The sequence below is a fragment of the Stenella coeruleoalba genome (assembly GCF_951394435.1).
Source record: "Stenella coeruleoalba genome assembly, chromosome: 12".
Classification (NCBI taxonomy): domain Eukaryota; kingdom Metazoa; phylum Chordata; class Mammalia; order Artiodactyla; family Delphinidae; genus Stenella; species Stenella coeruleoalba.
In genome coordinates, this window is record NC_137158.1 from 80507629 (window position 1) to 80977264 (window position 469636).

General features: G+C 45.5%; 3 protein-coding genes and 1 long non-coding RNA gene across 14 annotated transcripts; 2 read left to right on the plus strand and 2 right to left on the minus strand.

The window, feature by feature from the left end:
* The first annotated feature begins 1856 nt into the window (after positions 1 to 1856).
* On the plus strand, positions 1857 to 27261 carry LOC307195363. Its single transcript, XR_013830817.1, has 5 exons — positions 1857 to 2037; positions 4589 to 4721; positions 23636 to 23777; positions 26861 to 26930; positions 27133 to 27261. It is a non-coding gene; the product is annotated as an uncharacterized lncRNA (long non-coding RNA).
* TMEM242 (transmembrane protein 242) lies at positions 27185 to 111600 on the minus strand. 10 transcript variants are annotated; one of them, XM_079939448.1, is made up of 5 exons: positions 110281 to 110486; positions 109218 to 109324; positions 72341 to 72441; positions 57312 to 57449; positions 27185 to 27323 (listed from the first exon to the last, which is right to left on the minus strand). In XM_079939448.1, the coding sequence occupies exons 2-5, from the start codon at positions 109306 to 109308 to the stop codon at positions 27225 to 27227; spliced, it is 429 nt and encodes a 142-aa protein (XP_079795574.1). In that variant the 5' UTR covers positions 109309 to 109324; positions 110281 to 110486; the 3' UTR covers positions 27185 to 27224. The 10 variants fall into 10 exon arrangements, 3 of the variants coding, with proteins under 3 accessions (XP_079795574.1, XP_079795573.1, XP_079795572.1); XM_079939447.1 differs by having other exon boundaries at positions 109218 to 109386; XM_079939446.1 differs by lacking the exons at positions 109218 to 109324; positions 110281 to 110486 and adding an exon at positions 72958 to 73083.
* On the minus strand, positions 40531 to 44616 carry LOC307195277 (L-lactate dehydrogenase A-like 6B). The gene has a single exon (XM_079939263.1). The coding sequence runs from the start codon at positions 41809 to 41811 to the stop codon at positions 40666 to 40668; it is 1146 nt and encodes a 381-aa protein (XP_079795389.1). The 5' UTR covers positions 41812 to 44616; the 3' UTR covers positions 40531 to 40665.
* On the plus strand, positions 111482 to 393857 carry ZDHHC14 (zDHHC palmitoyltransferase 14). 2 transcript variants are annotated; one of them, XM_079939445.1, is made up of 9 exons: positions 111482 to 112737; positions 282569 to 282729; positions 317834 to 317992; positions 353969 to 354106; positions 357377 to 357425; positions 372133 to 372235; positions 373520 to 373629; positions 378446 to 378548; positions 392625 to 393857. In XM_079939445.1, exons 1-9 carry the CDS (start codon positions 112493 to 112495, stop codon positions 392976 to 392978), a joined length of 1422 nt encoding a protein of 473 aa, XP_079795571.1. In that variant the 5' UTR covers positions 111482 to 112492; the 3' UTR covers positions 392979 to 393857. The 2 variants fall into 2 exon arrangements, with proteins under 2 accessions (XP_079795571.1, XP_079795570.1); XM_079939444.1 differs by having other exon boundaries at positions 111496 to 112737; positions 392580 to 393857.
* The last annotated feature ends 75779 nt before the right edge of the window (positions 393858 to 469636 follow it).

Here is a 469636-nt window from a genome sequence, read left to right on the forward strand (position 1 = left end):
AAGACAGTTTTTCCACAGACGGTGGGGGATGGGGGGATGGTTTCGGGATGATTCAAGTGCATTACATTTATTGTGTGCTTTGTTTCTATTATTATTACATTGTAATCTATAATGAAATAATTATACAAAGTAATTGACCTATTATGGTCTCTGTGCAGTCAGACCTCTCTGCTAAGGATAATCTGTATTTGCAGCCACTCCCCAGCACTGGCATCACCACCTCAGATCATCAGCCATTAGATTCTCACGAGGAGCGAGCAGCACCTAGATCCCTCCTACGCACGGTTCACAGCAGGGTTCGCGCTCCTGTGAGAAGCTAATGCGGTGCTGATCTGACAGGAGGCGGAGCTCAGGTGGTATTGCGAGTGACGGGGAGCGGCCGTGAATACAGATGAACCTTCGCTTGCTACCCTGTTGCTCACCTCCTGTCGTGCGGCCCAGTTCCTATCAGGCCACAGACTGGTACCGTCCATGGCCCAGGGGTTGGGGACCCCTGCTCTAGTAGGTGCCTTACCCACAAGGTCTTCTAGAAGTATCACTCTGAGGCCAAAACACCTTCGTCAAAGATGTGGCAAACCAGCACAAGTTATGAAAATACAGGTGCAAACAGAGCGCATGTGACCCTCACCCCCATGCACATAGCCAACAACCAAGAACTTCAGTGACATGTGCTAAGATTTAGCTGGGGCAATGTCTGCACCTGACCGGGAGTTGCTGCTCTAGGCCGGCTGTGGCTGGGAGCCTCAGCTTCTCCCTTCAGAGCCTGGGGCCAGCCGGGTGCCTCTACTCCAGGTGTGCATGCCGGGCCCAGGCTCAAGGGGCAGCAGCTGCTCCAGGGAAGCTTTTTCTCACAGTCATGGCAAAAGTGCAAGAAATCAAGTGGGAACGGACAGGGTCTCCTAGGAACCATCACGTCACTCTCCCCAGGTGCCCACAGCTGAAGCGAGCCACGTGGGCAAGCCTAGCGCCAAAGCGGCAGGGATGCCTAGCTCAGTGTCACGTCATCGAGGACACCTGGTGGTTCGTGACACAGTGAGTGTGGCAATGTACCTGACACGCCTTCCCCTCCCTTCCACACGGTGGAAGCCCCCGAACTCCTGCTCCTCTGCTGTGAAGGCAGGTCAGGGTGAGGGCTTTTGGGGGGGGTAGGCAGGCAGCCGTGTGGAGCAGCCCTGTCTACTAAGGGTTCAATTTCTGTTTCTGTCACCTGCCAGCTTTGTGACCTTGGACAAGCCACTTAACCTCTCCAAGCTTCAGTGCCAAGTATGTAAAGTCCGGATAATAACAGTCCTGGAGAAGAAGGTAAGGATAGCATGTGGAGCCCCAGCCCACAGCCTGACGCAGGGCAGGGCTCGGGAGACGGCAGCCTCTTGAGGCTTCTGGCTCTCCCTAAGTGGTGGGGCATTTGGGTGGAAGAGGAAACAGCTGTGATGCTCCCCAAAGAGCTGGTCTCTACAGAAGGTCAAGCAAAGAGCATGCAAGTGGGGAAGGAGGGAAATGATCCAGGTGAGGACGAGGCAGAACCCAAACAGGATTTGATTCCTGGAAGCGCCCAGGTGTTTTCAGCATTTGTGTAGGGAATCTGGATGCTTCCAGAAGAGGGGACAGAAGAGCAGGACGGAAGCTGGCGGAGTCGATGAGGCAATGTGTTACTTCACGCCGGGCGTTTGAAGGTGGGGTGGCACCAGGTTTGTCCCGTGGGGTCTCTGCATCCCCCTCAGCTGCACATCCAATCAGTCTCCGGAGGACGGGGTTCTCTCTCAGGGTCTCTGCATTGGGAGCCAGGAAACCGGCCCAGACTGGATCACGTGCCCACTCCTAACCAATCACTGCCATGGAGATCAGCCTGGCCTTGGGCCAATCAGGGTGCGGCCCGGCGCTGGGGGCGGGGTCCGTCCCGAGTAGTTTGTGGCGGCAGCCACAGGGGCGCCCCGGGCCCACAGGGACCGCAGGCCCAACAGGAGTCGTTCAAAAGGATCCAGAACTGAAGATGCCTCCCTTTCACTGGATCCGTGTGGAGCCCAGCCCCGGGCGCGGGTGAGAGTGGGTGGGGGGCACGGGGAGGGGGTTCAGGCGGCGGATACGCTGCTGGGGGCCAGGACTCGGTGGAGGGCGGGCTTGGGACCCTGAGTTCCCACGCTGGCTGTACCGCGAGGCGTCCAGCGTGCGCCCCTGGAAGCGCGGTGGCGCTGGGAGCTCAGGTGTATTGCGTCTCCACACACCGGTTCTAACGTCAGCTTTAGAAAGGAGGCCCGCGGGAGAGCTGGGTTTCCTTGACACCATCTTCCTGGGGCCGGAGGGCGAGGGGAAGTTCTGCACGTGCGGCCGCCGGCCCCGCGGGTTCAAGTCACAGCTCCTGGGGCCGTGCTTGCGATTGGGTTTCCAGCTCCTGGGGTAGTTTTCAGGATGTGAAGGCGGAAATCGGGAGGGAGACGGAGGGCCCCAATACCCCGATCCCAGAGCTGTGGCCCCCCGTCCCCAGTGGGCGTTGTCCGGTGCGTGGAGCGGGGCGCGGAGGTTGGTGATGGAGAGGTTGGGCATCAGAGGTGGAGGCCAAGAAGGGCGGACTCCAGACCGCACGGCTCCAGCGGCCCAGCTGACGCCAAAATCCTGGTGGTTCGGGGCTTCCCTGGTGGCGCAGTGGTTGAGAGTCCGCCTGCCGGTGCAGGGGACACGCGTTCGTGTCCCGGTCTGGGAGGATGCCACATGCCACGGAGTGGCTGGGCCCGTGAGCCATGGCCTCTGACCCTGCGCGTCCGGAGCCTGTGCTCCGCAACGGGAGAGGCCACAGCAGTGAGAGGCCCGCGTACCGCAAACAAACAAACAACAACAACAACAAAATGAATGAACGAACCAAACAAAAACAAATACAGAGAACAGAGGAGTGGTTACCAGAAGGGAAGTGGGGGGAGGGCAAAAGAGGTAAAGAGTGTGGTGATGAATGGAATCTAAACTTCTGGTGCTGAGTTTGCTGTAGGGTATAAGAAGTAGAAATATAATGCACATATGATACTTAAATATAAACGTTTTTTGAATTAAAAAAGAGACACAAACGTTTTGTTTCTGAAAACATTTTTGAAGCACTGGAACAGAACAGTGTGTGCGTGGGCAAACACACACACACAGGCAGCTGACAGGACGTGGCAGGGACACTGACAAGTGCAGCAAGGTTCTTATGAAAATGGAGGGGACCCCCCCCTCCCGTCAGACACAGCCTTGTGACCTAGGGAACCCCTTCCTTCATCCCGTGGCATCCGAGTCCCTTCTGGTTTTACTCCCTGCCCCCCGAGGCCGTGGCCCTTCCTTTACTCTGGATAGCTCAGCGAAAAGGAGGTTCAGAGAAAGAACCTCTGGTACGAGGGGCAACGTGGAACGTTGTCTTTAGGGTTTGGTGTTCCAGTCGGCCCTAAATTGAGCCACCCATAACACGTGAGATTATACCCCAGGACTGGTTTACTGATGAAAACATTATTCACTTGGCAACAAGCAATTGAGTGTTATGTTTTGCCTTGACCCAGACAGATCTTCTAGCCCGATAAGCGGTATTTTACATTTGAAGCAGTTATCGTTGTAATTACAGAGATGGCTGCCATTAGAAAGGTGGTATTCTAGGAAGAGTGTCAGAGGCTCCTGCACACTTTGTTCCAGAATCCACAGTTGTAAGCCAAATTGGATTTTTTAAAATTAATTATTATTTATTTATGGCTGTGTTGGGTCTTCATTGCTGCATGCAGGCTTTTCTCTAGTTGCGGCGAGCAGAGGCCACTCTTCGTTGCAGTGCATGGGCTTCTCATTGCAGTGGCTTCTCTTGTGAAGAGAAGGCTCTAGGCGCTCGGGCTTCAATAGTTGTGGCACATGGGCTCAGTAGTTGTGGCTCGTGGGCTCTAGAGCACAGGCTCAGTAGTTGTGGCGCACGGGCTTAGTTGCTCCACGGCATGTGGAATCTTCCTGGACCATGGCTCGAACCCGTGTCTCCTGCGTTGGCAGGCGTATTCTTAACCACTGCGCCACCAGGGAAGTCCCAAATTGGAATTTTTAATGAGTCCCCTTGCCTCTCTGTTTGCTTTTTGGAAGTAACATCATATCAACTTCGGATATCATTTCCTGGTTTGGTTGGAGTCTTCAGAAAACTGGCTTTTATAGTATTTAAGGCTAACTTACTGATTGCTTTGGTGCTTTTGAATCGTTGGCTTAAAGAATGTAGTGGGAAAAAAATCGCAGTCACCAATCACAGGAGCAAAAAGTGTAACTTTATCTTTTCTACAATTAAACTTAATTTTTATCCTGAATCCCATTTCTGTCTAATGGCGGAAAACCTAATTTAGGTAAATTACAGGTTAACTGTGGACAGTTTCATGATCTAGCAGCCATTTTGTGCTTCAGATCAGTTAAATCAGTTGGTAGATTGCAAGAGTGGCCCAATCTCTCCCCCGTCCCGTCAGGAGTGCCCACCCACTCTGACTGTGGCTTTTGAATGTGTGACTTGCTTTGACCAATGGGATCTTAGCAAATGAGAAGCAGTTAGAGGCTCCAGAAGCACTTGCATTGATTAGACTTTGTTGATCTTTTCCTCTGCCGTTAATACTAGGAATGCCTACCCTAGTTTGCTGACCCAGGAGAAGAATGAGACTCTTGGAGCAGAGCTCTCACCCCAGGTGTGACCCAGGCCATCCTAGATCCGTCGGCACAGCTACTGCAGGCGCGTGAGAGGCACGTTTCAGGTGAGCTGTACCCCACGGGCTCCTGAGATGTACACCACCCAGGCTTGTGGTGCTTTGTTATGTAGCATTTTAGTGGTAGTGAATGAATGACCACATGAGGTGGTGGTACCTAGGGGCAGTGTCTGCCCTGCTTGCACTAGCATTCGCGGAGGTATGACGTCTTCCTCTCATGTTTCACTAACGACGTCCATTCCTAATGAGATTCCCTGGCCAGAACTGTCCGTTATCGGTGTCCACCAAGGTGGCCACAGTTCCATGTGGCCTCAGGCTCGTATTGGTCATGGCGATGCCCGTGGCCTTGCCTTCCAGGGCACCGGGAGGGTTGCCGACCTCCACCACCTCCCTGCGGCTGAGAGAGACTGAGGACTATCAACCAGCCTCTCTTCCGCTGCTCCAGGAAAACACCTCGACTCTCCTGGCCCAGTCCTCGGTGGCATGGGTTCTGTTTGTGCGCCGGGCGGCCCTCCCAGAGCTCCAGACAGTTAGGAGGCCCGAGCCCTCTGTCCTCGGATTCCAAAGTCCTGTCTTAGTGACCTGGTGCCGGCCCCCCACTCCCCTTGAGAGGGGTCTGCGTCTCCTCAAGCCTGTGTCGTGTCCCTGTTGTCCTCCCCGCCCCTTCTCCCTGGACATCAGTCCCCTTCTAAGGGCGTCCCCGCACCCGAGCCCCTTCCCCCGCAGCCTGAGCCGTCTTCACGTGGCGTGTGGTCCTCTGACTCGCAGTGCGGTGTTGATGGCAACGCCTCTGACTGGATCCCTTGAGCGCACTTGCCTTCAAGACAGTTATCTCTGTGATGGGATTCAAGAAACGATTTTAATCTGAAAAGCCAAGAACTTGACCCCTCTGCGCCCCAGTGTCTCTGGGTTCTTTCCATTTTCTGGGCGTGTTGTGTTACTGAGCGCGTTGGAACAGGCTGGTAACTTGACTCAACAAGGAAATGTGTGTGAAAGAAACCAGGGTTTATCCTGTCACAAGAATATGATTACATTGACAGTCTTTTCTTGATCTGAGGTGATTGGCCAGTGAGAGTTTGGGGCAAAGTTGATGAAGAGTTTGTGTGGGGAGCGAGGAGAGGTTGTGTGAGCGGGGGCCAGCAGGGTGCTGATTCCCGTCCCAGGGCCGATGCTGCCCTCGGGCCTCGGCGTGAGTCACTTAGCTTCTCACAGCCTCAGCTTCGTCCTCTGGAGCACCGGGTTGGACCAGGTGATCGTTTCGTTCTCTTCCGGCTTGGAAGTCCCGTGATGCTGGGATTCACGCCAAGCACAACCAAGAAGCCAGATTTCTGACCTTGCTGAACTGACCCCCTGTCCTTCTTTAAACTGGCAGCTTTCTCTTCAGTTTCAAAGTCTGATCATTTTCGTAATTATTGTGCAGTAGTTTGACACCGGACCTTGGGTGACAACTGGACCCCATGTAAACATCAGAGGGTAACAGGAAAAAGATCATGGGCTTTGAAGTTAGACCAACCCAGGGTTTACCTTAGGAGGTGTTTAACGGAAAATAACTAATAAAGTCCTGACGGACCATGGCTTCGACCATCTGGACGTTTGCTGCTGACTCAACAGGAGTCTGGAGGTAGGAGGTCCTAAGATTGGTTGGACAGCCCAGCCGTGTCATCCGGGCCCTGGGCACGTGCCAGGCTTCCATTGCATCTTCAGCTGGTTGGCTTTATCCTTATTGCCTCATGGTGCTGAAAAGGCTGCCACAGGCAGACACCTTACCCTCCCACAACATGTCCACCAGCAAGAAGGAGAGGCAGAGGATGCCAAGGGGACCTGTCCTTGAACTGCTCTCTCCTTTCTATCAGGGAGAAAATCTTTGCCAGAAGTTTCTGTTCCCGCCGCTTTCTCTCCCATCTCATTGGCCAGAAGGGGTCCGAGGCTCACCCCATACTAACAGTGGCAAAGGAGGACAGGAGTCTTGTGACCGGCCAAGACCAGTCAGGATGCATCTCTTGGGGCCAGCCAGTTTCCATAAAAGCCAGGTGCCATTAGCACAGAAAAGGGGGCATTAGCTCGTAGGATCTGCCCCCACCCCCACTTTTAAATTTGGGCTCCATTTAATTGTCTGTGTGAGCCTGAACGAATCACTCAGCTTCTCTGAGCCCCATTTTTAGCATCTGAAAATTAGGGAGAAGCCTACTGACTTCACAGGCTGTGGGAGGGACTGAGTCAGACAACGTGGGGAATGGCCCCAGAACACTTGACCGTACCCTGCACGGGCCAGGCACTCGAGCAGTGGTAACCTTGCCCTTCCCGGCAGCGCTCTGGATGGCAGCCGGTGAGGGCAGCTTTGCTGAGCTGTCGATTCCCAGTTCCCAATTTCGATGAACTCCATTTCCAGGACAAGACACGCACGAGCATTGCCAGAGCCAACGCGTTTGGCTCCAGCGTTTACTGCTGTGACACCTGCTGCTCGAACGGGCTCTGTGCTGTTTTGTACATGTTAGTTTTGGACAGTGGCTGCACATTTTGTCTTCGGATTTCTTAGTGGGGAGAGGTAGCATCTGGCAGCATGGCCTCCGACCGCGCGGCGTCTCGAGCAAGCACTGTCGCCGGCTGTGAGCTGGGATCGGACTTCTGTGAAGGGAGAGAAGGGCATCTGTTCAGAGAGGTGTGGCCGCCCCGGGGGAGGCCCCGTCGTCCACATTCCCACAGGGCTGGCTAATGGGCCTCTCCAAACACAAACATGAGGCAGAACTCCAGGGCTTCTGTCCCCTCGCTGCGTACAGCCGGCCCATCAGCCCTCCCTAAAGCCCGCCGTCTTCCCACCATCTCCTTTTGTACAGCCCCAGGCCAGGCCGGCCTCCTGGGTTCCCCACGCAGCGCCAAGTGGTGCTTCAAAGACAGGCCCCACGCAGATCCCCCCAGGCCTGGGCCCTTCCTGTAGCCTCCAGCACAGGTACAGACCGTCCCCGACTTGCGGTGGTTGGACTTAAGATTTTTCAAGTTTATGATGGTGTGAAAGTGATACACACTTGGTAGAAACTGCACTTTGAACTTTGAATTTAGATCTCTTCCCAGGTTAGGGATGTGCGGGACCATCTCTCTCGCGATGCTGGGCAGCGCCAGCAGTCCCGCGGTCACAAGGGTCAACAGCCAATACGCCTGCGGCCACTCTGTACCCGGACACTTTGTTTTTCACTTTCAGTATAGTATTCAGGAAATCACAAGAGATATGCAACACTTTATTGTAAGACAGGCTTTGTGCTAGACGATTTTGCCCCAGCGTAGGCTCATGTAGGTGTTCTGAGCACGTTTAGGGTGGGTGAGGCTGAGCTGTGATGTCCGGTAGGTTTGGTGTATTACACGCATTTCAACCTTTACAGTATTTTCAATTTACAATGGGTTTATCAGATGTGACCCCATCATAAGTCGAGGAAGACCTGTAGAATAAAATCCAGCTCTTTCCTCGGCCCAAGGCCTCATGATCCGGCCCCGTCCACCTCTCAGCCCCTTCCTCACACAGGGCCGGCTTCACAGGCACCACGTCTGCCGTCCCGCCGGTCCCACGCTTCCTTCTTCCTCTGCTGTCGCCGTCTGGAATCCTGAATAATTTGTGAACGAGGGCCCGCGTTTTCATTTTGCACTGGGCCCTGCAGATTGTGTCCTGTCCTCACATCCTCCTGCTGTTGGCCACACTCCAGCTCTCCTGGTCCCTGGAACACCCAGGCTGCTTCTCCTCTGGGGCCTTGGCCGTTTCCCCCGCTCTTTGCAGGGCCCCTGCCTTTTCAGCGGGCGGCCTCAGAGGGGACTCCCGCCCACACTCCCCCCCGCCTGCCCAATATCCACCCACCGCTACACTCCAGGCTCACCCTGTCCCTGCCACACCAGGGTCCTCACACTTCAGACAGCGCCCAGCACAGTGCGAGTACTCGATACACAGGTGCTGCGTGAGTGAAGGACATAGAGCAGCTGTCAGTTCCAGAACTTAGGCTCTGTTTCTGGCCTGAAGGTAGTAACTGTGGGAGTTAAAAAATGTTGCTCACAGAAAGAGTTAACTGCTCTGTGACTTTGATTTGGGACGGGGGTCAGCTGAAGGAGAGAGAGGGAGTGCGGCCGCCCCTTCGGTGGGGCCAGCACTGGCTTCTGCAGAGACGCGATTAACTGAATATTCTGAACACTCAGTGAAGAGCTCTGATGACTTAATAAAATTAGGAACTGAAGTAAAGGACAGTGCCTGGAAGAAGAGCACCTTACACACACACACACGTCTATACACCTACCCATACACACCCCTACACATACACACGTATACACGCATATGCATACACAGATACACACACCCATATACATGCCACACACACACCTATACACATACACACACCTACATACACACCTACATACACAGATACACATACACCCACATACATGCCACACCTATACACATACATGTATACACACATGCATACACATACACCCATACACACACATGCCATACACACACCTATACACATACACATACATTCACAGACACACATACATACACCTACACATATACACCCATACACATACACACACCCATATACAAATATACACACCCCTATATACATATACATACACCCCTACACGCACGTGCGCATACACACATCTACACATATATATACACACACACCCACGTATACATATACATGCACACATATGTACATACACCTACACGCACACACATATGCACATACACACACACAATCTAAGGCAGTGCTTGAAGTCTTTTTTTTTTTTTTTTTTTTTTTTGCGGTACGCGGGCCTCTCACCGTTGTGGCCTCTCCCGTTGCGGAGCACAGGCTCCGGACGCACAGACTCAGCGGCCATGGCTCACGGGCCCAGCCGCCCCGCGGCCTGTAGGATCCTCCCGGACCGGGGCACGAACCCGTGTCCCCTGCATCGGCAGACGGACTCTCAACCACTGCGCCACCAGGGAAGCCCTTGATTATTTTTAAAATCATTTTTCTGGGTCTTTTAAAGATATATATGAAATTTTTATGTTTGCTTTCTCTACCCTACCGCAATTCTTTTCTAAAAACAAGTCCGAGTGTCAATGAACAGACGAACACACAAGCGTGCAGCACTTTACACCCTGAGCTCCTGTCGCGAGCTGACCAAGTTCACTAGGCAAGCTGGGGTTTGGGTTGACCTAGAATAGTCTTCAACCACAGGCTTTTTTTCTTTTTTTTTTTCAGAACCTGCAGTTTTGGTTGTGCCCTCTCTCTGGACACCTGCCCTGTGGTTAAAAGGGCCTTGCACTTTCTATGTCAAGCCTCTGGGCTGTTGAGTGAGAAGCCCTCCAAGGAGCTCTCTGCAGTGTCTGCAGTTTCGCAGACACGTGGGGGTTTCATGCTCTTCCTCAGACAGTCTGGCTGCAAGGAGCCCTGCCTCCTCCCAATGCCTGGGGGGGGGGGGACTTCTGGGCTCCCTAGCGGTACCCCAACCTCTGGAGGACAACTGTTTCCCCTACAAACCTAGTCTTGTCATGCTGGACTTGAGAACGATTCACTGGCCGTCGCGGCCTGTATCTGGTGGCATATGTGGCTGGGTTGGGAGTGAGTCTGTGGGAATTCACATCACGGCTTGTAAAGAGACAGCTCCATGTGGTGGCGCAGGGCCTGGGACCTGGGTCCCGGCTGCCTGGGGCCGAGTCTGGGCTCCTCCTGCACTAGCTGGGTGGCTGACTCGGCCTCTCTTCCTCAACATCCTCACCTGCGGGATAGTAATAAACCTCCCTCACGGGGTTACTATATTTAGAGATAAAAGACTTCAGGTGGGGCCCGTGAGCCGTGGCCGCTGAGCCTGCGCGTCCGGAGCCTGTGCTCCGCAACGGGAGAGGCCGCAGCGGTGAGAGGCCCTTGTACCGCAAAAAAAAAAAAAAAAATCAAGACAAGGATAAAATTAGAATGCGAATGGGCAAGCCGGAGGCCTGCTTAAGGACCGCAGTGGATCCGCACATGCGGCCCGAGATTCCTGAGGGTGGAGTGGGAAGAGGCACCGACCTGCCTCCTGACGGCCACGTGCTTTGCAGGCTCCCTGCTTCCTTCCGCCCTCCGTCTTTCCTGGTCAGAAGTCCTGATTCCTGTCTGCCCTCCCGGGGAGCCTCCCTCCTGCTCTCTCCCTTCCTGCCCTCGATTCCTCGCCCTTCTCTGGGTTTATTTACAGCCGCCTTCTCTTTCTGAAGCTGCCGGAGCTGCACAAATAGGCCGGGCGCCTCGGCCCCAGCCGGGTTTGGAGGCCAGGGTGGAAGGAGGTCTGCGCCTCCAGCCAGCCCGCGTGGGACGGGGCGGAGTGCTGGCCGCTCCCCCAGAGCTCAGGGACTGCTCTGACCTCCCTCGTTACTCCTGGCTCGTTTATAATCAGCTCTTCCATTCTCTTAACCCGAAGCCCTCTCAGAATCACAGTAATTGCCCATGACTGCAGCTGGGTGGTTCATTTATTCTTTCTAATTTGGAGAATCCAAATGGTTTAGCCCCCGTTTTTATTTTAAAAGCTTTAGGGGTTTTGTAAACTTTGGAGGCACTAAAGCCAAAGTGGCCAGACACATGCTCACACAAGTCCAAGCACACGCACCATGGGGCACGCCACGGCACCTGCAGGGCAGACTTTTTGAGTGAGGAGTCGGGGAGGCAGGTAATATGATCTGAGAGACTGGTATGTAAGCTGCACCACCCACACCTACACCGCCAAGGACACCAGCATCACCTCCACCTCCATCAACTGCACCGCCATTACCACCACTTCCATCACTACCACCACCATCTTCACCTCCATTTCCACTACCATCACCACCACCCCTCACCCAGGTGCCTAAAATTCCACCATCGCAGCTTCATTTCTTTGGCTTAATCATTTGCTTTCTTCAGCCATTCTCTTTGAATTACATTAGTGTGAAATAGTGAGGCTCAGACCTGCTTTTCTCAATGACTGAATGTCCCCAGGAGTATGAGCCAGATGCCAAGAGGAGGTCTCTCAAAATAGGAGGGCGGGAAGATGAGTGTGTGTGTGTGTGTGTGTGTGTGTGTGTGTGTGTGCGCCCGCATAAGCATGTCTTATCAGTTTAATAAGTTTGAAAAAAGAAAACGTCTACTGACGCCTCTGCAACAATGTCAGGGCTCATTGTTTATGTTTCGATCTTAACAGAGCAAATCCTAAGTTTCCATCTTAGGGAGCAGATTATAAAAAACTGATTTATCCTGAAGATAAGTGGTTCTCAAACCTTATCAAGCAAGAGAATCACCCAGAGGGCTTGTTCAGACGTAAGACTGAGTCTCCCAGTCAGCAGGCCTGGGGCGCGGCTCTGTGATCTGCATTTCGCACAGGTTCCCAGCGATACTGCGGCTGCCGCAGTTCTGCAACCACGCTTGAGAATCAGTCCAGTAGGTGAAAACACACCCACGCTGTTACGGCACGCGCACACACACACACATACACACACACACCACAAACACAAACTTGCAGAATGCGTCAGCCCTTTCTATGTAGATACTCCTGTCCTGTGTACAGCTTGAAGAATGTGAATAAAAATAAAATACCATGGAGAGCTAAAGACATATTAAGATCATCCAACCAGCTGAGAAGAGTAGTGTTGTAATACGATTGGCCCAGAGATGTGGATGGGAGAACTTACATAGAAAATATGAAGTCTTGAGTAAAAGTAACATAACTTATCCTAGGTTGGGCCGACACAGCAATTTAAGAACAGCCAGCACAGGGAGGCCAAAGGTGGCTGAGCTGACCCCGGAGCAGCGAGGGCCTGAGAGGAGTTCCTGCTCCAGCAAAGAGGGGCCATGAGGGGTGAAGCGCTCCAGGGGCAGCCAGGGAGCAGCGCTACAATATGCCTGCGGCCTGCGCCTGTTTCCGGACTCAACAAATGCCCCCAGGAAGGAGGCCGCCCGCTGAGGCCATGGGAGGCGAGGCCCCAAGTCAGAAGCCTGTTGCCCACCAGCACCGGCGGAGCCCCCTGAGATTCTGGGAGCCTCGTCTACAAAATGCCGATGATCATCTGCGTTTGGCAGGACGGTTGTGAGGGTTAAATGAGATTCTGCGTGCTCCTGTGCTCTGTAGGGTGTAAAATGCTCTTACCACTAAAAGACAAAAATGCAGATGCTATATCCAACTCAAGGGAAGAAGAGACGGCTTAAAGTTTTAAGTAATGTTTGTTCACTTGTGTCAGGCCTGAGACTCGTTTTTTAAAAAGGAGTGAACAGATAAATTTGGGAAAAGAAGGTGTTAGGAGGACTGGGGTCAGGGGTGAAACACCAGCCGCCACCCCAGGCCGAGTCATCTCCCGTCCTGCCTCTTGGCGTCTGGAATGCCGCCTTCTCCTATGTTGTTAGTAGGAAGGATTCTCCATTTTCCAGAGTCTCTGCTAAAAATGCAAATATCCCTGGGAGTGGCACCCTTGAAGCTCTTAAACCCCCAGGCAGCAGCTCCCAGGTCTGCTCCCTCCTGGCGCTGGGACGGCTGGTGAACCTCGCCCCTGGACCACAGGAATATATGAAGCTGTTATTTCAATTCTCCAAACATCCAAGGAGGAAGAAGCAGCCAGAAAATACAGGTCTCAAATTGACCAGGTTTCGGAACCTGAACATTCAGGTGGAAAGGAAGCCCATTTGAAGCCAATGCTAAGGCTTCTAGACACAAAATATGGGCTTGTTCCCAAGAAGCCATTCAAGGATCTCACGATTTCTTGCAACAGCTCCTCCCCTGCCCCACCACACCCCGACATTAACGTCGGTCTTGGGGTGTGGGTCGGAGGGCGTGTGTCCCGAGGGCTCTCTGACTCTGCTGCAGTTGGACACTCCTGGGGAACGTTTGAAAGTCTCAGTGGCCAGACGCCCCCCAAACCAGTTAAATCAGGATCTCCGGGGCGTGACCTTGGCATCAGCATTTTCCAAACGCCCTGGGGGATTCTAGTGAGCACTGAAGTTTGAGAGCCAGCGGCCTAGTCTGGTTTAGGGCGGGAGAAACCTGGGTGGATGTCCTTCTCCCCCGTTGGCTTTGTGGCTTCAGGTAAATCCCCTGGAGTCTGAGAGCCTCAAGAGTGCTCACCTGTAAGGTGGGGCGACTCTTCCGTCACAGGCTCGTGAGTGGTGCAGAGGTGCGTGAAAGAGCCCCAGGCACAGCTGGTGCCTGACACAGGGAGATGCTGCTCTTTGTAAGTTCAGAAACTGGGGCGCGAGGCTTTGAGTGCACCTCAGATGGGGCCCCGTGTCCCACCTGGAAAATGATGCGGTCAGATTAGAAACGTCTCAGGTTCCCTTGAGCTCTAACACCCTGGGAGTCTGCAGTCGAGAGGGGTGAATTGCAGGTGGTCCTGAATAGCTCTGGGAACGTTGCAAACCATGACAATGAGCAAAGCAGGGCTACCAAATTACCTTCCCCTGCACCCGACCCTCCCCCACCTCACTGCTCCGTCCGTCCGCTCGCTCAGGAGACTTCAACCTCTTGCCGCCTTTGTCAGCAGCCCTTTCATGTCCTGGCCGAGTGGACAGGGCCTAGCAGTGACCAGTCAAGGCCATGGCCCCTTGGGTGGGGCTACAGGCCGAGCAAGGCTGCCAGGCTCTTGGGCCCCGAGGAGAGCGTCGAGGACCCTCTGGTCCGGAGCTTGGCACTGTTGACCTTTGGGGTGGCTAATTCTTCACTTCTGGGGGCTGTCCTGTGCTTTGTGGGCTGTTCAGCAGCATATCTGGCCTCTATCCACTAGGTGCCAGCAGCAGCCCCCGAGGTCATGACAAAGACGTCTCCAGACGTTGCCAAAGGTCCCCTGGGGTCAGAATCGTCTCCCCTCACCCCTCGTTGAGAACCACTGATCTGGAGGCCCATCCTTCCCAGCCCAGATGCAGAAAGAAGAATGATGTTCTTTCGTGTGTGGATATAGATTAGTTCTGTGTTTCTCGAATATAGTCACAGGGGAGAGAGGAGGTGCTCTAAAAGCGCAGAATTGTTTCCACTCGAAGGTGGGCGGAGCTGGAGAAAAGGGGCGGGCATGGGGGGGGTGTCTCTTCAAAAGGAGGAACCGAAACCCCAGGCCGCTGCCTCCCAGTAGAGACCTTACCTACCTAGGGCAGTGCCAGCCTTGGAGACAGGTGCCTGTGACGCTCCTGCCCCCCAGAGGTCCCCGGAGGGAGCCCTCGCCGGCTTCGGGGCCCCCGGGTGCGTTTTCAGCTGCGGCCTTCGTGGTGAGATGCTCTCGTGGGTCGCTGAGTGGAAGAGCAGGTTACAGAGGTCCCGAGAGGGTGTGATCCTCACTGGGGAAAAATAATACAGATCTGTCTGCACGCAGAGGGCACGACGTGGCCGTACCGACACCAAGGTGTTAATGTGGTTGTGACGGAGGCTGGGATTTCAGGTTTTCACTTATTTGCTTGTCTGTTTTCTCAGTTTTGTACCTTGAACATTGTAGTTACTGGCAGCAAGGGGGGGAAAAGTCACTCAAAAAAGTAGAGAAGAGGCAAACACTTGGGCAAAGTCACGTCAAACCCACGTCGCCAGAAACACTGCTGGGGTCATAAAAAGGCAGTGAGAGGGCAGGTCTGCCGACCTCCAGCCTTGGCGCCCGCGATGGGTGGGTAGGGGTCGCCCGCAGTGCTGCCTGTCGGAGGAGGGGGACAGAGAGGGAGGCTGCAAATAAGGAATCGGAGCGCGCCGGGGTGGACCGGGTCTGGGTGCAGCCGGGGGCCTGGTCCTGGGGACGCAGACCCTGCACGACGTTGAGGACCGTCGCTGTCGTCGGGATCTGTCAGCTTCGCGGGGGTGGGGGGCCAGAGAGGGGGAGACGTGCGTGACCACGTGGCTGAGGCCGCGCCTCTAGGACGCGGGGTCCGAGGTGTGCCGCGTGGGCCCCGGAGCCCCGATGGCCCGGGGTCAGGGAGTGGAGGCAGAAGGAGGAAAGGAAGCAGCGCTCCGGGACTGAGCTAGCGAGGCTCGGGGACGCGAGCTGGGCTGGGCGCCCGCCGCCCGGATGAGACGAGCCCGAGCCGCGGTCGCCGTGTCCCGAGGTGACGGTCGTAGCTCCTCCGCCCCACTCTGCGCGGGCCGGCCCTGGCCACCGGAAGGGCCGAGTCCCGCGCCGTCGCCCGCCGACGGCGCCGGGGTGTTCCCGCGGCCTGTCCCCGCTCCCGGCCCAGCACAGACCGCGACACGCGGCGGCCGCGGGGCCCGGGCTCGGCTGCCCTCTGCTGGGAGAAGCGAGAAGCGCAGCCTCAGGTTGGGCCCCACCGTCCCGTCCAGCCGGAAATCGACGCCGCCGAGTCCTTGAGAACGCGAACGTGGGAAGACTGGGAAAGGGGCACGTGGTGGGAGTGTAGACGGATCTTAGAAGGAAAGGCCGTCGTGGTGCATCAGGGGAGAGCGGGAGAGGCTGCCCTCTGCGTCCCACCGGGTCCCCGAGATGGGGACATTTGCCCTGCATCTACCGCGTGCACAGTGCTGGCTGCATGGGGGCCGTGGTTGGCAGGGGAGCAGGGCGTGGGCCCAGCTCCTCAGGAACCGGCACATAAGGAGAGGGACAGCCAGGCAAGCGGTAGGGCCACGTGCAGGCCAGTGGGATGGGGGCTGGCGGTGCAGGTGGCTTCAGAGCAGGCTGCGGGACTCATGTGAGTGTGGGGCACACAAGGGCGTTCTATCAGTGTCCTGGGTTGGCTTTGAACAAAGGAAATTTATTCTCTCAGAGAAATTTATACTGGAGGCCAAAAGTCCAAAATCCAGGTGTCGAGAGGGTCACTCCAGTCCCTCGGAAGGCTCCAGGGGAGAATCTGTCCGTGGCCTTTCTCTTAAGTTCTGGGGTTCCCTGAAATCCTCGGCAGCCCTCGACTTGTAGACACATGACTCCAGTCTCTGCCTCCCGTCTGGTCACCTGGCTGTCTTCCTCCACGTGCCTGCGTGCCTTCTCCTCCTCTTTTATAAGGACACCAGTCGATCTGATGAGGTCTGCAGAGTCCCTGTTTCCAAATAAAGGCACCTTCTCAGGTATTGGCTTAGGACTTGGGCGTGCCTTGGGGGGCTGTACATGATTCAACCCGTATCACTCATGTTGGGGTGTGGGCGGGAAAGTCCAGAGGGGAGCTTGGGCTTCACTCCAGAGGCAGAGAGAATGTGGAGAGATCCTGATGACCTAATCTAATCTGAGAGGCGCCAGGCAGGCAGGAGCCAGGATGGAGACAGGCTTCAGGAGGTGGGGCTGTGATTCTGGAGAGGGAGTCGGGGCATTTCTGCTTCCCCTCCTGGGAACTGGACTTGAGGACTGTCTGGGGGTTTAGATCAACCAATATACAGTAGGCAGTGTTTTCTTATTCTCAAAATTATTTTAAAAGCTCCGTTTTTTTTCTAGTTCAAAGAGCGATCCATGGTCACTTAAAAAAAAAAAGTCCGTGCAGAATAGTGTACAGAAGATTATCAAAATCACAGGCACCTCAGCAGCCAGGGATAACTGCATGTAAATAGATGCATATATATGTAAATGGCTGTGATGATGCTGTTCGCGGTGAGAATCATGCCACACGGCCAACCTCTCTGGAGCTGTGACTTTTGCCAGCACTTTATAAATTTAGTTATGTAGATTCTTTTTAAGAAGGCTATTCTTAGCTCAAAATTTGACCCACAATTAGGATCAGTGTTGCCTCTGCAAGGGGCAGTTGCCTTGCTCATGTGGCCCAGAAGATGAGGCAAGTCTCGTCTCCCCAGGTGAGCCCAGGTGGGCTTGGGGGGAGGCCACAGGGAGAGGCAGGAGGCCCAACCAGGGTGAATAACCGGGGTCATCGCCAGAAGAACCAGACTGTGGCGGAGGGAGGGGTCACACCTCAAGTGCAAAGGGCCCAGAGAAGGCGGGAATGTCCTCAGCTAGCTAAAAATTGTCCCCCAATTTTAAGCAATACCTGTTCAGATTTAGGTGAGGTGGTGCAGGCAGTCATTATGCGAAGTATAATGTTTACAAGCCGATTTCCCCGGAAAAGTTCTCAGTTGTGAGTCCAGGATTATAGCAGCCCAGGGTCTTTCACAGAAATAGAAATTTTAAAATGTCTCCATGCATAAAATGTTTTTTGTTGAATTTATCACAGACTCCAAGTCAGGACTTCAGATAAGTCCAGAAATAAGAGAGTGACAGTGGGAAGATTTCAGCAGTATTAATTTTTATAATTTATATCCTGTCCGCTTCTGAAAAGGGTTTTAGGCTGCTTCCAGTGAAAGACATGTGCACAACAGGGTTGCTAAAATGGGACTAGAAAGTTGGAGACTCATTCAGGAGGAGGAGGATGTGAAGGAGATAAACCTACTGTAACGCAAGGTTAAACTTAGTGCCGAGCATCCCGGCAGCTCAACGACGAGGGCCTCTGAGGGAAGGTGACAGGAGGGTCCAGCTCAGCAGCCTGAGGGTAGAGGGGCAGGTTCAGTGCACGGCTGCAAGAGCACCTGGCTTGGATGGGGGGACCTGGACTGCAAAAGGGGACCCACCTGACCCTGGCCTCCTCCCAGGGTCTGTCCTCTCGAGAGAGGCCTGCCCTGCTGGAGTTCACACCCCTGGGCCCGAGGAGCAGCAAGGGGCGGCTAGTGGGACACCAGGTGTCATCTGGTTGTCCACATGTGTGTGCAAGCAAGGTCCTGGCAGTGCAGGGTAGGGCCCAATCTGAGGGAGAGCAAAGGCCACCCTCGGTCAGGCCACGGGCTCTCCCTCCAGTGCATCCTTCACGGTCAAAAGAACCTCCCCCCCCCCCCCCCCCCCCCGTCCCCAGCAAACCGTCAGTGCTTCAAGGAGGGGCTCTCTAATCACCATCGTGTCCCCCCAGCACCTAATGATTGTGCTTAATGATTGTGCTTCAAATGAATGATTGAAAGGAAATGCCGGGACATCCCTAGTGGTCCAGTGGTAAAGAATCCCCCTTCCAATGCAGGGGACGCAGGCAGGTTCATTCCCTGGTTAGGGAACTAAGATCCCACATGCCTCGGGGCAACTAAACCTGCGCATCACAACTACTGAGCTTGTGCGCCTTAACTACAGAGGCCTCGTGCCACAACTAGAATGAAAACCCGCACGCCACAACCAGAGAGAAGCCCGCGCAGCAAAGAAAGATCCCACATGCCGCAACTAAGACCCAACACAGCCAGAAATAAATTAAATAAATACTAAATAAATCTTGAAAATAAAAAGGATATGCCAGTTTCATAATGTCACCAGCTCAGAAAACTCCATGGACTTGCCATTGCTTAGAGGTAAAACCCAGCTTCTCACGGGTCAGCCAAGGCTTTCTACAAAGACTCCCTTCCCTCTCTGCCAGGCCTCCTAGGAGCCCTCCTTCCCCGGCTCCTCTCCACCCAGCTCCGCAGGCTCTCCCCTCTGCCGCTCCCAGGCCGTTCTCTCAGGTCTGCGGGGAAGAACTCTCGTCAAGCTGACGTTTACTGTCACCTTGTCTCCCTGCCCAGGAAACAGCTTGGGGACTGAGCCGGGTCAGACGCGTCCAGTGCCCACTGCTCATTTCTGAACGAACCCCTGTGCGCTTCTGGGGTTCGTGTGCCCCTCCGCGAGGTCAGGGAGTGGAGGTGCGCCTTCCTCCCAGCTGCCTGGACAAGAGTAAGGGTCCTGCCTGGGAAAGTGAACTGGCGGTGACGAGAGAGGGGAGGGTGGCGAGTGGGCCTTGGAGGGTGACAGCCCAGGGGACGGGCGTATTTCTCAAACTCGGGAGAAAGCAGAATCAGGAAGTGTGGAACTCTGGCTTTCACAGAAGCCTGAGAAGGTTGTTTAACAGAGATGCTGTCCTGTGACACCTTTGGTCCCCAGCGCCATCATCGGAGGTAGACACGGAGTAGGGCCGCGGCTCTCAGCCTGTGGTCCCTGCACCTGCGGCGTCAGCGACCCGGGGAACTCGGTAGAAAGGCAGATTCTCGGGCCCCGCCCCAGACCGCTGACTCGAAGCCGTGGGCGGGGCCGGGACCTGTGTTTTCTCAGGTGATGCGGGTGGTTCTCATTCGGGCTGATTGCTGTTTGAGAACCAGGGTCTCGGCAGAGCAGCGAGGTGCAGAAGCGCTCCTTTCCCCACTGGGGTGAACCTGTAGGCCCTGTGCGCCCTCACCTGGGCCACCGAGGCTCCCTCTGTCCCCCCCTTAGATGCCCAGTGGCCTGAGCTCTCAGGGCTGCGCTGGGGTGGAAGGGGGCCCGTCCCCGCAGTATCTGGCTCACCCGCAGGTGTGGCCCCTGAAGCCCAGGCCCGTGGGCCTCCCACCCGCTGGGTGGCGGTTATAAGGTGCGCAGGAGCTGGAGGCCCAGGCCCTGGGAGGAGCCTGCGCGGCGGCAGCGGCGGCGGCGGCGGCGGGGTGAGTAGGGCGGCGTACACGCGAGCGAGTCAGGGCTCACTAGCGTAAATCCACTGCGCCCGCAGCACGGGCCGGGGGTCTCGGGAGCTGGCTGCCGCGTCCAGCATTTCACCCTCCCAGCAGCGGACTTGGGAGTTCTTGTGCCCATTTTAGAGACGGAGACAGCGGGCCTGCGTGGGGCATTTGCCCGAAGTCGTCCCTGCTGGAAGCGGAGGGGCTAGGTTTGGGGTTGAGGCCGGGAGGCTGGAGGAGCCTGGGGAGGGGGGGGGGGGGTCCGGTGGGACGGAGCAGGAAGCGAAGGGACTCAGATCTCCCCTCCCGCCACCAGCGGCCCCTGGAAACCCCTTCCCAGAGGACAGCCCGCCTACCCGGGCGCCGTGTGACTGCGAAGAAAGCTTTAAGGGCTGACCACGGGGCTTGTCATAAAGGGGTTTTAGCTGCGGAGAAAATGTTTATCGGCGCATAGCGGGTGGTGCTGAAGAGACTCTTGGGGGCTGACCGGGAACAAGGACGAGGTTTGGGGCCTGACTACCCAGGCCAGGAAGCAGGGGCGCTGGGCAGAGCTCAGGCCCCCTGCCCGGGGGCCCAGAACGCAGGCCTCCCAAGAGCAGACCAGCCATTGAGAACAAGTCATCTTCAGAGGGAAGAGGGAGGCGGCTGCCAGACTGCTGGCACCATCTACGAAGAGGCAACGGGACTGAGCGGGACACACAGCGTCACAGCATCGCTCGTCCACAGGCCCTTGTTCCGAGAGAGAAAAAGTAAAGGCCGGGGCCGGTGCGCCTGCCGACATGCTGCTCACTCTGTCTCCCCTGGAGAGCTCGGGGCAGGTCCAGGCGCAGAGCGCCCAGAGAAACACGGGGAGTCCTCGAAAGCCCCAGGACTGGGACGCCCCGCCTTGACCTTCTGCCAGCTAGGAGAGTGGGAGGACGTCCCCCAGGTTGGCCTAGATGTTCCTCTGCTTAGGAACAGGATCTTGCTTCTCCAGGTGTTGGAGGAGGATCGGAAGACAAGCAGCTGGAGAAAGTGTAGGCGAGTCAGAAGACCGAGGCCGAGAGGGCGGTGTGCCGGCATCTTCTGGCCACCACGGAAGAAAGCAGAGAGGGACATGGAGAGGAGGGGGCGGCTCAGGGGGTGCGCGTGGGCTGCCCCGCAGCAACGGCTGCTGCTGGACTGGAGGCGCTTCGTGTTTAGCGGATGCACCTGAAGTTAGTTGCCAGGTGATTTGAGGAATGCTTTCCGGGGCAGACCAAACACACGCGGCACTCAGAGCTCCCCACCTCCCGGGACGCCACTTAGCTCAGGGATGCTGCCGTCTAGAGAAGGCGCTGTCTCTGGCCCGCCGTGTCACTGACCACCACTGGATGTGACGTGGTCGGCGCAGCTCTTGGGCTGCTGAGCAGCTACTATGAGCGGGTGATTTAGAAGTTTGGAGCCGCAGAGGATAGTCGTTGCCCCCGGTCAGGACAGTTCAGGGCCGTTAAGACTGTCGGCCTGTCGTGTATTTGAGAGAGCTGTTTTTAATTTCAGTTCTTAAACCAGGCACGGGGTGTGGCATTACACACGGATGCCAGAAGGGATGATATTAACCCGCCGGCCCGAACTTTTCTAATAACTCCTGCGCCTCCCGGCACACACAGCCCAGGAAAACCAGCCGACCCGCGCCTTTGTCATGCTGGGTAATTAACGTGTGCTCACAATGATTTAGCGACTAGCCAAAGAGTCAGATGTACTGCCGAAGCTTACATCAAAGGCACAAATTGGGTAGATTAGGTAGAATTATATTAGGTCCACAGGGAAGTGGGTGGTGGGTTGGTCTCTGCCTGATTTCTTCAGTGAACAGCGCTGCGCCCGGGTGACCGAGCCCAAGGTGTTCTGTGCCCTTCCTGCTCTCAGCGCTCTGAGAACTTCAACTCAGGGGCTCTGGCTACAGAATAAAACTCCACCCCAGAGAGGAGGAAGGAGCCTTATTTCTAGATGGCATTGCCAACAAATGGGAAGAGAGTGAGGTTTCTAAAGTGAAGTGAGAAGTGGCAGGGATTTTTTTTTTTTTTTTTTTGAGGTCATTTGTTTTCAGGGAGAATGCTTCCCATTCATACCTCTGGGTCCCTGACCAGGTGCTACACAGCGAGAATTGGCCAGACATGAGGACATCCTGAGTAATACTTGTTCTTCCAGATCTTCTCTGTTCCTGCTTGGCAACTCAGAGCTGGTGAATGCATTAGGATCTTGCTTTAAATTTTTAATTTTTGGACTATCTAGTCATAGGACTGGGAGTTAGAAACCCCAGCAGGGGCCCAGGGCTCACTTCAGAAACTAATTTTTATCATTCTGATCTGCTTTTATTCTCCCGTGTGTTGGTGGCTGAGGTAGATGTGGTCTGCATGGATGAGAAGGCAAGTGTCAGTTTCTCCAGGAGCTGGATGTGTGGTCCTGGACTTGTGGACCCTCTTCCCAGTGAGGAAGCCCCTGCCCCCACTTTCTTCTCTCCCTTCTCCATCTGGTCCTCCCTCTGCCCTCCCTCCCCCTCCCTTCCTTCCTTCTTTCTCTCCATCCCTTCCCATTCCCTCCCATCTCCTTTTCCTTTCTCCCTCTTTCTCTCACTTCCTCCTTCCCTCCCTCCCTCCCTATATTTACTAAGGGCTTAATCCTGAACCTGAAGAAACTACACAAGGATGAATATCTGCTTCCTTGTCAGGGATGCAGGTGTTTCTCTAAGGCATCACCTGACCCTGTGTTTTAACCCAGCCCTTCCCTGCTCCTTCAATAGTATTGAAAAGTTAAAGCAAATGCACTCCTGAGAAGAATCTGGATTCCACCCCCAACTCAGTATTCGTAGACATATCAGAGACGTCAAATTTGGACACCACGGGAATTGAAGAGGCACAGGGAAAACTGGGATTTGTTGGGTCGGAGCCCCATCCTGCAGGCTGAAGTGCCGTCCATCTCCAGCTCTGCAGGAGCCTGAATAAGGCTCAGGGAACCCGTCTCCCTGCGTTCTTGGCCACCATAGGAGAGCCTGTCTCATCACTTACTATGTCGAAGAAAAGTCTCCCTTTAAACAGGGAGTTGGAAGACTTGATAAAGTGCTGTTTCCACAGATACTGTACTACAGTCGTGCGTAATAAGAATCTATGAAAAGAGAACCAGGGCTGGCGTAAGAGCAAGCTCAGAGGAAAGGGTTTCCTCAATCGTTCTTATTTTTTAACAAGGTCTTATTTTAGCTTTGCGTGAGATTGACTACTAGCATTTTCTTAGTTTTGTAAACTCTGTCCCAGCTGAAGGATCTGTAGCTAGCTGTGGCCACTGCGGACTGAAGGGAGGTAGAAGGATACAGGTAAAGGTGGTGATGGGGGCCGTGACCGTCCGCCCCTGGTAAGTGCCCAGCTCGTCCAGATGAGAATGTCCACCTTTTGGGCTTCGCTCACAGTAGGAAGCGAAGGGAAACAGAGCCTCCAACAGGGACAGTTGGAGAAGACAACCAGTAGTAATAAAGTAAAAATAAACACCCTCCCATCACCCCGGTTGGCAGAGTCAAGGGACTCTGCAGAGCTTAGCACAGCTCCGTAGAGAGCGTCAAATGCAAGCTTTTATGCTCAACTTTGTCCACTTGCTCTTTGCAGGCAGCGGGCCCTCGTGCTGGAGTTCCAGGCAGCCCCCTCGCTGTGTCCTGTGGCGTTTTCTGTTGGGCTGCAGACCTACACTCCCACTCTAAGCCCGGGACGTCAGGGGCAGTGTGAGGATGAATTTCTGGAGCGTTTTCAGGTAAGCAGGTAGAAGGTGTTCTATAAATGTGCCAAGCTTGCTTGGTTTGCCTAATTTAGATTCTTAGGGGAGTCCATTAAGACTGGCTCGTACCCTTCTGTCATTAACATTTATATGGAATCTTGTTTTCTTTGTTTTTTACTATGGTTTTGTTTTCTTTTTTAGTAAGTGATCTTGCCTCACCAAAGGCAAAAGGCCTCACCTAGCTTATGTAAGAAATATAAATTAAGGTCCTGAATCACTCCACTAGTACTTGGGCAGAAAAGTTGAACTCTGCGTACTTCTTGATAACTGTGCTACTATAATTTTCTCCAAAACTGAGTAATCTGCCGTCAGACAAAATCTGCTAACAGCCTCACTCATTGTTACAAGATTAATATCACTGCTTGCCGGAGATGCTTCCTTTCCTCTTCTAGACTCACAAAAGCACAGCCTTTGATAATTAATCCTGATAACACCAACACAGAAACCCAGATCCTTGACATATAACTCAGTGACTCGGCAGAAAGGAAAAACATCTCACTTGCACTTGATAAAGTTCCATAAAAATGTGTATTTTGCTAACTTTCATGAGAAATTTAACGATTTGGAGAAATTTTATATTTTCCCTGGCTGATTTTCATTTGTACTTAAATGTTTGTTTTAAAGAAGATACAGAACCAAACCTAGGAGAGATTAAATTTTGCCCCAAGTGAAATTGCTAAATTCAGTGGATTTTAATTACCTTTGTCCCCATGGGCTTTCCCCACCCCCCTTCATTTCTCTTACCTTCCTCTTAGGTTACAAGGATTAATTTGCAAGCTGAGTCCCACACTATCCGTGAGACTAAGCAGAATGTACGACAGGCGAGGTGATGAGGTGCCCCCTTTGGACCGAGCAGCTGAGGCAGGTTTTTTCTCCAGCGTCAGCCTGTGTCAGTGCGATGGAGGGAGGGTCACCTGCGGTCACACCTCGGCTCTGCGGGGCCTGGGCAGCGGCTCGCTGTCTCTCCCGTCATTAGGATCCTTGTTTCTTGTAGAGACAGGCCGCAGGGCGTCTTGTGCCCTATTTTTCATTCCCAGTTTGTTCAGAAACCGTATTTTCTTAAGTCTGAAAACAGCAGCCGCCCATGGATACGTTTTTACAGGGCAGCAAGAACCTACCAGAATAGGCGTTTGTTTTTCCCCTTGAATGAATCCTGAGGCCCTGGAAGTCGCCCCCTGCCCACCACGGTCTCTCTATATACTCCACGCTGCTTTCTCCAACAGCTTGGCGCCGAGACTCTAAAGCTTAACGCTGAGCCAGTGTAAGCGGCGTTCTTATGGGAGCCGCCTTAATGGCGGCTTACGCGTGAAGTGGGAACGGCGTGCTGCCCACCCTCTAAACAATTTCTAGTGCTCAGCCTCCATGAAATGGACTGCTTATGGCAAGATAATGTCTGCTCTGTTCCTTTTTAAGTCTGTGAAAAATGTCATCCTGGTTGATAGGGTGATTAAAACTCTTTATGGTCCAGGAGATAAATGTGATTGTGTTTGCCATGCTCTACCCAAGATGAAGACAGAGAAGGAGGCAAACTTGAGATTCCATAACATTTCCCCTCTTCCATATCCAGGAACGTTCAGAACTCAGTACACAGATGGTACTTCACATAAAGAGTAACATTATCTGTTAAACACTTTTCCTTTCCATTAACCAGTTTAACAATATGCCTCTGGTATAAAAGGAATAGACAAATGACATCTTCTGATATCTGAGTTCTGACTGTAGAAAAAAATCACTTTAGTCAGTCATATTGCTTGTTTTTCTTTTAACTTTCATCTTTGTTACTTCATTTTGGCTTTTAAAATGCAACTGGAGCCTATGCTTGGTACCGGTTCTAGGGAATCTGTCCCCATCAACCTTTCCTCAGCAGGTGATTCACCATCATTACTATGGGAGTCGTTGTGTCCGTCCCCCCACCCCCCTATCCCTTAAGGACAACAGACGCATATGGGAAGGGTTTTGTAAACCTTAGGCATGTCACACAAACATGCACTCAAACATTCCTTCCTTTAGGCTTCCAGGTGGGTGGTGGCACACCCACCACCCACCTAGACTCAGACTCATAATAGGGACAAAAACCTGTTCAGTTTTCCTCCCGATTTCCTTCCTTCATTGCATTCAAAGACTAGAGCTATTTTATTAGCAGAGATTTAGTTAAAAATGAAAGGTGGGTGAAGTTATTTTGCTACTCCACATACCCTGAGATAAATTTCACAATCCTTTTCTTTTAGTCTTGGATTTTAAACAGGTTACATAGGAATCCCAGGTGCTGATTACACCTGTTTAATTAACAATACAGCAATTTTAACAGGGTAACACAGTCCAGAGAAAAATGTTACATTAGGCAGTTGACATTTCATTTAAAATTTTTTCTTAAAACTAAAAGGTTTCATTTTAACAGATAAAGTTCAAATGTACTTTTTTAAACTGATTGATTGTTAATTAGAGCCTAAGCAATTATAGAGAAAATACACAATGATATTCAACCAGAGGTTAATTTTCTGGTCATACTGACATGTTAAAATACTTTTCTTAAAATTTTAATTTACCTGAGACTCAGTTCTCAGGTATCTTTTTGGTTAAAAATATTTGTTAAGATAGGTGATAATTGGACTATTTTTATATTGACAACTGAAATAAAGCTATAAACTGTCAGTCAGTGTTTCGGGACCCAGAACCAACTTGTCAAAAAAGTACATTTTATACCCATAATATCGTTATTTTCACATGATTATCCTTTCAAGTTATCATAATCTGTTACTGGCTTCTTGTCTAAGAATTTACAGGGCCTAAGGTGAGGCTGTCAGGTAAATGACTGGCATATACAAATCAAAGACTGTGTTCAGGACAAGAGAGCCACACCCACTGCCTGATGGACAGGATTCACCCATTAACCCGTCACTTTGGAGTCTGCCTAACAGGAGCAAGTCCTCCGAGTTCTGACAGCCACATACGGACAAGAAAGGCTGCTAAAACTTATTTAATTAGACTTAGAGGTACTACTGCTGTTAGGAGTCTGTTTATAAAGATTTTCCATCATACGTTATAATTTTGTTTTTCAGGTAAAAAACTTGGTTTCAACTGTTACAGTCATAGAAGTATTTCCCCTGGGATTTCCTCCACATAGAGAAGGTACCCATATAATTATTTTTAAATAGTCTTCCTAACTTTAGGAAAACTTTGCCCTCCCTCCAACACCCCCCACCCCCATATGAACATAACCAAATCAGTTGTAATAAAGTACAGCACACAGAAATGACTGTCGGCCTCCTACAGGGACACTGAATGCCATCCATCCCACAGCGTCACTCAACAATCTGCATGTGTTCCTTAGGAGAAATCCGTCGAGCCCCTTTGCTGGTGTGACATCTCCAAAGCCAGCTTTTCCCGTAACAATCGTTCTGGACGCCACCCACCATGCTCATCTCATTTGGATTTCAATGCTTCCTCCCATTCAACAGCCGATTCAGAGTTCTTGGGAATTGCTGGAAATATTGATTGCATTTTACTTCGAAAGTCTTTTATCTGAAAGATGAAAAAAAATCAGTCATCAGATGTTAAAAGATGGGGAAAAGAGCCAAAGCAATGAGAGACGTACCCCGTTGCTGACCGACTGATACATCATTGCTGTGGATACCGGGCGAAGGAAGACCAACAAAAGGTAAAGACTGTTCTCGCTGCCTTGAAAGACAATGAGACGTACCTCTTGTCTTTTTCCAAGTATAAGTCTACTGGGCCTTAAATAACATAAAACTCCACTGTAAATCTGGAAGGCAACATGCTCTAAATCGTCAGCCCTGACATTTATTTCCTACCAGGAGAATGGTATGTGTTGTTGGCCTTCATATATAAAGATGCAGCTGAGAATGGGATTTCTATCTAAGTAAACATACTGAAGCCATTCAGACTTAAAGAATTTGGGGGCCAGAGGGAAGGAGTGGGGAGAAGTAACTTAGTAGGGGGTAAATAAAGAAGGAATCAATGGCAGATAGAGTAGAATGTTTTTATCAGCAGAGGGTGGTTTGGAATCCGAGAGTCAGAGCAGGAGGTTGGAAGATCCTGACATGCAGTGTCAGCTCCACCTAAGTGCGCACCGCCCTGAGCGAGGGGAACACTAAGTTATGGGAGGTGGATAATCTTTACCTTAGATAATACTAGATCCACACTCTTGATTCATTCTTTTCACTGAGATGGTCCTGTTCTGAAGGTAGTATTTCAGAAGCGCTACAGCACAGCACTGCAGCGTTCTCATCAGCCACATCCCAGCCATTATTTCCCAAGGACACAGATCTCCTCAGTCAGATTGTGAAGCACCCTGAACTCACAGCAAAACGTGAGTCATTCTTGGAGTGATGTTTGAGAGTCGGCTAGTATTTTTTCTTTTTTATCTTGATGCTTACTTATTTCAACTTGAAGCTGAATCCTTGTAGTGTTTCCAAATTCAGGTGGTGCATCCTGTTGGGACTTGTAAATTCCTAGTCATTTGTTCCAGTCATTGTAGCACCATTTTAGCACAGACCCTGGTATCAGGTACACCCCTCTGTTCAAAGCCCAACTCCACTGCTTGGGAAATCTGCTTATTCTAAGGGGTAGTTTCCATGTGTGCAGAAGGGAGATAATTACCTGCTTACAGAGCTGTGAGGATTAAGTGAGATAATGTACATAAAGCACAGCACCTGGCAGTACTCAACATATATTAGCTCGTGTCACTACAGCATCATCAAAATGTTCTGTGTTCCAAGAACAAAGCTCATATGGATAGAAGTATTGTGGTATGTTTGTCAAAAGCATTAATTTATAGTTATATCATTTTGGTTTAAATATTCTGATACTGGAAGACATAGAAGGTTATCCATCATATGTAGTCTGGAGGAGGTCCATGCCCACCATCTCTTTGTTTGGGTCTCAGACACCAGTCTTGAAGACACACACGCACACACACACACACCCACGACATGTGTGTCTCTCCCTAACTCCCTCCTCCATGCAGCTCTCTAGTTTGTAGTGTGATGAAAGGTTTTCAACTACAGGCAGTACTGTATCCCTGACTGGAAATGTAGTTCTAAATAGCAGTTCTCGAGTGGAGACTCCTGACAGTTTGGCTGTCGCAATCGCAGGGGATTACTGTTTGCATAGGGGTGTGTGGGGACGTGGGGTGGTGCTAAATGTCTAGGGTGGCCAACAAAAAGAACTGCTTTGTCCAAAATCCCAAGAGTGCCCCCCTGGAAGAATCTTGCATGGGCTTTCTCAGTTGAAAGACCTCTCTGGCCAGGATCTGCAACGAGCTGCTTGGTTCCTTCCCTTCACCTTTCTGGTTGAACACCTGTTACAACTGAGCCTAACGACAGAGTTTTCCAGTGGGGTATCAGACAGCCAGGGCATGAACAGAATCGTTTACCATCGCACCTTCTCAGGAATCTGGAACAAGGTCCGTCGCTGAGAAGGCAGAGGCTGGGACACTCCGATGAGGCCTGGGTGGGAGAGTGCCGAGTGGCTGCTCCACTTCAGCAGACTGGGCTGGTGTTCCCAGTTCCTCCTCTTGGCCCCATTTTTTTTCTTTCCTCTAATTTCTTAAGTATTATTTACTTGTTTCCCAGGGTCATAAGTGAGTAACTGAACCACTAGAAGGAATCATATCTGAAAAATAGCCAACTAGAACAGACAGGCTTCAGAGCAAGGGGAAGGAAGGGAGACAAGTGGGAAAAAGAACGCCATTTAGTCCTCTTTAACTTTTCAGCTGTGGAGGAGTTCAGTCAACATGGCAGAGAAGAAGGACCTTGAGCTCACCTCCCCTCACAAGCACACCAAAACCACAACTAAGTGCAAAACCACCATGGATGAAAAGATCAGAACCTACCAGAAAAGATCTTCTACAACAAAAGACGTAAAGGAGGAACCAGAAGGAGACGGGTAGGAATGGTGGCCTGGTAATACAGTTAAGTCCCACATCCCCAAGTGGGTGACCCACAGACTAGAGAATAATTACATTGCATAGGTTCTCCCACAGAAGTGAGAGTTCTGAGGCCCATGTCGGGCTCCCTAGCCTGGGGGGTCCTGCACTGGGAAGACGAGCCCCCAGAGAATTTGGCTTTAAATGTTAGTGGGGCTTAATTTCAGGAGTCCCAGAGGACTAGGGAAATAGAGACTTCACTCTTAAAGGGCACACACAACATCGCGCATGTTCTGGGATCCAGGACAAAGGCAGTAATTTGGTAGGAGCCTGGGCCAGACCTACCTGCCGGTCTTGCAGAGTCTCCTGGAGAAGCAGGAGGCAACTGCAGCTCACCACTTGGACACTGGTGCTGGTGGGTGCCATTGTGGAGTCCTCCCTCTAGCTCATTAGTGCCAAGACCTGACCCAGTGCTGGGATGCCTCAGGCCAAGCAACTAACTGGGTTGAGGACACAGCCCCACCCAGCAGCAGACAGCTGCCTTAAGACCTCGTGAGCCCAGCTGCCTTTAGACATGGCCCTGTCCACCACAGGGTCCAAGACCCAGCCCCACCTACCAGTGGGAAGGCACCAGCTCCAGAATCTCCTGGGCCTGCCCCAGCCCTCCAGGAAGCCTACTCTAGCCTCTGGACCAGCCTCCCCACCAGCAGGCCAACACAAGCTTTGGGACACCCTGGACCCTGTACCCAACTGTGTCAGGAACAACCCCCACCCAACCAGCCATCTGACACCAGCTCTAAGACCCTTGGGCCCTGTCACCAGCCTCCAGGACCAGGCTCTGCCTGCCAGGAGTCTAGCACTAATGCCAGGACCTGGCTTCATCCACCAGGGGGCAGACAACAGCCCCAGAATCTTCTGTACCCTGACGCCACACACCAGTGAGCCAGCACTAGCCCCAGGGCCCCCTGAGGTTCTGCAGTCAGCTGCCTCGTGACCCGGTCCTGTCAACCGGCAGTCGGCAGCTTCCGCACAAGGCAGGGTCTGGCACCCAACTGGACTGGGGGCCAACCAAACCTAGCAGACCACCCACACAGTCAGCCTGTCACAAGAGAAGGACCAACCATAGGGGGAACTCCTAGAGCATACGGCTTGGGTGATAAGAGGGAACTGTGTTGCTGGGACACAGGGTGTCTCCTACAGAAGGCCACTTCTCCAAGGTCTGGAAACGTAACTAACCTACCGTATACATTAAAACAACAAAACAAAAAACAGGCAAAATGAGGTGACAGAGGAACATGCTCCAGACAAAGGAACAAGGTAAAACCCCAGAAGAAGAATGGAGACGGGCAATCTACCCAAGAAAGTGTTCAGGGTAGTGATCGTGAAGGTGAACAAAGAACTCCGGAGAAGAACGGATGCACAGAGCAAGAAGTCAGCAGTTTTTAACAAAGAGTTAGAAAATAAAGAACAACCAGAGATGAAGACTACAGTAACTGAAATGAAAAATATACTAGAAGGAATCAACAGTTGACTGAATGATACAGAGGAACAGATCAGTGAGCTGGAAGACAGAAAAGACATAGTGGAAATGACTGATGCTGAACACAAAAAGAATGAAAAGAAATGAAGGCAGTTTAACGTCTCTGACCAGAGACGTTATCAGTATGTTTTTAGAGAGTGATACAATTAACATCACTGTGTGAAGCTGTTAGAGCTTAAAATTGATCAAGGGTTCATTATACAACTTATGATTGTTGTTATCATTTACATTTTGCTCCGTTAGGTTTTCGTGCCAACCTGTGTATATTACAAACATAAAATTTTCAAAAATGATGCATCATGAAATTTTGAGTGAAGAAAAATTTTTTGGTGAATTTTATGCAGATACTTTGAGCAACATATGTCGACTGGTGTCTCAGCAGATGATAGCTCTTCAGAATACAGTTCTGATTCAGATGATGTGAATATAAGACCAAATAAAGACAAAAAATCTTAGTGATTGATTCTGATACAGAAAGTGAAAATAGAACTCACGGTGCTGGAGAATGCTGCTTTGCTACTGCAAAAGAGTGGATTGAAGACAACATTTCATGACAATTAGAAGACTTTACAGGTGGTTAGGTTTAACTACTGAATGTAATAACCCGCAAAGTGTTAGTGAAATAATAACAATTACCTTTTGGCCAGCCAAAATAAAAATTGCTGGCCACAGGCATTAGTTTCTGCAAAAATCCCCTGGTCACACACTAATATTCACATTATAGGGGTCCCTGAAGGAAAAGAGAGAGAAAGGGGCTGAGAACATATTTGAAGACATAATAGCTGAGAACTTCCCTGAGCTGGGAAAGTAAACAGCCATAGACATCCAGAGAGTCCACTCATAAAGGATTAACCCAAAGAGAAACACACCAAGACACACAATTAAAATGGCAAAAATTAAAGGTAGAGAATATTAAAAACAGCAAGGGAAAAGCAACAAATAACATACAAGGGAACTCCCATAAGGCTATCAGCTGACTTTTCAGCAGAAACTCTGCAGGCCAGAAAAGAGTGACACCATATATTTAAAGTGATGAAAGGGAAAAACCTACAACCAAGAATACTCTACCCAGCAAGACTCTTGTGTAGATTTGATAGATCAAAAGCTTTACAGACAAGCAAAAGCTAAGAGTTCAGCACCACCAAACCAGTTTTACAGGAAATGTTAAAGTAACTCTTCTAAGCAAAAAAGAAAATGCCATAACTAGAAACATGAAAATTACAAACTGGAAAGCTCAATGGTAAAAAGGCAAACACGCCGTAAAGACAGGAAGTCATCCACATACAAAGCTAGTAGGAAGGTTAAAAAACAATAGTAGTAAAATCATCTATATTCACAATAAGCAGTTAAGGGATACACAAAACAATTAGATGTAAAATATTATATCAAAAACAGTAATTGTGAGGGGAGGAGAGTAGAAATGCAGGGTTATTAAAATGCATTTGAAATTAAGAGATCAGCAACTTAAAACAAATATATATGTAATTCATATATATATAAAACTATATATATACATATATATATATAAAACTATGTATATATATGTATCTCACTATATAAAAACCTCATGGTAACCAAAAACCAAATTATCTATAATAGATATACACATACACAAAAAGGAATCCAAATATAACACTAAAGATGGTCTTTTTTTTCCCTTCTTTTGTTCTTTTGTGACTTGATGACTTACAAAAACAACTTCCAAATAATTGACAAAATGTCAAAAGTACATATCAATAATTACCTTAAATATAAATGGAAGTGTTCCAATTAAAAAACAGAGTGTCTGAATGGATACAAAAACAAGACCCATATATGTGCTGCCTACACGAGATCTGAAGACACACAGACTGAAGGTTAGGGGATGAAAAAAGATATTCCATGCAAATAGAAATCAAAAGAAAACCAAGGGAGCAATACTTATATCAGACAAAATAGACTTTGAAATAAAGGCTGTTACAAGAAACAAGGGCACTGCATAATGATCAAGGGATCAGTCCAAGAAAAAGATATAACAATTGTAAATATATATGCACCCAACATAGGAGAACTTAAACACATAAAGCAAATATTAACAGACATAAAGGGAGAAACTGAGAGTAACACAATAATAGTAGGGGACTTTAACACCCCATTTACATCAATGGACAGATCATCTAGACAGAAAATCAATAAGGAAACACTAGCCTTAAATGATACATTAGACCAGATGAACTTAATTGATACACACAGAACATTCCATCCAAAAGCAGCAGAATACATATTCCTTTAAAGTGCACATGGATCGGGATAGATCACGTTTCCACAAAACAAGCCCTGGTAAATTTAAGAAAGTTGAAATGATGTCAATCATCTTTTCTGATATGAACACTATGATACTAGAAATCAACTACAAAAACTGCAGAAAACAAAAACACGTGGAGGCTAAACGATATACTACTAAACAACCAATGGATCACTGAAGAAATCAAAAGTAAATTAAAAAATACCTAGACACAAATGAATACTAAAACACAATGATCCAAAACCTATGGGATGCAGCAAATGTAGTTCTAAGAGGGAAGTTTATAGTGATATAGCTTACCTTAGGAAACAAGAAAAATATCAAATAAATAACCTAACCTTACACCAAAAGGAACTAGAGAAAGAAGAACAAACAAAACCCAAAGTTAGTAGAAGGAAATAAATCATAAAGATCAGAGCAGAAATAAATGAAATAGAGCCAAAACAAAAATCAAACAAAAAACCCCAGGGAAAAAGCTGACAGTATTTCCTCTAAGATCAGGAACAAGACAAGGATGTCCACTCTCACCACTTTTATTCAACACAGTACTGGAAGTCCTAGCCACAGCAATCAGAGAGGAAAAAGAAATAAAAAGAATACAAATTGGAAAGGAAGAAGTAAAACTGTCACTGTTTGTAGATGACATGATACTATACATAAAAAAAATCCTACAGATGCCACCAGAAAACTACTAGAACTCATCAATGAATTTAATAAAGTTGCAGGATACAAAATTAATATACAGAAATCTGTTGCATTTCTGTACATGAACAATGAACTATAAGAGAAATTGAGGAAACAATCCCATTTGCCACTGCATCAAAAAGAATAAAATGCCAATGAATAAACCTACCTAAGAAGGTAGACCTGTACTTGGAAAACTATGGCAGTGAGGAAAGAAACCGAAGACAACACCAACAGATGGAAAGATATACCATGTTCATGGGTTGGAAGAGTTAATATTGTTAAAATGACCATACTACACAAGGCAATCTACAGACTCAATGCAATCCCTATCAAGATAGCCATGGCATTTTTTCACAGAACTTGAACAAATAACTTTAAAATTTGTATGGAAACACAAAGGATCCCAGATAGCCAAAGCAATCTTGAGAAAGAAGAACAGAGCTGGAGGAATCGCACTCCCTGTCTTCAAACTATACTACAAAGCTACAGTAATTAAAACAGTATGGTGCTGACACAAAAACAGACACATAGATCAGTGGAACAGAGAGCCCAGAAATAAACCCATGCACCTATGGTCAATTAATCTATAACAAAGGAGGCAAAAATATACAGCGGAGAAAAGGCAGCCTCTTCAATAAGTGGTGCTGGGAAAATTGGACAGCTACAAGTAAAAGAATGGAATTAGAACATTCTCTAACACCATACACAAAAATTTAAAAATGGATTAAAGACCTAAGTGTAAGACTGGAAACTATAAAACTCCTAGAGGCAAACACAGGCAGAAAATTCTTTGACATAGCTGTCTCCTGAAGCAAAGGAAATGAAGGCAAAAATAAACAAATGAGACCTAGTTAAACTTAAAAGGTTTGGTACAACAAAGGAAACCATCAACAAAACGAAAAGACAACCTACTGAATGGGAGAAGATATTTGCAAATAATATGACCGATACAGGGTTAATATTCCAACAAATATCAACAGCTCATACAATTCAAAATTTAAAACAACCCAATTAAAAAATGGGCAGAAGAACTGAATAGACATTTTTTCAAAAGGACATGCAGATGGCCAACAGGCACATGAAAAGATGCTCAACATCCCTAATCATCAAGGAAATGCAAATCAAAACTACAATGAGATATCACTTCACCCCTGTCAGAATGGCTATCCTCAAAAAGGACACAAATAACAAATGTTGGCGAGGATGCGGAGAAAAGGGAACCCTTGTACTCTGTTGGTGAGAAAGTAAATTGGTGTAGCCACTGTGGGAAAAAGGATGGCGGTTTCTCAAAAAACTGAAAATAGAAGAATCACATAACCCAGCAATTCCATTCCTGGGCATATATCTGAAAAAGACAAAAACATTAATTCGAAAAGATACATGCACGCCAATGTTCACAGCAGCATTATTTATAACTGCCAAAATATGGAAGCAACCTAAGTGTCCATCAACAGATGACTGGATAAACATGATGTGGTATATATATATACAATGTAATACTAATCAGTCATAAAAAGGAATGAAATTTTGCCATTTGCAACAACATGGATGGACTTGGAGAGTATTATGCTATGTGAAATAAGTCCAACAGAGAAAGACAAATACTGTATGATATCACTTATATGTGGAATCTAAAAAATACAACAACCTAGTGAATATAACAAAAAAGAAAACAGACTCAGATATAGAAACCAGTGGTTACCACTGGGGAGAGGGAAGGGGGGAGGAGCAACATAAGGGTAGGGGATTAAGAGGTGCAAACTATTATGTATAAAATAAGCTACAAGGATATATTCTACAACACAGGGTATATGGCCAATATTTTAGAACTGTAAACGGAGTATAACGTTGAAAATTTTTGAATCATTATATTGTATACCTGTTACTTATATAATATTGTACATCAACTACACTTTAATTTTACACCTGTGGGAATGGAAACCCAGAGTCTTTACTTATACCCTACTTATAAACAGGGCCTCAAGTTGCTTTCAACAGTAGGGCTCATAGAAAGTTTTTAAGCTTGTACTATTTGCAGTATATGGATAGTAAAAGAAAACCTTCAGTTTTTTCCACCTGTTTCAATTGCTGATATGCAGATCAGAAGTGCTGGTCTTATCAGTGATACTCTAGTACAGGCCAATAGAACATTCCCCTGCTTAAAAATGTGCTTGACAAAAGATTTAGGGATTGAGTACATTTAAGCAAAAATCATTATAAAATAAATGTACTGAATTCCACAATAATAATTACAGCTATTGCCACAGAACCATCCCCCTAACCTAAAACCCCAAAAGTTTGGTGAAGATGGGGCATGCTGGGAACCTGAGTCTCCATCTAGCAACTCAGCTTTACCCTGAAGCATTTTCCAAATTCTGGGACCTCTTCTCTGCAGTCCTCCTCTTTCCTCTTTCTTCTCTGACCAGGGAGAATTTTTCCATGATTATGGACCACAAACCTACCCTTCTAAACAGGGCCACTCTGTACTGCACAACTCCAGGGGCTGCTCTCCACAAAGACTAAGACACGAATGGCACTCCCTAGGCAATGAGCCCACTGCTCCAAGAACCGCATCCTTAAGTCCCAATGTTTGTGTCCAACAGTGCTGGGTTGTAATATTATCAGAAACTACCACTCTCCAAGGCAGCAGTTCTCAAAGAGTGTTATGACAATTGGAAAATGTATTACAAGTAATTTGTCACTAACATGGACATTCTGATTGACTTTTTAGATATTAAAATAGATTCAAGATCATGTCTCCAATAATGTTTATTACTCTCATTCACACCTCAACAGCTTTTTAAAGGGCGATTTAGCCGGTATGCCAGGAGTGAAACATGGGATATGCTATACATTTACCATGCATGTCTTGGCAAGGAAAAAAACAACACGAAAACTTCTGGTCTAATATATAGTGTGCTGAAAAATTACTTAAAAGCTGAGGCTATGCCCCCAATTTAATTTGAGAAAACCCTTACAGCATTTATTCTAATAGACAGCTATTGGAATTAAACGCTTCAAGTTTTAGGGCTTCCCTGGTGGCGCAGTGGTTGGGAGTCCGCCTGCCGATGCAGGGGACACGGGTTCGTGCCCCGGTCTGGGAGGATCCCACGTGCCGCGGAGCAGCTGGGCCCGTGAGCCATGGCCGCTGAGCCTGCACATCCGGAGCCTGTGCTCCGCAACGGGAGAGGCCACAGCAGTGAGAGGCCCGCATACCGCAAAAAAAAAAAAAAGCTTGAAGTTTTAAAGTGTCTTTGCCATTGACTAGCTCATTTAGCTTCAGTTTTCTCACTTGCAGGTACAGGACTGTTGCCAGCCTCGGTGCTGAGGTTAGAATAATGAAAGCTTTATAGGACCAACTGATGAGAAAGCCTTTGGATATGTCAATAATTACAGTGCCAATGGTCATTTTGAAGAACCAGGAAATTCAGCTTCTTCGTAAAACAGAATAAGACTATAAATGTTCCCTGAACAGGAATAACAGTGTCTGCCATTTGAGATCACCTATATGCCGGACACTACACCAAGCAGTAGGCTTTTATTCAGTCTTCACAATTCTGTGTGGCAGAAATGAGGACCACCACTTTACATATGAGAAACCAGAGGTCAGAGAGGTTAACCCACCCATGGTGATCTGGTTTACGAGTACAATGGCCTGACTGATATCCAGGCTCTTTCCCCACAACCACCCTGGTTCTGTGACCTGGGAAGACAGGGCACCTCTACAAGCTCTACTCCTGTGCCAGCTTTCAATATAAATGACTTAAAAAGCCTAGAGTGTGCATCTCTTGTGATGGTGACCGTGTTACTGAGAATGCTAAATAGCAGATTATTACCAGTACTCCCCGATAGCCAGTACTCATCTGCTTCTGGATACAGGGGGCTATACTTCTCTACCCTCTTGAAGTTAGGTAACCATCTAACTAATTCTGGCTAATGAAACATGAGGAAGAGAGATGTGTGTCACTTCCAAGGTGGAAGCACATAATTGCAAGTGTTCAATTCTCCAGGCCTCTCTTCCCTTTCCATAGCAATCATGGAAACCTGTGTTGCTGCAGTGGTGCCTCAAGATCAAAGAAACTTGAGGTATGAAGCCAGCCTGTGGAGGGCAGCTTCCCTAGAAAGTTGTGTAAACCCAGTGAATTTTAGGAGAGAAATAAACCTTTATTATTATTAATTTTTTTTTGTGGTACGCGGGCCTCTCACTGCTGTGGCCTCTCCCGTTGCGGAGCACAGGCTCCGGACCGCAGGCTCGGCGGCCATGGCTCACGGGCCCAGCCGCTCCGTGGCATGTGGGATCCTCCCGGACCGGGGCACGAACCTGCGTCCCCTGCATGGGCAGGCGGACTCCCAACCACTGTGCCACCAGGGAAGCCCAAACTTTTCTTATTTTAAGCCACACAGCTGGAGATTATTTTTTACTATAGTATAACCCAGCCTATCCTGACTGAAGTAGCTGGTGAAGAGAATTACAAAACAGACATAAGGCAGGCTCTGATCTCCTTCAATATTACATTAAATTTGGCTGAAACATGGCTGAATAAAAATTCAAGGGCTGGACAAAGGGGAAGAGAAACTTGGTGCAATTAAGCTTAAAAAGGTTTTAGAACCACCTGGAACAATCAAACCACCACTTTTGCCACCTTCAGGGAGCTCAGCACATCGATTAATCCCATAATATGACACAGCTTCCTGGATAATCAGAACATTTTCATATTTTCAATGAAATAGTATGGTTCAATGAAATAATAGGGGAGCTCTGATCAGCACAGTTAAGTAAAGGGTCAGTTTTGGGGGTTGGATCACTGTCCTATGTCTACTTGATAAAACTAAATAAGCAGGACTGGCTTAATTTAGAAAGCAGATGCTAGGGGCTTCCCTGGTGGCGCAGTGGTTAAGAATCCACCTGCCAATGCAGGGGACACTGGTTCGAGCCCTGGTCCGGGAAGATCCCACATGCCGCGGAGCAGCTAAGCCCGTGCGCCACAGCTATGGAGGCTGCGCTCTAGAGCCCACGAGCCACAACTACTGAGCCCATGTGCCACAACTACTGAAGGCCGCACACCTAGAGCCCGTGCTCTGCAACAAGAGAAGCCACCGCAATGAGAAGCCCGTGCACCACAATGAAGAGTAGCCCCCGCTTGCAGCAACTAGAGAAAAGCCCGCGCGCAACGAATACCCAATGCAGCCAAAAAAAAAAAAAAAGAAAGCAGATACTAGTACGTTTCAATTTTGATTAGGCCTATTGATATCCACATCAAACCTGAGATATGTTTGAACATACCATATAATTTATTTAATATTCAATTGAATAGGAGGGCTAAGATTCTCATTTCCTAAGTTATTAGTACCATTTAGGTAAAGGTCAGACGAGCATCTTTACTTTCTCCTAAACCTTCAATGTATCACATCCATACAGTATAGAATCTGTAGTAAAGTCAACTGATTTAGGAATAAAAAGTGAACATGTAACTTTCTGAGAAATACAATCCCTGAAGTACTCATTAAAATGGCCAAATTTTACGACAGTGACTAACAACAGGGCACAATTCAAAAGCAAAATCTTTCCGTTAATGTGAAGTAAACTGAGCAACAGAGATGACCCTGGAGTGTCTTAGGGCCAGGGCACACTCTGCAGGTAAGACTCAGCCCAATAAGAACAATTTATAATGTGCTTCTTGATTTAATGTGCTAACAGGTCAGGTTCTCAGAGGCAGTTCTAAAATTATTTCAGTCAGACTTTATTTTTAGTAACTGTTACCACCTCTCTCAGGCCTCTTTCTGAAGCTTTATATTTTACTGCCTTAAATACTTTATAATAGCTACCAACTAAATCACTATTATTTTCATTTTTTAATGATCCTGCTTCACTGGTACATATACATGAGCATGCACACACACACACAAGCACACACAGGACCTGCTTCCAGCTCCCATTTTACGATGCCTTTTTGAAAGCCTGGCTGATAGGCTGTCATAGGGCAATGAAGACAGAATGCTTCTGTGTATACGTTTATTTTCACATTGTATAGGAAGTTACAACGTCAAAAAAATAGTATATAAATGAACATAGGTATAAGTCACCCAGAACAAAAGAATGAACCTGTACTTAATGAAAAGAATCAGAATTTCTGTAACACAACAAACACCCACATCCTACATTTTTTTGGACAAGTGGCAACTATACACACACATACACAGGGTGAGGACCGGTACATCAGTGGTACGAAAACACCTTCTCTGATGCAGTCACTTAGGAATTGTTTTAAAAAAAAAGTATAATTCAGCATCTGGATGCTAAATAAAAGAGCTGGGGGGGGGGGGTCTAAATAAATAGGGGAGTCACTCTACCCACTTCCCTGTTTCCAACTTCTAGGAATTCAAGTTTATTCAAAAACTGGACATACACAACTCCATAACTACTCTCTTTTCTTCAATAACTTCAGAATGGTAGTTTTAAACAACTTTAAAACTTAAGCTCCTTTTGAATTTCCCAAAGTGTTTTTGCACTCTTCTGCAGATGGGTCTCTTCTTCAGGGGCCAACTTTACTTTTATAAGGTTGGTAATACCACTCCCTCCCAGGATACAAGGAACACTGAGGAATACTTCTTCATTTATTCCATAGAGACCCTTAATTCTGGTGGAAACCGGATGCACTCTCCTAAGATTCTTCACAATACTTTCTGTTAAGTCAGCTACAGACAGGCCAATGGCCCAAGAAGTATAACCTTTCGTTTTAATAATCTCATAGGCGCTAGCAACCACATCTTTGTGCACATTTTTCCACTGCTCAGGATCTTTATCAGTTCCTATATCTACGTTCAGATCCTTCAGAGGGACACCAGCGATGTTCACTCCACTCCACACAGGAACACTTGAGTCTCCATGCTCTCCAAGGATCCACCCATGACAGCTTTCAGGATGGATACCAAGCCTCTGCCCGATGAAGAAACGGAAACGGGCAGTGTCCAGATTACAACCACTTCCAATAATACGGTTTTGGGGAAATCCACTCAACTTCCAGGCTACGTAAGTTAAGATATCCACTGGATTGGAAACAACAATCAGTTTGCAGCGAGGACTGTACTGAACAATACTGGAAATTATTAACTTAAAGATGGCGAAATTTCGCTGGACTAAATTAAGGCGTGTTTCTCCTTTTTCCTGGCGTGCACCTGCTGTGATAATCACGAGGTTGGAGTTTGCAGTGACAAGGTAATCTTCGCTGGAAATAATATTGGGCATTCTCACAAAATGGCTGCCATGCTGAAGATCTGCTGTCTCACCCTTCAGTCTGCCTCCATCAACATCCACCAAGGCAAGTTCATCACTCAGGCCTTTTAACAGGATGCTGATAGCACAGGCCATGCCAACCGATCCAGCTCCTACAATGGAGATCTTATTGCAACGAACGGGCTCCTCTGAGGGGAAATTCTTCATAAGCTCACACTTGACCGTAGCCATCTTGGACGCGGAGGCAATGGGCCAGGTGCCCCTGTAGGCGATGCCTGCCGGCTGGCAGGGACTCAACACCATTCCCGGGCACAGGCAATTCAGTCTCACTGCGCCCACTCTCTGCCTGGCCCGCTGCATTCGCACAGCCCAGCTCATGGCTACTCACTCGAGAGGTGAAAGAGGAGAGATAGGAAGAAAGCAGCAGGCAGCCTTACAAGCTCAAAAGCAGAGAGCTGTGACCGTTGCCGTTTGCTCAGCCCGTTACTGCGGCTGCGCAAGGCCGGGACCTTTGGACGCGGCCTGCTACTGCGGCTGCGCAAGGCGAGCCCAGCTCTCGTGGCCTCAAACGGGCCTCCGCAAAGTACTTCAGGTCTGATCTGATTGCGGGGAGGGGGACGACGATGACGACGCGGTAGGGCTCCTCTCGCAAATGAATTCTGGAGTTAAAATTTTAAGAACTCGAATTCTCTCCACTACTTAGCATGTATAATGAGACAACCCAGATCCTTGCGATTACTGATTTTCTGTTTTCACTACATATGCCAAGTAAAAACATTTCCATTCAGTACAGATGAAAATAAGGTTAAATTTTCATAACTGTATCCCTGCCAGGAATAACCAGGTGCGTATCCTTTGTCTCCCAATGGCCTCCTGCACCATTTCCCTGCATCCGTTGGAAAAGTGGGACTCCTGTTTCCCGTTGTAGCCAGTTCGAGAACCTTACACTTGGAAAGGCTTCCGCTGCCTTTATGTCAGTCACGACCGTGACTGCGGAAGTCGTAGGATCCTGACGACAAGGGGCAAGAGCCGACCGTGAGCTAGTCAAACAGTTGCGACAAAGGAAAGCTCCTAATTGAGAGTCCTGATCGAAAACGACTTCTCGAGTAGAAAGATGGTGATGATGTAGCCTGATATCAGCATGAGGATATATCTTCTACGTCCTTAAAATGGCAAATTTTGGCCAACTGCACAAACCAGATTATTGATTAAAGTACTAAAATATTAGCTAGTGCAATATGGCACCCGTGTACCTTACTTTCCTCTGCGTTCTTCTGGTCAGTGTTATGAATGTCCTTTCAAATTTCTAAGGAAATAAAAACTTTACATCTGATACATATATGTTTATATATATATATATATGTATATATATACACACACACACACACACACACACACACACCCTTAAACCCAATAAACTATAAAAGTCCAAACAAAAATAACAGTACTTTCTCCTCACTTATATAAACAGAATTCTGACCATGTAATGATTCCTCAAAGCTTTCCTCTCATTCCAAGAAAGCAGTATGTCCTCCCCTAACGGAGCTCTTGGTACATGCCGCCTCCTCACAGGCAGGAAAAAAAATTGTATATGTATATATATATGTGTGTGTGTGTGTGTGTGTGTACACATATATATTCCATTTTAGAATACCAAATCTTGACAAAATGAATATTTTACATTCAGGACTTGAAAAGCTATTCTCATTCTTTCTGCCACTGAGCTGCAGTCCAGGAAGAGAGCAACAGTAAGCAAAGGAGTTGGTGAGAGGCGAGAAAAGTGTGGCAACAGTGGAGACCCTGCCATCCTGTTTAGATGGTACAGTACGAGCTCCGTGTCACACAAAATGGTAAGAGCACCACATACATGCGTTCTCTCCACCCCGGTGGTCAGATTTATGGTCACAGTTTGTCAAATTAAAAAGGAGAATATTTAAATGATCTTTATTTAATGGTGGCTGACATCTTATTCTTTCTTTTATCCCAGTCATAGCTTGAAATGTTTTAACCTGATGCCTGTTCTCACTTTTTCCTACAATGATTCCTTTGACCAGTCATTTTTCTTATAAGTGTTCTTGAGGATGAAATTCAAGGACATAGAGACTCTTAGTTAGACGGCCTTTTTCTACAGTAATTTTCTTTCTAGAGTTTGAACCTCTTCAGAAATACCATCACTATGACAGCTGCCTCTTCAGTTTTTCCCCTTAGCCACACTAAATCAATTTTGAGAAAAATAACACTCTCCAAAATAAAAATATCTCAAACAAAGCAGCCTTTTATTTACAGTAAGTCTTGAGATAAGAAGGAAAGAACTAAAACAGATGAACAGATGACAGGTCTACCCAAAGATGTGGAAAGCCAACTCTAGCTAGCCAGCTCCCTAATGACCTTCTGTCTTAGGTGGCTCATTATTCCTTTTGAATGGAAAATCTAATTCAAATTATCTATTCAAAATTCAGTATAATATTATGGCTGATGGCAGGATTATGCCATAATACTTTTGGTTACACCACTTAGGAGGGAGGAATCAGGAAATAAAGATGACTAGCAAGCGTCTGGACCAAGGAGGGTTGTAAACTAAGTCACTCTATTCCTTCCACCTGGACTCTCATCCCCAGCTCCCCCTGCCCTTTTTCCATCTAGGAGTCCAGCTCAAATATTCCACGCTCTCCTAAGTCTTCTACAGTCTCCCAAGGAGAACTGACTTTTTAAAAATCCGCCACCACTGTACTGTGTACCTCTCTCCATTACAGGATTTATCACACACAGTTAAATGTAATTACTTATGAATTTGTCACTCCAAAAGGGATCACCTTTTTAACAGCATATCCCTATCCTCCAGAACAGAGCTTGGTATATGAATAGGGATTCAGTAAATGTTTATGGTAGAAAAGAATGAGGAAATAACTACAGAACTGAGCCAAGTAAGGCTAGAGGGCTAAAATGTGAGTGAGATGGAAAGGCAGGGCTGGAGAATCCACCTGGTGCTGGAGTTCTGAATAAAGGGGTAAGTAAAATGGTGCCTGTCTGGGGTTTCTTAGCAAGGTTGATACATAAATTTCAGATAAAGCTATGAATAAACTAAAAGATTTCTTAATTACTTTCAAAGCTAATGCCCATCTTTACCACCTTACAACATACAAATTAAAAAGAAAATTCTACAGTGCTAGAAACACAGTAAAATAAATATGCAAAGGCAGAAAGAATATTTTTATCCTTTGAAGTTATTTAAAATGTTTTGTTCTATGGAAAACTTTTAAGAAAATAATCCGTGCACAAAACCCTGGATTTGAAAAAACAAACAAACAAGATGCAATGAAAGCAGTGTTAATACTGTAAGCTATAAACTCACCAGCATGCAAGTAGAACATTATATAAACACAATTATTTTAAAAGTCTTGTGATTTGAAACTCATAAAATGCAAATTGTAGTTTTTTAAAAAAAATTAGTGGGCTGTGATTCTGTTGCTCATAGATACTAAAATCTACCTAACTCCGTAATCCTTGTGTGGGGCATCTTTACAAATCCCAGTACCTCAAAGTATTTTCTTTCGTAAGCAGTACTGGGAATGCTGGGGGAAGGACAAAAGCAGGGCCACAAAGCTTTGTCTACTGAGTAGAATAAAGGTAGAATGTCCATTCAAAAAGCAACCCTGGCACCAACTTCCTATTTATGGTATTCAAATACTATAACATGAATTGGCAAGCTCTTCTGATAAGTTACCCAGAGCTCACTTTTGTTCTTTAAAGGCATCATCTTACACATAACTTTTAATGCAATGTAAAAAAGCTGCTTGGGCTTCCCTGGTGGCGCAGTGGTTGGGAGTCCACCTGCTGATGCAGGGGACACGGGTTCGTGCCCCGGTCCAGGAGGATCCCGCGTGCCATGGCCGCTGAGGCTGCGCATCTGGAAGGGGCCACAACAGTGAGAGGTCCGTGTAAAAAAAAAAAAAAAAAAAAAAGCTGCTTGTATGAACCATTACAAAGGAATTATTTTAATGTGGCACAAAACATGAAAAACAAAGAAATTAATATTCATTAGTATGTGTCTAAACATCCTAAATCATATCTAAAAAGTGAGAGTTTAAGTTTATGGCTTAGGCTCTGACTGCACTAAGTGCTGTTTTACTAATTCAGCTCATTTATTCTCTGCGATTGGCTTAATAGAAATACTACTCTAGTCCAGTAACAGCAGCCTTACCCATCAAAAAAAAAAGGACACAAAGGATATTTTTGTGTATGGAAGTTACTTTCAGTTTGAGGCAACCTTAAGTTACCTTTATAAACTCCAAACTGCCAAAACAGATTAACTCCACGTTATAAAGTTTAAAAACTAATTTGCCGCCAGACTCTATCTGGGCAACAAAGAGGGTCAGCAGCATTGGGAATAGTGAAGAAAGAAAGGGGTGTTCTAGGTGGGGGAGCAGCAAGGACAAGGCTCTGAGGCTAGAAAGCACACTGCCTTTCAGCACGGCTAGACCTCTGACCGTGACAGAGGCTTATTAGAGGCACAGCTAGACTCTCAACCGCAGCACTCCTGACATTCTGGACCAGATCATTCTTTATGGGCCTGTCCTGTGCACTGTAGGATGTGCAGCAGCTTCCCTGGCCTCCACCCATTAGATGCCAGTAGCTCTCCTGTAGTTATGACGGCCCAGACAGTACCTCCAAACACTGCCAAATCTCCGTCGTGGGTGGAGGTGGGCGGATGGGACACAGCAAATTTGCCGCACACACCTCCCCCACCCTGGTCGAGAAGCAATGGGTTAAAGAATAAGCAGGGGCCCGATCACACAGGAACTTACAAACGTCTTCAAGGGCCCTGCAATGTATTCTCAAGGCAAGAGGGCGCCACTGAAGTGACAGCAGCAGTGTGATCAGATTTCATCCAACAGAGTTCACTAAGTACCTCCTCTGTGCTAGTAAGCACGGTGCAGGTGCTGAGGATACGACAATGAACGAGGTACACTCCACTCTCTTAGAATTTATGTTCTTTTAGCAAAAACAGATTAACATTTTAAAATGGTCAATATAACTTCATTTTGCAACAAGTGTCGTGAAGAAAACAAAGCAGGATAACATCAGAGAGGAACTGAGTGGTGGGAATGAAGAGGCTACTGTATTTTAATTAGATGGTCTGGGGAAGCTTCTCTGAGGGGGTGAAGTAAATTTGCGTTGAAACCCTGGATGGCAACACAGAGCCAGCCCTGCAAAGACCCAGGGAAGGAGTTTCCTGGGCAAAGCTAGAAAGGCCCTACGCATAAGGCTGGAGTGCTGAAGGAACAAGAAGGCCCAGGGCCTGGCAGGGCGAGGTGGGCGTGGGATGGGAGAGGTGATGGTGGTGGCTCAAGATGAGGTCAGCGAGGTAGGTGGGGCTACATCCTGTGAGACTTCCTCAACAGGAGATGCTGAAGGGTTTTTAAATAAAGGAGTGACATGATTTGACCTACATTTAAAAAATATCTACGTGGGAAAAAAAATTCTAGGGGAAGTAAAGGAGAGGCCGAGATACTAGACAAGAAACTGTTTCAATACACCAGGCAAAAGGTGAATGGAGGTGGAGAGAGATGAAAGAGCCAGGCTCTGTTTAGCAGCTGGGCTAACAAGCAGGTGCTCACAGCTTAGGTGAAGGGAATGACGGGAAATGAGAAAATCTACCATGATTCTCTGCTGGGTTTTTGGCTTGAACGACGGGGGGGATGGGAGTGGCACTCACTGAAATGGGAGAGACTAAGGGAGGAGCAAGTTAGGGAGGAGGAGAGGAAACCACAACTTCTGGCTGGGATGTGGGGCTTTGACATGCCTGTGAGATGAGATGGACCACGTGCGGTTTCAAGGCAAATCTGAAGGTCAGGCTGGAGCTATGTATTTGGACATTATCAGATTGTATAGATTGTTTTTAATGCCAGGGACTAGGCAAGAGCACCAAGGACTGAGGACAGATGGAGAACAGAAGAGTGCAAGTATGAAGCCACTGGACACTCCAACACTTCCAGGTCTGCAGAGGAGGAGCCAGAAAAGGAGATGAACAAAAATGGCCAGTGAGGTGGAAGGGGTAGAAGCCAAGAGAGGGGAGAATGCTCCCTCGTGTCAAGTGTTGCTGAGAGGTCAAGTAAGAAGGATGACGACAAGACCTGGACCTGGCAACAAGGACGGCACTGGCGACCCACACCAGCAGTTTTGGGTGTGCTGGGAAAGAAGCTGGACCGAGGAGAAAAAGGAGAGGAAGTGGAGACAGCGATCACAACCAACTCTTTTCAAGAAACCTCTCCTATGACGGGAAGCAGGCACATGGGCTGGTACCTGGAGGATGACGAGGAACACCGAGAGAAGACTTTTAGAGGTGGGAGATACTAGAACACGTCTCCACACACTGCAGCAGAGGGAAAACTGATCACCATCAAAGGCTGGGGATCATTATGGGAGCGAGGTCCTTGGGTAGATGGGGGTGGGAGGCGGGTGGATGCCCTCATGCGCGTGGGGCTTTGGCCGCAGCATGGATATTCCGCCCATGTTAGAAAGGCAGAGGTGCGGGGAAGAGGAAGGCCAGCGCATCCTTGCGGTAGTGTGGGGAAAGGGCTGTGACGGGGCAAGGTGGCAGGCAGGGAGAAGGAACCTTAGCTGTGATAAGCACCTTGGGGCAGGAAGGTGCCCCAGCTACAGTGGCTGTGAGGGTGGGGGAGGAGCAAGACTTGGTGACTGATCAGATACAGGGGTGAGAGAGAGTGCGGTCACGATAAAGTCCAGCTTTCCAGTCCAGGCCGCATTGCTAGATGATGGATGACACTGCCATTCACGGTGGGTGACCCAGCAGTAGGTTGGGGGGCGAAATGGGGGGGGGGGTAAATGACAGTTCAAGTGGAAACACACGTAACACCAGTGGGACATCCAAGCATCAGTGTCCAGTCAAACGGGCCCGTGAGCTAGGAGCGCAGGGGTCTGACTGAAGACACGGTCCTGGCAGTTGTCTGCATGTGGATGAAGCCACTGGAATGGACAGAACCATGGAGAAAATACCAGGGCAAAGGAGGAACCTGAAGTCAACAGGATGGTGGGAGGTGAAAAACAAGAGCCAAAGTAGGATCAGGAAGAAGTACAGAAAGAATAAGAACTATGAAAGCCCAGAATCTGTTAGCACAGAAGCAAATAGTAACTGATATATCTGAGTCATCAAGAAAAAGTGAAATTACGTTCAACACAATCTGCGTTGTGGAAAGATATACAGCACATTAAAAAAAAAGATTTCTTCTTAAAATTGTTAGAAGTATTTCAGTCAGGAAATACTGAAACAAAGCTTAAGGGGAAAGCGTGCGCTATCAGGTCTGCACTCCACAGTGCTTTGGTTAGAGATCTGCTCATGTGAGACCAATTTTCTATGCTCAGTAAGAAAACCCAAGTGAAATCAAGGCTACCTTCCCTCCAGTGGAGTGAGACTGGGAACATTCTTGAGGTGATTAAGCCTGGTTTGTGTCAGGCCTGGAACAAGAAGGCTTTTATGGCAGAGCTTATCTTTCCTGGTAAGTGTTGCACATTCTTACTTTATAAAATGCTTTATAAGATGCTTGGGGCCCTATTTTACTTGTAAAAGGAAACCGGTAGGTTTTTAAAGAGGAATCTTGGCAATACGCCAAAACGGCTGATTTCCCCCAACCCTTGGCAAAAAAAAAAAAAAGGGACAGTACATCAGTCACTACATTTTAAACTGAGCAAGTCCCTTTGATTCGGTCTCTCTGTCACCAAATTGCTCCTTGACATTCACACAGAGTACCTCTCACCACCGGGATGCCAAGCCCATTAGAGCTGCAATGGAATGGGAAATAAGGAATATAGAGATGTTCTTGTCACCTCAGACCTGAATTTAACTGATGCACAGTGCCACTTCCAATTAATTTAAAAATGATTCCAGGAAAAATATTCCTCACTGCTTAAGCTGTTTGAAGGCCCGAGGGCTTGACAGATGGAGCTATCTCTGCAAGATCATGACGACTGCGTTCTGGGCGGTCTAGGAAGTACCATCAGGAAGAGGAAGCAAGGCGGCGGCTGCTGACATAAGGCAGTCAGAATAAGAAACTGAAGCTTTCTTCCTGGGGGCGGAGCTGGTAGAACTCTTTGGAAGCACTGAAATTAGATTAGGCGAGGACATAGAGGGAAATGTTTCAGCCGTGTTTCAGACTTCCCCTGCAGACCACTCAGAAGTGGCTACCATTAAACAATTTGCCAGGAGACTCGAATTTGTTTTTAATCTTTGACCTAAACCAATGAAAAGTATACAGCATGAAGTCTATTTCCTTCTTAGATATCTTAGAAGTTAAAAACTTTTAAGCTTTTCCATAGTTTTATTTTACATGTGGGGTTCAAGCATTCACCCTACAATGCTGCTTTCATTTGAAATAAGTAAACACGGTGTAAGAATAAATGTATTTAATGTGAGATACACCAGAATGTTGGTAAAACTGAAATTAGCAAAAAGTAAAAGAAATTTCACTGTAATTAGCAAAAGCCCTCAAGCTGGTCATAAGGTAATTAAGAAGTGAGCCTAAATATTAATATAAAAGTATGCCTAGCAACAGCTACCAAAAAGAGCTGGAGAAAATAAATTTTATTAGAGTGCATTCACCATTGTCTCAGAGATAAGGTATAATATTACTTCTTTTAAAAGATCTTTCTTATAATACATACAGATGGCCAATAGGCACATGAAAAGATGCTCAACATTGCTAAGTATTAGAGAAATGAAAATCAAAACTACAATGAGGTATCACCTCACACCAGTCAGAATGGCCATCATCAAGAAGTCCACAAATAATAAATGCTGGAGAGGGTGTGGAGAAAAGGGAACCCTCTTGCACTGCTGGTGGGAATGTAAGTTGGTGCAGCCACTATGGAGAAACGTATGGAAGTTCCACAAAAAACTAAAAATAGAGTTGGCATATGATCCAGCAATCCCACTCCTGGGAATATATCAGGACAAAACTGTAATTCAAAAAGATATATGTACCCCTATGTTCACAGCAGTACTATTTACAGTAGCCAAGACATGGAAACAACCTAAATGTCCATCAACAGATGAATGGATAAAGAAGATGTATATATATGTACAATGGAGTATTACTCAGCCATAAAGAAGAATGAAATAATGCCATGTGCAGCAACATGGATGGACCTAGAGATGATCATACTAAGCAAAGTCAGAAAGAGAAAGACAAATACCATATGCTATCACTTACATGTGGAATCTAAAATGACACAATTGAACTTATCTACGAAACAGAAACAGACTCACAGACACAGAGAACAGCCTTGCAGTTGTGGGGGAGGGAGGGACCGGGAGTTTGGGAGTAGCAAGCGCAAACTATTACATAGAGAATGCATAAGCCACGAGGTCCTGCTGTACAGCACAGGGAGCTCTAGTCAACATCCTGTGATGAACCATAATGGAGAAGAATTTTTAAAAAATCCTTCTTTGAAGAGGAAAGTCAAATGACACTTTTTAGAGAAATATTTAAAATATGTATGTTTTAACATGTTTTATTTTTTTAAAGAAAAAGAGGTCTGGCCTTACGAGAAAAAAGCAACCTATATTAGATGAGGAGGCAAGACTGGGGCTGGAGAGTATTCGTGACTCCAGTCACAGATTATTTCCATAAAAGCCTTTACAGCAGCAAGGTCTTCAGAGAGACACAATAAAGGAAGAAATTTTCCATGTATCAGATTGGCAAAAATTTCAGAGTAATAAAAGCTACTAATGGCAAGGGTGCTAGGAAACTTGTATACATTGCTGGTATCTTCTAAACTGTATAAGCTTTCCTGGAAGGCCATTTAGCAACAAATATTAAAAACATTTTAAAAATACACTTTGATTCAACAATAGCATGTTCTGTCTTTAGAACACATTTCTTGACAAAGAAGAGTACAAAAAGATGTATGCCTATAGAGGTTCACATGGTGTTTGATAGTAAAAAATTACAAACTAAATGCTGTTGGCTGGAGACCGATTAAGTAAATTATAACATACAATTGAGTACCATGTAGCCATTAAAAGTGATGGAGATTCATACACTCCACTGTGCAGAGATGTTCTTATGAGTATTCAGTGAAAAAAAGTTCCATAGTAGTATAGTAAAACAGTATTTATATATGATTATATGTGCATGCCTATAGAAGCTCTACAGGGATGTTCCTACTATAATAAGTGATTACAATTCAGGGAGATCTTTGGTGATTTTTGTTTTTGACCTTTTCTACACTGATTTTTTCTTTTCATACAATGAGTACATATATATATATATATATATATATATATATATATATATTTTTTTTTTTTAATAAAAAAAAAGCCATGGGCTTCCCTGATGGCACAGTGGTTAAGAATCCACCTACCAATGCAGGGGACACGGGTTCGAGCCCTGGTCCAGGAAGATCCCACATACGGCCAAGCAGCTAAGCCCGTGCGCCACAACTACTGAGCCTGCACTCTAGAGCCCACGAGTCACAACTACTGAAGCCCACGAGCCTAGAGCCTCTGCTCTGTAACAAGAGAAGCCATCGCGATGAGAAGCCCGCACACCGCAACGAAGAGTAGCCCCCACTCGCCGCAACTAGAGAAAGCCTGCGCAGCAACGAAGACCCAATGCAGCCAACAAACAAATAAATAAATTTAAAAACCCATTTTTGTTTAAAAAAGTAGGTCCTAAATATATTTTTTCTTTGAAAATAAACACCAATATATGTAAATAAAAACAAATACCTCTTATCCCATGGTTAAAAAAACCCTCCATTTATAAGAGTTAATTTTAAAATTTAAATCTCTGGACAATTTAAAGTATTTTACAATAACTGAGAATGTTTCCATTCATGGTTTTATTTCTATCAATGTTTTAGCTCCTGTGAAGACAACTATAAATGACATGCAAATTTAACTACGCCAGGTATCATGAATATATTCTAACACAACCACAGTAAATGTTAGCAGTGGGTGATTCTGACCAGTATTTTGAGATAACTTCAAACAAATGCAGAACACGGGTCCATTAGGCATAAAAAGCTATAGCGATTCCAATCATATCTATCAGGAATTTTTTATACACTTTATGTTTTTCCTTCAAAAGGAAGAAAAAAAAAACAAGACAGCCTAACCATAAATATGCTCAACCTCTTGCTCAATACCTACTATAAATAATAAAAGGTAAAAAAGTTTTAACATGTAAATAACTATAGGTGGCATGTTTTTTTCTTTTGACAACTGGGGGATTACCAGTTAGTATCAATAACGCCCTTACTGCCTGAAGAGCATTTATCTCCACTATTCTCTAAACTTAAAACATCTGCCCTAATAAACAATCTAATCACATCACCACGTTGTGCACTCACATGGCCCGAATGCACCAGGATCACGTGCACAGCTGCAGTAGGGAACCGTGAACCCATAGTGAATGTTCATTCTTTTCACAATTCAGTTCCTGTTATAAAATTAATGCTGCCTCCATCATAACACATGATAAAATACCATAATTCAAAGTAAGTGATGAACCCATTCTGAGCAATCAGGCCATGCCCATGGCTGGTCAGCAGGGTGGAGCTGGTGTGGCGATGCCAGGCTGGACCTGCACTGATTCCTACGCTAAGGCAGGCAGGGTGCCACTTCAAATCCTGGGCAGCCTGATCTGCTACAGTTAGCTGACAGGATAGCTTCCACTAGCTCTCCTTTTTTGGAACCTCTGATTAAATGATCTACCACTGTGTAAATTAAAATTTTTTATTTATATCTGATGTATTAAACATGTTCCATGCGAATGAAATTCTGCACTAATTATGAATAAACAAAGAGTAAATCCAAAACATTTCTAATAAACTGAAGAGCTTTGCTTTAAGCCTTTTCAGCCAGCAGATGTAGCTGTGAATTAAAATAGGGAATGCAAGCTGCTCTTGGTCAGCCACTAGATGGCACCCTTTCCTATGGAACTGGTTTACACTGGAGATTTAATACAATTCAACTATTTTGACACTGGATTCATTCTGATTTACATGCATTTATCTAGAATGATCATCTCAATTACTTACTGAGAGCACAGACCGCAACCATTTTTGCGCAACATTTTTTGACTAAAACTTTTCATTCCTTATAGACACATGACATTTCCTAATGAGAGGAAGTAAACAGCGATAAAAGTTCATCACTGGGGGCTTCCCTGGTGGCGCAGTGGTTGAGAGTCCGCCTGCCGATGCAGGGGACAAGGGTTCGTTCCCCGGTCCGGGAAGATCCCACATGCCGCGGAGCAGCTGGGCCCGTGAGCCATGGCCGCTGAGCCTGCGCGTCCGGAGCCTGTGCTCCGCAACGGGAGAGGCCACAACAGTGAGAGGCCCGTGTACCGCAAAAAAAAAGTTCATCACTGGAATCGGCAACCTCATCAAAACTCTCTAAATGCAGAGCTTCCCTCGTGGCACAGTGGTTAAGAATCCACCTGCCAACGCAGGGGACATGGGTTCGAGCACTGGTCCGGGAAGATTCCACATGCTGCAGAGCAACTAAGCCCGTGAGCCACAACTACTGAGCCCACGTGCCACAACTTCTGAAGCCCACACACCTAGAGCCCGTGCTTCGCAACAAGAGAAGCCACGACAATGATAAGCCCGTGCACTGCAACGAAGAGTAGCCCCCGCTCACCTCAACTAGAGAAAGCCCGCACGGAGCAACAAAGACCCAACACAGCCAAAAATAAAAAAAAAATAAATTAATTAAAAAAACAAACAAACAACTCTCTAAATGCAGAACCGAAATATACCACATTGCTCTCCACAAGCCTCAGGGCAGGGTCATATAATAAGAATTTCCTTGGAAAGTCACCCATAACGCTTAAAAACCTATGCCTTATATACTAACAGTCCACTGGGGAGTGCTGTCTTAGTTCAGTGCCAGGCTCAGGGTAGGCCCACAAATGTCTTTTGAATAAACAAATTAATAAACACGACTGCTTTTAAAAGATGTGTCCTAAAAAAGTATCAGTGGGTTCATTTTTCTGTGAGACTTCTCAGATGTGGAAATCAAACTGATATGCCTAATGACTTACCGGTAGGGAGAGGTTATTTGCATTCTCTCTTTTTGGTTAAAGACATGAAGATGCAATACAAAAGGATTCCAAGTCTCCATACATTCAATAGTGCCAATCAGAAAAGAATCCCACCCCCAAATATTTTATTTAGGTAATAATCCTCTTATCAGTGCCATAATACAAAAACTTTCACATTCTAGAAACTAAAATAGCACAGTCTAGCCCATAAAGCCCAAGTTCTCAAGCATATAATTTAAATAACCTAATTTTGTTGGTCTATGAAAATTTGGATGGATTCATTATGACTCTTCTAAATCAAAGACTGTTCATATTTTCAAATACCTTAAAACTTTACTACTCAATTTATGACCTACATTACTAAACTCTAGAAACATTACCTATCAATTCCATGCACTCAATGTGAAGTACTAACAGACCGTCATTTTAATAGAAACCCAAAGCTTAATAACTTTATTATTATTTGCATGCCCCTCCCCCAAAGCAGATTTCATATGTAGTCAAGGAAGTTTTGTGTACTCCTAGGCAGTTGTGCTTTATAGTCAGCATAAATTAATAAAAATAAAATCTAGGACTATTTTTAAAAAAGCAGTATTATTGTCAAAGCAATACATAATTAAGAATTACACAGAAAAGTAAAGTACAAAACTCACCCACATGCCCATAATTCTTTCACATATTATCACCAAACATATTTCCTCCCAATCTTTTCCATTTGTTTTCAAATAATTGCTCTCATATGAAAAAAGAATGGCTGGTCCTATATGAGAATGAAGTCAATTGTAATGTTGGGAGGTCCACACTGAAGATACCCAGTAAAACCTGTCAAATGATCAAGACTGTGTGGATCATTCCACAGTCAAAACCAGATTCACTACCTCCTTCCCCTTGCCCCTTCCACCTACTCCTTTATTTCCCACCTTAGCTAAGGGAGGTAAATTGAAAACGAACCAGGTTCTGCAGACCATCAGACTTAGCTTCAAATCTTGACTCTGCCAATTACAAGTTGTGTGACTTAACCCGAGTCCCTATTTCCTCATTTACAGAATGGGGGATATTAACACCTACTTCATAGTTGTTGTGAGGATTAAATAATCTGCTATGTCTAAAATGTCTGGCACAATGCCTGAAATGGAAGAAGAGATTTTATATTGGTCAAAGCAAAATTGAGGTAACAATAAAAATCATCAAAAATCTTCAGTCATGGGTTTTCTAACTTTTTTCAAGTATCCCTACTTTATTATTACAAACAATGAGTAGCAGGCAGTTACTTAAAAAATAAAGGTTACTCAGACTAGGAAAAAAGCGACATCTGTTTGTCTATCAGTATATTTTAAGTGAAAAGTACAATAATGCCTATGTAGTTATTATTAAACTAAATGTGAAAAATTCAATAATAATAATACCTATTACTCCAGCAATTCCCTCTCCCTTGCATCAATTCCCCCCTCCACTGAATCACTCCTATCAGCACGCACACATGCTGTTAATTCTCCCAACTTTAAAAAAAAAAACAAAACCTCTCTTGATCCCATTCCCCCTTCTAGCTACGACCCCATTTCTTTCTTTCTCTTTACAGCAAAGCTCAAGACTTGCCCATACACACTGCCTCCAAGCTCTGTCCTCCATTCTCCTTCGGATCCACTCCACTCAGGCTTTACCACCAATGACCACCACATCTCAGTGAACTACCAGTTCTCATCCTACATGACGTATACCCAGCATCCTCCTCCTTGAAAGATGTTTTTTCACCTGGCATCCAAGTCACCATTCTCCTGGTTTCCCCTGCTTCTTCAGCAGGGAAACCTTCTCTCATTCCTCAACCTCTAAACCTTAGGAGCTCCTAAACCAAGGGCTCCTTCCTCAGACCTCTTCTCTTTTCTCTCTACATTCACTGCCTATGTGAGCTCATCTGATCTCATGGTTTAAATACTATCCACATACTGATTTAGATCTTCACCTTGACCTGTTCCCTGAATTCCAACTTCTATATCTAACTGCTTGCTTGACTCTCCACTTGGCTATCTAAAATCTACCTCAAACTCGTAAGTCCCAGACTGAGCCCCTGACATGATCCCCTAATATCTGCTCCTTTCACACTGGTCCCATCCATTTTCCAGTCGTTCAGACCAAAAGCCTGGAGACATCCTTGACTTTTTCTCTCACCTCCCACATTCAGTTTATAACAAGTCCTTGTTGCCCCTACCTTCAAAATATATCCAGAACCTCTTTACATCAACTCTACTTCTGCCACCCATTCTAAACCACCACCAATTCTCACCTGTCACAAACAGCCTGGTCCACAGAACTTCCTACCAATAGTTTAAATAAAAAGAAGCCAAATATTCCGAATGTACAGCTTTTTACCTTGGAGTATAAGTTACACACACACAGGTACTAGGCTCTTTTTCCAATAATGTGTAAACACATTAATAATTTAAATAATAATTTTAAAATGCTTTATTTTAAACGATGTTTATATATATGGATGTCAAACAGCATAGAAAGTTGTTCCAAATTATTTTACTGAACAAGTAGCTCCCACAAATTTATACAGAACGAACATTTGCTATGCATTAGTCATTACTTAATTATATTTGAAGTTTCACCACTCTTATATATTTAAATTATTTATATGATTTACAAGTAATGAGAAGCTACCTAGTTATTAGTAAAAATTTAGTCAATTCTCTATCATCACTTCACAAGATAGTGAATAAACTGTATGCAGATTTGAAAACCTGGAAGATTTAGACCTCACAAAGTAGAATAAACATTCCAGATAGCAATTACAGGACTGCAGTTACTTACACTGTGAACTCCTAAGGCCTTCCAGACGGCGAAGCTGATCACACCAACCCCACACCAGGCATAAAGTGAGCCCCATCCCAGGGCTCGCAAGGCAAGGGAAGACCCGCTCTCCGGTAAGGCAGCCGTGGCCACACTTCCCTGCAATGAAGACACAAAGGTTCTGGTAAAAATCATCATTCTGAAAGAAAAAATATTTGGAAAGTGTTTGAAATTAATGACTCTCTGTGTCAGCACCATGATACTAGGAAGCCAGACCAACCCAAGTTCATGCACTTAATAACTGCATGACTTAAGGCACAACTGCTCTGACAAATATTTGAGTGTGCAAGGCACCGTGCCAAGATCCGCGCTAGGTACACAGAGCAACTTCTTTCTGACAGAACACTTAAGACCTGGTGAGGGAGGGGGGAAACACGGACAACTAGAAGTAAATTATGATCTAAATGGAAAGGGCAACGACAGAACTGCATATACATACAGGGCACTGTGTACCCAGAGAAGGAGGACACCTGATCGACTTGCAAGAAGGGGAAGTTTTAAGGAAAGCTTCCTGGAAGAGGTGTGCTAAATCTAAATTTGAGAAAAGACTTGTGATATAACTCATTGTGAGGACTTCTAAATATTTATGCAAAATGCCTGACATATAGTAGAAATTCAGCTCCTGGCAACTATTAATAAGAAACTAGAAAAACAACAGTAACCCTCCTCCCAAGTTTCAAGATATAATATTAAGGTAAAAATCTACAATTATACTAATTGAACAACTTTCAGACTATCAGCATAACGAACTTGACTAGAGAAGAATAAGAATGCAACGAGCACTTCAAAAAGGAATAACCGAGGGAGATTCCTGGTGGCCTAGTGGTTAGAATTCCAGGCTTTCATGGCTGTGGCCTGCGATTATGGAAGTGAGATCCTGCGGGCGAGGCCAAAGGAAAAAAAAAAAAAACCTGCCCCCATTACGAAATGTGCTGGGGTTGGGGGAGGGGTGGGTGCACTGTAAAAAGAGATACTGGGAGGAATGGTGTACCAATTTCTAAAGTCCCTTCCAATTCCATGACTTAGTAATTTATGAATTTATTTATTTATATTTATTTATTATTTTTGGCTGTGTTGGGTCTTCAGTGCTGCGTGCAGGCTTTCTCTAGTTGTGGCGAGCGGGGGCTACCCTTCGTTGTGGTGCGTGGGTTTCTCTTGTTGCCGAGCACAGACTCTAGAGCACGCAGGCTTCAGTAGATGTGGTGTGTGGGCTCAGTAGTTGTGGCTCGTGGGCTCTAGAGCGCAGGCTCAGTAGCTGTGGTGCACAGGCTTAGTTGCTCCGCAGCATGTGGGATCTTCCCGGAGCAGGGCTCGAACCCATGTCCCCTGCACTGGCGGGCAGATTCTTAACCACTGTGCCACCAGGGAAGCCCCATGTTTAAAATGTAAGTTGACAGTGTATTTTTATTTAAAGATTTAAACTGAAATAAAGAAGATACTCCTCCACTACACTGGTCAGACACTCATTGGAGGACAATATCTAGGGTTAGTGTCTACTAATTTAGGTTAGAAGGAGCTCATAATAAGAAAACAACAAAACAGTAAAGCTCTGGTATGAAGGGAACTAATTTAATTTTTTGTAAAGTATGGTGATTCTATGGATGTGGTGAGCTCTTTTTCCATATCTATTGTTTCATGAATAAAACTGCACAAGTGGCATTCACATGCTAAATGTTTCTTTTTACTATTGATACCATTAAATTACATTGATCAGAAGGACTAAAGCCACATTTTTCCTTATACTGTTAAAGGACCATTAATCTTATTTTAAAATGAGATTAATTTTTAAATAAGATTGCAGGACTGCAATCTCCCAGGGATCCTGTATTTCCAAATACTATATCACAGTTAATAATTTTATATATATATATATATGCACATAATTATATATATATTGCTCCCTTACTATATGACAAGCACTGTTCAAAGCATTTTGCATATAGTAATTCATTAAGCATTTTACTTCACCTTACTCTGTGAGACATGTACTATTATCCTCATTTTACTAAAGACCAACTAAAGTAGAGAGAGATTAAATAACTTGTTCAAGGTTTCATGCTTATAAAAGCTAGAGCACTTCAGCAGCCTGGCTTTACGGACTAAGTGGAATTTGCCATTCAGTCATTTATCACCTCTGATTCTAAATACAACACAATACAAAATGTAAATGAAAGTCTCTTTTTAAGTGGAAACAAATCATAGTGTAAATTAGAATAAAAACATCATTACTTAGGATAACTCAAATATTTACACTACTGGAAGTAGAGAAAGAAGTGATAATACTTACGGGCCTACTTGAAATGTAACCAAGGGGCATTCACTTATTCCCATAGTTTGACATGAATATGAAATGTAATTTATCTTTAAAAATTTTTTTAAAGGAGACTGCAGAATTTAGGAAATATTAAGAATTTATTATTTTTCCCTGTGAGCCTGTCTGCTAAAACACATTAAATATCAACGAACAAAAATAGTCAGAAACAATAAAAACTTGAACTTCCTCAAAAGTTGTATCTTATTTTTTTCTGATTATATATCATTGTGGAAAATTTGGTATGTATGAGAAAGCATAAGAATGAATGGAAAAAAACTCCCTTTTATTATTTAGTAAAAACCATGTTAGACATTTTGACATATTCTCCCTCCTGATTGTGAACATTTTAAAAACAACTTAACACCATTAAAATGTTCTTAATCTTCAACTTTCATCCTCTCGTGTCAAAAACTCAAATATTTTTACTGGTTACACGGCACTGATTTATCATAATTTACTTAGCCATTTGTTATTAATGTACACTAGTTTCACTTTCTTATATTAATTTTTTATATTAAAAACTTCTTTGTGCCTAAACACTGACTTGCATTTCTGATTAAGTCCTTGGGGAAAATTCCTCAAAGTAGAATTATTAAGTGGAGAAGCATGAATATTTTATAAGCTGATAAACACTCTAAACTGTTTTTCAAAAGGTTGTTCTAAGTTACAATGCTGTTTTATGAGGACCATTTCAAGTTGGCCTGCATTAGATGGTCTCAGTAAAAATAAAAACATGAAAAAAGAAACCTTTGAAATTTATATAAGACTATTTATTTTCTTTGCGGTACGCGGGCCTCTCACTGTTGTGGCCTCTCCCGTTGTGGAGCACAGGCTCCAGACGCGCAGGCTCAGCGGCCATGGCTCATGGGCCCAGCTGCTCCGCGGCATGTGGGATCTTCCCGGACCGGGGCACAAACCTGTGTCCCCTACGTCGGCAGGCGGACTCTCAACCACTGCGCCACCAGGGAAGCCCTATAAGACTATTTATAACTTACATTTCTATTGTTACTGAGAATTATTTGTCCAAGTTATTATAAGTCAATGTTCACATCTTTTGAATTGCATATTCATGTTTTTTGTCCATTTAAAGTTTTCTGATTTGTATATTCTTTCTATATTAATGTTCTTTGAAGCCCTTATACCTATCATATGTGCTATCATATTTCCCTAGTTTGGTTTGCTTTTATCCTTTTATTTTGCTTATTGTTTGTTTGTTTTTGGTCAAAAATGCATTCTAATGCTTTTAAACTTACTAAAATTTCCCTCATCTGGAAATTGGTTCAAGATGGCAGAGTAGAAGGACATGCGCTCACTCCCTCTTGCGAGAGCACCTGAATCACAACTAACTGCTGAACAATCATCGACAGAAAGACACTGGAACTCACCAAAAAAGATACCCCACATCCAAAGACAAAGGAGAAGCCACAATGATATGGTAGGAGGGGCACAATCACAATAAAATCAAATCCCATAACTGCTGGGTGGGTGACTCACAAACTGGAGAACACTTATACCACAGAAGTCCACCCACTGGAGTGAAGATTCTGGGCCACACATCAGGCTTCCCAACCTGGGGGTCCAGCAACAGGAGGAGGAATTCCCAGAGAATCAGACTTTGAAGGCTAGCGGGATCTGACTGCAGGACTTCGACAGGACTGGGGGAAACAGAGACTCCACTCTTGGAGGGCACACACAAAGTAGCGTGCACACTGGGACCCAGAGGAAGGAGCAGTCTCCCATAGGAGACTGAACCAGACCTACCTGCTAGTGTTGGAGGGTCTCCTGCAGAGGTGGGGGCCTGCTGTGGCTCACCATAGGGACAAGGACACTGCCAGTAGAAGTTCTGGGAGGTACTCATTGGCGTGACCCCTCCCAGAGTCCACCAATGGACCCACCAAAGAGCCTGTAGGCTCCAGTGCTGGGTCACCTCAGGACAAACAATCAACAGGAAGGGAACTCGGCCCCACCCATCAGCAGTTTTAAAGTTTTACTGAGCCCTGCCTACCAGAGCAACACCCAGCTCTACTACCACCAGTCCCTCCCATCAGGAAACTTGCACAAGCCTCTTAGATAGCCTCATCCACCAGAGGGCAGAGAGCAGAAGCAAAAAGAACTACAATCCTGTACCCTGTGGAACGAAATCACATTCACATAAAAACAGACAAAATGAGAAGGCAGAGGATTATGTACCAGATGAAGGAACAAGATAAAACCCCAGAAAAACAACTAAATGAAGTGGAGATAGGCAACCTTCCAGAAAAAGAATTCAGAATGATAGTGAAGATGATCCAGGACCTCGGAAAAAGAATGGAGGCAAAGATCGAGAAGATGCAAGAAATATTTAACAAAGACCTCAAAGAATTAAAGAAAAAACAAACAGAGATGAACAATACAATAACTAAAAGGAAAAGTACACTAGAAGGAATCAATAGCAGAATAACCGAGGCAAAACGGATAAGTGACCTGGAAGACAGAATGGTGGAACTCACTGCCATGGAACAGAATAAAGAAAAAAGAACGAAAAGAAATGAAGACAACCTAAGAGACCTCTGGGACAACATTAAATGCAACAACATTCACATTATAGGGGTACCAGAAGGAGAATAGAGAAAGGACCTGAGAAAATATTTGAAGAGATTATAGTCGAAAACTTCCCTAACATGGGAAAGGAAATAGCCACCCAGTCCAGGAAGCGCAGAGAGTCCCAGGCAGGATAAACCCAAGGAGAAACACACCAAGACACAGAGTAATCAAATTGACAAAAATTAAAGACAAAAAGAAAAATTTAGGAAAAAATGACAAATAAGATACAAGGGAACTCCCATAACGTTAACAGCTGATTTCTCAGCAGAAACTCCACAAGCCAGAAGGCAGTAGCATAATACATTTAAAGTGATGAAAGGGAAGAAACTACAACCAAGATTACTCTACCCAGCAAGGATCTCATTCAGATTCAACAGAGATATCAAAAGCTTTACAGACAAGCAAAAGCTAAGAGAATTCAGCACCACCAAACCAGCTCTACAACAAATACTAAAGGAACTTCTCTAAGTGGGAAACACAAGAGAAGAAAAGGACCTACAAAAACAAACCCAAAACAATTAAGATAATGGTAATAGGAACATACATATCAATAATTACCTTAAACGTGAATGGATTAAATGCTCCAACCAAAAGACACAGGCTCGCGGAATGGATACAAAAATAAGACCCATATATATGCTGTCTACAAGAGACCCACTTCAGACCTAGGAACACATACAGACTGAAAGTGAAGGGATGGAAAAAGATATTCCATGCAAATGGAAATCAAAAGAAAGCTGGAGTAGCAATACTCACAGTAGATAAAATAGACTTTAAAATAAAGAATGTTACAAGAGACAAGGAAAGACACTACATAATGATCAAGGGATCAATCCAGGAAGAAAATATAACAACTATAAATATATATGCACCCAACATAGGAGCACCTCAATACATAAGGCAAATGCTAACAGCTATAAAAGAGAAAATCGACAGTAACACAATAATAGTGGGGGACTTTAACACCTCACTTACACCAATGGACAGATCATCCAGACTGAAAATTACTAAGGAAACACAAGCTTCAAATCACACAGTAGACCAGACAGATCTGATATTTATAGGACATTCCATCCGAAAACAGATTACACCTTCTTCTCAAGTGCACACAGAACATTCCCCAGGACAGATCACATCCTGGTCACAAATCAAGCCTCAGTAAATTTAAGAAAACTGAAATCATATCAAGCATCTTTTCCAACCACAACGCTATGAGATTACAAATCAATTACAGGGAAAAAAACGTAAAGAACACGAACACATGGAGGCTAAACAACACATTACTCAATAGCCAAGAGATCACTGAAGAAATCAAAGAGGAAATCAAAAAATTCCTAGAGACAAATGAGGATGAAAACACAACAATCCAAAGCCTATTGGATGCAGCAAAAGCAGTTCTAAAAGGGAAGTTTATAGCAATACAAGCCTACCTCAAGAAACAAGAAACATCTCAAATGAACAATCTAAACTTACACCTAAAGGAACGAGAGAAAGAAGAACAAACAAAACCGAAAGTTAGCAGAAGGAAAGAAATCATAAAGATCAGAGCAGAAATAAATGAAATAGAAAGAAAACAATAGCAAAGATCAATAAAACTAAAAGCAGGTTCTTTGAGAAGATAAACAAAATTGATAAACCTTTAGTCAGACTCATCAAGGGAAAGAGGGAGAGAACTCAATTCAATAAAATTAGAAATGAAAAAGGAGACGTTACAACAGACACCACAGAAATACAAAGCATCCTAAGAGACTACTACAAGCAACTCTATGCCAATAAAATGGACAACCTGGAAGAAATGGACAAATTCTTAGAAAGAGGTAACCTTCCAAGACTGAACCAGGAAGAAATAGAAAATATAAACAGACCAATCACAAGTAATGAAATCGAAACTGTGATTAAAAATCTTCCAGCAAACAAAAGTTCAGGACAAGATGGCTTCACAGGTGAATTCTATCAAACATTTAGACAAAAGCTAACACCCATCCTTCCCAAACTCTTCCAAAAAATTGCAGAGGAAGGAACACTCCTAAACTCATTCTACAAGGCCACAACCCTGATACCAGAACCAGACAAAGATACTACAAAAAAGAAAACTACAGACCAATAACACTGATGAATATAGATGTAAAAATCCTCAACAAAATACTAGCAAACAGAATCCAACAGCACATTAGAAGGATCATATACCATGATCAAGTGGGGTTTATCCCAGGGATACAAGGATTCTTCGGTATATGCAAATCAATCAATGATACACCATATTAACAAATTGAAGAATAAAAACCATATGATCATCTCAACAGATGCAGAAAAAGCTTTTGACAAAATTCAACACCCATTTATTATAAAAACTCTCCAGAAAGTGGGCACAGAGGGAACCTACCTCAACATACTAAAGGCCATATACGACAAGCCCACAGCAAACATCATTCTCAATGGTGAAAAACTGAAAGCACTGCCTCTAAGACCAGGAACAATACAAGGATGTCCACTCTCACCACTATTATGCAACATAGTTCTCGAAGTCCTAGCCACGGCAACCAGAGAAGAAAAAGAAATAAAAGGAATGCAAATTGGAAAAGAAGTAAAACTGTCACTGTTTGCATATGACATGATACTATACATAGAGAATCCTAAAGATGCCACCAGAAAACTACTAGAGCTAATCAATGAATTTGGTAAAGTGGCAGGATACAAAATTAATGCACAGAAATCTCTTGCATTCGTATACACTAACAACGAAAGATCAGAAAGAGAAATTAAGGAAACAATTCCATATACCACTGCAACAAAAGGAATAAAATACCTAGGAATAAACCTACCTAAGAAGGTAAAAGACCTGTACTCAGAAAACTATTAAGACACTGATGAAAGAAATCAAAGATGACACAAACAGATGGAAAGATATACCATGTTCTTGGATTGGAAGAATCAACACTGTGAAAATGACTATACTACCCAAAGCAATCTACAGATTCAATGCAATTCCTATCAAACTACCAAAGGCATATTTTTACAGAACTAGAACAAAAAATCTTAAAATTTGTATGGGGACATAAAAGACCCTGAATAGCCAAAGCAATCTTGAGGGAAAAAAACAGAGCTGGAGGAATCGGGCTCCCTGACTTCACGCTATACTACAAAGCTACAGTAATCAAGACAATATGGTACTGGCATAAAAACAGAAACACAGATCAATGGAACAGGGTAGAAAGCCCAGAGATAAACCCACGCACCTTTGGTCAACTAATCTATGACAAAGGAGGCAAGGATATACAATGGAGAAAATACAGTCTCTTCAATAAGTGGTGCTGGGAAAACTGGACAGCTACATGTAAAGAATGAAATTAGAACACTCCCTAATACCATACACAAAAATAAACACAAAATGGATTAAAGACCTAAATGTAAGACCAGACACTATAAAACTCTTAGAGGAAAACATAGGAAGAACACTCTTTGACATAAATCACAGCAAGATTATTTTTGACCCACCTCCTAGAGTGATGGAAATAAAAACAAAAATAAACAAATGGGACCTAATGAAACTTGAAAGCTTTTGCACAGCAAAGGAAACCATAAACAAGATGAAAAGACAACCCTCAGAATGGGAGAAAATATTTGCAAACGAATCAACAAAGGATTAAACTCCAAAATATATAAACAGCTCATGCAGCTCAATATTAAAAAAACAAACAACCCAATCAAAAAATGGGCAGAAGACCTAAATAGACATTTTTCCAAAGAAGACATACAGATGGCCAAGAAGCACATGAAAAGCTGCTCAACATCACTAATTATTAGAGAAATGCAAATCAAAACTACAATGAGGTATCACCTCACACCAGTTAGAATGGGCATCATCAGAAAATCTACAAACAACAAATGCTGGAAAGGGTGTGGAGAAAAGGGAACCCTCTTGCATTGTTGGTGGGAATGTAAATTGATCCAGTCACTATGGAGAACAGTATGGAGCTTCGTTAAAAAACTAAAAACAGAATTACCATGTGACCCAGCAATCCCACTACTGGGCATATACCCAGAGAAAACCACAAATCAAAAAGACACATGCATCCCAATGTTCACTGCAGCTCTATTTACAATAGCCAGGTCATTGAAGCAACTTAAATGCCCACTGACAGACAAATGGATAAAGAAGATGTGGTACATATATACAATGGAATATTATCAGCCATAAAAAGGAACAAAATTGGGTCATTTGCAGAGACGCGGATGGACCTAGAGACCGTTATACAGAGTGAAGTTAAGTCAGAAAGAGAAAAACAAATATCATATATTAACGCATATATGTGGCACCTAGAGAAATGGTACAGATGAACCGGTCTGCAAGGCAGAAGCAGAGACACAGATGTACAGAACAAACGTATGGACACCAAGGGGGGAAAGCGGGGAGGGGTGGTAGTGGGATGAATTGGGAGATTGGGATTGACATATATATATATACTAATACGTATAAAATAGATAACTAATAAAAAAACTATTTAATAGAAGACATGAAGAGATTAAAATAAATAAATAATGTACATGACAATTTAAAAAAACATCTTATTGCTACAAAAAAAGCTAACCATCATTGGTGTCTTCGGCAAGTCAGTAATCTTTTTATCATAGTCACATCAGAGATCACTGATCATAGATCACTGTAACAAATAAAGAAAAGCTTGAAATACTGAGGGAATTACCAAAATGTAACACAGAGACGCAAAGTGAACAAAAAAAAAAACCTTCCCTCATTCAAGTCCCAGTCATTTCTCTTTCCTTCTAGCTGTATTTTTTTTTAAAAAAACTTTTACCCCTAACTTTTTAGCTCAGCTGGTATTTACTTTAGTTTTAATGGAAGTTGATAACTAAAGGGAGTTTACTCCCCCAATAGCTTAGCATCTGCCCCAGCACCACTCTATAGATTAATCCTTCTCCCAACTTATTTAAAAAATTAGAGAGATTTGTTTCTAAGCTATTTTCGTAATGTGAACTGATTTTTTTAAATAACAGAATCACACAGATCTAATTATAGAATCATTAAAAAGCCTTAATATCCAGAAAGTATATCATACTCATTACTTTTTTTTTTTTGCAGTACGCGGGCCTCTCACTGCTGTGGCCTCTCTCGTTGCGGAGCACAGGCTCCGGACGTGCAGGCTCAGAGGCCATGGCTCACGGGCCCAGCCGCTCCGCGGCATGTGGGATCTTCCCGGACCGGGGCACGAACCCGTGGCCCCTGCATCGGCAGGCGGACTCTCAACCACTGCGCCACCAAGAAAGCCCATACTCATTACTTTTCATCAAACATTTCTTTACCATTTTTATCTATTAATTCTTCCAGAAAAACCCTGAAACGTTTTGTCAAGTTCTCCAATTCCCATTCATTAGCATTTTCATTAGAATGACATCAAACATTAGCTAACTGGCAAGAGACAGCAAATTTATAACATCCTGTCTTTCATCGGCAAATATATTTCCATTTACTCAAGTCTTATTTTTTTAAGAATTTTCTTTATATTGCTCAACCCATTTCTTAATAAAGGTTTTTTTATGCATGCATTTGTGATTGTGAATGTTATTCATAGTACATAGAAACACTTTATCTGTATCCCCATGCCTAGACCTAGCAGATCTTATCTAATGACATACTTTTTGTAGATATATCCTGGTCCTGACCAGATTTTCAAGAGATTTTTTCTTTAGCCATTTTCTATGATGAAAACAATATACTACTCTCTAATCTTATTCCTTCTTCTCATGTCGCTATAATTTCAGCAACAGATCTCACACAAATGCACTAATTTCTAATTGGCTTGCATTTTCATCCAGAAGCAGTATCATTAACCAAATATTATTACAGCAGGGTCAGTATACGTGCTTTGGCTTAAATTTTATTTTAGAAACTTAAATTAAAAATCTCTTATTTCCCTAAGAAGAAATTATATATGTATTACAGATGTACATAAATTTTTAAAAGTCTACACAAACCCACATTTGTTTTGCTAAGTAAAAAAGGTAACTATGTATAAAAATAACCCTTAATAACACAGCAATACTCCAAATAAAATCTTAGGTTTGCCAAATTTTCAGATTAAAAAAAAAAAGGTACATGCTGTATTTGTATATCAGTCTCAGAAATTGATTGTGAAAGGAAGTGAGTTATTATCAGTTACTGTCTACATACTTCCAAAAATGAATTTTAGTGGAAATGATGTTAAAAAATTGATCTGCCCTTATTATTAAGTTTTTAAAAGTCTAGTCACAAGCTTTATCCGCTGGAGTTATACATCACATGACCTTCATATAGCCTGCTCAGAATTTTCAAAATGAACACTGACTGGTTGCAGGGAAAGACTGACTTGCCAAAAAATAATGTTGCTTTGAAAGATCTTTACATATAACCAACCACATATGCTAGTCACATATATATAAATGAAAACTACCTTTTTCTTCACTACCACATTGTTTATTTTTTTCATTTAAATTAAAATGAAGCCATGTGCATATGGAAATTTGAATTTAACAAATCACAATGCAGTTATGATATTTAATATCCAAGATAAAACAAAAAAATTATTTTCCATTATTTTGTGTTTATAATACCTCTTATGCTTAAAGACACGGGTGCCCCTTATCTTGTATCTATTTTAACAAGAATTAATCTATTATTCACAGGTGCAGGACCTATCAAGAACGAATTGTTCAGCTTTTCCAGAAAGTTAACTGCTTACCTAAGAATAAGGCTCATGTTTTTAGTTTAGTTTTTTTTTTTTTTTCAGTTTAATCCTGGGCTGAATTTGACATAAATCAAACTGATATTTAAAAAGAATGCTCAATCTAGCTATTTCCCCTACAGAGCGTTCTTACCTGATACATTTTGCTATATTCTTTACATCACAGAAATAGCCGTGTTGTTGTAACATAAACAATATATATTTTTAAAAGATTTATTTTTATAATTTCTCATAAGTTGTAACTGTATCAGAAAGATGATGACTCACCCTTATGGTCTGTTCATTACCTAAATGGGTCTTGAAATAACTGTTATTTGAAGGATATTTAACCTCCAAAACAGGGGTTCTCAAACTTCCTGGTCTCAGGATCCATTTACACTTTGATCCCAAAGATTTCTGATTATGTGAATTAAAATAACCATCTTACAAAACAAAACATTTAGTGCAAAGATAGGCAACGTTTTACATTTTTGTTAATTTTTTAAATGTCTGGTTTAATAAAGACAGCTGAATTTTCATATACGTGTCTATATTCAATCTGTTGCAATATGTTTATTGGTTGAAGTATATGAATAAAATCTCTCCTCATACAGATATGTGGTTGGAAAAGGGAGGAGTATTTTAATAGCCTCCCTTCTTTGATACTATACCCAAACTCAACAAATAGTTTCTTAAAAATTATCTGCAATATGGAATATAAAATCGTATCAATGAATTTTTGTACTTTATTACATTAAAACCCATTAGTCTAATCTGCATTTTTGAATGGAACTTTTATCCAGGCATCATGATCATTCAGAAAATAATGATTTGCCAAGATAACAGTTATCTTTCAACTGTTGACATCATTTATTTATTAAATACCAAAAAATTACTTCATTCATATCCCTACCAATCTCATTAGAATAGCTTTTTAGGGACTTCCCTGGTGGTCCAGTGGTAAAGAATCCACCTTATAATGCATGTGATGTTCAATCCCTGGTCAGGGAACTAAGCTCTCACATGTCGTGGGACAACTAAGCCCACGTGCCATAACTACTGAGCTCATGCGCCTCAACTAGAGAGCCTGCGTGCCACAACTACAGAGCCTATGTGCTCGGGAACCCACACGCCACAACTACAGAACCCACACGCCACAACTACAGAGCCCATGCGCCCTGGAGCCTGCACACCACAACTAGAGAGAAGCCTGTGCACCACAACGAAGAGCCCATGTGACGCAATGAAGATCCCATGTGCCACAACTAAGACCCAACAGCAGCCAAAAATATATTAGATAAATAAATAAATAAATAAATCTTTAAAAAAAAGAAAAGCCTTTTAAGTGTTTGAGCAGCTGGCAAGCTCACAATGGCAGACACACGTTTTCTAAAATCTAATTTTTACTCAAAAACTGGAATTTTATCACTGGCAACAAATACTAACAATTGCTTGCTTGAAGAGACAGGTTCATTTTGTTCATTTTCAAGAAAATGTCTACCAAATACTCACTTCTGAATAACTACAATTTGTCTGTTGCTCTTACAAGTGAAAATAATATGCCATGAAAAAAAGTGGCTAGTTCAGTGTGTATCTCACACAACTGCTTTTTCTTGAGAAAAACATACTACTTTGGTATAAAGCAGAAGCGCTTTATGTGTACTTCCCATTTCTTCACACAGAATATTAAAGAGGTTAAGTTCAAGGGTCAAGATATTAAAAATAAATAATTTTACTTCTTCATCAAGGATACTCTTATGCAATGATGGGTTTAACCTCGGGTGCACAGGAAGGAAGAAAACTATGCCTGCTAGTATAGTTTGGGGCCACTGCCTCGACTACAGCAAGGCACCAGCCAGTTTTACCCTCTGTTGTTTCTGTATCATTAGTGCAGGTATCTTAGCAGTATTATGAAAATAACTGACTTTACAGACCCCCAACGGGTCTCAAGTATCCCCAGGGTTCTGTGGACCACAGTTTGAAAACCACCACGTTAGACTATAAAGGCCATGTGTGATATCAAATCTCAGAACCACAAAATAGAATGCAAAGTTGTGAACATGTATATGTGCTTTTTTTTTCCTGAGAGAGAATTGCTAGCTTTCATCAGATTCTCAAAAAAGATCTGTGACCCAAAGGTTATCATGTTAACTTGGATTTAGAAATCAACCAAAACTCCACTATTAAAACACCACTATCAGTCAGGTTTCACTGATTTCTTTCACAAAATATATATTTCTGCGCTGAAAATATTCTGTGACATAGGGGGAAAATGACCATGAGCTCATAACAGTGATTTGGGAAACTCCATAGGAACTCTGAGTATTCAGAGGGGAATCCAAATGCACTTGAAATGTGGTCTCTTGCCATTCTTAAGGCTTAAATATGATTATCAGATTATTAAAGATAAATACAAGTCAAAAAGGAATTCAACTGGTTTATGACTTTTCATATAACACTGTATTCCAAGGCAAATATCAAATTGTAATTAGATTGTTATTTGTGTGATTATTTGTTTACCATCTGTCTCCCACACCAGACTTAGCTTTTTGAGGGGTACATATGTTTTGTTCATTTTTGTATCTCTTGCACCTAGCTAGCACAGTGCCTGCACATAAAAGATCCAAAATAAACATTTGTTGAATCAATTAATGGATAAATAAACCTTATGAGGCGGATAGGGCAGAAACAGAACGATACAGAAGAACCACCATAGGGGAAGAAAATTTCTCAACTGGGAAAATGAAGTACACCTGTCCATGACAGCATGACTGCTCAATTTTGCTCATGGAATAAGGATTTTCTGCCCTCCGTAGGTTATAGTCATTCAACCAAAATTTACTGAGCACCTACTATGTGCCAGGCAATTTTCTAGGGAGTGGGGCTGCTGCACTGCACAAGCATGCATGGTTTCTGGGTTCAAGGAGCTGACCTATGTTTTTCATCTATACTAAGATGCACTGTATTTCATCATTTTAACATCTCTGAGAAAAGCCTCTTGCAGTGCTGTGTCAAGAATTTAATTGGCATTTTTTTTCTTTTTTAGTGGTACATACAATATTGGGGCCTCTTACAACTGAGAATGATTTACCTAGATTTAGAGTTAATGTCATGTTGTGAATAAGAAATGTACTGGATGAGCTTTCAAAGTCTTGTTCTGCTAAAAGTTTAAAAAGCGCATAAAGTACTTCTTTTTAAACGAAAATACAGACAGTTGATTAATTTGTACACTTCCTGAATCTATGAGGTGCACACTGGTTTACTTCTTAAAGTAATGTGAAAGGCCATCAACACTTTCTTTACTTTTCCTAGTCAAAACAGCTGCCATTGATTTGTAAACAACAATAGTGCTATGAATGGATTTCGGTGTCACAAACCTTATTGAACCATTCAGGACTTCTCTTTTTAGCCAATGATAGCGTTGTAACAAATCCAGCCAGCATTCCCGCTGCAGCAACAGTACCAAGGAAAATTCCACCTGTCAAGAGTTTTGGGGGTAGGGCATGGAGGGTGGGGAGAGGAAAAAAAAAAAAAACCCTTACGTTAAAAAGATGGACACAAGTAAGTTTCAGATACTATTTAAAAATCACTTTTGAATTTCGAGAAACAATGGCTAAGCAGCTCTTGGCAAAAGTAAATGACAGCGGCTGGGAAACCTGCGTGACCACACGACCTCTGGTTCCTGAGGCCATGCTAAGGTAGAAAATAGGCGCAGGGTCTCTTCCCCTCTTCCCGGGGACAACTGCGTGAAGTTTCTCCAGGGGAGAAAAAAGAGAGAGTGGGAGTTAGAAAAGGGAGGACACGAGAGAAACTGCAGAGGGAATGGGGGAAATGCAGTACATACAGAACAGCTCGCGGGACCAGCCCACGGACTAAACTCAGGGCACCCAAGCGAAGGTCTCCCTGGGCGGGGTGTGAGTGGGAATGCCAGCTCCAGCGCAGGCTAGGGCCCCGGGTGAGGTTACCCCGACACCCGCACCCCACCCCACCACACCTTTAACCACGAAAAGCCGGTCATTAGTTGCCGCCGGAGCCCCCAGCCGAGAAGACGGCTCTCCAGTGCCCGTATCCTCTGTCTCCATGTTTATAAGCCTCCACTACTGCGTCCGGCGCCAACTGGGACCGGGTGGAAGCGAGAGCTAGGCGGAGGAGAAAGGTTCCGCTGCCCCCTCCATCTGTGCAACCTGAATACCGGTCCGGAGAACGACCTTTGCCCCAAAACTTCTGTCCTCCCCCGCGCGCGAGCGGGGAAGCTGCTGTGGCTGCACCCCGGGGGCGGTGTCTTCCAAGGCTGTCAACCAGGGAGGATCATTTGCCTGCTCCAAGGTGATGATCGCTGCACTTTAATATTGTGTCTATTTGAAACACTGCTCAGCTTTGACTCTAGGGGGCAGTGAGGGGTTGCAGATTGCGCCAGGAGCCCAGTCCCAGCCTGGTTAGAGACTGCAGCTCTGTTTCCCGGTGAGCCGTACACTATGTCTGAGGATTTGGCCGGCGTTAACATTTCACGATTCTAAAAAGTAGGCCTCAGCCTTTTCTCTGTACTTTGCTGGGAAATTTCGTAACAGTTGTCGCTTTAGGTGTAAGTGACAGGCTTTATCCCTGGAAGACTGCCAGCCTATGAGCTGTGTGGTGATGCGCTTCCTACCCCACGGTTTGATTGATTGTCCAGCCGAAGGGACTGGATGGCTAGCATGCTGAACTGAAGTGAATGGCACAACCGCAGCCGGGAGAGCAGAGGAGCACCCTAAGGGGTTGCTAACACGGAGCTTCAAGGCTGCCCCAGAGCGGCTCAGCGCCAGCGGCCAACAGACAGACCCGGTCTTCACAGACTGGGAGGCTAATTTGCAAAAGGTGGTGGATTCAGTAAGCGGCCATTGAGAGGAGGAGGCTGGTAGTCATAGAAAATCTTTTCAGCCTCTCAAAGACAGACACATCACATCATCTTTTAAAATGAGGCAATCTGTCATTCTTGTTCAGTCTGAACGACAACAGCAAAAGCCATGAACTTCTTGAGATGGGGATGGAGATCTTTATCCATTTTTATACGTCCCGGCTCAGGGTGTTACCTGGTCATGTATAATAAATAAATGTTGGATGAAAGAGTAAATGAATGCATCAGTTAAAATGCAGTTAATAGCCCAAACCTGGGCTCTGGTCCTAAACCACTTCTCAGCTATGTGAACTTGATTAGGTTATTAGGCTCACTTACCTCAGTTTCCTCACCTGCAAAATACAGAAACTGATAGAACCCACCTCATAGTATTGCCATAAGAATGAAATGAAGCAGTGTAGGTAAAGGAGTTAGCATAGTGCCTGGCACAAACACTTATTGCATCATAGCTCTAGTTATTATGCCCTTCGATTCCAGTAGCTGTTTTGCAGCATTGCCTATAGAGATTTTTTAAAATTATAGATGCCCAGGGCCTACCACTGGAGTTCACGGCTCTGAAGGTCCAGGCAGGGCGGTTTAAAAGCTCCACTGAGCTTCTGATAATGAGCCAGGTTGAGCACTACTGCTCTGTTCAAATTTCTGTGTGGGAGAAATCACAAAGAATTTATTTAACTTTGGATTCTTTGGAAGCACAGTGTCAGAATCTGAAAGAGCCCTTTAAGCTGGCAAATGCTGTGCTAATTTGTTGAAGGTCCCGAGACTTAACCTTCCCCCTATACACAATGGTGACCATAGCAGCTAACATTTATTGAGTGTTTTCTGTGTGTCTGGCATTACCCTAAGTGCTTCAAATAAATTATCTCATTTAGTCTTCTCCATTGTGGACCAAAAACAAAACAAAACAAAAACAACAAAAAAACTGTTGCCTGCCATCCCAGTGAACAATGAATGTTGCCCTCCATCAAGCCATCAGGCACTGCAGCCACCCCCATGGCGCTCCCTGAGGGCAATTCAGGCTGCAGAAAAACAGGATACTGGTGATAGTTAAGGTGCATCTCAAAGGAATAAATTCAATGAGCCCAGACTCTTGCATCTTCCCATACTTAAAAAAGCACTAAAATCATTAACTTGAGATGTCTGGTTTTTGTGATTAGCAGTAATCTCTTGATGCTCGACTACATTTTTGTTTTTGTAGCAAAAACTCCTAAATATCCTGGCTCCTCCCTTACCTCTTTGGAACAGTTCCTCAGAGCTATCTGAGAGGCTGATTCCCAGGCTATAGTGCTAAGTAAGGTCTTCAAATAAAGCTTTTAGGTTATGCGTTTTCAGTCAAAACCATAAACTCTGAGAAACTAACTTGCTCAATACACACAGCTGTGAAGTAGCAGAGCCAGTATTTAAAAGCAGCCCCATCAAGTCCTTATCTGCCCCCGAGGGGTCCTCAAGCTTGAGCTTGGTAATTGGACTCATCTGCAAGGACTTGTTGACCACAGATTGCTGGTCTCCAATCCCAGAGTTTTTGATTCGGTAGGGCTAGGGTGGGTTTTGAGAACATGCATGTCTAACAAGTTCCCCAGTGATGTTGATGCTTCAGGTTCCACTTGGAGACCGTCTTCTCTCTGTCTTACTCACAGTTTACACCTTTAAAATCCATATGAACAGGCAGTACTGAAATAAAATCAATCATTCAAAAACTCCCAACAAACAAAGTCCAGGACCGTTTTAACATTTGGAATTCTGTTCTCTCAAGACTGTTTAGAGAGAAAAAGTGCTGACTCCTCGACTCTCCCCATTCTTTGCTGTTCCCCCCAAAAAGCACAGAAATTTTTGATTTTAAGGATTATATTACTATTTACTGTTAGAAACAGAAGAGAGATAAAACATCCTTAAATTTAGGGAAGTTACAGTGTCCTGGACTCTGGAGCCTGTCTCCATTTTGAGACAGTAACTACAAACCCTGTTGGGCACCTGTCTGTTTTTATTTCTGAGCATGTGGTTCACAAACTTCTATCTTCTTTCTAACTCCCCAAAGTAAAGGACAGCTTTCCTCCTTCCTACGCAAAAGCTTACTTTCCTGGTAAACAGAGGGCAGAGAGGCAATTAAAGCAAACCAACGGGTAATCTTTGCCTTAGCAAGCAATTTACATTTTGAGGATCCTTGTCAGATACACACCTTGGAGAGGAGGGACTGAGAGCTACTTGGACAAGGCGAGCTTGTGGGGGAATTACATCACCATCCCCCAGCCTATTGTGCCTTGTTCTCTCCCAGGTCCTGGGGGATGGTGATTTCAAGGCCTGGGAAACACGTCTGGTACAAGGATGGAGAGTCCCTGGCCCGGAGATTAGAACCACATTCCAGGCATCCCAAGTTAGAATGCTTAAAGAAAACATATTTTAAAGACAATGTCACTCGTATTTCTATAGTGCACACAATTAGGTATTTCAGGTGCAATCTGATTAGCTGGTCTGTTCTAGGAACCCTGAAATCTCACCTAGACTGGTTTCTATGGAAATGCATGATGCAAGCTCCAAACAGGAGACTTGCAAACATTTGGAGCACAGTGTCTTTGCAAGACATTGACACTATTTCTAAAACAGCCAGACAGAGCATTCCAAGTGGAAACCAGTTATCAGTTCCTAAACAGTGCCCCGTGCAATGCGAGCAGGACTGCCTTTTCAACGGAAGCATGAGTCCCTTTTAGAAAAATGTAATAGAACTGTCTCACAAGCAAAAGAGCATGCTGGGAAAGCAAGTTCATCTGAGACAGACTCTGTTGCTATTTTGGTGTTTGTTTTAGTCAGCTCAAAGTCCATACCAGTGATGCCTCTGACCACATTCTTATTTCAAACCTTTTGGCCCCTGTAGATTCTATTTCAAATTGTGAAAGCTAGAAACCTGTTAGCATTGCAGTTCCCAGAATTTGGGTAGCCCTAGCTCTAGCTAATTCCAAACACTGATGGGCTTTTTTCCCCAACTAGTTTTTAAAAATATTTCTTGAGAGATTCAATTTCTCCCTGTTTGAAGTATGAGGTTGAATTCTTTTTAAAATCTCATAAGGATCACATAGGATCCTTAGTAGGATCATTCTTCTCACTACTTCCTGATATAAGATAGCTGTCAAAAATGTAGTGCAGAGATTAAAAATTATTGCCTAATTAAGTGTGTGCATAGAAGAAAAGATCCACTGGATCTTACACTGATTTATTAATGGAGGTTACCTTGAGCAAAGGGGGAGGTAAAGTTTTCTATTCGTATCTCTTATACTTTCTACCTTAATAAGTAAAATGATGACCAAAGCAACATTTTTACATATTTCTATAATGTTTGAATCATTTTTAACAAAGGACTTGTTACTTTTATGAAAAGGGAAAAAAAAGGAAAGAAAACAATAAAAATACTTTAAAATATATCACCTTATTTAAAAGATAGATTTTTCTGTCTAAGTAGAAATATTATGTAGGTTTCCAGAGTTACTCACCAGACTCTCCAGCAGGATATCCAGGGACAACACTCTTGGAAAGCAAGGAAGCAAGAGTGAGAAGCATGTGTCAGAAGGAGAGACTCCAGGCTGGCTGAGAACCCTGCATGGTATTTGCATCCCCTGGTGGACTACCAGAGCCTCTTGAATGCTTCCCAATATCTGCTCTGGATTCCCAAAGTTATAGCTATTTTGAAGTGCACGACAATCAATATCATGTAATATAAATGGCAAGTATGGTAATAATTCCTCTTCAGTGAGCTGAAACTAGACTTCCAAAGCTTGAGTCGCATTACTCACTTCCAGCATTTCATGCCTTATCTCTTAGAATTGCAGTCTGTAACTCCCAGGTTGAATAATATAAGTCTATCTTCATCACAGTAATTGAAATTTGCCATTACAGGTTCCTTCCTTTCATTTTTTCTTTATTAGAGTATCTTTTTAATATTTTTCTACATTATCAGTTGAGTTGTTATTGATAGACCAGAAATCTTTTTGAAAGGTGTTATATTTCATCAACCACTAGATATTTTCTTTAAAAAAAAATGATGCACATAATTTCTTTTAACTATGTTCCTCGACTTTCTTGTGAGGATCAAATATGATCACATTTGTTCAAGTATTTTGTAAATTGTCAAGTATTCTGGCAACATAAAGCATGATTATTTTTAGTCCTGTGTGTGTATCCCAGTCGTAGAAAACCCTTTAACACTGCCAAAAGTGAAATATCTTTCCACTTATGCCAGTATTATCACTTTGCCAGTATTTCGTATACAGCCCCACGTTTCACTCACGTTTACTGAGATCCATGATATCAACCACTAGTGTCATTAGTGCTTATTATGTGTATTGTGTTTATTTTTATTAATTATCCCCTCTTATTCTGATGTATTAAAGATCATAAACTACAAAATGACTAAAAAGACAGGTTCTATTACATGTATGATAGAAGAGTGACTATATGAACTAGAAGAAGAAAACTTTCTTGACTAAATACTATGTTTAGATAGATTTTAGTTTCATTCATTCAGCAAGTATTAACTGAGCACCTGTTATGGTCTTGGCCCTGGCTTTACTGTGGTGAAGTCAAGAGGCACAGCTCTTGGTTTTTTGGAGCATATAGTTCCATGGCCCTCAATTTTCTAAGTAAGTAAGAATTTCATCAAGGCATTTTTTTGTTTCAACTTTTGTAGTTGATATTCTTTCTACCTATATTTCTTCTACTTTCTGCCTTAAAAAGTAAAATAAGGACAGAAGCAACATTTTTATTTCTTGCTTTTGAAATCTACACTGCTCAAGGTCACCCCTCTGAATATTAACTATTATTGCACATGTGGATATAGAGAGCCTAGGAGATGGGTCAGCACTTGTACTGAATCTGGACTGTGGGATCTTGGAATTCAGAGCGGGGCATGCGAGTAAGTGGCTAGTTCCCAGAAGTAGGCCCAGCAACTGAGACCCCAACAAATGACTCAGAAGCAAGTGGGCTTATTCTGGGGGACAAAGCACATGCCTAAGGGGTCACTGCAAGAGAGGTCTTCACTTCAGGTGGTCTAGTTGTGAGATGAAGTGGGAGGATTTCTCAATCATGAATATGACATCATGAGATCCAGGGCAGGGGAGAGAGTTCAGAACCTCAGGCAGGAAGGCTGGCATTACCAAGAGATTGGTTCACGGATAATAGGTCCTGACCTTGGGCAGAACTGAAGACCCAGAGATGGTAACTGGTCACTGCAAGGCACAAACCCAGTTAAAATAGCAAGGGCACCAAAAAAGAGACCATGGTCAGGAGCCCAGTTATCAGATCCGGAGCACTGAGAGTCAGCAGGACTCTGTGCTGAGTTAGCAAGATGAGGTGAGAGGCCCAAGGTTCCGTAAATAGAGCCTGATCAGGTCTTCAGCCCTACAGGCATGGAGGGCTGGAGGAGAGGAAGGGAAGCAGACAGGACCCCTGCTTTATTTGTGCGACTTGTTCATTTGCACGAGGGCCTCCATCTGGGGGGACAGGTGGAACTGGAATCCAGCCTGCAGTCCGCTCACCAGGACTTGTGCCCTAGTGCAGAGCTGCAAATGCCCCCAGGAAGGAGCACTTTTTCTCATTCACAAAAAGGTATCACATGGGTCAGTACTAGCTTTGGAAACATATTTGGAAACTTGATTTTCAGAAGCTAGAAGCCAATTTAAAATATCCCAGCTGATGGGAGTATATCTCTTACCTTAAGTGTATTCAGGCAGAAAAAAAATCTTGAGAAAGATTTCAAAGTATCCAGGACTAGAGTCTCATAAACAATTGTATGGCTAAAGAAGTGCTAAAACGCATATAGATTCAAAGTGCCTTTGAAATTCAGAGAATAAGTCAGAAAAATGTTACTTCCAAAGAGTGCTAGCATGCTCAAACTACTTGACTTTACACAATTTGAAAAAATATACACGTGGCCTTTGGACAACTTTTTATAATTTTGACTCACCAACTATTGTGCTCTGTGTTTAAAAGAAGTGTCTAGGGCTTCCCTGGTGGCGCAGTGGTTGAGAGTCCGCCTGCTGATGCAGGGGACGCCGGTCCGTTCCCCGGTCCGGGAGGATCCCACGTGCCGTGGAGCGGCTGGGCCCGTGAGCCATGGCCGCTGAGCCTGCGCGTCCGGAGCCTGTGCTCCGCAACGGGAGAGGCCCCAACAGTGAGAGGCCCGCGTACCGCAAAAACAAAAACAAAAAAGAAGTGTCTGTGGTTACTTCTCACTGGGCCATACACTTTCACCTTAGTGACATATTTTACTGAGATTTGATGCTTTTGATTTACTTTTTCATATAAAAATAATAACCTCTTAGAATGGTACGATATAGCATGATAAAATATTTCACTATATAGTAAATTACATGCAATTTAAAAGAGAGTGTTTCATTTAGGTCAGCTGTACAGGGCCCAATGCCCTTTTAGAAACATTCAGAGCATTTGATGGATTCATTGCTGAGTGAACTATAAATAAATACAACCTCAAATTCCAGACAATGAAAATGTGCTAGGGGATACCTCAAAGCTGCCACCATTAATGACTCCTCTTTCAAGGTGAGAGAAAGAGCCTGGACAGGTTGTCTGGAAGCCAGGGTCAAGTTCCCAGCCCTGCCAGGCGTGGGAATGATTGTCTCCACATCTCTTAATAGGGGCTTCACTGTCCTCCTCCGTAAAATGAGTGAATAGATCAGCACTCTTCAAAATACGTTTCATGGCATGTCAGTTCCAGAGCTGTTAGGTGCTACCTGGAAAAAAAGGCTGGGGGTGGGGGTGGTGTGTTCAAAGAAATTTGGCAAACAAGATATAACAGGTTGCTTTGCTGTAGGGCTTCCCAGAGTCTTCAAGAGGAGGACACAGTAAGCAATGATTCTGCAGGGAATCTGAGCATGGAACCCTTTGTTTAGGAGCATAGTGTATACTTTATAGTTTGAGAAATTCTGAACCAGCTGCTCACTAGGATTGTTTCTACCATCCGTCCCCTCCCCCCCCAACTCTATGATGCTAGCTAAGTTTGGAGAAATGAGGCTATTTCATTTAGGGGGCAGAGAGCAATGCCTACCCTTCTTACAGCTCAAGGTCAGATCTAAAACTTAAGGTCTCCACCCAGCAGTTAGTCTGAACCCAAAGGGTGGCTGGATTAGTGAAGACCAGATTTCACTCAGGGGTCTAAGTTCTAATTCTACTTGAGCCAAAAATAACATCTCACTTTCCCAAGTCAAATTTAGAGCTATTCTTCCCATTCTAAGAGAGAAGAAAAAGGGCTATTTATTGGGGGATAAAGGGGGGAAGCCAAAAGGGTCATGAATAATCTACTCATTCCAATCAATTAGGAAGAAAAACGCAGTCACCAAAGCACATTCTGAATTGGTAGAGTTGAGAAACCAAAATAGACTGACTTATGGTAGAATTAGATTTACTATTTCAAGCCCTGCTATATATTTATCCTTATTTGGTTGCTTTTAACAGAGTTGCATGACTATGGAAATAGGAGTGACCTTAAGAGGTCACGTAGCAGATCATCTTGTATCCAGGAAGGATTTCACTCAGATTCTCCTAATTACAGATTCAGCAGCAGGTCCATCTTGACTCCTGACTGTAAGGTAACCAGTTAGCTTAGGCACATTCTTCTACATTATACATAATTTCTCTTAAAGGAATGCCATGTGCTGTGGTTATGAGTGTAGCACATACTGGAGAAACCCAGTGGTGTGCTGTATGCTGACCACAGCCTCAGCTTCTGGGGAAAATGGCCAAAGGAGTTCCACTCGCAGAGGCTTCATGGCACATGATCACGTGACCCAGCTGCTCTGGCCAAAGCACATCGGACCAGGATCACCACCAGATCCAAAGGCTGTTATCTGTAGGTCAGCAACTCTGCCAAACAGGAGCCCCATTTACGGGGGTGGTGACTGCGGTGGAGGGAAATCTTAACCATGTCATCGAAGAAGAAATAGATCAGAGAAAGTGTTAAAGGAGGAAGTAGAATCTCCCAGAGACACAGGGAGAAGCTAGACTAGGTAGATTTCGTCACGATAAATAAGAGCCTCTGAAATGTCCCCCAGATGGAATTAGGAACCTTGAATTATACTGTCTCCTATCCCTAGGACTTTCTGAACAGAAGCCGGATTAACATCTGATGGAGACGAGCTAGAAGAAATTCCTGCCCTCGTGACAGGTTAGAACTTGCAAGAAGGCTTATGTCACAGGACATGGGCCAACTCAGCTCTGCCATCTCTGAAACTTGGTTTTGTCGGCAGAGCAAGAACCGATTGATCCCTCAGGGAAGAATCACGTTAATCAGGCTCACGAGTCTGAATGCCAGTTTAATACTACGTAATGAGAAATATGGTAAGAACCGTGACAGGAAGCCAGGTAACAGCCAGGAGGTGAAGTGTGACACCCCCCTTCTGCAGGCTCCGGCAGATCAAGGACACAAATAACAAGTAAGGAAAACTTCTAGAATGAATTGAGGGTTCACTAGGGTGGCTGGCTGTAAAATCAATCTTATAAAAATCTTTAGCTTTCCTGTATATTAGCTATAACTGATTAAAGTACAAAACAGAGAAAAAAGATCCTACTATGTGTTGGTCACAAAACTTTACTGACGTATGAGAGAAGACTTGAATATACCACGTCTCTGGTTCAGAAAACTTACCTGTACAAGTTGTCGATTCTTCTCAGTTTATAAATTTAATGTATTTCCTGTTGAAATCCAAATAGGATCATTTAAAAAACTTGACAAGATGACTCAAAATTCATCTGAATAATAAACATTCAAGAAAGGTCAAGAAATTTTTGAAAAAGCAGTACCATGAAGGGGGACTTGCCCTGAAATGATAAAATGCATGGTAAATTACATTAATTGAAGTACTAACCATAACAGGAATAGCTAACTAGATCCGTGGAACAGAATAGAAGTGTATCTAATAGCTTAGTAAACAATTAAGATATTTCCAATCAGTGGAGAAAGTCCAAAAATGGTTTTGGGACAATTGGCTGGTTATCTGGAAAAAAAAGTTTAATTTCTATCTCATGTTACAATGAAACCATAAAAGTAATGAAAGAAAATATAGATGACTATCTACTGGAATACATCCTTGAGCTGGAGAAGAACTTTCTAAGCATGAAACCAAAGAAATAGATATAGACCAATTTGACAATATACAACTTAAAACTGCTCTACAGTAGACAGTGCACATTTCTCACTTAATCCCATCTCCCCTTCACCCTTGCCTGCCCCTCACTTGCTGTTGGGAGTAGCCATGTGACCAGTTCTGTTCAATGGGCATAAGTAAGAGTCAGCTGGTATTGTCTCTTCCTCCTCTGCCTAGAACAGAGACCTGATGGCTAGTGCTGCAGCAGCCATTTAGTGACCTTAAGATGACACGCAGGAGGAGGCCAAGAGAGGGCAGAGATGTGAGCCCTCACATTGTCAACTCTTTGAACCAGTTCCAACAACTTCCTCTCTATGAGGTGCTTGTTATGTGAAATAATAAGTCCTCTTTGTTTAAGCCAGTAGAGTTGGTTTCTCTGCTACTTAAAATTCATTCCTAATAGAGTCTGAGCTTAAGGCAAAATACCATATTTCAATAAAAAGCAAATAACAAACTGGGAAAAATATTTGCAAAATATGTCATGAAAGTTAATATCCCTTCTGATGTAAAGAGCTCTATAATAAATAAGAGATAGATGAATGAAAAATGGAAAAGAATATGAATAGGAACATTAAAAAGTTCAAATGTCTAATAAGTTTGTGAAAAAATTTCAGCTTCACTAGTACTCAGAAAAATTTAAGTTAAAATAATAACCTAATGATTTAGCACCTATAAAAATTGTCACACACTGGAACAATTATGATATTTTCTGGAAAGCAATCTGGCAAAATAATTCAAATGTCTTGGAATGTCCATGCTCTTTGGGAATCTGTGCAGAGAAATGGTTAAAGAGGTCCAAAGGTTTGCTACAAGGATGTCTCCTGCGGTTCTGCTGGTAATTGCAAAATGATGCAAATGGCAGAAATGCGCAATAATACAGCTCTGGTTAAGTAAATTTATAGGATTGCCCACCTTAAACAATGTATCCATTAACCTGCTGTAGTAGAGGCATATTTGTGGACACACAAAGATGTTCCTTATTCATCATTAAGTGAAGAGTAAGTTGCAAAGCACTTTAGTAAGGATGAAAGATTTCTATTTTTGTCAATACGTATGTTTATGTATTTTTGTGTGTGAAAAACAGCATGGAAGAAAATGTATCGAGACACTAACATTATCTCTGGGCCTGGCCCACATTTTCTGATTATTTCTGTAATAAACATGTATTGCTTTTGAAATAAGAAAATCATTACTGTAAGAATATTCCTTGGTGAGCACAGAGTTGAAACACAGGGAATTAGGATTGATTATTTAATAGCATCTGGCCAAGATAAGCTGAGGTGTTTGTCTCATTATAAGGCTACCAGAACATTCTGAGTTACTCAAGCTTGTTCCTCTGCAAGATAATTCATTGAACACAGCTGATGTCTGTTTCTGTGCTTCTCCTTCGGCTGGCCTGTTCTGACAGACATATGTTTGCTTTAGATCGTTTAATGTTTTCAGGCCAGCTAAGAGTCCTTCTGCTTTTAAGGTAACTGCATTTCTTTGTTCTGATCCAGTCCCAGTTATTTAAAGTTGAACTTTCTGAAAGTAATCTGATTTCCGAGCTTCTGGGGGGAGATGAGGGTATGCCTCACTGTCGCGCCTAAATATTGGCTGAGGGGAAGGTGTTGGATTCCTATAGAAAGATAATTAGGACTCTGCCTTACAGCGGGAAAGCAAATGAGGGATCACAAAATGATCTTTTGACAACTCAAGCCTGTGAACTCCTGTGCTGACTTCTAATTTCCCATTTAGCATATTTCTTAATACCTCAAGCCATGAGCAAAGACTGTATTTCCCAATCTCATTTCCAAGCAATACTAAAAATGACTATTTCCCTTAAGGCAATTATAATCATGACCTTGCATGTGCCAGTTGGAAATTCTCCAGAATTTCTTTTTTAATGATGGAAAATATGTTATTAAACTAACAGCATGACTGATAGGGAAGTAGGTTGCATGGGAAAATATTGAAATTTATTATAATTACATCTATCAACCAGGGTCCCACAAGGACATAGAAAACCTCTCAGGTGGTTCAACAGAAGATTCCTTAACGAAGGGACTCTACAGAGGAGTGGGCAGGGTTAAGAGAGGTCAAGGCACCAGAAATGAAAACAGTGGGAAGCTGTTATAGACCCTGGCCTGAAGGGAAACGGGGGGCCCGGCGAGATCTGGACTCAGGCAGGAGGTCCTCACCCTGGCAGAAGGAGTGTCATGGAGAGATGTTGCTACTTGCTGAGCCAGGCACCAAAGCATGAAGGGAACAGGGAAAAACTGCCCTGCCTCCTGCAGCCAGTGTCCTCCAGTGCCTCCCACTGCCAAATCCTATCCGAAACCAGCCAAAAGGGACCCCTCGAGAGCTCTTCGGAGCATGGAGAAAGGCAGGAAGCGTGAGGAATGGATCTGAGGGCACAAGTGGAGAATGACCATCTCCCTCCCTGAAGGGATGTTTTGTTCTTTTTTTTTCTTGCGGTACACGGGCCTCTCACTGTTGTGGCCTCTCCCATTGCAGAGCACAGGCTCCGGACGCGTAGGCCCAGCAGCCATGGCTCACGGGCCCAGCCGCTCCGCGGCATGTGGGATCTTCCTGGACCGGGACACGAACCCGTGTCCCCTGCATAGGCAGGTGGACTCTCAACCACTGCGCCACCAGGCAAGCCCTGTTTTGTTCTTTGAAAGGAGATAACACATGGAGGACAACTTTGGCAATGCTCAGCTATGCATCCTCACGTTTCATCTAAGTATGTTTTCAGAAATGTATCATTTTCAAGAGATACTAAAAAAAAATCAAGCCCACCGGAGTCTCAGAGAAATACACTGCTATGGACTGAATGTTTGTGTGCCCCACAGATTCATAGGTTGGAACCCTAACCTCCCAGTGTGATGCTATTTGGAGGGGAGGCCTTTGGGAGGTAATTAGGTTTGGACAAGATCATGAGAACAGGACCCTCCTGATGGGACTACTGTCCTTGTAAGGAGAGTAAGAAACCAAAGCTTGCTCTCTCTCTCCACCATGTGAGGACACAGTGAGAGGGTGGCTGTCTGCAAGCCAGGAAGCGAGCCCGCATCAGAACCCGACCACACTGGCACCTTGATCTCAGACTTCCAAGTCCCCAGAACTATGAGAAATAAATTACTGTTGCTAAGCCATGGTATTCTATCACAGCAGCCGGAGCTGACTAAGACACATACCTAAAATTAAAAATGCATCTACCGAAGACAGTAGTAGCTATCGTTTATCAAGCACATGTTCGGTGCCAGGCACTGCCACGTGCTTTACCTGAACGAGCGCATTTAATCCCCGCACCATTTGACATAGGAGGAAACTGTTGTCCAAGGAATTCCTCCTGTCTTGCTCCAGATCACATAGCCAGCCAGAGTGGAAGCTTCTGTCACTGGAGGGCAGCTTCTGTCACTGGAGTGGAAGCTTCTATCACTGGAGGGCAGCTTCTGTCACTGGAGGGCAGACTGCTGGAACTGGTGCAGTGCTGCCAAAAAACAGTGTGCCCACCGTGCTAATGCCCAGGCTACTGGGGCGGGTGTTGGGGTCCTCAGCCACAGGAGGGCTGTGCAGATCTGAGAGGCCACTGAGGCACCCAGTGGTTCGCTTGTTATCATCTGGTTTCTCTCTCTGGGGTGACAGTAGGAAGACGGTGGGTCTCGTCCATCCCTGTCTCCATGCTCCCTGGCACACAAGCAAATACATGACTGGCACCTGATAGAACTGATGTTTGTAACTTGCATTCTTTCGCCCAGTCACCTCGTGCTCCCTCCCATCATCGGGAAGCCTAGCTAAATGTCTTTAGATCAGTGGTTTGGAGGTGCAGTTGAACACAGAGAAAGGTTGTCACTTCTGGCCTGGATGACTAAGGTTAGTAGCCCACTAGACGGCTCTGCCAGGGCGCTGTGTAGCGGGGCCAGCGTCATTAGCATGACGACAGAGCCAGATGGAGGCATGACACATGCAGAACCAACCTTGGGATGTCATTTAAATGTCTGTAAGAGTTGTGGCCTGGCCATAAGGAAGATCAAAAGAATTCAAATTCTGGCCTGCAGTGAGGGGTTAGAGAAGGTTAACTGAAACCTTAATGGGGGTGCAGGTTTCCATCACACCCCATCAGGCAGTAACGTTGAAAGAAGATTTGGAAGATTAGGTCATGCTTCCACTTGAACCCAGGCAGCCAGGGCTTCAAGATTAACACTCTCTGTAAGGTGAGGACTTGAAGTCCCTCGGTGTCTGACTACAAAAGCTCACAGGTCCACCAGGGCTGCAGGTAGGATTGTCTGGGGCAAACGCAGGCTCTGACAAACGCAGGCTCCTCTGGGACACGCTGCCTGGCCAATAAGTGATTCCGACACCTTGAGAAGACAACCCAGGTTTTGGGGGACGATGAAATCGTTCCTTCAATGGGTGAGCTATATTTCTAGTCCTAGGAAAGTTTAGAATTAGGCATGGATCTGTTTAAGTAAATCAAACCATCATGTTCATACTTTTGTGTAGTTCAGGAATACATCTGAAATCATTGAGGAGCTCTGGGTGTACTTAGATTTCACTGTGTGTCATGAAGGAATTGGATGTATTAGCGCAAAGACAGACTAGGCTTGTGATTTCAGTTTTAAATGTGTAATTAAGTAATTGATTTTAGACTTGTGATTTAAATTAAGTACAAAAATTTGATTAAACTTATAAACAGTATTGGAATGTTTAAGTGAACTGAGAATCACAGTATTTATAGGTTTAATTTGTTAGATTGATTACAGTTGTTTAAGTACTTGGACAGGCTTTACTGCTTAGGATAGGCATTTGAAGTAGTTCAAAAGAAAACTGAACACATTAAATTTATAAATGCAGTTTTACATATTTGAGGGAATTTAATTAACCAAGATGTAAATGGGAGTGATTTTTTAAAGGAGTTTTAGTCTGTGTAATTGATATAATTGGTCATTAATGAAAGAAAAAGTGAAATTAATTATTCTTGTTTTATTACATGTATAAATGGACTGAGTTGTAATTTGAACTCAGAGGTGCAAGGAAAACTCTGTTTGAAAATCTGGCATGGCTTCCTCCTTTCCAATTCCCTAACGTCTTTGCCCAAGAGGCTCAGGGGTCCCTGTGGCTTTATGAAATCAGTGGAGGGGCTGCCCACGAGATCTTGGTGACAGGCAGTGAGATATGCCACCAACTCCCTAGAAGGGATCAGGGACTTACACTGCTTATAAGGTCAGAAGGAGATCTGGCTCTGCCTCTGGGGCAGGTGAACTCAAGAAAGCCACACATACTCTTTCTAAAAAGAAATATCCTCAGAGACAGGGGCCAGCATTGGATAAAACCAGACTACGCCTGAGAGAGCCCAAGATACATCACCCTCACCCACAAACTTGCCCCCTTTACGCTTTTGCCTAGGTCAGAACTCTGGCCCTAGAGTAATATTAGCTGTTGCTATTTGTCTAGACACCATCACCACTTAACTCTGCCTTCAGTTCATACGGTAGCTGGTCTAAAGGAATTATAATTTGCATTTTAAAGACAATGAGCATTACTCAGCTTTTAATAATGCACAGATCTGGGGCCTGACAGGACATAACAGAAGGTACACTCATCTGGCTGGCAGTAATTAGAAACGGAGTGACACATTTTGAGCCAAGGAATTAAACAGCCCCCAAAAGGAAGAGTCAGTACTGTAAGAATGACACAGCAGTTATATCTCAGTTATCTACTGGAATCTCCAGCTACACTCACACCTGGATAAATAAACTACAAGCAGCATCTCCAAACATGCACCACAAGTCAGGACAAGTGTGACATCAATGTGGTAGGTACCCAGTAAGAACCTGTGCTTGGACACAAGGGGTTACATCTGGTGTCTCAGAGCTGGTTATGATGAAGCAAGCACAATGCCCTCCACGTAGTGATTTTAGTTAAGTTGAGCAAAGATAAAACCTAAGTTATGTGGATTCCAATTAAATGGGACAGGGACTGAGTAAAAGATGTTTTCCCCCATGGACAGTATAATTTATTTTAGACCCCAAATTGGTGTGGTATAATTGATATGTATCTGAACAGACTTTCCAAAACACACTCATATCCTTGAGAAGCACTACCTTGCTATAACTGATAGGAAATATGTCTGTAATTTTTGAAGGCAATCTAAGGATTTCCAATGGTTATCTTAATTTTTTAAAAAATGTACTCGACAGTAAAAAAAAAAAAAATCTTTTAGTAAGACCATCTTTTTCATCTACCAATTAGATGCACTTTCCTGGGGTGGGAAGTGAGATGGGGGCCATCTTTCCCGTGTCGGTCGTTACTGCTGACAAGCAGAGTCGTGCGTAGTCTGGGTTTATTCTCAAGCACCCAGTTGCTAGCGTTACCAGTTTTGAGTGCCTTGGTGAGATGGCTGGCTGGTTCCCTGACATCTGAATTGCAGCCGGGATGGGGGGTGTTTTTGAACTCAACACTTCCAGCGACGGCCTCCTGCAGTCCACCTGCTTGGCTGTGGCAGAGAGAGAACCCCCCAGGAGATCCACTTTGGTGGTCTTGCTTTGGGGGGTCATTCCCGGAGGTCAGCCTGAAGAAGGCAACTCCAGCCTCTCAACAATTCTTTAAGCCCGAGTTCCCTGTACTGAATCTCTTTCTGCTTAAGATAACAGTGGTTTCTGTTTCCTGGCTCTGAACCCTGACACAGTGGAAATGAGAAAGGGAGACAGTTGAAAGAAAATCCAAAGGAAGTAATGAGAGGACTTGACATTATGATGTGGAGACAAGGCAGTGAGAGGTGCCTGAGAAGGTACTTGGAAATGAGGAGCTCCGTGAACCCAAATACGTGGGGGAGGTGAGGTTTGTTCAGTTTTAGACTCTGCATTTGCCATGTTAATGGATCATGTAAGGACAAATGGCTATGGAAGGACTGGAGAGTGACAGGGCCTGAGGACAGAGATTTAAGTCAATCAGCAAAAATCTAGTAACCAGAAGTGTGTGGGGTTAGATAAATTCCTTGAAGGAAACATTGCAAAGAAAAGAACTGAGAATAATTTCTTATTATTTTATATTTTTATACTTCTAAAATAGGGAATCCCCTGGTGGTTCAGTGGTTAGGACTCAGTGCTTTCACTGCTGGGGACCGTGTTCGATCTCTGGAACTATGATCCCGCAAGACACGTGGCACGGCCAAAAAAAATAGTTTGCTTAAAATAGAAGTATAACATACAGTAAAGGGCACACATCTTCGATACTCAATTCAATGAATTTTTACAGAGTAAACACAGTTGAATAAAGATCTAAAACGTTACTGTCACCCAGAAACTTTCCTTATGCTTCCTGCCAGCCAAAAACCCTTCCAAAGGTAATGATTACTCTGGTTGCCGTCACTGCTGATTCTTCCTAGTTTCTGAATTTTATAAATGAAGTCGTGCAGTATGTATTCTTTTGTATCTGCATTTGGGTTTGTGTTTTTTTTTTTAAACTTAACATGGTATTTGTGAGTTTCATCCATGCTGAGCATTTACCAATAGTTTGCTCATTTTTATAGTGTTTTATAGTATTTTTATATAGTATTCCATTGCATGCCTGTCCCACATTATATTTATGTATTCTACTCTTGATGCGCATTTGTGTTATTTTTAGTTTGGGGTATTATGAACAGTGTTACAAAGAACATTCTTCTTGCACGTGTCTTTTGACGCATTTCTGTTGGGTGCATAACTAGGAGTGGAAGTGTTGGGGAACAGGGTATGTGTTTAACAGATTCTGCCAGACGATTTTCCAAAGTGGTTTTTTCAGTTAACTTTTGTTGCATCACAAACCACCTGGAGATGTAGTGACTTAAAACAGTAACTCACTATTCTTTGGGTCAGCCGAGTGGACTGAACTCATCCGGGATGGTTTGTTTGTGCTCCGTGTGTTTGGGCTGGGTTCAGTCCGGAATTAGCAGTCAGCTGGGGGCCTCATCCACTTCTCCGGCAGTTGGCTGGTTGTCTGTAGGAGAGATGGAGCTAACTGGACAACGAATCACTCTGGCAAGCCAGCCTGGGCTCATTCACTTGGTGGTGGTAGCAGGGTTGCCAAGAGCAGAAAATGAGAGCAAACTCCAACATACCAGCTCTTCTCAAGGCCTCTTCTGGTATCACATTTGCTAATGTCCCATCATCCAAAGCATGTCACACGGCCAAGCCGCGTTTCAAGGAATCTCCACAGACCTTTTGGAGGGAGAAACTGCAAAGTCAGTTGCAAATCATATGTGTCAGTTGCAAATGCACACACAGATGGGAAGAACTCGTGGCCATTTTAAAATCTGCCACAGTATTTGTTCCAATTTACGCTCCTACCAGCAGTGATGAGAGGTCAGTTGCTCATGTCCTCACCAACACTTGGTATTACCGGTCCTTTTCATTTTAGCCATTCTGTTGGGTGAGTGGTAGCATTTTGTTGTGTTGCTAATTTTAATTTTCCTGGCGACTAATGCTATCAAACACCCTTCATGTGTTGATTATCAATTTGAATATACTTTTTTGGAAGAGCCTATTCAAGCCTTTGTCCAATTTTAATTGAATTATCTGCCTTCTCAATTATTTATAGGATACACACATATATATACATATATATTCATTATTTATGTATTCTCACAGCTTGTTGCTTGCCTTTTCATTATTTTAATGGTACTTCTGATAAATAGAAGTTCTTAATTTTAATAAAGTCCAGTTCTCATCTTCTACTTTACATTTAGTGTTTTTTGTGTCCTATTTAGGAACTCTTTGCCTACCCCAGGTGATGAAGATATTATTAACTTCTAGAAGCTGTATTATTTTACCTTTCACAGTTAGATCTATGATCCATCTGGAATTGATTTTGGGGTGTAGGTAGAGGATTAAGGTTAATTTTTTCCCATATTGATCCACCACCATTTATTGAAAAGAGTACTTTTCCTGAACTCTCTAGTATATTCCAGTGATTTATTTTATATCCTTTCACCAATACCACATTTATTGAATTTAGCTTTCTAATAAATCTTGATATCTGGTAATGGAAGTCTTCCAAGTTTTTTTTCTTCATCAAGATTGTTTTCACTTGTCTTGGCCCTTTGCATTTCCATATAAATTTTACAATCAATTTGTCAATTTCCAACTTGTCAGTGACCTACAGGCATTTTGGGGGAGGGGTTGCATTGAATCTATTGATTGTTTTGGATAGAATTAACCCTTAAAATTTTGGGTCTTCTAGTCTTTGAACTTGGTGTATTCTTTCATTTATTTAGGTCTATTTAAAATACTCTCAGGAATGTTTTGTAGTATTCAGTGAAGAGACCCTGTGCGTTTGATTTATTCCTATCCATTTGATGATTTTTGCTGTTATTGTAAATGGTATTGTGTTTTAAATTCCCTTTTTTTTTTTCCGTCATAAAGAAATAGAGTGTTTGTTTCAGAACTGTCTTGTTGCCTCTTGAGGGTAATATGGTTTTTTATTTATTTACTATTGGGATTTTTCCCCTTTAACTCCAGTTTTCAGCAGTCTTAATATGATGTGCCTAAGTGTGGCTTGCTTTTGTATTTTCTTGCTTAGAGGTCATAGAACTTCTTGAATCTGTGGCTTGATGTCTTTTGTCAGTTTGGGGAAATAGTTTCTGCCCCATTCTTTCTTCTCTCCTGGAATTTTAATTACACATATGTTAGAATTTTCCACCATGTCCCATGTGTCTCTTTCACTTTTTTCTCTATTTTTCTTTTTTCCTTCTCTGTGCTTCAATTTGGCTTTGTGAACTGACCTATCTTCCAGTTTGCTAATTCTCTCTTCTGCTTTTAATCTATAATTAAATCTAGCTTTTGAATTCTCAATTCAGTTATATTTTTCAGTTCTTGAACTGCCATTTAATACTTTTTTAATAGACTCCAGTTCTTGGCGAAATTCTCCGCATTTTTATCTGTTTCCATGACCATGTCAATCATAGTTATTTTAAAGTGTGAGTCTGAGAACCTCAACGTCTGGATCACTCTTTCTATTGTTTTGGCTTTCTTTTTCTCTTGAATTTTGGTCATGGGTCATATTTTCTGGCATGCCTGGTAGTTTGGATTTAATGATGCACATTGTCTATAAACAATTATAGAGACTCTAAATGACGATTACCTTCCCACAGAGAAGATTTACTTTATATTGACAACTTGGTCCAATCAGGAGTTCACCTGACTGGAGGTGAGTTTCAGGTTTTGTAAGGGCTGTTTTATCTCTGAGTTATCATACCCTTCCTCGCAGGGTGGGACCTTTCAGAGGTCTCAATTGAAAGTTTAGATTCTGTGCCAGGACCCTTCATTTTTGGAGGGTCCTGAACTCCAAGTTTTGTCTTCCTAGTACCAGGAGACCCCTAAGACCATGGTGACCCTTTTAGCCTGAGAAGCTCTCTGTTGGGTGGTTGCTTGGTTTCTTCCTCTTGGACTGTGCCTACTTAGTTTAGGAATATGTCAATGTCTTGAGGGAAAATCGCACAGGGAAAATGGGCTGGCTCCTCAAATCCTTTCAGTTTGATAGCCCTGACTTCCACTTTGTGTCTCTGCAGCCCAGTGAGACTCCTGCAACACTAGATCATCCATCCATCTATCTATCTATCTATCCTCTACACCTCAGCAAATTCCCTGGGGAAAATAGCAGTGGCAGCTATCTGGCTCACCACAGTGCATTTTTTTTCCTCTCCAGGATCTTGACCCCTTCAGTCCGGGCTGCTTTGGTTACTCTCTGTTGTTTTAATAGCTGTTTTATTTGGAGGGAGTGTTTTTTTTTTTTTTTTTAATTTTATTTATTTATTTATTTTTGGCTGTGTTGGGCCTTCGTTTCTGTGCGAGGGCTTTCTCTAGTCGCGGCGAGCGGGGGCCACTCTTCATCGCGGTGCGGGGCCCTCTCACTGTCGCGGCCTCTCTTGTTGCGGAGCACAGGCTCCAGACGCGCAGGCTCAGTAATTGTGGCTCACAGGCCTAGTTGCTCCGCGGCATGTGGGATCTTCCCAGACCAGGGCTCAAACCCGTGTCCCCTGCACTGGCAGGCAGACTCTCAACCACTGCGCCACCAGGGAAGCACGGGAGTGTTTTTATAGCTGTTTTTGTGGGAGAGTTAGTCTGATACAAGCTACTTATTTATAGGTGTGATAGAAGTTTCCCATTCCTTAATGTTTAAAGAAGAATATTGTGTTGTCAGAAATATGTATTGTGCAAAGGGAAAGTTCTTTTGCCCTTGTGCAAGCGTCACTCAATTCTTTTGTTCCTGTGCAAGGATTCTTGAGATGCTTGTGTCTCTTCTGAGCCTCACTGCTTTATTTGTCATTTGACCTTAGGCAGACCTGGAGAGTTCTGACAATTTGGTCACAGCTTTTGTAACGTTCCATTAGTCGCTGGGGACCTGAAGTTCCTCAATCTGATCTCTAGAGAACAGAATGGTTTCTGTGGCCGCTTGGGAGTGTGGCTATGGAGCAATAGATGATCCTCCAAGAGTGGGCAGGGATTCCCCTTGCAGACTCCACTGGGATAAAATACGGGTTTGTGTCATCCAAAATGCAACAAGGGCAACTGGCTTAAATAAATAATTCCCTGTTAAGATATGGCCGTTGCTGTGCCTAGGGAAATTGTTTCCATAGGAAACAACAATAAAAATAGCATTATTTTTAAACTGAGAAGAAATGACACTTTGGTATCCAGATTTTAAAATAACACAGAGTAACAGAGGAAATGTTTGAAGATTCAGCTATATTCTGATTTTACAGCGTCCTTGCTGTATTCTTTAGATTCTATTACCTGGAACCACAAAGTGGATCGTACTCCAGTGTTCATGTAATGCATTGTGGGGAGGCGGGAAATAAGGGGTGTGAGTGCGTGGTAGTCCACCCTACTCTTAGGAACAATTAAAATTGCAATCATTTTAGTATCTTATTTTATGATCATAATTTAGAGATAAGGGTTTTTTTCAAATTATGTAATCTTCACTGTTCTTATAATTAAACTCCTCTTCTGAAGAGATGGAGAAGAGGTAGTTCCTTGTAACCTGCATGTGCTTGAAAAAGGTATTGAAATATCTTCAGCCTTTCCTATAGGTCAAAAATATGAAACTGACACTGAAATCAAATGTTTCAATCTTTTGTCTATTGAAAGGTTTTCTTAAGTTGTTGAGGTTTCTTTCAGCTGGCTGAGTTATCAACCAACAGTCATGAGCTTTTCTTCTCAAAAGAAATAACTTGTTTTTGATAAGAGCAAATGACTCCAATTCTTCTTCAATATTTTTGACTTGCTTTCTACAGGTATCCAGAAATTACCCTCTGCTTAAAGAACTATTCTAAAAACATGTCCTCTCCCTTCTGATCACAGAATTACAGACATCTGATTATGAGCAATGTGAAAAGCCTTGCTAATACTTTAAAAACTGATTTACTTTAACGATTACTTTCTGCTTTCTGGTGGAGGAATTAGAGACAGATTTAGAGGAAGCAGGGTCAAATATGGGAGCTAGAGAGTCCTGGGAGAATGTACAGACGAATGAACTTTCTCATCAATGCTCATGTCACCCAATCACAGGTGTGAAATTGACCACTCAATCCCTCTATCCTCCAACTTTAAAGAGACAAAGAATTTTAGAATTTTATTTAACAGACAACAATTGAAGGTGAATTCAAATAACACCTCCATCATGGGACAGAGATGTGCTCAGAAGTGACTCCAGGGTGAATTCTGGTTGCCTCAGACAATGCCTCTCCTAGAAGCTGGTCAAAACAGCACTCAGAGATACCTGTCCAAAGGGAAGTGGGCTATTGTCCTTGCCACAGCTGTTCGGCAATCGAAACCTGCTTTGGCATCTGAGCATCTGTGCACGCCCAGCTGTGCCTGCTATTGCTAAAGAATTTCAGTGCCCTGAGGGAAATACGAGATGATGGGAATAAAAAGAGGTTGGTGCTGGTGATGCTTTGCTGTTTAGAGATAGCTCTGAAAAGAGCTGGAAGGAATAACACAAAGAAACGAAGGTGGAAAACAGTTGTTATTTTGATTTTGTGGTAAAAAGAATCTCCACTTATTAAAATTCTTCCTACCCCCTCAAAGCTAAAAAACAAACAAACAAAAATACTCCCCTAACTGGGATTTGGGGATTATATAAAAATTAAATAAAAAATTAAGTAAAGTGTGTAGTATGCTGCTTGGCACATGATACTCCAATACATGTATTGTTTTACATATGTGTGTATATATATATATACATACACATTATATATATATAATCATATATATATATATATATATATATATATGATGGCCATACATTGATGATATGCCATTCCAGGGCCACCTGGCTAAGGTGAAAGAAGAAAGAGCAGTGCCTGACATACTTTCTAAACACATACCTCTCCCTCTCTCTTTCCTTCTCTTTTTGTCTGTTTAGTTTTTATTGTGTCCTCTTCCTTCTCTTTTTGTCTGTTTAGTTTTTATTGTGTCCTCTTAGCCAAGGGAACCTGGCTAAGAGGTAGGGAAACTAGACAAGAAAGCATGTTCCCTAGTAGTCAAATAAGCTTATAAACATTTTCTTGCGACATTGGGAGCCTTTCCAATAACAAAACTTGCTGGCAGCTGTCATTCCCTGTGCTGTTCTAGAGGGGCTATGAAGTGATCTCATTGTCAAGGCCTTTGGTTTATAGAAACATCTTTGCCATTAATCAAAGACTACAGGCTAATTGACATCACACACTAGAATGGGTCCAGAAACATCTCAGGCGCCACGCAGAATACAGCAGCTTGGTACACGTTGCTAAGGTACTCTTCTCTGGGTTTCTAGGGTAATAGGCATCTTGACATGCCCAGGTTTGTGTTCAGGCTATTCCTAGTATGATGATGACAGTCTGTGGCTATACCTGAAGATCGGTAATTTTTGTCACTCTTCATGACTTTGCTGCATTCCTTCCACACTGCCCATCCTCTCCACAAACCCCTACAAACTGGCCTCACCACTCCTTCAAACTGTCCTCAGAAGACAGCATGACCTCCTCATTTCCAAGTGCAATATCCTCCTGCTGCTAGACTCTGTGCAGACCTTCTCTGCAGCGTTTCACACTGGGTAATGCCCTGTTCCTTCTAAAAGTTTGCCCTTCGTTGGCTTCTTCGGAATAATACTCCAGGTCTTTTTCCTCTCTGGACGATCCTCCTTTGTTGCCTTTCCTCACTCCCACCTTCTGTCCCTTAAATATCAACATTCCCCAAGGTTCTGCCCTGAGCTACATTCTTTCCTTGCTCTATATATTTATTCCCACTTGAATCCATCCACTCACATGCTTATTAAAATAATGGACCAATATAGAAAAGCCTAACGGAGAAAGTAAAAAAAAACACACAAAACATTAAAGGTGACATTTATCGTCTATCTATATTTATGCACACAGTTGCACGATTTTATCAAAATTGGATCATTCTAGGGGCTTCCTGTCGTGGCGCAGTGGTTGAGAGTCTGCCTGCCGATGCAGGGGACACGGGTTCGTGCCCCGGTTCGGGAAGATCCCACATGCCGCGGAGCGGCTAGACCTGTAAGCCATGGCCGCTGAGCCTGCGTGTCCGGAGCCTGTGCTCCGCAACGGGAGAGGCCACAACAGTGAGAGGCCCGCGCACTGCAAAAAAAAATAAATAAATAAAATAAAATTGGATCATTCTATACTTGTGTTTAAATCTATAATACGGTTTGAATACTGTAGGTCAACACAGGATTTTTGCCATCACTTTAAGTGGACCATATTTAAGTGTATTAGTTCTTTGCTAGGGCTGACATAACAAAGTATCACAGACTGGGTGGCTTAAACAATAGAAATTTATTTTTCCACAAATCCAGAAGCTAGAAGTCTGAGATCAAGGTGTCAGCAGGGTTGGTTTCTTCTGAGGTCTCTCTCGTTGGCTTGTAGACGGCCGTTTTCTCTCTGTGCCTTCACATGATCTTCCTCTGTGTACGTACGCCTATGAAAATGGATCAGGGCCCAGCATCTTTAAAGGTCATATCTCCAAATACAGCCATATTCTGAGGTACTGGGGATTAGGATTTCAACATATGAAATTGGGTGTGAGGGTTCACACTTCAGCCCATAGCACATATATTTTAAAAAATAATTCTTCATTCATACCATTTTTTTCCCAAATATTTAAACAATGCCATGAGAGTTGTCTTTCTTCCTTGGTTTTGGAATTTTCCTTTCTTGCCTTTGATTAAGGATGAATAAAGATCCAGACCAAATGTCAGATTCCACACTAGTTACAGTATTCCTTTATCTGTGACCCCTTGCTCTATTGTGTGTACAATCATTGTGGCAATTGTCTGCCTTATGGGAGTGTCTTTAGTTACCTTCTGGATGCTACATTTAATATCAGAGGGCTTCCCTGGTGGCGCAGTGGTTGAGAGTCCGCCTGCCGATGCAGGGGACACAGGTTCGTGCCCCCGTCTGGGAAGATCCCACATGCTGTGGAGCGGCTGGGCCCGTGAGCCATGGCCGCTGAGCCTGCGCGTCTGGAGTCTGTGCTCCGCAACGGGAGAGGCCACAACAGTGAGAGGCCCGCGTACCGCAAAAAAAAAAAAAAAAATCAGAGACTAGTTCTTACCCGTCTCTGCACTCCCATAGTCTAGCACATGCCTGGGACTCTGAGGATAGATGGATAAGATATAGTTCATCTATATCACTCAAATTTATCTTGGGTGCCCAAAGCTTTTAAGGTTCAAACCTTAAATTTTTCATATAATTTAGACTCCTCTTGTCTCCTTTTCTCTTCCCCATCTCCTCTTCTACAGTCTTTTTTTTCAGCCTGCAAGAGATTTTTCAAAGCTTTGCCTCAAGCTCACTTAACATCTGTGTTAATCTAGATAGATTTGTTTCACTATTAAGATACCAAAGCTAAAAAAAAGGAACTTTTATTACTGACTTTCCCTTTTGCCAGGAGGATGATAATCATTTACCAGAGAAAAGTTGACTGAGATCATGGTAAGTTTTCCTTGTGATGACGGATTTACATGTAGACAGAGCCATCCATCATGGGGCCTCAACAATACTGATGTGTAACTTAGCACTTTAACCTATTTACATTTTTCTAGTAAATTAAACATGTCTTCTCCTGTTCCAGGTATTCCATTTCTTCTTACCTGTGCTTGATAATGCCCATATTTTGCCTAAACCTCAACAATCAACCTTGCTAATAAAGTGCTGTTCTGAGTATGTGGATGTCTCTCATCAACAGAGGACAAAGCCACAAAGTGAGAATTATAACTAATTCTCACTAATTATAGAACAGGAAATGTCAAAAGAGAAAGTCCCTTACATTTGGTGGTTTCCAGATAGATTTTTAACTGAGAAAGATATATTGTTTGGAAATTCTTTTATTCATTTCGAAATAAACTGGGTATGGAGATAAAAAGGTAATCCTGTTCTTCCAAAAAATATTAAGAAATACTGCAGGAATATAAAAAAGTTTAGATAATGATACAATAAAGATATAAAAACTCCCTCCTATCAGCCATGCAGCTTGGACTCCTGATCCTCGTTTTCTCCTTTCCTCCCTCCTTCTCTTGCAAAAAGAATACCCTGAATTTTGTGTTTAGCATGCCTTAGGGTTTTGGGGGGAATTTTAGTATATACTATATATGTATATAATCATAAACAGTATATCCTGTTATAATTCATAGAAAAGATATATTTTTGTGACCTTCAGCAAATTTCTCTTTTCATTCAATATATTTTTTGAAATTTGTTTATTATTATAGTTTTAATTATTCCATTTCACTCTATGTAATATTCCATTGAATAAATAGTTCAGAATTTATTTATCTAATCCCCTATTAATGGACATATAGGCTATTTCAAGTTTTAATTTTTTTTAGTATTTAAAAGACAACAACAGGACTTCCCTGGTGGCGCAGTGGTTAGGAATCCACCTGCCAATGCAGGGGACACGGGTTTGATCCCTGGTCCAGGAAGATCCCACATGTCACGGAGCAACTAAGCCCATGCGCCACAACTACTGAGCCTGCGCTCCAGAGCCCGCGAACCACAACTACTGAAGCCCGAGTGCCTAGAGCCTGTGCTCTGCAACAAGAGAAGCCACCGCAATGAGAAGCCCGTGCACCGCAACGAAGAATAGCCCCTGCTTGCTGCAACTGGAGAAAGCCTGCATGCAGCAACGAAGACCCAATGCAGCCAAAAATAAATAAATAAAAATATTTTAAAAGGTAAGTTTTATAAGAAAATAAAAATAAACAACAACAACAATGCTTCAGTGAATGCTCTTGTACCTGTCTTCCTCCTAATAGTACTAAAGGCCTAGATGGAGGCAGTATATGAGAATTCCATTGTTTCACTTCCTCACCAACAGTGGTATTGTTTCAATCGTGTTTTTTCATCATGATCATTTACATAAAGACTGTGACAAGTATGCATATTTTAATCCCTAGAGAAACTACTAAAAAATAAAGCAAAGAGGAATAGGTTAAAAGCCCATCGATGAGTTAAAATGGAATATTGAATTTTTTTTGATAAAACCAAAAGTAGTAACAAAGAATCAAAATATCAGATCAGACAAATAGAAAACAAATAAAAATGGTAGACCTAAATCCAACCATATCAGTAATTACATTAAATAGAAATGTACTAAACACTCCCATTAAAAACAGAGACTGTCAGACGAGGTAAAAAAGCAAGACCTAAGTACATGCTGTTTAAAATAATTACCTTTATGCAAAGTTTCAGAGGAGTTGAAAGTCAAATAATGGAAAAATATGTACCGTGCAAACAGTACACATAAGAGAACTGAGCTGGCAAATTAATACTATAAAAAATTACTTCAAGACAAGGAATATAACCAGAGAAAAGAAGAACACTTATAACAACAAAATGGCCAATTCATTGGGAATATATAACAGTTAAACAATTATAAATGTATATGGTCCTAATTACAAGGCTTCAAAAACATGAAGCAAAAACTGACAGAACTAAAGGGAAAGTAGACAAAACATTGCTGGAGATTTTAACACCTACCTCTCAGTAACTGTTAGGACAACCAGAGAAAACAGTAAGCAAAATTATGGCAAAATTAATTTTGCCAATTAATTTTGGCAAAATTATCAACCATCTTGAACCAGTTGACATTTAAAGAACACCACACATAAGAATGGCAGAAACACATTCTTTCCAAGTGCACCTGGAATCATAACAGGCTGACCATATACTTGAAAATAAAACGAGTTTCAATAAATTTAAAAGGATTGAAATCTTAGAGCCCATTCTCTGATCTCAAAATTATTAAATTAGAAGTCATTAACTCTAAGATACTTAGAAATTTAACAACTCAGTTCTAAATAAACCATGGATAAAAGAAGAAATCACAAGGACAATTAAAAGATACTTTGAATTATGATAATAAAGATACAACATATCAAATTTTGTGGGATGTAGCTAAGGAGATTCTTGGAGGGAAATTTATAGTTTTAAATATTTATATTAGAAAAGAAAAAAGGTTTACAATCAATCTAAGGTTCTACCTTAAGAATCTCGAAGAATATGAGCAAATTAAACCCAAAGTAAATAGACGGAAGGTAATTATAAAGGTAAGAACAGACATAAATGAAATAGAAAATAAACAATAGCTTAAATTAACAAGGCAAAAATTTGGTTTTCTGAAAAAAAATAATAAAATTGATAAACCCTTAGCAAGACTGATTAAGAAAATTGCCAGTATCTACAATAAATGATCTTATGGACATTAAATAAATAATGACAGAATATTATGAACAAATTTATGCCAATATATCCAACAACTTAAATGAAATAGAAAAATTTCTTTAACAGTATAACTTACCCAAACTGACACAAGATGAACTAAAAAATAAGAGTAGTTCTATATCTTTTGAAGACATTGAGTTTGATATCATAATCTTTTCCTCAAATAGAACTCCAGAACCAAATAATTAGCTGGTGAATTCTATCAAACATTTAATAAGTAAACAATACCAACCCTACCAAACCTTCTCAAAAAAATAGATGAAGAAACAATTCCCATCTTGTTTTTATGAGGTCAGGAGAATCCTGAAATCAAACTTGACAAAGACATGACCTCCCCTGACCCCCGCAAAAAAAAAAAAAAAAAAAAATCAGTAGCCAATAACTCTCATTAACATAGATGTAAGTTTTTTCACAAAATATTAGTAATCCAAATCCAATAATATATGAAAAGGACAATGCATTTTGACCAAATGAGGATTACGTTAGAAATGTAAATTTTAGCATTCAATTATCAATCAATGTAATACATCATATTAATAGAATAAAGGAGAAAATGAATCATCTCAATTGGTGCAGAAAGCATATCTTACAAAATTCAGCATCCATATATATAAGAACTCTCAGCAAACCAGTAGTAGAGGGAAACCTCAACGTGATAAAGGCATCTATAAAAATCCCAAAGGTAACATCATATCTAATGATGACATAGTTGTTGCGTTACCCCCAACATTGGAAACATGCAAGGATGTACACTTTTTTTTTTTTCTAAAACAAAACAAAAGAACTGTAAATAATTAATTAACTCTAGTTTGCTGGTTTGCTTTTCATGGTGGCACGGGTTAGCAATTCCAAAACTCTTTTGTACTCTAGACTTGAAGAAATGAACAAATACATTGAGAATAATGGAAGGAATGAGCTACAGATATGGAAAGTGAGAAGCATGCATTACAGCTTGTAGTTTTTGATTGGAAGTGCATGTTATCAGTTTGAAAACATGGTTTTTAGCATTGAGAAAAAAAAATATCTGTGCCTATGTTTTAATAGATATATAAATAGACAGAGATATATAAACACATATGTGTTTTCCACTAAAAGGAACTAGGACCCCCTGGAGAAATGACAGATTGCAGGGCTGGGACAGGAAAAGTACAGGGGGACCCTGGAACATCTGATTGAGGCAGTTAGGGAAGCAAGTGCTCAAGGAGTGACTGGGTCATGTCAAATTTCACAGGAGTTAGCATGAAGGGGCTCATGCTAGCCAAACCTGGAACAGTTTGAATGTCAAAATAACTACTGACAGATTATAGTTGTAGTTATTTATAACTAAACAATAGATTAGGGCTTCCCTGGTGGCGCAGTGGTTGAGAATCTGCCTGCCAATGCAGGGGACATGGGTTCGAGCCCTGGTCTGGGAAGATCCCACATGCCGTGGAGCAACTGGGCCTGTGAGCCACAGCTACTGAGCCTGTGCATCTGGAGCCTGTGCTCCACAACAAGAGAGGCCGCAATAGTGAGAGGCCCACGCACCGCGATGAAGAATGGCCCTCGCTCGCCGCAACTAGAGAAAGCCCTCGCACAGAAACGAAGACCCAACACAGCCAAAAATAAATAAATTAATTAAAAACAAAAAACAATAGATTATATCCCATTGAATAATAAAAGTATCTATGAGGCCATACTGATATAAATAAACCAGTGAATCAATAAATAAATGGGGAAGAAAAGAAAGGTCTTTCTTATGCCAACAAAAGTGGGTAGGGGGGAGAGAGAAAGATAAAGGAAAGAAAGAAGAAAGGAAGGGAGGAAAGGGAAGGAAATAGAATCAAGAAATCAATAGATACTAAAATCAGTAGGTGAGAGTTTGATGAAGAACAAGACATTTGCAGTCTTTCTATTTATTAACTACAAAGGAAAATAACAACTTTATATTGGAAAAACCTAGTGGAACCTCCTTACCCTAGGAACCAAAATGAATATCATGAATATTGGGACAAACCAGCACCATAGACCTTTGGACCTGATGCTGAGAAAGACACGTCACTTCCCACCAAAAATGCATAACCTGATTTTTCTTCAACATATCTAAATGAGCTAAATAGAAAGGTGGAAAACAATCTTAGCTTATTAACAAAAACCAAATTGTACCTATGTTGTTCCAGAAAAGATGTAAGATAGCTAAAGTAAAAGTTGACATTTTGAAATAATTTTAAACCCAGAAATAAGTCTGTACTAGAACAAATTAAACTGTCTCTTAAGGTGAAATATTACTACAGGAACAACAGAAGGTTATAAAAATGAAAATTTCTGTAAAATATATTTGTATCTTTATCTTATTAGATCATCTATAATTAAGAATATCCCGGATATTTTTACACCCCAAATAGGGATAATCTTCAGGTTTCACTAATGTACAGTTATGCAGATGTTTGTAGGAGAAAAAGGACACACCAGTTTTCTGAATTAGCAGTCAGGCTATTGACCCCCCGAAGAAGTCCTTCTAAGTAGACACGCTTATAAAGGTCTCAATCTCCTTTTGAAAGAGAATGATATAAATGGTGAAAACTGATGAGAAAAGGGAAAATAATAAGAATACCAGTAATACCTGCTTATGAGTTTACTACTGACAAGCACTTTCACATATTTTTTTGATCTCACAACCAACACTTGAGGTGGGTAGGTTTCAGTTATTCATTCCAGTGAGGTTTTTATTTCCCACAAATGCCAAGGATGTCAAGGAAAGTTTGTTCTTGGATTTGGTTTCCATGTATTCAGAAAATAAATAAAAGTCAAACAAGTTTTTTACTGACTAGCTTTAGTTCCGAAATAGCATTACACATTTCTCAAAATCCAATCTTTACAGAGGAGACAAGAAATTTCTGAAATCCACTTTGGATTCTTTTGGAATTCTTTCTGACTAAGCTGCATTTTTAGTTAAGAGAAGTGTTTCTTTGTTTTGCTCATGTCCTTTGAGGAGCAAATGGGTATTGACTGTCCAGATGTAGGTGTTTTGAAAACCAGGCTGGGCTCTCGCCATTGGAACCAGACTTGCAGAACTCAGAACTTTAGTCTCTGTGTCTTCCTGCAAGGGTTAAATCGGAGGAGTGGTAGAATCGTTTCTCATCGTCCATAGGATGCTTCTCCTTTTCCCGTTATTTTACCAGTTAGTGTTCTGATGCATATTTTACAAGTAATCAACAAAACAGTTTTGGAGCCTTTCTACTTCTTCATAATTTTTGCTTCTTTAAACCTGAGTGCATATCTATTTTGCTTCTCAATTAATAAGTGTCTGTACTTTGGGGTGTCAGTTTAGCCTTGGGCTGGAGATACATTCCAGCTTTATCCAGCACCTGCAGCTGGAAGCAGTATGGACATGCTTCTTCGAAATCCTGTGAGGAACTGCAGGCCCAGAGGCAGCAGCAGGTGTGACCCACGCAGGTATCTTGTAGTTTTAGCAACGTTGCCTTCATGCCTGTGGCTGAAACCTGATGAGAGCCCCATTGTGGATTACACTGTGAAGAAATGCCAGTCGAACCCAAATGGAGTGACATTGTACAAAATAAGTGGCCTAAACTCTTCTAAAATGTCAAGATCAAGAAACTAAAAGAAAGGAGGTAGAACTGTTCCCTATTGAAAGAGTAAGTGCTAGGTATGAAACCTGGGCTGGATTGTGAACTAGGAAAGATTAATTATAAAGTACATTATTCAGACAATTGATGAAATTGGATTATGGACTGCATATATGTGTATATACAGCTTGCCTATAAGTATATGAGCCTGGAGAAGGATATATACTAAATTGTTTACATTGGTTACTTGGGAAATAGTAGGGGTTAGGGATGACACTTTAAAAAACCATACAGGATGAACAGGACGCATGACACGATTCCATTTTTATTAAATGATACATGTGTGGGGATTTCCCTGGTGGCGCAGTGGTTAAGAATCCGCCTGTCAATGCAGGGGACGCGGGTTTGAGCCCTGGTCCGGGAAGATCCCACGTGCCGCAGAGCAACTAAGACCGTGTGCCACAACTACTGAGACTGCGCTCTAGAGCCCGTGAGCCACGACTACTGAGCCCGCGTGCCACAACTACTGAAGCCTGCGGGCCTAGAGCCCGTGCTCTGCAACAAGAGGAGCCACCGCAATGAGAAGCCCATGCACCGCAACGAAGAGTAGCCCCCGCTCGCCCGCACACAGCAATGAAGACCCAACACAGCCAAAAAATAAATAAATAAAATAAATCTATTTTTTAAAAAAAGAATCTGCCTGCCAAGGCAGGGGACACGGGTTCGAGCCCTGGTCCGGGAAGATCCCATATGCCGCGGAGCAACTAAGCTCGTGTACCACAACTACTGAGCCTGTGCTCTAGAGCCCGCGAGCTGTAACTACTGAGCCTGTGCGCCTAGAGTCCGTGCTCCGCAACAAGAGAAGCCACCGCAATGAGAAGCCCACGTGCTGCAACGAAGAGTAGTTCCCGCTCACCGCAACCAGAGAAAGCCTGTGCACAGCAACGAAGACCCAATGCAGCCAAAAATAAATAAATAAAATAAATTTATATATAAAAAACATGATATGTGTGTGGATAAAATGAATTACATAACAGATGGTCAACAAAATGTTAATGACTGTCATCTTAAGGTAATGGGAATTTGAACAACTTTTACATTTTCCCTATTTATGTGTAAGAAAATTTTTTGTAATACAATGGTTTCAATGCACATGAATTATTTTTATTAAAATCCTAAAAAGTAACTTTTTGGTGTAAAAGAGCCAAGAAAAAGTCACTGGGGAAATTATAAGTACATTTTGGATTAAATTTTTTCTGCCTCATCCAATTTTTTCCTTGCAGTGCTGAGTTTATTACTTTAAACATCTTACGTGTTTTGACACAAGATGTTCCCAGATGTGCTGAGCACATGTAAAACTTGGAGCAAACTCTCTGGGTTGGAAAGAATTAGGGTGCCTGATTTTCCGAGGAATTTTGTCTGCTATGGGAGCTTCGGCAATTATTTCCTGAGCTAATTCCTGAATTACCAGCCCTGAACTCTCAAAAGAAATCCCCTTCTGTCATTTTCAAAGTTCTCCTTCTAGCACTGGGTCCCTTTGACTTACGTACTTTGACCACACAGGTGCACACTCATCTTGGCCTCGAAAGGTATACAAATCATCTGTCTTGGGATCTGAATGTCTTCCCCCTTCACCGTGGATAAGACCGTACCTTCTCCTGGCTGCCTGGAGGTATTCTGAGAATGACCGAGGTGGGTTTGTGGAATGCTCAGATGAAAGGAACAAAGCTCTAATTTTGTTAATAATGTAACCCCTGTTGTCGGTAAACCCACTGAGGCAGATGAGAACAAGGAACGATGCGCTGGAATCAAAGATACCACCAACACACAAGGGAGGGCCAGCTTGGTGCTCTTAGGGTTCACGGCTGTGGTAGCTTTAGGAGCATGGCCCAATGTAAAGAAGATGAAGAGTTAGTGCTCCCATAAGGGGCTCCCAGCTAATAACAGATGGGTTGGTGGACAAAGTTCAGCAAACTCGCCCTTCAGGTGGGGAAACTGTGAGACAGGGTCTGTACCACCTCCCACAGTTGCCTGGAGGGTCTGAGCTCCAGCCACCCACAGTGGCAGCTTCTCCACGCAAGCTTTATAGGCTCACCCCTCCCTAGCTCACTTCCTGTCTCAGCAGCGTTTTAAGGAATCCTCTCCCAAGTAAAGTATTTGCTCTTGAATCCTTGTCAATTCCACTCTAACTGGAAACATCATGTGTTTTCCCACCCTTCCCATCTCCTTGAGATCCTAACCCCTCTTGTCCTGCCTATCATATTGTCAGAGTCCTGGATCTCACTTTGCTACAGTCTAGGCCTCATAGATCTCCCTTTCCGCTGAAATCAAGATACTCTTCCCTACTCAGTTGGCAGTGAGTCAGACACAGTATACTCCTCCACTGTGTAGTGGAATCAGACATGCACACCTGGCCATCAATCCTGACTCCGTTACTTACCAGCTATGAAACCTTGGGCAAATCACCTAACCTCTCTGATCTTCAGTTTTCTCCTCTGTGAAAGAAAGGTAACATTCCTTACCTTGTCAGGTTGTCCTTTTGATTTAATAAGCTAAATGTGTAAAGAATCAGGATATTGTCTAATACAAGAAGCTATTCCAGAAATGATAGTGATTTTTATTACATAATTTTCTTCCATTACTTACTTTCTTATGTGTCTCCATCTTGCTTTCCCACCTAGGCTGTAGCTTCTCTGCCATATTCAACTTCTTTACCACAATGCCTTGCACATGACGGGCACTAAATAATCATTAGTTATCAGGTTTCTAAAGCTTTAAATCAGAGGATGCACTCTTTCAATTCGAGGTTCATTTATGAATTATTTGTTATTGTGAGGCATTCTCAAGAAATTTTTTGCAGGTAACTCCTTTTCTGGGCCTCAAATTTTCCCATATAAAAAAGAAATGTTTTGGTCTATAATTCTAGATGCACCGAGGTCCTTCTAGCATTAAAGTTTGGAAGCTATATATTCCTGAGGGCAAGTACTGTATGTTACTCTCCTCCTGACCCTTCCTCACTTACTATAATGGTGGTCACAGATTAAGTGACTTCCCAGTGCACGGAGAATAGATTCCAGATGCCTCACCCAGCCTTTCCTCTAGCTTTCATCCTGTCCCTCACTCCATTCCAGCCAGACTGTGTTTACTTTGCACCCCTAGAACTTTCCAAGCTTGATCTGCCTTGAGGTCTTTGTACTTGCTGTTTCTTACCATTTGGTTCTCTGCTCAAGCGTCTCCTCCACGGAGGTCTCTCACCCCACCCCAGTCTCTCTATCCAACAACCCTGCTCTGTTTTTTTGTTCATGTCACGTCTCTCTGAAATTGTCTTATCATTTAGTCATTTATTTCCCTTTTTTGGTGTGCATTTTATTTGCATTTATTGTTTTTTCTCTCCACCTCTCCCTCTAGCCCCCAAATATAAACTTCTATCTTGGATCCTTTTATATCCCTGCTGCAACAAAAAATACTTCGCACAAACTACACCCCTAAATAATTGAGAAATGACTGAATAAACTCTACCACACCTTACAGAGTAGTTTTTAGGTGGTGAGTTAAAATCCATGGCTGTCATGCCAGGTTCTAGTGAATTTAAGTATATGTCCTAAGCTAATTGCCAGAGGTCTGCGTAAACATGGAGTAGGAAGAAACAAGGAATTCTTAGGAAGACAACTGCAAACAATCATATCAGCTTATCTAGAAACTTGCTGGCAGTGGGAAATTTAGAGATAATTTTTAAAGATGTAATTCATTTCTTTTTATTATGGAAAATTTCAAACATAAGCATGGACCCTCTTGTGTACGGTGGTGGACAAACTCATCCTAGTATTCAAACCCTTGTAATATCCCTTCCCCTGTGACTTGCTTTCTAACGGACAGAGTACGGCACATTTGATGTCACCCCTGTGTGATTACCTTGTGTTATATGAGATTCCATCTTGCTAGCAGGTTTGCTCTGGAGACTCTCCTTGCTGACTTGATGAAGTAAGTGGCCGTGCTGGCCCATGAATGCCAGGTGCCACCTAGGAATTGAGGACAGTCTCCAGTGGACAGCCAGCAAAAGCCAAGGTCTTCAGTCCTACAGCTGCAAGGAAATGAATTCTGCCAGTGACCCAAGTGAACATGGAAGCTGTTTCTTTTCCAATTGAGCCTCCAGATGAGAATGCAGCCTAGCCAACACCTTGATGGCAGGTGTGAGACCCTAAGCAGATGACCCAAGTGCCTGGACACCTGACCCACAGAAACTGAGATAATAAATCTGTGTTGTTTTAAGCTTCTAGGTTTGTGATAATTTGCTGCCACAGATAACTAATAAAGATATATCTATCACCCAACATGAACAATTTTCAAGTTTGCCAATATCTATATCCTCGTGTTTTTTGGGGGTGGATGGGCTGGACTATTTTAAAGCACATGCAGATATTTTTGTATGTTTCTCTAACAGAGAAGGACTATTAAAAAGCATAACCACGATGCCAGAAAAATTAAGGGCTTAATTGAGAACAAGAATAGGAGTCTTTTTTTCAAGCAACCAAGTCAATGTATTTAGTATATTAACTGGACACCTGGAGAAAAGGTGCTTGAAATAAATCAAATAACATCCTGTTGATCCCATGAGCTAAAGGATAGGAGAGCATGGGAGAGTTTTCATTTGAATTGTCTGAGGTTTGCCAGTTGTTTTTTTAAAAATCAGTACAGCCGCAGAGTACTGAATTGTCCCTACAATGTGCTCATTGGTCATACAATATCTAAAACCATTCGGACCCATTTCTAACTAAGGTCCTACCCATTCCCCTAACCTGCTTTATGATGGATCCTGGTAAATACCATTTTTATTCATAACTCCTTATAATTTCATGTCCTACTCGAATTGCCATTCCCACCACTTTTTCCTTACTACAGGAAGCTCTTCCCAACTGCCCCTAGTTCTTTTCCTCCCTTGGATAAACCAATCTCATCTCCCTTTGACACCGCTCACCTAGGCAGCGCTTAATGAGTGAAATTCTCAGGGCTCTGGGTTCAATCCCATCTCGACCACCCGGGCGGTTTGTGATCTCTGGCAAGTAGTCAGCTGGATACAATAGTGCCTCGCAGGGTTGTCGTGAAGATTAGATAAAGAACGTGCGTAACGTGTGAAGCGCCCAGCACCGAAAAGGCGCAGCAGAACCCCAGCCCTTCCCTTTGTTGGTTTCCATCTCCAACCAAACAGCACCAGAACGCTCAGCACCACGCCTCTCCCGCCCTCGTCGCGGAGGATGCAGGGATTTGTAGTTTTTTGGTCTCCTAGTCGCGTTTCCTCTCGGAGCCGGACGGCGAGAGGAAGAACTACACGTCCCAATAGGCCGTGAAAGGAAATTGGGGCGCGGAAAACCGATCGTCCCCGCCCCGTCTTCGCTCTGGCGGCCCACCGGCTGTGCCCACGGCGGGAGGGTTCAGACCCCCGCTGCAAAGCCGGGGCCGAGCGCACGAGCGGATCCGTGGGGACAGTCGGGCGGGGCGGGAGAGCACAGCGGGTGGCCCCTCTGCCGCCGTGGGAGCTCGCGGGGGGAAAGGAGAGAAATAAAGCGAGCAAATTGTGAGCGCCCGTGTCGGAGAAGTGAGAAAGGGCAGGGGAAGCAGCAACGCACGCAGAGCCTGGCTGCCACGGGGCTTGGTCCTCCGGGAGGGACCCAGGGCGCTTCGCTGTCCCTTCCTCCCCGCGGGAAGCCTGGAAGCTGGCCGGGCACGGAGACTCCCGCCCGCAGCCCCCATCCCGGAGTCCGGCCCGCCTCGTGCAGCGCCTCCCCATCCTGTCGCCGGGGCACCCCCAACCCACTCCCGGGCAGCAGCAGAGCCCCCGCCACTCGAGCACGCGCCCCGCTGGGGGAGGGAGAGGAAGAGTCGGGGCGGGCAGGGGAGGGTCACCACTCCGCGCCGGTTTCTCGGGTCCCCAGGAGTCGCCAGAATGGGTTTGCGTGTTGCTGCGTAAATGTGTGTCCCGAGGCGGCAGCGGCCGCCGGTAATAAACCGGGAGAAGCCGGGAAGCGGACAGAAGTCTGTGGGAATGCGCGCGGCGGGGCATCGGGTGCCCGGCCGGAGAGGCCCTTGAGCGATGCCGGAGGGAGTCCAGCGCCCGCCCCGGGGCCTCGCCTGCCCTGCTGGTGGGCATGGGGGCGGGGACCCTTCCGAGCCCGTGCGGGCTTCGCCCGAGAGAAGGAGGAGCCGGAGGAGGAGCCCGGCGGGTGAGGCGCCGGCCGCCGCCCACCGGGCCGGGAGGAGGCGGACCAGCTCGGAGCGAGGCGCGCGCGCCGGGGCTCATCCTCGCAAACAAGTGTCTGTGGCGTTCGCCCCGCGGCCCAGAGACGCGCTCCGCCGCTCCCGGCGGCCCTCCTTGCGCCAGGCCTGGCTCCTATGGGGCCGGAGAGAATCAGGGAGCCCCTGGCCGCGCAGCCCGCGAGCCGCCGCCGCGACCCTCAGCCCAGGCGGCCCCGGCAGCTCAGCGCGGGGGCCGCGGACTCGGCTCGGCTGCCAGGCGCGCCGGCGCGGGGTCGCCGCGCGAGCAGCGCCCGGGCTGTCGCCGAGCCCGCTCCTGACAGAATAACGTGCTTGGTTTCCCCACCCCTGGGAGGGGTTGCTGGGGCCGCAAGCTGCCTCCCAGTTTCCATCGCTCTCTCCTGGGGAGGATCCGCCGCCGGGAGGAAGGATTAGAATAAACCTGACCGAGGCGCAGAAGTGGCTCCTGAGGAAGCCGGCGCCGGGGCCGCCGCCTCGTGTCGCCTCTGGGCGCAGCGCTCGGGGGTCGGCGGGCCAGAGCCGAGGCGCGGCCGGAGGGCCGGGGGCTGCGGGGCCGAGCGAGCGGCTGTGCGAGGGGGAGGGCGCACGGCAAGCACTGGGGCGACTGGGCAGCCCCCCGCGCCCCGCGGGGTCCCGGAGCCCCAGCACGCGGGCTGGAAGCGACTGAGGACCGCCGCCGCGGGCTGCGGGCGAGCACCGTCCCTCTAGGCAGGGGATCCGGCTATGACAGCTGGGCTCCCCAAAGGGTTAACCTGGGTGTCCTCGGCAAAGTTGTCGCCGAGCCGGGAGCCCGCGTAGGGGCCGCGGCGCCGAGGCTCTGGGGGCGGCCGGGCGGCCGGCGGCGGTCGTGGCTCGGCGGGGGCCGCGCGGCCGGGGGGCTGCTGGGGGTGTGCGCCCCCAGCCGGCTGCCCTCGTGGATGCCTCCCGGCGGCGGCGGGCCCATGAAAGACTGCGAGTACAGTCAGATCAGCACCCACAGCTCCTCCCCCATGGAGTCGCCCCACAAGAAGAAGAAAATCGCGGCCCGGAGGAAATGGGAGGTTTTCCCGGGAAGAAACAAGTTCTTCTGCAACGGGAGGATCATGATGGCCCGGCAGACGGGCGTCTTCTACCTGACTCTCATCCTCATCCTGGTCACTAGCGGACTCTTCTTCGCCTTCGAGTAAGTGGTGGCGAAAGCTCCCCGACGCCTGGCACCCCTCGCCTCCCCGATCCCTGTCCCTCTCCCCTCGCTACTTTCGTTTTCTAGAAGGCTTATCTATTGTATATTGTTAGATAATACAGACCCCGCACTCCCTCTTTTTCTTTAAAAGGTCTATTTGCTTTTCGGTCCCCGGAGATAATGCAGTTCTGGGTCGGGCTCTGGGAGTGGAGGAGAAGGGAGAGAGGACACTTGGAAGGTGTGCCGGCCTTGTTGCCCCCAAGGGTTGAGTGGCACCTCGCAGGTGACTGATTCTTGGCGCGGGCCCTACTGAGTTTGGAGACTAGCAAACCGGCCCAGATGTAGCCTTCTGTGGGAAGCGGGGATGAGGCAGATCCTTAAGTCAGGGATAAACAGAATCGACTTCCTTTCGTGCTCACGAGCTGTAGGGCGTCTTGTGAAGCTCAGTTGACTAAATCTTCTACATACCTTCCCTGACTAACGAGAAATCTTGGTTATTTTAGGTCTCAGAGTGTTGGCCACTCCATGTGGCTTGGAAGGATAATTTCATTTTTCGTTCTCCTTAGATGTTCACTCTTGATCAATTTCTGATTTACTATCAGGTTTCTAAACGATTCACTTTAAAAACAGGTTTCAGTAAAAAAAATGCTCCAAGCAAACACTTTCCCCTCCCCTCCCAATATTGGGGAACAGGTAAAAGGAGACTGTAGGCCTGTCAGGAAGAGTATGACACTGCATAGTAACTTATGATTCCAGAAACAAAACTTTAGGACTTTAGGGCTTTTATGGGGAAAAAAGTGCATGCACGTCTTCTCCATTCAGGAAAATCAAATTGGCTGATAGCAACTATCTTCCTGCCAACTAACTAAAGATCTTCTTGTTTGTTAATAGTATTAGATAAAGTAGTTTAACCACATTTCAGAATCCACTTCAATTGCTCTCATTGGGTCCAACATTTGCATTGCAGCTTCTTGTGTAATTCTTGGTATCTTATGCTCAATGAAACTTATAGCTACTACCCCCTCCCATTGAAAAAAAAGCAATATATTTATTGGGAGTTCTTTGCTTTTCCTAGCTATTATGGGGCATGATACTCTTTCTGCTTCTGTTGGATAGGGTTAATTAAAAGCTTTTGTGTATGTTTACTTTTGTCTGTGGTAAGTATTAATAGGTTCTGATTTTGTGCCTGGTGTTTGATATTCCAAATGCTGTCTCAGTCAGAAATGGATGATCTCTTGACAATGTAATACTTTTCACTTAAAGCCCTCTGACTCTGAGGGGAAACATTTTGTGTCTGAACATTGTGCTGTGATGAACAATTTTCATGGGATTGAGTGAGAACAGGTGAGGAGAGAGATCTCCGCTATATGCTCCTTAACTCCCCCAGCCTTTCTTACAGACAACAACTCCATTTCTGACTATGTAAGATTTCCAGGTCTCTTCTAGAAGGTTAACTTTGGTGCACATTTGAGACTAGTTGGTGGAGTCTGTCTGGGGACCTGGTAACGGGAGGATCGGGGTATGCAGAGGCTTTCAGAATGATGGGAGAAATGCCCTGTTGTTCCTGCTGCTGCTCCCCTGCCCCCATCCAGAGCCACCCTCTTGTCCTTACAGACCTGGGGAACTGGGGGAAGGGGCCAGAGGTTCTGGGTGATTTTGCAGTCTGAGTCATAATAAATCCCGGCCTTGACATGGTGATGTCATACGGTAGAACAGAAATGCCATCCTTCCAATGGTGGCTTCATTACAGGTGTTCCCCTAGGTAGAGCATATTCACTATGTTCCTCATGTTACCAGAGTTTTGAATGGATCTATACTGGCATCTCTGCGCTTTTTTAGCTGTGTTAAGAGTGGAGAAAATGGATTCATTTTGTGATTGTGTGGCAGAGCTTCAGCCACAAGTGTGTTTCATTTAGGATCATGACTATTTCATTTTCTCTAAACACCCAAATCCCCACTGTATGGTTAGGGGTCCCCTGCAGTTATTACTTTTACTCTACTTTTACTTTCTTTTACTTTCTTCTTTCAAACACTGCTTTTAACCAAACCATCATAAGTTCATTTTCACCTCATCTCTGTGTGTTTCTTCCAAGAGTTCCCCGAAGTCCTCACTAGCAGGTTGTTAGGGATCTTTCTGTGTCAGCGTTGTGTTAAAGGATGGCTGTAGGAATAAACATGCGCACTGGGATTTTATTAGCTACTGTCAGCAGCTTCAGTTTTAGATCGGCTCTACATGTATGTGTGTCTTTGGTGTCCATGAGTGTTGCTTCAGTTAGCCAATTTGAAGTTTCAAGAAAATAGGCTCATCGTAACATGATGCCTCAGTTACAAAAAATCATAGGGCTGCTCAAATCATAGAATGTTACGCTTTAGCAAGAATATTTGTCACTGTATTGCTTTTAAGTTCTTTACCATTGCTAATGCCAGGGTGAAATTAAATAACTTTGACCAAATTAATTTGATAGAGACTCAGAGCCCCAATTAGTCACATGCACGGGAAATGAAATGCCAACAGGCTAGGAGAGATCAAGAGAGAATGCCAGTTTTGTCTGCTCTCTGCCTTCCTTCTGCCATTCCTTCAGTTATTTATTGAGCATATACTATGTGGTTGCCTATTTTGATTAATTTCATGTCTAGATAACTTTAATATTAGCAGAATTTGTTTTTAAACACGAGGGTCCATGTTTTTCCATACTGTAACACAAAGGCAAATATGAAATTTGAAAATAAGACATATAACTTCTAAACTTAGTTTTAGACCTCCGTTTCCTGCAACTCTTCTCCACCCTACCTCTTCTTCCTGACCTTGAAGAGATGGACAGGGAACTTTGTTCAAGGGAAGTGGACTTCTTGGAATGCAGCAACAGGTGTTGATACTCTCTTCAACCGTGGAAGAAAGGCAGGGTAGAATGATTTTTCTCACCTTGAAGATGAAGTGATAGAGGCTTGGAGAGGTTAAATAATCACCTAAGATCACACACTAATTAGTGGCCAGGCTTCTGGCTGGAAAGCCTGTGACCTTTCTGATGCTCTCTGCTGCTCCTCCCCCAAATATAGGATAGTGGTTACAGGCATGTATGCCTTTCGGAAGGACAGATCCCAAAATTCTTCCCAGAAGTATGACCTTAGACAAATTAGTTGACTTTTCTAAGCCTTGGTTTCCCAGTCTGTTAAATGGGATTAATAATATCTACCTTTAAACGTTGTGAAGATTAAATGACGTGTATTTAGTCCAGTGTCTGATACATAGTACTCATTAAATGGTACATGTTATTAGAGCAGAACTTAGAAATAGCCTCCCAAGGACGCTGGTCACCCCTTTCTGAGAACCCGTGAAGGACGGAGTATGTGGATTAGGACGGAGTATGTGGATTAAGAAGGAGGCACGACAGTGATAGCATATTAGGGCGGAAAAAATGTGGAACTGTGTAGTCTGCAGTTGAACAGAGACCTTGGCGTGAGTCTGAGGGGCAGCTTTGCTCTTGCGCCTTTTATCCAGACCCTGAGCGAGGGCAGTGAGCAAGCCTACAAGAAGCAGGAACTACATCTCCTTTCCATCCTTGGAGCTGCCGTCTCAGAATCGAGAAGACAGTAATAAAGCAACTAGAAGAAACCTGAAGCAACCCTCCAGTCTTTGTCAAGTAGGGCGGGGCTATTTATCTTTAGACGTCTTCTATTCAACATATGTAGCTGGTCCAAAGTGACAGCATTACATGGCTGTGTTTAAGAGGGAAGGGTGGAAGTTGGTTGCAGTGCTGTGGAGACACATCACTGCTCCTTGCACTTACTGAGGGGCTGGCTCATCAAAGACTCCCTACAATGTCCTCATTCTCACACACCCCAGAATTGCCATTTGAAAAGATCAGTGAACGTTATCAATTTCTTTCTCTCTGACTTACACACACATATAGCCCACTTTTTTTTTTTTTTTCTTTTGCGGTACGCGGGCCTCTCACTGTTGTGGCCTCTCCCGTTGCGAAGCACAGGCTCCGGACGCGCAGGCTCAGCGGCCACGGGTCATGGGTCATGGGCCCAGCCGCTCCGCGGCATGTGGGATCTTCCCGGACCGGGGCACGAACCCGTATCCCTTGCATCAGCAAGCGGACTCTCAACCACTGCGCCACTAGGGAAGCCCTTCCTTTATTTTGTAACTAAACACTTTAAACAGATAAAGCACTCTGTGGTATATATGAAGGTTACCCAACAACCACCAACATGTAGAGTAATTTTGTATCTTATAGGTTCTTGTCTTTGGATACTTGAATTTATATAGTAGGACTTCTAAGGATTCTATTGACTACTTGTATTTCACTGTCTTCTCTCAGCTATTGGGAACTGACATCAAATTATGCAGAAAGGACTCTTGTAGGTTCCTATAACAGGGTAATGATGATCAATTATTTATTGGGCTATATCTACATAACCTGGAGATTTTTCTTTTGCAGTACAATGCTACACATAATTTATTCAAGGCAGAGTTATTCTGTCTTAGCAAGAGAAATTAAGGGTTTCAAGGAAGTATGTTCATTGTTTTGTAGCTCAGGTTGTTAGGAAAGGGAAAACAGTGGTGGTCAATAGATGCTTATAACTAGATACACCCAGAAATATGGATCTGATAAAATGTCAGTTGGTTCAAGTAAGAGTTGGGGACTTTCTTAATGCTTTTGTTTAGTTCTTCACTAAATATAAAAGTTGGTCCTAATTTAAACTAATTTTTATAAACTGGATAATCTTCTAGTATTTCTCCAATTCCCCCCCATTTAAAAAATATAATATTAGATTGATATAGAAGATTATATATAACAACACACATGCAATTTTGAAATAAAATACTTTTCATGAGTATAAAGAGCCCCCATGAAACTACCACTCACTCAAGAACCATGTCAATACCAGGGCTTTTGAAAAAAAAAAAAATTACCAGGACTTTTGAATCTACTTATATCCTTTGGGTTTCAGCCCTGTCCCATCTTCCTGCCCCTCCCTGAGGTCATCACCACCTGAGCTAGTCATTATTAATGCCTTGCCCTATTTTCCTCAAGATTGTTGAATGTATGCATTCCCAAACAACAGGTTGTTTAGTTTGGCTTATTTTTCTATATAAAAAATATAAAGAAAATTTTCTTCTATATATAAAAAAATAATGAAAATCTTTTATTTAAAAAAACTCTCTCTTCCTCCTCTCTCCTTCCCCTCTCTGACCCATTGAAGAGTAAGTTGCAGATGTCATGCTCTTTTATATCCATATTTTTCAGCATGTAATTCTTAAGAAAAAGGGTGTTCTCTTATACAAACACAGTATTAGCATCAATTTCAGGAAATTTAACATGGATACAATAATCCACATTCAAATTTTGCCTTTGTCCCAGTACTGGTGGGTTAAAGTTTATCATCTTGGTATTTGTTTTCTATTTATCTAATATGTTTTTTCTCTTTTCCTCCTTCTTGAATTCTTTTAGGTGAATTGCCTATTTTTAGTATTCCATTTTTTTTCCTTTAAAAAAATGTGGGCTATGTTTCTTTGTATATTTTTAGTAGTTGCTTAAGAGATTAGAATATGCATCTTTACTCTTTAATAGTCTACCTCCAAATAGTAATATTGTACTTCAGAAATAATAAAGAAACCTATAATGTTATAATTCCACTTTTCCCACCCTTTGAACTCTTATTGTCATATATTTTATATCTGTGTATGATACAAGTCCAGTAATGTTATTATTTAAAAGCAGTCAGTAGTATTTAAAAGAAACATAAATGTATATACATATATAAAATAAATATACTTTAAAATAAAACCTATACAAACATATAAAATCTAAGACACATATACATTTGTACATATATGAAATAGAGATAATTTTAAATAGAATTTTGTATTTATCCTCACATGTTTACTATTTCTGGTACTCTTTATTTCTTTCATCTGTATTATTTCCCTATGACCTAAAGTACTTCTTTCAGTGTTTCTTGTATGCAGGTCTGCCGGTGACAAGTCCTCTTAGTTTTTGTTTTGACAGTGTTTATTTTGCCTTCATTTTTATTTTGCCTTCAATGTTTATTTTGCCTTCATATTTTCACTGGATATAGAACTCTAGTTTGACAGTTTTTTTCTATCAGAACTTTGAGGATGTTGGCCCATTGTCTTCTGGCTTCTTTTGTTTCCAGTGAGAAGTTAGCTCTTATTTTTTGCATTTCCTCCTGTATGTAACGGGTGAACTTTTTCCCAGGCTGATGTTCTCTTTATCTTTTGTTTTTTGGTTTCAGCAGCTGAATGAGGACATAACTGAGGTGTGGTTTTCTTTATATGGATCCTGCTTCAGGTTTACTAAAGCTTTGGGGATCTGTGGATTGATATGTTGAAGTTTTGGAAAATTTTCATCCATTATTTCTTCAAAAATTTTTTTGTCTTGTTCTCCCTCTTCTCCTGGAACTCCATCTATTTATATATAATACCATTTTATATAGTTCCTTACATCTTGGATTTTTAAAAATTTTTTTCTGTTTTTTTCTTTTATCTCTTTGTGTTTCAGTTTGATTAATTCCAATTGGTCTGTCTTCAAGTTTACTGATCTTTTTCTCTCCTGTGTCCTGTCTATGATGAGGCCTCTTTGATACCTTATTTTTTATTTTGAGCATTTCTGTATTTGAAAAACTAGTTTTTTTAACATTAGTTTAAAAAAATAATTTCCATTCTTCTGAAATTATCTGTTTATGTCCATATTTTCTTTTTTGCATGTATCTTTTTATTTATTATTTTTAATTTTAATTTTTTTGAATTTTATTTTATTTATTTTTTTATATAGCAGGTTCTTATTAATTATCCATTTTACACATATTAGTGTATACATGTCAATCCCAATCTCCCTATTCATCACACCATCACCCCCCTCCACTTTCCCCCCTTGGTGTCCATACGTTTGTTCTCTACATCTGTGTCTCAATTTCTGCCCTGCAAACCAGTTCATCTGTACCACTTTTTTAGGTTCCACATATATGTGTAAATATATGATATTTGTTTTTCTCTTTCTGACTTTCTTCACTCTGTATGACAGTCTCTAGATTCATCCATGTCTCTAAAAATGACCCAATTTCGTTCCTTTTTATGGCTGAGTAATATTCTGTTGTATCTATGTGCCACATGTTCTTTATCCATTTGTCTGTCAGTGGGCATTTAGGTTGTTTCCATGACCTGGCTATTGTAAATAGTGCTGCAGTGAACATTGGGGTGCATGTGTCTTCTTGAATTATGGTTTTCTCTGGGTATATGCCCAGTAGTGGGATTGCTGGGTCATATGGTAATTCTATTTTTAGTTTTTTAAGGAACCTCCATACTGTTCTGCATAGTGGCTGTATCAATTTACATTCCCACCAACAGTGCAAGAGGGTTTCCTTTTCTCCACACCCTCTCCAGCATTAGTTGTTTGTAGATTTTCTGATGGTGCCCATTCTGACTGGTGTGAGATGATACCTAATTGTACTTTTTTTTTTTTTTGCGGTACGTGGGCCTCTCACTGTAGTGGCCTCTCCCGTTGCGGAGCACAGGCTCTGGACGCGCAGGGTCAGCGGCCATGGCTCACGGGCCTAGCCGCTCCGCGGCATGTGGGATCTTCCCAGACCGGGGCACGAACCCGTGTCCCCTGCATCGGCAGGTGGACTCTCAACCACTGCGCCACCAGGGAAACCCCTCATTGTACTTTTGATTTGCATTTCTCTAATAATTAGTGACGTTGAGCAGCTTTTCATGTGCTTCTTGGCCATCAGTATGTCTTCTTTGGAGAAATGTCTATTTAGGGCTTCTGCCCATTTTTTGATTGGGTTGTTTGTTTCTTTAATATTGAACTGCATATATATTTTGGAGATTAATATATATTAATATATACTTTGGAGATTAATCCTTTGTCCATTGATTCATTTGTAAATATCTTCTTCCATTCTGTAAATATTTTCTTCCATTCATTTGTAAATATTTTCTTCCATTCTGCACATATTTTCTTCCATTCATTTGTAAATATTTTATTCCATTCTTCCATCTTGTTTAGTTTCCTTTGACGTGCAAAAGCTTTTAAGTTTTTGATTAGGTCCCATTTGTTTATTTTTGTTTTTATTTCCATTACTCTAGGAGATGGATCAAAAAAGATCTTGCTGTGATTTATGTCAAAGAGTGTTCTTCCTATGTTTACCCCTAGAGTTTTATAGTGTCTGGTCTTACATTTAGCTCTCTAACCCATTTTGAGTTTATTTTTGTGTATGGTGTTAGGAAGTGTTCTAATTTCATTCTTTTACATGTAGCTATCCAGTCTTCTCAGCACCACTTATTGAAGGGACTGTCCTTTCTCCATTGTATATCCTTGCCTCCTTTGTCATAGGTTAGTTGACCATAGGTGCATGGGTTTATCTCTGGGCTTTCTATCCTTTTCCATTGATCTGTATTTCTGCTTTTGTGCCAGTACCATATTGTCTTGATTACTGTAGCTTTGTATTATAGCCTGAAGTCAGGGAGTCTGATTCCTCCAGCTCTGTTTTTTTCCCTCAAGACTGCTTTGGCTATTCAGGGTCTTTTGTGTCTCCATACAAATTTAAGATTTTTTGTTCTAGTTCTGTAAAAAATGCCATTAGTAATTTGATAGGGATTGCATTGAGTCTGTAGATTGCTTTGGGTAGTATAGTCATTTTCACAATATTGATTCTTCCAATCCAAGAACATGGTATATCTCTCCATCTGTTTGTATCATCTTTAATTGCTTTCATTAGTGTCTTATAGTTTTCTGCATATAGGTCTTTTGTCTCCCAAGGTAGGTTTATTCCTAGGTATTTTATTCTTTTTGTTGCAATGGTAAATGGGACTGTTTCCTTAATTTCTTTCAGAATTTTCATCATTAGTGTATAGGAATGCAAGAGATTTCTGTGCATTAATTTTGTACCCTGCCACTTTACGTAATTAATTGATTAGCTCTAGTAGTTTTCTGGTGGCATCTTTAGGATTCTCTATGTATAGTATCATGTCATATGCAAACAGTGACAGTTTTACTTCTTCTTTTCCAATTTGTATTCCTTTTATTTCTTTTTCTTCTCTGATTGCCGTGGCTAGGACTTCCAGAACTATGTTAAATAATAGTGGTGAGAGTGGACATCCTTGTCTTGTTCCTGATCTTAGAGCAAGTGCTTTCAGTTTTTCACCATTGAGGATGATGTTTGCTGTGGGTTTGTCATATATGGCCTTTATTATGTTGAGGTAGGTTCCCTCTGTGCCCACTTTCTGGAGAGTTTTTATAATAAATGGGTGTTGAATTTTGTCAAAAGCTTTTTCTGCCTCTGTTGAGATGGTCATATGGTTTTTATTCTTCAATTTGTCAATATGGTATATCACATTGATTGATTTGCATATATTGAAGAATCCTTGCATCCCTGGGATAAACCCCACTTGATCATGGTGTATGATCCTTCTAATGTGCTGTTGGATTCTGTTTGCTAGTATTCTGTTGAGGATTTTTGCATCCATATTCATCGGTGTTATTGGTCCGTAATTTTCTTTTTTGTAGTATCTTTGTCTGGTATTGGTGTTAGGGTGATGGTGGCCTCATAGAATGAGCTTGGGAGTGTTCCTTCCTCTGCAGTTTTTTGGAAGAGTTTGAGAATGATGGGTGTTAGTACTTCTCTAAATGTTTGATAGAATTCACCTGTGAAGCCATCTGGTCCTGCATTTTTGTTTGTTGGAAGATATTTAATCACCATTTCAATTTTATTACTTGTGATTGGTCTGTTCATATTTTCTATTTCTTCCTGGTTCAGTCTTGGAAGTTTATACCTTTCTAAGAATTTGTCCATTTCTTCCAGGTTGTCCATTTTATTGGCATAGAGTTGCTTGTAGTAGTCTCTTAGGATGCTTTGTATTTCTGTGGTCTCTGGTGTAACATCGCCTTTTTCATTTCTAATTTTATTGATATGAGTCCCTCCCCCTTTTTCTTGATGAGTTTGGCTAATGGTTTATCAATTTTGTTTATCTTCTCAAAGAACCCGCTTTTAGTTTTATTGATCTTTGCTATTGTTTTCTTTGTTTCTATTTCATTTATTTCTGCTCTGATCTTTATGATTTCTTTCCTTCTGCTAACTTTCGGTTTTGTTTGCTCTTCTTTCTCTAGTTCCTTAGGTGTAAGGTTAGGTTGTTCATTTGAGATGTTTCTTGTTTCTTGAGGTAGGCTTGTATTGCTATCAACTTCCCTTTTAGAACTGCTTTTGCTGCGTCCCATAGGTTTTGGATTGTTGTGTTTTCATTGTCATTTGTCTCTAGGTATTTTTTTGATTTCCTCAATGATCTCTTGGTTACTTAGTAATGTATTTTTTAGCCTCTGTGAGTGTGCGTTTTTTACGTTTTTTTCCCCTGTAATTGATTTCTAATCTCATAGCGTTGTGATCAGAAAAGATACTTGATACGATTTCAGTTTTCCTATATTTACTGAGGCTTGATTTGTGACCCAAGATGTGATCTATCCTGGAGAACGTTCCACGTGCACTTGAGAAGAAAGTGTGATCTGCTCTTTTAGGATGGAATGTCCTATAAATATCAATTAAATCTATCTGGTCTGTTTTGTCATTTACAGCTTGTGTTTCCTTATTAATTTTCTGTTTGGGTGATCTGTCCGTTGGTGGAAGTGAGGTGTTAAAGTCCCCCACTGTTACTGTGTTACTGTCAATTTCCTCTTTTATAGCTGTTAGCAGCTGCCTTACATATTGAGGTGCTCCTATGTTGGGTGCATATATATTTATAATTTTTATATCTTCTTCTTGGATTCATCCCTTGATCATTGTGTCATGTCCTTCCTTGTCTCTTGTAACATTCTTTATTTTAAAGTCTATTTTATCTGATATGAGTAATGCTACTGCAGCTTTCTTTTGATTTTCATTTACATGGAATATCTTTTTCCATCTCCTCACTTTCAGTCTGTATGTGTCCCTAGGTCTGAAGTGGATCTCTTGTAGACAGCATATAGATGGGTCTTGTTTTTGTATCCATTCCGCGAGCCTGTGTCTTTTGGTTGGAGCATTTAATCCATTCATGTTTAAGGTAATTATCGATATGTATGTTCCTATTACCATTATCTTAATTGTTTTGGGTTTGTTTTTGTAGGTCCTTTTCTTCTCTTGTGTTTCCCACTTAGAGAAGTTCCTTTAGCATCTGTTGTAGAGCTGGTTTGGTGGTGCTGAATTCTCTTAGCTTTTCTTGTCTGTAAAGCTTTTGATTTCTCCATCGAATCTGAATGAGATCCTTGCAGGGTAGAATAATCTTGGTTGTAGGTTCTTCACTTTCATCACTTTGAATATGTCATGCCACTTCCTTCTGGCTTGTAGAGTTTCTGCTGAGAAATCAGCTGTTAACCTTATGGAAGCTCCCTTGTATGTTGTTTGTCATTTTTCTCTTGCTGCTTTCAATAATTTTTCTTTGTCTTTAATTTTTGCCAATTTGATTACTATGTGTCTCGGTGTGTTTCTCCTTGGGTTTGTCCTGTATGGGACTCTCTGCGCTTCTTGGACTTGGGTGTCTATTTCCTTTCCCATGTTAGGGAAGTTTTTGACTATAATCTCTTCAAATATTTTCTCACGTCCTCTCTCTCTCTCTTCTCCTTCTGGGACCCCTATAATGCAAATGTTTTTGCGTTTAATGTTGTCCCAGAGGTCTTTTAGGCTGTCTTCATTTCTTTTCATTCTTTTTTCTTTATTCTGTTCTGCTGCAGTGAATTCCACCATTCTGTCTTCCAGGTCACTTATCCGTTCATCTGCCTCAGTTATTCTGCTATTGGTTCCTTCTAGTGTATTTTTCATCTCAGTTATTGTATTGTTCGTCTCTGTTTGTTTGTTCTTTAATTCTTCTAGGTCTTTGTTAAACATTCCTTGCATCTTCTCGATCTTTGCCTCCATTCTTTTTCCAAGGTCCTGGATCATCTTCACTATCATTATTCTGAATTCTTTTTCTGGTAGGTTGCCTATCTCCACTTCATTTAGTTGTTTTTCTGGGGTTTTATCTTGTTCCTTCATCTGGTACGTAGCCCTCTGCCTTTTCATCTTATCTGTCTTTCTGTGAATGTGGTTTTTGTTCCACAGGCTGCAGGATTGTAGTTCTTGCTTCTGCTGTCTGCCCTCTGGTGGATGAGGTTATCTAACAGGCTTATGCAAGTTTCCTGATGGGAGGGACTGGTGGTGGGTAGAGCTGGGTGTTTCCCTGGTGGGCAGAGCTCAGTAAAACTTTAATCTGCTTGACTGCTGATGGGTGGGGCTGGGTTCCCTCCCTGTTGGTTGTTTGGCCTGAGGCAACCCAACACTGGAGCCTACCTGGGCTGTTTGGTGAGGCTAATGGCAGACTCTGGGAGGGCTCACGCCAAGGAGTACTTCCCAGAACTTCTGCTGCCAGTGTCCTTGTCCTCACGGTGACACACAGCCACCCCCCCACCTCCGCCTCTACAGGAGACCCTCCAACACCAGCAGGTGGGTCTGGTTTAATCTTATATGGGGTCACTGCTCCTTTCCCTGGATCCCGATGCACACACTACTTAGTGTGTGCCCTACAAGAGTGGAGTCTCTGTTTCCCCCAGTCCTGTCAAAGTCCTGCAATCAAATCCCGCTAGCCTTCAAAGTCTGATTCTGTAGGAATTCCTCCTCCCATTGCCGGACCCCCAGCTTGGGAAACCTGATGTGGGGCTCAGAACCTTCACTCCAGTGGGTGGACTTCTGTGGTATAAGTGTTCTCCACTCTGTGAGTCACCCACCCAGCAGTTATGGGATTTGATTTTATTGTGGTTGCGCCCCTCCTAACGTCTCTTTGTGGCTTCTCCTTTGTCTGTGGATGTGGGGTATCTTTTTTGGTGAGTTCCAGTGTCTTTCTGTCGATGTTTGTTCAGCAGTTAGTTGTGATTCCAGTGCTCTCACAAGAGGGAGTGAGAGCACGTCCTTCTACTCCGCCATCTTGAACCAGTCTCTTTATGTCCATATTTTCTACTGGATACTTTAACATATTTTCTGTAGTTATTTTGGCATCCTTGCCTAATGATGCCAGCATCTGTCATCTCTGGATATGCTTCTTTTGCCTATTTCTTCTCTTGACTGTGGCTTACAGTTTCTTCCTTCTTTGTATTTCTCGTAATTTGTGATTACATGCTAGATATTGTGTGTGAAAGAATTGTTGACCCTTCAGTAACTTAAAAGGGCATGGCCTTCCTTCAGGCCAGTAAAGTGTGGGCTGAGTCAGTCTCCTTTGTAATTGAGATGGGTGTGTGCTCTGGTGACACTTTAGTTAGATTCATTTCATCCCTGACTTTAGATGTTTTGAGGGAAGAATCAGGACTTTCCCTTTAGCAGGGATTGGGATCTTATCCCTGGCAAAACTCTTCACGCATCACAGCCCAGCACCAGCTTACTGGGGAAGATTTGTTGTTCAGCGAGACTGCCAGCTTTTTGGGTTACAGGAGAGTTTTCTTTGCAGTCTTGCCCCAGCTCTCTATACCTAGGACATCTCTTTTTGCCCGGCTGTTCAGTCTCCGCTTTTGGATCACTGCAGAGTGGCCTGAGTGACGGCCTGAAGTGCCTGAGAGATTTTCTTATATTTTTATGCTCTCACCCCTGCCTTACCCTTGGGGACAGTCCCATAGGTGTCAGGGCGGACGTCTCTCGACACTCCTGCCCTATCTAAGCCTTTGGTGTATTCTTGCTATGTGTTTGGTGAAGATCCATGGGGAAGAGTTGGCTGGTGGCGTAGCCCTACCCTGTGGCTGTGTCTTCTTGGAATTCTAATCCATAGAGCAGTCCACTTGTAGCCATTAACTTAATTAAAAATTTGCCGGTTTCTCCTTATTCCTGTCTATGGTGGATTCCTGTTCCTCCTGCCACTTCACTAGGAATGAAAGCTGGGAATGGCCTGACACATTTAGGCTTCTTTGCATCCTCAGCTCCGTGATATATTTTAAAAACTGTGCTTTGTAGCTAATCTGGCTTGTTCTCATTGTTAGAGTGGGAGTGATTGCTCTTACAATTTTCAACTTGTGATTTTTTTAGCTTAATGTTGTGTTTCTCAGATTCATTTATGCTGTTGCATATATATGTAATTAGTTTTTATTGCTATAATATTTGGTTTGTTAAATATGCTCAATGTATTCCTTATACTCTTTCTAATGTTTCTTTCTTTGACTTCTCACTGATTCTTGGCATTTACTGTCACTTTATAGGGTAGAATATGCAAGGCTGCCTCTGCATAGGTTTTGATTTCTTCTTAAGGATGTCCTGGCAATGACTATGGTGTCTAGACCCAAATGCTTAGGCCTGGATAACTGAGAGAGTTTAGCATGGGATGCAATCTGTTACGCTTTTACATGATAAAATATTTATCAAAATGATAAATCATGACTATCAACTAGTCATTGAAGTTGTATACAATTAAGAGCAAGGTTTAAAGAAATATATATCCTTATGATGAGTGAGGTACTTTATCACAGATTTCACCTTCATCTTCATAGGTTAATTTGGCATTAGTTTTTCATTGATTTTAAGAGAAAACTTTAACTTTTTTCCCCTCACTTATAATACTTTGGGTTTGGAAACTCTTCTCTCATCTCATGTGTAACTTAGATACAGCCCCTCAGAGTACCTGTAATTAAGATTCTGTTACCAGCCTCTTCTCATGTAGCTGGTTTTCATTGACAGTCCTGATAGAAGGATTTCTGATTGAACCAGCCAGCCCTGTTCTCGTATAGACCCGTCAGTCTCCCTGCTCTACTCAAGAGAGAAAAATCTCTTCCCCTGCCAAGATCAGGCCCAGGATGAAGAGAAATGTGATGGCTGTGTGTGTGTGTGTGTGTGTGTGTGTGTGTGTGTGTATGTGTGTATGTGTGTGTGTGTCTCTTTCCCTCGACTCCATTTCTCCAATTTGTAGAGGTTGTCCTATCCTTAATTTTGGCCTGTTTCGGCCCCTACCTCCTTGACCTTTCAGCTGAGAGCTGTCATGCCATTAGAATAGACTTCCTTGTTCTCCCGTCTCCCCCAGAGATTTTTGAAGTAGACTGGCTTTCAACTATAAGGAGACTATTTTATTTCAGAACATTTTAGGTGTATTTGGAGAGAACAAACCGTTAAGAAGTGTGAATTTCCATACATCTTCAAACTGGGCTTTCAAAACTTCTGACTTCAGAGACCACGGGGGCAGAGACCACGGGGGCTGGTCTTGCTGTTGAGGGCCATTGGAATGCAACAAGGCTGTGCAAGGTGGCTGTTAGAGGAGGGTGTAGCCAACGGCCCCCTAGGGTGGATGTGGTTGGCCTGGAGATAGTCTTATCGGTGGAGGAACGGCTGGCTGTCTAACTCACTTGGGAAAGAGTTTAAGTTTTATAGTCTGCTATCTTTTGATGGTTTTCAGGCGCTTCTCATGAAACAGCTTATTTTAACACAGAACACTGGAGTCTATTAGAGGCGTTAGTCCTACTTACTGCGATGGGAAATTACTGTCTCTCCTTGTACAGATAGTAGATTTTGTCTTCCTTGACAAAATCCAGTGTCCCTTTTTTTCCGTTTTTCTTTTTCCTTTTCCCTCAGTGGTATAAGAGCCTGTGAGTACGTTTTTTTTTTTTTTTTTTGGAAACTTTTTCTTCCTTTAGCTTTTAGGATGTTCATCTTCTACTTACCTGTAGTTACTTCTTTTTTCTCTGTATTATATCTGCTGTGTCCTCCTTGCCCTTAATTACCTTTGTCCATTTCCTGTCTGCCTTTCTTACTTTCTCAAGCAAGTCTGAGCCATCATGGTGACACTCTTACCTCTTCCAATGTGACTTCATCTGTCTCTTGTCCCCTGCTTAGAGCACCTGCCCTCCTGTCTTGCATTTCCTCTTGTCTGTGGAGACCTTTACCCAGATGTCCTCTGATGCCCAGAAAGCAAGGTATTGAAAACCAAATGCATTGCTCATGGCTCCACCATTCTCATTAAAGAAAACACTCCTCGTCCCCGGAGTTCATCCTGGAAGTGTTCTCTCTTTTCACCTTCCTCATGTACTTTCAGTTACCACACTCTACTAATCTTTTGCTTTAATGTCTCTTAGGATGTATTCTTCCTGTTTCCATACTTAGGTAGTAGGTTTCAAACATATTCACAAAATCTTTAACCCTCTTCCCATCAAAAAAAAAAAAAAAAAAAAAAGATGGAGTGTAATTCTCCCCTCAAATATGGTCCAGCCTTAGAGACTCAGTTCTAAAGAACAGAACATGGCAGAAGTGATGCTGTGTGATTTCTGAGGCTAGGTTAGAAAATGTGGTAAAGCTTCCATCTGGTACATGGGCCATCTCTCTCTCTCTCTCTCTTGCTCTCTCGTACTGGGGACATGTACCTTAGAGCCCTGAGCTGCTATGTAAGAAGTCTAGCTATATAATACAGAGACCATGAGGAGAGACCCCAGGCCATATAGAGACAGAGGTGCCCACGGATGCCCAGCTGTTCTAGCCTCTGGCTGTTGGAGTCTTTATGGCTCAGAGGCTAGGTATGTGAGCGTGTGAGCCTTCACATGGTTCCATTCCATGCCTCCCCAGTCAGTCTCTGAGCTACCCTGGTCGAAGCTGAAAGGAGTAGGCATGAGCTATCCCTGCCCAGCTCTGCCCACATGGCAGATTCGTGAACAAAATAATGTTGTTTCAAGCCAGTATGCTTTGGGGAGGTTTATTAGACAGCCATAGTAACTGGAATACTTCACCCCCAGAATTTCTCACATGAAGTGTTGAGACTGGGTTGGAGCATGCAGCAATCAGTGTGTGACTGACAACACTCAGTGCTGGAGTTTGAGAATTTGTTTTTAATTACAGTGGATTCAAGGCCAGTTCCTCTCACTTACCTCCATTCCAACGTGGCCTTGAGCAGGAGAGAAAGGAGTTGCAGCTAGATAAGGCATCCAAAAGTGTGCCAACCCCGGATCTCCCTTGTGTCTCCCACATGTGTCCTGGTGGGAAAGTAGTTTAGTCCCAGTGGTCTAGGCCCTCATCACCCTGGGCCACTACCGGCTTTCTTTCTCAAGTTCCCTTCCATGCTGTGTTCGTTGCATTTATAGTGATAGACTTACATGCCCATTATGTGGAAAAGTAAATTCACACAAAACTTAAAACGTGGTGTTCAAGGACTTTCTGGATTTCTCCCGCTTTATTGAGTATAGATGAGAACCTCTATTCTCTAAGAGCTCTGTGTTGAGCAGTCCTGTCTATTTTGGAGAGGGTTGAATGTGGAAACACGGCCCCGATAGGGATGCCTCCCTGACACTGTTGTAAGCTGGATGTCTACTCTTCCCTGTTATTGAGAAGGCCAGGGACCTGGCTCGCCTGCCTGTCATGCTTCTGACCTACTGAGGCCTTTCCAATAATGACCTGTGGTGACCTTGTATCTGCAGAGCTGTGCTGCCCCAGAAGTGGGCACTAGACAACCAGTGACTCCCAGCGATCTGATCTTTCAGATTTATATAATCAATGCCATTTATCATCTTGAATGGTACTATTTTGGGGTCCTTTAATGCCATGAATTTCCCATATACACATTCTTGATAACAGATAAGGGCATATTTGAACATATAAGCCAAAGTCAAGTTAAATCCTGCAGCTATATATAGTCTATTTGTCTTTATAACCAGGGAGAATTCTTTACTCAGATTATCTCATACTTACCAACTTGATATAAATTTTCCTGCTTCTTTTTTTTTTTTTTTTTTTCCTGTACGCGGGCCTCTCACTGTTGTGGCCTCTCCTGCTGCGGAGCACAGGCTCCGGACGCGCAGGCTCAGCGGCCATGGCTCACGGGCCCAGCCGCTCTGCGGCATGTGGGATCTTCCCGGACCGGGGCACGAACCCGTGTCCCCTGCATCGGCAGGCGGACTCCCAACCACTGCGCCACCAGGGAAACCCTAAATTTTCCTGCTTCTTTTTAAGACAGCAACCTATGCAAATTAAATTCCACAGTGGTCCCAACACACACATTTAAATGATGATTTCTACTCTGTTTAGAAGACCTACTGAGTTTGTGTTTCTCTTCCTATTCCATTAGCTTTAAGCATATTTTACACAGATATTTCAAAAGGTATGCTCTTGCCTTTTTAAAAATAAATAGATACTGAAAGTTAGGGAACTCTTCATCACAGCATTATTATTTAGTCAGGATTAACATTGTATAGAAAGAAATTATTTCTTCTTTGACCCAAAATTTAAAAAAGGGTAAAAAGTATTATTTTAAAGCTCTATGCCTTTATTGAAGTAGGAAACTATTTCCGTTCTATTTTTTATTTAGACGTTGAAGTGGCAGCCAAACAGAGTCCCACTCATTTGTAACTAAACTCTTCCACCTCTTGGAAGAGTTTACGATTTTACGATTGATCGGGAAAATGTCATCTCCTAGAACGTGAGATTAATATTCTTCTTCATTCTAAAGAAGGTGTGAAATTATTGATTTCACAGTGTTGTGTGGGTTTGTTCCTATCACCCAGAGTTGACCCTAGTTGTTTTCAGGGAAGATCTTAAGCTTTCCTGAGTGGGAGCCCCGAATAAGCATAAAAGGGGAGAGTTCAATTGTGGAAATAAGTGAAGACTCGCATTCCTTTCACCTCATTCCCTTTCCCGCACGTAAGTTTTCTATTGCTGTCAAAGCAAATTACCACACACTTAGTGGCTTCAAATGATACCGATCTATTATCCGACCATTCTGTGGGTTAGAAGTCCAACACGGGTCTCCCTGGACTAAAATCCAGGTGTCAGCAGGGTGTCCTCCTCTGGCAGCTCTAAGGGAAATCCATCCCCTTGCTTTCTCCAGCTTCTAGAGCTGACCTGTGGCCCCTCTCTTTGCCTTCAAAGCCAGCCACAGTCCCTCTCTGGGTGCCTTCCTTCTGTAATCACACCTCCCTCTGCCGACGGCCAGGAAAGGCCCTCCACTTTTAAGAGCCCATGTGATTAGATTGGGCCCACCCAGATCACCCAGGGTAACCCCCCATCTCAAGGCCTTTAATTTAATCACAGATGCAAAGCCCCTTTTACAGTGTAAGGTGACATATTCACAAATACCAGGGGTTAGGACACGGATGTCTTTGGGTGTCCATTATTCTGTCTGCTACACCCCAAGTCCTTGTAGTTTCCATGTCAAGCTGGACTTGAAATGCTGAAGACTTTTATATACCCTAGAGAGAAGGGCTTGTTAATCAGACATCATAAAGTGGGTGCATGAAACGGACCCCTTGATTATTTGCAGAATTCTGAGGAATTCCAAATGAGATGAGGCAGAGTATCTCAGGGATGGACTGAACTTGACTCACCTGATTAATGTCACAGGTAGGGTCCACAGGGAAGCCGACTCTACAGGTTTACCTGTAGAACATTTAGCAGGAAGCTACACCTACTGGGGAGCAACACCTGTGGGGGACAAAGGGAGAAGCACCGGGCAGACAAGTCACTATAAAGTCTCCGCCGATCTTGCCGGCCAAGGAAACCGGTCTTTATACCCCTGCATTAACCAGCGTTAGATGTCAGCTGCCCCAGGAAGGGGGCGAGATCTCTGGTGAGACCACTCTCTCCAGCTGCAGGCAGTTTTCTGAGAGAGACTCGGCTGAAAGCTGGCAGATGCCAATGTTCCCCGCAGCTGGGGGAATGGGTGCTCCTGTCCTGAAAGAATAGGTGGTGGGGTGCGGTCAGGGGTTGGGGGTGGTTATCTGTCTGCCTGACGACAGCATCCACTACAGTTAGGCACAACTGAATGTTGCAGATGGGTCAGCTGCCCAGTGGGATGACCCAGGCTTTGGGGGACAAACCAATTGCAGGGGTAAGAGGGAATCCAGCCTGGCAGGCAGCAGATGGGATCGGGGTGGCCCAGTGATTTAATCTTGTGGAGTTTGGAGACAGAGAGGTGTGTCAGTGGAGGGCAGGGTCTCAGGCCCAAGACTGAGGTTCAGCAAGAAGTTTTGTTCCTGGTGGGTGGGGACGGGGCTGGTGGGGCATAAGTGCCAGGTGAGGCTCCGGTTCTGGAGCACCGTAGATCAGGGCCTCAAGCACAGGGAACCTGACGAGCCCAGGGCGGGGATGTAGTCCTAGGACCGGACACGGTGTCAGGGTGGAGGGGCAGTCGGCTGGCAGAGGGGAGAGCCCCCGATGGTGGGCTGCTGCCGCTCTGTGCCCTCTGGGGCTGCATCTAAGGGCCTGCTGAGTTTGGGGTAGAAAAGGGACATGAGGCTAGAAACCAGGCTGAACTTGGCATGTAACTGCATTTCTTTCTCAGTGTATGATAGACTTGTCTCCCCCAAAGAAGGCTTTTAAATATTTCATTGTTTTCCTCCCCTCTTTCTACCTTAGACAGGATAATGGGAGTAATTAGTGATGCTCTAGAAAAAGACTTGAAAAAGAACTTTCTCTTCTGAGTGAGGAAGGCTGTGGAAATATTTTATAGGAACACAGTACATTGTATCAAATGAAACTATTTCTTCTTCACTTTAGAACAAATATCGCCATTGTTATTTATTTTCCATGTTTTGGCTAGAGAAAGGCATTTTGTAGTTATAATGATTCCACTGTCAATAAGGCTGCACTTTGCATCTACATTGACCGGCACAAGGGAAGAGGAAAAGTTCTGACTACGTATCTGTGCGATAAACATAAAGTGCAGGTTTGGCAGATAGCTTGCTTACTCTCTCAATGTCCACAGGTTAATTCAGGCTCCAAGGAAAAATGGTTTTACTTGAAGTGTCTGACCTAATACATTAATCAACATAATGAAGACATTTATGAACCTATGTGATTTTTCTGGAGGGAACCTAAGGTTTTTCTCTTTGCCAGACTGGTTGATCAGACCTTGCTTTCCTTTTTCTTTTTTTAACAAATTTATTTATTTATTTTTGGCTGCATTGGGTCTTCGTTGCTGCCTGCGGGTTTTTCTCTAGTTGTGGTGAGTGGGGGCTACTCTTCGTTGTGGTGTGCGGGCTTCTCATTGCCGTGGCTTCTCTTGTTGCGGAGCACGGGCTCTAGGCCCGCAGGCTTCAGTAGTTGTGGCACGCGGGCTCAGTAGTCGTGGCTCACGGGCTCTAGAGTACAGGCTCAGTAGTTGTGGCTCATGTGCTTAGTTGCTACGCGGCCTGTGGGATCTTCCTGGACCAGGGCTCGAACCCATGTCCCCTGCACTGGCAGATGGATTCTCAACCACCGCGCCACCAGGGAAGCCCAGACCTTACTTTCCTGATTACAGCACTTAGGCAAATAGATAAAATCATCCCTCTTAATAGGAGCCTCATTTCCATTCCTTCAGGCCACCTATTTTTTCATATCTTTCTTCATGAATATTTCACTCTTACTTTTGCTAGTATTTCTTTGTCTCTTTACTCAAGACATATTTGAGTATTTATTGCATGCCAATTACAAGGAGCCATGTGTTGGAGATATATATAAGAGATATATATAGGTAAATTAGGGTGCTGTTATCTGTTGTCAGGGCCAAGGTTAGTATTTTCTATATTTAGAATACAGAACTACCATATTCCAGTATCTTGAATAAGCACCGTGCCATGAGATAAGAAATAAAGGTGTTTGCATCATCTTCCATGTGCAGTTGTATGTACAGTAGGTCCTTCATACGTGTTTATAGATTCCACATCCATGGATTCAACCAACTGCAGATAGAAAATATTAGAAAACAAATTCCAGAAAGTTCCAAAAAGCAAAACTTGAATTTGCCACACACTGGCAAATACTTACCTAGCATTTACATTGTATTGGGTATTATAAGTAATCTAGAGACGATTTAAAGGATACAGGAGGATGTGTACAGCTTATATGCAAATACGACACCATTTTATATAAGGGACTTGAGCATCCCGGGATTTTGGTATCCTTGGGGGCCCTGGAACCAATCCCCCATGGATATCCAGGGACGATTGTATATGCCGTTTCTTCAGCTAGGCTTAGACCTCTTCTCATAAATTTGTGCCTTTTCTCTCTTAAGATTCTTGTTTCAAAGGTACAAAGGCAGTTGTTATTGTCACTCATGAAGAAAGCAGACTCCCCCAGAAGGTTAATGAGTTTGTGATGAAGAAAGATCTGGAACCAGCATCTTTTGTCTTCTGTATACTTTCCACCACTGGTGTGGACTTCTCTGCCCGGCTGACACTGACCCAGACCAGGGGTCTCCCACAGGCTCATTCCTTTGCAGGAGGCCATGCCTCATCTTCCCCCTTCTCCAAGGACCCCTTCCCAGGGAACAGGCTGGCTGCATTGCCCTGATCCTGACGTCACACACTGTGCCCACTGTAGGCCCAGGCCCACGGTGGGCTCCCCACAAGCACTAGTCAGATTACTTTGAAAGGGACACGGGATGGTGATATTTGGTGCAAGGAGAGTTTTGCTCAGAATCAATTGTGTTGTCACCATCAGGGCTGGATTAAAGGCTTTCAAAAGCCAGAAACACTAAGAAGTTTATGTGGCCAACCCCCTTTCCCACCACCAAAAGTAATGTATATGCCAAAATAAATTGTAAGACACAAAAACATATTTTTCCAATTCCAAAATTCTGAGGAAGTTCACTGAAGCTGAACTTTTCTCATTTTTTACTCCCTTGTCCCATGGACTTCCCAAACCATTGTGTGGTCTGCCCTCGAGGTAACCTGGTGGAGGTCTCACTGTGGAGAGTTGTCAGGGTGGAGCCAGGGGCCAGCACTGCAGGGCTTTCCTGGGCTTCAGTCCTCCTGCCACCACTGCACTCCGACCCAGAAGGCGGTGATGGGGGTGCACCCAACACCCTGAACTGCAGCTTTTTCAAACATTAAGGGAGTGACCTATACCCAGCAGTACATCATTGAGATCCAGGACACACACACACACTCACAAACAGAGATGAAAATTTTACAAAGCAGCGCTTCTCTGACCATGTGCAGTGAGCTCTATTCTATTCTACTCTGTTGTTTTATTCTAGAATATTTCACTTAAAAATGCTTCTTGACCCACTGAATTGATTTCATGACCCACAGCCCGCACACTGAGAAACACTGCACCACAGCCTCGCACCCTTCACATGCAGCGGCTGCCGTGGCCCCCAAGCCTCCTGTCTTCACCCGCGCTGTGCCTCCCACTTCCAACCTTGCACCCGTGAGGCCGTGCACAGCCCATCTTCCCTGCTATAACTCAAGGCTGCGTGTTTCCCGAAGCCTTCCTGACGTCCCAAACGGTGACTCTTCCCGCGTGTCTGGAGGGGCGCAGTGCATGCCTTCCTCTCCTCGGGCTGTGAGCTCGCTGAGCGCACAGCTGTCCCACTGCCTGTCCCACTGCTCTTCTGTTCCCACACATCTGGACTAGTGGATTGCACACAGTAGGTACTAAATCAGTGCTCGCATAACTGCATTAAAACAATAATGTCCTTTCCTGGAGGAGCCAACAGAAACCTGCCTTCCAATCTTCCTACATCCATTTCCAAGTTCCCGTCCAGGCTTGGAGTGTTTGCATTAACCGCCTTCATTATTTATGGGTCAGATGCTAAAGCCTTTTCTCAAGAGGCATTGCAGTAACTCTTACCAGTAACCCAACGTTTAGACATAGAGGTCAAAGACATAGAAACGTGGGTGTTTCAAATAATGGACTTAAAAAAAATTTTTTAGAAGCACAGAAATATGTAAACATAGGTGCTTTTCAAAATAATGCTTTTTTCATGATTAATGTTGACTCTGGTCAATTTCTTGGCAAACTGTGTTCTAGAATTTTACTAGCTATATCCAGGAATCCTTTTCTTTTACTTCCGATCATATAATGGCAAAACTGGTAAAAATCCCCCCATTTTGCAGATGAGAAAACTAAGGACCATGAGGCTACATGACTCATGCAGGGTAACACAGAGGCCTAACAGCAGGGTGGAAACGTACGCTGATTGCCAGTCTGGGGCTCCCTTGCTCTTGACTTAAGGGAGGTAGTGAAAGGGAGTTGTGATTTTCTCCATCCTCATAACTATCAACAGATCTTATCTTCAACGTGAAATTCTTTTGAGAATTTCTCATTTTAAGCTTGTATGTCTTCCTTGAGAAAAGTGATGAGCGAGCCACATTTCATCCCTCATTTGAAGGTATTAATATTCTCAGACTGGTGATGCGTACATACTATTGCTTTCTGAACTCATTGGTTGCATTGCACAATAAAAAATTATGTTCATCTTCACCTGAGTTCATAGATTGGGCTTTATTTTAGAGCACCTGCTTTCATTAAAGTCTAAGCACATACAAGAAAACACAAATGCAGTTCCTGATATGCACTCTTGGATGGGAAAGGGGTTTTAACAAAATTTCTTTGTGTTGTCCTTCCAGCAGATACCATTTTGATGTTTCACAAGCTGTGAGGAAAGTAAATAACCTTCTAGGTGATGAACCAAAGAATACATTTTGTGAAATTTGTGGTCATTTAGTTGGGTTGGAATGAAATAGTCGTTGATGTTTCTTTCTTTTTTTCTTCCATTTTTTCACCCTTACCCAACCTGTGAAAGAGTCTGTTTCTTTCTTCCCTGCCCCACAGACCCATGGCTCCTAGGACCCAGAACTCCTGCACTATTGTTCCCTGCCTTAAGGATTGGGACTGGCCTGAGAACTCTGCCTTCATTTATCGCATTGTTTCTGTGGGAAAACACATTCCCACTTTCAGACAGCCAACGTGGGAATTAACTTTGGGGACTGTCTGTTCACCAGAAAAGAAAGCTCATTTCTTAGGAGCTGATGAGCTAAGCAGAGCTCATTAGCTTAGCTTCGTTTAGCCAGTATGATCTCATTAGCTAAAGTGGCAGCATAACACGCACACTCTCAACCACCTTACTGGGTCAGGGAGAATGAGAGGCGGCCAAGGAAGGTGGCTCGCGTGCTGCGGGGCTGCAGATCCTGGGCTCCTGCCAGACCAGCGCCAACCTGCGCCCAGACCGCTGCCCAGCACAAAGGCATAGCCTGAGGATGGTTCCCACTGGGCCTGCCTGTAAGTGCCAGGTGCCTGCCAAGGGCTTTCGTGCATTATCTTACTTAATCCTCACACAACCTCGACAGTAGGTACTGTTAAATCAGTCCCATTTTACAGATGAGAAAACAGATTAAGTCACAGATCATTAGAGCCTGTTGTCCATAAAAATCGTATTTGCTGAAAGTGGCAGGTGGATGTTTCTTTTTTTGGAGGGGGAAGTTGGTGTCCTTCTATACTAATTAGCAGTGCCATTATTCAATATTCTTTGCTTTCTTAAGACGCCCCAGTGCCGACAGAAGCCTTAGTAGGTATTGAGTTGGTTTATTGAGAGTCTTTCCCATTTCTCTCAAAAGCGCAGCTGTCTGACCCTCAGTTTTCTCCTCTAAAAATGGAATAACAGTAGCCTCTGGCAGTTTCCTAGCAGCGATTGGTGGAGAAAATGTTTCTGGAGCATTTAACACTGTGTTTAACTCACAGACACAGATGACTGGTTTTTAAATAAACTTTTAATTTTAGTATATTTTTAGATTTACAGAAAAATTGTGAAAATAAGTAACTTTTCAGTTTGCTTGTTCATATTTCGCCTCTTTTTCACATGCTCTTTAGACATTGATAGATTTTTCTCATCAGGAGTTAAGAGCTCATCAATGAATTCTTTATGCACTACTGGCATTTCAGGAAAAAAGATATATACAAGTAAATTAGAAGCGGTGGGTGAAAAAGACAATTCTCCCAAGTCAGTCCATGCAGTGCATTCTTATCCATACGCCTTCAGAGGTGGTGGAGTTCAAACTTGGAGTGAGAAGAGCAACAAAACTGAATCTCTTCTGTTTCATTTATTTATTTTCTTGGCTAATTGAAAAAATATATTCGAAGTAGCTCAGGAATATTTTATCCTAGAGTCTGAATCCAGAAATGTGAAACAAGGAGAGAAACCCATCTGGAAACATTTTTGCATCGCCAAGATCCCGTGCAAAACCTTCCCCAAGTAGGCTCAAAAATGTTGTTTTTTAATGTTCTTTCCTCATTTGGGGTGTGGAAATTTGGCCAGTAAACCTGACCAAGAGTCTATATAGATGATGGTAATGATTTAGAAAGTAGGTTGTGTTGTTAATAACTACACTACATATTTGCATAAGGAACTGAATTTTGAGCCACGATTTACTCAAATAGAAATGATTTTTTTTTATTATAACAGCCTAGCAGTGCTTTCACTTTACAAATGGGGCTGTGGTTCAGTGCTTAGACATAATGATCGACCTGAAAAATAAAGCACTGTACAAAGACATTTTATCATGATTTTGTAATAATTCAGTGTTATGAAGGTGGGCGTGGACTGCTACATGAAGATGAAGTCTTAGATGGGGTATCAGTTGAGAATTCTGGGTAATTACTCCCCAGCCCCATCCACACTCTGACCCCAATCTTTTCCTCTTTGTTCCCTTTTCTATTTGGAATATGCCACCCTTGGCATCATTTGTTGAGTTAAGCCTTGGCCTTTCGAGGGCACGCTCCTTTAAATATTAATTCCCAATGGGAGAGGTAATACATTGAGTTTGTATCATGCCAGCTCCAGAGTGTGTGTTAGCTTATCACTTTCTCACCAGGTCTGAGGCTCTAAATAGGAAGCTGCTTTGGGGGATGGTGAGGGATGGTGCAGAGATTAATTAGGGAGGGAAGGGCGCTGAGAGGTGTATAGGAAAGAGGAAGAAGGGGGAAAGGATTCCAGAGTCAAAGGGACCCATGTGTCTGTTTTGCCATTCCTGACCCTATGATGGGTCCCAGGTTTTGTTATAAGTGGGATCATGATTATCACATTGAGTTTATGATATTGGTAGACTAGGACATTGAATTCATATGCCTTTAGTTGAATATGATTTCAGAAAAAGTTAGCTCCAAGAGTTGGTTGGAATTTGACTTGCTGAGTGAGTGGAGGGCATGGCATATTCCCAGGCTCAGAAGGAATATCTGTTTAAGCCAGAAGTTCCCCAGCAGCATCCTGATTGCTCCATCACTAACTTATATGGTACTTTTGTGTAAACTTGAGAAAGTCATTCCTTCAAGGTGATTTATTTCCAGCTGTCAGGAAATTATCATTACATTAATATTTTTATTAAAACAAAGATATTTCTGTGCTGGAAAGTTATCAAAATAAAGATAGAATTCTATGATATCTGCAGTGTAAATAGTGCCTCTTAATTGTAATGCTTTTGTTCATTGGACGAACTGTGCAACTGGACATGTGGCCCTTCTCCATTTTTCTCCAGTCTTCCTCTTTCTCCATTTCTTTGGCAATGCTGAGTCCCCGCTGACCTAACAGCCTGAAGTGCAGAAAAGCCTGTGCCTGTCTGCAAGTCAGAAAGGGAGGCTGGGAGAAGGAAATACCTGCTGGTCAAATACCCAGGTGTCAGTCATTAATATATGTACTGGCTTTTCATTTAAGCACCATCATTCTCAAACCTTGGGTTAGAAATGCCCTGGATATATAATAATAGTTCCATAAGTGTAACAGGCACCCATTATGAGCCAGGAATTTGGATACATATCACTAATCCTTCCAACAAGTGGCCCTGCAATGCAGGCAGTTCCTGTGGCTCAGAGAGGGGGGGCAATTAGCTCAGAGACACCCATCTAATAAGTGGCAGAGCTAGGATGTGGGTTTAGACCATGGGGCTGCAGACCTGCTCTCATTCCTTGTCAGCTTCACTCCGCCTTCCCCACCCTGTGCCAACTCTCCAAGGCTGGGCTGCCCTGGGGTCCCACCTCTGGGACCAGGGTAGTGCCTTGCCTCCCCCTTTCCTGCATCGCCAGTGAGTACAGGTTGCATCCCAGAGGTGGTCTCTGGATAGGGAACCCTCCACCCTACAGTCATCACTTGGATAAAGGTCCCAGACATTTCATATTCTTCCTAGGTTTTGCTGGCCTGACTTCCCTTTGTTAAGCCAAAATTTATTGGATGCAGGAAAACTTCCCAGCAATCCCTTAGAAGGAAAACTAACTTGTAGTGTTCTTCTCATTAGGAAATTAAATTCTCCAGATAATTGTTTTAGACTGCCCAGACCAAGCCACTTTTCATCTGAGAACACAGTAGCTGTCTCAGCCCTAAAGTAAAAGCAAAAAAAAAAAAGGGTGAACTTTGGGGGCTTTGGCCGCATGATTATAATAAAATTGGTGTACTTTCATCCTCAAGAAAGGCAGACCTGCATGCTTATATGTTCATTTAATTCATCTGGTGGAACAAACACTTCTTGTTTGCCTGGCTCCGTGTTCCATATTTATTTCAGGTTGATTAGGATGGCATGTGAACTTAGAAGTAAATAAACTTTGATTGGGTGGGTCCCCTGGCTAAGTAAGCTCACCATCTGCTTCTCAGAAATCAAATAATCAGGATGCAGGCTGTTTTTATGTGAGTCCTATATGCTCTTGTAAGTATTGTCATGTTGCTACGAAATCTGAGAGTCTTTCCTCAAAAAATGATAAGAGCCAAACGTGGAACTAGGCCCAAGAAGGAGTCAGATATATGAATGATGTTAAATCTTTAAGAAGTCATTTCATTGGCAGCATCTGATATGTAGGGTATATGTCTGTTTTATACATCAATTTTAGCTAGGATTAGGTTTGCTGTGGATAATAGAAAACACACCAAATAACTGACTTAATCAAGATAAAAGTTTATTTTTCTCCCATGTAAAATGTCAGAGGTCGGCAGTGCAGGCTGGCCAGGCAGCTCTGTCCCACAAGTTCTACAGAGATCCGAGCTCCTTCCTCTCATCCTTTCCTTATTCATTGGGATGTGACCCTTGTTCCTGTGACCAAGGTGACAGCCAGAGCTACAGCTATTGCATCTGAGTTCCAGGCACCAGGATGGAAAAGAGAAGAAGAAGAAGAAGGGGCAAAGAGGAACCTCCAGCTGCCTCCTTTAGAGCTGCTCTGTGGCCTCCCCATGCATATCCCATTTGCTGGGTCCCTGGTCCTACCTGACTGCAAAGGCAATTGGGAAACGAGTCTGTTCTGAGCTTCTGTGTGCCCTGCTCAACCTCCTGTTACTGGGGAAGAAGAGGCAAACCGATGCTGAGGAACAACCAGTCTTCCTGCCTCTGGGTCCTGGGAAGTGGCTGTGTTGAATTCACAAGGTGGCAGTGGGTGGCACCTTCTGAAACTGGGCTGGGTGAGACATGAGGTGGGCCCTCTGTGGCATTAATGTGACAGCTCCTCAGTCATCTGTTTTTTTTTTTTTTTCATTCTTTTTCTTTTTTTAACATCTTTATTGGAGTGTAATTGCTTTACGATGTTGTTAGTTTCTGCTGTATAACAAAGTGAATCAGCTATATGTATACATATATCCCCATATCCCCTCTCTCTTGCGTCTCCCTCCCACCCTCCCTATCCCACCCCTCTAGGTGGTCACAAAACACCGAGCTGATCTCCCTGTGCTATGCAGCTGCTTCCCACTAGCTATCTATTTTACATTTGGTAGTGTATATACGTCAATGCTACTCTCTCCCTTCGTCCCAGCTTACCCTTCCCCCTCCCTGTGTCCTCAAGTCCATTCTCTACATCTGTGTCATTATTCCTGTCCTGCCCCTAGGTTCATCAGAACCTTTTTTTTTTTCAAAGTCCATATATATGTGTGTGTGTGTGTGTGTGTGTGTGTGTGTGTGTGTGTGTGTGTTAGCATATGGTATTTGTTTTTCTCTTTCTGACTTTTTTCACTCTGTATGACAGACTCTAGGTCCATTCACCTCACTACAAATAACTCAATTTCGTTTCTTTTTATGGCTGAGTAATATTCCACTGTATATATATGCCACATCTTCTTTATCCATTAATCTGTTGATGGACACTTAGGTTGCTTCCATGTCCAGGCTATTGTAAATAGTGCTGTAATGAACATTGTGGTACATGAATCTTTTTGAATTATGGTTTTCTCAGGATATATGCCCAGTAGTGGGATTGCTGGGTCGTATGGTAGTTCTATTTTTAGTTTTTTAAGGAACCTCCATACTGTTCTCCATAGTGGCTGTATCAATTTACATTACCACCAACAGTGCAAGAGGGTTCCTTTTTTTTTTTCTTTGCGGTACGCGGGCCTCTTACTGTTGTGCCCTCTCCCGTTGCGGAGCACAGGCTCTGGACGCGCAGTCTCAGTGGCCATGGCTCATGGGCCTAGCCGCTCCACGGCATGTGGGATCCTCCTGGACCGGGGCACGAACCCGTGTCTCCTGCATCGGCAGGTGGACTCCCAATCACTGCGCCACCAGGGAAACCCCTAAGCGTTCCTTTTTTTCTACACCCTCTCCAGCATTTATCATTTCTAGATTTTTTGATGATGGCCATTCTGACTGGTATGAAGTGATACCTCACTGTATTTAGATATGCATTTCTGTAATGATTAGTGATGTTGAGCATCCTTTCATGTGCTTGTTGGCAATCTGTATGTCTTCTTTGGAGAAATGTCTATTTAGGTCTTCTGCCCACTTTTTGATTGGGTTGTTTGTTTTTTGATACTGAGCTGCATGAGCTCCTTGTATATTTTGGAGAGTAATCCTTTGTCCATTGCTTCGTTTGCAAATATTATCTCTCATTCTGAGGGTTGTCATTTCGTCTTGTTTATGGTTTCCTTTGCTGTGCAAAAGCTTTGAAGTTTCATTAGGTCCCATTTGTTTATTTTTGTTTTTATTACCATTTCTCTAGGAGGTGGGTCAGAAAGGATCTTGCTGTGATTTATGTCAAAGAGTGTTCTTCCTATGTTTTCCTCTGAGACTTTTATAGTGTCTGGTCTAACATTTAGGTCTTTAACCCATTCTGAGTTTATTTTTCTGTATAGTGTTAGGAAGTGTTCTAATTTCATTCTTTTTCATGTAGCTGTCCAGTTTTCCCAGCACCACTTATTGAAGAGGCTGTCTTTTCTCCACTGTATATTCTTGCCTCCTATATCAAAAATAAAGTGACCATATGTACGTGGGTTTATCTCTGGGCTTTCTATCCTGTTCCATTGATCTGTATTTCTGTTTTGGTGCCAGTACCATATTGTCTTGATTACTGTAGCTTTGTAGTATAGTCTGAAGTCAGACAGCATGATTCCTCCAACTCCATTTTTCTTTCTCAAGATTGCTTTGGCTATTCAGGGTCTTTTGTGTTTCCATACAAATTGTGAAATTTCTTGTTCTGGTTCTGTGAAAAATGCCGTTGGTAGTTTGATAGGGATTGCATTGAATCTGTAGATTGCTTTGGGTAGTATAGTCATTTTCACAATATTGATTCTTCCAATCCAAGAACATGGTATATCTCTCCATCTGTTTGTATCATCTTTAATTTCTTTCATCAGTGTCTTATAGTTTTCTGCATACAGGTCTTTTGTCTCCTTAGGTAGGTTTATTCCTAGGTATTTTATTCTTTTTGTTGCAATAGTAAATGGGAGTGTTTCCTTAATTTCTCTTTCAGACTTTTCATCATTAGTGTATAGGAATGCAAGAGATTTCTGTGCATTAATTTTGTATCCTGCTACTTTACCAAATTCATTGATCTCTAGTAGTTTTCTGGTGGCATCTTTAGGATTCTCAATGTATAGGATCATGTCATCTGCAAACAGTGACAGTTTTACTTCTTTTCTGATTTGGATTCATTTTATTTCTTTTTCTTCTCTGATTGCTGTGGCTAAAACTTCCAAAATTATGTTGAATAATAGCAGTAAGAGTGGGCAACCTTGTCTTGTTCCTGATCTTAGACGAAATGGTTTCAGTTTTTCACCATTGAGAATGATGTTTGCTGTAGGTTTGTCATATATGGCCTTTATTATCTTGAGGTGGGTTTCCTCTATGCCTGCTTTCTGGAGAGTGTCATAAATGGGTGTTGAATTTTGTTGAAAGCTTTTTCTGCATCTTTTGAGATTATCATATGATTTTTATCGTTCAATTTGTTAATATGGTGTGTCACATTGATTGATTTGCATATATTGAAGGATCTTTGCATTCCTGTTATAAACCCCACTTGATCATGGTGTATGATCCTTTTAATGTGCTGTTGGATTCTGTTTGCTAGTATTTTGTTGAGGATTTTTGCATCTATGTTCATCAGTGATATTGGCTGGTAGTTTTCTTTCTTTGTGACATCTATGTCTGGTTTTGGTATCATGGTGATGGTGGCCTCATAGAGTGAGTTTGGGAGTGTTCCTCCCTCTGCTATATTTCAGAAGAGTTTGAGAAGGATAGGTGTTAGGCTTTCTCCAAATGTTTGATAGAATTCGCCTGTGAAAGCATCTGAGTCTGGGCTTTTGTTTGTTGGAAGATTTTTAATCACATTTTCAATTTCCGTGCTTGTGATTGGTCTGTTTATATTTTCTGTTTCTTCCTGGTTCAGTCTCGGAAGGTTGTGCTTTTCTAAGAATTTGTCCATTTCTTCCAGGTTGTCCATTTTATTGGCATAGAGTTGCTTGTAGTAATCTTTCATGATCCTTTGTATTTCTGCAGTGTCAGTTGTTATTTCTCCTTTTTCATTTCTAATTCTGTTGATTTGAGTCTTCTCCCTTTTCTTCTTGATGAGTCTGGCTAATGGTTTATCAATTTTGTTTATCTTCTCAAAGAACCAGCTTTTAGTTTTATTGATCTTTGCTATTGTTTCCTTCATTTCTTTTTCATTTATTTCTGATCTGATCTTTATGATTTCTTTCCTTCTGCTAATTTCGGGTTTTTTTGGTTCTTCTTTCTCTAATTGCTTTAGGTGTAAGCTAGGTTGTTTATTTGAGATTTTTCCTGTTTCTTAAGGTAGGATTGTATTGCTATAAACTTCCCTCTTAGAACTGCTTTTGCTACATCCCATAGGTTTTGGGTTATCATGTTTTCATTGTCATTTATTTCTAGGTATTTTTTGATTTCCTCTTTGATTTCTTCAGTAATCTCTTGGTTATTTAGTAGCGTATTGTTTAGCCTCCATGTGTTTGTATTTTTTACAGTTTTTTTCCCTGTAATTGATATCTAGTCTCGTAGCATTGTGGTCAGAAAAGATACTTGATACGATTTCAGTTTTCTTAAATTTACCAAGGCTTGATTTGTGACCCAAGATATGATCTGTCCTGGAGAATGTTCCATGAGCACTTGAGAAGAACATGTATTCTGTTGTTTTTGGATGGAATGTCCTATCTATCAATTAAGTCCATCTTGTTTAATGTATCATTTAAAGCTTGTGTTTCCTTATTTATTTTCATTTTGGATGATCTGTCCATTGGTGAAAGTGAGGTGTTAAAGTCCCCTGCTATGATTGTGTTACTGTCGATTTCCCCTTTTATGGCTGTTAGCGTTTGCCTTATGTACTGAGGTGCTCCTATGTTGGGTGCATAAATATTTACAGTTGTTATATCTTCTTCTTGGATTGATCCCTTGATCATTATGTAGTGTCCTTCTTTGTCTCTTGTAATAGTCTTTATTTTAAAGTCTATTTTTTCTGATATCAGAATTGCTACTCCAGCTTTCTTTTGATTTCCATTTGCATGGACTGTCTTTTTCCATCCCCTTATGTTCAGTCTGTATGTGTCCCTAAGTGTGAATTGGGTCTCTTGTAGACAGCATATATACGGGTCTTGTTTTTGTATCCATTCAGCCAGTCTATGTCTTTTGGTTGGAGCATTTAATCCATTTACATTTAAGGTGATGATGGGTATGTATGTTCCTATTACCATTATCTTAATTGTTTTGGGTTTGTTTTTGTAGGTCTTTTCCTTCTCTTGTGTTTCCTGCCTAGAGAAGTTCCTTTCATATTTGTTGTAAAGCTGGTTTAGTGGTGCTAACTTTTGCTTGTCCGTAAAGGTTTTAATTTCTCTGTCGAATCTGAATGAGATCTTTGCTGGGTAGAGCAATCTTGGTTGTAGGTTTTTGCCTTTCATCACTTTAAATATGTCCTGTCACACCCTTCTGGCTTGCCGAGTTTCTGCTGAAAGGTCAGCTGTTAACCTTTTGGGGATTCCCTGGTATGTTACTTGTTGCTTTTCCCTTGCTGCTTTTAATATTTTTTCTTTGTATTTAATTTTTGATAGTTTGATTAATATGTGCCTTGGCATGTTTCTCCTTGGATTTATCCTGTATGGGACTCTCTGTGCTTGCTGGACTTGACTGACTATTTCCTTTCCCACGTTAGGGAAGTTTTCAACTACAATCTCTTCAAATATTTTCTCAGACCGTTTCTTTTTCTCTTCTTCTGGGACCCCTACAATTTGAATGTTGGTGTGTTTAATGTTGTCCCAGAAGTCTCTGAGACTGTTCTCAATTCTTTTTATTCTTTTTTCTTTATTCTTCTCTGCGGTAGTTATTTCCACTATTTTATCTTCCAGGTCACTTATTCGTTCTCCTGCCTCAGTTATTCTGCTATTGATTCCTTCTAGAGAATTTTTAATTTCATTTATTGTGTTGTTCATCATTGTTTGTTTGCTCTTAATTCTTCTAGGTCCTTATTAAATGTTTCTTATATTTTCTCCATTGTATCTCCAAGATTTTGGATCATCTTTACTATCATTACTCTGAATTCTTTTCCAGGTAGACTGCCTATTTCCTCTTCATTTGTTTGGTCTGGTGGGTTTTTACCTTGCTCCTTCATCTGCTGTGTATTTCTCTGTCTTCTCATTTTGTTTAACTGACTGTGTTGGGGGTCTCCTTTTCACAGGCTGCAGGTTCATAGTTCCCGTTGTTTTTTGGTGTCTGTCCCCAGTGGGTGAGGTTGGTTCAGTGGCTTGTGTCAGCTTCCTGGTGGAGGGGACTGGTGCCTGTGTTCTGGTGGGTGGGGCTGGATCTTGTCCTTTTGGTGGGCAGTGCCGCATCCGGTGGTGTGTTTTGGAGTGTCAGTGAACTTAGTATGATTTTAGGCAGCCTCTCTGCTAATGGGTGGGTTGTGTTCCTGTCTTGCTAGTTGTTTGGCATGGCGTGTCCAGCACTGGAGCTTGCTGGCCGTTGGGTGGAGCTGGGTCTTAGCATTGAGATGGAGATCTCTGGGAGACCTCTCGCCAGTTGATATAACATGGGGCCGGGAGGTCTCTGGTGGACCAATGTCCTGAACTCGGCTCTCCCACCTCAGAGGCTCAGGCCTGACACCCGGCCGGAGCACCCAGACCCTGTCAGCCACATGGCATTCAGAGAACCTACCCCAAGGCCCAGCCAGGCATCTGGTTTTGGAAGCTCTGATTGGATCCCACCTTCCAGAGACCAGGCAGTAGCAGGTTACCCTCCACTGTGGTTGGTGCAGGAAACTGCTCCCCTTCGCTCTTCTCAGCAGAATCAGTGCAGGTCCTGTTCTCTGAGGTGACCTCTTCTCTTCCGGCGAGGCGTTTGAGGGGTGCCCAGCCACTCCTGTAGTAAATGCCTTCCTCCGTGGATGCTAAGCAGCTACGTAAGTCCAGCACTAGAGCACAGCAGGTGACAGAAGACACCGCGCCTCTGTCATGGAGCTCACATCGCACTGGGGAGGCTCCGGAATCCAGGGAGGTAAAGGAGCGAATGAATTGCCCTCAGCCTTCTCATTTCTTCCTTCTCTTCACCTCCACCATCATCCCATGAAAGCATTTCTCCGTGGTTCCCTGTTTCCTCTGAGGGCGCGGTGGCTGCCCCGTGGAGAGGGTTCCTCTCCTCCTGGCTGCTGTCCTGAGAGTCGCCAGTGCCTCCGTGGAGCAAGCCTGGCTTGTCAGCACTTCACTGGAGGCTTCTGTGTGTGGCCGGGAGACTGCCTGGCCTTAGGGCATCTGTTTTTCATTTCTGGTTTGGGGTCCTCTAGATCCCAAATGTCAGCCAAACTGCACTCAAGGAATATGTTGTGCTTCCTTTGTAATCACCTTCCACTGAAGGTGGGAAAACAAGTAAGGGTAGGACGTGCCACATCATTTTAGTGCTATTCAGACATGGTGATACTTACTTGTCTAGTAAAATTGGCTGGGTTTGTTACAATGCATTCAAAAAAATGATTTCTGAGTGAAAAAGTAAGAATTTATGTATAAAAGTTTGCAGACCTTCGAGCTAAAAACAATTTTAAAAAAGCCCTTATCACAAACCCAATTATGAGGCAGCGTAGAAAGAACAGGCTCTGGGGATTTCCCTGGCGGTCCAGTGGTTAAGACTTCGCCTTCCAGTGTGGGTTTGCCTACCTGCGGCTGTGGATTCGATCCCTGGCTGGGGAGCTAAGATCCCACATGCCTCATGGCCAAAAAAACAAAACATATAAAACAGAAACAATATTGTAACAAATTCAATAAAGACTTTACAAAAAAATGGTCCACTTTCAAATCAAAAAAGAAAAAGAACAGGCACTGAAGTAATAGCTAGTAAGGAAGTACTGCACCAGACGAGTCCATTTCTCTTGGAAGCGCTGTGTGGTGTGGCAGGTGAAGGAAGCAATGGGTGTAATGTTGTCTGCCTTTTAGCAAGATACTTGACTCCATCTTCAACATCATTAGCTAGGGAAATGGCCCAGGGCAGTGGCTCATACTCCACAGTTGATAAAGATTCCTGGGAAGAATTTTTTTTTTCCCTGTGTTTTCCACTTATATTTTTGTCCACTCCTGCTCAGTTTTCTTCAGAGATACTCCTTTTTCCAAGAGCAACTTAAATGTTTATGTCCTCTTAGATTCTGACTTGGCAATCCAGGTAAATTTCATTTTTATTTACCAAATATCTGCTTTCCCTCCTGGGAGAGGATTATACTTCTCGACCCCTCAGAAGTCAGAACTTGTGACTTGCTTTGACCATGCAAATGTGAGCAGAACTTTTTTTTTAAAATTAATTTTTATTGGACTGTAGTTGATTTACAGTGTTATGTTAGTTTCTGCTGTACAGTGAAGTGAATCAGTTATACATAGTTATATACAAAGTTATGGATACACATATATCCACTTTTTTTTAGATTCTTTTCCCATGTAGGTCATTACAGAGTACTGAGTGGAGTTCCCTGTGTTATACAGTAGGTCCTTATTAGTTATCTATTTTATATATAGTAGTGTGTATATGGGAAGCTTTTTAAAATGCCATCTTTTGGGTCCCACCTTAGACCTAGCGAATCAGAATCCTGGGGCTTGGGTTGGCATAGTGAGAGTAGTGATAAAACTCAGGAGATGCTATTTATTAAAAGCTATCAAAAATTATTTCCAAAGTCTCAAAATGTTATATACTGTATGATGCCATTTATACAGTATTCTTTTTTTTTTTTTGCGGTACGCGGGCCTCTCACTGTTGTGGCCTCTCCCGTTGCGGAGCACAGGCTCCGACGCGCAGGCTCAGTGGCCATGGCTCATGGGCTCAGCCGCTCCGCGGCATGTGGGATCTTCCCAGACCGGGTCACGAACCCGTGTCCCCTGCATCGGCAGGCAGACTCTCAACCACTGCACCACCCGGGAAGCCCACAGCTTTCTTAAAATGACAGCATTATAGAGATGAAGAGACAGGTGGTTAGGGATGGGGAGGAGACTGTGACTGTGAAGGGCAGCAGGACGAGTTCCTTTGTGTCTCCAGGACTGTTCTGTATCTTGATTAATCTGTACATGTGATAAAATGTCATAAAATTATATGCAAAGACACATGAAATAAACGAATGCATGCAAAAATGGCACAAACTGCGTAGAGTCTGTAGTCCAGTTCATAGTACTGTGCCGACCGCCTTCCTTTAGTTCTGTCAGATGTAACTATCGGGGCAGGTTGGGTGATGGGTACATTTTTACACAGAAAATAATATCTGAGAAAAGAAGGTTAAGGGAAACAAGAAGAGGAAGAAGAGAGAAATGAAGAGGTTGAGTACTATGCAGTATTTTTACAACTTCTTGTGAGTCTATAATTATTTCAGAATAAAAAGTTAAGAACTTTGCAGGTGCCTCTGATGTGCAACCCTGGTTTAGAGCCCACAGCCACCGGATGTGTGTGCCCTTGCTGGCTATGGGTGGATTAGTGTGGAAGTGCAGGGGGGGCACAGGCAGGAAGATTAGTCTTGGATCTGAAGTTTGTTGGATATGTTACCAGTTGCTGTGTAATGGAATACGCTTTGCAGTGGGAATTGTCTCAGCTTGGAGTGATCATGACCCTTGAAGTTCAGGTGAAAATGATGGTACAACTAAAGTGACTTAGGTCGACTGGAGAATGAAGGGTCATAAGAAGAAGAAGAGCTCGGAGTGGAAAGAGCCCAACTGGTTGGAATCCGAGCAGAGCCCCATGCAGCTCTGGGAGTCACTCTGAAGGACGGCCAGCCCTGCAGCCAGTCCAGTGAGCATGAAGACTTGCAAAGGGAGGTCCCTAGCAAAGGAAAAAGGGTATGGAATTGAGTCCTTTTTGCCCCAAAGGCTACAGACGTAACAGCTCCCAAATCTGTGTGTTTTAGAGCCCCAGTGGGTTAGCTGTTTGGGATTGTCACCAAAGTGAAAGAGATTAGATGACGCTTCTGAGAGACATTAAAGTGAGGCTTCAGGGAATAAAGTTTTAGAAGTGAAGTGAGAGTGAACGAGGGAGGGAGAGAATCCTCTTTTTTGGAAATGTTTAAAATGCCAAGAGCAGTGCCTCGTATAGAGTGAGACTCACTAAATCTTTGTAGAAGCAACGGTTATGGGGTCCTGCTGGGAGGGGAGGGGCAGCCCGATAATTGTCCTGCCTATAAGGTCGAGACTTCGTGTTCACTGCATCCAACCCCTGGACGACACCTCTCTAAAATACAGAGGTTTGCTCATGAGATGCTACCAAAGATCTGTGTGCAGAGAGAGAGCCGACGGACACCCCCTCTTCACATCCCAACATTTTTATCTCATGGGCGCTTACAGTTTCTCTGATTTGGTTTTACCAGTACTCAAAGGTATGATGTCACTGCCTTAGACACCTTGCCTCAGGAGGGGGAATTCTTATTTCATAGCTGTAAAATTACCTGAAAGAGCAGGCAATGTTCTTTCAGAATGATGTTTTTTAAAATTCTTTTTAAGGTATCTCTTTTAGGGCATTTTTTTTTCAAGTCAGAAAGCAGCCAAAACCTTCTCACATTCCGATACTTAGTGGGAAGGATGTGGGTGATGGAGAGCTTTCTACAATGCTTTTTCTGAAATGTCTTTTTCTGTCTCCGTGGAACCTCAAAACTCTTCTCTACCCCCAAATCATTCTTTTCCTTCTCCAGAAATGTTGTGCCTGTACTCAGGGTTCCACCAGTGGTGGTTTCTCATGGACGCTCCGCTTGCTGTGGGTCACAAGTTTTCTGTCTATTAAATGCCACCGTGTTCCTTGCCCTCAGGAAAGGCAAGGCCGTGCTGGCGGTGTGGAGGACACCGTGAAGGTGACCCGATGCATTTCCTTCTGTGCTTGTCTACTGTTCGTAGAAACTAATGCACCGCTCACATTGTAGTGTGGCAGGCAGATTAGGTTCCACTGTGACTCCCTGCCAGTGACTTGGGAACTTGCCCTCACTCAGTGACTGCCTTGCACGTTTGCTCAGTGTTCTGTGTAGATACCTGTGGCGCTGAGTAAAGGCATAAAGTCAACAGGAGGTGTTGGGTGTTGGTATTCTAGGAGCCTCCACAAGTACGCGTGTGCCGTTATTTGCAAGAGGCACTGGAAGTCAGCTGGCAACCAGAACAGGCAAGGTCCTTGCTCTCATGGGGCTTAGAGTTTGAGGGTTGTGTTAGTCTGCGTCCTTGGAGAAGCAGAGGCAAAGGGATCAAAAGTGTAAGGATTTTATTAGGGAAAATGCCCTAACGGGAGAAAATGAGGAAGGAGCCAGAAACATGGGAGAGTCTTTGGACCTGTAGGTCTGACCCCAGTGAAGGCAAGAGGGAGAGAGGCTTGCGTAGAAGCATCCTGTGTGGTCTAGGGAGGTTTGGCAAAGCTGTCGGAGAGGCTTTGAGTCAAAGTCAGAGGACAGGGGATGCCAGGTCTCCCAGGATGTGGTGTGTCTTAGTATTTTCGTTGCTCTTGGTCACTCACTGGACAGCGCCCTAGGAGCTGGGCCCCCGGCCTGCCCACACCCAGTTGGACTTCCAAGGGCAGCAGCTGGGGCTCTCCTCAGTCCAGTATGCTCCCTGTGTGGGAAGTGCCTTCTCAAGGCTGCCATGGGACAGGTAGATATTAATGAAAAAAAAAACACATGAAAAAATGTAAAATTAGAGCTGCAGTGAACTCCAGCAAAAGCCAAGCACACAGTGTTAGTTAGAAGCATCCAGTGTTAGGAGAGTGCCCTGGGTCTATCTAACCTGTGGGGGTGGGGTGGGGGAGGAATGGGGGATGGGGAGAGCGGGCGGGGCCAGGGCAGGCTTCCCCCAGGGAGCTGAGGTCTGAAGAATGCAGAGGTGTTAACTAGGAAAACTGGGGAGGGAGGAGCCCTCTCCTTGTGGCACTTTGCAACGATGACTCTGGTCTAAGTGTGGGAGCTGATTAGAGGAGAGGAGTGGGGAGGGGGTGGGAGAGAGAATTAGGAGGCTGTCGAGGAAAACCAGGTGGGCATGGACCAGGTGGGGCAGAGGAGATGGAGAGGGGTGATGACCTCTTGGAGAAGGGAGAGTGGACTGTGCTGAGATTGGATATGGGGCTGGGGGTCAGGGGCGACTCCCAGGTTGTGGCTTTGCAGCACTGGGTGGACAGTGGCGGTGGTAGGGGCCGGGAGAGGGAGAGAAGGGGAGAGCACACATGAGAGAGAGCAAGCATTTGGACCTGTCGAGCTTGAGATGCTTTTGTCTAACCTGTGAGTTATCTGTGTCTTGCAGGAAGTGATGCATCTGAGGAGAGAGTTTCAAATGTGGGCGAGGCCCCCTGGGATGTGAGAGGTTGAGCAGAGGAGGATGTCGCAGATACTGAGAAGTGGCAGAGAGGCAGGCGGAGGGGAAGGCGGGGCTGCTGTAGGACACGGATGGGGGAAGGGAATGTTTCGAGGAGGGGTGGTCAGCAGAACTGAGCGCTGTGCTGGAAAGGACTGCCGGCTTGGATAGCATGGCGGTGACCTTCATAAGGGCTGTTTTGGTGGAACAAGCATGGGGATACTAGATTGGAGTGGGCTGAGGAATTAGTGGGAGCAACCAACTCTTTAAGAGTTTGGCCATGAAGGGAGGAATAGCAATAGGTCCGCAGCTGGAAGGGGGATGAGGCTGAGAGGCTTTTTTTGGGCGGGGGGGTGGGGTGAAGTAGAAAAGAATAGCTTTATTTCTTTGCCAGGCAAAGGGGGCCACAGCAGGCTCATGCCCTCAAAACTGTGTTCCAACACGGAGGGGGTAGTGAGGAGTCTTATAGTAATGGTTCAAAGAGGTGGGCGTGATCAGCTGGCGGACATTTCTTCTGATTGGTTGGTGGGGAGGTAAGTGGGAGTCAGCATCATCAGCCTTCTGGTTCCAGCCGGTCTGGGGTCTGCGTGCTTGTGGGCAGCATGCAGTTAACTTCTCCCACCTGGCAGGGGTTTCAGTATGATTTTAGATGCTATCTGGTCCAAGATAGTCTCCCAACCAGGTGTTAGTGCCCAAAAAGTTCTCGCAAAGAAACGGCACAGAAGACGTCCCCAGTGGTGTTGACGGTGGAGTTGGTCTAGCTGTAAGTTGGGAATAAACGGTCAGCACCTGGTTTCAGGACTTGATGAAGCTCAGCTTCTTGATGTCTCATCGCAGAACAAATTCAGTGAGAGACAGAGTGATAGGTAAGAAGTGGATTTATTTAAAGAGAAATACACTCCACAGAGTGTGGGCCATCTCAGAAGGTGAGAAAGGCCTTTTTTGTTTTTTTTCTTTTTTAAACAGTAGAGACTGAAGTACATTTACAAGGATCCAGTTGACTCTGAGCAAGAGTCGTTTTATTTGGCACTGCGGGGTTCCTGAGAGGACAGGGGTGGGGTGGGGCCCGAAGCCCAGGTGGAGGGCTTGGCCTTGGGAAGAGGGACACTTCTCCGTGTAGCCAGAGCAGACTCGGGGAAAGACAGATTCCAAATATGGAGCTGACAGTGTTCAAAGGTTTACTTTAAAATTCCCGTGACGTTCTCATATGCCCTCTCTGACCTGGTCCATTTACCTTGGACTTTAGCCTGAATGATGATAACAGTGTTTCATATTTAGTGCATAGACCCAACTGCGTATGAGGAAATGATCCTGTGCTTTTTGGGGCAGTATTTCCTGCAGCTTTTAACATCGGTGAGGATGCATTGGACAAAATTAAACTCTACAGCTATACCTTTAAATACTAAATGTTAATAGTGTTAACCAAGGAAAGGGGAGTAAAAAAAGAAGGAGAAGGAAAGGAATGTGGTGGACCATTTCGGACTGACCAGAACAGAGAGCATAAACACGCATACAGACATCCACTTTCACCCAGTTGTTCTTCTGCCCACCAGCCTGGTTTCAGGTGGTGGGGTGGGGGTCACTGTTGAGCTTTTTTTTTTTAATTATTATTTTTAAAATTTATTTATTTTATTTATTTATTTTTGGCTGCGTTGGGTCTTTGTTGCTGCGTGCCGACTTTCTCTAGTTGCAGCGAGCCGGGGCTACTCTTCGTTGCGGTGCGCGGGCTTCTCATTGCTGTGGCTTCTCTTGTAGCGGAGCACGGGCTCTAGGCATGTGTGCTCAGTAGTTGTGGCTCGTGGGCTCAGTAGTTGTGGCACCACGGGCTTAGTTGCTCCGGGGCATGTGGGATCTTCCTGGACCAGGGCTCGAACCCATGTCCCCTGCATTGGCAGGCGGATTCTTAACCACTGCGCCACCAGGGAAGCCCCACTGTTGAGCTTGAAATGAACCTGAGGCTGAGGCTGAATTGCCCTTATACCTGCCGGAAGCTTCTGTGGTGAATCAATTCTGTGTGGGTTCTGCAGAGAGGCATCCAGGCACCCCCACCTGCCTTGGGTGAGGGCCTTCTTTGTGGAAACTGAGCTGCTTGTCTTGTTTGCCTGGGCTGACTTGACTGTGAGGAAAAGTCATCACCTGGGATAGAAACTTCAACCACCTTGATCAGCCCATCGATTTCCAGGAACCAAAGACCTGGGCTTGTTAACGTGACAGAACTCTGAGCTATGCTTCTTGTCCTTCTTTCAAAAGTAAAGGAGTATGATAATCTCTAGTTGCATCCATGTTGCTGCAAGACAGAAACAGATGCAGCCATAGTAGAGAACAGACTTGTGGTTCCCAAGGGGGATGGGGGGAGGGAAAGGGATGGACTGGGAGTTTGGGGTTAGTAGATGCAAACTATTACATTTAGAATGGATAAACAACAAGGTCCTTCTGTATAGCACAGGGAACTATATCCAACCTCCTTGGATAAACCATAATGGAAAAGAATATGAAAAGGAGTATATATACGTGTATAACTGAGTCACTGCTGTACAGCAGAAATTAGTACAACATTGCAAATCAACTATACTTCAATTAAAAAAAAAGTAAGCGAGCAGGTCTAGAGATTGCTTCGTAAGTTGGGACATCAGGCACTGGGCAGGGAGCATTGAGTGTTTGGCCTGTTTCTCTAAGAATAAAACCTAAAGTGACTTCAGACACTTGAGAGATCACTGGGTTCCAGTCCTGGCCCTGTCGCTGCCCACCTGTGTGCCCGTGGCCAGCTCCCTTTCCCTCTCTGGGCTTTGCTTTCTTGATCTGTAAAATGCTTGAATGGCCTCTACTATTGTCAAAACAATTTATTGATATTGCCTGTTTATCAAAGAGCTTTGCAAGCAATAGGAAAGTATTAAAAAACCACCACTCTCAGGTGAATTGATAGAGGCAGAAAGGGAAGGGGAGTGGTAAATAAAGAATGAACAGACCCTTCCAACATGCTTATTGAATAAAGAATGGTAACTGGGTCATATTAAGGCTTTTATGGAACAGGTGGGATATGCTTCATGAGAGAAAACTTAGCAGAAAAGAACTTGCCAGAAATCTGATGTCCATTTTTTAAAATCCTGGATGGCTTTAGAAGGATGGAGTAAAAGCTGGTGGCCAAAAGGACTCCAAGGGAGGTATAATTTTCTAACCTGAAAAATACCAAAGACAAGGTATTCAGTCCCTTGTTGATTCCGATGGCATGGCAGGACAGGAGGGAGCCCTGGGTTTCAGGGAGCTTGCCTCTGTGGTTCATGAAGCCGTGAGTGCAGGGTCTGAAATTCTAGGCCTCATCAAAGTGGATGACATTGTGGTTAAAAAAAAGAAATTGCATTTTGCTATTTCCTTTCACTCTTCAATTCCTCTTCCCCTCTTTAACATTCAAATCAGTCTTGTTTCCTTGGGAGATTTTTTTCTTTTGCAGGCACACATTTTCAACTTTTCAAAACTGTTTATTTTTTCGGATCACTGAAAGGTACTGTGAGGAGGCAGGTCAGCTCTTTGTACAGTGAACCTATATAAAGCCGTAAAGTAGGTCACGCTTGTATATAGGGTACAGCTCTGCCTGCCTCTTCTCCGCTATGGGAGTAATTGTTTCAGAAGGACCCACGTGGTGTTCTTAAGGGTTGTTCCTTCTATTCCTAAAGATCCTATACATTAAATAATTTCACTTCGATGGGAGATGGTGTGGTAGGAAAGGGGAGGGGTTTGGGGGAAAGATGCCTTTCGGCTTTCAAAAGAGCTTCCTTAAGGCCCACGCACCATTCTTCGACGACGGCTAGAGAAACAGCTCTTGCCAGCCAGGATTTTAAGTATAAAACCAATGAAAGAAAAACCAAAAACTGTTGAAGAGGTCACACTGCTTTGGAGGGCTGAGACCAGAGCTCTGCAGGAAGATGCACGTGTTATATACCCTTCAGTGTGGCTGGACAGTGAGTCGGTTACTTTCATGTGGCCAGGACCATCTGTTTAAGGAATCTTTAGACTGAGCTTCCTGTTGATGTGATGGACCTGCTGGCTGAAATGGGATAGTTGACCCCAACTGGATGAGCTTCAAGCCTATTCAGATGAGTTTATTCAGTGGGCAGCTGTCATTATCTTCATTATTACCTTTACTACTACTACCATCACCCCCGGGACCAACTGTGAACAATATGTGATTACTTCCGTCTGGCACATGAGGACACCCTGGCACAGCGTCACCAAGGAGCTCATCCAGAGTCACTTGGGCTTGTGAGGGGTGGGCTCAGAATCTGTCGCAGATTTGTCTCTCTGCAAAGTGCCAGACACCGTGCCAGGTTCCAGGGACACCCCAGGGAACAGGACAAGCCCTGGCCCCCAGTGGAGCCGTGCGGTGGTCGAGGAGGGGAGGGAGGTGCAGACAAAGGAACAGTGCAGAACTAGAGAGAGCTAGACTGGAGATGGGGGCGGGGAGAGGCTCCTGGGAGAAGGTGACGCCCAGGGAAAGGCATGCGGTCAGAGGAGAGAGGGAAATTCTCATGAGAAAGCTGATGAGGAAGCTTCAGTCAGGAAAGCTGCCTGCACAGTGGAGACCAGAGCCCCCCGCCCCGCTGACTGTTACTATGCATTGGGGCAGGGCTACTTTTCGTGGTGGTGAGCTGAGCCACAGTTTCTTTATAATAACTCCACTGGAGCATAATTCAAAATTGGTATCTGTGCCGAGTAAAGGTAGTTATAAGTGCCCCATATATAAGCTGGGCTCTAAGAGTGAATATGGAAAACCAAGTAAAACCTGGATTGTCTTAACATTAGTATTGTAGGCCACTCGCGTTTCTCGGAGGGTAACGGTGGTGTGGATCATTGATAAAAGTTATATTTGGCTTTGGACTTTGTGGGCATTTGGACTGTATCTTTTAAGTTCTATTTTGCGTAGGCTATGTGAAAATTAGTTCATAGTTCCCTGATTCATACTGACAGCAGGTAGCTAGAAAGATTATAAGGTTTTTGAGGACAGGTAGTAAAAGGGCTAAAAAAAAATGAACATTTTTCTGCGGCTAACCTTAGAATGCGTGCGTAACGTCTGATTTGGATGAACTTCTAGGCACTGATTTTTTATATGTATATTTTCCATGTGAATTTCTGTGGATTGATTGAGTCCTTCGGTCTTTTTGAAAGCACTTTTCATCTTAATTTAAGAAATTATGAGTAGTACCTGCTATGGTAAAAAATTCAAACAACCCAGAGGCTATCAAATGAAAACTAGTTCACCTTGCCTTTGCTGCTTCTCCCCCGTTTGTAACCATTAGCAGTTTTATAGTGTCCTTCCAGAAATGTGCGTGCAAGTGTGTGTACGTGTGTGCACGTATGTAAAAGCATATGTGTATGTATGTATATACATATATATATACTGTGCAAATGAGATCATACCATATATACTGTTCTGTACCTTGTTTTTTGTCAACTAATATATTTTGGGTATCTTTCCCCTCACCATTTATAGAGCCCCTCTCTCTTTTTAGGGGCTGCATAGCGTTCTCTAGTAGGGATAGACCATAATTTACTTAGCCAGAAAGGACTTCTAGGTTTCCAAGTTTTTAAAGCTATTATTAACTAGGCTGTAGTAAACATTCTTGTACATACACATTGGCACATAGGTGTGACTTTATCGATACGACTGTATCAGATGACTCCAGCTGCAAGTTACAGAAAATGATGCCTTGCATTGGCTTATGTGATAAAGAAATCTGTTATCTCCACAAGAAGTCGAGGTCAGGCAGGCTCCAGGGCGTCTTTGTCCATAAGCTCTGTGATGTCTCAAGGGCGCAGGCTCTTTCCTCCTCTGCACTCACTTTCTGCGTGGTGCCAGGATAGCCACACTGATTCCAGGGGACACATCCAGGGGAGCGGTGAGACCGTCGATTCCGGCATGTCCTTCCCAGGGTGGGGAAGCCTTTCCTAGAAGATGCCTAGTCGGTCCCATTACCCATTCTTATACCGCTCACCAACCACAGGGAGAATGTATGTTGAGAGGTCAACTTTCATACTCTCTGAAAGGATAAAGTCCCACAAGTGGGATTAGGGGTTCAGCAATTTTAATGCTAGACTTAAAATTTTGCAGTATATTCCCAAACTGCCTTATGAAGATGTGGCCCCAGTTTATACTTCCTTAGGCATAAATCAGGGTTAGGCAGTTGTTCAGGAAGTGATTTATAGATCCGAGAGTGTTGCACTTTGGTTTTTGTAGCGTGTCTATGAAACCTGACATGTTTTTATTTAACTGTTCATTATCAGGGGTGTGTGCCCTTTATCTAGAAAGGATGGCCAAAGCAGTAGGGAAAAATGACAGGTTAAAAACTGTAGGACAGGACATGTGGGTGGACAAGACTTGTTCATACTTCAAGGGCAGAAAGAGGCCTTTAAATTCTTGATATACGAAATACTCCATGACTTTGAGTGCCTTTTTACTGCACAATGAAAAACAGACTACTATGCCCGTCCTGCTCTCCTCCCCTCTCCCCATCTCCATTCAGTATTCCAGAAGCATTTTAGTGAGTTCTTCAAAGATATCCACTTTGAATAATTCACCAGGTGTATGTTTCTGTGCCAGTCAGAGCCCCACACATGTGGTCGAAGATAAGAGCACTGAATTGAGTAGGGGGTCCTGGGAGGGGGTGGGGGGATGCTTTAGTGATTAGATCACTATTGAGGACTTTGAGTGATTGAACTCTAAAATTCTAGGATGCCATACATAGTGTAGTCCTTGTGCTAAATTTAAAATGTTCTCAAGAGCTTGGAGCCCATTTTGTGGAGCTGCAGGCTTGGAATAGGCCTGGAAATTCAAGGGTTTCTTTGGTGTTGGGGTGGTGGGCTTCCCCGGTGGGCAAAAATAAGGAGCTTAAATTTTCTGGCTTCTTCCTCCTGGGTTGTCCCTCCAATTTTTGGTCTGTGATGACAGTGTGGTACATCTGTTACAGTTGATCAAGTGATCAACCTATTTTGATACATTATTATTAACTGAAGTACATAGTTTATATTATGGGTCACTCTTTCTGTTGAAGTGTTGTATGGGTTTTGACAAATGCATAATGTTCCAATGTTTGAGCACCTTCAATTTAGTATCAGTCTATCATCAGTGCTACTGGTATTGTAGAGCCTGGAATAGAAGTTAGGAAGACTTTGTACAAAGAACTTGGAGTCTAAAAAGTTTTCTATAAACTAAGGTACAAGTAAACTGCCCACTCAGTAGACTGTGAATTAATGGAATATTATGTGCTTTGAGGGCTTGATGGAAAAGTATTAAAAGAACAATAATAACTGACATTTGGGTTGTGTTTGACATAATTGTCTCATCTGACCATTCATTCATTCAGCATTTACTGAACCCCTTCTAGGTTTCAGGAGCCTTATAACAACTCTCAGGGGGAGGTAATGTATCTCCACCGTGGAGGTGAGAAAACGGATGAGCGCGAGGGGTAACTCGAACCCATGCGTCTGGTTCTCAGTACAGAGCCTTTTCCAGCAGGCCACACTGCAGCCTGGTGGGAAAAGCTGTTTTTCAGGCAGCTAGAGACCCTTCTCGGGATGCTCTTAGCTCAGCCTTCTTAATTAAAGGGATAACAGTAGCACAGGAGGGTGGGTTGAGGTTGGAACCTCAGAAAACTCTCCATGTTGTTAAGATGAATGTGGATATCCGTCCAAGCGTTACCGTCGGGGAAGCACTACAAACTATTTTTCTTTGCCAGACGTTTCCCATACCTGTCTAATGCATGTTCCAGGATTTTTATTTTTAAACTGCATCTCCGTTTCTGGATTTTGCACCTCCATCCCACCCATCCCAGATTTAAATGAATAGTAGGAGGCCAGTTCACCCTTGCGGAGTTAATCTCACCTAGCCTCTGGTGTCATGTTACCCAGGGAGGCAATTAGACCTGACTATATGGTGGGAAGATGTTCAGTGGAAGGTTACTAGTCTTAATAAAACCCAAGTTAATTAAAGACTTCTCATGGCTCATTATTATTTGAGCATACTATGTGGTCTATTTTCATTTAATGATTTTTAAAGTTGTTTCATGTTTTTAAGATTCCCCCCACCCCCCATTATCAGAGAGGGCAGGATAAACTATTCATGGTAACCAGGAAGAGGAAAAGATAGTAATAGTATGTATAAGGCATTTCATAGACCTATTCAGTGCTTTCTTGTATTTTTATTTTGTATTCTTTTATTTTGTACCTTTTTTAGTCCCTCTTTTGCACATTTCCTTGTAAAACAGAGTAGCTCTTTCCATAATCTGACTACCCTGGTGGCCTTTTGTACGCAGGAGCACGGATCTGTGTACTTTTAGGAAAAACACATTTAAATGTGTGCACTGTGTACTTACTTCACCTCCCTCTTTTTAAAAAGCAGTTAATTTACTTTCTTATGCATTCCTCTTTTCCGTTGATAAGGAAATGTTTTTCAAGGCCAAACAACTAGGCTATGAGATTATGTGTGTGTCAAGAGGCACACATACCTTCCCTCAAGGCAGCTGGTACTTGAGTGGGTAGAATTGATTGCCATTGACATTCCTTAGCTTAATAAGGTCCTGGAAATGGCATTGGCCTTGAACTCTACTGACCTCTCCTGTGACTGTAGGCCTTAGTTTTTCTACCTCAAAAACGGGTCAAATGAAGCCAGCTGACAGGAATGGTTTCTAATGAAGGAACTGACACTGATAATTAAGTGTTGGAGACTTTTTATTTTACATGCAGGAGGACTTTTGAAATTCCATTTCCTTTATTTAGAATTTGTGATAATTCATACGGGGCCTGGGAAGACTGAGACATTTCATTTTTTTGTAGATTGTAAATGAAATAGGACAAACATGATCCATAGGGAAGTATAGGAAATAGTTAAAAGAGCAAACTGGTTTTCAAACTCCTGAAGTTTGCTTACCCTCTGAAATTGAACGTAATAAGCCTGATTGTATTTTTTAAATACATAATTAAAGCTTCCCTTTTATTTAATTCAAATGGGTGAGGCTTTACTGAGTATTGCAGGGTTCCCTGGATATGATTCTTTTTAGCACATATAACATCTAGGTTAGATTGGGATGGAGTATTCTGACTTTTAAATATTGGTGGACGTCTGAAGAGACTTTAAAGCATTCACTTGTTATGTCTGAGGTTCTTTGACATAGGATAGTGGCAAAGTCTCCGTTTTGTAAATCAGGAGAATGACTTCCAATCTGCAGGTTAACTTTTGAGAAATACAGCTTCTAAGTTGCTGAGCCTGTCTAAACTCTAGGTATTCCGAGTGCCGTCTGTGGATTTGCAGGATGGCATCACCTAGGAGCTCATTAGAAATGCAGAGTCTCAGGCCCCACCCTGACGTGCAGACTCGAAATCTGCGCTTACTAAGACCCCCAGCAATCTGCGTGCAGGTCCAGCAATCTCCATGGAGGTCAAGTTTCAGAGCGCCAGCCCAGGCACCTCGAGCCCAACCTGGCAGACCTTTGAGGTAAGCTGGGTCTGAACTTGTCCCATCCAAGGCACTGCCTTCTTTCACCTGAGTTTTAACAGACACATGTCTTTTGCTGAAAACAAATCCACTTCTTCATATCAAACAACACATTCACTGAAATAATTTCTGTAGATGTTTGAGAGGCAACCACTGTGTGATATATTTAAACTCACTTTGTTCTGCTGAAAATATGTTGTAAAGAGTTCTGAACAGGGGAAAAAAGCAAACCTTCAAGGGAGACTGCCGCTGACAGAATGACAGACCGTGGAGGTGAGGATTTTTGTTGAACATTAAGGATTTATCTGTTTATTAGGTAGGAAGGGTAAAGATATGGTGGAGATGTTATCCAGCCCCAGCGAAAGTAAACATTGAGTCCAACGAGGTCAAACTGAAGCATAATCACTGCCCTATTTTTTTCTAGCACAATTTTGAATTACAAGGGAAAAGAAAAGGCAGACAGGGAAAGAACAGGGTGAGCAGCCTTTCTGAGGCTGACCCATTCTGTCCACCCAAGATCTGTGCCGAGCACCTAATTAACAGAGTCAGAAAGCAAAACTGGTGCTTTATTTCTGCTGTGGACAAACAGCTAGTTACAAAGCCTTTATGCAGGACCTTGTTAAATCTGTTCTAGGCCCAAGGCCCAGAAATACCACCACAAGCAGCGATTTTTAGTAAAGAGGGGATATATTTGTAGGAGATTTGATTAATTATTAAATATGCAAACCCTAAACCAGTAGTCATCATTGGCCATCTCTTGTGAACCTCCCTGTCCAGTCCATCACCATGTCCTGTGAATTTCTCCAAGTAAATATCTGTCACATACACCCTTTCTCTGCATTTCACGGGCCCAGGCCCAGCTTTCTTCAGCTCTCGCTGGGACCACTGCAAAGTCTAGCTCACCCCCTTCTGTCCCCACCAACCCCATCCACTTCACTCTTTAAGGTCTAGCCACACTATAGCTAGAGGGATCTTTTCATATGAACTCTGAAATCACATTGTTCTTAATTTAAAAGAAGGCGCCATTATTTTTATCGGGATTACATTACATTTATAGATTGATGTAGGAAGAATCAACATAGTTGTGTTGTTGAATCTTCCTGTCCAGGAACAGACTTTTCAAGTCTTCTTTCGTGTCTTCCAGCTTAATTTACATTCTATTCATATGGATCTTGTCCAATTCTTGTTACATTTATTCTTAAGATTTGCACTCTGTTGTTCCTATTATAAATGGAGGCCTTTGCTTCCAGTACCTCTTCTAGCTGGTCATTGTTTGTCTACAATCAGGTTTTTGCTCCTGCCATCTTACTGAACTGTCTCATGGTTTGAATAGTTTCTTAATGGATTCTTCGGGGTTTTTAGCTGTATGAGAATATCACATGCAAATAGTGACAGTCTTACCTCTCTTTTCCTGATTTTTTAAATCTCTGATTTCTTTCTTCCACTCAGGTACGTTGGCCAGCTTCTCAGAGACCAGTGATAGTGGACATTCTGTCTTATTCCTGAGTATTGAAATGCTACTAGTGTTCCCATTCCAAATGCGGATTTTCAGGTCAAGATAGCTATATTTTATCATGTTAGGGAAGTATCCATTATTACTTCATTAATGAAGAATTTTTACAGGGTGGTTTTAAAAATTCTGACCTGATTATGTCACTCCCCTGCTTTTTATTGCTCTGAGGAGGAAACTATTCTCACCTGTGTCCCAAGGGCCTGGTGCCCCTCAGCCTCATCTAGCCAGATGCTTCTAGAGAATGCTTTGCCCCTTCCAAACTTAGGACCCTTGGACACCTGTTTCTTCTGCCCGTAAGGCTCACTGCTCTGCCTCTCTCACCCCAAATGTCTTTGCCTGAACCGCTCCTGTGATCTTTCTGAGCTCGTCTCAGTAGTCACTCTCCCAGGGAAGCCTCCTTGATTCCTCAGCCAGAGTGGTTGTCCCCCTAGTGCCCTGCCCCCTTCCTGGAGAGCCAGACAGAGTCAGGTCATGAGGTGCCTCGGGCGGTGAGTCCCAGGTGGCCAGACCAGGGGTAGAAGGTCAGGAGGAGGCCATCACGCGGGTTCACGTTCTAATGATGAGACCTGGGCGTCAGGTGATGGTCCCGGGGGTGGGAAGGAGGGAACAGACGTGAGAGACGCTGTGGAGGTAGGGGCTTACGGCTCGACCACTGAATGGAGGCAGAGGTGGGGACAGGAAAGGGACATCTAGGGGTGCCCTGAGGTCACGTCTTGCGTGATCTGATGCCATGCGCTGAGATGGGGATTGGACATTCATCCAGCAAGCATTTACGGAACGGCTTCGGTGTGCCAGGCGCTGTGCCAGGCTCTCAGTTTTCAATGTGACATGACGGACACGGAGCTGTGGACCTGCTGAGTTGGGGGGACCTGTAGGGCACCCGAGGTGGGGAGGAGTAAGGCGTGTCACTGGGTCTGTGGGTCTGGAGCTGGGGGGAGGGCTTGGCTGGGGAGTCATCTGCTGCGGGTTAGGATGGGGAGAACCCAAGGAGCATGTCAAAGAGCCAATCAGAGAAGTTTGGAGGAAAACAACTTTTCATGTGAGGGAGGAGCAGAGCCTGCAAAGGAGTCTGGAAGGAATGATGATGAGAGAAGAGGAAAACGAAGGGGATGGGGACCTGGGAACCAGGAGGAGGGCATTCCACGGAGCGGGAAGTGGAGCCCAGAGTCAAGTCCTACAGAGGGGCGAGCGAGGAAAGGGGCGGAAGGGTCACTGTGCTGGCAGCTGGGAGGTCACCGGTACCCTCAGCAAGAGCATTTTCAGTGGAAGTGGGGACGTCCTTGTAGGGGTGAAGAGTAACAGCTGGGGGCTGAGGGGTGGGGGGTGGGCGCTGCAGTTCCGACTCATCCGACGGCAGGAGGAGGCTCAGACCGCATCCCGAGGAGAAGGTAGCAGAGTCAGTGTGGAGGAAAAGCTGGAACAAGTGGGTGAAGGAGGGAAGAGCTGGACAGCAGGGGCCCCAGGGAGGATGCAGGGAGGGGAGGAAGGCGTCCAATGCAGGAGGTGGGGAGTATTAGCCTTGTCTGGGGAGGGCCACCCCTGCGCAGAGACAGGAGGAAAGGGAGACAGGAGAGAGGACGGTGGAAGGGCAGCTGAGGGTGTTCTCACCTCATGGCCCTGACTTTCTTGGTGTTGTCAGAGGCCAAGTGAGAAGAGCTGTGAGGGTTGAGGGTTCCACGTTTGGAAGTGTCCCTTAGTGAAATAGGGAGGGAATTTTCCAAAGGCATGGCAGGATTCCTGGGCCTCTGGGATTGGAGACTGTTCACGTTTTGGGGAATCTGCTCCCTGCTCTGGTTTTCCCCAGCAGGGGCTAGGAGCATGGAGCTGTGTAGATGGGGATGGTTGGCTCGATTCATTCAGGGATGGACTATTTAGCAGAGAAAATGCAGGACCGGGAGGCTGGAAAGCCAAAGACAATGGCTAGAGAGAAACCAAAGTGATGAAGCGTGTGGTCTGGGCCGGCAGAGGGAGGTGAGGAGAATAGAGGGGTCCACAGGGAGTGTGTATGTTGAGATATCAGAGAGCCGAATTGGAGTATACTTCAGAGAGAGCAGATGTGCCAGGGTTATTAATCCTGCAGGAGTGAGAACCAGAAATGTGATATGAAATTGACCCACCTCCCATTAGAATGTGGAAACATCTTTTTTTTTAAATTTATTTATTTCATTTATTTTATTTTTGGCTGCGTTGGGTCTTTGTTGCTGCGTGTGGGCTTTCTCTAGTTGCGGTGAGCAGGGGCTACTCTTCGTTGTGGTGCGCAGGCTTCTCTTTGCAGTGGCTTCTCCTGTTGCGGAGACGGGCTCTAGGCGCGCGGGCTTCAATAGTTGTGGCGCACGGGCTTAGTTGCTCCACGGGATGTGGGATCTTCCCGGACCAGGGCTCGAACCCGTGTCCCCTGCATTGGCAGGCGGATTCTTAACCACTGCACCACCAGGGAAGCCTGGAAACATCTTTTAATCAAGATCCTGTTTAACCTGTTATAGGCCCTGAGGACAACGCGTGGAGGGAGTGCTCTAGTCTTCCACCTTTTCTCAGTGATAGCATAAATGGTGAATCTAATAGGACACTGCCGGGAAGGGGGGAAATGTGATTAGAGGAATCCTGAGTTCTTTCCGGGGGCTTGCTCTGCCATTGATGTGCACCGTTTTCAGCGCCTTCCCAGGACAGCTGTTGGTAAGACTAAGAGACCTCTGCAAGGGTGATGTTCCAATGTGGCCAGACACTGAGAGAGCCACAGTGGGGTTGGCTTCTCCCCCCGTGTGGGCAGCAGCGCACAGAGCGGGAGGGGAGAGGGCTGCACGCCCACCACACAGCCCAGGCCTGCTCCCACTCTCTGGTGGGCCCGGCCTGGCCAGCTCTTCTGTGGTAGGAAGCTGCCAGGGAGAGTGGACTGGGTTTGCAGAGTAGGATAAAACCAGTGATCTGTGAACTGGTATCAGTCTAAAATTATCCTGTGAAAAGATAAGCTTTAATATGTGTCATTAGGTGGAATGACAAGTAATTGAGAGGGAAATTTCTCATTAAAAAAAAAACTCTCTGTACAAATCAGGCCTCTTACATAAAAGAAAAGGGTGGGGGGACTTTCTCAGCTGCTCTTTACAGCGGGACCCTGAAGCTGCGGGCCAGAGGTACCCAGTGGGTGAGCGCGGGGAGAGGCCCCTCTGCCTCGCTTGCCACCTTCAGCCCAGGCTTGCCCAGGAGGAGGACGGAGGGCAGGTCTGGTGCGTGTTCACTAGTGACCTTCCCGTCGGTGCTGGGTGCTTCCTGAGGTTAATCATAGCACCTTTTAGTCATTTGTTCTGGCAAATGTTCTGTGTGTCTCCCTACATCAAGTCTCATCTCCTGACCTTAGTTGTGTCCTGACCTTGGTTGGGTCTCAACAGTCAGAGGTCTCCACGCCCAGCACTTGTTTTCCAGGAGCTGTTATTCATTGTTCTGGCCCCTGGCTTCCATTGTGCTCGAGTGACGTTCATAGTCGTGTACCTGGGTGACAGGAACAGTGAGTCACGGTTTCCCACGTCTGGTACCTTTAATTCCTTCCCTTCAAGGGGTGATGAGATTGTGTGTGTGTGCCTGAGAGCGGGGAGGGGAGAGGTGGGTGACAGCTTCAGTCGAATGACTGGAATCTAAATGAGTCTGAGTCATCTCACCCTGCGTGGATGGTGGTAGGCAGGGAAGGAATGGGCTGGGGTTGACTAAGACCTTGAGGAGGTTTCTGAGGCTGCCTTCCTTGGGTCTGGATAATGAACACCTAGACACTGCTATCAAGACTTCTGGGTCACATTTTTCCAACTGAGAAGTGGAATCCAAAACTGGGTCATGAAATCAATTTAATAAGTTGCTGGTCAGAATTAAGAATGGAATAGAATAGAATAGAATAGAAAAGGATAGAAAATAGAGGGACTTCCCTGGCAGTCCAGTGGTTAAGACTTCGCCTTCCAATGCAGGTGGTGTGGGTTCAATCCCTGGTCGGGGAGCTAAGATCCCACATGCCTCGGGGCCAAAAAACCAAAACATAAAACAGAAGCAATGTTGTAACAAATTCAATAAAGACTTTAGAAATGATCCACATCAAAAAAATCTTAAAAAAAAATACAGTACATCTCCTTTGGTAAAGGTTAAGTATTGTTTCGTAAAATTTTGTTTCAGTTGTGTGTGTGTGTGTGTGTGTGTGTGTGTGTGTGTGTGTGTGTGTGTGTTTTAGACTGTGATGTAAAAATGCATTTATTGCTATGGTTAATGGTCCCAAAAGTTTGAAAACCACTGCTCTAGATGAATTGTTGTTTTTAATGAGCTCTTTGGATAAGGATTGAGGATTATTTATTCATTTTTGTATTCCCCTGCCTCTAGCTATATGTAGCATATGTTAAGTACTTAGGTATTGATAGATGGCTATTTGTGGACAAAAGAAGGGAAGGAAAGAGAAGAAAAAGGAAGAAAGGATACAATGGAATATTACTCAGCCATAAAAAGGAACGAAATTGGGTCATTTGTAGAGACGGGGATGGATCTAGAGACTGTCATACAGAGTGAAGTAAGTCAGAAAGAGAAAAACAAATACCATATATTAATGCATGTATGTGGAACCTAGAAAAATGGTACAGATGAACCAGTTTGCAGGGCAGAAATTGAGACACAGATGTAGAGAACAAACGTATAGACACCAAGGGGGGGAAAGTGACAGGGGTGGTGGTGTGATGAATTGGGAGATTGGGATTGACATATATACACTATATGTATAAAATGGATAACTAATAAGAACCTGCTGTATAAAAAAATAAATAAAATAAAATTCAAAAAAAAAAAAAAAAGAAAAAGGAAGAAAGGAAGGAAGGGGAAGGAAAAAGGAGGAAAGGGAGAAAACTCTGATTTCATAGACCTGAAGGGCTGGAATAAGGCAGGTCGGGGGATCATACTTCATTCCTCAAGCTCATGCCAGGATGTCAGCAACCATCTCTCTTCTCCTCCTTTTTCAAAACAACTTCCTGAGTGATCTGGAAAGTGACTCAATGAAGACTCCATAAGGATGGGTAGGGTAAGCAGCTCCAAGCCAAACAGCCAAAGATCAGAATAGTAGAGGATCATCAGGGGCAAAGGAAGTGTCTGAGAAGATTCTCTTGCTGAGGGTGTATGTAATCTCTGCTGAAGAGATCTTGATTGGGGAATACAGTGTATTAAGTTCCTATTGCTGCTTTAACAAATTTCCACAAATGTAGCGGCTTAAAACAGCACACATTTATTATCTTACAGTTATAGAAGTCAGAAGTCCAAAATAGGTCTTACTGGGCTAAAATCAAGATGTCGGCAGGCTGCATTCCTCCTGGAACCCCTAAGGGAGAATCTTTTTCTTGCTTTTTCCAGAGTCTGGACGCTGCCACATTCCTTGGCTTGTGGCCCCTTCCTCTATTTTATTTGGCTGCATCAGGTCTTAGTTGCGGTGTGCGGGCTCTTTGTTATGGTGCGCAACCTTCTCTCTAGTTGTGATGTGCAGGCTCCAGAGCGTGTGGGCTCAGTAGTTGTGGCTCACAGGCTTAGTTGCCCCGCAGCAAGTGGGATTTTAGTTCCCCGACCAGGAATCGAACTGGTGTCCCCTGCATTGCAAGACCAATTCTTAACCACTGGACCACCAAGGAAGTCCCCCCTTCCTCTGTTTTCAAAGCCAGCAATATCAGACTGAGTCCTTCTCTTGCTGCCTTCTCTCTGGTTTTCTTTTCCAATTTTCTCTTCCACTTTAAAGGACCCAGAGGTTACATCTAGGATATAACTAGATGGGATAATCTCCCTATCAGCTGATTAGCAACCTTTATTCCATCTGCAATCTTAATCCCCCTTTGCCATGTAATCTAACATATTTACAGGTTCCAGGCATTAGGATGTTGACATGATCTTGTAGGGGCCAGCATTCTGCCTACCACATATGGTTCATTCTAAGATTGCCCATCATTGGTGGCCCCTGCCAAAGCTTTTGTATTTATGTGGAGTACAGTCAGGCTGGGCATATGTGCCATGAGCATCTCACGGATGTGATAAATAGTTCCATTCATACGGAGCAGGGTAGTTGTCCCAGGGGAAAGGCTGGTCTGACAGCTGGCTTGGCTGGGTTAATTGTACAGCCGGGTTGTGGGATGCTCTTGTGTGGTACTTTGCAAAGCTGTCATAGTATTGCTGATCTACTCAGTGAAGTTGATTGTAAATAGCAGCTCTCTTCATCTGGCTCACCTACTCCCATCTGCCAGATTGTGTGTGGAACACAGGGTGAAAGGGGTGTGAGTATGGGTAGTAGTAACTGAGTGCCTGCCTCAGGCTCTGAGCAGTGTTATTTGAATTTAATCTTCAGAACAGCTGTCTGAGGTTGGTGCCATTACTGTCCCTATTTAGAGAAGAGGCAAGCAAGGCTCAGGGGGACTAGTAATACATCCAGGAGATGACTCAGCTGGTCTCAGTGGCAGGGCCTGGGTTCCAGCCCTACAGTTCTCCTCTTGGGAACCACAGAGAGGGGAGATGAGTCCCAGGCTCCTAGCCCTGGACGGGAATGTTTCTTTGTTGGGTCAACTGTGTACTCAGGTTTCCCACCTCCACAGCGGGGATGATAGTACCAGCATCTATATCCAATGCAAGGTAGTGTGTCAGTGATGGGAAAGGGTGAAGGAGCTGCTCTGGGGATGAGAATTCTGTTTTGATGACTGAGGATCCGTGACCTTAGGAGATTTTATGGGGATTAAGGAGCAAGTTTCTACATTATTACTAGTATGGGTTATGTTGAAATCTCTTAACTGTGGAGGGTATCCAGGGTTACTTCACCTCCTTAGGAAATTTAGTCTGAACTGGTGGTCACAATAAACCAAACAAGTTACTTGACGTTTTCCCTTTGGCTTTTTTTTAAATTAATTTTTATTGGAGTATAGTTGCTTTACAAAGTTGTGTTAGTTTCTACTGTACAGCAAAGTGAATCAGCTATCCCTTTGGCTTTTTAAAGAAATATTCCTGGACTTCCCTGGTGGTCCAGTGGTTAAGAATGCAGGGAGCCTGGGTTCGATCCCTGGTCGGGGAACTAAGATCCTCCATGCCACATGGTGCAGCCAAAAAAAGAAAGAAAGAAAGAAAAGAAAAGAAATGTTCCTTTAATTTTTCGCCCTTGGACTCTTGGAAATGCTCAGCCAGTAACAATCTACTGAAAGGGCTCACAAGTTGGCTTTGTAGGAAGCCATGGGAAGAAGCAGAGTTCACTTGAAGTTTCTTTCTGTTTGTGGTGAAATTTGAGTTTGAGGCTTCTTGTGCTGTAATATGTTTGATTTTTAAAATAAATGGAAAACATTTCAGGCAAACAGAAGAACCTCGGCCTACTCATCTTTGTATCTCCAGTACTTGACAGAGTGGATGCTCGACAACTGTGTTGCATGAATAGTCCCATCATTCGTTCCTTTAATAATAAAATAGCATTTGAGCAAGAGGCTGTGGGGGACAGAAGAGGACAGGGTAGAGCCCTTACTTCGAGGAGCTTCCTGTCTTGCAGCTGTATTTGCCCAGTGCTTTTTCTAGGGATGTGAGTGGTTGCATAGAAGGTAGAAAGCTTAAGAAAGAGTTCATAAGTCAACTGAAATTTACCTGCGTTGCTGCTTTCCTGAACAATTTATTTTCTTTGTCTGGTAGCTTCTGGTGGTTTCTTGGATAATTTAATTTATTAAAAAAATATTTATTTATTTGGGCTGCGCTGGATCTTAGTTGTGGGATCTTCATTGTGGCATGTGGACTTCTTAGTTGTGGCATGCGGCCTTCTTAGTTGTGGCATGCGGACTCTTAGTTGCAGCATGCATGCGGGATCTAGTTCCCCGACCAGGGATCAGACCTGGGCCCCCTGTATTGGGAGCACAGAGTCCTACCCACTGGACCACCAGGGAAGTCCCTATAATTTAATTTAAATTTGACTTCCTGCGAGGTAGACTAAAAGGTGTTAAAATTGCATGGAGGCAGACCTATTTCGTACTAGAAATCTAACTAAAGCTATTTCCACGTGATTTTATGAATGGCAAAATGGCTTTCATGCCACTTAAGCCACTGACACGAGCCAAGTGTTTCAACCCATGGTGACTAATAAAGTAATGTAGAAAAATGTAGTAGGAAGAGCATCTTTTCCACGCTTCTTAAAGTTGCCATATACTCTTGACATTTAAGCATGTGCAGTTTCTCGGGACCATTTTCATGTTTTTGAATCCAGATGGTTGTTCCAAAAGGAGCACTGTCCCTGCTGATCAAGTGGGAAGTAAAGAAAAAGGTTTCCTTCTGCATTAAAATCCGCTTTGGAGGGCAGTCCTGCTGTTGTTGTCATGGGGCTGTAGCACCTCACCTCCAACATGCAGTGTGTCTGTTTCTAATGAAGATTTTAAATGGCCTGAGGTCACTTTTCTTTGAAAACCCTGTCATGTGCCTTAGCAGATGGCAAGCTTGCATTTGGGCACGAAATCTAGCACACTGCTGGCACGATCACTCTACTTCTTGAGACTTATTTGGGTAATAAGAATTTATAATTGAATTAAGTTGGCCCTTATATCTAATTATTTTAATTTCATGTGGGCACACGTTTGCAAGCGAAATGCCAAATACCATTGTGTGTCTTTCCTGAGCATGAAAAGAGGGTAGTTTTCTTTGAGTAATTATAGCCCCCTCTTTTTTTTTTTTTTTTTTTTTTTTGCGGTACGCGGACCTCTCACTGCTGTGGCCTCTCCCGTTGCGGAGCACAGGCTCCGGGCGCGCAGACTCAGCGGCCATGGCTCACGGGCCCAGCCACTCCACGGCATGTGGGATCTTCCCAGACCGGGCCACGAACCCGTGTCCCCTGCATCGGCAGGCGGACTCTCAACCACTGCGCCACCAGGGAAGCCCATAGCCCCCTCTTGAATAATGCTTTTTATTTGCCTAAATGCAGAAACTCATAGATGTTCTGTAAATAATGGAAGGAAGAGGTTGCAAAAGTAGTAACTAAGACAAAGCCAGAGACTTAGGGCTCTCAGAGGCTGGCCTGGGGTGAGATATTCGAGAACAGCTGTCTAACTACAGCTAACTTCTGGGCAAGCCACTTAACCTCCTCGGCACTATTTTGTCCGGGTTACAGTGCGGGGAGTGGACCCAGGGCCTCTTCGGCTCTAAAGACTCTCTAGTTGCATGACTGTGCTTCCAGGAAGGGCAGGTTTTGGTAACAGCAGCTGGGCAGAGTGGCGTGTGCAAAACGCGTGCACAGATGCACCCGCTCATGATTCAGAGCACAGCTGGTGGTCCTCAGTGACCTTGACAAGTGTCCCTTCAGAGGGAGACATTAACAAGCTGTGACATGACATGTGCTGTGAAAATGGAGGATGCTTTGATATCTTCCAGTTGGCCGGCTTGCATCTTTCCCGAGGGAGCACTGGACTTGTGGGTACAGGAAATAGCAGCGACTGGGGAAAAAGAAAAGGTCCCGCCCCTCCACGCTAGCACTTTGTTCCTGGCAATTGTATCAGTCTGTGACTGAGCCAAGTGCACGCATCGTAAATAGCTTCAGGCCCGTGTGATGCCAGAGACAGTGCCTGGGGATGCGGTTTTCAGCGCTGTCCGCAGATGTGCTAAAGGATTTTGGAAAAACCCGCCTCCGAGATTAGACAACCTCCAACAACAAAAAGAAACTAGGAAAGGAAAACAGTATTGTATCTAACATGTGATTATTTGCCGATAATTTAAAAGTAAGAGAGGCTAGCTTATGAAATGTATCTTTATATACGATAGCTTTGTTATTTTGAGTTCAGGGTCACGGAGCTGTTCTGATGCTCTGAATAGACTGAGGTGGGGGGAGTGTGGAGTCAGAGCATGGCTGATCCCCCCCGTTCCCCACCCCGCAAAGGCAGGCGAGGGCCCCCGGGAGCTGAGGCCTGCTTACGCTGGGCTGGCTGGTGTTTCATGTCAGCCTAAACCACGGCCAGAGTGGCCCTAGCGTTCCCCTTTCTTCTGTCCCGTAAGTCCCTGTGAAGACTTTATCTGATAAAATGATTTCAACTTGGTGCCACTTCCTGTTAGCTCCCTTTGTGATGCTCTTAGGTGCCCTTAAACATGGTATGTGGGTCACTGAAAGCACACTTCTATGAATCATTTAGGCTACAGTAATAGCTGCAATAGGGCTTTCTTTTACTATCCCCTGGGTACTTTCAAAATGGATCTTTCACCCAGTTTTATTCAGTTTATCAAATTTTGGTCCGTGTGGATCAGGCCACATGAAGATATACATTCAACAAGCTTTACATGATATAGGGAAGAGCCAGGTTACCAAAAAAAAAAGGGCTCCGGCCTCCTCCCTTCATTTATAGTTCCCTGGAGCCATGTGCTTGATGAAACTGGACCTGCTCCACAGCAGAGAGAATCCTTGTGACATGTTTCATAAGAGGCCTGCAGGGTTGGCTGCAGTCTTGGGAGAGCGGACCTACTCGGAGTTTCCATTCCTGGGCTGCCAGCAAAGCCTTTAGAGCATGAGCTTCCCGGGTTTCTCCAGAGGCTTATTTGTTTTGACCTTCACACAAAGACATAATGCAAGTCGTTCTGCATTATCACTGAGCAGAGGATCTCTGCCCTGGTGCTTGTAAAGTTCGTGCTCACCTGGGAAGGAGTTGCCGAATCAAGTCCTCCAGGTGGTCTATACATTTATCCCTCTTAATTCTCATACTGCTTTTAAGAACTTTACAGATGGGGGAGCTAAGGATCTGTAAAGTCACCTTAGGTAGCAAGAGGTAGGTCTAGGATGTGACTACATACCCCTTGTTCGTGGGAAGCTTGCCTCCTAATCCAGGGAGATTAGGTAAGTATGTAAATCGGGGAAGATGCTAGCGCATGTGGAGATGTGAGTGAGGGAGGGAGAGAAGGGGGTGTTTCAGAAGCTTTCACGGGGTAGGTGACATTGGGATGAACCGTGGGGAAAGGCAAGGGCCTAGACAGGTATGTGCTTTCTTGGCCAGTGTCTGACTCTGGCATTAGACCGTGAGCTCAGTAGGCAGTCCCCCTGCCCCATTCCTTTTTTCCGTCTCTGCGATGTATCCCAAGGGCCGGGTGGTGTGGCAGAGAGCCTGGCACACGCGGGTGTGCGGTCCATGTGTGAATGGGCAGTTGGCATGGATGTAGACGTGGAGGGTGTCTAAGGCAGGGAGAATAGCACAGGTGTGAAGAACGGGACAGAGTCTGGTTTATTCTTCCTGGTATCTTGGGCAAGGAGAGGGTACAAGGAGTATCCGATGAGGCAGGGCAAGGGCTAAAGTGTCTCTAGAGGCTGGTCCTCAGAGTCCTGCCAGGGGTTGGTTAGCAGTGGAAGAAATTCTCCGCTTCTTCCTTAGTCATCAAATGGAGATAATGAAGGACAACCTCTTGAGATTGTTTGGAAGATTAAGTAACACAAGATCTGACTCACAGTAAGGAATGTGCTTGACAGCAGTTCACTATTACTGCTGTTCTTAATTCACTAGCCATAGAGAAAGTGTTGCTTTCTTTGGGGAAGCGATGTGATTGGGGCTGAGCTTTTAGGTAAATAAATCTGGCAGCAGTAGGATGGTTTGGAGTAGAGGCAGAGACCCCACAGGGATGCAAAGATGAGTTACTAGGCACTGGAGTGGCCCGCCCAGGTGAGGAGTCATGAGAACTTGAACTGGGGGTTCTGGGAAGAATGTAGTGGTGGGTACAGGTGCCCGAGACCTCATGGAGGCTGAGTCTACAGGACTTGGTGACTCACTAAAGGAAAGGGCGAAGGTTGGAATCTGAGTCCCTAGGGGAATGACGATCTATTCATGGCAAGAGAGGAGCGAGGCAGGTTTGCTTTGGACAGGTGATGTGTTCCGTTTGGGTTGTGTTGGTTCCGTGGTGCCTGTGGACTTTGCAGATCTAGAAGTTCCAGCGAGTTAGTAGATGCCATTCTAGAACTCTGGAGGGAGGGTCGGGCAGGTGAGTCCACAGGGAAATCGCCTGCACAGAGCCAATGTGGGGGGGGTGCTGAGGACAGGTCTGAGCTCCTGAGAAGGGGCTGGAGTGGCAGGTGGCAGGGACGGGGGAGCAGAAGAGGCTGAGAAAGGGCAGAGGGATGTGGTTGTGCCTGTCACATGGTGACAACAACTGGCCCTGCGTATGTGGCCCCAACCGATGACCACTGGTCTTCCCAATGCAACCCAGGCCTTTCCCATAATTAGAGTGGCCTACGAGAGGGCTGGGGAGCCTGGGGCGCTGCATCGGGAACCCCACTAAGTGCCTTTTGCTGAAGGGTCATTGTTTTCTGGTCACACGAAGCTTTATACTGGACAGCACATTTTCACTTTCAGATGGCATCCACACAGACAATGCGGGACACCGAATTAGGCTAATGGATGTGTTCTTCCTTCCTTAAGGAGGCCACGTCCCCCCAAGAGGATACTTAGATTCTCTTTATAGAGGCGTTCTGTGCGCTGAGCAATGCTCACGGGCCTCCTGGACAGGCCTTCATTCTGTTCTCGCCCCAGCCTTGAATGGGTTTGTCTTTGCAGTGAGATTTAGGTTCTTAATATTTTTAAAAGGAGGTAATGAGCCCCCCTCCCAGAAAAATTCCTGTTTGTGCCTATATACAGTGCTTGGGTCAATCCAGTGGGCTCCTGGAGCCCCTGAAGACCCCAGTTTAAGAATCTTTCCCTTAAAGACTCAGTCTCAGCATTTCATTATCACTAGTAGAATGACCTTCTATGTCAGGGTAAGATACATTCAAATGTGCATTATTGTAGGCTACTGGCTCTTCTAGACAATTACAGAGTTGATTAAGGTGGGTAATAAATGTGTATATTGAAAACTGGGGAAACAGTCCTGTGAATGCTACGATTCATTCTTCCCCATATGAAATTACGGGGTCGCGTAGGCCAGATTTTTGCAGGAGAAGGAAAGCACAGGTTGACTGAATTAATAGACCTCAGTGTTTCTCTGGGATGGTACAGTAAAAAAAATACAGCCAGGTCTAATTTCTCTTTAGTTTATAAATTATTTGATTTTCTAAATAGGGATTAAGCTAGTTAAAAGTTATGTGTACTGAACTATTGTATAATTTTTATTAAAGTAAAATATATGTAACATAAAATTTACCATTTCAACCAGTTTAAAGTGTACAGTTCAGTGACATTAAGGATTGCATATAGTTTTGATTCTATTGTGAAAAATTTCTAAATCTTCAGAAAGATATGAGAAAGTGGAAAGAGTATAAGAACGTTATTTACCCGGAAAAAATAGACTTCTTGAACTGAATGCTAAGACGTCACAAATTTGGGCTTCCCTGGGCAAGAGGAAAGCAAGTAATTAAGATAAGAATGCTTATGGGAAGTTCTCAAAGATTCTAGAAATAGGATTAGTTTTTTTGTATGGAATGAATTTTTTTTTTTTTTTTTTTTTTTAACCAGAGGAGTAAGGAAATCTCTAAGGTAGCCAAGTGAAGAGCATTTTAGAGATGGTAGGATTAAAATCTGGGCTTTGAGTTGCATTTGGAAGTATGGAAAATCAGTGAAACTCTTGAAAACATATGTCAGCTGTAGAGAAATCTCTGTATTTTTCATCAGCTGAAGTAAACAAATTATCTTCACGTTTATCCACAGTACAGCACGATGCTAAAATCCCGTGTGAATTTGCAAATGTGAGGCTCACCACAGTAACATCTATATTAAACTTCACATTCTAACATTGTTAGTAAAAGATGCCTGTGCCTTTATGAAAGGCCTTTCTCAGGGAATAAAGTGATAGTTTCCCTTCTGCTCTACCACAGGATATTCCTCCCTTATCCCAGGCATTGTTTTTGAAATCCAAAAGTCTGGATGTCATATTAGAAGCAGCCAAAATATTGGTGTTGGTATCAGGAAGCTGGAATACTATTTCCAAAAGCAGTTTGAGCCAAAGTTATGGAATTTATGGATGTATTTGGCTCAGGGGGATAGTAGGGGATGCATTGGCCAAATATATTTTATAAGTGATAAATTCAAGATATTGTCCAGACGGTAGCGAGTTCCAGGAGCTGAATTCATCTAGAACTGGGCATTCATGCTGAGTTAGCTGCTTCACCTCTCAAAGAATCATATTGCCAACAGAGAGTCTTCACTGCAGTGAATTACGAGGGTCAGGGAGCACCCTATCACTTAGGGTTGGTACAGTTCCACATCTAAAGAAACGTTGTCATTCGCCCATTTAAGTGGAGCCATTTACACCTCTTATTTCCTGCTAAATTTTTCCTTTCTTCATTTGCAAAACATCTTAGGGCCCTTAAGAAAACGGCAACTACAATTGCAGAGCACTAGAAATTATTTTTAAGAATTTGTAGGAGATATGAGAAGATTTGTAAGATTGGAGAGGGACTGATTCTAAGGTATCTCTTTTTAAAAAGAAAAGGAGAACTCCCCATGGGTATTGATTTATGGTCTAACTTTACTGGGGAAGGCATCAAGTTACATAAGTAAGCCATCTGCACACGGGGGCCTGAGACTTACCACCCGGACTCCAGGAAGAGGTGAAGGTACCAGCCTAACCCGGTGTCTCCATAGGAGAGACACGTGGAGCTTCCCCACTCAGAAAATGCTCCTCACTGGACTAAGCCCTGCGGAAGGGACAGGAAAGTGAAAGCAGGATTCTTTCCTAGTCCCGCATAGAACCTACAAAAAGACAAAGTAGTAGTGCATGACCAGTAGAATAACGAAAGCTAAATCCCTTGGGATCCAACAGAGCCGTGTGGGAAGGGGAGTAGCAGCCATCTACTTGGGGTTCACGTGGTCCTTCTAGTTTTCAGAGAGGACAGAGGAGCAGTGGTCAGGAGCCCGAGCTCTCCATCCAGGCTTCCTGGGTTCAAATCCCAGGCCTACCACTTACCAGCTGTGTGACCTCAGGTGAACTGCGTACCTCAATGCAGATAAAAATAGGACACACCTAAGAGGGTTACTGAAGGATTAAATCAGGTAAAAAATGTGAAGTGCCCTGGTCACAGTGTGTAGCATGTAAATATTTGCTATAATTATAATTATTTTGTAACCTCATCATGTTCATCAAGAAATCCTGACTTCATGGGCTTACTTGGTGGCGCAGTGGTTGAGAGTCCGCCTGCCGATGCAGGGGACATGGGTTGGTGCCCCGGTCCGGGAAGGTCCCACATGCTGCAGAGCGGCTGGGCCCGTGAGCCATGGCCGCTGAGCCTGCGCGTCCGGAGCCTGTGCTCTGCAACGGAAGAGGCCACAACAGTGAGAGGCCTGTGTACCGCAAAAAAAAAAAGAAATCCTGACTTCCTACCTAAGGCCCCTGTTGCTAGGAGTGTGTTTAGCTTATTGATCTTCAGAGTTCAGGGGCTTCTTCCAGGGAACCTCTGCAAAGCTTGTGCCACGTGGATTGAGGGGCCTACAAGACTAGCTGTCACCCTGAGGGTTCTGAAATTTCAACACGAGTATTTATAGTGTTCACTCCCCCAAATGCCACATTTGCCAAATATTGGTTATTTTATTTCTTGAGGGATATTTCCTCATGCCTCAGATTTGCACAAAGGAAGAACTATCTGAGCAGGCAGTCTGCATCAGAGTAAGGGAGACGGTGCCCTTCTTTCTCCCTCTATCCCTCTCTGCACGCGGTGTGATGTGCTGGGTGAGCGAGAGTCTGGTTTCTAGCATTATCCTAATTGACAGATGTGTGACCCAGGGCAAGTTATCTAACTTCCCTAAGACTTAGTTTCCTTATCTGTGCAATGGGCTGATAATGATGTTAACCTCATAAAATGTGATGATTAAAAAAAGATGAAGCTTCTGTAAGAAGTTATCATTGGGGGAAACTGGGTGAAGAGTACACAGGACCTCCCTGGACTATTTTTGCAACTTCCTGTGAATCTATAATTATTTGGAAATAAAAAGTTTAAAAAAATAGAAAATCATGCAAAAAGCTTAGCATTGTTCTTGGTCCACAAGTGCTAAGAAATTTATTGAGTGTGCATATACATTTATCGAGTTCAGATGTACTCTGCTAAATATTTTCTACGTATTAACTCATTTCATCCTCAGGACATCCCTATGTGCAGGTCCTGGGGTTACCCCCATTTTGCAGATAGGGAATCTGAGTGAAGGGAAGAGTGGGCCACTTCCCCTGGACGACTTCCAAGGTTGCCCTGATGTGAGTGGTGGAGCTGGTGGTCGGCCGCGGAGCCCAGGCATCTGCCACTGTGCTGTGTGCCTCTCCCAGAGCCCCTCCTGTCTTCTGATGGTGGTGAAGCCCTCGATATCAGGAGCTGTGTGCACCTCTTTCGTTTGTAGTTCATGCAGGAGAAGAGAACACTTTTACATGACCTAGGATTTGAATGTGCACTCATGGCTAGTGATACTTAATATATTTTTGGTAACCTGGATGAAATAAAGGTGAGCATGTTTATAACATTTACATATAACACCATGGTGGATTTGTTAGTATTGTGAAAGATGAGAGTAGAGTTCAAAGTGGCCTTGAAAATTATGTATTAGAAATTCTTAATCAAAACAACAGAGGCTTGACCGAGACTAGTTCAAATACAACTGCTACATGGGATGGGGAGAGACTGGCACGGTCACAGATATGCTCTGAGAGGTCGGGCCATCTTGCTGGATGCCAATGAAGTACTGTGGGGTTTCCTTGAAACAAATGTACTCAGTATATTAATAGCAGCGTGACAAGGCCAGATCGGGGAGTTATCTTCCCTGTGGCCATTATCAGGCTCTTATCAGAATATTATGTTCGGTTTTGTTATTCAGTTTCAAAGGTGACATGAAATTGTCCAGAGCAGAGCAGTAAAAGTGATTGCGGAGGCTGTTGTAGCCATGGCAACGGGGAACCTAAAAGATGGTGACCCGCGGGCTTGCTCTTCCTCGAGGTGTGTGAGGGTTTCTTCTTTTCCAATTAGTGGCTTGAACTTTTCTTTAAAGAGCGTCTTATTGCTGAGTTACAGTCACCTTGAAGTTTGGGCTCAGAAAGAGCCTTCTTGTTTCTCAGCCGTTGACCAGGCTGTTCTGTGTGTAGAGGGCCTGGGTCGTCTTAGAGAGTCATCTCTAGTAGCCCCTGTGGTGTTCACCAATGCCCATGGTCATCGTCAGGTCTGATCACTATTATTATTATTGTCCCTGCTTTATAAATGTGGAAATGGGTTCTCAGGTGCACTCCAGATGGGCCTCCCTTCTCCACACTGTCTTCCAGTGATTTAACACTGAGACGTCCTCCATTCCCAACTCTGGGGAGTGATGGCCCTTGGCATTCCCCCTGTTGCGTTCACTCTGCTTCATCCTACATTAGAGAACGTGCGTGTGAATGCGACTGGACATCATCACAGCCTCCAAGGCTGCCTTGCATCCAGGCCCCTATCATCATTACCTCCTGATGGGTCTCCCCGCTCCCCCAACCCCATCTCCAGCCCCGTTCTCAGCACAGCGACGACAGCGATCTTTTAAAACAAAAGTCGGATCATGTCGTGCCTCTGCTCAGAATCGTCAGAGCCCTTACGGTGGCTGGGAGTTCTGTGTGAGCTTACGTGACGGAGTTGCCCCAGGTGGCCTCAGCCCCCCACCCCCTCCCATTCCCATTTGCTCCAGCCACCCTGGCTTCCCAGCTGCTCCCCAGCACCCAGCCACTCTCCCTCGGGGTCCGGGCACTTGCTTTTCCCTTCGTTGGGAAGTCTTTTCCCCAGCGCTGTACACACGGCTTATTCCCTGTCTTCCTTCAGGGGTTCAGTCAAATGTCACCTCCTGTTGCATCTCCACCCCTTGGCTGCCCTGCCTGAAGTGGAGATCCCCCTACACTTCCTAGCCCTTTCCCTACTTATTTTGAATCCTTTCTTCTGATCACTGTCTAATATAATGTATGCCTTACTTTTTAATCTTATTACCTCTTTCCATTAAAATGTATGCTTCTCAAGGGCAGAAGTTTAAAAATCTCTCTTATTCTCGACTGAATCTTCAGTATCAAGAATGGGACCTTGATGCAGTAGGTGCTCAATAAATATTTGTTGAGTAAATGATTAGTAATATTGTTCATAATCAGTATAAGTCCCCTGAGGGCAGCTTCATGGATGGTTAATGAGATGCACCCATTTTTGTATCTCCTGCAGAAGCTGGCACCCTGCCTGGCATGCAGTATGTCCTCAGTGAATATTTGGTCCCTGCAAACAGGGCAAAGAGTCTCCAGGTTGGGAAGTTGACCTGTTTGCAGGGAGAGAACTGGGCCATTGACTTATTGGAGTCTTTTCTGGTTCCAGGGTCTTTGACCATTTCAGTGCCAACCCAGAGTGAACCTAACACACAGTCCCTAGGTTTCTGTTTCTGCCCCTTTTTTTGTGTGTCTGGAATAGTTTTGTGTCTTCAAGTAAGTTGCTAGTGGAAGTTGGAAAGAGGGGCCTAGCAAAACTTTTAGAAGGTGGAGATCATGGCAGAGGTGGAAAATAGATGCAGCATTTTGTCTGGAAGGATCACGTAGGGCTCGGATCTTTCTGGCTTTGCAGCAGGGGAGGAAAGCGGGGGTCCCTGTGTTAATTTCTCTCTGACAAGCACACGTAAATCTAGACACAGCCTCCTATATAAAAAAGTAAAGCGTAAAAGAAGAAAAACACGTTTCCATTCTTGTGTGTATGTGTGTATGTGTGTGTGTGTGTGTGTTATTTCCATACAGAAAAGTCCCCATGTTTCATGGAAATCTATGTTCAAAACACGTATGCACTTTATCTCCTTCTCCCTCATACGTAGGATTTAATTAGGAGATAAGGTCCCTCAGTATCTCAACCACAGTAGTTTATTAATGTAGAACATTGGGAGAAGTAAAATTGTTAAATGAAAAATAAGATGAAGCAGCTCTACTTGAGGACCATGGGTACAGAACTAATAAAAGTCAATAATATATGTTGAATTCATACTCAATGCCAGGATCTGTGCCTGGAGCTTTATGTGCTTTTCTCGTTTATTCCTTGTGGAAAGCCAGTGAGGTAGATGCTCTTACTGATGTAGAAACTGAGGCTTGGAGAGGTGTTTTTTTTTTTTTTTTTTAATTATTTATTTTTTGTCTGCGTCTGGTCTTCATTGCTGCACGTGGGCTTTCTCTAGTTGTGGCAAGCGGGGGCTACTCTTCGTTGCGGTGCACGGGCTTCTCATTGCGGTGGCGTCTCTTGTTGTGGAGCATGGGCTCTAGGCACGCAGGCTTCAGTAGTTGTGGCATGTGGGCTCAGTAGTTGTGGCTTGCGGGCTCTAGAGCACAGGCTCAATAGTTGTGGGGCACGGGCTTAGTTGCTCCGCGGCATGTGGGATCTTCCCGGACCAAGGCTGGAACCCGTGACCCCTGCATTGGCAGGCGGATTCTTAACCACTGCGCCACCAGGAAAGTCCCTTGGAGAGGTCTTTGTTCAAGGTCATACAGACACTGAGTAGTAGCACTACGTGTTCAAAGCTGGCTGTCTGACTTTAGAGGCTGTGTTCGTACTTACTGCACTACGCTGCTTCCCCAGTATGTAGGGAAAAGACATGTAGTGATGTGGAAAGTATTTTGCATTTATCACCTCTCCCTGGCCTGCTTCACCACTCTGTACACCTAAACACACACAGCTAGAGTACCATTTACTTTGCAAAAAATGGAAATAACCTTTGATTATAGTGAAATTTACATAGCTTACAGCAACAGATTAGCCTAGTACAGTTCCTGGCATGCAGTGGTGCCTAGTAAATACTTATGGAATGAATTTTTTCATGAACAAGCTTTGGTAATGGTGAATACCAGAATGTCCAGATTAAACTGGAAACGAAGCTCAGATAATTCAGTTCTACTCAGCACAAACTGGCCCAAATAATCCAGCAGTGCACCTGTTTAAAGAATATTTCAGATCCAACTGTTTAGTAATAAACGCCATCAGTTACTGATAATCATTAGTCCTGGTGACCATCCAGTTTTCGGTGTGACTGAAAATAGTTCAAGCATGTTGAGTGTCACTGTTGGTCCCCTGGGCCCTTCCAGCGAGCCACATAGCGGGACATGTGCAAGGAAGGTGAAGATCAAACCCACTAGTTATGTGTCTCTGATGACTTAGGCCAATGTGTTAGCCTTGCTACTGTAACACACAGTTCCGGAAGTCCAATGGTTTTCAAGAGTGAATGTTTATTTCTTGCTCCCGTAACTCAGAGCTGCCCTTTGGGTTGCAGGTCCCCAGGTGGGTTTTCTCATTCCAGGAGTAGCATTTGTCTGGACAGATTGTTCTTACGGCACAAGGCAGAAGCAGGGTGCCACACAGAACCACAGCATTGAACTTAAAGCTCCTCTTCTGAGGTGGCCAGTGCCACATTTGTTTGCATTCTGTTGGCCAAAACAAGTTCCATGGCTGGTCTGGACAGTGGGGCTGGAGGTATACTCTGGCTACCAGGACACATTGCAGGTTGAGTGACAAGGGCATGTGGTGTGCAGTCTTCCTGGGGATGGGGACAGTGGAAGGCGTGGTCTATCTTGGAGAAGCTGCCAGTCTGCACCTTGTCTTTGCCCGCGTCAGGGGGGTAGGTCTGCACGATGTCACCACCGTGGTTTAGATATTTGATCTTGATTTGCAAATATGCTCAGTGCAGCTAAGTTCACAGTTCCTTGCCCTCACTTCCGGTATCTGAACTCGCTTTGGGAGCTGCTTTAGGAGCTGTAGGAAACGGCGAAGTGATGGATTCTCCAGTCTCTGGTATAAGAAGCGCTGAGAACTGTCTTGACTTGAGACATGTGACCATGACTTTCAGACTACTTGGGGCCCAAGTTTTTGGATGACTATGTGCTCACAACATGCTGAGGCATCACGTGGCCCTGGACTGAGAGAGCTAGAGCCGGGAAGGGAGGCAGCTTGGGGTTGAAAGGACTTATTGGGTGCTGGCCAGGAGGGAAGCACAGTCAGGGCACTGGAGTTAATAAAAATTACATTACAAGTGAATTGTGCTGCAAACATCCTGTTGGATCCTCCAACAGGTGTTACATCTGAACCTGTTTGTTTCTCAGTACGAAGATTTTATTACTCAATATACTATAGGAAAAGTATTTTGTGGCAATATAAATAAGTCTTTGCTCTCCAGTTAAATAATGTAAGAAGACAAAGTTTATAGAAAGGGGCAGTACCCGTCCAAGCACCGAGAGTGCGCAAGTGTAGCATTAGCATCACGGTTAACCCACGATTCAGATCCTTCATCCTCTTGGTGCCTCAGCTTTAGCGACTGTAAAACTGATGAAGCGATACTTGTTATCCAGCCTCAGAACAGTAGAAGCAGTGCTCTGCTGAAGGCACACATAATTGCATGAAGTTACTTGAAAACGTCCACATGCTACATTCATTACTGACGCAGGAACTATGGCTGTTATCAAAAATTAGTTTGGTAGAAGAAAGATGAGTAGATTAGAGAGGGAGGGAGGACAAGAGCCCTCTTTCCGCTGCCTTGAAAACTCCTCACATGTTCCTACGCCCCTTTCTCCTGGTCACCTGTTTGTCCATGGGCAAGTAAATATTATTTCCATTAACTAAAGAGAAAAAAAAAATGTTTGCAATACATCATTTTCCTGGCATTTTGCCCAGGGCTCTTTTATCCTGATGTAGAAAGCATTCCCTGGAGGGCACCAAATAATATGCTTTGTTGCCCCTGCAGAAGAAGCCTGCAATCGCCCCAGCCTGAGACCCTTCAGTCAGGTACCCCCTGAGGAAGACTTCACTCCCCTCTTTCTGGATGGTCCTCAACAGGTGCCCTCTTAGAGGCATCCGCTGCCCCGGCAAGGCTCCTGGTGTTTTTTTTTTTTTTTTTTTTAAAGCAACAATTCTAAGGCTTTTTCAAGGAGGATTTATCCAGAACTCGGTCAAAAAACATCATTGGGCAAAAGTGAGGGAGTCATTTCCTCTGTTACTAGTTTGAGGCCAACTCAGGTAACTGTCCACAGGTCACTCGGATTAGGGTCCCACCGCCAGAGCGAGGGAGAGCCCTGCAGATCCTGCCCATAACCCCACCCCCTCTGCTCTGCTCTAGCCCCTCGTGTCCCAACCTCAGCGTTCATTCCAGCGAGAGGAACACGGACTTAAAAGAAACCAGGTTGTGGGCTTTGAACAAGACCAAAACAGCAGCCAGGGGACCACCAGGACTATTCACTGACCCACAGTGGCTGCTCTCAGTGATGGCGAAACCCATCCACATGAAGAGAATCCACACACATCCAGCTTTACCGTGAACGATTGAGAGACTTTTCCAACCCAGCAAGCCAAGGTGGATTAGCTGCTCGTGGGATATGTATGCGTCCTATTGATCTGATAGCGCTCTGCCCAGATTGCTAGTGTTAGAATACCACTTAATGTTCTTACTAGCTGTGTGACTTTGGGTAGCACCCTGACCTCTCTGGGCCTTAGTTTTTCTCTTCTGTAAAGTGCAGATATCTGCCTTTTAGCGTTATGTTTGAAATTAAATGTCTTAACTTTTAATTAAAAAGTTAATTAAAAAGCAAAACTTTTAGAACAGTGCCTGGCGTATTGTATGCACCGAATGAATGCATACGTGCATGCATGAATAAATGCATATTATTTTATTATTTTTCAGAGTCAGCTAACATTATTATTTTTTGTGTGTGTGGTACGCGGGCCTCTCACTGTTGTGGCCTCTCCCGTTGCGGAGCACAGGCTTCGGACGCGCAGGCTCAGCGGCCATGGCTCACGGGCCCAGCCGCTCCGCGGCATGTGGGATCTTCCCGGACCGGGGCACGAACCTGTGTCCCCTGCATCGGCAGGCGGACTCTCAACCACTGCACCACCAGGGAAGCCCTCATGAGCTTTATTTTTTATAAGTGAAGAAAATGAGGACCAGGAGGTCAAGGAACTGGTCCAAAGTCAAACAGTGAGTAAGTGGCAGAGTAAAAGTTTTCATTTGTTTCTCTGATTCCAAGTTCCACGCTTCCAGAATATTATCATGGACAGTCTCTACATCCACAGTGAAACCACCATTAGTGAGCACGACCTGGCTGACGGCAGAATCTCAGGGCACTAGTCTCTGTTTCCACTCCTGTCACGGGATGGGAGATTTGGTTGTGGGCACCAGGAAACCAGTGTTGAGTCAAGCAGTTCTGAGAATGGAAAAGACTCTGAGATAACAGTCCAGTAAGAGGATGTATCTCTTCTTGCTAAATCCAGGAGAGTCAGTGAAAATTTTCCCATCTCAGTTGCAGAAGACATTTTATGGGCAGCCTTTGGTAAAAAGGCCTTCACAGGCCATCGTTTCCCCATTGAGGGTCCCTTCACCGCCTGGTCGATCCTACAAGGATGAGACCAAAGCAGGTGTTGGAGGAGCTGGTGGTCAGAGAAGGGCCAGGCAGGAGGATCAGTGCAGTGATCAAGGCAAAGTCCGAAGGGAACACGGAGGCAGAAGCTGGGTTCAACACAGAGGGAATAAGGGCCCCCAGGGGGAAGAGTCCCGGTGGAAACGGGTTTAGGGCAGCAATTCCGAGCAGGTCGATAGAGGTGGAGCCTGGGGCAGGGCCCAGGAGACGCTTCCAGTGACTCCTACAAAGGGCGCGCACACATACAGACACACAGAGAGTTTATTTCTATAGTTCGTATAAAACTGTTGGAAACAATAGCTCCGAATTCACGGGGATAAATAACCCAGAGGGATGAGGGATTCTAAGAGCTACTTTTGCCTGTGCCAGCTTCTTGCAGCATTTTTGATTAGAGAAGGCCATCACAGTTTATTAAAAATAAACAAGAGCAGGTTGGGCTGGAAAGAGATGAAACCTTGCTTCATTTGTCTTGCCCCTGTCTTCCTGTTACATCTCCGTTTCATGTGGTTGTCTGGCCAAAACGGTTTCTATTTTTAAAACAACAGAGGATGCTTTCAGGCTTGGGTTAGAGAGGCCAGCGCGGGTGTGCCCGGGGTGCAGCACCCGGCTTTGGCCCAGTGTCCCCTCACGGCTTCTGCCATCTTGGGGTGGAGAAGGGGCCGCATGAGTGCAGGGCACCAGGTGTGGGGTGGAGACGAGTTCTCTTACGCCCCATGTCCTGGAGACGTTATTTGGGAAGTCTATTAAAATAGAGCCTGGTCTGAAAGTGAAACATCCCTCTTCCACATTTTGATCCCAGGCCTTTAATGTTGTTTTTTAAAAACTATATTTAGATGCAGAAAAAAAATGAATGGAGGCAAGATGGTTTCAGTCTGGAAAAAGCCTGATTGAGAGGGGGGTGGGGTTAGGGTGTGAGACTAAAAGCTTCCAAATGCCTAGAGTTTAGTAGTTATGAAACCAAGACATCAGACTTGATCCCCTTCTCCCAGCAATTGCTCCGGCGCCAAGCCACCTCTGGGGCCAGTGCCCCTTCACCAGCTCCGTGTCCACACACAGTGCTGACCCAGAAGACTGGGTCAGTGGGTGGCATGGAGTGCGTGAGGGTGACTGCAGGTTTGTTTGTTTTTTGTGTGTGTGTGGTTTTTTTGGCTGTACGGGGGCCTCTCACTGCCGTGGCCTCTCCCGCTGCGGAGCACAGGCTCCGGACGCGCAGGCTCAGCGGCCATGGCTCCGCGGCACGTGGGATCTTCCCGGACCGGGGCACGAACCTGTGTCCCCTGCATCGGCAGGTGGACTCTCAACCACTGCGCCACCAGGGAAGCCCCTGACTGTAGGTTTTAGTGATTACCTTTTAATTTGATCATACGCCTCTGTTTATAACCTTATTCCAAAAAGAATTTGGAGTGGCCATACTTCCCTTTTACTTGCTGCACCCAAGTCTGAATGTGGTGGTATTCATTATGTTAGGAATACGTGGCGTCTGTCTGAGTTCTTACCTGGATCTGGGTACCCTCTTATCTAGATAACCATCTCCAGAAACTCATCCTTTATTACCTAACGCACACGCTGCGTTCACACTCAGCTTTGCAGTTACCATTTATCCACCTCAAGCCTTGTCCACAGCCAGATTCGATCCATTCGTAAACCCAGCTTAATCCCTATCGCATCCGAAGTGTCTTTCTTGACCCTTCGGTTGGCAGATATCGCTTCGTTTTGCAACTCCTTGTTGTATTGTCTGCCTCACGTGACTTGCTGTATCGGGATTATACACCGATATAATTATGTATGTGCATATAGTACACACGTGTATAATACACACACGTATATACATTTGTAAATATATATTGTCCGAATAAAATACTGTTTAATCTGCTGAAGGTTTTATTTGTGTATTTAGTCTCCAGGGTGGGCAAGAGAGGCCTCTGTCCTGGCTTTAGGGGTCTCTGCTGAGGCCCTCCTGTTGCTCTGTGTCTCCCCATGGGGTCAGGAGCCCGAGGGGCCAGATAGACACACCTCCCCTTTCTTGTAGACCGTGCTCTGGGTACTCAGGACCCGGAATTCCTCATCCAAATGGTCTCGAACCCACTTTCAGAGACTGTGCAAGCTCTTCCCCGTGCTCAGGGGTGTCACTGCAGGACCTTGGGGGTCAGGGTAGCTCTTGGGGAGGGTGGGTCGGGGGAACAGCGCTTGGATGTGCAGGCTGGGCCGTCCCCACGCGAGGGACGGGGAATGGGGCTACAAGGGGGGGAGGGGAGGGAGGCCAGGGCTGGGAGCTGGGCTAGAAGTGCCTGCGAGGCCAAGAATCCTAAATCAGAACTTGGCCTTCCAGGTCCACGTGGAGAACATTTGTCAAGAAAGGAGGCTGCAGCCATTTCATTTGAGTTTTAACCTTGCTTTGTAATGTTTGCATTTTAGGCATAGGGCGAGTGGGCCTCTTGTATAGACACCACAGATGTTGGAGCTTTTCTCCCCAACAACACTTAGAAGCTTTTTGCAGCAGTGTTTAAAAATATTTTTAAATTTCTTTTAATTGTGGTGCTAAGTTCTGCCTTCAAGTAACTGAAAGGCGCCACTTGGGATAACTGCAGAGCGAAACTTTGTTCTACCATGAAGTTTATTTTTCTACCAAATGAGTATTTTTTCCTGTCTGGAGTATGTGTGGTAGGGGGATAAAATTCACTATATCTATTAAATGACTACATTGAATACTGCAACCGCACAAATAATAAAAAGAAATTTTGCTCCACATGCACTTAATTTCAACAGAAACCATTTCTTTCCACCTACAGCGCATTCCCCTCTACTTGCATATACTGATCCTACCATCTCCCCTCCGATTCTCATCTTTTATTGTTAATTACCCAGGAGTTGTTATTAAGCGTGCTGAGCACGTGGTCAGGCCCCGTGAACAATACACAAGGTCCCTGCTCAGATTCTAGTTGTGTGCTTGGAACAATGAAAGATAAGAAATTTAATGAAACTTTAGATTTTATGGCTTCAACTATTGGTACTATAGTGGACTGTCAGTTTCTTGAAGAGATTATTTTCCTATTTTTTTATGTGAGAACTTATTAACATATTAAAATAATAAGAACGAAAGTGCTTTTATTTATAATTAGCCCGTTTCATTCTCATAAACCCTTAAAGGGAGACACTATTATCCCCATTTTATAAAAGAGAAAATTTAGGCTCAGGGAGGTTTAGTGACTTGCCCAGGGTCACACAGCTATGACTCAGAGGGCCAGGCCAAGAGTGAAAGTCATCTGACTTTGAGGCCTCTTTGCACGTACCTTGCCTCTCCACAATCATGCAGGACCACATGCAGGACCACAGTCTTATCATAAATAATCATAAACATTTGTCAGAGAAAGGTAAATTTCCTGTGCAGTGAGGTTAGGTTCATAAAGAATTAGGAAGCTTCAAACCATGAAAGATTTTGGTTCTTCAAATATATTCAAGAGTTTCCCACCAAAGGTAGGTTTACTTGTAAGTTAGATTAAAAAGAAATAGAAAGAATATACATTGTATATTATATGACTATTATTCAATTTCCTTTTAAGCCCACTTTAACATAATCATATTTATTGAGGTAAAAATTACATAAAATAAAATTCACCCATTTGAAGTGTGCAGCTGGATGAGTTGGACAAATACGTTCAATCGTGAAAACGTCCCCACAGGTATAATGAAGACTCATCCGTCTGTCATCTCTTGGGCTCCTTAGAAGTCAGTCCCTCCGTCGGCCCCTGGTGAGCACAGATTCACTGTATCACTCTAGTTTTCCTTTTCTAGAATGCCATGAAAATGGAATCATAGCAGATATGGTCTTTTGTGTCTGGCTTCTTTTACTTACTTTGAGCCCACTTTTAATTGTTTTTACGTTTAGTCTCTTAGTCCTCGGGGCACATGAACTACGCTTTACTCTCCAGTGGAATCAGAAGGCTCCACTATGCCTCCTGACTTCTTATGGACGGGAAAATTCACTCCCGAATTCATGGGAAAATTCAGGCAAACCACTACCCTGAATTTTCCCATGTGCATTGATGGGCTTTGTCATCAGGCAGATTTTTGGTTTAAATTGCAGCTTTTCCACTTTGTAACCATGTGATCTTGAGCAGGTTTAATTTCTCTGGGCCCTGGTGTTCTCACCTCTTAAATGGGGATAATAATAGTATATACCACAGAGGATTGTTTTGAGAACCAAATGAGATTTCACAGGTAAAGCACTTAGCAGAAGGTGGCACATCATAAGAATTAACACATAACAACTATTATTTCGACACAGCCTTTATATCTCCTTTCTGTCTAATTGGAGGCCTCTGATGAGTCATTAAGGAAATGACCCATTTATAGTATTTCTCAAGCCAAACAAATTTGCAGATTTTTCCATAACAGATCGTGACCCTTATCTGATGATGCTTTTGAGACACATGGTAACAACTCCAGTAAATATTTATAAATATTAGCAAATAAATGTATTTGAAGAAGAATAGTTCCGAGTCCATGAAATACACTTGAGTTAAGAACTAAAGAAAGAAGTAAATCACCAACTTGTTTCATGAACTTCAGGAATTCCCAAACACTCAATATTCTCCTCCTTTCTTTTTTTGTAGACTATTTTCTTTGCAAACTGAAGGGCCTGGAACTAACCAGCCCGTGAATAGATCAACCTTATTACTTCAAGAGATAAATAAAAAAAACCAAACCAGCTTCTGAAAAAGTCATATATTTACTGCAAGTCTATTTGTACCTCTTGACAATTGGATTTCAACACCCCTCCTCGCCTCTGACTCGGGTCAGCTAATGCAGGTGTGCAAAGAGCAATAAAGTAGAAGGCACCTGTGCTTCTCATAAATATTATCCACAGAGATTCTTGAGTCAGATTTCCTCGAGGCACATATCCGTGATCAGCACTTGATTCTACCGGATTTTAACTTACAATATTACGGATCCCTACATGCAAAAACGTGCTAGTGCTTTTATTTCATAATTTTTGTCGATTGTGGGAGAGACTTTGATGTCAAAAATCCGGTCTTCTGTTTGTGCATGCCTGCAGAGGCTGATCGCGCCCTTCTTTCTGGGTGTGATCTGACCTCCCGTCAGGGTGGAATGTTGAGATGGTGAGCTAGAATGCCGATGCTTATGATTTACAAAGAAACCAATTAACCTTCGCTGTGATCTTGACCTTCATCAGAGCTTACAAATGCTAATCCTTGGTGCATCTTCCTTTGATAAAATTAGCACAAATCGATATCAGAAATAAGAACAATTTTTGAGGTATTTGGAGAAGTGACCAATGGAAGAACAAAGACCTTGTCCGTTTTCCCTGCTGCGTGTTGTCTGGACGGAGAAAGCTGAAGTCCAGACCCGCACCTGAACTAGAAAGCAGAGTCATTCTATGAGTTGGACTGTGAGCTCCACAAGGGCAGTGTACCCCCAGGTCCTGGCAACTGTGCCCGGCACATAGTAGGCTCTCTATTGTTTTAATAAATATGTCTTCATTCAGTGAGCATTTACTAATAAATGAATACATGGAATAATGAACTAATAGATTTATCTATTGCTGGACTACAGTCAAAAAGATTATTTCAGGGAGCATTTGGTTCAGGTTAAACCAAACTCGTTTCTTTAGCGTAATAGAAGAAGCATTTGAGAGAAATTTTTAAAATCTCAGATTATTTTTTGGAAGCCTTGTTTCTTGGCTGTTCGCTATTGAAGGTGGATATACTTTTAAGGGGAGACGAAACAGCAGAGTAAGGGAACGGAAAGTGCCTGCTGGGATCCCCGGGGTGAATGGGGTCCCCGGAACTGTGGGGACCACAGAGGATGCTGACGGTCCTGGGGTCCTGTGAGCTCTTGTGAGTCGTCCAGAAGGTTGGATGGCCCCAGTGCTACTGGCCGACTCATCACCGTATTGACACCTGGTCAGCGCGTTCTGAGGCTGAGGTCGGGGTGCCTCATGAGCCCCTCCCTCCACCCAGACCTGACCTGGGACTGGACAGATTTCCAGCCTCTGACTTATATTTTACTGGTATTTGTAAACTGCCTACCTACCACCTGTACTACTAATTTCCTAATGCGCTTAGTATTTCCCTACAAACGGACTCACTTGCAAGGACTTAAGGACTTTGTCCATGAATCACTTAAAACCATCTGCTTTATGAGTCACCCTTTGGGAAACACTGGTTTACTAGTCTACAACCTCAAATATCCCACCTTTGCCGGAACTCCTCTGTCTCTAAGCAGTAATATCTCTGATGTAGCTTTTTTTTTTTTGGAAGAGTATTTGTCTGTGTGTGTGTTGTATATGATCTCCTATGGAAATTGCTCAACGCAATTATGGATTTTATTTTTGTTTAAAGATTCAGGGTCTTATGCTAATTTTAAGATACAGTACCCCCCATTTTCTAAATGCTATAATTTCAGTCTTTGCTTTTGATAGAATTTGTGATTTCTTAATTTTCTCTACTGTCAAGGAAATGGGCTTAGATTTTATAACCTAAATTAGAAATCAAGATGTTTGACAAATCTCACAAAAGATCGCTAAAACGTAGGAAGTATTCTTTTTAATAAAGAAACTGCAGTTGGTCCTTAGAGGAGGGTAATAAGCTCAATATCTTTGTTCTCCTGCCCCTCCCCAGTTATCTGTTATATTTAGTTTTTTACATGGTAGAAATCTCCTGTTCTGCGGAGCTTCTCTTATGAGCTGGGTTTATTTAGGATAACAGCAGGTGTTGTTGATCTTGGTATCTCCAGGTTCTAAGGGGCATTTTCTTCAGGCAGGAATTCCAAAGGGATCTCTGCTTTTCATCTGTGTTCTTTCAATTCAGACGGACACTGTGTGTTGCTCTTTTATTTTTAAGCTTTATGAAATCAGAATTTCAGGATATCCATACGCAGAAACCTTGACAATTGTAGATTCAGTCTTCTCAGATCCCTCAGAATAAAGCTTTAAATTCTCACGAACTGTTAACTTCTATTCTCTCCTGCCACTGTGGTGACTCTTGAACCATCAAAGGGCTTTGATTCTAAGGCACATTTTCACACAAAATTGAGAGTTTGACATTTTATTACTTTGCTCTGTTCTGAAAGGGATCTTCTAATAATTGGTCCCCTGGGCTTGGATTTTAGATTGACTAGCTATCCTTGACTTCAACTTCGTTCATTCAGTAGGTATTTATTGAGCACCTACTGTGTCCCAGACACAGCATTAGGTAGTAGAGGTACAGCGTCTTTCCTTCAAAGACCAGATGGGTGACTAGCCGGCCCACTTGAACTTCTATTAGATTTCATTCATGCTACGGCCATTTTTTTTGTTGTTCTGTCTTATTTTGTTTTTGGACCATGGTTGACCCACATATTTACTACTTACTTTTGGTGGCCAATGCATACTTTTCAATTCTGGCTCCGAAAATAGCCCTGCTTATTAGTTGACAGCTGTTGTTCCAAACCTTATGCTTATCTCAAGGGTTTTAATATGGGATGTATAACTTAGCTTGAGGTTTGTGAGCAATAGGAAAATGTCACTTACTTTGCAAAGTCCTCAAGGCCACAGACTCCTTGTTGTTGCTACCTGTAGCTGGCCTACATTCCCAAGATTTCCTTGTAGTCCAAGATGGCTGCTCCAGCTCCAGCCATCACATCTGCATTTCAGCCACCCAAAAGGTTACGGGTCAAAGAAATAAGGTTAAAATATATGCACTAGCCATTTTTAAAGCACTGTCTACTTATTTTTCCTGTCATGTTCTCAATCTTTGCTACTTATGAATGTTCTTTTCTTCTAATATCACAGAGTAATTCTCTGTCATTTCTGTAAATACTCTGTGGTAACAAGTCACCCTCTTTAACTCCAGAAGATCCTTAGATATAAGATATGTTTATCCAAAAAAGAAAGAAGAAAAATGCAACATAATATTACTAATTTTTAAAATGCTTCTAATGTACCTTTAAACACAAACTAACAAAATTAAAAGCAAATACAGAAATAAATGCTCCCATTTTTCTTCCAGCATGTTAAAATGTCTCTGAAAGTTTTGGTAGTTTTCTACATATTAACGCAGGAGTTATTTGATGTCACCTGCAGGCCAAGCTGGTGTTTTCTTTTGCTAATGCTATATTTGATACTGACATCAGGTTTAAATGCTCTCTAAGCCACAGCAAAAGCACAATATTGATTTCAGTCGGACCAGAAAATATCCTTTTGTGAGTGCCTTTGACGGCCCTGGGAATGATGCCCTTGGTTACTTTGAGCTGAAAACAGGCCTCAGTTTAGGTGTCACCATCTCAACAATCTTTTTTATCGCAGATTGAAGAGTTTTGTCCATGCCGTCTTTCTCGCTGCACGTCCATGGCCTAATGTTTCCTGGGAGGTGCTGACAGGCCACTTTGAAAGGCAGCAGAAAGCTTTTAGAAGCGAACTGAGCTGGGTATTTACTGCAGTATCACTTTCTTCCTAAGTTCTCAAAGCAGTTCCCAGTCTGCACTGGCAGGCTGCAGGAGGACCACAGGGGTTCTGACAGCCACTTGATGCAGACAGCCTTGATCTTCCTGAAGATGCATCGTCTATAAGGGCAGCAGAAGTGTGCCAGAGACGCCGTAAAGAGGGCAGAGTGATCCGTGAGTGGGAGGAGGATTCAGGAAGCAAAAAGGACAAAAGCAGGGAAAGAAAGCATCTGGGCCTTGAAGGGTCATGGTGGCATGAGGGGTTCATGTTGAGCTGTCGTCCCTTTTTATCACCGCCCTGCACCCCCCAAATGAAGCAGGTGAATCACATGTGAAATCCCCACTAGGCTTCTTGTAGAGACTGATTTTTCTCAAAGGCTATTTCTCAAGTCTGGAGGCCCCGATGATGCTGGCTTTTCGTTTGTTTTTGTTGTGTTTTCTAGCTCCCAGAGGCGCAGCTAGGGTGCCAGGCTCCTGGGCAGGGGTGTCAGAGCTCGTGGCTTCTCCACTCGTCCGCTGCTCTTTTCTGCAGGGCTTGGGCCATGTAGGGGCCATTGTGATTTGCTTCGTGAGTAACAGAATGTAATCTTTCTTACAGTCAGCTGGGGATACAAGCAGCTCTTGTTAGAAAGAAAATGACTGCGGAACACAGCCTTTTCCCTCGGATAAAGCAGTTAGTTTTAGATGGGGAATCAGAGAAACACATTGGCCCATTGTGTGTCTGAGCGGAGCTCTCCCCAGCATTTATCTCAGTGTCAAATGACATTCTTTGGTAGCTACCACGTACCAGTCCCCACCCCCTTAATCTGACTCTTGGGGAAAAGAAGAGAAGGAACCGAGGCAATGGGAGAAGGATGGCATCAGAGAAGGAACAGAGGAAATGGGAGTTTTGCTGTGTTGGCGATGCCTTGGTCTCATTAGAGTTCACTGATGTTTGCAGATGGCTGCCACTGTTGTGAAAACACATCCTCTTCTGCTTCAGGAGGAGGCCTGCTGCTGGCGGGCAGCTTTTCCTGATGTCTGCTTCCTGAGGAAGCCTCGCAGGCCTGTGGCCCTTCATTCTGAACGGAGGTGCTGGGTTAGGGCTTGAGCAAAGACCAGTCCAGTCGTGTGTCGATTCTGTTAGCCTTCTGATTTTGAAGTCGATCTCAAGGGCCTAAAAATACTCTTGATACTTTCAGTTGACTCACTTTAATGCAGGTGCCAATTTTGTAGTTCGTGGTCCATGTGGCCTTCCCCTTGCTCATCCTGTATTTGAAAGAGCGCTGGATGGAGTATGGAGGCCCAGCCAGTGGCCTGGTTCTCCGGAGTCAGTGCCATGTAACTGTGGGTGAGTCCCCTACTGTGTGAAACTTGGTTTCTACAAAACGGAAAGGATGGCTTCTGCTCAGTGTAGCACCCAGAGTAGCTAAGCACGTGCCATGATGTAATTTAGTTGAGACCACTTTAAAACCATCAAGAATCCCTGGTGGCGCAGTGGTTAAGAATCTGCCTGCCAAGGCAGGGGACACGGGTTCAAGCCCTGGTCCTGGAAGATCCCACATGCCGCGGAGCAACTAAGCCCATGCGCCACAACTACTGAGCCTGTGCTCTAGAGCCCACAAGCCACAACTACTGAAGCCTGCGCACCTAGACCCTGTGCTCCACAACAAGAGAAGCCACCGCAGTGAGAAGCCCGCGCACCGCCACGAAGAGTGGCGCCCGCTCACCGCAACTAGAGAAAGGCCATGCGCAGCAACGAAGACCCAACGCAGCCCAAACTAACTAAATAAATAAATACATAAAAAAAAGAATTAAAGAAAGGCAAAGCATTGTCACCCCCACCTTGGCCATCTGTACGTCTTCAGAGTACAGGTATGGGTAGAGGAAGGAATCCATCCAGTCATTCTGCTATTTAATCACTTTTTTTTTTTTAAGTTTGAAAATTTGTCAAGGAAGGAGGAGGGTTAAGAAGAATTTTACAATTATTTGGAGAGTTCACTTAACCATTTTGGTTCTGTCCACCTCTGCTTTAAATTATCATGAAATAACGTCACGAGTAATTCTGTTATGTTAGTAAAAAGACTGAGTTGTCATCGACACTTGGTTGGCGGCTGAGTTGACCACAGGTGGGGACTCAGTGGTCGAGGTGTCCAGTGGTCAAGGTGATGGGCCCTGGGCGTCTTTAACCACATGGAACATAAAGGGAGTCCAGGGCCATTTCTGGAGCTCAGAGCAAGAATATTAGTTGGTGTCATAAAATCTGTTTTGTACATTGAGTTGGTCAAGGTCATTTGGGAATGATATTTTCTGTAACTGGAATATGAAATTGGTGCTTTGCTCTAAGAATTCTAGAGGAGAACTATCCTATAATGTTTTAAAATGGAAATAAAACTTGCACTCTTCTCCCTTTAGCCTTTGCCAGCAAGCAGGAGTACATGGAATTAAGTAAAGATATTCACTGGAATCCTTACCAGTCATTTACATGCTATATCTTTGCTGCTTCTTTTTTTTTTTTATAAACCTGAAATTATAGAAATGTGATTTTTCTGTTAACTGCTAGTAGGTGATATTCATGTCAAAGATTATGCTTGGAAGTGGATTGCCCTTGGCCCTGGGATCTCTTTGGGACCTGATTCCACATAGAGTCTGTGCTTTCGGTTTTAGTTATTCTGAGGGGTCTCATCCAGTGGTCGCTGCCTAGCCCCTCCCCCTCCCTCCCAGCCCAATGCACCCTTGAGGGAGGGAGCGCAGTGACAGAGCCTGAACCTCCATGCTGAGCTTTTACAGTTGGGGGCCTGGGGTTGTCTCCATCCTGGTGATAAAGAGCAAATTTGGACAAGTTAAAACACAAGACCAAAGAAACCAACTCGTAAAACACTTGTGAGTACATCTGCTGAGACTGATTTTGCGGGAAAGATGACGAAACAGCTGGTGTCTGTCTCTCCACCTCCCACCTCATATACTTGGGGCTCTTTTTCCTCTTTCTGCAGTCAGTGTTTATGAGAGTCTGGTTATTGACATTTATTTATATTTAAGCCTCGAGGAGTGTTTTTGCGGGGGGATAAAGGGAAGGAGTGTTACTCAGGGTAATTCTGTGTGATTGCTAACAAAAGTCTTCTTTCCTTCGTTGTTCCCATGGTGATTTTTTTCGTTCAGTGTAACGTTGATCTTGTGGGTTTTAATTAGACTCTAATAGTCCCTGGGAGCAGAGATGTTGTGATTTGTAAGTATCTTCTTTTATTTAATATTTGTTGACAGTTACATAAAATGGTAGCAGATCTATTCTGTTGATATGTTACGTTGCTTAATATCATAACAGGAATATAAGGGCACCATGAAAGGAAACAAAATTAACAGCAAATGATTTTGCTTGTTTTCCTCTTGAAAATGTGAATCCAAATTCCTTTGGGATAACCTAGTGAAATGCTGGGTTTGGGAATTCACTTCAATTCAATTCAATTCAAAAGTACATAGACCACAGAGGTTCTCAGTCTCTGGGCCTTAGCCTGGGGGAGGCTGGCGGAGGTGGGGTTACTGCAAGGGGAAAAGAATCCAGCGTTGTCTGTAAACAGTAATTAGATACCCTATGGATGTGTGTGGGCTATTACACTTTTTCAAGTGCGTGTAGATCCCATCGTGACTAATAAAACAATTCAATTTAGAAGCATTAGTGAATTCATGATCACCTTCTATAATTATGTATTTTCTCAATAATCAAAAGATATAAAATACAACTACTACCATAGGGAGATACATAATCTTTTAACATTAAAAAACAATTTCTATCCTTGAAATGGTCAGGAACCACTATTCTGAACTATTTACCAGAGTAGTATTGATCCATATCTAAACCTAGAGATATGTAGGATAAAGGAATTCTCCAAAACTGTCTATGGAAAGAACTTTCTGGAAAACACTGACGTTTCTTATAATGTAGAAAATGTGCCGCACAGCTCCTGCTGTTTCTAAATGACAGCACTCTGGATTACTGTTTGATGGTGGCCGCAAGCCTTATAAGGAGAATGAGTTAGTCTCTCCTTGGCTTCTCCCTGGATCCCCTTCCTTAGCAGCTTTTAAGATTTTGCCAAGTATTAGCGGGAGACAATTCCTTGTTTCTCTGGTGGTGACTGGAAGTGTGGAAACTTTGTTGAAGGGGCAATGGGAGTTACAGAAGAATAAGACACCTTCCATCCTTTGACAGGGAAGATTGACCAGGCTTTCGTCATGCCTGGGAGTCATTCACTAACGAATGCTGCCCATCAGCTGATGCGGGAAAGGTTGGGGTTTCTGGGGAGCTTGAGGCAGAGGCAACTAGAGGGAACCTTGGGATTGGAATCTCCAGAATGAGTAAGCCTAGAGAGCCTGGCAGGGGAGGGTGGCCTATGCGTCCCTAAATCGGGTGCAGAGGTGGCAAGGAGAGGGGCACAGTTAATGGGCAAGGCCTCCACTTCTTCCTTCCTGCAGGTCAGTCCATCAACATAGAGCTGTGACGTCTTTTAAAAAGATGTCTTCCTGTGTCTGCTTCTCCAGAGGTCACTGTTGGCACCCACAGAGCAATTCTTAAATTCCTATGACGAGGAGTGTTGAAGAAGCTTGCCGCTTGAGGAATAAAAATACAAACTCTGAATCAGAAGGGAGTCATTTAGATGTCATTCAATCCAGTTTCCCACCCTGTGCAGAAATCCTTCTATGGAAAGCCTTCCTAGAAGTCTGGAATCTTCCTAGAAGTCTGGAATCTTCCTAGAAGTCTGGAATCTTCCTAGAAGTCTGGAATCAAGAGCTCTGGATCAACTGGAATCAAGAGCGCCAGTTGTTACTCGCACACTTGAGTCACACAGAGGCAGAAAATAATGTGACTAAAACTGGGCCCGTACATAAGCGTATTCCATTTGCTTATGACTGGGGAGGCGTTAGGAAAACGGAGCGGGGAAGGGTTTCAAAGGAGCATGGCCAGTGTGCACAGTGCAGCACGGAGGACTGGCCATGCGCCTTTGGACCATGGTTTTCTGCTCAGTTATGTTTCTCTGTTAGCAGAGGTTGGTAACAACAGGAGGTAGGTGAGTAATTCCTGGATCTATTTTTTCCTGTTTGGACAATGAATAAAATGTGCATGTGCTCAAGAAAGCTCCTTTTCCTGACTACCAGCCACAGTGATTGGCTTAGCAAGAAGCCAAGTTAAGGGCTGGCTAAAAGGCACATGCAATTTGTAGTGGAGAATCTGATGTCATTGCCGTGCACTTTGGCGGTTTTTGGAGTCTGAAATAACACACGCATTCCAGGGGCCTGGGAAAGTCCCAGGTGGCCTCCACCATAAACGCTATCTCACTGAATCTCATTAAGCTGTTGTAGGGGGTTCAGGCTTCTAATCTACGGGATCTATCTGGGGAAAGATGCCACTTGCGGGCATAGTCTCCTGGGCCTCTGTGAATATATTTGATATAAATTTCTCTTCCTCCTTGTCGAATAATGACTGTTACTAAACATAGCCCTAAGAGGGACGTTAGGATACAGCTGTAGCAAGACATAGGAGTCAGGCAGATCACTGTGGGTTTTGAAACTTTGCTTTCCTGAACTCATGGTATGTGCAGTTTATTAGCGGCCCCAGTCCCATGGCTCATGGCATCCCCAAAGGCAAAGGCATTTGGATTGGTTAAAAGCATGCCCTCTAGTCATGCCTCCTGGTTTCTAGTTATTTCTGTAAAAGCAGCTATATTTTGAGTTAGGGTCTTTAAATTGCAGGCCCCCATTCCCGCCCTTACAGACACATTTTCTTTCTGGATATGAAATAAAAATACGGGATTACCTGTTGTAGTTTGGGAATGTGCGTACCAATGGCAGTGCTTCTCCAGGATCTGAGGGCATGGCAGGGAGCTGTTGACCATAGCTGGATACCTCCCTGCTGTGAAAGATAGGTAAAGAGGGCAGAGGCAGAAGGATAATTTGGGATAGTTTAGGATAATTAGGATAATTTAGGAAATTTTTCATGCTTTAGAAAAAATTTTAAAAGCCTTGTTGTGGGGGCTTCCCTGGTGGCACAGTGGTTGAGAGCCCACCTGCCGATGCAGGGAACACAGGTTCGTGCCCCGGTCCGGGAAGGTCCCACATGCCGCGGAGCAACTGGGCCCGTGAGCCATGGCCGCTGAGACTGTGCGTCCGGAGCCTATGCTCCGCAACGGGAGAGGCCACAGTGGTGAGAGGCCCGCGTACCGCAAAAAAAAAAAAAAAAAAAAGCCTTGTTGTGTTAGATCCTGGTCCAGCAGGTGACATGGCACCAAAGACAGCTTTGGGGGGGGGGCCCATCAGCAGCCTGGTTTCCCTTGATATGACCCCCACCTACATCACAGCCCTGCTCGCTATAGCCAAGATATGGAAACAACCTAAATGTCCATCGATGGATGAATGGATTTTTAAATGTGGTATATACACACAAAGGAATATTATTCAGCCTAAAAGCGAAGGAAATCCCGCCATATGTAACAACCTGGATGAACCTGGAGGACGTTATGCTAAGTGAAATAAGCCAGACACAGAAGGACAAACACTGCAGGATACCAATTATATGAGGAATCTCAAATAGTCAAACTCATAGAAGCAGAGAGTAGAATGGTGGTTGCCAGGGGCTGGGAGGAGGGGGAAATGGGCATAAAACTTTACACCCATTGCTGTTCAATGGGTATAAAGTTTCAGTTATGCAAGATGAAAAAATTCTAGAGATCTGCTGAACAACATTGGGCTGTGGTTAACCATACTGTATTATACACTTAAAATGTGTTACGAGAATAGGTCTCATGTTAGCATTCTTACCACAGTTTTAAAAAAATAGCAAAACTCAAAGAAAAAAAACCAAGTTAAAAAGCTACAACTCACTGTAAATCCATGATTTTCTTTTTCTTTTTCTTTTTCTTTCTTGCCGCACCAGGTGGCTTGTGGGATGTTAGTTCCCCGACCAGGGACTGAACCTGGGCCACTGCAGTGAAAGCTCTGAGTCCTTACACTGGACCAACAGGGAAGTCTGATCCCTGATTTTAAATCTTCTCTGAGCTTATGTATAGTGTCTGCCTCTTCAGTCTCCTATGCAATGAGTTTCCTGGCATTTCCACCACCATGTAAAGTCAGCTCTTTCTCTCTTTTTGTGCGGTACGCGGGCCTCTCACTGTTGTGGCCTTTCCTGCCGCGGAGCACAGGCTCCGGACGCGCAGGCTCAGCAGCCATGGCTCACGGGCCCAGCCGCTCCACGGCACGTGGGATCCTCCCGGACCGGGGCACGGACTAGCGTCCCCTGCATCGGCAGGCGGACTCTCAACCACTGCGCCAGCAGGGAAGCCCTCTTTCCCTTATTTATCTTAAATTTACCTCCTTCACTTCAAAGTGGTCTCCTTAGCTCTGTGATTTCAGAGGTGGTGGGCATACCCTGTTCACCCTTTCTATGCTTTTCCTACCGTATTTTCTACTGGTGTTGACTGTAGCTTTCCATGAGATGACCTCTAATGTTACGTGCACAGTTGTGGATCCTTTGAGAATTTCAACAGCAAAATTACCTCAAAGCCATAAGCCTGTATTATGTTCTGACTTATAAGGAAGTCTTATTTTTCTTTCTCTTTGTTGCTGTTACTCAGTCTTCTACCACATCAGGGAAATGAAGCAGGGCAGTCTTTTGTTCTCCAAGTTTTTACTGACAAGGTGCAGACTCCCAGGACTTTTTATAAATGTCTGACTCTTTTTGGTTAGGGAAAGAAGTTTTATATTCTCTCTTCTTCCTTTTTTAATTTTTTTTATTGAAGTATAGTTGATTTATAATATTTTATTAGTTTCAGGTATATAGCAAGGCAATTCAGTTATATATATTTTTTCAGATTATTTTCCATTGTAGGTTAATACAAGATATTGAATATGCTTCCCTGTGCTATACAGTAAATCCTTGTTGTTTATTGTTTTTATATATAGTAATGTGTATCTGTTAATCCCATACTCCTAATTTATCCCTCCCTGCCCTTCCCTTTTGGTAACCATAAGTTTTTCTATGTCTGGGAGTCTTTCTGTTTTGTAAATAAATTCATTTGTATTTTTTTTTAGATTCCACATATAAGTGATATCATATGATATTTGTCTTTCTCTGTCTGGCTTACTTCACTTAGTATGTTGTTCTCTAAGTTCATCGTGTTGCTGCAAATGTCATTATTTCATTCTTTTTTAATGGCTGAGTAATATTCCAGTGTGTGTGTGTGTGTGTGTGTGTGTGTGTGTGTGTGTGTATCACATCTTCTTTATCCATTCATTTGTCAATGGACACTTAGGTTGCTTCCATGTCTTAGCCATTGTATATAGTGCTGCTATGAACATTGGGGTGCATGAATCTTTTTGAATTAGAGTTTTTTGTATTTTCCGGATATATGCCCAGGAGTGGGATTGCAGGATCATATGGTGACTCTATTTTCAGTTTTTTAAGGAACCTCCATACTGTTCTCCATAGTGGCTGCACCAATTTACATTCTCACCAGCAGTGCAAGAGGGTTCCTTTTTCTCCACACCCTCTCCAGCGTTTATTATTTGTAGACTTCTTGATCATGGCCATTCCGACCAGCGTGAGGTTATACCTCATTGTAGTTTTGTATATACACTGGCTTCTAAAGCCCTCTTTGAGAACCTCTTTGGAAGATTAAGCATATTCTTGCTTTGCTGCACAATATAATTCTCAGAAACAACAATTGATTGTATTTATAAATCTACCTCTAGATGTCTGCTGTTTGAAGTTCCTGGCTGGGTGTCCTGTAGCTTTGCTGTGCTTTGGAGGGGTCAGCTCCCAGATTTGAGCTGGAGTCACCCACTGTGAGGTGCCAGGTGTGTGTTGTGCAGCACAGATTAGTTGGTGCTGTCTTAGTTTAATTGTGACCCTCACACAATTACTAAGAAGAAAATGGTTCAATTTCCTTACTAACGAAATTTGCTGAAATCCCATGAAGATAAGTGATGCTGGGTAGCAGTGTCTTTTCCAGAGTGAGTCTCGTGGCAGCTGAGTTCAAGTAGGTAGATGCACATTATATGAGAGAACATTAATTATTATATTAGTCATTAGATATGCAGACACACACAAGAGCGTGTGAAATGGCTGGAAACTAGATCCTTCAGTGGGAAATGCTTAGTTTGGAACGTGGATACCTGAGACGATATGAAAACAGAAAATGTCACAGCTCACGGTTGTCTCTTTGGTGTTTGGAATATGGCGTAAATAGGGATGTCGACCATTGAAAATTGTTTCCCAAGCCCACAACCTTGATCTTATACTATTGAATATTAATAGTGATGTTTTATTAAACTGATTTCCTACTCCCTGCCCAACACCTCACCAGAAGAAAATAGTTATCGATCCTAGAGAGAGAATCATCCAGAAAGGAAATAATCCAATGGATCCATCCAGCTTTCCCACTCTAGATTCTTCTAGGTGAAGATGGCCACTTGGATTGATATGCTCTTGGTTGTAAAATAATTCTGAAGCCAAGGAGATGTTGCTGGAGCTTTGCCTCACTCCCCCTCACCCTCCACAACTCTTATTGATCAGATAAAAAAACCCCACTAATGATAAACCATTAAAAATCACAGTAAACAAAGATCTTTTCAAAGCAGTAATAGAAATTTAGTCCATGCTTAAATATTTCATCATTACAGTCACAAACGTATGTTGCAAATCTTTCTTTCATCTGGAAGTTCTGAAGTTTCTAGAGATTAGAATCGTTCCCAGCTCTTGATAAGACTGCAACCTGGAGTATTCAGTTTGTATGTATATTTTAACCCATGTACTTTTGTAACTTTGTTCTTTGAATATATATACTGAGTAATTCCCCTCACCTTTCAAATAATTCATTTCTTTACCCTCTTCTACTTCTATGACTACATATATTGATAGTTCATTTAGGCCAGGAATTGTTAAATTTTTCTTCAGGTTAGATATTCCACTTCTCAGTTTGTACACAGTGGTGTTCGATAAATATTATTGACTGATTTAGTGATTACTTCTACTCTTCAAATTACATTTATAACTTATGAAGTAGATTTTACTTCATAAAATGAATGTGAATGTATGTGAAACTATTATTTGTCCAAATCCACTATATTTTCCTCTGACCGTGAAGGAAGATTTATGAAAAATAATCACATTCTCTTTTCCTGCCTATTCAAATTATCTACTGTTGTTTAATAAACCACTCCGAAACTTAGTAGCCCAAAACAAATTTTGTCATACTACCTCGTGGCTCTTTTGGTTGACCAGATTCTGCTTTGGGGTTAGGATGTTTCATGCAGTTTCAGTCTGAAATTGACTGGGCTGGAAGCCCATGGCTTCTTCGTGTGTGTGTGTGTGTGTGTGTGTGTGTGTGTGTGTGTGTGAGTGACTCCTGTGTGGATATGACTGGAACAGTGGGAGGCTGTGTTTCCACGTGGCCTCTCCACGTGGCTAGCCTTGGCTTCCTTACAGATTGGTGGTCTTGCGCAGTCAGACTCCAGAGGCAGTATTCTAAGAAACGAAGGCCAAAGCGGCAAGACTTCTTATGAATTAGCCTTGGAAATCCCAGATCAGCACTCCTGTCACATTTTCTTGGTCAAGCAAGTCAGTAAAATGGACCCAGATTCATGGGGAGAGTGGTTACACTTTATCCCTCAGTGGCAGGGGCAGCAAAGAATGCAGCCATCTTTAATCTATCACATGACATGGTGAAAAGTAGCATTTAAAAAAAAACATTTTAATGTTTGCTTATTGGGTTGGACCAATTAATGAAGAGAGACTTTTTGTTTGTTTTAGAAAAGTACACACATGTTCAGTTCTCCCATTGCACCATTAAATTTTAGATTATGGCATTTTTAGATTATATCTAACCTGTCATAAGCCCAATAGAGTACATTTAGGTGCCCGCTTTGAAACTGATACCAGCACATCAGTTCTGAGGTCCTGACTCACTGTTATTCATGAGAACCTTTCTGAGAATTTCCTCCTTGAGAACAGAACTTCTAGGGAGCAGAATGCAGTAAAAATGTCCAAACCCATCAAGACAGTAACCACCCCCATAATCACACATTTCCCCCGTGAACATTGTGAAATGAAATAAAACAGCCTAGTCAGAGCCCTTCTTTCTGGGAGGAGCTGCTTTGAACCACGATATCCGGAGAGTTAGCATCGTTCTATTTAGCAAGAGAGGGTAAGAAAAATAGAAATCTCCCAAGGTTGGTCTTTCACGAGGTGTTCTGAGGCTGTCGTTAAAATGCAACATACTTGGGCTTCCCTGGTGGCGCAGTGGTTGAGAGTCCGCTTGCCAATGCAGGGGACAGGGGTTCGTGCCCCGGTCCGGGAGGATCCTGCATGCTGCGGAGCGGCTGGGCCCGTGAGCCATGGCCGCTGAGCCTGCGCGTCCGGAGCCTGTGCTCCGCGATGGGAGAGGCAGCAACAGTGAGAGGCCCGCGTACCGCAAAAAAAAAAAAAATGCAACGTGCTTAAGATATTCTATCCCCGAGGGCAGGTCCACCTCTGTGCCTCAGTCTTTCTCCAAAAGCCTGAGTTAGGCATTTAGGCTTGTTCTGCCCTGGCCTGGTCCACAGCTACCTCTGAGCCCACTCACACCTCTTTGAGGGAGAGCTGGTCAGAGGCCTCTGCAGCCTCCGGGCTGCTGGCTCCCATCTGCCTGTGTGAACCTCTCTGCCAGCAACACTGGTTCCCATGGCAACCCAGGGCCTCAGTTTGCCATGCCACACTCTTGGGACAGCTCAGTGCATACTGCCCAGTGCCATCTGTTCCATGATAGCATTGTCCACATAAAAAGAGAGCCTGTTCCTTGAGGCCCCATCCCAGGTGCATCCCCGGACTGGGCCTGTGCCTAGCACACGGTAGCCATCCAAGCAGTATTTGCTGACTAAGCAGTAAAGGGCAGAAGTCACATCTGTGGTTTTTAAAAATATTGAATTAGTTATGAAAACCAAAGTAGGAAAATTTCAGCTAAAACTCAAGTGTTCTGGCTTTTCCTGAAAAAAATCTGAAAACCTGGCAACACTGGGCCTGAGGGGCATTAATTGGTGGGAGCTGTGCAGTGGCTTTTACAGACAGAAAAATTTCAGAAGAGTATCCTAAATGCATTTATTGATCCACTGAGAAATTATTAAGAAAATTTAAAGTTAGATACATTGATCCCACAGTAGACTTGTGCTATATAGGTTATCTCCTATTAACAAACCCAGTGGCAGAAATTGGGCCAGAGATAAAATAAAATGTTGTAGAAAGCAAAAATAATAGAGCATCATCTTTGGGCAGTAAAGGGTGTGCACACACAGGTTATGATGACTTCCAAATGTGAGCAGGGCTAGTAGAGTTTTGCAACCTGAAAAATTCTTTACGAGGAAAGCTCTTCAGACCTTGCCTGGAGAGCTGAGTTAACAGGCATCACTTGCCTTTGGTAATTATTGGTGGGTTGCCATGTGGGTCTCCCCCAGAGACATGAAGGCCTTGTGTGTGAGAAATGTGTCCTTTTCATTTCTGTGATTCTCGGGTCTGTTCCAGGACCTGACACGGGGTAGCTCTGTGCTCCTCACATATAGAGCTAATTTAGAGCCCATAATTTAGAGCTCAGATTTGTGCATCTCCACACCCAGGATTTAGACTTGGAAAGTCTGGAGTGAGGTCCAGGAATGTGCTTCGATGCTCTGTAGCTTGTGCTCAGCAGGAAGGCCTCCGAGATCTATTTGCAAGATGAACAAACTAATAAGACTTGTGAGGAATTTAGCTCTGAACGCTGTCTGCTTAGTCTCTGGTTATTGCATTTTCCTGGTGATTTCTCTGTCTGCTGGACCTCTGGCCTCCAAGCCTCCCCCTCCTAAGACCTGCCCCCCAGACACACCTGCTTCTCCCCTGGGGCTCCCCGGGGACACGGGGTTTACACTGCACAACTGGCCCCCATGAAGGGATTCCAGCAGACGCACAGAAGTGGGTTTGCGCTGGTTAAATCCGTCTCATATGAGAAGGGGGAGATTATCCCAGGAGGGAGCTATTTAAAATTAAGAGTTTGAGGGCTGGAAATAGCTGGGGAAATGGCTGCTTTTGTGCAAGAAGCTGAACCTGTTTTGCTGAGCATGGTGGTTGTAAAGCACCCGGGGTGAGAAGGCCGTCTTGGAAGTCGTAGACGAGGGAAGGAAACAAAAGTTTAATTATTTCAGCCTTGGAAAATGACCCCTCGGAGCCAGCGCCGTGCACGTTTTGTGGTCGGACACAGGAGAGCTGATCTCAAAGATGCGCAGAGCCCCTCTGTGTCTGTTTCCTCATCTGTAACATGGGCTTTATCAGGGTGCCACCCTCGTGGGTCAAATGTAATGCTGTAGACGAAGCTTACCATGCTGCTGTTATTTTTCTGATTAGCGAACACAGGTGGGATTCCTGAAGGTGCAGTCTCCCCAGACATAGAAAGAGCACTCCCATCGCTGCCCGGCCCGCTCTGCCACCAGCAAAGGAGCCTCTAGTCAGGGCGGCTCCTGTCTGCAGCTGGCTGGAGGGGTAGAGGGGCCCCTGAGCCCTCTAACTGGTAGGGGCCGAAGTGTGGCAGAGGACACGGGACAGAAGTGTATGCCCCACGGCCGCTGGTCCGTCAGCCTGGGAGGAGACCTGGGGCAGTTAATATAGGCTTAAAACCAGCATAACGTCAACTGGGCGTGTAGAGCATCCGTCTGGGGCCGTGACGGGCCTTACACAGAGTGGTAAGTGTTTATTAAATTATTGTGTGTGTCTTCAGGACCGAGAGCTGCGATTCCTGCTTTGACCTCAGACTGTCCTGCTTGACCCAGCAAATAAGTGGAGTGGAGGCTCGCTCCTGGGGGTAGAAAACACGGTTTTAATGCCAGAATCTACATTTACTGTGTGAATTTTTAAAAAATCAATCTAGAGGTGGTTTTCTCTTTTTGTCATTCCCGCCTCTTTGCTTGACGATACTTTTCTAGGAAAGACAATTGGAAACACATGTTCTGGCGGTAGCGCATTTCACAGACTTGCTACAGAAAAGTGATGAAGGGACTAATGGGAGAGGCACTTACTTGGTGCTTACAGGTGTATAAAATGGCGGCTTTGCTCTTAGGAATTTTTCAAGTTTTCCAGCATTTATTGAACTAGGTTCAGACAAAACAAGTGCCAAGTTTATAGCTGGCAGCGTTGATCAGAGGTGCTGTGCTGGACATGTCATGCTGTGTTGCTTTTCTGAAGCAAATTAGTATTTTGTGCTTTGAAAAAGCAAAGGTAACAAGATGATTGGTGCTTTTGAAAAGCTATGGCTCATTGTAAGATTTGTATTCATTTTTGATTTCTGAATATATTCCCAGGAATCCATAAATGTAACAGTTCCCCCAGACCATTTGTGTTTTGTTTTCCTTGGCCTATGCTGGGGAAATTTCTTATATTTTTTCATTACATACATATTTTTTTCTTTTACACTTATAAGAAAAAACTGTTTGGGCTGAACAGTCCATATTAGGCAGATGTCAGCAAAGATGGATTCCAGTAAAGATAAAATTCCAAATAATTGTTTGAATTTTTTTCTCTATTTTAGGCCCATATGGAACGTCAGCATAACTCTGGATCACATAGCTGTCATGTTTATTTACATTTAGGAATTTTGTAATACTGTCTTGTGGCTCTGGGATCTTTGTCATTTATTTATGTTGCTGCAACAAAAAAGGAAGGAGGGCTTTTCCCACTCTTTTCATTAATGTACTAGGAGTTTTATCATACTGTCGTACAATCGATGTTAACTTTCTTTTGACATAGGCAAAATAATTAGCAATTCCTATTGTGTTTTGGTGCTGTGATGTTTATCCTACTAGACTTTAATTAAATACCCTTTGCTGTTCAGTTAATATATCTGTCTATTTACATGAATTTGACTTTAACACAGAGCTCCTAGGTAATTAAAACAGCTCAGTGCCACATCATGGATTAATGAAAAGGTTCTAATTTAGGAGCACATTGTTGGACAACTTTGCATGAAACTTGGAGAACTTTGCTCAGGAGTTTGCAATATATTAAGTCGCCAGTAGCAGTCATGATTCAGAAAAGTCGGACAATCACGGAGTTTTGTATTACCATGTATTATTTCATAGCATATATGTAAGTTATGAGGCAAAGTGATAAAATGAACACTCATAAATCTACCGTCTGCTCTAAGAACTAGAAATTTACCAACAGGCTGTGCTTCTCTTACAACAATCTCACAACCTTAGACTCCTATTTAACCTTTCCCCAGAGTTAAACACAAGGCTAATTTTATTTTATTTTTTTTAAAGAAGGTAATTGTAGATTCAGATCTGAGACTTCTTTTCACTTCTCCTTCTGAATCATTTTGCTGAAGATGACTTTCCATGAAGTAGATGAAATACACCTAGATCACTGGTTTTTACTAGCCTTGTACACACACAAGACGGACAAAGAATGGTGCCTTATTTCTGGCCAGTTTCCGTGAAGCACACTATTTGTCCAGGTTGTAGTGAAGTTCCTATTTCTTAAATCTGCTGTTAGTAACTCTCTGAGTATCGGATGCACTAGAACATGCCTGGGGCTTAGTAAAGGCTCAGCAAATGTCCATTATATTTAATAATTTAATAAATGCTCATAGAAAAAATTTAGGTAGAGGACCTTTTCAATACCATTTCCTTTAGGATCAGTCTGGGCATGTGAAGTCAAACGTATATACTGCATGTATCTGTGTTTATAAACTGTGAACTATGAAGGGTGTACAAGTGAGTCAAATCCATGACTCTTTCAAGCCAGTGGCACCAAGGGGTGGTCTGTGGGGAGCCTGCATTGGGTTGGAGACCTCTCCTTCTGTAATCTCTCTATAGTCCATCTGTCAGAAAGGCAGCGTGGTGTTGGGTTAAGAGCATGGACCCTGGAGTCCAGCGTCCTGGGTTCAGGTCTTGTCTTAGTCGCTAACCAGCTGTGTCATCCTGGGTAAGTTACTTAACCTCCTTGTGCCCGTTTCCCCTCATGGGAGATGGGGCTGTAGTAAGTACTTACTGATAGGGGTGTTTTGGGGATTAAATGAGTACAGTTATGTAAAGCTCTTGGAACTGTGACTGACACATCTTAAGTGCAGTGTCAGGATTTGCTATTACTTTATGTGCTGAACGAGGTTTTTTTACGGTGTTCATATTTTTAGTTGGCTGTCACCATCTTTGGGAAATGGCTCCCTCACACTTACAGCCCAGCCGCAGGGGTGGAGGGGATCTTCCTCGCAGGCACCCCAGGTGGCCTCTCTCAGGGCCCTGGGAGCGCCCTCCTGCCAGACTCCAGGGGTTGGCATTTGTTCCCCTCTTCCTTGGCCCCTTCTAAGTTTCCCCCAGGCCGTTTCACAGAAGAATCTCTCAGAGTTTAAATAGATTTTTAGCCACTGCTTTTGCCTGAGGCTTCTGAGCTCACAGGAGGTTGCTTTTCTTTCTTGAAGGGCTTTCTACATCTGTGAGTCGAAGTAGACAGGCCCTTATCAAGTTAGACTGTGCTCAGGAAAGGAGGAGAAAAAAGGAGAAGCGGCCAGCCTTCTCCAGGGAGCGAGGGGGCTTGGTTTGCCGGCAGCTGCGGGAGGGCCACCTGCACAGGAGCAGCGTGGCTCCCAGGGGCCGAGGAGCAAGGAGAGGTGGCAGCGGGACGGCCTCCAGAAGTGCGCGTGGAGGCTGCTGGTCCCCTCGCTCCCGGGAGCTCGGCTTCACTTGACCTCAGAGAGGCAGCCCCGTGGAGTGAAGAGTCAGGGCAGGAGCCTCCTACACTTGCTTTGGGATCCAGAGGAAGCATTTTGCAGCTGATGCTTCATTCACATGGGGCTCATCTGGTGGTTCCTTCTCTGCCTCTGGCACCGGCTGCTGGAAGAGCAGATGAACTGTTTTAAGAGCGACGGGCTGTTGGGTTCCATGGTGTCCCAAGTGTGGGCTTTGGAGCGGTCCTAAGGCTGGGGAGAGTTTTGTCACGGCTACTGTTTCACATCGCCTGCCTGTGGCAGTGCCAGGCAGCAGAGGCTTTCAGTCGGGTTCAGGATTGACCTTAGATTCCTCTCGGACGGTGAACCTGCTTACGGCTGCACCAGGCCGACCGTCCCCACTCTGGTACCCGAGGTTTCTCTGGATCAGATGCTCTTGAAGGGCCCTCTGAGGAAAGTGGTTTTAAGAAAAGCCCTCTCCGAGGGTAGCTGCACTGTCATTGGGCACATTAGCCCTCTTGCGAGTGTAAATAGCACCCACTTGGTGTTCCTAATTCTGCGTCAGGTGCTCAGATGCAGAAGTTACATGTTTGAACAGGTTTCCCCATCATTTTTTATGTGATAAAATAGACAATTTTCGTATTACAAGAAGAAAGGTGTAAGTATTATACATTCCTTATTCTCCAGCCTTGAACATAAAAATTTTATAGGAGTTTGAAATAAAATTTGTTTTGCATTGTTTATTTTTATGTTATTTTGTTAGGAGAGAGAATCATAAAATTGTCTGTGTAGGTTGAAACAGGCTGGTGAAAAACCCTGACAGTGGACTGTTCAACCGAAAACATGATTTTCTATTCTAGCCTGGAGCTAACCTCTGTCAGCTACAGAGCCCTCTCAGCTCTGACATTCTGTGTATACGTACATGTTTCAACACTCCCACCATTTTTTCCCATGTAAAATGTAGAGAGTTGATATTTTTATTGTGTTTCATCTAAATAATCTCTGGAAATGTGAGATAATACTTTATGTAGATGAGCAACTTGTGTCTCTTACTTTTTCTTCCTTTTCTTTAAAGTCTACACAGAAAATGGACCGTTAACGAGAGAGAGTTTGAGGGGTCATAAGTGGATTGTCTCCACACTTGGGGTAACCAGTTGTACAGTGAAGTGCTAGTCAACAGCAGGCCCTGCCCATCTTCCTGGCCTCACCCCCTGTACTCTGCAGACCCTCTGCTCTAAGGAGTTCTTCTAGTCATCAAGCTGTGAACACCGACACCTTCCCACATAGTTCACATTGTCCTACACCTAGAATTGTTTCCCCCATTACTTCCCTTTTCCCTTCCTGCCCAAACCATACCACATGCACTTGTAGAAATTTCCCTCTAGTAATTTTACCTAACACAACTGTCACTTCCTCCAGGAAGTTCTCCCTGCTCACTCCAAATGGAAGCAAGTATTAATTCTTGATACTCCATTATTACCTACTTTTGCACCATCTCTAGTGTTGATAGTACCCAATGCTTGGAATTGCTGTTCAACCTGTCATCTGTCTTCATCTGTGTATCTCATCTATCTATCAATTAGCTATCTATCAGTCATCCATCAGCTATCTATCATCTGTCAATCATCTCTCTCTCTCTCTCTCATTAAATCATAAGCGACACGAGGTACACGGCTTGGTCCTGAAGAGAGATGCCCTTGATTCAAGAGTGGGGCTGAGGTCAGAGGGTGGAGCTGGGACTGGGCTGTGCCCCGAGACAGGAGTCCAGTCTGAGCGTCTTGAGAGAGTTGCTCTGGTTGATAATCCCAGGTAAAAGCACCAGAGTCTGCAGCAACCCTGGGGGACAGGCAGGCGGAACCCGCAGGCCACACAGGGCGTGGGACCAGCCAGGCTGTGTTGGGAGCCGCACTCAGACAGGTGTGAGGAAGGAGCCAGGGTGACTGGGGCATCCCCAGTCAGTGTCAGCCTCAGTGGCTTTTCACTTGGGGCAGCTCAGGGTGTTGGGGGCTCCCCTTCACGCCAGCCGGGGCACCCCTCCGCCCATGGGCCTGCCTCTCAGCCACAGCTCCCAGGGGGGCTCCTTCTGCCCTGGGCGAGGGGCTGGGGTCCTGGCCGAGGCCTTGGCGTCTAGCCGTTTGCCCTCCCGGGAAGCTGGGCTTTCAAGAGCTCAAGAGCCCACGGCTGCACAGCCCCGAGCACGGTTCCTGGTAGCCGGCGGGAACCCAGCCGGTCTCAGTTCCATTATTACGTTTGTTCAGCTGGACAAGCACGTTCATTTCTGAGATGTGCCTTAGGCCCCGTTGACCGTGCCCGCTCATCACCACGATACCTGACTAGTCCTCAGGTTGCAGGTACAGCCCTGAGCCAGCTTGTCAAGGAAGAAACAGTGTTTGTTTTTTTAGTTTCTTACGGTTTTTATTTTTTCAGCTGTATTTCAGGCATATCTCAACATACACATATATACATATATAGATAAGCTTATGTGTATGTTATTTTGTGCACTCATTTTCCCTCACATATATGGCGTGTATACTATATACATTATTCTGCACCTACCTTGTGTTACTTAGTAAGTTTGGAAATCTCTCCTCATCATTACATAAAGATCAGTCTCATTTCTTTTTTTCTTTTTTTTTTTCTGGCTGCACGGTATTCCATTGTGTTAAATATTCTATTAATTTGGAATTCTTAAGTTTATTATCTCCTTTTTTATTATTACTATAAATAGTACTGCAAAGAACATCTTTGTAGTTTTTTTTTTTTTTTTTACTTTTTTATTATGGAAAATTTCAAACATACACAGAAGTAGAAGGAGGAGTGTAATAAGTCCCCGTGAACCCATCAGTTAGGAAACAGTTTTCATTCCTTTTGCTTCTCTCCTGCTTGCTTGGTTATTCATTTATTTTCATCCACAGTATGGCCTAGGTTGGGTAAGATGTGGTCCCCAGCCATCCCTTGAGCAAGTCCAGGGGGCTCTGTCCTCCACAGGTGGAGTCTCTGGCTCCCTCCTGTCGGGAGCCCCCCCGTGACCCTGAGCTCTGAGAGCGGGGGGGAGCTTGGCAGGCTCTACAAGCCCCAGGGCAGGTTGTGCGTGTGTGTTCAAGGGTGCTGCCCCCGGTTCAAAGCAACTGGACCGGAGGATGCCTGGAGTGTTTCCTCTTCCGCTGGCAGCCGCTGTGGGTCTTCCTAGAGCAGAGCAGTTTTACCAAAGGTGTGATCACGGGTGTGGTCCAGAAAGATTGAGGCCCTTCAAGAGGCCAAACACTGTGCGAGGGGCCAGGGGTCCCAGCCACACGGTGCTTACACTCCGGTCAGAGGGGCGGTCACTGAACAACTGAGGAGGCCGGGCTGTAGTTAAAACCCATGAGAAGAGTCACTAGGAAGTGTAACAAGATGCTAAAGAGAACATCCGGGGGGCTGGGCTCCAGAGTCCCTGAAGTCCTCCTGGAGAGGTGATGTCATTTAAAGTGGGTGTGAAGGAGGAGAGGGGCTGTGTGTGGAGCTGGGGGTGTTCCAGGTAGGGGTGGGTGGCTGCATGCCCCCGGGACAGACGGGGATGAGAGGACCGTGGCTGGAGCACGGAGCCCTGTGGTGGCCGTGGGAGAAGATGCCCGTCAGGGAAGGCCTTGTGGGCTGTGCTTGGGAGTCTGGATTTTATCTTAAGTAGGATGAAAAGCCATCTCATGGTTTTGAAAGGATCATTGTGGCTACTGTGTGGCGATCAAATCTATAGGCGCGTGTGCGAGCTGTTGTCTGTCTGCCTCTCCCGAGTCACACCGACCCGGTCCACTGTGCTGGCCTCTGTGACTATGTCACCAGGGCTACTGGTCCTGTGGCTTCAGTGGAATGGACCAGTGGGAAGCACCGCTAGTAGACTGGACGCAGGAAGAAAGAGAAGTCGGGGGAGTTATTCCTGCGTCTCTCCCTGTGGGCAGCAGCTGGGCGGTAGTTGAATGTCTGTCCCAGGCCACAGCCGGGCAGGTGGCCTCCCCTGTGCCTCCAGTCCCTGAGTGCCTGTCCTCTGTTCCGCCTCTGGCCCAGGGCTTAGAATGGCTTCTTGTTATTGCCAGCCCTGGGCCCCTCACCTTCTCCAGTTGGTCCCTTAATTCTGCCTACACATTAAGAGCCCCTTCGTTAAACTGTCCCCAGCACCCCTTTTTGAGTGCCAGATGCTTCCCCTTGGGTCCCTGACCCATAGAGGGGACAGGAGTGGCAGGAAGGAAATCAAGTAGGAGGGTGCTGCAATATCCCAGGTGGGAGATGTTGGCAGTTAGGGGCTGGGTAGGGACAGTGGAGATGCAGGGAGAGAAGTTGGGTTTAGGGTACATTGTGAAGGTTGATTGTGGCTGGTTGGGTAATGACAGTAGCCGCCAGCACGGAGGTGACTGTCTCTCCAGGACAGGCAGTGGGACTTTGGCACTTTCTTTAGTTTCCTGACCTTGCATTCCAGGCAAAACACCTCCTCCTCTTATGCTGAACCATTTTGGGAGTTCTCCGCCCTTGAGCTTGGCGCCACAGTTCCCTAAAGTACCATACACCTCTGCATGACCTTGAAGCTCGTTGTTATGTTGATGTGTCTTTCAACACAGTATTCTTTTGATGGTGCTATTTAAGTTGCTTTTAATTTATCTCATTGTTTAGAAATTAGAGTGGTGAAAAGAATTATGTTTATAAGCTCTGCCTCAGGTTTGTGCAGCTTGTACAGGTGAGACTGGCCACGTCATGGTGTTCTCTTCCTGCCTTTCAAATTTCACCCTGCAGACATTGGTTATTCCCAATAATCTCCATCATTATAATTGAACTAGTCCAATGAATCTGGGTTCACTGCTTATTTCTTGGAGCCTGTGAGAGCAAGGACCTTATCTGTCTTATTCGTTGCTTCAATGCCAGCCCTTAGAACTGTGCCTGGGACGTGGCTGGGGCTCAATAAATACTAATAGACTGAATGTATACATGAGTTGGCCATGAAGCATCCTCCTAATGGGGGTTGACCGACTGTTTTCTGTAATGCTCATGTTTTGGTCCCACTGAGGGTGCTGCCAGGGAGGGCATTGTAGAGACGTGTCATGGAAACTGCATCTAATAGTGACTACTCCCTTTTCACCACATCATCACCAGTGTCCCTGAATCTGGTATTAGGATGTGTGCGGGCAGAGAAGATCGGAGTTCAGAGAATGAGTCTCAATGAACTGATTAAGCAAGGCAACCTTTTTTTTTTTTTCATACCTTGATCAGTTCTTGGCACGTGACATTCCCACGGATACTACTTCCCATAGAGAACACTCACAAAAAAGTGATTTCACGATCTTTATATTCTGGGAGTTGGGGTTTTCTGGGAAATTATGCCAAAATATAAACTTAGCTTCTGATAGTAGAAAACTGGAAATGTTTGGCTAGAATGCCTGAAGCAGAGTGAGAACACCTAACGAGCGTGTAGAATGTTCTAACGTCTGTCTTTCATGCGCTGCTTCTCCCCTAAAATAATCTACCTACGTTCAAGCTAATCAACACTCTCTTCACAGCCCGTCAGCACCCCGGCTTAATTGGCCTGAATTGTTGCTCTCAGTGTGAACAGTGTGCTCCATTCTCAAGTCTAGATGTGATGACATCTAATGATTCTCAAAGTGCACCCAGGCAGGATGAAGCAGGGTGTGAGCGAAAGCCCGTAGCTGGGCGGCCGCAAGCACGCTGATTGCATTTGTAATCACATTCTTCATTCACTCTGGCAGCCCTTCCAGCCCGCTCCTCTTGCAGGGCATCCAGACTGTCCGGAAATAGTGTGTTCTTGCACAGAAGCAAAGCAAATCCCGCCATCCTAGCCCTTCCTTAATCAACTCCTTTTTAGAAATATTGGCTCCCTACCTGCTGATGTTCTGTTAAGCATTTCAGGGCAAGCCTTGTTCTTTGCAGGAGGTTATGGCTAACAAAACAGCAGTTCTCATACACGGCATCTCACTGGGAGCCTCCGGCCATGCATTATTTGTCCATGAAGTTCATCTTCATAAGAGAACAACCCTTAAAATTGGATGAAATGTGTCCTTCAAACTTTTTTTTTTTTCCCCTGAACTGGCGAGTTGCTTTCTTTTATACAGAATCGCGGTGGGAAGATGTCCAAGTGACTGTGGGCTCACAGGAATAATAATAACGATGGTCCTCGACTGAGATGTAGTACCACCGTTTAACCATTTCATGCTCATTCCGGCCAGTCTTAGAATCCCATCTGCTGGGAGGGCAATGATTACTGTTCCTGCTGGAAGTACGTCTAAGAGGAGCTGGTCAGGAAGGGAGGCTGTGCACCCCACTTCGCTTCCCTGCTGTGTGTGTAGACCCACTTGCTCCACGAGGAGCCCAGGCTGCCTTATTTGGAGGCCTTTGAGATGCTGTCTTAGTGTTCTCTTTATTTCTGTTATCTGCTAAAAATCTTTCTGTGCAATGAAAAATGCAAAGGCACCCAAGGATCTGGGAGGCACAGACACAACGGAACAAAACTGTGGCCAGGAACCTTCCCTTTGAAAATTCACCACATTATAATCAGGGATAGTGAAGCTGACAGAAGTGGGAAGATTTGGTTCCTTTGGGACAGCGAAGAGTAGCCCCCACTCTCCGCACCTAGAGAAAGCCCGTGCACAGCAACGAAGACCCAACGCAGCCAAAAATAAATAAATAAATAAATTTTTTAAAAAAGAAGAAAGTTTAGAATATAATTTCCCTTGTCCTACTGGTATCTTTTCTTGTATTTAAAATGTTCCTTCCCGAGCCTTAGCCAAAATGTTATTTCTTTAGATTATTCCCATTTGTTTATGTGGTTAGGTTTTTGTTCTTGTTTTTTGTTTTGCTTTTCTGGCTCTCCCTGGCCTGTCCTGGGCTGAAAAACATGCTTTTCCCACACCGATTTTGTGTCTCTGTCTGTGATGTGCACAGCTCCAGTGACTAAATCTTAAAAAGCTAAACCTTTCAAAACTTATAATTTCAAATCCATACCCTCTCCCCTATTTTTGATTTCTTTTTCTGTTTTGGCACCTAGGAAATGAGGTGACCACATCTGTTTTCCAGCCAGTGGTATTTATTGTTTGACGCTGTCAGTTACATGAGTGGCCTGGGTCTCTGCATTGCTGACTCCTAGTGTGTTCTTGGTGACTCCTCTCTTGTGTAAGAGCCATCAGTCATTATAGCCAATGACATCACTAAGCGTATCCTCCTAAGCCTGGCCACACGATGATACTCAGCTGTTACTGGAGAGCTCTGTGTCCTGGTTAAACTTGCCAGGCCGAGCATCTCCTATCTTTATTATCTTGCACAGCTGACAAACTCCAGTTGACAAATCTTCCCATAAAATGAAGGCAACGGACAGGATGAGTGTGCATATTCCCTCCAGCTGTGAAATTCTACAGTTCTGATAAGGCGATGGACAGGATGAGTGTGCATATTCCTTCCAGCTGTGAAATTCTACAGTTCTGATAAGGCGATGGACAGGATGAGTGTGCATATTCCCTCCAGCTGTGAAGTTCTACAGTTCTGATTCTTGTTCTTCTTTGTGTGTTTTAATTCTCCCGGTGACATCTTGAACCTTTTTTTTAAAAATTTTTTTATTGTCTGCGCTGGGTCTTTGTTGCTGCGCGTGGGCTTTCTCTAGTTGCGGCGAGTGGGGGCTACTCTTCGTTGCGGTGCACGGGCTTCTCATTGCGGTGGCTTCTCTTGTTGCGGAGCGCGGGCTCTAGGCGCGCGGGCTTCAGCAGTTGTGGCTCTCAGGCTCTAGAGCGCAGGCTTAGTCGTTCTGGCACAGCCGCTTAGTTGCTCCGCGGCACATGGGATCTTCCCAGACCAGGGCTCGAACTCGTGTCCCCTGCATTGGCAGGCGGATTCTTAACCACTGCACCACGAGGGAAGCCCTTGAACTATTTATATAAATTTTCATTCTCACGTCAACAAGCATGCAGAGAGTGCTAGGAACTGGGGTCCAGAAGCAGGAGATGGCAGCTGTGGTCTCAAGGAACACAGTACAGTGGAGAAGACAGGAACAAAACCAGCCTCTGGAATGGGGGAGTGCAGTCAATCCAGAGAGCAGCATGAGGCTGACTCCCTGGGACGCTCAGGGAGCTGGAGGGAAACCGTTCCCAGAGGAGGTCATGCTGGAGGGGAATCCTGAAAGAGAAATACAGTTGAATCAGGTAGAGAAGTAGGGCTGGGATGGAAAGGACGGGTGAAGCTCAGGGGACAGGACATGCACTGGGGTGCTGCCCCTCCACGTCAGCATGAGGTGACCGTGGGAGAATGGCAGGAGTGGGGCTGGGACATCAGGATTACAGTGGCTGCTGTTTACTGCGTGCCTCAGCTGAGTTAAATAATCCGGGTGAGTGTCATTTTGCAAATGAAGATGTTGAGACTTAGAAAGGTTGAGTAACTTCCAGAAGGACACATAAGTAGTAGTTAAAAGAGCGGAATTTGAACTTGGGTCTTGTGAGACCAGTCCTCGAGCTCTTTCCTCCGTGCAGACTTCTCTCTGTCCCTGCCTCCCTCCCTCCTTCTCTGTTTCTGTCTGTCTCTGTGTCTCTGTCTGTCTCTGATGTGGGATGCAGAAACACCCCTTTGCCCCCTGGCCCTGACTGCCTTGCTGGGAATGTGGGTTTCACCTGGAGGTGATGGGGTGGATCTCAGAAGGACTTCGGGAAGGAGGACGGTGACACAATTAGGTAGGAAGGTTGGTGGGAAAAGGGCAAGTGATCTGGGTCAGCTGGTCTGTTCTGCTGGGGTGGACTCAGTTTCAGCAGTGCCCTGGAGAGAGCATGAGTGGCGTTTAGGGTCCCACAGACCTGGTCTTCTGTCTCCCATCAGCATTAGCCTTTCTTGTGACCTCAGACCTCAGTTTCTTGGCAGACGTGTGAGGATGAAAGAAAATCCAAAGGAAAGAAAAAAGTAACATCACCTTGTAGTTATTGAGCCTTTCCTACATGCCTTTGCTGGTATTATGCCAATTAATCCTCACAACTCTGTGAGGTAGAAACAGTGAGCATCCCCAACGTACAGACACTAACTTGCCTGTGGCCACACAGTTCGTAAATGGTGGAGCTGGGACTCAACCCAGATCAGAGCTTTTAACGTCTATGCCCACTGCCTTCTAGAAGCATGGGGCCTGGTGCATGGTTGGGAGTAGAGCTTCTATCAATATGATTACAGTTGTTTATTATTACTCAGTATTATTAGACAGAGGCTGAGAGCCAGGCAGGAGCTGAAGGAAGATGGCAGAACCCAGGCTAGCAGCCTTGGGATGGCCAGCCAAGGATTTTCTCTTCCCCTGGAGCATCGCCCACCCCAGGCAGGTGCACCAGGGCTGCTTTCTCCCCCTCCCTCCGGGCCTCAGAGGCTCCCTCAGATATTTCCTCTGCCCATCCAGCTACAAGATGCCTTGGGCTGGGGGCCATGCACCAGAGGACCATCCCCACTTGCAGTCCTCGTGGGATCTGAGATCCACACGGCCCCTTCCCAGGGGGACGGCTGTCAGTCCCTGCCACACGTCCCCGCCACCTCCTGGGCATCCTCAGCACCCAGTTCCCTCTTTCTAGTCAGTCCTCACCGGGCCTTTGGCACCTGACTTGCTACTTCATCTCTAGGGGCAGGAGTGTGAAAGAGGGTTTGGTTTGGAGAAAGTGTTTGCTGCTCTTCTTTCCTCCACTCTGTGACTGGGTTTCAGACCCAGGAGCCTCCCACCTTGGAGCCCACGGAGCCAGGCTGCTCCTTGACTTGAGCTCAGAGATTTCAGGGCACACTCTCTGGGGGGTCTTTGCATCTGAAATGCATTTCCCCTGTGGCCCCCCAAACCCTGAATTGGGGTAGGTTCTAGGAGAGGGTGTGGAGCTCATGTTTATTTAATAGGCGCTATCATCTTGTAGAGAAAGCCAGAAAGTTTAGCTCAAGATGTCTGAATAGCATACCCTTTTAGGGGTATTTAAGAGCTTACTTGTCAAATCCCAAGTAGTCACTTCTTTCGTTGCAGTGTGTAGCCTGGCTTTGCAGGGGGAGAACCCCTTCCTCCTTGGCCCTCCTTCTGTGAAGGGTCCCCGGGTCACACCGTGTCATTTCAGCATTCACTACCATGTAGTAGTTCTCTGTCTTCAGGTGGGTAGAGCATGGCTGTCCACAAGGCTGATTGGACCTGGTGAAACATCTTGGAGTTTCTTTCATTATGTAGGTTGTGCTTTAAAAATAGCACATGCATTTGCCTGGATGGTCGTATCTGCTAAGCCCAGAGCAGCCTCTCCCCTCCCAGGAGTTTGCATTCTGAGCAGCGGTCAGAATTTCCATAAATTAATTGAGTATGTGTGTCTTGTGAGCATGAGGAAGAATTGTTACTCGTTTTCATGGATTTACAGGCTAACCTGACACTATGCTGTGTTTGTTTACTTTCATCGCTCGCTGGTGTTTGGTACACGCCCATGGGGTGGGAGAGCTCTCAGCAGAACTCTGTCCAGAAGAGTAAAGATGTTTACAGACTGAGGCTGTAAGCAGCCCTCCTCATCCGGTTCACAACTAATTCTGAAAACTTAGAGGGAATCTCAGATTGCTCATTTTACTTTTATTCTTGCTTTTCTCAAGAAAGACTATTTAGAGTTGAAATTTTTAGAAAAATGAAAACGTTGCTGGAGACTTAAATTGTAATGTTAACCTGATATACAAAACAAACTCATGTCGTAGCTGCTTCCTTTGTAAAAGTTGTAATAGCCTGAAGTAGCACCAAAGAAAATCCCCTGACAAGAAGGGTCAGTTTTTGAAATTTGCAAGACAAAAATGGACAAGTGTTTTTAAACACCTTTTTTTTTTTAACTGTTTTCATTGAATAGCTTAAAAATGTTGTAATATTGTTCTCATTTCTTAGACTTTTAAATTTTAAAAGCGTGTTCAGCGTAGAATGTAAATCTTGCTGAGGCATTCCGGTGTTGGTGGCATCTGGATTTTGAAATGGGGGTGGTGGTTATTCTTGGGAAAGGGGCTGGATTTGGTAAATCTAGAACCCAAAGCACTGCCTGACTACAGCAGGCCCAGCCAGGCACACGGGGGCAAGTGTGAAAATGCTCAGGATCAGGACAGAACACCTTGCCTTGTTTAAAGCCACGTGTATTTCAGAACATTGTCGTGAACAGTTATTGCTCAGCCCTTACGACATCCTTGGCGAGGTGGTCAGAGCAGGTATTCTCTGTTTGTATGCGCCGAATCTCCGGCTCGAAGAGGCCAACTGGCTTTCTCAAACCTCCAAGACTGGTCCGTTACAAGGCTTGGATGCACTGGTGCTCTTACATGCATTCCACAAACGTTCTCTGAGCATATTACGTGCCAGGAACTACGCCTGTAAAGAAAGTGGGCCTGTCCCAGGCTGAGGAGCCCACTGTCCAAACGCCCTGCAAGGCTCCCCGCTCCATGAGAACGAGCTTTCACAGCTTGAGCATCTTCGTACACTCACCAGAGATTTACTGACTGCCTCCTGGGGGGGTAGTAGGAGCAAGACCCCCGTGATCCACTCCCTCATGGAGCTTACAGTCCAGTGAGAAACAGACTGAGAATGAGGAAGACAACACGATGAGAGAAGGAACCTTCCCATGGCGTTGACATAGAGACAGATATTGGGCGGGGGGGGGGGGGGGAGTAGGGAACGACCTCAGATAATCAACAGGAAAGGCCTGAAGGAGGAGCAGCTGCAAGGTGATGGCTGGTAGGTGGCAGTGTGGTGGCAGCTGAGAGAGCACAGGAGCCGGGGCTGGAGCCAGAGCACAGAACTCGGGAATGTGGGTTTTCCTCCCAGGAGGATGGCAAGCCACTGAAGGATTTCTGTGGGGAAGTGGTAGGGTCAGACGTGTGGTTTCGAAAGCTCACTCTGGCTGGTGAGTGAGGAGTGGGTTGGATGGGAAGAGGGGCTGCAGGGGACGTTGCAAGGCTGCTGCAGCCGTCACGGGAGGGGCGACGTTGACCTAACGGGATGCTGGCGGGGGAGGTGAATGAATAGGAGTGGACGGACCCAGGAGGTAGAATCTGTCTACTGATGTCAGTGGGATGGATGGGGAAGTGAAAGAAAGGCAGGGATCAGTGGTGACCCGTAGGTTTCTAGACAGAGAAACACAGTGGGTGGTTATGCCATTTACTGAAATGGGGAAGTTGGAGGAGCAGAAACAGATCTTTGGTGGGTGGCACTGGGGGGAGATGAAGATTCATGGGGTCTCAAAAATTACGTTCCGTGTCTCTCTACAGATAGAGTCATTGTGTATTCACAGTTCTCCAGTTCTGTTTTACATGCTTACATTTGAATTAGGAAAATCACTTGGGTCCTTTTACCCACTTAATAAATGTAAAAAGTAATTAAGCAAGCACGTATTCTACGGCCCCATTCAAGGCACCAGGGTCTGTGGGCAATCAAGAAGCAACAGATGTGATCCTGGCCTTAAAAAGCTTTTAATCTAATTAGAAAGACAAGGTGTAGCTACATGAAACCAACAAGTAATAACCACTTATAATTATCTAGAAAATTCTAAAAGCAACAGATAATCAAGTACATAATGTAGGATGGATTGTATATAAAATGTTGAGAGAACACACACACAGAAGAGTTTGGGGCACATTCATTAAGTCAGGAAGGGGCTCTGGGGCAGTTGGGTCATGAGTTGTACTTTGAAGGAAACGTTGGCTATTGCCTCATGTGGAGGACAAGAAAGTTAAGATACTTGGGTGAGGGGTGTGGAGGGGAGAGAAAGTGCATGAATGAAGCCACAGAGGGAGTTCCCTGGTAGCCTAGTGGTTAGGATTCCGAGCTTTCACTGCCGTGGCCTGGCTTCAATCCCTGGTTGGGAAACTGAGATCCTGCAAGCCATGCTGCGCAGTCAAAAAAAAAAAAAAAAAAAAAAAAAAGCCTTAGAGAGGGAGACAAGCAGATTTGAGAGAAGCTGTGATGAGAATGATAGGAATAACTGCCAGTTAGTGAATGCCCGTGAACACCAGCCACTTTGGTGGGAGCAGTGCAACCATTATCTCATTTAAATCTTAAAGTACGACCGCAAGATGTGTCTGTCTTTCACACATAAGAAAAACAAGGAGAAATAAATTATCCAGCGTCAGGTAACTGATGATTTGTACAGCAAGGGCTCTAGCCTTACTCCTTTGTGATTTCACTTCTTGCTGATGAGAAGAGGGGCTGTGGTGGAAACTGCAGGAAGAGATGAAGATGGTACCCTTGCACAAGGAAGGGGCAGCAGCTCCATCGCTGGAGCTCCCTAAGGGCTAGTTTGAGGAGATTTGAGTTTGGAGTTAATTCAGTGAGTAATTCACAAACTTCCAGTTTCTAAAGCAGCACAATAAAACAATAATCCTGTGGCCAATAACATTCATATAGATAAAATGGTAAAAATACAGGCTGGCTGATCACACAGGTGATCATAGAATGTCGAAACATTCTCAGTAAAGTTAAGGGCAAGACAAGGATGTTCCCTTGAGTGCTGTCACTTAAAGTTGTTGTGGAAGAGATTGCCAATTCAATTAGAAAAGGAAATAAAAGATATAATGTGGTGGAAAGAAAGGGGCAAAATTATCATTATTTGCCAAAGATGTGATTGTCTTTTTTCCAGGAAGAGAATGAAAACTCAAGAGAACCAAAACTGTTAGAGATGATATAAGAGATACCTCGATGGCTAGTTATATAGACTTTTTTTTTTTTTTTTTTTTTTTTTTTTTTTTTTTTTTGCGGTGCGTGGACCTCTCACTGTTGTGGCCTTTCCCGTTGCGGAGCACAGGCTCCGGACGTGCAGGCTCAGCGGCCGTGGCTCACGGGCCCAGCCGCTCTGCGGCATGTGGGATCTTCCCGGACCGGGGCACGAACCCGTGTCCCCTGCATCAGCAGGCGGACCCTCAACCGCTGCGCCACCAGGGAAGCCCTATATAGACTTTTAAAAACTGCTTCCTTAATATATGACTAATGAAAAATATAATAAAAATCATTTGAAAATTTAACCCAATACCTAAGTAATTTAAACCTAGGAAAATCTTTAAAGAAATGTTCAGTACTCCTAGGGAAAAAAAAGTATAAAACCTAATGAGGGATATAAATGCAGATTTGAATAAGTGGAGAATTATATTAGGTATTTAGATAGAATATTAAATATAGCAAAGATGTCAATTCTCCCCAAAATTAATCTATACATTTAACAGAATTCCAGTTGAATTACAGCATGATATTTTGTGGTGGGGCAGGGCGGGTTTTTAAATGCAGTACTGACAGTGTGACCCTCTTCTTGGTTTCATCCAGCGTTTCTCACCGGGTCTGCCTGGTGCCTGCACAGTTGTGTCCGCCCTCCGCTCCTCAGCCCCCAGTAGGGGGCCTGCACACGGTAGTGCTTTGTGATGTCACTTGAGCAAACCCTGCTTTGGCCGGGCCCTTCAGTGCCAGTCAGAGTGTAGCCTGCTGCCCTGAAACTGTGTTCATGCTACTGGCCTGTCTGCAGCGCCCACCCTCCCGGCTCCCACCTGGATTTCCCCACATCCACCTCCCTAGAACCTGCCCTATTTTATCACCCTACAGTGACGGCCTACTCCCAGAAAGTCTTTTACCACTTTCTGCCTGAACTGCCTTGCTCCGTGTGAAAAGATGGATGGGGTGGCAGAAATCAAGGATGCGTGGGGTCAATAGGTCTGTGAGTGGTTAGAGCTGGGGGAAGTGGGTGAGGGAGGAGGACCGGAGAGGGGGCAGGGCCTCCCCGAGGGTCTGAGGTGCAGCGGCCACAGTTGTGGTCCCGATGAGTTGTCACCTTGTGCTACACCGCCGCACTCGGGTGTGTGCCCACCTGCAGGGGGGGCGTGCACGTGAGAGGAGCCTTGTGCTAAGCAAGGCCAGGCGCGCAGAAGGTCCCATCACGTTCTCTTCTGGTGAGATTTTATCTTTTGGTGAAGATAGAGCCCACATTTGGAGCTCTTTCCGTATTCTTCTCAGAGTCGAGGGCGGGAACCACATTCGTTCTCTCCCGCCCCTGGCCCCGGCACCTGGCGCACTGGTTTGCATGCAGTGGGTACTCAATAAATATTTATGGGGTGATTGATTGGACTAGGTCAGTGTCCCTGAAAATGGAAAGAAAGGAGAGAATGGTAAGGCTTCGTAAATGGAAAAACCGTGGGACTTGATGAATACATTTATAATGAAATCATATAGGTTTCCTCTTTTACTTTTTTAAATCAACTTCTGTGACTGAGCTGAATGTGAATTTCTATATTAAAATGTAATTTTCTCAACTCAGAAATCAAAGGCACAAATCAGCCGTTTTGGTGGGGAGTCCCCAGGCCTCGGGCCCCCTCCATCTGGCTCACGTCTAGAAACAGGCGGGCGCTTTATTGACAAGTACCCTTGGCTGTCACCCCACTAACAGCACTGGCTCCATAGATGGGCAAATAAAAGGGAATTGGAATGGACGTGGGCTAGGCTGAGAGTGGTTGTAATGACAGCGTCTGTAAGTGGCAAACATCTCAGTTGTAATTCTGAGGATTCATTATTTTGATTATCGAATTATCTCTCGTGCTGATTTGCCACTTTCAGAAGCGCTCAGAGCTCACCCACTTTGCAACTGCAGGGGCTCCTCAGTTTCTACCATGGCATGGGGGCGCGCTCGCAGAAGCCAGGGCACACCTCCCTGCTGGTACCACCTTCCCCTTAACTCTAATATCAACCACTGGCCGTGACTGAGCCACTGGGCTAAGTGTCACCTCGTTTATTCCGGGCAGCAGCCCTCCAGGCAGGCCCTCCCTCACAGGGGAAGAAAAACAGCCCCTCACGTATCTCCTCTCCTAGCACCTTCGTCTAAAACCACCAGCACCTCCCTCCTAAGCACAGGTCCGCCCACCTCCACTCTGGAGCCAGGGTGGGGCCTTTCCATAGTCAAGCCCCATGTGTTACCGCCCTGCTCAGAACCTGCAGTGGCTCCTTCGTGAGAGGTGCTGGGCCCCGTCTGGGCCATCTCCTCTGCCTTGGCCTGCCTCCCCTGCCCTCACTCTGAGTTCCTGCCCTTCTCTTATTCTAGAAGCCTTGCTGCTGCTTCTCGCCTTGGGGCTTTGACTGCCTGTATGCCTGTTCCCTGCCAGGAGCTCTCCCTTCCCGGGGGGAGGTGGGGGAGGCTCAGCCAGTTCTAGAAGTGGGGGAGTGAGCCTTGGGGCCAGAGTCTGCTCTTGTGTGGATTGGACAGCTGATACCTAAAAGGAAGCACCATTCTTCACCCATTTAATTCATGTGCTGAGTGTCTGTGATGTGACACACTGCTGTAGCTGCTGGGAATATTACAGGGAACCCAACAAAGACCCCAGTCTTGTGCACCTTACAATCTAGGACAACAGAGAAATTCAGGACAGGACAGGCAGGAGCTGAGCGAAAGAAATTAAAGCCGGTGGGGTGCTTTCGAGTAGGGGGTCAGGAGAGGGGCATTTCAGCCAGGGTGGCCATGAAAAGGCATGGAGGAGGCCTTACATAGGGACCTATGTGGAATGAGAGAATGCTCTGGGTGGGGCCCGTGGTTAAAAGCAAAGGCCTGGATATGGGAACATATGTATATGTATAACTGATTCACTTTGTTATAAAGCAGAAACTAACACACCATTGTAAAGCAATTATACTCCAATAAAGATGTTAAAAAAAAGAAGACAAGAAATAACAAATGTTGGAGAGGCTTTGGAAAAAAGGGAACCTTTATGCACTGTTAGTGGGAATGTAAGTTGGTTCTGCCACTGTGGAAAACAGTATGGAGGGTCTTTTAAAAATTAAAAAGAGAACTACCATATAATCCATCAATCCCACTTCTGGGTATATATCCAAAAGAAATGAAAATATCAAAGAGCTATCTGTACCCCAGTATTTATTGCAGTACAAGCTGAGTGTTCATCAATGGATGAATGGATAAAGAAGATGTGATATATATTTATCATATATAATGATATAAATATATAGAGAGAGGAATATTATTCAGCCGTGAGAAAGAAGGAATCCTGCCATTGTGACAACATGGTTGGATCTTGAGGACATTGTGCTGAGATAAGCCAGACAGAGAAAGGCAAATATTGTATGAGATCATTTATATGCGGAACCTTAAAAAGCCAAACTCAGAGAAACAGAGTAGAATGGTGGTTACCAGGGGTCTGGCAGTGAGGACATGGGGGAATGTTATTTAAGGGTACAGACTTACAACTAGCAGATAAGTAAGTTCTAAAGCACAGCTTGGTGATTACAGACAATACTGTATTATAAACTTCAAAGGTGCTAAGAGACTGGATCTGAAATATTCTCACCACAAAAAAGAAATGATAATTATGTGAAGTGATAGAGGCGTTAGCTAACCCTACAGTGGGAATCATATTGCAACATATAAATGTATCAAATCAATACATTGTACCCCTTAAACTTACACAATGTCGTATGTCGATTATATCTGAATTAAAAAAGAAAGAATGCCTTAACTACGTATTTGACTTAAGCAAATGGAAGAAGAGCCACAGCATTTTCTGAAAGTTAAATAAAATAATGCACAAAAGGCAAAAAAAAAAAAAAAAAAAAAAAAAAGCAAAGGCCTGACATATTCTCAGAGCAGCAAGAAGGCGGGAGGGGGGCCGTGAAAGGACCTAAGGACATTATGGCAGGATAGAGTCCTGTGGGTCAGAGTTAGAGTTTGGGATTTTATTCCAAGCGGGATGGGAAGCCATTGGAGGATTTTAAAGTTTTCTCGGGCCCTTGAAAGGGCAGAAGCAAGGAGTCTATTGAGGTGCTGTTGCAACAGTCCAGGCAAAGGTGGCGGAGCTCGGGCCGGGCCGAGTCTGGGCAGGCCGTCCGGCGCAAGGTGCGATTTGAGGTGGAGCCACAGGCTTTGCCGAGGGATTGGGAGTGGAGTCAGGGATGAGAGGAGCTGCAGATCGCTGGTGATCCAATGGGGTATTTTACTCTGTGCCTCTCCCTGTGATCTTTCACCCCTGAAGCGTGCCTCCTTAGGGAACACGCTCGGCCCCCAGTGCCCTGCGCCTCCAGTCTGGGTCACTCTCTTGGTTTCACACTGAAAGAAACATCGCTTTCCTCAGGGCACTTAATGTCAGTATTTGCTTATCTGTTAATTAGCGTGACTGCTGGGCTAAGTCTGTCTCATCAAACTGAGCTGTGTCAGAGCTGAGCTGCTGCCTCCCCTTCCCCATCCCCCTCCTCCTTCAGTGTCGGCCTTTATACCTCCACAGCCTGGCACAGTGTTTGGCACATAGATTTGCAACAAACGCTTGAATGAATGAGTAGCTGAATGAGGCTTAAGAATGAGAGGTTAAGAAACGTGCCCACATCTCGAGGGTGGTGAGTGTCTTTGGACAGTGCTCTTCACCCCAGGAGCTCTGCCCGCATACCCACCCAGGATGGCTTCAGGGGCAGCAGGAGCAGTGGGATTTCCAAGTGCAGGTGCGAGTTTGTCTTTGCCCGTCACTTCCAGTCCTCTCACAAATGTGCGTGCTCGCTCCCTGTGTCCCCTACCTTTTCCCTCTTCTCTCCCGCTGTCCCTCCCTCCCTTTCCACCTCCCCCGTCCAGCACGTTACTTTCTGAAACACAGGAAAAACCTCCTGATGAAGTGTTTGTTTTCCTATGTCACCCCGTGACGTGTGATTGCTCCCTTCTTTTAGGAAATCTGCCAAATGCGTTCTGTGTCCCATCAGGGTTGTAGCTTAAATTAGACCTTCCAGCTGTGTTTGGGTTTCGGACATACGCATGGAAACTTCCATTCCCTTTGCTTGCCTCTCTCCGAGCAGCCGCCATGTAGGTAGAGGACAGAGGGCCGCCTTCCTGAGGCCTCTCCTCTTTCTCCTCCTCCGGGGCAGGCCCAACCGCACCCCAGCTGGGGGGAAATGGACACCGCTGTCCATCGAGGGTCCCACAGAAGGTGGCAGGCCGGCAGGAAGCTCGGGGTCAGGGCGGGGGTTACAGTCCCACAGTGTAGGTCACCCCACAAGAGGCGGGTGCCAGGCCCTGCGGCAGAGGAACCACATCCCCCGTGGACCAGAGGGCAGGGTGGGGCTGGCGCTCTACCCCACAGGGCCCTGCTCAGGTCAAGAGAGAATGGAAGTCAGGCCCGTGACCCCGGCTGGGGCTCTGCAGTGGCCATCAGGACACGCTCTGCAGTGGCCATCAGGCCATCAGGAGGGAGCTCTGTTCCGGGTGCCTTAGCGATACCATCCTCTCCCGCAGCTGGGGGATTCAAAACTCCCCAGAGCGTGCTGATCAAACATATTTTCTAGGGAGAACAGCCACCCAAATAAAAGCCCTCCGCCTGGTGGACCCGCTGCTGTGGGAGACGACAGAAAAGCTTGAGCTGTGGACGTGACCCCGGGGCCGGGGCCACCGCCGGGAGGAGTTCCGAGTCTGAGGCTCCGGAAATTCGTGGAGTTCTGCCAGGCGGCTTCCCTCCCAGTTCAGGGATGCCATCCTGGGGGTCCTGGGCATTTGGGATGCAGGAGCCTCTCCTGGGAGGCGGCCCCACGGTGTCTGCAGCTCCAGGTCTGGCCGTCGGGTGTGGGCGATAGGCTGCCACACAGGGAGACGCCCCGTCCTCGAGCTGGCCAGCCTTGGGAAGTTGTCTTGTCCGCGGGCGACTACAGCGGCTCCTCTTGTCCGTGCGCGGTCCGCTGTTCTAATCGTCAAACCACGGCAGCAGCATACTTAGGTATCAAAGCTTTAATGCCTGAAAAGAGCAGACTCAGGCAGTGGGTTTTCACATGGTTCTGTGGACCTTTGTAAAGATGTGTGCTCCCCGCAGGATTCTGGCAGGGTGCTGACTCTCCGGCGGCTGTGGACATTTCCTCAGTTGCTTCAGCTCTAAAACAAGTGGGTTGGACCCAATCATTTCTAAGGTACCTTAAAGTCCTTAAATTTTTAAAAGGCCAGAGTCCGTGGGAGGTCACCCTCATGGTCTTTGTGAAGCGCCGGGCCCTGCCCTCCAGCTGGTCCACAGAAGAGACACAGGGTCCCCGGATGCCTGTCCCTTCCCTGGCCTCTCCTGGGCCCCCTGCCCCCCTCCTCTGCCCCCACCCTCCTTGGAGGCTCTGCAGGCCTCTGTGTAGACATCCAATGGCTGTGACAACGATAACGCGGGTCTGTCCTCTCTGAATCTTTCAGTCTGGAGGGGCAGGCCAGGAGTTTGTTATTCTTTCATTTGAAAGATGATGATCTGAGGATTAGAGAGGGCAGCCAGGAAGCAACACGTGGACTGGAATCCTGGGCTCCTGAAGTTCTTTGCAAATCCACGCAAGAGGCCCAAAACTGTAGGCAGATTTTTATAAAGAGGAACGTAACATTTTCCTTACGGATTGGGGCCCCTTTGAGAACACTCACTCCCGTCAAATCATTTGTTACAAAGCAGTTTGTTTTGTTTCATTCAGGAAGTTCAAAAGGAAATAACTTTTTTAAAAATCCAATAGATTTGAAGAGAGAAAATGTTAAATTGCATTTTGTAAGCAGTAAGGTCTCAAATCTATTTCATTTCCTAAGTGCGTAATTTTAAATGCATTTTATATCCTGAATACATACCCTGCATTTAAATAATACCAGGAACAGCCAAACCAATCGACAAGTGATAATATGCTCATTGACAACCTGAAAGTTTCTTCTCGTCTTCCTGGCCACAAAAAGACTGTATTTTCCTATTTTATGTTTCCCTAGAAATAACATAACTTGGAATTGGCATCTCAGCTTTTCTCTATAGCTGTGTTACACTATTAAATGGGGTTAGGGCCTCCTAGAGTGCCTCTTTGGGTTTGTTTTTCTTTCCTTTTAAAATGGATTTGGGAAAAGTGTACCCCAAGAGATGGGGAGTTTTCACAAACATCCCGCCACCCTGTCCAAAGCTTCCACGTGTAGATTTCTTGCCGAGCACCAAAGTGCAAACCTATATATTTTGGAGTATTTAAATAAGCTCTGATTTTGTTGTCATAGGTAACTATGAGATTTTTTTTTTTTAAGCAGCCTAAAATTGGAATAGAAAATTTCTCCTGTTTCATTTGTTTAACAAATATTTCTGCTGAATGAGCCCTGAAGTGTTCAGAGAAGGAGGCATAGTGGAGATGCCCTCTGGAGAGACGCAGGATTTTATCAAGAGGAGGAAGCGGAAAAGAATGACATTAATAAAGGTATAGAGGGAGGACAGTGCCAGCATTTGGGGGAAATGTTGAGAAGTCTGGGTTAATAACTGTTGTTAACTGGGGTAATACTGGAAAGCAGGTTGGTGTGTAAGGAAAGCCAAGGAGTCTGTGCCTTACTTGGCAGCGGGGAGCAGTTGGAGGGTTTGAAATAATAGGGGAATAACAATCAACATCAGTGAGAGAGATTTGGTTCTGAAGCCCTAACCTCGCCTGGGCCATGGGTTTTCTGCTGCTGGGACCAGCCCCAAGGGAGAGGAAGAGGGGTCTGTGGGACTCAGCTGAACCAGCTATAAGGGGCTGCTGAGGTTAGGTAACCAGGAGTGTGGTTGAGAAGAGATGAGATAACAGAGGGGAAATGTGGACAAGGAAAGCACGGGACAGGATGGGGAGCTGCAAGGCTCCGAGGGGTTGAGGAGGCAATGTGGGGGTCGCTGCAGGGTGCAGGCCTGGTTGAGCACGCAGACCGAAGGCTGTAGACAGCAGCCGTGTGTTCACTAACCCATGGGCCTTCTAGGACAGGGACCACCTCTGCACCGCCTTTGGGCTGCTGGCCTCTGCTCCCACGCTTGCCCACGCGGGCACTCAGCTCACAGTGTTGCTTCGGGCTGTCCTCTGATTCAAGGCGTGGCGTATCAGTGGTGGGGGGTGCAGGCAGCCTGGAGGCTCTGGGAGCCCGGGCTGGACGGGGAGCGCCTCCCAGGGTGCTGTCTTCTAGCATCGTCCTCCTTAAGTTGTGTCTTAGTCTGTTCAGGCTGCTATAACAAAAATACCACAGAATGCGGGCTTACAAACAAGAGAAATCTGTTTCTCCCAGTTCTGGAGGCTAGGAAGCACAAGATCAAGGCTACAGAAGGTTTGGTGTCTGGTCAGCGTCCACTTTCTGGTTCTTTTTGCTCTGTCCTTACACGGCTAAAGAGATGAGAGCTGTCTGGGGTCTCTGTTCGAAGGGCACTAACCGCATTCATGAGGGCTCCACCCCAATGACCTAAGCACCTCCCAAAGGAACTGCCTCCAAATACCATCACACTGGGGGTTGCGTTTCAGCACATGGACTTCGAGGGCCGGTAGATAAGCAGTCTGTAGTGTGTTAGGTGGTGGATGGGCTTACAGATTGCTAGACTAGACAAACTTTTCTGAAAAACAGCATTCTAAAATTTTAAAGCAGTGTGTTCACTAGGAAAAAAAAAAAAAGAGATTTCAACATAAAACACTGACAAAAGAGAAGCCTGAATCCTTGCTATTCATTATGAACCATGTGTTCAAAAATGTATCTAATGACGATGAGCTAGACTTTAACATTTTCTCATTCTAAATCTCAAAATACATTTTGAATTAAATTTAAAATGCTCAAGTTCTATAGTCATTTTTGTAGACACGCTTTCAGCAAGTCAACATTTTGTGTATCGCTGCTGTGTGTGGAACTCTGGACAAAGTCCTGAGACAAGTATAAGCTTATGTTTCTTTCCACTGTTTTTTTTTTTTCCAAGGAGGGATCAGAGACCTTTTAAAAATGTTTTTCTCAGAGTGAGCTCTAAGTTTGCATTATTGTTATAAACGTTCTGTAATGAACCCACCAGTGTTTACGTGGCTTCATTTTTATTTGAGTGTGCGATAAATGTTTACTGTCTTAATATGAGATTTGCTTTAAGGACAAATTGCATTTATTAGCATTATTCAGCAAACTTGCATGAACTCAGCAAATAAAGTAACTAACATTCTTACTATTTAACATCTATAATATTCTTATGCCCGTAAAGGCTGCACTTTGAGAAGACAAAACAAGCTTGGGGCTTTCATCTTGCCTCTTTTTTTCTCTCTCTCTCAGTAAAAGATAAAAGAATGAAATGCCATTTTGATGGTTCCCCACCCGTCAGGCAGCGTGTGGGTGGAGGGTGTTTTAAACATTCCCACTCACGACAGAATGCCTGTGAAAGGGAAGAGGCCGCACAGATCACCACAATGCCTACTGAATTGGAGCTGGTATAGTCCAGAAGGGGCTGCTTTAGTAAGAAGGCACCAGCAAACGCTTCTACCAGACCAGAGACAAGGCCACATGAAAAAGCATCTGGGATCTTCTTGCTCCTACAGCACATCTCTTTGTATCCATTGTATCAAGCCTGTACCTTTCATGGGCAGGAATGCCTGTTCTCCTGGGAAAACTGACTTCTCTTCCTGCTGTATTCTTTCTTGGAGCCAAGAATCACAGAACAGTACCCCACAACTTCTGGGACTCCAGCTCTGTCTCCCTAGTGTCATACTGAGGGAAGGAAGGTCAAGCCAAGCTCACCCGGGACTGTCCCCGGGCCTACGTAGGTAGATCGTGTGTGGCTCATAGTGTATGTGGGCGGAGGAGTTACATCAAGGGCTGGTGCACTCCCACGCTGGAGAGTAAGTTGCCTTCCCCGGTGCTGTCAGGGTTGTATTGTGTCCTCCCAAAAAGATAAGTTGAAGTCCTAATCCTTCGAACATGATCTTATTTGGAAATAAGGTTTTTTACAGAGGTAATCAAGTTAAAATGAGGTCATTAGGTCGGGCTCCAATCCATAATGACTGGTATCTTTATAAAAAGGGGAAATTTGGACACAGACATTCACAGAGGGAAGACCAGCTGAAGGCATACAGGGTGCTATAGTCTGAATGTGACCCCTCCCCCAAATTCATATTTTGAAATTCTCTTGCCCAGTGTGATGGTATTAGAAGGTGGGGCCTTTGGGAGGTGTGTAGGTCAAGAGGGTGGAGCCTTCATGAACAGGATTAGTGCCCATATAAAAGAGGCTTCCGCCACGTGAGGACACAGTGAGAAGGGACGAAGGGACTGGCTATGAACCAGGAAGGGGGGCTCCTACTAGAATGTGACCATGCTGGTGCCTTGGTCTTGGACTTCCCAGCCTCCAGAACTGTGAGAAATAAATTTATTGTTTACAAGCTACTCAGTTGGTGGAATATTTTTATAGCAGCTTGAATAGACTAAGACACAGGGAGAAGATGGCCATGTGGCTAAGAGTGATACATCTATGAGCAAGCAACCCCAAGGATCGCTGGCAAACACCAGAAGCTAGAAGAGGCAAGGAACTGTTCTCCCCTAGAGCCTTCAGCGAGAGCACAGCCCTGCCGACACCTTGATTTCACACTACCAGCCTCCGGAACTGTCACAACAAAGTTCTGATGTTTCAAGTCACCCAGTTTGTTGCACTTCGTTATGCAGCCCTAGGAAACATACCTGCCAACGTGTATAAGCCTTCAAAGGGCTTCCTTTGACACAGATCACAGACACCAGACTCATTATTTCCTTCACCACTTCCTCTTTATCTCTTCTTCTTATCTGCCCTTCTTGTGAACACAGTGACATAAAACATTTTGTGGGTGTAGAGGTAGGACGGTGTAGCAAAGCAGAAATCCAGGAGTTATTCTCTCTGCTGTGGGTAGGATGGACTAGGGAAAGTGGAGAAGAGCTGCTGGAAGCCTGCTGCCACAGTGGGGACCAGGCACCAGGGGCCTCGGAGGGTGTGGGGCCGGGTGGGAACGGCATGGAAAGAAACCAAGAGTCTGCTCAGAGTAGAGTCGGATAAGGAAGGAGACTGAGGCCCAAATACAGAATAACTTCATGACTTTGAACTTCAAGCCTCTCTAGTTTTGAAAATTATTCCTTGCCCTGGAGAGTGAGTATGATGACGGTAATGAGAAAAGTGGGAAGGAATTTCCATTTTAGGAACAATTGTGGGCTCCATTGCCAACACTATTAACTTCAGGAATTGGAAAAGGTGGAATTTTCAAGTCTCTCGAAGTTCAGTAGTTATAGAGAGCTTGAAAGGTATATACAATTGTTTGACAAGATGATGGGATTTTGGCATTCATGGATTAGGGTTAAGAGTTTTCTACCTTCCTGTGAGTATTCCCCAAGGGCCATATCTATACTAAGTGGTGATGGGTCTAAAAACACCCCCTCATGTGTGGTGTGGTCAGAATTATGGGTGTCATTCATGATGTGAATCCCAAAAGGAAGGCGTCAGAGGATTAGATTCCAGTGGGCCCATGGCAGCCCTGAACCTCCGTCACATTTACAGGAGATTTTTTTTTTTTTTAGGAGTTCTTGAGTTTGGGGATTTGACCATTTGAGATCTGTGGAGATCTCGTGATGGTACTGCCAGAAGGCATGAACCAAGGAGAAACAGTGTGTGAGCATACTGCTCGTGAATTATGGGATGAGAGAGTTAGTGCCAGCTTTCAGCTTTCCCCGTCATTTTGGCAGATGAGGAATCTGAATCTCGGTGACTTGCCGCCAGTTATACTGATAATAGTCAGAACCAGAATCCAATTTTCATGGCTCCTTCTACCATCCCAGTCAACAAACATTTTAAAGTAATTACCGTGTGGCCAGCACTGTGAGATATAACTTTCTTCTTTTCATAGCCTATAGCCTCATCAAACGGGCAAAGCCAATCTCCCAGAGTTTGTTTGATGAAGACAGTAGGGCAACAGGGGCAAGAGGGCCTTCTGTCGATCCCTTATACCGGAAGACTCAGAAAACTTGTCTTTTTCCCATCTATATCCTGGAATCATGATATTTGTCTTGTCTCCTGCACTAGTGATATGAAAAAGCTTTGAAAGCTATAAAATGCACTATTACTGGAGAAATATTATTAGCAGTAAGGGATTCAGAGAAGTGAGGAACTGGTGTAGACTTGAAGAGGCAGATTGCAGCCTTTGTAATGGGTATAATTTTTTTTTTTTTTTTTTTGCGGTACGCGGGCCTCTCACTGCTGTGGCCTCTCCCATTGCGGAGCACAGGCTCCAGACGCGCAGGCTCAGCGGCCATGGCTCACGGGCGCAGCCGCTCCGCGGCATGTGGGATCTTCCCGGACCGGGGCACGAACCCATGTCCCCTGCATCGGCAGGCGGACTCTCAACCACTGCGCCACCAGGGAAGCCCTGTAATGGGTATAATTTTGACAGGAGACATTTGTGGCTGAGGAGGGGTGTCCAGGACAAAAGACCGTGAGCAGAGTTGGGAAAGTGTGAATTGGGGAGTGTTTTGATCAGTTGACAGTTTGGCTGGGATGGGGAGTTACTGTGCTTCTTCCAGCCAATATTTGAGGTCAAGTCCAAGTCAAAGTGACTCGAGGGACTTGGGGCAGAAAAGCACCGTTGTAGATATCATCATTGCGCAGATGATTATTTTTTATTTATGAAAGTTCTTTAAGGCACATAATCTCTGGAATCTCTTGGCAAATGTCTGCCCCACTGAGCAGTAAGAAAAAGCATTTTACTGTAACAGATGTTAGCACTTTATTCATCCTCCCTCTTGTCCTTATTTATTTCTTTTGCATATAGAAAACGTAAAAATAAAAAGTGGAGAATTCAAATAAAGGTGGTAGTATATGCAAAGAATAGTGCCCAAATGTCTGTTAATTTAAACTTGGGACTTTATTCATAGATTAAAGCTACCCATTGCTTTTATCTGAGTTTACTTTGCGTTGACTTCAATGGCTGTTATACAGGGATAGCCAAGCAGATTTTGACCCCATTCAATGTTAATTCGATTCGCATGGGTTCTTAATAGCTTTGGTAAAGTGGAACTGTGTTTGACACTGTTTTTGTTTGTGGTTAGATGATGTATTCAGTTCTGAAAACTTGAAAAAAAAAAAAAAACGGGAAATGCTGACAACCTGCCCAGTTTTAATCCCATTCGCCTCCTACAGCTCATAAAACTCTTGCAGTTAAACTTCCCCTGGGGATCAGAGAACACTTCTGGTGTATGGGCACTGCTGTGGGGTCCTTTGCCAAACAGCAGCATTTGGTCTGACCCCATCAGTCCAGACTGAGCTCACCAGAGGCTTCAGTTACTGGCATTCCTTAAGGACGTCTTTACGGGAGGTTCATGGGATAAGAGTGGCATGAAGGCTGTGTGCCGTGTCGCATGATTGACTGGTTTTTGCTACGTGGATCACCCTAAGCATACAGGTGGCCACCTGCTTACAATTATGGTATAATATAATATTTAAGAAGTAGAGATTTTATTTGCATTTTGCAGCTCTTAGGTCTGCAGCTTTTAGGAGACCAATAGATTCGTTCATTCATTCGACAAATATTTAGTGAGGACTAGACATTGTTCTAGGACCATGTGCTAGCAATGAAGGAGACAAAGTCTCCACTTTCAGTGGGCTTACGTTCTAATATGGGTAACAGCAAATCCACGAATAGATGTGTAATGTGATATCGCATGATAATGATGACTGTTAGTGGAAATTACGAAGGGTAAGAAAATAGACAATGACGTGGGGAGATTAGGCTGTTCCAGATGGAATAGTTGGGGAAGGCATCTTTGAAGAGGTAACACTGAGCAGAAATATGAAAGAAGTGGGGATCCAGACTTTTAATATGTTGGGGAAGGGCATTCTAGGGAGAGGGGGCAGCAAGTGCAAAGGCCCTGAGTGGGATGAAGTTGACCTGTTTGGGGAACGGTAAGAAGGTCATTGTGACTGGAGTGCATTGAATGAAGGAGAAAGTGATAAAGATGAGGCCAGAGCCATAGCCAGAGGCCAGTTCAGGGAGGGCCCTATAGACCACGGTGAGGGTGATTCCGATTCTGTTCTAAGTATAATGGGAAGTCACTAAAAAAAAAATCACTCTAGCAGCTGTATGGAGAGTGGAGTGTAGGGGAGCACGAGAGGAGACAGGGAAGTGCAGAAACTATTGCAAGATTCCAGAGGAGAGATGAGGGTGGACTTGACTGGGGCTGGTGATGGAGGACACAGGAGCAGTGGGAGTGAGGAGTACTTTGATGGTTGACGCGATTTGTTGGTGGGCGAATGTGGGATGTGGTTACCAGGGGAACAGTTTTACTCTTATTCTCCAGTTAGTGATGCCCACGGGCCACAGTCACTAACCCCTCCCCACCCCACCCCATTGCCCCAGAGTGAATGTGACCCATGGTAGCTGAGTCCATGGCCCCTTTATGAAGATGAAGAATGATCAAAGCCTTAAGTGGCTTTCGAATTTTTAAATAAAAGTTTAATTTTTAAATATGATAGGTTTTTGGTGAAGAATAGAATAAAGATTTTGCTTGCTTTGTAACGCCTTTTAAAAAACCTTTCCTTAGCAACCTTTCAAAACCACAACAGATGTTCCTTAGAAAAAGAAAGTAAATTGCAATTTCCAGGAAGAAGAGACCCATTATGGTGGGCTCATTAAGAAGTTCATTATTTAGTGTATTGGAAAGACTGAATTTAATTTACAGTTTCTTCTGCTGGATAAGAATCCTAGACAGAATCAGGACGGTTAATGGTGAAAAGAAGCAAATAATGAAAATTCCGATTTTTCTTTCCTCAGTTCTGGCATGTGAAATTTTAAATCTCAGCTCAGTGTTGGGTGGACTCATTTTGGATTTCCTGTTTCCTTTCCTTTTGTTCTGTTATTATTCCTTCCTTCCTCCATGGCTGATTATCAGAATTTTCCCCTGCAAAAAATAATTCAACATACATTATATGGTTTCTAAATTTTTCTAAGACAACTATGCTATTGCTTTAGGATACTTTTGTAAAAAACAATGTGCAAAATTGAAATAATGTGATTTGGGGGGTGTTAACCATTTCTTGGTCTTTTTCTGAATAAATAATCATCTCAGGAATCTGTTCAACTCTAAATTAGCTGAGTATTCTTTTGTTCTTTAAGATTCCATTTATAGCCTGCTATTAGATACATTTAATTGCACTGAATGAAATGCAATACTTAAATGTTGATATTAAAACTGTGTCAGCTCTTGTTTTATATCCATGAACACATGAAGTTAGAAAGAGTGCAGTCATGTTCAGAGTGCTCCTGGGTGGCCAAAGCCAACGTTGTTTTATTTGGGGATGCAGAGACAAGACCAGCCCCCTGTGACTGGTTTCCTCGTGCACAGATCATGGATTTAGCCATTTACTGGTTCATGGCGCTGGTAGCTTTGCCCGCAACAGAGTATCAATGGTTGGTTTTATGATGAATCTGATTTGATAACAAGATCATCGTTCTTCGGCTGACGTATATGTTGCTCAGATTCTCCTTTATTGATAATTTAATAAGGTTTTACTTCTCCCAAAGAGGAAAGACATTTCCGGACTCTTTAGGACACAGGACTCTGTTCTGGGCTGGAAGGGATTCTGAGGCTAAAACTCAGCTTTTGACCGCACGTGGCCACCACGAACGTTGGGCACTTACACAACATCAGTCATTAACAACACTGGCTCCCATTTATTGACCACTTAGTATGTATTGTTGCAAATCCACCCAACATTCTTGCAATGTTGCTCTGTGACAGAGAAAGAAAATGAAACTGAGAGAGAGTAAATGGCTCTCTTAGGGCCCAAGGGAGTTGCCAGCAGGACCAATGTCCACGGTGGGGGGAAAGGAGGAAGTAGGGCAAAGTAGGAGCAAAGTGGAAGACAGTATAATGCTTTCCTTTAGGATATATACACCCTAGAAGGGAAGACCCAGAAGGCAGTTATATGAAACTTCAAGAAGACAAGTCTATATAAGCAAGAACACCATGAGTGAGTATGAGCTGCCTGCTTCACATAAGTGCTGAGAGAGAGTGGATAAGAGAGCAGTCAGACTTCGGTGGCATTAGTCAGCTCTTCCAGGAGCTACCTTGAGTGGAATTTACTTAATAACAACTATCCTGAAGGAGCTTTTGCAGGAGGTTTCAAAGCCTGCCTTGGTAATAAAGCTTGTGCTCTGTAATCCCAGGTTTCCGAATATCATCCCTGCACCAGATCCCCACCTCCCATCAGCCACCGGTCCACCAACATGGTGACAATAGTGGGGGATCAGTCCACCTTTTTATTGGCCAGTTCTCTACCAGTGTCAGAAATGCCGTTCATGGCTCATAGTTTTTTGTTGGTTTTGTTTGTTTTTAAACCACATCACGTGTTTCAAGATGCTTCTGGTTGAAGTAATAGAAAGCCAGTTTCAAATTAGCTTAAGCAGTAGGGAAACGTATTGGTTTGTATAAATTGGCACCCAGAGATTGAGTGATTCTGTGTTGATTCATCTGGCAGTTCAGCAGTGGGATCAAGGACTCAGTTTGTTTGCACCTGTCTGCTCTGCTTCCATATAGACAACTTTATTCTGATTGGTTAGCCTTCTGGGCACAGGGTGGCTGCTGGAAGCAGGTGGGTCCACACGCCTCCTGTTTCACATCTAGTGTCAGCTAGATCCTGGCTTCCCATTGCTGCTTGCAAGTGTAAGGAAGTATTTTCCCAGAAGCCTCCAGTAGTCCTCTCTTTGTATCTCCTTAGACAGACTCATTTCATGTCTCCATTCCTGAACCAATTAATGGCTAGAAGGGTGGGATTCCCTTAGATCGTGCATGGCTACCTTTTGAGCTGAGCTCAAATCCCCAAGCCACAGACAGCTGCTTACTAGGGGCGGAGCTGAATGATTGCAACATCAACAAGGTCCATTACACGAAGACTCAGAGCCACCAGTGTTTTCTGTATGTGTCTTATTATCCATCCTCCCAGGCAAGATTTTGGGCTAATGAATAGTTTGATATGCAGGGCTACAAAATGAATTGCCTAAAATTATTAGGAGCCAGGTGGTAGACAATCTAAAAACATCAAAACGTGCTCAGCCTCGTTAGCACTCAGGGAAATGTAAATTAGGATCACAGTGACATACTATTAAACTCCCACTAAACTGGCGAAAATTAAGAAGTCTGAGAATATGAAGTGTTGGCGATGATGCGTATGGGGAAACAGGACCTCTCATGTACTGCTGGTGGGAGTGTCGTCTGGTACCATCATCACTTTGTGAGAAAAGTTTGTACTACCTTGTAAAGTGGAACATGCATATACCCTTTGACTTAACAAAGGTAAATACACATTTATAGGTATATATAACTAGGAAAAATTTTACAATTTCTCCAAGAGACACATTTGAGAATGTTCATTATAATACTGCTCATAATAGCAAAAAAGTTGAAAACAATCTAAAAGTCACAGAACAGGAGAACAAATAAATGCCCTGTGGTATATTCTCATAAAAGACTATTATGCAGCAGTGGAAAATGAAGAAACTACAGCTGCATGCAGCAACATGGATGTATCTTAAAGACTTAGTATTTAATTTAAGAAAGCAGGTTGCCCAAGACTACCTACAGTGAAATACCATGTTTATAAAATTCAGAAGCAAGCAGATTTAAGCAATATAGTGTTAGGATACATCCGTATTTGGTAAAACTATATTTAAAAGCAAGAGAAGGATAGCTGGGAAGGTGGGGTCCAGGAAGAGCATCAGGTTATCTCCAATGGCATTGATAATGAGATCTAATCTTTAGTCTGGTGGTAGAAACTGGGGTGTTTTATTTGGGGCTTCATAACTTTGTTTCTATCCATCTATCTATATTTCTACCTGTCAAAGATTACATAACACTTCTCAAAGTATAGGCTCCTGAGCTCTTAAGCAAACGTGATTTGTTGCAGTAGAGTGACAAAGTAACATGATTCTTGTAAGAGGAAACCATGTCTGATGAATCATGTGGTTGGGGAGAAACAGCAGCTGTCATCTGTTTAGGCCTTGGAAAAAGCCTTTGATTAAAGACTAGCGTAAGTTAAGATATACAAAGGCTATCTATCTTGAGTTATTAAACCCTGACATCATTGTGGGTTGGGGAAATGTTTCCTCAGAGGTAGGGAGACAGGGATCAGAAGTAAAAAATAAGTAAATAAGTGAGTTTTTAAAAAAGATGAGTAAACGAGCCTTCCTCTAGAAGTGTAAGCTTTTCGTTTCTGTGGCGGCCAGTCAGTATTTGCTGTATAGGATATTTTTAGTGAATGATTTGGGAGAGCAATGCACAGGCAGGAGAATCCCATGGTGAGAGGGTGCGCTGAGTGCAGCCTGGTGAAACCCTGAGCAGGTGAGCTTTAAGCTCGAGAGCGGGGCCCGTTTGGCTCAGAAATAGGGCAGGTGAGCGTTCGTGTAGCTGGCACACCTGGGTGTGGTTTCCACTTCTTGTTCAGTTCCCCCCAGGCATTGATGCTTGGTGGGAAAACACTGTCACTCATGCGGTAAAGGGCTTTTGCCAACTTAGCCTCTCATAGAATATTCTATCCTAGACTCTCTCAATGGTAAAATAACAAGTTCTGTGTCTCATGAAGGTGGGCCTTCTGATGTCATTCGGCACAATCTTTCCACGTCCCTCTAGAAACTTTCCATGTCTCTCTCAACGTAAAGTCTAGACTGAGCCCGTGTTCAAGTCACTGTCTAACCACAAGTGACTACATTGGACAAGTGTGATTTTGACAGCCTCTCCCTCAATGTCCCCTTGAGTAAAAGAAAAGGGTTGAACTAGATAATTTCCTTTTTTTAAAAAACAGGAGAAGAATCAAAGTTTAGTAACGTGTATGCATGGAGAGACCCAGAAAAACTGAGAAACTCCTGAACTAGATGAGTTCTGAGGTCACTTTGAAATGCAAGCTTCTGTGACTCTGGGAATCTCTTTGTCAAGGGACACGTGTCCCACCCCACCTCTCCCAGAGTCAGTACGAGGCTCACCTTACTTGTTCTGCCGCTGCCATTTGTGCTTCCGATAACACAGACCCTGTAAGTCCCTGCGAACATTATTTCTCATTCATTTTAGTCATATTCCAGGTACTTCTCCCTGAACCACGCAATGATAGTAGACTTAGCAATGACAACTAGACCTTTCCAGAGTATTTTAGATATTGAACTTAGATGGGGTGTGGAAAAGCCCATCAATTTTAGTGAGTCTTCATGTGCTCAATTATGCAAAACTTATCAATAGATGAGCTGTATTCGGGCCCAGGGGAAATGTCAGCGTGCACCATTGTCTGTAGCCAAAGGAAAACAACCTGTCTGGATATCGGGTAGTAGATACCACTGTGCTTCCGCAAAGCTCCCCAAACATATGTGTCTGTAGACCCAGAGGGAATGAGGCCCTTGAGAAGTGGTACCCAGGACAGCAGAGGTCTGGTTTGCCCTGAGCTTCCTGCTCCTAAAAGGTTCTCAATCCTCGGTGTCCGAAGTCCCGCAGGCTTGAGGGGCACGGTTACACACACGGTGCGTGTTGGTTTTCTGGTGAGCTGTCTTCCCTCACCCACACGTTACTTAACCCCTGAGCACTTGACAGCGTGACCTCCTCCTGAGCTCTCTCCTCCTGAGCTCTCTCCTCTTGGCTTCGTGCTGCTGCCGTTCCCTTGGATTCTCCTCCTACTTTCCGACTACTCTTTCATGGTCACTTTTCTTTCTTGGCCTGTTTGCTGTTTTCGGGGCTCTGCCACTGGCCTGCTCTGCGGTCTACAAAAGGAGAAGCACGTGCAGACTCAGACAGGTGTTGCAGGAAGCAGAGGGTCAACGGGGGACGATGGGCCTGTGCCGACAGCAGCGGGCACGGCACATGCGTCACGTCCACCGTGTGACCCAGCGCCCCGCCCGGCAGCCGTGCTCAACGTGGGCCAGGTACGGCCCCCAGGCCCCCGGTTTCCACCAGTGTCTCGCCTCCTCGGAAACCACTGAGACTTCAGTAGTTTCAGCTTTATGCGTGCTGCCTATGTATTTGCCATTTCCTTTCAAATTTTTTTCTTCTTTTAGTATTAAAAAAATGAACGATATAAATGATAAAAAAATTAATCAAAATTGACCTTTGTGGTCAAATCATGGAAAGTAACTATCCCCAACTCCACCCTCACTAACTCCAGGCTTCACCTCAGAGCCGAGGCCTCTTACCTGTTTTAATACAGTGTTGTCTGAATTTGCTTCTAAGATTCAGATCACACTGTGGGGCAAAACGGCCTGGATTACTCACCTCACATTTCTACCTGGATGGTGGTTCCACTTACTGCTGGGGTCAGATGGAATTTTAAGGTGTAAAGCAAGAAGAGGAGGCACCCTGGGCCAGATATTTCTTTCTTAATATATTTGATTCCTGGTGTCATTTTCTAGAAAACATAGCTAATCATTCTGCTTGGAGTGGAGTGGAATTAGTGGTTAACGAGTAGAGGAGAAGAAAAATTGTATATAATAGTACATCCGCTTGCAAATATTGTAAATGTCCTGCAGATTTAGTTTCCATGTTTGTTTGGTGCGTGTGTTGAGTGCCCTCATTTCTTTACGTGTTGTGAATTTCTAAAGGACCCATGTGTGTGTGTTCAGTGCAGCAGCTAGAACACTGTCAGAAACAAATGGTATTTTAATAATGCCTATGTGGTTGATCATATTCATGAAAACTGGTAGAGAAGGTGTCGGTTGTACCTGTTAGTGGTCTTGATTTATTAGATACAGATACACAGACAACATGCTCTAGGTGGGGAGACAATGAACTAGAATGTTTCAAAGGTAATAATAACCTACATTGAGGAAGACAGTGACCAGCGCTACCTTAAGTACATTATTCGTGTTGAGTAATACACAGTTCCCTCCTGCATAGGTTCGATTATTATCTTCATTTTAGAGTTGAGGAAACTCAAGCAGATGGAAGTTAGATAACTTGAAGTCACGTAGCAAGTAAGCGTGGAGCCAGGACTTTAACACAGTTACCCTGATGTAGGGTCCATGCCCCTGGCCACCCAGACACCAGCGGGCTCCCTGCCACACTACCTTGCCCACCAGAGAGCCCCTCCTTAGCTCGTGGCTGCATATCCCTGTGGAGTATCGGCAGCTCTGTTCTGGATTTGGCCATTTCCTCAAGATTTTTACAATTCACCTTGGCTTGACATTTCTGCACCATGTAGAACAGACTGTGGTTCAAAACACATTCAGACACACACCATGGGCTGCTTTGGGGAAAGAGAGCAATAGTAAATAAATTGCTTATTTTGAAGTGGGTGAACTTGTTGGAACAGACCAAAATATATCTGTCTTTCAGCATTTGTATTTTCTAATTTCTGTGCTCATCAGAGTATAGGATTCAATTACACTAGATATTCTTAAAGCATCCTTATCATCATTATTGAGGAGTTACATATTTTACATATTACAGTTAAATATTTCTCCTAACCTCAGGAAATGCCTGTGTTTCTGCCTTTGTGTACAATTAGTATTTCATTGTCAATGACAAAAAGTTCAAAAGAACCCAGAAAAGAAACAAAATCCTAGTATTTGGCACATTGACCAAGGCATGTGTATAACTGTCATATCAGTGTTCCAAAATAAAGCTTATACCAGTATGTCATTAAATAATGTATCCACTTCTAAATAAGGCATAGTTGATGCTGTTATTCTTAAGGAGATCCTTGAGCCGAGGACACCAGGAGAGATGGCCCAGCTTGTTTGTCACATCTTGCAGTTAAGCACAGACTGCTCTTAATAGCTTACTGTTCTCTGTAAGATGAAAACAAATTGACTATTCAGCACAATTCCCCTTCTCTTGGTGTCATTAGCTTCCACAAATGTGCACTAAAATCTCAGGAATTGCCTATAGAAAAGATGTTTCACAGCTGCCAGTAAAGCCAGTGTCAGTCACTTAAAGAGTCAGGGTCGGGCTTCCCTGGTGGCGCAGTGGTTGAGAGTCCGCCTGCTGATGCAGGGGACACGGGTTCGTGTCCCGGTCCGGGAGGATCCCACATGCCGCGGAGCGGCTGGGCCTGTGAGCCATGGCCGCTGAGCCTGCGCATCCGGAGCCTGTGCTCCGCAGTGGGAGAGGCCACAGCGGTGAGAGGCCCGCGTACCACAAAAAAAAAAAAAAAAAAAAAAAAAAAAAGAGTCAGGGTCAGATCTGATGGTAATTCAGCCATTTCTGAACATTCACACCATTACTTTAGCTGTTATTGCTCCCAGTTACCATCTGTGTCCCATTTGAGATTCTGTCAATGGAAACAGACTCACGGCTCTTTTTGCCTTTTGCTGTTTATTATTTACACTGTACGGGGCACCTCACTAAATGTCATACATATTTACTTCATCCAATCTTCATTATTACTATTATAGCATTATAGTATTTGTATATTATATACTCTGTTATCATTATATATGATTATTATTGCTTTTGTTTCACAAATTAAGAAACTGAGCTTCAGAGAATTTAGGTAACTTGCCTGAGTCACACAGCTGGTGATGGAATCAGAGCTCAGAATCCAGGTTTTTATAACCGGAAGATGAGGCTCCTTACCATCCGTCGTGCATCTGGAGGAGAACTTAGAGGCATGGCTTTCCAGCCCCTCATTTTATGGACGCGCAGTCGTGGCTCAGAGAAGAGTGGCATGGCCAAGGTCTCACTCGTGTGGGAGGTCTCAGACCCCCATGCTCTTCCCACTGTGACACGACGTCACAGCCCTCGCCCTTTCTCTGACAGTGGCTGATACTCACATCAGTCTTCCTGAATGAATCTGCCTCACCAGAATTGGCTCTTTCTATAGGAACTAAATGAGTTGAGTTTTCATTAGCAAGTGTGAGAAATGTAGATTCAGAGGTTAAAAGACAGCTGGGATGTGACATATTGAAGGCAAGCGGGTATGAATGGATTCTGGGCTGTCCAGTTCCTTTGGAAATAAGCAGACAAGCAAGCTCATGGCTGTTAGGCCGGCACTGACTGCGGCTGCCCTGCCCTCTCGGGGTCCAGGATGGAGTCGCTGCCCCTGTACAGGGGGGTCCCGCCTGCCGTCTCCTCTGTGGGGATTTCCATCTCCGTGGTCAGAAGGCTGTCAGGGTGTAACTCTCCTCTTTCCATGCCCCTGGTCACTTTCACCTGTGCTCACGGTCAGCTGTGCAAAGAGCAGACCCTGGATGCCCCCCTGTGGCTGCCATGGCTTTGGGCTTCCTGTAGAAGGGCAGGGTCGGAGGGCTCTGCTTTAGGGGACAGTACAGCAAAAAGTATCCTCAGATGAGATTGTTGTTGTTTAATATTCCGATCTCAGCGAGAAGTCGGACTGGAAAGGGTGCCCGGGATTCCCAATGTAGGACTTAGTTTCTCTGTTTGTTAGTGGGCATCGGGACAGAGAGGAGTGATTTATGACAAATGCCACACAACTTGAAGGAACCCCTGAGGCAAGGGACAGATCCCTGACTCTGGCTGTCTGAGCCCTGAATCCTCTTAACCACTAAAGTCTTGCTGACCTTGACCTTGGGAGGGTTGACCAGCCTCTGTTCCTTCAGGGCAGTGGGGAGCGGCCACCTATGATACAAGCACAGAAAACACGCCTTGAGTAACCAGTTCCAAGAGGATGGGAGTGTCTGGGGCGGGGGCTCAGAGGAGCCACGCTTTGGTGGCATCTCCATCATCCAAGGTCCGGATCTTGACCCGGCAGGTCCGGGAGCTCCATTTTGTCATTGTTTTCAGAAGTGTTTGCATCAGGAGCCTCTCAGGTGTCTGTGGTATCAAAATGATGCCAATCGATTAGTGTGGCCATTTTATTTTATTATTATTTTGTTTTAGAAGATATTGGGGGTAGGAGTTTATTAATTAATTTATTTATTTTTGCTGTGGTGGGTCTTCGTTTCTGTGCGAGGGCTTTCTCTAGTTGTGGCAAGTGGGGGCCACTCTTCATCGTGGTGTGCGGGCCTCTCACTATCGCGGCCTGTCTTGTTGCAGAGCACAGGCTCCAGATGCGCAGGCTCAGTAGTTGTGGCTCACGGGCCCAGCCGCTCCACGGCATGTGGGATCTTCCCAGACCAGGGCTCGAACCCGTGTCCCCTGCATTGGCAGGCAGATTCTCAACCACTGCGCCACCAGGGAAGCCCAGTGCGGCCATTTTATAGCGACAGAATATTCTCACCTCTCCAGTGTGTGCCAGGCTGGGGACATTGAATGTGTTGTTGGAAGGCGGTTGGCAAGTGGGCAATGAGAGCGAAGGGAGAGATGACCGTATATGACACATCGTCCAAGAATGGCGAGACCTGATGACCCCCTCCATTGAGTATATCTCTACTGACCAGAATATTCCTGCCCTCCTCCAGTGAGGGACAGACACTGCAAACTTCGTCTCCAGATCTTTTTCCCTGTTGTTTGAGCGGAGCCAGGGTAACTGATTGCACTCCCGCCGGCATGATTATAATCACAGTTAGGCCTTCTTTTCTGAGCTTGTGCCAGGTCATGCGCGATGAACGGGGAACATCCCAGGCTTCTGTAGCGACGCATCTTCAGTCTCTCGTGTTACTTCCAAAGCTGCCTACTATATGCACTGACTGCAAATACGCGTATATGTGTACGTATATTAAGTAAACATTTTATTGATATATCATATACATATAGAAAAGTGTACAGATTATGAGTACAGCTCAGTAAAAGTTATTGGCATCCTAGAACCAGCAGTCAGAGCAAGAAAGAGAACACATCAGCACCCCACGAGTCCCCTTCATGTCCCCCTAAGCCACTGCCTTCTCAAGAGGAAATGCTGTCCTCCCCTCTAATAAATCATAGGTTTAATTCTGATTGTTTTTGAGCTTTATATAAATGAAACTCACAGTGTACTCTTTTTGCTCAACATTATATTTGTAAGATATGTGTGCGTTGTTGGAATTAGTGCATTAGTATCATTGCTGTATAGTATTCATTATAGTAATAATTTATGAATACATCCTACTGTTGATGTGCTTATAGTGTTGCTATGAACATCTCGTATATGTCGTTGGGGAAAAACAACTATATTTTGAATCTATCTATCTTTAAGTTTGCTCTTAAAGTAATTTTGTCTCAGAGTTCTGGGAGTATGTTCCTGTCACCCCCGGGGACAGGCTACAAGACCTCAAGTGCCCTTTCTCAGTGCTCTTACTGCCACACCAAGGTGCCATTTGTGGACCTGGCCGATCTTCTCCTGCCAGACGGTCCCCAACCTGTTTGGCACCAGGGACCGGTTTCGTGGAAGACAGTTTTTCTGGGGGGCGGGTTGGTTCAGGTGGTAATACGAGTAATGGGGAGAGGCAGACGAAGCTTCGCTCGCTTGTCCACTCGCTGCTCCCCTCCTGCTGTGCGGCCCGGTTCCTAACAGGCTGTGGACCAGTAGCGGTCCGCGGCCCGGGGGTTGGGGACCCCTGTACTAAGTAGTCTATAATTATTAGTTGAATGAATGTTTTGATGAGGGAAGACCTAAAATATTGGGCTGCACTGAAAAATGAAAATTAAGGCTGCTAATTTCTGTTTTACTATTGCCACGTCCCACCACGCTAGAGGAATTGTGCAAGGAAGGCTGAATCAAGGAGAAAGAAGATCAGGTTTGAGGTGCAACAAAGCAAGAGAATTGAAAGGCTAGCAGATGCGGAGGCTCTACGCGCCTTCCTGGGAGCGTGTGAGTCACCAGACACAGTGAGATGCATCGAGTTAACGAGTTAATAAATATCCAAACCACTGCAGGTGCAACTGTTGTCTTCCAGAAGAAACCTGTCCCCACGCACCCATCCCATCTGCCGTACGCGGACACCACAACATGGTGGTGTCTGGGGAGGAAAGGAGACAGCAGGGTCTCTTTTATTTTTCCTTTCTGAAAACTGCCGCAATGTCGTGAGAGTGAGTACTGAGAGTCCCGAGTGGAGGGCAAAGGGGTTATTTGCACCCAGGAAGCAGGCGTCCCTGGGCATCTGGCAGTGGCACTGAAGTGAACGTGGGGTGCAGGCCAGGGCTCCTTGTCACCTTTGTTGCCTCGATCACTATGTCACTGAGCCCTTCCTCAGGAAATCATGAGCTGAGAACAGTTCTCCAAAAGTGGGGAACTGTCTTTCCTAGTGGGACTGGCTGCTTTCTAGGCGGGGTGATGGGGGAGGGTTGTACCCCAAAGAGCCATCTCCCCTAAAGTACCCCCCAAGCAGTCACCCACACAGTGCGTCTTGAAACTCTGTTACCTACACCCAAAGCAGTGACCTCTGAGCCTGAGGAAATCAACCAGGCTCAGCCCTGAACGAAGGGTCCATGGGGAGGTACCTGCCCTACTTCACACTGCATCCTTCATCCACACAGCCGCTTACCGTCTCAGCACTTATTGCATTTCAGAAACAGTGCTGGCATTTGCTTTGCCTTTTTTATTTTTCAAGAAGATAATGTCATCACCTAGAGAAGATAGATTTTTTTTTAACGTGCTGCTGCAGGCAACGCCCGTGTTCGTCATCAAAGCCCCCATACTGGCCTTGAGCTGGCAAGTGACAACAAACCGATCAGTAGGAAGAGTCATCACCTGTGGACAGCTTGAGAAGGTGTCTGTGCACGCGCACACACCCTAGCACTCATGGATGCGGACCCCCCCTCTGCAGGAGGCTGGGGGGAGGCAGGGGTCAGTGACCTTGTTGGCTTCTGTACACACAGCAGGCCACAGCAGCTTTGTTTATCTTCCTGGAGTTTGAGCTTCCCTGGCCTGCGTGGGAGGCCTGCTAGAACGAAGACCACCCACCTGCCATTGCTTTTCTTTCCCTTTTTATCTCACTGCAGCCTGGAGTCTTGTCCTGCTTCAGTGTAAAGAACTGGCTCCTGCTGGATCTTCCTTGAGTCAAGCTGAGGGGTTTGCCGCTAGTAGTTACATTTGGGATTCAAGCAAGTGGTACCTAACGGTGGTCACTTATGGGCCCTGTGTGTGGCCGTCCAGCTCCTCCGGGCAGTTGGGGGTGGTGGGGGGCATGTCACAACCAACCGAAACCAAGGTGGTGCTGGGCTCCGTGCTTGTAGAGTAGAGGCCCGGAAAGCTGTGATGAGGAATGAGTTACAATTCACAGAAGACATAAAGGGGACATCAGAGCCCCTGGCCCACAGCTGACACAGCCCTGTTCCCAGACCATTCCCAGTCCTGAAACCTTTGCCCGTTCTCAGTCTTTTCCAACATGGCTGCTTTGGTTTTTAGACTCCATCTCAAAATGCATCTCCTGGAACCTGGATTTAAGCAGACAGCCCTTGCGTTTGTGGACCCCCGTCCTGCCCCCCACCTCCTGGTCTCAGTGATGATTTCCACCGTGAATTCATCACAGTGCTCTGAGATCAACACAGTGTTTACAGTGTGGTCTGGGGCCCTCCGCTTCCCCGGGCGGTGGGGGGGGACACAGAGCAAGAGGAGAGCTGCGAGCCGCACAGCAGCCGGTGTGAGCAGGTCTGTTCAGTGATGGGGACCTACCTGAGCATCACTCCTGTTGCTCCCTGTTGAGGCCTCCAGCACCCACATCTCCCCTGTGTTAACTAGCGTTCTGTTGGCTGACTCACCACGAAGCTGTTCTGCTAGGCAACAGGAGCTAGCAACATCTCAGACACATGGGTGGAGGCAGAGTTGTTGTTTTCCCTGCAGTGTGGGAAAGTAGCAACTAGGTTTCAGTCTTATTTTCTACATTGTATTTTTCCATTCCTGATATTAAAACTTCGATAATGTCTTTACTTCAAGCTAGAAGCAAAGAGACAAATTTTGCTTTGAAACAGTCGTAGGAAACAATATCTGATTTTAATAAACACCAAGGCAAGTAGGACATTGCAAGGAAAAAAGTGAAACTTTGCTTATTTGAGTCCTTATCTTAAGGTGCTCAGTGAGTATGTGCTGAGCAGCTTTTATCTGCTTGTCCAGAGGTTTGAGCTCGTGGGGAAGAGATAATATTCTCAAAGGCACTGTCTTGGTTGTTCTAGAGACATTAATTGCCTTTACATCGATTCTGGAGGTGACTTAAACTGATCGAGTGAAGGTTCAGAACCGTCCGTGTCCCAGGTGACCAGCAGGTGAAGGCCTCGGAGCCAGGACACGTGGGTTCTGGTCTCAGCTCTGGTCCCTGGGAGCCGTGTGGTCCGGGGAAGGCCCTTCTCTCAGATCTTTCTCTGTAAAAGGAAAGGATTCAGCTGTTTGATCGATCAGACAGGAGTCCACAGGGTGCCCACTCGAACGTGTCGCTTTGCTAGGTCCTGGGGATGAAAAACTAACCAACTGGTCCCTGCCCCCAGGGAACTCACAGAGTCCTGATGAGAAAGGGAAATGAGAAAATCAGCAGTTACAGTGCAGTGGGGATGTTGATGGCCCGGGGTGGGCACTAAGGAGCTGGGAGTGTTGCTTAGGAAAGACTTCTTGGAGTGGGTGACATTTCAGCTGAGTTGAAGGGAAGGGCATTTGCAGAACAAGGTCGCTTTGGATCTGAAAGGTTGAGTCTGTTGAGGTGTCGGGCTTCCGGAGTTCCATCCCAGCCCTGTCCTGGTCTGGATAACACGACTACTTAAAAGGGGGCAGTAGCGTAACATAGTTGACAGTTCACTTCCTGCCAACCTTGAAATGGTAACGGCTCTTGATAATTTTTTGAATTTAGAGGGATTTGAATTTTTGCACATCAAATGAAGCTTTATTAACACCTTTATAATCATACACCTTTCAAATTCACATCAGTTTAAATCCACATAAAATGTACCTGCACTCTGTTTACCAGCATGTAAGTGAATTGGAGAAGAAGGGAAAGACCAAGTGTACATGCAGATGTATATTTGAAGCCATAGAATGTTCAAATTCAAGGGCTCACGGTGGGGGGCAGTCAGTCCAACTTCATTTACAGATGAAGACGTGGACACCCAGGGAGGTAGAGTCAAGATCCCACACAGGGAGTCAGATCTTTTTCGTTTTGCTTCATGGTTTGGAGTCAGGCATTTTAGCAAAGTTTGAAGTCATTAGTAATCCAGTGCCGTGCCCATCCTGGAATATAGGCTCAGGAAATTCTGGAGAGAAACCTTGGGTAAGGGACTCCTGTGGTTTCCACTCTGAACCTTACCTTTAGAGCAGGAGGCATCTTAGGTGTGAGAAAAGCCTACTCTGGTTCCTGGAACGACAGGGTAAGGAAGGTGCTGACCTGAAATCCCTGGTTGGGCCGTTGGCTTCTCTGCCACAGGTCTCCCCTACTGGGAGCCAGGGAGAGCTGTCATTCCTCCATTGATGACTGACTGATCAGTGCTCCCAGTCCATAGCAAGGAATGCTTTGCTTTAGAAACTGGAAGGCCACATCATAAAGGGGGAACATTTGAGATGGTCGCATTAACCTAATTAACCTGAAAATTCTAGACTATGTAAAAAATTGGTTTTTTTGAAAAGTCACAAAGCTGGGCTGCACAAAGATACCCATCTGTGACATGAGTTGTTCCTGGATTTGCCCTTTTCACTTCCTACCTAGATGGCCTTTGATAGTTTGCTTAGGGACTGTTTCATCGTTGATCACAACACCTACTCATAGGATTGTTGTGACAATTAAGTGCAGTCTTTGTTTCAGGTCCCTGGACCTATTCATTAAAAATATTAGATCCTGCCTTTATAAAAACAAATATTTTGTCAAAAGCCAAACAGATAAAATGGCTTTAACAACTAAAAATAAGAAATTCTACCATCAGATAATTAGCGTTTAGACTTGTTGCCTAATCTCAAATTAAATTCAGATGTTAGTGAGAAACTGGTAAATCTGTTCACAAACAGGAATAGATTTGACACCGTGTCACTGGTTTTCACATCAGCTCTTTCATTATGTGTGAGGGGTGTGATCTTGTTTGGGGCCCTGTTGTGTTGTTTTCTTCTGCTTCTGTGATCTTAGAGAAATAACAAACATAGGAAATATCAGCTTAGAAAAGGAAGTTCAGTAGTCTAATTTTTTTTTTTTTTTTGCGGTACGCGGGCCTCTCACTGTTGTGGCCTCTCCTGCCGTGGAGCACAGGCTCCGGACGCGCAGGCTCAGCGGCCATGGCTCACGGGCCCAGCCGCTCCGCAGCATGTGGGATCTTCCCGGACCGGGGCACGAACCCACGTCCCCTGCATCGGCAGGCGGACTCTCAACCACTGCGCCACCAGGGAAGCCCAGTAGTCTAATTTTTGATGGTATGCATTTTGAGGAAATTATTTCTTTTCTGCTCTCACAAGGCTACCAAAACCATTTTAAAAATAATTTTTTTATTATTTAAAAAGTAAGTTTAAAGTAATTTTTAAATGGTTTTTTAGAAGTCTACTCACTGTAATATTTTTTTCTTCTCTTTCCCTCCACCATCCTCCCACCCCCTTCCTTCTTGCCACACTGAAAAGGTTTAAAAAAGAAGAGGCCTTAAACTGTCGGGCTCTGGGCACTGATTTCCATACTGTTTTCTAAAAAGCCTGCTTGGCTGACCACAGTGCCACGCAGGAGGGAGGACACCACCCCATGCCCCACCCTGAAGCCTTAGGGGCATTTGTCATTGTAAATCTACAAGCGGTATTTTTAATTTCCCTTTCTTTGTTTGCTAGGGAGGTTGATGGCCATTTTAATTTCTGCTTCTGAGTTAAGGTCCTTTCCTGCCCTTTGGCAGGCATCTGCTTTGTTGCTTTACGGTTTATGGACTTTGAGATGTGTGATCCAAAAAAGCCCTTCTCAGCGCCCCTCCACCATCAACAGGGCATTAATGGAAACCCCCTGGACTTTGGCCTGTGGTGTGCTCTTATCTTCAGCCTTCGTTGCTATTGACATTTTGTCCTTTCTGTGTCATCATGAGGGTTCTGGTGGGAGGCTGGGCGGAGGGGTATCAGACTTGTGTAGTCACCCGCCGGGCATTCCCCACCATAAAGACTCTTGACTTTTTTTTTCTTCTTCTTCTTTTCTTTTATGCCACTCACAGTAATCTCAAACCACTGGGGCATAAAAGTTGGCATTGCCTGATTCCAGAAAGACTATTCTTTTAACTCATTAAAAGACAAAGATTCACTGGTAAATGTTTCTCTCTTACTTTTTGGTACAAAAGATGGAAATAAAAAGAGGGGAGGAAATTAGATGTTTGGGGGTATCTAGCACAGGATTAAAGAACTACTGTGGGTAAATAAAGAGATTTAAGAGTATCTGTAGGAAATGCCAGAATGGTTTATTGGTGTTCACTCTATTCTTAACTTCACTTCTATTCGCAGTCTTTTAATAGGTAGCAGTTTTTTGCTCCTTAAAGGTCTTTTCTGTGGCATATGGTTGTGCATAAGCGTGTTTTCTGTTTCCATATTAGTTCCTCATATGTATCCTTTTTTTACATATTAAGAAGTCAAATTTTCTTGGTCGTTGTTTCTGTAAAATTCTCATATCTCCTTGAGCACAGCCAGTAGACCATGGAGAGGTAACTGAAACTTCAGTTAATTAATGACAGAACCCAAATGAATCATGTATAAGTTTTCCTTACATCTGGAAGAATCCCTGTATACCATTTGGCTAGTCAGAGGAAATCACAGGTAGAACGGATGCTCAGGATTTATTTCATTCACTGATTCTGCTCTCTCACTGTAAAAAGAAGAATATTCCATTTTATTCGGGATATGTCGTTTCCAAATCTAGTTTGTGCCTGATAGAGCCATGTGTGTTAGCGAGCTATTGCTGTGTAACAAATTACCCCAGAATTTAGTAGCTTAAAACAGCAAACATTTATTACGTACAGTTTCTGGGTCAGAAATGCAGAGCAGCTTAGTTGTGTCCTCTGGCTCAGGGTTTCCACAGGGTTAAATCATGATGGGGCTGGGACTGCTGTCATCTTAATGCTTGCCTGGGGGAGTGTCTGCTTCTAGGCTCACTCATGTGCCTGTTGGCCAGTGGCCACCCTCATGAGCTTAGCCCCATGAGCCTCACCATGGCACGGCTCACAGCGTGATATCAGGCCTCCCTCAGAGAGAGCAGCGAGAGACATTGAGCAAGGGGGAAGTTGCAATCTTGTAACCTCATCTTGGAAGTGATGCCCCATCACATTTGTTATTTTCTAGAAGCCTCTAGGGCCACCCCCACTCAACGGGAGTGTGAATACCAGGAGGCAGGGATCACTGGAGCCATCCAAGAGGCTACCTACCATGCCGTGTAAGGACTTTTTCCCATGGAGTTTCAATTATAACGATTCTGGGCATCAGAAGGCATGAAAATATTGCCCCTTTTAGTCCCACCACTGTTTAGTGGCTGTGGGGAATGGAGTTTCCTGCCTGCTAAACCCACAGGGCAGGTGACTGGTTTCAAGCTGCCCCCCCTTTCCCCACACACTTCTCTCTCTCACAGACTTCTCGGGAATTGGCCCACTCACCCCCTCTTCCAGCGGCTACCAGTCGCTTTTCTGCTTGAATTCCTCTCTGAGCTTGGAAGCCCAACTTCTTCCCAGCCTCACTGGCCTCTGAAGCAGATATACAGCTCTCAGAGGCTTTTACTGTAAACTGCTGGGAAGCCAGCTGGACTCAACCAGAATGAGGAACAGCAGGGAAGCGTGGAAAATTACCAGAGATCCACGCAAGTGCAAGACTAGCTCTCACAGGAGGAAGGGGATAATACTTAGGGAGGATCTAATGGAAACGCAGAGGCTCTGCTAAATGTCTTCCACACAGTAACTCATCAGCTCTCAAACCAAAACTGCAATGGGGCTGTCATCACCTATAATTTACATTATTCTAGTTTAACCCCGTGAGGAAACTAAGACTCAGGAGAATAAGTCACTTTGTCAAGTTGACAGAATTACTGCCAGATTGAAGAGCAGAGGCCAGTCAGTCTGATTCCGGGCCCAAGGCCTTCCCACAAGAGTTCCCACCATGGAACTTTTCCTGGTGGGCCTCTGGACCCACCCCCTCGTTCTGGTGTGGAAGTGGATCGGGTTCTTGTCTTAACTGTCAGTCTACCCGGTCTCACCAAGGTGAAGTTCTCAGACTCCAGGCAAGCCTGGGGATGGGGTGGTGCTCTCCTCAGTTTCTTCCAGAACCTTCTTCACATTCTCAGGTTCGCCTTGGGCTCTTTTTCTTCTTCACACAAGTCGTTTCAGCATTTCGGCGTCTTGCCCACCCCCAGGCTTATGGATGAGGAAGGGGCTTCACTCCTGCCCTTACTTCAGGACTGTGTGCACCCGCCTTTGGTTGGACCCCAGAGTGTGCACCAAGGCTTCGCTGGGGAGGCTGGTTCCACTCCTGAGACCTACAGGCAGAGCTGACAGCCAAGTTATTCAACAACTGTGGGAGGCCTCCGACGTGGCAGACGTTAGCTTCTTTTGCTGGACGTGGAGAGGCCCCCGGTGCGTGCGGGAGGGGCTCGGGCAGCGAGCGGAGGCTGGGGACGCTAAGGCTCCCCGACAGCATCTTCAGCACTCCTGTACTGGTAGATGGGTGCACGCCTACCTCCCTCCGTAACAGGAGATTTGGGGGTCACAAACCCCTTGGAGGTGAAGCCCATAAGCTCCGGGTGAAGACATGGCCTGAGTAAGGCTCGGCCTCTTCTGCCGTGCTGAAGCCTCGGCTGAGAGCCGGTCGCCGTCACCGGGGCTGCTGCCTGGGCGTCCCCACCTCCTCCCAGACCAGCGGCTCCTCCTGCTTCCTCTGAAGGAGGGGCTGAGCTCTCAGCTCGTTTGTGGAACAGCCACCATTGATATTCCTTTGCTCAGTTTCCCTGTTTTCCTGGTTGCAACCCAGACATCCTGTTCAAGAGCGCTTCTCTTCAAAAAAAAGTGTCTTTGCAAAGCCTGCTGTTGTATTTAGACAACATTAAAATCCTTCCACATGTGCAGCCGTACACATTCCACTCAGGGAAGGAGAGGAGGCAAAAGCCAAACTGACGGAAACTTCTGGTTGAAAAAGTCTTCAAGAAAATGGCCAGAATAGCATTACAGCTGGGAGGTTTTGCCCCTGAGCACGTAGGCACAGCTGGAGCGTTTAGAGCCCTGTTTTCCGGGGCTTTGCTTGGTGGGCTCTGCTATCTGACATCGTTGAGTCTCACAGGGGCTTAAGGCATGAAGTGATGGCTTTCTGGCAGCCATGTGACAGCTCTCTCAGGCAGTGTCTCTGGAAATCTAAAAGACCATCCTCAGAACTTGACAGCTCTTTGGGGCTCTGCTAATTCTACTGACTGTTTAAACCAGCTGGACGATGTGTGGCACAAGCCCCGGATGAATGAGGAGTTAGTCCCGTGGGAGATGATGCCTTCTGATCTTCTCCCCTCTCCACTGTATCACTCTCCGGCTTCCCGGTTGATTCTCCAGCCTTGCCACCTGCTGGGCAAAATTCAAGGAATGCGGCCACTGTCACTTAATTTATTGTACCTTTCACGATAGTAACATCTTCCAAAAGTTCCATCGGAAGAGCCAGGCATGATTTCCTTTGCCTGAACCCCTGCTGGGGAATCTCTCATAAGATATGGTTTTCCCAGATATGGCTCCACTAGATCCCTTAAGGTTGTTTCCACGATTTTCTGCGGAACTCATGAACGTCATTCTGCCTTTTGACCTCCTCTTTTTAAAAATTAACTAATAGTCATGTTTGCCACTGGGCAGTCCTCAGGAACCTGTTATATTTTAAAATGAACTGAACAGATTTTTATCTCAGAAGTGTGCGGCTTAAAAGAAGACAAGAGACAACATGAAAGTTTAATCACAGAAGAATATTGTTGGAAAAGCGCAACTCGGCGAGCAGGGTGGTTAAGGCACTAACTGGCCAACAGCAACGTGGTCTTTTTCTGTTTGTGTTTTTGTTTTTATCCAGTGAGTTCAACGAGTTTCATAAAAAGTGTATCATTGTACTTAGCAGTATCCAGTAAAAATACTCAGACTTCCAGGTGTTACCTGGCACCCGCCGCCTATATTTTTCTGAGGTTCTTCATCTCACCTGCTTGACAGGAGTACATATCACAGTATGTTAAGTTCCACACTGGCTTTTTGGAAGTGGGAGGCTTTGGACTTTCTGCACCCCACCCTCTTCTCACAGGAAGCAAGTTACTTCTTCAGCATAACTTGGCGGTTTTAGGAAGCTTCTCTTTTTCCATAAATGAAAACTTAGCTTTGGCGTTATATCCATCAGAATCCATGCCCCCGCCCCCTGCCCCCCACCCCGCAATGTTGAAGCAAAACTAACCAGTACTACCTTTGTGTGGCATAAGGGTGTTTTGAAGTAACAGGAGCAGTCTTCAGCATTCAGTGTCAAAGCCTGGTTAACAGGGACTCTGGGAATACAAGCTCTGTTCTACGTAGAAACTACGGAGCTGGTTGTTTAGCAACTGGAATTGGGAAGCAGAGCCCAAAAGAAACGTTCTTGACCTTGGAGCGCTCAGGTGTTAGTCCCTCATTAGTTTCACTGAAGCTCAGGGAGCGTCCTGAACGGTGTAAGAGCCTGTGTGTCCCTGGAGGTGCAGAAACCAAAAGGTGTCCTGTGTCCCACACATGAGTGGCCATGGCTCTCCACCCCTCACAGCTGCCCCACCCCGTTCCTTGGACGGACTCCAGCCCCTGCTCACGGCAGTCAGGATCCCGTGCTTAGCTGTCTTTCTGGCAGGACAACGAATCGTTTCCTTTCTTGTCCATCTGCTGGCAGTCCATCATTGAGAGGTACCATCGCCCATGACTCCAGAGCCTTCATTCACCCCAAACTGGGTGAGGCACCTTCAAGCTAAATCAAGTTTCAGGTTTTTTAGGCATTTTAATTGTACATAATGAGGGTAACTGAGATCATTATAAAAGGGTAGAATCTTTTTAAAACCTGTATTCTCCCAAGAAAACGTAGAGGGTGCAAATCGGAAATGCAGACCTCACTGGGGTGTAATTGAGATTATGTGCCATGGCGCGTGGGATTAGAAGACAGCCACACGGTCCTGAAATTTACTAGCTGGATGGCCTCAGTCAACTTAGTGAGCCTCTTAAGGGCTTAGTTTCCTCATCTGTAAAATGGTCTCAAAAATACCAAGGTCATAGACTTTTTGCAAAGACTACATGAAATACGATATGTGAAACTATTTGAAATCACAGGTACTCGATCAAAAACGGGAAATGTTCATCCTTTCCCTGCAGTCTCCCTGCCCAGCTGCCTGTTACTTTAGAAACCGTGTGACCACATCTGTGTGTCCGGCAAGGGTAGACCTTCCCTCTGTGTCTGTCTGTTCTGACCTTGCCTTCTTTTTTTTTTTTTTTTTAAACATCTTTATTGGGGTATAATTGCTTTACAATGGTGTGTTAGTTTCTGCTTTATAACAAAGTGAATCAGTCGTACATAAACATATGTTCCCATATGTCTTCCCTCTTGCGTCTCCCTCCCTGACCTTGCCTTCTAATGGGCTGGATAATTACATGGTAGGAGTCCTCCCCACCATTGGGCAAGAGAAATGCATTTTTTAGTGCAAAGGCACTTTCTTTACAAAGGAAAATATTCCATTCCATGGGCAGCGTTTTGGTGGGGAATCAGGAATCATCTGTTAGTGAGTCATCTGCCCCTTTAGACAAGGGTAAGGATAAATCTGCAGCCCCCAGCCGCAACCCAGTAGCCCACAGCTCCTAGTGAATCTCATGTTGTTCACTTTCCTACCAAATATGTGCTCCTGAAGCTGTCTCGACCCACTGGCCTCCACCTTGGTGTCAGAATGTTCATGGGCTTGTTAATCTCTTCCCCTTACTTTGTGTTCATTTCTCTCCTTTAGGGAAAAACTTTTTTTTTTTTAATTGCATACGTAGCACTTTTCTTCTCTAGTCAAAAGTACCATATTTCCATTTTATATAAGTATCATGTACTATGTTTCACAATATGGTTTGTCTGCTATTGAAAAAGGGATTGTTTTATGAGCTTATGAGTGAAATAGCTTAACCATCCAAACTCACATGCACCTCTGTCTAAATGATTGGCTCTTTCTAACCTGTATGTATCCTCTGTTATCTGCTTCTAAGAGGCTTGTGATGATGGGTATGTTAAAAACCACTCTTCAATTCCTCTGCAGTCTTAGGGAAATATTATAAAGGAAAACTTACTTAGTAATTCTTCTTCCTTTGCAAAAGGAAGAAGGTGCCCCCTCTTTCCCTTCCAGTGATAGGGGGAAGTTAACCATGACACCTGGGTGAGGAGAGCTTTAGCAGAGCAGGAGGGAACTGTCGGCAGGAGTGGGGAATGCACGGAAATGAGTGTCTGCTCATCTCCATATATGCTTTCTTTAATTTTTTCAACTGCACGACCATCTTTGCTACAAATCACCTTGCAGTTCACCACCCACAGCATGGACCCAGGTCTCTCAGGTCTGCTCTGATGATTATATCAAATTCAACTCAGCAAATGTTTGCAGAGGGCCTACTCTGCTGTAGGAAGTGTCTGGGGGCTGGGGATACAGCAGTGACTAAACAACCTGCAAAGACCCCTCCTGCTGAATTGCCCCTGCGGTGGGGTCCAGTCCAGGTAGGTCTGATAAGGCTCCATCTTACCCCCTGTTGGGCAAGCATGGAAGGTCTGGAAACAGTAAATACAGTGAAGGGTTTTGGGGCTCCATGTCCTTGCTGATGCCCGTCCTCTTTGTTGGTCTAACTCCTGCTTAGCCATCAACACCCCATCCAGAAAACCTTCTCTGATTCCATCCAGGCCCACTGAGCTGATCCCCTTCACTCTTCCCTCAGTACACTGTCTTTATCTGTGTCACCTAACGTGCTGTTTTGTTTGTAGTTTACTGATTTGGGGTCTGTCTCTCCTACTGGACTCTGAGTAGCTTGAGAGCAACGATCTTGTCTTCATCTTGTGTCCGTCCCAAGCATTTGGTCCAGTGTGTTGGCGTGTGGTAGGTCCTCAAGAAAAGTGTGTGGAGCGATTGAGTGAAGGAATGAGAGATGCTCAGGGACATGGGGTATCCACAGTATCCACTGTACTTGCTCTCTATCTTTGTAGAAACTTTCCAAAACTCACCCAAAGACCAAAATGTTCTGAGTTTGTGCTTCTTCATAATACCCAAGACCACTTTTCACAGTAACTTTTGGACACTGGCAGGAGAGGACATGGCCCAGTGTGATGGTTAGGGCTGGGGCACGCTGCATGGCAGAGACCTCAGTAATGTGTAAAACCTTGGTGGGGGGGAGCTGCTGAGAGCTGGAGCACGGGGAATAACAGTTAGCAGGAGGGAGGAGGAAACAGGCCGCACAAACAACAATTATACGCTGAGTGGTGCCAGCCAGCACCACACCTGAGGTGTCCCTGGGCCGCATCCCAGCAGAGAGCCTGATGCCCCGAGGGTCTCAGGACAGGAGAAGGCTCACTGATGTTCACAGAGCAGTCTAAAACAGGACAGGGCATCTTCATCCCATAAAGGCTTTCTCAAACACATAATGATCAAACTAATTTGTATTTAGTTGAAAACATCTCTGGGTTGAATAATCCATTCCCCCGCTATGCTTGTAACTGAGATATCTAGCCTTCGGGTTCAACTCCAAGAACACTGCCGGTGTTTAGGGGTTGAAATTGTGTCGCTTTTCATCCCTTCTCATTCCTAAAGATCCCCTTCCCCTTCCTGCTACCCTTGGACTCACCCCCGACCCAAGGAAAGGAAAAGGGAAACTTCAGTGAGTCTGAGGCTCTGGATCTCCAGAAGCATTGCTGGAAGCCTGTGTCTGGCTCTTTGGGGTTGTTTTTTGTTTTTCACTGTGACATAGGGACAACAGGGTATAGCTTTCTCTGCCTTTAATCTATAAATGTCCAGATTAAGGTAGAAATCCACAACGATGGCAGAAGAACTTCCTCCAGTCACATCCCTGTAAGAAATTGTGTATAGACTCAAGTTGAGATGAGAGGTAACTTGAGTTTTGTATCCTTGAATGTATGATACCCCCTACCTCAAAACACACCCATCTGATGGGGGAACCTTCAGAAATCAAGGGCTTTAGCCTTCTGAGGTTTTGATCTAACCCAGAGCATGAATTATTGTCCAGCATCTTTTTTATTGATAGCTCATTTTTGAAAAGCACAGAGAGATTTTAATATTTTGGCAATACCCACTTTTTTCAGTTTAATGAATATTTATGCACTTATTTTTAATCCTATTTTTCCACTGCAAAAATAAGCCACATTTGATTAAGAAGTTTGGAAACTGTCACAAAGCACATATGCACAAAATCACCCTCACATCTTTCACCATGGAAAATGAGGTAACACTTTAGGGCATATTCTTCCAGTTATGAACATAAATGTGTGTTTGAAACAAAAATGGGATCATCCCGAGTCTACGTTGTATCCTGTGTTTTCAGTTCATTCAGCAGATATTTATCGAAGGCCACTATGTGCCGGCCCCAGTTCCAGGCACCAGGGTTACATTTTCGAACCATGTGGGCAGAATTCCTCATTGCTTGGAGGGTTTGTTTTGTTTTCTAGTGGGAGAGTCAGACAGTATGAAGGTGAGTGTGTATACATTCTGCCAGGTGGGGTAAGATGGGAGGAAAAGGAAAGCCCGGAAGGGGACCCGGGGGGCAGGGAGTGCTGGTGAGGAGGGCTGTGATTTTACAAAACGAGGTCAGAGAAGGCTCTACAGGGAAAGTGATATTTGAGCGGAGACTTGCAGGAGGTGGGGGAGCTTTGTGGCTTTTCAGGAGCCGCATTCTAGGCAGAGGGCACAGCACAGACGGAAACCCTGAGCAGAGGCTACCTGGAACGTTCCAAGAGCCACAGAGAAACGTGAGGAGGGACGAATGGGTGAGAGGGTGGAGTAGAAGATGAGAGATGGGATGGGCTGTGGGGCAGGACTGGAGGCAAGGAGGGGAGTCAGGAAGCTATGGCTCTGGATCCATCAGAGTGGTGCTGTGCCAAAAACCTCAGACCGTGACGCGTGCAGAGTCAAAGAGCAATTCAGAAAACGATGAAGATGTTTTAGGGATCCTTTGACCAATTTATTTCATTCACATTTAAAAATATATATGTGCACCATCGGTGTATGATTTTAAAATTGGTGTCTAAATCAATCTAAAATAGCTCTTTCGATAAGTATAAAATAAAGATTCCCAGTGATTAGAGAATGTTGTCTTATTTGGTACACTCTTCCTTAATGGTACATCTTCAAGTTGGGCTACCTTAGATTTGATGAAATCAGGAATTACGAATAGAGCTGAGGTCCTGCTGAGACTTTCCTGTACAGAGTTGTCAAAAACGGAAGGAGAGTGGACACTCTTTCAGGTGTAAAACGGGGTCAGAAGCAACCATACCTTGGAACTCTGTTGATGGCTGGAGCAAATCCCGGCTTTCTCCTCTGGCCCTTCTGTGTAGAGGCCTCGCTCAGCACACACTCCTAGCGTGCCACGAGGCAGGGAACTTTCTGCAGGGACCTCTCCTGCCCTGCTAATTTCTTATGGGTCCAGGATGCACTGAAAGCAAGGTGATGGAGTTACTATGGCCAATTAGTTCGGCAGCCGTACTCCTGAAAATGACACAATCATGTGAGTTATTGTTTGTATGGTTGCCATGGATGTATGGCGTGTACATCCATGGACGTACAGGGATAGTGGATGTATGGCTGCCATGCCTACGTAATCCCATTAGGTCATTAAAGAGCCAGTTTGGGGGCAGAGAAATGCTGGCTTTCCTCCCCGTGATCCACACGCTAGCCAGAAGTCTTTGGCCTCCTGGAATTTTATTTTATTTTATTTTAACATCTTTACTGGAGTATAATTGCTTTACAATGGTGTGTTAGTTTCTGCCTTACAACAAAATGAATCAGTTATATATATACATATGTTCCCATATCTCTTCCCTCTTGCGTCTCCCTCCCTCCCACCCTCCCTATTCCACCCCTCCAGGTGGTCACAAAGCACCGATCTGATCTCCCTGTGCTGTGCGGCTGCTTCCCACTAGCTATCTACCTTACGTTTGGTAGTGTATATATGTCCATGCCTCTCTGTCGCTTTGTCACAGCTTACCCTTCCCCCTCCCTGTGTCTTTATTCCTGTTTTACCCCTAGGTTCTTCGTGACATTTTTTTTTTTCTTAAATTCCATATATATGTGTTAGCATACGGTATTTGTCTCTCTCTTTCTGAGTTACTTCACTCTGTATGACAGACTCTAGGTCTATCCACCTCATTACAAATAGCTCAATTTCGTTTCTTTTTATGGCTGAGTAATATTCCATTGTATATATGTGCCACATCTTCTTTATCCATTCATCTGATGATGGAAACTTAGGTTGTTTCCATCTCCAGGCTATTGTAAATAGAGCTGCAATGAACATTGTGGTACATGACTCTTTTTGAATTATGGTTTTCTCAGGGTATATGCCCAGTAGTGGGATTGCTGGGTCATATGGTAGTTCTATTTGTAGTTTTTTAAGGAACCTCCATACTGTTCTCCACAGTGGCTGTATCAATTTACATTCCCACCAACAGTGCAAGAGGGTTCCCTTTTCTCCACACCCTCTCCAGCATTTATTGTTTCTAGATTTTTTGATGATGGCCATTCTGACTGGTGTGAGATGATATCTCATTGTAGTTTTGATTTGCATTTCTCTAATGATTAGCGATGTTGAGCATTCTTTCATGTGTTTGTTGGCAGTCTGTATATCTTCTTTGGAGAAATGTCTATTTAGATCTTCTGCCCATTTTTGGATTGGGTTGTTTGTTTTTTTGTTATTGAGCTGCATGAGCTGCTTATAAATTTTGGAGATTAATCCTTTGTCAGTTGCTTCATCTGCAAATATTTTCTCCCATTCTGAGGGTTGTCTTTTGGTCTTCTTTATGGTTTCCTTTGCTGTGCAAAAGCTTTGAAGTTTCATTGGTCCCATTTGTTTATTTTTGTTTTTATTTCCATTTCTCTAGGAGGTGGGTCAAAAAGGATCTTGCTGTGATTTATGTCATAGAGTGTCCTGCCTATGTTTTCCTCTAAGAGTTTGATAGTTTCTGGCCTTACATTTAGGTCTTTAATCCATTTTGAGCTTATTTTTGTGTATGGTGTTAGGGAGTGATCTAATCTCATACTTTTACATGTACCTGTCCAGTTTTCCCAGCACCACTTATTGAAGAGGCTGTCCTTTCTCCACTGTATATTCCTGCCTCTTTTATCAAAGATAAGGTGACCATATGTGCGTGGGTTTATCTCTGGGCTTCCTATCCTGTTCCATTGATCTATCTTTCTGTTTCTGTGCCAGTACCATACTGTCTTGATTACTGTAGCTTTGTAGTATAGTCTGAATTCAGGGAGCCTGATTCCTCCAGCTCCGTTTTTCGTTCTCAAGATTGCTTTGGCTATTCAGGGTCTTTTGTGTTTCCATACAAATTGTGAAATTTTTTGTTCTACTTCTGTGAAAAATGCCAGTGGTACTTTGATAGGGATTGCACTGAATCTGTAGATTGCTTTGGGTAGTAGAGTCCTTTTCACAATGTTGATTCTTCCAATCCAAGAACATGGTATATCTCTCCATCTGTTTGTATTGTCTTTAATTTCTTTCATCAGTGTCTTATAGTTTTCTGCATACAGGTCTTTTGTCTCCTTAGGTAGGTTTATTCCTAGGTATTTTATTCTTTTTGTTGCAGTGGTAAATGGGAGTGTTTTCTTGATTTCACTTTCAGATTTTTCCTCATTAGTGTATAGGAATGCCAGAGATTTCTGTGCATTAATTTTGTATCCTGCTACTTTGCCAAATTCATTGATTAGCTCTAGTAGTTTTCTGGTAGCATCTTTAGGATTCTCTATGTATAGTATCATGTCATCTGCAAATAGTGACAGCTTTACTTCTTCTTTTCCAATTTGGATCCCTTTATTTCCTTTTCTTCTCTGATTGCCGTGGCTAAAACTTCCAAAACTATGTTGAATAAGAGTGGTGAAAGTGGGCAACCTTGTCTTGTTGCTGATCTTAGTGGAAACGCTTTCAGTTTTTCACCATTGAGGACGATGTTGGCTGTGGGTTTGTCATATATGGTCTTTATTATGTTGAGGAAAGTTCCCTCTATGCCTACTTTCTGCAGGGTTTTTATCATAAATGGGTGTTGAATTTTGTCAAAAGCTTTCTCTGCATCTATTGAGATGATCATATGGTTTTTCTCCTTCAGTTTGTTAATACGGTTTATCACGTTGATTGATTTGCGTATATTGAAGAATCCTTGCATTCCTGGAATAAACCCCACTTGATCATGGTGTATGATCCGTTTAATGTGCTGTTGGATTCTGTTTGCTAGTATTTTGTTGAGGAGTTTTGCATCTATGTTCATCAGTGATATTGGCCTGTAGTTTTCTTTCTTTGTGAGTCTGGTTTTGGTATCAGGGTGATGGTGGCCTCTTAGAATGAGTTTGGGAGTGTTCCTCCCTCTGCTATATGTTGGAAGAGTTTGAGAAGGATAGGTGTTAGCTCTTCTCTAAATGTTTGATAGAATTCACCTGTGAAGGCATCTGAGTCTGGGCTTTTGTTTGTTGGAAGATTTTTAATCAGTTTCGATTTCAGTGCTTGTGATTGGTCTGTTCATATTTTCTGTTTCTTCCTGATTCAGTCTCGGCAGGTTGTGCCTTTCTAAGAAGTTGTCCATTTCTTCCAGGTTGTCCATTTTATTGGCATAGAGTTGCTTGTAGTAATCTCTCATGATCTTTTGTATTTCTGCAGTGTCAGTTGTTACTTCTCCTTTTTCATTTCTAATTCTATTGATTTGAGTCTTCTCCCTTTTTTTCTTGATGAGTCTGGCTAATGGTTTATCAATTTTGTTTATCTTCTCAAAGAACCAGCTTTTAGTGTTACTGATTTTTGCTATCGTTTCCTTCATTTCTTTTTCATTTATTTCTTATCTGATTTTTATGATGTCTTTCCTTCTGCTAACTTTGGGGTTTTTTTATTCTTCTTTCTCTAATTGCTTTAGGTGCAGGGTTAGGTTCTTTATTTGTGATGTTTCCTGTTTCTTAAGGTAGGATTGTATTGCTATAAACTTCCCTCTTAGAACTGCTTTTGCTGCATCCCATAGATTTTGGGTTGTCGTGTCTCCATTGTCATTTGTTTCTAGGTATTTTTTTATTTCCTCTTTGATTTCTTCAGTGATCACTTCGTTATTAAGTAGTATATTGTTTAGCCTCCATGTTTTTGTGTTTTTTACAGATCTTTTCCTGTAGTTGATATCTAGTCTCATAGTTTTGTGGTCAGAAAAGATACTTGATACAAATTCAATTTTCTTAAATTTACCAAGGCTTGATTTGTGACCCAAGATATGATCTATCCTGGAGAATGTTCCATGAGCACTAGAGAAAAATGTGTATTCTGTTGTTTTTGGATGGAATGTCCTATAAACATCAATTAAGTCGATCTTGTTTAATGTATCATTTAAAGCTTGTGTTTCCTTATTTATTTTCATTTTGGATGATCTGTCCATTGGTGAAAGTGGGGTGTTTAGTCCCCTACTATGAATGTGTTACTGTCGATTTCCCCTTTTATGGCTGTTAGTATTTGCCTTATGTATTGAGGTACTCCTATGTTGGGTGCATAAATATTTACAAATGTTATGTCTTCTTCTTGGATCGATCCCTTGATCATTATGTAGTGTCCTTCTTTGTCTCTTCTAATAGTCTTTATTTTAAAGTCTATTTTGTCTGATATGAGAATTGCTACTCCAGCTTTCTTTTGGTTTCCATTTGCATGAAATATCTTTTTCCATCCCCTTACTTTCAGTCTGTATGTGTCTCTAGGTCTGAAGTGGGTCTCTTGTAGACAGCAAATATATGGGTCTTGTTTTTGTATCCATTCAGCCAATCTGTGTCTTTTGGTGGGAGCATTTAGTCCATTTACATTTAAGGTAATTATTGATATTTTTGTTCCTGTTCCCATTTTCTTAATTGTTTTGGGTTCTTTAATGTAGGTCTTTTCCTTCTCTTGTGTTTCTTGCCTAGAGAAGTTCCTTTAGCAGTTGTTGTAGAGCTGGTTTGGTGGTGCTGAACTCTCTCAGCTTTTGCTTGTCTGTAAAGGTTTTAATTTCTCCATCAAATCTGAATGAGATCCTTGCTGGGTAGAGTAATCTTGGTTGCAGGTTTTTCTCCTTCATCAATTTAAATATGTCCTGCCGGTCCCTTCTGGCCTGCAGAGTTTCTGCTGAAAGATCAGCTGTTAACCTTATGGGGATTCCCTTGTGTGTTATTTGTTGTTTTTCCCTTGCTGCTTTTAATATGTTTTCTTTGTATTTAATTTTTGACAGTTTGATTAATATGTGTCTTGGCGTATTTCTCCTTGGATTTATTCTGTATGGGACTCTCTGTGCTTCCTGGACTTGATTAACTATTTCCTTTCCCATATTAGGGAAGTTTTCAACTATAATCTCTTCAAATATTTTCTCAGTCCCTTCCTTTTTCTCTTCTTCTTCTGGAACCCCTATAATTCGAATGTTGGTGCATTTAATGTTGTCCCAGAGGTCTCTGAGACTGTCCTCAGTTCTTTTCATTCTTTTTTCTTTGTTCTGTTCTGCAGTAGTTATTTCCACTATTTTATCTTCCAGGTCACTTATCCGTTCTTCTGCCTCAGTTATTCTGCTATTGATCCCATCTAGAGTATTTTTAATTTCATTTATTGTGTTGTTCATTGTTGTTTGTTTCATCTTTAGTTCTTCTAGGTCCTTGTTAAATGTTTCTTGCATTTTGTCTATTCTATTTCCAAGATTTTGGATCATCTTTACTATCATTATTCTGAATTCTTTTTCAGGTAGACTGCCTATTTCCTCTTCATTTGTTAGGTCTGGTGGGTTTTTATCTTGCTCCTTCATCTGCTGTGTGTTTTTCTGTCTTCTCATTTTGCTTATCTTACTGTGTTTGGGGTCTCCTTTTTGCAGGCTGCACGTTCATAGTTCCCGTTGTTTTTGGTGTCTGTCCCCAGTGGCTAAGGTTGGTTCAGTGGGTTGTGTAGGCTCACTTGTGGAGGGGACTAGTGCCTGTGTTCTGGTGGATGAGGCTGGGTCTTGTCTTTCTGGTGGGCAGGTCCACGTCTGGTGGTGTGTTTTGGGGTGTCTGTGGACTTTTATGATTTTGGGCAGCCTCTCTGCTAATGGGTGGGGTTGTGTTCCTGTCTTGCTAGTTGTTTGGCATAGGATGTCCAGCACTGTAGCTTGCTGGTCGTTGAGTGAAGCTGGGGGCTGGTGTTGAGATGGAGATCTCTGGGAGATTTTCGCCGTTTGATATTCTGTGGAGCTGGGAGGTCTCTTGTGGAGCAGTGTCCTGAAGTTGGCTCTCCCACCTCAGAGGCACAGCATTGACTCCTGGGTGCAGCACCAAGAGCCTTTCATCCACATGGCTCAGAAGAAAAGGGAGAAAAAGTAGAAAGAAAGAATTAGTAGAAGTAGAAAGAAAGAAAAAGGAGGGAGGGAGGGAGGGAGGAAGGAGGGAAGGAAGGAGGGAAGGAAGGAAAAAAAGAAGATAAAGTAAAATAAAATAAAGTAAGATAAAATATAATAAAGTTATTGAAATAAAAAAATAATTATTAAGAGAAAAAAACAAAAAACGGACGGATAGAATCCTGGGACAAATGGTGGAAGCAAGACTATACAGACAAAGTCTCACACAGAAGCATACACATACACTTTCACAAAAAGATGAAAAAGGGAAAAAAATCATAGATCTTGCTCTCGAAGCCCACCTCCTCAATTTGGGATGATTCGTTGTCTATTCCTGTATTCCACAGATGCAGGTACATCAAGTTGATTGTGGAGCTTTAATCCGCTGCTCCTGAGGCTGCTGGGAGAGATTTCCCTTTCTCTTATTTGTTCGCACAGCTTCCGGGGGCTCAGCTTTGGATTTGGCCCCACCTCTGCGTGTAGGTCGCTGGAGGGCGTCTGTTCTTTGCTCAGACAGGACGGGGTTAAAGGAGCCGCTGATTCGGGCGCTCTGGCTCACTCAGGCCCCGGGGGAGGGAGGGGCACGGAGTGCGGGGCGAGCTTCCGGCGGCAGAGGCAGGCGTGACGTTGCACCAGCCTGAGGCCCGCCGTGCGTTCTCCCAGGGAAGTTGTCCCTGGATCCCGGGACCCTGGCAGTGGCGGGCCGCACAGGCTCCCCGGAAGCGGGGTGCGGATAGTGACCTGTGCTCGCACACAGGCTTCTGGGTGGCGGCAGCAGCAGCCTTAGCGTCTCCCGCCCGTCTCTGGGGTCCGCGCTTTTAGCCGCGGCTCGTGCCCGTCTCTGGAGCTCCTTTAAGCAGCGCTCTTAATCCCCTCTCCTCGCGCACCAGGAAACAAAGAGGGAAGAAAAAGTCTCTTGCCTTTTCGGCAGCTCCAGACTTTTCCCCGGACTCCCTCTCGGCTAGCCGTAGCGCACTAACCCCCTGCAGGCTGTGTTCACGCCGCCAACCCCAGTCCTCTCCCGGCGCTCCGACCGAAGCCCGAGCCTCAGCTCCCAGCCCCGCCCGCCCCGGCGAGTGAGCAGACAAGCCTCTCGGCCTGGTGAGTGCCGGTCGGCCCTGATCCTCTGTGCGGGAATCTCTCCGCTTTGCCCTCCCTGTTGCTGTGCTCTCCTCCGGGGCTCCGAAGCTTTTCCCCTCCGCCACCCGCAGTCTCCGCCCGCGAAGGGGCTTCCTAGTGTGTGGAAACCTTTCCTCCTTCACGGCTCCCTCCCACTGGTGCAGATCCCATCCCTATCCTTTTGTCTCTGTTTATTCTTTTTTCTTTTGCCCTACCCAGGTACGTGACGGGTTTCTTGCCTTTTGGGAGGTCTGAGGTCTTCTGCCAGCGTTCAGTAGGTGTTCTGTAGGAGGTGTTCCACGTGTAGATGTATTTCTGGTGTATCTGTGAGGAGGAAGGTGATCTCCGCGTCTTACTCTTCCGCCATCTTCTCGGAAGTCCTGCCCTGCTAATTTCTTATGGGTCCAGGATGCACTGAAAGCAAGGTGATGGAGTTACTATGGCCAATTAGTTCGGCAGCCGTATTCCTGAAAATGACACAATCATGTGAGTTATTGTTTGTATGGTTGCCATGGATGTATGCTGTGTACATCCATGGACGTACAGGGATAGTGGCTGTATGGTTGCCATGCCTACGTAATCCCATTAGGTCATTAAAGAGCCAGTTTGGGGGCAGAGAAATGCTGGCTTTCCTCCCCGTGATCCACACGCTAGCCAGAAGTCTTTGGCCTCCTGGAATTTTATTTTATTTTATTTTAACATCTTTACTGGAGTATAATTGCTTTACTATGGGACCTTCTGGAATTTTAAGTCAAACTCAAAATCACTTTGCCAAAAAAGTTTGAAACACCACAATTTTCCCTAACAAACCCTTGCACATTCTCAATAGTAGATGGGGAAATGAAACTGTTTACACACTGTGATTTGAAGCCTGTGTTTTTAAACTATAGCTTCCCAGGTTCTGTGTCTATAGCTGGACCTGTCTGGGTGGTCTGGGAGGCCCTGAATTAAGAATAATGACACTGATTTTGTCACATAGGAGCTCCACAGGCTTCAGGCGAGACTGTGCTGTGTGCAGACATCCCTGCTGTAACCACATCTAGCCAGGAGGCCTGCAGCGAGAAAGCGGAGCCCTTAGCTACTGGCCTTTCCTGGGTAGGGAGCGCTTCACCAGCCTTCTTCCCTTTGTAAGCCCGAAAGCTGCTGCTCTCGATGAGAAAGCAGCTGTAGCCTGGTGAAAAGATGAACTGTGGAGCCTCTGATGACACCGTGAGTCTTCTTCATGGTCCACACATTCCTACATGGAGTTCTCCTCTCCCCGTCCTTTCTCTCTGGGTTTGAGCTTTTCCTTCCAGTGTCCTTTTGTTATATTCTTCCCCTTTGGTCCCCGTGTCCATTTATTTAAACTCCCTCCTTCTACATTGGTAGATTCATCACTCCGTGCGATTGCTAAGAAGGGGCTTTTCAAGCGCTGGGCGCTGCTGCGGGGTGTCTGGCGGGGGTAGCGCTCTATGAAATCGTCTGGTTTTCCCGTTCCACGGTTGTGAGTGGATGTTATTTCCGAGTCCACTTTTTTCTCTATTTGTCTCCAAGTATTGTGCTGCTCTTTGCCCTGTAGTGGTACATTTATTTCTAAATATGTGATTAAGGAACAAATCATAAAAGTAATGGTGTTTATGTTCCTGCCTATAAATGAAGAATACATTCATTTTACAGTGACTCAGATGAAAAGGAAACAGATCATTTTTATCTACTCTCACAGTGCTACTCTGTTATCATTTCAGACGTGTGAATCATTGGCTCAGATTATTTCATTTTATGATCATTTGCCTTAACTGTTTGTTATTGAAATGCATTGCAATCAAGACTCTGACGTTTAAAATAATAGCCGAACTTTGTGATTTCTGAAATATAGAAACCTCCTTCGGTGGAGCGTGGCATCGATAAAGCAAGGCCGTGCCCCCTCTATCAACTTTAATTGCCTCATTTCTATGTATAAAGAATAGTTATTCTCATCTTTATGCTTTCATATATACAGGACAGAACAAAAATGTCAAACATAGGTCATGTTGTAGCCAGAGGTCATGAGCTACAATTAACGGGATGTTTTTTTCTATGCATATCCATTTGCAGGCAAAATATGAAAAGATGACTCAAATTGTTTTGCTATGGGAAAAGATTCTCTACTTTTGTTGTTGCTGTTATGTAATATTATTACTATTACATGTTTGCTCTGTCTTTCTGCTCACCTTCCTACATTTCAAAGGGTCAGTCATGGCCTGTGGGCAGGTAGATTACACATCTGTTATCAATGGCAAAAGATTCTCTACTTTTTGTTCTAAAGGGCACTTAGTCTTAATGTCTCTGCTACATCTTCTTAATGTTGTTTTGTTTTGGTTTGGTTTTCAAGTCAAGTTAATCTTCTCCCAAAGAACGTCCTGTAGAGAAAAAGAGAGACTTAGCTACCCAATAATGAAATCCAGATTTCCTATTTGAAATGTTTAAGATATTAGTTTAGCCCCAGGACTTTCATCCAGGGAATCAATTCTACTGAGAGTAAATTCTAACCTGCGAGCCAGTTTCTACATAGAAATACAGAATTAATGAGAGTGCTGATCCTGGAATGTCAGTATCTGATGGTAAAATAATTTTGTCATAAATAATGACATAATACACTAATTGCATAATATAATATAGCACCCAGAAAATGGTTCCACCCTTCATGTATAAACAGCAAAATACAAATAATTATTTTTCCTAAAGTTTTGAGAAGATTACTATTAGAACTGAAAAAATTCCCTCTAATCTTTTGGCAATGCTACATTTTCTAATTATTACCCGGAAGGACCTTTCTTTACCTCTAATGTACAGTGAGATGACAATCAGTAGTAGGCATTTAATCATCATATATAAAGACAAACACCTCACTGATGTGTATGATAGGAAGGGGATTACTGTACAGGCTTTCATCACCATAGCATTTGTTGCCTCTGGTGCTAAATTAGCTCATTTCTTTTATGTTATGAAAATGCGTGCTTTCAGATTCTTTTTTTTCCTCCTGTCGTTTTCCCATTGAGCTTTATGAAGACGAAGGTGCTGGTAGCCTATATCCGCTCGGCCCTGGCTGGTCTATAGGTCACAGTCCTTCAGACCGAAAGAGGACTTCATTTGGGGTTTATGTCTTTGGCAGCTGCATCATCATCTTGTATCAAATCCAGGCCCTCGGGGGAAGGAGTCTTCCTCATCACAGATGGCACTCGGAATTGGAACGCCCATCCGCAGTTGCTCAGAAACGTGAAGGAGCCGTTTTCAAGTTGGCTGAGCTCGGGCTGGGCATTTTCTTTGCCCCTTGCAGCGCTTCAGCTATTACGTCGTGCCAGTTGCTGGGGGTTGGCTGAGATTTTCCCATCAGTCTCGCCTCCTTACGGAGGTCTCGTTATCGCCGTCATGGGCCGCGTCTGCTTTGTCTTTACCAGCGGGACTGCAGACGCTCTTGGCTTTTTCTGAGCAGCGGTTTGAATGTGTCTGTGCAGCACTGATCTTATTGTTTGCCTGGGGGCCTGAATTCTGCTGCTTTTATAGATAGCGATGTCCAAGACTTCAATGAGCAACTCAACATTGTCCTTTGAAATACAGAGGCTGGTAGGATGGGTGACTGTCACAGAGCACCTAGTATTGCGCAAAGTTGTACCAACACACGGTGCTTCATCTGCTAGAACTTTAGAGTGTGTGGCACGCATTAAACTCAGTGTGTGCAATCCCACCTTTTCTCGGTGGCGGAAGCATCCTGAACGGGGCAGATCCTTAGCACCTGTTTGAAGGACGTTACAAGACCCAGCAAGCTTAGAAGTTAGAGGAGCAAGTTCTAGACTCGGGGTACATTGTCAATGTTGAGAATATGGCTGATTTGACTTTCCTGCTCTTTTCTGTGTTACTGTAAAATTCAGTGAATAGGTCTCATTCATTCAATTGCTCAACAAGTACTTGTCAAATAGCTACCCTGTGCGAGGCATTGTGCCCGGCGCTGTGAAGGACACATGCTGACCAGGGCCCAGTCTCACCCTCCAGGACTTCCAGTCCAGTGAGTTTCATGAGGCATGTCCACAAACAGCCACAAGTACCATCAAGAGAAGCAAACAAAAATATTACGGAGCTTTAGGAAAAGAAGCCAGCACTTTAGCTCGGGGGTGGAGCCCAGAAAATCTTTTCACCAAGTCCTTATGCGAACTTGAAAGTTGGGGCAGCTTTAACAAGCTGAGTTAGGGGTGAGGGTGTTCCAGACACCAGGGCTGGGTGGCAGGCGCCTTTCTGGGAAGGCCAGGGGTCAGGGTTGCTGTCCCCGTATGTGTGAAAAGGGGGGTAGAGCAGGACATGAGAAGGGGAGACCGGAGACTAGGCACCATGGGGTATGGGCGCCAGAGAAGGAGCTTGAAGTTGATTTGGCAGGAGAAGGGGAGTCATTGCAGGCTTTGGAACAGAGATGTGTCGGTGTGTTTGGGGTAACCTGAAGTGGGGCAGGCAGAGGGCTGAGATGGATGTTCTGCTGTCCCCCAGGCGAGAAGCAGGGAGCTGAGGAATTCAGGGCAGTACCCCTGAGGTTCATGAGAGGCGGGGAATGGGGCCACAGTGCGGTGGAAGGATGGGCCTTAGGGCGGGAGGAAGGCTGTCTCCTCTCTACCCAAGAAGAGGGAGAGAGGAGAAGGGTACCCCCGGGGCAGGGGGCTTCTGAAGGACTCAGACTCCAGCGGGACAGGTTTAGACATCTGGTAGACCCAGAGAACACAAAGCCGCCTTGTAACAGAGCTTCCAAATCAGCGCCTTCCAAATCCCGGCCCCCTTCCTACCCCCATGTCCTTTCTTCTCCAGCCACAGAGGGGCCAGAAACGGCACTTGGCCAGCTGGGGAGGGGGAGGAGGTTTAACACAAAACCAAGTTAGAAATTTCCACTGGTAATTAGGATTGTTACACTTTGAAATGGTTAATGAGACTGTCTGTCACTTAAAGTGACTGAAGGACTTTCTGTTACCTTCATCTCATGACCAGAAAAGTCAGGATCCGTCTGAGTTTTTCACAGGGTGGTAGGCATGTACCCATCAACTAGATTCTTCGTCTTCCTCCTTTCCCGGACCAGGGCTGAATAAATTAATTGACACTCAAGTGCAAACAACTTAAATCACAGGGTCTTGTCTCCTCCATGAGAATGTGCCAGGGGGCAGAAAAGTTAAAGACGTTGATCTCTAATCCTGAATATCAGATATTGGCAAGGGCAGCAGACATCCTCGGCGGGAGGTGGGGAGAGGCGGGTGGAAGCGGTGGGAGTCCTCCAGAGCCATCAGCCTGGAGCAGTGGGTAGCTTTACATACAGTGCACTTGGGACAACAAGAAACCGTTTAGGACATGGCTTACTCATTAACGACATCTTGCTGTGAGCAGGCAAACTCTTGAGGTCAACCAAGTTACATTTCAGAACCAAAAGGGAAAAGCAAATACACCATAACCTAAGATCTACTAAATCAACTCCACAGGAGGGTTCCAACAGCACTGAAGAATCCATCTCTGGAGAAGCCAAATGGAGGTAAATAAATTCCACCCCTAAACACCCAAGGTGGATCACATCCTACTGGCTGGTCCCTCCAGGTAATATTGTCCAGCTGTGACCTGGGTGCAGCTGCCTAACAACTGTTCCAGTTGTTTCTTATTGAAACTCAATAATGAGAAAGAGGAAAAAGTTGGCCTGTTGTATTCTCTGCCTTTGTTCAAACAGGCATTCTTCTGTTGAATTATGAATTTCAGTTCTGGAAAAATTCTCCTCTACACAATTGATCATTTTCCTAACCATTTTGTTAAAAAAAAAAAGAGGTCCACCTAGAGTAGATTCTTTTGGACTAAAACAAAATTTTAAGGCTAATCTATATAAATTGAAGTTTATTAGTATCGGGGTCAATTTTGTGCCTTTAATATGGACTGTGTTTATTTCTGATTATGGTACCCTAGCACATTTTCAAGGCTTCATACAATTTCAGGTTGCTTTTTATATGACAATAAGAGTAACAAAGATAATGTCAGTCATATTTTATGACACAAATACTTTCTAATGTTCTTTGGAGTTTGAGTTCCTTGATATTAACTTGATTGATATCACAGTCAGAGATTTAATCAATAGATTTGCAGCAACTGATATTTATCTCCAGCTCTTCATAAAAGCTCCACATCACAGTCCAAACATGGTCCATTTAACGTAATAGACACGCCTTGGAAAGGTATCTGTTTTTGTAGCCCCTGGCACTGCACTGTACCCTAGAGCTGGGATGCAGCCATGTGAACATTTCAGGGCAGTATTAAATGGGATTTTGATTGTCACTTTATACTGAATCTTTAAAGGGAAGATGGTCATTTCCTGACAAGACTTTTATTCTCTACATGTGTCAAGTTGAAATGCAAGTTCTGTGTTAGGCTGTAGGGCTGGCCCACCTCTTTGACTCTGTATTTATTTCCCAATAAAAGAAGGGCTCCCAAAGGCAAAGCAAAAGGGAAAACAGGAGGCACCCCAAGCAGCACCATCTTTTAAATGTTTTCTTTCTAATTTTCAGAACTAGTGGATCTCTGTTGCAGGAAAGTGTCTCATTTGAAGCTTTTCAGTACCTAAAATTATAAAATCAAATTTTTAAGAAAACTGGAAACCACTGAAGAGTTTAGTTATGTTAGTGTTTGTCTGAAAACACTCTAGGAAAAGCAGTGACTCTTTTTTACGCAACAAAATCCATTGGATTAAAAAAGTCCGTTCCATAGTTAAAGTGAATGCTTTCACAAAGGTATTTCTTCAGCTTAGACACTCTTGTATTCCTTTTTTCCACAGCAATCTCTGTATATCTTCTTGTCCTCGTTGCCGAATTCTCTTTTCTATGAGAATCTCTGACGATGTTCAAAAAGGCTCTAAGTGCCTGGGAGTTTGGGCGGGGACGTTGATGCAGGACAGACAACTAATAGTTTTTTATGGTTTCCCATGAATCCTGTGAAAAGAAGTCACAACAGGCAATCCAGCCCAAGTGTGATCTGATACTTTCTGTCGTTCATTCTGTTCTGTTTCTGCAGGGGAGCTGGTGTGGGAAAGATGAAACAAGTTAGAAATGTCACATATTTTGTGTCTCTAAATCAGGTGATTCTCTTGGAGACCGCAGTCCACTTGTCTGGTGGGCAATCTTACCTAGTCATGTTTGGGGTTGCTCTTCCACCTTCTTAAAGTGGCTGGAAAGTCTCTGGTTTCTGCGGAGCAGGGGATTCAGGACAGGCCCTTGGTCTTTAGTTCACAGTAACCACTCCACATAGACCTGAGTCACCAGCCGCTGGAAAACTAGATGCTCTAACTTGCCTGATGTTGGTCTCAGCAAAGGGGACCATGGCCTGTGGTCCCCGAGGCCTGGATGCTTGCCAGCATCCCCTTGCCATCCCATCAGAGACCTTGCCACCTCTCTGCAAGTACTGCACAGGAGTGGGGTGCTGTCCCCAACACCCCAGGAATGAGCCCCCTGGCTCACCTCTTGAGCAAAGCTTTCCAACCCTTTCTTCTCCAGCTCCCTCTCTTTGTGTGGTCTTGAGTATCTGGAAGAGTATCCCCTGGTGAGGCAGACCATCTGGGAGGTGCTTTCCACTCTGGATGTGACAATTCCATGATTCTGTGTGGTGTTTCTCAAAGCCCATGAGGTTACTGAATGTGATGACAATACACTGACCATAGTCATTGCAGGGCCATCCTTCACCCAGCTCCAGGCACCAAGCTACTTTTCACTCTGCCTCTCACCGCCTCTGCAGAGTCAGGGAGCAATGACAGTGGACCAGGGTGATGCTTAAACCTGGTTCCTGGATCCCTGGAGCCAGCTGGCATAGATGTCAGTCTGTCCCAACGGCATCTCTCCCTGACTCATCACAGCCCCTGCTGCGTGTAAGTTCATTCACTGCAGGACAGTGAAGGGGTTTCACAGAATCGAGATGCGCCGTGTTCATCCGTTGGTAGCTCAAGTGCCTTCTTGAAGAGCATGAGACTATTATATTCCAGCTGCCTAAATCCTTTTAATCCTCTTCGGAAACGGCCTGCAAGTACATTTCCATAGCTCATTAACCTCTTTTGCATAGATTAGCTCCAAAATATTGAAAAAGTGATTTCTTGCCTTTTGAGGGTGGCTTGTGGTTCTCTGCGTTCCATGCCCTGAGTTGTCTGACCCAGGGAGGAAGGGCCGGGTGTGATGAAGACAGTTCCAAGCTGGTGTCGTCCTATGTTATGCAATTCCAGAGATGGGTGGAGAGTCCCATAAATCATGTGCTCTGTTTACAGGACAAAGGGTGCAAGCTCTGTGCGTCTTACATGGATTGTACAAGCAGGATTATTTTAATTTTTCTGCCAGTGTCTTTCCAGAGTACCACGGTGGGAGCAGAGGATTATTGTAGCTGAGAAGGGGGGTTAAATTGTCCACAAGAGAGAATTGCAGACCTCCCCAAATGTAAATGCTTAAAACATAGATGAATTTTTAATGGAAATCAATTTTGCTTCTCCAAAAAAGCCGTTAGTTTCTTGGAAAATACAGAGTGATCACTGTTGATTACTGACATTGTATTTCCTTTCTTTCTCCCCTCCCCCCCGCCTCCCAACCTGCTGGCAGCTGTCCGTATCTAGCAGTGAAAATCACCCCTGCTATCCCCGTGGTCGGTGGCATTCTGTTCTTCTTTGTGATGGGGACCCTGCTGCGCACGAGCTTCAGCGACCCTGGCGTCCTTCCGCGAGCCACACCTGATGAAGCCGCCGACCTGGAAAGGCAAATAGGTAACCCTGAAGGTCCGCCCTTAGCCTCTGGTCACTGCCCACCTGTGCTCAGCCCCAGTGCGGGAGGACAAACGCGGAGCCCGTGCAGGAGGGCCTGGGCGCTGGACAGTGCCAAGTCCCCGGGGAGGAGTCCCGAAGTTTTCATTCACTTGGCCTGAGGATGACCTGAGTAGGAGGTGGGATGGAAAGTGGTCGGAGGTAAGGCTGAGGGACCGGTGCACTGGAGGCAAGCTGGCGGTGCCGTCAGGCAGCCCGCTGCCACCGAGCTCTTTGAAACCCGAGCGTCCGAGTCCCTCCGAGAAGGAGCCTCTGTTGTGAAAGCTGTAGTTCCTGGTGGCTGCTCTTCATTCCCTTTTATTATCATCGTAGCTGAACTCTGGTTTCCATGATGTAAACCTGGAAACGTTACATCTTCGACTGCTGTCCTATTTATCCAGCCTAGGATCCAGCATTTCCTTTATTAAGGCATAACAAAGATGTATATTTCTGGTATATATTGAGATGAATGGCTTTATTTTTCCTTAGATATTGGAAATCCTAGGATTAAAAATTTCCAGCAATCCATTTTAAAGATATTAAAACCAATCCTAATCCCTCATACAAAGAACCCTTAAAGTCCTTTTTTTAATTAAAAAGAGAGCTTCCTCTTAAAAGTTTGCCTTTGTGAATGTGCAGCTTTGCTGTGGTACAGTGATAATTTGACAAGCATGGCAGGGGGCTGTGATGACTCAGTGTGAACATAAAGTTTAGGCATGAAAAATCATTTGACAGAAATAGTTCTCTCCCAGTGGGCTTCCGTTCACAGCCCACTCAGATGAAAGACCCCCACTTTCCACAGTATAAAGAGGTACAAGTGTGGGTCTTGATAGGTACCATCTGCTCTGGTCCACCTCCCCAAGTGCTGAAGCACAGACATGTCCTTCTCTGAGCATCTGCTTCCATCCTTCATCCCTGTCACCTGGGAGGGAAGCAGTAGAGGAGTTGATGATGGGAGTGTATGTGAGTTGTCTGCTGGGCTGCAGCCTCCTTGTGTCCTGAGGTAGGGAAGTGGGGAGACAGTCTCTTTCTTTGACACCACCTATTGAGATTTGAACACAGGGTATTATTTCATAATCTGAAGTCTACATTCATAGCTTGTTAATAATCTGTAAAGGCCATCCATGACGGTCATTGAATTTGATCACATCCCAGCAAGTTTGTGAGGAAGACTTTATTATGACACCCATTTTACAAATAAGAAAACGAAGCCCCAAAGTGGTTAAATGGGAGAAAGTGGCAGAGCCAGAGCCTTCAACCCAGGTCTCCTGGGTCTCATCCGTTGTTCTTTAGGGATGTTCTTGCTCTTAAAGGCCCAGTTTCCTTCAAGGAATAGAACGGGGCCTCTAGAAACTGCGTAGTCTATGCCCATGTCAAACTGGCACAAGCTCGAAACTCCTTCTCAAGCAGTGTGCAGACAGCCCAGCTCCCCACACTGGCCGTTAAGCATTTTCCTGCTGTGATCCTGTTTTCCCTCCCACCTCCCTGTTAGTGCTTAGGAGCATCTGCAGAATCAGCAAGGTCAGGAACTGGGGGGGTTTCTGCCTTCCTTACAAAGTGGGTAATAAAGAGTGCCATTGGAATTCTCTATGATGAATGCAGATTCTAAGAGGCACAGACTTTCCATCATTAACACTGAGGAAGTTGAATGATTCACTGAAGTGCAATTTTTTTGTTGTTTTGTTTAGTTTTTTTTTTTTCTTAAAGTTGATAATCTCAGAGCAGTATTTTTCAACATAAGCAATTGTTAAAAACCAGCTCTGCCCCCATGTCTCCGCCCCCCAGAGACACAGATTCTGTGAGGGAACTAGATGGGGTAAAGGATAAAACCAAATTTTGTTTCCCGTGAAGGAGAGAGAAGGGGCTGTAGAGACAGGGCTTTGGCTGGCAGAAATGAGTAGCCTGGCACATCCTTCCCTGAAAGGCAATGATGAGCCTAGACAAAATAGTCAGAAACAATCATTTCATGACTCTGGAATTTGAGGAGTGGTTATTCATGAAAAACTGACGAACTCTGGGTAAGAACAGTGGGAGTCTGTGGCATTCTGTCCTGGGGCTGCTCTAATCGCTAACCTGCGTTCAGAGGTGAGGAAGTTCTACCTGGACAGGACAAGCCCTGAAAACCAGCAGCATCTCTGTCTGAGGGGCTGACTTGATTTGGAGTGGAGCATGGAAAAAACCAGAAACTGAAACTTTCACCTTAAGAAACTGGACAAAGAAGAGCAAACTGAACTCAAAGCAAGTAGGAGTAAGGAAGTCTTAAAGATGACAGTGGAAATCAATGAAACAGAATACGGAAAACAACAGAGAATATGAGTGAGCCCAAAAGTTAGTCCTTAGAGAAGGTCAACAAAATTGACAAACCTGTGACTATACTCCCCTGACCTTCCACTCCAAAAAAAGACAGAGAAAAAGAGAGAAGATGTGAATTACCGAAATCAGGAATGAAAGCAGGGGCATCACCATAGGATTTTAACTTTATGCTACAAATGAGACCACTTAGACAAATGAACAAATTCTTAGAAAGCCACAATTACCAAAAAGAACTACTCAGGAAGAAATAAAAAATCGGAAAAAACACATAGCAAGTAAAGAAACTGGTTGTCCATATTAGAAAGATGAATTTGAACCCTTACCTCACACCATACATAAATTTTAAATGAATCATAGACCTACATATAAGAGCAAAAATGATAAAACTTCTGAAGAAAACATAGAGAAAATTTTCATGACCTTGTGTTAGGCAGAGTTCTTAGATATGACACCAAAAACGTGATCTGTAAAAGAAAAAGATGATAAATTGAATTGCATCAAATTAAAAACTTTTGTGCTTCAAAAGATACCATTTAAGAAAATGAAAAGACAAACCACAGACTGGGAGAAAATATTCACAAATCGAACATCTGATAAAACATTTCGTACTTGTATCTAGAACATATTAAGATCTCTTACAAGTCAATAATAAGACAAACAACCCAATTAAAAGATGGGTAAAGAATTGAACATTTTTTTCAAAGCATATATATGAATGGCCAATAAGCACATGAAAAGATGCTCAACATCATTAGTTGTTAGGGAAATGCAAATCAAAACCATAGTGCAGTACCACTTGACACCCACTAAAATGGCTCCAACCAGAAAGACGGACGGTGTTGATGAGGATGTGGACAAATTGGAACCCTCATGCGTTACAGGTGGGAACATAAAATGGTGCAGCCACTTTGGAAAACTCTTCTCAAAAGTCCTCAAGAAGTTAAAGTTACCATATGACCCAGCAATTCTACGCCTCCGTATATATCCAAGAGAAATGAAAATACACGTGCTTGTATGTGCATTATACCTAATAACCAAAAACTGGAAACAGCCCAAATGTCCATCGGTGGGTGAACTGATGTACGGTATGTGGTCAGTCCACACAATGGAATACTGTTAGGCAGTAACATGGAGCAAAGTGTTGACACAGGTTGAAAGAAGCCCAATCAGAAGACTAAATACTGTGTGGTTCCATTTATATGAAATGTCCAGAAAGGGCAAACTTTCTGGAGAGCAAATCAGGGATTGCCCAGGCTGGGGCTAGGACTGAGGGCTGACCACACATGGATGTGAGAGAACTTGTTGGAGGGATGAAAATGGTGTAAAATGCATTGTGGTGATGGTTGCATAAACTAAGACATTTACTAAAATCGTTGTATTGTGCACTTACAATGGATAACTGTTATGTAATGTAATTTATACCACAATAAAGCTGTCAAAAATAAAAAGGAGGAAGAGAGGAAAGGAGAGAGGAGGAGGATGGAGGAGAAGGAAGAAGGCTCTCCCGTCCTCTGGTTGTGGGACTTTAGGCTAGTTGTGCACTTTCTAAACCTCATCCCACCATGTTCTTAACTTCAACATGGGAATAAGGACCCAGAGCCTGTGAGGTTCTTGTCAGGATTAGCTCAGTAAATCGTAGAAATTTTTGAGAAAAATTCTCGTCTTTTCCCACTTGGTTCTCTCTTCACCTTCTATAAACACAGATTCTCATAAAAAGCGACCCGGTTTGTGATGGAAATAAACAGCAGAGCTGGTCTAATGCTTTATAAGGAGTTCTCCCGTATATCACTTGGCTGTGGAAAATAAGATGATGTTTCAATGAAATCCTACCACATTTATTTCATGTTCTCTAAGGAAGGAAAAATGAAAAATGCGATTTGGAAACTTTTTATTATTAGGGCTATTGATTCCAATTATCCATTGTATTTCTCTGCGTGTAGAAGCCCAGAACAGCCACTTGAAACCGTCCATCTGAGGAGCTGATTGAAGATTTGCCAAGCATCTGACCAGCTACCCCGTCTTCAGATTTCTGGAGAGGAGTGGGTGGCGAAGAGGAGGCTGTGTGTCTCAGAGTCTGTTCCAAGTCTCCGGAAACGCCTTACACTTCTTTCTTCTGAAAGAGCCTTCCCAATAACTCATGTTGCAGCTAAAAAGACAGCCAAGAATGCCAACAGGAGTCCAGGGAGGTCCTGCTGGGGTCACTGGAGTCCTGCTTGGAAACTTTTTAGTTTTGGAAACTCAGTTCTTCCAGTTCACTCGGGGACGATCAGATACTAAGCAACTGATTTGGGCTTAGAAAAAATTACGATACCACCTTCACGGGCTCCAAGCATTTCATTTCAATTAGGGATAGACCTTTCCAGGGATCAAAATAGGGGAAAGAGGCGGGTCTCCCTCCTTCCTTCTGTCCCGTGTGCATCTCTTCCCATCCTGAGGTTGCCAAGACAGGGACGGCAACTGTAAGCTGAGATACGCACTCCGCCTGTTGGGCTCTAAAAGCAAGGCTAGTTATTTAGGAAGCTCTCTCCCCGTGTCACGGTAACCCCGACCCCAAGTAAGTGATCTAATGGCTGCTTGGTGAGGATGGAATCAGATTAAAGGAAGCCAGGTGGCCTTTAAAAAATTCACCTGTGCTGTGGCAGAATCTGAAGAATTATTGTCTCCACTCTGAACCTTTTACTGGCCGGCTAGAGTACCACTCTGCTGGACAGTGCCCATGTTTGCGCCTCCCTTCCCTCTGCTCTGACCCCCTCTCCCCTCCCTCCTCTTCCTCTCCTCCCCCTTCTCCGCTGCCTTCTCTCCTCTCCTCTCCTCCCTCCTCTCCCTCCTCCTTTCTTCTTCTTTCTCTCTCTCTCCCATACTCTTTTGGTCAAATTCTCATCATCCAAGAATTTTCCTTGTAGTACCCGGAAACAGTCACCATTTCTAACACTGGAGTTTATCTTTCATTGCCTCTTAAAGCCGTCCTTGGGCTGGGTATCCTCTGGAGGAGCCGTCTAGGAAGCAAGCAGTCAGCTTCCTGCCTCCACGGAGGCACTGGCCTTGTCAGCAGCTCAGGTCTACACTGTCCCAGAGAGTGCAATTCCTGCAAGGGCTCTGTGGAAACAGGGTGTGTTCACCACCCATTTGACTTGTTAGTTTTCTCCCCAAAGACATCTTAATTCTATGTTTAAGAGTAGAAGCATTTTCATTGGAATTTTAATAACACCGATGGAGTTTTGTTGAAGAAAATGCTTTCTGAGGAGAACATTCTTAAGCGAATTTAAGACCTTAATTTTCTCTATTGTATTACAGCTACACTATTTCCAATTTTTTCTCATTGCCATTTTTATTGTACCAAAATTATTTTTATTGGAGTGATTTCTTTTCTGTGTAAAATTTATAACTAAGATTTTTTTGTGATTTTTTTTTTAATATTATGAAAGCTGCCATTATGAATTTTCTTTTTTTTTTTTTTTTCCAATTTTTTTCAATTTTTGGTTGCATCCCACAGCATGTGGGATCTTAGTTCCCTGACCAGGGATTGAACCCACTTCCCCTGCACTGGGAAGTGCAGTGTCTTAACCACTGGACTGCCAGGGAAGTCCCAGATTTTCTTATAGAACTGTTATTTCTACTACAACAAATTTTCCTGGTGACTTAATTTTTTACTGTGTGAATTTTTTAAACCATAATTGGCTTATTTTTGTGTTAGTTATTTCTACTGGTAATATTCACCATAAAATTGCTTTTAAAATTGATGGTTTCATTTATTTTTTGCCTTGTAACTAGTCTATTGGCTGTGATTGCTCTGTGATGACCTCTTCCCATACATTTTGCAGTCACGTTGTATGCTGTATACTAGATAGCCACACTTGAATATGCAAGAAAAAAAGAAAAAAGGCAGACATCAAAGATGGTTAATTTGATTGATTTTTGCCAGTTTTCTTTTCAGAAGGTGACATTTTCTGTCCATTTCTCCTATTCTTATTTGCACCTCCCTACTCATCTCCAAAATTACCGCAGTTAATCCTTTGTGTAATTTTTATTTGCAGTGTGGTCATTTCAGGACCTCATGAACATTCTGCTAGACCAAGAACTTTGTCTAGAATTGAACTGCACCTGCCTCTCTGGGATTCCTTCCTGCCTTTCCCATTCGTTCTCCCCTGCTGCCTGTTCTCTACCCTGTTCTTTCCAGCATTATTATGATGCTACTTCATTAGCTTTTAGACTTTCTCTTTTATGCACCAGCTTAAGCATTTACCTGTGTCCACTGAAATAAAATATTCCCTGCCCTTTTCCTGTAAAGTAATTGGTTTATTGGTCCACGATGAAAAGGTAGAATAGTATTAATAGCTATTTTTATTAAGTACTTCTCTTGTGCCCGGCATTATGCTAACCTCTTTCCATGTATGATCTCATTTAAGACTCACCACAGCCACTCCATGATGTTTAGATGCTATTAATGTTCCTATTTTATGTAAGAGAAAGCTGGTGCTCAGATTTGCTGAAGGTCATCTGACCAGAGCTGGCAGTCAAATACAGGTCGGTCTGCCATGACACCCTGTGCTATTAACCACCGCCTGCTACTGCCCACCATCTTGTTGCCCCAAGGGGAAATTTCTGGGACCCCTGGAGCAGGTAGCACTTCCCTTTGCCCGTAAGTTATATTCTCTCTCCCCGCCCCAGATTGTCAGCATCATCTGCTCCTCCAACTTCCCTGGCCCGTTGGCTGGGTCTCCCTGTCATAGCCACAGTCAGAAATAGAGAGCCGTGTCCAGCACACTGTGGCTAGCGGGCCTGGTTCTCAAATCCTGAGCCCAAGTGGGTGGAGAAGAAGAACTACAGGGAAACTCCAGACAACCTGACGGCCCTGTTGGAGCTGCCTCGCTGATGTCTAGTTGTTCCCTGATGCTTGTGAAGGAGTTAAGGGAAGGGGGGGCAGGGTGTCCTACCATATCTGAAATACCTTCTAGAAGAGGCATTTCCTTGTTTAGGAGAAAATGCCAGAATCATCTAGTGTGTACTGATGCCAGGGAAGGGTAGTGAGTCTCCTATAGAAATGCAGAGTGGTTGCTTAGAATGTCAAACTTCCTGATTGTCTCTTTTAAAAAAAATCCCACCCTGGGAGAGCTGCAAACCAGATGTCACAGTTCAGAATTATGGTATTTGGGGAAATACCACAAGGTTCCAAAGGGTCTAGTTCTGAGGGATGGAAGGAGCTGGATATTTTGTTTTACTGAAGGATTTGGAAGAATGGGTGTGCTTCATCCAGGATGCTCGTTGAAGCCTATGTTATTTCTTCTTCCTGTAGAAGTCCAAACTTTTGGGAATGTACTGTGTGCTGGAACTGAGGCCAGCTTCTGATGCAAATGTATTTACTGAGCCTGAATTCCTAAATCTACGTAGGTATTTTAGTGACCTCCGTAGTCCCCATCCTGAATCTACTGGGTGTGTCTCAAGATAGTTGAAGATTTGACTTATATATGTGTATGTATGTACAGATTGGAAAATCTTCTGTAGAACTGATGAACTCCTTCCTAAAAGCAATGCTATCACTTCATTTCAGGTAAGGGGAAATCTCTCTCTCTCTCACTGCACCAATGTCACAGTCTTTAAAGAGTCTGTGTTAAATCAGCAAAGTGATGACATAGAGCAATGTTGACATGCTTTACTTTAAAAAAAAAAAGTACTGTAATTGTAATCATTTCTCATATACAAGGCCACAAAAAGGGGAAAGATGATGAAAGAACCAGGGTGAGGAAAATGTCAACTTCAAGGGAACGGCGGAAGCCAGGTGCTGCAAGGAGGGGAAGTAAAGGATCAAGTGGCATGAAAGGGATGGTAAAATTGGGACCACGTGGTTCAGGAATATGGCCAAAGGAAAGAGCAAGAGTCTGGAGCTTGTTAATGGAAATTAGAGGCCCATCCTCACCCAGCTGGGGGCACTAAGAAGACTGCTGACTCACGGATCTCCTGGCTGTAATACAAGAGCTTTCTCAGCTCACCTCCCCAACTGCAGGTAGGCTGCTGGTTCATTGCAATGCTCTGAGTCATAGGAAGTCCCAGTTTAAAGGGACCTCAGCAATCATGGAGTCTGTCCTGGACAACTCCCTTAGTTTACAGATGAGTAAAACAAGTCTCAAAGAGAGACAGGTACAAATCCGCCAATGCTCACACAGAGCGAATCTGAGACAGACCTGAGACTCCAGCCCTGGGGTCCTGATGCCACGTGCAGGTACTATACCTCTCCTTTGACTTTTTTGCTTCTGAAACTGAATCCCTAAATCCTAAATCAAAGCGAGGTCCGTGAAAAAGCAACATCAACATCACCTGGGAGGGGCTTCCCTGGTGGTGCAGTGGTTAAGAATCCGCCTGCCAATGCAGGGGACACGGGTTCAAGCCCTGGTCCAGGAAGATCCCACATGGTGCGGAGCACTAAGCCCGTGCGCCACAACTACTGAGCCTGCGCTCTAGAGCCCGTGAGCCACAACTACTGAGCCCAAATGCTGCAACTACTGAAGCCCGCGTGCCTAGAGCCCGTGCTCTGCAACAAGAGAAGCCACCGCAATGAGAAGCCAAGTGGCCCCTGCACTGCAACAAAGAGTAACCCCCGCTCGCCGCAACTAGAGAAAGCCTGCGTGCAGCAACGAAGACCCAGCGCAGCCAATAAATAAATAAATAAATATTTAAAAAATCACCTGGGAACTGAGTAGACCTGCAGGACCTCAGCCCCCAGCCCACCTGCTGAATCAGCATCTGTCCTTTAAACCAGACGCAGGTAATTCACATGAAAGCTGAGAAGCACAGCCCTAAAGCCCTTCCACCTCCCTCCCTGCGACGGGTGCCCAAACCTATGACCGTCCTCTCCAACAGTCAGTATTTGCTTCCTCTCCTCTTAAGCTCTCGGGACCATCATATTTTCAGGAGTTTGGCGCACTACAACTTCATTTACTTTGAGCATTCAGTGTAACAACTTCCTGCAGCAAATCTGAGTAGGTGCTTCACATTCTTTATTACTACTTATGAAAACAACTGTATCAATAAATATTTTCTCTTTAGATAGTGCTTTGCAGAGTTCAAAGTCCATCTCTGTTTTCATCATCAGTAAAGTATGTGGCTATGAGCGCCGGCTCTGTCAATAAGTTGATTGAGCCTGCATCCCAACTGTTCCACTCGCTGTATAATCCTGAGAAGTGTTTGAACTTCTCTGGGCCTTGATTTTGATGCATATAAAATAGATCCACTAAGTGCAAAGATCCATTCTAGTGTTGTTATTCTGTGATTCTAGAAATAAACCCTTCTTCCTCCTTTGCTTGACCATGAAAATTTGGCAACCTAAATGCTTTAGAAGGTTATTAAGCCTATTCAGCTACTGAAACAGGAGTGACATATTCCGTTAATAATTTTAGAATGCAAAGCTATACGCACACCCATGTAAATTCAACAAGTAAACTGTAGTTGCTGCGAAATAAGCGAGATATTTAAATGACTCACTGGAATATTACTATCATTATTACTTTAACTGGTATGCTTGGGAGGGTAAAGTAGGTTGATGAAACAGTAGCTCTCTGAGTGAGGGAGTGAGTCAGCCAGTCAGTAGGTTTTAGAGGGAAGCCAAAGCTAAAGCACTTATCCAGGCAGGGCCTGTTGGGCAAAATGGGATCTGGTCACGCCGCCGCCGCTGGTGTGTGCGTTGGGCGGGATGGGGAGGGAGGCGAGAATGGCCTTTCAGGAGAGAAGTCCCCCCGGAGAAGGTTAATCAGAAGAGTGAGCAGGCTCTTTGTGCTGGGAAGTGGGAGGCATTTTCTTCTGACAAGTGTAGAGTAGCATGAAAGGCAGCTCAGGAATAAAAGGAAACAAAGGACTCTGGGAGGAGAGAGGAAATGGAGTGGCAAGGAGGTGGGGCGGGGCTCAGCTGGGAGGAGCCGGGAGAGGCCGAGCAGGTGCAGGTCCAGGAAAGGATTACCCGCCACGCTGAGCAGCAGAGATGATTTAAGGAAGGAGTGCTGTGGTCAGAGAAGCAATAGGTCTGCCTTGCCGTTTTCTTGGGAAGAGCTTTTTTTTTTTCTTTTAACAGCCCGGGGAGTCATCCCACATACTGCTTTGTAACCAACACCTGCACGTTTTGTGGCTGGAGTCTAAATTAGGAATCCAATTTAAGTGAGAGCCTCTTGCCAAGCAACCCATTCGTTACTGCCTCTGCTTAGCCTTATCCCTCACCTGTCAGATGCCAGTGTGTCATTTATGCACTCGCATACTCTGTGAATGTGTAACTTCGTTTACATGTTACCTTTGGGGTCTGTGATATCAATGAAACTGTGTCATAATAATCACCCTCTGAAACCTTGATGTAATCCAACCAACTCACCGTTGTTTTCCAAGTGAACTTTCTTCCTCTTTCTTTGGAGTTTAATGCTGCGGTGTAGGGATTTACAGCTGGTTTGGGGGGGCTGGGGCATGCTATATCTCCCTTCCCTCCTGTGTCCTAGAAAACTCAAATCTAGGTTATGGGAGAGAGCTCAACTGTTGTGTTTCTTGTAGATAAGCTCTGAGGCTAAGACTCATTGCCTAAGAATATAAGTAGACTAACGTCAGCTGTGTTGTCCAAGCTTGTGATGGGCATTAGCACTCAGAGGCTGGAAGGTACATGAAAGAGGACAGGGAAGGCTTGAGGTGGTTCTATCTGGAAGAATGGTGGGGCTCTTCCTGCCACCATGTTTGGTACAGAAAAAATTCCTAACATTTTTCATGTATCCAGATTTATCTTCCAAGGCTCCTGTAGGAAAAAGTTGGCTTGTGTAGGTGGACAGAAGTGAAGACCATTTATTTGGAAACTGTAGATTAACACTTTCTAAGAGAAAACAGAAATCCAAGTGGATGAATGCCATACTTCCTACCATCAGAACCTGGAGTGCGCACTTGACAAAATCTCTTTATTTTCCTTTAAGGGTAGAAACTTGAAGTCCAGGGGTCCTTGAGTGAGTGAATGGGTGGGTTACTCCTTGCACTCAATGGAAATCAATAGAACAGAAATAGGCTAAAATCTCCTGTGGCCCTCACAAAACTAAATGGAACACGCTTGGAGCAATGCTGAGTTCAACAGAAATAGAATGCAAACCACATGTGTAATTGCAAAGTTTCTAGTGACATTAAAGTGAAGAGGGATAGGTGAAATCAATTTTAATAGTATATTTTATTTAGCCCCGTATATGCAAAATAGTATCATTTCGACATGTATTCAAGATAAAAAAGTACCAACAAAATCCCTTACATTTTGGTGGGTTTTTTGGTATGAAGTCCTTTCAGTGTGTGTCTCGCACTTACAGCACATAGCAATTCCGATGCGCCACATTCCACCTGCTCAGTAGATACACATGGCTAGCGGCTGCCATATTGGACAACACGAACATACAGAGCAAAGAATTGGGCCTAAATAGTTATTGGGATCTCTGAGAGTTCTTGGTATTGTTTATCTTGTTTGGGGATCATTTGAATAACCACTGGATTCCTCCTTTGAGATCCTCCACCTGTTATGTATTCCATAATACGTATCTGAAGGCAGAGTCAAGCATCTCTGGAGAGTTGAACAACCACAGAACTCATGCGTCTCAAAGGAATTAGTCGGGGAATGGGTGGCTTGCTTTCCCGTGGTCTGTTTCCTAAGATACAAATATAGTGACTCAAATGGGAAATTTAAGAACAATACCCGGGGACTTGAATGATCTGGTATGGACTCATCTAAGGGAAGCGTGCCGTGTTTATGCTTTGGGGACCAGTGTCACAGGTCATGGCCAAGCTATGCCCTCTCTGCATGGATCCTCAGGACTGGGGAGCTGTCATTTAACAGTTGTCACAGATTTCCCGAGCTCACCCATGGGCTGGGGTGAGAGTATCCAGGGTTATCAAAGCCTCTGGGTACCACGTGCTAGCAGAAGGCTGTTGAAAAGTTTACTTCTGGTGCCTCATGGGAGAAGTTTGTCTTTCACTTCCTATCAAAGGATTGCTGATTATCTAAAGCCAGCTGGAGCTGTTGTCTCGCTGTTGGGACTGTCCTCCCCGTGTGTGGTGTGTGTGTGTGTGTGTTGTCAAGGGCTGCTCCAAAGCCAAAAATCCCAGCAGGAGGACACGTGGGGCATATATTATTTTACGAGATGTAACTCTTCTGCGCTCACTCAGGTATAATGGATTCATTTGGGAGGGCGAGAGTTGGGCCATCGCAAGTGTCAGTGAGGCCAGAACTTTCAGATTGGATCCTGGTAACACTCCTTATGTCATATGGTTGATTTGAAGTTTGAAATTACTTGGAGAAGAGGCCCACTTGAAAGGTGGCTTCTGATCCTTAATTAGTTGTTGTTTTTTTTAAGATTTTTAAAGTCTTTATTAAATTTGTTACAGTATTGCTCCTGTCTTATGTTTTTGGTGTTTTGACCGCGAGGCACGTGGGCTCTTAGCTCCCCAACCAGGGATCGAACCCACACTCCCTGCATTGGAAGGTGAACCACTGGACCACCAGGGAAGTCCCAATTCGTTTGTTTTTAGTTTGTGCAGTTTCACCATGGTTCAGGCCTATCTTATTGAACATGAAGGTCCTATGAGCCCCGTCTAAAAGGACAACGTAACACTCTCGCCAAGACTTTTTATCTAATTATTATTATAAATTCCGCAGCGTATGCATGACTCTTTGATGGACTGGGATTCTAGGCTTTTCAAGCCAGTGAGTGAAGCATGGGCATTTGGGACAGGGCTGCCCCTCTGTTTTCCTGGTCACCGCTCTGCAGAGAGAGGTTATTAAGAGCAGCTACACAAGAATGCCTGTGGTTGCCTGCTTTCCTCAGCTTCCTCACCTGAGCAGGAGTAGGTCAAGGGCTCGCTCACTTGTGCTCTGTATAAACCCCTATCCAGTTACAGGTGCTTCCGACCGAGGTGCGAGTGATAGTCTTTTCTTCCCTGTTACCGTCTTTTCAGACCAGGAGACGGTTGCTGGGTGTTTCATTTATTTCCCTGCATGCCGTTCACCTGTGCCTTAATCCGCTGTACATCAATTTTAGCACTGAGGCACCTTCCTCATCGCCTCTGCCATTCTAGAAAAAAGAAGGACACGTTTTTCTCTTAGATACGGATGAGAAGGTTTTGCTGTCATATATGATATTAATCCCATGAATACCAACAAAAACGTCAAGTTCTAAGAAAAGAACCCAGAAATGAAAGCGGTGGAGAACAGGTCACGTGGGTGTGTGATTGTGGCCAGCGTTGAGAGGAAGCTGTCTGTAGTTGGACAAACTTTTGCTGGGTGACTACAGAGAGATGACTGCATTTTTCTCCGAACGAGCACAGAATGCTTCAAACATTTATGTGGTTATTTTTTATCTTATGATGACATATCCCAGACACTTAATGAAAAGTATTCCCGGCTGGTTGTTTAGTTAGAAAATGAATCATTATCAGTTAATCTATTTTAAGCACACACTATCTTAAGAACTATGGAGGAATCAAAAATCTAGCTGGAGGCTAGCATACAGAGTGAAAACACTGAGGCTTCTTTTTTTAAACAACAGAAATTTATTTTCTCGCAGTTCTGGAGGCTGGAAGTCCCAGATCAATGTGTCGGCTGGTTTGGTTTCTCCTGAGGCCTCTTGTCCTCAGCTTGCCTGGTGGCCAAGAAGGCTTTTTAAAACAAACAAGCAAACAAAGGAACATCATTAAGGGCAGATGGTTGTGATGCAGGGTTTACAATCTTTGCGCTGCGGACAGTTTGAGGCAGAGAATTCTTTGCGGTGAGGGCCGTCCTGAGTTTGCAGGATGGGTAGCGGCATCCCTCCCCTCTACCCACTAGATGCCATGAGCACCCCCCTGCCCCAGCTGTCAGAATAAAACTGTCTTCTGACAGTGCCAAATGTCCCCTGGGAGGTAAGATCACCCCAGGTGGAGAAACTGAATTTGTGAGGATTGAGGGAACCATGAACCTAGGAGAGAATCAAGAGAGATTAATCACGGGGAGTTGTCTGGGAAAAGCAGATCTGAGCTGGATCTCAAAAGACAAGAGGATAAGAATTGCCTGAGTCCATGGTCCCTGGGGTGGAGGTGGGCAGAGAATAGGAGAAGGGAGACATTTTAGAAAGTAGTGACTGAAAAAGGCATATAGGAACCCAAACAAGATTTCTTTGGCCAGCATGGGTGGTACATAAGAGTAAGGGGCAATAATGAATGACTCTGGCTGGTGTTTGTGGTGGGTAATAGCCGCTCAGTACAGGTTTCAAAAGGCAAGAAAATAGAACCAGGAAAGAATGAGAATGACTCAGGCTTTTATAGCATACACTGTACGCCGAGCACTGTCTTATTGATGTTAATCTAATCCTCTCAGCAGCCCTAGGAGGCAGGTGCTATTACTATTCCTACTTTACAGCTGGAGAAACTGAGGCATGGAGAGGATGAGTAACTTCCAAAAATCTCAGCCGGTAAATAGCAGAGCCCCAGTTTACGCCCCTGTCCAGTCGCCAAGCCCAGGCTCTCACCCATGGCACTGGGGCAGGGGTTAGTCCACGTGGTTCCTGGGTGATGGAGTTCTCACCAGGCGGCAGGAATGGGTCTGGAACCCAGGTGGTCAAGCAAGGTTTGAAAGGAATAAAAAACCCTACCCTAGTTTTCAAAAACGTCAGGAATTTGTTGGAAGGGTCACACAGATGCTCAGATTGTAGAGGAAAGCAAGGGAAGCAGTGTTGAGCAGATAGCTCAGATCCATTAGCCCAGGAATCGGGACAGGGAGAGTAAGGTGAACATTGGAGCCGGGGCTTTGAGCAGGAGAGGACAGGTGAGGCCTGGGCTGGGGGGAGGGTGATGGGCAGACAAGGCTGCCACGGAGTGCGGGCGGGCCAAGGTGGGTCCCAGGTAGGTCCCAGGTGAGCCGAAGAAGAATTTGGACTCTGATGGTGAAGCCAGCAAGAGGCAGGGGTAACTAGAAGGAAGGTTGCGGGGAGAAGGAGGCTGGAATTGGAGATGAGGCTGGGCCTGTGTCAGGGAACTTGAGTGTGGAGGGATGGCTTCATGAGAGAGGCCACGTGGTGGAAAGGCCGTGGGCCTGGACCCTGGCTCCTCCGTTCACGGCTGTGATCTAGGCCCATTGCTCAGCCCTCCAGCCTGGGGGCCCACGTCTCTGGAACCTGTCTCGTGGGTTATTGGAACAGTTAAACGAGATACTCTATACGTGAGGCCTAGTCCAGCAGAGGGAGATGCCCTAACGGTGATGAGGTCAGCTGGAGAGGAAGCAGTTGGAGCCAAACCAACGCGAGGACACCATCGGATGGCAGTGACGGGATGAGGGTCTGCTCGGGACGGGCTCTGGGAGAGAGAACCGTGGCGCTGTTACAGTTCGTCGGTGCCACTCTGATACGAGAGTAATGAAATGTGATTTTTGCCGTGTTGGGATTTTTTTCTCCAGTGGGTCATCCAGTACATAACAGTCTTTATCTAAATGGACAGAAATTGAGCATCAGGGCTGAACAGCTGATTTGCACATTTGGTGGAGGTACGTGGTTAGATGTTGCCCAGTATCGTGTTAGGCTGAAGAATGAGATAAAAGCAAAGTTTTATTGTAAGGGCAGGACTTTGGTTGTTCTTATTTGTGAATTTAGCTCTAAAAATAACTTCAGCATCCAGACACTTAAAGGGTTCGTGGTGCCTCTTGTGAGCTGGGCACGCCTCCATCCGCAAACTTCCCAATTTCATTCCCTCCCCGCTGAGAAAAGCGCGAACAACAGATGACTCTGAGGGCATACAGACTGAAGGCGACGCACCAGCGTGAAGCCTCGTGCTGTGCAAACCTGGGCAGAGTATCAGGAACTGCCCTCCCCATCGCCACCCTAATAAATAATGTAAATAGGGCTTTTTCACTGATTTCCAATGAATGTTTTAACTGCCTAAACCAGCGCTGTCCAATAGAAATATACTCTGAGCTGCAAATGCAAGCCACACGTGTCATTTAAAATGTTCTGGTAGCCACTTTATAGTAGTAAAAAGAAACGGGTGAGATTAATTTTAATAAGATATTGTATTTTAGCCAATTCTTCACAGTATTATCATTTGAACATGTAATCAGTATTTAGAGAGCATTGAGGTGTTTTACATTCTTGCTTTCTTACTAAATCTTTCAAATCAAGTGTGTACTTTACACGTCTCAATGAGACAAGCCACATTTTTAATGCTTAAGCGCCACAGTGGCAGAGGCCACCGTGCTGTACAGCAGAGGTGCAAATTCCCCAACTGCAAGGCTGCCTTTCCAGAAAAAGGCTGGTAATAACTCTAAGCTTGGTGACACCCACATCACCCTGGTTCCCATTTGACTGATGCCTGTGGATATGAATGCAGGTTTGTGGTTCATTTCCCACCTCATCTAGTTTGCATCGCCAGAGGGAAAGAGTTTACGAACCATCCATCACCTTGAGAGCCCCAGATGGGCTATTTAGGGACAAGAGCAGCCCATCCAGAGGGCTGACATCCAGCCGTTACTAACTTCAGAGAAAAACAAAACTAATAACTTCGGGGCCAAAGTGGAACGCAAGTTTGTGAGAAGGAATTTCAAATATAAGAAAGGCAACAGCCCATCCATAAAGAAAGATGGTTTTCAGACTAAAGCAATGAAAGACTCCGAATTGTGTCTTTGGTTTTATTTCTTCTGCCTGAGATCCTCATTTCAGGTCCTTCTGATTCCATTTTTCCACTTGACAGCGCACAGGGTGGTTCTAAGGGCGTCAATGCTAAAATAGTAATTATTGGGTTGACATTTTGCAAAAATCACCAGGTGAACTCTGGGGGTATGAAACAATATAACAGAGTTCAAAGAATGTGGAACGGGGATTTCTCTTCCCTGCCGGAGGCTCGTTTTTCTTTCCTGGCCAAACGCACAGAGGGGGAGGAGCTTGCGACAGGAGAGAACATCTGGAAATGTGACCTGCAGGGAGGGCGGCCCAGCTCCCAGCCTCCAGAGGCTGGGTTTCCCCTCCGGCTCTCTGAGAGAAAGGAGAGTGAGCACTTCTGAGTCTAACCATACTTCAGAATTATTACAGCTCAAAACATACAGTGTGATGATTGAGAGGTTCTCGGGCTTCCCACAAAGCTCTCCCGGGATCAAAGCAGTGAACAACTGCTCTTCCAGGATGATAAATGGTTGTTGGTTTTCTTTCATCAGTATTTTAATAACCATTTGCACATTTTGGCAATTATGGACACAGAGTGTCTGATGACGATTACAGAAGCAGATTGCAGAGGTGCTTCACGGGACGCAGTTGGCCGTCAAAAGCAACACGCAGGTTTCAGCCCTGGCACCTGGCTGTCCGGCCACCTCCTGAAGCAGGTGTGCAGTGGCTGTTGGTGTAGAGCAGCTGATGCAGAGAGGTTGGCTGCCTTGCCCTTGGACGCTCTCTTCGCCAAGACAGCTTCGCTCCCCAGCAAGAGCACCGAAAGCCCCACTCAGCCACTTAGCTCTTTCCGTGTCTGCGACTGGCCACTGGATTCCGAGCTGCTTTGGCAGCCGTTCCTGCCTGTGCTGGGGGGAAGAATCTGACAGATCGCCTCTCCTTGGTCTGTCGGAGAGAGCTGGACCCCCTGCATCAGAGAGGGCACCTTCTTGGAAGAAAAGTGCTGTTGGTGTTTCCTGGACGCTTCCCATTTCTCAGTTAAAGTCATATCCAAACCACTTATTTCACTCTTCTGTGTTCCCTCATGTCAAGCTCCAGGTTGTCATGAATACTGTTTGGTAGCATACTGGCTATAAAAGTTTTGCCTGGAAAAGAGTCTGGAAGAAAAGTTTTTAAAGGCCTGGAATTCGTAGGAGGAGCACAGGGAGGTGTCTTTCCACATCGTAAAAAGTTTTAGAGTTGAGTGTGCGAACCAAAATAGTAAGATGATGGGGGGCTTCCCTGGTGGCGCAGTGGTTGAGAATCTGCCTGCCAATGCAGGGGACACGGGTTCGAGTCCTGGTCTGGGAGGATACCACTTGCCACAGAGCAACTAGGCCCGTGAGCCACAACTACTGAGCCTGCGCGTCTGGAGCCTGTGCTCCGCAACAAGAGAGGCCACGATAGTGAGTGGCTCGCGCACCGCGATGAAGAGTGGCCCCCGCTTGCCACAACTAGAGAAAGCCCTCGCACAGAAACGAAGACCCAACACAGCCAAAAATAAATAAATAAATAACTAAATTCAAAATAGTAAGAGGATGGAAGAAACCCAATCTGAAAGGCAATTGAACTAGGACCCACTTCACGGAGTTTCAGCGAGCAAAATTTAAACCTTACTTGAAAAATAAATATGAAGATGCTCATTGTAGAGTTATTTATACCAGTGTAAAGAATTAGGAACACCTTAAATGTACAATAGTAGCAAAATGGATAAATGAGTTATTGTAATGCTTCTATGATGACTTTTATGAAGTCATTAAAACATTGATTTCAGAAATATATAATGACTTATGAAAATGATCTTGATACAATGTCAAATTAAAATATGCCAAATATAAAATTGTATGTCCCCTGTAATGTTAATATGTACGTACGCATAGCAAAATGACTGGAAAGGTATGTAAACATATCTGCAGTTCTGCAGTTGGATTGACCACACATTTTTAATTAAGTTTTCATTTTTTTCTTCATGTATTTCTGATATTCCAAATTCTCTATGATGAGCATATATTACTTTTATAATCAGAAAAAAAAGTAAATGTCATTACATAAACTCTAGTCGGTGTTCTTGCAACATTTACTAAGACTAGTTGCCTGACCTTGGCAAATCACGGATCTTCTGTTGGGGCTTCGTTTCCTCATCCGGGAACGAGACCCCAGTGGCCTTGCCTGACCACAGAAGCATTATGAGGAAAGGATGCGCTAACCTGAGAGCCTGTGAGAACAGCCGGCTGCTTATACGAGCACAACATGCAGCTTTGTGTTGGATATTGCGTCTCATTGCAAATCCGCTAGCACATAAGAAGTGAGAAACTGAACAAGGCTACAATGACACGTTTAGAATCAAAACCCATGAGAAACTAAAGCTGAAAAATGGCCGGCACTTGAATGCACACAGCAGGAAGACATTCGGGTGGGCCAGGTCCTCGGGGCCTTGGGTGTGTTAGCCGCCTGCTGTGAGGATGGTCCCTTATAGGAAAGGGCTTCGGAGTCCGTTCTGTCTTGCAGCTGCTCGTGAATTGATGTTTGCTCTGCTTCTCACAGCAACATGCCTGTGCGTACGAGAAGCGTGGCACAGATGGAAGGGGGGTGGGCGGGGGAGGCATGCCCTGGATGGATTGGGGGCGGCGGTGGCGGCAAGGAGAGAAAGTCCTGAAGGCTTCACTACCCGAGTTTTCATCGGTACCTGCTGAGCCAGGACGTGGCTGGGCTAAGGGTTTAGATTAGAATCCCCACAGAGGTTTTACAATTTGACATGCTATTTCTTTATTCTGTCTTCCTTTTTGATAATAAAACGTATTTGTACACACGTGAACACCTTCCCCTGGACATCCTGACTCACCAGTTGGGTTGCCCACAAGGCAGATGAATGTCTTAAAGTCTCAAATGTGAGGCCCACTATCCTACACTAGGGAAACTCTAGGGGGCACAGATGACCGAGCAGCTACCCTCGGTTTATAATCTAGGGGACATAAACCATACACATGCGCCTGGCACAGTGTAGGTGCTCTCTCACACAGCTCTCGGGCTGTTGAGTTGGACATAAAAGCATAAACGTAAATGCATAATGTAAATGCTTCAGGTATAGAGGTTCTTGGAATCTCTCTTAGCGCCTGAGGGTTGTGTGGGTTAAGTGAGAAAAACCTGGGTGCTTATAATTTACCAAACAAAATAGTCTCAGTTCCTCAGCTCAGAGGACTTTTCGCTGGGAAGGGATAGAAGGTTCAGTTTGAAGGGGTCCAAAAGAGGTGCGTGGGCCCTCAGATGACGCACCTGCAGACTGAATCATGCGGCGGAGCACACCAAAGAGCATGCGGATCCACCACTGATACTGAGACCTGAGGTCTGGGCAGCGAGGGAAGGAAGCGGGGTCCAGGCTGCCCTCACCCTGAGAGCTGTGAGAAGGGCCAGCACAGCTCCCAGGCCCGACGCCTAACTGCCCGGCCAGCAGCTCTTCCAGGGAGAGGCCCACCTTCGCCCACGCTGCGCTGGCCCCCACTTTTCTGTTAGGGGCCTGGGGGTGGGGGTCCAGCAGCAGCTGCTACTAAGGCTCTCCATGCAGTGTCTCTAGAGAGATGTGGGCGGGGGGCTCCCCTGAGAGGGTCCGTGGAAGCTGTTCTGCTCATACACAGCAGGAGAGGAGTCTCTGAGCTGCTGTCTGCCCCTGCGAGGTCTGCTGAGCCCCGGGTCAGTCACCTAAGCTGCTCGTTGAAATGCAGATGGACAGGGCTCATCCTGAACCCAAGGATCAGAGCATCTAGGAGATTACGGCCTGGGAGTCTGCTTCTAGCACATTCCCCAGGTGAGCCTTTTACACAGTAATACTGGAGATGCACTGCCTTTCATCGACGCACATGGAGCATCTTACACGTGTGAGGCTCAGACAGCCCTGGGGATTTGATGCCCCGTCAGAGGATGGAGGTCATATCAGCTAGGATGCCATCAAGTGAGAACCCCTTCCATTGTCTCCTGCCCCCTCCCACCTCCTCATACACACCACACCCCTCAAGTCAGGATAAAGACTGAGCTCCCCTCAGGAGCTCCTCTATTCCTGGCAGGTGGCTGCCCAGGAGGTGAAAGAGAATGAGGCAGGCAGGCAGACGCCTGGACCACTACATGGTCTCAGGACCCACTAGTTCTACAAAGACCACTGAGTGTCTCCCAGGTGTCAAAGTGCTGGGCCAGACCCTGGGATTGCTAGGAGAATAGCACAGAGTCCTTGCCCTGGCTACCAGCCTGGAGTCTAGAGGGGAAGGCAGAGAGCTGACCCAGGCCTGGATGGAGGAACCCCTGCCCCCCAAGGAACAACATGGCAGCATCTGGGAGTACTTCCTGGGCATACCCTCCCCCAGCTCAGCCTGGGCTGGGAAAGAACCGGCCTCATCCCTGACTCCAAACTGGAAGAGGAGCCAGGGCAGGTCTGGGTGACATGAGATCACCCATGAGTGGCGGGTTCTTGCATTGCCCTGCTCTGACCATGTGGGTGGGCGTGTCCCCGCCCCCCAGCAGAATTTCTTCTATGTAAAGGGAGATCATGTGCTCTTGCCTTATGTCCAGTTCCTGGTTCTTGAGAGACGCTTATAAGACGGACACCCAGTAAGGAATTGCCCAGGCCAGGCAGCTCTATTTATTAACACTGTACATGTCCAGAACGAATTTGGCCATTTCTTTCCATTGGATGCAAAAAAAGATGGGAGTGTGGGTTGGACCTGCCTTCAGCCAGCAGGGGCAGCCTGGCCGGCCTGTCCAGAACTGAGTGCTGAGGAGGAGCAGAGGCTCAGCCCGATGCTTCTGTGGCCCACATGCCAGGGAGGGCAGCAGATGGGGGGGTTGTCCACCACCGGTCACCCACTCTGTTTCAAAAACAAGCAGCTGAGGGCCTCTGAAAGCCCAGCTTTTCTAGAAGCCTGAATAAAAGTGAAACACAAGGTACTCTGGTTGGCTAAGGGGCTTCAGGCATCCAGTTACCCCTGAGGGGCCCTTCTGAGCAGCTCTGTCCAGCGGAGAAGTCGTTAGTGTGCAGGTCAGCTCAAGGCCACTGAACAGAAAAGCCCGCTGTGCTTCTCTCTGAGACTATCAGGGCCCTTGCAGGGAGGAAACTGGGCTGGAACCTCGAAGAATTTCTCAGTCATGTTTTTTTCTAATTGACAAAAGAATTGAGAAACTGCTACCCCGCTGACCAGATAATTTAAAAAATAAAAATCAAACATCACATTCTTGACAGTTAAAACTGTTCTTTTGCGGCGGTCTCAGCTGGCCTCTGCTGACTGTCGGCTGATGGGGGCTGGGCTTCCCTTGGATAATCAGAGGCAAAAGGCATAGAGTCAGATTCTAACTCACTCTTCATGCCAACCAAGCTTGGGACCTGAGCGAGTCACTTGATTTGCTAGAAGGGAGAAAAAAAACATAGCCACATTCAGAGGTATTGATATGTCTGTGGCTGGAGAGAGAACTTTAAGAATTGTCCTTTATATTATGCATATGTATTTTTCAAAATATATACAAGCTGGTGACCATTACGTGCTAATCTTTAAAACTGGATGCTCAATTTCCTTCTCATCCAATCCAATCCAACAGACGTTTAGTAAGCTGTTGACTTGCGCTGCAAGTCACGTTGTAAGCACTGGAGAGAACACACAGAAAAATGACAGTGTTTGTTTTCTTTTTGTCAAAATCTAGACTATGCTGCCATTGATCACAAGGTGCTTGCTCATAGCTAATTTGCCTGAATTCTGTTCCACTCTTACACGTTTTTATTTCACGGTATTTACAGTCCTTTATTAGGACTTTTGAGCACCAGTAAGGGCAAAATCACTACTGCCAATCTTAGGGGCAAGTGTAGCTCTTCTTGCCTGACTTGCCGTGGGCTTGGCCTTTTTTCAGACCTGGCTCTGGAGAATTCATAGGTATGGGCCTTTGAGGGCTGCTCTGGGCTCATCAAGGCCAAGCAGAAGCAAGATGCTGGCGCTCTGTGGGCGAGCTCTTCGTGCTGCTCCTACTAGTAAAGGGATCACATCATGTCCTCAAGGATGCAACCCAGAGTAAGAGTATTTGAATAATTTTATTCTAATTGCTGTAAGTGGAAAGGTGTTGAATTGAGGTTATTGGTTTCATGGTGGGCTAGATTCAGGTTAACAAGCATTTATTAAGTGCTTACCTACAGTGCGCCTTCAACCCATTTACCACCCGCTTGTGGGACTAAAGCAGAAATACAGAAAATGAGTTCATGGAGAACACAGGCAAGTTATTCAGTGTTATTCAAACACAGTCACATGCATGTTGAAAAGCACAAAGCAAAGTGGAATCAGAAAGTTGGGGGACAACTCTGAGCCCTACACCTCAAAACAGTTAGGAACCTCACTGGTCATCTCTCCAGCCCTCTCATACAGATCTGGGTAACCTAGGGAAGTTAAGCCACTTGGTGATGGCAGGGCGTGGACAATATAACTTGGTCTCCTGACTCCCAGGAAAAAGCACTTTTCCCCTTGCTTCCTCAGGGCGCAAATCTGGACAATTATTTTGGCAGATGAAAGAATGCAATGCCCAGTAGCATGAAAAGCACTTTTCCTAGAGATAAATGTTATGCTGAGATAATCTGTGCTAATTGAGCTAATTTTGTGACTTGGCCCCATATAGCACTCTGTGCTGCCAGAGGACCAGGGGGAGAATTGAAATTCTAAGAGCTGCAAGTGGCCCCTGAGGAGTCAAATAACCTCATTCTCATAGAGTTTCAGGAATGAAAAAAATCTAAAAAATGTCTTACAACCCGTCTTTAGGAGAGGTAGAAAGGACATCTTTTAAAAATTATTGATGAAACCTATGAATTCATAACTTTTTCAAAGCAGCAACATCCATAATTCCATCAACATCTCAGTTTATGAAACGTAGGGAGCCAAAGCCATCTCAACCCCTTTACAAATGTTTTATGCCTCTTTCCAAACTCTGTTTTAAAAGTAACATTTTTGTTCTTTACAAAGTAATATATGTTGATTGCAGAAACTTTGAAAAACATAAAAAGAAAAATAGATTTTTTTTTTTTTTTTTTTTTGGTGGCTGCGTTGGGTCTTCGTTGCTGTGCGCGGGCTTTCTCTAGTTGTGGCGAGCAGGGGCTACTCTTCGTTGCGGTGCGCGGGCTTCTCATGGCGGTGGCTTCTCTTGTTGCAGAGCACGGGCTCTAGGCGCGCGGGCTTCAATAGTTGTGGCTCGTGGGCTCAATAGTTGTGGCTTGCGGGCTCTACAGCGCAGGCTCAGTAGTTGTGGCACACAGGCTTAGTTGCTCTGCGGCATGTGGGATCTTCCTGGACCAGGGCTCGAATCCGTGTCACCTGCATTGGCAGGCGGATTCTTAACCACTGCGACACCAGGGAAGTCTGAAAAATAGATTTTAATTTATTGAATGTATTTCATTAATCCTACCAATCAGGTATATCCATGGCTAAGATTTGATGATCCTTCTAGTATTGTTTCTCTGCGTATTATAGTTTTACACAAACGTGGGCTCACATTGTGCATTACTGTTTTGAAACAGATTTTTTTCTCCCTCTTAAAATGGTACAAACCATTTGACCCCATCTATAACAGGTGTATGGTAGTCCGTTATATGATCCTTTGTCATAATTCTTTTAACCAATGCCCTCTATTGACATTTAAGTTGTTCTCAGTTTTTAATAATAAAAAACAGTGTTGCAATCAACATGCATGAAAATTTCCTTAGGTCAAATGCCTAAGAGTGCTGGGTCAAAGGATATGTATGCTGTTAAGGTTTTGAGATATATAGCCAAACTGTTCCTCAAAAGGTGGTATTAATTTATATTCTCACCAAAAGTACATGAGATGCCTATTCTCCCTACTCTCACCAATGCTAAATGTTATCATTTAAAACTAACCTTTGACTTCATTTGTTTGAAACTGGGGGGAGCAAATCACAAACTTCTTAAATATATTTACTGACATATTTCCTTCTATGTGCGTGTTGCCTGTTCATCTTTTTTGCCTATTTTCTTATTGCAGTATGTCTTTTTCCTAATCACTTGTAAGAGCTCTTTAAAGATATTACCCTTTGTTATATATGACACAAATATGTTTCTACTTTATTGTTTGCATTTTATGGAATTTTTTGACATACAGGTTTAAAAATTTTACCTATTCAGAACTATCCATCTTTTCTTTATGTATGCTGCCTTGTCATATATTTAGAAAAGGATTCCTCAACCCCCAAATCTTAAGTTTATGTATATTTTTCTAGTTCTTGTACCTTTTTATTTTTTACATTTAAATCTTTGGTATAAGATTTGAGGTATGGCTCCAACTTTAGATTTTTTCCCCCTAAAAGATTAACTGTTTATCCTAATTCCATTTATTGGATAATCCAAGCTTCCCCTACTGATTTGAAATTCCATATTTATCAAATACGGAATCATAGAATTTGCATTTATTTGGAATTGTTCTATTTTGTTTCAATGTTTCATTTTTCCCCCCCAGGACAATTATTTCCCCTCATTATTTTACTTTTGCAAATATTGTCACCTGTGTATTCTTCCAGATGAAGCATAGAATCATTTTTTTCCACGTTGTCAAAATTTCCCCAAATCATATTGGGACTTTGATTAGCAGTGTAATAGATACATAAAGTCATCTAGGAAGAACTGATGTGTTTAAAATACAGGATCTTCCGCTCTAGGATAGAGAATATCTCTCCATGTTTTTCAAAATCCCCTTAAATTCTCTATATTGTTTTATAGTTGTCTTCATATGAGACCTACCTACCTTTTTTTTTGTTAATTCCTAGAATTTTGTGATTATTTTTTCTGTTGTAAATGGGATTTTACCCCCTTATAGTTTCCAAATGGTTACTGCCAATATATATTTTAAAACTTCTGAAATTTATAGACAGATAGATAGATTTATAATAGCCAACTTACTCAAGATTCTCATTCATTTTAACCAGTCTATGTTGACTAAAGAGAGAAAAGTATAGGATCATAATAGATGGGCATTTTTTTTCATTATAGTGTAGTTATAAATAGTATCCACTTGTTCTACACTGGCACCCTTAATTTTCTTTTCCTCAGTGCTAAAGATAAAATCTTACAACATCTTACACAGAATGAGCTATAAGCCAGTCCTTGCATTCAGGGCCTGGCTACTGCCCTCGTATTAATGCCACTCAAATTTCAATAAAAGCCCATCAGATTTTCCTGGTGATGAAGGTGAAGCACCGCCCTGCCCTCGCATGATTTCTAGTGCCCAGTTTTTACCTTTGTTCTCGTCTCCTTGTCTTACAATGTTGCAAACACTGACAACCCAAATTGATCTCTATCCTTGTACAATACGTAGTAGCTTCTGACACTGCAGGAACTGTGCCCCGTGGAACAGAAACACACACAAATGTTTCTCGCTCTGGCCTTCAGTAGAAGAATTGATTTTCATTTATGCAGCACAGCAGTTTTTTGTGTGTGTGTTCAGAGAACTCGGACCAAATTTGAGGGAAATTAAAACTTTGCAAGGACAAAGCCACCTTTATTTTGTTTATGTTTAAGGACAAGGCTTTGGCATTCATGTGGAAAAAAAACATCGTGGCAAAAAATAAGGTAGCCATTAATTTTCATTTTTCTTTGAGCATGTTTCGGATTAACTCAGTTAAACTAAAAAGGTCATAGCTACTAAGCACTCTCTTTTTCTTCTGCCTTTAATTGCATTAATGAATTATATATATATATATGCAGATAGATAGATGATAGATAGATAGATAGATAGATTTTGCCCTATAGGATCTGGACAGGCCTCCCAAAAAGAAATTTTGATAATTATCAACATCATAGCATTTGACAGTTCAAGGTGTTTCCATGAACTACAATGCCCTTGAACTACAGGTAAATTATCATATTTTAAATGTGGAGAAACTGAGGCCTATTTTCTCCACTGGATCAAAAAAACATCACTCTCTTCATCAGTGCCGTTCGATGTTCCTTTTTTCTGGAATGTAGGCTTGCAGAATTATTTTATTTATTTTTGTTTGTTTTGTCTGCACCACATGGCACGTGGGATCTTAATTTCCTGACCAGGGATCAAACCTGTGTCCCCTGCGTTGGAAGCATGGAGTCTTAACCACTGGACCACCAGGGAAGTCCCCAGAATTATTTTGAAGAATATTGGATTTCTAGTCATGGAATTATTTTTGCAACAGTATGAAGGTTGATGTTTACCACTCCGTAGTCACAGTTAAAATTCATCCTCGTAGCCATCTCCTTAACTGTAGGAGAACACACAAAGGAGGATGAAATCTCCCCTTTAATGAAACTTAATTTAATTGTCCTTTCTTACCTGAACTTGGCTTCCACTCCAGACCGTAGCTATTGTCTGTCATGGTATTTTTCTCTCTGTGCCACCTGGAACCACAGCACAAATAGGTTGAGAATCACTGCCCTAGGTGATCTTGATCATCAGCCAAGTTTAAGATCTATTATTAAAAATGATTTGTTTTGGGCTTCCCTGGTGGCGCAGTGGTTGAGAGTCCGCCTGCTGATGCAGGGGACGCCGGTCCGTGCCCCGGTCCGGGAGGATCCCACGTGCCGCGGAGCGGCTGGGCCCGTGAGCCATGGCCGCTGAGCCTGCGCGTCCGGAGCCTGTGCTCCGCAACGGGAGAGGCCACAACAGTGAGAGGGCTGCGTACCGCAAAAAAAAAAAAAAAAAGATCCTTATTTTTAAGGAGCTGGCTCATGCACTGGTGGGGGTGGCAAGTTTGAAATTTGTTGGGTAAGCTGGAAAGTCAGGCAAGAGTTGATGTTGCAGTCTTGAGTCCCAGTTACTCAGGGCAGCAGACTGGACACCCAGGCGGGGTTTCTTAGATTGCAGTCTGGAGGAGAATTTCTTCTACTTCGGGGAACCTCAGTCTTTGTTTTAAGGCGTGCAACAGATTGGCTGAGGCCCTCCCATGTTAAGGAGGGTCATCTGCTTTACTCAAAGTCTGCTGATTTCAATGCTAATCTCACCTAAACATACCTTCGAAGCGACAGCTAGACTGGTGTTTGACTAACATCTGGGCACAGAGCTTAGCCAAGTTGACATGAAACTAATGATCAAGCTTCCTTTTGCACTTAGACTGAAGGCCAACCTCCCAAACCTGACTCCAGGGCTCTGAGCGCTCTAGCCCCTGCCCTCCTCCTCCCTGCCTGTCTCCCGTTCACTCTGTATCCTGGTCACACTGGCCTCCCGTCGGTCCTGGATGTGCCAGCTGCCTGCCGTCCCGAGAGCAGTACACAAGTTGCTCCCTCTGCCTGAGATGCCCTGCTTCCCACTCCTGGCGTGCGTGCACACTCACACACACACAAGCAGGAGCTCCCACGCACGTTGCCTAGGGAAGCCCTACTCAGTCGTCCTTCAGATTCAGAAGAGGCAGCCTCCCCTGCTCTCTGACTCGCAACAACACTGTGCGTCATGATGACGTAGTTGTACTATTATTTCACTCGTGTCTGTCTCCGCCACTAGACTGTAAATCGTTGAAGGCAGGGGCCAGGTCTCCTCGAAGGTCTGTGTTGCCCACCAGGGTGCCTCCAACTCTCATAGGTGTTGAGAGAGTGAACGAACGATTTGGAATAGTACCTGGGCCTTGAATGTGGTCTGTCGTCCAGTCCTCGTAGGACTCGTCCCAGCAACGTACGGCCTGCCTTCGCCTGTGGCTCCCCCCACGTCAGCTTCCCTTGCTGTGGCCTTGCAGATGCTCTCTGCTCCACCTTGGGATGAGCTCCCCTAAGCAGAGGAGACCCCCTGTCTACCCACCTCGTGGCTCAGGCTTGAAACTCTGCCTGCCTGAGCCTCACCTGAGGCGTCAGCTTCAGTCCTTGAAGATAAGCACTGAAGACAAAGTGACTGGGCAAAGCTTTTAACTGGAGGGGACTGTCCCCCCCTCCATGAGCCCTCATCTGCATTTTTGTATGTAAGCATTTGTGGAGGCAAAGCTACTGCCACCCAATATATTCGTGAGAAAATACTCACATTTTTACTGTCTTGAGTGGAAATAACCCTTATCTGTAGACCAGAATTTGCTGTACCTTTTCCCGCAAACACTTAAAATAATAGAAGTTGACTTGTCTGATATTTAGTCATTGTTAATATTTTCCTATAAACTTGGAAGTTTACGAACTGTAAGCTAAGAGATTGTCTTAAATGGCTCTAAAAATAACCATCTTCCTTTGCGATAGATCAACCGTTCCAAGGTTGGGTAGTTTGTGTCCCAGATGCCTCAGAGCATCAGTGAAATGAACCTTATGAAAATTTCAGATTCGTTGGATCCAACAGCTGTCCTCCAGCACATGCAATCCATATAGTCATGAAGGCTTGGGTATAAAGCAAATCACACTTGCCCTGTGACTTCTATCCTAATGCAGAGGTGCTTTATCTTCATTCCGGCTAAATGCCTATTAGTAGAGTTTCCTCCCGTTCTGGCAGGTGTGCCGTCAGCTGGTGAATGGTCTGTGAAACACCAGTGCACCAGGGAATGACACTGTTCTGCATCCTTCTGATAAAGGAAAAGAATCTTAATCTACATCTCTTGTAAATTGGGATTTTTTTTTTCCCTTTGCCTTTGAAAAAAGCAGACTTCCATTACCTTATAGGGTGAATTTCAGCAGTTGTTAAAGTTCATCAATTTTGTCCCTGAATTTGGGGCAGGATTAAATCAGGGGCGGACAAATGAGTCTCTCAGAATGTTAGCACTCTGTGATTCCTCCCAAGAAAAGGTGACTTGTGTGTTGGAGAGGGGCTCTGGAATGTGCATACGTTAACGAACAACTTACCTGAGACTCTGACAAGCCCAGGATCTCTCTTTGAGTGAAAAACTTAGCGAGCGGGCAGTTTTGTGTCCCTGAACTTGCACGGAACAGCTGCCCTTCCCCTCTCCCCAGCTCTCCTAATTCTTTGCCCGTAGGCTGACTGTGAGGTTAATATTGGACGGAGATTCTGTGACTGTTTCTGCCCCTGTGCTAACAACTCCAGCAATTTGGAGGCGGCGAGGTGGAGAGACTTTGTGAAGAAGAAGGTCACTTCAACCTTTTAAGTTTTCTTTCAAAACGTTAGTGTATAAAAGTGTCCTTGAAAAATACTGACTCATGTAGGCTTGCAGAGCTGTTAAGAGGTTTTCCTCCCCCACTTCTAGTGCTCTTCATCCATTAGCTGTTGCAGACTCTCATTATCCTTTTTCAGCAGCTGTATTTGAAACCACAAAGGGCAGCCCTAAGAAGCAGAGACACCATTGTTGCCAACAACAGAAGCCAAAACCCAAACCACAGAGTAATTGAGCATTAGGATGGGAACACCACCTTCTGGGCCCCGGGACGCAGGCCACGGGCGCTTGTCACCCTCGGGGATGAGAAGCCTTTCACGACCCGCCATTGGTGCCAGTCTGAATGTCGAAGAGGCATTTCTTTTGTCCTCAGGTGTGGGTGTGAAGCCTTGGGTTTCAAGGCTCCATTGTTCCCATCTGCCCTGGATGCGGGCATTCCAGAAAGCCTTTGGTCTGGGGCGACTGTTGAACGTATTTTATGAAAGAAACGACAATTTGGGGGTACCTTGAGGTAGGCAGCTACCCATACTGCCTGGCCCTCCCAGGTGGCACTGACTAGCTTTGCGAGATGGGTCTTTGGACCAGCAAAGGCTGTAAAGAGGACACGTAAAGAGGAGCTTCAGAAGGACCTTGCGAGAGGTGTTCCTGGGGAAGGGCGAGTCACCGGGCTGTGCGACTCTGACCGGTGGGCGTGGAGAAGCAGGGACACCGGTCCTGCGCTTCCCAGCATCATTCCTCCCTACCTGCCAGAACTGGCCTCCGGTGGGCGTGGAGAAGCAGGGGCACCGGTCCTGCGCTTCCCAGCATCATTCCTCCCTACCTGCTAGAACTGGCCTCCGGTGGGCGTGGAGAAGCAGGGACACCGGTCCTGCGCCTCCCAGCATCATTCCTCCCTACCTGCTAGAACTGGCCTCCGGTGGGCGTGGAGAAGCAGGGACACCGGTCTTGCACTTCCCAGCATCATTCCTCCCTACCTGCTAGAACTGGCCTCCGGTGGGCGTGGAGAAGCAGGGGCACCGGTCCTGCGCTTCCCAGCATCATTCCTCCCTACCTGCCAGAACTGGCTTCCATTCAGCAAGCAGTTCCTGGGGACCTACTGTGTGTAGGCCCTCTGCAGGACAGGGGAAACATGAAAGCACTAGGGCGTGGTCCCTGCCCTGGCGCCGCGGCGTTTGGGGGAAGACACGGAGATAAATCCTCGTGGGCACCACGCCGGCAGAGGACCCAGGTTGTCCCTTGGGCCTGTGAACCCCACCAGCAGAGGACAAGTCTGTTTAGTTCCTGTTACATCCGCAGCTGCCAGCACAGGGCTGGCACCTACGAGCCCAGCACAGATCTATTGACTAGACACATGCACGAGCTAGGTGCAGCGAGAGCCCAAGAGAGGAAGGAAGTGACACAGCTTTCAAGGCATTTCCATAGGAGAAGCTTGAACCGGACCTTCTAGGTTGAGTATCTGGAGGGCAGGGAGGCCCGGGCGGAGAAGAGATGCCTGGAAGCGTGAACAGCGATGCCTGCTCCGGGGCCGCAAGGAGGCCACTGCCTCGGGCTCAGGCCGGGTAAGATTGCGGGCACACGGACGACCTGGGGCACCGCACCAGAGGCCAGGGTTTCTCCTTCGCCAGACTTGCACTTAGGAAGCAGGCTCTGAAGGCCAGGAGGAGAGCAGACCAGGTGTGTCAGGGGACCCAGGGCTCATCAAACAGCCCGGCAGGACCCCTTGCTGACCACTCCCCACGCGACATCTCTGTTCATTTCTGGGTCCTCCACCGCCTCCGGTGCAGTATTTTGCATAAAGTAAATAATGCATAAATACCGGTTGATTTTTTTTTTCCCTTAGTTCTGTGGTCCTTCAGTCCCTTCAGGGCCTAGGTGGGCCCTGATTCCAGGTCCTCTGATTCTTCCATTCTTTTACATAAAGAGCTCTCCAAATATTCAGTCAAAAAGTTTTTGGTTTGGGTTTAATTCTTAAGCTTCAGGGTACCATGTCTGTTGAATTCCAGCTTCAGCTCAAATTTTTATCAATGATTTCATCTTTCAAAAATGTACTTTAGAACTATAAGATCACTAGAGTTGGTCTTAAGGAGTGTGGGTAAATACTTTTTAAAGTCATTGTTACTCAGAACTAGGCTTTTTTTAGGAGTCGCTCTAGTGGATAAGTTTGTCATTCCTGCTTCTTAAAATATTTTTCTTGACAAGTCATTTTTTAAACTCTTCTGGTTAAAGTAACACAACTATTATTGATTGGGTTATTGTTCTTTTTAAACCTCTATCTGACTTTCTAGTTTTCCTACGCGTGTTTTCAAGAGCTAAATAGATGCAGTGGGTTTCACAGCTGACATAAGGCTAGCGAGGCACCGAGTCATAGTTAATTTAGGCCTCAGCGGCATCCAGTTGGCACTGGAAGAGCTGCGACCTTATCTTTGATGTGTTCAAAGCCAGTTATTTTTACCCTGATGCTTCAGGAAGTGCGCAGCCACTCCGTCTCTTTGTTTTCTTATCACAGAATCAGTTGAGATGCTGCCCTCTTTCCAGTGTATGTGCTTTGGGAGCTGGCCCCTCTCCAGATGCCTGCTGAACTTAGCCCTGTTTAATAGGGCAGCCACTTGGGGTGCCAGGCAGGTGGGGGACATGCCAAGAGAGGGTGTCCTGCTTGGCCAGAGTCCTTGGGATGGTGCCACAGCTGTTTAATTACTCAGGTGGAATGACTGTCCTCAGCGGAGATGCAGAGCAGAAGGGCTGCTCGTTACTCTCCGTGTCCCCGCTCCGTACTGCCTTCTCTCCCTCAGGTGTTCCTGAACTCTGACCTCTCCTTCTACAACCTCCTTGTGGAACTTTAATTTTCCATGAAGAGTAGATGGCTTGGAACCACTCAAAATGTTTGCCCTACCGATGGGGTTGGTATCTTCACACATATCAAAGCCTTAGGCTAAGGGACTGTGGGCAGATTTCAGGCCTCAGAGAGCCTCTTAAAGAACATTGGGGGGCTTCCCTGGTGGCGCAGTGGTTGAGAGTCCGCCTGCCGATGCAGGAGACGCGGGTTCGTGCCCCGGTCCGGGAGGATCCCACGTGCCGCGGAGCGGCTGGGCCCATGAGCCATGGCCGCTGAGCCTGCGCGTCCGGAGCCTGTGCTCCGCAACGGGAGAGGCCACAACAGTGAGAGGCCCGCATACCGCAAAAAAAAAGAACATTGGGGTAAAGGGGGCACTCCCTGAAATCATGGCTTGTGAGCTGTGAATTCTGTGAGTGAGCGCAGTCCTGGGGGGACAGAGGCTGCAGCTCTGCAGATTCCATCGGCTGTCCCTGATCACCAGGTTCTCCACGTGGAAATGCTTGGGTGGCTGGCTGTGATTTGTGAAGCGGCCCCTTCCTGTGTGCAGAGTTTCTCCAGGTTTCTGTGTTCTCTAAGTTTAGCTCTCTGTCATACCTGTGGGTGTGTCTGGGTACACAACAACGAGGAACGTGAGAGGAAGAGGTGCGTGTGACGTGTGATGGGCAGCGTTTACAGGCGTCCGGGAGCAGCGTTCTCAAACCTTAAGGTGCACGACGCCCCCTGGAGTGGAGGGGGCTGGTGGTCTCTGTAGATGCAGATTCCGATTCGGGAGCTCTGGGGCGGGACTGAGAGAGAACGTGCTTCTCTGACAAGCTCTCAGATGCTGCATGGACCGCAGGGACAAGGCCCTGATTCCCATACCTGGGGAGCTTTTAAAACCTCTGATGCCGGGCTGCACCCCACCAATGAAATCAGAATATCTGCGAGCAGGACAGTAGCATCCGTAGTTTTGAAAGCTCTCCATGTAATCTCGCCCAGGTTGAGTTCGTGGCTGGGAGGGGGTGGGGAGAGCTGAGTGGAGGCTGGGACTCATTCCTGTCACTTTGGAAATTTACCGAAAGTATGTTGCAGCTGTTGCCATCTGACAGTGTATGAATTAAAACGAATTCAATGTTACCAGCGCTGTTTTAAAAGAACACCATGAAGTTTCCCAAGAGTTCCTCCAGCCGCCAGGCTCTGCTGCACCTGTGTTTATCAGCCGCAGAGTCCCAGCTGAAGCCCTCACAGATATTCTTGCTGTTCCCCATTTACCCGTGGCCTTCTGTTCCTGTGGCGCAGCTTGTGACCTCGATTCTTTGTGGCTGTGAGGGGTCTAGATGAGAAGAAATGTTTTATCTTCCTGTAGAGCAAGGGTCCTCAACCCTGCAGCACATTAGAATCACCCTGGGCGATTCTGATTTATCGGGTCTGGGGCAGGGTCCCTGCACTAGGGGAGTTTGAAAAGCTCCCTGGGTGATTCTAATGTGAACTCAGAGATGAGAGCCAGGTTATAAGATAAAATGAAACTTGAACAAAAAAAAGTACATATTTGTATTTTCTTCAACATTTAAAAAAACTGGTTCTAAAAATTAAAAATGCTGTTCAGACAATAAAATATAGGAATTGTTTTTTTAAATATACATGGAATGATTTATTTAAATATATATTTAAATCTGTATACCCCACCCCCCAACCCAATATCTGGTATTTTTGAGGAGGCCAAGGTGCAAAGTGGGGAGATTCTTGAGCCGGCGTCGGAGAAGCGAAATGTTCCTGATGTAAATATCACGCACTGTATTAATTAGGACAGAGCTAGCTGGCGTAGGATCCCCGTGCATGTGTGCACAGTCATTCAGGGGGCCACAGTGTATGTCTCCAGGGTGGCCTGCGGAAGCGGGGAGACAGTGGGTGGGGTTCAGGGGAGGCTCCCACCGGCTGGGCGGGGCCACGTGTACTTGCACCCCATTGGGCAGAACTCAGTCACGTGGCCACTGCAGCGTGTGTGGAATTGTCAGCGCAGCCCCAAGCCCTCGAGGAGCACGAAGGTTGCGGGACGGCCAGCCTTCGGTGTCCTACCGCATTTGTGTGTCTAGGGGTCAGGTGCCTCCCAGCAAGGCGCTGGCTGTGGGCCCTGCACTTGGAAATGCAGATTCCAGGCCTACTAGGTGCGGGAGCCTGCAGAGCTTAAGTGCTATGTTAAGCCCCTGTGCTCTTGTCTTCTTTTCTCCACAGATATCGCAAACGGCACCAGTTCAGGGGGGTACCGCCCACCTCCCAGAACCAAGGAAGTCATCATCAATGGCCAGACTGTGAAACTTAAATATTGTTTCACCTGCAAGATTTTCCGGCCCCCTCGTGCCTCTCATTGTAGCCTTTGCGATAACTGCGTAGGTGAGTAGAACCAGAAATTGCCTCTGTCCCACCTCTAATGTTTGTGCTAAAACGTCTGTAGCTGATGGAGTAGAGATTTCCTGTGAATAGACCTGTGCTAAAGAGAGTCAGCATGTGTGTCTCTTTAATCCTTCAGAACTAAACAGCTCGATAATAGTTAATATTTCAACCGTATTGCCTCCTGCCCCTGATCCCGTTCACCAAGGCTAGCGTTGCCAAATCTGTTTTCTTTTTACATCCTGCAACACCACGAGGACAGCAGAACGTCCTAGGCCTTCTCCTCCCGGGTACACAAGACCAGAGGGGGCGTTCTTTGTGCCTTGGAGCTGCCGGTCGGCAGACACTTGAAATAAAACCATTTCACCCCTAGATCCTCCATTGCCCAAGGAGCTGGCTGCAGGCATAGCCAGACTCTCCCAGCTCCTCAGAGGAGCATTGTGCTTGGGTAGCCGGAGGCATCTGAAGCCCAAGGAGAGGAAAAGGGGAGAGGCCAAGAGACTTCTGGGCCTACAGTTAGGATCGTAACAGGCTAGGAAACAGGCAAAGGGAACAGCGTGGAGCACAGAGGGCCTCAAATGTAAGACTTGGCCCTACTGTTAGGCTGCCACCACCCCAGCGCAGGATTTTTACAGCTGACGTGGGTGCCAACCCCTTGGAATTACTTGGGCAGCACTTCCTGTCACTTCAGACTGAGCGCTACTACCCACACCCGCAGACCATCTTCCCCCCTGGGATGGAGCTTCTCAGAGATGAGTTTGGCAAGGAGCTGGTGGAAGCCCCAAGTGACAGGAAGGGTGGTGAGAAGTGGACTGAGGCTTTGCCACACGGGGGGAGACCCCCAGTTCTTCAGTCCCATAGCCTGCCTCTAAAAGGAATAACCAGGGATTTTCCTGGGCGAATAGACGTGGAAATCCTGTTAACCTCACACCTGAAAGGATAGAACACCTCAGAACAAACCTTGTTTCCCTTAGTAACACATTATCAATTTCCAACCCTTTTCGAGCCTATTAGAATTTGTAGTCTCAATTCTTCTTCAGAAAAAAAAAAGTTATATAATGTTTCCTGCTGTGCAAAGCCATTTTCCTTTTATTTGTCTGAAATTTACTTTATCCTCACTTTAATAATCTACAGTTTGGTAGAAAGCCCATGTTTTCCCTCTCAGGCCTTTTTTTTGGTTTTATTCACTTGGAAAAATTACTTTTAGCCTTTGCCTCCGTAGCAAAACAGCATGGAATTTTGTTGTCTTTCCCAAGTAGTAAGAACCGGTTAAGAACCTGGAATCTGGTACCCAGTGGCCTGGGTACGAATACTAGCTTCATGACTTAGACAAGCAACCTCAACTCTCTATGCCTTGGTTTTCTCATCTCTACAATGGTGTCAATAGGAGTGCCTACCTCATGGGATGGTTAACAGAGTAAATGAGTTAACACATGCAGAGCACTTAGACCAGTGCCTGGCTTTGGGCAAATGCTCTGTGATTGTTAGCTGCTCTTCTGTTATTACTACTGCTCCCTTGACATTTTTGATTGGCTTTCTCTGGCCCATTTCTTGATCTACTGTATCCCTTTACAGGTATGGTGACCAAACCTATACCTGGTCCTCTATGTGAGGACACACACCAGGGTTTCTACAAGGACACATGACAGCCTTTGTGTGATACCCTTCCTGATGACTTCAGCCCCAGTGGCCATCCCATGCCCTTCTCGAGCATACTTTTAAGCCAGAGCAGCACCGTGGCCTAAATGTCTTCAGGGGAATAATCTGTAGGGATTCAGAGGACCCTTTCTTGGGTTGTAATTTTGATATTATATGATGAAATATTATATGATGGAATATATATATATATTTCGTTCACATAAAATCTTTTGCATGTCTTCTCCTGGAGGTCTAATGACTTGTTCCAGTTGGCATTTATAGGAAGGGAGTTGTTTCCTACAAACCTGAAGAGTTTACGGGGCATCTCCTTCTCTTTATCATTTATAAAAATGTTTACCCATTACTAGATACCTGACTGTCAGTTGGTCTCAATCTTCTGTCTTCTGTCTCTAGGCTAGATTCCTAATCATGATAAAACATTCCTCTCTATCTCACAGTATTTTAAAATTCTCTTCGGATCATACTGTAAAACACTTTCTGAAAGTTCATCTAATTCCCTCATGTGTCCCCTCCATCACCCATAGGTAAACATAGGTTCACATGTTCCTTAGATGAATTAGATGTAAAATCATCTTACCAGAATTATATATGGAGTTAATGGTGTACTTCTCCTATAGTATAACTGTATAAGATAGTACCCTTTCTTATAGAAACTACCAGCTGAGAAAATAAGAGCCATCAGTCTGTAATACCCAGGAGCCCTTCTGATAGGTCCTGAGCAACCTTTCTGACAAATCCAAGTCACATGCTAATCCAGAACTCCACAAGCAAGCATGGGGAGATGCAGAACAGCAAAGGGAAAGGAGAGGAAGTGGGGAGGTTGGGGTGGGCTCAGAGGAGGAGACTGGATGAAGAGCTCATTGACAACAGCTGCCTCCAAGCATCATTTGACGGCCCTAGCGCTGGAGGTTGGCAAACACTGATCAGGGCCCCACTGTGTGGAGGACAGGTGAGATAAATAGCATACAGTTGATGTAAAATGAAGCTACTCACTGCACTCGGGGAACAACGACACAACGACTCAAACCTACATGGTTTTGGTTTTCCAGTTCATTAGACTACATTTGGGCCTTTGGTGTGACCCATTAACTGACCAACGGATTGGACCTTGTGCATTTGGGAAAAGAGAGTGGAAAGCAAATGTCTCCAACTGAGAAGTATAATTGCAGAGTTTGCCACTATTTTATTTTTAGATAGAAAGCTTTTATTGAAAGAATTCTACTTTTTGCAGCCACGGGAAAAAAAGAATACAGTGATGTGCTGAAAGCCAGGGTCTACACATGTGGCTTCCCTTCCCTTGTAATGAATGGGTTTGGCTTGGTCCTTCCTGGGCACACAAATAAGTGTCACTTTGCACTGGGAGGGGGGAGAGGAGAATGCAGCTTCCCAGGCAGTTCAGAAGCATATTTTTCTTTGTTAAATAAGTTTGAAATGAGAGCAGAATGGTAGGGGCTGCGTAATTGGAGTTGAGGACTAAGGGAAAAGCTTTCTTGGGGAGCAAACTCTGTTACTAACATAGAACAGGTTAGCAAAGCCAGGCGGTTGGGACATGGCTATAGGGACAGACAGACCCAGAACTGAATCCTGGTACTGTCCTTGGATAATGTTGGAACCTGGGCAGGTTATCTGGCCACCCCCACAGGGTTTCCACATCTGTAAAATGGGGTGATCCTAGTACTGCCTCATAGGTTTCTTTTAAGGATGAAGTGAGACAGTGCCGAGCAAGCCCAGACCTGGCGCGCACCGAGGGCTCACAGAGGGCTCGCCAGTGGTGTTATCGTGCGTAACAGGAGAGCTGCCGAGCTGCTCCCGGGGAACTGCATAGAGCAAACGTTGTCTTCACAGAATGATGGGAGTCCCCTTGTTTTCCTGTAATCTGGGAGGCTTTGGGTGATCTGCAGCTGCAGGAATGAATATATCCTCTCTCTCTCTTTGTCTCTTTGTCTTTTTTTTAATCTCTGTTTCTCTCTCATTGTCTCTCTGTGTTGCCATCAGATCGCTTCTGCACATTGAAACAGAGCATTGGGGGTTGTTTGTTCTTCCAGGCAATTTTTTTTTTTTTACATCTTTATTGGAGTATAATTGGTTTACAATGGTGTGTTAGTTTCAGCTTTATAACAAAGCGAATCAGTTATACATATACATATGTTCCCATATCTCTTCCCTCCTGCGTCTCCCCCCCTCCCACCCTCCCTATCCCACCCCTCCAGGCGGTCACAAAGCACCGAGCTGATCTCCCTGTGCTATGCGGCTGCTTCCCACTAGCTATCTACCTTACGTTTGGTAGTGTATATATGTCCATGCCTCTCTCTCGCTTTGTCACAGCTTACCCTTCCCCCTCCCCGTATCCTCAAGTCCATTCTCTAGTAGGTCTGTGTTTCCAGGCAATTTTTTTTTTTTAACATCTTTATTGGAGTATAATTGCTTTACAATGGTATGTTAGTTTCAGCTTCACAACAAAATGAATCAGTTATATATATACATATATTCCCATATCTCTTCCCGCTTGCGTCTCCCTCCCTCCCACCCTCCCTATCCCACCCCTCCAGGCGGTCACAAAGCACCGAGCTGATCTCCCTGTGCTATGCGGCTGCTTCCCACTAGCTATCTACCTTACGTTTGGTAGTGTATATATGTCCATGCCTCTTTATCGCTTTGTCACCGTTTACACTTCCCCCTCCCCATAGCCTCAAGTCCATTCTCTAGTAAGTCTGTGTCTTTATTCCTGTTTCACCCCTAGGTTTTTCATGACATTTTTTTTTCTTAAATTCCATATATATGTGTTAGCATACGGTATTTGTCTCTCTCTTTCTGACTTACTTCACTCTGTATGACAGACTCTAGGTCTATCCACCTCATTACAAATAGCTCAATTTCGTCTCTTTTTATGGCTGAGTAATATTCCATTGTATATATGTGCCACATCTTCTTTATCCATTCATCCGATGATGGACACTTAGGTTGTTTCCATCTCTGGGCTATTGTAAATAGAGCTGCAATGAACATTTTGGTACATGACTCTTTTTGAATTATGGTTTTCTCAGGGTATATGCCCAGTAGTGGGATTGCTGGGTCATATGGTAGTTCTATTTGTAGCTTTTTAAGGAACCTCCATACTGTTCTCCACAGTGGCTGTATCAATTTACATTCCCACCAACAGTGTAAGAGGGTTCCCTTTTCTCCACACCCTCTCCAGCATTTATTGTTTCTAGATTTTTTGATGATAGCCATTCTGACTGGTGTGAGATGATATCTCATTGTAGTTTTGATTTGCATTTCTCTCATGATTAGTGATGTTGAGCATTCTTTCATGTGTTTGTTGGCACTCTGTATATCTTCTTTGGAGAAATGTCTATTTAGGTCTTCTGCCCATTTTTGGATTGGGTTGTTTGTTTTTTTGTTATTAAGCTGCATGAGCTGCTTATAAATTTTGGAGATCAATCCTTTGTCAGTTGCTTCATTTGCAAATATTTTCTCCCATTCTGAGGGTTGTCTTTTGATCTTCTTTATGGTTTCCTTTGCTGCGCAAAAGCTTTTAAGTTTCATTAGGTCCCATTTGTTTACTCTTGTTTTTACTTCCATTACTCTAGGAGGTGGGTCAGAAAGAATCTTGCTGTGATTTATGTCATAGAGTGTTCTGCCTATGTTTTCCTCTAAGAGTTTGATAGTTTCTGGCCTTACATTTAGGTCTTTAATCCATTTTGAGCTTATTTTTGTGTATGGTGTTAGGGAGTGATCTAACTTCATACTTTTACATGTAGCTGTCCAGTTTTCCCAGCACCACTTATTGAATAGGCTGTCCTTTCTCCACGGTACCTTTCTGCCTCCTTTGTCAAAGATAAGGTGACCATATGTGCGTGGGTTTATCTCTGGGCTTTCTATCCTGTTCCATTGATCTATCTTTCTGTTTTTGTGCCAGTACCATACCGTTTTGATAACTGTAGCTTTGTAGTATAGTCTGAAGTCTGGGAGCCTGATTCCTCCAGTTCCTTCTTTCGTTCTCAAGATTGCTTTGGCTATTCGGGGTCTTTTGTGTTTCCATACAAATTGCAAAATTTTTTGTTCTAGTTCTGTGAAAAATGCCAGTGGTAGTTTGATAGGGATTGCATTGAATCTATAGATTGCTTTCGGTAGTAGAGTCATTTTCACAATGTTGATTCTTCCAATCCAAGAACATGGTATATCTCTCCATCTATTTGTATCATCTTTAATTTCTTTTATCAGTGTCTTATAATTTTCTGCATACAGATCTTTTGTCTCCTTAGGTAGGTTTATTCCTAGATATTTTATTCTTTTTGTTGCAATGGTAAATGGGATTGTTTTCTTGATTTCACTTTCAGATTTTTCATCATTAGTATATAGGAATGCCAGAGATTTCTGTGCATTAATTTTGTATCCTGCCACTTTACCAAATTCATTGATTAGCTCTAGTAGTTTTCTGGTAGCATCTTTAGGGTTCTCTATGTATAGTATCATGTCATCTGCAAACAGTAACAGCTTTACTTCTTCTTTTCCGATTTGGATTCCTTTTATTTCCTTTTCTTCTCTGATTGCTGTGGCTAAAACTTCCAAAACTATGTTGAATAAGAGTGGTGAGAGTGGGCAACCTTGTCTTGTTCCTGATCTTAGTGGAAATGCTTTCAGTTTTTCACCATTGAGGATGATGTTTGCTGTGGGCTTGTCATATATGGCCTTTATTATGTTGAGGAAAGTTCCCTCTATGCCTACTTTCTGCAGGGTTTTTATCATAAATGGGTGTTGAATTTTGTCAAAAGCTTTCTCTGCATCTATTGAGATGATCATATGGTTTTTCTCCTTCAGTTTGTTAATATGGTTTATCACATTGATAGATTTGCGTATATTGAAGAATCCTTGCATTCCTGGAATAAACCCCACTTGATCATGGTGTATGATCCTTTTAATGTGCTGTTGGATTCTATTTGCTAGTATTTTGTTGAGGATTTTTGCATCTATGTTCATCAGTGATATTGGCCTGTAGTTTTCTTTCTTTGTGACATCCTTGTCTGGTTTTGGTATCAAGGTGATGGTGTCCTCGTAGAAGGAGATTGGGAGTGTTCCTCCCTCTGCTATATTTTGGAAGAGTTTGAGAAGGATAGGTGTTAGCTCTTCTCTAAATGTTTGATAGAATTCGCCTGTGAAGCCATCTGGTCCTGGGCTTTTCTTTGTTGGAAGATTTTTAATCACAGTTTCAATTTCAGTGCTTGTGATTGGTCTGTTCATATTTTCTATTTCTTGATTTCTATTTCTATTTCCTGATTCAGTCTTGGCAGGTTGTGCATTTCTAAGAATTTGTCCATTTCTTCCAGATTGTCCATTTTATTGGCATAGAGTTGCTTGTAGTAATCTCTCATGATCTCTTTTATTTCTGCAGTGTCAGTTGTTACCTCTCCTTTTTCATTTCTAATTCTATTGATTTGAGTCTTCTCCCTTTTTTTCTTAATGAGTCTGGCTAGTGGTTTATCTATTTTGTTTATCTTCTCAAAGAACCAGCTTTTAGTTTTATTGATCTTTGCTATTGTTTCCTTCATTTCTTTTTCATTTATTTCTGATCTGATTTTTATGATTTCTTTCCTTCTGCTAGCTTTGGGGTTTTTTTGTTCTTCTTTCTCTAATTGCTTGAGGTGCAAGGTTAGGTTGTTTATTCGAGATGTTTCCTGCTTCTTAAGGTGGGCTTGTATTGCTATAAACTTCCCCCTTAGAACTGCTTTTACTGCATCCCACAGGTTTTGGGTCGTTGTGTCTCCATTGTCATTTGTTTCTAGGTATTTTTTGATTTCCTCTTTGATTTCTTCAGTGATCACTTCATTATTAAGTAGTGTATTGTTTAGCCTCCATGTGTTTGTATTTTTTACAGATCTTTTCCTGTAATTGATATCTAGTCTCATGGCGTTGTGGTCAGAAAAGATACTTGATACAATTTCAATTTTCTTAAATTTACCAAGGCTTGATTTGTGACCCAAGATATGATCTATCCTGGAGAATGTTCCATGAGCACTTGAGAAAAATGTGTATTCTGTTGTTTTTGGATGGAATGTCCTATAAATATCAATTAACTCCATCTCGTTTAATGTATCATTTAAAGCTTGTGTTTCCTTATTTATTTTCATTTTGGATGATCTGTCCATCGGTGAAAGTGGGGTGTTAAAGTCCCCTACTATGAATGTGTTACTGTCGATTTCCCCTTTTATGGTTGTCAGTATTTGCCTTATGTATTGAGGTGCTCCTATGTTGGGTGCATAAATATTTAAAATTGTTATATCTTCCTCTTGGATCGATCCCTTGATCATTATGTAGTGTCCTTCTTTGTCTCTTCTAATAGTCTTTGTTTTAAAGTCTATTTTGTCTGATATGAGAATTGCTACTCCAGCTTTCTTTTGGTTTCCATTTGCATGAAATACCTTTTTCCATCCCCTTACTTTCAGTCTGTATGTGTCTCTAGGTCTGAAGTGGGTCTCTTGTAGACAGCAAATATATGGGTCTTGTTTTTGTATCCATTCAGCCAATCTGTGTCTTTTGGTGGGAGCATTTAGTCCATTTACATTTAAGGTAATTATCGATATGTGTGTTCCTATTCCCATTTTCTTAATGGTTTTGGGTTCGTTATTGTAGGTCCTTTCCTTCTTTTGTGTTTCTTGCCTAGAGAAGTTCCTTTAGCAGTTGTTGTAGAGCTGGTTTGGTGGTGCTGAACTCTCTCAGCTTTTGCTTGTCTGTAAAGGTTTTAATTTCTCCATCAAATCTGAATGAGATCCTTGCTGGGTAGAGTAATCTTGGTTGCAGGTTTTTCTCCTTCAACACTTTCAATATGTCCTGCCAGTCCCTTCTGGCTTGCAGAGTTTCTGCTGAAAGATCAGCTGTTAACCTTATGGGGATTCCCTTGTGTGTTATTTGTTGTTTTTCCCTTGCTGCTTTTAATATGTTTTCTTTGTATTTAATTTTTGACAATTTGATTAATATGTGTCTTGGCGTATTTCTCCTTGGATTTATCCTGTATGGGACTCTCTGTGCTTCCTGGACTTGATTAACGATTTCTTTTCCCATATTAGGGAAGTTTTCAACTATAATCTCTTCAAATATTTTCTCAGTCCCTTTCTTTTTCTCTTCTTCTTCTGGAACCCCTATAATTCGAATGTTGGTGCATTTAATGTTGTCCCAGAGGTCTCTGAGACTGTCCTCAGTTCTTTTCATTCTTTTTTCTTTATTCTGCTCTGCAGTAGTTATTTCCACTATTTTATCTTCCAGGTCACTTATCCGTTCTTCTGCCTCAGTTATTCTGCTATTGATCCCATCTAGAGTACTTTTAATTTCATTTATTGTGTTGTTCATCGTTGCTTGCTTCATCTTTAGTTCTTCTAGGTCCTTGTTAACTGATTCTTGCAATTTGTCCATTCTATCGTCCATTCTATCTCCAAGATTTCGGATCAACCTTACTATCATTATTCTGAATTCTTTTTCAGGTAGACTGCCTATTTCCTCTTCATTTGTTAGGTCTGATGGGTTTTTATCTTGCTCCTTCATCTGCGGTGTGTTTTTCTGTCTTTTCATTTTGCTTATCTTACTGTGTTTGGGGTCTCCTTTATTGCAGGCTGAAGGTTCGTAGTTCCTGTTGTTTTTTGTGTCTGTCCCCAGTGGCTAAGGTTGGTTCAGTGGGATGTGTAGGCTTCCTGGTGGAGGGTACTAGTGCCTGTGTTCTGGTGTATGAGGCTGGATCTTGTCTTTCTGGTGGGCAGGTCCACGTCTGGTGGTGTGTTTTGGGGTGTCTGTAGACTTACTATGATTTTGGGCAGCCTCTCTGCTAATGGGTGGGGTTGTGTTCCTGTCTTGCTAGTTGTTTGGCATAGGATGTCCAGCACTGTAGCTTGCTGGTCGTTGAGTGAAGCTGGGTGCTGGTGTTGAGATGGAGATCTCTGGGAGATTTTCGCCGTTTGATATTATGTGGAGCTGGGAGGTCTCTTGTGGACCAGTGTCCTGAAGTTGGCTCTCCCACCTCAGAGGCACAGCCCTGAGTCCTGGCTGCAGCACCAAGAGCCTTTCATCCACAGGGCTCCTTAATTTGGGATGATTCGTTGTCTATTCAGGTATTCCACAGATGCAGGGTATATCAAGTTGATTGTGGAGCTTTAATCCGCTGCTTCTGAGGCTGCTGGGAGAGATTTCCCTTTCTCTTCTTTGTTCTGACAGTTCCCAGGGGCTCAGCTTTGGATTTGGCCCCGCCTGTGCGTGTAGGTCGTCGGAGGGCGTCTGTTCTTTGCTCAGACAGGACGAGGTTAAAGGAGCCGCTGATTCGGAGGCTCTGGCTCACCCAGGCCGGGGGGTAGGGAGGGTCACGGAGTGCGGGGCGGGCCTGCAGCGGCAGAGGCCGGCGTGACGTTGCAGCCTGAGGCGCGCCGTGCGCTCTCCCGGGGAGCCGTCCCTGGATCCCGGGACCCTGGCAGTGGCGGGCTGCACAGGCTCTCCGGAAGGGCGCGTGGCCAGTGACCTGTGCTCGCACACAGGCCTCCCGGCGGCGGCAGCAGCGGCCCCAGCGTCCCATGTCCGTCTCTGGGCTCCGCACTCCCAGCCGCGGCTCGCGCCCGTCCCTGGAGCTCCCCCAAGCAGCGTTCTCAATCCCCTCTCCTCGTGCACCAGGAAACAAAGAGGGACGTAAAAGTCTCTTGCCTCCTCGGCAGGTCCAGACCCCCCCCCCCGGACTCTCTCCCGGCCAGCCGCGGCGCACCAACGCCCTGCAGGCTGTGTTCACGCCGCCAACCTCAGTCCTCTCCCGGCGCTCCGACAAAAGCCGGAGCCTCAGCTCCCAGTCCCGCCCGCCCCGGCGGGCGAGCAGACAAGCCTCTCGGCTGGTGAGTGCCGGTCGGCCCGATCCTCTGCGCTGGAGTCTGTCCGCTTTGCCCTCCGCACCCCTGTTGCTGTGCTCTCCTCCGCGGCTCCCAAGCTCCCCCACTCCGCCTCCCGAATCTCCACCCGCGAAGGGGCTTCCTAGTGTGTGGACACTTTTCCTCCTTCACAGCTCTCTCCCGCTGGTGCAGGACCCGTCCCTATCCTTTTGTCTCTGTTTAGTTTTTTCTTTTGCCCTAACCAGGTACGTGGGGGGTTCCTTGCCTTTTGGGAGGTCTGAGGTCTTCTGCCAGCGTTCAGTAGGTGTTCTGTAGGAGTTGTTCCACGCGTAGATGTATTTCTGGTGTATCTGTGGAGAGGAAGGTGATCTCCGCGTCTTACTCTTCTGCCATCTTCCCGGAAGTCCTCCAGGCAATTTTTGACGTTATAAAATATTTTCACACAACTGACAGCTGGGGCCAAGGAGCCACCTCTGCTCGCTCAGACCCTTAGGATCCCTCAGGTCATTAAAGGAAGAGTAACAGAAGGAGCTGGAAAGCAAAACATACCCTTGTGAGGTCTTCTCAGACTCACTAAGTATGTTCCAGCCCCAGCTGAGCCCCTTGCACATCGCCCCAACCAGGGTGGACCCTTTCAGGGAAGTCTGTCCTTTGGGGGGCTCTGGCCCAGTGCCAGACAGCCAGCAACTTTCCCTGGCATTGGGTATTTTTAACACAACCCGTAATAAAATGCGATTTACTTGAAAGCAATTTATGCACGCACTGTGAACTAAACTAAGTTTGCTAAACAGTAAAAAGGAGCACTGCAAGCGTTTGCAAGCCTGCTCTACGGGAGTCTGTCTGACTTGGACCAGCCAGAGGCAGCAGCACCTGGGTCCCAGACCTGCTGCCTGGTCCATCTCTGCTTCCACCATGCCATGTCTGGAGGTGCTGTGAGGACAGAGAAGGTGGTGCACGAAGCCCTCGAGCTGTGTCAGCCGCTGCAGAGCTCTCGGCGGCACCAGCCTCCTCCCTCATCGGGGGCGGGGGGGGGGTGCCCTGGCCCCATTTTCACCTGTCCCCTTCTGTCATTTCTGATGTGGGTGGCGCAAAGAACCTCCAGACACCCTCTGCAGGGACTCAGTGCCCACTTACTCTTGTTTTTGGGAGAGCTTCACGGTCGTCTTCTAAAGCCCGCTCTCCCTCTCCTGGGCACTGTACTACGCTCTCCCTTCCAGCCCACAGTGTCTCCCCCACCCCCCCCACCCCCCATCCAGCTGCTTCCTCTGAGATATTGGTTTCTGAGCTGAGACTGCAGATGTCTTGTCTGTTGCGTACCCTCTGCTGAGCCCAGTTACTGCTTCACAGTTGTACTCAATATTAAGAGGTCTGAAATATCTGAGATTTAGAATCACAGCTGCCTTCTGGTGTGGGGTAGCACACTGGCATTTCTTTTAAACGATTTGGGTATGGTGAGAAGGGTATTAGTTTTACATAGGGAAGCATATCATTTGAAGGGAATGGAGCAAGCTGGCATTTATAGCCTCCCAGGGACCCCAAAAAACGAGGGATTTACTGTGCCCCTCCTAGTTTCCAGTATCCTTGCTTTTTACTGACATTTAATGAGCACCTATGTGTCAGGCACTGTGCTAGCATCTAGATGCATCAAAATAAAATACAGTCCCCAAGAATGATTCTTAAGAACAGACCAAAGAGAATTCAAGGCCAGAAAGCACTGTATTTATCATATTACATGGATCAAAAAAAGAGTAATTTTATGTTAGTAAAGAGTACATTTAAAAATTCAGTCATCAACATATAGGCATCAAATAACATGGCATCAAAATGCATAAAGTAAAGATTGTTAGAAAACGCACGGATAATTTGGTATAACATAATGCTAGTGAGAAACAATAATATACCTCTGGTTTTGTTGGCTCAGGTAAACAAAATAAAAGTAAGAAAATAAAAGATAATGAATATATAATTAATAACTATATGCTGAACTTTGTTTCTGCAAAGTATACTTACCTTTTTGAACTGATTGTGGAACACTAGCAAAATTAATCCTACTGGCTGCACAGAAATTCCTAACTTCCTAAAAGCAGATATTACACAGACTGTGTCACCTAATGACATAACAATGAAACTAGAAATCAATCACAAAAATATAAATACAGAAACCTAACCAATTTTAATGTTTTTTAAGAACCTTTTCATCAACTCTTGGGTGGCAGGGACTTCAAAATTGCACTTGTGGAATAGTTAGAAAATGACAATAAGAACAATGCAAAATAAAACTTCATGCCAGTCAGAATTCTAAATTCTAACCGCACAAAATAGTTAACCTAGGCAGAAAAGGAGTTATCTGGAAAACTATCAGGTAGCTCATAGAAAGGAAGGAGGAGGCTGCAGAACCAGGCTCGGCAGCCTGGAAGAGCCGGGGGAGGCTCCTGCAGTAGGATGTCCCAGGAGGCGCGAGTGCCACAGCCAGATGTTTGTGACACCACCCCTGAGTTCTGACTCTGCGGCTACCATCAGCTCGGAACTGTGACTCTGTCTGCAAGGACCATGGGCTCTGGATTCAGAGATCTGCGGGGTGGGAGCCCCTGGGCCTGTTTCATTTCCACACCCAAGCAGCCAGCGAGACGGGCCAGGGGAGGTAGCTGCCCCACTTTCAGCTTCTGTAACAGGGGTGGAGGGCGGGGCCTACCTCCCACCTATTTTGGGATTCTCCACAAACAGGAAGCTTACTTGGATGGTGGACGGCCAATGAAATTAGAAGTTTTCAGAAGTCTAGTACAAAAAACAAAACCGAATTTAGAAGCAACTAGAGGAACAGAGCAGCCATCTCAAGAAGATAGAAAAAAGAAGAGCAAAATAAACTTTAGAAAAACAGGAAGAAAACCATTAGTAACCTAGAAAACAGAAAGATAAATATGACACCAGATCTAATTCTTTGGCAAGTAAGCAACAAAAAGATAAACTTCTGGTGAGACCAAAGGAGAGAAAATAACAAAATGGAAATAACAGATTCAAGTGAGACATTCTCTCCACAAACTTATGTATAAATTTAATGCAATTTGAGGCAGGAGACAAGATTAAAAATGTACAGTTTGACTACCAATACCATTTTGGGAAAATTACTGGATTTTTGGAAACTGTTTACTGTTCATGTGAGGGTTGCCCCTAAGCTTTCCGTGGTGGCGCACAGGCTGGGTTCTTCTGCTGCTGAGGGCTTCCAGCCCCTTTGTGTTCATCTTTGCTTTAGTTTTTTTCTTAGTGTCTGGAGTTTTATCCTTTTTGGTTTAAGCAACAGGTCCTGTAACTAAAAAATATATCAAACAACCTAATTAATGCTTTTGGATTCAAGACGTTGATCATGTTTCCACCCTCTCCCATTCACTGACCTCTCTGGAGAGTTTCTGTTTGCCTTAGACCAGCAGTAATTGTGTCTCCACCTCCGACTTGAAATGAATAAATACAGACGTGGGATCTTTTAGCTGAAAACAAACTGGGAGGTTTTTCTTTCCACAGATAATCTATTGTAGTGCACCAAGGGTTTAATGAAACTTGCAAAATGACAGATAACTTCAAGGCATATTACTGTCATTGTCATGTAACTCACACTATGCAAGATTGTGGAGAGAGCCGGAATTCATTTCACGTCTGTGCGGAAGACTGTTCATAAAAGGTTTTATTCATTGATATGAAGAAACTCAGAGCCAAATGTAGCAGCCTCTAAACAATGTAAAGACTTTGGGGCGTGTATTTTTGGCACTAACTTATTCCCGGTTTTCTTATAAGCAACTCAAGTCCTTTTCATAAAGTGATGGGAGTTTTAATTAAGTCTCTCGTTATCAATGATTCGTTGTTATTAGCTCAAGTGACAGATGGCAGAATTCCAAGTAACCTTCCTGACTCATTTGACCATAAAATGTCATTCTTTCCTGGAAGACTTTCATCTTCTCTTAATTCAAATTGAAACCTTTCCTGGTTGTCAGTACGTTCTTTTTTCTGTCTCTTCCTACCAGTTCACATTTCCTGGATTTCACTATTGGTTCCCGTCTCCTGGGAGCCAATAGTTCTGTTGGTTCTTCTGTAACCTCTTCTTGGCCATCCCCCAGCTCTTCTCTTGGCCTCCGTCATCCTCCATGGATTCTTCATGCTGTAGCTGGAGACACCCTTTTGTTTCAGCCAGATAAGCTGGTCCCTTCTCTTTCTCAACATGTCCTCCCCACAATTTGAGCCCCTGTGTTCTGCCACCAAGAGTTTCTTCCAAAAAAATTAAAATCAAGAAAGTCTAGAGGTGCTTTTGAGGCAATAACCAAAATAAAATAAAATTCTACAAAGTCTCTCAACTTTCAGAAGAATTTCCTTCATAACATGTTTGTCATAGGTATAAGTACATGTAAGTAGATGTAAATTCCTCAAGATGGAGTACCCAGGCCTGGGAGTCTGCATTGTAGCAAAGTAAAAGGAGGTGGGGGTTATGCATGGTCAAGGTTGAGAGCCATGGGAACAGACTTTCTGTGACCCTCTCCGGGATCCATCACTGAGGTCAAGCCATCTGGGGGTGTTGGGGATTGCTCATCTCTCGTGGAGAGCAGTGGCCAGCAGTGAGGCCTCCTATAGGAGGTGGCCACTTGCAGAAGAGCACTACTATGGTGATTTGCACCCTTAAAAAATTAATATTAGTAAAATAGCTACCATCTTTGGAGCCTGTTAGAAGCCATGCATTGCAAGTATCATTTTACAAATGGAAGTTCATCAGTATTAGTACTTCTTCTGTAACTCACCTTAGGGCCATAGTCCCTCTGGGTGTCTGAGGTGGACATTGACATGGCCTGACAACACGGGTGAAGTCCACCAAGCTGAGTGGCTGGGCCAGGGCCCAGCGGGGGGTGTTGAGAGTCAAGAGGAGGAATCAGGCCATATCTGTAGAAAGCTCTGTAAAGCAGGCGTTCACCACTCATCCAAAAGTATTTCTTCATTGGCTGGTATATGCAAGTAGAATGCAAAGAAGTGTTAAGATGGGCTTCCTGCCTTTGACAAGTTTTCTGCCGACTCATGAAAAGTGAACTAACATCATAAAGAAATATTTTAGGGAGTTCCCTCGTGGCCTAGTGGTTAGGATTCCAGGCTTTCACTGCCGTGGCCCAGTTTCAATCCCTGGTCGGGGAACTGAGCTCCCACAAGCCACACGGCTCAGCCAAAAAAAGAGAAAAGAAAAAACAAACTGTTTGACCAGGTTGTAGCACTCAGGATATCTAGTCTGATCTTAGGAGGGTCATCTTAGACCAACTCCCATGAAGAGGAGAAATGGGAGGAAAGGCTGGAAAAATTCAATAGCAGTCACACTGAAGCCCCTGGGTGCCTGTTGAGAAAGAGGAACGAGACTCAGCCACTAGTGCCTCATGCTCGAGCCGGAACCTGAGATGGTCTGATCTCACACATCAGTGTAAAGTGAATTGGTGAGATGTCTTAGTTAGCTCTTGGCCAGTGATGCAGTATGACAGACACCCTCCAGAATCTCAGTGGCTTTGAACAAACAGCCTTTCTTTTTCTCATGGGCCTGTGGGTCTCCTGGGGCAGCTCTGGGTTTGGCTCCAGGCATTGCTCAGGTTCAGGCTTCTCAGATTTGATTCTGGGACCCCGGCGGAAGGGACAGCAACTGCCAGGCGTGTTCTCCTCACTGGGGCCAGTGAGGGGCGGTCACCGGACCACATGATGGGGGCCAAAATATGCAGTGTCTCTTACAGCCTCTGCTTACGGCACATCTGCTTAGACTCCATGAGCCAACCAAGGCACATGACCGTGACCAGGACCTGTCAGTGGGGCAGGGAAGGATACTGCCCCCTCAAGAAGGGGAGTAGTGAGTATTTGCTGAAATACAGCACTCTGTCACATGCAGGGAGACTCGAAGGCCAAAGATCAGTTACTTTCTAAGAAGCAGTTGTGCGTCTCATTCATCTTTTTAAAGCAGATGGCGCCTTAGAGAAGATGCCCAACAATCAGTTGTTTACTTGAGTTGCCAAGAATTGAAATTGGGCTCCAGCAACGGATTTGGGAACTAGGGAGGGCTAAGGATGCAACATACTTTACCAGCCCCAGAGTTTCTTCTTCCAAGATATTTGTGGCTGTATCAGCCCATCCGGCTGTTCTCTGTTGGGTGTTAAACAATAAATGTTTCACCAAATTCCACCCACTATTTGTAGGAGGTGGGCAGGACTGAGCTGTTAAAGGTTGGAAACTTGAATAGTGAAAAATAACCTGTATGCTTTAGTTTTGAAAGCTTAATACACGTTTGGACATGGTTTTTAAAAAGCTATAAAAATAATTCGGTTTGTTGGAACAGATTAAATTTTATCTTATTTTTGAAAGGTTGAGAAGTATTTCAAATAAAGGACTAATGGAAATTGGAATAAAGGAAGAAGATTCACTTATATAAGAACCTAGTACCTATGAAAATGTAATTATTGTCTTTTTTGATAAAAGAAGTGAAATGGATACATAGAAACGCTTTATACTAAAATAACTTTCATTTTATGAAGCCGTCATATATTTGCATATGGCTTCTGACTTTTGGAGGTAGTTCTGTGTATGTTATCTCATTTGCTGCTCACAACCAGCCTGGGCATTAGTCGAGGTAGAGAGTATCACCCCCATGTGCTACGGAACTCAAATTCAGAGAGGGCAGGAACTGTCCATGGTCACACAGCAAGACTCTAGCAGCTGGAAGCAGAAGGCAGCCTCCTAACCACTGTGTGAAAGTTCAGAAACCACAGACCTAGAGCAGAGAGAAACCCAGCTGGCCCTGAAAGTCAGCAGCAGGTGGACGAGGAAGACCTAAACACATGAGACAATGTAATAATTTCTCCTCCAGCCTGGGAGAAACGCTCATCAGCCACCAGTTCGTGTCCGCCATGCGTGAGGCTCTGTGCCGGCCCGGGCTGGGGTGCAGCATGCAGAGAGAGCAGGAAGCTGAATCACACACAGTCACCAGCCTTTAAAGTCATATAAAAGCTGCAGGGAGGGTGGGGAAGGCAAGTGTCTGGCACGACCTGGTCGGGCCCAAGCGAAGTCATAAGTAAGCTCAACTTGCTAGTTATTCCCCAGGATTATCAGGTTAACACGGCAAGATATATGTATAAGTACTTTAAATTTTAAAACATCTCTCATAGATGCATATGAAGATTATATTCCCCTCCTGAAATTATACTGCCTGAGCATCCTAGTGTTTGTATAACAGAGGCTCTCTGTACCTTGGATCAGGCCTTCTCCTCCCCAGCATTCCTGTTAGGCTTTAAGATCCCAGGGGAGAGTTTAATGGATCAGCAGGTGCCGGAAAGCTGATGGGACACCGCAACTTGAGTGGAAGCAGTGAGCCCCAAACCTGAGGAAAGTCACTGACCACATGGCCTGGACAGAGCAGGTTCCCCAAAAGGCCCAGAGCGAGAAATGAGATGCCACGAGGACACACAGCAGGACTGTGGCCCTACTGCCGAAGTGCAGCTTACTCCCTGGGCCTGACTCCCTCCAACCACAGGCCTGACCAGCGCTGAGACCCTTGCTTCTCAGCGTTGCTTAGTGCAGGGATTCCTGCCCTGGGCACCATGGATGGGATTCAGGGGGTCCAAGAGCTTGGATGGAAAACTCTGACATCTTTAATCTCACTAACCTCTAAATGAAATTTAATATTTCGTTCAATTATGAACACAGGCAGCAAACCACATTAGTTGCATTCGTCACCACTGGAAACCACAGACATTTTCATATGACATTACAGACATTGAAAATAGATCATTTACATTTGCTATTTCAAAACCACAGTAGTTGATAAACTGTAGCTCTTATTATTTGGCATATGAATAAATAAGCTTGTATCCTACTGTGTCACAACTTTGAAACTAGGTTAAACTATTTTGAAGATGACATTTATTACTGATTTCAACATTAATAAGGTGGAAGGGTGCATGGCTTCATGAGACTGCTAACAGGGTTCATGGCACACAAACTAAGTTAAAAGTCTGGTTAAATCTTGTCTAGACTCTGCAGTTGTTAGAAAATAGGCTCCTTAAGATGACAGGTAACATCTCTCCACCCCACCAGAGGGTTGGTGTTGATTTTTTCCAAGTAATCGGCAGTAACGTTTATTTCAAGAATGCCATTTTTAAAAGCTGCTTTTTTAAAAAAAGAAAAACTTTACTGGGCTTGTTCTTCCTTCCTCTCTTTCTTCCTCTTTCGCTCTTAACCCAAACACAGGTGTGCAGAGCGCGCACACACACACACGCTGTCTCTCTCTCTCTCTCTCTCTCTCTCTCTCTCACACACACACACACACACACACACACACACACACACACACACACACACACACACACACACACACACACACACACACACACAGAGCTTCCTGCGCTGGGCAGTCAGGCCTGGGCCACCCACCCACCCGGGGTGCTTGCCAGCCTGGTGTCCAGCCTGCTACAGATTCTTGGTTGTTTTCTGGGAGCATCTGTGTCACCCTTTCATTACAGAGGAGAGAACAGAAAGCTCAGGGGCAGGACGAGGACTGTGCCGCTGGCCTTTCCCAGCCTCCTCCCCAGCTCTGTGCTCTTGGGTAAATAGGGCCCTTCTTAAAAATTGCTGAGAATTTACTCCTTCCCATTGTTCTTGCCTCAGGCTGTTGATGCTACTGAGAAATATTGGGAAGATAAGAGCCCTTGGTATAAAGAAATCTAAATTTTCCCTCAAGCAATAATACAATATTATCTTAAATTTGAAGCCAAGGTTGTTTCCAAGCCCCACATGGGTTTTCTCATGGTTTGTATCACATACATTTTCATTGAAAGTTAGCAAAAACAAGGTAGTGTTACAGAGTGCAGGCTCTTACACATTCAATTCACAACAATATCGCAGTAGAGTGGTCTGCCATTTATCATGGGATAGAAGTAACCAGTTTTCTATCAAGCTGTTTGTGCCTGAAAAACCATCGCCTATTACTGATTTATGGGTTTGTTTTTCAGTCCAATAAATTGAGCCCAGAATGCATTGTTTTCATCTTTGATCATGCTGAATATTTGCTGTAGGACAGGAAGTCACCAGCACGTGTGCCTGGGGCTGTTATAATGCTGTGCTCAGGGAAGCGGGGAGCCTCTAGGCTAGTAAGCCTTTAGGGCTGTGCACATGGCCATGTCAGCACGTCACTGGCCCACCTGTTTAAGGAATATCCTCTGACTGCTGCTGGTGTGTCAGGCTCTGTGCTAGGCAGGCACTGGGGAGACGATGGGGACAGGGAACAGCACAGCCCTGCCCGCAGAGCTTCCCTACCGAGGAACTCAGGCAGATTCACAGACTCCTGTGGTACAGGGTCATGTGGGAGCGTACGGGAGAGGTTCCTAACCCAGAGGAAGGAGCATCCCATCTGAGACCAGTGGATGCACACGTCATAGGAGGATGACCTGTGCAGAGGCGCAGGGCAGCGGGAGGCGGGCAGACCCATGGGACTAGAGAAAGTGGAGACTGCAGGCAGAGAGGGCTGCAGCCAGAGGAAAGACGCCTTCCAAGCCGCGCCAAGGGCAAGGGACAGTGGAGTGGCCTTATCAACCGTGTGTTTCAGAAAGTGCTCTCTGTCTGCATTGCAGAGGGTGAACTGGTGGTGATAAGACAGGGCCAAGGAGATGGGTAGGAGGGCTGCAGCTACCCTATAACTAGGGAAGTAGCCGTGGAGATGGAAAGACGGCGTGGATGGATCCCAGAAATCCTCCAGAGGAAGAAGCCACGGAACTAAGTGCTTCATTAAATTCGTGGACTTGGGGCAAAGAAGAGTGAGTTTTCGATCCCTCTGTCTCCTGAGCGCATGACTATTTCCCCATATTAGGAAATTAATGCTTTTAAAGAAAAATCATGTTCACATATTTTCCGTCAGTCATGACACAATGACCTGAGTCTATAAAGTACATAACTCAGTGTAACCACCGGAACCCTCTGGCTCTTGGTCCAGAACTGGATCTGCAGCAACTTAAACATGAGGACCCAGAGACAGTGACGTCAGCTTCAAGGAACTGGGTACCACGTGTGTCCAGCTGTGAGTGGTTGGCTGGTGTCTGAGGTCAGAGACAGTGAAGAGAAAAGGGGGGAAGGGGAGGAAAGAAATGCTAGAAAATAGTAGGAAAAGAAATACAGAAGGGAGGGAGCAAGAAAGGCAAACGTGGAGAGGAAGTGAGAGGTAGTGAGATGGAAGTGGCAGCAAAGGTGCTGGGTCAGAGCCGTCGGGGCTGAGAGGAAACAGAGCTGGGGGGAGACGCGCCTCACCTGGCTCGGGGCTGCCCCGCAGCTGCTCAGAACGCCAGCTGTGCCCACAGGGCAGCCCCCTATCCAGAACCTTCCCCACCACCAGCATGACCCCTCCTCCCTGCTGTCCAGCTGTTTACAAAGTGACGTCACGAAGAACTGAGAGCTCCGTGGTGAGTGAGGTGGGCTGTTGAATGGTCTTTAGCCAAAAATGTTTCGGGCTGCTGCTAACGAAGAGTCCACTTTCAATCCTGCCCTAAACAGAAAGTGTCTTTCCCCCTCTCCTGGGGCCTCAGAACAGAGAACAGAGGAGGTGGAGACAGTGCCGAGAGGAGAAAGCAAATCCCGCCAGAAGCTGCAGATAACAAGGGACCGTCCACGGACAAAGGCTGGGCTCGGGGCGAGTGCTTCCCCGCGTGTGGGGGAAGGAGAGCCTTGCCTCAAGGTGTCAGGGAACAGCAAGGGGACCCCAGAGGTGCATCTGGCTGGACCGGTCCAGCCTCCTAGACTTGCTGGCTGAAAGTCTTCAGCATTTCCTTGGAGAGAAAAACTCAGAGATAACATCATAACGTGCATTTGTAGAACTTCTGCCCATGGCTTTGTAGGGTGAGTCCTCAGGGAACCTCAGACATTCCCAACAGAGTCCTTCGCTGGCATCATAGAGGCCTGAGGGATGACCCCACCTCCCTTAAGTATCATTATCCACAGGCGGCTGAACTGGATAGATCCTACCTGAGTCAAGAATCTGGACCTAGAGTGAGAACAATCAAGTAAACTGCCCGCCCCCGTGAAGGTTCAGTGAGCTTGATTCTGTTCACATCCGTGGAAGCCTTCCCACAGCCTTGGGAGGCAGGGGTGGACGAAGCGTTCACACACATAAATGAGGAGTGGCAGGCAAGGTTGGCTCACACCCTGGGAAGCAGGGCTACCCCCAGAGCCCCCTCAGAGCAGCCCTGCTCTTCGCAGGTTTGGGTCCTGGCTTGCTGGCCTGTCGAGTTCAGAGCCACCCTTTGGGACAGGCCCTGTTAGCTGAGCTCTCACACGGAACCAGCAAAGCCAGGATGCTGACGTGTTCATCTTCAGCAAATGACTCTATGACTGGTCCAACTACTTGGGCAGCCAATTCATAGTCAGAAGGCTAAGTTATAATCATAGAATGAGAAATATAACCATCATGGGAAGCAGAACGTGCATGGCCAGCCCTGGGGCGGATTTCTGGATACTTGGGGCAGATATTCTCGTGTAAGACCAGGAGCCGTCTACGTGTATACTTCAGAAAAATGCTTTGTTAGAAGACTCTAATAGTTTAAAACAATGCATTTAAAGTAAATTTTAAAACACACATCTTTTCTTATTGTGTGCATTTATGTATTTAAAAACTGTTTTCAACAAAAGAAAGAGACTGTCTGTCTGGTGCTATATTTTGGAAAGTGCGTCCTTCACCAACAGGAAGGGTCTCAACCACAGGATCTCTGGGGCATCCGGGCACATTCTCAGCCGGTCCTGGATTGCTGCCATGAAATCAACCACAGGTCCATGCACTGCACACATGCCCACTTCTAACGCAAAGGTAAATTGGACCTAATCCAGAGAAAAGTGATCTTTGACCGTGGTTTTATTTTTAGCTGACCAAGAAGTGCTCACCTCATTTCTGCCTGTAATTGTCCAACGGCAGCTCTGTTTTAAAAACACTTCTTCGATACCCAAGAAAGCCACAGGCAACTTCTTCGTGAAAGTCAGTTTCCGTTTGTCTTGCTCTCGCGGCATGTGTACCTCTTTGGCTCGCTCTGCCTCCCCTGATTTGTCTGTGGCTCCTGGCTTCGCGTCTCTGGGGAGTGAGTGTGCTCATCTCTGGTCTCGCTGCCTTTTGCCTTCCTGAAGTCTGTCTCTGCCTCTCAAGTTTATGTCTCCAGCTCAGGCCTCTCCTCAGAGCTCCGGAGTTGGCAGATGCACCTGCTTTCCGGGCATCTCCACTTGGAGAGCCCAGAGACATCCCAAGTCAGCATTCCCCGGGACCCACACCTCGCGGAGCACCAACGCCGGCCATCGGTTGCACGAGGCAAACACCAAATGTTTCATATTTGGCTTCTTCCCCTCCCATCCTTCCCTAAACACCACCAGGCCCTGTACTTTTTCTTTCTAGGTGGGTGCATTTCCCTCCCCTTACACTAGCATGGCCAACTGCAAGCTACCGTCATCTCTCACCTTGCCTGGGTGGGGATCTCCTAGTGGACCCCGCTACCATCCCAAACAGAATCTGAGCACGCCACCTCTCTCCTTGAGTGTGCTTTCCTGCTGATGGCTCCTAGGAAGGAGGCCCACATCCTTCACCTGGTCCACCAGATCTGTGCCCTGCCCCTCTCCAGCTCTGTGGTACCTCACGCCTTGCTGCCTGGACTCCAGCCCTGAGGGTCTCCTCTCAGTTCCTGGAAAAAGGCACATCTTCTCTGTGAAGTCTTCTCACGGAGGGCTCTGGGCTGGTTCCTAGGGAAGCACACTCCTCCCTGGGTTTTCTGTGCTCGGCCTTCACAGCTCTGGCCGGTTATTTGATGAAAACCTCTGCCTGGTGGACGTGTAAGCTCCAAGAGGACAGCTCTGTCTGTTCCTCACCAAGTGTTCTCAGCAACCTGCACCTCCCTGGCCTGCAGCTGCTCAGTTAACATGTGCTGAAGGAGGGAGGGAAGGACGGAAGGGAGGGAGGAAGGAGAAAAAGAGAATTGGATACTCCTCTGCCTGTATCTGCTTCACCTTTCTGGGGTACCTTTCTCTCAGTGACTAGGTTACTGTTCTCAACCGGAACAAAAAAGTTTCCTTCCCCCAGTCTAAACAAAACTCACCACTCACACCCTCAGACCTCCCAGCGGTACAATTGAAAATTTTTAGACTCCAAGAGAAATGATAATTTTTTAAATTAAGTCTGATCAGGAACTGGTAACCCTGATACAGTTCTGGGAGGATGGAAACGACAATTTAAAATGACTCATAATGTATTTAGGCCTATTACAGATATAATTTATACATATATTTATTCACTCAGCAAGTATTTGAGGGCCTATCATGTACCAGCTGCCAATTTGAATAAAGCAGTAGCTTTCAAATTTTTTCCCCCTGCAACTCACAGTAAGAAATGCATTTTATATTGGGACTCAATTTACACAGATATTCAAAGTTTCATGCAGCCATACTTGAGTATATGAGATGCCTTGATATTTTCTATTTTATTCTTTTTTTTTTTTAATGTTGGGCACGACCAACTAAACTAATTTTATGACTCACTACTTGATCACAGCCCTTAGCTTGGAAAACCCTGAATAAAACATAGGCCCTTCCTCTATGTAAAGCAGCTCCCGACCTGTGGTCAATGACTGGCAGTTATGCTGGGTGAGCAGAGTACCAGCCTCAAGTGGGGCTAGGGTGTGGGGTGTATACCTTCGGGTCCCGAGGAGAGGGCACATTGAGCAAGCCAATCAAAGACGCCTGCCTTTCTGCCTTCTTAGAGCAACTCAACTTGAAAATTAGTTGTTGAAATTGGTTACTTCAGTTTCAGCAAACTAAACCAATAGGTCAACCGTTGTTAACTAAGAACAGGCTGCAGGAAGCTGTATGTAAAGGCTGGGTGTGAGTGCATGAGGGTGGGAGGGACTGTCATTTTCATTGGATTTTCAAAGCATTGGGAAATAAAATATTAAGAATCAGTACTCTAGAGGTTAAAAAACAGAGCTTCTGATATTCGTGGAAGACAGTAGATGAGAGGGTGTGCAGTGTTAGCGTTTGCTGCCTTTGCCTCAGATGTTCCCCATCACATGGTCCTCCTCCATCACCCTCATCCCATCGCACCTCACCCAGGCCAGTGGAACCCTGAGAGCCTCTCCCGGCCCTGCCCGGGATGGAGCTCCGTAGCTCTAGCAAGTGGCAGCCAGGAGGGTTTTGCTACTTGCCCCAAGGCTCTCCATATGGAACGGGGATTTTGACCTACTGTTAAGTTTAACTCTTAGATAATCGTAATTTCCTCACTATACTTTGCTCTTAGCAGCTCTCTGTAAATCCTTTCAGACAACCCAATAGAATCTCTAGACATTAATCTGCCACAAATCAGAAAACCATGTTCCTGGGCCGTAAACAGTTAACAGGGCAGCTCAGTGGGTATGTAGGAACCAAGGCTGATTTAATGCTCTGCTCTTGCCATCTTGAAATTCTGAGTAATTTTTGAATATGATGCTCTATAGTTTCCTTGTGCAGTGGGCCCCGCAGAGTACATAGCCAGTCCTGACTATTAGATAAAATCTTTGGCCTGTTCTTTTGAGTGCCTGTGTTTAGAAAAGTAATTAGCAATCCGCTGACTAGACTGTGGTAACTCAGTGAAGTGCTGGCATGGTTTGTACAAACAACAGCAACAAACAAGAAAACAACACACTAGATTTAGAGTCTAAGAAGTCTGCTGACCTGATTCTGGTGGTGGGAGTATTTATGTAGTACTTAGTAGTCTCTGTAGGGCCACCAGTTAGCCCCGGGTCTAACCTGGGTCTATAAGAGAGCTAGCTCTTATCAATTATTTATAGAGTTTCTACTGCGGAGGCCTGCCAGCACTTCCTAATTTTGTGTAGAGTGGACACAGTGGACTTCAATTCTTGAAAAGTTTTGTTTAGCCATACAATCCTAATGTTTGAGTGAGAAAGAAACCTTAATGACATATCCAACTGCTGGGGCCCAGAAACCTGCCTAGGTTACATCACAAAATAGGCATTTAGGATGAGGACTTCAGGGCCTTTAACTTAAGAATCCAATGTACTTTCAACAATGCACCACCAACAGAGCAATATCACATACTTGAAACTTAACTTGGGACTGCTTAGAACAATTACAGTGAACATTTACTAGCCGATTGTAATTTTTTTTTTTCTGGTGGTTGTAAACAGTGGACCATTTAAGAAAAAGAATATAGTGAGGAAACCAATATAGAAAACAGATATAGATCTGACTGCTCTAGTTGAAGGGGAACGAAAGGTGGGCCTTCCAGCACTTAAGGAGCTCAATTTGGAAATGCATTAGCTCTGCAGACATCAAGGCTGCGGCTGCAGGAGCTGCGCAGGGAATACAAGCAAAGGGCTGTCATGGTCTTATTTGCTTTGGTGGTCCCTCTAGCAGCAGCGTGAGGAAACCAGGAAGGTTTCACGGTGGTTCATGAAAGAGGTCACGGGGTTGCTGCCATGGCCTTCAGAGACAGGGAGCAGAAGCATAAAAAGAGAGCAGGAATAATACAATGAACAATCCTGTTGACGGGCTGGATGGGAGGGGTGAGAGCCAAAGGCAGAAGTGAATGCATTTTCTACCTTGGGCAGCTAGATGCATGGGGGCACCATTTACTAAGAAAAGGCAGGTTAGTGAGGAGCGAGGACAAGGGAGCATAATAAACACAGCTCAGGACCCGCTGAATGAGCCGTGGCTATGGGACAGTTAGGTGGAAACGTCTAGCAGGCAGTGGAAAGATGGCATGAACTCACCCGAGGAAAATACATCGGTGAGAAGCATAAAAGCCCAAGGGTGGGGCTTCCCTGGTGGTGCAGTGGTTGAGGGTCCGCCTGCCGATGCAGGGGACACAGGTTCATGCCCCGGTCCGGGAAGATCCCACATGCCGCGGAGCAGCTGGGCCCGTGAGCCATGGCCGCTGAGCCTGCGCGTCCGGAGCCTGTGCTCCGCAACGGGAGAGGCCACAACAGTGAGAGGCCCGTGTACCGCCAAAAAGGAAAAAAAAAACGCAAGGGTGCACAAGCTAACCCTTGTGCTCGAGAGGAATGACTGGGCTTATCCTCTCCCAACGGCACCCTCCCAAGCCTGGGTGTTTGTAGTAGATCACCAAACCCTGAGCCGAAGGGACACAGGATTGTGGAATCTCGGGCACATGCCCTAAAATGCCACCCAGGCAGCTGGAGAAGCGGGTACTCCAAGGGGGCTGAACGTCTGGGCAGAGTCAGTGTGCAGTGCGGATTTTGGAAAGCCCTACAGATGACTTCTGAGCATCAAACACCCCTTCTGCTCATGAGTTCAGCTCTGCTTCTGTTCTGTACCAACAAAGAGGCAGCCAGGACTTGTTCGCAGAGAGCCGGCCTGAGCCACAGGGACTCCTGACTCTGGGAGGGCTGGACCGGGAGGGCGCCTGAGGGTCTTCTGGCCACGCCCACCTTTTAGAAACGGGAAACTGAGGACCATTATGAATATTGTAAACGTGAATGTCACCCTCATAAAAATAAGCCCTCCAGGTGACCGTCAGAACATATACTGAAGAAGGGTTAGAGGGGGAGGGTGTGCCCCTCTCACTCTCCCATCCAACATCTGACTACGTAATCTTGTAACACACAATACGTATATAATTATATTACCAGATGAGAAATTACACTTGTAATTGTATAAGGCACAATGCATAGCTGTGTTTCTTTCCTTGAGCTCGCCTTATATTTTAATACTACTCATAATGAAGTTGGGTCTACAGTTTCAACTTAAGAAAAATGAAGTCTCAGAAGCTTTGCAAAGAGGTCTCATTCTGGATAAATTTTTTTAAGAGAACTACTTTGGACATATCACAGTTTGCTTTTCAAGGGAAGCATCATCCATTCCATTAGGCTGCTGTGCCCTGCTCATAGACACAGCTCTCTGCACCTTAGATGATGTAGATTCTTTGCTGCAAGATCACAGAAGCAGGCTTACTTTGGGAAAGCGTGCCCATCCGGAATATAATTTTTCTATTGTGTATTGTAGTCAAATTAAAAGGTTTTGAAGAGCCTTAGAATTGCTAGCTTTACCTGTATAATGTACCCATAAGTCAGTTCTGAAACCTTCACTTTGAGGATAAATTGACTGGCTTCAAAAAACATAGTAACTGGCCATGAAAGAACACCTGCCCAAAGAGTGTGGGGAAGTGGGAGAAGCAGGGAGTAGACATTAGAAGCAGCTCTAGACCCAGACGTAGCATGGAGGAGCCCTGGGCCTGTGGCCATTGCATTTGGTGTGAGATTCACTTTCTGTGTCACCTGTACTTGGGAATCTGTGCTGCCCACGTCAGAGGTTCGGTATGGGGCATGTGAGGTAAAGAATGTGAACAGGTATTGAAAACCAGAAAGCCCTACAGGTGTTTAAGCCATTGTGATGTAAGGTGGTGTGGATACTGATGTCAAGGCTTGGAATTTCTAGAGAGGAATGGAGACTAGAGAATTCTAGAGAAAGCGGGGTGTTGGTTGATGGCATGAGCTTGTTTTTCAGATTCAGAAGATAATTGTTTTATTCTGTGGAGAATTAAGGAGACCTCGCAGGCATAGTTTCTGGCCCTGCAAACCCAGAGACGGAGTGGAGCTGATGCTGAGAGGGGCCCAGAGGGGTCAGGGAGTGGCCGCCCCAGAAACAGACTCACTAGCATTCAAGCCCTTGCTTAGAGTGGAGCTTGTTTTAGAGTTTCACAACTTAGCAAGTTACAGCTGGAGAACTACTGAGGACCACCCATGTACCAAGACTGTTTTCCTGAGGATGTACAAATTGGAACTTATATTACTCATTTTATCATAATGATGCAGAGCCCTAATCCAGCAACTAAATTCCAGAAAGCTCAAAGACCTCAGTGCTGGGGCTCTAATTCTGAGTCTGATAAAGACAGAGAGCTCTGGGAGGGGCTGGAGGAGACAAGGGAAGGTAATTCTCCTGCCTCCTTAGAATTTACTCTTCGTTTGATGACCCTCCTGGGAATTGTAGGGTTTCCTTCTGCACCACAACAGGCTGATTTACTTTTTAAAATAATCTCATTTCTATTCACTTTCTTATATCTCCTTTCAAAAATTATTTATATCACAAACTAAACCTTTTCTCCCTCACTTTCTTAGAAATAGCAACTATTTCTCTTTGCTTCCTGTAAAAACCTTTCCCCCCACCCCTTTTCTCAACAGCTTCATCTTTGTTTCTAATCAGCATATCTACCTCATGGTATAAGTTGCTTCAAAATGCATCTCCCATGCACGCTTGTCTCTCCTCCTAGAAGCACAGAATTTCCCCAACAGTGGAAACAGGAGTTAAAAGCAAATGGTAAACAACCCTAGAAAATTAAAGGAAACAGAAATATATTAAGTTGCCCTTTTGAGGAGCTGAAGGGACCTTAGTTGGCCGTTAGTCAAGCCCCCTCATTTGATGCCCAAAGAGACTCGGCACTGTGCCGGGTAGTGGCAAAGCCAGGGCAGAGGCAAATGAGAGCATGCGGGTGGGGTAGGGGGTATGGTCCAAGGTTATGTTAAATTGTAGTGTAAAGGTTACAACGATTCTACATTTACTAATTGGTTTTACATTGAAAATTTTTAGATTTTTTAACAAAAGGAGCTAGAAGCTGCAGAATCTTAATTTATGGGACACTGGCAAGGACTCAAGACCAGAAGAATCCCTACGGGTGTTAATAAAACACAGAGTTGCTTTACATTTAATTTTACATCTCAAAGGTGTCTCGGAGCTTATTTAATCCAACTTTTTACATGTAAAGAAACTAAGTCCCCGTGTAGAAGAGATGTATTGATACTTTAAGGCCAGAGTTAGTTAATATGATTTCTTGATTTTGTTGCACCATAAAATTAAACAGATAGAAATCATTTTCAGAAAAGGAGCAAAGATATGTTGGGGCGGGGGGGGGGGGGAATAAGAAACCTTCCCTGATACATCCGTTTGCCCCACATAACCCCCAAGCCACACAGTCTCAATAAATAGTGTTTGGCAAGCAGGTTTGTCCAATCTGTATGTCTCCATAAGAAGTTCGCTTCTTCTTTTTTTTTTTTTTTTGCGGTTCACGGGCCTCTCACTTGTTGTGGCCTCTCCCGTTGCGGAGCACAGGCTCCAGATGTGCAGGCCCAGCGGCCATGGCTCACGGGCCTAGCCACTCCGCGGCATGTGGGATCTTCCTGGACCAGGGCAAGAACCCGTGTCCCCTGCATCGGCAGGCAGACTCTCAACCACTGCGCCACCAGGGAAGCCCAAGTTCGCTTCTTCTGATGTTCACTTTGCTGAGAATGAGGCCATCTTTTCACAGGTTAGATTACTTCTTGATTGAGGGTGGGCACCCAGACACGAGCTAGGTCTTCTCCACATCCCCCAGAGGGTAGATGCCCTGAACCAGAAGAAGCCCAAGGGGCCACCGACACAACTGCCAGTCCCGGTGTGGCCATGGTCCGCTCTTGTTCCCATTCCTGCTGATGTGCTGTGCCTGGAGCTGCGGGTGCCCAAGTGTGCTTCCCCAGGAGGGAGGGGCCGGGTCCTCAGGGCCCACCTGGCACAGTGACCAGCAGGGAACTGGCACGGGAGGCGGGAACAGGTGGTGGTTAAGAGTACAGGTTAGGGGGCTTCCCTGGTGGCGCAGTGGTTGGGAGTCTGCCTGCTAATGCAGGGGACACGGGTTCGAGCCCTGGTCTGGGAAGATCCCACATGCCGCGGAGCGACTGGGCCCGTGAGCCACAACTACTGAGCCTGCGCGTCTGGAGCCTGTGCTCCGCAACAAGAGAGGCCGCGACAGTGAGAGGCCCGCGCACCGCGATGAAGAGTGGCCCCCGCTCGCTGCAACTAGAGAAAGCACTCGCACAGAAATGAAGACCCAACACAGTGAAAATAAATAAATAAATTAATTAATTAATTAAAAAAGAGTACAGGTTAACACTTGGGCTCCAATGTCAACTCCTCTGTCTGCACGTTCCTCTTATGTAAAATGGGCATAATAACATCAACCTCACAAGGTTTCGTGAGAATTAAGTGACACAATTCATGTGAAGTACTTAGCACAGTGCCTGGCACATAGCAAGGACTCAATAAAGTTTGGTTAAAAGTGAGAAAAGGAGTGGAGTTAGCAGGTGAGGTTGCTCTCCAGAAATCATTAAACACAGTGGCAACGCTATAATTAGATTTTACCAAAAGATCTAGAACAGCATGAATTATTTAGTGTCTAAGAATATGGTCCTCTGATACTTGAGCTAGTTTCATATTTAAATGTTCCTATTACATAACTTTTTCAGTTACGTGGGAACCATAAAGGCCACGTAATAACACACGTACCACTATATCTCAACATTCATCATTCTAAAGAGGCAGAAGAGACCTCATGAGGCAACATTTTTCTAATTTTGGAGGTAAAAAAGTCCTAGGTTTAAAGAAAAAGTAATTTTCCCCTTCATGCCTTTAAAAACATTTACCTTAATTTAAATGTAATTAACATTTATATGAGAAGTTTCACATAGCAGTTTTCACAGGATTCTCGAGACACCCTTGCAGAGAGGAGACGCAGGCCACAGAGCCCAGGACCACTGTATGGAAAACTCAGAATTGCTTGGCCAGAGGATATGATTTTATTTATCTCTTGAGGGCCTGACTTCTGGGAGATTTCAAATTCTTAACATTTTCAAATGCTTTTATTCCTTTTCTGGCAACCTTCAAACACAACTTTTACAAATACGTTTCCATTAGTATTTCCCTTAATATTTCAGTGGATTTTTCTCTCCCTGCCCAATTTTAATACGTCTCCATTTCTACTTATTTTTAAGGCCTCTTTTTCATACTCCATCTCTCCAGGAAGTCAAATCTTCCTTTAATCAGAGGAGTGGGCTAATCCCTCAGCTCAGCACCTGCGGTACCTCACCTGGCTCAGTGGCACCCTCGTCTGAAAAGTGTGGGGATAGCACCTACCTCATGGGGCTGTGGTCAAGGATAAATGAGATAACGATGGAAGAGGCACTCAGTGAATGGTAGCGTTAATCATCGTTGATAATATTCTTTTCATTAGTATTTAGAGTTTGGGGTTGACAAAATAGGATCATAACTCCTTCGCCTAAACTGTGTTCCCACTGGCCATCTTAATGGAACCTTCTTTCCCCGCTTAGGATCTGGTGACTTTGAAGTTGCCTGGAATTCCCCCTGACTTGAATTCCACCTGAAGCCTCTCCCAATGGCACCCTATGGAGCTTTCAATAAAACCACCTCTGCTTCCCACCATTAGCAAGACAGGCCAGAGGCTGCTTCTCCGTGAGCTGATTCACACTAACAGATGTCCCATCAGCTCTTTCAGACTCTATCTGCATCTTCCAACCCTCAACCTTCTCTGCACATATTCAAATTCCATGGAGCCCTGCCCTTTCCTGTAGTTGGCATGCCTGACATCTCATCTTTTCATCAGCATTTTCCAGTCTCTCCACCCGGCAGCCAGGAGCAGGGATCACTCGGAAAACTACCCAAGGCAATTAATGGCATTTTTTCCTTTGCTTAGTGTATATTTTCGAGTGTGTGCTACATGCCAGGCACTTAGGTGCCAGGGCTATTAGGTGACGAGATGATTTCTTACCGCAAGGCCTCACCTGGGGAAGGAGAGGAAAATAAGTCCATAAGCCATGCCAGGGCAGCGCGATGCTAACTGGGGTGTGGGCAGGGCACCCCAGCTGGCGAACTCAGACCTCTCATTATTTTAGAGAAATTTCTAGGTTATCACCCCCAATCCCCGCCCCCCATGTTCTATTCCCTTCCCCCGAGGCTCTGTCCCTCCGCTTAGCACAGCTGAGCACAGATACCCAACAGCCTGGTGTGGGGAACGGCTCCTCATTTGATTACAGGAACCCTCCAGAGAGGCTGCAGTGTAGAAACCACTCCTTTCTGGCAGGATCCAGACTTCAGAGTTGAGGGATTTAGCAGCAAGTCCGAGGCGGTTTTTTAAAGAACCGCCGTCACACACACCCCTCTCGCCCCCCCTGTTGCATAGGACACCCTCCAGTTTTTCCACACGGAACATACGCAGTCTGCCCTCCGGTAACAGTTGTTTGAAGCATCTCAGATGGTGCGGCTGCATGCGGCCACGTTGCCAGCTGTAGCCCGGCTCCAGGTGTTCTCCCTCCGGCCAGTCACTGCCTCACTCAGTCCCAGGAAGCCACCCGTGTGCCCGCTGGCGCCCGGCGCTTGTCTGCTGTCCCTCCTGGAAACAGTAACACAGGCCTCCCTGTTCGCAGCGGCCTCGACGGCTCCCAAATGGAGCCAGTGAGGGCCAGGCGAGCGCCCCTCGCCCCGATTCTCTCCTCGACCCATCAGGGAGGGTGCTGTGTGCTGCCAGCATCGTCAGAGAAGACTGGTTTTCTCGCTAAATTCGGTTTTCCTCTGTTAGAGGCTCATCCTTTGGGTCTGAGGAATATTCTGGATTGTGAAAATAGTGCTGTCGCCAACGAGACAGGGAATTACTGGAGGCCGTGGAGGGTTCGTTACGCCGCTGTTTCTCTTCTTCGTGGTCCCAGCGCTTGATACAGCGCGGGGCTCACGGGGACGCTCACCCCGGCTGGCGGGGCGTTTGGTGGGCGAGAGTTCTGGAAGCCGCTAGAACCGGGCCGGCCTGGCTGCCGTTAGCCGTGCGGCCCTGGGCAACGTGCTTGCTCACGGGACGTCCTCGTGGTAGCATGAGGGTTTATTCAGTCCTTGACAAACATTTATTAAAGGCTTAGTGGAGCTGGCAGGTAAAAGCTAGTAAAAATAAATCAGGTGATTTTCGAGAAGGTGGATGAAGGCGGCGGCGGCCATTTGGGCGTCATCAGTGTAGAGTTGGCATTTGAACCCCGGGGGGGAGGAGATTATTGGGTGAGAGAGAGAGAGAGTCCGCAGAGAAGAGGCGCAGGCCCAGCCTGGGTGCAACCCCTCTCCCGCCCCGACACCCCGGAAGTCAGGGAGGAGGGAGGAGGGTACCGGGGTCCGGGAGGCGGCCCTGGGCTCTGAGCTTCCTTCTTCCACAGAGATGCGCACCCAGCTCTCAGGCTCATTTACCAACGCGTGTACCACAGTCACAAAGGAGAGCGTGAAAACCCTTACATGGAAGCGTTTCTCCGCAAGCCTACATTGTTAGTGGGAATTTCGTCAGCCAAGAAAAAGTTGTCTGTAAGACAAATTTCCCAATGGAAACTGCTTCCAGCTCAGGGCTGCCAGAGAGCCAGGTGTTCGCACCCATTCTGAGACAGCACTAGTTTTCTCCGAAGCCCCCCCAGACCCCGTGCCCAAGGGTCTCATGTGCCCCATCTGTTGCTTTCATTCCTTAGCAGCTCAGGAAAGCACGTTATCTCAGCTTAGCTAATAGTAAACTTTCTAAGCTAAAAATACAGCTACCACCTGCCCCCATAGAAATGATTACCGGAAGCCATAAGACCTTGGTACTTGGCCTGGGGGGGATCCGCAGTGTTAATTCTGCCTCCCAAGCCCTGATGTCTCCTCTGCTGGTGGGCGAGTCTCACTTTAATTAGGAGGCTCAGTCCGCCACGTGCTTGGCATCTGGAGATCAGCTTTCACAGCTGGAACCAGAGGTGCCAACCTAACCTGGGCTTCCCCAGCCTCCACTTGTCATTCTCACTTTCCACAGGCATGTGTTAAGAAGAAAAGAGGTTTCTCGACAGCCTCAAAGTCTTTGGAAAATTCCGCTGATTCTGATTTCTTTTTTATTTTTGCCTGTTTCATATAGACCTCTCCATTATACAGCCTGTGTAGATCAGTGACTTGGGGAAATGAGGTTGTGTTTGCGCAGGGATTAACTTTCCCAGCTGTGTGGGGTTGGTAACACATGTTAACGTGTCACTCACACAGACACACCAATGGGAGTTGCTTTCCTTTGAATGTCAGCATCTTATAGGCCATCAGGTTGTCACCAGGCTGGTGAGCTCTGAAATTTCTCTCTGGCTGTCCTCTGCTCAGACTGGCTGCTGCCTGTTGATGTCATTTGCAGACAACGGTGGATCTTACAGTTCCTCTGCCACCACTGTCTCCAGGCGTCCTCGTGCCCTTTTCGAGAAATAAGCTTGCACTAGACATAAAATATGAGATGAGTGGTGTGTGATAGGTGACCAGAAAGAAAGGAAACACTGCCTTGCATAACTTTATGATGTTTTGTTTACAGAGTCACACCTCACAGAGGCCTCTCTGTGTGTTTTCAAAGCACATGTAGACAGAGAAGATGTGAAAATTGGGTAAAAGCTAAGCTTGGATAAGAGCCCAAGTGCAAAAAGGTGGCATTTTCCTCCCCGACCTGAGGCAGGCAGTCTGCTGTGAGTGGGTGTGTTAGAACGACAGTCTCGATAGGCCTTCTGAATAGATCAGCTGAAGAATAGAGAAGCACTTAGCTATTGCTTGCAAGGGGAAGAACAAATGTCCTGCGGACTTTGTGTGAAATCCCCAAGGTGAGACGACACAGGTTTGGGATAACAGTAAAAAAATGCCCAAAGCCAGTGCTCAGTCATTTACCAAGTGCTCAAGGCAGCCTGTGCGTTGGGAAGACAGAATCAGCCCCGAGAAAGACCTGGCCTCAATGCTAGTTCCACTGCCTCTGAGCTGTATGGCCCCTGCAGGCAGTCTCCCTTCTAGGCCTCAGTTTGCTCATCTGTAAAATAGGGCAGCAGCATCATTTTCCTCATAGGAATGTTTCAGGGCCAAATGTATTGATGTACCTGACATCTCTTGACAAACCTTAAAGCACCGCATACTGTTTTTTTTTAAATACTTTCCCAGATGGTATTTAGCCCCACAAGACTCTATACAGTATCATTGTCTTACAGGTAAGGAAGCTGAGAATCGTGAACTAAAAGATCAGGTGTATTACATTATTTGAAGATCATAGATCATTTTTAAAATGCTATCAATTCTCCTACGACTATTGAAATAGCAGAGACATTTTTTAGAAAACGGCTATAACTGGGATGGGAGAACAAGAGATTGTCCCTCTGTCCTGTCCCAGGCCCCTAGTGGCCTCTGTCTTGGCCACTTACCATGAAAGATGGTCAATCAGTACCACACACCCATGAAAGACTGAGCCCCAGCCCAGACCAGCCCAGCCCAGACCAGCCCAGCAATTACCATCAAGAGTGTTGGTACCATCTTAAGGGAAGATTGTTCTGTGAACCAAAGAGCTTTCTTGTACAAAAGAGGGAAATCTTTGCTTTTCTATTGTAATGAGAATAGAATGCACACGTTTTGTTTTTTCAAAACAGCTAAGCCCTGTTGAAAGAATAATTATGTTCTTGAAATGTCTTAACGGTAAGCATTTCTCTGAGTGGTGAATTTGGAAGTACGTACATACAATGATACCATTTTGTTATATTATTAGAGTATTGGGGGGGAGCTCCCTCAAGTAAAAAGACGTTTTATTAATTGATTTCCATTTTCTTTTTTCTGCCTCTCATTTCAGAACGATTTGATCACCACTGTCCCTGGGTAGGCAACTGTGTGGGGAAAAGAAACTACAGATTTTTTTATATGTTTATTTTATCTCTGTCTTTTCTGACAGTCTTTATATTTGCATTCGTTATCACCCACGTCATTCTTCGTAAGTATGCTGGCGAAATCAGATTACGTATGTAACCATTTGCCTGACTTTAGTTTTCTGATTTAATTTTGATTTAATATTTTGGTCATTCCGGGCTCTCTCTTTCTTCTCTTTCCCCTTCTCCCTAGCCCCCTCCTCGCTTCCAGCCTGCCTTTTGTTTCTCACCTCCCTCCCAGCCTTGTCACCCTGGCTCTCTCCCTCCCACCCCCCATCCCCATCCTTCCCACAGCAGTTGCCAGGGGCACCCCTGGATCAGACTCTTTCACTTACAAGACCTTCTCCTTGATACATGGTCCCTATTCCACCCTAGTGACTTCACTTTCTCTTCTGCTAATGGATCCCCAGGAAAAATTACTCCCATGTTTTCACAAAGGATAATGTGCTGTAATGATACCCATTGAACAACAGAGCTTTTTTTTTTTAATGTGATATCTACTTAAGCAGGAATAGTCACCCTCCCTAAAAAAAAAAAGGGGGATAAAGACTGAGCTTTCTTACACACATATCTATAAATGTTAAAGATGTATGTTTGATAAGATGTTTAATTACCTGCCAGAACATTGGCAAGCTACCCCTGGCATATGAAGGAAGCGACTTTATTAAAAATGAAGTGTGGATATACATGACTTTAATATATATTTGCCTAAGCAAATGGCATTTTTCATTACCCTTCCTAAGGTCATAATTTTGAATTTCTTCCATCTCCTGGCCTCTCACTCTCCTGTAATAGGCAGTGATGAGAAGGAAGCCACTTGTCTTTGACCTATAAACGTGAGCCTTAAACTTCCATTACGGTTCCATTAGCAACGTTAAAGACCAGCATGGCCTCTGTCCACATTCCTGAAGTACACCCACCCATTAGCGAGTGCAGAGCCTCTCTCTGGAGTGTTTCCGGAAGTATCTGGACACACACCTCACTTGCTTCCCTGCAGCAGTGCTGAAACCACAGTGTGCCAAGGCTGAACTTGGACACACACATTCTCCCCGCTGCTCTCTTGGTGGGGTTTGTACGGGGGCTGGGGGAAGCGGAAGGTATGGAAAGTTTAACATTAGTTCTTTTTAACTATTGGTCCATTTTGGACATGAATGGCCTATCCCAAGTTTTCTTAGGCATTTAAAATCCTAGTTCCCGTTCTTTCTGACTGAAATCCTTTGATCTGAACGTGACACAAATTTGTAATACATGATTGAGAGCCATAACTTGGTGGGATGGGAAGAAGAGGATTAACGTTGATCAGAGACCCCTTCCACACCACCCGGGAAGGATGCCGCAGCGCCCTGCCGAGGCACCTGTTCTATTTTCAGAGTCTCAAGATGGCAAAAGTGTAACTAGGGTCCTATGTATGTGTTAATAGACAGTAGAAGCAATTGCTTACACAGCTAGAGAAGACAGAAGTACTGATATTTCAGCATATTTATGGCACTGAAAAATAGTCTTTAACATCTTATATCTTAAATATATGTGTATATTTAACATTACATCTTACAGCATCTTTAGCGACTTCAAAATGCCTATCTATCTATCTGTCTATAGTCACATTCATTTTTGGCCTTGCCCCTACATTCCGGATATCAAGCAGTTTTCACTTGCTCAGCCTCGCACATAAGCTCTGGGAACACAAACACACGCGCACACACGCACACGCAGAGGCACACACAGCGACGCCTGCCACCACAGTGGCATTTTCATCTCCTCTGAAGTTTTACTCACCCTGGTTTCGGCAAAATGGAGCTTTTGCTGTAGTTTATGCTGAGGTACCGGTAATCCGGTCTTCCACAAAGAAAGCATTCTGAACTTACCTGCCTGCAAGTGACCCGACTGTTTTGGACAGAAGCAGATAAAGGTTTTCCTCTCCCCTGCTTCTGCATCCTCACTACAGCCCCCACTGAACGAGCCCGCCTGAACCCCGATTTGCTCTCGGGAAGGGCAAGAAGTCTTACGAGGCTCCGTGATCCCCCTAAGATTCCGGAAGCCTTGGCAAAGGCAGAGAGCTGTTTGAGAGCAGCGGGGGGACTGTCCCCTGAGTCCTCCCTGCCGGGAAGTGGGCTCTGAGAGGGGACACAGGACAGCGAGGGGTGGCCGGGGAGGAAGCCCGGGGTCACAGAGATTGCTGGGAAGGTGACTTCTGGAAGCAGAGTCTGGGAAAGCGATGCAATTTGGGTTCAGTAGGGAAAGAGAAATCATTTCTTTTCGTCCCTCCTTTTGCCTCAAGATTGTGTTTGCTCTAAGATCTGTCCACGTGCTGGCTTCACCCTCCTGGCCTAGCAGGGATGGAAGAGAACACCTTTCCTCGTTAGCTCTCCCACCGGTTGGCATCCTAGCAAACGGCACATCCTCGTGCTCCCGTGGTGGCCAGTGGGCACAGAGGGGATGGGAGCTTGAGGAAGAACTGGAGCAGTCCCAACCTTAGCCTCCCAGTAGCCAGCCTGGCCTCCAGTTACACAGAGGAGTCTGGGGCCCTGCCTCTCTCTCCCACATTGCAGCCTCGCCAGCAGACAAGGCCACAGAATGCTCTAGAACCGGTCCCATGGCATCCGTCCTCCCCGCTTATCTCACAGCCGCCCCAGGGCCAGATTATGTCCCCAAAACACATGGACCCAGACTTGCCACCCCAAGGTGGGACCACCAAGAGCTCCTCCATGGGGGCTTTTCTTTTTAAAAAACATTTAACACCAATACATAAAATAAAAATCGCTTCTTGTCAGATGCATCTTTACTCAGGCCCCTGAAGAAATGTTTTCTTGTGCAGACAGTTCGTATTAATATGTCTCAAACCCAGAAGGAATCAGTCATAAACTTCAGCTTTGTGAGTTTGTTTACTCTGGGATGCAGAGAAAGACATCTTTTATGCGTAGCCTAATTTACAAGATGCCCAGGGTCAAAAGTTAACAAACTTTGGGAAAACAGTGTTTCATAAAAGAAGAGGAAAAAATAGCATACAGTATTCTGTTTTCCCATTCAAATGAGGAAAACAAAGGAGTAATCAGAACTATAATTTACGGGAAAGTATGCAGGCATCCATCTGCTTTTATTGAAGAAATATCCTGCAGATGTCGGGTCTGCTTATGAATCTGCCACTTTCTAGTTGAATAACTTCAGTGGAATCTCAATCTCTGATCAGTGCACTGGGTTCTACAGAACCACAAAATGTAATTATTTAATTGCTCTTTAGACACCTATTATTTTTATGTAGATGAGAGAGCTTTCAGCCTGAAGGCTGTTTTCTGGAGGTGATGTCTGAATACTAAATTCTGCTTTCCTTCCCACAGGTTCACAGCAAGCAGGATTCCTAAATGCTCTTAAGGACAGTCCTGCAAGATATCCTTTCTGGCTGTTGTTTTTTACAATGCTAACGTGTTAAGTATTGGACTGGCCACATCTACTCAATAACCTCTTCATGTGGTGCCTTGGCTTTCTTTTTCATAAATCGTGTTCCCTTTTCTTCTGTAAAGTATCCAGAGAACTCCCGAACACTCACTTGTGTGAGTAACAGCCTCTGAATGCTTGAACGTCGAAGTGACTCATTTAGCCTTGTTTAAATTGAAGTGCTCTTTCACTAGAAAACTAAGTGTGAATTCTTGCCCACCCCCAGAAACCCACACTGATTTGCCTTACATCAGGTTGGTCTGGGGAGAAGTCAGGCTGAGCTCCAACTGGCTACATTTTGATCAGCGGGTGGTCCCTACGGAATATTTGCAGACGCCCTGTGTGGGTCCCATCTTGGTACAGTCGCCATGTGGGGGTCCTCAGACCCTCTGTGTTCATGGGCAGCACAGAATTTTGGCGGCTACTACAGATTCTGTAGTCAGCTGCTCATCTCTTAAAGAGGCACAGGGACAGATGAAGATGTACAGAGGCTCTTGGAGAGTACATTTCACAGGTATGTCCTGTCTTCTGTTAATGATCTGAGAAGCTAGAGTTAGCTAGAAGTTGGCCAGAAGGAAAGGTTGTGCTGGGAATGAACTTCTCAGCATCGGTGGCTGCTAAAAGCAGGTCCCATGGGAAATGCCTCCTTCGTTTCCCTCCCCAACCCTGCCAGGGGTAACCATCCTCCACCATCATCGCTTCTCTGTGTCCTTCGGTTTTCAAGGCATGTTGCTTTGGCATAGCTTACAGCCAAGCCTTGTCTTTTCTTCCCTGAAGAAGAGGCTCGTCTAAGTCTTTCAGGAAATCAGTTCCATCATGAAAACATGCTAGTCTTGTTAAGTTTTATGAATGCAGCTCAGAACCGGCACTGAGGTCTGGGCTGCCAGCTGGAATGCTTTCTGAAGCCTCAAGAGTGTGGCAGGCTTAGCCATCTCCCCTCCCCGGTCCCAGGCACCTGTGCCTTTCCTGAGGCCATGGGCCCGTGCTGGACGATGTGTGGCAATGGATGCCACAGGCAGCTCTGCCAGAACGTCCTCTAGAGCACGCGTCTGCTCGTGCTCCTGGCTTGGCTGTGCTTATGGTCTGTGTAATCAATAGCATTGCGCTCCCCAGTAAGGGGAGTAGACAGACGCTGCTGAGAGAAGGAGTGACAGTGTGTTTCAGCGGTGTGCAAACTGTGCTGTTCGTGTGGAAAGCGGACGAAGGAGAGAAATGCTTTTATTTGGTTCAGAGCAAATTTTAACTTATCTTCCCTTGAAATAGCATTCTCAGGTAGAGGTAAAGAGTTTCCCCTGGGCTTCCCTGGTGGCGCAGTGGCTGGGAGTCTGCCTGCCGATGCAGGGGACACGGGTTCGTGCCCCAGTCTGGGAAGATCCCACATGTCACGGAGCGGCTGGGCCCGTGAGCCGTGGCCGCTGAGCCTGCGCGTCCGGAGCCTGCGCTCCGCAACGGGAGAGGCCGCCACAGTGAGAGGCCCGCGTAGTTTCTCCTACGGCGTGGTTCTTGAAAGCTCCTGAGAATCTCAGCCACTGCCTTTCCAAACAGTGCTGTCATATCCAGGGCTGAGCCTCTCAGCCAACAGCCAGGCATTTCCCCTGTACAGGTGTTACCCAGGCGTGTCCTCCACGTTCAGAAGCTTGGCAGCTGCAGCTGTGGCAACACAGCCTGCTCTGAGCGCATGGCAGGCCCCTGACAGCCTCCAGACACGGCTGCAGGGCACCCCGGCACATCCGGGCCAGGGCCTTCCCCAGCACGGCTCTGGCACGTGCCGGCTGTATTAGCTTCTGTTGCTGTTGTAACGAATAGCCACAAGAAAAGAGGCTTAAAGCCACATAAATTCATTATCACCCGGTTCTGCAGGTCAGAAGTCCAGTAGGCTCAGCTGATTTCTTCTCTGGGTCCCAGGCGGAAACCAAGGTGTCGCCAGCCTGGATTCTTATCTGAAGTCTCAGGGGAGAATCCTCTTCCGGCTCATTCAGGTAGTTGACTAAACTCATGGGGTGTAGGGCTGAGGGCCCCTCTCCTTGCTCCGTTCCCTGACTCCTCCCTTTCTCTTCAAGGCCAGCAACAGGGGATCAAATCCCTCTCACGCTCTGAGTCCCCCCTGCCTCTAACGCTCATCTCTCTGCCCTCAGCCAGAAAGCCTCTCTGCTTCCGAAGAGTGGCCGCATCCAGACCGTTCAGGAAAATCTCCCCATCTCAAGACCAATGACCTTCGATCTACAGACTCCCCTTTGCCACGTGGATAATGTATTCACAGCTGCTAGGGATTAGGGCGTCTTTGGGGAGGCCATTGTCCTGTCAACCCCACAGGCCTTCAGGTAGGATGTACCCAGGAATCAGGCACTCAGGTGCAGGTGGGTTTGAGTGGATCTGTCTCTGAACCCATCCAGGAAGCTCACTAGACGTCACCAGGTCACTTCTTGAGTTGACTGTGAATTCCCTCCCTTCCCTTTCTGCCCTTTCTGTTAATCTAGGAGAGAGGGGATGGGAGACAAAAATCGATGGGCTTTAAAATACATATATATATACACACACACATAAATATACACACACATGTATGTGTATGTGTGTATGTGTATATATACATACATGTATGCACGTATGTGTGTGTGTGTGTGTGTGTGTGTGTGTACATACACATATAGAAGAATACACACATACACACACACATATATCTCCTGCCCTGAGTTCAGGTTGAAAATGCTAACAGAATGCCCCATGAGGTCCTTGTTGAATTAGCCGACCCTTCACAGTTTAATAGGTGAAGTTATTATCTAACTTTACCCCTGCTGACTGGGTCCCCACTTGGTTTTGTGGCACCTCCTGATCCAGTGTCAGGCTGGGCTCCTGCCTGGAAAAAGGTGACCTAAAGCTGAAGCCAGAATATCCCAGGGAGCTGCCCAGCAACATAGAGACCCTCTGATAAAACCACTCCATTTCTCTCTCGGAGAAAAGCAGAACGAAGAGCAAGGCGCGGGAGGAACGTGAAGAAAAGCTGCCGATAGGGAGGGAGGAGCGACACTCCCAACCCGGATCTTCTTTATTTATTTTTGGAAGTAGTGGAGAATTTCAGGAATGCCAGACACACCCGTAGGAAAGCAAAGTGCTGGGGGTTTTTTTGTTGTTGTTGTTTTTTGCGGTACGCGGGTCTCTCACTGCCGTGGCCTCTCCCGTCGCGGAGCACAGGCTCCGGACGCGCCGGCTCAGCGGCCGTAGCTCACGGGCCCAGCCGCTCCGCGGCATGTGGGATCTTCCCGGACCGGGGCACGAACCCATGTCCCCTGCATCGGCAGGCGGACTCTCAACCACTGCGCTACCAGGGAAGCCCAGTGCTGGGTTTTTAATTACAAAGCACAGAAACATTCTGTGTGTGCCTCTCCCCAGTCACTGGTGTGAAGACCTAAGGCAGTCTGTTCTGGCCACGTGTTTTCTGTTTAAATACATGCTTTGGGGAAGATGCCCTCTTATTGAGTGAGTCTATTAAGAAGTGCTGAGTTCTGATGCTTTGTCATAAATTCATATTCCAGAAGAAAAAGTGTGCTTTAGTTTCTACTGGGTTGTGACGTATTTTTGAAAAAAGGAGTTCTGGTTATAAGGGATAACATATGGTGATAAGTAAGGTTGGGTCCCATCAGGATGCTATTTCTGGCTCCTGCTTTTCCTCTGGACACCCGTGTGGCTTTGGAGGCTCCATGGAGATAGCCGGGTGGAAACTTCTAAGGGGCGGCTTTTAGCTCCCGAGATGGGTGCGCTAACCACGGGGGCTGCTCAGGAACGGTATGGCCTGGGGAGGACGGGTCACAGGGACAGTGGCACTCCAAAAGAGGATGCATCCTGCTGGTCAGGGTGGGAGGAGATTCTAGCATCAGATAAATATTAAACTCAGTAGCTCTAAGCTCCCTTCCGCTGCTGAGGCCTTAAGAGCTTGGGAGTCTCTTTTGAGGTGGTCGATTTATGACGGATGAGGCTGATCTGTGATGTTTCACACTCACAGAAGCCGTCCTCTGATGATGGCAGCGCTGCCCACGGCTCGTCCGCTCCAGACCTGCAGTCTGCAAGAATCTGCAAAGTACCAAGTTCTTAAAACAAGAGGAGGTTTTCTGGCTGAATTGCCCGAGCCCAGGAAAGTCCAGGGCAGCCTTTGCAAGTGACCCCTGCAGAGTGTTCTCGGGCAAGAAAATATATTTAAAATGCTTCAGTAGCCTCCAATCTGATCTCCTGACAATAATACAAAAATATTTTGATGACAAATGGGGGCACAGGCGAAGGTTTCTCACCGTGGATTTAATCTGCAAAATATCCAACTCAAAAAGGTGTTGTTGATGAAATGAGAGAGATTCGAAACAAAAATGCCTAATTAGCCAGGACTCCTTATCAGAAATACTGCCATGAATGATGGGAACATTGCTAAAGTAAAAAGCTCTTCATCAGGCCCGCATGCAACCAGCAGGACTTTATAGGAGAAAGGCATCAACCAGCTCATTCAGGAAGTGAGCCAGGTGTCCAGGGGACGGTGTCTAGTTCCAGCATGAAAGAGTTTGAGGAGGATTGAGTGTTAGCTCTTCTCTAAATGTTTGATACAATTCGCCGGTGACCAGCCATCTGGTCCTGGACTTCTGTTTGTTGGAAGATTTTTAATCACAGTTTCAATTTCATTACTTGTGATTGGTCTGTTCATATTTTCTATGTCTTCCTGGTTCAGTCTTAGAAGGTTGTACCTTTCTAAGAATTTGTCCATTTCTTTCAGGTTGTCCATTTCGTTGGCATAGAGTTGCTTGTAGTCGTCTCTCATGATCTTTTGTATTTCTGCGGTGTCGGTTGTAACTTCTTCTTCATTTCTAATTTTATTGATCTGAGTCCTCTCCCTTTTTTTCTTGATGAGTCTGGCTAAAGGGTTATCAATTTTGTTTATCTTCTCAAAGAACCAGCTTTTAGCTTCATTGATCTTTGTCATTGTTTTCTTCATTTCTATTTCTTTTGTTTCTGCTCTGATCTTTTTTTTTTTTTTTTTTTTTTTTTTTCTTTTTTGCTGTACGCGGGCCTCTCACTGTTGTGGCCTCTCCCGTTGCGGAGAACAGGCTCCAGACGCGCAGGCTTAGCAGCCATGGCTCATGGGCCCAGCCGCTCCACGGCATGTGGGATCTTCCCAGACCGGGGCACGAACCCGTGTCCCCTGAATCAGCAGGCGGACCCTCAACCACTGCGCCACCAGGGAAGCCCTCTGCTCTGATCTTTATGATGTCTTCCCTTCTACTGACTTTCTGGGAGGAGGTGGGAAGGAGACACAGGTGAGAAGGAGTGGGCGGGGGCGGCGGGAAACATTGTAAGTGGCTGTGAGTAGAATGTCTGGCTCTGGCTCACTTGTGGGCACTGAGCAGGCCCTTCCCGGGCTGTCGTGGGGAAGAGGAAGGACGTTCGACCACCAGGGTCACCCTTGGCAAGAGCACGTCCAGCCTCGGAGCCCCATCCTCCATCCTCTTCTTCCTGCCCCCTCTCCACCTCCCGTTTCCTGGGCTGGCTCCCCATGACTGTGGCCATTTCTTTCCTTTCATCTCTGCATCAGAGAAGCACAGGCAGCGGGGTGCGGGCTTCTGGGGTTCAGTGAGAAGTGGGGTGGCTGCCCGGGCTTTCAAAGGCCCCCCTGGCCTTCCCCGGGGAAAGAGACAAAAGGAGAATCTTCTCCAAAAAGGGTGGCACTGCGTCTTCAGTCCACCCAGCCAGGCAGGTCCAACGAAGGAGGTCCACTCAGCCTCTGCTTCCTTCAAAATCATTATACTGAATGCCCACCACCTGGGCCCAAAACGTGCCAGGGTTACAAAGTCTAGAACGATCCGTCAGCCTTGAGCTTCAAAGCACATCAACCAGAGGCCAGAGGAGCGGTGAAGGACGGGGTGACTCACTCTTCTCAACGAGCCTCTGTGGATGCCAGGATCTGAGCTCTGACTCTGGTTCCTACAAGCAGAATAAGTCTTAAGTGACATAAAATGCCAGAGCATGCACTGGAGGTAGGAGTAGGGTCCAAAAAGAGGCTGCATCTCCTGCAGGGAAGTCAGGAGGCTTCCACGGGCGGCAGGTGGCATTTGCACAGGGCCTGGAAAGGTGGAGTTCTAACAGGGACACGGAGGGGAGAGGCCTGGTGGGTGTGTAGGGGAGAGCAGGCCGTCTGGAGGGCTGGAGCCAGGCTTGTGTCCACTCTTTCACTCGGCAAGGTTAGCAGGGTGGGCGCCGGGAGCCCTAATGGTGTCAGCACCCGGATACTCTTACAGACACACACACACACACACACACACACACACACACACACACACACACACACGGTGGGGATGGAGGAGGGTGCTGTGATGGCTGATCACCGACTGGGGCTGGAGGTCGTGACCAATCGCCCCCAGGAAGCAGGTCCCAACAGCGCTGAATACCAGTGAAAGAGCGAGCGGCCTTCTCCCCCTGGACACCGGGGAACCAGCCATGATTTTTGGCAGGCGAACGACATAATCAAGCTGCTTTTTGTTCTTGTTTTGTCTTGAAGCAAGGAACACAATGGAGTGAGGTAGTGAGGAGATGTTTGCAAAGGAAGGACCCCGAAATTGAAATCGGTGACAAGGGGACAGATCTGCGGGGAGATCTGCAGTCAGATAGGACCTGGGAGGAGAAGGGGAGGAAGGGGGGTCCGAACCCTAGGTGACCCGGGGAAAGGGGCACAGCAGAAAAGGGAGACAGCTAGCATCGGTTTGGGGAGAAATGAGCTTGAGCTGAGCTACATTTACAAGCAGAATCTAGGAGGTCGCACATGGAACCTCCACGTCAGCCTGGACTGCCTTTAGGGTCCTCTGTGGTTATTGCGTGAAATATGGAAGCAGAAAAAAAACCGGGAGCCTGAAGCGAAATGTTCCAGCCTCTTTGGAAGTGTCACTGGTCACACAGAGTCAGGGAAGCCACATGGCCGGGCCCTCCTCGCAGACTTCTGGGGTTCAGGGAGCTGAAGCCCCTCAGGAACAGGGCCAGCAGGGGGAGGGGACGCCTGCCCACTAACGGTCACTTCAGTGTAGCAGCATTAACGTCCATTTCAAAGGGTTACACTCATCTCTAATTATGACATCGTTCAGCTCTCCCAAAACGAGAAGGACGATTGGTACCTCGAACGGTCACCGATTCTGCGTGGTGGGGGCTTTTGGCAGAACGCCTTTTTTGCCCCTAGTTTGCACTTATTTCACGGCACCGTCGACAGGCACCCCCAGCCTCGTGGGCATCGTTCTGTTTTAGTGGAATTTGGTAGAAGGCTTGGAGTCAGCCTGGGTGCTGTCAGAAAGGGGACACTGGGGGCCGATGGAAAATCCATGGGGGCAGGACAGGCCTTCACTAGCCCAGCTCTCAGGGCCTGTCCATCCTGGTGTCTGCTGGTGCTCAGGGAGCCCCCGGGAAACAGGTGGGACAAGTGCCCGAGGTCTCACAGCAGGACCTCACCGAGAGGTTAAGTGACCCCGATTCATGCTCGGTGACGCACTGACGTTTCCAGAGCTAGAACCCAGCCCCTCCACCCAGGGAATCGGAGAGTCTTCCCCGCTGCCCCCGGCCAGGTGGATTGCGGGAGTTCTGTGAACAATAAGCATAGATTAGATCTCAGAAGATCACAGAGCGGGAGAGGAGGTTTTTGGTATTTAAAATCACCCAAGTGATACAAGAACGTATTCTCACGGATAGAAACGTCAGGGTAAAAAGGAAGCGTCGCTCTTGACTCGTCATCATTAAGTAGGAGTTCTTGTCGGGTTTTGTGGGTCTTTACAGATGATCCTCTCAGAGTTTAAATACATACATGTGTGCATGTACACACACACATGTACAGTTGGGGGGACTGCTTTACCTAAAGGGATCATACATGCTCTTTGGATTGTTCTACAATTTGATTTTTAGATATTTCCTGAAGACGTTTCCATGTCAACACATAGATGTACATCATCCTCTTTTCAACTGTTTTATAGAATTCCAGAGTATAGGTGAACCATAGTGTCTTCTTCTAGTGATGGGTATTTAGACTTCTTTTATTACTGCTCAGAAACTGAGGTAGTGGACTTTCTTCTATGTATCTCTTTGTGTACAAGTGTAAGCATTTCTCTAGGATTGACAACTAGATGTGGAGTCACTGAGTTAAAAGCTAAGTGTAGTTTAAATATAATGTACCGTATTGTCCCCTAAAGATATTATACCAATTCATGCTCCATTTCTCCCCACCTTCACCCACACGGGAGTTGTCAGTGCTGTGATTTTTGCCGATTTGATGGGGAGAAAAAAATCGGTTTTAATTTCCATTTTCTGGACAATATTCAGCTTGCACGTATTTTCGTGACTGTTAGCCTTTTTTTTTTCTCACCTCAATGTGCCAGTTCAAACTCTTTGTCCATTTTTCAATTGGGCTGTTTCTTCTTTTCCTATTAACATGTTCTTTATATAGTCTTAATAATAATCTTATAACTATCTTTTTCCAATATTTTTCTCCCAACCTATCACTTACCTTTTAACTTGACCTTTTTATACAAAAAAGTGTAATTTATTAACAAATTCAATCTGTAAATCTCATCCTACATGGCTCCGTACATCCTCACCCCAAGATGATGCCAGTATTTCCTTTATTTTCTTCTAATACCTTTCTATGTTGTTTCTTAAGTTTGGCGCAGTAATTGATCTGTAATAGAATTGTGTGTGTGGGTTGTGAGCTAAAGTTCTAACTTCATTTTTCCCGAATGTTGAGTGAAGTGTCCCAATACCACTTACTAAATTATTCTGGCAGTTCTCAAACTTTTTGGTCTCAGAACTCTTCTGCAGTCTTAAAAATTATTGAGGGGCTTCCCTGGTGGCGCAGTGGTTGGGAGTCCCCCTGCCGATGCAGGGTACTTGGGTTCGTGCCCCGATCTGGGAGGATCCCACATGCCGCGGAGCGGCTGGGCCCGTGAGCCACGGCCGCTGAGCCTGCGCGTCCGGGGCCTGTGCTCCGCAACGGGAGAGGCCACAACAGTGAGAGGCCCGCATACCGCAAAAACAAACAAACAAACAAAAATTATTGAGGACCCCAGAGAGCCTCTGTTCATGTAGATTATATCTATTTCTATATACCGTGTTTAAAATTAAAACTGAGAAATGTTTAAAACACAAGAATGCATAAGAGTGAATGAGGACATCATCTTGCATCACACAGCCTCCAGAAGAAGCCACCATGTGGTAGGATGAGAGTGAAGCTGGGAAATAATGTTTTGGTGGTGATAGGAAAATAGTTCTGACCTGGAGGATACCCTGAAAGGATCTTGGGGACCCTAAGTTTCCACAGGCCACACTTTGAGAACCACCGGTCTATTCCTTCACCACTAATTTGAAATGCCTTCTTTACCCCCACATGCCCACGGCCTGTTTAGACTGTTCTCACCTTGTTTTGTTTACGAGAAAAGTCTTCTCCTGCTCCCACCTCCCTGATGTTGTTTTTCAAAATTCCTCACCTGTTCTTATACATTTCCTCTTCCTGATGAATTTGAGAGTCCTTTTGTCAAATTCCATTTTAAAAATTCCAACTGGAATTTTGATTGGAGTTCTAGTGACTTCATAGGTTTAATTTGGGACAACTACACACCTCTATCTCCCGGTACATAAGCATTTAGGAGAAAGGATTTGAGAGACTGAAGGATGATGGTCCCATGATCCAGTCTGAAAGGTCCCAGAAACTTGATTTTCAAAGTGTGTTGTCATGTAAATCGTCGGGAAGTCAGCAGCCTCCACCCCAGACACAGTGGGGGGCCCTGTAATGACAGGGGCACAAGCTGTAGTTTCTTATCTCCATCTAAGGATTATAGGGTCATCTAATGATGAGGAAAATATACTGACAAGTTCCTGAACCTAAATATCTAAAAGGATTAAATGCTGATTTAGACCCTCAATCTAGAGGACAAAGGGTCTATCACTGAGATCTGCCCTTCCATCAAAGCTCTTCCTGTAAGTGAGCATTGCCTATCTTACTGTAACTTTTAGGGGGAAAAAAAAGAAAGAAAGAGATGATTACCAACAACATCTGTTTCTTATATTTTCAATGTCAGAACCCCAGACAGAGACCTAAAGCAGAATAAGATGCAGGAGGACCCAGGGGTGCCTGGCTGGTGCCCACAGAGAAAGGCCCCTCAGCACCGTGCGGTATGACCGGCACCCTGGCCACATACGCCCAGTGCTCAGAGTGGAAGCACCCGAGGCAGAGCCTTGGACTCTGGCATTCCCTGGCCATTCTGGAATCCGGGGATTTTGGTCGATGCGGAAACCCACATGAAATACAGACTTTTTAAATAAACTGTAATCTAGATTTGGCACTTGGCAAAAAAGCCTGTCGCCAGCCTGATTGCTGGAATGTGGGGAGATGGGTGATGACATATTAACAGAGACAAGTTCTTCACCCAGGGGTGGCTCTAAGGCCGTGGGACTGATGGACAAGGTTGCATGTCACGGGCAGCCTCAGCCTTGCTGTTGTGAGCTTTGAGGCTCCAAAGTTAGGCCTGTCATGTGACACTCCGTAGCTTGGAGCCATGGGAAGGGTTCTTTCTGTCCTAGAAGTCTGCAGACCAAGTTCCAGTTCTGTTCTGCCGTGATGTGCGATGTGAGTTTTTGTAAGTGGCTTGACTACTCTGGGCCTTAGCCCTTCATTTTACATGAAATTTTACCTATTTGTACAATGAAGGGATTAGAATAAATGAGGACATTTTAACTTGGGGTCCATGTGTATCCCTGCAGAGGCATCAGGGGCGTTTTTAAGCCTCCTGAAATTATAAGGAAAAAATGTGTGTATGTGCATTTTTTCTGAGAAAAGCGTAGGAACCCAATAAGGTTAAAAACCTTTGGTTCCTTACCTCTCACCTTTTACGATTCTCCAAATACTGAGGTGCCCTCACCATGCTGCCCAATACTATTTCCATGTCCCTGCAAGGTCGTCTCCCCTTGCTTACCTGCCCACAGGCAAGCAGACCCCTGTACCCTGAGGGTGGGAAGCTTACCTTCCCCCACCGTCTGCTGTCCGGAGTGCCGGGCCAGGTGCCTAGAAAGGCACAGAGCAGGCACTTGTGGGATTGCGTGGAAACCCAAGGGAGGGGCGCCTGCCTGCCGGCATTTTTCAGTCTTTTTCAATTCCATAGTCGTCTAGCGAGTACCTCAGTGTGCAGCACTTTGAGCTAGCAGCTGTGGGGAATCTAAAGCCATACTCTTGGCCACAGAGGGGGCTCCCTTTCTTTTTGGGGGGCTGGGGAGGAGACATGGAGGCTGGCAGTGGTAATGGCTGTGATTTGGAACCCATCTCTGATGCAATAAACATCCAGCTGCTTATTAAATTGGCTCCTACTGGAGTTGGCCTGTTTCCACTCATGTCTCTTTTTAAAAAAAAAAAAAAAAAAATCAGTAAGTGGGTTTTGATACATTAAAAAGAAACTTATGAAAAAAAAAGAAATTTATGTTTCTTAACTTACTATGGCATAGATAATTTCAACGTCAAGCTATCGGGTCAGTGAGAAGATGTGTTGTTCAGATATTCGTACCTCTGTCTGAGAGTGAATTTGAGGGGGATGGACTCCTTAAGGTGCGATAGGTTCAAGAAACCCTGACAAGGAGGGTCCCGATCTCCCCCAGCAGAGGTTGGGGTCAGCCTAGAGCCACGTGTCCCTTAGCAAGAATTCAGAAAGGAATCGGCCCATGGCTTTTCTGTCCTACTGGCAGAGCCAGACTTCCAAGCTTCAAATCCCTGCTCTGCTATTTCTTAAACAAATTACTTAACTGCTTCCTGCCTCGGTTTCCCTATCGGTTAAGTGGGAATCACACTTCTCACTGGGTTGCTCTGAGGATTAAGTGAATTAATCCACATGAAGCTCTTGTTTTGTTTTGTTTGAATTTTATTTTATTTTTTTATATAGCGGGTTCTTACTAGTTATCATTTTATACATGTTAGTGTATCTATGTCAATCCCAGTCTCCCAATTCATCACACGTGAAGCCTTTGGAACAGGACCCGACACACAGCCAGTGATGCCAGCCATTGTTACGAATGATGATGATTATTCCTTCAGACGTCCTGTGGGCGAAGCGGCAGCTGTAAGGGGAGAGGCGGAGGGGGCTGCATCTTGCATCCTACCTTGAATTCCTCACTTGGACACAGCTGTGAGCTAACAGTGAAACTGCATTCTGTTATTTATAAAATGTTACCAAGCACATGAGATATTAATATAGAACACTGCGAATTTGGGGGGTTGCTATAAACATTTAAAACTCCACATCCACTGGTAACAACGCCTCCTTTTGGAGGTAATCATGTAAGTGGCATCACAAAGGGAACAGCAGCCGCAAAAGGAACAGGAGCTGCAAAGGGAGACGTAGCCACGTTAGATGCCGTGACCTCCTCCACTTTCACATGCCAGCTTTTACCTGGTTCACACGTGTGGATGTTACATGTGTTTTGACATGACCATCATTCTGCCTGGATTGTAAACTGTCGTTGACATCTAAGTATTTCCGAGACCGAAGTTGGGCTCTTCGTGTATTATTCAGTAAATAAATCTTTTGGTTCGTTCTTCATTCTCTCTTTTCTATCCTTGTTTCCATTCCATTTGTCACCTCCTCTTTGACCTTTCTGCCTCTTGTCTTTTCCTTCCAGCCTGTGCAAAGTCACTGCCAGTGTCATCCCCCTTTATACAACGCGGTTCTCCCGACGCAGGCTTCCCACTACTTCCTCGTCATTTTCCCTGGGCTCCACTTCTCTGCTTTCAAGCCAGTGCGGGCAGAGCTCCCACGTGGCTGCTCCCCCATCTGTGTCCTCTTGGGCGGGGAGATGAGGCTGGGAGGGGGGGCGTCTGTGAGCCCCAACCTGTCAGGAGGCGGTTGAGAATGAGATCTTCTTTGCTACCTGGGCCACCATCCCTGTGTCCCCATGTGCAGCGAGGCCTCTGCCATAACCGTTTGTCCCCCTGGGAAACCCTGGCAGAAAAGAAGGGCTGGTGGCAGCCCTGAGGAGGGGCCTGCTTCTCTGCATCTCCTCCCCACCCCTCCGTACTTATCCCCTTTTCCAGAATCCACCTTAGTCTTCCTTTCCTTGGTAGGTGCAGCTCCTCCTGCAGCCCGTTCACCTCTTTCCTCCGAGAGGACCGGGCAGCACTCCCACCCCCCAGGGGCACCCTGTGTTGGATCCGCAAGATCCCGCTGCTCTGCGCTGTCTTCACCTTGGCCAGCTGGGCGTCCTCCTCTTGAGATGTCCTTTTAATTTCTGGGTGGGGCTTTTCTGAGGCCTTGCAGTTTCTAGAAATTTAAACCTCAGAAAGAAAAATACAACATTTTTCCACTTTTCCAAGAGCAGACCCAGTGGTGTACCCCGATGCTGAAAGTCAGTGAACAAGCAGGAAGCGCATTCGTTCCCCCTGTTTTGTGTGCAGCCCCACATGCCGGACAGTGGCTTTTGTTAATCATGACGTGGCAGAGGACGGTGCTGCACCGGATGATACATTCATTTCTCTGCTCTGAAGATAAATGATATCCAGTCCTGAAAAAAAAATCAATGGTGATGTATTACAGCATGATCTATGGCTTCCATCCCTGGAAGCGTTAGGAAAGCATGAGTATTTACTTTCTCTGGCCTGTAATTTATCAATGGAGGATGCATGATGGGTATTTAAACTCCCAGACCTATGATGAATTATTTTTTCCTGAGAAACATCTTTATCTTGTAAATAGAATTTTATAAGTATTTGTGGGACAGGAATATTCTCTAGTCTTTTCAAATTGCCACACTCCTGGCTGATGTATCTCGTCTGTTGAAGAATGCCAGGCTTTTTCTCCTTTGGTTTTAGTGCATCTTGTGGAACTCGAGACTCCCCATCACTCACAGTCTGGTGTGGAGCCAGGTTTTCTAGTTGCCTGTCAATAGCTGAGGACAGCCCTATGTGTCGGGGTGGGCTGAGGGGCTGGGAAAAGGTCCCCTAAGAAAAAATACCGCTCACCCTGATGCCACACCGAGAAATGGCCCCACCGGGTCAGAAGCCCATCCACAGTGGGGGCAGGCAGCCAGGGGGTGGAAGGGCCATCCAGGGACAGAGAAAGCCAGGAAGGTAAACCCCGCCTGGTCTCAGCCGCCCGAGGTCAGCCCTGCAAATGACTGTCACAGCCTCAAATCAGGTTGAGAGGGAAACCTGTCAGTGCTACAGTCCCAGCTTTCAGAAGCCAAAGGTAGAGCCTGTGATTGAAGTGATGTTCAGTATTGGGTCCATTCATCAAAAGCCTGGGCCGCTGCCAGCTCCAGCCAGCGTGCTTCCTGGTTTTGCTGCCGCCGCCTTTGGCTACACGGTGAGTCACGAGGAAAGGGCCAAGCTCGGGTGGGAAGGACAGTCAGAGGAACTGTCAGCCATGAGAAAGGAACGAGACCTGTTCAGGGAGCCCACCGATCACTTAACTGAGCACAAACGCTGTGCCGTGAAGGAGATTGTGGCCTCGTGCCTGCCCCTGAGGGTCTCCTTTGGCTACAAGACCACTGATGCCAGGCTAGGTGGACGCAAGGGCCTGAGTGAGGGCCTGGGGGCGGTTTCTGTCCAAATCTCAGTCATCCAGCTCCCTGGGGCCCTAAGAACGTCACGGTCCTACTGGTTCACCTCCTTGACTCCGGGTACCGTGCTGGAGGCCGTGGTCTGCTTCTTCTCCGTCTGGTCCATCGTGGGGCTCTCGGGTTTCCACACGTACCTGATCAGCTCCAACCAGACCACAAATGAAGACGTAAGTTCCTGGTGGGGTGGGACGTGGGCATGTTCTTTCGTGGGAAATAGAGAAAGAAGAGGTGAGGGGCCCGGGCTCCCTTTCCAGATGGGAGCCCCTGGGAGCAAAGAGCCTGCACGGGAAGCATTTTCCGACATCAGTCTCCAATTTCTCTATTGCGAATCTCCAAACTGTCCTGCTCTCTGACCACGTCACTTAGATACTAAGATCGGCCGAGTGACCCCCCAGTTCCAAGGCCCGAGGAGGGATTCTGTTCTATTCCTTTGCAATAATTCTATCAGCAACTTGTCACCCTGCCCCGATGAAGAGAGACCTCACAGGCTGGCCTCTCTCAGATAACGGCTCCATTTCATTTGGGGAGGCAATCGCACTGACCCAAAGTTTAACTTTTTATCCAGGATTATCTGCCTGTACTTAATGCAGATGGAGAGGAAATACAAAACCAGAAAACGTAATGCTGGAAAATGTTTCTTTGTGAACCTGGTCCGTTTTGCTCTGAATATTTGGACTCTGACAGAAGCCTCTATCAGTACATGAATTCAATGTCTCAGAATTAGGTTGCCTCCGAGACTTGAGAAAAACCAGTGCTGATGAGATAGATGAGTTCCGAGAATGTTAAGACAGCTATGTGTGTGTGCTAACTGAGAACACGAGAAATACCCTGCAGAATTATTCTGCAATGTGGTGAGGCTGAATTCAGGCCATAAATGCGCAATTAAGGACTTCCCTGGCGGTCCAATAGGTAAGGCTTCACCTTCCAGTGCAAGGGGTGCGTGATCAATCCCTGGTCGGGGAGCTAAGATCCCACGTGCCGCGTGGCCAAAAAAAAAAACAAAATATAAAGCAGAAGCAATGCTGTAACAAATTCAATAAAGACTAAAAAAAAAAAATAGTCCACATCAAAAAATCTTTTTTAAAAAAATGGGCCATTAGGGGAGGTGTGTTACTCCTCTCTGCTACCATTCATTTCATGACTATTTAACACACTAAATGTAGCATCAAGGAATCTCCACTGGCTTATGTGAGCTGCCTTTTAAGTACCATGTGGTAGAAATAAGAGACTATTTTCCCCAGAGAATGTTGTTTCTCCCCGGTCTCACCTGCTGTTTGGGGATATTTCCAAGTTTGGGGTTAATGCCAGTTTTCCTTGAGAAAAGTACCTCCGTTTCTTCTGCTGAAGAAGTGAGTAAAGATCATTGCATTCTTTACAGGCTTCTTCTGATCGGCCCAAACTGTGACATTGGTGTGATGGATACTGTGTCATTGACTATCCTTTTCTTTCAGATTAAAGGATCTTGGTCAAATAAAAGAGGTAAAGAGAATTACAACCCCTACAGCTACGGAAATATCTTTACAAATTGCTGTGTTGCCCTGTGTGGGCCCATTTCTCCAAGGTAAGATTCAGATGGCACGATGCCCGATAACAGACCTGGGGAAGCACACACCCTAGTGTGTTAGCGCAGGCCTCGGGCAGCAGTGACCTGGCCGGCGGCAATGACCGCCAGCCAGGTCAGCACGCCGCTCTGTGCTGCGGAGACGTGGCCTTAACGATGTAGAGATCTGGCTTGTGTTATGCTTGGCATAACTTTCTACTGAATTTGTGTCAAGTTTGGGGAAAATCCCCTCAGGATCAAAACAGGGACACTGAGTCAGGTGACCCCATGAATCATTAGATGATGTTGAACATCCAGGGAGCAGGATGTGTCATGAGGGAGCAGGACACAAGGTAGGAAGCAATTAGAAAGCCTGTAGACATAAGTGCTAAGAGCTGAGTTGTGCAGAATAGAAACGCTAAAATAGTTCAGAGGGAGAGATCCGTGTGGGCTGAAGCAGTAGAGATTGTGGTGATGATAAGACAGCAGTCCTGTTAATAATGGCCGTGGCTGACATTTACTGGATAGTGTTAGGCTCTGTTTTATGTGCTTTACGTGGATTAACTTTTAAAACCTCACTCTGTACCTATGAGGTCGGTACTATTATATCCCATTATATGGAAGAGGAAACCAAGGCACAGAGAGGTTAAATAACGTGCTCAAGATCACACAGGTGGTAAAGGCTGCCTGGTCAGGACACAAACCCAGGCGTCTGACGTCAGAACCTGTGTGTGTCAATGGTAGAAGCTGCCTCCTAGTCTTGATTATTCATGAGTTACGCTCTTGTAGAATATTTCCAACAGATTAGCCAAATCAAACATTATTTGCTAAGCAAGTTTTCCAGGTTTCTAGAATGAGTTTCCAAGCCTTCCTCGCTTTTGGCCTCCAACTGTGTACATGGAGAGAAACCACAAAAGCTACTGGCTCGTGTCCGCAGCAGCCCCGCTGTGCACTTAGAGCTGCACGGTCAGTCATCACTGACTTGTGCTCGTGGAACACAAACTGGGTTTGATCGTCAGCCTCAGTGAAGCTTCATTAGGGAAGGAAGAGTGATTCCCTCCCCCACCCCGCCCCCCAAAATAGCAAACACATATTCCAAGGCCATTTATTAATTGGTACTGGTTTATAGTTCCTGGTGCCATTGGGTAATTAGAAATTGATCATTTTCCAGTTTGGGTCTAGAAAGTTGGGAGCCCAGTGTGCCACTCGTCCTGAATTTGGGGCCCTCGGGGGCCCTTGACCTGCCCCTCCCAGGCCTCCTCTGAGGAGGGACAGCAGGAAGCGACAGCCAAGGGCTCTGGACGGAAGGGCTGCCTCAGGCCAGGGCGTCCGTCATGCCTGGAGGGTGCCCCTCCCCCAAGAGAGCTCCAGACTCACCCAGGAGTCCCTCTTGGGGCTCTTTAGGCCAGAAAAACCCTCTGGAAATGCTTTCACAGTTTAGCTTTGTGTTTCCTCCTGGTGTGTGTTTATTTATTATGGTGTGTGTGGATAGCGGGGACAGGCCATGAAGCACAGAGTAGAAGAGGCAAAAGAGACATGAACGAGCATCTTACCCCGTCTCTGAAATAGACACCTGAATCTAGGAAAGGAATATAGAAGTCTCACGTTTTGCCCGAATCTCTTTTCCCGTTCCCAAGTCTTTGATTTGCATTTGGCGCCATTCTGTGTTGTTTATAGATCAAGTCTTATCATGGCGAAATTATTTCTTCCACAACTGGATTAAATTTGCTGGTTTGGCTAAGCTGAGGCTGTATTCTTTCCAAAATCCAAGTCCCCCTGGATGGAGCATTTCTCAGGGACGGCCCTCCCCTCGGAAGAGCTTGACCACTCGAGGGTTTGTGCAGGAAGATGGGGCGCTGCCCTCTCTCGCTTGCCCACAGGTTCCCAGAGCTGGCCTGGGCAGAAGTGGGCAGGGGCATGGTGTCTGTCTTCGCTGTTCCCTCCTGTCACCTTCCTCGCCCTCTGCTGTCTCTGCCCTGCCTCACCCAACCCCTGTGCACTAAAAGAGCACCAGGGCCTTGACGGGCATCCCAGACAGGCTGAAGAATGAGCAGTGTCCCTCGCCTCAGACAGGGACTAAGCACCACCTGTGTGCCCAGCGCCATGTGCCTGGGATGCGTCTAAAGCATTCTTAGTGTGACGATGTACTCACGAGGGAGGGAGAGGGTGTCTTCAAGATTCCCCGTGAGAGCCATGGAGCACGGGGGCAAAGACCCGTGTCCCGTTCCCTGCAGTGTCCCCAGAGTTGGGGGGGGCAGCAGGGTGGGAACAGCCAGGTTTGGGAGGGGGTCCTCATAACGAGTCTGGCAGGAGGAATGGAAGATTGGAAAGACAGAAAGTCCCAAGGTGTGGTCAGGGTCAGGCCCTACGGGCTGGTGCTGTGGGTCAGCCAGTCGTAAGAATTCACTTGGCCGCTGTCACTGAGCACGTGCTGTGTGCTGGGGTCCAGGGATGCACCTGAGAGAACGTCAACAATACAGGTCTGTCCAGGGCAGGTCTGCACAGGGGGAGGGGCTGGGATGGGGTCGGGGTGCAGGTTCCATGGACACCTGGCAGGGCTTCCCAGAGGAGGGGGATGTAAGGTATGAACCATTCTAAAGGATCAGGAGGAACTGGGGAAAAGGAATTGTGGGAGGAGAGAAGGGACAGCATGTGCAAAGGCCCAGAGGTGAGAGGAGAGCCCGGCTTGTCAGAGGAGGAACTGGGGGAGTGAGGGGGGTCCCGGGGGGCAAGGCAAGAGATGAGGTGAGCTTAGGAGGGGCTCGAGGGCCATTCTGAGGGCCAGAAAGAGGCTTGGGGCAGAGTGTTACAGTCTTGGGTGCGTGGCTGAACAGGCTGAACGCATGGGAAGCAGGCCGAGAACAACTTTTTCTATAATCCCTGCTGTCCCCACTCTTTTGATGACCTAGTTCTTTTTCTGCTCCTGGATGAAATCCCCTGCAAGTCCCTTAATTTCTCCTGTCAGCTGGAAAAAAAAAAGACTCGGGGCACTTTCATTTCCTCCAAAATAGTGTCATTTCAGTGAACCGGAACTTCAAAGTTCAGTGTAAGTTAACATTTTCCGCCCCTTCATCCCTACCAGGGCTGGGATTTCAGCATACCTTTGGGAGCAAACAGTTTGACCCCCGGCATGCCCCTTTGAGCCAGCTACACACCAGCTCTCTCCCAGGGACTGAGCCTGGCCCCACCCCTGGATCTCATCATTGGCAGGAGCGGTGACCCCTCTCCCCAGGACATCCTTCTTTGCCCTTTCCTTCGCTCTTTGACACCCTTGAAGGTGGCCGCAGACTTGGTCTGAGAATCCCTTTGACGGTCCTGCATGGGGATCCAACACCTCCCCTTTGGAGGATGGAGGTTCTTGTAGCCTCTTGTTTTTTCTAAACCTCAGGGGATTTGACTGAAACTGAAGCAGAGTCCCACTTCCAGATCCTGTCATAAGTATTTTTGTAATGGCTTGTTAGTCTGTCACTGGAAGACCTGAGGTGGTAGCTGTGATGATAACGCGTATCTTCTGAAAGCCGAGCTGACACGTGGAACAGCCTTCAGCCGCCCGGGCCCCGCCCCCAGGAGGAGGAGCGTGTGGGCACGTGGATGTGCTTGGGGCGTCCCTCAGAGGCCCAGCCCCACCCCACGGGAGGCCAGGGCGGGAGCCCCACTTAGTGGCCGAACCTCCTGTTGCCCCTTGCAGTTCTGTCCTTAGACCCGGGGTCAACACGGAGTCTTCACTCAGGGAGGAAATAGGCAAAAACCCTTTTGATGGCAAAGGAATCTTCACCCTCACCTCCTACCTGGGCAACAGTGCCATAGAGTGAACACAGAAACGTTGTTCAGGAAACGTGTCGGTGGGAGACCGAGGACCCGTTTTTACTCGCTCAGTCAGAAGCGTTTGCTCAGCACCCGCTGGGGGGCAGCTGTGGAGGTAATGATGATGAAGAAGACCCTGTTTCTGCCCTCGTGGTGCTTACGCTTCGTGACAGGCGCACACGGAAACACGTGGAGCCAGCGTGATGTGATACGGCGCCCACGGCGCTCCGAGGGCGGGCCAGAGGGGCCAGATCCTCCGGGACAGGTGCCGTGGGGGAGACGAGATGAAGCCTGCCCCCGGGGGCCTGCGGGCTGCTCCACAGAGGAGTCACTCGTATAGATCACTGTGACATCAGGCCAGCAGTGGCATGTACCAGCAGGAGGATCACAGGCAGGGCTGAGAGAAGCCAGATGAGGGAAGAAAGCGGATATAGGGCCAAGAGCAGGGGCTGGAGGCCGAGAAGAATGGACAGCGGACGGGAAGGGAAAGTGACTTCGGGCAATTAAAAGCCACAGCCTGAACAGAAACAGAGACGACAAAGCAGAGAAGGCACAGCGGGTGCGTGGCTTCTGCTCCCGGGCAGAGCACTGGCGCGTAGTAGGTGCTCAGACGCGCTTGTTGAAGGAATGAAGCCGTGAATGCCGTGTGTGACAAGATGTGGATTTGAGGCCGGAGAGGAAGGTTGGGGACAGGTTGTGTGAGGCCTGAAGGCCGAGCAAGGGGGTCTGGGCTCCGATGGCAGGTGATGGAGGCTGTGCAGGCAGGAGGGGTGACGTGATCAGGACGGGGGCGGAGTGCGGGGCCTGCAGCAGGTGGCAGGGAGGGAACAGATGCTCCAGGCGTTTCTAAGGGCAGAAGTGGTAGACTCTGGAGCCTGACCACACATGAAGGCGAGCAGAGGTGTATTCTGAAGCGTCTTGGGGGCCCGTCACAGAAAACGGACCCCCGACATGGAAATTAAGAGAGCGTTGTCGGTGTTTTGGGCTTTTTATTCGCTCTCTGACCCCTGCATTGTTCTGTTTTCTCTTGCAGCCTCATTGACAGAAGAGGGTACATCCAGCCTGACACCCCACGGCCAGCCGCACCCTCCAACGGGATGGCCGCGTACGGGGCCACACAGTCACAGAGCGATACGGTAGGACCTGCAGCGCCCCACAGAGGCTTCTCTCCCACATCTGTGTTCACTGACCTGTAACAGTCAGTCACCTAGAAAGCTTCCCGGGACACCCCTGGGCTGGCAGGCTCAGAGAGGGCAAGGAAGCGTTAAATTAAGGCGATATCCGCCGAAGGCTTACGCCCCCCGCCCAACAGGTGGTCAGTTTGTTTGGGGTTGTGTCGGGGAGCTACACAACATCTCTTCCAGAAACAACTTGAGGCAGCTTGCTCTGGAAAGCCCCTCACACAGAACCGGGCTGCTGTCTGGGGTGAGCGAGAGCTGCCCCAAGCAGGGCTGGCTGTCTGGCGAGTCCCCGAGTCCCGTGCCGTCCCTTTGCCTCAGTCTGCACCCGCTCCCTCAGCCCCTCTTTAAATGTGCAGCGGAGTCTGCTGCTAGGTCTCCCCACTTTCAGCCAAAACCTTAGATCAGCCATGCACACCTCAGTGCAAATAATCAGACAAGCTGTTCATTCACTGACAGCAAAAACTGACTGGTGCCTCTCCAAAGAGGTCCCTGGGTCACGCTTCTGTGGAGGTGTGGGACGGGTGCTTTGTTTTCACTCTGCACCTGGGAGACGGGGCAGGGACGGAGTCTTTCCATGGGCACCTGAGCTCACAGTCTGGCTGGCCCCGACCATCAGTGCCTTAAAATTCTTCAGTGGTCTGTAAGTCAATGGCCTCTCTTTATCAGGAACAAATTCCTCTAAAGAAGTGTTTCTGAAAGGGACCCAGTCTTGTGGCCCACTGTTTGCTCTCTATAGACCTGAATCATCCACAACAGAGTCCATGACAAACAGGCCAGGACAGCAGAGTGGGTTCAGAAAAGAGGCTTTGACAGTCCAGGACTTGGAGATGGAGCTGATGTGGAAATCTGGGAGCAGGGAGCCAGGGATGCCTCCTGCCTTTCAGCTTGGTGACAAGATGACCATACACATCACCAACAGGAGATATAAAAGGAGGTACCAGTTAGGGGGAAGCTGATTTCAATATGTAGAAATGGGGTACCCTCGGATGCCTGGGGATAGGGGGAGGTGCCCTGCAGGTTGCTATATAGAAAGCTCGGGGAAGGTTTGCTTCGCCGTACTTAGGAAGGAATGACATGGTTGGTAGAAATTCACTTTGAAATACTGGAGATGTGAATCAATTTTATTAGTTATCCTAGAATCCAGTCGATCTAGCATTTAAAAAAACTGTAAGACATGCTCCTGTTTGTCATCCGAGATATTAATCTGATTTCATCCCACATGCTGGAAGATTTTTTTTTTTTGCGGTACGCGGGCCTCTCACTGTTGTGGCCTCTCCCGTTGCGGAGCACAGGCTCCGGACGCGCAGGCTCAGCGGCCATGGCTCACGGGCCCAGCCGCTCCGAGGCATGTGGGATCTTCCCCAACCGGGGCACGAACCCGTGTCCCCTGCATCGGCAGGTGGACTCCCAACCACTGCGCCACCAGGGAAGCCCCTGGAAGATTATTTTTTGAAATCAGCATTTATTATCTTTTGCTAACTTTCTCTCCACCCATGCCTGCCAATTCTGCCCCCATCAGGTCAAGTTTCTTTATCTAATTGGATACTACTAGTGAGGATAATAGAACAGGATAATTATGGAAGACAATGGAAGGAAAAGCTTTGCAAATGGACAGATTTAAGTACAACTGAACACAGCAGGGAAAGGCAGAGAGCTGGGATGTGGGATCAGAGAGCCTGGGCTTGCAGTGACTGACTGGGGGCTGGGTGACCTTGGCAAGTCACTTCATCCCGAGAGTCTTAAGTTCCTAAACTGTAAAATGAAGAAGGGGATAATGATGTTCACCTCCCTCCCATCACCACTTTATAACAAAGGGCCTGGCACATAGTAGGTGCTGGTTAAACATTCAACTGAATGTATTTGAAAGTTCCCCTCACAGGGGCTTGCTCAAGGGAAGTTCTGAATAAATATTAGTTTGTTCCTGTCTTCCTTTCCTCATTCCTGTCTTCCTCCAATTTTGTCAACATCTGCAAAAGGCTCCACCTTGAATGTGGAACTAGGAACTAGAGGGAAGGAGTTCCCTTTGATGCAGTGACATGGCAACATGGCTTCATGAAGTGATGGCCTTGGTAGGATCAAATTAACCCATGGGCCAAGAGACAGGACATGGTCATTTTACCCACTAGACACCACAGGCAAAGCACCTGTGTGCTTTTCTGGGGAGTATGAAAAATTTTAAGTCCTGAAAAATAATTATGAGCTCTGAAACATGAAAAGAAAACAGCAAAATCAAAATTAATAAATGTTTAATGTCTATGAGACCCATGAATATGTCAACTTCATTAATTGTTAAATTTAGCTTTCATCAAAATTTCATTACATCTTAGAAATGATTTGTAGGTTGGGTTTTTCTCACTTCATAAGAATTCCCCAGCACACATGTGATTACAGAGAAATCATTACCAATTATAAAGTAGTGAGTTGCCTGTAGACAGATCATTTTAAAAGCTAACTGCCTGGGGCACCCTGCGCTTCCTGTCTTGCCATGCTGCCTGTGTTAGGGGAAACCCAGGTTTCCACTGGGCTTAAGGCTGGGGGAACTCTTTTTGGTCCCAAGGCGCCTACCCACTGCTGGGAGTGCCCCCAGTGTGTCAGAACGTGTTCAGGAGAGGCAGGAGCTGAAAGCTGTTTGGGGAAGTAAGATGAGATATGTTCTTCATGGTCCCACAGCCAGAACTGGGACCGGAAGGTGGGCCTGGGAGGCAGATGGTACTCAATCCAAGAGGGGAATGCCCAACACCCAGAGCTCATGGCAGACGGGAGCCCCTGCCACAGAGGTGTTCAGGCTGGGGGAGGTGGCACCCCCAGCAACGTGGCCACAGAGGAGTCAGCACTGGCGGGAGGGCTGGACATTGACCCTCAGGGTTCCTTCCAACTCAGAGCCTGTCATCCAGGCCACCGGCCTTGTCAGCAGGGCAACATCACTGTGCCAGATAATGGTCCATTCTACTGTGCATTTATGGCCATTCAGGCACTAGAGCGTGAGCCTTTCCATTGTTTCCGTTGTTCATTATGGCTTCGGTGGTATAAATACAATATTAACAGGAGTGCAGGGGGAGGAGACAGTCCTGCACGGGCAGGGCTGGCACTAAGCAGACCGTAAAGCCGGACGTGTCTCCGCCCCAGCCCCTCTCTCCAGTTCATTCATGCTCCCACTGCGTAGTGTTTACCAGATCCCACAGCTTACCAGCACGTAGCATACCACATGCCCTTCCAATGCTGTCACATGGATAACGCACGCTGACCCTGTGAGGATGCTACTAATTTTATCCCCATTTTACAGAATGAATAAAACAGGCACAGAGAACTTCAGTAAATTTGGCCAATTCCAACTTCACACTTCGACCCCAACAGTCCCTGCTGTCAACCCTACACTTTGCTGCGCTGTAGCCGTGAATGCTGTGTGTAGAGTGACTCCCTCCCGTATGCTTTCAGTTGCCACAGCCCGTTATCCTCACCCTGTCTCTCCTGTCAAAATCTGCTCTTTGCAAAAGATCTGTTATCAATCATCTATACGTTAAAGGGAATTTAAGCCGAATTTCAGGATATATGAATTTTAATTGTGAATGAAAGTTTTTACCCTCTATTAAAAACATTTCAGGCAATAATAAAATAATAACTGAATGTTTAATGCTGTTTGTTCAGCACTATATCCCCATTGTCTAGGCTAGTTCCTATGGTAGTTGGTCTCGGTGAGTGTTGGTTAAATGAGAAAGAGAGAGAAATTGACAATGTGCCAGGCACTGGGCTACATTATCATCTCATTTCATCCTCACAGAACCACCTGATGTGGGTATTCTAATTGCCCCTTTGAGGAGACTGAGATTCAGGGATGCTAAGTTTGTGACATAGCTAACCAGTGGCTGGGCTGAGTTTTCATCCTTAGCAGTCTGACTCTAAGGAAAGTGCTCTTCTTTAACCATATACCAAAAGTTTCCCAGGTGGGAAGGTCTTATGGAGCAGAGCGGCATGAAGTCTCCTCCCAGGGCTGTGAAATCACATCACCCAGGGCTTCCATGCAGAACGATGATTAAGCTGCTGTGGTCAGTCACAAAACCAGCTGTGGAACTGAATGTAACCACTCCATAATCTAACCTACAATTGGACCAAGCAAATATCTATGAAACTTCAGTTTCTGCTCTGTTACAAATGACAGTGTTAACCAATGACACATTAACTCTTCTTTTTTTCTCTTCACTTGCTTCCCCTAAGCCCAAACCATTTTGCAGCACTTTAGTCTGTGTTAAAGGTTTGTCCAGGTGGAAACATCAGTACCCAAGTAATTATTGACCTAGTCCAAGGGTGATCTCCACTATTAAACTCCTCAGAGTTCACTCAGTTTCTTGGATCTGCAAGTTATCATTTTTCATCAAATTGGGACATTTTGGCTATTATGTCTTCAATTTTTGGGGGGGGGGGCCTCATCTCATTTTCTCTCCTCCTGGGACTCCAATTACTCCTATGTTAAACCATTTGATATTTTGCCCCAGAGGGTAAGTCCCTGAGGCTCTGTGCATTTTTCTTCAAACTTTCTTTCTCAGCTCTTCAAATTGGATGATTTCTTTTTTTTTTAACATCTTTATTGGAGTATAATTGCTTTACAATGGTGTGTTAGTTTCTGCTGTATAACAAAGTAAATCAGCTATATGCTTACGTATATCCCCATATCCCCTCCCTCTTGAGTCTCCCTCCCACCCTCCCTATCCCAGCCCTCTAGGTGGTCACAAAGCACCGAGCTGATCTGCCTGTGCTTTGCAGCTGCTTCCCACTAGCTATCTATTTTACACTTGGTAGTGTATATGTCAGTGTTACTCTCTCACTTCGTCCCAGCTTACCCTTCCCCCTCCCCATGTCCTCAAGTCCATTCTCTACGTCTGTGTCTTTATTCCTTCCCGCCCCTAGGTTCATCAGAACCTTTTTTTTTTTTAGATTCCATATATATGTGTTAGCATGTAGTATTTGTTTTCCTCCTTCTGACTTACTTCACTCTGTATAACAGACTCTAGGTCCAGAAATTGGATAATTTCTTCTGATCTGTCTTCATGTTCACTGATTCTTTCTTCTGCCCTCTCCAATCTACTGTTAAATGAATCCAGAGAATTTTTCACTTTGGTTGTTATACTTTTTAGTTCTACAATTTTCATTTGGTTCATTTAATTTATCTGCTGAGTTTCATTTCTCTACTGAGATTCCCTATCTATTTACTCATTGAAGCCATATTTTACTATAATATTTGAACATTATTATGTTGCTTAAAGTCTTTATCTGCTAAGCATATTTGGGCTGTCTTGGGTTTGGTGCCTTTTCACCACTTTTTTTCTTAACTCTAGGTTACATTTTTCTATTTATTTGTATGTATATTGATATTTTATTGGATATATTTTGGGTAATATATTTGTAGAGACTGGATTTTGTTATCTTCTGAAGTGTTGATCCTTGTTTTAGCAGGCAGTTCAATTAGTGGCTAATCATCTTGAACTTGTGTAGGCTTGTATTATATTTTGTTAGTACAGATTTATGGAAAGTCCAAGATGTTTCTCATGCCCCTCTAATTTGAAGGAGCTCAACCTCCAAATTCTGTCTCCCTCAAAGATCTTGTCAGGGTTTGATTTAGCCATTGTTAGGGCCGGTCTAGGGTCTTAGTTTAGGGCATGATTCTTACTCCTAAGGTATAGCCTTCCTAATGTGATAGCTGGATGCCAGGCATGTTAACAAGGTATTGGGGGTGTTAATGAGATCAATGTCCCCCAGCACTACTTTTCTCAACTTCTAGTATCTCTATGCCTCTCTCAGCCCCGTTATAGCTGTTGTCTCATAAGCCTGGGTTGGGGGGGTTGGGGGGTGAAGGGGGAAGGGACTCTTCCTGCACATACACAGCACAGCTACAGACTTGTGTGGGAAACCCCTACTAGCATTTCTGGCCCCCTTCTCTGCACAGCATCGTCTTCTGCAATGCCCTGCCATACAGATCCAGCCACTCAAGCTTCCTTACCCTCTGATCTCTGCTTTCTCTACTCAGAAGAACTTCTCTGCTCTGTTCAGCCTATACCATGGTTGGGAAATTCTTCCCAAGGAAAGGGCTGGTTGACTGTGGGGCTCACCTGTGAGTTTCCCTCCTCTCGGGGACTGCAGCCTTGCATTGTCTGTTGTGCACTATTGGAAACTGTTTGCTTCACGTATTTTGGCCAGTTTCATATACTTCCTTGTACACAGAGGCAGTACTAGTCCAGTGTAGGTTATCCACCATTCCTGGGAATAGAAGCCTTATCTCTGTGATTAAAGGGCATTTTGCAGCCAACATTGCCGTATTCCCCCATTTTTGCTACCCGCTCTACTATCAGTAAATACTGACTTAGCCGTGGAACATGATTCCTCTGACCTAGAAGTGTTTCTAGTGCTCACCTCAAAGGAGGAGCATTTGGAGACTTTATATTTAGCACCAGACTTGGCATGTTCATTTGCAGAGAAAGGAAAGGCTGGAGGGAAAGAGATTCTAGGTATCTTGGGCCAAATTTTTGCCTATTATTTTATTATTAAAGTCTAGATCAGAAAGGCGTTTCCTGAATGATAGGAAAAGTGTTCCTAGGGAAATTGTACTATTTTAGAAATAAAAGTAAAGGCTTTAGCCTTAGATAAACATACTGATAATTGCAGGGCAGAAAAATTATGTAAATATTGATAGATAGCTGGCAGCAAAGTACCCGTAGAGGTCTTATTATCTGAAAAATGGGAAAATTCACTGTTAACTTACCATCTCACATAATTGGGGGATGGGGATGGTTATTTAGTAACTAAGTGATCTTCCCTCTACTACAGATTCCCAAGAAAGAAAACGTTAGAGAAGTAATGAAGTGACATCTAAGGTATTTAAATAGTGCATGTGACCCCAGTATAGCCCTTGTCATCTGAACACCCATGAAATTCTGAGGATCCACACTGGAATTTTGTGCACATAACCCCAGTGTCAACTGAAGACCATGTTTTAGTTATTCCTATTTTCCTCATTATTGGCTTTTATTATTACCTTATACTGAAGGTCTTTCCATGACAATGTGTCTATGCACAGTCATGACATTCAGGTATGGTCCACTTTTTAGTGTGCATATCTCATTTGATGGTCAAATAATTTAAGTTCTGTATGACATCAGGATCATAGTTTGTTTAAAGCCGGCACTTGTGATCCTTTGGGGTCACTTGCTAAACACAAAGATAGTCTAACCCTAACCCTAACCCTAACATAGTACATAATTGTTGGATTTTTTTTAATCATTTGCTATATTTACTTAACCTCATTTTAAATCCTCTTAATCCAATATCAAAACAAGATTAAACCTAGCAGTTGCATGATTTATTAAACTAGTTTCACAGAAGGACTCTTCATGCATAGTCTGAAAAATCAAATATAATAGAAAAAATAACTTGAGCAAACTTAAATGCTAATGTTTTAAAAAAGAATAAAGAGGAAGCACTCCTCCTAACCTATATTTTAGGTGGATTTTAGAAATTTATAGTGTTTTTATTAAAGTAAATGAGCATTCATAAGACCCCAGAACATAGCTTCACAGCCAAGCAGAAATAACTGATGCCCAATGCTAATACTTTTGAAAGAATTGGAGCAAAAGAAGTAAATAATTTTACGTATTCTTAGTTTGTATATAAGACCATCTAGAAAACACCTAGCTTTGGTTTTGGCAGCCTTTAATCTGTATGCTAGGATTATTTCAAACAAGAAGTCAGCTAGAGTAAAATAAAATGCATTCCACCATGAGCAATTTTATTTGAAAACCTGCAGAAACAAAACTAACTTATCTCTATGGTATTTTTAAACTGTAACATTAAGTGATAATGTGTGTGACATCCAAACATCTGAAACCATAAGCTTCTTTGCAAGTTAAACGCCAGTGCTTCATTTGGGCAGTAAGTCAGCCAGCTGTCAGTGACTTACTGCAACCACAGCAAATGCTCCAGCACTCCAGACAGTATTAGTTTTATGCTGCCAACAGAAGGGTCTGTCCATAGACATTCTTAAATGCAGTCATGTTTCTGTTCTATTAGTAGTCAGCACTTGGATGACTTTTGACCTAAAAAATGACAATTTCATTTGGTTCAATCTAATATTTGATAAATATGAACCGTTAAAGTGTTGTTTTGGAATGAAAACAGTGAGTTTCTCAATTTCCTCTTCATAGTGATGGACTGTCACTGTCCAATCTCTGGCTGCTTGCTTGTTTCTCTTTAAAATTATATAACTGGTTAGATACATTGAAATATACCTCATGGCTTCTTGGTGTTAGTGCTGGAATATAAGCCCTGTTCCAAGTTGTGAGAGAAAAAAAGTGAGCAGTGATGTCTCCCTCTACTGGTTGAAGATATGAGTCCTTGAATGAACAGCCAGGAAGGCGGGTTGGTGGCGTAAAAAGGTCAAAGAGAAAAGTGGGGGGGGGGGGGGGGGGGGGAGAAAAGGAGGAGAAGAAGAAAGCGAGAAGAGGGAAAAAGGATAAGAGGGAAGGAAATCAATGAAGGAAAAGATGGAGAGGGAAAGAGAAGAGAATTAGTGAGGCCAGAGAGAAAAAATTAAGTAGAAAAATCAAGAAGAAATGGGCAAATAAGGATTAGAATGGGCAAATAAGGTGTAAGGACATTTTTTCATGGGTCATCTTCACAGTAACCCTGAAAATATTGGCTTTTTTGTCCCTTGAAGTTCTCATATGGGAATTGCAACCAATGATGGTTTATTAGCCCATCCTCCTTGGAATTTTGGCAGTGTGCAAAATGAGGAAGAGGCTGGACTTTTTTTTTTTTAAATCAGATATCCCCTAGTCATTGAGTTTCTTCTAAAAAGATGTCCAAAACATGCAAAGTTAATATCATGAGAATTATACGTTCCACTGGGTAGAGTGGAATTAATTGCACTTTCCTTGATTGGAACCCATTTTAGTGTCCTGTTATGAACCAATAGGAAGATTATAACACAGTATCCTGTGGAAGAAAGCCTGGTCCCTGGGCGCCCCAAATGGGAATGGTCTTCTAAATAGAAATCAGTTTAAATGTGGCAAACTATTTTCAAAGCTATGGGTTACAGCAGGATTTAGACACTTAGGTTCATGGTGGTCCCAGCAATCTTCTCACTGATACAATCTTGCCGCAAGGTAAACTGGAGGAGGGGACAGAGTAGGTTCATTATTAATATGAAAGCAGTCCCTATAACAATGGAAATATCCACAGCTATACTCAGACAGTCATCTTTTAAAATATTTAAACAAATCCCTGTAGAACAGGTGCTTAAAGTCAGATAACACAAGTCACTGTTCAAAATAGTCATTTTGAAAAGATTTGTGACATTTCGATTTTTAAAAAAATTAAATGGCTTAGGCTAAATGTTTTCTTTCACATATTTAAGTCCTTAAGCTTTACTCCTGGGAAACTGGAGCGTGTTTTCAACAGGGTCCTGACCATGAGGCTGAGGACAGATTTGCTACAGTTTTAACGTGTTGTGGGTTTGGCCGCAGGAAAGCACCAATAGGTGTGTGCAGGAGTGGACCCAGGTTTGGAGGGGCCTGAGTCATGCAATCTGGAGCCCTTTTTAAGAAAAAAGAGGGACTTCCCTGGTGGCACAGTTAAGAATCTGCCTGCCAACGCAGGGGACACGGGTTCAATCCCTGGTCCGGGAAGATCCCACATGCCGCGGAGCAACTAAGCCCGTGCACCACAACTACTGAGCCTGCACTCTAGAGCCCGCAAGCCACAACTACTGAGCCCGTCTGCCACAACTACTGAAGCCCACGCACCTAGAGCCCATGCTTCGCAACAAGAGAAGCCACCGCAATGAGAAGCCCGTGCACCACAATGAAGAGTAGCCCCCGCTCGCCGCAACTAGAGAAAGCCTGCGCTCAGCAACGAAGACCCAACACAGCCAAAAATAAATAAGTAAATTTATATAAAAGAAAAAAAGAAAAGAAAATAATATGCAAGACAAAACAACAAGCAAGGCCTTAGAAAGCAAGCAAACAAAAGGCCCTGGACTTAAGCTCATAGCTTCAGAGTAAACCCACCTCCAGGTGCTACCTAGCAAGGGCTCACTCACTGCCCAATGTGCATAGAAGCCAAGACCATGGCACCGGCTTTTGAAGAAAGAAAGAGCTTTATTGCAAGGTTGACTCTCAAGGAGACAGGAGGCAGGACTCAAATCTGTCTCCTCCATCCAGGTTTCAGGCGAACTTTAAGGGGTTCGGGGAATTTCAAACTTGGAAGCTGTTTAGCCAGTCTTGAGTCAGTCCATACAAGCTACTCGTGCTGCTGGAAGCCAGGTTTTCCTTACTGAAAGACTTCTTACTTCCCAAAGGGCTCCAGTGGCAACACTTTGAGTTCCACAAACTTCTCTGAGTTCCATAAAGTGAAAAATTCCCGGTTCCGGGTTCATCCTGAAGACATGGGGTCCCGTCTTGCACATGCGCAGTGCTGTCTCCGTAAATAACTTGTTTGATTAATCAACAGCCTATTTAAGGAGGCAAAGCCAGTTTATGCTGTGCTGTTTCACAGGTGTCTCGTTTAAGTCAGCGCGGGGATGCTTTAGTGCAAAATCTCAGAGGGCCCCTCAAACTCCACATCGACCTCCCGGCGAACGTGAGCTCTAAGGAACTTCACAGAGCACTGTCGGCAGCCCTTTTGTCCCAGGGTTTTCTGCTGGGTGCCCGTGAGCTCTGCTGCAGGGCATGGCTGGAGAGGCGTGACCAGGGAAGGGGAAAGGACACTTGACCGGAGAGACAGAGGGAGAAAGAGAGAAAGAGAGTGGGGAGCCCGCCTCTCCCCCGTATGCTTGTGCCGCCTGACCTTGGGAATCTCCTCCAGCTCTGACTTCTAATCTATTGAGTTGGGCAAAAAGTTCATTCGGGGTTTTCCATAAGATGGTACAGAAAAACCCGAATGAACTTTTTGGCCAGCCCCAGTATTTTCCCGTGAGTCTGGAGCCAGCCAGTCAGAATTGCTTGGGCTGATCCCTAAAATAGAATTTGCCAATCAGTTTTCAATTTAAGAAAAAAAGGCTTTCTTCTGGTCAACAGAGACCAGCAAATCTAGTTTGCAGTTTCATCTTTCCCCAGAGCTGGGCGTGTTGTGTGGACCGAGGTATTAAGGATGAGTGAGGGCTCCAGAAAGAAGAGTTGAGAACAAGATTCCATCATCCAGGAAGGGGCCAGGCTTGAGAGCAGGAGCTCTCTGGCTGGGGCAGCATCTCAGCCCTGGGGTCACGGGCAGGGGGCGGCGGCTCAGAGGCTGCACTGAGCTACAGAAAATGGAGGCAACGCCAGAACAATAAATGGTGATTTTCATAAAATGTTCTTTGCAAAGCACAGTATATCCAGAGCCCTGGGAGACTTTCCAGAAGATGCATGTTTAATCAGGAAGGTTGCTCTTCTCCGCCTCTGCTCTGTCAAGACTGAGCCGATGTGCTGAACGGAACTGACAGCATTGGAGAGCGTGAGTGGACCCGAGCTGTCTGCAGCTCCGACAGCTGTGCTGTCCCACAGCAGCAAGGGTCCCTGGTCCCTGCCCCGAGCAGAAACTCCCTGCAAGAGCAGAGAAGGCTACGCAGTTGCCCACTGGATAAGTACTGGTATGGCAAAAGATTCGGGTGACGACTGGGAAAATGCAGACACTAAATGACTGTCAATGCCTAACAATCAGCCCCTTTCAAGCACTTTTTAAGGCATTTTTGTCTCATCCGAGTAGCCCTCCACCCACCCCCCAGCCCTTTCCCACCCTTCTCCTAGCTTCTTAGCGTCCTGAAGTTCCCTTGGCTGGAATGAAGCCATCAGAGAAAAGCCAGGATTTGCTTTCCCTTTTTAAAGCTCCGTCATGAGCTTTACTCTTGTCTGAAACCAAGGTCTTTGAACTTCTAAAACCCGCAAATTCCTTAGAGACGGTGTCTCTTCCACCTCCTCTTGGAGGATTGGGGGCCGGCTGGGGGATGGCCCACCACTCATGATTTTAGAAAGAAACCCACGTGGCTAGGAAGGACACACACACTGAAGCAGAAGAAGTAAAAGAAGTGTGACTTCGGGAAAACTCTCTTTTCCCCTGAAGGCTGCGTTGCATCGTTTGGTTTGCTTCTGTGCCTGGAGGCCGGTGAGTGATGGAAGTTCTAGGTGTGCGTCTGGGCAGGAAGATGGCAAGGTCCCTCCATCACAAAGCTATGAGTATGTGGTTCAATGGTAGCTCTAGAGTTCAGAAAAAAGAGAGTGGGGATAATGGACAAGTCACATTTCTTAAGCACCTACTAGCTGTCGAATGTGCGGTGGTGAAAAGGGGTTTGCAGTCAGACGATCCCAGTCCCAAACCCCAGATCCATCCCCTACTTTTATCTGTAAGGTCTTGAGCAAGGCACCCACCCATACGAGATGCATCTGTAAAGAAGGGAAACGTGTTTGTTCTAAGAACTTCTTCAGAAACAGTGGAGCGCCTCGCTTATTGCTCAGACGTAGTCAGGATAAGCTCCCCTAATAGCCACACCTGCTCCTGAAACTCGGTAACAAGTCACCGCACAGACTCAAGTTCAAGATCTCCGAGTTATTCGGAAACTTGCCCACAGCTCAAGGGAAGGGTTTCAACGGTATCAGAGACCCAAATTCCCCCAGCTAGAAAAATGTGTTTCCACTATTTCCTGTGCCCAGCAGGTAAAGTTAAACAAAGGACACGAGATTAAGATTTAAGAACACTTCGAAGAAAATGAAATATTTTGTAAAATGTTGACATTCTCTTTCACAGATTAAAAAAAAAAACAGCTCAATTAATGGTTCTCGAAGCTGTTGAAAACTTAGCAGCGAGGAATTCTAAGGCTTTTACCAATAGTCTGATCAGGCCCTCAGGGGCTCCTGTTGACCGTGTCTTTTTCTTTTTGTGTGTGTGTGTGGCATAATACATATAAAATGTACCACTTTAACCATTTTTAAGTGTACAGTTCAATGGCGTTAAGCACATTCACATTGTTATCCAACCCTCACTACTATTCATCTCCAGAACTCTTTTCTTCTTGCAAAGTGAAACTCCATACATTAAAGAGTAACTCCCCAACCCCTCCCCCTAGACCCTGGCAGCCACCATTCTACTTTCTGTCTTTGAGTTTGACTCCTCTAGGTAACGCATATAAGTGGAATCATATAGTATTTTTCCTTTGTATCTGGCTTATTTCACTGAGCATGATGTCTTCGAGGTTCATCCATGCCACAGCATGTGTCAGAATATCCTTCCTTTTTTTTTGCGTTACGCGGGCCTCTCACTGCCGCGGCCTCTCCCGTTGCGGAGCACAGGCTCCCGACGCGCAAGCTCAGCGTCCATGGCTCACGGGCCCAGCTGCTCCGCGGCATGTGGGATCTTCCCGGACCGGGGCACGAACCCGCCTCCCCTGCATCGGCAGGCGGACTCTCAACCACTGCGCCACCAGGGAAGCCCAATATCCTTCCTTTTTACAGCTGAGTAATACTCCATGTCTGTACAGACCACATCTTGTTTATCCGTCCATCTCTCGATGGACGTTTGCTTCCACCTTTTGGCTATTGCGAATAATGCTGCTGGGAAATGGGTGGACAGGCCCCTGTATTTTTAAAACAATGTGGTAAAAGTGGTTTTCAGCATAGAAGTAGCACTGGCCTCAGGCCACTGCAGGTGGTAAGGCCCGTGCCTCTGTCCACGGGAGTGTTTTTAAATTAGGTCCTGTCTGCGAACAGGGGCCGGGGCGTCAAGCCTGCGGCTGCGTGGTACTCCCAGGACACCTGTGGGTGACTATTAGTTTGAGCAGCTGTTCAGGAGCCAGGTGTCTCCAAATGGAACTGGGCTACTGTGCACCCTCTCTGCCCTCCCTGACCCAGGTGTCACTAACGGGTTTCTCTCTCTCTTGTATCCCGCCCCTCCCTGCCCCCTGTGCCCCCTTCCCTCCCCACCCCTTGCCAACTCCTCTCGCCTCCTCTTTGCTGGCTCCCTCCCGCTCTCCAGTGCGACCAAGACCAGTGCATTCAGAGCACCAAATTCGTTTTGCAGGCCGCGGCCACGCCCCTGCTGCAGAGCGAGCCCAGCCTAGCCAGCGATGAGCTGCACCTGCCCGGGAAGCCGGGCCTGGGCACGCCCTGCGCCAGCCTGACGCTGGGGCAGCCCACGCCGCCCTCCTCCATGCCCAACCTCGCCGCCGAGGCCGCGCTCACAGACATACTGCCCCTGAAAGAGGAGCACGTGGGCCACCAGTTCCTGACCCCGGAGGAAGCGCCCTCGCCGCCCGGGATGTTGGCGGGCAGCCCGCTGGCGCACAGCCGCACCATGCACGTCCTGGGCCTCGCCAGCCAGGACTCTCTGCACGAGGATTCGGTGCGCGGCCTGGTGAAGCTCAGCTCCGTGTGACCGCGGGGCCCCGGCCCGGGGGCTGCAGACAGCAGGAGCGACGGACGGACGGCCCCACCGCGACTTCCGGCGACCCAGTGCCGGGGTGGCCACGACGACTCCAGGTCCTGAGGCAGGAAGAGCCCTGGGAGAAAAATCGGATCCCCCTCTGATGGCAGAGGAGGGCAGGACCCAAAGGCTGGCAGCTTGGTTCCATTTGAATTTTCTGCCCCACCCTGACCATTCTGATAACGGTGGAAACAGAGACGTAGCTGTTTTCAGGTCTTTGGAATATGGAGGGTGGGCGTGGGGAGGGAGGAGCCTCCGGGGGCCCCCAGTCGGAGTCTGGGCGGAGAGGAGGCTGCCTGGGCGTTCCTCTTGCTGTTCTGGGACAGATACACGGAAGGTTTATGACACTTGTGGCCGGACTGAAATTGCACTTAAGTGTTATGCTACTAATATTTGAAACAGACATGCCATTCCATTTGTTAATTTAAGAAAAACCTAAAGGGAAACAATGACCAGATGTGGACTTGCATGCCACGCTGCAGTCTGTTCACGGTGGTGATGGTATTGAAAGGCAACTGCTGCTTTCTTTCTTCTTCTTTTTTTTTTCTTTAATTTTGTGAATTCTCAAGTGCTGTTTTATGGGAAGACAGTGCAACAAACCAAGACTAATGGACCACGCCATCCGTCGCCAGCTTCTTCAGCTTAATTCTACATGGGTAGGTGGCGCGCCTGGGCTGCGGAGGGCTGCCGGGGTTTTATCCCATCAAGCATCAGTTAACCTTCTGTTTAGTAGTTAGCCGAGGTGTTGTGTTGTACCACACCTGCCACAGTCTTCACCTCCTTGTGTGACCAAACTCCTGTGGACAGCCAATAAAAGGACGTCCTCTGTTATTTTGGATCTGTGTACAGTTATCCTTAACGGCTGAAATGACAACATCGTCACCCAGATGGCCTGAGGGGAGTTCGGTTTTATTGAAGTATCCCTAGCGAGGAATGGTCCCCAAACAGTCAAAACGTCAAATCTTTGAATTGTGGGGGAACGATGGGATGATTTCTTAGGTAAAAGAGCAACTTTCCATCAGTTTTTTTTTTTTTTTTCTTTTCTTTAGTTATCTCTTTTCGACACGGTGTTAGTGGAATTTACTCCCCGTTTACAGATTGGCCCATGGCAGTGAATCTACGGCGGGTTGTAGGGAGAGGGCTCAGGGAGAAGCTGGGCTCTGGAACGTCTGCTCTGCTCTGCGTTGTGTTTGAGTGTTGCCAAAGCTCAAGGGTAACTTGAGGTCCCGGTAAAGGTATCAGAAAAGAGGAGGAGAAACCAGCTTATTTTAGGCAGAGACCACGTAGATTGTCATTCTTACCTAGCCACTAACCAGGATGGAATTAAGAAAATTTCCGCTTCATCCATGTTCATGTATCATCTAGAAGGGAACTCACTGGCTCTGTACTTAGGGAGTAAGTCACTTTGGAGGCAACTGCCGGAACTCAGCTGGCTTCGGTCCTTCTTTCCAGATGGTAAACCCAACAGCCAAACCGACTTATGTTTGAAATCATGCTCTGTTCCTCACAGCCATATGAAAGGCAGGATACACTGATCAGTGATACCAGAAGCCCTGGATGATTTGCATTTAAGAAAAAAGGCTGTTTCTCGTGGGAAAGAGTTGCCATTTTATATAAAAGAAATAGAAAAGCACAATTTCAAGTCTATTTGGAATAAGGCCAGTTCTTCGTAGGTAGAAAAATAATTTGTGCTGGAAATAACTGCGGAAGTCTTGCATCATGGTATCTTTGAATCATCCTTATGATTCATTCTGTATATGTGAGTAGAAAATTGGAAAGGTAAGTTATGTGCAGCCATTTTTGATTTTCTGGACCTCCTAAGTACTTACCCACTTGGAACTTATACTAAAGGGGACAGAGCTCCTTACACGACCACACACATGCAGGCTCACGGTCATCAACACGTAGGGATTCTCCTTGCAGGCAGTGCCTGTGAGCAAAAAGTGACAGCCCCACAGTGTGCCTCCCACAACTTCCCAAATTCTCTCTGCACTTTGCCTCCTTGCATCTGCTCCCCAGGGACCCAAGGAGAGAAATGGGCCTGGTGAGAAGAGAAAGGTGGCTCAGTTCTCACTGCTACCTATGTGGCCACATTCATTCCCGGCTTCTTCACCTGGAGGACAAAGACAGTGGCCTTTCCATCTCTAACACTCTCTAATTCAATGATGGCAACCTCCCATGACCAGCCCTTTTCCCACCTCATTTGTGAAAAAAATCCAAGAAACAAGGCTCCTCACTCATTTGTCTTTACATAATGAATATTTTCTTAATATTTATTGTCAATCCTCCATCCCATCTTCAACTCCATCCCCTGTACACACTTGATGTCATTTATCAAAGAGGGGATTAGGGATATTGGTGACACCAATCAAAGCTATTCAGGGTCCCAGAGGAAGATTAATTTGAAGGGGCCAATTTGCTAAGACAATTAACCTCTTAAAACCCCAAACCAGAGGGATACCCATAGCCCTTTCCTCTGTGGCTTGAAAAAGAATAGAGAGTCTACAGGTTGAACAGTCGTGCTCCCAGGATCTTCCTTCTTCCCAATGCATGGAGTGTTGATCTTAGGAGACTGACTTGCCCAGCGATGGGTCTGCATTTCCCATTAACTGCTTATATATAAATATATTTAATATTGAGTGGTTCCATCTAGTTGTGGCTGAATAAACCTTGACCTTCCTAAACCCTGTCAGTGTGTTACGGATTGATTGCATGCTAGCTATAAGAAAAAACTGGGTATTTTAGCATGCTATTAAAGCTTGGACCGTTATCAAACACACTCATTGTGTTGTTTAAAAATTCATCTACTTCCGACCTCCTGGGAGTGCTTGGGTACTTCAGGCTTCCCAGGCCCTTGAAGGCTGAATTTAGCCTGAATGCCCTGGTCCCTAGAAAGGCTGTGGGATGGAGCATCAGGGCAGCCGGGAGCCTGCATCTGAAAGGGCGTGATGAGATGTCACTCTGTGCTTCGGGACACTCGGCCCAGCATTTGTGCTGTGCTCACTCGAAAAATGCTCATTCCAGCTTTCAGATTTAATTATTTCAGCCCGTGAGAACGATGGGACATTTTCACACTGTGCCAACAAAACGCCCCATACCTGTTCTGGTCTCGGATCTTTTCGGAGCACTGCCCGACCCCTCTAAGTGCACTGTGATCTTCCCCTGTGGTGTTCAGGATGTCGACCAGGGTTCAAAACGAGGAGCAAACCCCATATTATAAGCCATGTTCCTACTGAGAGCTGAAAGGGTCAGGCCCTTCCTGTGGCTTTGAAAGCACTTAGCGCTTCATGCCCTGGGCCTGGGTCTTCTGATTCAACAGCAGGAGAAATGGGTTTGCCAAAATTGGCAGTGGTGTCCTCGGCGCTGGGGCTTGTGGTGGTATCTGCAGGGAAATACTGGAACCCGAGCTGTGTGGGGTCCCTGGCGCAGCCCTTTGGTGGGCGCAGAGGTGGTGACGGGCTCCCCTGTGGGTCTCAGAGCCTCCCAGAGCCCCACCCAAGAAACACGTCTCTGTAACTTAACTGCTCCCTTCCAGAGCTCAGCCCACAAACCATACTCTTCACCAGCAACCCCGTGCTTCTCCGCCTTGCCTTATGGTTTTTGAGTTAGCTGAAAGGCGTCAGGGGTTTGAGCGAATAGTATAAGGAATATACTAAAGTTAGTTGTCTTTTATTTATCTACACTGGTTAGCCCGTTTAGTTCTTGATCAGGTAAGAGAAGAGAGTAAAGGGAATAAATGTTAAATATAGTTTTCTAATGAATGCCTTACAAGTGTTTTGAAGCTGAGCCTAAATCAAATCGATGTTTACATTTTTTATTAAGTTCCTGTGAGTCTTGCATGTTCGTGTCCAAATGAGAGAGCCTTTCAAACGAATTCTTAATTCTGCTGGTCCCCCTGCACCTGCCCCGGAGGCATGTGTATGGCGTTGTGTGTTGTTTTCCATGTTACCTCGTTAAAAAAAAAACTGCCTCTCATTTGTTCTCTTGAAATGTGTGTCTCTCTCAGTCTTATAAGAATAAGTTATCATTGGAATATCAAATAAGCTGAAGCATTGTTTTCTTGCAAAAAAAATGTCAAAGATACTAACAGTTTCGTAAATCGGTAAATCCTGTCTACTTGCCCATTGTACGTGGTCCTGATAATACAGCCAAGATGGATTTTCAAATACAAGTGGTTAGTACATTAATCCAGCGATTAAAAATAACTGGGAGGTTGGAGACTGGATTGTTTCTGGAGCAACCGAATTTGCAGCTGCCGCACAACTAGATAAATGGCCTCAACTGGAATTATTTTATTTTTTCAATCTCGTAAACCCCAGGAGTTACATACAGAATGGATTGGAAAGTGAGCATCTTGTGCTAAGGCAAAGACTTTTCTTCCATCAATTGTTGACTTTTTAAAAGGTACTTGGTATTGCTTATGAAGATATGAGTGAAAAACTCTAATTGCCCTTGATATTTTAAGATGGATTGTTAAATCAAGAGGCTGTATGGCATATCTAAAGAGACATGTTTTCTGGGTTCTATATAAATGGAGATGGTTTTAGCCTGCAGTTTAAAAAAAAAAAAAAAGAGTTGAAGCCTTGCTAATCATTTGCCCAGGGCATTCTGGGTTAGTATTTCACAGTAGTAAAAACATTTTGGCATGGAAGAAGAAAAAAAAAGCATTTTAAACTCTAGTGGATTCAAAGCCCTAAATCTAAACAATGTTGAACACAACATAACACACAACATTGCATGTTTTCAGAGATAATTATGCCTATTTAAATGCCTTTCATGTTTTAATCAGTGTTTGCAGAATTGATCTTAAACCTGAAATGAATTAAGAAAGTATTTCCTCCTTCAATAAAAACTGCTAATGGCATCAAATGTAAACCTCAGTCTTCATAGGATAAACACTGGGTATTCAACAAAGTGTATGGGAGAGGAGGATTGACTTGCACTAATGAATTTGCACTGTGTAGACACCCGTCTGGATAATACATGTAATGGGGTTTTCTGATCATGGATATCCAGATTGGTTTCCTACTGCTGTGATTCTCAAATTTTCATATTTACTAATGACTTTAGAACGATGCAAACTTCAAACCCCGTAATCTACTTGTTCAATGTTCCACCTTCTAACACACACACATACACCAACTTTCAAACTCACCATATAGGAATCGTGTTTGGCTCTTAGGAACAAAACCCCCCAAATAACAGTGGCTTAGACAAAAGGATGTCTTTCCTGTCATGCAAAATAAGTCCAGAGGTAGGCAGTGCAGGGTCAGAGTAATGGCTCCACAAGATCATCAGTGTCCTGACTTATTTCTCTTTCTGTCTTGCCATTCTTAGCACTGGCTTTCAGCCTCAAGGTCACCTTGTGGTCACAGAATTTCTGCTGCAGCTCCAGCCATCAAAGCCATATTCCAGGAAGGAAAGAAGAAGAGAAGGAGCAGAACAAAATGGGCACATGAGACTTCAGATAGCTCCCTTTAATGAACTTTACTAGAAACCCACTCTGATTTCCCCATGGCCAAAGTTGAGTCACATGACCACCCCCAGCTGCAAAAGAGGCTGGGAAACGTGGTTTTTCAGCTGGGCACATTGCTGCCCCAAATAATATTGGGGTTCTGTTAGTAAGGAAGAAGAGGAAATGAGTATTTGCTACATAATCACAATAGATAACCTTGCTTCCCCCTCCAGCTTGAGCTCTTTCAATGCTTCTCCACCAAAAAGAGCTCTGTCTTCATCCACTTTGCTCTCCCTTTAGAGAGAGTTCCTGCTTGACAAAGTAGGCTTGACCCCTCTCTTCCATGACCTCTAGGATCCAGCCCCTTCTCTCTTGCATCTTCAATTTCTTTCTATTAGTTGCTTTTTCTACACCACCAAATCATCTCTTATTTTAAAACAAACAAACAAAACCCCAAAAAACACCCAAGAACCTCTTCCTTGACCCTCATCCGCAGCTTCCCTGCATGGCACACTTCTGAGATGTGGTCTCCAGTGGACAAACCCAGTGGCCTCGGTCTGCGTTCTCTAACATCTCGGAGGCCCCTGAACCTCAGCGCGGCATCAGTGGGGTGAACCGCATGGGGAAGGCAAGCACACGGTGGGAGGATCTCAAGGCTCCTTCTCACGCAAGCCCTCTGTGCTTCTCCACGGGGCTCCCGCCCTTTGGCTCGGTGACAGGACTGTCTTTATTCCAGTTGGCATCTCCTTGCTCTCTGCTTTCTTCTCATGCCCCCTAAACGAGGACACGTGGCAGGCTTGGTCCCCGCCCTCTGCCCTTTGCCCTTCTCCCGTCATTCCCCTGCAGGGACTTCCCCGCCGCCATGCCGTTTGCTCTCGCCTCTGCTCTCGCCTCTGCTGTGGATTCCAAACTCCGCATCTCCATCTCGCCTCCCCCGGAGCACTGGCCCCGCATCTGAACCAGCTGCCTGGTAGGAGAGAGAGCTTCAGATGTGATTCTGGCTCCAGCGTGTCTACAACTAGCTCTGTAACCTTGGGCAAGGGGTAGAGCCTCTGAGCCTAGTTTTCAGATCTGTGAATGAGCTGCTTCTGCGTCGCCATGCTGTTGTTGGCTCAGTGCCCACTTAGTGTCTCCTCATCACCCCAAACCCAGAATGCCTAAAACTGAATTCAACGTCTTTGCCCCGAACCAGTCCTTAGTTTAGTTGCTCCTTTCCTAGTAGGGTCCACGGCTGAAAACGCTGGAGTGGCCTTTGACTCTTCCGTGCTCTCCATATGCAATCAGGTATCAAGTCCCGTCGGCTCTTCCTTTACAATATCCATCAAATCTATTTTCTTTCCCGCTGCATTTCTACCTTCGCTGACTACCCCCGGAATGTTATGATGGCTGCCAAGAGGGCTCCTACTCTTAAATCTTTTCCTTTGCTTGTCCATCCCGTAAGACCCAGGCAAATTAATCTTCCCAAGCCATTGCTAGGCTCGCGTCAGTTCTCAGTGTTTTATAGAAAAGCCATTGAGTATACAGGTAATCCACAAGAAGCTTCAGAAGCTGTTTGACAATAGACTCCATTCGGAGATGATTTGCGTGGTGAGAAAGGAAGAAAATGCATTTGAGGGGACTAGGTTAGCCGCAAACCAAGGATGAGGCCCTCAAGTCATCCCAAGTGGAAAACTTTCTTAGTAAGACTCAGGTGCACACTTGGAGAGAATCAAGTGTTGATAATTTTTCTCAATTCACAGACCTGGGACGTGACTGACACACACGTAGTGGTGATGAGCAGTGAAGATCTCACGTGAATATCTTGGGTTGTTTATTTTTTTATCTTTATTGGAGTATAATTGCTTTATAATGTGTTAGTTTCTGCTGCACAACAAAGTGAATCAGCTATATGTATACATATGTCCCCATATCCCCTCCCTCTTGCGTCTCCCTCCCACCCTCCCTATCCCACCCCTCTAGGTGGTGACAAAGCACTGAGCTGATCTCCCTGTGCTATGCGGCTGCTTCCCACTAGCTATCTGTTTTCCATTGGGTAGTGTATATGTGTCAATGCTACTCTCACTTCATCCAAGCTTCCCCTTCCCCTCTTGTGTCCTCAGGTCCATTCTCTACATCTGTGTCTTTATTTCTGCCCTGCCACTGGGTTCATCAGTACCATGTTTTTAGATTACATATATATGTGTTAGCATACAGTGTTCGTTTTTCTCTTTCTGACTTATTCACTCTGTGTGACAGACTCTAGGTCCATCCACCTCATTACAAATAACTCAATTTTGTTCCTTTCTATGGCTGAGTAATATTCCACTGTATATATGTGCCACATCTTCTTTATCCATTCATCTATTGATGGATATTAGGTTGCTTCCATGTCCTGACTATTGTAAATAGTGCTGCAATGAACATTGTGTTACATGACTTTTTTTGAATTATGGTTTTCTCAGGGTATATGCCCAGTAGTGGGATTGCTGGGTCATATGGTAGTTCTATTTGTAGTTTCTTCTTTTTTTTTTTTTTTTTTTGGAATTTTTGAATTTTATTTTACTTAGTTTTTTATATAGCAGGTTCTCATTAGTCATCCATTTTACACACATCAGTGTATACATGTCAATCCCAATCTCCCAATTCATCACACCACCACCATGACCCCACCACTTTCCCCCCTTGGTGTCCATACGTTTGTTCTCTACATCTGTGTCTCTACTTCTGCCCTGAAAACCGGTTCATCTGTACCATTTTTCTAGGTTCCACATATATGCGTTAATATACGATATTTGTTTTTCTCTTTCTGACTTACTTCACTCTGTATGACAGTCTCTAGATCCATCCACGTCTCTACAAATGACCCAATTTCGTTCCTTTTTATGGCTGAGTACTATTCCATTGTATATATGTACCACATCTTCTTTATCCATTCATCTGTCGATGGGCATCTAGGTTGCTTCCATGACATGGCTATTGTAAATAGTGCTGCAATGAACATTGGGGTGCATGACTCTTTTTGAATTATGGTTTTCTCTGGGTATATGCCCAGTAGTGGGACTGCTGGATCATATGGTGGTTCTATTTTTAGTTTTTTAAGGAACCTCCATACTGTTCTCCATAGTGGCTGTATCAATTTACATTCCCACCAACGGTGCAAGAGGGTTCCCTTTTCTCCACACCCTCTCCAGCATTTATTGTTTCTAGATTTTTTTGATGATGGCCATTCTGACCGGGTGAGGTGATACCTCATTGTAGTTTTGATTAGCATTTCTCTAATGATTAGTGATGCTGAGTATCTTTTCATGTGTTTGTTGGCAATCTGTATATCTTCTTTGGAGAAATGTCTATTTAGGTCTTCTGCCCATTTTTGGATTGGGTTGTTTGTTTTTTTGATATTGAGCTTGCATGAGCTGCTTATATATTTTGGAGATTAAACCTTTGTCTGTTGCTTCATTTGCAAATATTTTCTCCCATTCTGAGGGTTGTCTTTTCGTCTTGTTTATGGTTTCCCTTGCTGTGCAAAAGCTTTTCCGTTTCATTAGGTCCCATTTGTTTATTTTTGTTTTTATTTCCATTACTCTAGGAGGCAGGTCAAAAAGGATCTTGCTGTGATTTATGCCATAGAGTGTTCTGTCTATGTTTTCCTCTAAGAGTTTTATAGTATCTGGCCTTACATGTAGGTCTTTAATCCATTTTGAGTTTATTTTTGTGTATGGTGTTAGGGAGTGTTCTAATTTACATTTACATGTAGCTGTCCAGTTTTCCCAGCACCACTTATTGAAGAGGCTGTCTTTTCTCCATTGTATATTCTTGCCTCCTTTGTCAAAGATAAGGTGACCGTATGTGCATGGGTTTATCTCTGGGCTTTCTATCCTGTTCCATTGATCTATGTTTCTGTAGATTATACTCTGTAGATCTGTGCCATACTCTCAGCTTCTGTAGATCTGTACCATACTCTCTTTTTTATTGTTTTAAAGCTTTTTCTGCATCTATTGAGATGATCATGTTTTTTTAAATTTATTTATTTATTTATTTTTGGCTGCATTGGGTCTTCGTTACTGCGTGCAGGCTTTCTCTAGTTGTGGAGAGCAGGGACTACTCTTTGTTGTGGTGCACGGGCTTCTCATTGTGGTGGCTTCTCTTGTTGCGGAGCACGGGATCTAGGCATGCGGGCTTCAGTAGTTGTGGCACACAGGTTCAGTAGTTGTGGCTCACAGGCTCTAGAGCACAGGCTCAGTAGTTGTGGCGCACGGGCTTAGTTGCTCCACGGCATGTGGGATCTTCCCAGACCAGGGATCAAACCTGTGTCTCCTGCATTGGCAGGTGGATTCTTTTTTTTTACATCTTTATTGGAGTATAATTGCTTTACAATGGTGTGTTAGTTTCTGCTTTATAACAAAGTGAATCAGTTATACATATACATATGTTCCCATATCTCTTCCCTCTTGCGTCTCCCCCCTCCCACCCTCCCTAGCCCACCCCTCCAGGCGGTCACAAAGCACAAATCTGATCTCCCTGTGCTATGCGGCTGCTTCCCACTAGCTACCTACCTTACGTTTTGTAGTGTATATATGTCCATGCCTCTCTCTCGCTTTGTCACAGCTTACCCTTCCCCCTCCCCATGTCCTCAAGTCCATTCTCTAGTAGGTCTGTGTCTTTATTCCTGTCTTACCCCTAGGTTCTTCATGACATTTTTTTTCTTAAATTCCATATCTATGTGTTAGTATATGGTATTTGTCTTTCTTTTTTGACTTACTTCACTCTGTATGACAGACTCTAGGTCTATCCACCTCATTACAAATAGCTCAATTTTGTTTCTTTTTATGGCTGAGTAATGTTCCATTGTATATATGTGCCACATCTTCTTTATCCATTCATCCGATGATGGACACTTAGGTTGTTTCCATCTCTGGGCTATTGTAAATAGAGCTGCAGTGAACATTTTGGTACATGACTCTTTTTGAATTATGGTTTTCTCAGGGTATATGCCCAATAGTGGGATTGCTGGGTCATATGGTAGTTCTATTTGTAGTTTTTTAAGGAACCTCCATACTGTTCTCCACAGTGGCTGTATCAATTTACATTCCCACCAACAGTGCAAGAAGGTTCCCTTTTCTCCACACCCTCTCCAGCATTTATTGTTTCTAGATTTTTTGATGATGGCCATTCTGACTGGTGTGAGATGATATCTCATTGTAGTTTTGATTTGCATTTCTCTAATGATTAATGAAGTTGAACATTCTTTCATGTGTTTGTTGGCAGTCTGTATATCTTCTTTGGAGAAATGTCTATTTAGGTCTTCTGCCCATTTTTGGATTGGGTTTTTTTTTTGTTATTGAGCTGCATGAGCTGCTTATAGGCAGGTGGATTCTTCACCATTGCACCACCAGGGAAGTCCCTACCATACTATCTTGATTACTGTAGCTTTGTAGTGTAGTCTGAAGTCAGAGAGCCTGATTCCTCCAGCTTCGTTCTTCTTTCTCAAGATTGCTTTGGCTATTCGGCGTCTTTCATGTTTCCATACAAATTGTAAAATTTTTTGTTCTAATTCTGTGAAAAATGCCATTGGTAATTTGAGAGGGATTGCACTGAATCTGTAGATTGCTTTGGGTAGTATAGTCATTTTCACAATGTTGATTCTTCCAATCCAAGAACATGGTATGTCTCTCCATCTGTTTGTATCGTCTTTGATTTCTTTGTGTGTGTGTGTGTGTGTGTGTGTTACGCCTCTCACTGTTGTGGCCTCTCCCGTTGCGGATGCACAGGCTCAGCAGCCATGGCTCACGGGCCCAGCCGCTCCGCGGTATGTGGGATCTTCCCGGACCGGGGCACGAACCCATGTCCCCTGCATCGGCAGGCAGACTCTCAACCACTGTGCCACCAGGGAAGCCCTTCGTCTTTGATTTCTTTCATCAGTGTCTTATAGTTTTCTGCATACAGGTCTTTTGACTCCTTAAGTAGGTTTATTCCTAGGTATTTTATTCTTTTTGTTGCAGTAGTAAATGAGAGTGTTTCCCTAGTTCCTCTTTCTGATTTTTTGTTGTTAGTGTATAGGAATGCAATAGATTTCTGTGTATTAATTTTGTATCCTGCTACTTTACCAAATTCATTGATTAGCCCTAGTAGTTTTCTGGTGGCATCTTTAGGATTTTCTGTGTATGGTATCATGTCATCTGCAAACAGTGAAAGTTCTACTTCTTGTTCTCCTATTTGGACTCCTTTTATTTTTCTTCTTCTCTGATTGCCATGGCTAAAACTTCCAAAACTATGTTGAATAATAGTGGTGAGAGTGGGCACCCTTGTTTTGTTCCTGGTCTTAGAGGAAATGCTTTCAGTTTTTCACCATTGAGAATGATGTTGGCTGTGGGTTTGTCATATATGGCTTTTATTATGTTGAGGTAGGTTGGGTTTTTAATTTTTGTTCTAAGGCATAAAGGAAGAAGATTCCCATGCAGTGTGGTCATAGAGAGCTGAGCAGCTATGAGCGTCTTAGTCCTCAGAGCTCTCCCAGCCAGCCCCGAGAAAGCCATTTCCCGCTTCTCGGCTCACTTGGCCCCAAGCTCAGACACAGGGGAGTCTTGTTCAAGGGCCCTGTGGTGGCAGGAAGTCACTTTAAAGACCACCTAAGGCAGTGTTTCCCACCTCACGTTGGGTTCCATGAGCAGGTCACTGAATCAGTTTAGTGGCTCTGCAACCGTGGGTAAGCATCAGGTAAATTGATTTCACCTGTAACCTGCCTGCACTAATCAAGGTACCTTTGCATGTCCTCCAAGCAGCAAGTGGCCGAAACAATAAGATGTTTGCCTGAGTCCTTTCCCAGGAACTTGGAGTCAGCTGCGTCTAGTTCAAGCTGAGCTGGTTAAGACTGGTTGGGACCACTGACCCTCCAACTGGGCATGCGCGAGTGTCCTCTTGGTGACCTTTTGACGTCAGAGCCCCCCCCCCCGCCGTAGCTTAGTTACACCTGCGCAGAATAACAATTATTGCACCTTTTTCTAATCACCTTTTCCTACACTCCCCATGCTCCCCGCACCCCACACACCTCAGATCGCCCTGCTGCTTTGTTCTTCATCCCATAAATATCCCAATCCCCTTTTCTTTCAGAGACGTGAATCTGAGATATGTTCCCTGTCTCTGCACTTGGCTGCCTTTTGAATAAAGTCTCTCTGCTGCAAACCTCGGCATCTCAGCAGTTGGGCCTGCTGTGTGTGGGGCAAAACGAACCTGGTCCAGTAACAGATCCAGACTCACTTTTCTTTTAGGTGGAATGGATGAGACTAGAAAGATTAGACCTGGAAGTGTCAAATTGCTTTGCCTGTAACAAGAACAAGCAATGCACTGGACCTGTACATCGATATAGATATTTTCTCACCGTGGGCCCCATAATGACTCCACAAACCTACCACATCTCCCCGCACACAGGCCGTAGCACCTAAAATTCCGTGTTGCAGACACTGATGTCCTCTCTCATGGAGCAAATATGTTATCTGACCATGACAGGAGTCACAAATATTTTAGCAAACGTTTTATTAAATTATATTAACTGGCAAAGAGTAAGATGCAGAGGGCAAATAGGTTTTAGTAGGAAAATGAGGGCCTGGCAGGATAAACTTTTTGGAGGTGTAACACTTTAGAAATTTGGGAGTTTTGAGAAGAAAAACATTAAAAAAATAAACCCAGAGCAAATGTAAATAAACATAATGCTGACCCTAAAAACCTTTATACACCTAGACTCATTTGTTAGCTTAAAAAAAAAACACATGAAGGCTTCCCTGGTGGCACAGTGGTTGAGAGTCTGCCTGCTGATGCGGGGGACACGGGTTCGTGCCCCGGTCTGGGAAGATCCCACATGCCGCGGAGCGGCTGGGCCCGTGAGCCATGGCCGCTGAGCCTGCGCGTCCGGAGCCTGTGCTCCGCAATGGGAGAGGCCACAACAGTGAGAGGCTCACGTACCGCAAAAAAACAAAAAAACACATGAAAACATTGCATGTACCTTGGTTTGTTCTTAACAACTGTCAAGTTTAACATATTTAGAAATATAAAAGAGTAGGGGGAATAAAGGCAGTTGTTTGGGGTTTTTCCTCCCAGTTTTCTAGGGAAAATGATAAAATCCTCTTTAAAAAAATAAATTGTTGACAATGTAAAGAGGTGTTGCAGGCCTTAGCGTTTTAAGATGTCAGCTGAGAGGAAAGAGCAGAGGGGCTGCGTCCGGGCAGATCCCGAGCTTGGGCAGGGGGAGGTGGGCCCACAGCCGTGAGTCCAGGGCCGCACGTCGGTTCCCTTGAGGCCACTTTTTGCAAACCACACCTGTCTTCCTCTTGTTGCTCCGAAACGTGGCAGCTTGCTTGGCTGTAAACTGATGGCCGGGCCACACTCAGTGGATGACGCCTCGGAACCTTGCAGGACGCACACGGGGAAGACCTGTGTGTCACCTGTACAGTCCGCTCGCGTAGGGAACCGCTTCTAATTCCAAGGGTCTCCTTCGGGAACTGAAAACTTCTGTTGTGACGGTCACGCGCCAACGACAAGGAACGGGGGACACACGGAGGGTAAAGGCAGGTGAGGCGGGAGTGCACGGGGCGCTTTCAGAACTCCCTGTGATGGAGAGGGAGCGACCTCCCTCAGTCTGGTTCTGTATAACCACTTCCTGGCTCCCCTCTGCCCGACTCTGATGGCAGCGAGCCGAGCCGGAGATGCTGCCACAGTCCTTTACAGCAGCACCTCTCAAATTTCCGGGGGGGGCACCAGAATCCCCTGGAGAGCTGGATGGAACACAGACTGCTGGGCCCACCCGCAGAGTTTCTGACGTGCAGCCTGAGGATGTGCATTTCTAGTAAGTTTCCAGGTGATGTGAATGCCGTGGCTCTGGACCACACTTTGAGAACCGCTACGCTGAAGTCTGGCTGGTTGGTCTGTTTCTGGGGAAGGGGTGAGGGATGCCAGGAATCAGAGCGATGAGGAGTCCACGGAAGAGAGGAGAGCAAAGGGGATGGACTCCAAAGCCACTTAAACCCACCGCCAGCACAGCTTCCACCCGGTGTCGCCAGTGTGCTGAGATTGTGTCGTCATGAATCGGGTGTCAACAAGTGCTGGGCGAGCAGGACTTCCATTTACCAGTCATGTCTTTGTGCCCCACTCATCCCTGGAAGAATTCACAGCAAGATCAAAGATGATCTACAGGGTGTAAAACAAAGTGTTTTCTTCTCAATTCTTTGTCGTGCCAACGCCCTCCACTCATTGTGTGCATGGTCCCTCCAGGGGATCCTGGCACAGCCCAGAGGACAGAAGTCAATTCTTTTGTTGTCTTTTTCTTGGCCACGCCTTGTGCGCAGCATGTGGGATCTTAGTTCCCTGACCAGGGATCAACCCCGCGTCCCCTGCCGTGGAAGCGCGGAGTCTTAACCACTGGACCACCCGGGAAGTGCCCAGAAGTCAGTTCTTATCCTGGAGCTTCTACACAGACTTCCGCAAGGCCAGGCAGAGAAAATAACTTGAAGAAAAAGACCCACTGCGTCCAGGTATAAACAAAGGTTTAGGAGGATACCAACTGGCCAGTTTTTTCCACCACAAGGAAAAGCGTTTAGAATTCTGTCTGGACTGAAGGAGGGAGATTTTTGAGCAGTGGAGGGCAACCCTTGGTGGGGTCTCAGCACAGGAAGCTGCCCCTGTCCATGGCTTTGGGGGGAATCTGAGGGCAGAGGGGACCGGAACCTCGCTCCTTGGGTCAGCTCTAAGGAGACAGCTGGTCTCTGCCGGTCAGCATAAGAGCAGCTAGTGGAAATCGCAGAAGGTCCTCAAAAGCAGAGACACAGAGAGAGCCCCGTGCCCTCACTCCAAGGCCCCACTGGAGCACAGCGAAGCAGCTGGGTGTGTCCTGTGCCCCCAGCCAGGTGGAGCATCTATGCATAGATCAGGAAACGTGCCTTCAAGACCCATTTCTTCCATCTGTTGGGGAAATTCCTGATAGCCTGGGTTTTGCAAGAAGACAGCGTTTAGTGCCATATGCCACAGATTCTTCTGAGCAAACACATGGATCTGTAATGTTTATGGTGTGACCGTGACACTAGGGTGGCAGTGGCCCTCCCCGTGGTCAGATGGGGCGACCGCGAGCCGATACAGCCAGAGGCAGGGGCCACAGCCTCACTGCTGCTGCTGGAGACGCCAAAGACACCTCGTGGGTTGGGGGGGTCACATCTCTGCAGAGACATGATCCAGGACCAGAGGCTTGTTCCCAAGGTCCCCGCGACTAACGCCGCGCAGATTCTAGAGGAGCTCCAGGTACTTTCAGTGGGATCGCTGTGGGCTCGAAGTTGGAAATTCGCTGTCTTACACCCCGGTTTGTGACTATGGCATCCGTACCTGCCACAGAGAGGGGCTTGGTTCCCCCCCACGTGGAGGTGCTGCCTCACTGGCTGCAGGGCAACCCAGGGACGAATAGGCTCCCTGCCCAAACCGCCTGCCTCCTGGCCTTGTTCTGGTGACACAGCCTCTCCTCCTTGGTCCCTGGGCTTGGGACCCCACTCCCTCAACTCAAATCACTGTCTCTAAAACACCCACCCCATCAATCACCAGCCCCTTGCCTTGCTATTTAAATTTTTCATAGCAGTTTTTGCTTCCTGACGTTATGTTATATATGATATTGAAGTGGTTTATATCCTGTTTCCCCCGATAGAACATAACTTCCATAAAAACAGGGCCTGTGTCTTGCCCACTGCTGTATTCCCAGTGCCCGCAGCAATGCCGGACACGTAGTAGGCGCTCAGTGTTTTTAAATGGCTGAAAGGCCTTCACGTGGAGGAAACGCCACATCACAGCCACAGGAGCACAGACCCCAGAGCCCATCCTTCGGAGGCTGCGCTCACTGTGTTTGTCCCGCTGCCCTTGGCTCTGACCTCAGAAGGCCCGTCAATGTATAATTTCCCGACTGACTGCAGGAGAGTTTGAGAAATACAACATCCTGCGTCTGGGGGGAAGATTCTACATTTCTCTCCTTTGTGGATTTTTAGCACAGTCATCATAATTGCTGGGCTTAATGGTATGTAAATGCTGCTAGTTCGAGTTTAAAAAACAAAAACAAGCAGGCAGTGGGGGCCATCTCCCACCCTAAAGCAGGATGAAGCTCCCCGCCATCGTCCCCGCGTGGGTCCCTCGTGACGGCTGTTTATGGCCATTTCACGACTCATTGACCCTCCACCAGAGCGTGAGTCAGGGCGAGTGGAATCAATAACCCGAACCCAGCCTCTTAGAAATAGCTTGTCAGCAGCTCTTGGCCAAGCTCTGAGAGTGAAGAGAAGAGGTTGAAATTGTCCCTGAAGCCAGAGTTTGGATAATCTGCTGCTAGAGCAGAGGCCCTCGCAGGGCAGGGACTAGTGCTTCGTAAGCATTTGGATAAGGAACGCTGGGCCCGTGATCTGCAGATCCCACCCTCCACACCTACAGTTCCCTGCCTGCTTGCTCCGGAAGAACAAACCCAGCCACGTCCTTTCCCTGTTTGAATCCTTGCTTCTGCATCCTCGAACCGGAAACTCCAACAGGCCTGAAATAGCAACCTCCAGCCTCTAGCCGCTAACCTCCCTCAGGGCTCTGGGCTGCCTCCTGCCAGGCCCGCCCTGTCCCCTCCCCTCTTCTCGGATTATAGCCCCTTTTTGAGGCTAGTACAGCACTCCCCTGCCACATACCCCTTAGGTGCTAATTGTCACTCCATTCTGGTCCTTCTCCCCCACTGGGCTGTGAGCTGCTTGAGGACACAGAAAGCATCCTTTATCTGAGCATCCCCAGTGCCAGGTCACTCAAAACCGTATTTGAGTAGTCAGTGAATGATGGACGTCTGAGTTAGTTCTCTTACACTTTTATTCAAGATGATCCCACTGCAGCATCCAAAGTCAGAACCTGAAACATTGCCCAAAATGTAATTAAGAGGAAACGCTGGCCTCCTCTTCATACCTATTAGGACAGCCAGTATCCAACACACTGACAGCAGCAAAGGCTGGAAAGGATGTGGAACGACGGGAACGCTTAGCATTGCTGGTGGGAAGGCAAAATTGTACAGCCACTCTGGAAAAGAGTTTGGTGATTTCTTACAAAACTAAACATACCCTTACCATAGGATTCATCAGTTACGCTCCTTGGTATTTACCCAAATGAATTTTAAACTTATGTCCATGGAAAAACCTGTACTCATATGTTTATAGCATTTTTACTCACAATTGCCAGAATATTATTTGGCCCTGAAAAGAAATGCGCTTTCACGCCGTGAAAAGACAAAAAGGAAACTTAAATGCACAGTACTAAGTGAAAGAAGACAATCGGAAAGGGCTACATACTGTATGGTTTCAGTTATCTGACATTCTGGAAAAGGCAAAACTATAGACAAAGTAAAGGAGTCAGTGATTCCCAAGGGTTGAGGGGAGGGAGGGAAAAATAGAACACAGAGGAATCTTAGGGCAGTGAAAATACTCTGTACGATATTATAATGATGGACACATGACATTATACATTTGTCCAAACCCACAGGATATACAACATAAAGAGTGAACCCTAAGGTAACTATGGACTTTGGATGTTACTAACGTGTCTGCGCAGGTTCATCTGTTGTAACAAATGTACCACTTGGGGCTGGAAGTTGATAGTGGAGGAGGCTGGGGAGGTCGAGGCAGAGGGATACGGAAAACCTCTGTACTTCCTGCTCATTGTGCTATGAATTGAAAACTGCTCTAAAAACTAAAGTCTAGCAATTAAAAACCAAAACCCAAAAACCGACAAAAAGACAAACACTGGCCACATCTTCAAGAAATTAATGATAGGCTATCAGTGATCAAAGCAAATATATACAGAGTGGATAAATCACGAAGCCGGCAAAGGGCACTCCCGAGGGCCTCTCCACGCAAAGTCATGGCAGGTACGAATGTCCCATCAGATGGCCTCGGTCCTGCGTCAGGCCCGTAGTAGCACCAAGAGGCTCTGTTTCCCATGGACTAGCCCCATCTCCCCACCCCCCGGCTAGTACCTAGTTCCTGTCTGAAGATGGGCTGGTGGATGGGGTGTCTCTCTGGGGAGCTGCACACGTTCACCGCATAAGCGAGCAGTCAGGAAAATCGGCTCAGGGTTTCCCACGTTGAGGCTATTTTAGGCTCACTCTCCGGCGCTTGGTTTCCTTTGCCGAGTAAAAGCTCTGTTTAGCCTTGTGCACATCCAGCTGCCTGATGTAGCAGGACTTCAGGGCATCTTAAGAGGAAATGTGTTCGGAAAATGTGACGACTCTATTGCTCCAAGAGGAAGAAGGAACTGAGCCGACGCTTCCCGCCTCTGTGTGTGATGACCTCCAAAGACCGCGAGGAAGTGAGGGCCTTCCTGCCCCTTTGCAACTTAGGCCTCCTTAGAACAGTTTTTCTAGAAACTTCGTAGTACAGAAATACACTCTCTTCTACAAATGGCTCGATTTTCCTAAATCCCTAGCAAGGGAGTGAGACGTCCTCCAGTGCTGTGCTTCCCCCGTCGTGTCCCGAAAGCCCCTGCTTCTCAGAGGCCACAACAGCGTGAAAAGACCACCCGTAGAGCGCGCGGGGCTCAAGCACCGGGGTCCCGCCCTGCGTGCGTGCACCACCACCCACGTGTGTGGACGGACGCTCATTCTGTGGGCCTCAATTTCTAATCCAGTGTCTCTGACTTCAAAACAAGATAAAATGGTTGTGTAGAGTAACAGGAAAATCGTGGTGAAGAAACAAGGCCTTTACAAGGTGAACTGTGATTCTAGCAAATTCCTCTGGGTGAACCCCTCCCTCCCCAAGGATCTGCAGAAGATAACTAGAGAGATGGAAAAGAACCCGAAAGAGCAGTTTGGAGCCCCACGGTCCCCGGAATGTGCAGTTCCTCCCTCCAATTATGAGCAAGGTGAGCACATTAGCCAGGACGTAAGTTAAGGTTCATTGGTTGCAACTGACAGAAACCCAAGGCAGAGTTGCTTAAGCAAAATCAAAGGATTTACTGCTTCACAGGGATAATCTAGCGTCAGACCAGCTTGAGCTGAGGGCCCAGTTGACATCATAAAGACTTGATTTCTCAACCTTTCTCTCTCTTTCCATCTCTCAGAGTGGTTCAGCAAAGCAAAGTCAAGGTGCACTGCCTGTGGGGCAGACAAAACAGCAACGGTCCCCTGCACTCCCTTATGTACAGCTGCGATACTAGTGAGTAGAAAACTTCAGGGATGCCGCAGCTTAACCAGTCTAACTTGGACTAGCCAAGACTGACGCTGGGGCTGAATAAAGAACAGGAGCCTGCAGAGCAGCCAGGCCCCAAACCTGGCATCACCTACCTCCCTGACCCTCACACTCGGCCAGCCGCTGAGTTCTCTCAGCCTCGGAAATAACTCTGCTGTCCGTCCTTCCGTCTCCATCCCCCCCCCCCCCCCCCCCCCCGCACTGCCGAATCAGCCCTTCATCACCTGTATCTGTTTCCTAGGGCTGCTGTGACTGAGTACCACAGACCTAGAGGCTTAAGACAACAGAGATTTCTGCTCACAGTTCTGGAGACTAGAAGTCCGAAATCAAGGTGCCAGCAGGGCCGTGTCCCTCCGAGACACTGGGTGGAATCCTCCCGTGGCTCTCCCAGCTTCTGGTGGGGCCATCAGTCCTTGGCTCTCCCAGCTTCTGGTGGGGCCGTCAGTCCTTGGCCTTCCTTAGCTTGCAGCTGTATCACTCCCGGCTCTGCCTCTGTTGTCCCTCGGTGCTCCCCTGTGTGCCTGTATCCTCACATGGCATCTTCCTCTTCTTATAAGGACACCAGTCAGGTTGGATTAGGGCCCATCCTAAAGCCCTGATTCTAATTATCTGCAAAGACCCTATTTCCAAATAAGGTCACGTTTACAGGAACCAGAGGTTAGGACTTCAGTATATCTTAGAGGGACACAATTCAACCCACAGCATCACCTCCTGCCTAAATCATAGATGGCAACCTCCTCATGGCCCTTTCTCATCACAATCTTATTCTCTCCAATCTAGTCTTCAAACTACAGCCAGAATGGATTTCATAGAACACAAATCTGACCACGTTCCTCCCCTTCTAAAGCCCTTCACTGGCTCCCCGGCATCTACAGGGCAAATTCCAAACTCCTCAGGATGACATGTGTGTGGGATTGTCTATGAACATTCCCTCCCCTCTGTTGACATGAGCAGCTCCCCCAAGAAGAGGCACGGTCTTCCACACCTCCCCTTGAGTCTGCGCTGACCCTGTGACTTGCTTTAACCAACATAAGGCACCCAAATGGACACTGCCCCATTCCAGACCTTGAACTTCGGAGGGCTGGCAGCTCTGCTTTTGTTCTCTTGGAGCCCTGAGCCACCGTGCGGGAGACTGACATCCTGATGGAGAGAGGGGCACAGTAAGCCCCAGCAATCCAGCCCCCCGCCAAGGTACCAGACACATGACTGAGGCCATTTAGGTGTTTCAGTTCCACCTGAGGCCCCAGCTATAGGCAGTCAGCACCACATGGAGCAGAAGAACCTGCCTTATGAGCCCGACCAACCCACAGAATTATGAAGTACAATGAACCATAGTTATTTTATGCCACTAAGTTTTGGGACAGTTTGTTATGTAATTGAAACTAAGACAACATATAGGTCCTGCTTCTCCAGCTTCATCCATTTCTTGCATTTCAAACGCTCTTTGTTGGTTCCTCACTGGAGAATAATCACTTGTACATGAGGTAACCAGGGGAAGAAGGAGGTGTTTCTCTTACTCATTCCTTCCTGAACTCTGCTGGGCTCCCCAACGTTTCCTTAACTCCTGCAGATTTAAAAGACTAAAGGAGGTGCTTCCCTGGTGGTGCAGTGGGGTTAAGAATCCGCCTGCCAATGCAGGGGACACGGGTTCAAGCCCTGGTCCGGGAAGATCCCACATGCCATGGAGCAACGAAGCCCGTGCACCACAACTACTGAGCCTGCGCTCTAGAGCTCGTGAGCCACAATTACTGAGCCACGTGCCACAAATACTGAGCCCACGTGCCACAAATACTGAAGCCCGCACACCTAGAGCCTGTGCTCCACGACAAGAGAAGCCACCACAATGAGAAGCCCGCACACCGCAACGAAGAGTAGCCCCTGCTCGCCGCAACTAGAGAAAGCCCGCGCACAGCAACAAAGACCCAATGCAGCCAAAAATAATAAATAAATAAAAACAAAACTTAAAAAAAATAAAAGACTAAAGGAACCTCTGAGACCTTGAGACTAGGTTATGGGGGACACTGCCCACGCCATGATAACCAGAAAGAGGTTGTCTAGTGCCCATTTCTTGTTCACTGGTGGAGGGGGAAAGAAAGACAAAGCAAGTATGAGGCATAGTGGGGAAACCTTGCTCAAAATAGCTCACCCCAAAACATCCCTTCCCTAGAGGAGCATCTCACTGGATGGTGCACCCTGATTGGCTAGCCTGGATTGATGGACCAATCACCGACAAGCAGCATGGGGTTACCATGATTGGTTAGGTTTATCAGAATCCTCTTCTGAGACTGGATTCTGTTAGGAAGGAGGGAGGGAGCATGGTTGTTGGGCAGGTGACTGACAGTGTCTGCTGCCCAATCATGGAAGCCGCCTCAAAGCTGAAGGGAGTTGCCTGTCACTGAGCAGGAACTTGTGATGACCAGAAGAGACCTCCCGTGCAGGGTGGTCTGTACCTAGGAGAAGTGCCGTTGGGTCCGGGTTATTTGCACTCACGGCAGGGAATGCAATGTCAGGGTCAGGGACTGGTCTGGCAGACTCTTGGGACTAAGCCCGTTATCATCACCCATAGCTGCTGTGCTGTGCACAATACCTGCTGTGCCAGGAGGGGCGAGGAATCAGCTGTGCCTGGACCTGCTCACCTCTCCCTGTCTCTCATCCTGTAGTCCCCCCATGCACACTTCCATTCACCTCTGATTGCTTGTGGAAGCTCAGCCCTGGGAGAGAAGTTCTGCCTGCCAAGGGCTCCACCAGGTCAGCCTCAATCTAAAAACCGTGCCAGAGGACAGAGTGCCCAGCCCTGGGAGCCCTCAACACCGTCATCCCAAATGATAGCAGATGCCTGCTTCCTACCTGAATGAGCTTTGCTTTGATTGGCCTGTATTATCTTTGGAATTGTAGTGGCCTAACTAATTGGGAATGCATGACTTCAGAAAACAATTTCATCAACTCCTCTCTAAAATGGTTTTCTGGGTCAACTGCTATGTGAGAGCAGCTGATGGTTTGTGTATTAGAAGAGAATAGGTCATTCTGTACCCCAAGGTAGCTGATAACATCTCATCAATCCAGGCTCACATGATGGTCTGGCCTTCAGGGTAGTGACTGAAATTCATCCCTGATGTCTACACTGAAGGACTGTTGGTGACTAGCCAAAGGATTGGGTTGAGAAGGATTCTGAGGCTGCACCAGAAAGAGTGCTGTGTGCCATTGGCAATGTCTGCCATGAGCAAAACATAGGAACAAGGCATATACCGTGAATTTGATATGCCTGGTCTAGCCTGCTACCTTCAATGGGCCTCCACTGTACATTCTAAGCCAAAGGAAATAGGTGCCCATATCCCAGCTGGATAGAGGCTTCCATTGAAACCACCCTTGCCAAGACTGAAGGAACTGTGACAGTGAATAAATGTTCTCTCCACATTATGCTTTTCTCATGCCCAATGTCTGTATCAAGAATGCTTTTCTGGGGCTCCCCTGGTGGCGCAGTGGTTGAGAGTCCGCATGCCGATGCAGGGGACGCGGGTTCGTGCCCTGGTCCGGGAAGATCCCACATGCCGCGGAGCGGCTGGGCCAGTGAGCCATGGCCGCTGAGCCTGCGCGTCCGGAGCCTGTGCTCCGCAACGGGAGAGGCCACAGCGGTGAGAGGCCCGCGTACCGCAAAAAAAACAAAAACAAAAACAAAGAATGCTTTTCTGCATTAAATCTCTTTCTAAGCCTTAGGGTACGACTGCCATAAAAAAAAAAAAAAAACCCTATCTGTATCTGTTTTTGTTATTCTCTTTTGTCAAGACTATGGGATAAATGACCCATAAACAGAAGAAAAAAATCAAGATGAAGTCTGAAAAGTAAGCATCCTGTCTGGTTTTGGTCAGCTCTTCTGTTTCTGCCGTGTGACTCATCTGTGAGAAAAACTCCAGTTACATTAAATTCATGAGTAACTCGATAGTGTGTGACCAAGGAATGAAGAAATCTTGCAACACAGCTTTGTTTTCCACAGCTGAGTGGACCAAACAGTGAGCTAGAACAACCCTCATGACCAAACTGGCCAGGCCCTGCAGAGAGAACCCTGGGCTCTGAGCATCAAGGGCGGACCTCTGCTGTTTCAGCCTGGAAAATAGCCCCACCCAGCAAAGGGAATAGGCCGCCATTCCCAAAAAAGGAGACTGGGATGCTGGGAACCCATCCCCTGTCCAAAGCGTAACTGAAACCAGAGCAGGGTGGACCCCTCCCCACTGGGAATATCTCCGCAAATGACAGGAAGTCATCATGTGTTTTGTTATTTAATGAAGCAGAGACATTCCTTCGTGGGTTTTGTCCCTCTCATAGAAAGGAGGGAAGGCAAGGTAAGAATAAGGCAACAATGGCTGCCCCTGTTCTCTCGCCAGACAAGAGGAAGAAGTGGGTAAGGGAGCAGGGGACCTAAATTTAAAAACAACCATCATGATGGCTGCCATGTTTTCAGGAAAGGGCTGTCTTAAGTCCTTTGTAAGCTTTTCTCATTTATCACGTTTATCATAATCACAATTGCCCTTTATTGGTCCATTGGATGGATGAGAAAACTGTGGCTCAAAGACAGAGCCGGGTCACTGCAAGGCGGCCGTGTCCTTTCCGCTGCTCCTGTAGGTGAGCTCTGAGTCTGACGATGGAGAGACCAGCCGTCAGACAAGTGGTCAAGGCCTCCTAACGAGGAGGACGGAGAGCTCTCAGCTTGGAGGATTTTACTTCAAAAATGTTCAAAGCTCGTGCACTTTGCTGGAGGGATTTCCCCCTGCTGATGCCTTACATTCTAAATTCAATGCCCTAGAAGATATCGAATAGACGGGACAAATCCATTCAGCTTGTTGATTTATGGCTTTTCAGCGTTTAGGAGCAGCGGCTTTCGGTGTGAAATTGGTTGCATGCTGCAGCCTATTTTACAAATTTGTCTCCTTTTGCCAGTAAGTGATTTATGCTGTGCTTCCATTATTGCCTCTTTTTGGAAGGAAGGAAAAAAATATCAACACAAAGAATCCGATGTCCAGTGTCTTTGTGAATCTTGCCCGACACCCCCACGGCCCATCTCGGCGTTTCACTGACGGAACAGTAATAGCTGAGGCATCACGTACATGGTCGACCGGAGGGCTCGAGCCGGGGTCCATCCACTAACGCCCACTTTCTTGAGTTCACGAGAGGAGAGCTTAGGGGATTGAACCCCCGTTGTGGCAGGCAGGGTATTGGAGTTACTCTTTATCATTCCTACTCATTTGGCGAAAGCAGCTTGTGCTCTGCAGGGCAGGCCTTCCTTAAGTCCAAATGCATGCCCTGCCCTCCTCTCCATCACCAGCCTGGGGAGGGAGAAACACACTTCTCTCCCCTTCCACACCTCCCCTGTCCCCCTGACAGACTCAGTGGTCGCTCCATCCTTGCACTGTTATTCCATTTGCCGCCTGGCGCTCCCTAGATGGGGAACACCCAGAAGGCAGCAGGTTTGCAAGGAACAGTCGTGCCTGACGTGAAGCCCTGCACACAGTAGGTGCTCCAGAAACGTTTTGTTAAAACAACAGGTCAGGGCTTCCCTGGTGGCGCAGTGGTTAAGAATCCGCCTGCCAGTGCAGGGGACACGGGTTCGAGCCCTGGTCTGGGAAGATCCCACATGCTGTGGAGCAACTAAGCCAATGTGCCACAACTACTGAGCCTGCGCTCTAGAGCCCGTGAGCCACAACTACTGAAGCCTATGCACCTAGAGCCTGTGCTCTGCAACAAGAGAAGCCACCGCAATGAGAAGCCCGCGCACCGCAACAAAAAGTAGCCCCCGCTCGCCACAACTAGAGAAAAGCCCGCACGCAGCAACGAAGACCCAACGAAGCCAAAAATAAAATTAATTAATTAAAAAAAAAAGAAACAGGTCACATGCAAGTAATTGAGGCTGAGTGGGATGGAGCTGTGTGCCTTAGCTACAGAGATGCCACTTGAGTTTGTCACGGGCTTCTTTGAACTCAAATCCTGTTTCCGATAAAAGTTAGACAGGTTTGGCATCACTCGTACTAGGCATGGGTAGCTAACTGTTTCATTGAACAAGCTTAACTTAGTATTGAACACTAAACAAATATGAAATTGAATTGCTTTATTTTTCTCATACATTTCCGGTCCTTTAATGATACTCTTCTGATTCCTTATATCTCTGATGACACAGGGTTATTTTATTTATTTATTTATTTATTTTTAATTTATTTTTGGCTGCGTTGGGTCTTTGTTGCTGCGTGCGGGCTTTCTCTAGGTGCGGTGAGCAGGGGCTACTCGTCGTTGCGGTTCACGGGCTTCTTATTGCAGGGGCTTCTCTTCTTGTGGAGCACGGGCTCTAGGCACACGAGCTTCAGTAGTTGCGGCACGCAGCCTCGTTAGTTGTGGCTCGTGGGCTCTAGAACGCAGGCTCAGTAGTTGTGGCGCACGGGCTTAGTTGCCCCGCGGCATGTGGGATCTTCCCGGACCAGGGCTCGAACCCATGTCCCCTGCTTTAGCAGGCAGATTCTTAACCACTGTGCCACCAGGGAAGTCCCAATACAGGGTTATTTTAAAAAACACAACTCTTGTCCAACCCATGTTTTTTTTGTTTTTGTTTTTGGTGGGGGTGGGGGCTTGTGAGATCCGGGGATCGAACCCCGGCCCCGAGCATTGGGAGCACAGAGTCCTAACCACTGGACCACCAGGGAATTCCCTTGTCCGACCCAAGTTAATCCACTTCTGTTTCACATCTGCACCTCCTTCTTGCCAGTAATGACAAGGCCCTTGCTTCAGAGATCCGGTGTGAGGATGGGCAGTGCTGGCTCTCTCCCCATCCTGCCGCCTTGCCCGTCTTCTTCCAACGGCTGTGAAGTGAGGAAAGAGGCAGAGGTGCCACCGTAACCCCCCTTGGCTGTCGGGGCTGCTGCGTGGCGGTGCTTCCTCTGAAGTCCTGCAGGGCCTCCTCGCCCCCAGCCCCCCCCTCCCCCGCCCCCCCCCCCCCCCCCCCGCTTGGCCCACTGGGGACCGCCCCCCAGGCCTTGCCCCCAGGGCACATCCTGCAGCCTCCTGCTTCCACGGCAACAGCAAAAGGGCTCCAGTCTGGCTGCCTCTCAGTTGTCCCTTGACCCAACAAAAATGCTCACCTGTTGGCTGGAGAGCAGAGACCCCAGCGTTGACCTCTCCTCCTCTGGCCATTCATGTCAGGTGGGCACACCTAGAAGGATGACAAAATTTTCCAGAAGTGGCTCTGGGATCAAGAAAAAAGCATTGCCTTCAACCTTTTCCAAGCTCAGGGTAAAGCTGTCTAATTCTTCCCCCCAGATTATGAGGTTATAGCTGTTGTATTAACGCACAAGGGCCAAAAGTCAGAAGATACAAAATCATGGTCAGTCCTAAAGCGCTGACGTTTCATTTTGGAATTAAGTCAAGGATTCAGAGTCAGAGGCAAACACATTTAGATACTGATTCAGGTTTGTCTTTTCCTGACCCAGTCTCAGTGTCTCTTGGGACCGAGAGAAGAAAATTCATTGAAGATAACGTTGTGAAGGCAGAGTCACTATTAGGGCTAAAATATATACCATGTCAGGAGCTCAGTGATGCCGAAACAATAGAAAGAAAAACGCAGAAGTGAATTTCAGCTTCCAAAATGAATCTGAGTCGATACTTAAGTCTCCTGGTTCTTGAGTGTTCTTGAATATTCTTGAGTATGTCTGTTCACAAAGATTTGCTAACGAGATATATCATGAGGAATTTTGTTGTCCTTTAAAGAGCTCTCCCCTTCCAAAACGCTACAGTAGACGTGAGGGCAATCTGGCCGCAACATCTGTCACCCTGTTGGTCGCCAGGGTTGATTCAGCTGATCTGGCTGGCCTGCAGGTGTCCCTTCCCTCCCCCCCTGCTCCGTTTGCTTCTTCCTGAGGCACTCAGTCAAAGAGGATGACCTTCGCCGAAAGAGAGGGGCCGTCCTCTGTCCAGGGTAGACGCTAGGACCTCCAAACAAGCTCCTCCAAACTCCTCGACAACAGAAGAGTCCTCCTGTCCTAATGTCTTGTGTGGGCCACCTTTGTTGATCGCATCTGGAATCCATCCTCCCCTTTTGCTTTTGCTAAGGGAATTCGGATTTTCATCCAGGTAGCCTCCCCTACCTCATGCAGCCCAGGGACTTTGGGAAAGGTGGACCCCCAAATCAGGAGGGCCCTGATTAGTCTAAGACAGAGAATGGGACAATTCTATCTCACGCCCTGCAGTTGTGGGTTCAAGCACAGAGAGTGGCATTCAGACAACCACGGCATTGGTTCAGCAGTGGCCTGTGACCCAGTTTGGGCTAATGAGACATGATCAGAGATTTGCTGGAAGAGACCGTCTCTCTGGATGGTGTGTTGCGTGGATGGGACTCTGAGACAGCTGTGACAGTGTTGTCAGCCGGCGGGAAGCCAGGCTGTGGGAGTGCGCACCCTCTGCGAGGCAGGGTAGAGACACAGGATGGTGAAGACACCATGGGGCCAGGTTACAGCCAACCCTGCGGCTGCCCTCTCCCTGGCTGTCTCGGAAGGAGAGCCAGGAATCGCCCTTGCCGGCGGCAAGCTGGTCTGTTTGGTGTTCCGTAACAGCGATTAGAAACATTCTACCAAGAGCGAGCATATAATCCATTGCCCAAACTCAGCCACTTTCGAGACTGGAAGAGGCACCCTTAACCTTCATACCAGGACCACAGATCTACACGGGGACTGCTGTAGGCAAACTGGGATGCAGGGTCACTCTGACCCTAACTGACAAAAACCATAGCATTATCCAAATAAATCACTTAAGCTTGAAGAAGTAAAATCAGAGGTATTCAAAGGAATCAAGTAACCCGATTCAGGCCCTTCTCTAATTCATTCTTCAAACTTTAGCCAAAGTGATCTTTCCAACACCCCGATCTGATCATACCCTCCCCTGCTTACAACACTGCCACGGTGTCCCATTACTCTTGGGATGAAGCCATAAAGCCTTGTGGGGAGTCTATCCTCTCCATCCTCCCCGTGGGCTTTGCAAACGTGGCAGGGAATGCGGTCCCTCCCACCATTACCTCCCCTTCACGCTACAGCAGCCCTCCTGCCGGAGCGCCTCACCCCCAGGGCGTTCTGCCCATGGACCCCAGCCTCCAGCCCAACCCCAGCAGTTCCGGCTCCTGTGCTGTAGGACTCGGTAGACCCCGTTCTTGCGCTTCCTAGTGCTTCTCTTGGCTCACCAGTGAGCCAATGTGTCTGTGACAGTGAGCAGGGATGTGTCTGTTCTCGTTCCTGGTGCTGTGAGCCCCTCGCACGATGCCTGGTCATAGAGAGATACTCAAAACACATGTGCTGATTGAATTAACGAATCCTAGGAATGCAAAGACCGAGGCAGCGGCAGAAATCCTGGAAGACCCAACTTCAGAGATCAAAGTGGTCCCTCCCTGTTCAGTGGAGCCTTTCCAAGTTCTCCAGGAGGACAGATCAGCTCTCCCCAATTACGGCTGTAATTCCAGGCACTGAAATTTGCAGCCTCTCCCCGGCAGCAGTGCCTGCGAGCCCACAGTTTCAAAGGCTCACCTGCAGGGAACAGGGCACTGGTGGAAATCCTTTACAACCATCGAATCTGATGATGCTTGAGACTCAAGAGGTAAAGTATTGTGATGTTTTCTTCCTATAACCTGAGCTGCAAAGGGTCAATTTTTTCTTATACGTTTAGTTATCCAGAGGTCAAATCTATTTCTCCAATAATTACCTTCTTTTTCCTGGCTGGTGTAAGTGAAGGTAAAGCCATTTGTGTTACCTCCGCTGGCTAATGAGCTCCCTAACCAGGATTCCTTTAGAGGAATCAGTGTCAGCTCTCTAGACAAAAAACTTTTAAGTTTTGCCTGAGTCTGTGGTCACCATCTTAAATCTGTATTCTGGGAGTAACAGGGCTTCACATCCTCTATAATGACTTGTCACAAATTCACTTTTCTCTCCTTGTTCTCTTAACTCCAAGGATTACTGTCAGCTCCTCCTGCAGCCCTTTTTTTGTTGTTCTCATCCAGCAATTTTAGCAAAGGATTTCTCTTTGCCTTGTGAGATTGGCAGGGGTGAATGAATAAAAGCTCAGAGAAGGAAAGAATCTGTTCATCTTGCAAATTAACACCAAGGCTCGCTCAAGTTTTCTTTGTCTATTCTTTTTTTAAGTTTTTATACCTTTTACCAAGTGGCTGCAATGACATTATTCAAGCTACTCTCCAATGCCCCTCATATGAGGAATAAGACCCCCCAAAAAACCTCAGAAAATTCAGTGCCTGGAAAATATTCATCTCTCCAGAAGGTTTTCTCTAATCAGGCTGTATGAACTGCACAATCTGTCACGAACACCTTTATGTCCTGAATTAGTAACTTCTAGAATGAGCACTAAATTCATCCACCTTGCCCTTAGCCCCTGACTTCTGAGCTTCTTCTTATCTCTGTTTTCACTGCCCTATTTTATACATGCTTTAATATTTTAAGCCACCTCAAAAACCCTTTTAAGGGCTTCCCTGGTGGCGCAGTGGTTGAGAGTCCGCCTGCTGATGCAGGGGACACGGGTTCGTGCCCCGGTTCGGGAGGATCCCACATGCTGCGGAGCGGCTGGGCCCGTGAGCCACGGCCGCTGAGCCTGCGCGTCTGTAGCCTGTGCTCCACAACGGGAGAGGCCACAACAGTGAGAGGCCCGCGTACCGCAAAAAAAAAAAAGTTTTCTTAATCTTATGAAACCACATTCTCTTAAAAGAGTGGTTCAGAATCACATTGTTTAAAAACCCCTGGGAGAGCTAAAGTCTCCCTGTGAACTAAGAACTTCAGGTCTGCTATGCAGCAAACTCGGTTTCTTGTCATTTAATTTCCTCGGACTCTGGATTTGCGTCTCCTGTACCAGATCTATCATTCGGGCTCAGCCTCGGAGGTGTCCTCCAGGCACCAAGAAAACCAGCATTCCAGAGGCTGCTCACAGCCTGGCAGGCTTTCCCTGTTTTGGTTTGAATGAATATTTTATACAAAACCTCTGAGCACCCTGCATAAACTGAGCCCAAGGACTCAAAGTCGAAGGAGAAAGGAGATCTAACTCCCAATACAACCCAATGACAAGGACATGTGTAGCTTTCAGGAGGTTCAAACTGCATCTACGACAAGTACCCATGGGACACCCCCACCTTGGGGACAGAGGCTAGGTCCCTGCCTGACGGTCAGAGTCCAGGGGTGAAGCCTTCCAGGATGCTGACCATCTCCAGCTGGTGTTAGACGCCACACTCATTACGTCCCATCAACTCAACAGGATTGCCTTGAATTTTTAAATCAGTAATTGGATAATCATGCGACATGGGTAAAAGAAGTTGGAGCACGTTCAGTCAGAGCTTGTTATAATCAAAACTTTAATGACACAGTCTTGTGATTGTGATTGTGTTTATTATGCTTCTGGTCCTACTGGACTGTAAGCTTCATGAAGACAAGATTCTTCCCTTTATCATTCACAGCAAAGTGCATGGCACCTGGCGAACAGCACATGCTCAATATGTCTTTGCCAGAAAAGTGATCATGGTCATGAGCAGACGTAGTCATTGGTTCTCTTATATCACTATAATTGGTATTGCTTTTCCACAGTATAGCCAAATGTTTAGTTTGTGTCCTTTTTTTAATCTTTTATATCTATAAATGGTACCACTGTTGATAGATTTCCTGATGCTAGAGACAGGTTGATTCTACACAGTCACTGACCCAAGTACACAGATACTCAGTAAGACATAAACATCTTTGATACATTTCCTCAGTATTCAGCATTCCAGGTCATCCCACACCTCCTCTTCTAAGTGGCCTGAGTTGACATTCCCCAAGCTTCACATGCACGCACCCCCTTGTTCAGCATAATCATTATAAACACAGACTGGAGCCAGATTGCCTGGGTTAAATCCTCTCTCCTGCATTTACTAGCTGTGCAATCTTGGGCAAGTTATTTAACCTGCTACTGTTTCCTTCCCTGTAAAATGAGGGTAATCACAGTACTAAATTGCAGTGGGTTGCAAAAATGACCACAGATTCTTCTCCCTGCACCTGCTTTGTCAGACCCTCCCATATTGACTCCGGATCCGGCCACATGACTTACTCTGGCCAATAGGATGACAGCAATAAAGAGCAAGCAGAGACTTGAAAAGCACTTTCCCACCGCGGCTTGCCCTCTTGCTGCCTTGGACCTCTGAGGCCAGGAGAGTCTGCTGGAGACTAACCCCACTCATCCCAGCCATCCTACCAAGGCCACCAGACACCAGCGAACCCCCAGTCAACCTGCCAGCTGAGCAGAGATGCACAGGTGAGTCCAGCCAACGTCTGCCAAGCCCAGCTCAGACCACACAAACTGCCCGGCAGAATCGTTAGTTAAGCTGAGACCACACAAACTGCCCGGCAGAATCGTTAGTGAAACGAACAGTTGTTATTTTAAGACAGTGGGTTTGGGGTTATGTGGCAGTGATAGAATATGGCCTCAAAAGTATTTGACAGGGCTTCCCTGGTGGCGCAGTGGTTGAGAGTCCGCCTGCCGATGCAGGGGACGCGGGTTCGTGCCCCGGTCCGGGAAGATCCCACATGCCGCGGAGCGGCTGGGCCCGTGAGCCATGGCCGCTGAGCCTGCGCGTCCGGAGCCTGTGCTGCGTAACGGGAGAGGCCACAACAGTGAGAGGCTCGCGTACCACAAAAAAAAAAAAGCATTTGACACTCTTCCCATTAGAGGTGGGGTCTACATGCATTGAATCTGAGTAGACTTTTGACTGTTTCAACCAATGGAGTCCCGGAAGTATGATATTATTTCCAAGGCTAGTGTACAAGCAGCGATGCAGCTTCTCTTTCGTTCTCTTAGAATGCTTGCTCTCAGCACCCTTCCGTTAGGGATGCTTCCTTTGGGAACCCCAGCTGCCGGGCTGTGAGGACCCACGTGAGAAGCCACATGCAGGTGCTCCAGCCAACAGCCCCACCTGAGCCGAGATTGCGTTCCCAGCTCAGGTGTAAGACAGGAGTGAAGAAGCATTCCCAGCCCCCAGCCATTTGAGTTTTCCATACTGAGATCCCAGACATCATGGAGCAGAGACGAGCCATCCCTATGTTCTGTCACATAGATCCCATTCCCAGAACCTACACTTTTATTCTTGTGTAGGTTCCTATTTCCCTCTGGTATTTTTTTTCCCTTCTGTCTGGAGGATATCCTTTGACACAGCACAGGTACACTGGTGATGAGTTCTGTTACTTTTGTGTCTTTGAAAGAATCTTTGTTTTGCCTGCCTTTTTGAAAGATATTTCACTGGGCATAGGATTTCTGGTTGACAGATTTTTTTTTCATTTAATACTTTAGATGTTGCCCTATTGACTCCTAGCTCGCATTGTTTCTGACAAGAAATCTACTTTTATCTTATCGTTGCTTCTCTGGACATAGTGTGTCTTTTTCTCTGGCTGCTTTAGGATTTTCTCTTTATCACAGGTTTTGAACAATTTGATTATGGTGTGTTTTATTTTCTTCTTTTTTTTTTTTTTTGTGCTCGAGGTTTGTTGAAATTCTTGCATCTATGAATTGATAGTTTTCAATTAAGTACCTTGATAGTTTTAATGTTAAGTACCTTTGTTCTCCAAAGTACCTTGATAGTTTACTCTAGGTGGGAAGTGAGGCTTCAGTTGTTCGTCTGGAAGAGGCAGTGAAAAAAACAGAGCCGAAGTGCTCTGCGTAAGAGGTTAGGAGACTTTTGGGTAAAGTGGAGAGAAGTGAATTCAGCAAGGGGAGAAGGTCAGGGAAGGGTGATGGCACCGAAGTGGGGAGAAATATGGGTGGTGAGACAGCCCATAGAACTCTTGATGAAATGGACAAAATACCAAATCTGGAATGTCTTATATTCAGTTCTAGATTTAATTTAGATTTGACTTCAGATTTAGACTGAGATGCTGATATAAATCTCTCAATGCTGATATAAATCTCTCAATGACCTCAAACTGTCAGCAAAATCCAGCTACATACACAGCCTTGGTCGACGGCATTTTGGAAAACAAAATTACCCACATCACGGCCAGTTAGGGCAGGGAGGTGCAAGCTGGGATGAAGAGATGTTTCATAAACTGAATTGATTTTGTGGCTTTGGGATTTCAAAGCTGTGGGTGACCAGGGGAAATGTAATACTTACAGCCCTAACCCTATGAATTCCTCAAAAAGCCTGAAAGGGATACTAGGTCTCCAACTACACTCGGGATGGAGGTACAAGTCAATGTCACTCAAAACTTTAAGCATAAAGCCATCTCCAGTTGACCTGTAGGTTAAACATAATTAATTCTCAAATTAGTGGCCTCAGCAATGAGCGGTGGGGGATCAGAGAGCATCTGTCGCTCTGACATGGTTTGGCTGCCTTAATCTGTATCTGAACGACACTTTTACCTTTGCCTTTGCATCTACCCTGAGAATGTTTTTTTTAGCGTTTGCAGTATATAAATTCATGATGTTATCTGTTCTGCACGGCAAATATGACACCTGCACAGCAATATTATCTTTTCTCCCTCATGGTTAGATTGCTCCTGTAATTCCTCACTCCAGTACCAGTCCTGGATTCACTGAGATTTGTTTAGAATGTTGCGTTGCTATTTACAGAAGGCAGAATGGTTTCTTCTAAAAGGGACCTTCGTTGTCTTCCCCACAGCCCCTTAGCGTTCTAAGGAAGGCACAGCTGACGCTGGGCTTCAAGCAGGTTTTAAAGGTCTTCCTGCCTGTTAATCAGTGATCCTAGCAACAAAGTTTCAGCTGTGCCCTTGGTTGTTTTTCCTGGTGAAGATGAGGGACGTTGAGGCTACTTCCTCTTGCCTACTAATCTTCTCACCCCTTCCAAAGGTGATTGCTTTAAAATGCTCTATTAGAAGCCTGAGGTTAAAATTTTCAGTGACTTCAGGGGCTTCCCTGGTGGCGCAGTGCTTAAGAATCCTCCTGCCAAGGCAGGGGACACGGGTTCGAGCGTTGGTCCGGGAAGATCCCACATGCCGCGGAACAACTAAGCCCGTGCGCCACAATGACTGAGCCTGTGCTCTAGAGCCCACGAGCCACAACTACTGAGCCCACGTGCCTAGAGCCCGTGCTCCGCAACAAGAGAAGCCACCGCAATGAGACGCCCGTGCACCGCAACGAAGAGGAGCCCCCGCTCGCCGCAACTAGAGAAAGCACAAGCGCAGCAATGAAGACCCAATGCAGCCAAAAATAAAAATAAAAAATAAATAAATTTATTAAAAAAAAACAATTTCAGTGACTCCAGTGTTTACTGAGCCTTGAGCAACCTACCTTCATGCTGAAGTGGTTCGAATCCCAGCACAGAAGACAGGATGCAAAATCCTTCCCTGCTTTGCCTTTCTAATTTTAAAGTGGGAACTCTCTTAACGAGATAGCATAGAGTGTTGATATATATTCTGGAATTTAGAATGTAATAAAGATAGAATTCCCATCATTCAAGAATCAAAGGTGCGGAACTTCCCTGGCGGTGCAGTAGTTAAAAATCCGCCTGCCAATGCAGGGGACATGGGTTCGAGCCCTGGTCAAGGAAGATCCTACATGCTGCGGAGCAACTAAGCCCGTGCTCCACAACTACTGAGCCCGTGTGCCACAACTACGGAAGCCTGCACGCCTAGAGCCTGTGCTCCGCAACAAGAGAAGCCCGCGCACTGCAACAAAGAGTAGCCCCTGCTCACCGCAACTAGAGAAAGCCTTAGTGCAGCAACAAAGACCCAACACAGCCAAAAATAAATAAAAATAAATAAATTTTAAAAACAAAAGAATCAAAGGTGTTAGGAAAATGGCTATTTACATGGATCAAAACAAAGTTGCATTCCTAAGTCAAACAAAGGTTTAAACACTAAAACAGTGAAAGGATTAGAGGAAAATGTAATAGCTTCTTTTAATAAACTGAGAATGAGGAAGGCCTTTCCAGGCATGACCTCACTACCCCACCCCAATGCTACAATATGGATGGACCTCAAACACATCAAGCTAAGTGAGAGAAGACAGCCATAAAGGAGCACATCATGTATTTTTGACATGACATGTCCAGAATAGGCAAATCTGTAGAGACAGAAAGTAGATTATTGTTTGCCTAGAATTGGATGGGAGTGGGGAGTTGAGAGGTGAGGGCTAAGGGGTGCAGGGTTTCTTTTTGCAGTAACGAAAATATTCTAAATTTGATTGTGGTGACGGGTGCACAACTCTTGAATACACTAAAAGCATTTGAATTATACATTTTAAATGTCAACTACATCGTACATGAATTATATCCCAATTAAGCTCTTTTTAATGGTGGGATATAAACCAGATTATCAATAGTGGTTACCTCTGGGTAAAGGACATGGATGAGTTTCATTTTCCTTTTACTTATCAGTATTTTCAAAATTTTTCTGTAATAAAGAGGTGTTAATTGGGAGGGAGGGAAAGAGGGAGGGAGGGGAAAGGGAAGGCGGTTTCTTTTCCTAAGAAGCAAGAAGTGGGAATTTGATCTGAGTGTGCTCATGGTTCTGAGGACGACCTTCTTGTTTTGTTGAAGAACATGCTTCTTTAAGCATGTAAAGAACATGGTTCTTACATGCAACTAGAGTGATTTCCATGTTCAGTTTACAAGATGTTGTAAGAAGCTGTTCGCTCAGAATAAGTTACTACTCACAAGAAGTATAAGTGGGACCTCCAGGGATGCACCTGGTGGTCAGATCAAGTGGTTAGACTTAGGGATGATCCCTATTCGGTTTAAATCCCACGGATTATATTTAACCCGTCTTCTAAATGTTAGGTTTTGCGACATCTATTGTGAAACTCTAGAAAGGATATCCTTCCCTCTCAGAGATATGCTTCCCGTGTCCTGTGTTTAACTGGGCCCTTACAGCTGGGAGGCCGACTAGGTTTCCTAATGGAAATCTCAGTCCTATGGATGGAAATCTAATCAGCTGTGATCCCTGACCTTGAGGAACTCACAGTGTGGTGGAGATACAGAAGGAACCCAATCACCACGAGTGCCAAGGTGAACATGTGTACCTTGTCCTTTGTCAGCTAGGCTAGAAGGGCCCTACTGAAGGATTTCAAGGAGAGACGTCCTGTTTATGTTTGAAAAGACCATCTTGACTCCTGGGTGGAGAGATGGATTGGTGTCAGGTGAGCCTGGATGCAGGGAGGGAGGGAGGCCACTGAGAAGTTCCAGCACTGAGGTCAGGTTGCAGATCGCTACAAAAACACCACATGTTCAACAGCTGAACGTCGCCAGTTCCTTTCAGCAGCAATATAGGACTTCACAAAGCAGTTCTCGTAGCACTTAGCACCTTCGAAGATTCTGTACTGCACTGTATTTACAGCATCCTCAGGGACTGAGGCTGGGCTGCCTGTCCAGCTGAGGCTGTTAATTCTGAGAGGGGGTCGGGGCCTTGCTGCCCAAAAGGGACCTGGGGTGCTGTTTCCAAAACAAGGGGCAGTCATTGCTGGTTAAACAAGAAAAGAGAAGTGTTCACTATAGAGGCTGAAGAAACTGCTCTTCTGTTCTAACACACACCTTTTTTGAAATAAAATCTTGCTGCCATCTAGTCTTCTTGGGCCTCTCCTGGTGGGGACATCTTGGTTCCCCAGTCTCCACCCCAGGCTGCTGGAGGGAATGGTCCTTGGTGTTTCCCGGCCATCATTCGTTCCAGGTTTTCCTTTAAAAATTCCAGGACTTGGGACTTCCCTGGTTGCGCAGTGGTTAAGAATCCGCCTGCCAATGTAGGGGACACGGGTTCGAGCCCGGGTCTGGGAAGATCCCACATGCCGCGGAGCAACTAAGCCCGTGCGCCACAACTACTGAGCCTGAGCTCTAGAGCCCGCGTGCCACAACTACTGAAGCCCGCGCACCTAGAGCCCGTGCTCCTCAACAAGAGAAGCCACCGCAACAAGCAGCCCGCGCACTGCGACCAAGAGTAGCCCCCGCTCGCCGCAACTAGAGAAAGCCCGCACACAGCAACGAAGACCCAGCACAGCCCAACATAAATAAAATTTTAAAAAGAAAATATTCCAGGACTTTAAAAGTTCTGAAGTTGGTCAAGTGGGCAATGCCCTCCCTGTGTCTTGCAGTACAGCTCCAACCCTGTCTGGCCCCCTGAGGGGACTTAGAAAGTTTCCTAAGACTCAGGCCGTCCTAGAACAGACACCCAATGTGCACGTTTGTGGGCAATGGCTGCTCCCAGGCTTCCAAGTTGACTTAGAAAAATATTTGGAGGTGCTGGTGGTAGGTAATATTCTTTATTCCAGGTAATAAAGAGCAGTTCCTTTGCCTCCAAGCTTATTTAGAAAAAATGCAGAATCTCAGGAGGGCCAAGGGGACCATTCACAACCCCTCCAAACCTGCAGGAGCAGTTCCTGGGCCCCAAGTGGACCTAGGAATTTTGTGTTGGAAAGATTTGTCCTAGGAGGCCCTCTCTTTGGCTTGTAGGCCTGCATACTCTGTTTAATACAAGCAAACAAAAAAGTTCAACCGAGTAAATTTGAAGATCTAATTGTCTTTATTAGGTGATTCATGAATCAATTGGGCATCATCCCATCTAGCAACTAGAAGGTACTCCAAGGGATTATGCAAAGTGGAAGGTTTTTACAGGAAGAAGGGAGGGGCAAGGGAGCTGTTAGGGAAAGAAAAGAATTGTTTTTAGGTTGGGATGTGGGGTGGGCAGAGGGTAGGGGCGCGGGACAGCAAGGATTTTATCATGCAGATGCCTCTTCTTCCTCTATTGGTGCCGACCAGAAAATTCCAGACTGGCTGATTAAGATTACATTTCTTTCTTTCTTTCTTTCTTCTGTTTTTTGAAATTGGTTTTATTTATTTATTTGTGTATTTATTTTGGAGTATAGTTGATTTGCGATGTTGTATTAATCCCTGCTGTACAGGAAAGTGAGTCAGTTATACCTATCCACTCTTTTTTTTAGATAAGATTACATTTCTGGTGAAGGTCAAAACTGCAGTTAGGTTATTAAATCTAGGTTTTGTATCATGGGTTTTAGCACAAGTGATGCCATTTGGGGGCCTTTTTGTTTGGTTTGGTTTGACAATACAGTTGCTAGGATCATGAGGGGAGGGGGCTTCTAAATGTTTCCATAGGCTCAGGAAGGGACACAGCATCCCAAGTCTCTTCTGCAAGCATGAGGTGGCCCGTCTCCAGAGGAACCTGGAATATTTCAGGAGTCTCAACCTTCAAAGAGAACACCAGTTGGTACAGTGACAGACAGGGACCCGTGATGTGTAGCTATGTCTTAGGGGAAGCCTCCTAATCATCTTTGTTAAATCGGGTACCATCTCTGCACAGAGAAACTCTACCTAATGTTGTATAACAACCACCTCATTAATTATCTATGACAAGAACAATAATAATAAAAATAATGATGAGTAACAATAATAGTCATAATAATCATAAGTGGTAACAACTTTAATGGTGATAAAATATTAAACCAAGGAGATGGAAAATAAATGAGTAACTACTCAGCAGTCGTCCCCTCTGGGTGTCAGGATTACTTTGGTTTGGGATTCCCTTTGCGTATGGGTCCTCTCTGATGGTTTGCTCATTCTCTGCATTAAGCATGTATACTGGCACTAATGGGAGAGGAAATGTGTATTTTTAAAAACCATTTTAAAAATCGTTTGCTACATTGTATTATGTTCAAGGAAAGCAGTCAGCATCTTTCAGAAGAATTTCTAACCTGGATTCAGGCTGAGAAACCACAGCAGTCTGGCAGAGGCCTGCCAGGAAGTGGAGGGTCGGGTGGGGGTCAGGGAAGGTTCTCTCCGTGGCGGCACAGAGATTCGCAGACCTCCTGCCCTGACAAGGAAGCTGGCTTTTCAAGATGAACGTCTTGAGGAAGCCGACAATTAAAGGCCGAGGGGAAATGAGGAAAGCGGAGAGCCGGGGTTTGCAAGTCTGGGGCGGAAGCTGAGCTCGCTGCCCGCAGAGGCTGGACCGGTCGGCCAGGGCCCAGCTGCTCCCTTGTGGGCCTTGCTGCCTGGAACTGCTCCGTGCTGGGCAGCCAGGGTCCCGCCAGATCCTCCCAAAGATTCCAAACGCAACATGTTTGTCGTCTCAGGAGAGCTTCAGGGTAAACTAACTGTAGGAGACTCCAGAACTTGGCAGTTGTTACATAGAGAGCAACACAGCTGAACCAGAAGGCCTACTTACCGTGCCTACGCAGTCTGTGTTTTCAAATCTTCATTCAGTTGACGTTAACACGTAAACCTGGGATTGGAAATACCAGGAGATGCAAGTTTCAGGGAAACCCTCTCTCCACGCACAGCCAAGCTGCCCAACTCCAGGGGGGCGCCCTTCGCCTTGCTTTCAGGCTGAGCAGTATCCCTCGTGCAATCCCAAGGGGCTCTGTCCACATAGAATCCCGTGTGCTGGCGCCCCCTAGCGTTGTGCAACGTAGTAGCCCAACCTCTTCCTATGGAGCAGCTCGAACGGCTTTTGGCAAGAGAGCCAACAGAAATCCCTCTCAGAAACCTCCCGGCAGACTTTCTCTCTCTCTCACTGACAAGAACTGGGTCACTTGCCCACTGCTGAATCACTGGCAAGCAGGATGGAATTCCCAGTGTAATTTAGCTAATTAGGAGTGACGCACCAGGGCTGTGGTGGGACCCTGTCCCTCCGTGAAGCACACGGTCACCCGACACTGGGAGGGGAGCAGACGGGGGTTGGATGGGTTCCCAATAGCATCTGCACACTCTGCTTCTACTCCTCAGAGTTTCCGAGAAAGACGGGTGTCCGGGGTCAGCTAAAGCACCCTGTCCAGTAGGGAGCATGGACTCCTGGGAGGTGTGAGCCCCCCACGGTTAAAAGGAGAATAAATACTGAAAAAAATACAGAGAAGAGAGGTCACAACTGCCATACCTCCCACAAAGTTAGAAGGGGCTCTCCCGCCCCCATTCCATGCTGTCTCTGTGACCACAAATATCACGGGCCACTTCAATGGCCTGGCAGACGTGGGACCTCTGCGGAAATGCGGGGGCAATTTGGAAAGGGCACAGGCTTTAGAATTAGGTGGATGTGGATTTGACTCCTCGCTTTCCCACTTCCTAGCTATGCGACCTTCGAAATGTTATTCAGCTTCTCTAAGCTTTAGTTGAAAAGGGGAGATGATAATATCTACTTCATAAGCTTGTTGTGAAAATTTTTTTCTAGTAAGATAATGTCTCTAGCACATGATAGGTCCTCAGTCAAGGACTCTTTGGAATTCTTAAGAGTTACCTGAAAGTCTAGCTAAGCATGCAGATTCCTGGGCCTCACACCCCAGACATTCCAGGGGCACCTGAGCCCAGTAATCTGCATCTTCAACAACCACCCCTGGGGATTCTGATGTTGTTTTTTTTTTTAAACAAATACTTTTATTGCACATTTATAAGATCTGCATTGTCGTAGTAAGTGTTTTTCCCTCCCACGATTCCCTCATTAATCTTAAAATTTGGATACCCAATTTGGAGCCTTTTAAAAATGACCCACAGGGGATATTTCTCTCTCTACATATACATATATATATAGAGATTTTTTTTTCTTTTTACAAACCCACATCCCTTATTTTTTTTAAAGCAAAAAAGGGGAGGGGCATCAAAATGTTCTTCTGGGCCAGCCGCAGCCTTAGCCATGGGTTTTGACAATTTTCAGACACTAGAAATCACTGGCGCACAGCACATCACGGCCGGTGGTGTTATTTGTGCAGTTATAAGGCGAAATCTGAGCATGCTGAGTAGCTCACGCAATAAGAAAATTCATCTTAATTTTAATTATCTACCTATAATTCCATTACATTAGCTGCATCCCATTAAAAATAATGAAATCTGCAGTTTCTGAGGTATGCCACGGGCCTGTTGGTAAAGGCTGAATAGTTCCAGAGTCATTCTCCTTGCACAAGTCAACCGAGCACAAGGACCTCGAGGGCGGAAGTCCTCTCCCAGGGGAGAAAGGCAGTCACCTCGACCTTTGCAGCCAAAATAAAACTCTTACTAAAATTACCAAGCATCACATTTCCAGCAGACAACCTCCTTCCAAACTCCGGTCTGGAGTAGTAAAGAGTCGGGCCCCACCTGCCTCTAAAATTCTGTCATCCAATTCACTTCCTGCCCAGGAAAGGGTGAAGTATCTGGAAGAGCACAGGCGAACCTCTCCCTCCCCCTCTTCCCTTCCCCCCACCCCCAACAGCTTTGGCTCTGCTGATGGTCTCAGGATATAACACTGCTTATTTCCTATTTCCAGTCTCTTGACCTCCAGCAAGTATAGAGCTCTTACCCCGAAATCCCTGCTACTGCCCGTTATTGCAAAACAGGAATAGAAAACATTGCAGAAGCTGTGACTTGGAACAAAAGAGCAGGCAAGAGCAGAGACGGGCCAGCCAGCATCTGAGAGTTGAGCAGGAAATTTAAGGACAGTGCAAAAGATTTGGTGGGGAAGGGCGTGTTGGGACGTAAATTCTTAGGGATTGGGAGGGCTTGAGAAGGAAAGGGCTGGAGACAAAGCCATGTCTGACTGTTACGAACGGCATTGGGCTTGCCCTACCTGGCTGAGAAAGACTTGGCAGCAGTCAAGTTCATGAAGAAATGACATTTATTCAGCTGTTCTTTTCCAAAAGGGCAAACCAAGGACAAAATGAAATGAAATGAGAGGGGGAGGAGCTCTGGTTAAAGTCCTGTGGTTGCCAAATCTCGTCTGTTAGAATCATTTGGAGTGCTGGTTAAAATACCCATTCCCAGGCACCACCCCGACTCTCTTCCCCAGCAATTTCAATGATCGAGTAGATTTGGGAACCACCGATTTCGTGGTTCCCAGAGGTTCCTGGCTGGTGGCCTTTGGGGTCAATGGCATTTCTTCTGTAGATCTTTCCAAGTAGTTAATGCATTTTTCTACAATTCACTTATCACATACGTAAAGCCCTTAATCCTCACAGCTCCAGCCATTTTAAGATCACCCTGGGTCCTCAGACTCTGAGTTTTGGAGCTTCCCACATCACATACTGAAATGTACCCACATCCCACTTTAAGTAGAATTTTATCATATTACTTTGAAAGTTTTTGTTTTGCTCAAGTTATTTAATTTAGGGTCAGCAATCATTTCTTGGAGATCATCTAGATACTCAGGAATTTCTGCAAAGTAAAAAAAAAAAAATTTAACCCACAACTAATTTTCTAATGTTCTGAGAGTTTCAAAAACACTAAACTTAACTACTAAAAAAGTTAATCTAGGGCTTACCTGGTGGTGCAGTCATTAAGAATCCGCCTACCAATGCAGGAGACACTGGTTCAAGCCCTGGTCCGGGAAGATCCCACATGGTGCGGAGCAACTAAGCCCGTGTGCTACAACTACTGAGCCTGCGCTCTAGAGCCCACGAGCCACAACTACTGAGCCTGCGTGCCACAACTACTGAGCCCGCGAGCCACAACTACTGAGCCTGCATGCCACAACTACTGAGCCCGCGCTCTAGAGCCCACAAGCCACAACTACTGAGCCCACGTGTCACAACTACTGAAGCCCGTGTGCCTAGAGCCCGTGCTCTGCAACAAGAGAAGCCACCACAACGAGAAGTTGGCACGCTGCAACGAGGAGTAGCCTCCGCTCGCCGCAACTAGAGAAAGCCCGTGTGCAGCCATGAAGACCCAACACAGCCAAAAATAAATAAATTAATTTAAAAAATAAAACAATAAAGATCCTGCGTGCCACAACTAAGACCCATTGCAGCCTAAATAATAAATAAATATTTTTTTAAAAAATTAATGTTATATTTTTCAGGCATTTAGTTATATTCTTATTAAATTTGATTTCAAAGCAGAGATGGGCCAGCCAGCATCTGAGAGTTGAGAAGGAAATTTAACGACAGTGAAAAAGATGAGATTTGGTGGGGGCAGGGTGTGTTGGGACGTAAAGTCAATTGGCAGTTAAGTCAGTGGGGATGCCTGGACTGCCCAGGGGGAGCATGGACCATGAGAAGTGAAGATCAAGCCCTGGAAACCCCGGCATCTCAGTTAAGGACAGGATAGAAGCAGAGGACCCTTCCTCAAAGAAGAATCAAGAGACTTGCTCAGAAAGTAGGAGAACAAGGACAGAATGTTTTTTAAAGTCAAGGAGTTAACCTTTGCAGGAGGATCGTTTCTTACCCTCAACATCTGTTCTCTTTTCTTCCATTGCAATTAAGTTTTTCAACAAGGCACGTCGCCGCCCGGAATAAAGGCTGCATTTCCAAGCTTCTATTACAGCTAAATGTTGCTCTATGATTGAGATCTGGACATCAGGATAGAAGTGATTGCAGTGGTGTTGCAATTGGCAATACTATCAAAATCAAAAACACGTAAATCCATTGATATTATATATTTTTTAATAATAAAAGATTGGGAACAACTAAATATATGCATCATTAGGGGACTAGATAAACAACTTATGGCACACCCAAACAAAAACATACTTTAGAACAAATTTTTTTTAGGGGAGATTCACGTGTACTAATGTGGAATGATTGCCAAGTGTTAATGTCTAAGTGAAAAAGCAAGGTCCTGGAGAGGATGTCCTGGAGAGTCAGATATAGAATCCCAAACAGGAGTCAATAAAAAGGCACCAAATATCGGAATTAACAAATGGGATCCGGAAATCCAGTGTGCTGGGAGTTACTTTTTTTTTTGCGGTACGCGGGCCTCTCACTGTTGTGGCCTCTCCCGTTGCGGAGCAGAGGCTCTGGACGCGCAGGCTCAGCGGCCATGGCTCACGGGCCCAGGCGCTCCGCGGCATGTGGGATCCTCCCGGACCGAGGCACGAACCCGTGTCCCCTGCATCGGCAGGCGGACTCTCAACCACTGCACCACCAGGGAAGCCCCGGGAGTTACTTTTTAATTTGCAATTACATATCTTTTTTTTTTTTAACATAAACCTGTAAAACCCTGAAACCTGTGAGGCGCATTTCAACTAAAAGCTGAAGTATTCTAAGATTGCGCTTGTATATAATATTTATGGCACAAGTTGTTTCTCTTTCTTAAAAAAAAGCATTAAAAATTCAAATATATAAAACAGGTGGTTTGTGGTAGTCAAGGAGAGTACGGAATGCTGGCATAAGCAGTTAACAGTCACCCTCCTGGGCTTCTGTCTCCAGGCGCAGTGCTTCATATTATCCTCAAATACTGAGTATCAAGGGGCTGTGTTTCTGCCCATTGGGGTAATCTGTTTTCAGGAAGTTACTCTTCCTACCAAATGGAGAACAACAAAACACCCTCCCATCCTTGGCCCGGGGTGAGACTCAGAGTGAGGAGGAGGCTGGCAAGCAGGAGAGTGGGGAGCCTTTCCAGGTGGACCCGTAACAGCGGCAGACATTTCTGTAGAGTTTTTGGAGGGAGCCAGGGGCTCCTTGGTGATTAGATTAATAAAGACTGTTACTTGACATTTGAACTCTGAGAAAGCATATTCTCCGAAACACAAAATAAAGGCCAACCTACAAGACAGTAATGTCCTAGCACAGAACAGAAAGGGGTCTGAGGGAACTGGTCAAAACGAACACACAGGGCTTCCCTGGTGGCGCAGTGGTTGAGAGTCCGCCTGCCGATGCAGGGGACACGGGTTCGTGCCCCGGTCCGGGAAGATCCCACATGCCGCGGAGCGGCTGGGCCCGTGAGCCGTGGCCGCTGAGCCTGCGCATCCGGAGCCTGTGCTCCGCAACGGGAGAGGCCACAACAGTGAGAGGCCCGCGTACCACACACACACACACAAAACGAACACACACATCATTTTTACTGAACAAAAATAGTCTATTTCTTAGCCACACCTGACCAAATAATGCCTTATCGCAATTCCACATTTTTTAAAAAGTGGTCAACAAATTCCGCCTTCACAAGCACCCAGGGTAGAATTCAGTGGTCGGTGCCCCGACCTTGAAAGCAGCCAGGATTGTTTTTTTTTTTTGTTGTTCCCTCTTCATTTTATCAGTTTGCACTAAGTACAAGAGTAAATAGGTAATGAAAAGTTATTCTTTCATTAATTCCAGCAATAATTGTATTAACTACTCGAGTGAGGGCAAATTTTAATACTGCTGTAAGTTTAGCTTATTTTCAGAAGACAAGGCTGTTTTACACTGTTACTGAGGGATGCCTCATCAACATTTGCACCCAAGGATTATTTGCTAACAGAGTTTGCTTAAATATCGGGGTTGACCATCTTGAATTTGAAAACAAAAGTATTGAGATTATTAATTCCATACAAAGCACACTTATGGAAAATAGGAATCTTCTCAATTAGCATTAATGAAGTGAGACAAATAACATTAGTAATAGCAACTAACGTTTATTGAGCCCCTATTATGTACTAGACGCTGTGCTAAGTAGTTGATAGATTTTACTGTTAGGGCCCAGGGCAGGTGCCCCCAAAATATGCCTCAATGGCATATTTTTCTCCCATGGGAAAGCTGCCCTCCCTGTACTAGGAGGTAGAAAGACATCCTTGTTACAAACAAACCTTGTCGATTCTTCACTAATTTATTACCCAAGCCCAAACTTTGCTTAAATTCTTTACTAATTAAGCACCCAAACCTCAATTTCTTTGTCCTGTCGGTTCCTCTCAAATTCATTGTTTCTTTGTCTAAAAAGTATAAAAGATGCCTGCTTTGGCCACTTCTTAGGTCCCATTTCTATGACACCTCTGTGGGCACGAATTAAACATTTTTTTTTTCTCCTGTTAATCTGTCTGGTGTCTATTATTAGTCCAGCCACAGAGCTCAAGAGGGAGAGAGAGGGAAATTTCCCCCTCTCCAACATTATCATCTTTAATCTTCACTAGAACTTTCTTCGATGACTGCTATTATTATCTCCATTTTCCTGTTAAAAAAAAAACAACAACAGAATCTCAGATTAAATAACTTGCCCACAGTCACATAGCTGGTAAGAGACAGAGTTGAGATTTTAACCCCGTCTGAGTCTAGAACTGGAACTCTAAAACTTCTAGAGTCAAACAAGAGTTTTCCTCTGTCAAACTTTTATTTCAACAAAACAACATCATCCATCATATTAAATTAATGTTAGTAGTCCAAATTTTATTGGTTTGGTCATTTTATTTTTACCGAATTTGTAAGTTTATCTCAGTTTTATAATTATACTAGATCTTCCAATATAAGGTCTCTGTACCTAGGTTTAATTTGTTCATATTTAAGTAACCTAATAAAAACTAATTTGTGTTGACACAGGATATCTGTAAGAAATATTTACTTTAAGAAAGGGTCCATCCTTTACACATTTTACAAACGCCTCTGTACAGTAGGAACAATGGCCCCTTACTTCACACAGCCTTGTCTTCTGTCCAGTGCAAAATCTTGTGCATTAAAGAACTTTTGGCCAGTAGCGGAAAATTCATCTGTTTTCTCATTCTCATTTTCACAGAGCCTTTCCTCCTGAGCGTTTAAAGAGCCGTATGGAAATTTTTCAACAAATTAAGATGTTCCATTACACTATGAACAGCGTAAGAGTTGGGAGGAGTTATTAAAATCACATTAACAGTGGCCTGGCTTTCTGTAGTACTTTTCCTCTCAATATTACAAAACGCTTTTAGATAAATTTTATCACATTTATCTTCTCATATCCTGAGGAAGTAGCCCGTGGAAAGTCTCTTTGTCACAGCCTCACAGATAGAGGCTCTAAAGTACAGAGAGGGTCGATAAAACTCACAAGAGAATTCATGTGGAACTAGGAAGTTTATACACTCTAATTACCTTTAGAGTCTAATTAGATTTCACATCTCCCGGGGAACTTGTGTATTGAGTCTGAGAAGCCACTGGGTGAAGGGGCCTCTGCCCCAAGCCGGCCTAGTGTTCCCACAATTAGTGAGTCGGGGAGAGTTCAGGGTAATGGACACGGGTGTGGCCAGTCTGGTTTGACCCTTAGCTCCGTCACTTACTAGCTTTGAGACCTTGGGAAAATTACTTAACTTTTATGACCTTCATTTTCCTCGTCTATCAAATGGGAATATATAGTCCCTACCTCATGGGGTCTTTTCGATAATTAACTAAGATAGTGTATGCAAAGGGCTTAGCGCTGGTCTCATACCGAGGATATGCTGAAGAAATGGGAGTAGTTACCATTAGTGGTGACAGTGGTGCTCATGTGTATTTCTGTTCTTCCAAGTGGGCTTCAGGCGTGGAGAACCCCTACATCTTAGAAAAACTGCTGTGTTGGAGGGTAGAAGAAATGATATAGGGGCAGAGGGATACAGCCACCTATGAATAGAGACAAGAGCTAATTATGGATTATTTAGGAAGCTTTCAGATTTAACTCAGTACGGTCTCAACAAGGATATTTAGTCTCGTATGACGAGAAGTTCAGAGGTAGAGCCGGTAGATTGATTCGGCAACTCAAAATTCTCAAGGACTCAAGTAATTTACATTTCTCTAGTCTGCCATATTCAATAGGTCTGTTTTGCCCTCGGGCTGGTTCCCTTCATCTTCACAAGATGATTGCCGCATCCTAAGATTACAAATAAAATAGGTATGACAAAGTCTAGAGGAGGATGAGACTTTATCTCTTTCTATGTCTGTTTTTTAAGAAACAAAGAAACCTTTGTTTCTTAACCTTCCCAGAAGCCTCCAGATTTTCCCCCATGTCTCACTGGCCAGAACTGGTCATATATTCACTCTAACCCAGTCACTGGGATCACTGTAATTGTCCCAGAGTCATAAAGATTCTGCTTCTGTGGCTGGAAATGGGAAACACCGGACAGAGACCTGGGCACAACCACAGTTCTCTTAGCAAAGAAGAAATAGGGTTGGCAGTTGGGTAGGCTACTTACTAACAATGTCTGCACTTAACAGATGCCTACTCTGACTTGAAACATAAAAGTGCTTTCTTGAAACGGGGCCTATACATACATAGCATGAAATGTGAAATGTTACGTGAAATGGGCATAACTCTGCCCTATGCATTTGAATATCTATAGCAAAATTTCTGAATAAGAACTCTGCCTCATAACTCTACAGCTGTCAGAACCTCAAAGCTTCAAATGCTGTAGTCAGAATAAGAGTGCAAGGGGACAAGGGGACATGCAGCCATCCGAGAAGGTAGACATACTGCTAGGGGCCTGTTTTAAAGGCTCGTCCCTTGATAGACTGAAGCCCAAGACCACCAGAACTGGAAGGACCGACCCAGAGGCAAGACTCAGGGAATTTCTTCCCCATCTCCCACCTGGGCTGCCGACAAGCCTCACTTCTGCCCAGCGTTAAACAGCTCCACTGGTCTGACTGTTCTCCAGTTACAGCTTCCTTCCGGGAAATTAGTTCAGGAGGCGAAGGCATTTCCGGAAAGAGTAAGAGTCTCAGGGAAAGGAAGTGCTGCCCCGCGCCTGATTCTTCTGAACCGCAGGGACCTCGCTTGTCTCGCCAGGCAGATGGATCCCGGAGAAAACAAACGCTAATTGTCCTGCGTTCGGCGGCTGCCCCTTGGAAAGTAAGGTCAAAAGGTTCATTTTACTTAGAACGTTCTTCTGACCCCACATCAGAGGACTTTGATTTTGGCTGAAAGTTGAAATCTGGGTTGATTATTCGGGCAATATGATTATGAGCCCCAGGGGCTGCCCAGATGCCCTGAGAGGATCTTTCCGCTGTTACGGAGAGTCATGTCATGGCGAGAAACCCAGCAAGCATTCTCTCTCCTGCTTGTTGTCCAGAGGGCTCCTGGAATTGAAGATTTTCCCCATGAGACCGTAAATTGTCCACATGCATATAAAGGGTATGTCCTGCTCTTCAAATCTGGAGTACGAATGTAATTGTGTCTCTTTTTTGGCTTTCATTTAATCACCAAAGACCTTCAATAAGAAGCGGAAAGCTCTCTGATCTGCCTAAAACCAAACAAACTTCTGGTCTGGCTACCAGTGTTTCCAGATACAGTATCCAAAATGGTGGTTAACTCCCCAATATCCATTCTACCCCAAAAGAATTGTCCAGTCCACTCACGGTAACCCATTTCCCCTGGCCACTGGGTGGTTTAGCAATAGACATGAAATGACACGTGATGCAGCCCTAACCACTGAGATGTAAGGGAAGCCGGGGGGCTGCTGGGAAAGGCGCTTTCTTTCCTGAAAATTAAGAGTATCTCACAATCTCCAGGGAGAAATTCTCTCTCTCAGTTGTCTCTTTCCTAGCGGCCTCTCTTGGCACCGTGTTCCTGAGTGTTAGTCATTCCTGGTAGGGAAGAGAATGCATCTGGGATAGAAAAACACCAGCTCAGATTTTGTGGCGATTTCTCTTTGAATGTGTGGAGCAACAGAGACCGCTGACGGACGGGCACAATTTCGGAGTTTGCCCTTGTTTTGGTCAAAGATTAAAGGAGGAAAAGGACCTTTCCCCACTCTTCGGTTTAACTCACTCAAATAGATGATAATGTGACAAATGTCAACTGTGATTTAAGCTTGAATGTGAGGAATTTAAAAGCACTTGCTTGAAAAAAGTTGTATTACATCTTAAAAAAACGCTTCGGAATGATTTTGATTTTCCATTCCTTTGAAGAAGCAAAGCTGAATGTCTTTCATCCTGAAAATGCCCTTTCATAATTTCTAGGATCCTGGTTGCAAGACACAAATTGAAAATCACCCACAGGAAACCTCTCCAGTAATTGCATCTATCTATACCCCACGCTTTGATCTCAGATGTTCCTGGTGAGGCGGGTAGAAAGCTCAGGTGCTATGGAAAGATAATGCTGGTGAGTCATATTCATGGGATTTTTTTCCTCTGAAACTAGACTGTCTCGTGTGTGACCTTTGCGATGAGATGTAACATCAGCTGACTGACAAGACGGTTGTCAGTAGCCACATCTGACGCTAGCGTGTCGGTCTATGATATTTTATCTCTACCATCCTCACTGGTGTGGTTGACAGGGTTAAATGAGAAAACGTGTGCTGCAGTTCTCTGTTAATTGCAAAGTGGTACATGAGTACAATTCTTTGATCCATGCAGTCTCCCTCTAGGCACAATAACTACATTGTACGGTGGGGTTCTTCTGGTTTTCGGTTCTGATTTATGCTTTTCCAAGATTATCAAAGTTCCTACCTCCTTGAACGTGGACATCATACCTTAAGGGTAGGCATCACTTTGGTACCCCTGCAGTTTCTAACAGCGCACAGGTAGGAGATAGTCCAGCCAGCGAGGAAATATTTATTGAAACTTGGGCCTGATCCATAAGGGGGCAACATAGTCAAACACATTGGGGAGGTCTGGCTGCAGCCAGCAAAGGGCAGCGACGATGAAGCCGAGCATCTCAGCAATGGCGGAAGTGGTGCCAATATGCAAATGAGGCCGGGCTCCATGCCCTAAGGCTTGGGAATAGAGGGATAATTCAGGTGCTTTGACGGCCTTTCCCTTGGCTTTTAGCTGTCGTGTCTATGCTACATTACCTCACACATCACCACACTCAATCACACATCCAACCCTGCCCCCATACACACACACACCCCGCCCCCATCCCCACCCTAAGAGCCAGCAGTTAAAAATACCTATAACATCAGGATTATGCCGCTTCTCTAGTGAAAATCAGGAAGATTAAGATGATGACAAACACGCCGATGAAAGGAGTCCATAAAAGTAAACTGAAAAGCACAACACAGAAGCTACTTAAGTGCCTAAAAATATTCAGTCGTTATAATAGTTGCCGTTTATTACCTACGTGCGGAGCGCTGGACAACCACTTTTGTCTCATAAGCCTCACACTCATGGTCTGAAGTAGCTGCTTTGTGGGGCGCTGTGCCCCAGTCACTCTACACGGGAGAGGCTGCACCAGGGTTCACTTGGGGTCCCGTGCCCTTGGCCACCTCACCGGGTTAACACTGTCACACTCGTTCATTCAACAAGAGGTTACTGATCGCTTACTGGGGCCCTGCACACTCCTCGTTGCCAGGAATTCAGAGATAAAAGACACAGCGTCCTCCGGCAAGAGCTCGTTTCCCAAAGAAGCATGGAGACTGGTAAACAGATGATTACCGTATGGCATGACACAGACTTGACAGAGAGAGGAGTCACCAAACACAACCTGGGAGGGCCAGCGAACACCTCCAGGAGGAGGTGACAGGAGCAGCCCTGTGGAACAGCCATAGCGGCACACTTGCATCGGAGCAAGTTTGAAGGATGAGTAGGAAGAGCAGGCCGTCAAAGAAGGGACTGGGGATGGGGTGGCATGGGCGGGTGGAGGGATGCCAGCACAGGGAAGGGTCTGAGAAATGTCCCAAGGGGAACGGGGACAAGCAGACCAAGAGGTGGACAGGGCCCAGGTCACATGGCCTTTTCATGATGCCAAGAAGCATAGGATTTGTTCTGCAGGCTAAGAGGGTGTTTGGGAGAATGTTATACAGGGCAATGGCCGTATCGTAAGTGTGGTTTCAGAAGTATTGTTAGGCCAGCGTAACAGAGAAAGGGTTCGAATGCAGCAAGTCTCTGGATGGAGAGACCAGGGAGGGGCTCCCTGCATAATCCAGGAGAGAAATGATAAGGACCTGAGAAGACAGCCATGGTGGGAATGGAAGAGGAGGACAGGTTCCAGACTTGTTTAGGAGGAAGAAGAGGTTAGATTTACTGACCAAATGATAGTAAATAAGTGATGCGGGAGAGGCAGGGGTCAAAGATGACTCCAGGGTTCTGGCCTAGGTCACTGGGTGGATGGAGATGAATAAGTTCCACGAGGACTGTGGCTTATTCAGCAGGTGGCACAGTGACTAGCGTGTAGTAGGTGTTCAGTAAATATTTACGGAACGAATGATGGCATGAATGCCTGGGTGAGGAATATAAAGAAAGAACAAGTAGTTTGGGGGGAGGGGTTGGAATGATGGTACATGCTGAGTGTGAGATGCTTATGAGATGGTCAGATAAAGATGTGCTGCAGACATTTACATCTATAAGACTGGAGTTCAAAAGAGACATCTGGGCCAAAGGTATGGATGTGGGAAACATCCACATTCACATTCAGAATAAGGAGACGGGAAGACCAAAAGGAATCATGGTCAGAAGCATCAACAGTTAAAGGGCCAGCAGAGGAAGAGGAGCCCTCAGAAGAGGTTTTAAAAATAATGGCAAGAAAGAATGGTGTCGAATTTCAAGATGGATGGGGTGTCACAGGCCCCTGGAAGGCCAAGTAGAATAACAGCTGGAATTTATGCCTTGAATTTAGCAACCGGGAGAACAAAAGTCACATGGCCCTGGCTAGAAGGAACACTGAGATTCTGCAGACTGCTGGCAGGGTGAGATGAAGCACAGCTGGAGCCGTGGGAGGGTGAGGCCCACAGGCACGGGGGAGTGCTGTGCAGCAGCGGACCCCGGACAGGAGCAAGCGAACCAGCTGTTACACTTGCAGGAATTCTGAGAGCTGGTATTAAACATAGCCGTTATTAAAAACTAAATTATATAAACCTGAAAATTGAATAAATTATACTAAAAACAAAAGTTATAAACACAGAAAACTCGTCACTTCCTGATTATTTACATTTTACTGTTTTCTCAGCTGTCAAGGTTATTAACACCTACGACATCTGGATGGCAGAAATACCGTATAACCGTGCACTGCTGTACATACCTTCCCTACCCCGCGTTCAGTGATGTCATGGTGATGGCCTGAGACTGGCCGTGGTGGGAGTATTTATACCGGGTGCAAATGCTACAGTTCTGGCTTCTTTTCTTCCAGAGAGCTGGTTGTTGCCACTTACCAGCACGCCACTGAAACCGGGCCAGCGGCTGCCTGCCCCCGGGCTTCCCCTTCAGGGAGTGGCGTTGATCCAGTCACCACAGTGAGGCTGGCGCAGGGGAGGCGCTGACCTCAGAGTGTTTAGACAAGGACAGTTCTTAGCGTCAGGGGGACGCCCGTGTCGTCTTTCTAGAGAGTTCTCTCCAGGTTGGTATAGGGGCCAGCCAGAGAGGGTTCAGAGGATTTGGGGGCAGGGAGGAAGTAGATGGCAGGGATTGGGGTGCCAGTAACTGTCCTGACACTCAGGGCTGGATTTCAGGGCCAGAAAAAACCCAGGGTGGGGGCAGAGGCCCGCATGGTCGACTGGTCACCCACACTGGCTCAGGTGCAGATGACCCCAGCCCTGAGGGTTTTTCAGTTTTCATTGCCTCAGGCCTGGCTGACAGAGGAGCCTCAGGGCAGCTGGGGGAAACCAGACTAGGGAGGGCAGGATCTGGCAGCCAAGCAGGGGGAAGTGAGATTTATTTATTTAAGGGGAAAAAAGACCAATTAAAATAATTCGGAAAAAAATCCCATCTGATGGGTAACATGAATCACGGGTTACACTGGGCGGTGTACCGGGGGGGCGGGGGGAGCCGTGGGTGCTGGGGTGCACTGTCTGTAGAGAATTAACAAATAAGAGGAAAACCAACTCATAGGCCTGCTTATTATTATCGCCAGATGTGGCAATTCTAAACAACGGCAGTGATAAAATACACCTCCTTTGGGGCAGACTCCTCCCACGCACCCTCCACACATGTATTTTTGAGAACCTTCTATGTAATCAGTTGATTGTATTCGAACAGCTGACACATACTTCTTTAGTTCCTTTTTTGCGGTGTTTGTTTCATAGAATCACTTATTTTTAGAGTGTTGGAGGCATGTTTTGTTTTTCCATTCAGACACCAACATATATCAAGGGTCCCTGAGGAGCTGTCAGTTACGCTTGGAGTTTAAGGGCGTTCGGAACAATGTAATATGGTCTTCGGAAGAATCGGGAGACAGCCTTGTTTTGTATGTGCCGTAAGATAAGTCAGAAGTTGGTTATGAATCACCACTTTCCTATTATTCTAGCATTGTGCCCTGCAGAGCAGAAAGAGGTTTTAAGCATAAATATGGTTTTCTAAAAAGACATAAGCAAACAGGATGTAGAAGGGATGACCTAGAAGCAAGTTCTCTTGCATTTCAACTGTGTGACCTTAGAAGTATTCTACTCAATTGCTCTGAGGCTCAGTTTTCCTGCTCGTAAAATGGGGTTAACAGTACCTGACCAGCTTCTTCCTGGGGCTGGTGAGACCAGGTGTAGGAAGGGGTGAGGCACCTCATAAAGCTTGGTGCTGCGTGAGTTCCTCAGGATCCAGGAAGGGGGAGCGTGGAGCCCAGAGGGAGCCTATCTGAGGAGGTTAAATGAGGTTTAGATCGGCAACTTCAATTTCCACTGCAGATACAGTGTGCTCAGAAATGTCTGGGGACATCAGAGTGAAAACTGGAACTTGGAAACTGGGAAAACAGGTCAGTGGGGAAAGGAGACAGGTCAGGGCTCTCCCGGAGTGGGGCTCACCCCACGCACCCCACGCAGCCGTGATCACGTAGTAGGTCAGCACCTCGCACCGGCTCAGATCTGCGATGTCTGGTCGGGAAGGAAAAGTCAGGTCTAGAAGCGGCTCTGGGAGCAGCAGTCCCAACACCACTTGCCAACTGGCAGATTCGATTTGAACCAGAAGCCTCTTCTCTTTTCATTGTCTTGGCTGCATTTTTGAAGAGTGGATGGTTCTCCTAGAAAGGAGGGTGGTAGAAATCCTATGAACCCCACCAAATCTCCCAAATCAAATGGAAAAGAAAACAAACAAAATGCCCAGTGGCCTCTTTGCAGCTCACTCTACACAGATTATATGCAGCAATGTAAAACACGGGCTTTTTCTTTACTACCTGAAAAGGGATGGAAAGTTATTTCCCGAGGGTGCTGATGTTGACGAAGGATGATATACTGTCGCCCCTCCCAGGCGTGGTCCATCTGCCTACTTTGATGCTGAGCAGGGGCTGGGGTCTTTAGCCATAGGACAGGGAGGGAGGAGGGCCAGAGAAGCTGCCCAGTGCTCCCAGGTCAGACCCTCCCAACATGAAAGAGCTTTTCCACGTAGAGCTCTAATATTCCTCTGTGGAATTTAAATAACTAAAGGCAAAGACAGAAAAGGGTTTCCCCTTTCTATCTAATGCTTAATAAACAGGGTAAAGCTGAGAAGGGAACAGGACAAATCAGATTAGAAGAAACAAGCCTTTGAGACGGTCCTGGGCTTCAGATGGTTGGCCCAGGAGCAGGTCAGGCCAAGAGCTGTGAATCTAGTGTTGGGACCCAGGGCAGGCTGCCCCAGAGTATACCTCAATGGCATATTGATTATTTAGAATTAAAGTTACTTAAGAAATGGCCAATGCAAGAAGGCCACTCTGACCTTCCTTTCTTTTCTCCCTGAAAGCAGAAAATAAATCTCTCATGTGAAAGGTGCTCTCCCTGTATCTGGAGGTAGAGGGACACTCTTATCGCCAAAGATAGGGAATTCAGGCCCAGAAGCCTATATAAACAAGCCTGTTACTTCTTTAATTTACTACCACAGCCCAAACTCTGTTTAGATTATTGACCAACTGAGCACCCAAAACCTAAGTTTCTTTGTCCTGTCAATTCCTCACAAATTTATGGTTTGTCTGAAAAGTATAAAAGCTGCCTGCTGCCTTCTCTGGTTACTTCTTAGGTCCCATTTCTTTTTTGTTTTTCTTTTTTTTTTTTGCTGCACTGCACGGATTGCAGGATCTTAGTTCCCTTACCAGGGATTGAACCCGGGCCTGGCAGTGAAAACACAGAGTCCTAACCAGGGGACCGCCAGGAAATTCCCATAGGTCCCATTTCTATGAGACCCCCTTGTATGTGATTAAAATTATTTCCTTCTTCTCCTGTTAACCAGTCTTGTGTCAGTTTTATTATTAGTCCAGCCACAAGAGGGGCAAAGGGGGACAGTCCTCTCCCTGGCAGTAGTGACATACTTTTCCTACCTGGAGAGACACCAGATAAGATCCGCTCCCAGGTGGAACCCTGCCTTCTCCACAAGTCACCCCCCTCTACCCACCTGCCTGATTCCAGCAGCCCAGCCCACCGTGCCACTTAACAGCCTACATTTCCCACAGGCCTGACAATCTGTATTACCGGCAATTCCTCAGAACACCGAGGTGAGGTAGTATGAAATTTTTATTTATTTAATTTATTTATTTATTTTTTGCGGTACACAGGCCTCTCACTGTTGTGGCCTCTCCCACCGCAGAGCACAGGCTCCGGACGCGCAGGCTCAGCGGCCATGGCTCACGGGCCCAGCCGCTCCACGACATGCGGGATCCTCCCAGACCAGGGCACGAACCCGCGTCTCCTGCATCGGCAGGCGGACTCTCAACCACTGCGCCACCAGGGAAGCCCAGTATGAAATTTTATCCTGGCAAACTTTGCAGGTTAAGAAACATGACCAAGTACCCCAATTAATTACTAGCAAATCTAGACTCACACGGTCTTGTGGGTTACACAAACAACCAGCCACTCTGCTTCTTGTTCTCCAAATATAGTATCTATGCAGCACGCCAGAATCTCACCAGGCAGGATTTTTACGGCAGAGGAAGAAAACAAAGCAGGTGTCAAGGGTCATTAACCTCACCCTGGTCTCTTTCTGAAAATCAGCACTCTGACATGTCCAGGCTACCTTTAAAGCGCCATGTGTATATGATGTAAATTTACACTTGCTTTGCATATGCATTTTGGGGTCTATTTTGAGCCAGTTGCTGCACTGAATCAAGATAGCTTTCATTCTGATATTCTGGATCTGAAATAATGTGCTGTGGCATTCCCCATCCCTGTGCCCTCTCTGAATCTATTTCCAAACCATTATTTTGCTCGTGCTCATTGGCCTTCAAAGTTGGAGTGGCCAGTGGATGCAGAGAAACACAACCTTCACATTTAACTGAGGCTAAGAAGGACTTTTCCTTGGTGATACCGAGGGGAAAGTGTAAATTACAGAAGCAATAACCAGAAAACAGACCTTCTATCAGAAGCTGGCTCTCTCCCCCAGCCGTGTCCAAAAACCTTCGCTATGAATGTATAGAGGAAGTAAACCTTAACCACACTGAGGCTTAAAAAAATTACACTGGTTTCTGTATGTGGCTTTTGTAAATCAGTTAAGTTACATCACATTTCCACCTCGAACGTGTGATAATAAGGTCAGGGTTCCCCGGTAGCAGAAAAAACCATATGGTACCTTCCGACACAGTCTGCTTTTCCCTTCAAGCTGAAAATGAATCATTTGTTGACATCAGTGGGGCCATCACATGGCAGATACGAAATGTGAATAAATGTGCCTGGTGGAGCAGTAGTGTTGCTGGAGTGGAATGACCCTGGCACCTCCTTGTGGAGGCCAAACGTGACTAAGTCTCTTTCTCTGTACTGTATGGAATTAAATAACCACGTGTCAAAACCCAACAGCTCCTGCCTTGCAACCCTAAACCTGTAAAACATGCTGGCGGCGCCTAAAACCTCTTGCAGAATATAATTACAGATACCAATGCTTTGAGACTTTGGACATAATCCAACTCAACTTAAAATAGTAACAAAGGCTCAGTGTAAAACCTGTGACATAGATTCTCTGAAAAGGGGCCAGGAGTCAGGCCAAGGGCTAATAAGCCCTTTAGGATCTGCTCCATTCAACGACAGCTGACCCTCCAACTCTGACCCTTCTCTCCACAGAGAATTAGATCTGAGATCCCTAAGGGCAAGTATTTTTGCCCATATTCCCAGTCCAACCATTGCAGAAATGAACTGAGGTGCACAGCGACAACCGTGGGAGCTTTGAGGTGTTCATGTCCTAGTTTGTTTATCATTTGAATGTTGCTTGGTAATTTCCTGGAGGGAGAGGATCTGGGGTAGATTGGGCAGCACCCACCATCAGGAGACAAAGATTTCACAACTGCTCATCTTCCATCCTGCCTCTCTTGCAAAAAGACTGTAATATTTATTCACAAGGGAGCTCTGGAAACAAGTCGGCTCTTATCTGGGAAAGTCTATCGCGGCAGACTCCTTTGTACCAAGAAACTGGCACAAGGTCTTGGGCCCACCTTCGTAGCTGATTGTGAGTTGGGTTAGCACATTTCCCCACTATATTATCATTACAAAACTTTTGTGAAATTTAGAAACAGTTCATGACAAGAATAAAGACAATATTTATAGTACATATTTTCTGGAAGATTTGGATGAAATAAATAGTTGATTAAGTATCTTGTCAGTAATTCAGGCACCATTTAACTGTGCCACGGTAATTGTCTAGATGTTATTATAATGCTTCATCCTAACTTCATTTGAATTCTGACACCTGGACACATGCTGGATCATCTGTCCAGTTTACAGCGATGCCCAGTTCTCTGGTAACCCTCATCCCTGTCCAAGGGGTTGGGCTGGTCTTGTTTGTCCTATGTCCCCCGTCCCCTGTCCACAGCAGTGTGGACCAGAGGTGCCCACCCCACATAGGCTTACTCACTCCCTGGCCCTTCTCCTGGAAAATGAAATGGAACAAAGAAATCTTTCCCATTAGCTGTACTTAGAATGTATAAAACGTGGGTACAGCCAGGGACCATGTCCCACCCGTGCACTGAGGAACAGGGGAAGTCGGTCTGCAAAACCCAGAGAGAAAGCCCTGATTTCTCTCTGTGTCCACTTCCTCCCCAAGGCCCAGCTGCAAGCTCATTCCTGACTCTGACACTCCTGAAAGCTTACATTTTCCCTGCTTGTTTAACTCTGGATGATTTCTGTCCCACACAACCAAATGATTCCTAGCTGGTACAAATTCCTATCTGGGAATCACATCATGTCATGGGGCTTTGGGCTCCAGGCTGATTTGCATCTAAAGCCTTTGCAGCATCGCAGGGTCACTGCCTCTGAGTTCTCTGTGCAGAGGCTTCTGGCAACTTGGGTATGAGTTCTGGGCCTGTTCATTCTAAGGATGTGAACTCAGCAAGTCTTCTAGCCTCAGTGCAGCTTAGTTTCCGCACCTATAAAATGAGAAAAACTAACTAAACATTGATAATGTGATAAAGCACACAAATCTTGAGCTTTGGGCTTCCCTGGTGGCGCAGGGGTTGAGAGTCCGCCTGCCGATGCAGGGGACACGGGTTTGTGCCCCGGTCCGGGAAGATCCCACATGCTGCGGAGTGGCCGGGCCCGTGAGCCATGGCCGCTGAGCCTGCGCGTCCGGAGCCTGTGCTCCGCAACGGGAGAGGCCACAACAGTGAGAGGCCCGCGTACCGCAAAAAAAAAAAAAAACAAACTTGAGCTTTGAGGTGACTCTCGGGTTAAAGTCCTAGCTCTGTCACTTCTCAGAGCCTCAGTGTTTTCATTAGATTGTTTTAAAACTTAGGGAAAAAAAAAAAGGTAAATGCTCCTGACATGAGACAAGTCCTGTGTAACAGGCACTTTTATTATTACTGTTTCTGTTATTACTACTCCTGCTCTCCTTCTTCCCAACGAATGTGAAAATTCTCCATAATCTACAAAGAACAATTCCCTAAAGAAAGGGTATACTTAGAGAATCTTTCTTGAGAAATAACAAGCAGTTTCTGACATCTCTCTTACTCAGCCAGAGGTGTTCAGCTCTCTGACAATATAACTTCCCAGCTCTGATTGGCTGATCTAGCACGAGAGCTAGAAAACAGGAAGGAAATAGATGTTTTCCCCTCTCAGGAAGAGGAGCTGCAGCCTGGCCATAGCGGGAATGCTGCTGACTCTGGACACGGCCAGGCCTGGATGCCTGTCCTCAGGCCACTTAACTTTCTGAGTTTTATCTTGGTAGAACCAGAATGACAATGTCATCTACTCCATGGGATCCTGAAAATGTTGGAGGTAGTAGGTATGAAGTGGTACTCAACACAAATTATTTTTAGGACAGTCCTCACTTAGAACTTACCCTAACTCTCCGATCTTCCACCTAGAGCAGCAGAAAGAGAAAAATCATTCTGACAGCCATGCGTGTTTTTCAGCAATTTTCCTATTAGGTCATCATTTTAGGAAAATAGATAAATCAAACCTCCTTCCCTTAATATGAGTTGCATTATTTGGATTTTTTAGGAACTGAAATTTGCATTCAGTGCAACTTAAAGAGAACGATTTTGACAGTTCAAATGTATTAGAATTTCAGTTCAGACCAGGATCCTATTTTCTCTTTAATCACAAATCATTTTAAAACAAAGCTAAAGGGGTTTCATTCTAGAAAATACAAAACAAATGACATGCTAAAGATAAAACTAGGGTCTGGGTTCCCAACTTCAGGCCAAAGTTGATTCTCAAAATGGCTTTGGAAAGTGGCAGTGCTGTGAGGTCCTCAGGTGGAGACTGGGGAGGATACTGAGCCACGTGGCATCACAGTGGGGGCATCACACAGTGGGCCGGGCCTGGGAGATGCATGCTAGAACCACAGGCCATCAGGTGGTGGTAGGGTGATCAACTCATCCTGCTTTGTCCAGGACCACCTCAGTTTTACGCCCAGGGACCATATAACTCCTCAGTCCTGGGCAAACCAGGACCGTTGGTCACCCCATCAGGGGCTGCTCTGACCTGCCTCATATGCGTCTAACCCTTTAGCCTTCCTAGACATTCTGATCCCTGACTAATCTGTTCCATAGATTTTTCTTAAATTTTCTTCCTTATTTTTTCTTATCTGTAGAGCAGAAGACAAACATAACAGGAGGGGGAAAGTGTTTGAGGACAGATAACCAGTGAGGCTATTAACCATTGCTTATATAGCCATGACCTTGGACTAGAAGGGACTTGCCCTCAATCTTCTCACAGCTCAGGACCTCAGAAGCAGGAAACACCATCCCTGGTGACCAGAAGCACTCATGTATGGCTGTACCTTTACATCAATTTATTAAAAGAAAATTGGCAACATCGACACTAGAGTTAACTTCCTCTTCATACCCTTTCTTTGGTGATGTGTGGAGCAGAGACGGAAGGATGTCTTCCCTTTCCCACCAGAGGAAATAGATTTGCAAAGAACATGAACCCCCAAAGGAAATTCCTCTTGCCTGATACTTTTTTTTTTTAAAGCAAAAGTTGCTGGAGAGGGGTGGTTCCTTATGATGATCAAAGTAATACATGCATATTGTCACAAACTAAAAAAACAGAGGAGGAATAAAAAAAGCACACATAATCCCAGAACGTCACCTTTTAAAACACGCCGAATAGCAACACAAACAGTGGACGTATTCAATGAGCAGGAATTGTTCAGGAGGGTCACACTGTCATTCAACAGAGCCGCCAGCTGCGCTGAACATTCTCCTCTCTGCTGCCTTTTACACGGTAGCAGCAACAGCAAGCCCGTTACTAAATGACAGTACACAGTCTTCTTCCTCCAGGATGCTGAATTTGTGAGAGCCCATCTACCAACAAATACTTGTAAAGTTTCTACGACGGTGCAGGTACCCTGGGAACAAGGCAGGGGAGGACCCACACCCTCACGGACAGAAAATACACTGGGCAAGTGTAATGAATTATGCCAACTGGCAGAGAGAGTGCCGGGTGAGTGGGTAGCCAGGGGATCGCTCTTGTCTGAGAGGCAGGGAAATCTTCCTAAGGATGTTATACGTAAGTCAAGACTCGATGGCATCTACGAGTGAGGCAGGTGAAGACAGGAGGAAAGACGTAGGCCAAGGGGGCAGCCCGTGGGAAGGCCAGAAGTGGGGGCGTCCTATTTGAGGGGCAGCGGGGAGAGAGGGCCAGGTGACTAAACCACCCAGGGCCAGGGAGAACGAGGCATGAGCCACGGATGCTGGGGAAGGAGCAGGGACAGAATGGGTGAGGTCTGGAGGTCCATGTTCTGGTTCGGGGGCTTCCACCAAAAGCAACGAGAAGCCACCCCATGCTGGTCCATGGGGGCAGGATGGGACCTCTGCTGTGAGCAGGGTAGGGCTGCAGAGAGCAGGGCGGGGGGGTGTGGAAGGGGGTAACTGGAGGGAAGAGAAGTCTGGAGAGGGAGATGGGGAAATGGGCATGTTTGCGAGGTATCTAGGTGACAGAACCAGTAGAACTTGGTGACTGAATAAATATGGTGATGAGGGGGCCCAGATGGTAGGCTGCAGAAGGAAGGGTCTGAAAGCTGGAAGGACAGCCCCTAAGGCGGGGCTGGCTTCATGGGCATGTGGCCTGTGCAGTGGCACAAGCCTGTGCTTGGAAGGGCCCAGCACTTGGTCGAAGGCTCTGCTGTCACTGTCTTGAAATACTTCAATCATTTTTACACAAGGGGCCCTGCCTTTTCATCTTGCACCAGGCCTTCAGATTACATCACCGGTCCTACGGAGGGCTAAATGTCTGCTACATGTGTGTGCAGAATCCTCACTTGGCTAATGCGACCTGGACTCCATCCAAGGCTATTTATCCAAGATAGATCGAGATTGTCGATTTATCCCGTCAGGCAGGACACGAATCTAAAGAAGGCTCGGTGGGTCCCAGTCAGTGCAGTTTGTGTCTGCGAGCACATCAAGAAAGGTCTGTGGTTAAAGTTCATGAGAGCGAGAAGACAGAAGGCACACTGTGTACGAGCCTTGGAGACAGTCAGGAGACGGAGGGCATCTTAATAACGTGAGCTCCAAGCTTGTTGCTCGAGTGAAACAGGAATTTCCCTCACCCAAGTCTCATTTAGTTTAGTAATGCAAGCTAAAAAATTCTGTCCGTTCAAGCCAAAGCTAAATGGGTATACCGTTCGGCAGAAAACAGTTTCTCAAATGAGTGGTTTATTATTTTATTTGGCTAAAAGTCTCAGGCTACACTAAATTTGCACTTAAAAGAAAATTATTATTGTAAGGGTTTAAAAGAAAATTTATGAATATTCCTATGCTTGAACTTCAAGAAAAAGAAAAAGGCAGTCCTTTACAAAATTTAAGGTATAACACCTTTAACTGATTATTCAAGGAACCATCTACAGATAGAATTGCTATGAGAGTTTATAGGCTCTGGACCAAATAATAATGATTACTTTCACTATTTTTTAAAATTTTATTTATTTTTGTCTGCGTTGAGTCTTCGTTGCTGCGCGCGGGCTTTCTCTAGTTGCAGCGAGCAGGGGCTACTCCTCGTTGCGGTGCGCGGGCTTCTCATTGCGGTGGCTTCTCTTGTTGCGGAGCATGGGCTCTAGGTGCGTGGGCTTCAGTAGTTGTGGCACGCAGGCTCAGTAGTTGTGGCTCACGGGCTCTAGAGCGCAGGCTCAGTAGTTGTGGTGCACGGGCTTAGTTGCTCTGAGGTATGTGGGATCTTCCCGGACCAGGAATCAAACCCACGTCCCCTGCATTGGCAGGCAGATTCTTAACTGCGCCACCAGGGAAGTCTCTACTTTCACTATTGAATGAGAAAATAAAGTATTAAGAATAACTGAGCTATAGATCACCACTCTGAGTTTCTTTGGTGTCTTATATCCACTTACAGCAGCAAATTTCTAAAAAAATACTAATATTACAGGAAGAATAGGAGAAATCTGGCAAGCCCTTCCAAATATTTACAAGGCTACATCTTTTGAAGTTGACTTAGTAATACGCTTAAAAGGAAGGGCTTTGATGTCAGATGGTTTCGGTTTAAACCTCGGATCTGTCTTGGGAAAGTTGTTTAACCTGCCCGAGCCTCAGTTTCCCCACATGTAAATGGAGGTCATTCCTACTTGCTGTTTGTAATTTTCGTGTTGTTGTCATTCAACAACGTGTATTTTTTTAAGCTGTATTTTTAAAATAGCTGCTAACGGATGATTAAATGCAGTTATCTGCATGAACCTCTGTGTATTTCCTTAAAAACAGCCTCAATTCCTTTGATACGTCACTCAAGTGACTCTGAGGGCGGGAGGCAAGGCTAGGAATCGGCTGTACTGTTCTGCTTATGACAGAGGGTGAAGGAGTTGGTGTCTGTCCCTCAGAAGAGAAGAGGTAAAGAGAGGGGCCGAGGTCGGGGCACGGGGGAGGGAGAGTGGGGCCAGTGACCTGGTGTCACCGGCGGGGTTCACGGCGGGGAAGCGGCCTGGGACACATCCAGAGAAGCGGGCTGCCCATGGGTCTTTCAGGACCAAGATGCGTTTGCCTTTCTTTGATGTAAGCCAGTGTTTCCCTAAATGTATCTCACAGGTAAAGTGATACTGTTTGTACCACATCTGTATTTGCTTCTTGGGGCTTCTGCAACAAAGCACCACAGACTAGGGGGCTTACGACAGCAGAGATTTACTCTCCCATAGTTCTGGAGGCCAAAAGTCTGAAGCCAAGGTAGCAGCAGAGTTGGTTCCTTCTGCAGGCCCTGAGGGAGGCTCTGTCCCCTGTCGCTCCCCCAGCCTCTGGTGTTTCTTGGCCTGTCGATGCAGCCCTCCGATCTCGGCCTCCGTTGTCACACAGCCTTTTCCAGTGTGAGTGTTTCTGTCTCTTCACGTAGCACCTTGACATTTTTTGAAAATCAGGACCCAAACAGGCTTGCACTGGTCAATCTTTCTCCTCCAGGCCAGGGCCGGTGTTGTGAGACTTGGGCCCACTCCCCTCTGAGTCTGCATTCCGGTGGCCAGCACCCCGTCTCCTCCTGAAGTGGGATGGGCTCCCAGGGCAGCTCGGGACCCAGCTGTCAGGGTCATGCTCACGTTTCATCCTAGTTCGGAGGTGTGCTAACCACCGACCACATGTGGGGAGGCCAGGCCTTACCCAAGTCAAAGAGCCTGTTGTCTGGCTGCAGAGATAAAAGAAACACCTCCCTGTGTTCGTTTCCTTTTGCTGTCATAACAAATGACCACAACCTCCATGGCTTCAACCAACAGAAGTTTACTGTTGCACAGTTCTGGGGGCCAGAAGTCCAAAGTCAAGGTGTCATCAGAGTCACGTTCTCTCGGGAGGCTCTAAGGGAGGCTCCTTCCTTGGCTCACCGTATCTTCTGGTGGTTGTCAGCAATCCTTGGCCTGAAGATGCATCCCTCCAGTGTCTTCCTCTGTTATCACATAGTGTCCTCCCTGTGTATCTATGTGTTTGTGTCCAAATTTCCTCTTCTTATAAGGACGCCAGTCATTGGATCCACTTAGAATCTATTCCAGTATGACCTCATCTTAACTTGATTACATCTGCAAAGGCTCTATTTCCAAATAAGGTCACATTTACAGGTACCAGGGGTTAGACTTGAACATATGGGTTTTTTTTGGGGTGGGGGCACAATGCAACCCACAACACTCCCTAGTGAATATGTCTTGTATTTACGAAAAAGAATGCAAGGAAGCAAGGACTGGGTGCCACAGGGGTAAAATTCATTTAAAATCTAGATAAAGGAGAAATTATCTTGAGCTGGTTGAAGGAGTAGGGGATTTTGAAGCATGGTTAGGAATTAAATAGAGATAAGGCTAAGGACATAATAATAAAACCATTTATTGATCACCTGCTCTGCACCAGGCACTGTGCTGGGTGTTTTAAATGCATGATCTCCAATCCCCCACTGTCTATACTCTATTAGAAAATGCATTCTCCACATAGAGTGTCTTTCCCAAAGTCACACAGTTGGGCAGTGGCAAAGAGAGTTGGAACCCAGTTCCAACGGATACAAAAGCAATCTGGCTTCAAGCCTGGTCCACTGCACTGTACGGGCACCTAGGAGGAGACAGCGGGGTGGAAGTGTGGAGGTGGGTTGTGTGAGCATTTTGTAGAGGATGGACACCACCTGTCTGGCCTGAATGAGAGCTTCCCGCAGGGAAGGTAGGGAACGAGGATGAACGGGTTGGTCAGAGGAGAGTGGCGGGGGCTTCCATGTCACACCAGGAGTCGCTAGAACAAGGGAGCCCCTGACAGTGAATTGGCAGAGAGTCTTATCTCCAACTGTCCTGGGACAGGGCGTAGAAAACATATGTGAGAAAAAATGTGCATTACTCAAATTGCAGATTCGGGACAATTGCTGTAATTTTCTCAACCTTTTGACAAGGACATGGCTAGAGTCAAAAGATGTGTTCTGGTCCCATCTCTGGCCCTTGTGACATCAGGCAAATCCCTTAATTTTTCTGCAGATAAACTTCCTATCTCTCAAAGGAAGATAATGACACCTGCTCACTGGTTTTGTTGGGAGACCTGCCAGGATAATGTTTGGGGAGCATTATTACAGAGCTAGGAGCTTTGGCAAGATTCTCTAGGTGGCTATGCGTGGCCCTTGCCCTGAGATTGCTTCAGAATTCACGAAAGAGACAAAACAGACAAAAATTAACTTAAATAGTATTAGAGGGACTTTCCTGGTGGCGCAGTGGTTGAGAATCCACCTGCCAGTGCAGGGGACACAGGTTCAAGCCCTGGTCCGGGAAGATCCCACATGCCGCAGAGCAACTAAGCCCGTGCGCTACCACTACTAAGCCTGCACTCTGGAGCCTGCGAGCCACAACCACTGAAGCCCGTGCACCTAGAGCCCGTGCTCAGCAAGAAAGAGAAGCCACCGCAATGAGAAGCCCGCGCACCGCAATGAAGAGTAGCCCCCGCTCGCCGCAACTAGAGAAAGCCCACGCGCAGCAATGAAGACCCAACGCAGCCAAAATTAAATTAATTAGTTTTTAAAAAAATAAAAAGTAAATAGTATTAGAAAAGTCAAATAATTTAATTAGACTTGAGTGTACTGATTTTTTTCCCCATATGTGGGTGGAAAGGTCTACTCAGAAAATGGTACATGCACTACAGTCAGGCAAAGCCTGCGCTTGAATCTCACCTCCTCCACTTAACAGCAGTGTGCATCTCCGAAATCTCGTGGACCCTCTGAACTTAAATCTTGCAATCAATAAAGTGGGGACAGTCAGTACATGCAGACTTGTTGCAAGGATTAAATTCCGTCAAACATGTAAACTGCCTGACATAGGAGATACTCAGTTAATGCTCTTCATTATTACAGATGGGACAATTTTGCTTCTCTTATTATCTTCCTTTTCCAGGCACTGACAAGAAAATTCACAGCTGCTTGGGGAGAAACAAAGGGTCGGCAAGGGATCCCTCCTCTGGGGAAAAAAATCTGCCTTCAACAGTTCCCTTTCTACATCTTTTTGTTCTGGTCTATTTTATTTAACAGCGAAGGGGCTGTTTAGAATGTGGCGTCTTCACGGGTTTCAGAGCATCTTCTCTCTTCCTCTTCTCTGATTTTTATGTGGGCTGTCTCGTTGCTAGGGCTGGCTGTGGGTGAGCCTGCCGGCCGACCCACAGCACAAGACTCCAGGCCCCGCCTGCGCTCTCCTGCCTGGCCTCTCCCTGCTGGCTGGGCTGCCCTGTGAGTCAGCTTCCCCCTCTGTCCCTGTTTACTTCATCGCAAAATGAGGATAGTAGAATTATTTACCGACCACAACAGGGTGCTGTGGCAATGGACAAATGAGTGATTATAGAGACACTCATACATGAAGCCCCTGGTAAAGCTAAATGTTATTTTTATAGGCACTCTCAGAAGGAAGATTTTCTTGACTAGCGTCTGGGGGGTGACTCTCCGAGTTGCTCATGAACTTGGCCTCCCAGCTGGGTGTGCTTCTTCCTCCCAGGAACAGGACCGTGAACATCCAACTGGAGGCCCATTTCCCTATGAGGGTGGCCTTACAGGGCCAGAATTCTGTCCTGTTTGGCAGCACTGAATGGGGACCATGGAGTTGCCAGTTAAATTTGCCAGGACTCGCAGGTAAACTTAAATTTCAGGTCAATGCCATACAATTTTTTTAGTATAAGTACGCTTCATACAATAGTTGTAAGAGAAGCAAAACACTTATACTAAAAAATTATTGTCTGTTTATCTGAAATTCAAATTTGACTGGGCATCCTGTTTAAATTAATTCATTTGTTTGTTTTGGCTAAATCCGGCCACCCTAGGCTTCACAGTGTTTTAGTGGCACCACCTCAGGACCATGATATTTAGACATCACAGCCGTCAGCTCCTGCCTTCAAGAGATCACAAATATCTATTACTGGGGCTCATGTTAACGTGTATATATACCTACCTCAACAGTAACACAAAGTGTGTGTGAGAGGTGTGTGTCTGGTGTGTGGCTGTGTTCCAATAAATATATTTACACTAAGAGGCATGGGGCTGGATTTGACCACAGGCTGAAGTTCGCCACCTCTGTTGTAGAAGATAAGACTGCACGAGCTTGGGAGCCATACTGCCTTGGTTCAAGTTCTGACTTTGCCATTTACTAGCTGTGTGACCTGGAGCAAGTGACTTAGCATCACTGCGTTCCCTCATCCATGAGATGAGAGTAATGATAGTACGTCTTCATAGGGTTGTTGTATTAAATGAGTTAATAAACGTAAAACTCTTAAAACCCTGCCTGGGGCTTCCCTGGTGGTGCAGTGGTTGAGAGTCCGCCTGCCGATGCAGGGGACACGGGTTCGTGCCCGGTCTGGGAAGATCCCACATGCCGCGGAGCAGCTGGGCCCGTGAGCCATGGCCACTGAGCCTGCGCGTCCAGAGCCTGTGCTCCGCAACGGGAGAGGCCACAACAGTGAGAGGCCCGCGTACCGCAAAAACAAAAACAAAAACAAAAAAACAACCCTGCCTGGAACAGACTAAGTGCTCAAACAATGTTAGTTGTTAACTTAAAGCCAGTTACACCACATATATCAGTTAGGATTAGGTCTGAGTAACAGAAAACCCAAAATGACAAAGGCTGAAATAAGAGAGACTTTATTTGGCCCTCTGGTCAATTATGGCAGAGTCGCTAGGGCAGCTCCACAATTGGCCGGGACCCAGGCTCCTTCTAGCTTGTTGCTTCACCAGCCTCAACATCTGGTCTCACTGGTGCTTGAGTTCTAGCATCTTGCCCGTATTCCACATTACCGCCAGCAGGAAGCAGGAAGGCAGGGAGGAAGGGGATGCTCTCTCCCTCTGGAGATACTTCCCCGGAAGTTGCGTGCACCACTGCCGCTTATTTCCCATTGGCCAGGACTTAGTCACATGGCCACAGGGAGCTGCAAGGGGTGCTGGGAGTTGTAGTCATTCTGGGTTTCCCCTGGGAGTTCTAGTACTAAGGAGAAAAAACATGTATGAGGGAAAACCAGAGGTCCCTAACACAACAGTGCTTTCTAGAACCTGCTATATTAAAATCAAAACCCTTGGACTTCCCTGGTGGCTCAGTGGTTAAGAATCTACCTGCCAATGCAGGGGACACAGGTTCAACTCCTGGTCCAGGAGGATCCCACATGCCGTGGAGCAACTAAGGCCGTGTGCTACAACTACTGAGCCTGTGCTCTAGAGCCCGCAAGCCACAACTGCCGAGCCCGCATGCCACAACTACTGAAGCCTGCATGCCTAGAGCCTGTGCTCTGCAACAAGAGAAGCCACAGCAATGAGAAGCCCGCGCACTGCAATGAAGAGTAGCCCCTGCTTGCCACAACTAGAGAAAGCCCATGCACAGCAACAAAGACCCAACACAACCAAAAATAAATAAATAAAAATAAATAAATCTATTCAAAAATTATTAAAAATAAAATAAAACCCCTTAATTTAGCAAAATCTCCTCATAGCCAGTGTAAAAAGGTGGCTGATAGAGAAGGGGAAATTTGAAACAAGAAAAGCACGACAAAGAAGAGAAGAGGCAGACTAAGGCCACATAGGTGGTTTCTTGGACTTTGTTCATTTGTGGTCTGCTTGTTGTGAGGTTGACAGGGAGGGTTGGGGCCCAGGAATCACGTCCAACAGCCTTCCTTCTCTGTCACCATTTACAAAGGAGTACGAGACATTGGCATCGAGACATTGGCATCTCCCCAGCTGCGGGTCCTCTCTTCCCGACCTAACCCAGGGCGGCAGTAGCTAAGCAGGAGTGGGTGTGGCTGCGGCAAGGAGACTCCAGGGAATGGCCTAGATCTCAGAGGAGCAGCCTGGCCCTGTTTCTGAGCTCTCCTTCCACTGTGCACTCAGGGCTTGTCTCTGCAACCACACCCCACCCCCAGCCAGTTGTGCCACCTATCGCCTCGTCCCTGTCCACTAGCAGCGGGGGGTGGGTCGTGAGGAGGAAACTCTGCCTTTCTGGCTCTCTCTCCACTCCCTACGTGGCGGCAGCAGCAGCAGCTCGCAGAGTTAGGTGCTTCAAAGGGTGGAATAGTTAGATCGGTTTAAACTCTGTTGGTTCTAGCTCCTAATCCTTTCGATAATCATTGTTGGATCCCTTTGGGAAACCATAAGATGAGAACACATTTTATTGGAGTCACTTTGGTGTGTTTTAGGTCCATGATTGTGGGTTTTTTAGTAAGATTTTTTCTCTGTCATTTTGTTTTGTTTACAAACAGACTTTTTAAGTGAGCATCTATGAGTTCTTACTTATGCTGCCAAACTACTTTGACATCATCTATAATTCTTCACCTTCCCAAACTGCATGTGCAGTTTAAATTAATTCAGTGAGTCTAAATTACTGATAACAATCTTCTATTCCTATTGTCTGTTCTATTGAGAAGAAATCTCTGTAGTCTTAGTACATGCAATGGAAATTGCTTTTCCTAGTAGTGAAGCAAGAAATGAATTTAGTCTCTGTCTTTGAATGTCAACCAGTCCCCTCTGGGACTATGCAATCAGTCCCCTGTTTGGATTGACTGAGAACAACGAAATAGTCATAAACCATAGCCCTTAGGCCTGGTCCCTAGTAGGTTTTCAACAACTTTTTGAATAAATAAATGAGAATCGTGATTATGCTAATTAATGTTTTTGAAAAGCTGTGCCTGTCTTCCTCAACAAACACTCGTCCAGCATTTGGCGATGTGACACCTCTCTTCTTGGCACAAACTGTGGTGATACATCAGTAAGGTGACAGCTGGGAGTCAGTCCACAACTATCAGCCCACTTCAGGGAGACACTTGATATGACCAGCAGGACAAGCTCCTGCAGCGCATGGGGTAGTGATGGCTTTTCTCTTTCCACTTTCTTAGCTGAGAGTCAGCACCATGTAACATCAACAAGTAACTAATTACTAAAATTTCCGGTCACCGTAAGAGATATTTATTGGTATGATTGGGAAGGAATCATTTAACAAAAGTTTTGGGAAAAAATAATCCAACAGAACTCTAACCCAACTGAAGACACCTGAACACTAGGTTATTTAATTTGGATTATCTGAAAGCACAAAAGTAGAAAAATTCCTTAATGCTATAAACCCTTCAATGTCCCTGCTTCTTAAAAGGGCATTTATTAATTTTTTAAATTACTGAGTGTGTAATGTGTTTGTTTTGGCTTCAACCTTGCCAAGAGGATGCTCTGAACTTTCTAACTTCCAGCTATTGTTCATATCTCCACCCAGTGCTAGCCTGATGACACTAGTATCACTTTTGATTAACATCAAAGAGTTGCCTTATCAGCCTCAAAATATTGAGTTATGGTCTTCATACCGAAGAGGTCCCTTTCTCAAGCCCACGTATCTTAGCTTCAGGAATATTTTCTTTTCTTTTTTTGTTTTTCTTTTTTTTGCGGTACGCGGGCCTCTCACGGCTGTGGCCTCTCCCGTTGCGGAGCACAGACTCCGGACGCGCAGGCTCACCGGCCATGGCTCACGGGCCCAGCCGCTCCGCGGCATGTGGGATCCTCCCGGACTGGGGCACGAACCCGCATCCCCTGCATCGGCAGGCGTACTCTCAACCACTGTGCCACCAGGGAAGCCGCAAGCTTCAGGAATATTAATGCTATGCTGAAGATATTCCCATTCCCCAAAGTTTTCATTCATTCCCTTTGATGGTTTTGTGCTTGTTTCCCCCTCTCCAACCAGATGGCCAGTTTCTTAACAGGCAAGAACTTTTATTCATCTTAGTCCCCACGCTGCCTTGGCAACCCCAACGCCCAGGTGAGTTCTTCATGTAAGCAGCAAATCTGCAATAATGCTCACTAAGTAAAAGAGAAGATATGGCCACCAGGTAGTCGTGCTTATTTTATTGTGTGGCTTGTAAGCTGATTCTGAGAATATTTACAGAAATGCTTGAGGAGTGGCAGCATCAGGGAAAACATTTCAGGCTCCAAAGGGCCTGCTCTGAAGACAACCCTCATTGGATAGCCTAAGACCTGATATATTTGTTGGAGGGACAAAAGGGTTTCATTGTTTGTCAGTTACCTGGTATTATGAAATTATAGAATGTTACCTGTATAGCTTGTCTATCAACTAGGCCAACCTTCCTTACAAAGAAACCATGGCTTAGGGAACTTACAGTACTTATTCAAATCATTAGTTCATCGTAAAGGTGGGACTAAACCCAGGTCTTCTACCTCTCTAAATCTCTGCCAGTATTTTATTTTCTACCACTATCACGTTGTCTCTAGAGACTGCTAAAAACAAACAATATGTTTCTCTCGCGCGCGCGCTTTTTTTTAATTTGATTATGTATTTTTTTAATTTTTGTTTACAATTAATTCTTAATATTTTTCTTGTATTTTACTCTGAAAAATCAGTTTGTTCGGTTTTTTTTTATAATTGTGTTTATTTATTTTTACTTGTTGACAGTTTGCTTTATTTATTTATCGCTGTGTTGGGTCTTCGTTTCTGTGCGAGGGCTTTCTCTAGTTGTGGCAAGCGGGGGCCACTCTTCATCGCGGTGCGTGGGCCTCTCACCCTCGTGGCCTCTCTTGTTGCGGAGCACAGGCTCCAGACGCGCAGGCTCAGTAGTTGTGGCTCACGGGCCCAGTTGCTCCGTGTCATGTGGGATCTTCCCAGACCAGGGCTCGAACCCGTGTCCCCTGCATTAGCAGGCAGATTCTCAACCACTGCGCCACCAGGGAAGCCTCGAAAAATCAGTTTTACTGTTATCTAATTTTGCCTTTTTTTTTTTTTTTTTGTGGTACATGGGCTTCTCGCTGTTGTGACCTCTCCCGTTGCGGAGCACAGGCTCTGGACGTGCAGGCTCAGCGGCCATGGCTCACGGGCCCAGCCGCTCTGCGGCATGTGGGATCTTCCCGGACCGGGGCACGAGCCCGTGTCCCCTGCATCGGCAGGCGGACTCTCAACCACTGCGCCACCAGGGAAGCCCAGCAACTTACTCTTAAATGGTTCAGGAGCAAAAGTTCTTTGTGCTATTTTTATAACTTTTCTCTAAATTTAAATAAATTTCAAATATAAAAAAGCTAGAGACAGATGGTGGTGATGGTTGCACAACAACGTGAATGTCCTTAATACCACTGAACTGTACGCTTACAACAGGTAATTTTTATGTTATATGTATTTTATCATATTTTTTTAAAAGCTAGGAAAATGGTAAATGAAAAAGAGACTAAAATGGTTGCTCAGACTAAAATGCAAACTAGTTTGTCCTCCACACCAAAATTGCACGTGTGTGTGTGTGTGTGTGTGTGTGTGTGTGTGTGTGTGTTTGTAAGGATTTGTTCACGCTGGTGCCTGCCCATGTCCTACAGAAGGAATTAAATCAACTGCCCTACATAGTTGTTATCCTTGGAGCAGCATCACCCTTGAGGGCTGTTTGGAATTTTGTGGGGACGTTTTTCTGTTGTCACTGTTACTGGGGAAGGGGTGCATTACCGGCATTCAGGAGGGAGGGCTGGAGATGCTAGACTTCCTGCCATGTGGGGACCACACCCTGAAATACAGAATTGCCCCCATGTCTCCGTGAATCTCAAGTGTCCCACCAGGTGTTCATGAGAGGAAAAAAGCTTTTTGTAAATATCTGAGCCTAGAACTCCACTTTGCACATAAACGCAAAGTACTTTTCCCCCCCAGTTTCCACATTCACTGAATTTTCCAGTCATGCATCCACCATGTAAATTAAGAGAAGACTGTGCATGTTTTGTTTGAAACTTTACCCAGACGCTGCTTGCTATTTGGGAAAAGTGAGGTCACCTATATCAATGCTGCCTGCCCATGGTATTGGAGTAGCCAACATACACACGTCCATCACTCTGCTTTTGCCATTTTCATATGCAGCTATGTCACTGAGCTGTCTTGAGTCTCCTTTTAACTGCCTTACAACGAAAGCATTATTAAATTAGAGACATTAATTCAAAGATCCAGTTTAATTTCTCTAAAAGGATTCTTTCAGAATATTTCAAGGGATTTTTATCATGTGTATATTGATTTTTTTTTTCACTCAGTGATAATAAACACACTGTGGATTTGCATACTGAGAGGATTTATTCTTTAGCTGCCCATTATTTTTCAGTCTCCCTCTCCCACTGTCCCCAGGGATCTACCTCAGGGCCTCTCTGTCCCCTCTACTGCTTCTCTTTCCAATCCAGTCTCCCTACCCATTGTCTACTGAAGCCTGAGTTCTCCAAGGCTCAGTTACTACAGAGTGAATTTATTTTGAAGTATAATTGATTCACAATGTTGTGTTAGTTTTAGGTGTACAGCAAAGTGATTCAGTTACATATATATATATATATATTCTTTTTCAGATTCTTTTCCATTACAGGTTATTATAAGATACTGAATATAGATCCCTGTGCTATACAGTAGGATACCTTGTTTATCTATTTCATATATAGTAGTGTGTATCTGTTAATCCCAAGCTCCTAATTTATCCCTCCCGCCTCCTTCCCCCTTTGGTAACTATAAGTTTCCTTTCTATGTCCTACAGAATGAATTTAAGGAGATCAAAATAGGAGATTTATTTTTGGCAATTCACTGTCCCATGTCAAAAGGCAGGAGTTTATTCTGACAGTACACTTACAGGCAAATTCACAGCTTGCCCGTGAGAATATTATACTTCCTCAATTTCACCCATCTATAATTTGTTATGCCACATATCATGACTTTAAATAAGGCTTTTCCCTCTTTCTTTCATCATATTTAAATAATTTTGGCCTTTATTTGTCTAGTACATTCCTGTCCCTTTACCTTTTCATTTTCTGTACTTGTTCTGCAGAGGGTCTTCTAATCTTCTCACTCCTTATGAATACAAACACTGATTATAAGGAGGTGCAAATAACCATTTCATTATGTCTTCTAATGTGGCTATGCCTAAACATGTACATGTTATTTTTTCATAAATTACTTTCCTTTTATTCCTCCTTAATCTTAATTTAAGTAGGACATTATATTTGTTTTAATTATGTGTGTAGATAGCTGCATATATATATATATATTCATATATACATCTGTATATTATATATATACATATATATGAACTTTATTTATTGAGAGTAGGGGAGGCGTTACAGAATATTTGTGGTGAGAAGGAGGTGGGTATTGGGTCTGATAAAGATCAGATATTGTGCTCTACCGTAAATAACTGATTGTCACATCAAAGATGGCTCCCACCATCTGAGGCACATTGTTAAGATGGGAAGCAGGATGACGGGGACACTTAAAAAACTGGGGGACAGTTGAGGGAATTGAGGATGCCTAGTCCAAAGCAGCCACAACGTTGGATCCTCAAATACATCAAAGGTAGTTGCGCAGACTGAGGTTTAGATGGGCTCAGGGTGGCCGCGGGGGACAGAAGACTGACCAGTGGGAGAATTGTCAGAGGCAGAGTTGAGCCCAATATACAGAATGATTTGCTGAGTTAAGGCTACCCAAATGGGATCATCTTCCCCCTCCAGCCACATTTGAAGATGTTCACATAGATGCTGGAGGCCATAGCGAGGGTGACCCCTGAGACGTCGTCTTAATCTGGATGACTGAGTATGGTACAGGTTAGGGGTATCAGCTCTGGAACAGGCTGCTGAGGTCCAGATTCTGTGCCTGCAACCTCCAAATGGGGTGCCAATGGGACAACTTAACTTCTGTCTCAGTTCCCTCATAGGTACAGTGGAGATGATAAAAAATAACTTTCTCCAAGGGCTCTTGTAGCATAGACTAAATAATCAGTAGACATCAACAATTTCTATTAATCATTATGAATAGCTGCATCAAGAAATAGAAATAAGAAACGGAGAGTCCTAAGAACTCTCCGTTTCCGTATTAAAACCCAGTTACCTTTTTAGTCTTGGGTTCCATGAAACTCCTGTATTCTATGATAGTTCCTTTTTTTTTGTTTATGCTAAGTCAAGTTAGTTTTAGTTATCTGCAACCAACGAAGCTTGACTAATACACATGAAGAAAGTCTAAGAATCTAAAATAGCCTCTGAAAATAAGGCTAAGAAATTCAGAAGAGCTGACTAACACAGTGCCAGCAGTTGGGGGCAATATGGTGGCAGATCCCAGTGCTTACTTGTGAGACCCTTTCTGAACTTCCCACTAGAATATTTCTGAATGTACCCCAAAATATGTGAACCGGCAACACCACTGGACATTAAGGGGGAAAACCATGGCCAGATGTGGGGGAATTTCCA

What these genes read in the sequence shown, in the direction of transcription:
- LOC307195277 (XM_079939263.1), bottom strand. Translation starts at nt 41,811, where the DNA reads ATGAGCTGGGCTGTGCGAATGCAGCGGGCCAGGCAGAGAGTGGGCGCA.
- TMEM242 (XM_079939448.1), bottom strand. Translation starts at nt 109,308, where the DNA reads ATGGGCCAGCACGGCCACTTACTTCATCAAGTCAGCAAGGAGAGTCTC. An exon ending in GTCCTGAATGGTTCAATAAG is followed by an intron (nt 57,450 to 72,340) that starts GTTTGTGACACC and finishes TCTTCATTGCAG; the next exon opens with GGAAGTGTGGCCACGGCTGC. An exon ending in AGGCCTTAGGAGTTCACAGT is followed by an intron (nt 27,324 to 57,311) that starts GTAAGTAACTGC and finishes TTCATCTTTCAG; the next exon opens with ATAAAAGACTTTCGAAGTAA.
- ZDHHC14 (XM_079939444.1), top strand. Translation starts at nt 112,493, where the DNA reads ATGCCTCCCGGCGGCGGCGGGCCCATGAAAGACTGCGAGTACAGTCAG. An exon ending in CCTTTGCGATAACTGCGTAG is followed by an intron (nt 317,993 to 353,968) that starts GTGAGTAGAACC and finishes CTCTCATTTCAG; the next exon opens with AACGATTTGATCACCACTGT. An exon ending in CTTAAGGACAGTCCTGCAAG is followed by an intron (nt 357,426 to 372,132) that starts ATATCCTTTCTG and finishes GACTCCGGGTAC; the next exon opens with CGTGCTGGAGGCCGTGGTCT.